The 535994-nt window shown below is 43.0% G+C and overlaps 8 protein-coding genes, 2 long non-coding RNA genes and 1 pseudogene across 22 annotated transcripts; 3 read left to right on the plus strand and 8 right to left on the minus strand.

Annotated features, from left to right (window-relative positions):
• Positions 1-234: 234 nt before the first annotated feature.
• LOC124037878 (plasminogen activator inhibitor 1 RNA-binding protein-like) lies at positions 235-8726 on the minus strand. 4 transcript variants are annotated; one of them, XM_046353065.1, is made up of 9 exons: positions 8366-8726; positions 6684-6879; positions 5403-5549; positions 4047-4115; positions 3656-3730; positions 3310-3484; positions 3155-3214; positions 2815-3060; positions 235-1755 (listed from the first exon to the last, which is right to left on the minus strand). In XM_046353065.1, exons 1-9 carry the CDS (start codon positions 8619-8621, stop codon positions 1696-1698), a joined length of 1284 nt encoding a protein of 427 aa, XP_046209021.1. In that variant the 5' UTR covers positions 8622-8726; the 3' UTR covers positions 235-1695. The 4 variants fall into 4 exon arrangements, with proteins under 4 accessions (XP_046209021.1, XP_046209018.1, XP_046209022.1 ...); XM_046353062.1 differs by having other exon boundaries at positions 4047-4118; XM_046353066.1 differs by having other exon boundaries at positions 3310-3481; positions 8366-8724.
• Positions 8727-12479: 3753 nt separating this feature from the next.
• LOC124038668 lies at positions 12480-24168 on the minus strand (annotated as a pseudogene).
• Positions 24169-37598: 13430 nt separating this feature from the next.
• On the minus strand, positions 37599-95583 carry LOC124037879 (discoidin domain-containing receptor 2-like). Its single transcript, XM_046353067.1, has 18 exons — positions 95404-95583; positions 69016-69219; positions 49743-49845; positions 48115-48346; positions 47749-47896; positions 47297-47399; positions 46118-46301; positions 45822-45893; positions 45498-45666; positions 45286-45357; positions 44365-44501; positions 43945-44170; positions 43529-43773; positions 43165-43292; positions 42741-42938; positions 39400-39634; positions 38951-39100; positions 37599-38843 (listed from the first exon to the last, which is right to left on the minus strand). The coding sequence occupies exons 2-18, from the start codon at positions 69095-69097 to the stop codon at positions 38712-38714; spliced, it is 2616 nt and encodes an 871-aa protein (XP_046209023.1). The 5' UTR covers positions 69098-69219; positions 95404-95583; the 3' UTR covers positions 37599-38711.
• Positions 95584-97532: 1949 nt separating this feature from the next.
• On the minus strand, positions 97533-121389 carry LOC124037880 (UDP-N-acetylhexosamine pyrophosphorylase-like). 2 transcript variants are annotated; one of them, XM_046353068.1, is made up of 11 exons: positions 121241-121389; positions 119868-120209; positions 115955-116159; positions 110750-110925; positions 110485-110657; positions 102439-102632; positions 101129-101269; positions 100107-100295; positions 99916-99957; positions 98576-98642; positions 97533-98435 (listed from the first exon to the last, which is right to left on the minus strand). In XM_046353068.1, the coding sequence occupies exons 2-11, from the start codon at positions 120148-120150 to the stop codon at positions 98343-98345; spliced, it is 1563 nt and encodes a 520-aa protein (XP_046209024.1). In that variant the 5' UTR covers positions 120151-120209; positions 121241-121389; the 3' UTR covers positions 97533-98342. The 2 variants fall into 2 exon arrangements, with proteins under 2 accessions (XP_046209024.1, XP_046209025.1); XM_046353069.1 differs by lacking the exon at positions 99916-99957.
• Positions 121390-121729: 340 nt separating this feature from the next.
• Positions 121730-139631, plus strand: LOC124037881 (serine/threonine-protein kinase Kist-like). The gene is made up of 8 exons (XM_046353070.1): positions 121730-122514; positions 132517-132851; positions 133260-133457; positions 134673-134767; positions 134968-135044; positions 135316-135414; positions 139180-139268; positions 139418-139631. Exons 1-8 carry the CDS (start codon positions 122304-122306, stop codon positions 139562-139564), a joined length of 1251 nt encoding a protein of 416 aa, XP_046209026.1. The 5' UTR covers positions 121730-122303; the 3' UTR covers positions 139565-139631.
• A 15003-nt stretch (positions 139632-154634) lies between these two features.
• On the minus strand, positions 154635-414055 carry LOC124037882 (carboxyl-terminal PDZ ligand of neuronal nitric oxide synthase protein-like). 8 transcript variants are annotated; one of them, XM_046353077.1, is made up of 12 exons: positions 413946-414055; positions 362230-362301; positions 275134-275241; positions 271653-271711; positions 250043-250151; positions 236705-236849; positions 220584-220768; positions 182943-183101; positions 171744-171909; positions 171011-171199; positions 157719-158064; positions 154635-156607 (listed from the first exon to the last, which is right to left on the minus strand). In XM_046353077.1, the coding sequence occupies exons 1-12, from the start codon at positions 413952-413954 to the stop codon at positions 155983-155985; spliced, it is 2172 nt and encodes a 723-aa protein (XP_046209033.1). In that variant the 5' UTR covers positions 413955-414055; the 3' UTR covers positions 154635-155982. The 8 variants fall into 8 exon arrangements, with proteins under 8 accessions (XP_046209033.1, XP_046209030.1, XP_046209028.1 ...); XM_046353074.1 differs by lacking the exon at positions 413946-414055 and adding an exon at positions 387190-387714 and having other exon boundaries at positions 275149-275241; XM_046353072.1 differs by lacking the exon at positions 413946-414055 and adding an exon at positions 387190-387714 and having other exon boundaries at positions 157719-158061.
• On the plus strand, positions 301711-339642 carry LOC124037884. Its single transcript, XR_006839251.1, has 3 exons — positions 301711-301847; positions 314177-314265; positions 338995-339642. It is a non-coding gene; the product is annotated as an uncharacterized LOC124037884 (long non-coding RNA).
• On the minus strand, positions 371804-384940 carry LOC124037883. 2 transcript variants are annotated; one of them, XR_006839250.1, is made up of 5 exons: positions 384362-384940; positions 383946-384211; positions 382506-382585; positions 382278-382383; positions 371804-372538 (listed from the first exon to the last, which is right to left on the minus strand). It is a non-coding gene; the product is annotated as an uncharacterized LOC124037883 (long non-coding RNA). The 2 variants fall into 2 exon arrangements; XR_006839249.1 differs by having other exon boundaries at positions 383946-384940.
• A 20499-nt stretch (positions 414056-434554) lies between the features above and the next one.
• On the plus strand, positions 434555-443386 carry LOC124037885 (regulator of G-protein signaling 4-like). The gene is made up of 5 exons (XM_046353080.1): positions 434555-434713; positions 434967-435065; positions 439973-440034; positions 440929-441092; positions 441500-443386. Exons 1-5 carry the CDS (start codon positions 434670-434672, stop codon positions 441737-441739), a joined length of 609 nt encoding a protein of 202 aa, XP_046209036.1. The 5' UTR covers positions 434555-434669; the 3' UTR covers positions 441740-443386.
• A 25638-nt stretch (positions 443387-469024) lies between these two features.
• On the minus strand, positions 469025-488330 carry LOC124037886 (regulator of G-protein signaling 5-like). The gene is made up of 5 exons (XM_046353082.1): positions 488215-488330; positions 479414-479527; positions 473996-474057; positions 471366-471532; positions 469025-471210 (listed from the first exon to the last, which is right to left on the minus strand). The coding sequence occupies exons 1-5, from the start codon at positions 488256-488258 to the stop codon at positions 471049-471051; spliced, it is 549 nt and encodes a 182-aa protein (XP_046209038.1). The 5' UTR covers positions 488259-488330; the 3' UTR covers positions 469025-471048.
• A 22273-nt stretch (positions 488331-510603) lies between these two features.
• On the minus strand, positions 510604-513326 carry LOC124037104 (regulator of G-protein signaling 16-like). The gene is made up of 4 exons (XM_046351750.1): positions 513193-513326; positions 512789-512934; positions 512108-512274; positions 510604-511932 (listed from the first exon to the last, which is right to left on the minus strand). Exons 1-4 carry the CDS (start codon positions 513231-513233, stop codon positions 511732-511734), a joined length of 555 nt encoding a protein of 184 aa, XP_046207706.1. The 5' UTR covers positions 513234-513326; the 3' UTR covers positions 510604-511731.
• Between the last annotated feature and the right edge of the window lie 22668 nt (positions 513327-535994).

A 535994-nucleotide genomic window follows, 5' to 3' on the forward strand; every position in this document is an offset into this window, starting at 1 on the left:
CTCAGAATTCATGCAATCGGCCCTTAAAAGTAACATTTCTTGAATTCTACTCCGGACCCAGTGCACCATTAAACAGCATTGGATATATCAATATCCAGAAAGAAAAGACTTTATTTTATCTTTGCCACACAATTGCACCTTTATCTGTGAATTTATTTAAAGAACACAGCTTTTCGTGTGTATGTGATTCTGTATTTATGTACGTGGCGGATTTGAAGTCATCACAATGCAAAAATGAATCGACCATCTTTATTTACTGACGGAGGTCTATAATGGCAGGGTTAGGATTCACACATCTGTAGAACACTAGGCTGACCCACACACAATTGTATTTCTTTCAGAGCAATTATGCGGTAGGGAGCCAGAGGGGAAATCAAAATGGAGGATCTTCAACCACCACAGGAAATACTGCAGGAGCAGGTTCACATTGTTATCAGTATACTGGGCCCCGTTCAGCAGGGTGCGATGTACAGAGCGTTGCAGATAAATGCCATGAGTAGAGATGACATGACTCCTCACCGTCTGTTCTATACAATGCATTTAGATCTGAACGTTGCACAATGTGGTGCACTGCCGAATGCAGCCCTGGAATGGTGTGTAAACAGTGTGAGAAGGTCTGAGGGCTTCCAAAGGATCTTAGCTGCATCACAAGTCTCAGTGGCTTCCTGTTTTTTTCCTTACCTCAGAGCTGAACTGATGTGGCAAATCTGTTTTCACATCAGTGCAGACAGAGGAAACAAGGAGAGGAAGCCACTGTCATTGAGACGCAGCTCAAGAGGGGTTAAATGAAACCGTACAGGGGGAACGGTTCACCTATAAAGCAACGAGCTAAATATGCCAGAGGGAAACATTTTAAACCATTGAAGTATTCCTTCCCCCTGATATCGAGTCCTTTGGAAACTCTTTTCTATACAAAATACATTTTAATAAACAACTGATTTAGGCTCCACTTTAAAAGTGTTAAGTGTATCTACACTTAAATAGTTAAAATGGAGATCAACAATCCAAGGCATGTCCCTATCCGCACCATCAGAAATAGTATCTCACCTCAAGATCTCTTACCATAAATTTATTTTTCTTTTCCAGGCCTATATCATAGAGGTCTAGGCCTTAGTTTAAAAAAAAAATAACACACAACTGCAAACTAAAGCAAAGTCCTTGAAATGTCACTGAGCGATGATACAGTAACCTCTTCAGAAACACCCAGTATGGTAAGAGCTAGTTGGCTTGGGTTCCATCCCTGCACAGCCTGGTTTGGAGTGATCATATAGCAAAGCAAGCTATGGGACACCACAAGCTCAAATGACAACTTTCTCATACCTTATATTTGGAAATGCGTATTTTCAAGCAGCAATACAAAAAAAGTATTAATGAAGAACGCATAATCTCTGAAAAAAATACTGTATGAAAACATCCCTGCTACCTTGTTTCTAAGTACAAAACCTCTACCAATAATTTGCTCCGGAAGTAGCAAGAAGTCCTTTTCTGTTTTATTTCTATTTTTTCTTCTCCCATCTGTTTTTTTCCTTATTTTCTTTTTAATAAAACGGGTAAAATTCAGTCCTCAGATGCAAGTGTCATGGGCCATGACAGTCTTCTCCATCATATAATTTTTGCTGAAGGATCCAGAAACATGCAAGCCTCGTAGAGGGGCCTAGGGTTCTGCCTGGGGGTCTATGGGGCAGCCGCTCCATCTTAGGCCAGGGCCGGGAAGGCCTCGGGGTCATCCACATTGGGCACGATCACCCCGCTCGGCTGGGAGGAGGGTTAGGAAAACAAGAAGGAACGAGATTGAGCAGACATATACAGTGAAATTATGACCATACATGTTGTACTTAAACAATCCAAATTCTCTCAACTTTAAATCGTATAAAATTCTTACCATAACAGACCATTAGTAATAATACTAAACAAAAACATGAACGCAATATGAATTAAAGATTTCACTGAGTTACAATTCATAAGGAAATCAGTCAATTTAAAAAAATAATGCACTAAAATCGATGGACTTCCCATAACTGGAAATACAGATACCGTATCTGTAAACAAGATGCACAAGAAAAATGGGCCTCGGTATCTCGTCGCGGCATTTTTTGTGTATTCAAATTGACAATTGATCAAATGCAATTGTTTGTTGTCCATAGCTTATGCCTGCCCATATACCATAACCCCACTGTTCACATCAGTAAATCGCTCGTCCACAAGAAACCATACAGTCTCTGTTGTGCGGCCGGTTGGACATACTGCCAAATTCTCTAAAACAACATTACAGGTGGCTTATAGTAGAGACATTAACATTAAATTCTCTGGCAATAGTTCTGGTAGACATTCCTGCAGTCAGTATGCCAATTGCACACACCCTCAAAACACGAGACATCTGTGGCATTGTGTTGTGTGACAAAACTGCACATTTAAGAGTGGCCTTTTATTGTTCCCAGCACAAGGTGCACCTGTGTAACGATAATGCCGTTTAATCTGCTTCTTGAATGCCACATCTGTCAGGTGGATGGATCATCTTGGCAAAGGAGAAATGCTCACTAACACGGATGAACAAATTTGTGCACAAAATTTGTGAAGTGTGTTCTCTTCTGGCAAGAATTCTAGTTAACTCTACCAGGCAGATGGCGTGTACTTTTATTTTCTATGTATCTGTGACCAACAGATGAATATCTGTATTCCCAATTATGTGAAATACATAGATTAGGGCCTAATGAATTTATTTCAACTGACTCATTTCCTTATATGAACTGTAACCCAGTAATATATTTGAAATTGTTGCATGTTACATTCATTGTAGCATTAGTCCTTGTATACCTTGTCAGTCCGGCCTCCGCGGGCCGGCCTGGTGGGTGCTCCGCCATCACGCTCACGGGGCTCTCTGGGCTCACGCTCGCGGAACTCTCCCCGGAACTCTCCTCTGCCCTCCCCACGCCCACGGCCCCCCCTGCCACCACGGGGTCCACCACGACCACGGCTGGGGCGGCCCAGGTCCCCAAAGTTTATCTCCAACTGGGCTGTGATGTCATTGGCCGGCTTCCGGAAGTGGTGATCATCCTCTGTCTGAAAGACAAGGGGGAAGGAGAGCATTTGTTTCCTGCACACAAGTCAATCACATTCAGTTGTACATGTGTGTGGGTGCGAGGAGAGACCTCACCTTAGGGGCGACTCCCTCAGCCTCCACTGCAGCTTCAATCAGAGTATCATCTTTCTTCTCCTTTATTGGAGAGAGCGGGAAGAAAATTTAGTTAGGAGGTTATGGAAAACAAAACGAAGGCCAAGTCAGTTTTGTGGTTTAGACAGTCCACTCACGTCCTTGGACTTGTGCAGCACGTATCCTTTCTTCCACTGGCTGTCAGCTCCCTCATTGGCCTTGCGGATGTTGAACTCCACCTTGGTTTTCTCTTTGTCCTGCTGGGCCTTCCATTCATCCAGAGTCATCTCCTTGGGTTCCACTTCCTTAGGTTCACCAACCTCATTCTCCCTACAACAGACAGATTAGAAAACAGAACTGTCAGAACACGCAACTGGGTAGAGAAAAAAGTATGGAGGAAAAGCCATCCAGCCCACACTGTTAAATCCCTGCGAAGGAGAGAACAAGTGCACACCTTGGGGAGAAGAGGGAGATGTGGTAGAAGGCTCAGCCCTATCAACTCACTTATTCTCCGAGTCGGCGGGCAGATGCTCCTCTCCCTCAGGGGTCTCCTCCGTCACGTTTGATTGGTCAAGCTCTCTGTGGAAAGAGGAAAAAACAAATTTAGCTTCACCTGAGTGTGTCCACATCAGCTTAGCTCCACCTGTACATTAACGCCGAATGAACAGCCCTGTGTGACTGCACGGCATTCCTATCCACATCACTCATTCTCATACATTCAATATGCTGAAAGTTGATGCTACCAGGACAATATAGAGACTGGGTGTCTTGACTCAACATGTTGACTTTAGTTTACACACAACCACACAAGTTAAATCAAAACTCTTCCTTGAGGTTTGTAGACATACTGTCTTTTAGAGAGGGTGTGTTGTGCTAGGTCAGCAGTGCAACTCACCCCATCTCATCCTTGACGGTGCCCCAGTTGTGAGGTCCACTTCCTCCACGCTTCTCCTCACCTTTCTGACTGCTGAAACAACGTCTGGGCTTTAGCTCACACCTTCACTTCAATAGTCTCTCCAGCAAAAAAAATCAGTTTATTTCAATGAGACAAACCTGGATGGGAAACGTTAAATAAGCCGTTCTTATACTTCTAGGGCCAGTTCCCCAGATACAGATTAAGCGTAGTCCTGGACTACAAAGCAAGCTCAATGGAGAATCTCCACTGATGTGTATTTTTAGTCCAGGATTAGTGTTAATCTGAGTTCGCGAAACTGTGGCTCGTTCGCAACCAACAGGCGGAACCGCTACTAGCGGGAGGTTACATGCACCTGCGGGCTAAACTAAGCTTGATTGCAATAACATAAAAAACAAACATAAGGATAAAACAGCAGATCAGTTGATCACTCCTTGTTACCATGTCAAGCGATTATGATACCACACAGCTGGTCTAGATTCTCTACTCCACGCCCCCAATGAAACTGACCTATCAGGAGCATTGGAAACCAAGGCTGATGAATGTATAAAATAAAATACATTGAGGCCTATAACACTTCACCCTAAAATGGCAAATTAATATATGCCATTCAAGACTTTATAGACTACATTTTCATTTGATAAAGAAAGATAACTCAATCCAGATTTACTTGATCTTGTTACACATTTCAAATCTTGGGACAGTCCAGGGATATACCCCCCCGGATCTTGGTAAGAAATGGCCATATGAGAAAATGTTATTTTAAAAACAGATGTATTTAATAGATTACATAAATTGGAAATGAATAAAATAAGAGTAAGCTACACCATCAACAGTAGTTTTCCATTCATACAGTGTGTTGGGTAAATTGGCAGAGTAGATTTGCCATGGTAACCAAGGAAATACTATATTTCAGTTGTACAGAATGATTGTAAAACAGATAAAAAAAATCACCCGTAGTTTAGTTAACTAGCAAGATTATACATTTTCCAATGATAATACCCTCCAGAGGGCGAAATAGTGTTGGAAAATGTTGGTTGCAGCCACGACTAAAATAACCACGATATCTGCGTTTTGTGGAGGTAAATCGTTGGCGGATGATGATTGCCATTGAGATCAGCGGTGTCTTCAGCTCATATTGATAGTTTAAGAGATCAGCTGGTGATAATCTAGTGGCCACCTGTGGCAGCAATATACCCTGTGGTTCCCAGCACTGGACTAAACTTAAGAACCGAAATTCTCCATTCGAGCAGGAAATAGGCCTAATAATGAGATACGTCTTATCCATCCCTGATTTAAGCTAGCTACACAATTCACAACATGACACAGAAGACTTACGATCGATCATTGCCACTGTGTCTGTCAAATTCACGCTTTCCTCGGGCATCGAAGCCGTCGCTCCTGCCCATGCCTCGGCCCCTGCTGCCCAATCCCCGGCCCCTGCCGCCACCACCACGTCCTCTCATCGGCCTTTCCCCAATGGGCCTGGGAAGACAGACAAGGAACCAAACCAATCAGCAGCCTGCCCCAAAGGCGGGAACAGTTGATGTGTATTCATTGAGGTTAAAACATTCAGAAAGTTGCAGATAGAAATGTAATGAATAGAGCCAACAAGTTTTCTGACCGATCTGTACTGTTACATTCCAATGAACAGACCCCCAGTGCATGACCCAAAACACAATGCATTATATATTATCAATACTGTGAACTACACTGAAACAGTATTATGGCAAACATACCTTCTCTCTCCTCAGGCAGGACTCTACACTGACTTTTTTTAAAGGAGGGAGCATAAGTTGAAAAATATAGACAAAGAAATTCCAGGGCACAATAAAAACATTTGAGGGAATAAAGCTTGAATCTTTCATTTTCTAGACACTGCCTAAAATAAAATTCCAGGGCACAAAGCAAAATATTTAGGCACGTATGTGTGAGTAAAATGGTCGCACTGCAGAGCCCTGCCTTAGGCACGGTTTGAATACTTTAAAAACACTTGTTCTTCTTTGGCATAGTCATTGTTGGATTACAAGCCCCCCAAAAATCCCCTGGCTATTCATGATAGACCAGCAACTCTTTCCACAAAGGAAGGAGGGATGCATTTTAAACGCATTCAAACAGGGGTTATTTATTTATACACACACACACACACACACACCCCTTTTCCTACACACCCTACTGTGCTGTAACAGGTTAAGCTAAGTGACAAGGCAAGGCTGAGGAATTATCAATGAAGGTGGCGTGACTTTCTCTGCTGCTGAAAAGTAGTGAAGTGGACCCCATAATTAAGATATGGTTGGGTTACCTCAGACAGCCTGAGGGGAAATAGTCCTGTCAAATGGAGAAGGGGGTTGTTTTTGTTAACACAATAAATGCCTGGTTAGTGTCCATTTTAAAAGGAAATAACCGTACTGTCCTACATTAGAGTGCCGGTGTGGGTATCATAGTCTTAAATGAGGACTAATACACGTTTATTTGTAAAAATCAGATGGAACAAAGGTCTGCACACAGACACACACACAGATCTGAGTCGTGTTATTGTTTGGGTTAGTACCGGTTGAAAAAATATAATTATCCTGTTTGGTGCAAACTGAATATACCACTGCTCTACCCAGTACTCACTTCTCCACAGAGAATTCTCCTCCCTCGCCAGGCTTCTCCTCTCCGCCCGGGGGCCTCTCGAAACGGCGTGGTGGCCGTCTGTCAGTCCGGGGGGGTCTGTCTGTAGGGGGGCGGCCCTCGCCCTGGAACTCACGGGGCGGTCCACCAGCTGGGCCCTGACCCTCAGGCCTCCGACCCATCCTCCTGGGACCAGGTCCTGGAGCAGGACAGAGCATAGGAATGATTAATCCCCTTGTGAGAAAATGTGGGGTTATTGTTCTTTGAAAAACAAAAGGAGTACAAGGGTAATTTTCTCAAGAGCTTTGCTAGTGAAAATAACTAAAACAGGGGTGTGAATTGGTGACTACTGTCATTAAAGCGAGAGCTTTTCTCAAGACCAGTCTCCAAAAAAGTGAGCAGGACTGACGTTCTGAACTAGAATGTAAGGGCTTATTAATTTAACATGCAGAGGAATACAATTAAAATGTCAACTTCTTTATAAACCTATGAACTAACATTGAACTTTGTATTATGCACCATGCCAGTACTAGCAGATGGAAACATCCCCTAAGTATGGTCTGACAAGTCCCTCCCACTGTTGACCAAAATAGACTCCCACCCCTACATCCCAGCAGCTGAATGCACGTTGAAGCACCTGTCTCCTCTTCTCTCGGGTTTACATGTTCGACTTTGTTACTGACTGGTGTAAGTAGGATGGAACGTCCTAACACACTACAGGGGACTCCTATTTTACTTTCAGATTGTGTAGACCCGTCCAAAGTTAGCTAGTAACGTATGAGTGCTCACTAATACGAGAACGTACATGTAACAAGTTGTTTGTCCAATTGAAATAGTCGTATCCTGTGTGTTCACTGAGTAGCATGCTCGTGAAGCTGTGTTATCTGACAAAAACACCAAACGCCCATATTCTCATTCACAAATGCGATACGCCACGCAAGATGACGCAATTCCCTGCCTAGTCAAGAACGTGTTGGTGCTGTTGTCCACCCCAAGCCACGAGGTTGGTCACGACGCGGGTTAATAATGCGGGTAGCGAAAGACCAGCTATCTACGTTAATTCGTCAGATAAACGACCCTCAAATGTAACCAGGAGGAGGCATTTTGGTAGGCGGTCATTGTAAATAAGAATGTATTAACTGACCTGCCTAGTTAAACCCATTTTCTTAGTACGATCGCTTCGCTTGTGGAAGTTGGCTTACACCAATGTGTAAATACACGGTTCGCTAGCTAACATTAGGTGAACAATTTCAGTTGCACGAAACTGACAATTCGCCAATCGTGCATTTAGCAAGAACGTAGCGACCTATCCAACACTGATCAACCGGCATTTAGCAAACAAACGGTCTTTGGTAAGCTAACGTTAGCTAGCTAATTAACTAGTTAATTATCCTGGCTAAACAAGGCCCCTAAGAGGCGTTTTATTGGCAGCAAAACAAGTTCGCCAGCAGGTTCGTTATCAGGGGACACAGACTACCACACACTGTTGTGACATTTTTTTGCAACGAATGCGATAAGCTTATCAACTTTAGCTGCCATCTGAACTGGCGCACTAAAGGAATCATGTCGACCTCATGGAGGGTTTGAAACCATTGCTAGCTAGCTAACATTAACTGCTGAACTATCCAGCGATAACTGCGATTTTGCAGACCAATCCGACATTTACTGCAGGAAACAAGTCTTACCGTCTTTCTTCAGAGGCACGGGTGCCAGAGGCTCATCTTTCTTATCAGCAGGGACCATCTTTCTATCTTTCTGGGACTCCTTTTTCTGGAGTTTGGCGGCTTGGGCTGCGGTCTTGGCGGCACCAGGGACAGGAGCCTCCTTCTTCTTGTTCTCCGCCTCCTTCAACAGCTCGAACGGGTCCGACTCGTCGTCAAATAGTTGGTCGAATCGGTTGGCTATGGCGCAGCCGAAACCTTCTTGCATATGTCCGGGCATGATGGCGCCCCTTCAGCAGGATTTTCCTCCGATTCTACGAGGCTGGGTGCGAACACTTCGCTAAATGATGCCACAAGATGGCTGGGAAAAGGACCTCCTTCTCTTCCGGCGTGATAGACATCCGGGGCCTCAACTTTGGCGCCAGGTGGGGCGTGTAGTTCTTTGATGAGGGAGAGTTTCGCGAAAACATAAGGGGCGGATCACTCAATAAAATACAGTACCCACAACGATGGACGGGGTTAATGCTTTTGCATTTCTCCATTTGACAAGCATGAATGTTATATCTATATCTGTTGTAGTTTGCTATTTGCGTTCAATTATATATTTTGTTTGTGTGGGAGAGCTTTCCCAGCCTTTCTATAATCATCTAAACCAACTGTATACTATACACACACCCACTAGCCATACTCACCTTCAAACCCTTTGCTACATTGTTTCTCCAAAGAAAGCCTCCATAGTTCTTTGCCATATATTAATTTAACCTTTATTTAACTTGGCAAGTCACTTAAGAACACATTCTTATTTACAATGATGGCCAAACCCAGACGACGCTGGGCCAATTGTGTACCACCCTATGGGACTCCCAATGGACAGGACCTGATGTGATATTGCCTGGATTCAAACCAGGGACTGTAGTGATGCCTCTTGCACTAAGATGCAGTGCCTTAGACCGCTGCACCACTCGGGAGCCCATAGCAATTTGGCCTGTATAACCAAGTCTGTCTTTCAAATCTAAAACACTGTTCTGGTAGTCAACTTAGACATCTGTGCATACTTCAGAGCAGTCAATAGTTTGTGACCTTTTTTAGGTATCAGTCAATGATGTAGCTTTGCTGTGTATAGGACCTAGGGGCTATTGATGATTTCATTGCCTATGGGCAGAAAGGCTGATCAGCAACTTACAGTGACACAGAAAGTGTGGGGGCCGACTAGTGTGCGACCCACTTTAGATGGATGCTGCGAGCTAAAAGAGAACCAGTAATCATCATTAGGCAGAAGAAAGGTCAGGAAAGGTCATTTGAGGGCAGCAGATGGCAGCCATAGGCTACTTGTCAGTCAGAGAAGAGCCAGGACCGCTGATCTCTATCTTATTACAGAGGCCTAATCAGGGTTTGAATTACTGTTTGTAGCCTATGGAGTGTATAAGAATTATATTTGTGTGAAGTAGCCTCTGAATCACTGAGATCTGGGCCTGCATTTATCAAGCACCTCACAGTGCTGATATAGGAGCAGGTCCTGTCCATAATAATCAGTTTCATTATAGAAAGGCTAAATTGATTCTAAATAAGCACTCCTACTCCGAGACATTTGATTAAAACGGACCCAGACCTAGATAGGTGTATTTTCCTGCAAGGAGTGCAGTAAGACACCTGAGCCCCAACTGATGTCTGTCAACATGAGTGTAAATTGAGGGATGACAAGTTAATAGTCACAGCCACATCTATAGTGGGAGAATCAACCAGACTGAGAAATGAGGACAACTAAGTTTTACACAACAGAAGAAAGATGGTTAATTATCAGTATCTTTGTTATATAGGAGAGAAGCTCCATTTTTACCTCCACTTTACCTGGCTGCCCAGTGCTCAGCCCATTCTGGCCATGGCTGGTTCTGTTAAAGGTTTACTTTAGCCCATCACAGAATGCTGTCTTTGAAATAAATATGTGAAAAGTGATAGACCTTTAAATGAAGTTAATAAAATAAAATGTGATGGGAACAATATTAGGCCGTTATTCTGGTTAATAGTCTAGGCTACTGAACAGATAAAATGGCGAATTCGAACAAGATTGAGAGCCTCGGTTGTTGGGGAGAATAACCTTTATTCAACCAGCTCTTACAGTCTCTGCAGAAATATCCCCGATGTGAATATGATGATTCATGATTTTGAGCCCGCAAAAGCCAGTTGCTAATCATCTCCACCATGCTGCGGATGAGACAGTGTGACAGTGATTGAGCTGTCAGGACATCACATCTAACGGTGCAGAGGGGATTCTCCTATGAGGCAGGAACAAAGCAATTTACAACTTTTCTAATTAATCTCAGGCGGGATATCTATCTAATTGCTGGATTTCTGGAGAACTCCACAGCTTTATATCTTCTTGCTTCCTATAGCCTATTGTTGTTGAGAGAGAGAAGTGTATGGGGGATGGAAAGTGTATGCACATCAATGACCTAAATCTTAATCCTACACCACAACTTTCGCAAAAGCATATAGCGGCTCAGGATTCACATGAACAAGGACATCTGCATTCATGAAGGTTTTCGTCATGGGTTTGTTTTGCGTGTTTCTCTGCGGCATGGTTTGCAGTGGTGGGAAAAGTATACTCAAAAGTCATACTTGAGTAAAAGTAAAGATGTCTTAATAGAAAATGACTCAAGTAAAATTGAAAGTCACCAAGTAAAATACTACTTGAGTAAAAGTCTAAAAGTATTTGGTTTTAAATATACTTAAGTATCAAAAGTAAATGGAATTGCTAAAATGTACTTAAGTATCAAAAGTAAAAGTAAAAATATGAATCGTTTTTAATTCCTTATATTATGCAAACCAGATAGAACAATTTCTTGTTATTTTTTAAATTTATGGATAGCTCACTACAACACTGACAATAATTTACACAAAGCATTTGTGTTTAGTGAGGCTGCCAGATCAGAGGCAGTAGGGATGACCAATGATGTTCTCTTGACTAGTGCATGAATTGGACCATTTTCCTGTCAAAATGCTTTTGGGTGTCAGGGAAAATGTATGGAGTAAAAAGTGCATTATTTTCTTTAGGAATGTAGTGAGTAAAAGTTGTCAAAAATATAAATAGTAAAGTACAGATAACCCCCAAAGCTACCTAAGTAGTACCTTAAACTATTAAGTACTTAAGTACTTTACACAACTGATGGTTTGGGCATTCTGCAACCTGAAACTTAGCGAGGAAGCTATGCTTACAGACACCGGCAGAGGACGACAGCTGCAGGGTGTGCGCCCACCCTCCCCCGGAGCAGATATACTATCACATGCACCGCGGGGACACCACAGAGGCCAGGATCACACAGACCACCTATGTTAACATTTGGGCAGAGAGTACTGCTGACAGCCTCCTAACGATGGGACCGCACCAGACTTATGTGAAGCCAGCAATCAATCGTGGCACAATTTGGATTGATTGGCACTAGGCATTTTTCAGCCAGTGATGGTATATCTTGTGAATATTTCTATGTTTTGTGTAGGCTATGTTGTGAGTAGGCTATATGCAGTTTTGGTTTTATTTCAATGTCTGGTGAAACCTTTTGATTGCTTGTTATCACAGCACAAAAAAACAAGCAAGCCAGGGAAACAATTATGTGAAGTGGATCATACATTTACAGTAGGTCCCCCTATATGCTGATTAAAATGAACAAAATCACTACACTTAATTGATGACATTACAGTGTAGGTCTACCACTTTGAAGCCACAAAGTCATTCAGGGCTATCAGTGGTGCATACATGTTAATTAAAGCCATATGGTTTATTGGAATGCTATTACATTATTTGACACATCAAATAATACACATACTTTCAAATGTGTTTGTGGAATTCCTTGTGAGGTCTGACAACACATGCAATATAGACACAATACATTAATAGCAGCATCAATGAGTGACACGGTGGCAATCAAATCAGAACCTAATACCAGCAGCACTCATTGTCTGTGAGGCCTCCCAATGTAGGCAAATAAGGCAAACAGAATTCATCACTTCTATCAATGAAATAGTGACAATCAGATGAGATTCTTTCTCACGTCTCAGTCGTCTGCAGGACAGGAGCCTCAGTCCATTAGATGGGAGTTATGTCCCATCCACTGTTCCTTCAATCAGGCTACTGTGGAGAGACTCAAATACCCTTCTTTTCCTCCTTCGGTTTCCTGCATATTTTGTCTTCCAGTTCCAGTAGTTTATCATACAGGGCCTCGGACATGTGTAACAGTATAACTTTATACCGTCCCCTCGCCCATACCCGGGCGCGAACCAGGGACCTTCTGCACACATCAACAACAGTCACCCACGAAGCGTCGTTACCCATCGCTCCACAAAAGCCGCGGCCCTTGCAGAGCAAGGGGAACAACTACTTCAAGGTCTCAGAGCAAGTGACGTAATCGATTGAAACGCTATTTAGCGCACACCGCTAACTAAGCTAGCCGCTTCACATCCGTTACACATGTCCCCATCAATATCCATCTGTGAAGGGAACAGAGAGGCAATCAGACACAGCAGGGGACTGATGGCATGTCAGAGTGGATTTGACAAGAATAGAAACGGAAGTCCTGTCATCTGTCAGATAGAATAATTACTTAATATTTCATCATTTGGACGGATCCAATATTCATCTATAGCTACATTCCACCACTTCAAAATTATCTAGAGTATTATAAACTGGGTGGTTCGAGCCCTGAATGCCGATTGGCTGACAGCTGTCGTATGTCAGACTGTATACCACGGTTATGACAAAACATGTATTTCAACTGCTCTAATTACGTTGGTAACCAGTTTTTAATAGCAATAAGGCAACTCGGGAGTTTGTGGTATATGGCCAATATACCACAGCTAAGGGCTGTATCCAGGTACTCCACGATGCGTCGTACATAAGAATAGCCCTTAGCAGTCGTATATTGGCCATATACCACACCCCCTCTGGCCTTATTGCTTAAATATAATCACCCAAAATTAATATAAATACTTAACCACGCTGATATGATTGAAATTGATATCTTGCTTGGTTGGTAGATTGGTACAAAAAAAAATGCAGACGGGTAATGTATTAAAAACACCCAACAATACAAATATGTGATGACATTGTGATGTCACAGATTCAAATAACTGTGCAGATGGCTTCCAATGTTTTACGTGTACAGTATCACTCCTGTTTTAGAGTCAGTCTGGATTTCCTGGATCTGTGGTTTGTATACCTTGCGAGGTTGTGTGTAATTGTTTCCCAGACTTGAGGTTAGACTGTGGTATTTAGTCCAAGGATCCAGCAACTCAGGTTTTTGCATAAACAGCCAGAACTGCACAATGAAAAGAGGCACAGATGAATCAAACTCTTAAAAATAGATTTGATTAAGTCACAACAAATGCAGAGCATTTAACAACCAATAACCTAGTGATAATACTGTGTGTACTATCAATACCAGACCTCTGGCAGTCTCTATGGGGGTGCCACAGGGTTCAATTCTTGGACCGACTCTCTTCTCTGTATACATTAATGATGTCGCTCTTGCTGCTGGTGAGTCTCTGATCCACCTCTACGCAGATGACACCATTCTGTATACTTCTGGCCCTTCTTTGGAAACTGTGTTAACAACCCTTCAGGCAAGCTTCAATGCCATACAACTCTCCTTCCGTGGCTTCCAATTGCTCTTAAATACAAGTAAAACTAAATGCATGCTCTTCAACCGATCACTGCCTGCACCTGCCCGCCTGTCCAACATCACTACTCTGGATGGCTCTGACTTAGAATACGTGGACAACTACAAATACCTAGGTATCTGGTTAGACTGTAAACTCTCCTTCCAGACCCACATCAAACATCTCCAATCCAAAGTTAAATATAGAATTGGCTTCCTATTTCACAACAAAGCATCCTTCACTCATGCTGCCAAACATACCCTTGTAAAAGTGACCATCCTACCAATCCTCGACTTCGGCGAAGTAATTTACAAAATAGCCTCCAATACCCTACTCAACAAATTGGATGCAGTCTATCACAGTGCCATCCGTTTTGTCACCAAAGCCCCATATACTACCCACCATTGCGACCTGTACGCTCTCATTGGCTGGCCCTCGCTTCATACTCGTCGCCAAACCCACTGGCTCCATGTCATCTACAAGACCCTGCTAGGTAAAGTCCCCCCTTATCTCAGCTAGCTGGTCACCATAGCATCACCCACCTGTAGCACGCGCTCCAGCAGGTATATCTGTCTGGTCACCCCCAAAACTAATTATTTCTTTGGCCGCCTCTCCTTCCAGTTCTCTGCTGCCAATGACTGGAACGAACTACAAAATATCTGAAACTGGAAACACTTATCTCCCTCACTAGTGTTAAGCACCAGCTGTCAGAGCAGCTCACAGATTACTGCACCTGTACATAGCCCACCTATAATTTAGCCCAAACAACTACCTCTTTCCCTACTGTATTTCTTTTATTTTGCTCCTTTGCACCCCATTATTTTGATTTCTACTTTGCACATTCCTCCACTGCAAATCTACCATTCCCGTGTTTTACTTGCTATATTGTATTTACTTTGACACCATGGCCTTTTTTTGCCTTTACCTCCCTTATCTCACCTCATTTGCTCACATCTTATATAGACTTGTTTTTACAGTATTAATTGACTGTATGTTTGTTTTACCTCATGTGTGACTCTGTGTCGTTGTATGTGTCAAACTGCTTTGCTATATCTTGGCCAGGTCGCAATTGTAAATGAGAACTTGCCTACCTGGTTAAATAAAGGTGAAATAAAAATAAATAAATAAAATACAGAAAGGTAATATGTTTCAATGGTTCACTGTGAGAGGTCATATTATTTTTTGGTGCTAGTACATACCAGTGATGTCATGTTATCTGTGGAAAATTCCAGAGCCTCTGCTCCATTGTGTGTGTGTGTGTGTGTACATACCAGAGCCTCTGCTCCATTGCAGGGGGTCTGTGTGAATGTGTTTGTAAAGATTCTGATCTGTTGAAATGAGCACGAGGGATAAGACGCATCATCATGAAAATGTGATATTACTTGACTTTGGGAATCAGGAGACTAAAAGCAATATATCTTAAAATATTGGATGTTGACATGCACAATTTTGTGGGACTAATGATAAAATGTTCCTTTAACAAATACTATTATCGCTCACACAGACAACACACACACCAGCCAGAGGATGGGCATGAGCAGGTTCCAGAGGAGTGTGGGGAAGGAAGGCAGGGTACCATAGGTCAGGTTGGTCATCGCAAAGCCTGGACAGATCACTGACGAGTACAGGCCCTGGAGGAAACACAAATGAATAAAGTTTATACAACGGGTGGGTCTAATCCTGAATTCTGATTGGTTAAAAGTGCATTCCAGCCGGTGTCTATTCTACAAGTTACCGCTGGCTAAATGTATGACGTTAAAATGCCTATTTACTCTGTTCCACCTGACTGCGCAATCCATTGTCTCATTAACCCAGGCAGGGAAATTATAAACTTGATCTCCACTTTAAAAATAATCTAGACATTATGTCACATTTCGTTTAGACTAGCATTTAGTTTTCAACAGTGGAGATTTGTATAAACCTCGCTGTCTGTCTCGCCGACATTTGCAACATTGTTTCAATATTAAAATTCCATTAACTGTCCCATAGTAATGAACGTGTAGGGGCCAGGGGGAAGGGACGAGAGAGAGAGGCAGGCAGCGTTTCTCAGCCAATCATTTTTATGGATATATAACAAAGAAATGTCAATTGAAAAAAAGATGAAACAAAACGAAGTGCAGCTAGTTTGCAGTCTTTCCAGCTGGCCTCTACAATAAACATGAATGTACAGAGCCCTGAGGTAAGCAGAATAGTACAGGTGACCCTGGAATTAGCAGTCAGCAAAAACACTCTCTAGGGAAGGAGAGGACAGAGCCTATTGTCATAGAAACAGTGGTGTTAATTTGTTATGAAGAGCGTTGCTATGTGACCGGCTTCTGATGAAGGGGAGATGGATCCAGGGTCCTCTGCTGTAGAGGGAAAGCTAACTTAAGCAGGTGGTCCTCAATGTCTACAAAATAATGATCTCAGGAGATGGATAAAAAGCATATAACATGGTTTGAACAGATATCTTTATGATATACACGTGTACATACTATATACAGTACATTACCGGTCAAAAGTTTTATAACACCTACTCATTCAAGAGTTTTTATTAAAAAAAAAAACTATTTTCTACAATGTAGAATAAAACTGAAAACATCAAAACTATGAAATAAAACATATGGAAACACATAGTAACTAAAAAAAGTGTTAAACAAATGAAGATTTGTTTTAATATTTGAGATTCTTCAAATAGCCATCCTTTGCCTTGATGACAGCTTTGCACACTGTTGGCATTCTCTCAACCAGCTTCATGAGGTAGTCACCTGGAATACATTTAAATTAACAGGTGTGCCTTCTTAAAAATTAACTTGTGGAATTGATTTCCTTCTTAATGTGTTTGAGCCAATCAGTTGTGTTGTGAGAAGGTAGGGGGGTGTATACAGAAGATAGCCATATTTGGGAAAAGACCAAGTCCATAATATGGCAAGAACAGCTCAAATAAGCAAAGAGAAATGACAGTCCATCATTACTTAAAGACATGAAGGTCAGTCAATACGGAACATTTCAATCACTTTGAAAGTGTCTTCAAGTGCAGTCGCAAAAACTATCAAAAATTATAATGAAACTGGCTCTCATGAGGACCGCCACCGGAATGGAAGACCCAGAGTAACCTCTGTTGCAGAGGACAAGTTAATTAGAGTTACCAGCCTCAAAAATTGCAGCCCAAGTAAATGCTTCACATCTCAACATCAACTGTTCAGAGGAGACTGTGTGAATCAGGCCTTAATTTATTTGTATTTCTTCATTTATGGTCGAATTGCTGCAAATAAACCACTACTAAAGGACACCAATAAGAAGAAGAGACTTTCTTGGGCCAAGAAAGACGAGCAATGGACATTAGAGTGGTGGAAATTTGTCCTTTGGTCTGGAGTCCAAATTGGAGATGTTTGGTTCCAACCGCCCTATCTTTGTGAGACGTGGTGTGGGGGAACAGATGATCTCCACATGTGTATTTCCCACCGTAAAACATGGAGGAGGAGGTGCTATGGTGTGGGGGTGCTTTGCTGGTGACACTTTCTGTGATTTATTTAGAATTCAAGGCACATTTAACCAGCTTGGTTGGCTACTACAGCATTCTGCAGCGATACGCCATCCCATCTGGTTTGGGCTTAGTGGGAATATAATTTGTTTTTCAACAGGACAATGACCCAACATACCGCAAGCCTGCGTAAGGGCTATTTTACCAAGAAGGAGAGTGATGGAGTGCTGCATCAGACCAAGAAGGAGAATGATGGAGTGCTGCATCAGATGACCTGGCCTCAAAAATCACCCGACCTCAATCCAATTGAGATGGTTTGGGATGAGTCGGACCGCAGAGTGAAGGAAAAGCAGCCAACAAGTGCTCAGCATATGTGGGAACTCCTTCGAGACTGTTGGAAAAGCATTCCAGGTGAAGCCAGTTGAGAGAATGCCAAGCGTGTGCAAAGCTGTCATCAAGGCAATAGGTGGTTATTTGAAGAATCTCAAATATAAAATATATTTAGATTTGTTTAACACTTTTTTGGTTACTGCATGATTCCATATGTTATTTCATTGTTTTGATGTCTTCACTATTATTGAACAATGTAGACAATAGTAAAAATAAAGAAAGACCCTTGAATGAATAGGTGTTCTAAAACTATTGACCGGTAGTGTATATTGATGTTATATTAATTTGGGTGTCCAATCAAAAACACATCTTTTGACCAATGGGAAAAATATTTTACGTTTAATTCAGCTCGTGTCATGCTAATTTTGCTTTTTGCCACCCACAAAACGACATTGAAGACAACGACCGCAAAATGTAAAATCTTAAAAAGTTGTTATGAGAAACCTGCAATACTATGTCAACAGAGCTCGGCACTTATTATCGAATGTCTTAGGTTACAAAATCAGACTTTTTGGATATAATGTTAATATGTTAGGGAAAGACCCTACTGAATGATTCAGAATATGAATAATGATATTAGTCTTGGTAAAATATATTTTCTAATTTAAGGAAGTGAAATTTCATCACCATTAATAAGCCGCACTTTGCTCACCAGTAGGAAGTGACCAAAGAGGTTAGTGGCAAACATTTCCTGTAGTCTGTGGTGATGTTATACTTCTGGGTTAGAATACCCGCCCCCGTGGCAAACATGGCCTTGACATCCAGCTGTGGGTTGGGCATGATGCCAGCATCCAGGTAGAGGTAGTCCAACCGGTTATACCTGGGAGACACACATACACGCCACAATACTTTGTTGGCCAACTGAGCTAAAGACTAGCAATTAGCTTAGGTAACAAACACAAGTCTACAGGCCACAAGTCTTACTCATCACGTGAACCGTCTCCACTACAACATAACCACTCATCTCTTTGTGGTACTGTAGTAATGGTTCACAGAACCACATTCTTCATACTAATCCCATGGGCCGTGACAGCTGAGTAGCTGATTCGGTTCTGGGTGATGAGATTACCGTCATACCTACCTACCTATCTACCTTAGTTTGACGTCATGGGCGACGGTGAGGACAGAGGAGATGCTGCTGGTGTCCAGCTGTAGCAGGGCCACCTGGGCATCGGGGTGAGAGGTCAGCAGGGCGTAGCGGGCGGCCTGGGCCCGACGCAGGTTCCTACAGGTCAGACATGGATACTGCCATCCTCAGAGAGGAGACGCTCACACATCGCCAGGCCTATACCACTGCAGGGGACAGAGAATACACACACACCGTAACCAATCAAAACCATTGTCAAATGTAATTAATTTCATTATATTTTTTACAATATTCTACAATGTTGATTCATACAGGCTTGAAGGAATAATCCATTCAAAAACTATCTTTTGGTAAATGTTATCAAGATACGGAACTTTCAAAACGCAACATATGATGCAAAACGGGTCATGTCATACTAGCTGAATTTCTGCATACTTGAACAGCAGTGGGCTCAGCTTGAGTGGTACGGCGAAAGCAATTGACTGTAGGCGAAAGTTGAGGAGTGAAGTCGGGGGAGGTGCATCTGCAACAGTCGAAAGTTGGATACTGAGATAGTTTTCCAACAGCAAGGCTCAGTGCAACATGGCAGTCTTGCCTTGTTTATAAAAGTTGTTCTTTATAATGTTGATCTCCAACCCCCATATCACAGACTCACAAACTGGAAATATATGTGTGTACATTGTACCATCAATTGGTGAGAGAGAGCACCTCAAATATCACATTAATTTATACATACCCACTGTACCCAGAGGTCATCATTTAAAATAAATTACGGGGTTGAACCAATGTGGAATATACATTGAATTGACGTCTGTGCCCAGTGGGTTTACAAAGTTGGTTCCTGTTTCCGTCACTTCTTTAGTCACATTCGCGTGGGTCAAACACACTCTAATTGGTTCACAACAAAGCCTCCCACAATGCAGGCGACGGCTGCAGGATGAAGTTGGTGAAGAGCAACTGCAGAAACTTGCAGACGACTTGAGTCAAAACTTAAAGATACACTATGCAGAAATTGGTTGTTAAAGTTTGAATACAGCGCATTTGTAAAGTATTCAGACCCCTTGTGACTTTTTCCACATTTTGTTATGTTACAGCCTTATTTTAAAATGTATTAAGTTGTTTTCCCCCCTCATTAATCTACACACAATACCCCATAATGACAAAGCAAAAAAGTTTTTAATAATTTTAAACAAATTTATTAAAACATTTAAAAAAATTAAATATCACATTTATATAAGTATTCTTTACTCAGTACTTTGTTTTAGCACCTTCTGGCAGCGATTACAGCCTTGAGTCTTTTTGGGTATGATGCTCCAAGGTAGGCACACATGTATTTGGGGAGTTTCTCTCATTCTTCTCTGCAGATCCTTTCAATCTTTGTCAGGTTGGGATATACTTCACCGTAGGGATGGTGCCAGGTTTCCTCCAGACGTGACGCTTGGCAATCAGGCTAAAGAGTTACATCTTGGTTTCATCAGACCAGAGAATCTTGTTTCTCATGGTCTGAGTCCTTTAGGTGACTTTTGGCAAACTCCAAGCGGGCTGTCATCTGCCTTTTACTGAGGAGTGGCTTCCATCTGACCAGTCTACCATAAAGGCCTGATTGGTGGAGTGCTGCAGAAATGGTTGTCCTTCTGGAAGATTCTCCCATATCCACAGAGGAACTCTGGAGATCTGTCAGAGTGACCATTCGGTTCTTGGTCACCACTCCAACCAAAGCCCTTCTCCACCGATTGATCAGTTTGGCCGAGTTGCCAGCTCTAGGAAGAGTCTTGGTGGTTCCAAACTTCTTCCATTTAAGAATGATGGAGGCCACTTTGTTCTTGGGGACCTTCAATGCTACATACATTTTCTTGTACCCTAGACAGATGTGTGCCTTTCCAAAATGGCATAGCAGTCAGACGTCTATGTCTTTTTCCTGTCGTGTCCCTTGTATAGTATATATTTTTATATATTTTTCTTCGCATATCTTTAAAAAATATTTTCCTAAACCTCAACTTCTAAATACTCTCCTGCAACCCGCCTCACCCAATGTGAAGTGTACAGTGGGGCAAAAAAGTATTTAGTCAGTCACCAATTGTGCAAGTTCTCCCACTTAAAAAGATGGGAGAGGCCTGTAATTTTCATCATAGGTACACTTTAACTATGACAGACAAAATGAGGGAAAAATTCCAGAAAATCACATTGTAGGATTTTTTATGAATTTATTTGCAAATTATGGTGGAAAATAAGTATTTGGTCAATAACAAAAGTTTATCTCAATACTTTGTTATATACCCTTTGTTGGCAATGACAGAGGTCAACAAGGTTTTCACACACTGTTGCTGTTTTTCTGGCCCATTCCTCCATGCAGATCTCCTCTAGAGCAGTGATGTTTTGGGGCTGTTGCTGGGCAACATGGACTTTCAACTCCCTCAAAGATTTTCTATGGGGTTGAGATCTGGAGACTGTCTAGGCCACTCAGGAGCTTGAAAGTGAAGCCACTTTTGGGGCGGTGTGTTTGGGATCATTGTAATGCTGAAAGACCCAGCCAACGTTTCATCTTCAATGCCCTTGCTGATGGAAGGAGGTTTTCACTCAAAAGATACATGGCCCCATTCATTCTTTCCTTTACACGGATCAGTCGTCCTGGTCCCTTTGCAGAAAAACAGCCCCAAAGCATGATGTTTCCACCCCCATGCTTCACAGTAGGTATGGTGTTCTTTGGATGCAACTCAGCATTCTTTGTCCTCCAAACACAATGAGTTGAGTTTTTACCAAAAAGTTATATTTTGGTTTCATCTGACCATTTGACATTCTCCCAATCTTCTTCTGGATCATCCAAATGCTCTCTAGCAAACTTCAGACGGCCCTGGACATGTACTGGCTTAAGCAGGGGGACACGTCTGGCACTGCAGGATTTGAGTCTCTGGCGGCGTAGTGTGTTACTGATGGTAGGCTTTGTTACTTTGGTCCCAGCTCTCTGCAGGTCATTCACTAGGTCCCCCCATGTGGTTCTGGGATTTCTGCTCACCGTTCTTGTGATCATTTTGACCCCACGGGGTGAGATCTTGCGTGGATCCACAGATCGAGGGAGATTATCAGTGGTCTTGTATGTCTTCCATTTCCTAATAATTGCTCCCACAGTTGATTTCTTCAAACCAAGCTGCTTACCTATTGCAGATTCAGTCTTCCCAGCCTGGTGCTGGTCTACAATTTTGTTTCTGGTGTCCTTTGACAGCTCTTTGGTCTTGGCCATAGTGGAGTTTGGAGTGTGACTGTACAGGTAACGCGTGGAGGACAGAGGAGCCTCTTAAAGAAAAAGTTACAGGTCTGTGAAAACCAGGAATCTTGCTTGTTTGCAGGTGACCAAATACTTATTTTCCACCATAATTTGCAAATAAATTCATTCAAAATCCTACAATGTGATTTTCTGGATTTTTCCCCCTCATTTTGTCTGTCATAGTTGATGTGTACCTATGATGAAAATTACACGCCTCTCTCATCTTTATAAGTGGGAGAACTTGCACAATTGGTGGCTGACTAAATACTTTTTTGCCCCACTGTATCAGTTTTTTTCTATAGTATTTCTATTTACTTCGAATCTGGATTTGCTCAACTGTAGCTAGCCGGCTAACTAGTTACCAGCTATCAGTCAGCAAACCACTGCTAGCGGTCATCAGCTAACCTAGCTCGGAAAGCTCTCGCCAATTTGTACAACGTGACTCAAACCGGAGCATAATGGACCTATTTTTATTTATTTTTCTCTCCATATCCCCAGATTCCTACGGCAAACTCTGAACATTTTCATCTGGATCTTCGCAACAAGCTAACCACAATCCCGGGTGACTACTCCTGGCTAGCGTTTCCATCCCGGAGCAAGCACCAATTACCTTGAAGCTAGCCTGGCCAGGGCTCCTGGGCTACCACCGAAGCCCACTCATGGGCTACAATATCCAGACTCCTTCTACTGCTGGTACGGGCACGGAACCCCGCTGATCCTCAACGACTGGAATACCGACATAATCTGCCCGAGGATTCCAACAGGCCCCTCAGTCCGCTGAAGGCCCATTCTGCTTACCGCGGCCTGCTAGCTACCTAGAGCTACTTGGAACCCTACTAATCCTCGACTGGTCTATCGATGTCACCACACGAAGAGGCAAAAACAGATTTACCTCCATCGCAATGTCCCCCAAAGGCCCTTCTGCTAACTTTCAAGCCCCGGTCTGCTAACTGCTAGCTTGCTAACCTGGTCTGCTAACTGCTAGCTTGTTAGCCCCGGCCTACTAACTGCTAGCTTTTAGCACCGGCCTGCTAACTGTCTGAATCGCCGTGTCCCCAGGCAGCTCAACCACTCACCGGACCCATATGTTCACTTGGCTACGCATGCCTCTCTCTAATATCAATATGCCTTGTCCATTACTGTCCTGGTTAGTGATTACTGTCTTATTTCACCGTAAAGCCTCTAGCCTTGCTCAATATGCCTCCACCTCCAACATATGTGATGACATCACCTGGTTTAAACCTCTCTAGAGACAATATCTCTCTTCATTACTCAATGCCTAGGTTTACCTCCAATGTACTCACATCCCACCTTACCTTTGTCTGGATACTATGCCTTGAATCTATGCTATCATGCCCAGAAACCTGCTCATTTTACTCTCTGTTCCGAACATGCTAGACGGCCAGTTCGTATAGCCTTTAGCAGTACCTTTATCCTAGTTCTCCTCGGTTCCTCTGGTGATGTAGGTTACCAGGTCCTGCAGTGCTTAGCTCCACTCACACTCCCCAGGTGCTCTCATTTGTTGACTTCTGTAACCGTAAAACCCTTGGTTTCATGCATGTTAACATTAGAAGCCTACTCCCTAAGTTTGTTTTACTCAATACTTTAGCACACTCTGCCAACCCGGATGTCTTAGATGGCTTAGGAAAACCACCAAAAACACTGAAATCTCCATCCCTAACTATAACATTTTCTGCCAAGATAGAACTGCCAAAGGGGGTGGTGCTTCAATCTACTGCAAAGATAGCCTGCAGAGTTCTGTCGTACTATCCAGGTCTGTACCCAAACAATTCGAGCTTCTACTTCTAAAAATTCACCTTCCCAGAAAAAGTCTCTCACTGTTGCCGCTTGCTTTAGACCACCCTCTGCCCCCAGCTGTGCCCTCAACACCGTATGTGAATTCATTGCCCCCATCTATCTTCTGTGCTCGTGCTACTAGGTCACCTAAACTGGGACATGCGTAACACCTCAGCCATCCTACAATCTAAGCTTTATGCCCTCAATCTCACACAAATGATCAGGTACAACCCCAAATCCGTAAACACGGGCACCCTCATAGAAATCATCCTAACTAACTCGCCCTCTTATCGACCTGGTCGGGGTATCCTGTAATGACATTGACCTCACCCCGTCAGTAGAGGATGTCTGGTTATTTTTAAAAGCGCTTTCCTCAAAATCTTAAATAAGCATGCCCCATTCAAAAAATGTAGAACCAGGATAAATCCACAATAATTGAGAATTTCAATAAGCATTTTTCTACGGCTGGCCATGCTTTTTACCTGGCCACGCCTACCGTGGTCAACAGCCCTGTACCCCCCACAGCAACTTGCCCAAGCCTCCCCATTTCTCCTTCACCCAAATCCAGATAGCTGATGTTCTGAAAGAGCTGCAAAATCTGGATCAAATCAGCAGGGCTACACAAGCTGGACCCTCTCTTTCTAAAATTATCAACCAAAATTTTTGCAACCCCTATTAATAGCCTCTTCTCTAACGTATCATCTGAGATCCCCAAAGATTGGAAAGTTTCCGTGGTCATCCCCCTCTTCAAAGGGGGCGACACTCTAGACCCAAACAGTTACAGATCTATATCCATCCTGCTCTGCCTTTCAAAAGTCTTCGAAATCCAAGTTAACAAACAGATCACTGACCTTTTCGAATCCCACCATACCTTCTCCACTATGCAATCTGGTTTCCGAGCTGGTCATGGGTGCACCTCAGCCACGCTCAAGGTCCTAAACAAATATCATAACCTCCATCGATAAGAGACAATACTGTGCAGCATTATTTATAGACCTGGCTAAGGCTTTTGACTTGGTCAATCACCACATTCTTATCGGAAGACTCAACAGCCTTGGTTTCTCAAATGACTGCCTCGCCTGGTTCACCAACTACTTCTCAGACAGAGTTCAATGGGTCAAATCGGAGGGCCTGTTGTCCGGACCTCTGGCAGTATCTATGGGGGTGACACAGGGTTCAGTTCTCGGCCCGACTCTTTCTCTGTATACATCAATGATGTCGCTCTTTCTGCTGGTGATTCTCTGATCCACCTCTACGCAGAGTATACCATTCTGTATACTTCTGGTCCTTCTTTGGATACTGTGTTAACTAACCTCCAGACGAGCTTCAATGCCATACAACTCTCCTTACGTGGCCTCCAACTGCTCTTAAATGCAAGTAATACTAAATGCATGATCTTCAACCAATTGTTTCCAGCACTTGCCCACCCGTCCAGCATCACTACTCTGGATGGTTCTGACTGAGAATATGTGGACATCTACAAATACCTAGATGTCTGGTTAGACTGTAAACTCTGCTTCCAGACTCACATTAAGCATCTCCAATCCAAAATTAAATCTAGAATCGGCTTCCTATTTTGCTTCAAAGCATCCTTCACTCATATTGCCAAACATACCCTCGTAAAACTGACTATCCTATCAATCCTTGACTTCGGCGATGTCATTTACAAAATAGCCTCCAATACTCAGCAAATTGGATGCAGTCTATCACAGTGCGATCCATTTTGTCACCAAAGCCCCATATTCTACCCACCACTGCGACCTGTATGCTCTCGTTGGCTGGCCCTCACTTCATATTCGTCCCCAAACCCCCTGGCTCCAAGTCATCTATACATTTTTGCTAGGTAAAGCCCAGCCTTAGCTCAGCTCACTGGTCACCATAGCAGCACCCACCCATAGCATGCGCTCCAGCAGGTGTATTTCACTGGTCACCCCCAAAGCCAATTCCTCCTTTGGATGCCTTTCCTTCCAGTTCTCTGCTACCAATGACTGGAACGAATTGCAAAAAATCACTGAAGCTGGAGACTCATATCTCCTTCACTAACTGTAAGGGGTGCGTAACTGGTGGCAGGGAAGTCAGATGCAGGAGAGCAGAACTAGGTAATAGCCGGAGTAGTTTAATTCCAAAACCAATGGCATCAAGAAAATAACAACTTGGGTACAAAACCCGACGCGCACCAGTCAACATGTGCACAAGAGCAGAGCGCTAAGAACCTTGGCGTGATCCTGGACAACAAACTGTCGTTCTCAACTAACATCAAGGCGGTGGCCCGTTCCTGTAGGTTCATGCTCTACAACATCCGCAGAGTACGACCCTGCCTCACACAGGAAGCGGCGCAGGTCCTAATCCAGGCACTTGTCATCTCCCGTCTGGATTACTGCAACTCGCTGTTGGCTGGGCTCCCTGCCTGTGCCATTAAACCCCTACAACTCATCCAGAACGCCGCAGCCCGTCTAGTGTTCAACCTTCCCAAGTTCTCTCACGTCACCCCGCTCCTCCGCTCTCTCCACTGGCTTCCAGTTGAAGCTCGCATCCGCTACAAGACCATGGTGCTTGCCTACGGAGCTGTGAGGGGAACGGCACCTCAGTACCTCCAGGCTCTGATCAGGCCCTACACCCAAATAAGGGCACTGCGTTCATCCACCTCTGGCCTGCTCGCCTCCCTACCACTGAGGAAGTACAGTTCCCGCTCAGCTCAGTCAAGACTGTTCGCTGCTCTGGCTCCCCAATGGTGGAACAAACTCCCTCACGACGCCAGGACAGCGGAGTCAATCACCACCTTCCGGAGACACCTGAAACCCCACCTCTTTAAGGAATACCTAGGATAGGATAAAGTAATCCTTCTCACCCCCTCCCCCCTTAAAATATTTAGATGCACTATTGTAAAGTGGTTGTTCCACTGGATGTCATAAGGTGAATGCACCAATTTGTAAGTCGCTCTGGATAAGAGCGTCTGCTAAATGACTTAAATGTAAAATGTAAATGTAATAACAAGCACTTACAAACAAACAATACCACACAAAGACATTGGGGGAACAGAGGGTTAAATACACAACACGTAATGAGGGAACTAAAAACCAGGTGTGTGGGAAAACAAGACAAAACAAATGGAAAATGAAAAATGGATCGGCGATGGCTAGAAGACCGGTGATGTCGACCGCCGAAGGAGAGGAACCTGACTTCGGTAGAAGTCGTGACATTAATTTTAAGCACTATCTGACAGAACAGCTCATAGATCACTGCACCATAGCCCATCTGTAAATAGCCCATCCAACTACCTCATCCCCATACTGTTTTTTGTCTTCTCCTTTGCACCCCAGTATCTCTACCTGCACAGTCATCTTCTGCACATCTATCACTCCAGTGTTTAATTGCTAAATTGTAATTATTCCACCACGGCCTATTTATTGCCTTACCTCCCTTATCTTACCTCATTTGCACACACTGTATATAGACTTTTTTTGTATTGTGTTGTGTTGTTGACTGTATGTTTGTTTATTCCATGCGTAACTCTCTGTTGTTGTTTGTGTCTGTCATGTTTTGTCATTTATTATCATGTCTTGTCCCTGTGCTTCCCATTCTATTCGTTTCCCTCTGCTGGTCTTATTAGGTTCTTTCCCTCTTTCTATCCCTCTCTCTCCCCCTCCCTCTCTCACTCTCTCGCTCTCTCTTCTCTCTATCGTTCCGTTCCTGCTCCCAGCTGTTCCTATTCCCCTAATCATCATTTAGTCTTCCCACACCTGTTCCCGTTCCTTTTCCCTGATTAGAGTCCCTATTTCTCTCCTTGTTTCCCGTACCTGCCCTGTCGGATCCTCATTTATATTCACCGTGCTGTGTCTATGTTTTGCCCTGTCGTGTCGTGTTTCCCTCAGATGCTGCGTGGTGAGCAGGTGTCTGAGTCTGCTAGGTTCAAGTGCCTTCCCGAGGCAACCTGCAGTTCTCGATCAAGTCTCCAGTCTGTTCTCGTCTTTACGTGTAGTATTATGCTTTTTGTTTTGTAAAGTTTATTCTGGATTAAATACTCTGTTTTCGCCAAGTCGCTTTTGGGTCCTCATTCACCAGCATGACAGAAGGATCCGACCGAGGAATGGACCCAGCGACTACAGACGCTCGTAACACTGCCGTCGAGATCCAAGGAGCCATGCTCGGCAGACACGAGCAGGAATTGTCTGCTGCTCGCCATGCCGTGGAGAACCTGGCCGCTCAGGTTTCCGACCTCTCTGGACAGTTCCAGAGTCTTCGTCTCGTGCCACCTGTTACTTCCTGGCCTGCCGAGCCTCCAGAACCTAGGGTTAATAACCCACCTTGCTACTCCGGGCAGCCCACTGAGTGCCGCTCCTTTCTCACCCAGTGTGAGATTGTGTTCTCTCTCAACCCAACACATACTCTAGAGAGAGAGCTCGGGTTGCTTACGTCATTTCACTCCTTACTGGCCGGGCCCGAGAGTGGGGCACAGCTATCTGGGAGGCAAGGGCTGATTGTTCTAACAATTACCAGAACTTTAAAGAGGAGATGATTCGGGTTTTTGACCGTTCAGTTTTTGGTGGGGAGGCTTCTAGGGTCCTGGCTTCCCTATGCCAAGGTGATCGATCCATAACGGATTACTCTATTGAGTTTCGTACTCTTGCTGCCTCTAGTGACTGGAACGAGCCGGCGCTGCTCGCTCGTTTTCTGGAGGGACTCCACACAGGGGTTAAGGATGAGATTCTCTCTCGGGAGGTTCCTTCCAGTGTGGACTCTTTGATTGCTCTCGCCATCCGCATAGAACGACGGGTAGATCTTCGTCACCAGGCTCGTGGAAGAGAGCTCGCATCAACGGTGTTTCCCTGCTCCGCATCGCAACCATCTCCCTCCTCTGGCTCTGAGACTGAGCCCATGCAGCTGGGAGGGATTCGCATCTCGACTAAGGAGAGGGAACGGAGGATCACCAACCGCCTGTGCCTCTATTGCGGATTTGATGGACATTTTGTTAATTCATGTCCAGTAAGAGGCCAGAGCCCATCAGTAAGCGGAGGGCTACTGGTGAGCGCTACTACTCAGGTCTCTTCATCTAGATCTTGTACTACTATGTCGGTCCATCTACGCTGGACCGGTTCGGGTGCTACATGCAGTGCCTTGATTGACTCTGGGGCTGAGGGTTGTTTCATGGACGAAGCATGGGTTCGGAAACATAACATTCCTTTCAGACAGTTAGACAAGCCTACGCCCATGTTTGCCTTAGATGGTAGTCATCTTCCCAGTATCAGATTTGAGACACTACCTTTAACTCTCACAGTATCTGGTAACCACAGTGAGACTATTTCTTTTTTGATTTTTCGTTCACCTTTCACACCTGTTGTTTTGGGTCATCCCTGGCTAGTATGTCATAATCCTTCTATTAATTGGTCTTGTAATTCTATCCTATCCTGGAACGTATCTTGTCATGTGAAGTGCTTAATGTCTGCCATCCCTCCCATTTCTTCTGTCCCCACTTCTCAGGAGGAACCTGGCGATTTGACAGGAGTGCCGGAGGAATATCATGATCTGCGCACGGTCTTCAGTCGGTCCCGAGCCAACTCCCTTCCTCCTCACCGGTCGTATGATTGTAGTATTGATCTCCTTCCGGGGACCACTCCTCCTCGGGGTAGACTATACTCTCTGTCGGCTCCCGAACGTAAGGCTCTCGAGGATTATTTATCTGTGTCTCTTGACGCCGGTACCATAGTGCCTTCTTCCTCTCCGGCCGGGGCGGGGTTCTTTTTGTTAAGAAGAAGGACGGTACTCTGCGCCCCTGCGTGGATTATCGAGGCTGAATGACATAACGGTTAAGAATCGTTATCCGCTTCCCCTTATGTCATCAGCCTTCGAGATTCTGCAGGGAGCCAGGTGCTTTACTAAGTTGGACCTTCGTAACGCTTACCATCTCGTGCGCATCAGAGAGGGGACGAGTGGAAAACGGCGTTTAACACTCCGTTAGGGCATTTTGAGTACCGGGTTCTGCCGTTTGGTCTCGCCAATGCGCCAGCTGTTTTTCAGGCATTAGTTAATGATGTTCTGAGAGACATGCTGAACATCTTTGTTTTTGTCTATCTTGACGATATCCTGATTTTTTCTCCGTCACTCGAGATTCATGTTCAGCACGTTCGACGTGTTCTACAGCGCCTTTTAGAAAATTGTCTCTACGTAAAGGCTGAGAAGTGCTCTTTTCATGTCTCCTCCGTTACTTTTCTCGGTTCCGTTATTTCCGCTGAAGGCATTCAGATGGATTCCGCTAAGGTCCAAGCTGTCAGTGATTGGCCCGTTCCAAGGTCACGTGTCGAGTTGCAGCGCTTTTTAGGTTTCGCTAATTTCTATAGGCGTTTCATTCGTAATTTCGGTCAAGTTGCTGCCCCTCTCACAGCTCTTACTTCTGTCAAGACGTGTTTTAAGTGGTCCGGTTCCGCCCAGGGAGCTTTTGAGCTTCTAAAAGAACGTTTTACGTCCGCTCCTATCCTCGTTACTCCTGACGTCACTAGACAATTCATTGTCGAGGTTGACGCTTCAGAGGTAGGCGTGGGAGCCATTCTATCCCAGCGCTTCCAGTCTGACGATAAGGTTCATCCTTGCGCTTATTTTTCTCATCGCCTGTCGCCATCTGAGCGCAACTATGATGTGGGTAACCGTGAACTGCTCGCCATCCGCTTAGCCCTAGGCGAATGGCGACAGTGGTTGGAGGGCGACCGTTCCTTTTGTCGTTTGGACAGACCATAAGAACCTTGAGTACATCCGTTCTGCCAAACGACTTAATGCCCGTCAAGCTCGTTGGGCGTTGTTTTTCGCTCGTTTCGAGTTTGTGATTTCTTACCGTCCGGGTAGCAAGAACACCAAGCCTGATGCCTTATCCCGTCTGTTTAGTTCTTCTGTGGCTTCTACTGATCCCGAGGGATTCTTCCTTATGGGCGTGTTGTCGGGTTGACAGTCTGGGGAATTGAAAGACAGGTTAAGCAAGCACTCACGCACACTGCGTCGCCGCGCGCTTGTCCTAGTAACCTCCTTTTCGTTCCTGTTTCCACTCGTCTGGCTGTTCTTCAGTGGGCTCACTCTGCCAAGTTAGCTGGTCATCCCGGTGTTCGAGGCACTCTTGCGTCTATTCGCCAGCGCTTTTGGTGGCCGACTCAGGAGCGTGACACGCGCCGTTTCGTGGCTGCTTGTTCGGACTGCGCGCAGACTAAGTCGGGTAACTCTCCTCCTGCCGGTCGTCTCAGACCGCTCCCCATTCCTTCTCGACCATGGTCTCACATCGCCCTAGACTTCATTACCGGTCTGCCTTTGTCTGCGGGGAAGACTGTGATTCTTACGGTTGTCGATAGGTTCTCTAAGGCGGCACATTTCATTCCCCTCGCTAAACTTCCTTCCGCTAAGGAGACGGCACAAATCATTATCGAGAATGTGTTCAGAATTCATGGCCTCCCGTTAGACGCCGTTTCAGACAGAGGCCCGCAATTCACGTCACAGTTTTGGAGGAGTTCTGTCGTTTGATTGGTGCGTCCGTCAGTCTCTCTTCCGGGTTTCATCCCCAGTCTAACGGTCAAGCAGAGAGGGCCAATCAGACGATTGGTCGCATACTACGCAGCCTTTCTTTCAGAAACCCTGCGTCTTGGGCAGAACAGCTCCCCTGGGCAGAATACGCTCACAACTCGCTTCCTTCGTCTGCTACCGGGTTATCTCCGTTTCAGAGTAGTCTGGGTTACCAGCCTCCTCTATTCTCTTCCCAGCTTGCCGAGTCCAGCGTTCCCTCCGCTCAAGCGTTTGTCCAACGTTGTGAGCGCACCTGGAGGAGGGTGAGGTCTGCACTTTGCCGCTACAGGGCACAGACTGTGAGAGCCGCCAATAAACGCAGGATTAAGAGTCCTAGGTATTGTTGCGGCCAGAGAGTGTGGCTTTCCACTCGCAACCTTCCTCTTACGACAGCTTCTCGTAAGTTGACTCCGCGGTTCATTGGTCCGTTCCGTGTCTCCCAGGTCGTCAATCCTGTCGCTGTGCGACTGCTTCTTCCGCGACATCTTCGTCGCGTCCATCCTGTCTTCCATGTCTCCTGTGTTAAGCCCTTTCTTCGCACCCCCGTTCGTCTTCCCTCCCCCTCCCGTCCTTGTCGAGAGCGCACCTATTTACAAGGTACATAAGATCATGGACATGCGTTCTCGGGGACGGGTCACCAATACTTAGTGGATTGGGAGGGTTACGGTCCTGAGGAGAGGAGTTGGGTTCCGTCTCGGGGCGTGCTGGACCGTTCACTCATTGATGATTTCCTCCGTTGCCGCCAGGATTCCTCCTCGAGTGCGCCAGGAGGCGCTCGGTGAGTGGGGGTACTGTCATGTTTTGTCATTTATTATCATGTCTTGTCCCTGTGCTTCCCATTCTATTCGTTTCCCTCTGCTGGTCTTATTAGGTTCTTTCCCTCTTTCTATCCTCTCTCTCCCCCTCCCTCTCTCACTCTCTCGCTCTCTCTTCTCTCTATCGTTCCGTTCCTGCTCCCAGCTGTTCCTATTCCCCTAATCATCATTTAGTCTTCCCACACCTGTTCCCGTTCCTTTTCCCTGATTAGAGTCCCTATTTCTCTCCTTGTTTCCCGTACCTGCCCTGTCGGATCCTCATTTATATTCACCGTGCTGTGTCTATGTTTTGCCCTGTCGTGTCGTGTTTCCCTCAGATGCTGCGTGGTGAGCAGGTGTCTGAGTCTGCTAGGTTCAAGTGCCTTCCCGAGGCAACCTGCAGTTCTCGATCAAGTCTCCAGTCTGTTCTCGTCTTTACGTGTAGTATTATGCTTTTTGTTTTGTAAAGTTTATTCTGGATTAAATACTCTGTTTTCGCCAAGTCGCTTTTGGGTCCTCATTCACCAGCATGACAGTGTCGCACTGCTTTGCTTTATCTTGGCCAGGTTGTAGTTGTAAATGAGAACTTGTTCTCAACTAGCATACCGTTTAAATAAAGGCGAAATAAAATAATAAATAAAAATTGAATGCAAGGAAAGACAACGAGCGTTGTGCCTCCCTTGCTATTTAAAAAAATAAAATAATAGCCAATCAGCGTTGAGCTAAACTGAGTGAGCTCAGCTGTGAATGATCCCTGCATGCCAAAAAACAGTGTCAAGGGAAGCCAGTTTGGATATGGCTTTAGACCAATCACATCATAGACAAAAAAAAACTTGAATTGTTGCATCTCGTTGTGCGGACTTGTGGTTTTACTTAATTCTCCATACTGGCGAATGATTATAACTGCGATTCTGATCCAACCATAAATTCATAGATTATGCCCCTGGCCTGAGAGGATGGAAGTTCAACATGTACGCTAATGTTAACTAGCTGGCCTAGAGTTTCGTTGCTCATGAGTTAGGCTGGCGAGCAAGCATTTTAGCCAGGTAGCCTAGGACAACAAAAACTAAAAGTGTATGACAGAGTCATAGACTGTTTAGGCAACATGAAAGATGATGGTATTGGCGCTTCTCTACAAGTTTGGTTAGTCAACATGTTTTTTTCTACTTGCATGCATACACAACACACACACACAGAAATCAGTACCATGGACAGCTACATCATATTTAGCATACGTTGATTGAACTACGTCGTTTTTGGTATCTTTTAGTTGTCAATGTATTAGACTAAGCATAGGTGGAGGCAGCTCCTGTTTTCTTCACGAACTGCAATAACACTCTGTGGTTCTAAATCAATAGTTGTAAAATCAATAATAGTCCAAAAATGTTGGAAACATTACCTTACTGTAGGTAATGTAAATGTTTGTTACATGCAATACATTTTGAGAACTTCACCGGACAATATTGCTCTCAGGTTTTTTAAATGAAAAAATGTGTGGTTGAATTTATTCTGCCACTTTTTCTTATTTTTGTCTCTACTTTAGGCCTATATATCAGGGTGTCAAGGCATAGGAACTAACATGTTATAAAGCAAACAAGCAATTATACCAACACATAGGTTGTAATATGGCTTTTTCCATCTTGGCTTCCCTGGTGACTTTACTCAAACCCTGCTACTGATTTTTCAGCTGTTTGATGCTGGTATACAACAAAAACTGAAAGTAAAAGATGCAAAAATGTAACTTGAAAACAGGTATCTTAGACATATCACACATAGAACAGATCTACCGCTTCCCAGACTTGCTTTCAATAACAACGACAGGTCAATAACCCACATTTCTATGTTAAATTTGTCATGGCTCCCAAAAATATATTTAAGCTTTAATGCCCTTTAATCACGACTTTTGTTAAGTTCATGCAGTTGAAATGTAGGAGCAAGTCGGACAATATTTATCCCCATATTATCCATCTTTGAAAGGCAGTGAACAACAATGGTCACCAACTCGACAAAAGTGATCCACTGGAGCGCCCCCACTACTGCAGATACACGTGAAAACATGAAATGAGGTGCACAAAAACGATATAACAGTCAAAATGGGTGAATCTTTCCTTTAACTGCAACAGTAACGTATAAAACGTGTCCTCAGCTACTGTCAACACATTTTTACATTATTGTAGTTTCTAATAGTACAGTAACCTCACTGCCACTATAGTAAGTTAAGGAAAGAGCAAGTTGCAATAGATTTTCCTCGACCATAAACCGCGACAGAGAGTAAAAAAGCAACAACGCTGTGTTTCTTCATCTGTTTGCTCCAGTAAATTACACGACTTTAGTCATTCTTGCTCATTCAAATTAATATAATAATGGACAACTGTTAGGGGTGGCAGGTAGCCTAGTGGTTAGAGCGGTGGACTAGTAACCGAAAGGTTGCAAGATCAAATCCCTGAGCTGACAAGGTAAAAAAATCTGTCATTAACCCAATGTTCCAAGGCCGTCATTGAAAATAAGAATTTGTTCTTAACTGACTTGCCTTGTTAAATAAAGGTATAAAACACAGAAACACATTTTCTGAACTACTTACTAAAGTAGAGTAAAGGTAGAACCCCCTGCTAACCACTTCCATGATGTGATTGGATGTCTCCCCAGCGATAGACCACAGTCAGTCTAGAAGTGTCACAAATGTATTTATTCTTATTCATATTGTGAATGTAGTCTTAATTGTAAAGCTATACAATAGACAAATCATTATTTTGTTGATTTCATTTTTTATTTCTGTCTGTAACAAATGATCACCCAGACAAATTTGATGTTTTCTCTGAAATATCTGTTTTTTCATCAGCAAAAAAACATTAGAATACAAATATCTAATAAAACTAAACCATTATTGAATTTCCTTGTGCAATAACACAGTAATAACCTCTAAACAGCTTTATTACTGTACATACTGTAAGTACACCCTCATTCTCTTTTATAGCTGGCTTATCTGTAATAATAAAAGAATAAAACATTCAAAAACAATGAAGCACTGGGATGCTGTGAACGGGTCCCTTTTCGCTCTGAAGAATATCAACGCATGCCTCATCATCACTACCGAAACAAACCAACGGGGGGGGCAAAATGACAGCCAGACCATTTAGCATGTTTATCTTTGGCCTACTATATATGTACAAAATATACTTCCCACAGGGCAATATACACATAGTTCATGGTCAGGAGAGAATCATAAAACAAAATGAGAAAATTAAATACAGAAATAAAACAGGACACAGATCATCAGAGAATAGAGTTTGATTTGGGTCTCAGCCCATAACAGAAAATAAACTAGATATAGTGCATTATGACTAATAGTTTGCAATTAAGTGACACCACTATGTGAATAATAAGTTCCAGGGGCAAAGGTTGCTGATAAGAAGGAGGAAGCCTCTGAGTAACGTTGAATCTGTGTGTGTGATTGTAGGAAGTATGACGTCAAATGTAGGCCTGTAGGGTATGAAGCCTGCAGACAGGTTTATAACATATGGAAGCTGTAGGGTTCAAACCTGACGCCGTAAAGGCATTGGTGTAAAAACGTTATAATCGTGAGAGCTACTATAGTAACTGTCTTGTGTTACAACAACTGTCCTCGTGTGCAGTTGACATTGTCGGAAATCCTTCTGACTGATTATCACCCCGAACTCTATTCAGAAACCCTTTAAACGGCCGTTCAGCTCTCGCTCTCTTTCAACAGAGATATTTCATAAACAGTTGCTTTCTTGTTCAGAAAAACTGTCAAATTGAACACTTTCAATACAACACAAAAAATAGCTTAGAACAACATTCGTTGTATAAAAGGTAGCAAACACACGAACCATTAAAAAACATTCCCTCTTGAAGCATATTTTCCTACGTTTCACTTTTCAAAGACTATTCTGCACATACAGTTTGCCCATAATCTCTCCTCCAGTCTGGATCCTGATTAGCACCATAGTCTGATCAGTATGGCGCCAACATGGACCCGCACTAATGCAGCTTATCTCAGATCTGATTTGAACAGTGATTTGGTCACATATATGAATGAGAATAGATTAGGCGTCTCTAGAACAAACATTTGTAATGTTATTGAAGACATATCCTCCACCCCACCTCCCACAAAGCTAACTGCCATTTTCTCATTACAACTCTTGTCGTGGAAAATTTCAAAATTAGACATACTATGCTGTTTTTATTTCGAGAATTGTCCATTGTTATATGCTAGTGTTTTTTTTAGCTGATGCAGGCTTGTCTTATGTGACTTAGTCATACGTCTGGGCGTACAGATAAGAGTCGGGTGCGACCTAAGTATCTGACATACCGTTTGTACTATCTGCAGGAACTCTTCTGTGTGGAAACTTGCATGAAGGAACAGACAACGGTGGCAACGTCAGCAGTCTTAATCTGCACAGACAAGCTAAACACCTTTTATACACTATGTTCCTCACACCTGTTTGCACACATCAGCGGACTGCCACATAGACAAAGAGGTTGGACTTTTCTATAAAAGCTGAGAGCCAATTCCGTTTGTTTGAGCTATCAACTCTGGACTATGTTGAGTGGATTGTTGACTGCTCCATTTTTACAAATCTTATAATAAAGTTGTTTGAAATAATCTACAGTCTCACTTTAGAATTTCCATGACACTCTCGAAAGACATTGAACAAAATATAAAACTGAATGTACAACTTTTCCCATGCAAAAATAAAAGCTGATCAGTACCCAAATATATAGTACCAGTCAAACGTTTGGGCACACCTACTCATTCAAGGTTTTATTTTATTTTCTCTTTTTCTCTTTTTTTTCAATTGTAGAATAATAATGTAAATATCAAAACTATGAAATAAAACATATGAAAAAACATAGTAACCAAAAAAGTGTTAAACAAATGAAGATTTTTTTAAATATTTGAGATTCTTCAAATAGCCACCCTTTGCCTTGATGACAGCTTGATGACAGTAGGTGAACGAATGATCTCGGCATGTTTGGTTCCCACCATGAAGCATAGAGGAGGTGTGATGGTGCTTTGCTGGTGACACTGTCTGTAATTTATTTAGAATTTAAGGCCCGCTTAACCAGCATGGCAACCATAGCATTCTGCAGCGATACACCATCTCATCTGGTTTGCACTTAGTGGGACTATCAACAGGACAATGACCCAACACACCTCCAGGCTGCGTAAGGGCTATGTGACCAAGAAGGAGAGTGACGGAGTGCTGCATCAGATGACCTGGCCTCCACAATCACACAACCTCAACCCAATTGAGATGGTTTGGGATGAGTTAGACTGCAGAGTGAAGGAAAAGCAGCCAACAAGTGCTCAGCATATGTGGGGACGACTTCAAGACTGTTGGAAAAGTATTCCAGGTGAAGCTGGTTGAGAGATTGCCAAGAGTGTCATCTGTCTTCAAGGCAATGAATGGCTATTTGAAGAATCTCAAATATAAAATATATTTTGATTTCTTTAACACATTTTTGGTTACTACATGATTCCAAATGTGTTCTTTCATAGTTTTGATGTCTTCACTATTATTCTACAAAGTAGAAAATATAAAAAATAAAGATAAACCCTAGAACGAGTAGGTGTGTCCAAACTTTTGACTGGTACTGTAAACAAGAAGCAAACAGAACATACAAATAAACAATACATATAAATACAAAATATGAATATTTGAGAAGTACATACATATTGATGTCTCTGAGCACTCTTGGTCAAATATCACTGGCAGACACTGTAGCAGAGTGTATGCCAGAGTACTACAGTTGAGACATGTTTAAGTTTTGGTTAATGTCCATGTTACGAATTTGTTTATCACTTGTAACTCCTTAATCAAAAGCAAATAGGTATAATGTTATAATATTAAGTCTTATAATTATAATGCATTATTTTTATGAAAACATAATTATCCCTGTTGGCTTTGAATAAACTGTCAGACTGTCAGACTGACTGAGATGAATAACCTTTTCAAATATAAAAAATCACCAAAAATCTCCAAACTGAACACTTATGTTTTTGCTAAGACATCAATGAAACTTGTATTCTTTTTTACATTCAAGCAGTCTTCTTAAAGAAAACACAATTTAATTCATAGACGTGCCAATACCATAAACTACATTAAACAAGGTGGGAACACTCATTTATAGTATAATTTTGAATAAATTATACATTTTTAAAAGTACTGAACTTTCATTGCTACAATTCACTTTGGCTTCTCTATCTGAGACAATCTGACAGCCATTTGTAATTTTTGCATTTCTTTTCCCGTGCATCATTAGTTGAATTGAGTTGAACTTTTGATGGATGCGTAATGTGTTGTTGATGCGTTTCATCCGTCCGTCTGTCTGTCTGTGTGTGTGTGTGTGCTGGCCCAGGGGTACTGGCCCTAAGCTTGGCTCTCCAGCAGTGCTCGGTGGATGTCCTGGAAGGAAGGCCTCTCCTTGGTGTTCCTCCTCCAACAATTCAGCATGATCTTATACACAGAGTCAGGACACAGCACTGGCTGGGGAAGGTAGACCTACAACACATAGACAATCAGGTACAACACAGTAGAACATAGGCAGGTAGATGTACAGCAAAAGAGAGTGAGTCACGGGTGAGTGTGTGTGTGCGTGTTTCTCTCACCTGTCGTTTCTGGTCCCTGAAGAACTCGCCAGTGTTCTCTATGACCTGTTCGTCAGTCAGCTGGGAGTAAGGCTGCTCGTTACAGAAGGTTAGGGTCTCCCACAGCGTCACCCCAAACGCCCACACGTCACTGGCTGTGGTGAACTTACCCTGGGAGTGAAGAGGCAGAACAACAGACATTAGGTGATTTGATTTCTATGGCTTAAAAAGGGGCTAGTTCAACTGATAACCAGAATCTTCATTCACTGGACCATTACAGGAAACATAAACGATTTAACGTTTTATCCGGGATTGTTATAACTAGAGTGCAATGTAGTCAGGTTCATATTGTGAATGGTCTGATAGCCAGTGGCCTCATTCCGTGAAGTAAACTGAGGTATCTACACTATGTATGACACCTCAGGGGGGCACCACGTCTCACCAGTTTCCATCCCTCCCTCCCTCCTCACCAGCAGTATGCTCTCCCAGGACATCCATCGTATGGGCAACACGGCCCGGCCCTGGATGCGGTAGTAGTCTCCGCTGTACAGGTTCCTGCTCATGCCAAAGTCAGCGATCTTGATGGTGTAGTTCTTCCCCACCAGACAGTTCCTCGTGGCCAGGTCTCTGTGGACAAAGTTGAGCGAGGAGAGGTACCTCATCCCTGAGGCAATCTGAGTGGCCATGTAGCACAGGTTCCTGTAGCTGGAGCAGAGAAGAGAAAGAGAGGAGAGTTGACACCGGCTGGAATGCGGTTTTAACCAATCAGCATTCAGGATTAGACCCACCCGTTGTATAATATCATCACATAACCTTGTAAATGTGTAAATACAAACCGTAATACAAAACATCTTCTTGCATCACATTTCTACATGTTCTCCTCCGTTTGGCACCGCATCAATGTACTGTATCATAAAGCATGATACATTTTTACAGTTTTGGCATGTCAAAGAGTGAAAATGCCATATGGTGTAACTGTCCGAGGTTGAATTTAAACAACAAAAGTATTGTGAATTGGGTGTAATTCATAACAAAAATTGTAATATTTAACTTTGGCACACATTTGAAAAACACTAATATCATATGTTGAAACCAACCCTAAAATGCATTTTTGGCTACAAAAAAGTTTTTTTCTTAAAGGGTCATGATATGACATCAATGCATACTTTGCAGTGGACCCTTCGATTCAGAAGAAAGTTAATCAAATCTGCCACAAATGCTGAAGAATTTAACATCTGTCATCTGTCATGACAAGGGATCATTTTAAATGTCATATGATACAACCACTAAAACCCATTAAAATTGTGTATTATTTAAATACCTGTTACTAAAGATTAAAACTGCCTCGTGACAACCTTTTATTAAAGTAGAGTTAAAAGCAACTGTCTCAATTATGTCTGTTTTTCAGTCACACACCTACCTACACTGACAATGTAATTTAATTTGCATAGCCAGGTAAACAGAACAGGGGACAAGATAACTTGCAGTGACAGACTTACCGAGGGGCAATTTAGGTGAATTTAGAGTTCACATTATCCATTCCGATAGCTGGGCTTATTAGCTATACCATTATACAGGTTCCTGTGGATACAATAACTAGTCTTTAGTTTACTAGATTATTGTGATAAAGCATATTCACTAGCTATTTTAGCTAGTTTACTCAGTTTATAGGCTTAACAGCTTGTATATTAACTCATGTATCCTAGCTGGTTTGCTAAATACCTTTCTAGCTAGCTAGGTTCAGGGGTGGAAACAGGCCGAAACCCTCAGTTCTCCGATCTCCTCTGTGCTTGTGGCTACAACCAAATGGAAAAATGCACTCCACGCTGCAAGATGACATGTGTTAGTCAATAGTGTAGGGTAATCTGCATTAAAATATATATTTAGAAATAAACTATGAAAGTCTCAATCATTTCAGATTTGTAGTCACATGAGGTGAACTAAACCCCATTTGATAAAATCTATGTGCGGTATGAATCTGTAGAAATGTCAGAAATCATTTCACCCTAGAACAACATGCACATGCCAAATAAATATTTAGTATGTATGCCTTAAGAGCCGCTTGATTACGTCAATAGCCTTCAAAGCCTGCCCTCTGGAATTAAAGGGGCAATCTGGGTTTGGTACAAAATATTTGATCATTTTGATCTCATGGATGGTCAATCATTGCCTTCATAGCTCCGTCGATGAATTTGAGAGTTGTTACATCTCTCCATCTGCAGCCCATAGCTGTTGACTAAAGTGCTACTTTGTTTTTGTTTGAATCCCAGATTCGCCCTTTAAACCTTGCTCGTAGCATTACAGATGACGTGGTGAAACTTCTACTAAGCATTCCCAAATGCTTCTAGTTACACAAATATTGTTTTCCCCCCACAAACAACAATCTCATTCATACAGGACACAATTTTTTTTTGAAAGTGTTTGTGTGTGTTTTTAAAAAAGTTTTTATTTTACAGGAACTTCTATATAAGACAGTTCCCCAAAATCAGTTTAACCAGTGAGAACCACAATATGGCTGCATGCAAAGACAGCACTAATTTCACTTCTCAGTGCGAATGCATCTGAAATAGTCTCTAAATCAGGGTTTGTCATCTAGGTTTGGCTTCAGGCCAAATTTCTTCTGAGCTAATAGTCGGCGGGCCAGGACATAATTAGTATGTAATATTAGCAATTACAATTGGCCAACACTACAAATTGAAAATGTATAACACATCTGATTAGTACATCATTAATTCAGTGACAATAACAATCATTTTGATCTGATTACGCTCATAAAATCACCATGTCTCTATTCAATTATTATTTCTGACTATTTCTCTGTGCATTGATTGGTGGGGAAAAGCAGGTCTACGTAACCTACTGTAGGCTACACTTCTTTTTTAACATCAACATTGGTTCAGAACAAATAGCTTGAAAGCAAAAGGGAAAATGTTGCTCTCAAAAAAGTATTCCGAAAAAGGTGGATAATCAAATTGGAAGTTTCAGGATAGAATGTACAGAGAGATATGCGTTCATTTGACCATATTTTCCCAATGCCAAGCCAGTGTGTCTTAATAGCAATGAAAATGTTGCTGCAAATAATTCCATCTCAGACGTCATTATGAATCTAAGCATGGAACTTTCAAAGTAGCTTGAAATGTTAACTGCAAGCTACCCAACACATGGCTTTTTTGGCTGACATATTCTGTCACTTAAACGGGTTAAATCTGCAGTTACAAGTCAGAGCGAAAACAGTCGTGGACAAGGTGGAAAAAGTTGAGGCTTTTACTAGGAAGCTTGAGTTGTTCGATTTGGACAGAGGGACAAGGCCGCTGCATTGTCACCGAGGTGGTGGAAGATTACATCAAGCAGCTGAGGGACAACTTCTCCACCAGATTTGAAGACTACAGCTTGCCCAAGGATATCATTACGTTTGTACTTGATCCTCTCACAGTCCGCCCAGGTGGATAATTCTCCTCCTTTGCCAAGAAAACAATACCCTTGTTGGATGAGGCCGCAATTCAAACTGAGCTGATTGAATTCCAGACTTCGAGCCAAATCAGGGATGCGCTTAGGGGTGCCCAGTTCTTGAGTGCGCTTTGGGTGGCATGCTCAGAGGAATACAGCACAATAAAGAAATTTGCATTTTATGCGCTAACAATGGTTGGATCGACACACACACACACACACACACACACACACACACACACACACACACACACACACACACACACACACACACACACACACACACACACACACACACACACACACACACACACACACACACACACACACACACACACACACACACACCTCCCCTCAACCTTACCTGACAGTGGGTGCGTTGCTGATGAGCGCTAGCTGTCCCTCAGGTTCATGGCGGGACAGGAACTGGTTGAGGTCTCCATTCTCCATGTACTCTGTGATCATGCAGAGGGGGTCACTGCAGATACACACAGCCAGCAGACGGATGATGTTAGGGTCCTTCAGTCGAGACATGATCTTAATCTCCTTCAGGAAGTCGTTCCTGATGATAACATAGGAACACAGACAAGGGCAGAGGTTAGAAGTCAGAGGGGAGACTGTGAGAGCTTTGATCAATATATGGGAATATATCGCACAACACACACATTCAAAAGGTGTACTGGTGCTGGAAGAATCACTCAAAAACATGTCTATGTGGACAATACATCTGAGAGCAGTATGTGCAGACATTCACTGTATTCCCCTATCAGGAACGTGGCCCCCCTCACCTGGCGTTTTTGTTAGCGTCTGCCCTTAGCATCTTAACAGCCACCAGTACTGGCTGGTTGTCACTGATGTCAAAGGAGAAATCCTCATCCATAAACTCCTGCATGCCCTCTGCCTCACACAGGTGGACCTGTAGGGGGACGAAACATGGAGCCTCTGTTCAACACACTACATCTAATGGTCACTAACGATGGTTCTAAAGAACCACAAAGGTTGTGAAAGCTTTTTCTCGAGATGAATCTATTCGATGACCCTGATCAATGTTCTTTATCTCAGAAGAGCATAAGAGATGTGTTTAAGTGACGTAATGTAAATCGTTCACAGAATTGATTTCTGCTTACTATGTGAAGTCCAGAGAGCACAAACCTCTCCAAATTGTCCCTCGCCCAGCTTTTCTTTAAAGGTGAGCAGTTTCCTGGGGAACTCTTCCACCGCCACGTCCTTCCCTGACAGCAGGTCCATGGTTAGAGCAGGGACCGCGTACGTGTTGCCCCCAGTTACGCCCTGCAGGTTGACGACGTCTGCCTCGGCATAGTGAGGGACTCCGTCCTGGGCAAATGTTGCCGTGGGAGCCTTGGAGGCTGTCACTGCCACCACTGTGCTGGTCAATGCTGGAACCGGAGAAAAGAGTTGAAGATAAATCAGCAATATGACATGATAATACACAATAGGGCGACTTCATGCTTACAGAATGCAGACATCCCATCTTTCCAACCTCCGTAACCCAACTCCAGCATATGGGTTTTCTGGTCATTTTAAACCCTGCCTTTGTGTCTACTTACCGGCCTCCTCCGAGCTGTGGGAGAACTCAGGCAGCTTGCGTATCAGTCGTGAAGGCTCCTGGTAGTCAGGGCCCAGGGGGAAGATACGCTCGTAGGTGGAGCTAGACTCCTGTTCGCTGGGTGCTGATGATGATGATGATGAAGGGTTGTTGTGGCTGTAGGCGAATGTCTCGCTCTGTAGTGACAGACTAGCAGTTAGTTCATCGTCCAGCATCCGCCGCGAGGCCTAGAATAAAGGATGCTGGGGTGAAGAGACACATCTGACCAGTCCTGATTGATCAACACATGGTAAATAGTAAGATTTGTATAATATTTTGCATTTCCCGATAGTAACAAACTAACTTTCACATTCAGAGACATGGTGCATGAAAACGCTTTGTGAATCAGATAAAACGTGTGTGAACAGGCAGGATCTCTCACCTTCTCCAGCATCTTTTGCCAGACCTGCCTCCAGAGGATGATGACGATGATGGCGACGAGGATGAAGATGATGGCCACCAGGCAGCCAATCAGAATTCTTGTGTTGCTGTCGTCTATTTTGTGGGTGGGGTCATCCCCTGGGGAGGGGATGGGGGAAGACACCATTCGATTGGATGATAGAATTAACCTCTACAGGATGGGTGGGTCCCCTCGGGACGGTTGAGCTAATATAGGTGAATGTGATTAGCATGAGGTTGTAAGTAACAAGAACATTTCCCAGGACATAGACATATCTGATATTGTCAGAAAGCTTAAATTCTTCTTAATCCTAACTGCACTGTCCAATTTACAGCAGATATTACAAGTGAAAGAATACCATGCCATTGTTTGAGGAGAGTGCACAGCTATGAACTTGAAAAGTTATTAATAAACCAATTAGGCACATTTGGGCAGTCTTCATACAACATTTTGAACAGAAATGCAATGATTCATTGTATCAGTCCAAAACGTTGCACATACACTGCTGCCATCTAGTGGCCAAAATCTAAATTGCACCCGGGCTGGAATAATACAATATGGCCTTTCCAAGACAGTACAAAAAAATATGCATGTTTTTTCTTTGTATTATCTTTTACCAGAACTAATGTGTTATATTCTCCTACATTAATTTCATATTTCCACTAAATTCAAAGTATTTCCTTTTAAATGGTATCAAGAATATGCATATCCTTGTTTCAAGTAGTGAGCTATAGGCTGTTAGATTTGGGTATGTCATTTTAGACGAAAATTGAAAAAAAAGGGTCCGATCTTAAAGCAGGAAGTGGGTTTTGGCCACAGCCATTGCTCACGGCTGGGAGTGTGTGGTAAAGGAGGTAAAAACTGATAAAGCGTGTGTGTAATGCATGTGTAGTGGGAACTGACCTGGTTGAGTGCTGGTGGGGGGGCCACTGCCAGTCTTGGGTGGAGTCAGGGTAGTATTGTACATGGCTGTGTCTGGAAGAGAACAGACAGACGTAAATCACAACAAAGCACTGATAATACTTTACAGATTAATATTCAAACCAAACAGGGTGTGTTTTCTCTACAGTACATGATTTGGAGGTGATCTCTTGTGTGTGTGTGTAAAAATTTACCTGACTGGAAGGTGATTTCGCTAAACATCATCCAGGCGTCAGCGAAGTAGAAATGGCACTTCATAGCACTGGCCATGTGATTGGCCAGAGAGACAGTGATGAATCGGGCGCTGGGATTGACGTCATCCACCACAGGGCTGAAGGAAAGGGGCGTGGCCTCCCAGTCAGCCTCGGAACGGAAGTAACACACAACATGTTCTGTTAGAAATGGCACTTCATAGCACTGGCCATGTGATTGGCCAGAGAGACAGTGATGAATCGGGCGCTGGGATTGACGTCATCCACCACAGGGCTGAAGGAAAGGGGCGTGGCCTCCCAGTCAGCCTCTGAACGGAAGTAACACACAACCTGGCGGAATGCCTTGATATGCTGCATGAACATGTTGTTACAGTGCACCTAGAGACAGAGAGAGATGGGTGAGCAAGAGGGGAATACGTTGTGGAGACTGAAATCTGTGAAAATGTGGTCTGTTGATTGGAAAAAGGGTCAAAAAGCTGAAAGATTTAGAACTGTAATGCCTGTAATTTGGGAATTAAAAAAATACCAACTCCCCTTATGCACACTGTAAACAGCTGGGAGATAACAGCCCCTGACACCAGCACCCACCCACCCACCCACACCTTCATGGTGGTGAAGTTGCGTGTGCGGTCGAACTCGAACATGATCTCCACGTATCCGTTGGGGAAGCTCTCGTTGGTCCAACCTACATAGTCGTAGCCAGGCCACACATTGTAGACGTGGCTGTGGGTGAAGTCATCTAATCCACACATCCCATCAGTCAGCTGGCCCAGGCCCTCCGTCATACTGGATATGGAGAAGATAGAGAGAAGAACAGATAAAGATATAGCTCAGAGTTGGCGGATTTTGAGGTAGTCAAAATACAAACTAAAAATATGTTTTTTGGGGGAACCAGAGAGTCTCTGTGTTGACAACCTTGCTTGACACAGAATAATTGCTATTTTCATGTTTAATTACCAAGTATTTATTTTACAATGTACAATATTCATTTTGTGAAAGGGAAGCTTGAGAGAAACTATTCCGCTATCTGTTTGTTCAACTTCCCTCCACCGACCACTAGGTGGTAGCATCATCTTTTCCACATTCATCTCCTCTTGGCAGTGGTATCAAAACCTGAGCCATTTTCTCTTCTCAGACAACATTCACAGACTCAAACTCAGAGAGAGAGGGAGAGAAAGAGAAGCAGAGAGATAAATAGAGATAGAAGTCTGTCTATAGCAGAGAAACTGAGGGCAGCGTCATGGAGGAAATTATTCAGCACACATTGACTCAAACACCAACACAGAAAGGCAGCAAGGATACCCATATAGTCATTTATGTTCTCAAAAAGTCAAGTTTTAGTCCAAAGACACTGACTCAAACTCTCGCACGCGTTTATGCACCAGAAGTCATGTGTGGGTGTAATTGTCTCTGTGTGTTCGTAACAGTCCAGTGCATTACTGTGCAGAGAAGCATTCTTGTGTGTGTGTGTATGTATGTGTGTGTGTGTATGCGTGACAAAACCACAGTGACCCATGCCTTTGCGCTGTCTACATCCTGCCGTAACTACAACAACCAGGCAATAACAGGGCCAGTGTGGAACCACAACTCCGGAATTGGTCAAGGAAGGACAAAGGAGGAGAGGAAGAACTAAGGATGAGGTTGGATAAACCGAGCGAGAGGAGGGATACTTTAAGACAGGCAGAATGAAAAGGAGAAAGAATAAGGACAAGGAAGAAAAAGAGAAAGGAGGAAGAGCAAGATGATGAGGGAGGATGAAAGTAGGAGCGATGCACACCCACCTGTGGATGACGGCTCCGTCGTACACCGAGTCGTTGAAGTGGACAGGCTGGCCCTCTAGACTCATCTGTTCTCCTGCTGGAGCGTTGTAGGACACCAAACCGTCTGGCAGAGAGAGGGACTCTGTATTAGCCTACTGAGCTGAATCCTAAACACTGTTTGCCGAACTCTGTGTAAAGGATGTCACACTGTTTCTTAGCGTGTACAACTTCCTCCTGATTCCACTCACGCTGAAGCTCGATCCCAGGACCTCTGCCTTGCTAGCACACGTGACCAACCTCCTGAAGCGTCTTACCAGTCAGTGCCATGTGAAAGGCTCGCAATTCGGCGGCGCAAGTGGCGACACTTCAGGCTGAGGAGTAAGTTTCACACATCCCCATGTGCTACATATGTCTACCTATGGTTCACAATAGGGAGCTCCTCCACATCTCCCTTTCTCCTCCCCCTGTCTTACCGAGCCATTCACAGCCGTAGAGCTCCACCCTCATGCAGACGTTCATAGAGTGGTCTGAGACGGGCATGAACCTCACGAAGCGGGCGATGATCGGAGGCTCCAGGTCCTTCAGCATGATGTCATATGCATTCCTGTTCCCCTCAATGACCTATAGCCATGTCACCCACAGATAATAATCAATCAATCAATCAATTCGCCTAAATAATAAGCAATAACTCACCCTTTCCAGTTACCTTAGCCACCTAGATCGTCCTCACAAATCACCAGTAGTACCATTATCAATCAATATTTTATGATCAACATTTTTATATTCCTGTCCCTGTCAACCAATAATCAACTTCATCAATAATAAAACTGATTGATTACCTGGTTGCCTTGCCTGTTCCTCCAGGAGATCCAGCGGCTGCCGTCACGGCTGTATTTGATCTTGTACATCTGGGCAAACTCGTTGCCGATGCCCCCTGCGTGGCGGCCCTGGGTGCCCACCAGGGTGATGAAGTGGAGGGAGCGCAGGTCTACCTGGAGGAACTCCTTCAGGCTGTCTGGTTCCACCGTTCTCTCTGGACACCACGCGCCATCACCCTCCTCAAAGTCCAACCTGAGAGAGGGAGGAGAGGAGTGGGGAAGTAGAGGGAGAGAGGAGAGAGGAAGTAGAGGGAGAGAGGAGAGAGGAAGTAGAGGGAGAGAGGAGAGAGGAAGTAGAGGGAGAGAGGAGAGAGGAAGTAGAGGGAGAGAGGAGAGAGGAAGTAGAGGGAGAGAGGAGAGAGGAAGTAGAGGGAGAGAGGAGTGGGGAAGTAGAGGGAGGAGAGGAGTGGGGAAGATAACACATAGAAAAAAATGAGTGTGAAAATGAGCGAAAGGGAGGCAGGAGAACACAGAAAGAGAGGGAAAGAAGAGCTGAGTGGAAAGTGAGTGTGGTGACTGGATGTCAGTTCATACAGCCTATTAAACAAACACCTTTGTCGTAAATTAATGTGAAAGTGTTCATTTAGGGCTGAGCTGGCAAGGGAGAGGGGAAGCTAGGTCAGAATAAAAATAACATAGATTACGTTCCTTACACTGAGTGTAGGCCACCCACACTCTCCAACACGCACACATATGCACACACACATTCAATCCCTCTCTCTCGGTTTCTTTGTCTCTTGCTCTTTCTAGGCTTATCCACAATAAGCTGAGAGCGGGAATTGATGTGCAGTCTATTGAAAACACACACACGCTATTGAAAACGTTTGTGTGTGAGTGCATACGAGTGTACATGAGAGTTCATGTATGTAGTTCTGGGGGCGCATGTACGTGTCCAGTCTACTAAATTGAAGTTGAGATGTATGTATGTATACACTGAGTGTACAAACCATTAGGAACACATGTTCTTTCCATGACATAGACTAATCAGGTGAATCCAGGTGAAAGCTATGATCCTTTATTGATGTCACTTACTAAATCCACTTCAATCAGTGTAGATGAAGGGAGGAGACTGGTTAAAGAACAAATTTTAAGCCTTGAGACAAATGAGACACAGATTGTGTGTATGTGTCATTCAGTGGGTGAATGGACAAGACAAAAGATTGAAGAGCCTTTGAACGAGGTATGGTAGTAGGTGCCAGGTGCACCGGTTTGTGTCAAGATCTGCAACGCAGCAGAGTTTTTCACACTCAACAGTTTCCCGTGTGTGTCAAGAATGGTTCACCACCCATAGGACATCCAGCCAACTTGACACAACTGTGGGAAGCATTGAAGTCAACATGGGCCAGCATCCCTGTGGAACACTTGACACCTTGTGGAGTCCACGCCCTGACTAATTGAGGCTGTTCTGAGGGCAAAAGGGGGTGCAACTCAATATTATGTTTTGTACACTCAGTGTGTGTGTGTGTGTGTGTGTGTGTGTGTGTGTGTGTGTGTGTGTGTGTGTGTGTGTGTGTGTGTGTGTGTGTGTGTGTGTGTGTGTGTGTGTGTGTGTGTGTGTGTGTGTGTGTGTGTGTGTGTGTATACAGTACCTGCCGTATCTAGCAGCAGTCGACTCAGACCACTGACTGGAGGCAGAGATGTCTTCATCCTGAATCTGCCCTCCTGACATCCCCAGAGGGTACCGACACACACCTACAACACAAGACAGCTTTTAGTACACACACACGCAAATACAGAGTCACGCACACACCACCCAAACATGCGCTCAAGTATGAACAGCCCGTTATCGAAACAATGTAAAGCATAGACATTAGCTCAAGGAGCTACCACAGGCAAAGTTTACTCGTCACGCGAGCACGGTTCACGGGACCACCTGCACTACACCAAGTTGAGGTCTCAGACATAAACACACAGTCTGTATTGACCTGGATTATGAGTCTAATCTCCTCCACCTGGTGCCATGGTTTTAAACACTATATACTGGGTTTTAATCATAACTCCCCCAGCCCAGCCCAGCCAGACCAACCACAGTGGTGTTGTCTATATACCATAGACCTTCAGACATGAATCATTATTATGAATTATTATAAACCACAGACATACACCCTCCTACTCCCTTCCTCTAAAATCAAATCTCGAGTCATCACAATCTGAAATTGAGAGAGCGGTGGGCGTTTAGTCAGGGTCAGGGTGGGCACAAAAACACATCCCCTCTACCCAGCACTAAGAGTGTGGTTACTTTATTGAAAGAAAGAGCAGGGATCCATTCAACCTCTCTGCCAGTGCAAACATAAGGGGTAGTGAGTGAGTGTGTGTGTTTTAGAGAATACCCTCTTGCTCCTGTGTGGTCTTTCCCCTGTCGCAGAGTGGACACGATCAAAGTTAACTGTGGGCGTTTGAACATTTCATCCTGTTTCACTGTGATCCGCTGGGCAAGCGGATAACTACGTGTGAAATGGAAGAGATGGTATCTTTTGAACTTTTACACGCCTGAAATAGAATTTCTTTACTTTGTTGCTGTTTCTGGAAGTAAAAATAGAAGGTGATTTTTCCATCAATATTAGGGTTAGGGCTGGGAGTTGATGGATTATTTATTGAGGTTAATAATAATCACTGGCCATAGCATTGCTTCAACGGTCTTCTCGACTCAGTAGAAAACTGATGCTAACCATTACAGGTTTTCTCAGTTGCTGAAACACTAAAACCCATTGGCTGAACAAAGTCCTCAGTTGCCTGAACTCATTTCGCTAATTATGCCGTCTGTTGTCAATACCTTAAACCATTTCACATGGTACAACACCATTTGCAGATCTCACTTCGACTTTTCAGCAAAACTCTGAACACATTCTCATTCTCCAAAACACATTCTGCACTCTAATGCACATGTCATCCATACTGGTAAACACAAGTGGCAACGATCAAATACAAAATAGAGAACACATGTCATTGATTGAACACAACCACTCAAAATTGATTTAACCCGTTTCAAATGCTGCGACACAACCAATATACGCCAGTTCAGAGAGCAAACAGGTTGTTGAAGGTGGGAAAGAGAAAGTCTGAGAATGGATAGAAGAAACAATGTGAGAAGACGAGTGAGCATGTGAGGTGGGCGACGAGGAGGAAGAGGAGGAGGAGGGCAAGAAAGAGGAAGAGGAGGACAAGAAAGAGGAAGAGGAGGACGAAGAGGAAGAGGAAGACAAAGAGTGGAAATATCTGATGAAATTCCACCAACAGTTGTAGACCATGTTCTTGTCCATGGACTAACAATGAGGGAAGCAGGACTTAGAGTGCAACCCAATTTGAGCCGATTTTCTGTGTCCACCATAGTAAGGACATTCAGAGAAGAGAACAGGTACAGTTTACTACTGTATTTTTGTAATTGCAAATTTACTGTACTACACTATATGCAGCTGTTTCAATAGACATTTGTAAAGTTAATCACTGTATGTATTGTACTGCATGAATATGTTTTGTAACTGCACAACTACTTTTTGTAGAATTGCAAGGCTACCACATGCAGGTGGAAGGACAGCTATATTCACTCGGGAGCAAGAGGCCGTTATAGTTGGCATGGTCCTTCAAGATAATGCAATACGACTCAGAGAAATCCAGGAACGAGTGATACAAGACAACACACACTTCCAGGGAATCGACAGTGGGAGCATTTCCACAATTGCCCGTGTCCTCCATCGTAACAGGATGCGAATGAAACACGTATACAGAGTACCTTTTGAGCGCAACTCACCAAGGGTGAAAGAACTGCGAGCTCAGTATGTGCAAGTAAGTGTACATTCAGAAACATTTACTGTAATCCAGATTGTCTACAGTACTAACACATACTATGTGAATGACATTACTCTTCAGTATGTCATGCAGGTAAAAGAGGACCCAAAAGCGACTTAACAGAAACAGAGTTTAATAATGTTCAAAACGGAATAACTGACATCCTCTAGATTTGTAGAGGGGAAAACAGCTGGAGAAGCGGCCACAGACTGCAGGTCGCTTCGGGTAGGCGCAGGCCGTAGTCGACTGAGACACCTGCTCACACGCAGCGTCTGATGAAGGCACAAAACACGACAGGACAGGGTGATACACAATCACGGCAAAAAACACGACAGGACAGGGCGAAACGCAATCACAGCATGGTGAATACAATACAAGGAACCGACGGAACAGGAACGGATCACAAAGGAATAAATAGGGAGTCTAATCAGGGGAAAGGATCGGGAACAGGTGTGGGAAGACTAAATGATGATTAGGGGAATAGGAACAGCTGGGAGCAGGAACGGAACGACAGAGAGAAGAGAGAGCGAGAGAGTGAGAGAGGGAGGGGGAGAGAGAAGGATAGAACCAAACAAGACCAGCAGAGGGAAACGAATAGCATGGGGAGCACAGGGACAAGACATGACAATAAATGACAAACATGACAGTACCCCCCACTCACCGAGCGCCTCCTGGCGCACTCGAGGAGGAATCCTGGCGGCAACGGAGGAAATCATCGATGAGCGAACGGTCCAGCACGTCCCGAGACGGAACCCAACTCCTCTCCTCAGGACCGTAACCCTCCCAATCCACTAGGTATTGGTGACCCCGTCCCCGAGAACGCATGTCCATAATTTTATGTACCTTGTAAATAGGTGCGCTCTCGACAAGGACGGGAGGGGGAGGGAAGACGAACGGGGTGCGAAGAAAGGGCTTAACACAGGAGACATGGAAGACAGGATGGACGCGACGAAGATGTCGCGGAAGAAGCAGTCGCACAGCGACAGGATTGACGACCTGGGAGACACGGAACGGACCAATGAACCGCGGAGTCAACTTACGAGAAGCTGTCGTAAGAGGAAGGTTGCGAGTGGAAAGCCACACTCTCTGGCCGCAACAATACCTTGGACTCTTAATCCTGCGTTTATTGGCGGCTCTCACCGTCTGTGCCCTGTAACGGCAAAGTGCAGACCTCACCCTCCTCCAGGTGCGCTCACAACGTTGGACAAACGCTTGAGCGGAGGGAACGCTGGACTCGGCAAGCTGGGATGAGAACAGAGGAGGCTGGTAACCCAGACTACTCTGAAACGGAGATAACCCGGTAGCAGACGAAGGAAGCGAATTGTGAGCGTATTCTGCCCAGGGGAGCTGTTCTGCCCAAGACGCAGGGTTTCTGAAAGAAAGGCTGCGTAGTATGCGACCAATCGTCTGATTGGCCCTCTCTGCTTGACCGTTAGACTGGGGATGAAACCCGGAAGAGAGACTGACGGACGCACCAATCAAACGACAGAACTCCCTCCAAAACTGTGACGTGAATTGCGGACCTCTGTCTGAAACGGCGTCTAACGGGAGGCCATGAATTCTGAATACATTCTCAATAATGATTTGTGCCGTCTCCTTAGCGGAAGGAAGTTTAGCGAGGGGAATGAAATGTGCCGCCTTAGAGAACCTATCGACAACCGTCAGAATCACAGTCTTCCCCGCAGACAAAGGCAGACCGGTAATGAAGTCTAAGGCAATGTGAGACCATGGTCGAGAAGGAATGGGGAGCGGTCTGAGACGACCGGCAGGAGGAGAGTTACCCGACTTAGTCTGCGCGCAGTCCGAACAGGCAGCCACGAAACGGCGCGTGTCACGCTCCTGAGTCGGCCACCAAAAGCGCTGGCGAATAGACGCAAGAGTGCCTCGAACACCGGGATGACCCGCTAACTTGGCAGAGTGAGCCCACTGAAGAACAGCCAGACGAGTGGAAACAGGAACGAAAAGGAGGTTACTAGGACAAGCGCGCGGCGACGCAGTGTGCGTGAGTGCTTGCTTAACCTGTCTTTCAATTCCCCAGACTGTTAACCCGACAACACGCCCATAAGGAAGAATCCCCTCGGGATCAGTAGAAGCCACAGAAGAACTAAACAGACGGGATAAGGCATCAGGCTTGGTGTTCTTGCTACCCGGACGGTAAGAAATCACAAACTCGAAACGAGCGAAAAACAACGCCCAACGAGCTTGACGGGCATTAAGTCGTTTGGCAGAACGGATGTACTCAAGGTTCTTATGGTCTGTCCAAACGACAAAAGGAACGGTCGCCCCCTCCAACCACTGTCGCCATTCGCCTAGGGCTAAGCGGATGGCGAGCAGTTCACGGTTACCCACATCATAGTTGCGCTCAGATGGCGACAGGCGATGAGAAAAATAAGCGCAAGGATGAACCTTATCGTCAGACTGGAAGCGCTGGGATAGAATGGCTCCCACGCCTACCTCTGAAGCGTCAACCTCGACAATGAATTGTCTAGTGACGTCAGGAGTAACGAGGATAGGAGCGGACGTAAAACGTTCTTTTAGAAGATCAAAAGCTCCCTGGGCGGAACCGGACCACTTAAAACACGTCTTGACAGAAGTAAGAGCTGTGAGAGGGGCAGCAACTTGACCGAAATTACGAATGAAACGCCGATAGAAATTAGCGAAACCTAAAAAGCGCTGCAACTCGACACGTGACCTTGGAACGGGCCAATCACTGACAGCTTGGACCTTAGCGGAATCCATCTGAATGCCTTCAGCGGAAATAACGGAACCGAGAAAAGTAACGGAGGAGACATGAAAAGAGCACTTCTCAGCCTTTACGTAGAGACAATTCTCTAAAAGGCGCTGTAGAACACGTCGAACGTGCTGAACATGAATCTCGAGTGACGGAGAAAAAATCAGGATATCGTCAAGATAGACAAAAACAAAAATGTTCAGCATGTCTCTCAGAACATCATTAACTAATGCCTGAAAAACAGCTGGCGCATTGGCGAGACCGAACGGCAGAACCCGGTACTCAAAATGCCCTAACGGAGTATTAAACGCCGTTTTCCACTCGTCCCCCTCTCTGATGCGCACGAGATGGTAAGCGTTACGAAGGTCCAACTTAGTAAAGCACCTGGCTCCCTGCAGAATCTCGAAGGCTGATGACATAAGGGGAAGCGGATAACGATTCTTAACCGTTATGTCATTCAGCCCTCGATAATCCACGCAGGGGCGCAGAGTACCGTCCTTCTTCTTAACAAAAAGAACCCCGCCCCGGCCGGAGAGGAAGAAGGCACTATGGTACCGGCGTCAAGAGACACAGACAAATAATCCTCGAGAGCCTTACGTTCGGGAGCCGACAGAGAGTATAGTCTACCTCGAGGAGGAGTGGTCCCCGGAAGGAGATCAATACTACAATCATACGACCGGTGAGGAGGAAAGGAGTTGGCTCGGGACCGACTGAAGACCGTGCGCAGATCATGATATTCCTCCGGCACTCCTGTCAAATCGCCAGGTTCCTCCTGAGAAGTAGGGACAGAAGAAATGGGAGGGATGGCAGACATTAAACACTTCACATGACAAGAAACGTTCCAGGATAGGATAGAATTACTAGACCAATTAATAGAAGGATTATGACATACAAGCCAGGGGTGACCCAAAACAACAGGTGTAAACGGTGAACGGAAAATCAAAAAGACATAGTCTCACTGTGGTTACCAGATACTGTGAGAGTTAAAGGTAGTGTCTCAAATTTGATACTGGGAAGATGACTACCATCTAAGGCAAACATGGGCGTAGGCCTGTCTAACGGTCTGAAAGGAATGTTATGTTTCCGAGCCCATGCTTCGTCCATGAAACAACCCTCAGCCCCAGAGTCAATCAAAGCACTGCATGTAGCACCGAACCGGTCCAGCGTAGATGGACCGACATAGTAGTACAAGATCTAGATGAAGGGACCTGAGTAGTAGCGCTCACCAGTAGCCCTCCGCTTACTGATGGGCTCTGGCCTCTTACTGGACATGAAATAACAAAATGTCCAGCAACTCCGCAATAGAGGCACAGGCGGTTGGTGATCCTCTGTTCCCTCTCCTTATTCGAGATGCGAATCCCTCCCAGCTGCATGGGCTCAGTCTCAAAGCCAGAGGAGGGAGATGGTTGCGATGCGGAGCAGGGAAACACCGTTGATGCGAGCTCTCTTCCACGAGCCCGGTGACGAAGATCTACCCGTCGTTCTATGCGGATGGCGAGAGCAATCAAAGAGTCCACATCTGAAGGAACCTCCCGGGAGAGAATCTCATCCTTAACCGCTGCGTGGAGTCCCTCCAGAAAACGAGCGAGCAGCGCCGGCTCGTTCCACTCACTAGAGGCAGCAAGAGTGCGAAACTCAATGGAATAATCCGTTATGGACCGTTCACCTTGGCATAAGGAAGCCAGGGCCCTAGAAGCCTCCTCACCAAAAACTGAACGGTCAAAAACCCGAATCATCTCCTCTTTAAAGTTCTGGAATCTGTTAGAGCAATCAGCCCTTGCCTCCCAGATAGCTGTGCCCCATTCTCGAGCCCGGCCAGTAAGGAGTGAAATGACGTAAGCAACCCGAGCTCTCTCTCTAGAGTATGTGTGGGGTTGGAGAGAGAACACAATCTCACACTGCGTGAGAAAGGAGCGGCACTCAGTGGGCTGCCCGGAGTAGCAAGGTGGGTTATTAACCCTGGGTTCTGGAGGCTCGGCAGGCCAGGGAGTAACAGGTGGCACGAGACGTAGACTCTGGAACTGTCCAGAGAGGTCGGAAACCTGAGCGGCCAGGTTCTCCACGGCATGGCGAGCAGCAGACAATTCCTGCTCGTGTCTGCCGAGCATGGCTCCTTGGAACTCGACGGCAGTGTAACGAGCGTCTGAAGTCGCTGGGTCCATTCCTTGGTCGGTTCCTTCTGTCATGCAGGTAAAAGAGGACCCAAAAGCGACTTAACAGAAACAGAGTTTAATAATGTTCAAAACGGAATAACTGACATCCTCTAGATTTGTAGAGGGAAAACAGCTGGAGAAGCGGCCACAGACTGCAGGTCGCCGGGTAGGCGCAGGCCGTAGTCGACTGAGACACCTGCTCACACGCAGCGTCTGATGAAGGCACAAAACACGACAGGACAGGGTGATACACAATCACGGCAAAAAACACGACAGGACAGGGCGAAACGCAATCACAGCATGGTGAATACAATACAAGGAACCGACGGAACAGGAACGGATCACAAAGGAATAAATAGGGAGTCTAATCAGGGGAAAGGATCGGGAACAGGTGTGGGAAGACTAAATGATGATTAGGGGAATAGGAACAGCTGGGAGCAGGAACGGAACGACAGAGAGAAGAGAGAGCGAGAGAGTGAGAGAGGGAGGGGGAGAGAGAAGGATAGAACCAAACAAGACCAGCAGAGGGAAACGAATAGCATGGGGAGCACAGGGACAAGACATGACAATAAATGACAAACATGACACAGTACATACAATGTATGTGAATCAGAAGCCTAATTGTACTCTACAGTATAGCACTCTCTGTACGACTTACAAAATCCTGCATACAATATATTGTATTTCTACACAGACAATATTTGACTTGGAATCCTTGGACAGACCCCATGTGTTCATCTTTGTCTATGAAGCCGGCTTCATTCTAACAAAGAGGAGAAGGAGAGGCCGAAACATGATTGGACAGCGGGCCATTGCTGAAGTCCCTGGTCAACGAGGTGGCAATGTCACAATCTATGCTGCTATCAGCAACCATGGTGTTCTACCTCACCATGTTACACTCGGGCCATATAACACACAGCACCTTCTAAGATTTATTGCCAATCTAAGAGATATTTTATTTGAGCAGCAGGTTCAAGAGCAGCAGGATCAAGAGCTAAATGAGAATCCCATTCCCACCTATATGATAGTGTGGGACAATGTCAGTTTCCACCGAGCTGCTCAATAAGGGAGGGAATGGTTTTAACATCAATGGGCAGTTTATGAACTTGTACCTCCCTCCATACTCGCCTTTCCTGAATCCGATTGAGGAGTTTTTCTCCTCTTGGAGATGGAAAGTGTATGATAGACAACCCTACACCAGAGTAAATCTGCTGCAAGCCATGGATTTAGCCTGTGGTGGATATAGGTGAGGAATCATGTCAGGCACACAAGAGGCTTCTTCCCCCGTTGCCTCAGGAGGGAAAATATTGCTTGTGATGTCGACGAAGTGCTCTGGCCTGACTCAGCCCAAAGACAAGAAGAAGCACATTGATCACATGTTTACTCCTTTGATTTTTGTCCCTTTTACAGTTTTTTTGGATTGATTACCCACTAAAATTAAAAGTAGTACACTATTAGCAAAACCTTACACTCAAGAAGCAAAACATCAGCCCACATTTGCACAACTATAAGCACATTGTCAACCTCACACTTGTAGCAAACCTCTACACACAGTGATTTGCAAAACATTAAAAACACTTAACATACATTACACACAAAAATCTATCATGAAGTCACATCCTTGCAATACCAAAGCACTGACTGTCAGATTACCACACCCTCCAACCTATTGGTTCAACACAGTCATCAGGTGTGCAAACACTTGTTTGCTTAATTGTAGACACACCAACCAGGTGTATTAGCACTTTCCATGCTGTCACAGTTACCAGCCCTTTCAAGCTTAACATCCTTATCATTTATCGCCCTCCAGGTTCCCTCGGAGAGTTCATCAATGATAAGCTCCTTTCCTGAGGACGGCTCACCTCTCACAGTTCTGGGCGACTTTAACCTCCCCACGTCTACCTTTGACTCATTCCTCTCTGCCTCCTTCTTTCCACTCCTCTCCTCTTTTGACCTCACCCTCTCACCTTCCCCCCCTACTCACAAGGCAGGCAATACGCTCGACCTCATCTTTACTAGATGCTGTTCTTCCACTAACCTTGTATCCTTTTCCCTCTCGCACTCATCCAACACCTCCCACACTGCCCCTACTCGGATGGTATCGCGCCGTCCCAACCTTCGCTCTCTCTCCCCCGCTACTCTCTCCTCTTCCATCCTATCATCTCTTCCCTCCGCTCAAACCTTCTCCAACCTATCTCCTGATTCTGCCTCCTCAACCCTCCTCTCCTCCCTCTCTGCATCCTTTGACTCTCTATGTCCCCTATCCTCCAGGCCAGCTCGGTCCTCCCCTCCCGCTCCGTGGCTCGATGACTCATTGCGAGCTCACAGAACAGGGCTCCGGGCAGCCGAGCGGAAATGGAGGAAAACTCGCCTCCCTGCGGACCTGGCATCCTTTCACTCCCTCCGCTCTACATTTTCCTCCTCTGTCTCTGCTGCTAAAGCCACTTTCTACCACGCTAAATTCCAAGCATCTGCCTCTAACCCTAGGAAGCTCTTTGCCACCTTCTCCTCCCTCCTGAATCCTCCTCCCTCCCCCTCCTCCCTCTCTGCAGACGACTTCGTCAACCATTTTGAAAAGAAGGTTGACGACATCCGATCCTCGTTTGCTAAGTCAAACGACACCGCTGGTTCTGCTCACACTGCCCTACCCTGTGCTCTGACCTCTTTCTCCCCTCTCTCTCCAGATGAAATCTCGCGTCTTGTGACGGCCGGCCGCCCAACAACCTGCCCGCTTGACCCTATCCCCTCCCCTCTTCTCCAGACCATTTCCGGAGACCTTCTCCCTTACCTCACCTCGCTCATCAACTCATCACTGACCGCTGGCTACGTCCCTTCCGTCTTCAAGAGAGCGAGAGTTGGCACTCGATATATGATTATGCAGAGGTATGTATTCACTTTAGCAGTGTGATCTTGCATACTGTCTCATAATCTTTTACTGTACTGGAATATGTATACTAGATCTACACTGAACTACACAATTTTGCCTGACACTGTTTTTCAGAGAGTTTTATGAATGGATGGAGAGGAGATCCAGCATGAGTTCATTTACATAGATGAGGCTGGGTTCAACCTGACGAGAACACGAAGGAGGGGAAGAAACATCATTGGCCACAGGGCTATAGTCAATGTCCCAGGGCAACGTGGGGGTAATATAACACTCTGTGCAGCCATTACACAGAATGGTGTCCTCCACCGCCATGCCCATATGGGCCCTTACAACACAGCACTCATACTTACATTCTTGGACCAATTGCACAACATAACAGCAGCAAATCAAATCGATCATATGCAATACATTGTTGTCTGGGACAATGTGTCTTTCCACCGCTCTGGTCTGGTTCAGATCTGGTTTCAGCAACATTCACATTTCACCGTCCTATATCTTCCACCATACTCTCCATTCCTCAACCCTATAGAAGAGTTTTTCTCAGCATGGCGGTGGAAGGTACATGATCTCCGTCTCCAGGCTGAGGTACCCCTCATCCAAGCCATGGAGGAGGCCTGTGACCAGATGGAGGTAGCAGCAATGCAAGGATGGATTCGTCATTCAAGACGTTTCTTTCCAAGGTGTCTTGCTAATGACAACATTGCCTACGATGTTGATGAAATTCTCTGGCCAGATCCAGCTCGGCGACGAGACAATGTCTAGTTGTTTTTTATTTTATTTTTTTGATCTTACAATACGTAAAGTGACGTTTGGTTACAGTATTATGAATCTCCATGTCAACATTTTGGGCGTGTTGAGAAATAAATGAGTTTCTTCAGTCTGCAACATTGGTCTTGTGTAGTGTTTGGTGAATTGACATTATATTTGTACTTTGTTGATAGTAGCCTACTCTAATCATAGGGAAGTAGAAGTGCTAAAGGTGTTTTAGGTTTATCACAGCAGAGTGTAACTCGTGCAAACAGAGTATAATAATGTGAAACTTGTGTGTTTCATATGGTAACAAAGTGTGGTTTTTAAAAAGAAGTATATAGTTTTTACAAGAGTGTTTACTTTTGCAAAGGATCTGTAGTGTTTTGCTAATTGGGTGTGTGGTTGTGCTAATTGTGTGTAGTGTTTTGAAAACACGGGCCCTGTTATGAAAATCGTGCTTAAGCAATAAAAAAAACTGTAGTATTGTAGACTGTAGTACAGTGCTTTGTAGGCTGTATATTGTACAATGGACAAATTGTATGGCCCTGAACATTGTGCTTTCCATTTATTAACAGTACTGACTGCTCAATAGATTGACTGGTTGCAGGTTCATATCAACAAAGAACAAGAATTACAGTATCACAGAGACAAAGGACAAGTTTGTGAGATGCAGGGTACAGTACTGTAAAAATAGGGGTAGAGGGAGGAGGAAGAACAAAAAACAAAATTGCAAAGAGCAAAGCAGAGTAGTAACTTCTGATCAATTTTGAGCTACTATGATAGAACATGTTTTTGTTCATCAAAGGACAATGACGTAAAAATATTAATCTTTTTTTAGATTAAAAATGTACTTTTCCCTGAGAATTGTATGCTTTGAACATTGTGTTTTCTATTTTTCGGTGTATTGTTTACTGACTGCTTGAGAGTGTATATCATTTGGATCACTTTGTCTATGATTTGAGAGCCGTGTTTGATTTTGAACACAGGTGAAACTGTTTTGAGGCAAATGTTTCATTTTGCGAGAGGAGTCAGAGGTTATGTAAATACTGCTTGAAGATGAGGTTTTGTGTTGAATGTTTTCAGGAAATGGAGCAAGGTTTCAGAAATAGTGTTTTAGCAATTGAGAAAAACTGTAACTTGGAGACAACTGAACCAATGTCTTCTCTGCTTTCCGGGCTAAACATTTCCCCAAACTATCTGAATGTGTGTGTGCGCGATAGCACAGGGTCACGCTGGTCAGTATGAGTGGCAGAGGAAGTGCAAGGGGACACAGAGTGAGAGTGAGATTAGAAAGCGAGAGAGCGAGAAATACTTGTGTGTTTATGTGTGTGTATACTGAAGTGTACAGAGTGTGTGATATCTTGGGGTCAGGCTGGTTCCAGGGAGTGGAGGAGGAAGTGCAGGCCAGGGAGACTTTCCCTTCAGCATGGCCCCTTAGCTCACTTTTTTATCCTTTCTTTCTGTCTTCCTTCCCTCTTCCAAATGTTTGCTTAAACATCAAGATGGGGAAACCTCTCAGGGTTCGTCCTGGCAGTGACGGTGAGACTCACTCCAGAAACAGATCCGTCTCAAAACGAAAAACTATTCCAGATGTGAGGCTACCTTCTCCTCCGCACCTCCTCCGTTCCTCCGTCCCATTCTCCTCTCTTTATCTTCTCCTGTCCTCCCTCCCCCATCTCCTGCCTCCTTCATGCTTAGACAGACATGTCAGCCATAATCACCACACACTTTTCATATTTTCAGTCTATTAGTGGTACCCTTGGTAACATAATTGCGATCAAATGTGATAACATCTGCAATTCCTCCAATAATAGTGTCAGTTTTGATTCATGTGTTGTATTCGGGAACATTTCATTGGCTCTCCAGGCAGCTCTAAGACTCCATAAGCCAGCAGTGAGCAAAACATCCATACAATGTTTTACAACAGTTGACTAAACTCTGGTTAATTAATAAAGATGAAATCAAATTGATTCACACTGTAGATTATAATACAGTGTGCACAGTACTCATTTGCACAGATCTCTGCACTTTTGCGTGATGAAAATGCTGTGCTTAAAGGTCAACTTTGGGCAAAACCCCCAAAAGAACAGCTTTAAACTGTACAACAATGCACCACCATACCAGATCATTTAATGCTTTAAAAAAAGATTAATAAGATATTTGGCTACAGAAGTGCCATTTCTTACCTATCTCTACATCTTCCATCCAAAAACAAATCCTGTGAAATGACGTCAACACATACTGGAGCTGTTAGGGGCCAGCTACATTGGCTAACATAGCTAACGAACAAGCTACGTCGATTGCGGAGCACATGACCAGAATGACAAATCGATGAAGCACCGAAGGCAGAGCACATTTCTGTTTGAAAATTGAGAAAGAGGCAGAGTTGGACCATTTTTCATGCCGAAAGTCGACCCTTAATATATGAGTGGTGGAAATTGGGCTTGTTGACCATAGTACAGGTGTAAAATCTTAATTTGAGTAGCAGGACACCTTTCCTGCAATGCAGGACATTTCTAACTTGTATTGTATTTGAGGTTTAAAAAGGATTCTGAAGTTTGCAATTACCACTTTTTAAGAATTGATTTTACTTTACGAAAAATACATCAACCCCATCAAAAATAATCCACATAACAATTCACATTTCCTGTTGCTGCAGGATTATTTTCCTGCTATAGCAAACTGGCTCAAATTGATCCTACATCTGTAATTCACCACTGATCTATGAGTGAGAGGAGAAACATGAGTACATTCACATACAGGTGTACACTGCAAACAGAGGCAGGGAGAAAGAGAACCAGAGAGAAAGAGAGAAAAATATGGGGAGACAAGGCCTGACTTTGCATGCATTCACAGAGCAATTGATTGTTGTTTTCAGACTAGAGTAATTGAAAAATCACAACATTATCTACCTGATATTTAATTAATGAAGCATGCCATATTAGTTTCATAGCAGGACACAAATACAACAGAATGAAACTCTGAACAACCACATTATGTGGGATTCACTTGGTACAAAAAGAAAACTGTTCCATAATAAGGTAATTTCCCATTAACTACAGCCAGACAGATCCATTGGCTCAGCCCATAGACAATAGAGGAGAAAGCAGAGAAAGAATTTGTAATTACCTTGGATGTGATTGGTGAAAATAAGTCATTATCAGTGGCTCAGACCACACCCTAAACTGAAGCACGCAATAAAGGAGGAGAGAGAGCGAGAGAGAGAGGCGTTTTTCAGTGCGCCGGATGAACGTCTCTCCTAAATGCTGGTCTGTGGGGTATTTATCTAGCTTACCCTCAGGGGTGACCCATGGGGCACTTCTGAGGACTTACTATACACTTGTGAGGACCAGGGTAGCCTAGTGGTTAGAGTGTTGGACTAGTAACCGAAAGGCTGCAAGTTCAAATCCCCAAGATGACAAGGTACAAATCTATCGTTCTGCCCCTGAACAGGCAGTTAACCCACTGTTCCTAGGCCATCATTGAAAATAAGAATTTGTTCTTAACTGACTTGCCTAGTTAAATAAAGGTAAAAAAACAACGACAATTGATTCCCATTCAAAATCCTATTTTCCCTAAACCCTAATTCTAACCCCTCAGCCTAGAATGAGGACCAGCTGAATGTCCTCTCATTTCTGAATTTTGGTTGGTTTACTATTCTTGAGGCCTTTCTTGTACTCACAAGTATAGTTAAATGTGTACACATACACACCATCTAAAAATAAAATATCACCTCTGAAATGATGGAAAAATACCATCCCTGTGTGGAGCGAGAAAGAGAAGAAAACATGTTTTTTTCAGATAGGTGCAGTGAAATGTGTTGTTTTACGGAGTCAGCCGTACCAGTACGACGCACCTGGAGCAAATGAGAGTTTTTCACCTTGTCAGTATGGGTATTCAAATCAGCGACCTTTTGGTTACTGGCCCAACGCTCTAACCACTAGGCTACCTGCTGCCCAAATATAGAAAGAGAGAGCTGGACGAACACACACACACACACACACACACACACACACACACACACACACACACACACACACACACACACACACACACACACACACACACACACACACACACACACACACAAACACACACACACACACACAGTACTCTGATATTATACTCAATGTTGTCCTTGGCCATCTTGTGTAAACTGTCTCATAGCCTTTCTATTGTAATATGATGAGAACAATATCTTCAGCGCAATGGCTGTACCCAGCCTTGGTGGGAGTTTATTTTTGTGTGTGTGTTGTGCATGCAGAGTCTGTGGTTAATACATTCCATACATACTGACAGCAGGAAAGTATATTGAAATGGGCTTCCAATGTGTATTTGCTGGGATTGTTGATTACTCAGAAGTGGTGGAGTGCAGAGTACTAATGCACCCGAACATGGCCAAAGTTCATTTAAATTCATGCAACAAAATGTTCTAAATCCCAATTATCCCCCATTGTGGAGAATCATTTTGCTGACGGCAAGTGAGAGAGAAGTCTTAATTATCTCCAGATTTCAAATCCTCTAAACTGGGCGAAGATTCTTTGACACACCCGAGAATGGATGAGGGAATTGTGCGTCTGTCCGTCCCTTGTCACTCTACAGTTTTGCTTGGGGTCTCGTTGACTCAATCACAGGTCTTACTGTGTCTAACTATAATTCTGCTGCAAGGATGGAGAGGAAAAAAACAGAAGGCAGGAAATATGCATTGCTGAATTTAGTAGCACCGAGATGCATGGTGATGCCAACTTTCCCCTGTTTAAAATTCCTGAGCAGTGTAGTTATACCATCTCTGTCTTTCCCATTTCCATACTGAGTGGGCGACATGCTTTCACTGTAGAGTAGGAGCCATAGAGACTGGAATAAGCCTGGAGTAGAGATAGATGGAGAAATAGAGGTGGATTCAGGTTGGGATAAGACTGGACTGTAGATCAAGTAATATGGATAGACTAAAGCTGTATACTGTCAAGCTGACCACTCTGCTGTATGTCCGGAGCACATCTCATAAACCCGGTCAGAGACTTCTAGCAACAGAGATGACGAGATGTAGACAGGCCTGAAAACAACCACAGCACCCACCACTTCACTGCTCAGTCCCATTGGAGAGAACACCCATTTTGTATAAACCTTCTCTCTCTCTCTCTCTCTCTCTCTCTCTCTCTCTCTCTCTCTCTCTCTCTCTCTCTCTCTCTCTCTCTCTCTCTCTCTCTCTCTCTCTCTCTCTCTCTCTCTCTCTCTCTCTCTCTCTCTCTCTCTCTCTCTCTCTCTCTCTCTCTCTCTCTCTCTCTCTCTCTCTCTCTCTCTCTCTCTCTCTCTCTCTCTCTCTCTCTGCCAATATAGCAACATGCTAGTCTTAAAGATCAGCCACACTGTAGGCTGTAAAATACACGCATGAATGGAGAGAAGGGTGTGTCTCCGTGAAGGAAGGGGAGGACCATCCTCCTCAGTGAATTTCTTAAAAATAAAAATGGTAAAGCATTTTAAAAAGGTATCATTTTTAGATAAAACTATACTAAATATAATCACATGTAACCAAATAATTGATTAAAACACACTATTTTGCAATAAAGGTCTATAGTAGCCTCGACAGCACTCAAGGTAGCACCAGGTGTAGCCGGATGGTTCTCACCCCCTTCCATAGACTTACACAGTAATTATGACAACTTCAGGAAGATGTCCTCCAACCTATCAGAGCTCTTGCAGCATGAACTGATATGTTGTCCACCCAATCAAAGGATGAGATAATTTATATAGTACTGAAATCATAAAATGTGGTGAGTAGTTGACTCAAAGAGAGAGAAAGACAATAGTTGAACAGTTTTAAACTATTTAATTTCTTCCAAAATGAAAGAGAAGCAAGAGAGAGTAATTTTATTTCTAGTTTCACTTAGGTCTTCTTAGCTAGCAAATGCAACTAGCCAGTTAGGCCTACTCAAACACACTGTTCAAACAGGAGGATGCTATGATAGCTAGCTGGCTATGACTATCCAACGCAACACTAGAACTTTTCCAAGTCATTGTAAGCTTTTGGTTTTCCTACAGTGCATTTGGAAAGTATTCAGACCCCTTGACTTGTTCCACATTTTGTTACGTTACAGCCTTATTCTAAAATTGATTAAATCAAAAAATATCTTCATTAATCTACACACAGTACCCCATTAATGTCAAAGCGAAAACTGTTTTTGGACATTTCTACAAACCATTTAACAATGTGTTAATGCAGTGTCAATACACTGCACCTATGTAACTACCAGGCAAATGCATATGGTTTTGGAACCTTAAGTGAAGTGGTGGTGTGCTACCACACTACCAGGCAGAAGGATGTAGAGTGTAATATGGACTGTAAAGAGTTACATTTGGAATCCTTAATGGTGAAACTTCCACCTTCTAACAGGGCAACGACCCTAACCACACAACAAAGACAATGCAGGAGTGGTTTCGGGACAAGTCTCTGAATGTCCTTGAGTGGCCTAGCCAGAGCCTGAACTTGAACCCGATCAAACATCTCTGGAGAGACCTGAAAATAGCTGTGCAGCAACGCTCCCCATCCAACCTGACAAAGTTTGCGAGAATCTGCAGAGAAGAATGGGAGAAACTGCACAAATACAAGTGTGCCAAGCTTGTAGTGTCATACCCCAGAAGATTTGAGGCTGTAATCGCTGCTTTGACAAAGTACTGAGAGGGTCTAACACGTTAGTTCTGTTAGCTATGTTGACTATGAAGTTATTTTAGGTAATATGGTGACAATGATGTAGGTTGTTTGTAGCAGTTATGATATGGTTTGGCTTGGAAAGTTGTTTTTGCCTGGTCACAAACAGCTGATGTGTTGTGCATTGAAGTTCACAAGCGAAAGGAAAAGTTGAGGAGGAGGAGAGCGCATAGATGCGAGAAGGAATACAACGTGGCTGCTATGAAAGTGAACTGTGTTTACGCGTGATCAGGTATTCCTTCTGCCGACTCGGTTGAAAAACATTCTTAAACGGAAGCAAATCGAACAAAACGGGGATAAAAATAGCTGAATTTGTCCAATAGAAATTCTTGTTTGCAACTGTTGGACTTGATTACACTCTACGTCAGCTTGATGCAGGCAAAAGTGTGCAAGGCGGTATTGAATGTGTCATTGTCTGTCCATGTGTCACCGTCTGTCAAATGTCTCTCTCGACCTGTATGCACCTACATTGTAAACTTTCATTCATAGGCTAGGTTGTAGCAACCTCATGATGGGTACAGGGCAAATGTGAGTATCATGTAGTAGCCTAAACCTATCGCTGTTACACTGGGTGAATGGAATATGAATGACAGTCATCCAATACGTTGTAATAGAAATAACGCCATGCTCATGAAAAAGAAAACATCCTCATTTTAAACGGCGCTGGCTGCCCATGGTGTGTCTAGTGTGTGTTTTGTCACTCCACTGTTAAAGACGTCAAAGTTTTGATGTATGTTCATGAAAGTCCATGAAAACAAATAGTTGTTTCCCTGCACCAAGCCACAGAAAAATAAAAGTTCACAGCATATGGAACATAGGCTTTGTTTGCTTCGAGGCACCCCAGACAATTTTGTGAGAAATGTTCTGGTGTGTTTGTAGTTTGCCTGGAGCAGGCTTTAATTAAAAAGCAATGTTAATGTGAAGAACTGACTCTACAATTACCTCCCCCTCTCTCAGAGCAGACTGCCACAGCTGTAAAAGACCACGCACCACACACACACAGTCTTGTACAGCTAACCTTGTGGGGACACGCAATTCAGTCCCATTCAAAATCCTATTTTCCCGAACGCCTAACTTAACCCTAACCCATACTCTTAGCCTAACCATAACCCAAAAACCTAACCTTAACCCTAGCTCCTCACCCTAACTCTATAACTAACCTTTGCTCCTAACCCTTAACCCAAAACCCCCTAGAAATAACATTTGACCTTGTAGAGACCAACAAAATGTCTCCAGTTGGTCATATTTTTGTTATTTTACTACTCTTCTGGGGACTTCTATTCACACACACACACACACACACACACACACACACACACACACACACACACACACACACACACACACACACACACACACACACACACACACACACACACACACACACACACACACACACACACACACACACACACACACACACACAGAGAGAGAGAGAGAGAGAGAGAGAGTTTGGCCTTGTGCCCTGCTCTTTATCCAATTATAAACCTCTATTTAATGACAACAGCTCTATAATGTTGTCATACGTACTATTGTCCCAAGTCATTGTATTTATCAGGAGTTGACTCAGATTCTCTCTCTGTTGCCTACTGGTTGTCAGTGATCCGTCTCTGCTCAACAAGCGTTGCGTCTGGGTTTCCTTGTAAAATATAATTGGCATCTCATTAACATCACACTTTCCCTCAGTGAAGCAAACATAGAGTGGTAAAAGTGGAGAAAACCATGGATACCAGAACAGTCCTGCTCATATCAAAAGAGACAACAGCAGCAATTAAGGCCACCACATGGACAAACATACACAAGCACGTGCATACACAGCTCCCCATACCGTTCCCATGGCAACACTCACCTGGGTTAACCTGTGAGGTGACGTCTCCTACCAGATAGAGAAGGATGAGCAACGGAAAGTGTTTGTCCCACAGGCGCTTCATCCCAAACACACGCACACGCACACACACACACACACACACACACACACACACACACACACACACACACACACACACACACACACACACACACACACACACAGAGAGAGAGAGGGTCTTCAAACCTGAAATCAATGGGAAAACAACAGACAGTCAAAATATGTCATACAAGTTGGAATATTTGGACTGTGATGAAATGGAACAGAAGTTCAAGGGTCCGTGTTTGGATCCATGTGGCATATTCAGACAGTTGATGCGGTTTTACCTCTTTCCTCCAGGGAACCAGACCATCTGAGAGGTTCTATGGGAAAGCTACAGCTTTTACTGGAGGAATGGTTTTCATTTGCTCAATAAAGACAATAATTGCTGTGTAAAAGTGGAATTTCCATTCATCATTACCTTAACACAAGCGAATAGCAAAGGGATATTAAAGTCAAACTGGCAGGGATAATTCAACATTACAGTAGCCAGCTCTAAGGAATAAAAATGTACATAAAACTGTACCTATACAGCTAAACATCTAATAGTAAATGTGTGTGGGTGTGTTAGAGAACTTCAGACAAAAGGAGGTAGGAATAAATTCAAAGTGAGAGAGTGAGAGAGAGACAGAGAGAGAGAGAGAGAGAGAGAGAGAGAGAGACAGAGAGAGAGAGAGACAGAGAGAGAGAGAGAGAGAGAGAGAGAGAGAGAGAGAGAGAGAGAGAGAGAGAGAGAGAGAGAGAGAGAGAGAGAGAGAGAGAGAGACAGAGAGAGAGACAGAGAGAGAGACAGAGAGAGAGAGAGAGAGAGAGAGAGAGAGAGAGAGAGAGAGAGAGAGAGAGAGAGAGAGAGAGAGAGAGAGAGACGGCCACCACAGACATTACCACAGTGGGACTGATTATACAGTGAGACAGAGACAGGTCCAGCAGGACTCCTCTCTTCGACAGACCCAAACAGCCAATGGTCTAACCTCAAAGGAAAAGTTGATGTCTACTCACAGTGATCTTGAACAAAGCTTTTGGTAATTGACTCTAGTCTTGTGTGGTTGTCTGGCCTCCCACTTGCATAATGATCTAGTAAAAGGTGTGTGTGTGTGTGTGTGGGGGGGGGGGGGGGGGGGTGCCGCACATGTAAACTCCTTACCGTCATTCTAACTCATTGTTACATAATCACAATCTTAGTATGTGGCTTGCTCACTGTGTCAATAGCTTGTTATGGAAGAAACACCATGCTGCATTTAAAGCACGGGGAACAAAACGGTCATGTGGTGACGTTCATTTATTACTGGAACGACTGGATCATTAGTGGTTGTTATATCTTTGCTTATACAAAATAGTGCAGTATGGACTGTACAGAGTTAAAGCTGGAATCCTTAATGGTGAAACTGCCACGTCCATTTGGGAAATCACAACAACGAAGTTACTGCAGACAACGAACACTGTTTTTTTCCCCTCTTTCGACATCACTGCACAAGCGATAGAACAACAGAACATGCAATTCAATTTAACCACACTGCTCAACACACCTCATCTCCGTTTCGTTCACAAAATAAAAACAGTAACAAAGGTGCTGTGGACGGACAGTGGAACTGTTTCCCCTAATACAGATTCCATGTTTAAGGTGGAGAGATCAGAAAGCCAAAGGGGAGGTTCCCTGGTCTTTATCCTATGCCAAAGAGGTACGAGTGAGTGTGTGCGCACGCAAAGTTTTCAAATGTTAATTCCGTACTAAACACAACATTCTCCTGGCCGTGCGCTGCTGCATAGGAGTGGCTGATAGGGCAACATGTCAGGATCCAGCAGCAGAACACACACACACACCTAGTAAACGTCTCCTTGCCCTCTGCAGCAAACACTGACACATGCTCACAATAAGCAGGCCATTGAGTGCCACTGTCAGACAACAGTGTAAAAGCTGGAGCTTCATACAGTTGCCTACGTACAGGGCTTTATTCTGGTTGTGGGAAACATACACTATACATACAAAAGTATGTAGACACCCCTTCAAATGAGTGGATTCGGATATTTCAGCCACACCCATTGTTGACAGGTGCATAAAATTGAGTACACAGCCATGCAATCTCCATAAACAAACATTGGATATAGAATGGCCTTACTGACGATCTCAGTGACTTTTAATGTGGCACGGTCATAGGGTGCCATCTTTCCAGCAAGTTTGTCACATTTCTGCCCTGGTCAACTCTAAGTGGTTGTATTGTGAAGTTAAAACTACTAGGAGCAACAATGGCTCAGCTGCGAAGTGGTAGGCCACATAAGCTCACATAACGGGACCGCAGGGTGCTGAAGCGCATAGCGCTTAAAAATCATCTGTCCTTGGTTGCAACACTCACTACCAAGTTCGAAACTGCCTCTGGAAGCAAAGTCAGCACAAGAATGGTGTAACGTCGTTCGTCTGTTGAATGAAGAGAGTCAGACCGAAATGCAGCGTGTAGGTTACTCATGACTTTAATGAAAATAATCGCGGTACATGAAATAACTGTAAACGAAAACAACAAACGAAACGTGAAACCTATTACAGCCTATCTGGTGACTACTACACTGAGACTGGAACAAACACCCACAAATTACAACGCGAAAGTCAGGCTGTCTAAATACGGTTCTCAATCAGAGACAACGACAAGCACCTGACTCTGATTGAGAATCGCCCCAGGCAGCCAAGCCTAACTAGACACACCCCTAATCATACACAATCCCAATTACTACAAACCCCAATACGAAACACAACATATAAACCCATGTCACACCCTGGCTACCCAAACATATACCAAAAACACAAAATATAATGACCAAGGCATGACAAATGGTTCACCGGGAGCTTCATAAAATGGGTTTCCATGGCCGAGCAGCAGCACACAAGCCTAAGATCACCATGCGCAATGCCAAGTTTCGGCTGGAGCGGTGTAAAGCTTGCCGCCATTGGATTCTGGAGCAGTGGAAATGAATTCTCTGGAGTGATGAATCAGGCTTCACCATCTGGAAGTCGAACAGACAGATCTAGTATTGGTGGATGCCAGGAGAACGCTACCTGCCCCAATGCAAGTGCTACCCAAGTGCTACCTGTAAAGTTTGGGGCTGTTTTTCGTGGTGCGGGCTTGAACCGTTAGTTCTAGTAAACGGAAATCTTAACGCTATAGCACACTGACAATCTAGACGATTTCCAACTTTATGGCAATGCCCCCGTGCACAAAGCCAGGTCCATACAGAAATGCTTTGTCGAGATCTGTGTGGAAGAGTTTGACTGGCCTGCACAGAAATGTTCCCTCTAAACTATGCACACACGCAGTAGCCAAGCAGCTCCCTGCGACTGCCTATCAGCAGAATAAATACTGTATCAGCCCACTGAGAGAAGCACGAGATTGAACTTCATTCAACTTTCTAGAATTTTCCCTTTTAGTTAACACCATCAACATTTCCCTTTACTGTGGAATTGGGTTAGAAACAATGCAATATTGGCCACTTTCAATTCAACACACCGAAACCAAACAAACTATGCAAAAGATTTTGTTGTAGGCAGAACACATCAGAGTAGGATTATATTGCATTGACAAGCATGACTCCAAAACTCTAGTCTACACAGACCGGTTCAGCATATCCAATCAGAGCTGCAGTAGGCCAGAGCCGCAGTATGCAAACATACCAAAGTCACATATGGATCTGTGCCATTTACTTTGATCGGGACTGTGTTACAGCTGTGGTCATGAGTAGATGTTACAGCTGTGGTCATGAGTAGATGTTACAGCTGTGGTCATGAGTAGATGTTACAGCTGTGGTCATGAGTAGATGTTACAGCTGTGGTCATGCGTAGATGTTACAGCTGTGGTCATGCGTAGATGTTACAGCTGTGGTCATGAGTAGATGTTACAGCTGTGGTCATGAGTAGATGTTACAGCTGTGGTCATGGGTAGATATTACAGTTGTGGTCATGAGTAGATGTTACAGCTGTGGTCATGAGTAGATGTTACAGCTGTGGTCATGAGTAAATGTTACAGCTGTGGTCATGAGTAGATGTTATAGCTGTGGTCATGGGTAGATGTTATAGCTGTGGTCATGAGTAGATGTTACAGCTGTGGTCATGGGTAGATATTACAGTTGTGGTCATGAGTAGATGTTACAGCTGTGGTCATGAGTAGATGTTACAGCTGTGGTCGTGAGTAGGTATGCTTGATTTGAGATCAGAGTGAGAGCTGCATGTAGCCCCGTGTGCACGTTTTGTTCATATCCTTTGCTAGGTAGTGAGTTATTAGCCCAGTTATAGATACTTTGTAGTCAGCAATAGGGGAGGGATTGCTTGCTACAATCTTTAAAAAGAAAGTCAGGTAAAGAGCTTTTTTTATGTCTTAAAGGGACAGTGTTGCATTTTGATACAGGCTTGAATAAGCTAAGTAGCCAATAGTGATGGGTCATTCGCGAACGAGTTTGATCTAAGAGCCTTCTCTTTTAGGTGAACATTGGGAGCCGGCTCGCATATCAGAAGAGCCAAATCTATTTAGAAAAATCTAAAACAATTAAGATATAAATAGTCAAAAGATTTAAATGAATAGAATGAACTAATTCAGAGAACGAAAAACAAAATACAATAATATAGGCCTAAATGCTCGAGCGCACACACATTCGTTCTGACTGTCTGCTCAGACTAACAGCCAAAACCTGTTGTTCCTGTCAATCAGACACCTGGTGTCAACCAATGAACCAAAGATGTGTGAGGGAGGGCCGAGCCAACTCACTCAAAGTCACACACTTAGCAGCCGAGGAGAGAGAGAGGAAGGACAGTTGTGAAAACAACAGCTGGAAAATGAGTCGGAAGCACAGTAGCTTTTGGATGCATTTTAATAATGTAGACAATGTTAGAGCATAGTGTAGAATTTTCCAAAACGAAATCTCATATAAAGCCTGTTCTACGCACAACCTACACCGGCATATGAGAACTGTGCACCCTACTATGAAGCTTGCTGTAGTGGAGATTCGAGAAACTAGCGGGCCTGCAACGGATAGTGGTGCAGCCAGCATCTCCGAGTGTCCACTCAGTCAAGTAGGCCTACTCCGCGACCCACAGCAACGCAGTCTTCTATGGACCAGTTTACGCCAAAGTCTATGTCTGTAGCAAAACAAGGCCAAATTGATATTGAAATGGCTAAAATGATTGTCACCGATTTCCAGCCATTTTCCATCGTGGAGGACAGAGTTTTTTTTGAAAAATTAAAGCAATAGTCTAAATCCAATGTACACAATTCCAAGCAGGAAAACCCTTTCAAAATCACTTATTCCACAACTGTACGAGAGCACACAGGCTTCATTGCGGGAAAGAGTCCAAAAAGCTACTGCAGTTTGCCTTACCACTGACTGCTGGACATCTGACTGCTGGACATCAAGAATAACCACTTCTTACATGTCGATTACATGTCACTTCATTGAAAATGTCTAGCTGTCTTCTGGACTGCTTTGAGTTCAGTGACAAACACACCTCAGAGAAGTTGGCAGAGGAACTGTTGAGAGAGGCCAGAGAACGGCAAGTAGATGGAAAAGTGGTCTGTTTGTGTTAAAGACAATGCAGCTAACATCACCAAAGCCATGAACATTTTTAAATGGACCCATCATCCATGTCTTTCCCACACAAACAACCTGATTGTAAGAGACGCTCTGAAGGTGATGAAGCCCACTGTGGACAAAGTGAAAGCAGCTGTGGAATACTTCCACAGGAGCACAGCAGGTGCTGAAAAACTCAAGTCTACACAACGCCAGATAGGGATGCCTGAGCTGAGGCCTAAATAAGACTGCACTACAAGGTGGAATTCAACATTAAATGTTGAAGCGGTTTCTTGAGTCAAAGGATGCCATCATCTCTACCCTGGCCATTGTCAATGCACCTGTTGATGCTCTGACTCAAGCGGAATGGGAGGTGGTGGAGGAGGTGTGCAGAGTCCTGGAACCCTTTTAGCAGGTCACTGTGGAGATCAGTGGAGAGAGGTACAGTAAGCAGTTATTAATACATCATTATTTAATCCAGTATTATATATGTATATGAGCAGTGGATGAGAATGTAGTATCAGTAGACAAAACATGAACCTGAACTAATAAGTTACTGTTCTCTCTTTTCAGCTATGTGACAGCCTCAAAAATGACACTCCTGTGTAAGGGTCTGCAGCGAATCACAGCCAGCCGCCAGAGAGAAGCAAATGTAACCACAGGACATGTGACAGAGTTGATGGACACCCTATATACATCAATGAACAGAAAGTTCCACAGAATGGAATATAATCACCTGCTATCTGAAACCGCTGCACTTGACCCCAGGTTTAAGAAGCTAGCCTGCAGTGATGCCAGAGCGATTGATGAGGCTCTTCGAAGAATAACCTCAGCAGCAGGGAGGGACAGCCCCAGCAGTCAGCTGGCTCAGGCACCAGGGCAACAGGAAGAAGAGGGATCAGATGGAGCAGGAGCACCAGCAGTAGTGCCACAAATGTCTGCTGTTTATATGCTGTTTGACGAGAGAGCAACTGGGGATGCAGCATGAAGGAATCCCTCAGCAGATGCCATAATGGAGGTCCGATCCCAGATCCTCTGAGCTGGTGGAAGGACAAGGCCTCTGTCTACCCACGGCTTACCAAAGTCATGATAGGGAGACTCTGCATAGTGGCCACATCCGTTCCCTCAGAGAGGGTTTTCTCAAAAACGTGACAAATAATTACTGAGAGAGGAAACCGCATCAGCCCCTCGAAATTGAGGCAGCTTGCATTTCTAAATGCAAATCTCTCATAAAAGCAAAATATGGTCAGCATTGCTGTGTGCTGCTGGTTATAACATGGCAATAAAGTAGAGCGAGAAAAGGACAGAACAGCTCTTTCCATGTTAAAATATTATGGGATGCATTTTCTCCATTGTTTTGATGCTATACCACTCTGGTAGGCCTACATTATGATCAAATAGCCACAGTAGCCTACCTAGCCACTATTAAAACTGTAACTTAAAGCGGGTACAGCCTCAGTGTTCACAGTAAACGTGCACTGGAAGTTGCACAGAATTTTCCCAACGTTCAAGTTTGCGCTCAGCAGACCTGAAATGTACTCAGTCCCGAGAAGAATTAGAGGGAACATTGCTGCACAGAGCCCTGACCTCAACCCCATCGAACATCTTTGGGATGAATTGGAACGCCGACTGCGAGCCAGGCCTAATTGCCCAACATCAGTGCCCGACCTCACTAATGGTCTTGTGGCTGAATGGAAGCAAGTCCCCGCAGCAATGTTCCAACATCTAGTGGAAAGCCTTCCTAGAAGAGTGGAGTCTGTTATAGCAGCAAAGGGGGGACCAACTCCATATTAATGCCCATGATTTGGAATGAGATGTTCGATGAGTAGGTGTCCACATACTTTTGGTCATGTAGTGTGTTTGGATGTGTTGATTTTGATCTGTTGCCCGAGAACTCTCTGGCTCTCTGCCAAGACAGATCTCTAATGACACCGGATATCACAGAACGACATCGTCACCTCTACACAGTTTCTAGAAACCAATAGACATTTATGATATCTGGATTTCCAGAATATAAGACATATCGCTTTCATGCCAGTCAGTTAACTATCTATTCTCTCACAAATACAATAACGTCACTGTAACACCGTTACAGTAATCAGCTAATCACAAAACACAACAGCTGTAAAACTGTACAAACTCTCTCAACAGCTCCCCTTTACAAACACCCATCGACCTCTGAATGGCCTCATTGTGCACTTATCATCATCATCATCTAGTTGGTTTCTCCTTCTGAAGTGCTCCAGTTCCTGTAGTATCAGATTACAGCCATATCACACTGAGACACTGGCCTACTTATATGGGTTAATGTATATGGGCTATACAGGAGCTAATGCTGATCTTAAACAGTAAATGAAACAGACAGCTGGTGGCTCGTGTCCTGTGTTAGGGAGGGAGAATCAGAGATGTGTTTACCATGTGGCCAGGAAGAGGAGCTCTCCTATGTAAAAGCCTGGCCGAAGAGTTAGAATGAAAAAAATAAAAAATATTTTCCAAGGCTCTGTTCTGTGGAGATACTCTTGAAATCGGTCCTCTCTTTGCTTCCTCGAGGTACACACTGACCTGTATGTGATTGTGTAACAGAGGTTCAACGCATACACACCTTTCTACCCCCTCCTCTCTCACTCTCAGCTGTATTCTCAATCCAGGTAGACATCGGAGTGGAGCGTAGGGCTGTTGTCTTGACACACACAGGACACAGGGTTATGGACTGTCTCACATTTACCATGATAGAAAACTTCCACTCCTGGTGGAGGTCAGACAACACTATTCACCAGCCGGCCCTTCAGGGACCAACTAAAATTCTTCCAGCCACTAATAATAACTCCAACATTCTGCAGCTTTACCCGTAGAGGCCCAAAATGCAGCATTTTTATCGGAGATACTTGGTGAATCTTCTGGTCTGAGGTAAATTCAGCTTTCTACTGCTGTATAAACGTGACTCCGAGGTAAACTGTGTTTATTTGTCTTTCTTAGAAGGGCAGAAAGTAGGCCTAACGGTTTATCATCAGCCTCTAAAACCAAGTGCCCCAAAGCTAACAGTCTGCAGGAAGCCATCCAACACAAACAGGGGGAGAGCAGAGAGGAGCCTGGGAGAACAGAGGAGTGAGAGAAAAGTTTGGTGGAGTTGCAGGGTGTGTCAGGGAAATAGAGGGAGACAGTAGGGCGACATAGGGGGAGTTAGGAAGAGAGGCAGATGTAGCAAAACAGGGTACAAGAGGAGGCACAGGGCCCTCCTAGGCCTAAATGGTGAGGGGCTGTAGTGGAGGCAGAGTTGACCTGCCATACACTGTCCCTTACATTCCCCCTCTCACAGCCTGCTCTAGGAATCTACTCTAGTGTGTGGTGTGTGGTGTGTGGTGTGTGTGTGTGTGTGTGTACACAGCCTGCTCTAGGAATCGACTCTAGTGTGTGGTGTGTGGTGTGTGTGTGTGTGTGTACACAGCCTGCTCTATAGGGTTGCTGGGGCCTATTATAGGGCTAATTTTACCCAGGAGTGGGTTTCATACACTCCTATATCTGCTACAGTAATAGTAATCAACCTATAGATTTACAAAGCTTTACAAAGCCAGCTTTCAAAGCCTATAATATCCACAGGGCTCTGGTTGGAGTTGAATGTACTATACTGTGCCTAGTGTGCAAATAAGCAATCTAAATTATACAGTTGACTTGTGATATATGCAGTGGCTTGTGCTTGAGTGTGCGCCCTGAACTGGAGCTTGCAGGGAATAGGGGTCAGGGCTAGGGGATAGGGATTAATATTGAACTAGACAACTGAATGGTCCTGCTTTGGTCCACTGCTCTCTGTCCCTCATTACTGCTGTCAAACACGTTAAAGTCAACGAGAGAGGATCAAAGTATATGTTTGATTTTTATCACTGTACTAAAAGCCTGAAGGGGAATTCAACCTTCTGTTCCACCCTGCCATACGCATTAAAATCAGATTAATCTGGGCATCTTGGAGCACATCTGTCTGATCTATCTAAAGTCAAACACAGTCAACCTGATATCGACGACAGCTCGGGTCAATGTCACCCTTTAGAATAAACAACGTAGGTCAGACGGCAGAGCACTTCTCAATGCTTTCACAATGGCTAACGAGGAAAAGAATCAGGCTTGACCCCGTGTAAGAGAAGTCAAACAAAGTACTGACAGGGACTGTGTTTAATGCATCGAGACTCTGTAGTTTGGAGGACAAATCACTTGTGAGTGTGTGTCTGTGAGTGAGTGAGTGAGTGAGTGAGTGAGTGAGTGAGTGAGTGAGTGAGAAAGAAAGAAAGAAAGAAAGAGAGATTAAAATACTGTAAAATACAGTCAAATCCAAACTGGATCCAAAAGGATAAGTACAGATATCACAATTTCTGCGATAAACGGTATAACCGTTGAAGAGAGAAAGAAAGGTGATACAATATTTATTGAGCTGTTAACAAGTTCTATCTGCACACAGTGCCCTGGCTTGTGTTCCCAGACCAAATACATCCTGTAACTGTCAAAAGGAAAGTGTTTTCCTCATATTTATTTCTACCACAGAAGAGTCTAGTGTCCCTGTTTAAAATATGGACGTATTCCCCATCAATGGACTCTTTGTTGAAGTGACACATCTGGATAATTAAAGGGAGGTGAGACGTGGGAGTGTGTTCATACCTCCCTGTGGCTGGACCTTCGCAGGCTAGACTGGCTCATACCTACCACACACGCACACACACACACACACACACACACACACACACACACACACACACACACACACACACACACACACACACACACACACACACACACACACACACACACACACACACACACACACACACACACACACACACACACACACACACACACACACAAACCTAATCTCTCTTCTCTACAAGTTGTTTCAGACTATTTTGTGCTGCTGTCTTCACTAATAAAAGCTCTTTATTAGTGTACTTGAAAGGTGTTTAAAAAAAAAAGTAAATGTATTCAATCGGTTGGAACAAAGTGTAGAAGAAGCTCTATTTTGGTAGCCTCTGGTACATTCTAATGCCTTGATACCATCTGAAATACACAGCGAAATGACCACTTTAGAGGTCTGGGAAAAATCGAAGAAATGTAAGTGCACACCTAAGCAAGAGGTTGTTGTTTAGCAGTTTTTGTGTAGTGCACATGTGATAGTAGAGTTTGCTAAAGAAATATCCACTGGATTGATTAAAATAAGCATCAATCAAATCCTTCTGCCAGGCAGACGCGGCACCATAATGAATCAGTTGAACAGGCATTTGATTTCCACGGGACCTCCTGTGTGTGCACGCGCGTGCACGCTTTTTAAAAAATGGGTGTCATGGTGAAGACCAGAGGCAGCTCATGAGTTTCATGTTTGGGGAAGCTTACAATGTATCCTACCGTTTCTACCAATCTGCATGCCAGTTAACCATATTTATTATGCACATTTTCATGGAACAGTTTCATTTAAAAAAATGTTCAATAATGGTTTGTTTCTAAAAAAATCCTCGTCACCTGGTTAATGATGAAAATCTGAAGTAAAATGATAATTATCTAAAAGTGAAGATTCATCTACAGCAAGTGCGCTAGCCATATGGACACATTGATACACTGATCCATTGGCAGCTAAAGAAAGGAGAGCATAGAACACAGAGATATAGACCAATTCAGCAGAAGGCCTATAACTTCCATCATCAACTTAGTAAAATACAGAGGTCTAAAGGTGACAAAAAAACAGTCAAAAATATCCTGTTGAAAATTCTGGTTCTTTCTATCACATTCATCCCTCTTCTCAGCCAGAAGATGACTGGCCATCCTAGTCTTCTTCTGGCTGAGTTTTACCTAGCCACCGTGCTTCTACACCTGCATTGCTTGCTGTTTGGGGTATAAGGCTGGGTTTGTAAACAGCACTTTGAGATATCAGCTGATGTACAAAGGGCTATATAAATACATTTGATTTGATTTGATTGTCTCCACCTGTCTGTCTCCTTTTCTATCTGTCTTGACTTGAGCTATTGCTCGCGAAGTTCAAATTGTATCAAATGCTGAGGGTCCAGCCGGACGGACGCTGTCGCTAACGAACTTGCAACATTGTATCAACCAACTAAGCCTATTCCGGGCCCTCAACGTTTTCTGCGCCATTGAGCTCAGGACAAGAAGATTTTTTATGAGTTTCACTGGATATATGGGATCATTATATTTTGCTCTTTCACTCCGAGGCTTGGTGATTATCGAGGCTGAAACTGTTTGAATATTCATACTAACCATACTGTTTGTGATGTAAATTGAGTATGTAGTATGCCTATTTGTCAGACTATGGATATAGTTAGTATGCTAAAAGTTCCAGGGTGTCGTGCTACATTCGCCAAAATTCAAAGTATACAAGCAGTGGACACTATTGGCTTTTAAGGCCCATAATGACATTTTCCAGAAAATGGGCGTGGCTTCGCAACTTTTTCAGATTTGAAGAAAATGATGGAAAATATTAGTGATGGGCATTCCGGCTCTCAGTGAGCCGGGTCGTTCGGCTTAGCTCACCATAAACAGCCGGCTCTTTTCAGTGAGCCGGGTCGTTCGGCTCAGCTCACCATAAACAGCCGGCTCTTTTCAGTGAGCCGGGTCGTTCGGCTCAGCTCACCATAAACAGCCGGCTCTTTTCAGTGAGCCGGGTCGTTCGGCTCAGCTCACCATAAACAGCCGGCTCTTTTCAGTGAGCCGGGTCGTTCGGCTCAGCTCACCATAAACAGCCGGCTCTTTTCAGTGAGCCGGGTCGTTCGGCTTAGCTCACCATAAACAGCTGGCTCTTTTCAGTGAGCCGGGTCGTTCGGCTTAGCTCACCATAAACAGCCGGCTCATTTGGCTCCCAAACTGCTCTTTAAAAAAAACATGTTTTGTATTTTTTCAAGTCAAACAGTTTGCGATAGTTTGACTATGATTGGTGTTAAAACAATGCTTAAAATAATGCTCTACCTTAACCACAATGCATTGGTTTGTTATGAAAAATAATGTTATTCAACATTTGCATTTAAAGTACAACTTTTTCATGTATATCAACAAAGTCCATACAAATGTAACAATTCAAAACGAATACAATCTGAACAAAATGATAACAGAATATTGCACCATATCCTCCAAATAGGATGGGACCTCCGTTATGGCATCTGCTGAGGGATTCCTTCATGCTGCATCCCTAGTTGCTCTCTTGTCAAACAGCATCCAAACAGCAGAGGTTTGTGGCACTACTGCTGGTGCTGGTTCTGATAGCACGTGATTATATTCCATCCTGTGTTATTGTTATTGACCAAATACTTATTTTCCACCATAATTTGCAAATAAATTCATCAAAAATCCTACAATGTGATTTTCTTAACTTTTTTTCTCATTTTGTCTGTTATAGTTGAAGTGTACCTATGATGAAAATTACAGGCCTCTCTCATCTTTTTAAGTGGGAGAACTTGCACAATTGGTGGCTGACTAAATACTTTTTTGCCCCACTGTATATAATACTGGATTAAATAATGATGTATTAATAACTGCTTACTGTACCTCTCTCCACTGATCTCCACAGTGACCTGCTAAAAGGGTTCCAGGACTCTGCACACCTCCTCCACCACCTCCCATTCCGCTTGGGTCAGAGCATCAACAGGTGCATTGACAATGGCCAGGGTAGAGATGATGGCATCCTTTGATTCAAGAAACCGCTTCAACATATACAATGTTGAATTCCACCTTGTAGTGCAGTCTTGTTTAGGCCTCAGCTCAGGCATCCCCATCTGGCGTTGTGTAGACTTTTTCAGCACCTACTGTGCTCCTGTGGGAGTATTCCACAGCTGCTTTCACTTTGTCCACAGTGGGCTTCATCACCTTCAGAGCGTCTCTTACAATCAGGTTGATTGTGTGGGCAAGACATGGATGATGGGTCCATTTTAAAATGTTCAAGGCTTTGGTGATGTTAGCTGCATTGTCTTTAACAAAACAGACCACTTTTCCATCTACTTGCCATTCTCTGGCCTCTCTCAACAGTTCCTCTGCCAAGTTCTCTGAGTTGTGTCTGTCGCTGAACACAAAGCAGTCCAGAAAGTCATTCTCCCTGGAAAGTTTTTTAAATGATTTTATTTAGACAGGAGTAATTATATAATTTTGGCTAAACATCCATTTACTTTAGGGCAATCAAATCAAATGTTATTAATCACATGCGTCGAATACAACAGGACCTTACAGTGAAATGCTGAATACAACAGGACCTTACAGTGAAATGCTGAATACAACAGGACCTTACAGTGAAATGCTGAATACAACAGGACCTTACAGTGAAATGCTGAATACAACAGGACCTTACAGTGAAATGCTGAATACAACAGGACCTTACAGTGAAATGCTGAATACAACAGGACCTTACAGTGAAATGCTTACTCACGAGCCCCTAACCGACAGAGCAGTTAAAAAAAATAAGGATAAGAATAAGAGATAAAAGTAACAAGTAATTCAAGAGCAGCAGTAAAAAATAACAATATACAGAGGGCTGGGTGCCAGTACAGAGTCGATGTTTGGGGGCAACAGTTAGTTGAGGTAGTATGTACATGTAGGTAGAGTTAATTAAAGTGACTATGGATAGATGACAACAGAGAGTTGCAGTGGTGTGGAGAGGGGAGGGGGGCAATGCGATAGTCTGGGTAGCTTGTAGACTAGATGTTCAGGACTCTTATGGCTTCTGGGGAAGAGGCTGTTTAGAAGCCTCTTGGACCTTTACTTGGCGCTCCGGTACTGCTTGCCATGTGGTAGCAGAAAGAACCGTCTATGACTAGGGTGACTGGAGTCTTTGACAATTTTTAGGGCCTTCCTCTGACATCGCCTGGTATAGAGGTTCTGGATGGCAGGAAACTTGGCCCCAGTGATGTACTGGGCCATTTGCACTATCTTCTGTAGTGCCTTGCGGTCGGAGGCCGAGCAGTTGCCATACCAGGCAGTTGAATTAATCAGTCAGATGCTCTCAATGCTGCAGCTGTGGAACCTTTTGAGGATCTGGGGACCCACGTCAAAACCTTTCAGTCTCCTGAGGGGGAATAGGTTTTGTCGTGCCCGCTTCACGACTGTCATGGTGTTCTTGGACCATGTTAGTTTGTTGGTGATGTGGACACCAAGGAGCTTGAAGCTATCAACCTGCTTCACTACAGCCCCGTCGATGAGAATGGGGGCGTGCTCGGTCCTCTTTTTCCTGTAGTCCACAATCATCTCCTTCATCTTGATTACAATGAGGGAGAGGTTGTTGTCCTGGCACCACACGGCCAGTTCTCTGACCTCCTACCTATAGGCTGTCTCATCGGCAAATTGAATGATGGTGTTGGAGTCATGCCTGGCTGTGCAGTCATGAGTGAACAGGGAGTACAGGAGGGGGGTGAGACCGCACCCCTGAGGGGCCCCTGTATTGAGGATCAGCGTGGCAGATGTGTTGTTATCTACCCTTACCACCTGGGGGCAGCCTGTCAGGAAGTCCAGGATCCAGTATCAGAGAGAGGTGTTTAGTCCCAGGGTCTTTAGCTTATTGATGAGCTTTGAGGGCACTATGGTGTTGAACGCTGAGCTGTAGTCAATGCATTCTCACATAGGTGTTCCTTTTGACCAGGTGGGAAAGGGCAGTGTGGAGTGCAATAGAGACTGCATCATCTGTGGATCTGTTAGGGCAGTATGCAAATTGGAGTGGGTCTAGGGTTTCTGGGATGATGGTGTTAATGTGAGCCATGACAAGCCTTTCAAAGAACTTCATGGCTACAGATGTGAGTGCTACGGGTCGGTAGTCATTTAGGCAGGTAACCTTAGTGTTCTTGGCACAGGCACTATGGTGGTCTGCTTAAAACATGTTGGTATTACAGACTCGGACAGGGAGAGGTTGAAAATGTCAGTGAAGACACTTGCTAGTTGGTCAGCGCATGCTTGCAGTACACGTCCTGGTAATCTGTCTGGCCCTGCAGCCTTGTGAATGTTGACCTTTCTAAAGGTCTTACTCAATCCAGCATCCTAACAGTGCACTACACCCACCAACTTTCCTTTCCAATTAGCAAAAGGCTGAAACCAGAGATCTGGGGCGGCAGGGTAGCCTCGTGGTTAGAGCGTTGGACTAGTAACCGGAAGGTTGCAAGTTCAAACCCCCGAGCTGACAAGGTCTGTCGTTCTGCCTCTGAACAGGCAGTTAACCCACTGTTCCTAGGCCGTCATTGTAAATAAGAATTTGTTCTTAACTGACTTGCCTAGTAAAATAAAGGTAAAAAAAATTATAATAATAATTTCAAAAAATGACGAGATGCTCATGTCTCAACCCTAACAGTGGTAGTCTTTGTCCGAAAGGCAGGCGACAAGTTTAGGTCTGGATATTATTCTCATAGAAACACATTGGGCTTTTACTGGACAGATTTTGGCGAGAGTGAGCCATTTCGCTTTGCCTCTTCCTCTCTGTTGAAACTACACTGAACAAAAATATAAATGCAACATGTAAAGTGCTGATCCCATGTTTCATGAGCTGAAATAAAAGACTCAAAAAGCACAAAAAGCTTATCTCGCTCAAATTTTGTGTCCAATTTGTTTACATCCATGTTAGTGAGCATTTTATCCTTTGTCAAGATAATCCATCCACCTGACAGGTGTGGCATAAAAAGGAACTGATTAAACAGCACGATCATTACACAGGTGTACCTTGTGCTGGGGACACTTAAAGGCCACTCTAAAAGGTGTAGTTTTGACACACAACTAATTGCCACAGGTGTCTCAAGTTGAGGGAGCATGCAATTGACATGCTGACTCCAGGAATGTCCACCAGACTGCAGGAATGTTCAATTGTCTATCATAAGCCACCTTCAATGTTGTTTTAGAGAATTTGACGGTACATCCAACCGGCCTCACAACCACAGACCACGTGTAACCAAGCCAGTCCAGGACCTCCACATCTGGCTACTTCCCCTGTGGGGTCGTCAGAGGAGGGGAGGGGTGCTGCGGAGTATTTCTGTCTGTAATAAAACCCTTTTGTTTGGAAGAACAAATTTTAATTGGCTGGGCCTCGCTCCTAAATTGGTGGGCCTTTGCCCTCCCAGTCCCATCCATGGCTGTGCCCCTGCCCAGTCATGTGAAATCCATAGATTAGAGCCTAATGAATTTATTTCAATTGATTGATTTCCTTATATGAACTATAAGTCAGCAAAATCATTGAAATTGTTGCATGTGGCACTTATATTTTTGTTCAATATATATCACCCGAGAAAGCATGCGAGCTAAACAGAGCCCCTCTGTTTGTAGCCCATGTATCTGATGCTGTCTGGACAGAAATAGTATGACAGGGTCCAGACAGTATCATATACATGATCTACCCATACTGAGACAGGGGGGCGCTGTTTCGCTCGCTCGGATGGTTTAACTGAGATTGATGCATCTCGATCAAATAAATTATCAATATTTTACTTGGACGGGCAAGGAGGTACGGTAGGCCGGGCCAGGCCCCCTAAGGCTCGCCCATAATGCTGGGCGTGAATCGTTTTTCCAAAGGCGGGAAGGCAGGTGACAAGCTTCGGTCCAAAATAATCCCATAGAAACGCATTGGATTTATTATGGACAGATTTTTGGCAAGATTAAAAACTCTCGCTTCGCCTCTTCCTCTCTGCTGCATTTCCCTGTCAGGGCTTGTTTTGTGACTGATAGGCGCCTGCCCTATCAATAGATCACTAGAAGATGCATATCGTTCATTCTAACGGACAAGGGCTTGACGGACTGGCTAATTGAAACTTTTAAATGAAAAATTGCCCAGTTAACATTAAGTGGAAAAAGTAGTCGGCTGAAAAGGAGCCTGGATAAGTAGAAATAAAGTGTCTTTCTTGTTCGTCTGCTTTTCATTTCATTTCTGACAGTATTGCATTAACGTAGAGGTACTATTTTGATAGCCACATAGTCCAAATTATTGTAGTAGCTTCATAGATCAGAAGTTTGTGTGGATGTGTGCGTGTTTGATACCGAGCTCATCCAAGTTTATTGTATTAATTTATAGTCTGCTGTTCCTGAATCATAAAACTAGACCATTGCTTCAGGTGCTGGGAAAATGTCTGTTCTCCAAAACTATTGGGTCCCCCCAGGCTCAGAACAGGAAGTGGCCAAGGAAAGAAACACCCATCAGAAAACCAGACTTTCTGAGGCTGGAATTGTGATCTCTTTCTTCAGCTTCAGCGGGCGTGCGTGAGTGCGTGTGTGTTTACCCACATACCTCTCTCCAGGGGAGGAAAATCCTAGAGAAATTTGTAACAAAAACACGTTGTAGCCCCTAACCAGGTTATCCTACATTCTCACATTACAAAAGCAAACCGGATAGGGGTGTTGTGCTGTTGAATAGGGATTTTGGGGGATGTGCAGAAACAATCAGCTTTTTCTTGGAAAGACTTAGTTTCTTTCCTCTCATGGTCACACAGAGGGGTGATGGTCCTTGCACCCTGGAAGAGCCGGGAGAGTCAACACACAGCCCATCCCCACCCCTGTTCCCCTGCCCTGGCTGGTTCTACTGTCAACATCACTTGCATGCTACTGTATGCCATGAGCGAGAGGAGGAGGACTGGAGAGAGGAGGACTGGAGAGATGATAAGAGTCTGAAATGTGTGCATCTCTCTCTGTGTGTGTATGTGTGTGTGTGTATATACAGTATGTGTGTGTAGGATCTGCCCTCCCTCAGCCCCTGACTGTTTAGTGAGCCAGGCAGGCTAGTTAGCTTTAATAGTGGCCATTACAGTGAAGTAAAGATGTGCAGGCTAATGATAGCAGCCTTAAATCACCTGTCAGCCTTGATTAAAGGGGCATCCATACCCCTTACCCACAACCTGCTCTGAAACACACAACCTGCCACTTACACACAACCTGCCACTTACATACATCCTGCCACTACACACAATCGGCTCTAAAACACACAACCTGATCTGAAACAAAGAACCTGCTCTGAAACACACAACCTGCCACTACACACAACCTGCTCTGAAACACACAACCTGCCACTACACACAACCTGCTCTGAAACACACAACCTGCCACTACACACAACCTGCTCTGAAACACACAACCTGCCACTACACACAACCTGCTTTGAAACACACATCCCACTCTGAAACAGTCAAACCCGAGGATGGGAGGTGCTGTGTTTTTGTAGTTATACATGATCCAGGAGAAGGCTGCATTAATAAACAAAGAATAATATAAACTGTGGCACAATCGTTTCCCCTTCGGCACCCCTCTCTTCTTCTTGTATTCAGGATCTGCGCTGACCAAATATTTATATACAGAAACTAAATGTAGCATGAACTACCTAACCTATACTGTGAGTCGGAAGTTTAAATACACTTAGGTTGGAGTCATTAAAACTCGTTTTTTAACCAGTCCACAGATGTCTTGTTAAAATATAGTTTTGGCAAGTCTGTTAGGATATCTACTTTGTGCATGAAACAAGTAATTTTTCCAACAATTATTTACAGACAGATTATTTCACTTATAATTAATTTTATCCCAATTACAGTGGGTCAGAAGGTTACATACACTAAGTTGACTGAGCCTTTAAACAGCTTGGAAAATTCCTGAAAACGATGTCATGGCTTTAGAAGCTTCTGATAAGCTAATTGACATCATGCGAGTCAATTGAAGGTGGACCTGTGGATGTATTTCAAGGCCTACCTTCAAACTCAGTGCTTCTTTGCTTGACATCATGGGAAAAACAAAAGAAATCAGCCAATACCTCAGAAAAATAATTGTAGACCTCCACACGTCTGGTTCATCCTCGGGAACAATTTCCAAATGCCGGAAGGTACCACGTTCATCTGTATGTGTCACATGTGCCACTGAAACAGACTATTAGACAGAGAACAGAGAAAGAAGAGTTTATCTGAAAGCTATAATTAACTCCCAACTTCAGTCAGTGTGGGCCGAGACCGTGACAATCTGGTAGTGATTAGTGGGCTATTAAATTCAAACTTTTATTAATTCAAGGGTATGATTAGGAAAGAAACGTTATACTTCCACCAAGGCTTCCAACCAGGGAAGAGGGGGGTAGGGGCATAATAATAAATATATAAAAAAGGGGATTAAATCATGTTATTTGATAGACTTCAATTCTATCTGCTAATTTCATAGTTGATCTATTCCCTCATAGCATCCGAATCAAATATTAATTTGATTTATTTAACTGGTATAGTCAGTTAAGAAGAAATTCTTATTTACAATGATGGCCTACCAGGGAACAGTGGGTTAACTGCCGTGTTCAGGGGCAGAACGACAGATTTGTCTGGGATTCGATCCAACAACCTTTCGGTTACTGGCCCAACGCTCAAACCACTAGGCTACCTGCCGCCCCAGGTAGCCTTTCTATCCAAAGCCAGATGTAAACAAGAGGCGAGCAAAAACACACCCACAGCCCTTCTCTCCCTGGTCATTAGAGGAATTATGTGTACTGTTAACGTGTGACATCTGGAAGCGAGGTGAAGGGAAGACTATAAACATTCATGGGCGGGCCACAGGTGTGCTACTTAGGGTGATAATGTTAAAGGGGTAGTTCACCCAAATTACTAAATGACACATTGGTTTCCTTACCCTGTAAGCAGTCTATGGACAAAGTATGAAAGCAGTCCATGCCTTGGTTTAGTTTCCCTTGCATTGTTTCCACATGTTAACGTTCTAACAAATCCACTTCAAGTCATGGGACCGATATTAGCATTTTTCATGATGCAATCTAAACCAATAACACAATTGTAGGGTTCTGTGAGAGACACTCAAATACACACTTGTGCACACACGCCCGGTTGGTGTCACTCCCAGCCCCGGTACTAGTTACCCTCTCTCTGACTAGTAAGAATATCTGGACTCTATTCACTGTTAATGATACCCAGCTGGGTTAAATGAGACATGAGAGAAAGTGAGAAGGAGATGGAAAGAGAGAGGGAGATAGAGGGAGAGTACAGTGAGAAAGACAAAGTAGGAGAGAAAGGGGCGAGATAAATAAAGCTTTTAACTGATTCCAAGGCCCTAACCCTCAGTTTTGGATGTTAAATGTGGAAACTCAATTATCAGGTCCAAGAAGTCCTTTTCCATTTCCTCCCATGGTGTTTAAATCATGTCAGAGCCCAAGACCCGCTCCATTCTCACTGTCTTTCTCCTTCCGTCTCAACTCTATACTACTAAACTAAATACGTTAATATCGATACTACCAATTAAAATCCAACTACTGCTACTTCAATAAATTACACAATTACTACTTGTAAATGTAACACGACTACTAGGCTTGGGCGTTATAGAATTTATACCGTATACTGGGGTATTTCTAAAACAGATGATTTGCAATACTGTAAAATAAAATCCAAACCATACCAAAATCCAAACCATACGCCACTGCTTATAAGTGAAGTAAAACTAATACATCTAAGATGTGTCAAATAAATTATATCCAGCTCAGGGCTCCAGCTATGCATTTGCTTCGCTAACTTGCTAGCTAAATGTCAATAATCAAGCTTCTTGGTCACAACATAGACATAGATCCCTGTAGCCCGAAATGTTTTGTGCGTCCCAACAAAAGAGAATAAATAGTGCCTCGGGTGCACTTCCGGCAATACTGTACGCCTGGTATGGAACAGAAATGGAATGAAAATCTGTTTACCTCCCAACCCTAACTACTATTACTGCTGCTTGCAAATATTGCCATTTCTACTATGGTACTTCAAAGTAGTTTCAAGCTTTCAATAAATACATCTCTCCAAAGAGATTCCTGAACACAGAACACTTAGACAGTTTGAATGATTCTGTTTTCTTGGACCCTGAACATCCTACAAAATCGTACTACTTATTCGGATACACAACGACATGTTATTATTGAGTACTAGAGGCACGAGAAGGAGCAAAAGAGAGGGAGAGAGACAGCTGAGAGAGAAATAAAATGTTCTTGTTGTTTTCAGGTTCTTGCCAATCCATCCATCTGTGTGAGGCGTTAAGAGACCAGCTCCCTTTCTTCCCTCTTTCTCTTTCTTCTCCCCATTGAATCACTGCATATTCCCACTCAAAGCAACGTAGTTATCTTTATTCATGTATTTATTCATTCTGTTCTCATTATCTGGACTTAACTGAACCAGGAAGAGACCACTTCAGCCCAGTTGTCTCAGAATTGATCACGAATCAGAGAAGATGTTTAGGTGGTTGTAATATTTCTGTACACTGGTACTTAGAGTAGGATGAGACTGACTGTGACTGTGCATACTAACCATCAGTTCACAGTTGTCCTGTAAGAATCACAATAGTACATCGAAATGAAGTACTAGTTAGCCGCCGGGAATAGACGTTTTGTTAGGTTTCGTTTAGTACAGTATTCATTTGTGGGATGTCCATCATCCATTTCATATAAGATATGTTCTGAATTACAATTCATACGATATATTCTGAATTGCAATATGTTATGTTATGAATTTGCAAAACATATGATATCTAACAAATTAAAATGTGTTGTGGCAAACGTTAGCTAGGCGGCAAACGTTAGCTAGGCGGCAAATGTTAGCTAGGCGGCAAACATTAGCTAGGCGGCAAACTTTAGCTAGGCGGCTAACGTTAGCAAGGCGGCTAACGTTGGCTAGGCGGCTAACGTTAGCAAGGCGGCTAACGTTGGCTAGGGTTAGGGTTAAGCAGAAGGTTTAAGGGTTAAGGTTATCTAACCTCCAAAGTAGTTGGATTCTAATTGAGATTTTCATCTCTGTCGCATACGGAACCGCTCACATTAGGTGGGCTGTTCAGAAGTGTTTTCCCTCAAACTGCATTTTGGCAAATGTTAGATAATGCCGTTTTATTACCTGCTTTTACAGCAGTTGCATTTTCAATAATCGCCCTTTGACTGTAAGACATTTACCTTAAGTTCTTAATTAAAAATGTTAGTTTGTTGTCTGCATGCATAGTATTTTCTTTGGTCAAGTCATTTTACTGTTTGGAAAAAAATGAACTGTTTTTTGAATGGTTAATGAGGGTTGGTTAGTCTGCAACAAAATAGACTAAAATTTGCATCCCTAACTACTATCCATCAAAATAGTTCACTAACACCATTTCTTTACCTTAACATTTCTGTCAACTGGTATTACTGGGAACCTTATCTCTATGCCGTGTTGAAGGAAGGGCTGTCAGTTAGGGCAGGGTTTGAACTCAAGCACACGATAAGTAAATCTGGTGTCTCTGAATCACTGGGTCTGAGTCTCTGGGTCTGAGTCTCTGGGTCTGAGTCTCTGGGTATCGGTCTGTCTGTCTCTCGGTTTATCTGTGTCTCGGTTTGTCTGTGTCTCTGTGTCTGGGTCTGTCTCTCGGTCTGTGTCTCTGCATCGGTCTGTCTGTCGGTCCCCGTGGCGCGGCCTCTGTCTGTGTGTCTGTGTCTGTGTGCCTGTGTGTGTGTCTGTCTGTGCGTGTCTGTGTCTGTGTGCCTGTGTGTGTGTCTGTCTGTGCGTGTCTGTGTCTCTGTGTGTGTGTCTGTCTGTGCGTGTCTGTGTCTCTGTGTGTGTGTCTGTCTGTGCGTCTCTGTACCTGTGTGTGCATGTCTGTGTCTCTGTGCCTGTGTGTGTCTGTCTGTGCGTGTCTGTCTGTGCGTGTCTGTGTCTCTGTGCCTGTGTCTGTCTGTGCATGTCTGTGTCTCTGTGCCTGTGCGTGTCTGTGTCGCTGTGCCTGTGTGTGTGTCTGTCTGTGCGTGTCTGTGTCTCTGTGCCTGTCTGTCTGTGCGTGTCTGTGTCTCTGTGCCTGTGTGTGTGTCTGTCTGTGCGTGTCTGTGTCTCTCTCTCTCTGTGTGTGTGTCTCTGTCGTTCTCTCTGTGTCTCTCTCTCTGTGCGTCTCTGTCGCTCTCTCTGTGCGTCTCTGTCGCTCTCTCTGTCTCTGTGTCTCTCTCTGTGTCTCTCTCTCTGTCTCTCTGTGTGTCTGTCTCGCTCTCTGTGTGTCTGCCTCTCTGTGTGTCTGCCTCTCTCTGTGTGTCTGTCTCTCTCTTCCTGTCTCTCTGCCTGTCCATCCGCGTCTCTGCCTGTCCGTCCACGTCTCTGTCTGTCCGTCCGCGTCTCTGCCTGTCCGTCCGTGTCTCTGCCTGTCCGTCCGCGTCTCTGTCTCTCTCTCTGCGTCTCTGCGTCTGTCTCTCTGTCTGCGTCTCTGCGTCTGCCTCTCTGTCTGCGTCTCTGCGTCTGCCTCTCTGTCTGCGTCTCTGCGTCTGCCTCTCTGTCTGCGTCTCTGCGTCTGACTCTCTGTCTGCGTCTCTGCGTCTGCCTCTCTGTCTGCGTCTCTGTGTCTGCCTCTCTGTCTGCGTCTCTGCGTCTGTCTGGGCACCCGTCTCTGTGGCTGTCTGGGCACCCGTCTCTGCGTCTGTCTGGGCACCCGTCTCTGCGTCTGTCTGGGCACCCGTCTCTGCGGCTGTCTGGGCACCCATCTCTGCGTCTGTCTGGGCACCCATCTCTGCGTCTGTCTGGGCACCCGTCTCTGCGTCTGTCTGGGCACCCGTCTCTGCGGCTGTCTGGGCACCCGTCTCTGCGTCTGTCTGGGCACCCGTCTCTGCGTCTGTCTGGGCACCCGTCTCTGCGTCTCGCCGTCCGTCTCGGCGTCGCTGTCTAGATTTCACCCCATGGTTTTCCTATTTTTCTATAGCATGATCGATGTTCCATTATGACCACTGCTATAAGTCATATTACAGTTCAAATTGTATACTTTGCCACAAGGCTATTCATTTGTCAGAAGCCACTGTGTGCTGTTGCCTTCATACTGCTCAGGAGAGTAGGCAGGGGGTTTTGGCACTTTACACAAACCACCTCTCCTTGAGTGTGGGAGAGGCAGCAGATGTGACTGTTTTTTTGATGTGTGTTGCCGTTGGGTCATCAAAATAATATGCGGAAAGAGAATGGAGACTAGCTGAGATAAGGTCTGGATTTTCCCATAAGACATCAGCGAGTAGCAACTCCTGGTCTGTTGTTTTGTTAAAAGCAGTAATAAATATGTAGGTTGTCTTGACCAAAACATTGTTTTTAGCCAATTCCCTGAATTGTCGGTTTACTATATGTCTGACTGTTGGACCTTCGGTCTTGATATTCATTCTCACAATGTTAACACAGAAACTGCTATGTAAGCCATACTGAGGCGGTTCAAGGGGCCACAGAAATACCTGCTGTGTGTGTGTTCACTGGGCCACAGAAGTACCTGCTGTGTGTGTTCACTGGGCCGTTGAAATACCTGCGGTGCATTCCTCTGATAAGTTAAAGCACGTGTTGTGAGCTGGAAGAGAGAGGTCAGGCTGGCTATTTCCAGCAGTGAGGTCATGAACCCGGCTCAACACACACTCTTCCATACCCACACACACACTGCCAGGAATGGCTAAGTGGGTCACACCACATGCTCCCCCACCTTGACCTCTCTAGAACAACTGTCCTTTATGACTCTGGGGGCGTTTCCACTAACCTGTGGCTCAGATGGCTCAGCCAGTTAGAGCCTGTATGAGTCTGTGTGTATATATAACTGCTTGGGATAAAAATGTCTCCTGCTAAGTGACTGTATTATTATTACAAACCCCATATAAAAATGGTAGAATTTAGCCTCTGTGTGGATGTCACCCACATAACACAGGGCACCTACATACCTCATACATACCGTCTACATACTACCTCCATAACACCCACGTAACACCTACATACCGCCTGCATGACAAGAGGACAAAGACTGACACACAAATATGGATGGTGTGCTCTTTACAGGCTAGGAGGTCAAAGTTTGTCCATGAGGAAATCTTTGAGACCATAGCATTATACTGTACATGCCATAATCTAAATGACAATACATAATATATCGTAGTATGATAATACCAAGCCAAAATAACATGTCCAGGGACAGGACTCAAGTGGTGAAAAGTTGAATGACCACCCACCAAAACAAAGCAGAACAAATTCTCTGGGCTTTGAAGTGGCAGCATGAAAGGGAAAAAGCCTCAAGCAATTTCTACATTCGTTTCACTGCTGCTCCACCAGCCAAAACAAAGACCTTCAATATCCTATCAGCTGGGAAGCACAACATTATTTTGCTGAACAAATTTTCTAAGAATTTTCAATGAAACAGATATATATATAGGATATGTGAGGCTATATTCTCCATTGACTAATACGTAGTAAAAAACTGACGTAACTAGCAAGCAAATGTTTAACTTCCTGTAATGTATGGCATCACTGATAAGTGGCAGTCGGTGCCATTTAAGATGAGGACAATTATGTTTCATGAGTATGGTCTTATTTGTACTACAGCATACTGGATGACTGTCATTCATATTCCATTCACCCAGTTCAATTCAATAGCTTTAGGCTACAATATGATACTGACATTTTCCCTGTACTCATCATGAGGTTGCCACAACCGAGCCTATGAATGAAAGACTACAACGTAGGTGCACAGGTCGAGAGAAGAATTTGACAGTGACACATTCAATACTGCCTTGCAAACTCTTGCCTGCATCTAGCTAATCAAGTGCTTTCACAGTGAAGTGTGGATATGCGAAAGGCTGCATCATGTCTCTCTGCTATCATCTATTCTAGTCTGCCATGCAAACAGCAACACTCTCTCTTTCTCTCTTGCAAATGGGACATGGGTTCAAAACTACACTAAAAACACAGACACCTAGACTAATGTGAGGTACTGACACAATTCTACAGAAAATAGAAGCATATATCTAGCTTCAAGTGAAACCCAATCCATTTACCATCGAAACACACGGAGAAGAAAGTCATATTTGATTTTTTTTTTTAAGAGAGAAAAAGGACAATTGAAACGTACTTTTAAAGCGTTTATCCTTTCAAAACATTTGTTCCAAGTAGGCGGTGGAGTATTCCTGTGAGTGTCCGTGTCCCCAGTTCAGTCTGTTAGAATCCAAGCCTGCCTATTCTCTCTGTTCACTCTCGCTCAGCTCAGGTCCCTCTCACATACAATGGACTGATGCAAGACACCCCTGGAAAAAAAGGGAGCTCGGAGGAGGGAGAGAAAGAGAGAGAAAAAAACATCACATTCTGAGGATTCTTGGGGGCATGCCAAAATCCCAGAATTCCTCATGCTATACATATGGTTTCAATTAAGTCAAACCCCAGTACCCAATCAGAATGCTTTTTTCTCCTTGAGGAGAACTCTTTCTTTTGACAGCCTGATTTAGCTAACTCATGGTAGCTAAATTCATGAAGCACAGGACATTTTAATTCAATGTTGCCTATGGTTGTTGTGTGGAACAAATTACATGAGATTCTGTTGACAAATAATGTCAACAAAATAAAAAATGGAATAACTTCAATTCAACACTGGAAAAAAACATTTGATAAGGTTCCATTTTACAATACAAAAAAACACATTTATATTCACCATAGTAATGACATTGACAATACACTGTTAGTACACTGACAACTGTTGTACTGGAATTAGTTTAATTTACATTATGTAGAATTGCAAGCCAGACAACAGTACTATTACTATGATAATAACTTAACAATTCACGGAGTCCCTTTTAGCCCATAGATACATTATACTCAGTCGATAGAAAGAGATCCACCTTAGTGAAGAGTTAGGAGACAGTCACCTCCTGATGACATCATCACAGACAGTGTTCCGTTTCTGATGTAGACTAAAACTTTTGGCCAGACTCAGGAAATAAAAGGCATAGTGAGGATCATAATTATCAAATCAAATCAATCCTGTTTGGCCCTGTCCGGGGGTGTCCTCGGATGGGGCCACAGTGTCTCCTGACCCCTCCTGTCTCAGCCTCCAGTATTTATGCTGCAGTAGTTTGTGTCGGGGGGCTAGGGTCAGTTTGTTATATCTGGAGTACTTCTCCTGTCCTATTCGGTGTCCTGTGTGAATCTAAGTGTGCGTTCTCTAATTCTCTCCTTCTCTCTTTCTTTCTCTCTCGGAGGACCTGAGCCCTAGGACCATGCCCCAGGACTACCTGACATGATGACTCCTTGCTGTCCCCAGTCCACCTGACTGTGCTGCTGCTCCAGTTTCAACTGTTTTGCCTTACTATTATTCGACCATGCTGGTCATTTATGAACATTTGAACATCTTGGCCATGTTCTGTTATAATCTCCACCCGGCACAGCCAGAAGAGGACTGGCCACCCCACATAGCCTGGTTCCTCTCTAGGTTTCTTCCTAGGTTTTGGCCTTTCTAGGGAGTTTTTCCTAGCCACCGTGCTTCTACACCGGCATTGCTTGCTGTTTGGGGTTTTAGGCTGGGTTTCTGTACAGCACTTTGAGATTTCAGCTGATGTACGATGATTTGATTTTGATTTGGATCATAATTATCACAGGGTGGAATTCCCCTTTAAATGTTTCATTTCCTTCATGGTGGAAAAGCATGGTGGGTTAATGAAGAAAGCACACACACACTACAGTAGTCCAGCCTGCTAAACCTCTATGCACATGGTCATGTTTCATATCTGCCTGAAGGAATATAGCCGTCTAGAATAGACATGGTTAATTACCGCAGTCAAATTCAACATTTACATTAAGAAAGTGTTACCTACGCATTTCCCTCTATCACTGCAATCAATACCTTCTGTCAGACATACTGTAGCGGGAGTGAGAGCTAGGAAGAGAGAAGAGGACATGAGAGAGGACGGAAAAAGTAAGAGGAGGTGTGTGCGAGACAGAGACGCTTCGGAGCCACAGACTATATTTCCTGAGTGGCTGCAGCAGTGTGTATCATGGTCTCTCTGGCCCATCTTAAAACACAAACCATATGCTGCTGCTGGAAACTCTGATTCAACACACCAGGACTTCTAATGCAAAAAACACCCATCACACACACACAAATCAACACAGTGATAACCACAGAGTGCACTCGCAGACAAATACACACCGCAAACCGACACACACACACCACGCAAGCCTGGAGTTTAAATCAAAGAAGGCTTACACTTCTTGCAAATTGGACATTTCTTTAATAAAAGAAAATTGAACAGGTCATATAGCTCAACAGGTTCATTGTCGTTCTCCTTCCATCTCAACTCTATACGACTGAACTAAATCTGTTAATATCGATACTACCACTTAAAATCCAACTACTGCTACTTCAATAGAATTATCCAACTACTACTTGTAAATGTAACACCACTACTAGGCTTGAAGCCAAATCAGGCAAAAGACTAGCAGTAGTGTTCTATACTACCCAGTTATTAGAAGTAAAACCCTCCCCATGTACCGACATTACATGTAATAATCAATCATATCAGGATCATCTGATTACAATCGTTGTACTCCTCTCTTTGTATCTGTATGTACAAATCACTTGGTAAAACGCGTAGGGGGTAATTTCCCTCTACAAGACATCCATCCATATAAAAATACATATTTTATAAGCAAAATAAATAACTTGATCTTCAGACTGCTTCATCCAGCCACACAGCCTCGCAAGGCTTCTGTCCTTCATTTTAGGCTGCGGTTATGTGCTCCTTGGAAAAATCTGGGGGAAAAAACTCCATTCCAACTGGGGGTTGGAGCTCATGGTACTGAATTATAGCACGGGTTTCCCACTTATAATTCAGATTTGGAAGCTCACATGGACAGTATTTGGATGTCGGAAACCTGTGTTACAGATTATTTCAAAGAGAGCATGAACACAGCATTATTGCACTGAAACGGGGGAGGAGTGGAATAGGCATTTGGCTCGTCTCTCTTTCCCCCCCCATCACTAGCACCCTTTCCTTCTCTCTCCCGCCATCCTGCTGTCCCTCACACTCCATTCTTCACCAGTTCGTGGGCTCCACTCTTGTCGATGACCAGGGTGGGGCGGAACTCTTGCCCCCTCACCAGCCCCTCCAGCCCCTGCAACAACAGGAAGTGACATCAGGATAGGATATCATCAATGCTAGTAAAGCTGAATTGAATAACTATAATGGGGAACACTTGTTTTTATATTTCTTTCTATTTGAACAGGGCCCTACAGTTAGGTCCCTCCCCCTTACCTCCCCGCCATAGGACACCAGTGGGGAGATCTCACATTTGATTGGCAGGTCTGTTCCATCCTTCAGGCTGTGGCGAAAAGAGAAGGAGGCATAAGTAGGGAGGAGAGGCTTAGTTGGTTCTCTTGTGCAAGGAGGGAAAAAAAAGAGAAAAAGCAGCTGGTTGTGTGATCCTCTGCTCCAGGTGTTCTTAGAGGAAACGTTTGGAGCAAAGCATTAAAGCGACAACACCAGCAGTTCCACAGACTCATGGACCTGTTTCCGGGACTAAAATTAAGCCTATTCCTGGACTAAAAAGCACTTTCAACTGAGATTCCATTTAGTCCAGGAGTAGGATTAATCTCGAGGAAGACTAAGTCAGCACTGAAATGTCAGAAATGGAAGTCTCTCTATTGATTGGGAGAGCGCATACATCACACAAAAAGAGCCACTACACCTTATTATAATCTAAATGACACCACTATGTCGCATTTATGAATGTTATAAATATTAAAAATGGTGCCGAAATCATCCTTGAACAATAAAGAGGATTTAAATGCAGTTTGTGTTGTCGTCACAATCGCAGGTAACTGACCAACATCAGATCTGAAATTGCCACTCATCGTCTACCCATCTCCCCTTCACCATCAGACAGACATATTAACAGTGACATCATCAGTAACATCGATTGCAAAGCGTGCCCAGTGCCCATTACCCAGCATGCTCCACATTCCGTGGGTTAGTTGCTACTATCCCAGGTAGCTCTACACCCTGCTCCAATATCTTATGCTTCCTTCCTTCCTTCCTTCCTTCCTTCCTTCCTTCCTTCCTTCCTTCCTTCCTTCCTTCCTTCCTTCCTTCCTTCAGGTAATCACTGATCGAGCAAGGTTTGATAGGTGAAAGCAACAGAGTGGTAAACTGGCTTACAATTATCTAATCACGTGCAGACCAGTAGTTGACTAAAGAAAGAGGGGAAGAAAGGATGCATATGAAGACTATTGGACCAGGGACCAAGTCAGTGGGCAGGCCAGGTACTTCTGCCCCCACCTGCACAGGACAGGTGACCCTGTGACATTGCCCAGTGACCTGGGCCCTAGCACAGGTAAACCCCAGGCTGCATTTCAGCACTCGAGTCCTTTTCTCTCCTCGTCTCCTTCGCGTCACCCACACTGATGGGAATAAGCTGACCAGGTGAATGCAAAGGACAGGTGACAAGGAGAGGCAGCAACGGTAGAGAATTGAGTCAGCCTGGGTGTTTGTGTGTGTGTGACAGTTGGTTACAGTGAGCGACTGTGCGAATGTGTGAGAAAGCCAAAGCCCCGTCACCATGCAGTAACTCAGTCAGTAGCACAGAGAATAGTTACTTCTGGTTGACATCAGCTGTGCCACTTCCTGCAGATCCGTCTCTGGAAACATTAAAACATTACACAGGACACACAGGGTTAAGGGGAACCGTGAGGGAGTGCTGTGAGAAAACGTGTGACTGGGAGACTATATGGTGATGAACATGTCAAATAGAACGTATACTCACTGTGTGTGTGTGTGTGTGTCTCACCTGGGTATTGCGGGCACACGCGTTCCGTTCTCGTCTATGAAGTGTCCTCCAGCGTTGAGGACCCAGCGGTGATGAAGGGACATGAGGGCGTGTTTCGTCGTGGTGGGTGTGTCTTTACCGTCCTGGCTGTCTGCGTTCTTCAGGGGAGAGAACTCGTCTTCACGAAGAACCTCGTACACCACAAAGGTCCTGAGACACACACACACACACACACACACACACACACACACACACACACACACACACACACACCATGGGAAAATACATCTTTAGTGATCGCGTTTAAGGTAACCCACAACAAAACACATTCATCATCGTCCCATTCCAGTTTTAAACAGCCTGAAAGTGAAGGGTTGTCGAATAGTGCCACATAGAATAGCGTCCTCATTGCAATGAGAAGAATCCTTTGACTCCATGTAAAGTTCTAAAAGCAGCAGCATGACTCAGAGATGATGTCATGATGATTAAACCGCTGGAGGGAGGGAGAGACACAGGGAGAGAGAGGAGGCTGGAGCTGCTTGTAAAACCTGCCTCTTCAAGCACCAGCAGTGGAGGAAGAGGATGAGGAGGGCAGGGCCGTGCTTCCTGGCTCTGGGACAGTGGCTATGGAGCTGGGGTTCCGGCTAGGGGTCTGGGATTGTTGGAACCTGCCCTGGGGTTGGGGCTCCAGAGATCTGGGTGTCAGGACCTGGGTCTTACAAACAGAAGCCTGGCTGTGGGGAGGGAGAACCCCGTTTCCTGCATCCTGCTGCCCTTTCTCTTCTCCCTCACCTCCAGGGTCGGGCAGTCGAATTGAAGGCAGTCAATTCAGGAAGTGATTTGGATTTCAAATTCAGAAATGTATAAACTTTTGAAATAAATAGCTTCTACTTTTTAGTTGATTAAGAAGTCAATGAAAATAAATGGCAATTCTTCGACTACTGAATTGTAATTTTAGTTAACTCCTGTAAAACCTTTAAAAGGGGAAACAGCCTGCCAGCTCCACACATGCTAAAGCCGGTTGGAAAAATCACAGCACTCACTTGGAAAATTGGAAGATGTCAAAGACAAATTTTTCCATTTTAATCCCGTTGGGTTTGTCAGGTTTGATTAGCCTTCCCTGTATGTCCACGTATGGGATTTTCTTCTGGGCCACGTGATGCTGCAGCTGAGGCTCGAATGTCCTGAGTGAGAGAGAAAGGGGGAGTGAGAGGTGGAAAGGGAGAGCGAAAGGGGGAGGGAGAGGTGGAAAGGGAGAGAGAGAGAGAGAGAGAGAGAGAGAGAGAGAGGTGGAAAGGGGAGAGAGAGAGAGAGAGAGAGAGAGGTGGAAAGGAGAGAGAGAGAGAGAGAGAGAGAGAGAGGTGGAAAGGGAGAGAGAGAGAGAGAGAAAGGGAGAGAGAGAGAGAGAGAGAGAGAGAGAGAGAGAGAGAGAGAGAGAGAGAGAGAGGTGGAAAGAGAGAGAGAGAGAGAGAGAGAGAGAGAGAGGTGGAAAGAGAGAGAGAGAGAGAGAGAGAGAGAGAGGTGGAAAGAGAGAGAGAGAGAGAGAGAGAGAGAGAGAGAGAGAGAGAGAGAGAGAGAGAGAGAGAGAGAGAGAGAGAGAGAGAGAGGTGGAAAGGAGAGAGAGAGAGAGAGAGAGAGGTGGAAAGGGGAGAGAGAGAGAGAGAGAGAGGTGGAAAGGGGGAGAGAGAGAGAGAGAGAGAGGTGGAAAGGGAGAGAGAGAGAGAGAGAGAGAGAGAGAGAGAGAGAGAGAGAGAGAGAGAGAGAGAGAGAGAGAGAGAGAGAGAGAGAGAGAGAGAGAGAGAGAGAGAGAGAGAGAGGTGGAAAGGGAGAGAGAGAGAGAGAGGTGGAAAGGAGAGAGAGAGAGAGGTGGAAAGGGAGAGAGAGAGAGAGAGAGAGAGGTGGAAAGGGAGAGAGAGAGAGGTGGAAAGGGAGAGAGAGAGAGAGAGAGGTGGAAAGGGAGACAGACAAGAGAGATCAGGAAATCTGAAACATGCCCTTGGTTATAACTGTTAAACAATGAAGAGAAAGAAAAACACTGGCAAAGACATCATGTATTTAAAATTCCAACGTCCAGACATAGAAAACTGAAACTGCAGCTTTTTCCTCCTTTCATTTCCTTCACCTTAGATTCTGGGTACTCATTAAAAGTCACTGCGATGTTTCCAGCCATTTATCAGCTGATAAATGCCACTACTTCTCTCTCATGTTATGAGAGTCTCATTAGGCAGGTAATGACCTCAAATACCTGCTTAATGGGGGTTAACAATTCACCATGTAATTACTGGGGCTGTGTGGGGCTGTGTGTGTGGCTGTGTGCGCATCTATGTTAAATGTGTGTGTGAGAGAGACTCACTGGACGATGTCCCTGAGGAAGGGTAGTGTGAAGAAGTGATTGGCTACGTTTCCAGCGTTGAACATGAGCCGCCCGTCCGCGCTGCGCTCCTCAGCCGTAGCCAAGGAGATCTCGCTGTATTCTACCACCTGGTAATAGCCGTCCACCTTACAGACCACGCCCACCGCCTCCGTTGGATTGGTCTTCTCCACCACCTGGAAGTGACGTCACAGGAAAGGATTTTTACCTCACCTCGGGACTGCCGCCTGATTCTGCCCTCCTCTCCAAAGTGTGCACTAGTTCATTCCCACTAAAAGCATTTGGATTTCCGTTTACAGAGGAGGTTTGGATAGAAGACTGCAGATAGAAAGGAAGACATGGATGGGATTGTTAAAGAGGATTTGACTGTACATTTTAGTGACTGGAGTCTGGTCCAAAATCAGAGATCCAGCCCTCTGCCCATCTGGTTGTCAGTCCAAATGAAAGAGCTGGTCTTAATGAGGGGTTTAGTGGTGGGGGAGAGTCTGGACCTTGATGAGAGGGTAGGGCTGGGGTGGGGGGAGGACAAGGCTCAGCAGGCTGATGAAGGGTTTAGCTCTGGGGGGGGAGAGGCTTGGTGGAAGAAGCCACAACGGCAGTCTCTGTCAGTTAACGACAGGAGGGTGGGTCCCTGCATTCCTCTGATCCTAGCAGAGGCTCCACACCACCGCTCAGATTGACACGCAGCAGGAATGGGTTTACTGCAGCTCTCAACTTGGCGTTAAATGTTTAACTTAATTACATCTGTACTTCATTGTAGAGTTGTACTTCAGAGGCATATTTCAAGTGTAAAAAGCTGTGGTGATGGCTTGACAAGTTGCACAGACCTGGTAAATGTGCAGGCTAGGCTGCAGTCAGGTTAATGTACCAAGCACGACTGTTGGTGTAGTAGTGGTCCTTGGTTGGACGTCACAAAAAAAATGATAAATGCTTTGGAGGCTAATTTCAGGAGTCTTTGGAGTTCTTTCCACATTTTGAAGTGGAGGTTTCAAAAACTCCCCTTACCAGTGCATCTCTAGTCTCTGAGATACATAAAAAAAGAGGAATTTAGAGAAGACCGACAGCCTCACACTGAGTACACCAAACATAAAAAAAACCTTCCTAGTATTAAGTTGCAACACCTCCCTCCTTTGCCCTCAGAACAGCCTCAATTGGGGACTTGTCAAGGTGTCGAAAGCATTCCACATGGATGCTGGCCCATGTGGACTCCGATGCGTCAATGCTACTACCATACCCCATTCAAAGGCACTTTGTGTTGCCCATTCACCCCCTGAAAAAGGCACAAATACAACCAAAAAGGGCTAAAAACCTTAAAGGGGAGGAGCCCGGTTAATCTTCACTGACTAAAGTGGGTTTATTAACAGGTAACATCAGTAAGGGATCACCGCTTTCCCCTGTTCAATCTTTTGTCATGGAAAGAGCTGGTGTTAATGTCTTCTATACGCCGTGATCTTTTTAATAGTTAAATAAGTACCTTGGTCGTAAAAAAAAAATGTTGCTTTCCCGAGAAGAAACCAGTTAAGTTTCCTATTTAACCACTGCTCCCTGTACAGTTCTTTCCTCTCAAAAAAAAGTACACAGTGTCCAAACTCAACGTGTAGTAAAGAAAAGAAAAGATTGATACTATAGGTTGAGTGGACTAAGCCGTCTGCGTTAGAGGTCTGTGTGGTTCCCTCATTGTTCATAACGAGGCAGTAAAACAAGGCCAGTAGCACTTCATATAGTTGCAGCAGTTCTTTTTGTATTCTTTAGTGTTTGTTTTAGTCAACGTGTCTTATCAGCTCGGTCATCAAACCCATCAAGGAGCAATGCACGAGACTCCTTGGATGTCTTTTTAAATAAGGAAACGCCTGTCATTTAAAGCCCGTTTCTGACATTGGTCGAGCTTAAAAAAAAAAACACCTCTGCTCTAGGTACCCTTTACGGTATAATAAATAACATTTTATAAACAAAATATCTATATCTCATACAGTAATAATGATCTTTTTTTAAGATCACAATACATACATTCCTATTTTTACCACATTCTTGCCGTAGTAAGCCTGTTATATCTCCCGTGCACATTCAGGAGTGGGAGTACATGTGGGCATTGTTTTTTAAAATCCATTTTTTATAAATCCATTGAATATTCACCATCACAAAGAAATCTATTCATTTCATTTAGGCTGGTCCTAAGAAACATAAGACTAATCAAATGTATTTTCATAAGAATAGTTGTATATTTTGAGTGTAATTATGTTACTGGCACAGTATGTGCAGCCTATATGCTAAACGGCCATGTCATGCACATGAAATCAGTAGTTATTTTGTTCATTAAAACAGACAAGACGCAATTAGGCTACCCTGATCACAATTAATACATTTTATAGTAGACTAAGAATATAATGAAATACAAATACTTGTCTCACACAACTTGCGCCACGGCAACGTGTGGAACCGCGGTCACATAAAAAGAAAGTGCTATTTTTAAAGAGCCCAAGGCAAACCCATGTTTTGAAAATATTTTTAAATCCATGTTTCATCTTGTTTCTATCCTCACTCTGCTTTGTTAGGGAGCAGGCATAGTGTCATCCTCTCAATGGATCTTCATTATGATCGAAAAGAATTGCAATCAATATTTTCACAAGGATGCGAGTTTCGTGTTCATATTTCACAACCTCCACGGCCTTTACATTGCATTTGGAAGGTATTCAGACCACCTGACCTTTTCCACATTTTGTTACATTACAGCCTTATTCTAAATTGGATTGAAAAAAAAAGTCCTCAATCTACACACAATACCCCAAGCGAAAACAGGTTAAGAAATGTTTGCAAATTTATGAAGAAAAAAAACGGAAATACATTATTTACTTAGGTATTCAAGACCCTTTGCTATGAGAAATTGAGGTGCATCCGGTTTCCATAGAGCTGATTCTGGAACTTGGAGTCCACCTGTGGTAAATTCAATTGATTGAACATGATTTGGAAAGGCACACACCGGTCTGTCTATATAAGATCCCACAGTTGACAGTGCATGTCAGAGCCAAAATCAAGCCATGAGGACGAAGGAATTATCTGTAGAGCTCCGAGACAGGATTGTGTCGAGGCACAGATCTGCGGAAGGGTACCACAACATTTCTGCAGCATTGAAGGTCCGAAAGAACACACTGGCCTCCATCATTCTTAAATGGAAGAAGTTTGAAACCACCAAGACTCTTCCTAGAGCTGTCAGCCCAGCCAAACCGAGCAATCTGGAGAGAAGGGCCTTGGTCAGGGAGGTGACCAAGAATCCAAATGGTCACTATGACAGAGCCCCTCTGTGGAGATCAGTGAACCTTCCAGATGGACAACCATGCTCTGCAGCACTCCACTAATCAGGCCTTTAGGTTAGAGTCGCCAGATGGAAGCCACTCCTCAGTAAAAGGCACATGACAGCCCACTTGGAGATTGCCAAAAGGCACCTAAAGGACTCTCAGACCATGAGAAACAAGATTCTTGATAAAACCAAGATTGAACTCTTTGGCCTGAATGCTAAGCATCACGTCTGGAGGAAACCAGGCACCGCTCATCACCTTGCCAATACCATCCCTAAGGTGAAGCATGTTTTTCAGAAGCAGAGACAAATCAGGATTGAGGGAAAGATGAAAGGAGAAAAGTACAGAGAGAGCCTTGATAAAAGAACTATGCCATAGCGCTCAGGAGGCCTACAAACTTGACTCAGATACACCAGCGCTGTCAGGAGGAATGGGCCAACATTTACCCAACTTATTGTGGGAAGCTTGTGGAAGGCTACCCAAAACATTTGACCCAAGTCAAACAATTTAAAGCTAATGCTACCAAATACTAATTAATTGAGTGTATGTAAACTTCGGACCCACTGGGAATTGATGAAGGAAATAAATCACTCTACTATTATTCTGACATTTCACATTCTTAAAAATAAAGTGGTGATCCTACCTGACCTAAAACTGGGAATTTACTAGGATTAAATGTCAGGAATTGTGAAAAACTGAGTTTAAATGTTTTTGGCTAAGGTGTATGTAAACTTCTGACTTCAATTGTAAATGTGATAGCAAATTTGTCATTATGGGATTATTGTGTGCAGATTGAGGGAAAAAAAATGATTTCATCCATTTTAGAATAAGGCTGTAACATAACAATTTGGAAAAAGAAAGGGGTCTTAATACTTTCGGAATAGACTGTAGATGAGAAAATGAATAGATGAACTATACCACCACTTATTTGCCCAGACAGAGAATTAACTACATATACAGATGGAGACTCAGTGAAACAAATTCACATTGATTAAGACAAGTCACAGGCTTTTGGTTAAGAGTAGACCTAGGCTACTAATAGTACAATAATCCAATTGTTAAAGGTTAACTCTCAAACCTAATTTCAGCCTTTGCCTAACCCCTTACTTTTTTTAAACATGCATTCTGGTGAGAAGTTGTGGGTGGCAGGGAATTGCTCATAAATGTTCCTTTTGGGGGTGGGTAAATCTAGTTGTACCTGATTCCAACACTTCCCCGAAGTCCACTGGCACGCTCTGATAAAATGTTGTGCATCGCGAGCAAATATGGCTCTGGAGAGTTAGCTCACAGTAGTTAGGTGCAGTGTTAATGAGAGCTATTGCTACTTAGTGTACATTTGAATTCCCATGGGGCAAAAACATATTTGAAATTACTCACATTTATTGCAGTATTGTGTTTGGAAGAAAAGTACAATCATCCCCTAAAAAAAATGTATATTAGGGGCTCAATTCAATCCAACCCGCATTGCTGTATTTACACAGTAACTATTTTTCCCAATGGTAAAATTAACTCACAGATTAGTCTTGGGTACTGTATAAAAGGTTGACCCTCTGGTAAAAAAAGAAGTAGAATTTGGTCATATGCAGAAATGTGCCTTACTGCCTTCTGAATTTTGTGTTGCATATATATAAACCCTGGATTGCTGACTCTATGTACCAGCCATTCAGAGGCTTTGAAGCAACCGTTGCCACTCCCTAGAAGAAGCAGTTCTCCATAGGAATGAATGGAATCCCACAGTATTTAAATGAACTGTTAAGGACAAAATTACATGTATTTAAATATTTGTTATCGTGGGGCCAGTAAGATATTTAAAGAAAAGTCTATATTTGTGTGTATATATATATATATATATTTAAAAAAAATGTTTAGCTCACATATCATTTTAAAGTATGCATTAAAGTGTCTGTAATAGAATACATGTCAAGAAACAAATTGTAGATGTTAATACATTTATTTCTATAGCTTTAAAATATTTTGGACAATTAAGGAGTATCCCCGAGATGGCAGCATTATAAGCAAGGATACTGACACTGCCACTCAAGCAAGATTGCTACAGTAGTTGAATCAAGGAGGCATCATGCATGCTGCGCAGGTGTTTGTACACATGCATATACACACACACTTTCATTCAAATGCACACATGTAAATAGTGCCAAACATGCACTCAAACATATTCAGTTGGCCTTGCTTGTATGATTGTTGTTGTCCTTGATGTCTTTGTTTTTTTCTCTCTTCTCTCCATTGTTGTTTTCCTTTGTCTCGTCCCCCCCCCCAATTTTGTTGGTTGGTGTGGTCAGGACTTGCCCTCCTGGATGGACATCAAAGGTTACTGCTAACCAAAGGTTTCAAGACCCCCCTGTCCTGGGCGAGTTGGCCAGTTTTATGACGGCCATAAATACCTTGCAGGAACGGTCTCTCGTGCACTGCAGTATGATGGTCTCACCAGATACTGACTGGTTGTGATCCACCCCCTACATTTTTTTAAGGCATCTGTGGCCAACAGATACATATCTGGATTACCAGTCATGTGAAATCCTAATTAATTTATTTCATTTTTTCCTTATACGGTATGAACTGTAACTCAGTAAAATCTTAGAATTTGTTGCACGTTGCATTTAGATTTTTGTTCAGTGTAGAAGGGAATGCATTTCATATCGAACACCTCCCTCGAGATGACAGAGGAATGAACTGATAGGGGCAAAAATAAATGTACTTGTTAGACTTGTTTCACTATAACTAAGCCCAAAACATCTAGTTTTTGATACAACGTTTTCATGAATGTTACGCTATATAACCAGGCTTTGAAAAAAACAACATCTGATCAGCACTAATAAATGAGCCAAGTTAACAATGAGCCTAATTGTCGCCTGGCTAACCAATATCTGAACAGAGATTTAGTGAAAAAGAAAATCTGACGTTGATTCCCAACGCTTGTCTCAAAGCAGATCTAAACGGTGCTGAAATAGTTGGTATTGCGTTGTATTATAACTTGACTTTGGGAGTTTCAGTAAGCAACAATTTGATGCCTTCAATTGCATTAGCCCTTCTTTATTCCAACAGTTATTGTTTATGGTTCCATCCATTTGTGGTTAAGAAAACAGTGCATGTCCTGGGCTATGGGAAGAGATGGTTGAAGTGACATGCCTCGCAAAGTTTAGAACAGGCAGGAGGATAGTAGTAATGGGATAGTAGGTCATAGCAGGGCATGTATACATCTTGCGTTTAGCAGAGCAGAACAGCTGTGAAGGAAGTAGTCAAGTCAAGGAAGGGAGTTTGTTTTTATTGGACCTTGCGCCCCTAACGCCAACCAATCATGTCAATGCGGAGCTATACAGAGTACTCCACATGATTACAAAATTTGGGAGACGCAGAGCGATTTGGTATGTTGCTCAATTTGGCCTCTGGAGGATACACAATTGAGTCACACTCCATATGGAGCCTCAGAATCACATTTACAGAGCAAGCATGAACTGGCTTTAAGCCGTAGACAGAACTTTAACGCAATCATGACTAGATTGGTTGGCGGAAGTAAAAGTTGAGGCTTTGGCGCCGGGCCATGCCTTTAAAATATAAAGAACAGTTGGCGGGATGTTAAAGTTGTCTGAAAAACATCTCGGTTTGAACCATGTATGTGTGAAGATATGCCTGCAACTTCACTCCTTCTGTGTGATAGTCTACAACCCCACCTTGTGGTGAATTAGAAGTGCAGTTCTTTAAAGAGGAGAAGTCGTAGCAAGGCAGTTTTCAATGTCTCGAAAGACAGTACAGTATGAAGATGGGCTAAAACGGCTTTTCCAATAGAAATCCCTGCTCACACTTGTAGGCGATGTTATGGCGCATCACTGTGTTGAGCTTCTGGGTTTAGAAACTCGAGTTATGGCCTTTCCCGTGTCCCGTGAAGGAGGCACACCCAGCTAAAATTGAACAGTAATAGAATATGCGCTGCTCTGCCATATTGTCAACAAGGCAGCATGAGGCATTGTTCAGAAAACATACATCATACATTTTCAAACTAGTTTTCAGTGGGGAGGCAGGCAAAGCGTTTTAATCAAAAGCAAACACATTGCATGTGAAAACGGAATCCTACTCATTACTCCACATGCTTAATTAAACTACATAACTTTTGTTTTTAGCTTCATGTCAGGGAGACAGCCAGGTGTTCGGTATGAAATACATTCCCTTCTACACTGAACAAAAATATAAATGCAACAATTTCAAAGACTTTACTGAGTTACAGTTCATACAGTATAAGGAAATCAGTCAATTGAAATAAATATATGAGGATTTCACATGACTGGGAACACATATGCATCTGTTGCATTCCAAAACAAATCACTTTTCACCAGGTGCAAACTGCCACCCAGGCCAGTTTAATTGAATCCCCTGTGTCACACCCTCTTATGCAAACACAACTTTACTGAACACAGTTTCAATACTAACTTCCTGGTCTGGTATATCTCAACATCTTCCTTCTCATCACAGTAACCAACCATACTGCTTTCAGCTCAAAGCCTTTGTGAACATTGTTTTTTGAGGGAGAGGACCAGGAGAGGAAACCACTTTAAGCTACTGAGGTAGGATCTGACTAGAGAAGGAAGGAAGTAATTTAAGAGTATTGGAACATATTTGGGTGACCTCATGAGTCACATTTGGCCCCGTTGTGAGAGACAGAAGAGGGCAAAGAGAGAGCAATAGAGAGAAACTTCCAGTGAGAAAGAGACATAGCGCTACTAACCTTAGCCCCACAGTCTCCTCCTTTCTGGACACAGAAGCCGACAAAGGCAGGGTCTGCTACTTTAACCAGTATGTTGTCCACACAGTACACATGGATGAACCCGATCCCCCTCTGCTCCATGTCCTCCACAATCCCCTGGGTACCCAGAGCTCTGTACAGACCCCCATTACCATCTGAAATACAGACACACACATCAGTACCGACCCATTAACATCTAAAATACACAGATGTACGCACACACTCTCAAACAGATTAAGTGGTGTACCTGGGGCCATTGCCAGCTTGGCTTTGCTCTCCAGGATGATCTTGCCGTTGTAGTCCATGGCAGGCAACATGCCCTGCTGGAAGAAGATCACGTTGTCTTTGCCCAGCCCAAAGTAGCTGTGGCGCAAAAAGAACTCTTTAGTCGACTCCATGGTCCGGCCGCTTGTCATGATGTACCTAGGCAGAAATTCAGGTATGATTTATTTTGTGATTCATTCATTCACTGGTCATTATGTGCAGGGGCAATGTGACGATACATTTGCTTTGATTCAAGGATAATACACAGAGAGAGCTTGGTTCTTTAAGGTTATATCCGCAAAAAGATCATTCGGAGATAATTGGCTTTAAAAAGTTAAACCCTCATTGGTTTGAATGGTGTCTGCATTTTTTAAAATCTAGTATTCTTTTGAACTTAACATGACTTGGGGTATTTAGAGTACTATATACTGTAGGTAGAGAAGTTACAGAACAAGGCTATGTCAATAACTACATTTTGACAAAACTGCAGATAGAGCATGGGGACTATGCGGTTCTTCAACTCTCAAGACAATGATTCATTTTTTAATAAAAATAAAAAAAACGTTTGACTTCACTGTGAATCACTGCATAATTACTTACACGTTTCATAAGATTGGAAACCTTGCCTCTCATTTGACAAAGATTCCAGAAAGGTTATTCATAATGCACATTATCTGGCAAACAATTGAATCCAGATGAATTTTAAAAGCTGAATGCTGAGATCTAACTAAGGTTAAAAATACATTGTGGCATCAACCCATCGCAAGACACAAAACCAGAAGTACTTCCTTATGACTGGATGGCATCTGGCATCTCATGGTGAGCGCTTAGTCCTGACGCCTGATCTTAATTACAGAGGGCCCAGCCCCAAAGACAGCACGCCAGCTAGACAAGTCTCCTTCCTGTCAACCCACTCCTGAATAGTCTAACTGATTCCCTTCATGTACTCCATAGAGACTTACATTGCCTATAGAAAGTCCACACCCCCTAGAACTTTGACAGTTTGTTGCATTACAAATTGGGATTGAAATATTTCATTGAGCTACGCAAAATAATCCATAATCTCAACGTGAAAAAGAAAATTAGACATTTTTTACAAATTAATTCAAATGAAATAACTAAGATATGCAAAGACTAAGTATTCACCCCTCTGTTTTAGTCAAGGGGGAAAAAAAGGGGCTTCACAAATGATATGGACTCGTGTGAAATAATAGGGGTTGGCATTTTTTAATGACTACCCCTTCCTCTGTCCCCCATACAGTAAATCTGTAAGGTCCTTCAGTCAAGTATTGCATTTCAATCACAGATTCAACTACAAAGACCAGGGAGCTTTTCAAAAGCCTCATAAAAGAAGGGCAGGGATTGATAAATGGATAACAATAACAACTCAGACATTGAATATATATTTAAGCATGATGAAGTTGCTTCAGTCTGCTTTACACCAGACACTGGGAGAGGAAATCACCTTTCAGTCAGACAACAACCTAAAACAAAAAGCCAAATCTACACTGGAGTTGCTTTCCAAGAATACAGTTAATGCTCCCGAGTGGACAAATTACAGCTGATTTAAAGGGGGAAAAAAATATATAAAAAAATAGCATTGTAATTTCAGAAAATGTCCATAATATCTGTCGTGAATAGTAGCATGACAGTGTTTAACCGTTTTTACTTAACTGCCAGTGTTGTGATTTGCTTTTATATTCGCCTATTGATTTCTCCTGCCTGAGCGGCATCTGTTCCCAAACTGGGAAAGACATTATGGCTTTGTGGCTGTATTATCTAGTGGAAATCTCAGTCTCATCCTGGTTCCTATAATTCTACACCTTTCACTTAATTTCCATTTACGTGAGAAAGCAAGCACTGAATAGTGTAGGGAATCATTGTACCGTCTCTGTGAAATATATTTTCAATGAGAAAAAAAATATTGTTTGAAGCTGGTGGACCAAAACTAAAGTAACTTTCGGTTTTGGTTCACCAGCTTCAAACAGCGGTTTTGGTCCACTAGCTTTTTTATAGGCACTGTATAATACTGATCCTTTCTGGGATCAAACCGCTTCCTTGAATGATGCAGGGAAGTGTTAGCAATATCTAGGTGTAGTTAATAAATCAGACAGATGAAACTGAAGAACTGAGAGGAGGAACACAAAAACATATCTTTGACCCAACCCTGCTATTTTATGGTTTGATTGTGATTTCACAAACTGGGCTAAAACAAAAACAGCTCCCTCAAGAATGGATTGAGAAACAGTGGTCGGTGGTCAGCTTGATGTAATGCTGCATGTAGTGCTGAGCGATTAACTGAAATGTAGGTTATTTCTCATTTTTTTTCAATTATTAAGAGAATCTATTGACTCTTAAAACCAGATGACACTACCGCGGAGTTGTTTGGAAGGGAGACATAACAATGTGTCTGGAGAAAGAAAAAGGCCCGGCACATTAACATCAAAACCTCATCCCAATTGTAAGACATAGTGGAGGGAGCATCATGGATTGGGGCTACTTTGCTGGCTCAGGGCCTGGACATCATCGAAAGGAAAAGTGAATTCCCAAGTTTATCAAGACATTGTAAGGCTATCTGTCCGCCAATTGAAGCTCAACAGAAGTTGGGTGATGCAACAGGACAATGACCCAACACACAGAAGTAAATCAACAACAGAATGGCTTCAATAGAAGAACATACACCTTCTGGAGAGACCCAGTCAGAGTCCTGACCTCAACCCGATTGAGATGTTGTGGCATAACCTCGAGAGCGATTCACAACAGACATCCCAAGAATATTGCTGAACTGAAACAGTTTTCTATAGAGGAATGGTCCAAAATTCCTCTATAGAAAATATCGCTGCCAAAGGAGAGGCAACCAGTTATTAAATCCAAGGGTTCACATACTTTTCCCACCCTGCACTGTGAATGTTTACAGTGTGTTCAATAAAGACATGAAAATGTATAATTGTTAGTGTGTTATTAGTTTAAGCAGACTGTGTTTGTCTATTGCTGTGACTTAGATGAAGATCAAATTTTATGACCAATTTTATGCATAAATGAAGGTAATTCGAAAGAGTTCACATACTTTCTTACCACTATATATATATACACACTACAGGTCAAAGGTTTTAGAACACCTACTCATTCAAGGTTTTTAATAAAAAGAACTATTTTCTACATTGTAGAATATGAAATAATGTAGTAACCAAAGAAAGTGTTAAACAAATCAAAATATATTTTATATTTGAGTTTCTTCAAATAGCCACCCTTTGCCTTGATGACAGCTTTGCACACTCTTGGCATTCACTCAACCAGCTTCATGAGGTAGTCACCTGGAATGCATTTCAAATAACAGGTGTACCGCCTTAAAAGTTCATTTGTGGAATTTCTTTCCTTCTTAATGCGTTTGAGCCAATCAGTTGTGTAGTGAGAAGGTAGGGGGGTATACAGAAGATAGCCCTATTTGGTAAAAGACCAAGTCCATATTATGGCAAGAACAGCTCAGATAAGCAAAGAGAAACGACAGTCCATCATTACTTTAAGACATGAAGGTCAGTTAATACTGAATTTCAATCACTTTGAAAGTATCTTCAAGTGCAGTCGCAAAAACCATCAAGAAATATAAATTATAATGAAACTGGCTCTCATGAGGACCACCACGTGAAAGGAAGACCCAGAGTTACCTCTACTGCAGAGGACTAATTCATTAGAGTTATCAGCCTCAGAAATAGCAGCCCAAATAAATTCTAAAAAAGATTTCAAGTAACAGACATCTCAACATCAACTGTTCAGAGGAGACTGCATGATTCGGGCCTTCATGGTCAAATTGTTGCAAAGAATCCACTACTAAATGACTCCAATAAGAATAAGAACAGAACAATGACCCAACACACCGCCAGGCTGTGTAAGGGCTATTTTACCAAGGAGAGTGATGGAGCGCTGCATCAGATGACCTGGCCTCCACAATCCCTCAACCTCAACCAAATTGAGATGGTTTGGGATGAGTTGGATGAGTTGGACCACTGAGTGAAGGAAAAGCAGCCAACAAGTGCTCAGCATGTGGGAACTCCTTCAAGACGGTTGGAAAAGCATTCCAGGTGAAGCTGGTTGAGAGAATGCCAAATTGTGCAAAGCTGTCATCACTGCAAAGGGTTGCCATTTGTTTAACACTTTTTTGGTTACTACATGATTCCATATGTGTTATTTCATAATTGTGATGTCTTCACTATTATTCTACAATGTAGAAAATAGTATAAATAAATAAAAACCCTTGAATGAGTAGGTGTTCTAAAACTTTTCTAAAACGTTCAAAAGTTTGGGGTCACTTAGAAATGTCCTCGTTTTTGAAAGACACATTTTTTGTCCATTAAAATAACATCAAATTGATCAGAAATACAGTGTAGATAATGTTAATGTTGTAAATGACTATTGTAGTTGGAAACGGCTGATTTTTAAAATGGAATATCTACATAGGCGTACAGAGGCCCATTGTCAGCAACCATCACTCCTGTGTTCCAATGGCACGTTGTGTTAGCTAATCCAAGTTTATAATAAAAAAAAGGCTAATTGATCATTAGAAAATAAAATGTTCTAATGATTTTTTTTCTCTCAATTTGTCTGTCATAGTTGAAGTGTACCTATGATGAAAATTACAGGCCTCTCATCTTTTTAAGTGGGATTTGTGCATCACAATTGGTGGCTGACTAAATACTTTTTTGCCCCACTGTATATATATACACACACACACACTGAGCTTTCTTAGTTATATGACAGACACTTCAAAATCTTATTCCGTATGATACATTTTTTTTACTGTCTTCTTTTTGCCATGTATGAATGTGTTATTCAATGCGTTTGTGGGCTATAGTAGTAAAGTCCAAATTCTATATTTAATTTGATACTTAAAGGGGTCCTAAAATTCAAAATGAAAATGGCTAAATTATCCATGATATGACCATCTTAAAATAATTCCATATGTTTGCTTTTTAATTGTTTAATCTGTGTTAGAGCATTCAACCCACAAAATGTCTAATGCATTTAATGTCCATTAATTTTTTTATAGAAACTGAAATCATAACCCGTGATAATAATAAAAAAAAAAAAAATAGAACCAACCTCAAAAAGCACTAGTCACTCAGCACTAGCTGCATGTTATGTGCTGTGTAACCCATATGGGGTATTATTATGCTGCCAGTCCCAGTCTCACCAGGGGATGAAGCACTTGGCTCCATGTCTCTGTTCTGCCAGCTGTTGAAGCCTCAGTATCCTCTCTGCCTGGATCTGGAACAGGGTCTTGTGGGAAGGCAGGCCCACATCGTACATGCCTTTTGGGTAGGACACCCCAAGCCGGGTCCCTTGGCCCCCCGCTAGCAGAAGAACAGCCACCCTGCTCTGGGAGATACACCGCAGACCTAGGAAAGGGGTTGAGAGACAGTTAATGTATGAGACCATCATTTAACAAAATTTAAATATGGTACAAACAATAGAGCTTATTCAAGCAATATAACTGAAACCAAAACATATTTGTGATGTTTGACAAAACTCAAGAACACTATCAACTTTTTATGGCTATAACGACTGAAGTATAATCTACCTTGGCAAGGGGACCTGATATAATCATTGCAGGTTGAAACAGCAGGATAACCCAATAACCATAGTTCAATTGCATTCAACTTCCCAATCTAAACATACACTACATGACCAAGAGTCACGGGGCGGCAGGTAGCCTAGTGGTTAGAGTGGTGGGCCAGTAACCGAAAGGTTACTAGATCGAATCCCCGAGCTGACAGGGTAAAAAAATCGTTCTGCCCCTGAACAAGGCAGTTCCTAGGCCGTCGTTTTAAATTAGAATGTTCTTAACCGACTTGCCTTGTTAAATAAAGGTTACATAAAATAAAAATGTGGACACCTGCTCGTCAAACATCTTATTCCAAAATCATGGGTATTAATATGGAGTTGGTCCTCCCCTTTGCTGCTATACAGTGGGGCAAAAAAATATTTAGTCAGCCACCAATTGTGCAAGTTCTCTCAAGTCTTCCCAGCCTGGTGCAGGTCTACAATTTTGTTTCTGGTGTCCTTTGCCAGCTCTTTGGTCTTGACCATAGTGGAGTTTGGAGTGTGACTGTTTGAAGTTGTGGACATGTGTCTTTTTATACTGATAACAAGTTCAAACAGGTGCCATTAATACAGGTAACGAGTGGAGGACAGAGGAGCCTCTTAAAGAAGAAGTTACAGGTCTGTGAGAACCAGAAATCTTGCTTGTTTGTAGGTGATCAAATACTTATTTTCCACCATAATTTGCAAATAAATCCATTAAAAATCCTACAATGTGATTTTCTGGATTTTTTTTCTCATTTTCTCTGTCATAGTTGAAGTGTACCTATGATTGAAATTACAGGCCTCTCATCTTTTTAAGTGGGAGAACTTGCACAATTGGTGGATGACTAACACTGTATATATGGGAAGGCTTTTCAACACTGCTGCAGGGACTTGCTTCCATTCAGTCACAAGAGTATTGGTGAGGTCAGGCACTGATGTTGGGCGATTAGGCCTGGCTTGCAGCTCATCGCAAAGGTGTTCGATGGAGTTGAGGTCAGGGCTTTGTGCAGGCCAGTCCAGTTCTTCCACACAGATCAAGACAAACCATTTCTGTATAATAATAATAATAATAATATATGCCATTTAGCAGACGCTTTTATCCAAAGCGACTTACAGTCATGTGTGCATACATTCTACGTATGGGTGGTCCCGGGGATCGAACCCACTACCCTGGCGTTACAAGCGCCATGCTCTACCAACTGAGCTACAGAAGGACCAGGTATAGAGGTATAGACCTCGCTTTGTGCACGGGGGCATTGTCAAGCTGAGACAGGAAAGGGCCTTCCCCAAACTGTTGCCACAAAGTTGGAAGCGCAGAAAATTCTAGAATGTCATTCCCTTCACTGAAACTAAGGGTCCTAGCCCGAACCATGAAAAACAGCCCCAGACCATTACACTGCCTCCAAACCTTACAGCTGGCAACAGCCAAACTGAGATTTTTCCATCTGAACGCATTTCCTCTGCTCCAGAGTCCAACGGCGGTGAGCTTTACACCTCTCCAGCCGACGCTTGGCATTGAGCATGGTGATCTTAGGCTTGTGTGAGGCTGCTTGGCCATGGAAACCCATTTCATGAAGCTTCTGACGAAGAGCTCATGTGCTGACATTGCTTTTAGGGGCAGTTCAGAACTCGGTAGTCAGTGTTGCAACAGAGGACAGACAATTTTTACATGCTACAGCACTCAGCGGTCCCGGTCTGTGAGCTTTTGTGGCCTACCACTTCGTGGCTGAGCTGTTGTTGCTCCTCGACGTATCCACTTCACAATAACAACACTTACAGTTGACCGGGCAGCTCTAGCAGGGCTGACTTGTTGGAAAGGTGGCATCCTTTAACAGTGCCACATTGAAATTCACTGAGCTTTTCAGTAAGGCCATTCTACTGCCATTGCTTGTTTATGGAGATTGCATGGCTGTGTGCTCGATTTTAAAAACTTGTCAGCAACGGGTGTGGCTGAAATACCAGAATCCACTAACTTTATGGATGTCCACATACTTTTGTATATATGGTGTACTTGGTCAACAACACCCTTATTATACAGCTCTACTTTACCTTACATGAACTGTTGCTATAAGAGTTGGTGCACTCACATTTCTGAGCCTTTGAAAGTGTACTGGGAGCGGGAGGTACCATTGTAGGCTTTCCTGACACACATACACACCCTGGGGTGTATGTATCCTTAGCTTGCTGGTGTAGATGTTGGCTGCCCTGACACACCACCATGATTAAGAACTGACGCAGTGCTGGATGACCTCACGAATGAGGGCGCAGTACCCCATTTACATCAGGCCCAAACCAGAACCAGATGCTCCCTTTCTTCTCCCCTCCTTCATCCCTCAGGCTGGACCTCCTAAACATTGAGCTGGACCCCCACTTCAATATCACAAGACATCATGGTTTACCCTCTAACCCTTAAGTTTGCCAAGTCATGTAAGGGTTACCAGGTCTTGTTTAACCCCCTCAGAGTTGCCATTACCTGATCACAGCAAATGATCCCTTCTGCTGCCTGTCACTGTGCTGTTTGAAGGGGGTTACCAGGGACATGTTGGAAAGGATAGTTTCAGTAGCCCTGCTTAGTTGGAGGAAATTGTATTGCATAGGCCTTTACTCATTTGGGCAAAAGTCTGTCCTCCACCCTCTCTCCTCCGTGACACGGAAACCGATAAGTGGTCAAGGAGATGTCACTTAATTTGAAGGCTAACTGAAGAGTCCCCTCTTCAATATCCATGTTTCATCAAGGATAAGTCACGTGTATCCTACCAGACACCTTCACAGAAGAGTTTTGAAATCTTCCACATGCAAACTTTTAAAAATGTTATTTATTGTTTTACCTATCAAATGTCTTGCACAATTAACTTAATTTGTTATTTAGAAATTACATTTATTTTGGGATGTCCACCTGTAAACGTAATTTGCGTGATGATGCGCGAGTGGAGAAGGAGTCTCATTTTATACAACAGCATTTTCGTCCACAGTCTCTCCTCGACTACCCATTACCTTTTTCAAAAGGAGGCGAGAGAAGATGACGGAGCGAGGAAGCAGGAGTTGAGCAAATCCATCTGAGAGAGGCCATAATGTTTGACCTTAGTTGAGCGAGGGCATAAACGGACACACACAAACACATGCGCTGCATGCACTTCATGACTAGTCTAGAATGTAACACTAGGCAGAAGACACCTACTTTATAACATTATACTGCACACCATAAAACCTGATGAGATTTCCCTACCTGCCCGTTTCACTTCCTGGTAGCATGTAAAATAATCTAGGATGTTGAAAACCAGTGGAATTGAATCCCTTGAATGAAATTTAAAGAAATCAATAGAAACAGCTTAAGATTGTGGCATAGATGCACTATTTTGACTGAAATGCATACATCATTGTGACCGACTTGACCAAAACAGTCAATTCCAAGCTAAACCAACCACAACTAAAATACTTTTCAAGTATTTGACATATGGATTTGACTCTGGTCTGGTCCCAAGCAATCCACCATTTGGGAACCCCTGTACCAGACGACTCACCCTCCTCCTCCCAGTCCTTGAGGCAGTCTCTGTCCCTGGTCACGCTACCCAACACCTCCCTGGGCACTGGCTCCATGCGGGCGTCCATTTTCTCCTGCTTGCTGCTGCCCGACACCTCCATGGCACTGCGGAAGAACCTGTTGATCTCCTGGAAGTCCATAGGTTCCAGGTCAGAGGTCATCTCAGCCTGCTGCTCAGGGGTCAGCTCATCCCAGAACTGCAGGAGGTGAGACTGGCCAGCTTCTGCCAACCTCTGGGTCAGTCTGCTTCTGGTGCTCTCCATGACGATGATCACACTGCTTGGTTATGCTACTGTAGAAGAATCTCCTCTCGGGAAACTACCTACCACACCCAGAAAAGAAGCGAACAGGAACGTGTTGTAAGTGTCAGGGATATTTAACTTGCCCACACAGTCATGAGGATCACATTACCGGGCTCAAATCTCCTCTGAAAACTACCACACCCAATACAATAGAAAATTATTGTGAGTGTCGTCACATCAGAGAGGTATAAGGAAGCACTGGCGCAGCATCATTGGAATACACTTGCTCGAAATAGAAACAGATGCTGGGTCCTCTCTGGTTCAACACTAGCTTAATGATTAAAGAGAGAAGACGTTTCACAATCTGGATTTGTGTCATAAATATGATGAACAGCAACACGTACATCCATGATCTTTGTGGGACCATAATTACATGGGTGTGCCTGCCATGTTTCTTCAAGCAAAGCTTGGTGACTTCAGTAAACATCTATGACGACATTCCAGTAGGGGACTTGTTGTACTAGACCACACGCCCATTTGACAATTTCCCCTTTGATTTACATCAGCAGATGAGCGGAGCTGTCAACTTGGCACCCCAATAGTGGCATAACTTTTCTTTAGCTTGAAGCCAAGTCTACTGCAATAAGTCGGGCAAAATCAGATCCTCGGGACACCAATATTAAGTTATATCATTGACACTAAACTTCACAGAACATTGCCACGGCTTTCAGACAATCCACGACATGGGAAGTGTTCTAACATACAATGGTTAAAGAAGTGCCCCATTGATGCACCAAAACTATTTACAAACAGGCTATTACTACGTTAGCTAGCTAACGTAATACTAGACATTTTACACTATCATGTCGATCCATAAAGCTGCGGTTATGTTAGCTAACCAAATCAGATATGAACTAAATACACATATTGACAATCATCATTCAATTTGTGGTCCTACAGAACAGCACGCTACCAATGGGGGGGCGAGACAATAATTGAAACCTCATAGCTACTATTTTTACAACCCTGGTTGAAAAACAAAATGCGCTAACTACACTATTGGATGAAAATGTAACGACGTGAGTAACAGATTAAGTTAATAAAAGCTTACCAACAACGGAGTCTATGAATCAATTTGGTCGGACAGCGTCTATCCGGTGATTCTGGTATTGACCACCGTACCCCCGCCCCCTCGAGTACACCTAGCTACATCCGTCACTTTGACGTGGCACTATCGAAAGGGAACGCCCTGCAGTTTAAAGACACATTTTTGCCGTATTACATATTTTTTTGCATTTTACATTTACCCTTACAGTATTGAATAAATAATTTGTAAGATCAAGTGAATCATAAAGTCGCGTTAACCATCTCAGACAACTATGATAGTAAAATACTTACGAGACCATCCAATAAGAACTGATTTACCGTCAGTGTATTTGTTTACCCTTCTTATATGTCTATATCGTTATTGAACTGTAGACTGTTCTTAGATCTGTAAGGGGAAATTACAACTACCTATCCAATCAGGTACGAGAGGAAGTAGAAATTGATAAACGTGACGTTTGAATGGAATAAAAAAATGGAATTTACGACTGCTGCTTCCGGGAACATGGCCGGCTAAACAATGACAAAAGTCTCTCTCCTCAAAATCAAGAAGAAACTTTTCGAAATGCGAACTACTTGGCTTAACAAAAGTGTTTGGATTCAGTGCGTGCAATTAGATAGTTTAATTGGTTTACTTCTGCATGCATGTTGTTTAAGGTGATGTTTGAGTCGGACTAACTTGGCTATCTTGCCAGCGAAGGTAGCCAACTTTTTACATTCAGCAGAATTAGCCTAACGTTAGCTAGCAAATGCGAAGTGGCTTACATGTCAACATAGCTAGGAACATAAGTATTGCTATTGGCTGCTACACTTGAAGCCCGCAACTGATTTATTAAGTTCCACGATCGACACGTTGTAGTGCTGGCTTGTGTAACGTAAATGCGTTTGTAATTTTTTATCGGGGTGTCTCGCTGGTTGATTTCTATGTTTTCGCAGCTGCGTACTGCTGTCTAGCTAGGTTGATTGACATTAATTTCAATGGCCCACTGTAGTTCAGATCCAAGTGGGAAGGTACCCCGTACAGATAGCTTAGTGTTGATGGCAGGATTCCTGGAAGCGTTGATCAGGCTATGAAGCCGGTGTTGTTTGAAATATTTGGAGAGTTTTGGAACGTCCAGACCCGGCTAGGGCAAGGCGTCTCGGCCTCAGTATACCGTGTGAGCTCGGGGAGGGCGAGTACGGCCGCGGTTAAGGAGTTCCAGGCTGACACTCAGAGTGGAGATTACGGGTATGAAAAGGAGAAGTCCGTGCTGGAAGACATACAAGGACACAAAAACATCGGTAAGAAATGTTTGAGTTGCAATATGGTTGTACTGTGCACAATCTCTGGAATTAGTGCTCGTTTTCTAGTGTGCCTCCCATGACTAGGCTATGTGAGAATCAAATGATGAGTCTTATTGCCAAGGGTGTAGCCTCATTTAACCTTGGATACTTTGGGTCTGTGTTCTTGTCCAGCTGATTGCAAATATGTCATTACAACTAGAGGTCGACCGATTATGATTTTTTCAACTCAGATACCGATTATTGGAGGAGCAAAAAAAGCTGATAGAGTAATCAGCCATTTATTTTTTAAATTGTATTTTAAAATTTATTTGTAATAATGACAATTACAACAATTACTGAATGAACTTATTTTAACTTAATATAATACATCAATAAAATTCAATTTAGCCTCAAATAAATAATGAAACATGTTCAATTTGGTTTAAATAATGCAAAAAAAGTGTTGGAGAAGTAAACGTGCAATATGTGCCATGTAAAAAAGCTAACGTTTGAGTTCCTTGCTCAGAACATGAGAACATATGAAAGTTGGTGGTTCCTTTTAACATGAGACTTCAATATTCCAAAGTAAGAGGTTTTAGGTTGTAGTTAATATAGTATTTATAGGACTATTTCTCTCTATACCATTTGTATTTCAAATACCGTTGACTATTGGATGTTCTTATAGGCACTTTAGTATTGCCAGTGGAACAGTATAGCTTCCGTCCTGCTACCTGGGCTCGAACCAGGAACACATCGACAACAGCCACGCATGCGGCTCTTGCAGAGCAAGGGGAATAACTACTCAAAGTCTCAGAGCGAGTGACGTTTGAAAAGCTATTAGCACGCACCCCGCTAACTCGCTAGCCATTTCACATCGGTTACACCAGCCATTAGGCTGATAGGCTTGAAGTCATAAACAGCGCTATGCTTGCGAAGAGCTGCTGGCAAAACGTACAAAAATGCTGTTTGAATGAATGCTTACGGGCCTGCTGCTGCCTACCATTGCTCAGTCAGACTCCTCTATCAAATCATATACTTAATTATAATATAATAACACACAGAAATACGAGCCTTAGGTCATTAATATGGTCGAATCCGGAAACTATCATCTCGAAAACAAGACGTTTATTCTTTCAGTGAAATACGGAACCGTTCCGTTATTTATCTAAGGGGTGGCATCCATAAGTCTAAATATTCTTGTTACATTGTACAACCTTCAATGTTATGTCATAATTACGTAAAAGTTTGGCAAATTAGTTCGCAATGAGCCAGGCGGCCCAAACTGTCGCATATACCCTGACTCTGCATGCAATAAACGCAAGAGAAGTGACACAATTTCGCCTGGTTAATATTGCCTGCTATCCTGGATTTCTTTTAGCTAAATATGCAGATTTAAAATATATATACTTCTGTGTATTGATTTTAAGAAAGGCAGTGGTGTTTATGGTTAGGTACAGTCGTGCAACGATTGTGCTTTCTTCGCAAATGCGCTTTTGTTAAATCATCCCCCAGCATTGCATTGATTATATGCAATGCAGGACACGCTAGATAAACTAGTAATATCATCAACCATGTGTTGTTAACTAGTGATTATGATTGATTGTTTTTTTATAATATAAGTTTAATGCTAGCTAGCAACTTAACTTGGCTTCTACTACATTTGCGTAACAGGCAGGCTCCTCGTGGAGTGCAATGAGAGGCAGGTGGTTAGAGAGTTGGACTAGTTAACCGTAAGGTCGCAAGATTGAATCGGCGAGCTGACAAGGTAAAAATCTATCGTTCTGCCCCTGAACAAGGCAGTTAACCCACTGTTCCTAGGCCGTCATTGAAAATAAGAATGTGTTCTTAACTGATTTGCCAAGTTAAATAAAGGTGTAAAAAAAAAAATAAGCAAAATCTGCGTCCAAAAATACAGATCTGTTATGAACACTTGAAATCGGCCTTAATTAATCGGCCATTCCGATTGAATCGGTCGACCTCTAATTACAACCAAGTCTCACACATCAGTCTTGTCTCTGATCTGTCATAGTAAGTCGTGAGTGTTTACATGCACACTAATCATTTGATATTAAAAGTATTATGGCAGTAGGCCAAGTATATGGCAATAGTCATGTAAACACCTTACTCTGCATATCTTAATCGGCTTAAGGTCAAAATCTTAGTAAGCATGTGTGAAGTGAGTTCGTAAAAACTATTTCTAAGATTATTAGTCAAACAACGCAAAAATACATTTTTTATTTATTAATTTTACCTTTATTTAACTAGGCAAGTCAGTTAGAGCTATTTTCAATGACTGCCTAGGAACCGTGGGTTAACTGCTTTGTTCAGGGGGAACATGGTCGCTGTGGTAGAACATTTTCTTTTGATCAGTAATTTTCTGCATTTATTTAAATGCATTTACATCATTGAGTAGCACAATTTCAGATGTGTCCATGTAAACAGTATTATTAGGGAAATCGTAGCCCTTGATCATGACTCTTGAGTTCCATTACACATACAGTGCCTTGCGAAAGTATTCGGCCCCCTTGAACTTTGCGACCTTTTGCCACATTTCAGGCTTCAAACATAAAGATATAAAACTCTTTTTTTTGTGAAGAATCAATAATCAGAATAATAGAGAATAATAGATGAGAGAATCATTTATCATTCCCAGTGGGTCAGAAGTTGACATGCACTCAATTAGTATTTGGTAGCACTGCCTTTAAATTGTTTAACTTGGGTCAAATGTTTCGGGTAGCCTTCCACAAGCTTCCAACAATAAGTTGGGTGAATTTTGTCCCATTCCTCCTGACAGAGCTGATGTAACTGAGTCAGGTTTGTAGGGCTCCTTGCTCGCAAATGTTTTTTCAGTTCTGCCCACAACATTTCTATAGGATTGAGGTCAGGGTTTTGTGATGGCCACTCCAATACCTTGACTTTGTTGTCCTTAAGCCAATTTCCAGAAACTTTGGAAGTATGCTTGAGGTAATTTGGAAGACCCATTTGCGACCAAGCTTTAACTTCCTGACTGATGTCTTGAGATGTTGCTCCAATATAGCAACTTAATTTTCCTCCCTCATGATGCCATCTATTTTGTGAAGTGCACCAGTCCCTCCTGCAGAAAAGCACCCCCACAACATGATGCTGCCACCCCTGTGCTTCATGGTTGGGATGGTGTTCTTTGGCTTGCAAGCCTCTCCCTTTTTCCTCCAAATATAATGTTGGTCATTATGGCCAAACAGTTCTATTTTTGTTTCATCAGACCAAAGGACATTTCTCCAAAAAGTATGTTCTTTGTCTCCAAGTGCAGTTGCAATCCATAGTCTGGCTTTTTTTAATGACGGTTTTGGAGCAGTGGCTTCTTCCTTGCTGAGCGACCTTTCAGGTTATGTCGATATAGGACTCGTTTTACTATGGGTATAGATACTTTGTACCTGTTTCCTCCAGCATCTTCACAAGGACCTTTGCCATTGTTCTGAGATTGATTTGTACTTTTTGCACCAAAGTACATTAATCTCCAGGAGACAGAATGCCTCTCCTTCCTGAGCGGTATAACGGCTGCGTGGCCCCATGATGTTTATATTTGCGTACTATTGTTTGTCCATATGAACGTGGTACCTTCAGGCATTTGGAAATTGCTCTCAAGGATGAACCGGACTTGTGGAGGTCTGCAATTTATTTTCTGAGATCTTGGCTGGTATCTTTTAATTTTTCCCAGGATGTCAAGCAAAGAGGCACTGAGTTTGGTGGTGGGCACTGAGTTTGGTGGTGGGCACTGAGTTTGGTGGTGGGCACTGAGTTTGGTGGTGGGCACTGAGTTTGGTGGTGGGCACTGAGTTTGGTGGTGGGCACTGAGTTTGGTGGTGGTGGGCACTGAGTTTGGTGGTGGTGGGCACTGAGTTTGGTGGTGGTGGGCACTGAGTTTGGTGGTGGTGGGCACTGAGTTTGGTGGTGGTGGGCACTGAGTTTGGTGGTGGTGGGCACTGAGTTTGGTGGTGGTGGGCACTGAGTTTGGTGGTGGTGGGCACTTCCAATTGACTCAAATTATGTCTGAGCCTATCGGAAGCTTCTAAAGCCATGACATAATTTTCTGGAATTTTCCAAGCTGTTTCAAGGCACAGTCATCTTAGTGTATGCAAACGTCTGACCCACTGGAATTGTGATGCAGTGAACTATAAGTGAAATAATCTTACTGTAAAAAAGTTGTTGGAAAAATTAATTGTCATGCACAAAGTAGATGTCCTATCTGACTTGACAAAACTGTAGTTTGTTGACCTCTCTGGGATATGTGGGATGCTAGCGTCCCACCTGGCCAAATGCCAGGGAAAATGCAGAGCGCCAAATTCAAATAAATTACTATAAAAATCAAATTTTCAGTAAATCACATATCCAAAATGTCCATTTATTTGCTGCGTTTGATCCCGAAAAGCACCAGAACCAACTTGTGCAAAGTGATGTCAAAATATCTCAAAAGTTACCTGTAAACTTTGCCAAAATATTTCAAACTACTTTTGTAATACAACTTTAGGTATTTTTTAATGTAAATAATCAATAAAACTGAAGACTGGATGATCTGTGTTCAATACAGGAGGAAAACAATCTGTAGCTAGCTTTCTGGTCACGCTCCACTATCTAACAGTACACTTCAAGTGACCCTCGTTCAAGATGGCCGTACCTCTTCATTACACAAAGGAATAACCTCAACCAATTTCTAAAGACTGTTGCCATCCAGTGGAAGCGGTAGGAACTGCAAGAAGATCCCTTAGAAATCTGGATTCCCAATGAAAACCCATTGAAAAGAGTGACCCCCCCCTCCCCCCCAAAAATCTGAATGGTTTGTCCTCAGGGTTTTGTCTGCTAAATAAGTTCTGTTTTAGAAACTTCAGAGTTTTCTATCCAAATCTACTAATAATATGCATATCTTATGTTCTGGGGATGAGTAGCAGGCAGTTGAATTTGGGCATGCATTTCATTCGGATGTGACCAAGAAGTTAACAAGACAATTGTGGACTGTTTGAAAAGTAGTTTTAACGACGCCAACCTAAGTGTATGTAAATTTCCGACTTCAACTGTATATCCCCCACTCAAGCAGATACCACGACGGCCACCAAGGAACACTGGACTCTATTCAACCTGGAAACCATATATCCTGAGGCTGCATTTACTGTAGCTGGGGATTTTAACAAAGCAAATTTGAGGAAAATGCTACCGAAATTCTATCAGCATACCGACTAGCACTCGCGCTGGAAAAACACTGGACCATTGTTACTCTAACTTCCGCGATGCCTACCAGGCCCTCCTCCGCCCTCCTTTCAGCAAATCTGACCACGACTCCATTTTCCTCCTCCCTTCCTATAGGCAGAAACTCAAGCAGGAGGTATCCGTGCTAAGGACTATTCAATGTTGGTTTGACCAATTGTAAACCGGGCTTCAAGATTGTTTTTGATTCCTTGGACTGGGATATGTTCCAGGTAGCCTCAGAGAATAATATCGACGTATGCGCTGATTCTGTGAGTGAGTTTATAAGGAAGTGCATAGGAGATGTTGTACACACTGTGACTATTAAAACCTACCCTAACCAGGAACTGTGGATAGATGGCAGCATTTCCGCAAAACTGAAAGTGCGTACCACCGCATTTAACCTTGACAAGGCGACTGGGAATGTGGAGGAATACAAACAGAGTAGTCATTCCCTCTGCAAGGCAATCAAACAAGCAATGTCAATATAGAGACAAAGTGGAGTCGCAATTCAACGGCTCACACACAAGACGCATGTGGCAGGGTCTACAGACAATTATGGACTATACAAGGAAAACCAGCCATGCTGCGGACACGGGACGTCTTGATTCAAATCAAATTTAAATTTATTTATATAGCCCTTCGTACATCAGCTGATATCTCAAAGTGTTGTACAGAAACCCACCCTAAAACCCCAAACAGCAAGCAATGCAGGTGTAGAAGCACGGTGGCTCGGAAAAACTCCTAGAAAGGCCAAAACCTAGGAAGAAAGCTAGAGAGGAACCAGGCTATGTGGGGTGGCCAGTTCTCTTCTGGCTGTGCCGGGTGGAGATTATAACAGAACATGGCCAAGATGTTCAAATGTTCATAAATGACCAGCATGGTCGTATAATAATAAGGCAGAACAGTTGAAACTGGAGCAGCAGCACGGCCAGGTGGACTGGGGACAGCAAGGAGTCATCATGTCAGGTAGTCCTGGGGCATGGTCCTAGGGCTCAGGTCCTCCGAGAGAGAAAGAAAGGGAGAATTAGAGAGAGCATACTTATATTCACACACCTTCTTTGCCCGCTTTGAGGATAATACAGTGCCACAGACTCGGCCCGCTACCAAGGACTGTGGGCTCTCCTTCTCCATGGCCGACGTGAGTAAGACATTTAAATGTGTTAACCCTCACAAGGCTGCCGGCCCAGACTGCATCCCTAGCCAGGTCCTCAGCATGCGCAGACCAGCTGGCTGGTGTGTTTACGGACATACTCAATCTCACCCTAGACCCTCTTCAATTTGCTTACTGCCCCAATAGGTCCACAGACAATGCAATCGCCATCACACTGCACACTGCCCTATCCTATCTTGACAAGAGGAATACCTATGTAAAAATGCTGTTAGTTGACTATACCTCAGCATTGAACACCATAGCACCCTCCAAGCTCATCGTTAATCTTGAGGCCCTGGGTCTCAACGCCGCCCTGTGAAATTGGGTCTTGGACTTTGAGACGGGCATCCCTCCCTAGGTGGTGAACATAGGAAACAACACCTCCACTTCGCTGATCTCAACACTGTGGCCCCACAAGGGTGTGTGCTCAGCCCCCTCCTGTACTCCCTGTTCACCCATGATTACTGCTTGGCCATGCACGCCTCCAACTCAATCATCACGTTTTCAGACGACACAACAGTAGTGGGTTTCATTACCAACAGTGACGAGACAGCCGACAGGCAGGAGGTGAGGGCTCTCGTTGTATGGTGTCAGGAAAATAACCTCTCACTCAATGTCAATAAAACAAAGGAGATGATCGTGAACTTCAAGAAACCGCAGAGGGAGCACCCCCTATCCACATCGATGGGACCGCAGTGGAGAAGGTGGAAAGTTGTTTATTTTTTAAATTTTTTAAAAGTTCCTCTGCATACATACCACTGACAAACTGAAATGGTCCACACACACAGACAGTGTGGTGAAGGCGCAAAAGCCTCAGGAGACTGAAGAAATTTGGCTTGTCACCAAAAGCACTCACAAACTTTTACAGGTGCACAATTGAGAGCATCCTGTCGGGCTGTATCACCGCCTGGTACGGCAACTGCACCGCCCACAACCGCAGGGCTCTCCAGAGGGTGGTGCGGTCTGCCCAACACATCACCAGGGACAAACTACCTGCCCGACAGGACACCTACAGCACCCGATGTCACAGGAAGGCCACAAAGATCATCAAGGACAACAACCACCCGAGCCACTGCCTGTTCACCCAGATGGCGAGGTCAGTACAGGTGCATCAAAGCTGAGAAACTGTTTTTCAGTCTCTATCTCAAGGCCATCAGACTGTTAAACAGTTATCAATGGCACAGTGAGGCTGCTGCCTACATACAGACTTGTAATCACTTGCCACTTTAATAAATAGAACTCTAGTCACTTTAATAATGCCACTTATGTTTTCATATATTGTGTTACTCATCTCATAGTATAGAATACAGTATATACATATCTATTGCGTCTTAGCATATGCCGCTCTGACATTGCTCATCCATATATTTATATATTATTATTCCATTCCTCATTTAAACTTGTGTGTTAGGTATTTTGTTGTGGAATGGTTAGATATTACTTGTTAGATATTGCTGCACTGTCAGAACTAGAAGCACAAGCTTTTCGCTGCACTCGCAATAACATCTGCTAACCATGTGTATGCGACCAATAGTTTGATTTGATGTTACACTGTGTGTTTACGGAAGATCCACCGACGACAGTGGACCACCTGCGCTAATGAGCTATTTAGCATTCTCCGAACCCCTGTGTGTAATGGAAGAAAACTGGCAGAAACGTGTTGTCGTTAAGTACCTGTTAATTAAGCCGGTACAGTAAGTGTATATGATGTGATATGAAAGTGAAGGCTTTTATGTTTCTAGAACCGTATCGCAATTGAGTCTATTCAAGTTTGGGATGGAGTTGTTGGGTGCCAGAGCCTGTCTACCTCTGAAAATGAACAAATAAATTCCTTGGACCTATAACGGTAATCGTAGGCTCTTTTAAGAGTAAATCTTGGGCTAAAGAAATGGTTCTTCTTGCAAAGCAGGTAAAAGTTTTAAACATTCTATTATATTAATCTGACGATTCACCTCAATCGTATTATTGTGTGCATGTAACCATATTTCTTCCTGGCAATACTGGTTTTTAAAGTCTTGATTGGCATATCATAAAACCCATCTCAGTCATGTCAAACAAACTCATGATAAGCCTGATTTGTACTCAAGCATCCTAATAACCAATGTTCCCTCTAAGCTGCGTGCGCTCACGCCTCTCCCCTGGACTGCTGTGCAGGGTGCATAAGTAATATCAGCCCACCGAGAGAAGCATGAGATTGAACTTCACTCGACTTTCTAGAATTTTCTGTGCTAGTTAACACTATCAACGTTTCCCTTTACTGTGGAATTGGGTTCGAAACAATGCAATATTAGCTACTTTCAATGCAACATACCAAAACAAACTATGTAGGATTATTTTGTTGTGCAGGACTCATCCGTATACTACGAAACCGGTGCAGTATAACCAATCAGAACTGCAGTAGGCCTATTTGCAAATAAACCATTTTTATCTATGGGTCTGCCATTTACTTTGAACTGGACTGTGTTTGCAGCTGTGTCGTGAGTCGATGAACTTGTTTTGAGATCAAAGCGAGAGCTGCATGTAGCCATGCGTTTACATTTTGTTCATATCCTTTGCTAGTTAATGAGTTATTAGCTCAGTTATAGATACTTTGTAGTCAGTAATGGGGGAGTGATTGCTTCCTACAAGAGCACAAAATGTGTGCATTTCTAGACATCTTTGAAAAGCAGTCAGGCAAAGAGCTTTTTGTTTGTGTCTTAAAGGGGCAGTGTTGTATTTTGACACGTTCTTGAATAAGATAAGTAGCCAATAGGAAGAGGTTAGCATAATTTGTCTGATTTTCTGTAACAATGGTATGGGAATGATGCAATTTATTTTGTAAAGTAGTTTCTTGCCAAAAACAACATTTTTTTAGTCCCCTTGTCTAAAGGACCAGTGGAAAAACAGGTTAATATCAAGCGCTGCATTCCCCCCCCCCCCCCCCACCCCCAAAGATCTCATGAAATGTAGGCCTACATTGGACCCCACACATTAGCTGCTACTGTAAGCTAAATGATAGAGCTATTGCCAGAGCTATTGCCATGTTAAAATGTTATGGAATGCATTTTTTTCCATTGTTTTTAACAGTTGACCACTCTGGTAGGCCTACATTCACAGTAAGCGTGTGCTGGGAGTTGCTCAGAATTTTCATAACATTCAAGTTTGCGTTCCGCAGACCTGAAATTTGCTCAGTGCTGGAAAAAATTTGAGGGAACATTGCTAATAACCCAACCTTGTCCGTCTCATTTGTAAAAGGTCCATGCTCTTTATTTGCTATAAAACAATTCAAAGGAAGATAAGATATTGGAGAGTACTTTGCCTCTATATAAAACAATTCTGTTGTCTGTTTATTGATAATCACCACATTTTTGAAGGACTGGGCTATAAATGGATATGGTTTTGATTATGTCCTCAATTCTACCTCCTCAATATCACCATATAGACTTATTTTGCATTCATAATACGTGAACATTCATATAATACACAATGTTTTCATAACACACTTTTTTTATAACCTTTTAACTTTACTTTACGGATCCCATCAGTGATTACAATAGGAAGGGATGACTGAAGGATTCATTCTGAGTATTCAAACAGAGCCCCTAGTAACCTCCTTCACTCCCCAATCAAATCTGTGTTGACTGTAACCCTAACCCCTCCTGTCTCCGCAGTAACGCTGTACGGGGTGTTCACCAACCGCAGCCAGGTGGGTGTGGCCACGCACTGCCTGCTGCTGGAGCTGCTGGACGTCAGTGTGTCTGAGCTGCTTGTGAGGGCCAGTACCCAAAGCCGAGCCTGCAGCCCCCAGTGTGGTGGTTCCCAGAAGCGGGGCCACTCCATGTGGCTGGTGCAGCACTGTGCCAGGGACGTCCTGGAGGCCCTTGCCTTCCTCCATAGAGAGGGCTATGTTCATGCCGACCTCAAGCCCCGCAATGTGCTCTGGAGCGCGGACGATGAGTGCTTCAAACTCATCGACTTTGGCCTCAGCTTCAAAGAGGGCAACCAGGTGATTTGAACTGAAGAATAGGGGTTTGGCTCTGACTGTAGGCTTCTGGTGAGGGGAACCAGGGGTGAATTCACTGGGAACGTTTTGGACTAATGAGTACACCTCTGGTATGGGGGCAGGTATCTTAGATGTTAAGAACATTGGGCCAGTAGCCAAAAGGTTGCTGGTTTAAATCCCTGAGCCGACTAGGTGTAAAATCTGTTGTGCCCTTGAGCAAGGTACGTAACCCTAATTGCTCTGCATAAGAGCATCTGCTAAATGACAAAAAAAAGGTTAAAATAAATAAACTGGTGGAGGACAGATGTTGGAGTAAGCTGTAGTCCCTGACTAGATGGTAGTCGTGCTAGAATGGACAAAAGATACAATATTCTCTGTGTGAAACATTTTGCCTCCATTTTCTGTGTTCAGGATGTGAAATACATCCAGACAGATGGGTACCGTGCCCCGGAGGCTGAGCATCAATACTCCCTGGCCCAGGCGGGGATGGAGATGGATGGTGACTCTGGCTGCTCGGCCGCTGTGGACCTCTGGAGCTTGGCAATCGTCCTGTTGGAGATGTACTCAGGCATCAAACTCAAAGACACTGTCAGGACACCCGAGTGGAAGGTATGTCCACAGACTGGCCATCTAACTTTGGGCCTGGATTGCTACTATACAGAGTGTGCAGGCTTTTGTTCCACCACAGCACTAACGCACCTGCTTAAATTACTGTTTTTTTACCACATTATTGTCAACATTATTGTCAACAGGCCCTTCCCAACAATGGAAAAAAATAAGAAGGACATGAGGAATAAATACACAATGAGTAATGGTAACTTGGCTATTTACACGGGGTACCAGTACTGAGTCGATGTGGTAATTGAGGTAGATATGTACATGTATTCAGGGGTAAAGTGACGAGGCAACAGGATAGATGATTAACAGTAGCAGCAGCGTATGTCGTGATGTCAGAAGAGTTAGTGCAAAAAGTGTCAATGCAGATAGCTATTTGGTTGACTATTTAGTAGTCTTATGGCTTGGGGGTAGAAGCTGTTGGTCCTGTTGGTTCCAGACTTGGTGCATCGGTACCACTCGCCATGCTGTAGCAGAGAGAACAGTCTGGTGGCTGGAATCTTGGATACTTTAGGGCCTTCCTCTGACACTGCCTGGTATAGAGGTCCTGGATGGCAGGGAGCTCGACCCCAGTGATGTACGCACTACTCTCTGTACACCTTGCGGTCAGGTGCTAAGCAGTTGCCATACCAAGTGGTGATGCAGACGGTCAAGATGCTCTCAATGGTGCAGCTGTAGAACTTGAGGTTCTGAGGGCCCATATCAAATCTTATCAGCCTCCTGAGGGGGAAGAGGCGTTGTCGTACCTTCTTCACGATTGTGTTGGTGTGTGTGGACCATGTTAATCAACTACTTAGTGATGTGCACACTGAGGAACTTGAAGCTTTCGACCCGCTCCACTACAGCCCCGTCGATGGGGGTGTGGGTTAATGGGGAGTACAGGAGGGGACTAAGCACGCATGATCTTAAAGGGCACTAGGGTGTTGCGTCTTGGTAATCCATTTGGTCCCACGGCCTTGTGAATGTTAACCTGTTTCAAGGTCTTATACCGCCACCCGCTGTGATTACATAACCAGACATACAGTGGACTGTAATAGAGACATGGGTACTTGTTTTCCTATGAATAAGGTGGACTCTGTTCCACCTGTAGCTAATAGATTGATATGTTCTTCAGAAAGATAGATCGATAGATAATGCACATGTATCAGATAGACATGGGTGTGTTGTCCAAACTGCTGTTCTGCAGCCTATTGTTCTTTGCTCCTGCAGGACAACAGTGCAGCAATAGTCGACCAGATCTTTGCCAGTAACAGTGTGGTGGTTCCTGCCATCCCTGTCTATCACCTCAGAGACCTTATCAAAAGGTAACAACATTCATTCAGGACCACATTCATTTTGTTTTGTTTTTAGGTAAATGCAGACATTTGATCCATTGTACCACATTGACTCTGCACTCCCTTAAATATAAGTTGTCATTTTCAACATTGGAAAGTTATTGAAATGATTATGATGATTATCCTGCGAGAGAGGTACCTATAACGTTGACATTTGTATGCTCCCGCAGTATGCTTCACAACAACCCCAAGCACAGAGGCACAGCTGAGAAGGCCCTGCTTAGCCCCTTCTTCAGCATTCCTTTTGGTAATTCACAGTCGATATGGGCACATACCTTCCTCTCAGCCAGCTTGATAGCTTGTAATACAGCATAATTTTACCAGCTCTCTCTCCACTCTCACCCCCCCCCGCCCAACCCATATTTCCCTCTGCTTGTAAACATCTACCTCTTTATGACATTTGCATATTGAATTTTCAATGATATCACCCAAGATTATTTCATGTGGTTAGATAGGGGTTGGTGGAGCTGTATATACCCTGGAAAAGGCCTCTTAGACCTATTAAACCTGTGTGACAGCTCCTCACATAGAAGACTTGGTTCTGCTTCCCTCTCCTGTTCTGCGCCTGCTCAACCTGATTGATGACGGCCACCTGCACAATGAGGAGGAGTATGAAGGTAGGGTACAGCGTTTTTTAACTGGCTTTCTCCTCTGACACTAAATTGCTCCTACAGTTGCTCATTATCACTATCAACGTCGGAAGTACACTAGAGCTTTAGGGAATATTGTCCCTAGATTTCTAAAATATTCCCCTAAAATTATTATCCGGCCAAAACTTTTTGAGATGGAGGGGGGGGGGGAGATATTGTGATTTTCAAACACTTGGGTGAAGATTTGGTAATTCCATCAGACATGGTTAAAACAAGTGTCAGGGTAGAGAACATTAATTCTAAAATGAGATCATATGAATGAATACATACTGTGCTAACTGAATACAAAACCAAAGGAAATGATCCAATTCAAAGATTTTATCCAACATTGTAATAGGTTACAATGATAATAGATAGGATTATTACACCCACATATTAACAAACATGATCATAAAAATATAGCGTGTAAGTTGGCTCAATCATTATTATAATCAAGCGTTAAGGCTCAAGGGGGGGTGGTTTATTTTCTTTAACGAGTCGGCCCCCGGACCAGGCTCAAATCCCTGTCATTCGCATGAAGAGCAGACGCTGATGCAGGGGATGCAGGTCCGGGTGCCTTGTCAGAATTCGGCAGTGAGTGGGTAACCCACCAATACCATCTGTCCTAGTGGCAAACATGCAATCATTGGAGAATAAACTGGATGAGCTCCATTTCAAGACTATCCTACCAACGGGACCTTTAAAAACTGTAATATCTTATATTTCACAGAGTCGTGGCTGAACAACGACATGGGTAATATACAGTTGGCTGGGTTTTCGTGTATCGGCAAGACAGAACAGTTACTTCCGGTAAGACGAGGGAGCTGTTTCTATTTATCAATAACAGCTGGTGCGCAAAATCTGAAATTCAAGAAGTCTCAAGGTTTTTCTCGCCTGAGGTAGAGTACCCCATGATAAGCTGTAAACCACAGTATTTACCAAGAGTTTATCTATATTTTTCGTAGCTGTCTATTTACCACCACAAACTGACGCTGGCACTAAGACCGCACTCAACGAGCTGTATAAGGCCATTGACGAGAAAATGCTCATCCAGCGATGGTGCTCCCAGGGGCCGGGGCCTTTAATGCAGGAAAACGTAAATCTGTTTACACAAATTTCTACCAACATGTCACATGTGCAACCAGAGTGGGGAAAAAAAACTGTTGGACACCTTTATTCCATACACAGAGATGTGTAGAAAGCTCTCCCTCGCCCTCTATTTGGCAAATCTGACCATAGTTAAATCCTCCTGATTCCTGCTTGCAAGTAAAAACTAAAGAAGGAAGTACCAGTGACTCACTCAATACGGAAGTGGTCAGATGACGCAGATGCTAAGCTACAGGACTGTTTTGCTAGCACAGACTGGAACATGTTCCGGGATTCTTCCGATTGCATTGAGGAGTATACCACATCATTCACCGGCTTCATCAGTAAGTGCATCGACGGCGTCGTTCCCATAGTGACCTTACGTACATACCCCAACCAGAAGCCATGGATTACAGGCAACATCTGCACTGAACTAAAGAGTAGAGCTGCCGCCTTCAAGGAGTGGGACTCCAACCCGGACTCTTATAGGAAATCCCGCTATGCCCTCCAACAAAACATCAAACAGACAACGCGTCAACACAGGACTAGGATTGAATGCTAATACACCGGCTCTGACACTCGTTGTTGGATGTAGCCGGGCTTGCAAACGATTAAGGACTACAAAGGGAAGTGCAGCCACTAGCTGCTCAGTGACAGGAACCATGGCTTTGGCTAATTGACAGCCTCACTGATTTCTGTGTCTGTGCAGGATTTTTTCCCCCTAGAGTGTTACACCAGAAAACTCATCAGCAATCAATGCCTGTTTAACGTAGGTGGCTGAGGGGCTTTGCTGCTGTCGGGTACTTGGAAAAAAATGTAATCGTCATAAAGTAGAGATTAGAGTTCGACCGATTGATCGGAATGGCCTATTTTAAATAGGGACGATTTTCAAGTTTTCATAACAATTGGAAATCGGTATTTTTGGGCGCCATTTTTAAAATATTTTTAAATACTTTAAAAACATAAATTGTATAGCATTTTTATTTAACTAGGCAAGTCAGTTAACACGTTCTTATTTTCAATGACGGCCTAGGAACGTTGGGTTAACTGCCTCATTCAGGGCAGAACAACAGATTTTCACCTTGTCAGCTCGGGGGATTCAACTTTGAAACCTTACAGTTAACTAGCCCAACGCAATAATGACCTACCTCTCTCTCGCTGCACTCCACAAGGAGACTGCCTGTTACGTGAATGCAGTAAGCCAAGGTAAGTTGCTAGCTAGCATTAAACTTATCTTATAAAAAAACAATCAATCATAATCACTAGGTAACTACACATGGTTGATGATATTGCTAGATATTATCTAGCGTGTCCTGCGTTGCATATAATCTGACTGAGCGTACAAGTATCGAACTATCTGACTGAGCGGTGGTAGGCAGAAGCAGGCGCGTAAACATTCATTCAAACAGCACTTTCGTGTGTTTTGCCAGCAGCTCTTCATTGTGCGTCAAGCATTGCGCTGTTTATGACTTCAAGCCTATCAACCAGAGATGAGGCTGGTGTAACTGAAGTGAAATGGCTAGCTAGTTAGCTCGTGCAAATAGTGTTTCAAAAGTCACTTGCTCTGAGCCTGTGGTTGTTTCCCTTGCTCTGCATGGGTAGCGCTGCTTCGATGGTGGCTGTTGTTGCTGGTTCGAGGGAGGAGCGAGGAGAGGGACGGAAGCTTTACTGTTACACTGGCAATACTAAAGTGCCTATAAGAACATCCAATAGTCAAAGGTTAATGAAATACAAATGATATAGAGGGAAATAGCCCTATAATTCTTATAATAACTACAACTTAACTTCTTACCTGGGATTATTGAAGACTCATGTTAAAAGGAACCACCAGCTTTCATATGTTCTGAGCAAGGAACTGAAACGTTTGCTTTCCTACATAGCACATATTGCACTTTTACTTCTCCAACACTTTGTTTTTGCTTTATTTAAAACAAATTGAACATGTTTCATTATTTACTTGGGGCTAAATTGATTTTATTGATGTATTCTATTAAGTTAAAATAAGTGTTCATTCAGTATTGTTGTAATTGTCATTATTACAAATAAATGTTAAAAAATCGGCTGATTTGAATTGGTATCGGCTTTTTTGGTCCTCCAATTATCGGTGTTGAAAAATCATAATCGGTCGACCTCTAGTAGAGATGGTTATTATTCAAATGATTGATTAAATGTGTCGCCGCTCTTGTTGGCGCCACAACTCTGAGGCACTTTTTGCACAATATTTGCATTTGGTTGACATCGTTTTTCTGTAGCCTGAATACTGCTATACCACTGTAGAGGCGCCCTTTTTTTGCACCAAATCAACATTCTCATTAGCACTAGCAGCACTCATGTTTCTGATACAGAGGTTCCTCAACCTCATACTGTCTCTGGTAAGTAAAGCCTTTTGCTCCTCACCAGCATCTAACTACGAGCTCTATGCTTGTGATTGGCCAGTATGTGCATGCCATGCAGAGAGAAGGAGAGCCCGCTTGTTATTGGTCAGCATCCTCTGTGCATGTACAGTTGAAGTCGGAAGTTTACATACACCTTAACCAAGTACATTTAAACTCAGAAAAATGTCAAGTGTCAAAATACCCCCCCATTTCTCTTTTTCAATTTGCATTTCCTACACTGATCACATTGATATTGTGACTAACTAGCATGATGATGATGTTGTGTTGTCAGACATCTTGGAGGACATGACTGAGGAGTGTCAGAAGTATGGCTCTGTGGTCTCTTTGCTCATCCCCAAGGAGAACCCAGGCAAAGGACAGGTAACGCACACAACTAGCCCCATTAGCAGTTTGTCTTTCTAATACTTCTATACAGTTTTTGTAGTTTATACATTTGTAGATATTGTAGACCTGTGTTTTTAACATCTGTTCATGGTGTAATCTGTGTGTGCATGCATGTTTTCCCCCAGGTGTTTGTAGAATACGCTAACGCAGGCGACTCCAAAGAGGCCCAGAGACTGCTGACGGGGCGGACCTTTGACGGGAAGTTTGTCGTTGCCACGTTCTACCCCCGGAGTGCTTACAAGAGAGGCTATCTGTACCAGACCGTGCAGTGAACACACACACACACACACACACACACACACACACACACACACACACACACACACACACACACACACACACACACACACACACACACACACACACACACACACACACACACACACACACACACACTGTCTGCTGAAGAGCACAGGCCTAGGCCTCAGTCAGTCACTGTCATGTGTATAGTCATATCAGATCACCACTCTGCTCTCTGCAGCCTCTAGAGCCAGAGTTGACCTAGTGTGTCCTGTAGCTTTACTGTATGTAGCAACAGTCTGTGAAAAGAAAGATTTGTATAATCCAATCTTCCATGTCCTGCTATGGGGATGTATACTGCTGGATGCTACGGTTGACAGATTCAGATGGGTCATATATTTATCATAGCTGGCTTGACTTTTGATAAATGGATCCTCACTGGCCAAAACTGCACACTGTCCCACTTTGCACACTGTGCTCATGTCAAACCCTGAACAAGATAATTACTTGATGTCCACCGATCTTGAAGAGCACAAGTACAGTACCAAGTACCCTATGGGTTTCGTAAACCCAGCAAGCAGTTTGGATTGAATAGGGCCCTACTTTTGTCTGTTCGCAACGGCTTGAATATCCTATATTTATTAGTGTAAATTAAACCGTTCCTGATTGATTGATCTTGGGTCTCTTGTTAAAAGCTGAGCCACAATTTAATCTTGTCCAAAGTTACCTTCCCATGACCTATTTTTCTATGAGATGTTTGTTTTGAGACTTGAATTTCAAAGGTACCACTCCAGATCATCAGTAGAATCACGCTGAGTGCTAGAACGTTCTGAGCCTAAACTCCAACCACTCAACGTCAGCACTTTTCTGTGGTACATGGAAAAATATACATTTCTTTGTTATTTCTGACATTTTTTTATCTGGTTTCTACCTTCTATACTATTATTACATTTTGTCCAAGTTGACCCATATACTACTTATACTCCAGAATGGCTGCGCTGATGTGAGTGAAAGTTAACAGTTTTTTTTTCTGATATTTTATGAAAGGAATGGGTTATTTCCTTAGCACTGTACGATACAAAGCAACAAGCTTACTTTACGTTCAGAACCCATGGATAGGGTATCCACAGTTGAATATTTCAGTTGAAGAGCATTCGAGCTGACCGTTTCGTAAAACAGTAGCCGACTGTCAGTTCTACCTGACGTCTGTGAGTTTGTCTACATGACAAACCAATGTTTGAGAGCTGTGCTAGTGTAGTTATTTGTTCATTATGGTGAGATTATAGATTAATCCAATACTGCAGAGTTTTGTATCCTATGTTGTGTGTGGGAGATGTTGAAATTGCATGCAACATTGTGATGTTAGGGGCAGTATTTATTCAGACAGTCTTCCCCTTGTCTGTCTGCTGCTCATATTCAGTCCAATACCATTGTGAATCTTAAGCGTAAATCATAGTCCACAAACGCTGAGACTCGATAGTCCGGCGTACCATTGTGACATGGCGATGCAGCTCTGAAACACCGTCTGTGGGGACACAGTCCGAGCGCTCACCACCCCACAATTCCCAGCCAACACGGCTATTCATTTGAATGTTACAGGTGGCGAAAATGCTTGTGCTGCCCTGAGAATTCCAAGGGTCCAATATTCTAGAACACTGTTGTGCATACACGTACATAGTCCAAAATGTATGGGTATGATGGACGCTTCAGGTTGGGCACAGATGCCTCTGAATGAGTTGGCTGGCATTGAACAGGCTAAAGCTCCGTCCTGCCTGCCCAGCCTCTCCAGATGTTTGAGAAAGAGACCATATATTAACATGAGCAGAAACAACATTCTGGATATTCTGCAATTTACTCCATTTGTAACTAACACCTCTAGTCAACTGGCGCCATGTGACAACTGTCGAGGCTGATTGAGAGACTGTTGACGACATCCTGCCTAAATATGAAAGCACTGACTAGGACTTATGGTTGACCAAATGTAGTCCACTGCCTTAGCTGCCTTCTCTGTGTTATGTAGTCGAACACTGTAATGTTGCCATTTAGTTTCAGCACACTGTCCCTTCAGTGTGTTATTCAAAGTAGATCCCAATGAAAGCCTTCATAGTTTCCTTCCGGACCCCACAACCATGGCACATGATGATGACATTTCTTTATGCAAACATTTTCAGGGAGCTTCTTTGTTTTTCGTTTACACTTTGGGTCAGTTATCCTAATACAGTGTCTGTTTCTTTACTTCTATGTCTTCTGATATACTAATATGAAAACATTCTATGTATCTGATAAAGCTTTTAGATTGCTGTAATGGATTTGTGGGCGAGGTTGTATCTGGTGTTAGCCCATAGCTAGCAAGATTGACAAACTTCTATATGATATTTGTTAGCAGCGAGTGTAATAAGAGTTTTAGCATGCAGGTGGCAGAGCAGGATTCCTCTGGACAGTGACTATGCCGTCAATACTGATCAGGGAAAACCAGTACAACTACATAGGTACAGACACTACATGAGAAGGAGAGCGACAGTAACAGGGAGAGATGGAGCTGTGCTGTAAGTCCGAGTACATACAGTTGAAGTCGGAAGTTTACATACACCTTAGCCAAATACATTTAAACTCAGTTTTTCAACATTTCTGACATTTAATCCTAGTAGAACATGTCCTGTCTTAGGTCTGTTAGGATCACCACTTGATTTTAAGAATGTGAAATGTCAGAATAATAGTTGAGAGAATTAATTATTTCAGTTTTTATTTCTTTCATCACATTCCAAGTGGGTCAGAAGTTTACATACACAATTAGTATTTGGTAGCACTGCCTTTACATTGTTTGACTAGGGTCAAACGTTTCAGGTAGCCTTCCACAACCTTCCTACTATAAGATGGGTGCATTTTGTCCCATTCCTCCTGACAGAGCTGGTGTAACGGAGTCCGGTTTGTAGGGCTCCTTGCTCGCACATGCTTTTTCAGTTCTTCCCACAAATTTTCTATAGGATTGAGGTCAGGGCTTTGTGATGGCCACTCCAATACCTTGACTTTGTTGTCCTTAAGCCATTTTGCCACAACTTTGGAAGTATGCTTGGGGGTCATTGTCCATTTGGAAGACCCATTTGCGACCAAGCTTTAACTTCCTGACTGATGTCTTGAGATGTTGCTTGAATATATCAACATCATTTTCCACTCTCATGATGCTATCTATTTTGTGACATGCACCATTCTCTCTTGCAGCAAAGCACCCCTACAACATGATGCTGACACCCCAGTGCTTCAAGGTTGGGATGGTGTTCTTTGGCTTGCAAGCCTCCCCCTTTTTTCCTTCAAACATAACGATGGTCATCATAGCCAAACAGTTGTATTTTTTTTCTTCTTCAGACCAGAGGACATTTCTCCAAAAAGTACGATATTTGTCCCCATGTGCAGTTGCAAACCGTAGTCATTTTTTTTAATGTTTTTTTTTTTTAATGTCCGTTTTGAACAGTGGCTTCTTCCTTGCTGAGCGGCCTTTCAGGTTATGTCGATATAGGACTAGTTTTACTATGGGTATAGATACTTTGTACCTGTTTCCTCCAGCATCTTCACAGGGTCCTTTGCTGTTATTCTGGGATTGATTTGCACTTTTCACACAAGTACGTTCATCTCTAGGAGACCGAACGTGTCTCCTTCCTGAGCAGTATGACGGCTGCGTGGTCCCATGGTGTTTATACTTGTGTACTATTGTTTTGTACAACGTGGTACCTTCAAGCGTTTGGAAATTTCTCCCAAAGAGGATCCAGATTTGTGGAGGTCTACAACTCTTTTTCTGAGGTCTTGGCTGATTTTTTCCTTTTGATTTTCCTATGATGTCAAGCAAAGAGGCACAGAGTTTGAAGTTAGGCCTTGAAATACATCCACAGCTCCACCTCCAATGTACTCGAATTATGTCAATTAGCTTATCGGAAGCTTCTAAAGCCATGACATAATTTCCTGGAATTTTCCAAGCTGCTAAAGGCACAGTCAACTTAGTATATGTAAACTTCTAATCTACTGGAATTGTGAAGCAGTGAATTATAAATGAAATAATCAGTCTGTTAACAATTGAAATTTGGTTGAAAAATGAGTTTTTTTATTTTCAATTGTTTAAGCACAATTTTGAAAACAGGGCCCAGTTTGTCAAAACACTACACACAATTAGCACAACCCTACCCCAAAGTAACACTTCAGATCATTTGCAAAATGGAACACTTGTCAAAATTATACACGACTTCATAAAAATAATATTTTGTTACCATGCTAAACACACATTTCATATGACTTCAGTCTTTTTGAACCAGTGACACTGCTGTTGCTAACCTAAAACACTGCTGTTGCTAACCTAAAACACTGCTGTTGCTAACCTAAAACACTGCTGTTGCTAACCTAAAACACTGTTGTTGCTAACCTAAAACACTGCTGTTGCTAACCTAAAACACTTTCAGCAAGTCTAAGTGTCAGTGATTAGAGTGCTGTAAATGAAGTACACAGAGAAAGTGCAACTATACAAACACTACAGACTGAGGAAAATATCATGTATTTCTCTCCATATACCCAAATCAGTCAACATGGAGAATCACAACAAAACATGTCCCAGTTTTCATGCTACTACAGTAGTGTAAACAACAGACAAATGTAAAATACTGTATCCAGTACAAGTTACAATTACAGTAAATAACAACCAACTGACAATAAATATTAACCAACTGACAATATTCTACGGAAAATACTACAGTAAACATACTATACATTCTCTGGATCTGGCCAGAGAATTTCATCAACATCACAAGCAATATCGTCATTAGCAACGCGGGAAGAACCGTCTTGAATGTCGAATCCATCCTTTCACTGCTGCGGCGTCGACTTGGTCACAGGCGTCCTCCATGGCCTGAATGAGAGGTACCTGAGCCTGGGATCGTAAACCTTCCACCACCATGCAGAGAAACTCTTCGATAGGGTTTAGAAACGGAGAGTATGGTAGAAGGTATAGTACTGTCAACTGGATGGTGTTGAAACCAGTTCTGGACCAAAGCAGAGCGGTAGAATGACATTGTCCCAGATGACCGTGTATTGCATCTGGTGCATTTCATTACCTGCTGTGCCGATGTGGTGCAATCGGTCCAAAAATGCGAGAATGTGAGGTGTGTTGTAAGGGACCGTTTTGGCATAACGGTGGACAACCCCATGCTGTGAAATGGCAGCGCAAATGGTGATGTTGCCCTGGGACATTGATTATAGCCCTGTGGCCAATGATATTTCTGCCTCTCCCTGCTTTTGTGAGGTTGAACCCTGCCTCGTCAATATATATGAATTCATGCAGGATTTCCTCTGCGTCCATCTGCAAAACTCCCTGAAATACAGTGAAAGACAAGATTGTGTAGTTCAGGATATAACTAGTATACAGTCAATGTAAAACAGTCATGTGTGCAGTATGCAACATCACAGTGCTAAAGTGAACAATACAAACCTCCACATACTCATGCCGCAGCCATTTGACCCTCTCTGAATTCCGCTCAAAAGGCACTCGATAAAGTTGTTTCATTTGAACCTGATGTCTTTTCAGGATGTGTGCCAGTGTTGACTGAGAGACCCGATGGACATTATTGAAAATGGCATGGTCACCGATAATGTTGGCTTGTAATTCTCTGAGCCAGATAGCATTATTGGCCAAAATCATGTTTATTATCTCTTGTTCTTGCGTGAATATGGGCCCCCTTCCTCCTTGTTGTTCCCGACCCTCAATCCTATGTAGAGAATAATACATGTAACTTACTGTACAATGTCACAGGACGGGGAATCGCAAGTGCTGATATGGTGCTGACAAGCAGCTGATTACTGTAACTGTAGACAGATCTTTTACCTCGTTTCCTGTCACAGTCCTTATGACAGATGCCACTCTGTATCTGCTAAGATTTGTCTGAACTCTCAGTCCAGCCTCCCTCAGCGTCAATCCGTGGTTCACAACATGGTCCACTAGTGTTGCACGAATGTCATTTGATAAGTTTCGTCCTCTTCTTTGTGCACGTTCTCCTGCTTTTCAGGTCTTCCTCGATCGCTGGCTCGGCCTCTGCCTCTTCCTCTACTTCCTCCTCCTCCTCTCACCCTCACTCTTCTTCTGACTCCTTCCATTTTGGTTGAAGACAGGTGAACCTACCTGCTGCATTTTTATAGTGCTTAAACCTGATTGGTGCGTCTCCAATTCAGCAATCATGTGTTTGCACCTGATGGCTGTGTTTAACAGATTGGCTCATAGGTGTGGTAATTTGACAGGCAGTGCTTTGGAATTGCAAGGGAGTGACATGATATACTTCTGTGTCTGATGTATACAAGGGTGTTTAGTGTTTTGCAAATAGTGTGAAGCTGACAATGTGCTTACAGTTGTGCAAATCTAACCTTGTGTTTTGTAAGGTTTTTCGAATTGTGGGAAAAGTTCAATTTAGTGTGTAAGCAATCGTAAAAAACAAATGACTCCAACCTAAATGTATGTAAACTTCCGACTTCAACTGTACCATGCTGCTTTGTGCTCGAGACTTTCTTTAGGCCACAGACTATTCTCATCTCTAGTTAGATGTTTCATATCCCGGGGCTGTGTCGGTAAGACTAAAAAGCTTCCTAGCTAAGTAGGACTGTACGCTCTTGAATAAAATATCCCAGTTTACGGCCTAACTCCATATTGAGAGATGGCAGAATTATTGTGTAACTTTCTTTTGGAAAGTTTTTTTGTTACTCTGACGTTTTAGAATTCACACTGAGCATCCACCCAACCCAAATCTATTCAGTAATGGATGGAAGAAGTGACTGTTTGCAGACACCCGGGGCAATCCGTGCTCGTCTGTCAGCCCTGTCTATCACTGTTCTATCCTGCTCCAGTTCTGACCTCTAACCCCCTGACCTGATAGGCCAGTCCAGCAGAGGACCAGAGACTTGTTAATATGCATAAAGCCCCTCTCCTTGGGATTCTCAGATTCTGCCTAATGGATAGAATGGCCTGGTCCTCATCCATATATACACAGGCAGCCTTATAAATACACTTGGCTTTGATGATGAGGGGTCAAGGGGAGGCCGGGAGTGGGCTAGGGGTTATTAGGCAAATGAGGGGGAGGGAGGTCACTGGGTTAATCTGTATCAGTGGGGGGAGGTGATAGTGTCCAAGCTGACACAACACTCCATCTCTCTTGTTCTCACTCATTAGAAGTTATTGTTGACCCAAGTTACTGCAGTAACACACAGGTAGGTATAAAGGTTGGAGAGTAGAGTGTGTTCTTTATATTCATTTCATTCATTTCTAGTGGTTTGAATGACGGGAGGCTTCCTGCATCCTCCCAGCTGGTTGTTGATTAGCATTGTTTCATTCAGGTTTATTAGCGAGAAGTGCACTTAAGCTTATACAGGAACTCTGAACTCCACTGAATTGAGCCAAACCATGATTTACAGCACTGATTAAATGAAAGCGAAATCTCATTTCGAGCAATATAATTTAGGACGTAGTCTCCAAAGACTACAGCACTGATACCAATGGGTTATCAATCATGTCCCTTCCCCACTGAAAGACAATCATGATGATTATCACAGTTGCCTTTTTTTATTTTGTATTTTTAGTCTCCTTTGGGTTTCGTGAAAGCCTACTCCATTGAGCGGCTGGCAGCCCCCCTGTTACAAAGAACAACCGTGTCTCAACACAACTTGATCTGACTTAAATGTAATGTGAATATTTCGCTCTGAGAATCCCTCCACTCACACTAACTGATCTGTCAAATCTGCATTATTAAAGGCACATATTATTAGTATGAAACGTGTGTGTGTGTGTGTGTGTGTGAGAGACCATGTATTGCCTCACAGAACTCTGTTCTGAGATTGATTATACATGTTCTTATTGTCGTTTGCATTATCTCACAATAAAGAACGCTTGACTTGACTATCTTTTAATTTGTGTTTGCAATATGTTAGCCCATTTATGCTTGTTTTTACAGTCTGGATCAGCTATATCAATACAGATGTAAAAACCTTACATGATGTATTAACATAGGTTTGCCACTAGAGGCCAGCACAGCCACATATCACAACATACTGCTATTACTATTAGATTTACTTCTGTTGCTTTCTTTTTTTTTGACCCCGGAACCTTTTTGTGGTTCGAACCGATTCAGAATTTGATTTTGCAGATCTGAATAGCAGAACGGAAAAAAAATATGGTTCAGATCTAAATAATTGAAAAATTATTTTGCTTTGAACCCCTGCTCAAGACCAATTTAATTTCCCATTGTAGGTATTAAAAATACGTAGTACATTAGAGAATATTGGAATGGTCAACTTTGAGTCAAACAAAATCTGCTTTGTCTGCAGTGTTTCAATGTTCTCACAGCCTGAAGTTAGTCATTGATCTGCTGATGAATAGCTGTAAAACTAGAACAAGGAATAGTCTAGCTGAGAGGGCCTGTCCAACACACACACACACACACCCCTTGATCTTCTGACAGTGGTCATACACTGAGTGTACAAAACATTGAGTTGCACCCACTTTTGCCCTCAGAACAGCCACGATTCGTCGGGGGATGGACTAAGAGTTGTCAAGCATTCCACAGGATGCTGGCCCATGTTGACTCCAATGCTTCCCACAGTTGTGTCATGTTGGCTGGATGTCCTTTTGAGTGGTGGACCTTTCTTGATACACATGGGGAACTGTTGAGTGTGAAAAACCCAACAGCGTTGCAGTTCTTGACACACTCAAACCGGTGTGCCTAGGCGCCTACTACCATACCCCTTTCAAAGGCAGTTAAATCTGTTGTCTTGCCCATTCACCCTCTGAATGGCACACATACACGTCTCAAGGCTTAAAAATCATTCTTTAACATGTCTCCTCCCCTTCATCTACAATCTACATTGATTTGAAGTGGATTTAAGGGATCATACAGTAGCTTTTTCAGTCTATGTTATGGAAAGAGCATAATGTTTTTTCTCCCATCTTCACAGAATACCCCATAATGATAAAGTGAAAACATGTTTTTAGAAATGTAGCACATTTTTTGGAAGATGAAAGCATCTTTTGGTGGCAGTTACAGCTGTGATTCTTTTTGGTTAAGTCTCTAGGAGCTTTGCACACCTGAATTGTGCAATATTTGACTTTTTAAAGTTCTTCAAGCTCTGTCAAGTTGATTGATTATTTACTAGACCAGATATTTTAAAGTATTGCCATACATTTTCAAGACAATTATAAGTCAACTATAACTAGGCCACTCAGGAACATTTAAAGTCGTCTTGGTATGAAACTCCAGTGTAGATTTGGCCTTGTGTTTTAGGTTATTATCCTGCTTAAAGGTGAGTTCATCTCCCAGTGTCTGTTGGAAAGCAGACTGAACCAGGTTTTCCTCTAGGATAAAAAAAAAAAAACTCTTTAATTCTTGCTAATGACAAGCATACCCATAACATGATTCAGCCATCACCATGCTCGAAAATATGAAGATTGGTACTCCGCGTGATGTGGTGTTGGATTTGCCCCAAACATTACACTTTGTTTTCAGGACAAAGGTACATTTCTTTGTCACATTCTTTGCAGTTTTGTTTTAGCTATGTTTTAAAATCACCATTGGCCTCATTTTAAATTCAGGCTGCAACACAACAAAATGTAGAACAAGTAAAAGAGTGTGAATACTTTCTGAAGGCTCTGTATGGCTGTCTGTCGCAGGCATGTTAATCAAAACGTAACCATCACGGAATTTTGGTTGGTGCGTAAAAACCTTGAATTCAGATAAATACAAAGGTGTGATCGGTCTGCACTCAAAAAGATGTTGCATAAAGCTTACTTAATTTTGATTTATTTAGTATTCTTTTGATTTTCTTATTCAGGCATGTTCACTGGAGAGTGAGAGAGCAAGGGAGATAGAGAAATATAGGCTGAGAGCAGGGGATTGAGAGACTTGCAGGGACCTAGCCCAGTGAGGATCAGCACTGTGGCCTCATCACGAGAGGATAGAAGGGGAATACGAACGGACACACACACAGACAATCTGATCGATAAGCCTGATAAAATCCAATTCAGCTTGCTGACACTGCCTAATACATGTGTGTGTGTGTGTGTGTGTGTGTGTGTGTGTGTGTGTGTTGGAGGTCAGATTATCTGAGTGAGCGGAAGAAAAAGGAAACTCACTAGACAGGAGGACTACACACTGGTGTCCTCTCAGGTGAACATTTCACCTTTCTAACTGTGGCATGCCTTTAAAAAAAGTGTACACAACCTTCCTTCACCTTGAACCTGTGTAGTCCACTTGCCAGTCTGGGCCTGTTTTGTCTAGTTTGTGTATTAGACCAGGAAAGGAAGCTCCTTTTTAAACTGTTGACTAGTGAAATAGCCATTCTAATCAAATGAGGTGCATTCACCTCACTCTGATTAATGAGTTGTACTGATTAACTCCCCACTGTCTCACTGGCTCTAGGTGTGTGTGTGTTTACTCTGTGTTTTAGCCAGAGAGAGTCTGCCAGTCTGTCTTGGGAGTGCGATTAAACAGCCATCTTGACTGCCTGTGTGTAGTCCTGTTCCAGACCCAAATTTGCACACACACAAAACACACACACACACACACATTGATGTTCTTCTATCCTCGTGGGAACCTAAACTGTATTTATATTCAAAATCCTATTTTCCTTAACCTGCAACTCCTAACTCCTAATTCTAACCCTAGCCCCTTATCTTAAAAAAGCCTTTATCCTCATGAGGATGTGGGAAATGTTCCTTGTTTTGCTATCCTTGTGGGGACTAGCTGGAGACTTACATTGACCTATCTGAGCAGCTAACCGATTGCTGCAGCTGTACATAGTCCATCTGTAAATAGCCCACCCAATCTACCTACATCATCCCCAAATTGTTTTTATTTACTTTGCGGCTCTTTTGCACACCAGTATCACTACTTACACACCATCTGCTCATCTATCACTCCAGTGTTAATCTGCTAAATTGTAATTACTTTGCTACTATGGCCTATTTATTGCTTTTACCACCTCACACCATTTGCACACATTGTATATAGACTTTCTTTTTGTTTCTATTGTGTTATTGACTGTACGCTTGTTTATCCCATGTGTAAGTCTGTGTTGTTTCTGTCGCACTGCTTTGCTTTGTCTTGGCCAGGTCGCATTTGTAAATGGGAACTTGTTCTCAACTAACTTACCTGGTGAAATAAAGGTGAAATAAAATGTATAAAAAGAACCAACACACACACACCAGGACATAGAGGATGATACTCAGCCGGGTATCGCTGTTTGGAAAATGTTAATAGTTCAAAGTTCAACTCGGATTATAACATCGTTTAACTGTGTAATCCTATTGCTATTCCTTATCAGTGTGACATTCTGTCTTTCAGCGTCGCTTGGCTGCGAAGGACTTTAATAATCCTCCACGTGTTTATTGAAGATAGAAACACGGTGATATTTAGGACGAGGAAGGAATCCAGTGGCTGCCTGCCTGCTGCTGGCTCAAATTAGAGAATAGATTAAATATATATTAAAGCAGAGGATTTCCTCCAGTCGGTGGAATGACCTCTGACAAGAGGATGTGTTACAATCAAGAAGCAGCTAATACATGAATTCACTTTCATCCTTCTCACAGGAAGTGATATAAAAACACATTTGTTCTGTTCCTCTTCTGAGTCCAGATGATGGCTAAGTAAACAGGTTTATTGTCTTGGTTCACTTCATTATTCCCTTTGAAGGACGAGGGAAGGAATTGACATGAAATGCAATGAAGAAGAGGAGAACACAGACAGCTGAGACATGGCGTTGAGATGGTTACACCAAATCAATCACTCAATCTCATTTACCTATTCATCAGCGTTTACGTGCAGTCTCGGCAATGCAGCATTTGAAGGCAATAGAGAAGTGACACGCGTGCCATTCTGTAAGAGAGGATGTATGCAAAGTCAAGGCCATCAGATGAGGTCAGACAATAGAAATGAGTTCTACAGTGTGGCCCCTTTTATTTTGCTTGTCCATAGAAGAGCTTTCAGCATAGAAAAAGAAAAGGTATACAAGAAAAGTCGCCACAGTTTGCAATATGTGGTAACCATGGTGAATGGAATGTATTTTAGTAGCCCTATAAATATCCTCTAGCAAAATGCAAAAATACAGAGAAAAATGACTACCCCCTTCAAAACAATCCAACATTTGAACATGAATAGGTGCAGTCAGGATAGGTGCAGTCAGGATAGGTGCAGTCAGGATAGGTGCAGTCAGTGAAATGTGCTGTTTTGCCATTTTATTTCTGCCTCTGCTCTTAATTGTCATTCTGCAAGTATGGAGGGATACATAAATATGGAAAATCCAATTATATTTTTTGTCGTCTCCACTCCCCTTTCCAGGATCCTAAATTCAGCATAAGATGTGACAGTGGCAGTGTTGAATGTGACACAATTTGCCATTGTTGTGTGAGGGGAGAGAAGCACAACAGGAAATGGCCCAAAATAGACAGGAAAGCTTCTGAAAAGACAGAAGAGAGCAAAATCTTTTCCGTTTGGTCCATAGGTTACAGGTAAAAGAGTTTTATATTTAATTTTCTTCTTTATATTTTCCAGTAGGAAGAGTTAGTGTTATCCAAACAACAAACGAGAAAAATATAACTGGAAAATCTAAATAAATCTCCCCCAAAATATATATACAGTGCATTTGGAAAGTATTCAGACCCCTTGACTTTTTCCACATTTCATTAAGTTACAGCTCTGGCTGGGCCACTCAAGGACATTCAGAGACTTGCCCTGAAGCCACTCTTGCAATGTCTTGGCTATGTGCTTAGGGTCAATATCCTGTTGGAAGGTGAACGCTCTGGAGCAGGTTTTCATCAAGGATCTCTCTATACTTTGCACCATTCATCTTTCCCTCGATCCTGACTAGTCTCCCAGTCCCTGCCGCTGAAAAACATCCCCACAGCATGATGCTGCCACCACCATGCTTCACCGTAGGGATGGTGCCAAGTTTTCTCCAGACCTTACACTTGGCATTCAGGTCCAATCATTTGAATTTACCACAGGTGGACTAGAAACATCTCAAGGAGGATCAATGGAAACAGGATGCACCTGAGCTCAATTTTGAGTCTCATAGCAAAGGGTCTGAATACTTATGTAAATAAGGTATTTCTGTTTTTTTTTCTCCAAACCTGTTTTTTATTTGTAATCATGGGGTATTGTGTGTAGATTGAGGAACTTGTTTTTATTTAATACATATTAGAATAAGTCTGTAATGTGGGAAAGTCAAAGGGTCTGAATACTTTCAGAATGAATTGTGTATATATGTCATAGATTTGTTGTTACACAATATTTTTTCTTAAAATTGAAGGCGAATGTATTACAAATAATGAAACTTGCAGTGAAAGGGCTTCATCAGAACTGTCCATATATGTCATAATACATAACAGGCTGTTTGTCTCTCTCACACACACACACACACACACACACACACACACACACACACACACACACACACACACACACACACACACACACACACACACACACACACACACACACACACACACACACACACACACACACACACACACACACACACCATCATCCTTGCTCATTATGTCTTTCCTTCATTCAACCTTGGAGTAGTGAAATTATATTGACCATCTTGTAGAATACAAAACTTAAAACAACAATTACAATAATGCATAAATCAATCATAATAAATCAAATGTCATATCATTCCGTGTCAATCAAATGTCTTCACAACTAGTTGAAAAATGTTATATTTTTGCTAGACTTATGACTAAATATGATTTCAAAATAAATCATTATGAAGGTGTCCAAAATGTCCATAAATGTACAGTATAGATCTGTATAGATCTGTATAGATCTGTGTAGATCTGATATAACATACGTGGTCAGGATAGTACTGATACAGGTAAGCTGGGTGTTGATGCTGTAAAACAGCTTTACAACCACCTGTCCTTAGGTTTCTCATGTAGAAATAACGATATAAGACAACAGTCTAGACTCCACATGGATAAATATATGAATTATTTAATATATATGAATTATTGCTTTAGTTTACATAATGATGATTAGGTTACCTTATCAAAAAGTTAATCAAAAAACATCATCTGAAACAAATAGTTGAAAATACAGTGGATGCCAAGCATTTAGTTTACCATTATGAAATACATCAAGTCTTGCAAACCTCCAGACACGCAAAACCATGTTTCTAGTCACAGTCTAGTTTTCAGCCATGGCCCACCATTTGGAAAACACTGGGTTGATACAACATGCTAACAATCTTGATGAAAATAAATTCCCAATTCCCAACCTTCATGTGTCATCTCTCTCTCTCTCTCTCTCTCTCTCTATTCCAGAGATTCTAGGTCCAGACTAATAGTCTGACTGATGGAAGCACAGATCCACACACACCCCAATACCACCCTACACAGAATACCTAGGCCTTGTTCTGTTGTAGTAGTAATTCCCCCGACACACTGATCTAAGGTTAGTTTTGCAAGGCACTGATGTAAAGTCTTATTAATAGGTGCTGCGGGCAAAAAGAGAGTGGATCTGGTTGTTCATCTCAGGGAGGAGTGGAGGAGGTGGAAATAGGAGGATGAGATGTGTAGAGGGGTGAGGAGGCTGTGAGTGAGAATTGCAGCCACAGACAGACTCCTTTCTCTCTCTCTGTGTGTGTGTGGTCGTCTCTGGTGTCATCATTTTTTTGGCAGAAGGATTCAGAAGCTTAAAACAAATGACAACATATACTACCTGTGAAGCATTTAGCTGCAATTTCTGAGGCTCGTCACTCTAATGAACTTATTGTCTGCAGCAGAGGTAACTCTGGGTCTTCCATTCCTCATGAGGGCCAGTTTCATCAGCGCTTGAAGAAACGTACAAAGTACTTGAAATCTTCTATATTGACTGACCTTCATGACGTAAAGTAACGATGGACCTTCATTTCTCTTTTCTTATTTGAGCTGTTCTTGCCATAATATGGACTTGGTCTTTTACCAAATAGGGCTATCTTCTGTATACCCCCCTACCTTCTCACAACACAACTAATTAATGCATTAAGGAAAGAAATTCCACACATGAACTTTTAACAAGGCACACCTGTTAATTGAAATGCATTGCAGGTGTCTACATCATGAAGCTGGTTGAGAGAATGCCAAGAGTGGCTATTTGGATTTGTTTAACACTTTTTGGTTACTGCATGATTCCATGTGTTATTTCATAGTTTTGTTGTCTTCACTTTTATTCTGCAATGCAGTAATGTAGAATAAATAGTAAATAGTAATAATAATGTAATAGTAAGAAAAGAAGAAGAAAAACCCTTGAATGAGTAGCTATTCTAAAACGGTTGACCCTTATTGTATGGACCTAAAGCAACAGGACTGTGATTGGCACTACTAAAACCATGACTGTCAATCAACAGATGTAAATCAAACCCACGTACTGTACAGGCTGCACAAACCCAATTGCATGTCTGCCACAATACTTATCTCAATATGTGTTGTGAGGATGACATCACCGACACAACAGCATGAACTTACAGTCAGTGTTAATGTTGTGTTCACTTTGGTTTTCATATTCCCTGCTGAACGCTTGATATATTTCCTGAAAGGCAACAGTTATAAAAGACCATAAAAAATACATTCTCTCTCAGCATGAAAGGGCACTATGACATTTGAAATAGATTATTTTAGAAATCGAAAAATGTCTGGGTATATATCTTCCTTCCTACATTACGTTGCAAGGTTAACAATATAAAGCATGACGTTAAACAGTGCTGGCAGACCAAGATGTTGTGGTTCTCTTGAAAAGATGTGGTATGTCCCTTAATGATATGTTCAAATAGATACTCTTTCCCCATCTCTGTCTTGTTCTCTCTCTTACCTCTCTCACACATACCCTTCCTCTATCCGTTCCTCTCTCACTATATCCAACTCTCACTCAATCAAACACACTATATCTCGATCTTTATCTCTATCTATATCTCTCTCCCCTAACCCTAGGTTTCCACTAGTTACCACAGATACAAAGTCAAAATTGTCTATATCATTAAAAAAAGTGCTTTTTGGTCTTCATTTAGGGTTAAGCTTAGCCATATGTTTAGCAGTGTGGTTAAGGTTGAAAATCACATTTTAAGAAGATAAATTGTAGAAATAGGTGGGGTTTCTGACTTTGTGGCTGTAGTAACTAGTGAAGACCCTAGTCTAGGGTCTAGTCAAAAACATCCTCCCTCCCTTTCTTATTCTCACACAAACAATCTCTGTCTTCTGCTCTCCTTCTGCCAGCTCCTCTCCACATCACTGTTCCCATTATCTCTCCCTCTCTCCAGAGGCTTTGTGTGTGTGTGTGTGTGTGTGTGTGTGTGTGTGTGTGTGTGTGTGTGTGTGTGTGTGTGTGTGTGTGTGTGTGTGTGTGTGTGTGTGTGTGTGTGTGTGTGTGTGTGTGTGTGTGTGTGTGTGTGTGTGTGTCTCTTCTCAAAGCAGGTTGGGGTGTTGTTCAGGCTCCTCTGTGTCTGCTGATCCTTTCCTGCAGAGGGAGCTGTTCTCCATCAGCCCATCCTCACTCACACTGATCCTGTACGGACCTTTTAGCGGGGTGGAGGCTAGCCTGGTGTCTGCTCCCGGGGCCTTCTGCCTGGGCTCAGACGTCCTCGACCTGGGGGGGACCACGTGGTCCTTATGGATAAGGTCTGGGACAGAGAGCTGGAGCTGAATCTGGGTCTGCTCTCCCTCTCCCTCTCTCCTCTCCTCTGTCTCATTCCCTTCCACTCCATCCATCTTACTGCTCCCATTTGTCTCCATCTTCACCTCTTCCTCTTTCCTCTCGCTGTCCAGAGGGTCAGTCAGTCCGGTGAGTGTGTCTCTCCCTCTGTCATTCTCTCCGTCCTGCTCTCCCTTGGGTGGGGTCTGCTCATTGCTGATGAGGGAGGTCTTGTTAGGGGAGGAGAGGTGGGAGTGATCGAGGGTCTCGGGGGGTGTGGTGACGACGGGGTTAGACGAGATCATCATGTCCTGGGTAGTCTTCAGGGTGCGAGGAAGACGCTTTTTTTTACCGGGAGGAGGGGGGTCCAGACGAGGGAAGGAGCCCTGAGAGGCATTACTGGAAGGAGAGAGAAGAGGAAGAGACATCCATTACTACTGTAACTCTAACAATAACACATTTTTACATTTGTTCAATCTCTCCCCATCACTTGCTCTCTGTCTAACTTCCCCTCGTTCTCCTCCCCCTTCTCTAATGCTGTGGGACTGTGTGTTTATTTTATGAGTGGAATATTTCTCTACCTTTCCCCCATAAATGAGCATATTGTCATGGTGACAACCTTATCATTGCCATAGTGATAAGGAGTGAGTCACCGCAAAACATACCAGTCATTTATGACTACTCTGTCTAAACGTGACCTGACAATTCACATTTCTCAACACATCAATGTCTAAACACACATCACGTATTTACCAATTCTATGAGTTACGCAGCTGTGAAATGTCTGTCCTGGCTCCGTGTGTCAGGTAGGTGACTGAGTGTCAGTCAAGAGACAGACAAGATCAATGACCAGCTACAGCGTAGACGGACAGCTCGTTCTGTCTCTTTAAACTGAGGGAGACCCAAGGGTGAGTGTGCGTGCGTGTGTGCATGCACTGTGTATGATTAACATTAGAAATGAGGCAATTCAACTCTCAAATATGTCTCATTCAGTCTCTGTGTGCGTTTAATCTCCGCTTCTGTCTAACTAACCCTCCTCTTACTCTTCATCACTTATTCACTGCCCCAGTTTGGAAAAATTCAGATGAATCATTTAAACATCTTTGACGCAACGGTTATGGTCTTTTATATGGGGTGAGAGGATGACTACTATTTCCCAGTTTAAATCGTTCCACTTTAGAGAAAATAATACAATATTGGTTTTTAGAAATAACTAGCGGTCTCTCAGTTTTACTCTTTGGATAAAACCAATATTGGATTGAATCTCCAAGGCAACAGTGTCTGAAAGCTGGGTTATAACTATTGGGCCCAGACATGTGGCGGACGTGAATATTGTATAACTGTTTGTGAGTATGGGTGATCTGCAAATTTGTGTGTTTGTGTTTGTGTGTGGGTTTTACTGTATCCCTCCTGTGTGTGTGTGTGTGTGTGTGTCTTTTAGTGTACACCTCCTCACCTTTAGGCAGTAGTCGTGTGTGTGAGTGTACTGTAATTGTGTATCCCTCCTTACCTATAGGCAGTAGTTCGCTGGGTCATCTCCTCCATATTGCTCCAGACTGCTCCTACATTCTTGTTGATCTCTGTGACGCCGATGTCTCCTATATGACTGGGCTCTTTCCTTCGCAGCAGGTCATTGACCTTTGCCCCCACAGCCTTGCCCAGGTTCAGGGCGTTCTTCAGCCTCTGCTGACCTCCATTGGTAGTGGTGGAGGAGGGGGCCTCGGCAGGGCTGCTACCCAGGGCAGGGTTAGCTGTGACCAGGGAGTGACGGGCCGAGGCCTGGGTCAACCTGGAGGCCTGGAGCCCCTGGCCTGGAGCTCTGGAGGCGTTGGAGTTCTCAAACATACTGTGGTCTACTGGAGAGAGGAAGGGAGGGGGAGGGAGAGCATGTAAGATATAAGTGAGGGTATTGTGAGGGCACATTCAATCAAGGTATTTTTTGTTTTATGCATTACAGGCACCATGGAATGTTCCAGATATAAATGGAATGTATAGACATTTCACGTGACCTGGAGCAAAATACAACTCCTGACGTTTCATTTCAAACTGCATGTTTGTGCAACACTGTACAACATTGCAGAATGTTGCAACATCAATAAACATGTCAAAGTATGGTTTTATAGGGAGTCCGTGTCGAAAGAAAGAGCATATGGAGTCCCACAAGGCACAGTGTTACAACTGCTCAATATGGATGCAACACGTTACACAATCATCAACAAGTCATGATGGAAGCAAGGGACATGACACATGCACATAACCACATCCACCAATCACAATGAAGCTGAAAATAGACCACAGTGCATTGCAGGATGGGTAAATGCACAAAGGAGCAGGTTGTTGTCAGTCCACATAGTACAATAATAGATTGTCTTACCTCGTGGAGAAAATAGTTTCTCGGAAGGCATTAGTAAGACACAACAAGTTAATAGATTTCAGGAACACTTTATTCGCATAACCCATCTGTAAATCCTCTACAGACTATCAGTAACATTTCAATCTCCTAACCCTAACGTTAAGGTAACCCTTACCCCAACCCTTATTCATAACCTTAGCAAACAGTTGCTTATCAACAGATAGTTTGTTGATAGTATGACCATCTGAAATATGACCAAGGCATTAACGGGCACTTCAGGGGGACAAATAGACTTTACGGCTAAATGCCGGGTTTGGCTGTAACTCTAAAAGCTAACATCTCTGGACAGACATATGGAAAGGAACATCTTCATTAATAACTCTAGAAAAAGAGCAGTGAGACAGCACAGCACATGTGCTCTTGACTTGACTTTGTGTTGCTTCGGCAATTCAGACTATTTCAAAGACATGGGCAGCCACAAAGATTTTCATACCCATTAGTGTGAGCCTTTGGAGAGACGGCTAATATAATTCTGGAGTGATGAGAGGGTGTTTGAAGGAGGGAGAGAGAGGGAGAGCAGACATCTAGGTGCTTATTCACACAAACACAGATATCCTTTCACTGTTAGAGGCCTGCCAGGGGAAAGGATTCTCTGTAGCCTCCAAAGAGGAGGGCTATTAGGAAGATCAGATTGACAGAGAATCACTCTGTGTTCAGTGTGTGTTTGGATGTGAGTGTGTGTGTGACAGCTCTCAGATAGACACAGTTTAGGCTAGAAACGCAGTTCCCACACTTCTCTTAGCTAGACTCCCTGTCAGAATGCTTCATAATGGTAGTGTTTTGAGTATTGGTGGTCATGAGAATGAATAGCACAAATACAGTCAGACTTCAGACTAAATCCTCCATTACACATTCCCTCCCCATGTTAGGCCCTGGAGTTTGTTTTTCTACGCCCGAGGCTGAGACTGGCCCTGTAGTATAATACCTACCGGTCTCCCTCTCTCATTACAGCCCAGCCTTAGGGATTGTTGCCATGTTAATTACGATTGTTAATTAAAACAGAAGCGTTTTTTTCTGCAAGTGGAGAGAAGGTTAAACATACAGGAACGAAATTCAGAAAACACGAAAGAATGATAATTAAATGAAAGAAAGATAATTAAGTGAAAGTGACTGAATTCTAGAAAGACAATCAGCTGTTAAGATAGTGCAGTGTCCCATCACAGAAACCAGGTAGAGGAGGAGTACGGAAAGAAAGAAAGAAAGAGAGAGAAGGTTAGAAAGGAGACGTTTATTGAGCAAAAGCAAGGTCAGCGACAGACTGAGATTCAGAGTAAGTGCACGTTCACTCCCACACATATACAGTACAGTGTACCGGTTTTCTCTCTCAGGGAAGGACATGATGAAATGAAATAGGTTTTGTATCAGAACAAAAGACCCGAGATACCAGAACAAAGAGAAGTCACACTATTGACATGCACCTACAGCCTAATGAAACCGTAGTCACAGGACTAGGAAACAAAGTTAGGTCACAAGTTTGGAACTTAGAATCATAGGATCCTATATCTGACAACAGGCTAGTTTGGAGATACTGGACTTCAGTGTAACAGTCCAGTTGGTTTATACTCTGTCATTCAATCTTTCATTTAAACTTCTATTTCAAGTCTAGTTAAAAATTGTATCTCCAGTGTCACATAATTGGCTGTATTATTAACATATACCCTTAGAGAGAATGTCCATGACAATAGCAGAACTTCTACATTGTTAGTCAGAGGACCCTTACAGGCTGCTCTATCTAGATAGACTCAACTTTCCCCTTCATCTAATGAAAAACTTTAGACCTTGTTCTCAGCTGTGAGTAACCCACTTCTGTCAGAGTGACTAGAACACACACACACACACACACACACACACACACACACACACACACACACACACACACACACACACACACACACACACACACACACACACACACACACACACACACACACACACACACACACACACACACACACACACACACACACACACACACACACACACACAGATCTGCAGTGGGTGAGACATGGGCTGTTAGTCAGGCAACAGCAGCCTTCCTTACAGAAATGTTGTTGTAACTGTCAGACAGGAGGTGAGTAGCAGACAATCACAGGGCAGAGTGGAGGAGAGTACGAGATAACGTACCACAGGGCAGAGTGGAGGAGAGTACAAGATATCGTTAACACAGGGCAGAGTGGAGGAGAGTACGAGACAACATACCACAGGGCAGAGTGGAGGAGAGTACGAGATAACGTATCACAGGGCAGAGTGGAGGAGAGTACGAGATAACGTATCACAGGGCAGAGTGGAGGAGAGTACGAGATAACGTATCACAGGGCAGAGTGGAGGAGAGTACGAGATAACGTATCACAGGGCAGAGTGGAGGAGAGTACGAGATAACGTATCACAGGGCAGAATGGAGGAGAGTACGAGACAACATACCACAGGGCAGAGTTGAGGAGAGTACGAGACAACGTATCACAGGGCAGAGTGGAGGAGAGTACAAGACAACATACCACAGGGCAGAGTGGAGGAGAGTACAAGACAACATACCACAGGGCAGAGTGGAGGAGAGTACGAGACAACGTATCACAGGGCAGAGTGGAGGAGAGTACGAGACAACATACCACAGGGCAGAGTGGAGGAGAGTACGAGACAACGTATCACAGGGCAGAGTGGAGGAGAGTACGAGACAACGTACCACAAGGCTGAGTGGAGGAGAGTACGAGACAACGTACCACAGGGCTGAGTGGAGGAGAGTACGAGATAACGTACCACAGGGCTGAGTGGAGGAGAGTACGAGACAACGTACCACAGGGCTGAGTGGAGGAGAGTAACGAGACAACGTACCACAGGGCTGAGTGGAGGAGAGCACGAGACAACGTACCACAGGGCTGAGTGGAGGAGAGCACGAGACAACGTACCACAGGGCTGAGTGGAGGAGAGTACGAGACAACGTACCACAAGGCTCAGTGGAGGAGAGTACGAGACAACGTACCACAGGGCTGAGTGGAGGAGAGTACGAGATAACGTACCACAGGGCTGAGTGGAGGAGAGTACGAGACAACGTACCACAGGGCTGAGTGGAGGAGAGTAACGAGACAACGTACCACAGGGCTGAGTGGAGGAGAGCACGAGACAACGTACCACAGGGCTGAGTGGAGGAGAGTACGAGACAACGTACCACAGGGCAGAGTAGATCATCGTTCTGACAAACGGAGAGCAGAGAACCTAACCCAGCAGAGTCCATTAATACTGATACGCAAAAAAAAGTATAGCGCTCAATATTTAACGTTTAGCGCCTGGCCTAGCGCACAACGACAAGACCATTTGATGTGTGTGTGTGGTGAGAGAAGACCAATCAGTCTTCAGTGGCCGTGTGGTTGTTTAGCATGTTAGAAGAGCCTCCCTGTGATGACAGAGTAGCCTTTAATCTACATGAGTGAGGCTTGTCTAAGTAGGGCCAAAAAGCCTCACAGTGTGTTTGTGTGTGTGATGACAGGATGAACGCATGTTCTATTAGGAGCTATGATATGAAACTACACTTAAAGAGATAATTCACCATTTTTTCTACTAAGCCATTTTTCTACTTATCCAAAGTCAGGCGAACTAATGGATACCATTTTTATGTCTATGTGCAGTTTGACGGAAGTTGAAGGACATTTTTGTCTACAGGAGCAGCTAGCTAGCAGCTAATCCTGTAGACTTCCAGTCATTGCACTGTCGCTATTAAGCAATGGCCCCAGAAGCTACATTCAACTTCCTTCAAACTGCACGGAAAGACAGGAACAAAAACATATTACAACTACAAAGCATATTGCATGTAATAGTTACATGGTCAAGCAAGTTAATGTTTCTGACATTTTCGGACTACTAAACTACTATTTATTTATAACCGAAGAGATGTACAGCAAGTTGCAAAGACAACAGAAGCTGCCTCCACTATTCCAGCACCATTTCAACTTCAACTTTTGAACATCATCAAATCACCTATGCCTAGACTAATACGGTGACAACTAGCAGATACCAAAAATAATTTAGTCCAATCAATGTAAGCTAAATATGATGTGGCTGTCCATGGTTCTAATTTGTGTGTGTGTGTCTGTGTGTGTGTGTGTGTGTGTGTGTGTGTGTGTGTGTGTGTGTGTGTGTGTGTGTGTGTGTGTGTGTGTGTGTGTGTGTGTGTGTGTGTGTGTGTGCATGCGTGCGTGCGTGCAAGTGGAAAAAACATGTTGACTCACCCTACTTGTAGAGAAATGTCAATGCCATCGTCCTCTCTTTCACACAGTACACTTTTACATTTTTTTGTTGTCCAGGGCAAACTGGCTAAAATGCTTGCTAGCCTTTATCTTCCTTTCATGGGCAACGCTAGCTAGATATTGAGCTTCCATCCTCTCAGTCCAGGGAGAAATGTATGCATTTATGGTTGGATCTGAATTGCCGTTTTAATCATTGGCTAGTACGGAGAATCAAGCAAAACCTGAAGTCCAAATTTCTATCTCCATCCATTGCTAATAGGAAAGGGCCAGTTTTAGCTTGCTAGCTAGAGTCCGTAGGACCACGACACAACAAGATGCAACAATTCAAGTTGTTTCTGTCAATTACATATTTCTCTTGATGCGTTGTGATAGGAGTGAATCCAAATCCAAACTGGCTTCCCTTCTAAATGTATTGGGGTGCACCAGGACTATTCACAGTTGAGCTCTCTCAGTTTAGCTCAACGCTGATTGGCTATTATTTTATACTTTTTTTTATCAAGAGAGGCCAAATGCTCGCTGGCTTCCCTTGGATTCAATGCTACGGGGCGGCAACAATGTCATGCTTGTTATGATCAGACCGCATCAGATGAATGGCCTACACATACAGATACAGAGGGCACTATTTCGCTCGCTCAGATTCTTTCTCCAGTGAGATACGTTCAGCTTCTTGCGGATTGAAGAAAAATTATGAAAACACAGAGACGAAAGATAAATTATTTCTGTTTTTCTTGGTGTATTTTTTGGGGGGGAAGCCTGGATTCCCTTGGCATCCATGACAAATTATATATGAGTTAATCTAACTCTGGGTCACTTAACGAGAGTGAATGCTGGGTGGGAAATTAAATTTAACGAGCTCACAAATGGTGATTAATTTCCTTCACTGACTGTTCAAAAGTAAAGCAGTGTGTGCACTAACCGGAGATTAACGGAAAATTAGGTACTTAAATAAAATAGGCTAAACATTTAAAGGGTCAGATGAACTTGTGGATACCATTTTTATGTCTCTGTGTCCAGTATGAAGGGAGTTAAAGGTACAGTAGTTTTGTGAGCCAATGCTAACTAGCTAGCGTTAGCACAATGACTGAAAGCATGCAGATACAGTTGGCAACTTCCTTCAAACTGCACTCAGAGACATTGCATCCACCAATTCTTCTGACTCTGGGAAAGTAGATAAAGGACCTCATTGACAAAATCATGGTATCCCTTTAAGATCAGTTACAAGTCTAACTTTGGAGACAGACATGTCCCAGAAAGTGAGATCTCCTGTTCTCCTGACTCAGAGAACAGTAGTCCAGCCACATACTGTATTGTACACACCCAGAGCACAGCTATTGTAGGCCAAACATCTATAATTCACACACCCTTGTTTTTTAAATATGAATCATTAAAATAATGGGGTTTTGACAGTGGGTGGGGAATGAATCATTTAAATCCTGTACACTACGGTTAGCTGGAGGGAGTCTGAGAGCAATAGTGTTAATTCTCTAACCCCCCACTGAGTAATACGCCACCCTGCTTCCTGTCTCCTGTGGCTTGTAACCGGGAGGTCAGAGCGCAAAGGTTAGACCAAGAACTGCAGGGGTTGATGGGATTAAGTGTTCTCCTCCTGTCCCGACAGACTACAGCTCTGATCTATGACCTCAGAACAAGGCTTTAACAGCCTATTAGCCAACACCCCCCTAACCATACCCAATGCCCCTCACATCATTCTCCACCCCAACAACTCCCTCATCTTCCTCACCCAGTAACCCAGCTCTGTCCTTGGGCCCCTAGTAAAGTGTTTTTAAATGATGGGACTGTAAAGGGCCAGTGTGTTTACGTGTGTGTGAGTGGCCTGAATGGAAAGAGCACAAAAGAGCAAGAGAAAAGAGTACAGGGGGAGAGGATGGGTAGAGCAGGAAGGATGACAGGACAGGTTGTATTCAGGTTGGGAGGAGTGCAGAGGAGAGAAATTAGGAAATGAGGAGAGGAAGAGAGGAGAGGTTGTCGCAGACGATTTTGTCATTCCCATCCATATCAAAGAGCTCCAATCAATATTTAATCTAGCAATTTGCCACACCACTGTCTGTCTGGCCCTCCAAGACCCTGCTCTCTCTGTGTGTGTGTGTGTGTGTGTGTGTGTGTGTGTGTGTGTGTGTGTGTGTGTGTGTGTGTGTGTGTGTGTGTGTGTGTGTGTGTGTGTGTGTGTGTGTGTGTGTGTGTGTGTGTGCGTGTGCGTGTGTGTGTGTGTGTGTATGTATGTGTGTGTGTGTGATATATCCCTGAGTCAGCAGTAGATGCATGGTGTGTGAGCAGTGAGACCGATTCAAGACCAAGACCGGAGCAAATCGAGTCCGAGTTAAGACAAAACAAAGCGAGTCAAGACTGAAACTGGGAGAGGGCCGAGGGGTCCGAGACCAAGTCAAGACCAGAAAAAGGTGGGTCCAATTCAAGACTATGGTTGTAAACGTGTTAAAAATGCCCAGTATATCTGTGGTCATGTTTCAGAACAACATATGGATTCTTTAGACATTCAGAATGGTGAGAAAATACATGCTGATAGAAAATAGAGCCACTCTACAAATTATTACTAACCCCAAAAAGTCTATAATATATTCAGCTTTGTATAATACACTCATGAAAAACGATTATAATTCTCATAGTGACTCAGGAGTAACATTAAAGAAGAAAAATATGCCTCGCCAACATTTGACAACTATACAGAAAACCCTCAAAATGCTGACATAAGTAAATTAAATCAACGATGAGAGAATAGTGAGATTAACGGCATTATTGTTCTAAGTGCAGATATGTATTATAGGTAATGAATGTGTAGTGGACTCTTAGAATGCTACAGACTTTGTGGCGCAGCAGAAACATCAGCGTACCCAAATCCAGAGGTTGTGAGTTCAAATCCCAGATGGGGTCATATTGAAAAGTCAGTGCTAACTGATCATGTTGAATGTAAAGATTGTCAGTGATGTACGATTTTTGACACTATTTTACCTTAAAACCCCCATTCCATTTCATTACTTCCCTTACAAGAGAAACATGAAATTTGCAGTTTTCACATGTTGAGCTGAAATTCTCATGTGAAAAAAAAGAGAAATGTGGGTTCAGTTGTGAGCATACGGCTCACGTGTGAACATGTGTTCAATATATAGTTCACATGTTAACATCACCTTTCACAAGGGAGGAGAATAAAATGTTTTCACCTCACATGTGAATTGTAGATCCCCATGTGGAATTTCATTTTCACATGTGAAACTTAAATTTGCACTTTTACATTTGAAAAATGTTTGCATATGAAAATTGAACTGCATTTTCACATGTGAAAATCAAATTTGCAATTTCACATGTGGAATCATTTCAAATGTTTTTACGTGTAGTTTCATGGTATTACATGTTGAAAATGTCCATCCCCATGTTGTCATCATGTTTTCATATGTGCTCAAATGTTTTCACGTGTCGTTTCATGTTATCACATGTTGCTTTTACATGTGGTCACATGCTATCACAATAACTTCACATGTGAAATTCATGTGGTTTTCCCCCCGTAAGTGACATGCACAAACACACACACCAAAAACATCCAAAACCTACTGTTGAGGTTTGCAGAGGCCAACTAGAATGTGTTGGAGATGACAGGAGCCAGGGTTCCCAGACCACACACACACACACACACACACACACACACACACACACACACACACACACACACACACACACACACACACACACACACACACACACACACACACACACACACACACACACACACACACACACACACACACACACACACACACACACACCTGTCAGCTGTGAGATTAATGACTGTGTCAGCACCCAAACAGAAAAGAAAAACCTCAGGAGCACAATAATGAGTCCTCTAACCTCCAGATGAATGAACGTTTTGAATCCTGATACAGCACATGCACTTCCAACAATGAAACTCTCCTCAAACCTGACTTTGCACACGCACTTCCAACAATGAAACTCTCCTCGAACCTCACATAGCGCACGCACTTCCAACAATGAAACTCTCCTCGAACCTCACATAGCGCACGCACTTCCAACAAAGGAACTCTGCTGAAAGTGAGCACTGCTTTCAGACCCTCAACTTTAAGTGAATGAGGGAGGAGGGCCTTCGTAGCATATATCAGCACGAATAGAGATGACTACCTCTCCGTTTTCATGCGTAGGCTGACACACGCATGTACATAAGCAAGCACAAACAAACACCCACACACACACACACACACAGACCCACCAGAAAACCTCTTTATCTGCAGACACGGTTGACTAGATTTAAATGATGATGTGAGAAGACAATATGGTAAACATCTCTGTAAACAGTAAACACCAACAGCAGCCAAATATCAGAACTGAAAATCCTTCACTCCATTTCTCTTCCTGCCTCTCTCCAACACTTTTCCCAACATCTATTCCCTGTTGGTTCAAAGTCATTTCATTGAAATTACGTGGAAACAATGAGTGTATTCCCAGGGGGATCCCTCTTCCTCCTCTCTGCCTGGCTCTCTCTCGTTCCCCCTCTCCCCATCCCTGACAGTGTGGGTTCTTGTTTCCTTTGAGGCTGCAGTGACAGCCTGTTACCTCTGCTACGCTTCTCTAGAAGGGCTTCAATGCTGCCAGGTAGGGTTTGTGTGAAAGAGAGAGGGACAGGGAGAGCATCTTCTCTTTCATCATTCCAGAAATACCAAGTCAGTGTCACTAAAATCCTACACACACACACACACACACACACACACACACACACACACACACACACACACACACACACACACACACACACACACACACACACACACACACACACACACACACACACACACACACACACACACACACACACACACACACACACACAGTTAGAAGCACAAATGGAATGGCCACCCCATCCGTCTGCCAATACCGTCCACAGCTGTGTGTGCATTCGAGAGTGTGTGTCCGTGCATGCTCTCTTGTCAATTCCACAGCAGCCTGCTCAGTCTCCTTGGGTGACCCACGCTCCGTTAACCACAGAGCTAGGAGTTTGGCTTTATTTAACATTGCCACGAGGCCAGTGTGTGTGACAGTGACGTTGATGACTGTGGTGCTGTTGTGGTGGCTGGGAGCACAGGGACAGAAATAAAAGGACACCAGGCCTTGATCTTAACATTTCAAACTCCTTTCGGTGTCACTGTGACCTCTGGGACCTGTCCCCGTCCCTGCAGCCCCACGTGATGTCTCCCAGAACCCTGTCATTTCTTCTGTCACCGGGAGAAACCATCATACTGTCAGAGGGATAGGGAGTCAGAAGAACCTTCAATCTATGAAGAGTCACACAAACTTTTCTAACCGACTGACTTTGCTTTATATTTCACAGTGGCAGGGCTGAGTGTGTGTTTGATATGGTGTGTGTGTGTGTTGATAGGGTGTGTGTGTGTGTGTTGATAGGGTGTGTGTGTGTGTGTTGATAGGGTGTGTGTGTGTGTGTGTGTGTTGATAGGGTGTGTGTGTGTGTTGATAGGGTGTGTGTGTGTGTGTGTGTGTGTGTTGATAGGGTGTCTGAGTGTGTATGGCAGTTTTCACAGTGCATATAAAACTTCATTAGAGCATCTGTCTAAATATTAAACAAAGAATCAGTGAGGTGTGTGTGTGCGTGCTGTTTGTGCGTGTGTGTTTTAGTCAGGGTGAGTGATGAGTCCTTATTGGTAGATTAAGCATGGAAACGTGACTAGGTTTCAGAATGGAGATAATTCATTCCGGTCCGGAGCCAATCGCTCTTATAAATCATCAATATGTCCTTCAGCAGGGAAGAAACGGAGAGGAGTGGATAAGAGGGGAGGAAGAGAGTAAAGAAGGAGGATGAAAAGAGACTACATAGGGAGTGTTTATCCCAGAGGGTTGTGTGTGGGGATCTAGAGAGGAGCAGGCCAAATGCTGTTGTGTGGGTGACTGAGGAAGTGGAACAGCTGGATCTTAACGAACGAACGAACGAACGAACGAACGAACGAACGAACGAACGAACGAGAGAGAGAGAGAGAGAGAGAGAGAGAGAGAGAGAGAGAGAGAGAGAGAGAGAGAGAGAGAGAGAGAGAGAATGTGTACACAATATGTTCTGCCCCAACCTTTTTTCTAATTAACTCTCTCTCTGTATTTCTCTCTCCCTCACTGACCTTAACTCACCCTCTCTCATACCACAGTGAGATGGCCCAGAGTGTAAAAACAGGTTCAACTACATGGTGACCTGGATGAGCAGAGTAAGGCAGAGAGGAGAACTGACACGACCACCATGCTAACGACTGGATGAGTACAACTTAGACCTCACTCACCCTCTCAAGGAGATCACAGAAAGGGTTGATTGGAGGTAGTATGATAACTGTTCACACACACACACACACACACACACACACACACGCACGCACGCACGCACGCACGCACGCACGCACGCACGCACGCACGCACGCACGCACGCACGCACGCACGCACGCACGCACGCACGCACGCACGCACGCACGCACGCACGCACGCACGCACGCACGCACGCACGCACGCACGCACGCACGCACGCACGCACGCACGCACACACACAGCACTCTGGGTCAGGTGGGTTACACAAACATGAGAATCGAAACTTCAGAGATCAAACAGTTTGCTTTTAAGTTCTTTTGATTGTCACCTTCAATTCTCTGCTCTCTATTGAACCTGATGCAAGAGATGAGCTGAGGATAACTGACTGAGAGGAAGTGACTTGACTTGCTATGGGCCTTTTATATACTACTTTATATAGCTATCACCATGACTTCTTTACTACCCACACAGAGTGTTGTCATAGGTGCCTAGGGTTTAATAAGAGCAGTATTTGGCAGGTGCTCTACGTCGGTGTTAGTGCACCAGGTCTTAACGGGGAACCGTTTCTGGTAGGCGCTCCAGTCACTGTTACGGAACAAAGTCTTGTAAATGAATGAAAAAGCAACAGCATACCCGGAGGTCTGAATAATCCCAGATTTACACCAGTTAGACACCAGTTAGAGCAGGAGAGGGGTGGTTCTGTGAAAACCAGTGCACACATGCTTCCAAAACACAGATTATTCAGAAACAAAAAGCACTGGAATAATACGGTATCAACCAACATAACACATAAAACACAGCATCACATGACCATGTAGAACATGTTGTTTTCCATCTATACATACAGATATCATCATATTCTTACTAAAAATAGTATTTGCTTACGAAGTGTGGATACGGTTTCCTCTCTAACAAACACCAACAGAGTCTGTATACCAGTCAACAGTCCTGTACACTTTAGGGCCTGTACTGTACAGCACTGATACCTCACCGGCTCCTCACACCATTACACTGTATGTAGACAGTGACCACAGTTTAAGGGGAGCAGTTTCAGACATAACCTGTAGGCTGGGGTACACACACAGAGGTGCAGTAAAGAAATCTGTTTCTGATTATTCTGAGAGCGGCGAGGGGGGAGAAGTAGGGGTCAGGTTATGGCTCTTCACTAGTGTTTTTACCTGGTGGGGATATGTGTGTTTAGGTCTGAGTCGATCAGTAAGGTGTGTGTGTGTGTGTGTGTGTGTGTGTGTGTGTGTGTGTGTGTGTGTGTGTGTGTGTGTGTGTGTGTGTGTGTGTGTGTGTGTGTGTGTGTGTGACTGTGTGTGTTTAGGAGTGTGTGCATGTGTGAGAGCATGTTGCATGTACGAGCATGTGCTTTTGTGTATTGTGAATGTGTGTTGTCGAGCTACACTGCTATCTCATCCCCCAGGCAGTCTGGTGGTCCCTGTCTGTTGAGCACATTTAGTAGGCGGAGAGTCTCCTCGTCAGACCCCCAGCCGTATATAATGTCCCTCTCCTCCATCTCCTCCCTCTCTTCTCTCTCCTCCATCTCCTCCCTCTCTTCTCTCTCCTCTGTCTCATCACTATCATCAGTGGACGCGTACTCAGACGCAATGCCAGACTCCTGAAACCTCAGCAGCTCTAGACTGCCAAGTACCTCGTCGCGGGTTGATGACATCACCACCCCCGACCCCTCCTGACCTTTCACTCCATTCTGACCCCTCCGCTGTGGAGGAGTAGCGGGGGGAGGGTCAGGTGTTGGGGGTCCGGGCAGGAAGCGGAAACATTCAAGCTTGAGGAGACACGGTTCCCTACCTAGGGGGCTGCCCAGGGGTAGGGAGGGAGAGAAGAGTGGGTTGACCGTACTGTCCTGGCCCACGTTGATGCTCAGCGCTGGCAGGGTGAGGCTGGCGTGGTCCTGGGGTCGAGGGGTCATTGGGTCACACAACACTGGGGGGAAAGTGGAACGGAAAGTGATCTCCAATAGACTGTCCTGGGATCCCACTGGAGGAGGTGAAGAGTGGGAGGGGAGAAAAGGGGGAGAGAGTAAGGAAGGAGGTTAGTTTCATTAAAGATAAAGATTCTTCCACACATTGAGCTAACTGAGCTATCATTCACCTGTTTAACTGCTAACATGAGGCTAATTCCCATCCACCCCTGGTAGGGAGTGTGAAACGGTGTCAAACACTACATTAGGAGGAAGTGAGGTGTGGGGTGTGATATCAGGAGGAGAGGAGGGGGCTGAGGTGTAGAGCTGGTTGGTCCGCTGAGGTGTAACATGTTGTATAATGTTGCAGCTGAAAAATGTGTGAAGTAATGTAACATGTTACACGATAACATGCTGGTTGGTCCGTTGGAGTCCACGCTGGTGTGTGATGAGAGAGAGATGGGGGAGGGAGAGAATACATGTGCAGTAGGGGACGAGAAGACAAACAGGGTCTTTGAGTGGATAATGAGATGAAGGGAGTCTGTGTGTGCATGTGTGTCATGCGTATGTTTGTGTGTGTGTGTGTGTGTGTGTGTGGTCATGCATCCTGTGTGTACTCACTGGACCTGGGCCCAGACATTTTGACCTCCAGTTCCTGGATCTGTTTGACCAGTAGAGAGATGTGCTGCAGCAGGTCCTTGTTCTGGAGCAGCAGCTGGTGCACTCTGGCCTGTGCCTCCAGTCTGGCTGTAGCCTCCGCACTCAGTTGGTCCTTCAACAGGTGCACCTGGGGGGAGATAACACACACAACACACACACACACACCTGAGATAAGGACATACTTGGAAGAAAGAGAACACGCATGCACACGTGCGAGATACTACTGTACAGCATGTTCATACACACGAGAGAGAGAGAGAGAGAGAGAACAAACACTCCTGAGATATGCCTGTACACCAACAAACACTTAATAGTGACTTCAGACTATTGAGTGTCACTGTAAGTATGTTTGTGTATTTCTGTATGTGTCACAAAACCCATAACTCGTGGAGCAAGACGAGGGCTGTCACACTTCAAGTTTAAGCTTCTGAAAATGTAATGCCATGAGTGGTCTGTCGCAGGATTAAACCAAGAGAAGAAGAATTACAGTTCCCATTAAAGGCTGCCGCCTACAGTGGCAGTAGTCACCAATCATAGAAACCAGAGACTAAGAAGAAAACAAACTGTTTCTTCTCTAGCCCAGGCTTCAACACCAGGCCCAGGGGACAGACAACCCTTGGGATTATCATAGGAGCAAACAGCGCTGTTTGGATTCCTAGCCATGTCTTCTCAGAAACAGTACACATGGAAAGAGACTGATGATGGCCAGAGTTCTACAATATCAAGGGATGTGCATGTGCATTAGTCTACATGGTTAATATTAGCCAGAACTTACAGTTGAAGTCAGAAGTTTGCATACACCTTAGCCAAATACATTTAAACTCAGTTTTTCACAATTCCTGACATTTAATCCCAGTAAAAATTCCCTGTTTTTGGTCAGTTAGGATCACTACTTTATTTTATGAATGTGAAATGTCAGAATAATAGTAGAGAGAATAATTTATTTCAGCTATTATATCTTTCATCACATTGGGTCAGAAGTTTACATAGACTCAATTAGCATTTGGTAGCATTGCCTTTAAATTGTTCAACTTGGATCAAACATTTCCGGTAGCCTTCCACAAGCTTCCCACAATAAGTTGGGTTAATTTTGTCCCATTCCTCCTGACAGAGCTGGTGTAAATGAGTCAGGTTTGTAGGCCTCCTTGCTCGCACTTGCTTTTTCAGTTCTGCCCACACATTTTCTATGGGATTGAGGTCAGGGCTTTGTGATGGCCACTCCAATACCTTGACTTTGTTGTCCTTAAGCCATTTTGCCACAACTTTGGAGGTATGCTTGTCCATTTGGAAGACCCACTTGCGACCAAGCTTTAACTTCCTGACTGATGTCTTGAGATCTGTCCTCCCTCATGATGTCATCTATTTTATGAAGTGCACCATTCCCTCTTGCAGCAAAGCACCCCCACAACATGATGCGACCACCCCCGTGTTTCACGGTTGGGATCAAATCAAATTTTATTTGTCACATACACATGGTTAGCAGATGTTAATGCGAGTGCAGCGAAATGCTTGTGCTTCTAGTTCCGACAATGCAGTAATAACCAACAAGTAATCTAACTAACAATTCCAAAACTACTGTCTTATACACACAAGTGTAAGGGGATAAAGAATATGTACATAAAGATATATGAATGAGTGTTCTTCGGCTTGCAAGCCTCCCTTTTTCCTCCAAACATAACAATGGTCATGATAGTCAAACAGTTATTTATTTTTGTCAAACAGTTATTTAATTTTTTAAACATATTTTTGTTTCATCAGACCAGAGGACATTTCTCCAAAAAGTACGATCTTTGTCCACATGTGCAGTTGCAAACCGTAGTCTGGCTTTTTTTATGGCAGTTTTGGAGCAGTGGCTTCTTCCTTGCTGAGTGGCCTTTCAGGTTATGTCAATATAGGACTCATTTTACTGTGGATATAGATACTTTTGTACCCGATTCCTCCAGCATCTTCACAAGGTCCTTTGCTGTTGTTCTGGGATTGATTTGCACTTTTCGCACCAAAGTTTGTTCATCTCTAGGAGAGGTATGACGGCTGCGTGGTCCCATGGTGTTTATACTTGCGTACTATTGTTTGTACAGATGAACGTGGTACCTTCAGCCGTTTGGAAATTGTTCCCAAGGAAGAACCAGACCTGTGGTCTACAATTGTTGGAAAAATGACTTGTGTCATCCACAAAGTAGATGTCCTAACAGACTTGCCAAAAATATAGTCTGTTAACGAGACATTTGTGGAGTGGTTGAAAAACGAGTTTTAATGACTCCAACCTAAGTGTATGTAAACGTCCGACTTCAACTGTAGGTGCAACCTCTTTTAAAAAAGCTGGAAGGTCATTCCAAGGTGAGGCACAGTGTCATTGGATGTGTTGCATATATCCTGACAAGAGAAGCGACCGGGATATAGCAAAGAACGAGGCCCATCTCATTGTGAATAGTTCTACCCCCCCCCCCTCCTTAAATGATTTAGATGCACTATTGTAAAGTGGCTGTTCCACTGGATGTCATAAGGTGAATGCACCAATTTGTAAGTCGCTCTGGATAAGAGCGTCTGCTAAATGACTTAAATGTAAATGTAAATGTAGTTGACAATGACTGCTACTCTGCTACTTCTAACTTGACATCGAGCACTTCTTCCAACTGTATGATGGTTTCTATAGGAACTTTTCTGCTGTGGTTTTCTTACATCAAGGAGCATCTTCTTGGCTTGTTATAGAGCCCATGTCTCTATAGCACTGCATTGCTCTCACTTCAAGGAGAATGTAGCATGAATGGAGTCATGAGACTGTTGCTAGAGAGTCAGAAGATACAATTCTGCTTTCATCATACCACAGCTACAAAACTCTAACCAAGGTAACGTGGATGTTCAGCTTTCTGTCGTCATTATTGATGCAATTACTGTAAAGAGAAACAGCTGATGGTGATGAAATGAGAAAAAACAGCTGAAGGACTTTGTTTCTAATGAGAAACCTCTGAACTGTACAGACACTAGATGGAGCCACTCCATCTCAAGGCTTCCACTTACTGTAATGTACTCCCCTTCAACACCACACCCTCCCCTCTTCTCATCCGATCTCTTCTCTCCCACTTCCACTTACTGTACTCTCCCCAACACACCCCTCACCCTCCTCGTTCCCCATATTCTCATCCTCCATTCACCCCTGGACAGTAAACGCCAGGAAGGAGTGAGGGTAAAAGACAGAACAGATTCCATCATCACTCCACTTAGCGACAAATAGCGGTGATCTAGCCTCCATTAAAGCGGGCCATCAGCGTCAGAGCTCATCTGTAAATCCCGACAGTCTAACGGCACTGTCAGGGTAATATACCACCATACGACACATCAAGCACCGCCAGGACAGAACATGAGATATGAAGGCCAAAATGTATGTGACTATGAGGAGAAGATACACTGTACTGAACACAGTGTGAAAGGTAAACTGAGTTTTGTCCGACATGCCTTGGAGAAGGAAGGTGTCATATTCGTCCTGGATTGATCTGAGATGTGACTGTGAGACATGCTCCGAAAATGCTGCTCTGTGGTGATGGTGAACGCGGCCTGAATAATAACAAGGAGAATGGACATACTAAATGTGTCTGTGAAGATTGAGAGAAAGATAACAGCAGAGGGGGAGCGAGAGAATGAGTTAGAGAAAGAGAGTGAGAGTGAGGGAGGAAAAGAAAGTTCAAGTTGAGCCAGACAGACATGTTCTTATCAACACTTTACAGCATTTTCGGCAGATTTAATCAAATAAAAAATAATTAAAAGCTGCGAAGCAACGTTTGGTTTGATAAGAGGATTCCACAGGTTATCAATTCTGGGACTGGAGGCACTGAGGACCCTGTTCACATCCATCTGCCCGACGGTAGATGACATCTACCAACATGTGGAGCGAATCTTGCAGCTTGACGTTCTCCCCTGCCGCAGCAAGAAGTTGGTGACACAATTACACCAAGTCCAGAAAGCTGTGAACATCCCAGAGGCTGGAACAAAACGTCTTAATGTAGGTGACACTATCCTACCCCCATTCTCTGTGCCAAGGAAGCATCTTCCCTGAGAGCCACCAAAGTGGCCAGGCACTTGTAGACTGGGGCTTACTGTCGTGAGACCACAGAAGATGGACCTCTTCAGCTAGGCTGGATCATCTTGGTGGTCTTGGTGGCCTGCCTCTCCAGTTAGCTTGGTGAAGCATCCTGCCTCGATGGGCTTTTGGATCTCGGCATTGTATACTTTTGCCTTTCCGGGGTCCTTTGGCAACCTCTTAGTTCAGGCTTCTAGGATGTTCACAGCTTCCTGGTCTTGCCGTGACCAACTTCATGCTGCGAAAAGGAGAGAGCGGATGTGAACAGGCATTGCTGGGTTTGTACCTGCTGAGGCATGTGACCATCAGGGCTCTGGAGTGTCCAACCAAACTGCATATCCAACCAAACTGCTGGTCTACCAGCTGGCCCTAGCCTGATCGTCTCTATCAGGTTGGTGTAGTCCGCTCCGATGAACATCAGTGGGTGTACCTTGTCAAAGGCATGATGTGGGATGCCCCTTAGATGGCGATAGCACTTCTACATGGCTGGCACAGGATAGGACTGCTCATCAAGGGCCAGTCGGTCAGCTGTGAAAGCTCCCTTTATGGGGTACCTCTCTGCTGGCCTGGCCATAGGGGGATGCTTGAAAATTGACTGATGAGCCAGTAAGATGAGCAGTGTGGTTTTGGATTGTCCTCAGGGCTATGACTCCTCCTAGCCTTCTGAGGGGAGGATGATTGTCCACTCTGCTCCATCATCTAAAATGACATACATATTCAGAGACTTCTGGCCAGCAAGACTGGCACTACCTTTAGGTAGACTCGTGGGTGAGGTAGACTTTGTCTAGAGGGGTGACAGGCAGGACACTGGAGCTCGGCTTGGCAACACTATGAAGCACTTAGAGATGTGCTTCATTGCATTCTCTGCATGGTTTTCTCTGGGTGCATGCACCGGGGCCATGGTTCATGCAGCCACACTTTACATTTGTATTTTTTAAAAATTGAACCTTTATTTAACTAGGCAAGTCAGTTAAGAACTAATTCTTATTCACAATGACGGCCTACACCGGCCAAATCCGGATGACGCTGGGCCAATTGTACGGACTCCCAATCATGGCCAGTTGTGATACAGTCTGAATTTGATCAAGGGTGTCTGTAGTGAAGCCTCTAGCACTGAGATGCAGTGCCTTAGACTGCTGCGCCACTCGGGAGCCCACTTCCGACAACGCTCACCGTACCTTGATCCACTTTTGATATGTTCTGACGGCTGCTTCACTATCTCTGTGCACTAAGATATATAGTGTTCAACACTGTGGAAGAGGTCCAGGCAGGTGAGCCGGCTTGAGCGGTGCAACAGGTCCAGGCGGATAAGTTAGGTGGAGCGGTGCAGTAGTTCCAGGCAGGTGAGCTCCCTGTAGAGGTGAAGCAGCTCCAGCCGGGTAAGCTAGATGGAGCGATGCAGCAGGTCCAGGCAAGTGAGCTGGCCGGTGAGGGGCAGCAGGCAGCTACTGGTAAGCTGGTAGGACAGGAGTGGAGGATAAGCTGGCTGGGCAGGTGCAGCCCACGGTTCGTCATTTGAATAGAATAGAGCAGCTGACGGAGTCTGAGCTTGTGTCATGCAGACTAAGCCTGAGCTGGTGGGTGGAACAGCTGGTGTTTGGAAGACTGGTAGCTCAGGGCATGCCCACCAGTCCATGACTGGTTTGGTGGGATTAACAACATCAAGATAGAGTGTATTGTCACATTTCCATACTGCTGGTAGGGACTTTTGGCCGACTGCCTACTTGAAATTTGTGTTTGTGGCAGTGATTTTGTGACAGTGTAGGTCTGTGTGGTGATGGTGGCCTCTGTAGCGATGGTGGCTTTCTACAGGGTCGATCTCGCCAGCTCTTCCATTCCTGCCAAGGAATATGTTAGCGGTAGTGTGACTGAAACATGGGCAGCAGTGTCATGTGGGCTAGTCATGAGTTGGGAGTAGTTTAGTGTAGTGACCACTTCTTGGCCTCACAGTGTTGGGGCAGAGGATCCGACCACGGGATAGCTGGTCGACGGGGTTCGCAGTTTTGGCCTGCTGTCCTCCACTGTGATGTAGCTCCCTGGTGCTGGCACTCTGCACCCCTTCTCCCAAGGAGTCAGATAAACTGTGGATTCTGGTTGGAAAGGTAATAGACGTTGGGCATGTGCTACCACGGGTTGTTGTCGATGTTGTAGAGGAATCCGTGTACATTGTTTTCTGAGATAAGGTTCGGGATGGGATCTTCTGACGGTGAGACTGTTGCTGTGTTTCTTTGCTCCTCTGCCGTGTCACAGTAGGTGTATTGCATCTCGCTCGAAAGACCAATGTTACACTATCAAATTATATTCCTAAACAAAGATGGCGTCCTGCTCAGGTGACCAACAGGTGACCAATCAAGTGACCTGTCACCTGACCCTACAAAGATGGCCGCAGAGCACACCAAACATTCTTTGTTTTGACAGCCATCAGAGGACTCTCCACCAGTATGCGTTATTGACCAAAGAGTGTTGTCTGTAACTTTGATGCCTTATATTCACTGTTATTCTTCTAGTTGTGGTGGAAAAAGTATCCAAATGTCATATTTGATTGAAAGTAAAGATGCCTTAATAGAAAGTAAAAGTGAAAGTCACCCAGTAAAATACTAATTAAGTAGAAGTCTAAAAGTATTTGGTTTAAAATATACTTAAGTATCAAAAGTAAATGTAAAAGTATATTTAAGCATGAAAAAGTATATTGCATAAGTATATTTAAGCATGAAAAGTATAAATGATTTCAAATTGCCTATATTAAGCAAACCAGACGGCACAATTTTCATCCTTAAAATTATTTTATTTACGGATAGCCAGGGGCACACTCCAACCCTCACATAATTGTTGGACTCATTAGCATTCATTGGTGCTCCAGACTTGCAGGTGTCACTGGAAGTTCAATACAGTTTTAACTTGTTACAGTTAATTAGAAACAAATTATTGAGCCATCAATTAGCCCAGGCTAGAGTAGATGTAGTGCTCATTGGTGCTGATGATAAATGGTCAAGTGTTCATTGGATTCTTGTCCACCTCACTCTAACTGGAGCCGACTTGGTGGTTAGCATCCACCCACAACTTAGTCTTCAGTCTCGATTACACTACATCTACTCTAGCCTGGTCTAATTGATGGCTCAATAATTTGTTTCTAATTAACTGTAACAAGTTAAAACTGTATTGAACTTCCAGTGACACCTGCAAGTCTGGATCAGCCAACAGCCAAGTGCATCTGTTGAAAAGGGTTTCGATCAAAAACGATTTAGTGTCAAGGTTTACAACCCTAGAAAAATGACTTAAATGTAAATGTAAATGTAAATGTAATAACCAGAGGATGTACAACTCTATTACCACCCATTTCAGGATCATCCTCATGTTGTCAGGCAGAGAGAATAAACAAACAAATATTCACACTTCTCTGAAAATGTTAGTGATCCTTCTCTCCTCCTCCCCCATCCTTCCACCCTACTCTCTCTTTCCTACCCTAGATGATTGTGATGAGTGTGAGCTTTCACAGACCAGCTAACTACCCTAAAATCTCAGCTACTGTCAGCACTCTGTTTAAAAATCTATTCAGTCTCAGAGATTTGGCGCTGTAGCAACCTAACTGGGCCGATTGCTCTTCACTCCCCTCCAGGACATCCCTCTGAGGCATGAAGGGAAGTGATGTACTTGACCCACCTTGACACCTGATTGGCTTAGAATAAAGAATCTGTCTCTTCCTTCCTGTCGCACAAAATTAGTAACATCACTGTCTCAAGGCCATTGACTGACTGCACTGGCAGATAGGGGATAGAGGTGTCAGGACCAGCTACCCGGTTACCCAGTCTCACACCCACACACACACACTCTGGCCTTCAGAACTAGACTTTATAAGGCAGTCACATCCTCCTCTGCTTCACTTATTCATAATTTCAAAATGTTTAGTTTTATAATACGTTTATTATTGTCTTCTTTTTAACCTCTAAGTGGATTTTTAATTCTCCATTCTCATTAAGGGTCAGTTGAAACTACCCGTGGGCTAAGTCTTAATGCCACGGCAGGCAGCAGAACTAATGGGTTGAGTGCCTGTAGCCATGCCTGTGCTGGGGTTTGGACAGACAGATAAGCAGGATAAGGACAAAGACTCTGTAAGCTCCCGCTGGCTGGCTCTGATGTTCCACGGCCCCACCTTAGACTTTAATAAACCTCTTAAGGATCCCGTAGGATCAGTGTCCCTTTACTGGGACGGTTGTTGCTAACGTGTGCTAATGTGACAAGAATGACGTTGTAAGTAACAGCAAACTTTCCAGGATATAGACATGTCTTATATGGGTAGAAAGCTTACATTCTTGTTAATCTAACTGCACTGTCCAATTTACAGTAGCTATTACAGCGAAAAAACACAATGCTATTGTTTGAGGAGAGTGCACAACAACAAAAAACTTATCACAGCAACTGGTTTGATACATTCACCTCTGAAGATAAATAATGTACTTACATTCAGTAATCTTGCTCTGATTTGTCATCCTGAGGGTCCCAGAGATAAAATGTAGCATAGTTTTGTTTGATAAAATCCATTTTTATATTAAAATGTAGGAACTGGGTTCTACAGTTTGAAACCCCACCTCTTTAAGGAATACCTAGGATAGGATAAAGTAATCCTTCTCACCCCCCCTACCCCCCTTAAAATATTTAGATGCACTATTGTAAAGTGGTTGTTCCATTGGATGTCATAAGGTGAATGCACCAATTTGTAAGTCGCTCTGGATAAGAGCGTCTGCTAAATGACTTAAATGTAAATGTAATGTATCTAATTCCCATGTCCATGCCTGGGATTTGTAGAAGGAAAGTTCTCTTTCAATGCCAAAAACACTGTCTGTGGTTGTATCAGAAGAGGCAGGGCTTTCCCCAGGGAACCATCTCCCACCACACTGCTGGATAAATGAATAAACTACACCATTAGCTCTCATCGCATAACATCAAAGGCCTAAAATGATGTGCTGAGAGTGTAGATTTATTTACAGGTCTTGGTGATCCAATGGTGAAAGCGCCATATCATACAAAATATACAAGTAGGTTTACCAAATACACACGGGCAATATTCCGAAAGAATTAGCCTCCGTAACTGGCTTAACCTGTCCTATCTGAACGGACACAGGGAGAGGGCAAGGCTGTACAGCGTCCCCTTGAGAAACCACATGGAATCTGTCTCGCAGGATCTCAAACAGGTACACCTATTGTACATAATATAAGCACTTGTTCCCCAGGACCATACAATTACCCTATTGGCAATTACAACCAATAAAAACTGGTTCTATAATGTAAAAATGTCTATGTGTCGCAAAAAACGTTACGGGGGTGGAATGATGAAATGCTAGAAATGATTGTATTATTATATGTTGGGGCTCCCAGCGTTCTAGTGCAGCGGTCTAAGGCACTGCATCTCAGTGCAAGAGGCGTCACTATAGTACCTGCTTCAAATCCAGGCTGTATCACATCCGGACGTGATTGGGCTTACATAGCTAAATAAAGGCTCAAATAAAATAAAATGTGTAATATAGATTTACCACATAGGGCCTATGCTTTTAAACATGTAAAAGCAGCAGAAATCATTTCAACAAAGAAAAAAAAAGCACTTTTCACTGGCGTAAGTTTGGAGAGCGAAGTAAACAATAATGAATATTCTTGATCACCAAACAATTTTTGGAGCTGCATATTTATTTATTACAGCAATCCTCTCTCCCTACAATTTGACGTTTGCACTGCACTCAATCCTATAACCATACGGCAAATCAGCAATATGTTCACTAGTTCACCAGACCTGTGTTGATTGACAGTTTGCTGGTTCAATCAGAGTGCCGATTTCACTAGACAATTTGTTGTAGTTTGTTTATGTTACAAGGGCAATGCTCCGGCTACTGTCGCTGCGTGTGGAGTAATCCACGTAGACTGTTCCACAAAATGAGTGGAAAAACATTACAAACCTGGCCAGATCATTTCAAGTCCTCAGTCTCAAGTCCAACTCCAGCCTCAAGTTATTTTATTGTCTATCAAGTAGAGTCTCAGGTCATCAAATTTGTCCACAAATTCTGATAATAACACAACTAAAACCATTCTACTCTCTTGTTTAAACAGTGCAGCACTCGAAAGATGACAGCAATTCAATAGGCACGGTGGGTCAGACTTTATCTGGATAGTCCAGATAGTCCATCTGTAGATGCTGTAGAGCTGTTCATACTACTGTATCTGTTGATAAGCAACTGTTTGCTAGGGTCAAGTTTAGACTAAGGGTTAATCATGTTAAGGTTGGGACTAGGTTTAGGGTAAGGGTTAATTTTAGGGTAAGGGTTAAGGTTAGGGTTAGGGTTAAGGATAGGTTTAGTAGATAGTTGAAATGTCACTGATAGTCTGTAGAGAGTCTACAGATGGACTTTCTAAAATGTTTTACCGCATGGTGTATTAATCATGTTTTGTCAATAATTATGTAAATAATCCTCATGCTGAGCTGGGTTACTGGTGAGTAATTGGTATTTTGTGTAATTTTTTGTATGTGTGTTTCACGTCCGGACCTTAGTTCCTTTTTTATGTCTCTATTTTAGTTTGGTCAGAGCGTGAGTTGGGGTGGGCATTCTATGTTTTGGCTCTGTGTGTTATATTTCTAGGTGTTTGGCCTGGTATGGTTCCCAATCAGAAGCAGCTGTCATCGTTGTCTCTGATTGAGAACAATACTTAGGCAGCCTGTTTTCCCACTATGGGTTGTGGGTAGTTGTTTCCTGTTTTGTGTTGTGTCCCCTTGCAGGACTGTTTCGATTTTCGTTGCTTCACGTTTGTTATTTTGTTTTCAGTTAGAATAAATGTAACATGGACACGTACCACGCTGCATTTTGGTCCGATCTTGACTACACTTCCTCAGACAAAGAGGAGAATCGTTACAGAGTGTGTGTGGGAGAGCTGTTGTTAAAGTCAGATAAGTCTATGACACATGATTCATAAAGGTTAATATTAGCAAAGTGAAGAGCTTGCAGACAAACAAGATAGTAGCTAGGAAGGGAAAAAACGACCAGCTCACTGTAGTTCAAACAACACCGTCTGTTAACCTACACAAACATGTGTCTCAGTCCTACCTGTGCCACAGCTACATGTGTCTGTTGCTGTTGTTGCTGTAGTTGTTGCTGTAGCAGCTGAATCTGGTGGTGAACTGACAGGGGAGCACTGTTGAGCAGAGTACCCGACGACGGCAGCAGCATCCTGGGGGACGCCAGCAACAGAGGTTCCTCTGGAACCTGCCATGGAGGAGAGAAGGTTAATGATGAATTGATGGATTGAGAGAGGGAGCCATCAATATAAGGAGAGAGAGAGGACAGAAGAGGTAAGGAGGAGATGGAGATAGTGCCTCCAAAAAGTATTTCCACACTTTTTCCACATTTTCTTGTGTTACAGGCTGAATTTTAAATGTTTGACTTTTTGTCACTGGCCTACACACAATACCCTATAATGTCAAAGTGGTATTATGTTTTTCAACTTAATTACAGATGAAAAGCTTTAATCTTGAGTCAATAGGTATTCAACCCCTTTGTTATGGCAAGCCTAAATAAGTTCAGGAGTAAACATTTGCTTAACAAGTCACATAAGTCACATGGACTCTGTGTGCAATAATAGTGTTTAACATGATTTTTCTTGTGACTACATCATCTCTGTACCCCACACATACAATTATCTGTATCTCAGTCGAGCAGTGAATTTCAATCACAGATTCAACCACAAAGAACAGTGAGGTTTTCCAATGCCTCGCAAATATGGGCACCTATTGGTAGCAGACATTGAATATCCCTATGAGCATGGGGAAGTTATTAATTACACTTTGGATGGTGTATCAATACACCCAGTCACTACAGAGATACAGGCGTCCTTCCTAACTCAGTTGCCGGAGAGAAAGGTAACCACTCAGGGATTTCACCATGAGGCCAATGGTGACTTTACAGAGTTTAATAAGTGTGATAGGAGAAAACTGAGGGATGGATCAACAGCATTGTAATTAGTCCATAATATCCAGGCAAAAGAAGAAAACTTGGGACAGTCTGCTTTCTACCAGACATTGGGAGATGAATTCCCTTTTCAGCAGGACAATAACCCCAAACACACTGCAGTTGCTTACCAAGAATACAGTGAATGTTCCTGAGTGGCTGAGTTACAGCTTTGACTTAAATCTGCTTGAAAATCTACGACAATACATGAAAATTGTTGTCTAGTAATGATCAACAAACAATTTGACAGAGCTTAAAGAATTTTGAAAAGAATAATGGGCAAGTATTGTCCAGATGTGCAAAGCACTTAGACTTTCCCAGTGAGACTCACAGCTGTAATCCCTGCCAAAGGTGATTTTAACATGTACTCAGGGCTGTGAATACTTACAGTATGTAAATGACATATTTCTGCATTTCATTGTCAATAAATTTGCTCACAGTTAAAAAAAACATGTGTTCACTTTGTCATTATGTGGTATTGTGTGTAGATGGGTGAGAGAAAAATATATTGAATCCGTTTCGAATTCAGGCTGTAACAATACAAATATGTGGAATAAGTCAAGTGGTATGAATACTTTCTGAAGGAAATGTCGACAAATAGAAAGAAAGTCAGAGACATATTTATATATGTTCATATTCAATGTGTTCTTTGGCAGTGTGAGTGTACATTTCCCTAGCCTGGCTGAAGCGACCCATGTGACTCACAGCGCAGGGAGAGCTGTGACCACACTGGTCTGGAAAGGAGGCTGTTTGTTAATGCAATATTTGCTTAGAAATTGTGCAATGGGTTCGATTGGTTTTCTCAATTTAAATAATCCAACCGTTGTGAAGGAAAGGGCCAGTGCTCGGGAGCTGAGTGTGGCTGTGCGTGTGGGTGATTGAGTAAGAAAGACACAGAGGAGAGCCAACCAGTGTTAGCCAGACTAACATTTCCCCTGGTGATAAGCAGAGCTTAAGGTAAAACAGAGGCATTGCTGAACAGGCCCTAAGAGAAAAAGAAAAAGCCCTGCTCGCTCATGCATCTACATGTCAGACAGACAACCAAATATGTCACAACTGGAATAGTATTCACACGATAATTAATTGAAAAAGAAGAACAATAGCAGCTTGTATCTGTCAAAGGCCTGGAGGACTATATTGTTTTTCCTTGAAAAGCAAAATCAATCTGTGTCGGAGAGAGAGAGAGTTGCATTTGTGTATGTGTGTGTGTCAGACAGAGATAATTGCATAGAATATGCATTTAATGAAGAATATAGAGAGAGAGAGAGATTACATTTTGATGGACCTAATTAGCACATCCTTGCTCAGGCCAATTGGAGAGAGAACTGCTTCAGAAATAAAATCATATGTTGTTGGATGTTTCCAAAGTACTGTTTCATGACACAACCCACATTTCCATCCATAGTTTTTATGTGAGTAAAGTCATACCGTGTAAAAAAAAAAATCATGACAGCTGTGATGGAAACAGGAAGTTTCGGAACATTTTTCTAAATGCTGACAAAGAATTTGTTCATTCGACATGGTGGGATATTTTTGTGTCGGTAAAATTACTCATGCGTGAAAATTGGCGGTAGAAATGCCTTTATGCTCAAATATTGCTATAATAACCATCATATCGAAGTAAACTTGGAGTCACAAAATGATATGGTGTGTGGTCCTCCCACTATGACTTGGGAAAGCATGTGGTTTATTAAGCGACAGATAGAATGATTTATGATTAACTTCACAGGGTGGTGAATGTGTACAGTGATGAGCTTGATGCTCCTTTCCAATAAATATCAAGGGTCTTATTCTGGTGACATGATCGATGTAGACTAGCCTACCCACACTGTATCTGTTGGCTCACAGATATCCACAGCAAGTGATTTTTATCCACAGCGAGTGGATAAGAGGGAGTTCCATAAAGGTGAACATCTATCCCTCTCAGTCAAGCAGAACTTTGCGACACGTCATGCTCCTCTGAGTCTGCAGGACAGATACAGTACGATGGGTAGTTGACAAGCTGCACTAACAAGAACACAGTAGAGGTTATTCAAGACCTTTCTTGTCACACATAGCACCTTTACGCCGTTCCTTTTTTCAGAAACAATCAGTGGAGTTTTCCTGTATATTTGAGAAAGCAGAATCATTGTTATTCATCATGATATTTGGTATTTTTTTAGGATCCCCATTAGCTGTTGCGAAAGCAACACAAAACATGAAACATGACATAATACAGAACCTTAATAGATAAGAACAGAACTACATACATTTAAAAATGGCACACATAGCCTACATATACACACACACACACAAAATATTTAGGTCAAATAGGGGAGAGGCGTTGTGCCGTGAGGAGTTGCTTTATTGCTTTTTTAAAACCAGGTGTGCTGTTCATTTGAGCAATATGAGATGGAAGGGAGTTCCATGCAATAATGGCTCCAGATAATACTGTACGTTTTCTTGAATTTGTTCAGGATTTGGGGACTGTGAAAAGACACCTGGTGGCATGTCTGGTGGGGTAAGTCTGTGAGCTGTTGGCTAGAGCCACGTGCCAAGACCTATAAGCACATTTCCTATTTAACACAACAGATTTTGTGACAAAACTATTGGAAGAGTTGAAAATACAGTTGAAAATGCGATGGAAACAAATTCAACTTTAGATTTTATTCGGGAATTTAGCATTTTGTGTGCACTACGTCATCACACACTGACTTTTATCCACAGCAAGTCCGTTTGGTGAAAACACACCACTGGTGGGAAAATGCACACATTGTCCTCATGCAGATTTTTGAATACTGTATTAACATGAAAATGTGTTGCCAATTGTATGGAAACCTAGCTACAGACAGGTCCAAGCTAGACAATTTTACAATACATAACGTATGGATAGTCACCATTATTCAGAGTGGTTGGGTTAAATGCAGAAGACACGTTTCTATTGAATGCAGTCAGTTGTACAACTGACTAGGTATCCCCCTTTCCTTTCTATTACACTGCACAGATTCACTCTCTGAACAATCAGTTCACTCAATCTACTATGTTTGTTTAGAAGTCAGCAAATTACACCTCAAATGTATGTTCTGCCATATGTCTTCGGTGCAGATACTGCGGCATCAACAATGGTCACACACACACACACACACACACACACACACACACACACACACACACACACACACACACACACACACACACACACACACACACACACACACACACACACACACACACACACACACACACACACACACACACACACACACACACACACACACACACACGTCTCCCCTTGATCCAGGCCTCTGGTCTCTAATGGAGTTGATGAGTGATGGTGTGTCACTGTCTGATCTACAGGTTAATCAGGACATTACCAGACAAGCTGTTTACTATCAACTCTTGATGAACAGTGGAACTCTCTCTCTGTCTCTGTCTCTGTCTGTGTGTGTGTGTGTGTGCGTGCGCGTAGTGATTTTATCAAGTGTAGTACACTAGTAATGTGAGGGTCAGTTGTTTGTTTACCCGAACCTGCGCAATTGCTAATAACCCATCAGCAACCGGCTGACTATATGTGATAAAGTGAAAATCTGAGGCCCTACCCCGACCCTAATCCACGAATAGGCCGATTGAAAATACGCTGTACAGTCAGATGGCAGAACTAATTCAGATATGTTTCAGTTTAGAATTTCCAACATTTTGTTTGGCTATTTCTTAGTCAGCTTGTCTAAAATGAGATATATCCAATTTTATTTCTCACATGCGCCGAATACAACAGGTGTAGACTTTACAGTGAAATGCTTACTCACGAGTCCTTTCCCAACAACGCAGAGTTAAAAAGTAAGAACAATTATAAAACATTTGAAAAATGGAAATAGTAACACAGTCAGTGTCCCGATTTCAGTTATGTTACCATTACATTTATCCCATCTGAACAGTAGGCTACAGTTTCCTTGACGTGCCATATTTGATGTCCCCGTCTTGTGACTCTCTAATATGTATAGCGCCTCACAATTATCACACATAATTTAGCTGGCGCTGCTATCATCTTCTTTTGCCACTTAACAAAATCTTTCCCAAACATTACTGTTCTGGCCCTCCCCTCTCTTTAAACTCTCCATTTTGCAGCTTTTATCTTATTGAATTTAAATCCGACATTGTACTTTTTGCCTCAGTAGATCGACGTTAACTTTTTCTGCCCAAGTTTCCAAAAGCACTTGGCGATTGGTGTGTATTTGGCTCGCATACAGACAGGCCCTGAAGTTTAGGCTTACACAGTAACGGCAGGCAAAAAAATATGAAAGAGAAACCTCAATGTAGCCTATAGATATGAATTGCACACGAATAATACATTTATGGATTTTTAATGCATTATTTTCTTTTAATTCAACCCGCTGGATTTTGGGATTTAAATTCAACCCGCCCGCCACCCACCTTTCATCCACACAATATTTCATGACCCTAAACCTGCCTGCTCCACGGAAATAACTACAGGGATTGCGGGTTATGAGTCAACCCGCGCATCACTACAGTAAACATCTTCTGTACTGTTTACTTTGGTAACTCTGGTTAAATAATTGTTTGCTTTACACATAATTTGTCAGAATAATTGTAATAGTTTGAAGATGAAAAGAATACCTCAGCCGCCAGCTGAAAGACTGGCTGTTTTTATGTACCAAGTATGTTTACATAGAGAACTGTCACTGGTATAAGAGGGAGTGAACATAATACATGGGCAACGGTTAGGGGCGCTGGGGAGGAAAGAGAGCGAGAGAGAGAAACCTGTCAGTTTCCATAAAGGTGAACATCTATCCCTCTCAGTCAAGCAGAACTTTGCGACGTGTCATGCTCCTCTGAGTCTGCAGGACTGATACAGTACGATGGGTAGTTGACAAGCTGCACTAACAAGAACACAGTAGAGGTTATTCAAGACCTTTCTTGTCACACATAGCACCTTTACACCGTTCCTTTATTCAGAAACAATCAGTGGAGTTTTCCTGTATATTTGAGAAAGCAGAATCATTGTTATTCATCATGGTATTTTGTATTTGTTTTTGGATTCCCATTAGCTGTTGCGGGGTCCACACAAAACATGAAACATGACATAATACAGAACATTAATAGATAAGAACAGAACTACATACATTTAAAAATAGCACACATAGCCTACATATCCATACAAACAATTTTGAATTTTCAACACAATGTTTCTTATATAAAAAAATAAGTAATGCAGTCAGTCTCTCCTCATCTCTAAGGCAAGAGTGACTGGCATGCATAGTATTTATATTGGCCCTCTGATTACAATGAAGAGCAAGACTTGCCACTCTGTTCTAGGCCAACTAGATATTTTTTGCAGCACATTAATCAAGATAAGACAAAACTAGAGCTGGCAGGACTTGCTTATTGGAGTGTGGTGTCAAAAAAGCAGAGCATCTCTTTATTAGGGACAGACCTCTCCCATCTTTACAACGATTGAATCTACAGTTGAAGTCGGAAGTTTACATACATTTAGGTTGGAGTCATTAAATCTAGTTTTTCAACCACTCTAGTTTTTCAACCAAACTATAGTTTTGGCAAGTCGGTTAGGACATCTACTTTGTGCATGACACAATACATTTTCCCAACAATGTTTTACAGACAGATTATTTCACGTATAATTAACTTTATCACAATTCCAGTGGGTCAGAAGTTTACATAAGTTGACTGGGCCTTTAAACAGCTTGGACAATTACAGAAAATTATGTAAGGAGGAATGGGAAAAATTTCAGTCTCTCGATGTGCAAAACTGATAGAGACATACCCCAAGCGACTTACAGCTGTAATCGCAGCAAAAGGTGGCGCTACAAAGTATTAACTTAAAGGGGCTGAATAATTTTGCACGTCCAATTTTTCAGTTTATTATTTGTTAAAAAAGTTTGAAATATCCAATAAATGTCATTCCACTTCATGATTGTGTCCCACTTGTTGTTGATTCTTCACAAAAAAATAGAGTTTTATATCTTTATGTTTGAAGCCTGAAATGTGGCAAAAGGTCGCAAAGTTCAAGGGGGCCGAATACTTTCGCAAGGCACTGTAATTTGTTGGCAGAACTGAAAAAGTGTGTGCGAGCAAGGAGGCCTACAAACCTGACTCCTTTACACCAGCTCTGTCAGGAGGAATGGGCCAAAATTCACCCAAGTTATTGTGGGAAGCTTGTGGAAGTCTACCTGAAACTTTTGACCCAAGTAAAACAATTTAAAGACAATGCTACCAAATAGTGGTTGAGTGTATGTAAACTTCTGACCCGCTCGGAATGTGATGAAAGAAATAAAAGCTGAAGCAAATCTATTCTCTCCACTATTATTCTGACATTTCACATTCTTAAAATAAAGTGGTGATCCTAACTGACCTATGACAGGGAATTCTTTACTAGGATTAAATATCAGGAATTGTGAAAAGCTAAGGTCTATGTGTGTATGTAAACCTCCGACTTCAACTGTATATGTTTTGACCATGAAAATTTACAATCGAAGGATATGACATTTTGTCAGCCGGTGATTACCAAATAACTGCCTGTCTCACGGTAATTTACCGTTAATTATGTTTAGGATCTCCTGGCTTCCACAGCCACTGATGCAGACTTTTGGAAAATCTACATTTTAAAAAGTCTAATAAACCAATTTAATACAGCCTACACCATCATAATAAATACATTCTTTATTTTAAACAGGTCTAAAGAAATATGATATGAAGAAAATGTAGTATGTTTCAGAAGAACAGAACAACATACTCTGAGTTGTTAGGCCCTGATATGCCTATGCCATATGGCTGTGGTCTACACTAGTTCATTTAGCAGACAAGATTTGCTTAGAATTCCATGACAAAAAAACCATACAATTATTTTATAGTTTAAAGAATGCAATTGAACATATATAAAAAAAAGAGAATTTGTCCAAAATGATTTCATAGGAAGTGCGCACATGCGGCTATTCTATGTTGAACAAAGAAACTGGTCCTATATAATTACATCATTCATGCAACTTTAGTTGCGATACAAACGTTGGGCTATATGTTTTGATTGTTAATACATTCCAAGGCTGCATGATGGGACTCCAATGATGATTTGAAAAAAGTCACAAGCTGCACACACTTCATCAGTCTCATTCGCAATTTTTTTTTACCCACTTTTTTCTCCTCAATTTTCGTTTTATCCAATTGTTAGTAGTTACTATCTTGTCACATCGCTACAACTCCCGTACCGGTTTGGGAGAGATGAAGGTCGAGAGCCATGTGTCCTCCGAAACACAACCCAACCAAGCCGCACTGCTTCTTACCACAGCACGCATCCAACCCGGAAGCCAGCCGCACCAATGTGTCAAACGAAACACCGAGCACTGCGCCCCATCCCAAATGAATACAACCACTTGTATTAAAAAAACTTTTAAAAGCAATGAGGCTGATTGTTTAGCCCAAAATGTTGATAACCTATTAGGCTATTATTTTCATATAATAAGCGCAACAATGCGCACACGGCAGTAGGCTATAAGAGTGAATGTTCCAAAATGCAATCAATTAGATGGAAAAACACTGTTCTCGAAAAGTGACAGCAAACGCGATTATACATGTAATGCTTTATCATAAAGGTGCATTTTTTTATGGTGAAATTTACCTTCCCCAAACTTGAAACTCACGCATAGCCTATGTATGCTAGTTAGGCTGTACACTGGCTATAAAGCAGATTAATGTGCTTAATTTTCAGAAGTTATTTGGCCCCTTTAGTTGTGATACAAACCTTATCAAAACATATAAACCTATAGGCTAGGATACATTAGGTGTGCGAATATGATTTGATAACGTCACAAAAAAAAGGTATGGACTGTTTCTTGCCTTAATGCATGAACTGGGCATCATTCACAAGTGATAATACACAAGCTAATATTGTCACCCATCAGACTATTCTGAATTTAATGTTGTCTTTACATGCAGTAATTTGGAGTCAAATGTTTGGACACCTACTCATTCAAGAGTTTTTCTTAATTTATTGCTATTTTCTACATTGCAGAATAATATTATATTTATTATTATTAATAGTGAAGACATCAAAATTATGAAACAACACATATGTAATCATGTAGTATTCTTCAAATAATAGCCACCCTTTACCTTGATGACAGCTTTGCACACTCTTGGCATTACAGGCAACAGCCACATCGAGCTAAAGGCTACTGCTGCCGCTTTCAAGGAGTGTGACAATAGTCCGGACGCTTATAAGAAATCCCGCTATGCCCTCAGACGAACCATCAAACAAACAAAGCGTCAATACAGGATTAAGATTGAATCCTACTACACCAGCTCTGACGCTCATCAGATGTGGCGGGGCTCGAAAACTATTACGGACTACAAAGAGAAACCCAGACGTGAGCTGCCCAGTGACGCGAGCCTATCAGACGAGCTAAATTCATTTTATGCTCACTTCGAGGCAAGCAACATTGACGCATGCACAAGAGCATCATCTTTTCTGGATGACTGTATGATAACGCTCTCGGTAGCCGATGTGAGCAAGACCATTAAACAGGTCAACATTCACAAAGCCGCTGGGCCAGATGGATTACCAGGCATACGCGGACCAACTGGCAAGCGTCTTCACTGACATTTTCAACCTCTCCCTGACCGAGCCTGTAATACTTACATATTTCAAGCAGACCACCACAGTCCCTGTGCCTAAGGAAGCGAAGGTAACCTGCCTAAATGATTACCGCCCCGTAGCACTCACGTCGGTAGCCATGAAGTTATTTGAAAGGCTGGTCATGGCTCACATCAACAACATCCTCCCTGTAGAAAAGGCCCATGGATTTGGTGGAAGAATCCTTTAATTCATGGCCACTTGCCAAGCTGGGCCAGGGGCGCTTTAATTAGGTCAGGTGGAAATGTCCGACACATTAAAAGGAGGAAATCGCCATCGCCCGATCTCGCAGCTTTCTCTTCCTTAATAACTCCGTCTAATCCATAAGTTCTGTGCGTCCATGAATTCACGTAAATCCACAGAATCTGTTAGGTTTCATCTGAACTATCTGTTGCAATCTGGAGAGGGGGCCATCAGTTATTGTTTATAGTTATCACCACGGAGCGCACGCTTCAAACATACTGTGTAATCTAAATGGTCAATGATCACGGCCCTACAGATCATCACAGGCCATTTATGCCATCAATATATGGTTAATATGTAATGAAATTACATGAACATATGAAGACAAACTTGAAAGGGTGAAATATGAAACTTAATTGTTTGCTGAACTGATCAATTCTGATATCAAACTGATGGGGATTAGAGATTGAATAACAGATCACTGATTTAATTATGTGTATTATTCTTCTCATGATTATGACGAATAGTGACGAGCCTAAATGACTCATGATTCCTATTGACTTGTTATTGAAGTGAATTGCTGAATTACCTAATTATGTTAATAATTAATGATTGTTATGATTTGATCTTTGTGATTATGAATTTGATTGGACACATGTTATTATGTTTCTTTTGTGAAGCAGCACAGACTACCCAGTAAATATACCACTTCATGGTTAAAGTCATTCCTGCCTCAGTCTCACCCATTCCTCTGTCACCTGACACGTGACCACCTGTTCACCTTCACTGTCAGTCATCCTACCTGTCCAGCTACCCACACAGATTCCACTAATCTTTCATTCCCGGATACTCTAGACCCACTCAAATTCGCATGCCACCCCAACAGTCGCACTCCACGCCTACCTTTCCCACCTGGACTAAATGGACACCTATGTGAGAATGCTGTTCATTGACTACAGCTCAGCGTTCAACACCATAGTGCCCACGAAGCTCATCACTTAGCTAAGGACACTAGGACTAAACACCTCCCTCTGCAACTGTATACTGGACTTCCTGTCGGGCAGCCCCAAGGTGGTAAGGTTAGGCAACAACACGTTTGCCATGCTGGTTCTAAACACCGGGGCCCCTCAGGGGTGTGCACTTAGTCCCCTCCTGTACACCCTGTTCATCCAGGACTGTGTGGCCAGACACGACTCAAACACCATCATTAAGTTCGCTGATGACACAACAGTGGTAGGCCTAATCACCAACAATGATGAGACAGCCTATAGGGAGGAGGTCAGAGACCTGGCAATGTGGTGCCAGGACAACAACCTCTCCCTCAATGTGAGCAAGACAAAGGAGATGGTCGTGGACTACAGGAAAGGAGGGCCGAACAGGCCCCCATTAACATCGACAGGGCTGTAGTGAAGCGGGTCAAGAGTTTCAAGTACCTTGGTGTCCACATCCCCAATGAACTATTATGGTCCAAACACACCAAGACAGTCGTGAAGAGAGCACGACAACACCTTTTATTCCTCAGGAGACTGAAAAGATTTGGCATGAGTCCCCAGATCCTCAAAAAGTTCTACAGCTGCACCATCGAGAGCATCCTGACCGGTTACAATCACTGCATGGTATGACAACTGCTCGGCATCTGACCATAAGGCGCTACAGATGGTAGTCATCACTGGGGTCAAGCTTCCTGCCATCCAGGACCTACTGTATATAATAGGCGGGGTCAAAAATTGTCAGAGACTCCAGTCACCCAAGTCATAGACTGTTTTCTCTGCTACCGCACGGCAAGTGGTACCGGAACGCCAAGTCTAGGACCAAAAGGCTCCTTAACAGCGTCTACCCCCAAGCCATAAGACTGCGGAACAATTAATCAAATGGCCACCGGACTATTTACATTGACACCCCCTCCCCGTCCATTTTTTTTGTTACACCGCTGCTAATCGCAGTTTATTTTCTATGCATAGTAATTTCACCCCTACCTACATGTACAAATTACCTCGATTAACCTGTACCCCCGCACATTGACAAGGTAGCGGTACCCCCTGTATATAGCCTCGTTATTGTTATTTTATTGTGTTACTTTGTATTATTTTTTACTTTAGTGGTAAATATTTTCTTTACTGTTCTTGAACTGCACTGTTGTTTAAGGGCTTGTAAGTAAGCATTTCACAATAAGATCTCCACTTGTTGCATTCGGGACATGTGACAAATAAAGTTTGATTCGATTTAAGACTACATATATAAATATTTCCATCTCTTTCCTGGGTAGATTCTCAGAGATAGACATAAACACACGTGGTTTCAGGGTGGTTTGACTTACTCTATGTCTTGGGGAGAAATGCATTAAACCTGTGGTTTTTGAACAAGGGCCCTCCAGCCTCTGTTGTTTAGCGAAATACCAACACATTCAGTCAAAGCACTCTGGACCACACACACTGAGAACAGCAAAGAGACGAATTTGCTGAATAAAACCCATTATAATTTTGCCTGAGGCTGTGCAATATCCCACGGGCATCAGGAGACAGACAGATGTACACGTACATGCTCACACATAGATTCCAAGCAGTTATTATGAGCTAACAACAACACGCTAACAGGCCTACTGAATAGATTACCAAACTTTGTCTGATCCACCACCTCCCAAGTGTGTTTAACTCAATAGAAAGAGAAAACATTCGTCCTTTTGCAGAGAATGCTAAATGTGTTTACAGCAATCTAGCCCCAATTTGAGTGGAAACATAATTTGTTTTTATTATAAGGTAAACAAATGAGGAGAATAACATGGGTTCTGAGTTTGTGTTCTGAGGAGAATTACAACTACAACTCCTTATATGGTCAAGAAGAAGAAAAACAAAACACTTCCCAAATACCCCTAATTATTTTTTAACATGGCCAATGTTACACGCTCCCTCCCTGCTCCCTTCCACCCCCTCTGCAGCATCTGTAGGCTACTTCTGCCCTTCAAAGGGGAGATCAGATGATTTGATGTGAGACAGTCATGGACATCACAGTACAAATTGAGGTTCCCTTCCAAGTTTCCACTCCTTCCTTTCAGAAAACACTGAAGTACTCTCATCTCCTTCCCTTCAGAATGCACACTGCATGTTCCAATTCAAGTCTCCCTCCCTGGCTATGGGTGCCCTGAGGGCCCTTAAGTGCTGTGGCCCTCTGCCTTTCAGTCTGGGCCGAGAGAGAGCGAGAGCAAGAAAATCAGGGTTCTGGGGCTAGTGTTGTAGCAACAGATGGCAGTGTATATAAGGCAGTATGTGCATGTGTTTACTCCCCCCAGTCCCCTCAAATGTCCTTGGCAGCAGCAGTAATCTGCCCATCCTTCTCTCTGCCACCACATCCACCCAGCACCACAGCCCAACGGAGGGAGGAAGGAGAAGAAAGAGAGAGGAAGTAATGGACCCCTGAGATAGAGAAGGAAGGCTGGCTCTCTCATCCTTTAACAGTGATTACTAGCTGCTCTCTGCTATTTATGCTATTCTGACAACCTGGATCCACCCACAGCACCAATAGCACACTCAGAACTGTGTTTGAGTGTGTGTGGGAAACAGAGTGTGAGTGGCAGTAGCTAGGGGGTAGTGGAGTGGGACTAGGTAGGAGTGGATTAGGGGTTGGGTGAGGGATGTCAGTGGTGTGTGATAGTGGATCAAAGTCAGCTGCATACAGAGAACTAGGACTACAAGCTACTTTGAAGCAGGGAGAAAATGGCTAGGAAGTCATCAACAAAGCACCTCTGAAGTGTCACTCCCTCCCATATTCCGGCTGTCCAGGACAGGAAAAGACCACTGGATAAAGGAATAGGCAGGCACGTGCACAGATAGGGCTTTACCTGTGAAGGGGACATGCCACTTTTCCCTTTCAGCCTCCAAAGTGCCCCTTTGTGGTGGTGGTATAATCCCTCCCCCATTTCTTTGTTGGTTTAATTAAAAAACAAAATAATGTAATTGTTGTTTGGAACCCACTGCCCGCAAGTCATTGCCAAGGTCGCTACCACACACCGCGTCCGTTGGTTGCACCTGTTGATCTGCCCCGTACGCTAGCCCGGTTTCTAAACATGAATGGCTTGAGAGATGTGGTCACCAGTCGAGTGTGTGTAGCTAGCTACCTGGTATAAATATTAACATCAATATTCGGTCTGGTTGGCTGACACACAGCAGAGAGAGGCAGAAAGACAGAGGTAAATCACAAATCAGTAAAATAAATCAAGCTAGCTAACTAGCAGATTTACATCAGCTGATAGCCCACCCTCTTCTCCCGATGTCAATCGTGTCTTTAAGAGGCACTGTAAGTAGCTTGCTTACAATTTGTGATGATGTTAACCTATGCAGCCAATAGTAGATCTGCACTATTGTCTAGGATTGACATGTCCAACCGGTAATACACTCCTGTCCCCCATGGACCGGTTCGTCCATAAAGCATCCTCCATTCTCCACATCATCCTCAACTAGCTTTAATGGCGGGCATTTGAAACACAATTTGGGGATTTTCTGACAATTTAGGATGTTGTAAACTGTGTTACAGTTGTGTGTGTGTGTGTGTGTGTGTGTGTGTGTGTGTGTGTGTGTGTGTGTGTGTGTGTGTGTGTGCACTCCATCAAAACAACCCTACGCAGACACACACCTGTATCCCAGCTGAAAATAATTTCAGTTTCAATCCTGTTCTTCCCTGGCTAAACAAAACTAATGAGTGTGACCTTATAGCATCAATACTGCCTTTATACTGTGACAGGAGAGATGGTCTCTCACAAGTGAATCTGTAGGAGAGCGGATACACCTGGATAATATAGAACACACACACACTTAAACAGTCACTGCCATTAGAGAACTCTCCTAAAATCCTTAGCCTGTTGAGTGTAAGGAGCAGTATTTTGATGTTTGGATGAAAAACGTACCCAAATTAAACTGCCTATTTCTCAGGCCCAGAAGCTAGAATGTGCCTATAATTGTCAGAACAGGATACAAAACACACTAAAGTTTCCATAACTGTCTCAATATTGTCTGTGAGTATAACAGAACTGATATTGCAGGCGAAAACCTGAGGAAAATCTAGGAAGTGCCTCTTATTTTGAAAGCTCCCTGTTCCATTGCATGCCTTCCCTCCACTTAAAGGGATATCAACCAGATTCCTTTTTCCTATGGCTTCCTCATGGTGTGAACAGTCTTTAGACATAGTTTCAGGCTTTTATTCTGAAAAGGAGCGAGAAAGATCACATTGCGTCAGTGGATGGCTGGGTGCCAGCAGCGTTTTGCATACGCCAACAGAGTGGAGCAGACATTTTACCTCTCACTCCTATTGAAAAAGCTAAGGTCCGGTTGAAATATTATCGATTGTACGTTGTAAAAACAACCTGAGGATTGATTATAAAAAAATGTTTGACATGTTTCTACGAACTTTACGGATACTATTTGGAATTTTCGTCTGCCCCATTGTGACCGCTCGAGCCTGTGGATTTCTGAACATAACGCGCCAACCAAATGGAGCAATTCAGCGGATGTTGATGAAAGTGATCCCGCTAACAGGAAGGGTGCATCAAGAAGTTAATGGAGCAATATTAAAATCATATTGTATTGGTCAAATGTTTCGTAAACAACAGGTGTAGACTAACAGTGAAATTCTTACTTACAGGCCCTTTCCAACAAAATAATAACATAAGGAGAAACAATGATTTGTCTATTTACATGGGGTACCAGTACCGAGTCGATGGGCAGGAGTACGAGGTACAGTGGTTCTTTAAAAGTTGCATCATACTGCAGCACACCTTCCGGGCTGCCGCAGAATTCTATGGCACGTTATTTAATTGTCAGACATTGTTACCATTAATGCTAGTTAGTGCTAGTTTGACCACTAGAGGGCCTTTGATAGCCTTCAATATTGTCTGTATTAGAGGATTGAAAACCTTTTTTTGTCAGAACATAGCATATGGGATTGATTTTAAGAAATTTTGCTTAATTAATCTGATTAATATTATGGTGTTTCTATTCCAAGAAAAACTAAAAACTAAACCCTCAGGGTTTCTGTTAGGATGGAACGGAAAACATGGCACTGTACAACGTGACGGTCAGGAGTAGGCTACAGTACTAAGAGCATAACATTTCCACATCCTAATTAGAGTCTAACCAATACCCAAATGACGATTCAGTGAAAATAAAAAATCTCATTGATTTATCAAGACCAATCCCCATGCTTGTCTCAGAGCAGTGCGAAACAGTTGACCACAGCAGGAAGGCTGTTGCTTCAAATCCTATTGCTTCTAACTTCAGTATGCCTTTTAAATAAATAGACCTACACCGCTTTTAACAGAACATTACTCAACACTAGTGAGACTCATGTCGCCTAAGGTAGGCCTACAGTATATTGAAAAAAAAAATTCAACGACGTGACTCTCCGCCAATAATTATATTTAGAGGATTGGAGGATTCTAAATTAATATCTAGGGGTAATTTTTCGTTAGGGCAAATCTGGTCTGTGAGAATATCTAAGGGGCTTTCATATAATTCTAAATTAATAAATAATAATAATAATAACACGCTTGTGAAAAACAGGGTTAATAATAATAATAATAATAATAATACTTTTTCCACCCTTTCCACTTGTTAAAGGTTCCAAATGCGAAAGTTTTTTAAAAATCAATTAGTATCTTTGGGTTTAACATAAATATTTGTTGTATTATTTGTTCTGACTTTTCTGGTGGATTAAACTGCAATTGCAACCAACTTTCTATGGCTTGTTTAAATAACAATATTTTGGAAATGATTTAGTTTCCAAATAACCTAAAGTGAGTGATAAAAACGAGGTGAATTGTATTTAATGCCAGTTTTTCATTTAGAATGATTGATTTGTGTCTTTAGAGGGAGAGAAACCAAAAGCCTACCGTCACCTCATGATCTTCCCGGTCGCAACCAGCACATGTTTTGAACCAGCATCTGTAGTAACACAGTGTGCACTGCAATGCAGTGTCTTAGACCGCTGCGCCACCCAGGCGCTGTATAACATGACCGGTCGGGAGTAGGCTACAGTACTACGGTAAGAGCAAAATAATAATTTAAATAAACTTTTCCACACCCTAATTGTAGTCTAAGTTTCTCTTAGAGTAAAAACCTTATTGTAACAACAGTTTTAGTAAGTAATACTGAGTTGTAACAAAATATAAGTGTATTTTTCGCCCATTCATTTTCAGTTATCGAGACACAGTAGATCCTTGGGACCCAAAAGCATAATCAGTGCTCTAACTCCACGTTGCGCTGGCCTGGAGCAATGAAGTAGTGACACAGGTTACGGTACTAAACCACAAATGACCTCTAAGTCCTGCAACATAATCGCAAAACGTTTAGTTGAGCAACCAGTGTAATTGAAGTAGATACAGTGGGTCCTCATTTAAAAGTTGCATCATGCAGCAGCACAGCTTGTGGGATGCTGCAGTATGGTATGTTGGAATGCATTACGTCATAGGTTTTTAATGAAGCTAGTTTTGCTAGTTGCTAGTTTTTACAGATGGTCTTTCAACATATTCCTTAGAATAACCACAACTCCATGCCCACCGATGACAATCAGCAATTACCCATTTGGGGAAAGTCTCCTTTCTATTTTATTCTGTTATATTCCATCATATTCATATTGTGAGGGGCTGGTGAATATAATCGTGTGATATTTGCTAAATTAACAAGTTCACTTTATTGACATGGGGCAACCATAGCCTCAACAACTAGGCATATACATCTATATAAATATAGATATACATCTATATAAATATAGATATACATCTATATAAATATAGATATACATAATATAGATAAACAGATAAATACATCTTAAAACATGCTATTTCAAATAAATTGTGCCATTGGTATAGAGGTCCTGGATGGCAGGATTTCGGCCCCAGTGATGTACTGGGCCGTAAGCACTACCCTTTGTAGCTTTGCGGTCGGTTGCCAAGCAGTTGACATACAAAGTGGTGCTGCAGCAAGTCAACAAGCTCTCAATTGTGCAGATTTAGAACGTTTTGGGGATCGGAGGGACCATGCCAAATCTTTTCAGCCTCCTGAGGGTGAAGAGGCGTTGTCATGCCTTTTCATAACTGTTCGTGTGTGTGGACCATGTTAATTCTTTAGTGATGTGTGCACCGAGGCACTTGAAGCTCTCGACCCGCTCTACTACAACCCCGTCGATGTGAATGAGGGTGTGTTTTGCCCTCCAATTCTTGTCGTCCACGATCAGCTCCTTTGTCTTGCTGACATTAAGGGAGAGGTTGTTGTCCTGGCACCAAACAATACTGAAATATCTTTAATGGTTATGTGGTGTGTGGAGTGATATACAGCCAGTCATGCTGTCATATCTGTAAAGTACTGTAAAATATATTTTTGAAATCTGTATTCTTTGGCTATTCTGTCCTAATGAATAAAGAAAGCCCTGTGTGTCTGTCTGTGACATTAATATTGATGACTGTCTGATATTACTGGCCTGCTCAACACAGCACAACTCATGTATTATTAATGCAAAGGGGTCCATTCCCTTAGAGTTGTGTGTGCCTGTGGCCATGTTAAAATATGGTATCTGACACAGTGAGAAGGACACAGTGCTGTTGAAATGAGCAGAACACAGATCAAAAATATAAACGCAACATGCAATAATTTCCATGATTTTACTGAGTTCCAGTTCATATAAGGAAATCAGTCAGTTAAACTCTATTAATTTGGCCCTAATCTATGGATTTCACATGACTGGGAATATAGATTTGCATCCCGCAGGTGAAGAAGCCGGATGTGGAGAGCCTGGGCTGACATGGTTACACGTGGTCTGTGGTTGTGAGGCCAGTTGGACATACTGCCAAATATTCTAAAACGAGGCTTATGGTAGATAAATGAACATTAAATTCTCTGGCAAAAGCTCTGGTGGACATTCCTACAGTCAGCATGCCAATTGCATGCGCTCTCAAAACTTGAGACATCTGTGGCTTTGTGTTATGTGACAAAACTGCACATTTTAGAGTGGCCTTTTATTGTCCCCAGCACAATGTGCACCTCTGTAATGATCATGCTGCTTCTTGATATGCCAAATCTTTCCAGTGGAAGGATTATCTTGGCAAAGGAGAAATGCTCACTAACAGGGACGTAAAAAATGTGTTGACAAAATTTGAGAGAAATAAGCATTTTGTGCATATGGAACATTTCTGGAATCTTTTATTTCAGCTCATTGAAACATGGGACGAACACTTTACATGCGTTTATAATTTTGTTCAGTATAATTCCATGCAGCGCTACAGGGAGAGTTTCTCCCGGACTCAACACTCTCTCCTAGGACAGTAGTTCCCAAACTGTGGGGCGCGCCCCAGAGGGGTCATCGGGGGGGCTTTAAACTTACTCTTGAAAGTCATAATAGTAGAGTGCACAAGGTGAAATTTCTAAATTGGGTATTGCATCATCAGTTTGTCCCCGGTGTTCGCAAGAGCGATTTATAACTGGTCAGAAATGTCCAGATCAACTAGCCCATGTCAGCTAAGGTTTTTTTATGATGTTTCTTAAGCCCATAGATATTGTTGTCATTTTTTTGTTACTCAAATATCACATGAATATACGTGTGCATGGGATGTTCCCCATTGCTGGAAGGGGGGCCCCGAATGAAAAAGTTTGGGAACCCTGTCCTAGGAGACAGAACTGTCCCATTTAGTGTTGGACTGATCATTCTGCTTTAATTAGCTTGGCCAAACTAAGTTTGGAGGGGTCTTTTTCTAATATGTGTGGGCCAATCTAATATGTGTGGGCCAATCATCTTCCTTAGATTTAAGATGTGGTTACAAGTTGAGGAAGAGCCGATCCAATCTACTAATCTACTGACGGAACGCAAGAGGTGGCTAACAACAGACCTCCATCCTATGCTAGCTTGCTAGCGATGGCCTGGCTAGCTGTCTAAATCGCCGTGACACCCAACCAACCTCTCCACTCACTGGACCCTTTTGATCACTCGACTAAGCATGCCTCTCCTTAATGTCAATATGTCTTGACCATTGCTGTTCTGGTTAGTGTTTTTTGGATTATTTCACTGTAGAGCCTCTAGTCCTGCTCACTATACCTTATCCAACCTATTAGTTCCACCACCCACTCATGCAATGACATCTCCTGGTTTCAATGATGTTTCTAGAGACAATAACTCTCTCTTCATCACTCAATACCTAGGTTTACCTCCACTGTATTCACATCCTACCATACCTTTGTCTGTACATTATACCTTGATGCTATTTTATCACCCCCAGAAACCCCCTTTTACTCTCTGTTCCAGACGTTTTAGACGACCGATTCTTATTGCTTTTAGCCGCACCCTTATTCTACTCCTCCTATGTTCCTCTGGCGATGTAGAGGTGAATCCAGGCCCTGCAGTGCCTAGCTCCACTCCTATTCCCCAGGCGCTCTCTTTTGACGACTTCTGTAACCGTAATAGCCTTGGTTTCATGCATGTTAACATTAGAAGCCTCCTCCCTAAGTTTGTTCTATTCACTGCTTTAGCACACTCTGCCAACCCGGATGTTCTAGCTGTGTCTGAATCCTGGCTTAGGAAGACCACCAAAAATTCTGAAATTTTAATTCCAAACTACAACATTTTCAGACAAGATAGAACTGCTAAAGGGGGTGGTGTTGCAATCTACTGCAAAGATAGCCTGCAGAGTTCTGTCCTACTATCCATGTCTGTACCCAAACAATTTGAACTTCTACTTTTAAAAATCCACCTCTCTAAAAACAAGTCTCTCACCGTTGCCACCTGCTATAGACCACCCTCTGCCCCCAGCTGTGCTCTGGACACCATATGTGAACTGATTGCCCCCCATCTATCTTCAGAGCTCGTGCTGCTAGGCGACCTAAACTGGAACATGCTTAACACCCCAGCCATCCTACAATCTAAACTTGATGCCCTCAATCTCACACAAATTATCAATGAACCTACCAGGTACCTCCCCAAAGCCTTAAACACGGGCACCCTCATAGATATCATCCTAACCAACTTCCCCTCTAAATACACCTCTGCTGTCTTCAACCAAGATCTCAGCGATCACTGCCTGCATCCGTAATGGGTCAGCGGTCAAACGACCTCCACTCATCCCTGTAAAACGCTCCCTGAAACACTTCAGCGAGCAGGCCTTTCTAATCGACCTGGCCGGGGTATCCTGGAAGGATATTGATCTCATCCCGTCAGTAGAGGATGCCTGGATATTTTTTTAAATGCCTTCCTAACCATCTTAAATAAACATGCCCCATTCAAGACATGTAGAACCAGGAACAGATATAGCCCTTGGTTCTCCCCAGACCTGACTGCCCTTAACCAACACAAAAATATCCTATGGCGTTCTGCATTTGCATCGAACAGCCCCTGTGATATGCAGCTGTTCAGGGAAGCTAGAAACCATTATACACAGGCAGTTAGAAAAGCCAAGCTAGCTTTTTCAAGTAGAAATTTGCTTCCTGCAACACTAACTCAAAAAAGTTCTGGGATACTGTAAAGTCCATGGAGAATAAGAACACCTCCTCCCAGCTGCCCATTGCACTGAAGATAGGAAACACTGTCACCACTGATAAATCCACTATAATTGAGAATTTCAATAAGCATTTTTTCTACGGCTGGCCATGCTTTCCACCTGGCTACTCCTACCCCGGTCAACAGCACTGCACCCCCAACAGCAACTCACCCAAGCCTTCCCCATTTCTCCTTCTCCCAAATCCATTCAGCTGATGTTCTGAAAGAGCGGCAAAATCTGGACCCCTACAAATCAGCCGGGCTAGACAATCTGGACCCTTTCTTTCTAAAATTATCTGCCGAAATTTTTGCCACCCCTAATACTAGCCTATTCATCCTCTCTTTCGTGTCGTCTGAGATTCCCAAAGATTGGAAAGCAGCTGCGGTCATCCCCCTCTTCGAAGGGGGACACACTCTTGACCCAAACTGCTACAGACCTATATCTATCCTACCATGCCTTTCTAAGGTCTTCGAAAGCCAAGTCAACAAACAGATTACCGACCATTTAGAATCTCACCATACCTTCTTTGCTATGCAATCTGGTTTCAGAGCTGGTCATGGGTGCACCTCAGCCACGCTCAAGGTCCTAAATGATATCTTAACCGCCATTGATAACAAACATTACTGTGCAGCCGTATTCATTGATCTGGCAAAGGCTTTCGACTCTGTCAATCACCACATCCTCATCGGCAGACTCGACAGCCTTGGTTTCTCAAATGATTGCCTCGCCTGGTTCACCAACTACTTCTCTGATAGAGTTCAGTGCGTCAAATCGGAGGGTCTGCTGTCCGGACCTCTGGCAGTCTCTATGGGGGTGCCACAGGGTTCAATTCTTGGACCGACTCTCTTCTCTGTTTACATCAATGAGGTCGCTCTTGCTGCTGATGAGTCTCTGATCCACCTCTACGCAGACGACACCATTCTCTATACTTCCGGCCCTTCTTTGGACACTGTGTTAACAACCCTCCAGGCAAGCTTCAATGCCATACAACTCTCCTTCCGTGGCCTCCAATTGCTCTTAAATACAAGTAAAACTAAATGCATGCTCTTCAACCGATCGCTACCTGCACCTACCCGCCTGTCCAACATCACTGCTCTGGACGGCTCTGACTTAGAATACGTGGACAACTACAAATACTTAGGTGTCTGGTTAGACTGTAAACTCTCCTTCCAGACCCATATCAAACAGCTCCAATCCAAAAATAAATCTAGAATTGGCTTCCTATTTCGCAACAAAGCATCCTTCACTCATGATGTCAAACATACCCTTGTAAAACTGACCATCCTACCAATCCTCGACTTTGGCGATGTCATTTACAAAATAGCCTCCAATACCCTACTCAACCAATTGGATGCAGTCTATCACAGTGCAATCAGTTTTGTCACCAAAGCCCCATATACTACCCACCATTGCGAACTGTACGCTCTCGTTGGCTGGCCCTCGCTTCATACTCGTCGCCAAACCCACTGCCTCCATGTCATCTACAAGACCCTGCTAGGTAAAGTCCCCCCTTATCTCAGCTCGCTGGTCACCATAGCATCTCCCACCTGTAGCACACGCTCCAGCAGGTACATCTCTCTAGTCACCCCCAAAACCAATTCTTTCTTTGGCCGCCTCTCCTTCCAGTTCTCTGCTGCCAATGACTGGAACGAACTACAAAAATCTCTGAAACTGGAAACACTTATCTCCCTCACTAGCTTTAAGCACCAACTGTCGGAGCAGCTTAATCACAGATTACTGCACCTGTACATAGCCCACCTATAATTTAGCCCAAACAACTACCTCTTTCCCAACTGTATTTAATTTATTGATTTATTTTGCTCCTTTGCACCCCATTATTTTTTATTTCTACTTTGCACATTCTTCCATTGCAAAACTACCATTCCAGTGTTTTACTTGCTATATTGTATTTACTTTGCCACCATGGCCTTTTTTGCCTTTACCTCCCTTCTCACCTCATTTGCTCACATTGTATATAGACTTGTTTATACTGTATTATTGACTGTATGTTTGTTTTACTCCATGTGTGTCACGCCCTGGTCGAAGTATTTTGTGTTTATCTTCATGTATTGATTGGGTCAGGCCAGGGTGTGGCATGGGTTTTTGTATGTGGTGTGTATATATTGGGATTGTAGCTAGTGGGGTGATCTAGCAAAGTCTCATGGCTGTCTGGAGTGGTTCTCAATCAGAGGCAGGTGTTTATCATTGTCTCTGATTGGGAACCATATTTAGGCAGCCATATTCTTTGAGTTTGTCGTGGGTGATTGTCCTTAGTGTCCTTGTTCCTGTCTATGTGTTAGTGTACACAAGTATAGGCTGTTTCGGTTTTCGTTACGTTTATTGTTTTTTTGTAGTGTTTGTATTTAGATTTGTGTTATGTTTGTTTATTAAATTATGGATCGCAATCTACACGCTGCATTTTGGTCTGACTCTCCTTCACCACAAGAGAACCGTTACAGAATCACCCACCACACCCGGACCAAGCAGCGTGGTAACAGGCAACAGCAGCAGCAGGAGCAGCGCGACAAGAATTTCTGGACTTGGGAGGAAATCCTCGACGGGAGAGGACCCTGGGATAAACCAGGGGAGTGTAGCCGCCCCATGGTCCAGCGAGAGAAGGACTGGACATGGGAGGACGAACTGGACAGTGAAGGACCTTGGGCTCAGCCTGGAGAATATCGCTGTCCCAAGGAAGAACTGGAGGCGGTAAAAGCGGAGAAGCGGTGGTATGAGGAGGCAGCACGGCGACGCGGATGGAAGCCTGAGAGTTAGCCCCAAAAATGTATTGGGGGGGGCTCACAGGGAGTATGGCTACGCTAGGTAGGAGACCTACGCTAACTTCCTGTGGTTACCGGGGGGCTAGAGAGACCGGGCAGGCACCGTGTTATGCAGTGGTGCGCACGGTGTCCCCAGTGCGGGTGCATAGCCCGGTGCGGTATATTCCAGCTCCGCGTATCGGCCGGGCTAGATTGAACGTCGAGCCAAATGCCATGAAGCCGGCTCTACACATCTGGTCCCCAGTGCGTCTCCTTGGGCCGGCTTACATGGCACCAGCCTTGCGCTTGGTGTCTCCGGTTTGCCTACATAGCCCAGTACGGGCTATTCCACCTCGCCGCACTGGCAGGGCGACCGAGAGTATTCAACCAGGTAAGGTTGAGCAGGCGCGGTGCTCAAGAGCTCCAGTGCACCTGCACGGTCCGGTCTATCCAGTACCACCTCCACACCGCAGCCCTCCGGTAGAAGCTCCCCGCACCAGGCTTCCTGTGCGTGTCCTCGGTTCAGTACCACCAGTGCCAGCACCACACATCAGGCCTACAGTGCGCTTCGCCTGTTCAGCGCAGCCAGAGCCTTTCTCCTCTCCAGTGCTGTCGGAGTATCCCGCCTGTTCAGCGCAGCCAGCGCTTTCCTCCACTCCTGCGCTGCCGGAGTCTCCCGCCTGTTCAGCGCAGCCTGAGCTGCCAGGCTGCATGGAGCAGCCTGAGCTACCAGCCTGCATGGAGCAGCCAGAGCTGTCAGTCTGCATGGAGCAGCCAGAGCTGTCAGTCTGCATGGAGCAGCCAGAGCTGTCAGTCTGCATGGAGCAGCCAGAGCTGTCAGTCTGCATGAAGCAGCCAGAGCTGTCAGTCTGCATGGAGCAGCCATAGCTGTCAGTCTGCATGAAGCAGCCAGAGCTGCCAGTCTGCAAGGAGCTGCCAGTCTGCAAGGAGCTGTCAGTCTGCAAGGAGCTGCCAGTCTGCACGGAGCAGCCAGATCTTTCAGTCTGCCAGGATCCGCCAGTCAGCCAGACTCTTCCAGATCCGCCAGTCAGCCAGACTCTTCCAGATCCGCCAGTCAGCCAGACTCTTCCAGATCCGCCAGTCAGCCAGACTCTTCCAGATCCGCCAGTCAGCCAGACTCTTCCAGATCCGCCAGTCAGCCAGACGCTTCCAGATCCGCCAGTCAGCCAGACGCTTCCAGATCCGCCAGTCAGCCAGACGCTTCCAGATCCGCCAGTCAGCCAGACGCTTCCAGATCCGCCAGTCAGCCAGACGCTTCCAGATCCGCCAGTCAGCCAGACGCTTCCAGATCCGCCAGTCAGCCAGACGCTTCCAGATCCGCCAGTCAGCCAGACTCTTCCAGATCCGCCAGTCAGCCAGACTCTTCCAGATCCGCCAGTCAGCCAGACTCTTCCAGATCCGCCAGTCAGCCAGACTCTTCCAGATCCGCCAGTCAGCCAGACTCTTCCAGATCCGCCAGTCAGCCAGACTCTTCCAGATCCGCCAGTCAGCCAGACTCTTCCAGATCCGCCAGTCAGCCAGACTCTTCCAGATCCTCCAGTCAGCCAGACTCTTCCATATCCGCCAGTCAGCCAGACTCTTCCATATCCGCCAGTCAGCCAGACTCTTCCAGATCCGCCAGACTCTTCCAGATCCGCCAGTCAGCCAGACTCTTCCAGATCCGCCAGTCAGCCAGACTCTCCCAGATCCGCCAGTCTGCCAGACTCTCCCAGATCCGCCAGTCTGCCAGACTCTCCCAGATCCGCCAGTCTGCCAGACTCTTCCAGATCCGCCAGTCTGCCAGACTCTTCCAGATCCGCCAGTCTGCCAGACTCTTCCAGATCCGCCAGTCTGCCAGACTCTTCCAGATCCGCCAGTCTGCCAGACTCTTCCAGATCCGCCAGTCAGCCAGACTCTTCCAGATCCGCCAGTCAACCAGACTCTTCCAGATCTGCCAGTCAACCAGACTCTTCCAGATCCGCCAGTCAGCCTGGATCTGCCAGAACTGCCAGTCGGCCAGGATATGCCAGTCGGCCAGGATCTGCCAGTCAGCCAGGATCTTCCAGATCCGGCCGTCAACCAGACCCCTCCAGATCTGCCAGTCAACCAGACTCTTCCCGATCCGCCAGTCAGCCGATATCTGCCAGAACTGCCAGTCGGCCAGGATCCGCCAGTCGGCCAGGATCCGCCAGTCGGCCAGGGTCTGCTGAAACCACCAGCCAGCCAGGATCTCGTAGATCTATCTGTCTGCCTGAGGGGGGGGTTCTGTCACGCCCTGGTCGAAGTATTTTGTGTTAACCTTCATGTATTGGGTCAGGCCAGGGTGTGGCATGGGTTTTTGTATGTGGTGTGTATATATTGGGATTGTAGCTAGTGGGGTGATCTAGCAAAGTCTATGGCTGTCTGGAGTGGTTCTCACTCAGAGGCAGGTGTTTATCGTTGTCTCTGATTGGGAACCATATTCTTTGAGTTTGTCGTGGGTGATTGTCCTTAGTGTCCTTGTTCCTGTCTATGTGTTAGTGTACTCAAGTATAGGCTGTTTCGGTTTTCGTTACGTTTGTTTTTTATTGTTTATATTTAGATTCGTGTTACGTTTGTTTATTAAATTATGGATCGCAATCTACACGCTGCATTTTGGTCCGACTCTCCTTCACCACAAGAGAACCGTTACAATGTGTAACTCTGTGTCGTTGTAATTGTAATTGTAAATGAGAACTTGTTCTCAACTTGCCTACCTGGTTAAATAAAGGTGGGGAAAAAAAAAAAAAGTGAAGACGTCATTCATGACAGATTTTTACGACAGGGTTACACAAACGGGAGGAAAGGCCACAACAGCATGCCAGCACAGCAGCACCTTCAAACTATTTCTATATCTCTAATGTTTCTGTCACGACTTCCACCGACGTCAGTCCCTCTCCTGGTCGACGTCACCGGCTTTCTAGCCATCGCTGATCCACTTTTCAATTTCCATTTTTTTTCTTTCTTTACGCACCCGTTTTCAATTCCCCAATTACATGTTCATTATTTAACCCTCTGTTTCCCCATGTATGTTTGTTGTATTGTGGTCCATATTGTGGGTAATTGGTAATTCTCTTGTATTTTGATGACTTTGAGTAAAGTTACTTTTATTTACTCATCTCTGCTGTTCTGCGCCTGACCTCCTCTGCACCAGCTACACACAGACCCTTACAGTTTCAGTGTTGTTAATGGATGTCAGGCTGAGTGGTTGTTTCACACTGAACACCCCATCTTCCTGATTCCTCAGCTATGAGGTGAAAACAATAATAAGCTTCGGAAAATTGAGAGAGACAGAGAGAGAAAGACAGAGAGAGAGATAGACCACCCCCCCCAGTATCTGAGTGAGCAGCAGCACCCCAGTTCCCGGCAGTAGAACATTTCAGAGCCCATTTGTTGGACAGTGTGTAAGCAGTACGCTCCATTAAAACACACCTGCAGGCATCTGAACAAGAAACAAGAGGCAATGAGTTGAGTAGAAACAGACTGCTTGAAACTGTTTGTTCTACAACCCACATCCAGATCACAGCAGAGTTCAAAGTTCAGGGACAGCACTAGTAGCATCTACAGTAAACAACCCAATAAAACCCACTCCAATACAAAAAGAGTGCAAAGCACAGTCTTGTCTGTAAACTCAATATCTGGTAAATAAGTGTCACTAGAAAACTAAAGAAGAAGATGAACAGCCACATTGATTGGTGTAAAAATGACATTTTCCCCTTTTAATTTTCTCACCTCTTAATTCAGGTGAATTAAGTTTCCATTTCATCTTCTTACCCCAGGGGACAGAGAATCTAAGGACTGTGTCTTTAATCCACAACACTAGTCTTGGCGTCTTGCAAGTTGTTCACATGATGTCATTGGATTGATTTTTGGCTGTGACGAAGAAGTGGTTGGAAGTAAAAGGCATTGTCAAATTAATGAGACCTGACAGGAGAAAATAGACCTTAAGGTCTTTGGCTCCTTTCCTTTCATGAGCTTTCAGAAAACCCACAGTGGATAAGTTATACACCCCCACACATACGTACACGCACAAACGCACACACAAACACACTGACTCAAGGGGGTGATCGAGGCCTTTCTTAACCCTCTGTTGTTGTAGTGATTTCACGCCATGTTGGTTCCAATCAGATCCATATAGAACACTCCGTCGCCATAACTCTCTGTCTTTAATAGGATTTAAGGATACACTTCACCTCACAGACCTCCATTTACCCCCTCTATAATAATACATGCTTCTGCAACTGACAACTAAGAGGTTCAGTAGAAATTTCTACCTGCAGCTTGAAGCAAGAATGCTGCATAAGCACATTTTAGGCCTATTTTTATGTTTGTTTGTGTTAACTAAGTGAAAACTATTGTCATTTACATTATGACATTTCAATGGAATGTTTATGTTACATGTTAACTACATGTACACTTTTGTAGCACTTTATAATAACACCACGTAATAAAGGATGTATAATGGATTGGTAAATAGGTTATTATGTATTAATCATTACTCCATTCATAAGACATTTAATATAGGTCCTTACAAACCATTTACTAATCATTAGTTAAGTTGAGTGACCAGTGAAATTCCTCACAAAAAGATGGACATGCCATTGGTAGACATTACAGCAGTACCTGATTGTCACACCTTGGTCTTAGTATTTTGTGTTTTCTTTCTTTATTTGGTCAGGGTTTGTGTGTGTTTTTTGTCCTGGGGTTTTGTGGGGTGTCTAATTAGTCTATGGCTGCCTGAGGCGGTTCTCAATCAGAGTCAGGTGATTATCATTGTCTCTGATTGGGAGCCATATTTAGGCAGCCATATTCTGTGAGTGTTTCGTGGGTGATTGTTCCTGTCTTTGTGTTTGTTGTCACAAGAGGGCTGTATAGGTTTTCGCGTTTCGTTTGCTGTTTTGTATATATTATTGTTATTTCATGTATCGTATATTTCCATTAAAGAACATGAGTAACCACCACACCGCATTTTGGTCCGCTCCTCTTTCAACAGACGAACGCCGTTACAGAATCACCCACCACACCCGGACCGAGCAGCGTGGTGACAGGCAGCGACAGCAGAAGCAGCGAAAAGAGGAACGGACATGGGAGGATGAATTGTTCGGAGAAGGACCCTGGGATCAGCCTGGAGAATATCACCGCCCCAAAGAAGAACTGGAGGCGGCGAGAGCTGAGAGGCGCTGGTATGAGGAGAAGCAACAGCGGCAGCAGGAGCAACAATATCGGGACTACACTACTTGGGAGGAAATAGACAGGTGGACGGTCGACCCAGAGAGAGTGCCGGAGCCCGCCTGAGATTCGCTGGAGCAGTGCGAAGAGGGTTATAGGAGAATGGAGTTGGAGAGACAAGCACGGCGGCGCAAAAGGAAGCCCAAGAGTCAGCCCCAAAAAAATATTGGGGGGGGGGGGGCTCAGGGAGAGTGTGGCAGAGTCAGGGTTCAGACCTGAGCCAACTCCCCCCTGTTTACCGTAAGGAGCCATGGATGTTATCGGAGCTAACGGCGAAGCTGAGGGCTGAGTCTGAGAGGGTCGAGGAATTATTGGACAGAATGGAGGAGAGTGAACAGATGGGAGATGAGGAGACACCCGAGGAGTTGTTAATGGAATTGGAGGAGAGTGAAGAGAGAGAGCAGTTGATTTGGCGTAGTATGCAAGATAGTCGCCCGACGGAGCGTGTCGGGGATTTGATGGCACCTGGGTCAGCGCTCCATACTCGTCCTGATGTGCGTGTTAGTCGGCTGGTGAAAATTGTGCCAGCCTCACGCACTAGGCCTCCTGTGTACCTACCTAGCCTCGCAAGTCCTGTGCCAGCCCTGCTCTCAGGCTCTCCAGTACACCTTCATGGTCCGGTCCATCCTGTGCCACCTTCACACACCAGTCCTCCGGTGGCAGCTCCCCGCACCAGGCTTCCTGTGCGTGTCCTCAGTCCAGTACCACCAGTTCCAGCACCACAAACCAGGCCTTCAGTGCGCCTCGCCTATTCAGCGCAGCCAGAGCCTTTCTCCTCTCCAGTGCTGTCGGAGTATCCCGCCTGTTCAGCACAGCCAGCGCTTTCCTCCACTCCTGCGCTGCCGGAGTCTCCCGCCTGTTCAGCGCAGCCTGAGCTGCCAGGCTGCATGGAGCAGCCTGAGCTACCAGCCTGCATAGAGCAGCCTGAGCTGTCAGCCTGCATGGAGCAGCCAGAGCTGTCAGCCTGCATGGAGCAGCCAGAGCTGTCAGCCTGCATGGAGCAGCCAGAGCTGTCAGCCTGCATGGAGCAGCCAGAGCTGTCAGTTTGCATGGAGCAGCCAGAGCTGTCAGTTTGCATGGAGCAGCCAGAGCTGTCAGTCTGCATGGAGCAGCCAGAGCTGTCAGTCTGCATGGAGCAGCCAGAGCTGTCAGTCTGCATGGAGCAGCCAGAGCTGCCAGTCTGCATGGAGCAGCCAGAGCAGCTAGATCCGCCAGTCAGCCAGACTCTTCCAGATCTGCCAGTCAGCCAGACTCTTACAGATCTGCCAGTCAACCAGACTCTTCCAGATCTGCCAGTCAGCCATTATCTTCCAGATCTGCCAGTCAACCAGACTCTTCCAGATCTGCCAGTCAACCAGACTCTTCCAGATCTGCCAGTCAACCAGACTCTTCCAGATCTGCCAGTCAACCAGACTCTTCCAGATCTGCCAGTCAACCAGACTCTTCCAGATCTGCCAGTCAACCAGACTCTTCCAGATCCGCCAGCCAGCCAGGATCTGCCGGAGCCAACTACCTGCCTGAGCTTCCTCTCAGTGCCGGGCTTCCCCTCAGTGCCGGGCTTCCCCTCAGTGCCGGGCTTCCCCTCAGTGCCGAGCTGCCCCTCAGTCCCGAGCTGCCCCTCAGTCCCGAGCTGCCCCTCAGTCCCGAGCTGCCCCTCAGTCCCGAGCTGCCCCTCAGTCCCGAGCTGCCCCTCAGTCACGAGCTGCCCCTCAGTCATGAGCTGCCCCTCAGTCACGAGCTGCCCCTCAGTCCAGTGGGGTTCTGGGTGAGGACTACTAGGCCATGGTCGGCGGCGAAATAAACATGTTTAGCAGGTGGACTATCCCAGGACGCGAGGGGGAGGAACGAAGACATTTATGGAGTGGGGTCCACATCCCGAGCCGGAGCCGCCACCATGGACAGACGCCCACGTTTCGCTTGTTGTTTTGTATATATTATTGTTATTTCATGTATCGTATATTTCCATTAAAGAACACCACGCCGCATTTTGGTCCGCTCCTCTTTCAAAGTCTCTGAATAATAATAATCTATATATATTTATTATTATTTTACCTGGTAGCTACCAGTTGGATACCACGAAATTGGGGAGAACACAGGGTAATAAAATAATAATAAATATATATAGATTATTATTATTATTCAAGGATGTACAGTCTTGTCTCATCACTGCAACTCCCGTACGGACTCGGGACAGGCAGAACACAACCCAACCAAGTCGCACTACTTCTTGACACAATGCCCACTTAACCCGGAAGCCAGCCGCACCAATGTGTCAGAGGAAACACCATGCACATGGCGACCGTGGCAGCATGCACTGCGCCTGGCCCACCACAGGAGTCGCTTGTGCGCGATGAGACAAGGACATCCCTGCTGGCCAAACCCTCCCCTATCCCAGACAACGCTGGGCAAATTGTGCACCGCCCCATGGGTCTCCCGGTCGCGGCTGGCTGCGACAGAGCCTGGACTCTAACCCAGAATCTAGTGGCACACGGTAATTGGCCTTAGACCACTGCGCCACTCGGGAGGCCCAACCATTGATATGTTCTGGGGTAGGGCCTGTCATTACATTTTGTCAGCCAGTGATTGTCTTCATGGTAATTGACCATTAATTAACATAAACACATTTAGCATCTCGTGGATTTCACACACAGCCTACACAATGCTGTTGCAGAACATCTACATTCTAATAAATCAATTTAATATAGCCCACACCATCACAATAGATCCACAATGTTTTTATGCAAGTCTAAAAAACATGATATGAAGAAAATGTAGCCTATTTCAGAAGAATGTCCATATGGCATATTCCCAGATGATCTTATGTTAGGCTCTGATCTGGCTATGCCATATGGCTGTGGGCTACACCAATTAATTTAGCAGATTTGCTTACAATTCTGTGGCATTATTTTATATTATTTTATAACATGAAGAATACAATTGAACCTAGCTGAATAAAATAAAAAGGATATTTCCTTCAAACGATTTCCGAGGGAGTGCACACATGCAGCTATTCTGTGTTATCAAAGAAACAGGTCCTCCTATATGCATAACTTTATTTGTGATACAAACGTTAGGCTATACGTTTTGATTTTTAATACATTCTTAGGCTACATTATGCGACAGTAATGATGATTTGAAAAAAGTTGCATGAAAGGCATGGGCTCTCTCTGTTTCTTGTGCAGTGTCACGCCTTGGTCATTGTATTTTGTGTTTTTGTTATATGTTTGGGTAGGCCAGGGTGTGACATGGGTTTATATGTTGTTTTTCGTATTGGGGTTTGTAGTATTTGGGATCGCGGCTGATTAGGGGTGTTGTATAGGCTTGGCTGCCTGAGGCGATTCTCAATCAGTCAGGTGATTCTCGTTGTCTCTGATTGGGAACCGTATTTAGGCAGCCTGAGTTTCACTTTGTATTTCGTGGGTGATTGTTCCTGTCTCTGTGTTGTAGTCACCAGATAGGCTGTAATTAGTTTCACGTTCCGTTCTGTTGTTTTTGTATTTAGTATCAGTTATTTCATGTACCGCGTTTTCTTTCATTAAAGTCATGAGTAACCAACACGCTGCATTTCGGTCCGACTCTCTTCAACAGACGAACTCCATTACAGAATCACCCACACTCACGGACCGAGCAGTGTGTAAACTGGCAGGAGCGAAAAGAGGACGTTATCGACGGTAGAGGCATGGAGTATACGACGTGGGAAGAAATTGACAGGTGGGCGGCCGACCCAGAGAGAGTACAGGCGCCCGCCTGGGATTCGCTTCAGCAGTGCGAAGAGGGCTAAAGACACGCCGGGTAAAACGGAGAGGCGCTGGTATAAACAGGCAGCGACAGCTGAAGCAGCAAAAGGTGGATGAATTATTCGGAGAATGGACATGGGAAGACGTGTTGGATGGTAAAGTTTGTTACACTTGGGAGGAGATATTGGCCGGAAGAGATCGCCTTCCATGGGAACAGGTGGAGGCACTAAGGAGAGCAGAGGCAGCCGGAGTTAGGAGCCGACGATACGAGGGAACACGGTTGGCAAGGAAACCCGAAAAGCAGCCCCAAAAAATTATTGGGAGGGGGGCTAGAAAGGTGTATGGTTATGCCAGGTAGGAGACCGGCGCAAACTCCCTGTGCTCACCGTTGGGCTAGAGAGACCGGGCAGGCACCGTGTTATGCTATGGAGCGCACAGTGTTTTCAGTGCGGGAGCATAGCCCGGTGCGGCACATACCAGCTCTTCCTATTGGCCGGGCTAGAGTGGGCATCGAGCCAGGTAAGCTTGGGCAGGCTCGGTGCTCAAGAGCTCCAGTGCGCCTGCACGGTCCGGTCTATCCAGAGCCACCTCCACACACCAGTCCTCCGGTAGCAGCTCCCCGCACCAGGCTTCTTGTGCGTGTCCTCGATCCAGTACCACCAGTTCCAGCACCACGCACCAGGCCTCCAGTGCGCCTCGCCTGTTCAGCGCAGCCAGCGCTTTTCTCCTTTCCTGCGCTGTCGGAGTCTCCCGCCTGTTTAGCGCAGCCAGAGCCTTTCTCCTCTCCTGCTCTGCCAGAGTCTCCCGTCTGCCCAGCTCAGCCAGTGCCGCCAGTCTGCCCAGCTCCGCCAGTGCTCCCAGTCTGCCCAGCTCCACCAGTGCTCCCAGTCTGCCCAGCGCCGCCAGTGCTCCCAGTCTGCCCAGCGCCGCCAGTGCTCCCAGTCTGCCCAGCGCCGCCAGTGCTCCCAGTCTGCCCAGCGCCGCCAGTGCTCCCAGTCTGCCCAGCGCCGCCAGTCTGCCCAGCGCCGCCAGTGCTCCCAGTCTGCCCAGCGCCGCCAGTCAGCCCAGCGCCGCCAGACAACCAGTCTCTTCCAGATCTGCCAGACAACCAGTCTCTTCCAGATCTGCCAGACAACCAGTCTCTTCCAGACTTGCCAGACAACCAGTCTCTTCCAGACTTGCCAGACAACCAGTCTCTTCCAGATCTGCCAGACAACCAGTCTCTTCCAGATCTGCCAGACAACCAGTCTCTTCCAGATCTGTCAGACAACCAGTCTCTTCCAGATCTGTCAGACAACCAGTCTCTTCCAGATCTGTCAGACAACCAGAATCTTCCAGATCTGCTTGTCAACCTGAATCTTCCAGTTCCGCCAGCCAGCCAGGATTTACCGGAGCCTACTACCTGCCTGAGCTTCCTCTCAGTACTGGGGTTCCTCTCAGTACTGGGCTTCCTCTCAGTACTGGGTTTCCTCTCAGTCCCGGGCTGCCCCTATGTCCCGAGCTGCCCCTCTGTCCCGAGCTGCCCCTCTGTCCCGAGCTGCCCCTCTGTCCCGAGATGCTGTCCCGAGCCCCTCTGTCCCGAGATGCCCCTCTGTCCCGAGCCCCTCAGTCCCGAGATGCCCCTCAGTCCCGAGATGCCCCTCAGTCCCGAGATGCCCCTCAGTCCCGAGATGCCCCTCAGTCACGAGCTGCTCCTCAGATATGTGGGGATTTGGGTGAGGACTATTAGGCCATGGTCGGTGGAGAGGGTGGATTATCCCAGGACGCGAAGGGGAGGAACAAGGACATTAATGGAGTGGGGTCCACGTCCCAAGCCGGAACCGACACCATGGACAGACGCCCACCCGGACCCTCCCTATGCTTTTGAGGTGCGTCCGGGAGTCCGCACCCTAGGGGGGGGTTCTGTCACGCCTTGGTCATTGTATTTTGTGTTTTTGTTATATGTTTGGGTAGGCCAGGGTGTGACATGGGTTTATATGTTGTTTTTCGTATTGGTTGTTTGTAGTATTTGGGATCGCGGCTGATTAGGGGTGTTGTATAGGCTTGGCTGCCTGAGGCGATTCTCAATCAGACAGGTGATTCTCGTTGTCTCTGATTGGGAACCGTATTTAGGCAGCCTGAGTTTCGCTTTGTATTTCGTGGGTGATTGTTCCTGTTTCTGTGTTGTAGTCACCAGATAGGCTGTAATTAGTTTCACGTTCCATTCTGTTGTTTTTGTATTTAGTATCAGTTATTTCATGTACCGCGTTTTCTTTCATTAAAGTCATGAGTAACCAACACGCTGCATTTCGGTCCGACTCTCTTTCTTCAACAGACGAACGCCGTTACACGCAGGCTGCACACACGTCATCAGTTTCTCATTCCTCATTCACAATTTGACAAGCACTTGATCATTTTCTCACTCATCACACTATTCGTAATTTAATCTGGTCTTTACATATAGCCTATGGGTGGAATTAGTTTTGATTTCGAATAGCCCACAAAAAAAAACGTAATCCGCAGCCTGCACTCGAATAGCAAATGGAGGTTTGTGGTTACGTTTTTTAATATGCAAGCATAGGCAGTCCGTCCATAAGGCTACGGGAAGCTTTTCCTAATGGAAATGTAATTAAATTGTTAAAATGATATAGCCTAATTAGCCTACTCCTGTCTATACAGAAATAAAGAAACTAATTCAAACAGGCTACTAAAGCATGATTTGGCCACAGAGGATCATTAGCTGTTTAAATTTTGTTTTAAATCGGCGTTTTCCAAACTCGGTCCTCGTGACCCCAAGGGGTGCTTATTTTAGTTTTTACCCTAACACTACACAGCTGATTCAAATTATCAAAGCTTGATGATTAGTTGGATCAGCTGTGTAGTACTAGGGCAAAAACCAAAACATGCAAACCGTTGGTAAAGCAAATTGTTAGTGCTGTAAAGAGAGGACAATGAAAAGACTAATCTGTCTTTTAATTATACAAATTCTAAATTTAACTGAGCAAACAACAGTATAGCACTAAAATAGCGAATGGAGGACGTTTTTTCCTGCGGTTCATTTTCATAACAGCCAGGTAGGCTATACTCCTGTTGTAAAATGGAGTAATGTGATTAATATTAGGAACGTTGAGAAATAAATATAGTAGGCCTAGCCTATAGAAAGCTGATGGGATCATCATCTTTTTAATAGAGGCCATGAAAACTCTGTTTTCTCACGTAATTGCATAGCTTATAGACATTTTGCACAACATCTTGCACAACATGAGCTCATTGATTTTCTAATGGATTTGCGTTGATGTCAGAGCGTTTAGAGGGACAATCGCTAATTACCAGGCGAAAAATGCGTCACATAAATATGTGTATGTGACTAATAAAATGTGATTTGATAAGTAACAGGCCATTAGTGATTGGCAGTTAGCAAGTTTGGTAGGCTACTATTGACCATCAGCAGCATCAGTGTGTAGTTTTGGAGAAGCCTCGTTACCATGACTAAATGGTCACATGGAATTTGACTGCGGCCATGACTCGTGACCGCCGGTGGGGTGGTAATATGGTCACCCTAACAGCTATATTCTAGGGGCTATTTCGAGACCTTAAGCAGGATCAGGTACTGTTGGAATGTTTACCAGTGGCATGTCCATCTTTTTGTGAGAAATTACACTGGTCACTTAAAAGAGTAAAAAAAGTAAATAGCCAACACGTTAGATGAGGCCACACAAAAATGACGAAAAAAATACCCAATGGATTATTCGGACCTATATTAAACATCTCATGAATCATTATTAAATACTTTAAAAGTTGTTTCTAAATGTGTGAATAACTAGGTTACTAATATTTACAAATGTGGGCGTAACAATGAATAAATTATGAAAAAATGACTTACTAATCCATTATAAATGCTTCATTATGAGGAGTTATTATGAAGCGCTACCTAAACTTCTGATAAGGCAGAAAACAGCGTGGCTAATTAGGTTAACTAACTAAGTGTTACCTAAGGGTAAAAACATTTTAACTTCATGCTAAATACATACTAAATATTCTGGTAAAAACAGACAGGAAAAAGACAGCTCACAATATATCACTCTCCAGTCCAGTCAGAGGGATAAAGCTATAGATAGAGCCGCAAACGAGTCATGCCACCCCATATAGTGGTCTCTAGATAGAACACACAATCATGCTTTCACAATGTCCAAGCAGTCTTGGTAGCAATATTTTATTGTCTTCGATCCAAGAATAGCAATATCACCCGATATAACTCAATCTGTCGTAACAGACAAGGCAGTGTGTGTGTGTGTGTGTGTGTGTTTTCTCCCTGTCTCACAAAAGCAGTATGTATCACCCTACATAACAACCTATACATAGGCCACACATGATTGTTTTCCGCTACCTCAAGCCATTATTACACAGGCCACGAGATATTGCATTTCCCTGGTCGAAGCAATCTATAGATGGACCAATGGTATTGTGTTACCTGGACTAAGCAATCTATACAGTAGATAGATGAATGGTATTGTATTTCAGTGGTACAAGCAATAATGACCATCCATTACTGTGTTCTCTCATTCCAGGACTTAGTTAGTATATGCATGCAAATATACTTTTAGCCTTCTTGGGCTGCAACCCTGTCCCCTTTCTTCACCACCAAACATACCCGAACCACACCCCCAAAACACATACATACAGCCATCATACCTTCTTGTCGAGGTTGTTGAGGTGTGTGTGGTGAGTCTTGGCAGTAGCGTACACTCCGTCCAGGTCAGTGACCCCGCGGTTAAACTCCTCGACCGTACTGTCCGGTAATGGTAAGGGAGCCTCCTCAGCATCAATGTCTGTTTCCTCAGCAACCACCGATTTCTCCGCTCCTGTTAACTCACGGGCTGTAAGAACAAACACATCAACACATTATTAAAGAAATGCCTCATCACCACGCCATGTTAAATAGTTGCCATAGAAGGAGGGTCAATGGAATAATAGACTTTGTTGTTGGAAAGAAAGTTTCTACACCAAAAGATGAGGGCAGGATGAGATGCGCTTCATTATGGTGTTCTCCTGTGGCTCTCCTGTTCTTCCAGCTCACAATTAACTCTCCAGATAATCCCACTGGCAGAGCTCAGAGACTCGTGTGGTTTATACCAGTGGAACAGACAGAGAACAGGGGATCAGCTCACATGTGTGTTTGTGTGTGTCAGTGTTAATTCCGTCAACAAAAATTGTGAGAAACATTTTAACACACATTTTTCAGTGGCAATTGACGAGACTATAACGGAATAAATAGACCCAGACAAAACTATAACTAAACAAAACATTTTTTCATTTCAGTTGACTAAAATGAAATAACTCTCTGTGACTAAATCCGGACTACCAAGTGGACTGGACAAGAGTTTTTGGAGAGATTGAAAGCTTTTTAGTGATGAGCACAATTAACATTAGCAGGACAGACGCGCAGCTTTACAAAATGAGCAGAATTGAGTTTAATAGTAAAACAACAGTCTATTTATGTTTTTCTCTCCCTTGAGTATAGAAAAGTAGGCTGTCATTTGAATTTGTAATCTCGCTCAACCCTCCCACTTTCCTCACTGCATTTCATAGCCAAGTTCTGTAGCCAAGGTAGCCAAGGCTTCCAATTTTCCTCAGAGAAAACAGCTTGATTCTAGCCCTTACCATTGAAAAGATATGACCCATAATACCAGTGCCATATTCTACTGTGCATTGGAATGCCATATTTTATATTCAAATCAAATTGTATTGGTCACATACACGTGCTTAGCAGACGTTATTGCAGGTGTAGCAAAATGCTTGCGTTTCTAGCTCCGACAGTGCAGTAATATCTAACAAGTAATAAATGATCTAACAATTTCACAACATAAACCCAATACACAAATCTAAGTAAAGGAATGGAATTAAGAAAATATAAATATATGGAGAAGTAATGTCAGAGCGGCATAGACTAAGATACATTAGAATAGAATACAGTATATACATGTGGAGATGAGTAATGCAAAATATGTAAACATTATTAAAGTGACTAGTGTTCCATTTATCAAAGTGGTCAGTAATTTCAAGTCTATGTACATAGGCAGCAGCCTCTAATGTGCTAGTGTGCTAGAGAAGCTGTTTTTTAGTCTCCTGGTCCCAGCTTTGATGCACCAGTACTGGCCTCGCCTTCTGGATGATAGTGGGGTGAACAGACATCGGGTGCTGTAGGTGTCCTGGAGGGCAGATAGTTTGCCCCGTTGGGCAAACCGCACCAACCTCTGGAGAGCCCTGCGGTTGTGGGTGGTGCAGTTGCTGTACCAAGCGGTGATACAGGCCAACAGGAGGCTCTCAATTGTGCATCTGTAAAAGTTTGTGAGGGTTTTAGGTGCCAAGCTAAATTTCTTAAGTCTCCTGAGGCTCTTGCGCCTTCTTCACTACACTGTCTGTGTGGGTGGACCATTTCAGTTTGTCAATGATGTGTACGCCGAGGAACTTGAAGCTTTCCACCATCTCCACTGCGGTCCCGCCGATGTGGATAGGGGGTTGCTCCATCTGCTGTTTCCTGAAGTCCACAATCATCTCCTTTGTTTTGTTGACATTGAGTGAGCGGTTATTTTCCTTGCACCACATTCCCAGAGCCCTCACCTCCTCCGTGTAGGCTGTCTTGTCATTATTGGTAATCAACCCTACTACTGTTGTGTCGTCTGCAAACTTGATGAGTTGGAGGCGTGCGTGGCTACACAGTCATGGGTGAACAGGGAGTAGAGGAAGGGGATGAGCATGCACCCTTGTGGGGCCCCAGTGTTGAGGATCATCGAAGTGGAGATGTAGTTTCCTACCCTCACCACCTGGGAGCTGCTTGTCAGGAAGTCCAGGATCCAGTTGCACAGGGCGGGGTTCAGACCCAGGGCCTCGAGCTTAATGATGAGCTTGGAGGGTACTATGTTGCTGAATGCTGAGCTATATTCAATGAACAGCATTCTTACAGATATTATTATAGGTATTCTTCTTGTCCAGCTGGGATAGGGCAGTGTGCAGGGAGATGGCGATTGCATCGTCTGTGGATCTATTGGGGTGGTAAACAGATTGAAGTGGGTTTAGGGTGACAAGTAAGGTAGAGGTGATATGATCCTTGACTATTCTCTCAAAGCACTTCATGATGACAGAAGTGAGTGCTATGGGGTGATAGTCATTTAGTTCAGTTACCTTTGCTTTATTGGGAACAGGAACAATGGCCATCTTGAAGCATGTGGGGACAGCAGACTGGGATAGGGAGAGATTGAATATGTCCGTAAACACATAGGCCAGCTGATCTGTGCATGCGTCTAGGGATGTCATCTTGGCCGGCAGCCTTTGCGAGGGTTAACACGCTTAAATGTCCTTCTTATGGTGGCCACGGAGAAGGAGAGCCCACAGTCCTTGGTAGCGGCCCATGTCGGTGGTGCTGTGTTATCTTCAAAGTGGGCGAAGCCTATAGGAAGGGAGGAGCAAAATGGAGTCGTGTTCAGATTTGCTGAGACGAGGGCAGGGGAGGGCCTTCTAGGCATCCCAGAAGTTGGAGTAGTAGTGGTTGAGTGTTTTAGCAGCATGAGTACTACAGTCAATGTGTTGATAGACTTCAGCAGCCTTTTTATCAAATTTGTTTTGTTAAAATCCCCAGCTACAATGAACCCGGCCTCAGGATATGTGGTTTCCAGTGGTATCAGCTTGAGGGGGATATACACCTCTGTGACAATAACTGAAGAGAATTCTCATGGAAGATATAAGGTCAGCATTTGATTGTGAGGTATTCTAGGTCGGGTGAACAAAACGACTTGAGTTCTTGTATGTTTTCACAATCACACCATGAGTCGTTAATCATGAAACATACACCCCACCCTTCTTCTTCCCGGAGAGATATTTATTCCTGTCTGCATCATGAACTGAGAACCCAACTGGCTGGACGGACAGACAGTATATCCCAAGGGAGCCATGTTTCTGTGAAACAGAGTATGTTACAATCCCTCGCTAGTCAACTTTATTATCCAGAGACTGAACATCAGCAAGTAATATACTCGGAAGCGGTGGGTGGTGTGCGCACCTCCTAAGTCAGACTAGAAGACCACTCCGAGTACCTCTCCTCCACCGGCGGTGTTTTGGGCCATCCTCTGGAATCAGTTCAATTGCCCTGGGGGGTGCGAACAAAGGATTTGATTTGGGAAAGTCGTATTCCTGGTCATAATGCTGGTAGTGCTGGAACATTCAGATAGGCATATGCTACATAGAACAAACATGCCTCTATGACATGTTGAATAAGGAATAACGTCAGTTCTATTCATGGAATTTCTATCAAATCAAATGTTATGTCACATGCTTCGTAAACAACAGGTGTAGACTAACAGTGTAAATGCTTACTTACGGGCCCTTCCCAACAATGCAGAGAGAAAAATAATATAACAAATTATGATAATACGAGGAATTATATCTGCAACGTTCGAGAACATTTTGCAATTGATCGTGGCCCTGGTAACATTACCAGTAGCCTATATACAAACATTTGGGGACACAGAAAGAAAGGAAAAGGGATACCAAACAATTTATTGACTCAGTTCCTCTTGCCTGTACTAGGGGTGTTGCGAAGACCACTGCCACACCAGAAGTCATGAGCTCTGACCGCAGTAAAATTCCATGTGACCGCTGAGTCACGGTAATCTCCTTTTACGCACTCTGGTCTTGTATTGGTAGTACCTGTCACTAATGGACTGGTACTCTGGGCTCTATTGTACCTCTATCCACTCTGACATCAATGCAAATGCAATCTAAAATCACATCAAACACTTAGTTTTTAATTTACTTAATTTATATTAACGTTTATAGATACTGGCACTTTTTGTACATCGAGTCGATGTCCTTTTGAGAAAGTATACGTTTTAATCAGAAGATCAGGCTGGATGACCAGATTGGCACTAAATAACTTTGTATATTTCAACTGGCACAGTCCCTCCAAAAGGGGGTTAAGGTCAGGGGTAAATGTCAAATAGATGGTGGAAATCTCATAATTACTCTATGCCCGTTACTGTCCAGAGATGTTTATCAGTGCCCCAGCCCGTGTTCTAGCGATAAATCCATTGGAGCAGCAGCATGATATAATAGAGAGGGTTAGAAGGGAAGGAGCAATGACCCTCTTTCAGGTATGCATAACGAATAGAGATCTATCTTTCAGACCTTGATCATGACAACCAACCTAATCCTCCTGCTTCCATCTTCTGTCCATCTTCGAGTGCAGTGGGGAGACCAGGAGAGGATCGCGAAAGAGGCCCCAGTCGAGACAGTCTGTTGTGCCAAATGAACATGGAAAGGCCCGGGGATAGGGACAGGGGATTGGAAAGGCAAAACCCTAGTCTGATGCCAGCACAAACCCTGGGTGGCGCTTCACGGCTGGGATTGGACTGCATGGACTCAACACTCATCTCAAGTGAACAATTTCAGCTGACAGTTCCAAAAGCTGAGGAGAGGACGAGAGGACTACACATCCTTCATCTCAACGTTAGAAATCTTCTTCCCAAGATTGAGAAAATTTGCCTACTCTCCAGTAACTTTAAGGTGGGAGTGCTTTGCCGAAAGAAGGTTAGATGGTTCAATAAATAACGCTGAGATTGAAGTTGAAAATTGTGTAGTAATTAAGAATAGACTGCAATCGCAAAGGCGGGGGAGTTTGTATTCATGTAAGATCAGATATTGAGTTCAACTTTAGATCGGATTTAGGCCATGATGAGTTTGAAGCTGTGTGGTTGGACATTTTATTACCAAAATGCAAACCCATTATAGACGAAAGCTGTTACAGACCAATACAAGTTTTATGAATTGTTGGAGAAGACTTTCTTCAACTGTACAGATTTAGGTAAATCAGAGGTTGTTGTTACTGGTGATTTTAATACAAATATGCTCTAACAGGGCCATGCTACTTTTAAAGCTCTTCAGAATTTTTGTAATCTGTTTTTCCTCATACCAGCTGATTTCTGAGCCCACCAGGGTCTGTCCTTCTACCCAAACCATCATGGACATTGTGTTGTCTGAAATATATCAAACAGTGGAGTTTACACTATGGGCTCAGTGATCATTACATCATTTAGGTCTATAAAGAATAATAGAGCAGATATTTTTGTTCATTGTTTGATCAAATTGGACTGGTCTGCTGTATTGAAATGCAATGAGGTGGAAAATTCCTGGGGCACTTTTAAATCATTGTTTTTAGATGCTGTAGATAAGCAGGTTCCAGACTTGTTGTTGTTGAATTAAGCAAAGAACAGAACCATGGATAAACTATAACATTAAAAGGTAATTAAGTGTAGAAATGAACACTTTCTGGAGTTTAGGAAATCCAAGGCAGGTTATATAGTTATAGACTATAAGAAATTAAGAAATGAGGTCAACATGATGATACAGAAGGCCAAGAAAGATTATTTTAATGACAAATAGTTGAAAATAGGAACAATCCGAGTAAATTATGGAAGTGTCTGAAGCTGTTAGGATACAGTAACAGATTAAAGACCGGAGCTCAAAGTCTTAGATTGGACAAGATTACATCAGACAAGATCATAGTTGTAGACAGTCTGAATAGCTATTTTACAACTATAGCTAATACATTAGTTAGCAAGTTACCTTGTCAGTCAGGTTGCTATGGGGAGAGTCATGTCCAGCTGTTTTACTCACAGCAGGGGATTCAAGTAGATGTTTTTTCATTTGAAAAGGTGTCTGAGTCAACTGTGCTAAAGAAGTTGAAAGAACTTGACCATTCCAAAGCAATTGGCCTTAACAACATTCCTGAAAGATTTATCACCCCCTGTGGTCCTTCCTTCCCTGTGGTCCTTCTGTAGCTCATTCTGCTTGTAACGCCAGGGTAGTGGGTTTATCATGCCCCTGTGATAACTCTAAACATTATAAACATGTCTATTGAACTGGGGTGTTTTCCCATTGAACTAAAACTTTCAAGGGTCATTCCTTTATATAAAAATGGGAATAAGTTGGATCTTGGAAACTAATCGGCCTGTCTCAATCCTGTGTGTTTTATTGAAAGTCACGGAAAAGATTATGTCCGAACAGATTGACAGTTATATTTCCTAACATGAGCGCCAATCTGTCTTTAGGACATCCCATTCCACAGACACTTGCCTAAAATATCTAACTGACCACATAAGGAAGGAAGTAGACGTAGGGAAATTGTTAGATCTCCAAAAGGCGTGGATCATGAGATTCTGTTAAACAAACTAAGAGCCATGGGCTTTAACAACGTAGCAGTAAAATGGGTTAGCAGTTAATTGCAAGGAAGACCACAGATGGTAGATGTGGATGGGACCCTATCTAAACCCAAAATATTTAACTGCGTGGTACCCCAAGGGACTGTGCTGGGTCCACTTTTCTTTCTATTGTATATACATTATCTGAAATCTGCCTGTACATGTGAACTTTTCCTCTATGCAGATTATGCACTTTTGGTTTCCCACAAAGACAAAAATGTAGTTGAGAAAGCCCTCTGTGCTGAACTTCTGAATGTGAGTAAATGGCCATATGACAATAAGTTGTTTCTTCACCTTGAAAAACAGAGTCCGTCTTGATCGGGTCCAAAGTGAAACTGAGGGATCGGTGTCTCTATACTGGGACGGTTGTTGCAAACATGCGCTAATGTGACTAGAATTACATTCTACATAACATCCAACTTTCCAGGACATAGATATGTCTTATAAACTCAGCAAAAAAAGAAACTGCCCTTTTTCAGGACCCTGTCTTTCAAAGATAATTCGTAAAAATTCAAATAACTTCACAGATCTTCATTGTAAAGGGTTTAAACACTATTTCCCATGCTTGTTCAATGAACCATAAATAATTAATGAACATGCACCTGTGGAACGGTCGCTAAGACACAAACAGCTTACAGACAGTAGGAAATTAAGGTCACAGTCAGGAAAATGTAGGACACTAAAGAGGCCTTTCTACTGACTGAAAAACACCAAAAGAAAGATGCCCAGGGTCTCTGCTCATCTGTGTGAATGTGCCTTAGGCATGATGCAAGAAGGCATGAGGACTGCAGATGTGGCCAGGGCAATAAATTGCAATGTCCATACTGTGAGATGCCTAAGACAACCCTACAGGACGGACAGCTGATTGTCCTCGTAGTGACAGACCACACGTAACAACACCTGCCCAGGATCGGTATATCCGAACATCACACCTGCGGGACAGGTACAGGATGGAAACAACAACTGCCCGAGTTACACCAGGAATGCACAATCCCTCCATCAGTGCTCAGACTGTCCACAATAGGTTGAGAGAGGCTTGAATGAGGGCTTGTAGGCCTGTTGTAAGGCAGGTCCTCACCAGATATCACCGGCAACAACGTCACCTATGGCACAAACCCACCGTCGCTAGACCAGACAGGACTGGAAAAAAGTGCTCTTCACTGACGAGTCGCGGTTTTGTCTCACCAGGGGTGATGGTCGGATTCACGTTTATCGTCGAAGGAATGAGTTACACCGAGGCCTGTACTCTGGAGCGGGATCGATTTGGAGGTGGAGGGTCCTTCATGGTATTGTGTGTCACAGCATCATCGGTCTGAGCTTGTTGTCATTGCAGGCAATCTCAATGCTGTGCGTTACTGGGAAGACATCCTCCTCCCTCATGTGGTACCCTTCCTGCAGGCTCATCCTGACATGACCCTCCAGTGTGACAATGCCACCAGCCAAACTGCTCGTTCTGTGCGTGATTTCCTGCAAAACAGGAATGTCAGTGTTTTGACATGGCCAGCGAAGAGCCCGGATCTCAATCCCTGCTGGATTGGATGGTGAGGACTAGGGCCATTCCCCCCAGAAATGTCTGGGAACTTGCTGGTGCCTTGATGGAAGAGTAACATCTCACAGCAAGAACCCATTTTCTCAGTCCTTGCCGATGAAAAAAACTCCAAAGGATGATGCTGCCACCACCATGCTTCACTGTGGAGATGATGTTCTCAGGGTGATGAGAGGTGCTGGATTTACGCCAGACATAACGTTTTTCTTGATGGACAAAAAGCTCAATTTTAGTCTGATCTGACCAGAGTACCTGCTTCCATATGTTTTGGGAGTCTCCCAAATGCCTTTTGGCAAACAAAGTGTTTGCTTATACTTCTCTTTAAGCAATGGCTTTTTTTCTGGCCACTCCTCTGTAAAGACCAGCTCTGTGGAGTGCACAGCTTAAAGTGGTCCTATGGACAGATACTCCAATCTCCGCTCTGGAGCTTTGCAACTCCATCAGGGTTATCTTTGGTCTCTTTGTTGCCTCTCAGATTAATACCCTCCTTGCCTGGTCTGTGAGTTTGTGTGCGGCCCTCTGTTCGCAGGTTTGTTGTGGTGCTATATTCTTTCCATTTTGGAATAATAGATTTAATGGTGCTCCGTGGGAAGTTCAAAGTTTCAGATATTTTTTTTAGAACCCAACCCTAATCTCTACTTCTCCACAACTTTGTCCCTGACGTGTTTGGAGAGTTCCTTGGTCTTCATGGTGCCGCTTGCTTGGTGGTTCCCTTTGCTTTGTGGTGTTGCAGACTCTGGGGCCATTCAGAACAGGTGTATATATACTGAGATCATGTGACAGATCATGTGACATTTACAGTTGAAGTCGGAAGTTTAAATGTATTTGGCCAAGGTGTATGTAAACTCAGTTTTCACAATTCCTGACATTTAATCCTAGTAAAAATGCCCTGTCTTAGGTCAGTTAGGACCACCACTTTATTTTAAGAATGTGAAATGTCAGAATAATAGGAGAGAGAATGATTTATTTCAGCTTTTATTTCTTTCATCACATTCCCAGTGGGTCAGAAGTTTACATACACTCACTTAGTATTTGGTAATATTGCCCATAAATTGTTTAACTTGGGTCAAACATTTCAGGTAGACTTCCACAAGCTTCCCACAATAAGTTGGGTGAATTTTGGCACATACCTCCTGACAGAGCTGGTGTAAATGAGTCAGGTTTGTAGGCCTCCTTGCTCGCACTTGCTTTTTCAGTTCGGCCCACAAATATTCTATGGGATTGAGGTCAGGGCTTTGTGATGGCCACTCCAATACCTTGACTTTGTTGTCCTTAAGCCATTTTCCCTCAGCTTTGGAAGTATGCTTGGGGTCATTGTCCATTTGGAAGACCCATTTGTGACCAAGCTTTAACTTCCTGACTGATGTCTTGAGATGTTGCTTCAATATATCCACAGAATAAAGTCCCTCCTGCAGGATAGCACCCCCACTACATGATGCTGCCATCCCAGTGCTTCACGGTCGGGATGGTGTTCTTCAGCTTGCAAGCCATCCCCCTTTTCCTCCAAACATAACGATGGTCATTATGGCAAAGTCAGTTATATATTTGTTTCATCATATCAGAGGACATTTCTCCAAAAAGTCTGATCTTTGTCCCCATGTGCAGTTGCAAACCGTAGTCTTTTTTTAATGGTCGTTTTGAGCAGTGGCTTCTTCCTTGCTGAGTGGCCTTTCAGGTTGTCGATATAGGACTAGTTTTACTGTGAATATAGATACTTTTGTTCCTGTTTCCTCCAGCATCTTCACAAGGTCCTTTGCTGCTGTTCTGGGATTGATTTGCACTTTTCGCACCAAAGCATGTTCATCTCTAGGAGACAGAACGCGTCTCCTTACTGAGCGGTATGACTGCTGCATGGTCCCATGGTGTTTATACTTGGGTACTATTGTTTGTACAGATGAACGTGGTACCTTCAGGCGTTCGGAAATTGCTCCCAAGGATGAACCAGACTTGTGGAGGACCACAATTTTTTTCTGAAGTCTTGGCTGATTTTTTTGATTTTCCCATAATGTCAAGCAAAGAGGCACTGAGTTTGAAGGTAGGCCTTGAAATACATCTTCAGGTCCACCTTCAATTGATTTTCTGAAATTTTCCAAGCTGTTTAAAGACAGTCAACTTAGTGTATGTAAACTTCTGATCCACTGGAATTGTGATATAGTGAATTATAAGTGAAATAATCTGTCTGTAAACAATTGTTTGGAAAATGATGTCCTAACCCACTTTCCAAAACTATGGTTTATTAACAAGAAACGTGTGTAGTGGTTGAAAAACAAGTGTATGTAAACTTCCGACTTCAACTGTATATTGCAAACAGGTGGACTTTATTTAACTAATTATGTGACTTCTGAAGGTAATTGGTTGCACCAGATCTTATTTAGTGGCTTCATAGTAAAGGGGATGAATACATATACACCACTTTTACATTTATGATTATTTTTTCAATTTTTTGAAACAAGTTATTTCTTTAATTTCACTTCACCAATTTTGACTATTTTGTCTGTCCATTACATGAAGTACAAATAAAAATACATTTAAATTACAGGTTGTAATGCAACAAAATAGGAAAAAAGCCAAAGGGGATGAATACTTTTGCAAGGCACTGTATGTATTTAAAAGAAATGGTCTAATATATTCAACCAATCAAAAGAGTATGTGCTTTTAAAACCCATCTCACTGTGATTGATCAATTTGAAGAAAGAAGAGGTTGAAAGTGAGTTAAAAAAATATGGTCTTTGTTTCAAAGCCTAGCACAACGAAATGGATGGTACTTTTTCTAAGGTGGTGATTAACTAAAAAAAAGGTAATAATTTAGGCTTCACTGTCCCGCAAAATCATCCTGTTGTCCTGCATTTGGGTATTTTAAATGTGGCCACCCAAACAGCATGAGTTTGCAGACAACACAACAGTGGTAGGCTTGATCACCAAAAATGACGAGACTGCCTACAGGGAGGAGGTGAGGGCCCTCAGAGTGTGGTGTCAGGAAAATAAACTCACACTCAACGTCAACAAAACAAAGGAGATGATCGTGGACAGCAGAGGGAGCACCCCCCTATCCAGCTCTTTGGTCTTGGCCATAGTGGAGTTTGGAGTGTGACTGTTTGAGGTTGTGGACAGGTGTCTTTTATACTGATAACAAGTTCAAACAGGTGCCATTAATACAGGTAACGAGTGGAGGACAGAGGAGTCTCTTAAAGAAGAAGTTACAGGTCTGTGAGAGCCAGAAATCTTGCTTGTTTGACCAAATACTTATTTTCCACCATAATTTGCAAATAAATTCATTAAAAATCCTACAATGTGATTTTCTGGATTTCTTTTCTCATTTTGTCTGTCACATTTGAAGAGCACCTATGATGAACATTACAGACCTCATCTTTTTGGGAGAACTTGCACAATTGGTGGCTGACTAAATACTTTTTTGCCCCACTGTATATGACTGTGTAAATAACTTTATCTATTCTAGTGATTCAGACTTGAGCACTTGGACCCGGACTCAAGCACTGGGACTCAAATTTCAGCCATAGGGACTTCTGACTCGACTCGTGACTCGACCATTGGTGACTCGTACTCGAGCACAGGGGACTTGGGACTCAAGGGTAAGTGACTCGACTACATCATTAGCTCCGGTTAAAGTCCTTAGCCCTCCTTATACTTTTGGAATCCTTGGAACGTTGATAACAATGGCAATGACGCGACCGAGATGCAACACATACTACTCTCCTCTCTCTCCCTCTGTCTTAATTTAATTCAATTTAAGCAGCTTTATTGGCATGGGAAAAAAATATGTTTACATTGCCAAAGCAAGTGAAATGGATAATAAACAAAAGGGAAATAAACAATAAAACAACAGGTCACAAATCTTCTTCCTGTGATTGTAACACTGTGGTATTTCACCCAATAAATATGGGTTAAATATAGATATCAAAATTGGATTTGTTTTCAAATTCTTTGTGGGTCTGTGTTATCTGAAGGAAATATATATCTCTAATATAGTCATACATTTGGCAGGAGGTTAGAAAGTGCAGCTCAGTTTCCACCACATGTTGGGACAAGTGTGCAAATACAGTGCCTTGCAAAAGTATTCATCCCCCTTGGCGTTTTTCCTATTTTGTTGCATTACAACCTGTAATTTAAATAGATTTTTATTTGGATTTCATGTAATGGACATATACAAAATAGTCCACATTGGGTAAGTGGAATGAAAAAAATAACTTGTATCAAAAAATGAAAAAAAAAAAAAGTGGAGGTTGCATATGTATTCACCCCCTTTGCTATGAAGCCCCTAAATAAGATCTGGTGCAACCAATTACCTTCAGAAGTCACATAATTAGATAAATAAAGTCCACCTGTGTGCAATATAAGTGTCACATGATCTGTCACATGATCTCAGTATATATACACCTGTTCTGAAAGGCCCCAGAGTCCGCAAGAGCACGAAGCAAGGGGCACCAGCGAGCAAGCGGCACCATGAAGACCAAGGAGCTGGTCCAAACTGGTCAGGGACAAAGTTGTGGAGAGGTAAAGATCAGGGATGGGTTATAAAAAATATCCCGAAACTTTGAACATCCCATGGAGCACGATTAAATCCATTATTAAAAAATGGAAAGAATATGCCAGCACAACAAACCTGCCAAGAGAGGGCCGCCCACCAAAACTCATGGACCAGGCAAGGAGGACATTAATAAAGTTCTGTTTTTTTTGTCTTATTTCTTGTTTCACAATAAAAAATATTATGCATCTTCAAAGTGGTAGGCATGTTGTGTAAATCAAATTCCAGGTTGTAAGGAAACAAAATAGGAACAATGCCAACGGGGGGTGAATACTTTCGCAAGCCACTTTAGCCTGTCTTCTCTTGAGAGCCAGGTGTGACGTCGGGTGCCCTTCTTAATAGCAAGGCTATGCTCCCTCAGTCTGCACATAGTCAAAGATTGACTTAATTTTGGGTCAGTTACAGTAGTCATGTATTCTGCCACGGTGTACTCTATTTAGGGCTAAATAGAATTCTAGTTTGCTCAGTTTTTTTGTAAATTATTTTCCAATTTGTCAATTAATTGTCTTTTTGTTTCCTCATGATTTGGTTGGGCCTAATTGTGTTGCTGCCCTGGAGCTCTGTGTGGTCTGCTTGTGAACAGAGCCCCAGGACGAGCTTGTTTAGGGGACTCTACTCCAGGTTCTCTGTAGGTGATGGCTTTGTTATGGAAGGTTTGGGAATCACTTCCTTTTTGGTGGTTGTAGAATTTAACGTCTCTTTTCTGGATTTTGTTAAATAGCGGGTATTGGCCTAATTCTGCTCTGCATGCATTATTTGGTGTTTTATGTTGTACACTGGGGATATGTTTGCATAATTCTGCATGCAGAGTCTCAATGTGGTGTTTGTCCCATTTTGTGAATTCTTGGTCGGTGAGCGGACCCCAGACCTCACAACCATAAAGGGCAATTCAAGTATTGTTAGCCAGATCCAAATTAGTGTGTCAAATTTTCTGTTAGTTTTGATGATGTAGAAGGCCCTTCTTCCTTCTTGCCTTGTCTCTCAGATTGTTCACAGCTTTGTGGGAGTTACCTGTGGTGCTGATGTTTAGGCCAAGGTAGGTATACTTTTTTGTTTACTCTTGGAACACCATTATTTTTGTCTTACTGAGAGTCACTGGAATCGGGCCAGGTCTGACAGAATCTGTGCAGAAGATCTAGGTGCTGCTGTAGGCCCTCCCTGATTGTAGACAGAAACACCAGATCATCAGCAAACAGTAGACATTTCAGATTCTGGTCGGGTGAGAACGGATGCTGCAGACTGTTCTAGTGCGCTCGCCAATTCATTGATATATATGTTGAAGGGAGTGGGTACACAAAGATTTTGTTTGTTTGTGTACATGAAATTTATAATGTCTTATGTTTCTCCCCAAACACCACTTTCCATTCATTTGAATAGCAGACCCTCATGACAAATTGAGTTGAAAGCTTTTTTGAAATCAACAAAGCATGAGAAGACTACCTTTGTTTTGGTTTGTTAGTTTATCAATTAGGGTGTGCAGGGTGAATTTGGTTAAAAGCCAATTTGACATTTGCTCAGTACATTGTTTTCACTGAGGAAATGTACAAGTCTGCTGTTAATGATGACGCAGAGAATTTTCCCAAGGTTGCTGTTGACGCATATCCCACGGTAGTTATTGGGGTCAAATTTGTCTCCACTTTTATGGATTGGGGTGATCCGTCCTTGGTTCCAAATATTTGGGAAGATGCCAGTGCTAAGGATGATGTTAAAGAGTTTAAGTATAGCCAATTGGAATTTGGAGTCTGTATATTTTATCCTTTCATTTAGGATACCATTAACACCACAGGCCTTTTTGGGTTGGAGGGTTTATATTTTGTCCTGTAGTTAATTCAATGTAATTGAAGAATCCAGTGGGTAGTCTTTAATAGCTGATTATAAGATTTGTATTTGATCTCTACCTCTCTCTTTCTCTCTGGTTCTGTCTGTGTGTGTGTGTGTCTCGCTCTGCTTGTGAGTGTGTGTTTGCTTTGTATGTAATGTTAATTATGCAGAAAAATATGTTGGCAGGACAAGGTAAGTATGTTTGTGCACATGGAAGTCAGTGATTTATGTTTACTATATGTTAGAGGCAATATAAATGTGATGTGGCTAAAATGTGAATAAAATGAAAAGGCATTTATGTGACTAAAATGCCCACTGTTTGTCATTTTGTCAATAACTAGACTAAATCATTATTCAATTGACAAATGTAACTAATACTTAATTATATTTTAGTCAAATTTACTCAGACTAGACAATTAAAAAAAATAGTCAAAATGAACACTGGTGTGTATAGATGAGTGGCACATGGATGCTGTGGGCTTTGTAACATCATACAACAGAATCTGTATGATTTTAAAGCTAATTCTAAATTTGGGTAAAACAAAATGCCAGGCATGTTACAAATCATGTAATTGCTCCATTGGCTGGACATACTATAGATCAAGTTAAAGTGTACAAATATTTGGGTGTGTGGGTTGATGATGAGCTGAGCTTCACTGTGCATGTAGAGAACTTGATAAGGAAGCTCAATCTGAAAATAGGATTTTATTACAGACATAAGGCTTGTTTTTGTTTTGAGGCCAGGAAGGAGCTGGTACGATGTACATTACTGTTGGTTTTAGATTTTACTGATGTTATATATATATATATGCAGGCCTCAGCCACTACCCTGAGAGCACTTGATTCAGTGTATCATGCAGCCCTCAGGTTCATTACAAATCGGAAACGTCTAACACATCATTGTGATCTCTACAACACTGTTGGCTGGTCGTCATCTATATATATATATATATATATGCCATTGACCTTGTGTATGCTTAAACACTGGTATACACTGATTTATAAGGCCATTTTGGGCAAAATGCCATTTTATCTCTTATTTTTCAGTCAGGTCAGTAAATAAATATAAATTACGGTCCCATTCTGATTAGCTTCTAACAAGTACCAAAAAATAGAACAGGTCATGGTAGAAATAGTTTTAGTTACTTAGCACCGTGGTCCTGGAATTCTCTCCTGAACATTTTAAAATGTGATGATCTAGTTTCATTGGTGGAGTTTAAACACTTGATTGATGTGTATATATCATAGAAGAGTAATTGTTTTTAGGCCAGCTGTTTTTAGTCAAGAGGTTTGTGTTTTTAATGTAATATGTAATTGTTGTACTGTATGTGTGTTTATAGTTTTGTTTAATGTTGTGTTAGTGTATGTAAGTTGTTTTGTCTGAAACGTTGTTCCCCCTGCTACTATGGGACCAGGTCTCTCTTGGAAAAGAGATATTATCTCAATGAGAACCTGTATAAATAAAGATAAAATAAAAATATCTGCCTATGAAAGGGCCCTGTAGTTACTGGAGCCATAGTCATCCCACCACTATTCTGTTCTATTCCACAGACACAGTCTCTCTTAGACTGACTCATCTGTGACACTATCCACTCAAATAGCATCTTACACTCAATCAGGAATGTGTGTGTGTGTGTTTGTGTGGTTGCACCTGAGAGTGTGGACTCCTCGTTGCAGGTCTTGTCACTGTCTGCGTCCTCCTGTCCATCTGCGTTCTGGTGTGTGTGTTGCAAGCTGAGTTTGTGACACACCTCGAACGCCTGGCCCACCGTCCGCACAATACGCATGGCCTGGGACTGGAGAGAGGAGGAGTTGGCAGAGAGAAAGACCAAGAGAGAGAACATGACAATATAAAATCCATGTACACAAACAAGTGCGCAGTCAAAGTTGGCAAAAAACATTGAAATGCATTTCCACGGGTCAGTGGGGTGAGACAGGGATGCAGCTCGATCCCCACTCTTGAACATATACATCAACACATTGGCTAGGGCACTAGAACAGTCTGCAGCACCTGGCCTCACCCTGCCAGAATCTGAAGTCAAATATCTACTGTTTGCTGGTGCTTCTGTCCCCAACTAAGGAGGGCCTACAAGCAGCACCTAGATCTTCTGCTTAGATTCTGTCAGACCTGGGCCCTGACAGTACATCTCAGTAAGACGAAAATAATAGTGTTCCAAACAAGGTCCAGTTGCCAGGACCACAAATACAAATTCCATCTAGACACAGTTGCCCTTGAGCACACAAAAAACTAAACCTTCCTAGGCCTAAACATCAGCACCACAGATAACTTTCACAATGCTGTGAATGTAAAATGTAAAACAGGAAATAATGCATGCAGAGCAGAATTAGACAGATACCAGCGAATTATCAAAATCCAGAAAAGATACGTTATATTCTACTACCGTCTAAAAGGAAGCGGTTCCCAAACTTTCCATAACAAAGCCATTACCTACAGCGAGATTAACCTAGAGAAGATTCACTTAAGCAAGCTGGCCCTGGGGCTCTGTTCAAACACAAACAGACCCACAGAGACCCAGGACAGCAACAGCAACACAATTAGACCCAACCAAATCATGAGAAAACAAAAAGATAATTACTTGTCAGATTGGAAAGAATTTACCAAAAAAAGAGCAAACTGGAACGATATTTTGACCTAAACAGACAATACACAGTGGATGAAAACCTGACCACTGTGACTGACCCAAAATTAAGGAAAGCTTTGACTATTTACAGACTCCGTGAGCATAGCCTTGCCATGGAGTCGGGCCGCCGTAGGCAGACCTGGCTCTCAAGAGAAGACAGGCTATGTGCACACTGCCCCAAATAATGAGCTGAGCAGCCTTTCAGTTTATGTCGATATAGGACTCGTTTGACTGTGGTCATGTCACGTTCATTATAACGAAGAGACCAAGGCGCAGCATGATATGAATACATTCCTCTTTAATGAAAGAGAACCCTGAACAAACTATGAACGTGAAGCTATATATAACGAGTGCTGACATGCAACTAACCATAGACAATACCAAAAACCCCATAGATATACAAAAAACCCTAGACAAGACAAAAACACACATACCACCCTCATCACACCCTGACCGAACCAAAATATATACCAAAAGATAACTAAGGTCAGGGCGTGACAGGTCATAGATACTTTTGTACCTAAATCCGCCAGCATCTTCACTAGGTCCTTTGCTGCTGTTCTGGGATTGATTTGCACTTTTCGCACCAAAGCATGTTCATCTCTAGGAGATAGAATGCGTCTCCTTCCTGAGCGGTATGACTGCTGTGTGGTCCCATGGTGTTTATACTTGCATACTATTGTTTGTACAGATGAACGTGGTACCTTCAGGCGTTTGGAAATTGCTTCCAAGGATGAATCAGGCTTGTGGAGGTCTACAATTTTTTTTTTCTCTCTGTCTTGACTAATTTCTTTGGATTTTCCCATGATGTCAAGCAAAGAGGCACTGAGTTTGAAGGTAGGCCTTGAAATACATCCACAGGTACACCTCCAATTGACTCAAATGATGTCAATTAGCCTATCAGAAACTCTAAAGCCATGACATAATTTTCTGGAATGTTCCAAGCTGTTTAAAGGCACAGTCAACTTTGTGTATGTAAACTTCTGACCCACTAGAATTGTGATACAGTGAATTATAAGTGAAATAATCTCTCTGTAAACAATTGTTGGAAAAATGACTTGTGTCATGCACGAAGTAGATGTCCTAACCGACTTGCCAAAACTATAGTTTATTAACCAGAAATTTGAAAAACTAGTTTTAATGACTCCAATCTAAGTGTATGTAAACTTCCAACTGTATAAACACATCAACATTCACAATGCCGCGGGCCAGACGGAGTACCAGGACATGTACTCAAATCATGCGCAGAGCAACTTGCAAGTGTCTTCACTGACATTTTCAACCTCTCTGACAGAGTCTGCAATACCTACATGTTTCAAGCAGACCACCATATTCCCTGTGCCCAAGGAAGCGAAGGTAACCCTCCTATATGATTACCACTGTGTAGCATTCACTTTGGCTTGTCATTGCACACATCAACGGCATCATTCTGGATACCCTAGACCCACTCCAATTCGCATACCACCCCAATAGATCCACAGATGACGCAATCTCAATCGCACTTCACACTGAACTTTCCCATCTGGACAATTCTCATTCCCATTCTGGAAAATTCCCATTCCCATACTCACCTATGTGAGAATTCTGTTCATTGGCTACAGCTCAGCATTCAACACCAAAGTGCCCACAAAGCATCACAAAGCTAAGGACTCTGGGACTAAACATCTCCCTCTGCAACTGGATTCTGGACTTCCTGACGGGCCCCCCCCAGGTGGTAAGGGTAGACAACAACATGTCTGCCATGCTGATCCTCAACACTGGGACCCCTCAGTGGTGCGTGCTTAGTCCCCTCCTGTACTCCCTGTTCACCCGCGACTGCATGGCCAAACACGACTGCAACATTAAGTTTGCTAACGACACAACAGTGGTAGGCCTGATTACCGACAATGACGAGACAGCCTATGTGGAGGAGGTCAGAAACCTGGCACTATGGTGCCAGGAAAACAACCTGTCCCTCAATGTGAGCAAGACAAAGGAGATGATCGTGGACTACAGGAAAAGGCGTCCGAACAGGCCCCTATTAACATTGGCTGTAGTGGAGCGGGTTGAGATTTTCAAGTTCCTTGGTGTCCACATCACCAACAAACTATCATGTTCCAAACACACCAAGACAGCCGCGAAGAGGGCACGACAACACCTTTTCCCCCTCAGGAGATCCTCAAAAAGTTCTACAGCTGCACCATTGAGAACTGCTCGGCATCTGACCGTAAGACGCTACAGAGAGTAGTTTGTATGGCCCAGTACATTAATGGGGCCAAACTTCCTGCCATCCAGGACTTATATACTAGGCGGTGTCAGAGGAAAGCCCAAAAAACTGTCAAAGACTTTAGTCACCCATGTCATGGACTGTTCTCTCTGGTACCGCACTTGCAAGCAGTACCGGAGTGCCAAGTCTAGGACCAAAAGGCTCCTTAACGTCCAACAGACACGTGACAAGGTTCATCCGTCTACAAGAGCAACACGTGCAAAACGACTATGCTAAACTTGCCACGGTTTTGAAAATAGAATTCAGTGGTTCTGCGACTCGCAAACATGATAGCTCGTTGGCTAACAATATCAGTCAAGCTCGAAATGAACATCCACAAGCCTACTATCACTATGCTCACTGAAACCGGAATGGAAGATCTATTACCATTTAAACAACTGCTCATATCAAACATGTCTCCCAACTTCATTAACTACTTGGACCCTACTGCCCACGTTGGGTGGCCAATCTCGACGCTCCGAGAACTTGCAAGCACCGCTTTTGAGGCATCAAATGCAAGCCGGGCTAAGAGCCCGGACACCTCGACTTTCGAGCATAGGCGGGGACCATCACTCGAATTGGAAGGTGCTGCATCGGGGACATGTGGGGTAAAAGATGACGATCAAAGGGGGTGGCTACCACGTAACCACCACCCCGACAACCACCACCTTAACAATAGCTACGATGAACGTCCCCAATCTAACAGGTCCCGTAGAGATCAACCTCGCGGATATCCCCTGCGCCTAACTCTCACAAAGGGTCAGGACCTAAGGGTAACAAGTGTAACAAGGGCAACAAAGTGCTCAACAATGATCTAAACGCTAACCAAAATTATCTAGAAGCTCTGAATAGAGATGTACTGCATCGTAAGAAATATGAGAAGGATGACAAGGATAAATCATCATGACTTATCCTTATCCCTGCTGTAAAATCGCTGGAAACCAAGTCCGCCGAAACCCATGCAATTCCAGAGGATGCAAACATTTCCATTAACCCCGCCCCCACTCAAATCCCTGTCCAGGAACCACTCATTCTAGACACAAGCCCGCAGGTTTTGTCTACAGACATGGATACGGATGTGGAGATGCACAAGATAAGCAGCTTTGCAACAGATGATTCCTCTCCCATTCCGATAGAGGACCCACTGGGTCTTGTAGGTGACTTATCTGTCTTGGAAATCGACACAGATTACAAACCACTCCGTTCTCCCAACCCACTCCATTTTGTTGGGGATATGACGAGAAAAAACAACTCGAACAGGCCATACATTAGAACAGTCCTGGAGGACTGTTTGACCTGTCATGCTCTGATAGATTTGGGTTCGACAATTTCCCTCATATCTGAAACCTTGCTGGATGAACTAAAAAGGGCAGTGGACCCTGCAAAACATTGGTTGAAAAGAGAACAATGCGATACGAATCTTCAATGTTTCACTCAAGCTACCTAGCTCCTATCCAAACGTCTCCTACTTAAAATCAACTTCGAAAGCGTATCACTGATCCACCCCGTGTATGGGACAGAGCACCCCTGCAACGCAAGGGCGTGTCTCATCCCTGGAGCTTGATCCAGATCGACTGGGTCGGCCCAGTTGCCAGGTCAGCCAGAGACAACAAGTATCTCCTCACAGTGACTTGCGCATTCAAAAAGTGGGTGGAGTGCCTGCCGGCGACCAATGACACAGCGGAAACCACGGCCGTTCTTTTGCTAAACCACGTTTTCAGTCGTTTCGGCCTGCCAGGAGAAACCGTAGACAGCGACAGAGGAACCCACTTTTCGGCAGCTGCAATGACCAAACTGTTGAGGCTTCTGGGAGTCAAAGCTAAACTCCACATCGCATACCACCCCAGGAGCTCGGACAGGGTAGAAAGTAGCAACCAAACAATCGTCAAAATATTGAGGAAATATGTGGCAGCCAACCACAAAGATTGGGACCTCAAACTCCCATTGGTACTGATGGCGGTCAGAGCCACACGCAACAGGTCTACAGGAATAACACCATTCGAGATGATGACGGGCCGGCAAATGACGATTCCACTGCATCTCCTGTACCAACCGGGAGATGTCGCCGCAGCCCCCGCCTACACGGCTCATCAATACGTGACCGACCTGCGGAACCATCTCCAGACTACATTTGCGTATGCTCAAGGACAGTTGGAAAGAAGTGCAGAAGGTGACAAGACCTATTACGACGAGAAGGCCTCACACCAGGTGTTCGAGGTCGGGGATAAAGTGTGGTACTACATATACACCAAACCCGCGGGCGTCGCCACAAAGTTCCTGCCCCACTGGACGGGGCCACAAGAGATTGTGGTGAAGCTATCACCTGTAGCTTACCAGATCATAATCAGCAAAGGTCGACAAAACGCCACATTAAAGTGGGTCCACCGGAACCAAATCAAGTTCTCCACTCCCCCCATGGGAATAGAAGGGGTGCTAGGCCAGCACCGAATAGATAAAAACCTAGCAAAGTCAGAGGTACTAAGAAAATTCTTAAGTACCCTCTTCTGATCCCTTCCAGGAGTTCAGTACGTTGCACATAACATCTCTTATTTTCTTCCCAGCTACCAGATATACATCTGTTGACACTATTGATATCGTCCTGCGCTGTACTGTTTCAAAATAAGAAAACCAGAAAAATAGTTGTCAAAACATTGTTTGTTTACAAAAACTAATAACTTGTTAGGGAGATTACTGAAGAGATGCCACTTATCCAGCAGCAGATGAAGGCACATGCCCTCAGGTTGCAACATGTAGGAAAGTCTCTCCAGGACTCTATTCTGGTGGTCAACACACACACTACTCTCTTGAACAAAACTCTCCTCTCTGTAGGAAAGCTAGCAGAGGTCATGAACCATGACTATGCCCATGTTCAATTGGTTCGACTGTTACTGGAGGATTTTCTCTGTGAAGTTAGCTTTTCTATGGCCCACTTGGCCATGAATAGAATCCCCTCATATTTAGTGCCCCTCTCAATGGTGCACAACATATTGACCTCAGCTACTTCAACCACGATAAGGCCATTACAGTCACATGGCATACAGTCTGGGGTCGGGCATCCCAATACACATTGATGTTGATCTTGATGTGGGATTTCTACTGACGCTGCCGGTTGTTGAACTGGAGAATATCAACAGATTGAAAACAGTTCTCAATGTAGGATTTTGGCGTGACAGTACCCACGTAAAGATTGCCACGCCCCCAGTTGTAGCTTACCAGGAAAACAACCCAGATTTCTATCTCACCCTTAACCTGTTAATGTGTACTCTAAGCAAAGATGTCCACTACCTCTGTCCTAGCAAACCGTTTGTCAGGGATACCACTGAGCGTCTTTGTGGTATTAAAGCTATCACCAGCGAAGAACGCTGTAGAGCCAAACTAACAGCCAGGGATCGGGCCACCACCACACAAGTGGAGGTGGTAGGGAACCGATGGTTGGTCAACACCCCGTTCGCGTCCGCCACTACGACTTACGAACGCCATGACTCCATTACCCAATTGAACCTCCCCAACCAGACTGTTTTTGTTAAGGTACCAGAGGGGGCGATTATTCACGGACGCTTTCGCTAAACGTTCCATTGAGTTACCACAAGCCATTCACAACCAAATCCAGTACGAGGGACCCATGACTGATGATCTTAGTGTACGGGATGAGGCACTTTTAGTTGACCCGACTGACTACAGACCGAAAGATTGGTCTGTCGCCCGCTCTTGGACGATGCCGGACAGTATCCTGACTGATGACCATGATCCTTGGTCTTATTTCCCTTGTAGTGTGCACCTACTACGTACACAGGCGAACACGTGCAATGGAAGACCTAATGAGGTCTTATACTAGGATCACCTGTGGGACAGAAGCGATTGCGATTTTTGGAAAGTTGGCAATAGATCCTGAAACCCCCTTAGGGGCCCAGTGGGACAAAACTAGGTCCAGCGTATGACTGTGAGAGTGAGTGGGTCCAGACAGCCAGGACAAAACCCACCCAGCATGTGAATATTAAAGTAAGATTAGAATATTATCTGCCTCCTCTCCTTCTCCTGAACTCATTAGGTCAGCCCAGTAATCTGCCCAATGTAAGCTTTGGCCTTCAGGGGTCAAGTTTTTCCAAGTGCCTTAACTACCCACCTGCAAGTAGGATCACCCTAGACATGACATTAGAGACAATGCCATGATAGAGTTATTTAGCCAAGACCTTGGACATATATAGAACATAGTCCAAATTCGATGATTAAGGTGTGGTAGGCACATTTTGTATACTTTTATGTTTTTATTCCATTATTTTTCGTTTCATTTCCTTTGACACTTAGGAAGCAGTAGAGCTCAATGCCGCTCGTTTGGGGAGGAAATGTAATGATGTATTGCCTGAGTGTTGTGCATTATTAACGTTTGCCAAGTTACTGCCTAGGTTCACTAGCCGGGATAACCGGACGACGGGCCGGAACACAGAGCCGCTGCCGGACCTCCCAGGTCCATTCTGGTGGTGGTCCACAGCTTGCGGAAATCCTACCAGGGTGAACCACCAAGGGGGGGGGGGGGACTGCTATGATGATCCACAAACCAGGACATCTGATGGTCATTCTTATGGATGGTGGGTTGCAACATGCAGAATCATTCCAAGTTGAACCTACCAGAGGGGGACTGTCATGACTGTCCTGATCAGGTCAGGTTACAGGAGACCACAACCCTACAGATTATCTACAGATTATCTCTCTTATCTCTCAACCACAACAGAGGAAGAGAGATATAGTGTTTTGAAGATGTGGAGGGTTTTATGACCCCTCACGCCCCTGGTAAATCTCAGGCCACAGACAAATTCCTTTGTCCTGTTACTATGGAGAACCAGCCTCAGAATATTAAATATGAACTAAAGGGACTTTGGAACAATGGTTTTCATCAGCCACAATGGTGGTCATGACGATAGATGGAATATGAAAATGTATTTCATTTTTGTTCTGCTATTAAAGGTTAATAGATGATGTTATTACGAAAACATTGTAATGTGAAGGGTTTTCATAGTATATGTTTGATGTTTATACATTTTACGTTGTATGGAAAATATCCAAATCAAAGAGAATGTTTTGGGGAAGATTAAATGTTAAGTTAGTTGTCTAAAATTGGATTTGAGTCAAATCTGGACCTTGCCTCATTATCTTGGTACGCCCAGAGAATTGCCCTAAAGGCAGCTACGCCCACTTCTGACCCAAGGGTATAAAACCTGTGAGTATAGAATTTACAGCAGGACTACGTGACCCCAGCTGCAGCAAGGTCTAAAAAAAAGTAAACGAACCCAGAACGCAATGCAAGTTTGAGGACAAAGGAATCCTTTTCTACCCAAGCTACGGATGAGTAGCTGTGTCTAATCGGGTGAATTCAAGTCGAACCACCTAGCCTCCATCTACCATCGAATCGTGGTATCTAAAGGGTTTCATTCCTATGCTGTGAGTTCTGAGCTACATAGCTGTCTGGCCTCAGAAGACCCATTCCAGAGAAAAGGGTGAGGGAACAGACTCCTAAGCCAAAAGGGACACTGACACCGGGAAGACGAGCAGGGAGGTGCGCAGGAGAAGTGCATCATCGAACAGTGGAACGGTCAACGCAGAGAATCCTCGGAGATCATCCCCACGTAATTACATCATTATATTCTGACCCATAAGAGCGGCAGTTTGGGGCAAGGCTAGGGTTAGAATAGCATAGCTGACAAATTCACCCAAATGTATATTTCTCTTGTGTACTTTCTTTTTTCTCTCCGTCTTTTGAAATTCCCATTGTGGGTAACACGCGCCATAGTGTGTTTGCCCGTTATACTAAGTTCTAATCAATAACCTATAATGTGTTTTGTCTATGTGTATCTTTTACCATCATTTTAGCTTTTTAGTAAATAAATATTCAACTAAGATTGGTGTGGTACGAATTCATTGGTGGGACCAAGGTCCGTGCAGATTTACGGGCTATACAACGTTCAGAACAAGATTGTTAGAAGCAACTGGTTAATTAGCGGCTGTTGTACAATCGATATTCTGATATTCTTTGATTTAATTTGGGAAATAGAAACAATAAAAACTCATTTTCCCATGATTCCCCAGGTTAATGAGTTAATAATGGCTTATTCAGTTAATCACGCAATTAGAAACTTTAATCATTGGACGAACAACAGTCGTCACATTAACTAATACAACGTCACGACACAGCCCTCATCCTCTTCTTGTGCTCTATGAGTCTTTGAGGATGAATTTATAAGTCATGTCGGCTCACATCATTTATTTGGAACTTAAACAGATTGATGAGTTATTTGCATGGGGTCAAATAGAATCTGTGTTAGCCAACCGCTGGCTCAGTCTTTTTATTTTTTTATTTCACCTTTATTTAACCAGGTAGGCCAGTTGAGAACAAGTTCTCATTTACATCTGCGACCTGGCCAAAATAAAGCAAAGCAGTGCGACAAAAACAACGACACAGAGTTATACATAAACAAACGTAGTCAATAACACAATAGAAAAGAAAAATAGAAAATCTATGTACAGTGTGTGCAAATGTAGAAGAGTAGGGAGGTAGGCAATAAATAGGCCATAGAGGCAAAATAATTACAATTTAGCATTAATACTGGAGTGATAGATGTGCAGGTGCATCCATCACGCAGCCTCTTGGGTGATGGATGCCCAAAGTTATACCTCTTGGCAGAGAGTGGCAACAGGCAATTGATGGGAGGGATATCACACACACACACACACACACACACACACACACACACACACACACACACACACACACACACACACACACACACACACACACACACACACACACACACACACACACACACACACACACACACACACACACACACACACACACACACACACACACACACACACACACACACACACACACACACACACACGGCAGTCTCCCCTTGATCTAGGCCTCTGGTCTCTAATAGGTATTCCCTGCAGGTCTCCCCTTCAATTAACTGTCTGTGATGGAGACAGCCTCGTTAATTACAGTGTGATGAAGACACAAGCATTATGAAACCAGGTTGGCGCCAGAAGAGAAGGCTGCTGTTTTACGGGTTCCCAACCAATTCTGCTCTTGTGTGTGTTTTTTTGCATTATTTGTAATTTATTTTGTACATCATGTTTCTGCCATCATCTCTTATGACGAAAAGAGCTTCTGGATATCAGGACAGCGATTACTCACCTCGTACTGGACACAAAAAAAAGATTTAACGAGTCAGATTGTGAAGGATTTACTTCAGAAACGCGACAAGGCCCAAATCCCCGTCATTCACATGAATTAGAGACAGAGATATCGGGGACTTAGGTCGGGGTGCCTTGTAAGGATCCGAAGGCAAGTGAGTAATCCCCCTCTACCATCACTCCTATTAGCCAACGTGCAATCATTGGACAACAAAATGTATGAGCTCCGATCAAGACTATTCTACCAAAAGGACATTAAAAACTGTAATATCTTATGTTTCACCGAGTCATGGCTGAATGACGACATGAATAACATAAAGCTGGCTAGGTTTCCGGTCCATTGGCAGGATAGAACAGCTGCCTCTGGTAAGACAAGGTGTGGTGGTCTGTGTCTATTTGTAAATAACAACTGGTGCACTATATCTAATTTTAAGGAAGTCTTGAGGTTTTACTTGCCTGAGGTAGAGTATCTCATGATAAGCTGTAGACCACACTATTTACTAAGAGGTGTTTTCATCTATATTTCTCGTAGCTGGCTATTTACCACCACATGATAATGGCGTCAGAGGTGAGGGCTGTCGTCTTATCGGGTCTTAACTAACCACGCTATTTATTTATTTATTTTCGCGTTATTGTAACTTGCTTTGTAAAATATGTTGCTGCTGCCGTCTCTTATGACTGAAAAGAGCTTCTGGACATCATAACTAGGATTACTCACCTCAAATTGGATGAGGAGTTCTTCTTCAATGAGTCGAATGCGAGGGATATACTACAGACACCTGACCAGGCCCAAATCCCTGTGATTCGCTGGAAAATGAAACATAGATTTCGCGGAAAGAGATCAGGATGCCTTATGAGGATCATGAGACGAGTGGCTAATCTAATTTTGTCTTCTATTCTGCTAGCTAATGTTCAATCGCTGGAAAATAAATGGGACGAACTGAAAGCACGAATATCCAACGGGACATTAAAAATGGTAATATCTTATGTTTCACAGAGTCGTGGCTGAATGACGTTAAGAACATACAGCTGGCGGGTTATACAATCTACCAGCAAGACAGAACATCAGCCACTGGTAAGACATGGGATGGGGGCCTATGCATTTTTGTAAATTTGTAAATTTGTAAATTTTTGGTGGACGATATCTAAGGAAGTCTCAACATTTTGCTTGCCTGATGTAGAGTATCTCATGATAAGCTGTAGACCACACTATCCATGTAGTGTAACGATTCTCCTCTTCTTCTGACGAGAAGTAAGAGAGGTCGGAGCAATGTGCAGCGTGGTAAGTGTCAATTTAAGTTTATTCAACTGAACACTAAAGAATAAAAAATAACAAAGTGAATGAACAAACGAAAACCGAAACAGTCCTGAAATGTAAAACAAATATTACAACAGGAAACAATCACCCACAACTCAAAAGTGAAACCAGGCTTCCTAAGTATGGTTCTCAATCAGAGGCAACTGTCATTCGTTGTCCCTGATTGGGGGCCCCTCAGGGGTGCGTGCTCAGTCCCCTCCTGTACTCCCGGTTCACTCATGATTGCATGGCCAAGTACAACTCCAACACCATCATTAAGTTTGACTTGTGGTGTGTGGCTTTGTTCACTGTACATCTGTGAATTCCTTTAAAAGAGACAAATAACTTTAACTTCAGCTTGAAACCAAAAGTACTCCCTATTCACTCTGTTTCTCTCTTACTCACATAATGGTTCTATGACTCGTTACAGCATAGCTGTTAGTGTGGCTGGGTAGAGGTATGTAGTGTGTGTGTACTGGGAGGTTTTAATATGTCAGGATACTGTTTAATACGTGCAGGTGGTGTTTTGGTACAGTACAGCCATCGGCCTACAGCACTTTATTACAAACACCCTCCAATGCACATTGCTTTGTGTCTCTCCATGCTAGAGTGACTGTGGATTAGAACACACACTTTCGCTCTCTCCCTCTCTCTTACACAAGCACACAGGCAGGAACGCATGTGCGCACACATACACACACATGAACACACACACACACGCACACACACACACACACACACACAAACACACACACCTACACACGCGCTCAGGAAAAGTGCTTTCCATCTCAATGGCCTCGGGCCAGAGCTGCCCAAGTGAATGTCAGTGTATTTCACTCCCCGATCTCCCAGGACTAAGACTTTGTGTGTGTGTGTGTGTGTGTGTGTGTGTGTGTGTGTGTGTGTGTGTGTGTGTGTGTGTGTGTGTGTGTGTGTGTGTGTGTGTGTGTGTGTGTGTGTGTGTGTGTGTGTGTGTGTGTGTGTGTGTGTGTGTGTGCGCGGCATAGTTGATAGGGGGAGGGAGCGTGTGAGAGGGTTGTACAGGGCTGCTGCTATAGCCCCGTACAAAATGTACTCACACCACTGTCCCATAGACCTGCAAGCTATGCTCCACCCACCGTATAACAGACGCCGCACTACCCGCCTATGCACAGCCATGCCAGACCATGCTCTCACCCACCTAGTCACTAGAACACACTCCCTGGACAGAAACTTCCTAAAACTGCTGTCCGTTAATGGAATAAACTTCCAGAGCACGTTATCGGTGACATCACAGTCGTCTTCAGGCCATCAAATGCCGAGTGTATAGACACCTCCTGACCACACCACCATCCTGAAACACGAACCCACTGACCACTTCCCCCTGACCGCTGAGCTGCAGTGAACCATATGATAGGGCGAATGGATTTGACTTCATGTTTGATTTGGCTATTGTTCACAATTCCAACCAATAATTAAAGCAAATTAAAATAAAGAGCTGGAGGGAAAGAGGGAGTGTGAATTTCTTTGCTACCTTTAGCAATCATGACGACATGGCTCAGTCATGTAAATGGTACTGTGTAAAACATTATCACGCAAGAGAGGAAAGAGAGATAAAGTGTGTGTCTATCTCACCTTCTTCTTGGACTTGAAGACATTACAGCGGAAGACGTTATTCTGTCCATCTCTGGCGATGTAGCTGAAGATCTTCAGGTCCTGGGAGTCATGAGATACATAGAAGATCCTATAGGACAGAAACAGAGGAACTAGATAAACAACCAAAAGTTACCCTAGTGCAGAACCCTAACTTAAAATATGTTTGTGTTACTCAACCTCTCACGTAAATCTCCCATTTACATCAATGAAAGACAGTGAGTAATCACAAACTAGCTATCACAGTTTTTACAGAATAACTAGAGTACCAAACAAGTGTAATATAATTGTGTTGAATTGAGACCAGAGGCTACTTACATTGAGACATTTACACTATATATAAAAAAAAGTATGTGAACACCCTTTCCAATTAGTGGAACCCTGATATTTCATCCACACCTGGTGCTGAGCACACAGCCATGCAATCTCCATAGACAAATATTGGCAGTAGAATGGCCTTACTGAAGAGCCCAGTCATTTTCAATGTGGCATCATCATTGGATGCCACCTTTCCAACAAGTCAGTTAATCAAATTTCTGCCCTGCTAGAGCTGTACCGGTCAACTGTAAGTGCTGTTATTGTGAGGTGGAAATGTATAGGAGCAACAACGGCTCAGCCGCAAAGTGGTAGGCCACACAAGATCACAGAACAGGACCGCTGAAGTGCATAGCGCGTAAAAATTGTCTGTCCTCGGTGGCAACACTCACTACCGCTGAAGTGGTGAATCACGCTTCACCATCTGGCAGTCCGACGGACAAATCTGGGGTTGGCGGATGGCAGGTGTACGCTACCTGCCACAAAGCATTGTGCGAACTGTAATGTTTGGTGGAGGAGGAATAATGGTCTGAGGCTGTATTCATGGTTCGGTCTAGGCCCCTTAGTTCCAGTGAAGGGAAATCTTAACGCTACAGCATACAATAACATTCTAGACGATTCTGTGTGTCCAACATTGTGGCAACAGTTTGGGGAAGGCCCTTTCCTGTTTCAGGATGACAATGCCCTCATGCACAAAGCATACAGAAATGGTTTGTTGAGATCAGTCTGGAAAAACCTCACTGACCTGCACAGAGCCCTGATCTCAACCTCATCGAACACCGTTGGGATGAATTGGAAAGCCGACTGCGAGCCAGGCTTATCGCCCAACATCAGTGCCTGACCTCACTAATGATATTGTGGCTGAATTGAAGCAAGTTCCAACATCTAGTGGAAAGCTTTCCCAGAAGAGTGGAGGCTGTTATAGCCGCAATGGGAGGACCAACTCCATATTAATGCCTATGATTTGGGAATGAGATATTCAACGAGATATTCAACTCTTGTAGTCATATACTGTATCTGTCTGATTCAACAACGACAGCCCAGTCAGACAGTCCCGTTCTCTGCTTTTTCCCCCTAATTGCTCTTTAAATGATAAACGTCAATGAGCCCGAGGTAGAAAACATCACACACACATTATCACATACACGAACACACGAACACCCCTTCTAGACAAATCAGAGGACAGCTCCCGCTGTGAGAGAAACTAAACACAACCTTTCAGAACTGTGTATGTCATGCCAGGGGCCTTGGTGATATCCCCTAACTTCTTGGTGGCTCCAGTTTGTTATTTCCCTGCCTGCACTTCACTATGCCTCACCATGCAGACAGTGATGTAGGTCCTGGTGTGGTGATTAGCACAGAGAGTGCAACAAAGACCAGGACAGCCAAAGCTATCTGGGATGACTCACACCAACAAACACAAACACACACACACACAGGCTTGGGCGGTATACCGTATACCGAGGTATTTGGAAAAAGCCATGGGATGTTTTTTTTATTATTGTCAATACCGTTGAAACTATGTATATGTAAACGTGAATCATTGTCGCTATTTTATAAGTAAATACCTGCAATCAACTTAATAAAGGAGATAAAGCAGATCTCATTCTTCATTTCACCTGTTCCATTATCTTTCGTCATGAAGCTTTACCGGTAGTCCCCAATCACATGGTGTTTGATTACAAGCACACAACGAAGAAAGAACGGAACTTTGCGAGTCACTCAGTGTTGTGCAGCACACCCTAGGTGATTTATTGTGGTTACAGTATGGAATTCACAACTGCATTTTTGTTAGCTAGATATCTTATAACTATTAAGTTAACTGTCTAAAATGTGCTAAATGTTCTGCAGTTTTTGCATTTGGTTTGCTTGGTAACTTAATAGATTTCTGGCGGGTTAGCTTATTGCAAAATCAAACTTCTCTTGGTAACAGCAGAGAATCCCCTCCTGGATCAAGAGCCTTCCTGTCCAATTTATATATTGTGTGTGCAGCAAACTATGAGTAGTATTTTTTGTTACTTGTATAACTTTATAAGCTGGGATGTTTGTTCTGCAAAACAAATTAGCACCCCTTGTGCTCAGTGCCGGTATCACTGAATATAATGGGATGGCACAGGGTCGATATGGTATGACAATCTGGACACACACACACACACACACACACACACACACACACACACACACACACACACACACACACACACACACACACACACACACACACACACACACACACACACACACACACACACACACACACACACACCTTTTAATAGCGGAGCAGGTTGATATGGTGATATAATGTCATAGTAATTTAGTGATGTGCCTTTGTTTACTCTTTGTTTATATCTGCTATGAAATATACTGCAGATAAACCAGCTACTAAGAGGCTCTGCAGGCCACAGTACTCTCTCATCACACACACACACACACACACACACACACACACACACACACACACACACACACACACACACACACACACACACACACACACACACACACACACACACACACACACACACACACACACACACACACACACACACACACACACACACACACACACACACACCCCTTTTAATAGCGGAGCAGGTTGATATGGTGATATAATGTCATAGTAATTTAGTGATGTGCCTTTGTTTACTCTTTGTTTATATCTGCTATGAAATATACTGCAGATAAACCAGCTGCTAAGAGGCTCTGCAGGCCACAGTACTCTCTCATCACACACACACACACACACACACACACACACACACACACACACACACACACACACACACACACACACACACACACACACACACACACACACACACACACACACACACACACACACACACACACACACACACACACACACACACACACACACACACACACACACACTCTGAAAGATACAGTAACTTATAGTAACCAAATTCTATCAATATTTACCCCTCTATCCTGCCAGATAGAGCTGTATGTGTGTTTGTGTTTGTGTTTGTGTGTGTCCAGACAGATTCGACTGTAATTAGCGCAGACAGCAGAGGAAAGATGGCAGCCATCATAGAGCATATCAGCATCATGATCTCTTAGCATTCATTACAGGATATGACCATAATCACAGACAGACAGACAACACTGTGAGTGTCACAATATCTTACAGACAGGATATTACAACTTGTTTTAACCTGTTCTTATCCTCTGGAAAAGCATAAAATCAAATCATAAAAGATTCAAGTGAACTTTTACTACATAGTTGGTTACAATATCTAAAGTGTAGAAGAACATCATGAAAGATGGATGTGAACTGAAGTTAAACATGGTTGTTTTGGTCTCTTTTAGTCCCCTGTCAAGATAACATGTGAATGTAAATACGTTTCACATCTGGTGATGGTGTCCGAGTCAGCCCACAGTCAGACTCCATACGCTGGCAGTGGAGCATAAACTACTGTAGTGCTCTTACTTTAAAACACCTAAGAATATCTGTTTTTAAACGTATGCTCTTAGTGCAGAATGGCTATAAATATCTGCCTGTTTTTGTTTGTCTGCGTAGGATTTGTGCTATGAATATCTGCTCTTAAGGCCTGCTTTGTTTTGATCACTCTGATCTGTACAGAATATATTTTGTTTACACACACACACACACACACACACACACACACACACACACACACACACACACACACACACACACACACACACACACACACACACACACACACACACACACACACACACACACACACACACACACACACACACACACACACACCTCCCTCCATCCCGTGCACAGTCATGGAATATTATAGAGGCTTAGAAAAGTAAAGCCTGCTAAGTGACCCCTGTAGACAGATGGACACGACAGGAGTGAGGGAGAGAGCGAGTGTGTCGTACAGTACTGCTCTCACACTACTCCATCTCTGTGTCAAACCAGAGATAAACATATCCTGCAAGAACACATCTCTATCATCATCTATCATCCTCCTCTGTTTGCTATCCTTCACTCTGAAGAGGCGGAGCCAGCGGTGGTGTGTGTGTGTACAATACAGCCCCCCCATGCCTAATTGACTAGCAGCGTGTGTTGAGGTTTATACTGTATCCTGTCAGAGCTGGAATGAGCTGATAGTGACTCAATACACTTCATGGGGATAACAATTACAATGTGGGTGTGTGTGTGGAAGGTTATATTGAGCAGAATAACAGCTCAATGATGGCGCTCAACAGAGAAATGCATCCTATTCCATTAAGCAACAACAAAGACAAACCTCCCACTGCGCTAATTCATCCTCTGAGAGGCAAACACATGCTCACATAATATGGAGATGTTAGTAGAGTAATGTCATGTCATAGAGAGGACTGCTTGTAGGAGACATAACACTGCATAGCCCAGGGTTGGTCAGTTTTAGGCTTTTGGTCCAGCAAATCAAAGCCCCTTCTCCCCATAGTCCTTATCATATTCTATTACATAGCTATTCTCAGATGTCTCAAATCTCTCCTCACATTGACTGATATCAGATGAAGGTTACATGGGCTATGGAGATCGCACAAACTGTGTGTTTTCTGTGTGTGTTGGTGTATGTGTGGAGCTTGCCTAGTTAAATAAAGGTTTAATATTTTTATTTTTGTATAAATAAATAAAAAATGTGTGGAGCTCCCTTTTTCTCCTGCAACTCAACCGCATGATTTCTGTCTGTCTGTCTGTCTGTCTGTCTGTCTGTCTGTCTGTCTGTCTGTCTGTCTGTCTGTCTGTCTGTCTGTCTGTCTGTCTGTCTGTCTGTCTGTCTGTCTGTCTGTCTGTCTGTCTGTCTGTCTGTCTGTCTGTCTGTCTGTCTGTCTGTCTGTCTAAAAAAAAGCCAGATAAAGAAGTAAGAAGATCAGATAAAGAGGAAAGGCCTTGTGTGGCACACATTAGATCCCCAAGCCTCTAGTCCCAAACCAGCTTCTGTAGATGAGACTGGCTTGCTCGCTGTAGAATGTGATCAGAGCTTTGAGAGTGACTCCAAGGTCATCCATGGAGCTCTGCTTATATGAGAGAGAGAGAGAGAGAGAGAGAGAGAGAGAGAGAGAGAGAGAGAGAGAGAGAGAGAGAGAGTTGGCGTGGGCACTAGAAAAGTCTGCAGCACCCGGCCTCACCCTACTAGAATCCGAAGTCGAATGTCTACTGTTTGCTGATGATCTGGTGCTTCTGTCACCAACCAAGGAGGGTCTACAGCAGCACCTAGATCTTCTGCACAGATTCTGTTAGACCTGGGCCCTGACAGTAAATCTCAGTAAGACCAAAATAATGGTGTTCCAAAAAAGGTCCAGTCGCCAGGACCACAACTATAAATTAAATCTAGACACTGTTGCCCTAGAGCACACAAAAAACTATACATACCTCGGCCTAAACATCAGCGCCACAGGTAACTTCCACAAAGCTATGAACGATCTGAGAGACAAGGCAAGAAGGGCATTCTATGCCATCAAAAGGAACATCAATTTCAACATACCAATTAGGATCTGGCATAGCCTTGCTATCTTGCCCTTTCTGAAAAAACCTACACTCGATCCCTCCGATGTCAACAATTACAGACCAGTATCCCTTCTTTCTGTAGATGGGAGAGAGAGAATTTCTGAATGTCTACTGTTTGCTGATGATCTGTGACAACCAAGGAGGGTCCATCTTCTGCACAGATTCTGTTAGACCTCTCTTATAAGAGAGTTCCAAAAAGGTCCAGTCGCCAGACCACAACTATAAATTAAATCTAGACAGCCCTAGAGCACACAAAAACTATACATAGCCTAAACATCAGCGCCACAGGTAACTTCCACAAAGATGAACGATCTGAGAGACAAGGCAAGAAGGGCATTCTACATCAAAAGGAACATCAATTTCAACATACCACTAGGATCTGGTCTTGCCCTTTCTTTTCTCTTCAAAACTCTTGAACGTGCCGTCCTTGGCCAGCTCTCCCGCTATCTCTCTCTGAATGACCTTCTTGATCCAAATCAGTCAGGTTTCAAGACTAGTCATTCAACTGAGACTGCTCTCCTCTGTATCACGGAGGCGCTCCGCACTGCTAAAGCTAACTCTCTCTCCTCTGCTCTCATCCTTCTAGATCTATCGGCCGCCTTCGATACTGTGAACCATCAGATCCTCCTCTCCACCCTCTCCGAGTTGGGCATCTCCGGCGCGGCCCACGCTTGGATTGCGTCCTACCTGACAGGTCGCTCCTACCAGGTGGCGTGGCGAGAATCTGTCTCCTCACCACGTGCTCTCACCACTGGTGTCCCCCAGGGCTCTGTTCTAGGCCCTCTCCTATTCTCGCTATACACCAAGTCACTTGGCTCTGTCATAACCTCACATGGTCTCTCCTATCATTGCTATGCAGACGACACACAATTAATCTTCTCCTTTCCCCCTTCTGATGACCAGGTGGCGAATCGCATCTCTGCATGTCTGGCAGACATATCAGTGTGGATGACGGATCACCACCTCAAGCTGAACCTCGGCAAGACGGAGCTGCTCTTCCTCCCGGGGAAGGACTGCCCGTTCCATGATCTCGCCATCACGGTTGACAACTCCATTGTGTCCTCCTCCCAGGGCGCTAAGAACCTTGGCGTGATCCTGGACAACACCCTGTCGTTCTCAACCAACATCAAGGCGGTGGCCCGTTCCTGTAGGTTCATGCTCTACAACATCCGCAGAGTACGACCCTGCCTCACACAGGAAGCGGCGCAGGTCCTAATCCAGGCACTTGTCATCTCCCGTCTGGATTACTGCAACTCGCTGTTGGCTGGGCTCCCTGCCTGTGCCATTAAACCCCTTCAACTCATCCAGAACGCCGCAGCCCGTCTGGTGTTCAACCTTCCCAAGTTCTCTCACGTCACCCCGCTCCTCCGTTCTCTCCACTGGCTTCCAGTTGAAGACTGCATCCGCTACAAGACCATGGTGCTTGCCTACGGAGCTGTGAGGGGAACGGCACCTCAGTACCTCCAGGCTCTGATCAGGCCCTACACCCAAACAAGGGCACTGCGTTCATCCACCTCTGGCCTGCTCGCCTCCCTGCCACTGAGGAAGTACAGCTCCCGCTCAGCCCAGTCAAAACTGTTCGCTGCTCTGGCCCCCCAATGGTGGAACAAACTCCCTCACGACGCCAGGACAGCGGAGTCAATCACCACCTTCCGGAGACACCTGAAACCCCACCTCTTTAAGGAATACCTAGGATAGGATAAGTAATCCCTCTCACCCCCCCCTTTAAGATTTAGATGCACTATTGTAAAGTGACTGTTCCACTCGATGTCATAAGGTGAATGCACCAATTTGTAAGTCGCTCTGGATAAGAGCGTCTGCTAAATGACTTAAATGTAATGTAAATGTAATGTAAATGAGAAAGGCCGCCGTAGGCAGACATGGCTCTCAAGAGAAGACAGGCTATGTGCTCACTGCCCACAAAATGGAAACTGAGCTGCACTTCCTAACCTCCTGCCCAATGTTTGACCATATTAGAGACACATATTTCCCTCAGATTACACAGAATTAAAACAAAAATCCAATTTTGATAAACTCCCATATCTACTGGGTGAAATTCCATAGATTTATTTTTTCTATTTTACTAGGCAAGTCAGTTAAGAACAAATTCTTATTTTCAATGACAGCCTAGGTACAGTGGGTTAACTGAGAGAAAAAAAAAGAGAGAGAGAGAGAGAGAGAGAGAGAGAGAGAGAGAGAGAGAGAGAGAGAGAGAGAGACACACAGAGATAGAGATAGAGAGAGACACAGAGATAGAGATAGAGAGAGACACAGAGAGAGAGACACAGAGAGAGAGAGAGAGAGAGAGAGAGAGAGAGAGAGAGAGAGAGAGAGAGAGAGAGAGAGAGAGAGAGAGAGAGAGAGAGAGAGAGAGAGAGAAAAAAACAAACACGGTACTTAACAACTTGTTGGTGCAGAGGCACTGACAAAGTTGATATATGTTCTGGGGCTATTCCATTCTGTGTAACAGAGATACCATAAATTATGTTAGGTAAGTAAAACTGGGATGTTAAGGTTCATGGACTCGTGGCATTTTTAGAGTTTATCAGTTTCAGAGATTTTCAGATATAACCACAGCCATATTTCACAGCTCTCTGTATGTGCTCCAAATGAGACTTAAAATAAGATTTTCTCAAAAACCTTTGTATATTGTCCCATACAATAATCTATTATGATACTAGAATATATGTCTGCCAATAGCTACCACTGACTGACGGTGTTACTAGAGTACACTGTTAACACCCTCCATTATTGGCTTACACCATCTGTGGTCCCTGGGAGGTGAGAGTCTGGGTGCTTTACCCTGTCAGTGAAGATACAGTACTGTACTGTAGGCCTCTGAGCTGTGATAAAGAGAGAGAGTGTATATAAATGAAGCAGACAGTTTGTTTGTCCAAGCAAGATTACACGGTGAGGTTATCTTGATTCAATAATCATGGTGGCATTACGATCACTGGAGCATCCTGTACACACACACATACACACATCCATCTCATTTCAGGAAACGCCTCTGTGAAAAGTGTCAGTATGTTTACCTTTCATCTCTGGACGCTTATAATGTATAAGCGCGAACACAGTTGGCATCGTAAGTATTCAACCCCCCTTGGATTTCTTCGCATTTTATTGTGTTACAAAGCATTTCATTGTAATCTTTGGCAACCATCTACACAAAATACTCTGTAATGTCACAGTGGAAAACATTTGGACATTTCTTACAAATGTATGAAAAACGGAAAATGAAGAAAAGTTTTCACCCCCCTTGAGTCAATGCAAGTAATACATTCAATAAATAAAAACGTTGGTAGTGATTACAGCTGTGAGACTTCTTGGGTTAGTCTCTAAGAGCCTTGCACATCTGGATTGTGCAATATTTGCCCATTATTCTTTAAAAAAATGATTCAACCTCTCCAGGTATTGGGGGTCATGGCTAGCCAAGCAGATTTAAGTCCAAACTGTAACTTGGCCACTCAGGAACATTCATTGTCTTCTTTGGTAAGCAACTGAGATAGCCACCAAGCATTCTTGAAAATAAGGAGGCAGTTACTCATTGATGTGTTGTGTTAGATTTGCCCCAAACATAAGGCTTTGCATTTAGGCCAAAAAGTGTATTCCTTACAGTCCCCAATGGCCTCATGGTGACATCTCTGAGCAGTTTCTTTCCTGTCTTGCAGCTCAGTTCAGAAGGACAACTGTATATTTGTTGTGTCTGTGTGGTTTAATACATAATCCACAGCATAATTATTAACTTGACCAGGCTTAAAGAGATATTCAATGTCTGATTTGTTATTGTTAGCCATCTACCAATCACTGCCCTTCTTTTATGAGCTCCCTGGACTTTGTAGTTGAATCTGTGCTTGAAATGCAATACTTGAAAGAGGGATAGATGTTGTATGTATGGGGGACAGATGTTGTATGTATGGGGGACAGATGTTGTATGTATTGGGGACAGACAAATTGTGAATTATGGGGGACTACGGGGGTCTCAGGACCCCTGAATGAGACATGAGTCTCCCCCTTTTACATGCTCAGGTAACCTACTTTTTGAAGTGATTTGTTTGACAATAAGATGAAAACATCCATGACTGGTTGTGTTCTTGCCAAATTGAAAGGCAATAAAAAACATTTTACCGTTAAATTAAATGTCTTAGGCCCATGTCTTAGGCCCATAAAAACATTCTTGCGCACAGAGTGAGTCCATGTAACTTATTGTGTGATTTGTTAAGCCAAATTTGAGTCCTGATCAAATTTAGGTTTGTCTAAACAAAGGAGGTGAATACTTATGCAACGACTATATTTTAGTTCTTTAATTTGTATTCATTTGTAAGCATTTGTAAAATTTGATTGTAACTTTGACATTATGATGTATTTTGTGTAGATCACTGACAAAAAAATCCCAATTAAATCCATTTCAATCTCGCTTTGTAACGCACCAAAATGTGAAAAAAATCCAAGAGGGGTGAATACTTATGATACCCACTGTTCGTGGAATGTTCACTTCTTTTGAAACATGCGTAGCAGTAGCGCTGAAATATGTACTTTTGTTGTAAACAACTTACTGTATCTGATTACTCGTCACACGCTGGTTCCGGTATGTCACTGCAATAGACTAGGTTTAGTGAGAAAGTGTGGAACAATAATCAAAGCTTGATCAAAGGTATTTATCTACACTGCCCCACCCACCCCTTTAATTCTGTTATCAGGGTGTGGTAACCCCACAAATACAATAACAAAACCACGTGTGTGTGTATGTGTGTGTGTGTGTGTGGTGTGTGTTTCTGTAGCTCTGTGGAAAGCCATGTTAGCAGGCTTCTGGCAATGCACTCTGTGAATTAATCTGTTCCAGCTCCTTCACTTTCTCTCTGCTAATCTGAAAGTAATTACTCTATTACGAAAATATAAAAAGAAACACACACACACACACACACACACACACACACACACACACACACACACACACACACACACACACACACACACACACACACACACACACACACACACACACACACACACACACACACACACACACACACACACACACACACACACACACACACACACACACATCTACAGAGAGAGAGAGAGAGAGACAAAGAAATAGAGAAAGGAAGAGAGTGAATCTATGAAGACAAAGAGAGCCATAAAATAAAATAATGATACCAGCAGACATATTTGACAAATGCTTTTAAAACGTTTTGAAGAGAAGAAAATGAAGTCCAGGAGCCCAGGATCAAATATAAACCTGTGTGTCAGGGGACTGACAGATGATGATGGCTATTTCCTGGAAGGCATAGTGAGTTCTAGAAGTATACTGTATATCCTGCCCCTGTTGACGATGTGTACAAATTGTGCATGTCTCTCTCTGAGTACATGCATTTGTCCATGCCCATGAGTGTGTGTGTGTGTGTGTGTGTGTGTGTGTGTGTGTGTGTGTGTGTGTGTGTGTGTGTGTGTGTGTGTGTGTGTGTGTGTGTGTGTGTGTGTGTGTGTGTGTGTGTGTGTGTGTGTGTGTGTGTGTGTGTGTGTGTGTGTGTGTGTGAGAGAGAGAGAGAGTTGTTTGTGAATGTGTGCGTGTGATGTTTGCGGGTGAGTGTGTGTATAAAGAAGTGCCTTCCCTGCATGTGATGTAAAACAAACAGTCAGTCAGTCTGCAGAGTTCCTCTCGTCTTCATCAGTGTGTTGATTCACCAGACTGCTCACAGACATCGGCTGCATACGCTGAACACCCTGCTGTTGCTGTTTGTCCCTGATGCAGGGAACGCTACCAACCAATCACAAACACTCTGTTACTTTCCTTCTGCTATAGAGTGTTTGTAAGTGCATGCCTGAGCCTCCACACTTCCTAGGGCAGCCTCTCAGAGAGAAAGTGTGTGTGTAGCATTCTATAGGGTAGTGGTCAGTACCTCTGGCCCATGTCCAGCCATATCATAGATAGATGCCTAAAGATGCCAAATAGCAGAATAGCTGGTCAGCAGAGCTGAGGTTGCTATATCACTAATCATCATTTTAACTTTGTATGCTTGCTGTGTGACCGACCTTTTGTCAGTGTAATTGCTGAGGAGGAATTGGCAGATATCTCCATGCTGAGAGGTACATGAGGCATGCACGCACACACGCGCCAGAACTTGAGCCCCCCACTCTGTGCTTCTGACACACACGCACGCACGCACACACACACACGCACACACACACACACACACACACACACACACACACACACACACACACACACACACACACACACACACACACACACACACACACACACACACACACACACACACACACACACACACACACACACACACACACACACACACACACACACACACACACACACACACACACACACACACACACCTACTACTTAACAACAGGAGAACAAACAATTTATACATTCTAAAACAGCTTGCAGCTTCAATCGTCCTGACAGAATAACAAATTCAAGCGTGAAGTACCCCCACTCTGCTCTCCTCTGTAGCCCTGAGGAAGGCTATGCTAGCTGCTAGCAAATACATATCCGATGTAGAGTCCTGCATTGGGCCGGATATCGGTGGTTCCCTGCAGTTGGCCTGCAAAACAATCTGCTTTAGTTTTGAATGAAAACATTATTTCAACCCGTGGGACGACTTACGGTTCAGAACACTTATATTGTGGGTCAAAAATCTTTTAAATCAAAATAATTGGATATTCTTTTTACAAACCCAGGTGCTTGTTGTGTTGCATAGGCTTTCATTAGTTACAGTTTTTTAGGATTGCTTACACACTAAAATTAAGTAGTACACTATTAGCAAAACCTTACACTCAAGAATCAAAACATCAGCCCATATTTGCACAACTATAAGCACATTGTCAACCTCACACTTGTTGCAAAACTCTACACACAGTGATTTGCAAAACACTAAACACACTTAACATACATTACACACAAACATCTATCATGAAGTCACGTCCTTGCAATACCAAAGCACTGACTGTCAAATTACCACACTGTCCAACCAATTGGTTCAACACAGTCATAAGGTGTGCAAACACTCGTTTGCTTAATTGTAGACACACCAATCAGGTGTATAAGCACTATAAAAAGCAGCAGGTGAGTTCATTGGTCTTCAAGTACAATGGAAAGAGTCAGAGAAAGAGTAAGACGAGGAGGAGGACGAGGATGAGGAGGAGAACGAGGAGGACTAGGAGAACGAGGAGAACGAGAAGGACAAGGAGAACGAGGAGAACGAGGAGGACGAGGAGAACGAGGAGGACGATAAGGAGAACGAGGAGGACAAGGAGGAGGAGGAAGGGGAGGAGAACGAGGAGGACGAGGAGGAGGAAGGGGAGGAAGAGGAAGACAAGAAGCTTCCTCAAAGTGCTCAAAGAGGACTGAATCTGACAAATGAGATCCGCGCAACACTGGTTGACCACGTTGTCAACCACGGCCTGATGCTGAGGGAGGCTGGACTGCGAGTACAGCCAAATCTAAGCTGATATACAGGGGCAAGTGTGATGAGAACATTTAGACTGGAAAATAGGTATTGTAAAAATATCATCATATCAAAAACATCTGCACGGTTTCAGTAACTGTGTAACTCTGTGCTGTCTGTTCACACTGCTATGCTTTATCTTGGCCAGGTCGCAGTTGCAAATGAGAACTTGTTCTCAACTAGCCTACCTGGTTCAATAAAGGTGAAATAAAATAAAAAATAAAACTGCTTACAGTACTGTATTCTATGCACTATCAGCACTTCTGTTACCTTTTCCTGTGAAATTACTGTACTATTGTATACTGTTTTTTTTCTACATAGGATTGAGGGTCAGGGACGACAAGGGGGAAGGCCTCCTATGTTCACAGAGCAGCAAGAGAGGGAGATAGTAAACATGGTTGTGGCCAACAATGCTATAACACTCAAGCAGCTCCAAGCTAACATTGTCAATAACCACGCCATTTTCAACGATATCCATCAGGTCTCAACATCAACACTGGCACGCGTCCTTTACTGTAAGAAAAAAAACGTATTCAAATGAAGCAAATTTATCGAGTGCCTTTCGAGCGCAATTGCGAAAGGGTGAAACAACTGCGGCATGATTATGCAGAGGTATGTATTCACTTTAGCAGAGTGATCTTGCATACGGTCTCATAATCTTTTACTGTACTGTAATATGTGTACTAGATCTACACTGAACTACACAATTTTGCCTGACTGTTTTTCAGAGAGTTTTACGAATGGATGGAGAGGAGATCCAGCATGAGTTAATTTATGTAGATGAGGCTGGGTTCAACCTGACGAGAACACGAAGGAGGGGAAGAAACATAATTGGCCACAGGGCTATAGTCAATGTCCCAGGGCAACGTGGGGGTAATATAACACTCTGTGCAGCCATTACACAGAATGGGGTCCTCCACCGCCATGCCCATATGGGCCCTTACAACACAGCACTCATACTTACATTGTGGTCCTTCTGTAGCTCAGTTGGTAGAGCATGGCGCTTGTAACGCCAGGGTAGTGGATTCGATCCCCGCGACCACCCATACGTAGAATGTATGCACACATGACTGTAAGTCGCTTTGGATAAAAGCGTCTGCTAAATGGCATATATATATATACATTCTTGGACCAATTGCACAACATAACAGCAGCAAATCATATGCAATACATTGTTGTCTGGGACAATGTGTCTTTCCACCGCTCTGCTCTGGTTCAGATCTGGTTTCAGCAACATCCACATTTCACCGTCCTATATCTTCCACCATACTCTCCATTCCTCAACCCTATAGAATAGTTTTTCTCGGCATGGTGGTGGAAGGTATATGATCTCCGTCTCCAGGCTGAGGTACCCCTCATCCAAGCCACGGAGGAGGCCTGTGACCAGATGGAGGTAGCAGCAATGCAAGGATGGATTTGTCATTCAAGAAGTTTCTTTCCAAGGTGTCTTGCTAATGACAACGATGTTGATGAAATTCTCTGGCCAGATCCAGCTAGGCGAAGAGACAATGTCTAGTTATTTTTTAAATATATTTTTTGAACTTACAATACGCAAAGTGACGTTTGGTTACAGTATTATGAATCTCCATGTCAAAATTTTGGGCGTGTTGAGAAATAAATGAGTTTATTCAGTCTGCAACATTGGTCTTGTGTAGTGTTTGGTGAATTTACATTATATTTGTACTTTGTTGATAGTAGCCTACTCTAATCATAGGGAAGTAGAAGTGCTAAAAGTGTTTTAGGTTCATCACAGCAGGAGTGTAACTCGTGCAAACAGAGTATAGTAATGTGAAACATGTGTGTTTCATATGGTAACAAAGTGTGGTTTTTAAAAAGAAGTGTATAGTTTTTACAAGAGTGTTTAATTTTGTAAAGGTGTGGTTGTGCTAATTCTGTGTAGGGTTTTGGAAAACACGGGCCCTGTTTTGAAAATCGTGCTTAAGCAATAAAAAAAAAAAACTGTAAGAAGGCTAATTAGAAGGTCTTTTTTTCAGAACGATATTTCGCATCTCATTATGAAAGTATCATTCAAAATGTATCGCATGGTTTCATTTTATCCAAATATTGAATAGACATGCAGACAAATTCATTGATGCTGGGAGGGGAATAATAACCTACTAGGCCTACTCTGGGACCATAAAAACTATTCAATAAATTGATGTTATTTGTTCAGCTCTCTGAACAATTCTATGCGAGTGGATTGGGTTATGGATATAAATCTGTCCTGATATCAGTATCGGGTGGGGCTCGGAAATGATGACACCGGCATGGGGAGGGTGTTGGCTCCAGAAACCCGACTGAGATGGCCGTTGCAAAATGTCGATTTTTGTGGTCAATTAACCATTTCTTTGTGGATTGTGATGTGTACTTGGGGTTATTTTCCTGCTGGAATATCCACTTGCAGTCAAGTTTCAGCTTCCTGGCATGGGCAACCAGGTTTTCTGGCTGAAATGTCCTGGCACTGGCCGTTGACCTTAACAAAGAACAGTTGGGGCGGCAGGTAACCGAAAGGTTGTTGGGTTAAATCCTGACAAGGTAAAAATCTGTCGTTCTGCCCCTGAACAAGGCGGTTAACCCACTGTTCCCCTGGGCGCCGTGGATGTCGATTAAGGCAGCCCCCTGCACCTCTCTGATTCAGAGGGGTTGGGTTAAATGCAGAAGACACATTTCAGTTGTACAACTGACTAGGTGTCCCCTTTCCCTTAATCAGTGGAAGCAAAATAGCCCCTTAAAATCAAAGATCCACCACCACAGTAGGTCTGTTTGTTTTTCTTTCACAATACGCATATTTCTTTCGAGCGAAAACCCATCACTGGTGTGCATAGTCAAAGAGCTCTATTTTCATAGATACTGTAAATCAGGGGGTTATAACTAGATAGTTTGTCTGTTGTCCTCTCCTGTCATAGCCCTGTGTCACGACAGTGCCACCAGTAGTATTCTAATCACTGATTTACTGGAATACAACTGTTCCTACAACTGTTCCTCGCTGGCTTTGGCATGCACCCTCAATTGGTTTTACAGACTGTGTGTGTGTATACTTCAGACACTGCACTGTATTTCTCAAATTTCTCATCAGATCTGTCTGAGCCTCCAAATCCCTGCACGCTGTGTGTGTATGCGTGTGTATTTGTTCAGGGGCCTGAAACTGCTGCCTGGCAACCTTGACCTCAGCAGAACTTGAGCCCCCACTCTGCAGTTATGACTGACTGACTGACTGACACACACACACACACACACACACACACACACACACACACACACACACACACACACACACACACACACACACACACACACACACACACACACACACACACACACACACACACACACACACACACACACACACACACACACACACACACACACACACACACACACACAGTAGGTGAGGACTGGTCCATTTCCTCAGAGGTAATCCTGTGATTTGGACTAACACCACAGCCTCTCATTATCCCAGTGTTGAAAGACACACACACCCACACCCCGTTGCCAAGAGGATTGCTGGCTTCCGCAACACACAGAGGAACTTCCAACAAGGTCACTAAGAACTACTTACAACAGTCTCCTTCACAAAGTCTTTGAGTCACAGGGGTAGCAAAACCTCTCCTAGTTAGTTTGGGTGTGGAGGCTTTTGTTCTACCCCTGATCTGTACTAAATCAGAGATTACTACACTGTAGATATTTATCCATTTGACATTAGACCAGTGGTGGAAAAAGTACCCAAATGTCAAACTTCAGTAAAAGTAAAGATAACTTTAAAAGAAAATGACTCAAGTAATAGTGAAAGTCACCCAGTAAAATACTACTTAAGAAAAAGTCTAAAAGTTTTTTGTTTTAAATATACTTAAGTATCAAAAGTAAAAGTAAAAGTACAAATCATTTCAGATTCCTTATATTAAGCAACCCAGACGGCACGATTTTCTTGTTTTTTCCCCATTTACGGATAGGCAGGGGCCCACTTCAACAGTCAGACATAATTGACAAACAAAGCATTTGTGTTTAGTGAGTCTGCCAGATCAGAGGCAATAGGGATGACCAGGGATGTTCTGTTGATAAGTGCATGAATTAGACAATTTTCCTATCCTGCTAAGCATTCAAAACGTAAGGAGTACTTTTGGGTGTTTTACATTCTTTTCTTTAAGAATGTAATGGAGCAAAAGTAAAGTTGTCAAAAATATAAATAGTAAAGTAAAGTACAGATACCCCAAAACACTACTTAAGTAGTACTTTAAAGTATTTTTTACTTAAGTACTTTACACCACTGCATTAGACAAAGGACAATGTGATTTTATTGTAGGTGTGGATGGCTCCTTTCATTTCATGTGTCTGTTTCAAATACAGTGTATGACAGACGGCGGCTCAGGACAGACGGGAGACTCTGGCGGCTCAGGACAGACGGGAGACTCTGGCGGCTCAGGACAGACGGGCGGCTCTGGCAGCTCTGGACAGGTGGGAGCACCTGTAGTGAGAAGACGGAGAGACCGCCTGGTGCGGGGGGCTGCCACCGGAGGGCTGGTGCGTGTAGGTTGCACCGGATAGACCGGAACGTGAAGGCGCACTGGACCTCTTGATCACCGAGCCTGCCCAACCATACCTGGTTGGATGCTCCCCACAGCCAGGCCAGTGAGGCGAGGTGGAATAGCCCGCACTGGGCTGTGCTGGCAAACCGGGGACACCATGCGTAAGGCTGGTGCCGTGAGTGCTTGCTTAACGTCTTTCCGGCCCGACATAAGGAAGGAGACGCACTGGAGACCAGATGCGCAGAGCCGGCTTCATGGCACCTGGCTCGATGCCCACTCTAGCCAGGCCGATACGGGGAGCTGGGATGTAGCGCACCGGGCTAAGCACACGTACTGGGGATACCGTGCGCTCCACCGCATAACACGGTGCCTGACCAGTACGACACCCTCTCTCTCCATGGTAAGCACGGGGAGTTGGTGCAGGTCTCCGACCTGACTTCGCCACACTCCCTGTGTGCCCCCCCAATACATTTTTGGGGCTGCCTCTCGGGCTTCCTTGCCAGCCATGTTCGCTCGAAGCGCTGGCTCCCATTACCTGCTGCCTCCGCTCTCCTGGTTGCCTCCACCTGTTCCCATGGGAGGCGATCCCTTCCATCCAGGATCTCCACCCATTTGTAGCAACCCTTGCCGTCCAAAACGTCCTCCCATGTCCAGGAGTCCTGAGCTCGCTGCTGCCCGATACCACGCTGCTTGGTCCTTCTTTGGTGGGTGTTTCTGTAACGTATGCCGTCTGATAGAGAGGAGGACCAAGGTGCAGCGTGGTAAGTGTTCATGTCTTCTTAATAAACAAACACTCACACTGGAACAAAACAATAAACAATGTGAACAAAATGAAACAGTACCGCGTGGCCCAAACACTCACACGGAAACAAACACCCACAACCCAAAAGTGAAACCCAGGCTACCTAAGTATGATTCTCAATCAGGGACAACAATTGACAGCTGCCTCTGATTGAGAACCATACTAGGCCGAACTCAAAAACCAACATAGAAAAACAAACATAGACTGCCCACCCCAACTCACGCCCTGACCATACTAAAACACAGACAAAAACAAAGGAACTAAGGTCAGAACGTGACACTCCTTTGCCAGCGATTACAGCCTAAAATCTTCTTGGGCATGACACTACAAGCTTGGCACACCTGTATTTGGGGAGTTTATCCTATTCTTCTCTGCAGATTTTCTCCAGCTCTGTCAGGTTGGATGGGGAGCGTCGCTCCACAGCTATTTTCAGGTCCCACCAGATATGTTTGATCAGGTTCTAGTCCGGGCTTTGGCTTGGCCACTCAAGGACATTCAGAGACTTGTCCTGAAGCCAGCGTTGTCTTGGCTCTGTGTTTAGGGTCGTTGTCCTGTTGGAAGGTGAACCTTCGCCCCAGTCTAAGGTCCTGAGCACTCTGGAGCAGTTATTCATCAAGGATCTCTCTGTACTTTGCTCCGTTCATCTTTCCCTCGATCTTGACTAGCCTCCCAGTCCCTGCCACGGAAAAACATGCCCACAGCATGATGCTGCCACCACCATGCTTCACCGTAGGGGTGGTGCAAGGTTTCCTCCAGACGTCATACTTGGCATTCAGACCAAAGAGTTCAATCTTGGTTACATCAGATCAGATCATCTTGTTTCTCATGGTCTGATAGTCATTTTAGATGTCTTTTGGCAAACTCCAAGTTGGGCTGTCATTTTTCTTTTACTGAGGAGTGGCTTCTGTCAGGCCACTCTACCATAAAGGCCTTTCTCCCATCTTCAAAGAGGAACTCTGGAGCTCTGTCAGAGTGACCATCGGGTTCTCCCCCGATTTCTCAGTTTGGTAGGGTAGACAGCTCTAGGAAGAATATTGGTGGTTCCAAATTTCAATTGAATAATTATGGAGGCCACTGTGTTCTTGGGGACCTTCAATGCTGCAGACATTTTTTGGTGTCTTTTCCCAGAACTGTGCCTCGACACAATCCTGTCTCGGAGCTCTACAGACAATTTCTTTGACCTCGTGACTTAGGTTTTGATTTGACATGCACTGTCAACAGTGGGACCTTATATAGACAGGTGTGTGTGCCTTTCCAAATCATGTCCAATCGATTGAATTTACCACAGGTGGGCACCAATCAAGTTGTAGAAACATCTCAAGGATGATCAATGGAAATAGGATGAGCTCAATTTTGAGTCTGAATACTTATGCAAATGAGGTATTTCTGTTTTTACTTTGTAATTGTGGGGTATTGTGTGTAGATTGAAGAGGGTGCAAAGCTGTCATCAAGGCAAAGGGTGGCTACTTTGAAGAATCTCAAATCTCAAATATATTTTGATTAGTTTAACACTTCTTTGCTTACTACATGATTCCATATGTGTTATTTCATAGTTTTGATGTGTTCGCTATTATTCTACAATGCAGAAAATAGTAAAAATAAAGAAAAACCCTGGAATTAGTTGATGTTATAAAACTTTTGACTGGAACTGTATGTGCGACATTTGTTTTGATTCAGAATGGACCATTATCATGCACCTGTATCGAAACAGGGGCAGGGTAAAAAAAATACATGTCATTTTTTGACACCACACTCCAAAAAAGCAAGTTCTGCCAGCTCTAGTTTTGCCTAATCTTGATTAGTGTCCAGTCATATGGTCCAGTGCTGCAAGGAATCTAGCCCAGAACAGAGCGGCATGTTTTGCTCTTAATAGTAATCAGAGGGCTGATATAAATACTATGCATGCCAGTCTCTCTTGGCTAAGAGTTGAGGAGAGACTGACTGCATCACTTGTGATCAAATTGTTTGCATAGTCAACTTACACACAGCTCTGACACACACTTATCACACCAGACATGCCACCATGGGTCGTTTCACAGTCCCCCAATCCAGAACATATTCAAGAAAGCGTACAGTATTATATATAGCCCTAATTGCATGGAACTTCCTTCCATCTCATATTGCTGAAATAAACAGCAAACCTGGTTTCAAAAAACAGATAAAGCAACAACTCTCGGCACAACGCCTCTCCCCTATTTGACCAAGATAGTTTGTGTTTATGCATTGATATGTAGGCTACGTGTGCCTTTTATTTTTTTATGTAGTTCTGTCTTTGTGCTGTTCTTGTCTATTGATGTTCTGTATTATGTAATTCTGTATTGTTTCATGTTTTCTGTGGACCCCAGGAAGAGTAGCTGCTGCTTTTGCAACAGCTAATGGGGATCCTAATAAAATACCAATACGGGGTTTCCCCCCGTGGTTTATTTTCATGCCAGTCAGGTAGGCTATACTCCTGTTGTAAAGTGGAGCAATGTGCTTAATATTGGGAAAGTTGAGAAATAAATATAGTAGACCGAGCCTTTGGCAAGCTGATGGGATCCTCCTCTTTTTATTAGTGGCCTTAACTCTGTTTTCTCCCGCAATTGCACAGCCTGTAGAAATGTTGCTCAACATGAGCTCATGGGCTCTCATGAAGTGTTTGATTCAATTTTCAAAAATATTTGTGTTGATGTCAGAGTGATTAGAGGGACAATAGAGTGCTGAGTACCAGGCAGTTAGCAAGTTTGTTAGCATGCCAATGACCAGCAGCAACATCAGAGCTTGGAGAAGCACAATTTCCGTGACTAAAGGTCATGTGGAATTTGACTGCATTCATGACTCGTGACCGCCGGTGTGGTGGTAATACGGTCACCGCAACAGCCCTAGTTACGACACTAGCTGTCACCATAGCAATCACCTCGGCCCCGCCTTGACCTGACATGCCCTCTGTTGGGACAAACTTACTGCTGTAAGATGGTGTTGAAGAGTGAAGTCTTACCTGTAAATGGGATCCTGCATTACCATCATCTTACTCTCATCCCATGTCCATTCCTTCTTCTGTGGAAAGACAGAATAACACTGGTTTAGTGAGGAGTGTGTGGAAGAGAGTCAGCCAGGGGTTTGTGTCTGTTAGGGAAGTGTGTGAGAGAGGCTAAGGCAGAGTGAGAGGAGGTCAGGTCCTCTGTGAGGTACCTTTAAACCTACATCAGACACTTTAAAACTAGGCTGTCGCCACTAACTACCGCTACTGTAATTTAACACGGTGTCTCAGATTGCCATGGTAATTAACTTTGACCTTACTTGGCTGGATGTTGGGCTCAAGGACTGGAAATATTGATTATACTGAGCCAATCGATCCACAATCCACAAGGTGAATACAGCAGTTATCTAGCTGTGATGTTCCATTTAGATATTCTGCTCTCTCTGTCTCTTTCGGTCTCTCTCATCTTCTTCGCTCCCTCTCTCCTATCTTTCTTACTCACCAGTTGTTCTCTTTGGCCGCTTTTTTCCCCATTTTCTCTCATTCTTCCAGTCTCTCTCGTTCTCTCACTTTCCCTAGCTTTCTCTCGCTCTCGGTCTCTATCATTATCTCTCTCTGTCTTTCTGTCATTCTCGCTCTCTCTTTCTCATTCTCTCTATTTCTCTCTATACTGGGCTTCATCCCAGTTTACTGAGATAATATATATGTCAAAAGGAGAGCGATTGGAATTCTTTCTTCATTTGATTTTCATTTCCCCACCAACACACTATTTCCACTCAAACATTTCTATTTTCATTCCTCCATTCTGTGAGATGTAAATGAGGCAGTATCTGGACGAGTTGAAATTTCATCCCTAGCCAGAGAGCAGGCTGAGAGACAAAGCAGACACAACCCATTAGAGCCCCATTTAACCCACAATACCTTTCATTCACTGTACAGCTCATAATAACAATAAAAACACCAGTTCACTCCAGCTGTTTAGAATAATACAACCAGAGCATCTGGGTCTGGCAGAGGCCCTTACTGTCTGCTTAGAGGGCCTCACCAGAGTCTGAGGCGCTTCTCTTTTTTTCCACAGGGGTTATCGAGGGCAATTTATCCTTCACGGTCTAGTGGTCACTTCCTCTATTCCGCCCTTCCTCCTCTCTCTATTCCCTTTCTCTTCCTTCTATATTCTTTCCTCCTTTTTTCATTCCCTCCTTCCTCCTCTCTCTGTTCTCATTTCCCTCCACAAGTTATATGGTTCCCATATAAAGGTAAGGGCCTTGGTCTGTGTGGACTCTAAAGGGTAATCCATTCTGCACTGGAATGACTTTGATATAGAAGACTTGCTGGCAGTTTGTGTTCAAGTATTGGGTCTCATTCTACCCCTCCACTGACTGCATAATTAATGCCACATCCACATAGTTTTTTTGGCTGGGATGTGTAGGGAGGTGAGATATAGGCCATTGGACCCCCGAGGAGCAGATAGGCCGGCGCACCCTCGAGGACATGGAAGCATCCATTGGCATTTAGAGTGGGATAGAGTGGAGAAATGCACAGCACACACACACACACGCATGACTTGTCCTTTGTGTGGTTTAACTTAGAGGTGTGCCCTGGAGGACCACTAAGAACAATGAAGGCCTGCCTGTAATCAGTGTGAGGGAGGGAGGGGGAAGCTAATGCAGCTAGGGGATATTTATACCCAGGCCACATACGTCCTCTTTGTAGCCATCATCCACCTTCCACCACCCTCTACTCCTCACCATTGTTAAAGGTTGTTAAGGCTTGTTAAAATGTTCTACAGAGGCGAAATGCATGATAGGTTTCTATAGAGGTAAGTGGGATTGGCAACTAAAACCCTCACAAACTTTTACAGATGCACAATTGAGAGCATCCTGTCGAGCTGTATCACCGCTTGGTACGGCAACTGCACCTCCCGCAACCGCAAGGCTCTACAGAGGGTGGGGTGGTCTGCCTAACGCATTACCGGGGGCAAACTACCCTCCCTCCAGAACACTTACAGCACCCGATGTCACAGGAAGGCCAAAAAGATCATCAAGGACATCAACCACCCAGCCACTGTCTGTTCACCCCGCTTTCATCCAGAAGGTGAGGTCAGTACAGGTGCATCAAAGCTGGGACCGAGAGACTGAAAAAGAGCTTCTATCTCAAGGCCATCAGAGGCTGCTGCCTATAGACATAGACTAGAAATCACTGGCCATTTTAAGAAAAGGAACACTAGTCACTTTGATAATGTTTACATATCTTGCATTACTCATCTCATATGTATATACTGTATTCTATACTATTTTACTGTATCTTAGTCACTTTAACAATGTTTACACATCTTGCATTACCCATCGTATATGTATATACTGCATTCTATACTATTCTACGGTATCTTAGTCCATGCCGCTCTGACATTGCTCGTCTATATATGTATTCTTAATTCATTCCTACTTAGATTTGTGTGTATTGGGTATATGTTGTGAAATTGTTAGACATTACTTGTTAGATATTACTGCACTGTCGGAGCTAGAAGCACAAGCATTTCGCTACACCCACAATAACATCTTCTAAACATGTGTATGTGACCAATACAATTGGATTTAATTCATAGCCCTCAGTCGCTGCCTTGAGCCGTATCTAACTGATTTGTACAGTCCTCTCTTTAGAAAACACTGGCTGGAGAGAGGAAAGAAAGGAGAGAGAGAGAGAGGAGAGGAGAGAGAGAAAAAGGAGGGAGAGGAAAGAACGGAACATCTACATAAAGGACTCTAAACAATCGAAGGTCGAGGACATTAGGAGAGTAGGAGACATCTGCTGAATACCAGTGGCTTCTTTATGCTTGTTTGCATACCAGGGATTATGACTGTACTTCTAGCTTGGCTTTAATAGTGAACTGTAGTAAAACTGAGAGACAGGAGAGAGGTCACTCAAGGTAATCCCAGTCTAACTACTGGCAAGAATGATAGTAAACCTAGCTCGGTGTAGAACTGCTGTAAGGAAAGCTTTTATAGAGAGAAAGACGGGGTGAGTGGAATAGGGGACGCATTTTTAGCAAAGGACGGATTTGCTCCTGCCCTGCACTCTACCTTGTCTCATGCATTGTTTATCAGGGCACAGATTCAATCCTCTCTTCCATTCTACCATATCTGGAGCGTTATTTAGCAGGGCACAGATTTGCTACTCTGCCACTCTACCCTGTCGGAAACAGTAGTTTAGCCAGGCACATATTCACTCCTTTCCTTCACTCTACCATGTCTGGAGCTTTATTTAGCAGGGCACAGATTCGCTAATCATTCCCTCTCACTGCTGGTGACAGGATTTGAATTCCACTCACTCCTTAACAGAATCCCAGGATATGACACACCTCAGTAATGGCTGAGTGGGCACAGTCTGACAGCGGAGGTTAGAAACAACACAACACCCATCCACTCCCTGCCCCTAAGCTCCAGACAGTCACAAATGTAAAGATATTAACAGGTTGCAGAAAAATAAATAAAGGACTCACTATAAACAGACTCACTTTTTTCTTTTTTCTTAGTGCCACCTTCACTCCATCCACTGAGACTATGATGTTGACCTTCTTCTTCTTTATGTTTTTCACTTTGAATTCATACTGTGGAAAGAAAGATTGATTAACATTAGTAACGATATAAAAATGAGAGATAAATGGATTCACTTTTAATTAAGAGAAGAATGGATTGACTTTTCAATGGTAGTTAGGGATACTATAGCTATCACATTTCACATTAGATTTCTTAACTATGAAAAGGCAAGAAGTGTTTTTAATTATGGTGCCGCTCTGCACACACAAGCTTGTTAGCTAGCTAGCTCTGGTACAATGTTAAGCCAACTCTGAAGTTCAGAGACAGTTCAAAATAAATGGCAATAGAAACAAAGGTAAAACAAATGACAGTGCACATAGTTTGCTGTCATTTCAGCTGCTCGATGTGATTGTGTGTTAGCTTTAGTTGGCTAGTTAGGAGCGGGAAAGAAGTAGCTAGCCTCTATGGCAATGTTTTTTGCTTAAAACAGTAGTCACCAACCTTACTTGAGTCGAGTTCACTTTCCAAAATGCAAGCCAAGATCTACTGTTCAGATGTTTTTTAACATTACTTAAAAAGCGTAAGCCTATGCAACATAAAATAATTAAAAGCAGTACTGTAGTACTGAGGTTTGTGCAGTAGGCTCTAGGCCCAAAACAATATAACAACATATTGTCCTTGCTTGAATTGCCCTGCTAATGCACTGATGTTCTTCTCACATCAAATCAAATCAAATTGTATTGGTCACATACACACGGTTAGCAGATGTTATTGTGAGTGTAGCAAAATGCTTGTGCTTCTAGTTCCGACAGTACAGCAATATCTAACAAGTAATATCTAACAATTCCTTCCCCAACAAATACCTAATACACACAAATCTAAGTAAAGGAATGGAATAAGAATATATACATATAATATATGAATGAGCAATGACAGAGCAGCACAGTGAAGATGCAATAGATAGTATATAATACAGTATATACTGTACATATGAGATGTGTCATGTTTTGTCTTATATTGTCTTGTCATTTTGCTTTTCCTTCTGTTCGTTTTCCCCCAGCTGGTCTTTTTAGGTTCGTTCCCTTTTTTCTCTCTCCCTCCCTCTCTCTCTTCTCTCTATCGTTCCGTTCCTGCTCCCAGCTGTTCCTATTCCCCTAATCAATCATTTAGTCTTCCACACCTGTTCCCTATCTTTTCCCCTGATTAGAGTCCCTATTTCTCCCCTTGTTTTCCGTTTCTGTCCTGTCGGATCCTTGTATATTGTTCACCGTGCTGTGTCTTTGTATCGCCCTGTCGTGTCGTGTTTCCCTCAGATGCTGCGTGGTGAGCAGGTGTCTGAGTCTGCTACGGTCAAGTGCCTTCCCGAGGCAACCTACAGTTTATGATCGAGTCTCCAGTCTGTTCTCGTCATTACGAGTGGAATTGTTTTTTATGCTTTATTTACCGCTCCGATTTGTCTAGGAGTATTGCATATTTCCTTTTCTGGATTAAAGACTCTGTTTTCGCCAAGTCGCTTTTGGGTCCTCATTCACCTGCATAACAGAAGGATCCGACAAAAGAATGGACCCAGCGACTACAGACGCTCGTAACACTGCCGTCGAGATCCAAGGAGCCATGCTCGGCAGACACGAGCCGGAATTGTCTGCTGCTCGTCATGCCGTGGAGAACCTGGCCGCTCAGGTTTCCGACCTCTCTGGACAGTTCCAGAGTCTTCGTCTCGTGCCACCTGTTACTTCCTGGTCTGCCGAGCCTCCGGAACCTAGGGTTAATAACCCACCTTGTTACTCCGGGCAGCCCACGGAGTGCCGCTCCTTTCTCACCCAGTGTGATATTGTGTTCTCTCTCCAACCCAACACATACTCTAGAGAGAGAGCTCGGGTTGCTTACGTCATATCACTCCTTACTGGCCGGGCTCGAGAGTGGGGCACAGCTATTTGGGAGGCAAGGGCTGATTGTTCTAACAATTACCAGAACTTTAAAGAGGAGATGATTCGGGTTTTTGACCGTTCAGTTTTTGGTAGGGAGGCTTCTAGGGCCCTGGCTTCCCTATGCCAAGGTGATCAATCCATAACGGATTACTCTATAGAGTTTCGCACTCTTGCTGCCTCTAGTGACTGGAACGAGCCGGCGCTGCTCGCTCGTTTTCTGGAGGGACTCCACGCAGTGGTTAAAGATGAGATTCTCTCCCGGGAGGTTCCGTCCAGTGTGGACTCTTTGATTGCTCTCGCCATCCGCATTGAACGACGGGTAGATCTTCGTCACCAAGCTCGTGGAAGAGAGCTCGCGTCAACGGTGTTTCCCTGCTCCGCATCGCAACCATCTCCCTCCTCTGGCTCAGAGACTGAGTCCATGCAGCTGGGAGGTATTCGCATCTCGACTAAGGAGAGGGAACGAAGGATCACCAACCGCCTGTGCCTCTATTGCGGACTTGCTGGACATTTTGTCAATTCATGTCCAGTAAAAGCCAGAGCTCATCAGTAAGCGGAGGGCTACTGGTGAGCGCTACTACTCAGGTCTCTCCATCTAGATCCTGTACTACTATGTCGGTCCATCTACGCTGGACCGGTTCGGGTGCTACATGCAGTGCCTTGATAGACTCTGGGGCTGAGGGTTGTTTCATGGACGAAGCATGGGCTTGGAAACATGACATTCCTTTCAGACAGTTAGACAAGCCTACGCCCATGTTCGCCTTAGATGGTAGTCATCTTCCCAGTATCAGATTTGAGACACTACCTTTAACCCTCACAGTATCTGGTAACCACAGTGAGACTATTTCTTTTTTGATTTTTCGTTCACCTTTTACACCTGTTGTTTTGGGTCATCCCTGGCTAGTATGTCATAATCCTTCTATTAATTGGTCTAGTAATTCTATCCTATCCTGGAACGTTTCTTGTCATGTGAAGTGTTTAATGTCTGCCATCCCTCCCGTTTCTTCTGTCCCCACTTCTCAGGAGGAACCTGGCGATTTGACAGGAGTGCCGGAGGAATATCATGATCTGCGCACGGTCTTCAGTCGGTCCCGAGCCAACTCCCTTCCTCCTCACCGGTCGTATGATTGTAGTATTGATCTCCTTCCGGGGACCACTCCTCCTCGGGGTAGACTATACTCTCTGTCGGCTCCCGAACGTAAGGCTCTCGAGGATTATTTGTCTGTGTCTCTTGACGCCGGTACCATAGTGCCTTCTTCCTCTCCGGCCGGGGCGGGGTTTTTTTTGTTAAGAAAAAGGACGGTACTCTGCGCCCCTGCGTGGATTATCGAGGGCTGAATGACATAACGGTTAAGAATCGTTATCCGCTTCCCCTTATGTCATCAGCCTTCGAGATTCTGCAGGGAGCCAGGTGCTTTACTAAGTTGGACCTTCGTAACGCTTACCATCTCGTGCGCATCAGAGAGGGGGACGAGTGGAAAACGGCGTTTAACACTCCGTTAGGGCATTTTGAGTACCGGGTTCTGCCGTTTGGTCTCGCCAATGCGCCAGCTGTTTTTCAGGCATTAGTTAATGATGTTCTGAGAGACATGCTGAACATCTTTGTTTTTGTCTACCTTGACGATATCCTGATTTTTTCACCGTCACTCGAGATTCATGTTCAGCACGTTCGACGTGTTCTCCAGCGCCTGTTAGAGAATTGTCTCTACGTGAAGGCTGAGAAGTGCTCTTTTCATGTCTCCTCCGTTACTTTTCTCGGTTCCGTTATTTCCGCTGAAGGCATTCAGATGGATTCCGCTAAGGTCCAAGCTGTCAGTGAGTGGCCCGTTCCAAGGTCACGTGTCGAGTTGCAGCGCTTTCTAGGTTTCGCTAATTTCTATCGGCGTTTCATTCGTAATTTCGGTCAAGTTGCTGCCCCTCTCACAGCTCTTACTTCTGTCAAGACGTGTTTTAAGTGGTCCGGTTCCGCCCAGGGAGCTTTTGATCTTCTAAAAGAACGTTTTACGTCCGCTCCTATCCTCGTTACTCCTGACGTCACTAGACAATTCATTGTCGAGGTTGACGCTTCAGAGGTAGGCGTGGGAGCCATTCTATCCCAGCGCTTCCAGTCTGACGATAAGGTTCATCCTTGCGCTTATTTTTCTCATCGCCTGTCGCCATCTGAACGCAACTATGATGTGGGTAACCGCGAACTGCTCGCCATCCGCTTAGCCCTAGGCGAATGGCGACAGTGGTTGGAGGGGGCGACCGTTCCTTTTGTCGTTTGGACAGACCATAAGAACCTTGAGTACATCCGTTCTGCCAAACGACTTAATGCTCGTCAAGCTCGTTGGGCGTTATTTTTCGCTCGTTTCGAGTTTGTGATTTCTTACCGTCCGGGTAGCAAGAACACCAAGCCTGATGCCTTATCCCGTCTTTTTAGTTCTTCTGTGGCTTCTACTGATCCCGAGGGGATTCTTCCTTATGGGCGTGTTGTCGGGTTGACAGTCTGGGGAATTGAAAGACAGGTTAAGCAAGCACTCACGCACACTGCGTCGCCGCGCGCTTGTCCTAGTAACCTTCTTTTCGTTCCTGTTTCTACTCGTCTGGCTGTTCTTCAGTGGGCTCACTCTGCCAAGTTAGCTGGTCATCCCGGCGTTCGAGGCACTCTTGCTTCTATTCGCCAGCGCTTTTGGTGGCCGACTCAGGAGCGTGACACGCGCCGTTTCGTGGCTGCTTGTTCGGACTGCGCGCAGACTAAGTCAGGTAACTCTCCTCCTGCCGGTCGTCTCAGACCGCTTCCCATTCCTTCTCGACCATGGTCTCACATCGCCCTAGACTTCATTACCGGTCTGCCTTTGTCTGCGGGGAAGACTGTGATTCTTACGGTTGTCGATAGGTTCTCTAAGGCGGCACATTTCATTCCCCTCGCTAAACTTCCTTCCGCTAAGGAGACGGCACAAATCATCATCGAGAATGTGTTCAGAATTCATGGCCTCCCGTTAGACGCCGTTTCAGACAGAGGCCCGCAATTCACGTCACAGTTTTGGAGGGAGTTCTGTCGTTTGATTGGTGCGTCCGTCAGTCTCTCTTCCGGGTTTCATCCCCAGTCTAACGGTCAAGCAGAGAGGGCCAATCAGACGATTGGTCGCATACTACGCAGCCTTTCTTTCAGAAACCCTGCGTCTTGGGCAGAACAGCTCCCCTGGGCAGAATACGCTCACAACTCGCTTCCTTCGTCTGCTACCGGGTTATCTCCGTTTCAGAGTAGTCTGGGTTACCAGCCTCCTCTGTTCTCATCCCAGCTTGCCGAGTCCAGCGTTCCCTCCGCTCAAGCGTTTGTCCAACGTTGTGAGCGCACTTGGAGGAGGGTGAGGTCTGCACTTTGCCGTTACAGGGCACAGACTGTGAGAGCCGCCAATAAACGTAGGATTAAGAGTCCAAGGTATTGTTGCGGCCAGAGAGTGTGGCTTTCCACTCGCAACCTTCCTCTTACGACAGCTTCTCGTAAGTTGACTCCGCGGTCCATTGGTCCGTTCCGTGTCTCCCAGGTCGTCAATCCTGTCGCTGTGCGACTGCTTCTTCCGCGACATCTTCGTCGCGTCCATCCTGTCTTCCATGTCTCCTGTGTCAAGCCCTTTCTTCGCACCCCCGTTCGTCTTCCCTCCCCCCCCTCCCGTCCTTGTCGAGAGCGCACCTATTTACAAGGTACGTAGGATCATGGACATGCGTTCTCGGGGACGGGGTCACCAATACTTAGTGGATTGGGAGGGTTACGGTCCTGAGGAGAGGAGTTGGGTCCCGTCTCGGGACGTGCTGGACCATTCGCTGATTGATGATTTCCTCCGTTGCCGCCAGGATTCCTCCTCGAGTGCGCCAGGAGGCGCTCGGTGAGTGGGGGGGTACTGTCATGTTTTGTCTTATATTGTCTTGTCATTTTGCTTTTCCTTCTGTTCGTTTTCCCCCAGCTGGTCTTTTTAGGTTCGTTCCCTTTTTTTCTCTCTCCCTCCCTCTCTCTCTTCTCTCTATCGTTCCGTTCCTGCTCCCAGCTGTTCCTATTCCCCTAATCAATCATTTAGTCTTCCACACCTGTTCCCTATCTTTTCCCCTGATTAGAGTCCCTATTTTTCCCCTTGTTTTCCGTTTCTGTCCTGTCGGATCCTTGTATATTGTTCACCGTGCTGTGTCTTTGTATCGCCCTGTCGTGTCGTGTTTCCCTCAGATGCTGCGTGGTGAGCAGGTGTCTGAGTCTGCTACGGTCAAGTGCCTTCCCGAGGCAACCTACAGTTTATGATCGAGTCTCCAGTCTGTTCTCGTCATTACGAGTGGAATTGTTTTTTATGCTTTATTTACCGCTCCGATTTGTCTAGGAGTATTGCATATTTCCTTTTCTGGATTAAAGACTCTGTTTTCGCCAAGTCGCTTTTGGGTCCTCATTCACCTGCATAACAAGATGAGTAATGCAAGATTAAAGTGGTTATTATTAAAGTTACAAGAGTTCCATTTATTAAAGTGGCCAATCATTTCAAGTCTGTATGTAGGCAGCCGCCTCACTGTGCTAGTGATGGCTATTTAACAGTATAATTGCCTTGAGATAGAAGCTGTTTTTCAGTCTCTTGGTCCCAGCTTTGATGCACCTGTATGGACCTTGCCTTCCGGAAGGTAGCGGGGTGAACAGGCAGTGGCTCGGGTGGTTGTTGTCCTTGCTAATCTTTTTGGCCTTCCTGTGACATCGGGTACTGTAAGTGTCCTGGAGGGTAGGTGGTCTGCCCCCGGTGATGCATTGTGCAGACCGCACAATCCTCTGGAGAGCCCTGTGGTTGCAGGCGGTGCAGTTGCCTTACCATGCGGTGATACAGCCTGATAGGGTGCTCTCAATTGTGCATCTGTAAATGTTTGTGAGGGTTTTAGTTGCCAAGCCCACTTACCTCTATAGAAACCTGTCATGCATTGCATTTCATTTGTAGTCAGCAATGGGGGATTGATTGCTTCCTACAAGACATCAAAATGGTGTGCATTTCTAGAAATCTTATATTTTTTTGTCTTAAATGAGAAATGTTGTATTTTGAGACAGGCTTGAATAAATTGATCAAATTACCACAAATTACCAAAAGTATGTGGACACCTGCTTGTCAAACATCTCATTCCAAAATCATGGGCATTAATGGGGATTTGGTCCCCCCCTTTGGTGCTATAACAGCCTCCACTCTTCTGGGAAGGATTTCTACTAGATGTTGGAACATTGCTGTGGCCACAAGAGCATTAGTTGGCGTTCCAATTCATCCCAAAGGTGTTCGATGGGGTTGAGGTCAGAGCTCTTTGCAGGCCATCAAGTTGTTCCACACCAATCTCGACAAAGCATTTCTGTATGGACCCCAATTTGTGCACATGGGCATTGTCATGCTGTAACAGGAAAGGGCCTTCCCCAAACTGCTGCCACAATGTTAGCAGCACTGGAACTAAGGGGCCTAGCCTGAACCATGAAAAATAGACCCAGAACATTATTCCTCCTCCATCAAACTTTACTCTATTGACACTATTCATTGAGGCCAGTAGCATTCTCCTGGCATCCGCCAAACCCAGATTTGTCCGTCGGATTGCCAGATGGTGAACCGTGATTCATCACTCCAGAGAACGCGTTTCCACAGCTCCAGACTCCAATATCGGCAAACTTTACACCACTCCAGCCGTCGCTTGGCATTGCGCATTGGTGATCTTAGGCTTGTCTGCGGCTGCTTGGCCATGGAAATTTCATGAAGCTCCCGACAAACAATTATTGTGCTGACATTGCTTCCAGGGGCAGTTTGGAACTCAGTAGTGAGTGTTGCAACCGAAGACAGATGATTTTGACACGTTAGGCGCTTCAGCACTCAGCGGTCCCGTTCTGTGATCTTGTGTGGCCTAACACTTTGTGGCTGAGCCATTGTTGCTCCTAGATGTTTCCACTTCACAACATCAGCACTTACAGTTGACTGGGGCATCTCTAGCAGGGCAGCAACTTGACTAACTAACTTTTTGGAAAGGTGGCGTCCCATGACGGTGCAACATTGAAAGTCACTTAGCTCTTCAGTAAGGCCACTCTATTGCCAATGTTTGTCTATGAAGATTGCATGACTGTGTGCTCAATCAACACTCGCTGCCTGCTCTGAGTCTGAGGCTGGGGCCTGCCAGGAAACTCATCCTCTGCTTAACCCTGAGGAAGAGGAATAATCTGCTGACCACTACCTTTTACCAGGTCAGCGGCTAACAGACAGCTGGGATTGATTGACAGGCAGAGACAGGAAGGCAGACAGACAGCACATGTGTTTCAGCATGTGTGTGGTTACTGCATGTGCATATTTGTTTGGCTTGTGTGGGCATCTGAATGGCCTCTTTTTTTAATGGTATTTTTTTAAGGGGCAGGGCTGTCCCACTCCTTTTGTAATTGTATAGGTTTATTGAAGAGATAGTAAAGTGTTGGAATGACAGGATTAGGATGAGCCAAAGGGCAGTGGGCCGGATTTGAACCCATGCCGACTCCACCATACATGTGTGTTGTGGTCAGCGTCTTTAACTGCTGGACCACACAGGCCATACGAAAACATCTATCTAATGGCTGTCACTGGGCAGCTGGCACATACAGTATATGCATCTATGCAGCGTAATCAGTCAATCATCAGTCAATCACATCAATTAGTCTGGTCAGGCAGGCTAATAAAGAGGCGCCACAGCACATTCACCTTCAATTTCCAATCTATATTGACTACTGATGATGGGATGTTCAACAACACATGAAATGACCAAATAAACTGACCTAATTACAACAGTCAACGCTGCAATGGCTCCCTGCAACAACAAAAAAGCCAGAGACCATAAATGTTTGTGCTGCCATTTTGAAAATTAGATCTTGTGGAAAAAACAGGGCTTAGAATATGAATCCTTCCCTTAGAAATACTTTTCATGTAAATACTATACGGTGTGTGTCTCAGAATTTGATTCATTTAACATTTAGCCTTCATATTGCCAGAAAAGCAGGTCATTATTTCCTAAAGGTCGGCTCCAGCCGTTTGCTCTGTAATCCATTTAAGCAATAACAACACGATCAGACAAACGTAATGCCATCTTCAGTATCAAATGCTATTTTCAGACACATACAAATACCATTCATATCATCCAACAATGACAGAGCCATTCATCAACGACTGCCAAAATAATAAACATTTTCACAGAGGTTGGAGGCGGTATTTTACCTGCATTTCGTCTTTCACACACATGTATGAAAGTACACGCGCGCGCACACACACACACACACACACACACACACACACACACACACACACACACACACACACACACACACACACACACACACACACACACACACACACACACACACACACACACACACACACACACACACACACACACACACACACACACACACACACACACACACACACACACACACACACACACACACACACCCTCAGACAGTAAAACTCTGCAAAAGGTGTCTTTCAGAAGTCTGCCAGCTAGTGCCAGCATATGCATGGAAGGGTCCGGTCTTAAAGAAATAGTGGCCTTATGAAAGAGCATACGCTTTTAATCTTTAAAGGGGAAATCTGCACTTGAAATAATGACAAAGTGGTATCCCTGCCGCTGTTTTAGTAAAACGCTGAGGGTTCGGGCTGGAGAAATGTAACTACTCACAAATAGTTCATAGACAGAAATATGGTTCAACGGAATGAGTATAGTTTTGACCATGTTTTGAAGCAATACAGTGTTTGTTTACATTTACATTACAAACATTGGATTAAAACAAGTGTATATCTTGGGTTCTGATGGTATACAACAGTTGAACTAAGCTCATGAGGCATTTATAAGTTACAGTATATTAATGGGTATACTGTATATCAGTAATTTATAAGTACAAAAAAAATGCATGTACAGTAGTATCTGCTGATTGCCCATTTAAAGACTTTATGAAGTAGTCCTTGAGAGAAATTGTGGTGTGTGTATGTGTGTGTGTGCATGCTGTCCAACTTTCCTTCAATCTGTTAGGGGGGAGAGCTAGAGCATACAAAGCCAGGCCAATACTGTTACCCACCTGCCTACACACACACACACGCAAACGCACACGCACGGACACACACACGCAGTCCCTGAGCAGCAGTGCGTGTTACTAGCCAGGGGCCAAAGTGATCCATGAGGGCTCTAATTCAATCCTAACAAGTAGAATTCGTTTGGATTATCGAGCAGGAACCATCAGGTAGATCAATCAATCTCCCTGACACCTCTCCTCCTGAGAGAAATTGGGAATACGGGAGAGGAAGAGGGGGGAATAAGGGAGAGGGAGAGAGTTTGAGTGTGGGTCTGTGTGAAAGAATGAGGTCAAGAAAGAAAGAGAAACTGGTAATGGTTTGAGGAATGTAATATTTTGACTGAGTTGACTGTCTGGGAGAAAAGGTAAGAGTGAAATCTCCAATTTCCAATATCTAAAACCCTGATAATTTTACTGAGACACAGTGAGGGGCCAGACACCTGCCTTCTGCCATCTGCCCTTTTAAATAACAGATTGGCTGTTAAACACAACCTAGTGCCCAAACTACACCAGGACGTTCTAGACCCTACGCACTAGTGGACATCTAATAAGATTAGATAAGTTAAAAGTTACCCACTGGGCATGCACTGGTGGAATCAACGTTGTTTGCACGTCATTTCAATGAAATGACGTTGAACCAACATGCAAATAGACGCTGAATTGATGTCGGTACCCAGTGGGTAATGGCTCCATCTGGCCCTCTAATCAAGATGGAATTTGTGCCATTTTCCTAGAACTATCCAATAATTTCAGATCTCCACAAGTGGCTAGGAATCGATTTGCGACTGTGTTTTAAAACAAGTCATTAAAATCCAAACCACTTAAACTCATATTACTATGATCAAGTTTGGGGCATTTCCATCTAAAAGGACCCATGAGTGCCAACGTGAAGTTCATAGGAGCATATCAAATTGGATTTCAAATAATAGCTAAGAGTCTATATTTTTGAGACATTAATTAAGGCATATGGTCATTTTCATGTAAAAGGACCCATGAGCACCAACATGTGAAGTTCATAGGAGGATGTCAAATTGGGTGTCAAATGAAAGCTAAGTGTCTATATATATGAGAAATTAACACATACACCTTATTCAACCATTTTCCATCCAAACAATTTGGAAGAAGCAAATGATTCGATTTTGGGCCAAACAGATGGAAAGGGGGTCTTAGGCAGGATCTTCCAGAAGAAGTCTTAAAAGGTATTAGACATACATTTTAAAAAACAATAATATTGATGTAAAGACCACTGCCTACTAATATCAACACTTACTGTATATTTCGTTTAGGACAAATTACTTGCCTTATGTAAGTTTAAGAAACATTGTCTTGTGCCTTGTAATTCCGTTACCAAAAACTCACATATCTTTAAGATATTTTCTAATTTGTCTCCCTCATGGGGACAATGAAAGTTCATGCATTAGAAGTAACAAGTAAAGGTAGACCTACCAATTAGTTATAGTGTTTTACTGATATGAAGTTTGTTTATGAAATCACCCAAAAAATCTGTTATGAAATTACTGCAATTGAATTGGCTACAATGGGAAATCATAGTCGTCACCTGCTACTGTTTTCCCTTCCACTGGCATACTGTTATGTTAAAATCAAATCAAATTTTATTTGTCACATGCACCGAATACAACGAATACTTAACCAACAATGCAGTTCAAGAAATAGAGTTAATAATGATCAAATAAACAAAAGTAAATAATAAAATGAAAAGTAACACAATAAATAACAATAACGAGGCTCTATACAGGGGGTACCAGTACTGAGCCAATGTGTGGAGGTACAGGTTAGTCAAGGTGTGTTCAGCTCATAACTCTTTTTTTTCTCTCTTTCTGTCGTCTGGTGTTCAATGCAAGACTGAAAACAGTCTGGACTACACTTCCCTCTCATTCTCCATTTCTCTCTCTCTCTCTCTCTGTCGCTCTCACTCTCTCTTCTCTCTCTCTCTCTCTCTCCAGTTAATGCCACCGACCATGAGAACTACCACCTACCCTCTTCCCATTTAGTGTGACGAGCATCTTCAGCCAACCGACCCTGGACATTTGGTCAGTCCGTCCTGGCCTGACCAAATCTGAAGCAATCCTAGACATCTATATTTCACAAGTTTAGACAGCATATTACAGTACAGCAGAGCACAGTAGAGAACGGTACAGTACAATAAAGTAAAGAAAAGTATAGTATGGTACAGTAGAGTTCAGTACAACAGAGCACACTAGAGTAGAGTACATCTACTGTGGTTATACTGTGATGCCCAAACTTGTGATACATAGACATCTATGATTGTTTCAGATTTGCTCTAGTCTGGACCAACCAAATGTGGTCTTGTTTGGGGGTAGAACTCATTACAATATAGCCAGTGTGTACAATAACACCCAAATATGCAAAATAATGATATTTGTGTACCTATACAGGATTCTTCACCATGACGATAATGATATTCATATCCATAATTATGCATTTCTGTATAGTACAGATCAGGGATCCATAATATAATTCCAATACCGTTATTCTGTTACATGTTGTAAATCCACTTCACCTACTGCAGTTCAATAATCAAAGTTTTTTATTTATTTTTTTACTCAATGCGCCATGTCATTGTTGACACCCCATTCTTTCTGCAGATATCTTTAAATCTGAATTCGGAGCAGATATTTAACAGAGTTTTGGGAAAATGTGATCTGAGGGAGCTTTTACTGTAATCCTGTTACCAAACTTTGCATCTGCACAATTCTTCCAGTAAAAGTGTTTTAGTAAAAATGTGTGTAAATTGTTCAAAGTAGTCCTTGTGCATCGAGTTGTACAGTTTGTTAAACTTTGAAATCAATTATTTTTATTTCACATACATTTTAAAGTGAAAAATCTGAGTCAAAGAGTAAATCCGTTATCGTACAATTGCCCTTTGTGTTATGTTGTTTGAAGAGAGAGGCCTTTGGCCTTCAATTCCCACACAGAGATGCTATGTGTCCATGGCTACTGGAGTTACAAGAGCGAGAGTGGTTTCCATAGCGAGTCGTTAGAATATCACAATGTCCTCCAGAAGTAGAGGAGAGTTCATCAATGAGCTTGATGCCTTGATAAGCTCCTTTCCTGAGGACGGCTCACCTCTCACAGTTCTGGGCGACTTTAACCTCCCCACGTCTACCTTTGACTCATTCCTCTCTGCCTCCTTCTTTCCACTCCTCTCCTCTTTTGACCTCACCCTCTCACCTTCCCACCCTACTCACAAGGCATGCAATACGCTCGACCTCATCTTTACTAGATGCTGTTCTTCCACTAACCTCATTGCAACTCCCCTCCAAGTCTCCGACCACTACCTTGTATCCTTTTCCCTCTCGCTCTCATCCAACACCTCCCACACTGCCCCTACTCGGATGGTATCGCACCGTCCCAACCTTCGCTCTCTCTCCCCCGCTACTCTCTCCTCTTCCATCCTATCATCTCTTCCCTCTGCTCAAACCTTCTCCAACCTATCTCCTGAATCTGCCTCCTCAACCCTCCTCTCCTCCCTCTCTGCATCCTTTGACTCTCTATGTCCCCTATCCTCCAGGCCGGCTCGGTACTCCCCTCCCGCTCCGTGGCTCGATGACTCATTGCATGCTCACAGAACAGGGCTCCGGGCAGCCGAGCGGAAATGGAGGAAAACTCGCCTCCCTGCGGACCTGGCATCCTTTCACTCCCTCCTCTCTACATTTTCCTCCTCTGTCTCTGCTGCTAAAGCCACTTTCTACCACTCTAAATTCCAAGCATCTGCCTCTAACCCTAGGAAGCTCTTTGCCACCTTCTCCTCCCTCCTGAATCCTCCCCCCCCCCTCCCTCTCTGCAGATGACTTCGTCAACCATTTTGAAAAGAAGGTCGACGACATCCGATCCTCGTTTGCTAAGTCAAACGACACCGCTGGTTCTGCTCACACTGCCCTACCCTGTGCTCTGACCTCTTTCTCCCCTCTCTCTCCAGATGAAATCTCGCGTCTTGTGACGGCCGGCCGCCCAACAACCTGCCCGCTTGACCCTATCCCCTCCTCTCTTCTCCAGACCATTTCCGGAGACCTTCTCCCTTACCTCACCTCGCTCATCAACTCATCCCTGACCGCTGGCTACGTCCCTTCCGTCTTCAAGAGAGCGAGAGTTGCACCCCTTCTGAAAAAACCTACACTCGATCCCTCCGATGTCAACAATTACAGACCAGTATCCCTTCTTTCTTTTCTCTCCAAAACTCTTGAACGTGCCTTCCTTGGCCAGCTCTCCCGCTATCTCTCTCTGAATGACCTTCTTGATCCAAATCAGTCAGGTTTCAAGACTAGTCATTCAACTGAGACTGCTCTCCTCTGTATCACGGAGGCGCTCCGCACTGCTAAAGCTAACTCTCTCTCCTCTGCTCTCATCCTTCTAGATCTATCGGCTGCCTTCGATACTGTGAACCATCAGATCCTCCTCTCCACCCTCTCCGAGTTGGGCATCTCCGGCGCGGCCCACGCTTGGATTGCGTCCTACCTGACAGGTCGCTCCTACCAGGTGGCGTGGCGAGAATCTGTCTCCTCACCACGCGCTCTCACCACTGGTGTCCCTCAGGGCTCTGTTCCAAGCCCTCTCCTGTTCTCGCTATACACCAAGTCACTTGGCTCTGTCATAACCTCACATGGTCTCTCCTATCATTGCTATGCAGACGACACACAATTAATCTTCTCCTTTCCCCCTTCTGATGACCAGGTGGCGAATCGCATCTCTGCATGTCTGGCAGACATATCAGTGTGGATGACGGATCACCACCTCAAGCTGAACCTCGGCAAGACGGAGCTGCTCTTCCTCCCGGGGAAGGACTGCCCGTTCCATGATCTCGCCATCACGGTTGACAACTCCATTGTGTCCTCCTCCCAAAGCGCTAAGAACCTTGGCGTGATCCTGGACAACACCCTGTCGTTCTCAACCAACATCAAGGCGGTGGCCCGTTCCTGTAGGTTCATGCTCTACAACATCCGCAGAGTACGACCCTGCCTCACACAGGAAGCGGCGCAGGTCCTAATCCAGGCACTTGTCATCTCCCGTCTGGATTACTGCAACTCGCTGTTGGCTGGGCTCCCTGCCTGTGCCATTAAACCCCTTCAACTCATCCAGAACGCCGCAGCCCGTCTGGTGTTCAACCTTCCCAAGTTCTCTCACGTCACCCCGCTCCACCGTTCTCTCCACTGGCTTCCAGTTGAAGCTCGCATCCGCTACAAGACCATGGTGCTTGCCTACGGAGCTGTGAGAGGAATGGCACCTCAGTACCTCCAGGCTCTGATCAGGCCCTACACCCAAACAAGGGCACTGCGTTCATCCACCTCTGGCCTGCTCGCCTCCCTACCACTGAGGAAGTACAGCTCCCGCTCAGCCCAGTCAAAACTGTTCGCTGCTCTGGCCCCCCAATGGTGGAACAAACTCCCTCACGACGCCAGGACAGCGGAGTCAATCACCACCTTCCGGAGACACCTGAAACCCCACCTCTTTAAGGAATACCTAGGATAGGATAAGTATTCCCCCCCCTTTAAGATTTAGATGCACTATTGTAAAGTGACTGTTCCACTGGATGTCATAAGGTGAATGCACCAATTTGTAAGTCGCTCTGGATAAGAGTGTCTGCTAAATGACTTAAATGTAATGTAATGTAAATGTAAGTATTAATCTAGAAAAAGTAATTACCATGTCATCATTATATTCTCTCTTTCCGTTTTTCTCAAATTTTCTTAATCTCTTCCCTTTTGTCTCGCTCTCTCAATTTGTCTCTCTCTTCGTCTCTCATATCTCACTAAGGACGTATGACTTGGAGAAATAGAGGGAGAAAGAGAGCGATAGAGTCGTCCCATGTCATTTCAGTAAGCCATGACACCCACCATCTCAGATCATTCAGAAATTGTTTCTGTAGTTAGAAACAGAGAGCATCCCTACACCATTATTTTGTTGAATTTATATTTTATCTCTGTGAAATTAAGGTAATTTATTGACCCCAAATTGACCCATTTAATTTATAGGATACACATAATATTGAATAAATATAGTACCCAACATCCAATTTGGACCATAATTCTTCCTACCATTGAGTAAAACATGAGAAATAAAATGGTAAAAAGCCACCCACGGATTTTCCACACCTCACACCAATCCCACCACAACAACCAGTATACTGTATCAGTTCTCCATGTCTGACAAGTAGTATGGAGCTGTGGCTTGGGATATTGCTTCTTCATTCTATGTAATGTATTCCTTGTGAATCTTGTGATCCATTTTGTTGGTCTCGTGTTTATTAAATGTATTACAACATTTTCTTCGCAACTTGGGTAGAACACCAATAGCTTTTGCTCATGATGAAAGTAAATTGTCCAGCCAGTCCATGAAAGCAATTCAATGTGTCCTTCTATTGGCAACGTAATGCCTCAACCAAACACCCTTTGAATTTTCCAACAAATGGCAGCTCTCTGAGGGGGATATCCCTATAGTGCAATTCTAATACGAAGACTTTTCTTACAAAAATGTTCTAGTGACTAAAATGTTGTGACAACTGTTAACAAAATAATACAATTATAAAACATTGCATTTCTTTAAACACAAATATTATAAAACACCTCTATATGTAGTGTGATTTGTGACATTTACCAATAAATCCAGCCAAACCTAATACCATTACTATTGCAAAACACTTTGTATATATTAGGGATCCCCTTTTAGCTGCTGCCAGGGCATACAATATTATTTCAAGGTGCTTGTGTGTAGAGTGATAGTGTTGTGTGTGTATGTGTGTGTCTGTACCTGTGTGTGTGTCTCTTCACAGTCCCCGCTGTTCCATGAGGTGTATTTTTATCTGTTTTTTAAATCTGATTCTGCTGCTTGTATCAGTTACCTGATGTGGAATAGAGTTCCATGTAGTCATGGCTCTTTTCAGTACGGTACGCCTCCCATAGTCTATTCTGGACTTGTGAAGAGACCTCTGGTGGCATGTCTTGTGGGGTATGCATGGGTGTCCATGCTGTGTGCTAGTAGTTTAACCTGTTAAGTCGACCCTCTACTTTTTCGAACATTCTGTAAAAAATTGCGCAACATTTCAGCGCCCTGCTACTCAGGCCAGGAATATAGTATATGCATATGATTAGTATGTGTGGATAGAAAACACTCAGACGTTTATAAAACTGGTTAAATCACGGCTGTGACTATAACAGAACGTGCGTTTCATCAAAAAGTGCAAGAAAATCTGATCACTGAAAATGGAAATAAATATTCCTGCGCCACTTCCAGGAATTGTTCAAAGTGAACCGAATTACATGAGACCGAGGTTTCAGTGCCTACAGCTTCCACACGATGTCTAGAGTCTTGTCATTTGATTCAGCTTTGATTCTTGGTCAAACAGAATCAAGGGAATCGATTCCCTCCGGTCTCCGACCGGATATTTTGGTTGAGAGTTACACAGACATTTTTTCCAGACGGACAGCTAAAGAGTATACTTTGCCTCGTGATCAATTTGATCGCTTATTAACGTTTAATAATACCTAAAGTTGCATTACAAAAGTATTTTGAAGTGTTTTGTGAAAGTTTATCGTCGACCTTTTGAATTTTAAAAAATGACGTTACGTTATGAAACGCTATTTTTTTCCGTTTATCACACAGTCTTCATAGATCGATATCTAGGCTATATATAAAAAAAAAAAAAAAAATATGCCATTTAGCAGACGCTTTTATCCAAAGCGACTTACAGTCATGTCTGCATACATTCTACGTATGGGTGGTCCCGGGGATCGAATCCACTACCCTGGCGTTACAAGCGCCATGCTCTACCAACTGAGCTACAGTTGTATATGGACCGATTTAATCATAAAAAAGACCCAATAGTGATTATGGGACATCTAGGAGTGCCAACAAAGAGGATGGTCAAAGGTAATGAATGTTTTATATTTTATTTGTGCGGTTTGTGTAGCGACGACTATGCTAATTATGTTGTTTACGTCCCCTGCGGGTCTTTTGGGGTGTTACATGCTATCAGATAATAGCTTCTCATGCTTTCGCCGAAAAGCATTTTAAAAATCTGACTTGTTGCCTGGATTCACAACGAGTGTAGCTTTAATTCAATACCCTGCATGTGTATTTTAATGAATGTTTGCATTTCCAGAGCTCTAGATGGGATGCCTCCGTGCCAGGTAGGACCAAGAGGTTAAACAGACAGCTCGGTGCATTCAGCTTGTCAACACATTTTTAAAAAGTAGTCAATCTCTCCTCCACTGAGCCATGCGACATGTATATCATAAATGTTAGATCCCTGTGTACATTTAAGGCCCAACCGGGCTGCCCTATTCTGAGCCAATTGTAATTGTCCTAAGTCCCTCTTTGTGGCACCTGACCACATGACAGATCAGTAGTCAAGGTGTGACAAAAATAGGGCCTGTAGGATCTGCCTTGATATATTGTTGTTAAGAAGGCAGAGCAGTGCTTTATTGTGGACAGACTTCTCCCCAACTTAGCTACTGTTGTATCAACATGTTTTGACCATAACAGTGTGCAATCCAGGATTACAGTAGTTTAGTCACCTCAACTTGCTCAATTTCCATATTATTCATTACAATATATAGTTGAGGTTTAGGGTTTAGTGAATAATTTGTCCCAAATACAGTGCTTTAAGGAATAACTTATTCCTTGTCACCCTTTCTGAAACTAACTGCAGCTCCTTGTTAAGTATTGAAGTAATTTCAGTCGCTGTAGTAGCTGACATGTATAGTGTTGAGTCATCTGCATATATAGACACTAAAAGCCAGTGGCATGTCGTTAGTAAAGAATGAAAAAAGTAAGGGGCCTAGACACCTGCCCTGGGGAATTCCTGATTCTACCTGGATTATGTTGGAGAGCCTTCCATTAAAGAATACCCTCTGTGTTCTGTTATACAGGTCACTTTTTATCCACAATATAGCAGGGGGTGTAAAGCCATAACACATGTTTTTCTATCAGCAGACTATGGTCGATAATGTCCTAACAAAACAGCCCCCACAATCTATTCGTCATCAAGGGTTTGAAACAGGCTGATTGGTTGGCTATTTGAGCCAGTAATGGGGGCTTTACTATTCTTAGGTAGCGGGATGACTTTTGCTTCCCTTCTGAGGGCGCACACTTTCTAGTAGGCTTAAATTGAAGATATGGCAAATATACAGTGTGTGTTTGGGATTTTGAAGACCATTAGTGACCATAACATTGAAACCATCAGAACTGCTGTAGACAAATGGTTTGCTCGTTCACCAAGAATGGTCTAACTAATCCAGACCTATTTGGAAGGGAATAAATCCCCACACACAGGGGCTGTTTACTGGACACAGATTAAGCCTAAGAGAAGGACAAACTGAATTTCTTTCATGGAGGACCGGCTTAAATTATAAGGATGACCGCACATTTTATTTTCACCAAAGTTGCAATGAACATGTTGTGATCCCGTGTGGCTCAGTGGGTAGAGCATGGCACTAACAACGCCAAGGTTAATGGGTCTGATTCCCATGGGAGACCAGTTGGAAAAAGTATGAAAATGCTAAATCTCTTTGGAAAAGAGTGTCTGCTAAATGACTAAAATGTTCACATGTAATCCATTTAATAAACACAAGAGATCAGCTAAAAGGGTGTAGCAGTAGCAGGAAAAGCGTCACCAAATTCACAGCGAATACATTACGTAGGATGAAGAAGCAATACGCCAAGCCACAGCTCTATACTACTTGTCAGACACAGAGAACTGATACTATATACTGGTTGTTGGGTGTGGGATTGAGAATGATCAGTGGGCAAGTGGCTCCTTATAAGGAGGCTGTGGGGCTCACTTCATTCAACACTTGACCTGTTTGTCTCCAAAGTTTCATGTTTCATTCTGGGGAGTGGTTGCGATACTACAGCAGCAGCCAGTAGAAAGGAGATGTCTCATTCCCCTCAGCCTATTAGAAAGATTAGAGAGCTAGCCAATGGTATTAATCATACCAGAGATAGCTGTCGATATTTTCCAGCACTGAGAGTGAGAACACACTCCATCTCTACATTACAGTGACCAAAGGAACACACTGATCAGTAGAGCTGAATAAACGCACTACAGGGAATACAGTGTACAGCTTCTTATTTATGTCTCTCTTTCTCTTTCTTGAATTTGATATCTTTTATCAGACATTATGAATAGAGAGAGATAGAGAGAAAGTACAATGAAGAGAGAAAGGGAAAGAGAGAGGGGTGTGTGTGCCTCACTTTGTGGGCTATTCCATTACGGAGGTGGTGTGAGCCTCCCCCTCTCCCACTTTCCTTTTTCTATTGACAGTGGAAAGAATGTGATTGAATACAGTTACTGTATCTAGTCTGGTTGGAACAGAATAGGGTTCTGTGCTAGAACACAGGCAAACTCAATTTGGAAGACATTTTGCGATAGATTACTTCCAAGGCATTTTCATTTTCAAGGCCAATCTGTGAGGAATGCTGACAGTGGTTTGACCTCAGCTGAATGATGGCGTTCTGAGGTTTAGTTGAAAGACCCTCTTTCTCTCAATTTAATTCAAAGGGCTGTATTGGTATGGGAAACATGTTCACATCGCCAAAGCAAGTGACATAGATAAGCAAACATGAAATAAACTTTCTCTCCCATTAGGTAAAAAAAGTACAATGAAGAGAGAAAGGGAAAGAGAGAGGGGTGTGTGTGCCTCACTTTGTGGGCTATTCCATTACTGAGTGGAGTGAATCTATCACTGAGTGTATCTATCAATTCAATTCAATTTGCTTTATTGGCATGACGTAACAATGTACATATTGCCAAAGCTTACTTTGGAGATTTACAATATTAACATAGTTAATAATAATAATCAATATTCTATCTCGCTCTCTCTTACTCTCTCACTATGTCTCTCTCTCTATGGCCCTGTCTCTCTCTCTTTTGCACTGTCTCTGTAAAAAAAAGGTTGTCCTGCTCCCCTGCTTTGTTCTAACCTCCCCTCACAGTCCCCTTTCTACTGTACAGGTTTTGCTGTTCTGTAGCTAATGTTAGCGTGGTGATACTGCTTTGCAACTATTGCTTATTCGCCTAAGTGCCATTATTTCATTGGTTGCACAATTGCTTATGAAAATGTTATTTGGTAAACAGTTGGTTGTATGCACACACTACCACAGCACTTTTCATAGTGGCCTTTGCTAGTGTAATGCACTGCCATGGGCAAGCTTCTAGAATATTTGGAGCTTGTACATGCGCAGAGTAATTTATGACCCTTTGGCGCAGGGCAGATCAGATAATCTCTTCAGCCTGCAGATTCAGATGACAGCTTCACAAGGCCAGAGAGAGAGGGTGCCATAAATCTTGTCCTCTTGTCAATCTCAGTAATTATTTTCTCTCTCTCCAGCAAGAGGCTAATGTTTAGGTTCATGTCATTGCTGCTGTGTTTACATCCCTTTATAGACTTGTTATAAGTGTAATGCCATATGACATTTTATAATGTACATATGTACTGTATATTACATAGTTATAACCCTTAAACTAATACAGTTTACATGTGTGCATATTCTTTCCTTATAGAACCACAAGTCATTTGGATTAACACGACAAGTAAGATTCCAAGTCATTCCAATCAACATCCATTTTAAAGAACCGAAGTGTGTGTGTGCTTAATTGGTGGTGGTGATGAAGAAAAGGAATAAAAACCCTGAAAGGAGAAGCATCCGCTTCGTTCTTACTGGACATCCTGTAGAGGGTCAGAACCCAAGTCATAATCAGCATTAAGTACAAAGTGGGTGAGGGCTTAGAAGCCAACCACTCAGACGAGCTTCAGGTAACCGCTTTTTCATGGTCCTTAATTTTGTCGGATTTCTGACCAGCTTCAGGTAGGATGGCTTCATTAGCTGAAGATGACCCGTTTCCGGACCCCAGGATGCAGACGATTTACCCTGCATCCCTAAGCCGTATGGGGCTGCTGTCACCACCCACACCACACACACAAAAAAGCAGTCGCTTCCCAAATGAAGATCAGCTGCGAGGCCCTAAACACCTTTCTCATTGTACCGTCGACCAGCCCTGCTCCAGGTCTTGTCTGTGGTTAAGGCGTGACCACACCCACTCCAGTTGGGAGCTGCAGAGGGACTACGAGGAGCTGCTCTGTGATAGGGAAGAGAGCAGGAGTCACCGCCCCGGAGCACAGATACCGCCACTGCTGTCCTGACCGCCACCGCTCTTGGCATCCCCGGCTAGAGCCATCATCTCCACCACGGTAGCACCACTGCTGGTACTCCCAGAGTCGGACCGGCTACTCCCCTGAGAGACACTACACCAGGCCCTATCGGTCTGAGTGTTCGCCATCTCCACGGGACCACTGGATCCCCCAATATGTTTCGAGGTGGCCCAGCTATTCACCAGATCAATGTCGCTCCAAGCCTCTCCGGCTGGAGCTTAATTTGTATCTACAAGAGTGTTGGGAGCACCACCTCCACCCGAGGTGGTCCAGCTGCTCTGCCGACTGACGGGCCTCTAGGCCCTCCCGGCCAGAGGCACGGGAGCGTTGAGTCCACCTCTGCTTCCCAGAGTTGTCTAGTGCCCCAGCAGATGATAACAACTCCAGAGGGAACAGTCCACTACACCAAGATCTGTATCCCCCTCAGCCAGAGCCTCGACTAGCCATAGTTAAGGAGACTCCCCCTCCAATCGTAGAGCCACAGCCAGCTGTAGCCATGGGGCTCATTCTGGTTGCCTTTGCGGAGTAGTCCTCTCCTCCCAGTGGGGATCCCCTGCTAGTTGAAGCAGCCTCTTGGGTGACCGAGGTTCGACTGTCTGCTACCGTTTAACCTTTAACCACGAAGTATCTACCTGCCTCTCCCAACCTTCAGTCTTTGGCCCTAGTTGCAGGTTCACACTGTTCTGACTTAGGTTCCCGGACTCCTGCCATACAGCTAGGCTTCCAGTCATCTGTTGTTCTAGGTCCACAGTTCCCAGTACTAGTAGCCACTATGTTTGTTGCTCTGCCAGGCCCTAGATATCCAACCCAGCTAGGACAAACATTTGCTTTGCCATCAGGTCTGCAGTATCCTGCCCTGCGCGAAACCGCAGACCCCTCCCTTATTTGATACGCACTGTCCTAGCCCGCCAGGCTTAGAGCCCCTTGCCATGCTAGGCTCTAAGTTAGCTGGCATGTTTGCAGGTCTGCAGTCTCCTGCCTTGCTTGGATTACAGCCCCCTGCCTTCATTAGTATGCAGTTGCCTATCACACCAGGTTTAGATCATCCTGCCTTGCTAGGCCCTAAATTCACTGCACTAGGCTCGCTGTCTCCAGACACAGTCAGCGCATAGTTCCCTAGACCGCCAGGCTTAGAGCCTCCTCCCCTCCCAGGCCTCAAGTTTGACCAGACGCACACAAGGACTGGACTTAACCCGGTCTGGTCCCTTCACTGCTCTGCTCCTCTGCCCCGCCTGTCCTGCGGGATAAGATTAGGCATGCTAGGACTAAACTCCCCCTTTCAGAGACTTTGGCCCTTTATAGGCCCCCATTACAAACTGTGCCATTTAGGTTAGAGGCCATTTCGTGGATGTTAATATTTCCATAAGAAATATTGTGGCAGCTGTAAAAATAATGAATAAGTTATGTTAGTTTGGCTGCCCAGTCTAACTTAGTCTTCACTTACCCATCATAGCCCTGACATTCCCAACCAATCAGAGTACTTGGAAATGCACACATCTGGACACTGCACCCTCCCACTCAGGTCAGAGTGTCATCGTCGTCCGAAGAGAGAATAAGCAAGGATTTTGAGGCATTTTATTGTGGATAAACATAAACACAAATGCATGAATGCCATGTGTACAGTGCATTCGGAAAGTGTTCAGACCCTTGACTTTTTCCACATTTTGTTACGTTACAGCCTTATTCAAACACAATACTTCATAATGCCAAATCGAAAACAGGTTTTTCATTTAAAAAATGCACATTTATAAAAAATAAAAACAGAAATACCTTATTTACATAAGTATTCCGAATCTTTGCTATGAGACTCAAAATTGAGCTCAGGTGCATCCTGTTTCCATTGATTGTCCTTCATGTTTCTACAACTTGATTAGAGTCCACCTGTGGTAAATTCAATTGATTGGGCATCATGGCACGGTGGCCTCCATCATTCTTAAATGGTTGAAGTTTGGAACCACCAAGACTCTTCCTCTTCCCTTGAACCTGATCGAACATTTCTGGTGGGATCTGAGTGGCTTCGGGACAAGTCTCTGAATGTCCTTGAGTGGCCCGGACTTGAACCTGATCGAACATTTCTGGCGGGTCATTGAATATCCCTTTGAGCATGGTGAAGTTATTAATTAGGCTTTGGATGGTGTATCAATACACCCAGTCATTACAAAGAAAAGGTGTCCTTCCTAACTCAGTTGTTGGAGAGGAAGGAAATCGCACAGGGGTTTCACCATGAGGCCAATGGTGACTTTAACAGTTACAGAGTTGAATGGCTGTGATAGGAGAAAATTGAGGATGGATCAACAACATTGTAGTTACTCCACAATACTAACCTAAATGGCAGAGTGAAAAGAAGGAAGTCTGTACAGAATAAAAAAATTCCAAAACATGCATCCTGTTTGTAATAATTAAAACTGCCAAAAATGTGGCAAAGAAATGACCTTTATGTCCTGAATGTCCATAACGCTTTGTTTATGTTTTGGGGAAATCCAACACATCACTGAGTACCACTCTTAATATTTTGAAAATAAAGTGGCTTTTTGTTCAGCTCACACACCCAGTTACATTTCGCTAGCTGCATGCTGAGTGGAACAGTTTTGACATAAATTGTCTTGAGGAGCAGCCCAGGGGCGTGTGTGCTTTGGGGACCATTAACAGAATGTGACTGGCAGAATGGGTGTTGTATGTGGAGGATGAGGGCTGCAGTTGGTATCTCAGATAGGGGAGAGTGAGGCCTAAGAGGGTTTTATAAATAAGCATCACTGACGGGAACAGGTGGTAACCAAAATAGAGCACGGCTGCAGTTAATAACAAGTACACTCAAATAAAAGAGTAAACGGAGAAAGCTGGTAAATCACAAGACCAACGGATATGGAACAATAATACAGACCCAGGGGGTGAGACAAGGCAGTCTGGGGTTGGTGGTGATAAATAAACAGCTGGTGAACAGAATGACATTATTGGGCAGAGACAATAGCACAAAGGGCAAGAAATGTAGAGACAACAGTAGTGGGTCTTGCGACGGGTATACAGACCAGTGACCAGTTTACAGAGGAGTATAGAGTGCAGTGATGTGTCCTTTAATAAGGATCCGCCCCTTTTTTAAAAGTTTTGCCTAAAATTACATACCCAAATCTAACTGCCTGTAGCTCAGACCCTGAAACAAGGATATGCATATTCAAATGGTACCATTTGAAATGAAACACTTTGAAGATTGTGGAAATGTGAAATGAATATAGGAGAATATAACATATTAGATCTGGTAAAAGATAATACAAAAAAAAACAACGTTCTTTTGTATTTTTTTGTACCATCATCTTTGCAATGCAAGAGAAAGGTCATCATGTGTTATTCCAGCCCAGGTGCGATTTAGATTTTGGCCACTAGATGGCAGCAGTGTATGTGCAACGGTTTAGACTGATCCAATGAACCATTGCATATCTCTTCAAAATTTTGAAGCAAGACTGCCCAAATGTGCCTAATTTGTTTATTAATAACTTTTCAGTGCATGTGCAACGGTTTAGACTGATCCAATGAACCATTGCATATCTCTTCAAAATTTTGAAGCAAGACTGCCCAAATGTGCCTAATTTGTTTATTAATAACTTTTCATGTTCAAAATTGTGCACTCTCATCAAACAATAGCATAGTATTATTTCACTGTAATAGCTACTGTAAATTGGACAGGGCAGTTCGATGAACAAGAATTGAAGCTTTCTGCCAATATCGGACATGTCTATGTCCTGGGAAATGTTCTTATTACTTACAACCTCATGCTAATCGCATTAACCTACGTTAGCTCAACCGTCCCGTGGAAGGGACACTGATCCCAAAGAAGACAAGGAGCATTGGTGGCAAATCTGATGGCCGAATGGTAAAGAACATCTAGCCGCTTGAGAGCACCCTTAACTGCCAATCTATAAATTACGTCTCCATAATCTAACATGGTTAGGATGGTCATCTGAATCAGGGTTAGTTTGGCAGCTGGGGTGAAAAATCTATTATGATAGAGGTTATATTATTTTCATGATGTCTTCATCTATAACAGATGGTTACATGCTTATACGGTAATTGTGCCAGCCCTATACAGTGGATACAGTTACTGGGAGACAGTTACCAGGGACTGGTTCTGCAATATAAAAGTGGAAAAGGCATGGAGAGCAGTTCCATTTGCTTGGAAAAGCACATCTCTTTTAATCAACAAGTTTGACACAGAGACCTCGCCTGCTCCATTTCCCAAATAACATTTAATCTGCCCAGGGAGGGAGGGAGAGGGATAGAGAGATGGGTGGGGGTAGAGAGAGGGATGTGGAGAGAGGGTGAAAGAGGAGTTTCGAAAGAGAGGGGGAGGAGGTAGAGAGAAAGACAAAGCAAGAACGCTCAGTCATTAGCGTGTAGCAGTCAGCAGCCAGGAGCAGGTAGTCTGGACGGGAGCGTCAATAAGACAGAAAGAGGATATAACATTGTTTCAGCCTCCATTCTCACAGCTCAGGAACAGCAGAGAGGACAAGGTCAGCACTGTTCACTTCTACACCAACTGTATCTATCTCCCCCCTCTTCGCCTCTCTGACGGCTTCAGAACGCCCACTGTATCCATACAACACCACAGGACTCCTCATCTAGGCTAGATCATATCCCTGTGTGTGTGTGTGTGTGTGTGTGTGTGTGTGTGTGTGTGTGTGTGTGTGTGTGTGTGTGTGTGTGTGTGTGTGTGTGTGTGTGTGTGTGTGTGTGTGTGTGTGTGTGTGTGTGTGTGTGTGTGTGTGTGTTTGTGTGTGTGAGTGTGTTCTAATACAGTATGTCTGTCTGTCCCCCTCTGTTGTAAAGCCAATTGGAGACCTGAGTGTGGTTCATATTTCTGCTCTCTAATAAAGCCAGCAGTAAAGACATTTGAGACAGAATGTAGAAATCAGAATGATGACCACAGCATTACCATTCCCTCTGCAATCATGGAAATTGCCTTTCTATTAGCTTGGCAAACCTCCAGCACACTTTATCCCCATTACAAACACACACACACACACACACACACACACACACACACACACACACACACACACACACGCACTCGTGCAGGAAAACCTACAGTGCACTCAAAGCGACAGGATGGGATAGGTTTACCCCGGTCGTAGTTTACCCACCTTGAGACAGATCTCTCTGTGAAGCTCCACCACTGCCTGAATCAACCCAACAACAAAGAAGAACAGCTCTGACAGTACTACAAGGAATCTACATTCTGGCCCTACCATCACTGTAAAACACAAGGTATATCCTTGTGTTTTCAGTGTGTAGTGGCTCTGTCCTTGTTGTTAAAGAGACACCAGTGGCCTGCTCTCTCTTGCTATCTTATCTGCTGTGCTATAACACACAAATAGTGCTGTGCTGCAGTGTCGCCTGTTTTCACAGCGGAGTGATTGTAGGACACACACACACACCATGGCTAAGCCGCTTTAGGTTGCTATCTTAACACCCTGGCGGGAGAGAAGTGGAATGGGAGAGAGAGAAGGCTATTCCAGCTGCCAAGAGCATCTGTGGATTGGAGTGGACTGAGATGTGGCTTTGTCTGGTGTTATGGTATGGTTGACTTAATTTACTCCGGCTATCAGGAATATTTGTGGGGAATCTTGCAGGAAGACCCCTCCCTCCCAATCAATCATGCAGACCGAAAGTTGGAGAGAGTTCAGACTTATCCAAAATGTCACACATTGTGAAGAGTTTCAATCGCCCATTTCATTATGTATCGGTACTCTGTCCCACAGTTTCTTTAGAGAATAGTTACTTGACCGAGAAGTTAGTTATTTCGCTCTGCCTCTTGTCCTCTGGACCACTGTCCTTGAGTGAAGTTGAGGTGAAAACTTTCAAACCTTTTCACAATGCATGGGTGGGTCCGCAACTCTCCACCCGGTCCGATGGATCCTGAAGAGTTTCTGGGCAGACAGATTGAGTGCCTTGGGTAACTGTTCTGTCAATCTTCAATACTTTCCATTTCAGTTAAACACCAGCAGATAACCCCACTGTCAAAATCAGTCTGTGAGTGTTGACTGTGCTAACAGCACTGACACTTTTCTCAAACCAACTTCTAACTGTCTGACTGACCGAGCACAATTCTGACTTGACAGAAATGAAAAAGCTTTTAAGAAAGTATCCAAATGCATAATACTTTTGAATATTACGATTCAGTGAGCAGTTTGTCTGCCAACGAGGCAAAACAAATTAAGTTGATGAATTAAAATGTTTTATTATTTCTCTTACTAAACTGCATCATTGGCCAGATCGTTACCGGTTCACTGGGTCAATTCAATACCCAACACCAGTGAGCTAGCCATTCTAACAGATGGTCTGCTGGCCACATCAGACAAGACAGCCATCATACGTCACACCCCCATGCAAATGCTCTAAGAGAATGGCAGTAATTGGCAGACTAAGAGAGACAGGGAAAGAGAGAGATAAGGAGAGTTTTTTTTGTTTTTTGTTGGAGAGATGCTCTTCAAACATCAGTGTCTGTAAAGTAAAGATCACTTCAACTGATAAAATAGCAAATGATTGGGGGAGAGAAAGAGATAATGAAAGAGAGAGGGAGAGGCAGAGAGGGAGATAGAGCGCAGGAGAAGGAAAATGTCTGTCCATTTGCCAACTCCTAGTTGTTGATATTTCTCCACTACACATTGCATATATATTAAAGTATATTAATGAATTGGGGGTGGGAAGCAACGTTCCTTCCCACCACCAATTCATTAATATACTTTAATATATATGCAATTCTTTGGAGGAGGAACCTTCTTATCTAGAATAAGAAATTACCTCTGGTGGGTTACTTTAAAGGAATTTCTCATTTTCACAGAGGGGCTGTTCTATGTTTCTGCCATGATTTTCATCAAGGGACACGAGAGAGAGAGAAAAAGAAGAGAAGCAAATTACATGTGCTCAACTAATGAAATATTGCACAGGATGATATGAATCACTGAGGAGTCCCTCCCTGGAGATTGCATGATGTTAACAGTTGGTGAATGTAAATTGCTCAATCCTTTTTAAATGGCTTTTGCGACAACTTTTTTGCAAGTGATATTTCATCCCAATATTTCAAAACCTGCCTTTTCTGTAGCTCTGTGACCTCAGTTTTTTTTAATAGAGGGGATGTTTACTGGAAAATAATGTTTGGCAGAACAGGCCTTCTATTCTAAATGAAGGAGATCTCACAGTAGTGTTAGCAATACAGCAGTGTGTCATGTCCCCTATCTGTATAACATAGCCCATCACTTAACAACAAATAGGGTACAGACAAGTGTCAGTGTAGCTAGCTAACATGCTAACCTTATCTAGCTAGCTAATGTTATCTGTTGTTGCTGTGTTCTTTTTCTACATCATATTCAAAAGATTAGCCAACTGGCTAGGCTATGACTGGTTTAGGAGCTGGATTTGTCATAAGCATGGAGGGTAAACTTTGCCACAGATGGAAACTAGTATGTTCGACTTCGGAATCTATTGGTATTTTCAAAGTTTTGTAATTTTCCATAAATTGCGGGCGCAAATTTGCAATGGAAATAGTAATAAGAGGAAGCTCTGGTAATATGGATAACTGTTGAAATGTTAAGAGAAATGCATTCCTCTCCATTGTAATAGACACGGTCCAAACTTTGGAAGGTAGGTTGCTGGCAGGCTTCGGCTGCAGTACAGCAAAGCCAAATCAGACCGTGCTCATGGTTCTCACAGGGGAGGTGAAATGATAGAGACTGTTAATTAAACAGCCATCTCTAACACAGAGAAGCTGCTGCCTACGTACAGACTTGAAGTCATTGGCCACTTTAATAAATGGATCACTAGTCACTTTAATAATGCCACTTTAATAATGTTTTCATATCTTGCATTACTCATCTCATATGTATATAGTGTATGTTATACCAATGCCGCTCTGTCATTGCTCATCCATATATTTATATGTATATATTCTTATTCCATTCATTTACTTAGATGTGTGTGTATTAGGTAGTTGTTGTGGAATTGTTAGATGAGATATTAGATATTGCTGCACTGTCGGAACGAGAAGCACAAGCATTTTGCTACGCTCGCAATAACATCTGCTAACCATGTGTATGTGACAAATAAAATGTTATTTGATTTTGATGATAGTGTCACGATCGTCATAATGAGTAGACCAAGGCGCAGCGTGAGTAGAGTTCCACATATATTATAAACTGAAACTCGCCAAAACAAAACAATACAGCACAAACTAAACGAACCGCTACTGGTGTGCACTCGGGCAACTAAATATAGACAAGAGCCCACAAACACAAATGAGGAAATGGCTACCTAAATATGATCCCTAATCAGAGACAATGATAAACAGCTCTCTGATTGGGAACCATATCAGGCCATCATAGACATACAAAAAACCTAGATGACTGTCACGTTCTGTCCATCGTTTGTATGTGTTTTCCTTGTTTTAGTGTTGGTCAGGACGTGAGCTGGGTGGGCATTCTATGTTGTGTGTCTGGTTTGTATATTTCTATGTTGGGCCTGATATGGTTCTCAATCAGAGGCAGGTGTTAGTCATTGTCTCTGATTGGCAACCATATTTAGGTAGCCTGTTTTGTGTTGGGTTTTGTGGGTGATTGTTCCTGTCTCTGTGTTTGCACCAGATAGGACTGTTTAGGTTTTCACTTTTCTTGTTTTGTTTAGTCTGTTCATGTATAGTCGTCTTTATTAAAAACATGAATAACCACCACGCTGCATTTTGGGCCGCCTCTCTTTCACCAGAAGAAAACCGTTACAGAATCACCCACCAACCAAGGACCAAGCGGCGTGGTAAACAGAGGCAGCAGCAACAGCAGCAGCAGGAGAAGCGACAGGTGCAGCAGGAGCAACAGCAGGAGAAGCAACAGAGGCAGCAGCAGCAGTGGGAGAGGCTGCACAATTTGGATAAATGAACTTGGGAGGAGATCCTTGACGGAAAAGGACCCTGGGCAGAGCCAGGGGAATATTGCCGCCCCAAAGCCGAGCTGGAGGCAGCGAAAGCAGAGAGGCGGCATTATGAGGATCTAGCACGGCAGAGCGGATAAAAGCCCGAGAGGCACCCCCAAAAACTTCTTGGGGGGAGGCACAGGGAGAGTGTGGCGGAGTCAGACCTGAGCCAACTCCCCCTGTTTACCGTAAGGAGCCATGGATGGAATTGGAGCTGTCGGCGAAGCAGAGTGCTGAGTCTGAGAGTGTGGAGGATGTATTGGACAGAGTAGAAAGAAAGCTGTTGGTTTGGCATAGTATGCACGGCATTCGCCCTGAGGAGCGTGTTAGCTGTCCGATGTCACCCTTGTCAGTTCCTCGTACTCAGCCTGAAACGTGTGTTGGAGTTCCGGGGGATTTGATGCCGGCTATACACACCAGGTCTCCAGTACACCTTCACAACCCGGTGTGTCCTGTTCCTTGCACTCACCCGGAGGTGCGTGGCCCAGTACCACCAGTGCCAGCACCACGCATCAGGCCTACAGTGCGTCCCGCCTGTCCAGCGCTGCCGGAGCCTTCCTCCTCTCCAGCGCAGCCAGAGTCTCCCGCCTGTCCGGCGCTGTCAGAGCTACCGCCCCTCAGGCCAGAGGCGCTAGAGCCCCTCATTCCAGAGGCACCAGTGCTCCTCAGTCCAGCGCTGCCAGAGCCTTTTTCTCCAGTCTGCCCAGCGCCGTTTGAGCTACCCGTCTGCCCAGCGCCGTCTGAGCTACCAGTCTGTCCAGCGCAGCCAGTGCCGCCAGTCTGCCCAGCGCCGTCTGAGCTACCCGTCTGCCAGGATCCGACCGGCAGCCAGGATCCGCCAGTCTGCCAGGATCCGCCAGTCTGCCAGAATCTGCCAGATCCGCTAGTCAGCCAGAATCCGCCAGTCTGCCAAAATCTGCCAGATCCGCTAGTCAGCCAGGATCTGCCAGTCAGCCAGGATCTGCCAGTCAGCCAGGATCTGCCAGTCAGCCAGGATCTGCCGGAACCACCAGCCAGCCAAGATCTGGTAGATCCATCAAACTGCCTGAGCTTCCCCTCACTCCTGAGCTTCCCCTCACTCCTGAGCTTCCCCTCAGTCCCGAGCTTCCCCTCAGTCCCGAGCTTCCCCTCAGTCCTAAGCTACCTCAGTCCAGTGGGGCCCGTTGTTAGGTTTCCTAGGCCAAGGTTAGCGGCGAGGGTCGCCATTCAAGGGACGCTAAGGAGGTGGACTAAGACAATTATGGAGTGTGGTCCACGTCCAGCGCCAGAGCCGCCACCGCGGACAGATGCCCACCCAGACCCCACCCAGAGGTCAAGACAGCGCTGCTCTGAGACAAGCATGGGACTGGTCTTGATAAATCAATGAGATGTTTATTTTCCCTGAATTTCCATTTGGGTATTGGTTAGACTACAATTAGGGTGTGGAAAAGTTTGAATTATTTTTCTCTTACTGTAGTACTTTAGCTTACTCCCGAACGGTCACATTGTACATCGCCATTATGGGCATTTAACAGGACAATAGTCTCTTGCCAAGGAGGAGGGTAAGGGGGATAATTGTATTGTCAAATGTTTTTCTTAGTTAGGTTGGCTGTATCCCAACCGGCCGTGATTGGGAGTCCCATAGGGCAACATTCATTTGGCCCAGCGTCGTCCAGGTTTGGCCGGTGTAGGCGGTCATTGTAAGTAACAATTTAGAATTTAAGAATTCTTAACTGACCAGCCTAGTTAAATAAACTCTGAGGTTTTCATTTTTCTTGGAATAGAAACACCATAATATTAATCAAATGAATTATGCAACATTTCTTAAAATCAATCCCATATACTGTTCTTACAAAAAAGGTTTTCAATTCTCTAGTACAGCCAATATTGAAGACTGTCAAATGCTTCTCAAAGATGCCATCTGGTGGTCAAACTAGCACTAACTAACATTAATTGAACAATGGCTGACAAATAAAATAATGTGCCATAGAATTCTGCGGCAGCCCGCAAGGTGTGCTGCAGTATGACGCAACCTTTACAGGAAGAACTACTGCATGTCAAGCAACTTGGATGCAGTGTTGCAGTAAAATCATCTCAAGCAAATTCGGTGATCATTTATACATCTCACATTTGACCTGTCTCTTGTGATGCAGTTCACAGCAGCACTGACAGACGTGTTGACTTGACAACAGCATCAGAATTTTGAATGACCGTTCTCCCATTCCACACAGGTTGATGACCTGGCTAGTCAGTAACTAGCTAACACCAGACACATATGAAAGGGGAAATATATACAGTAAGCATATTTGCCATAGATGAATAGGGTAAACTTTTAATAATATTTGCTAATACCCTACAGTAAAATTTGGGCACCAGTAGAGTAGCTATCTTGCTATATGAACCACACTCCTCTGCAAACACGCATTCTCTGAGTTGGTTTGAAAGTGGTACATATTTAAATTAGGTAAGAGAATATTATGTTGCCATTGGTGTTTGAAAATGAGAGTTAGGGTGTTGTCAGTTCCAATTTCATGAAAAACATGACTTTGACTGTTCAATTTTGTTTAACAATATACAGTATCACATATTACAATACATAGGTAGTGCTTATAAGTACACCTATCAAGGTATAGAAATGAGCCCCTAATCACAGATTTGACATCTGTGACATACAGCGCCATCAGAAAGTATTCCCACCCCTTTACATTTTCTACATTTTGTTGTGTTACAGCCTGAATTTAAAATGGATTGAATTTAGACGTTGTGTCTGATTTTCCTACACATAATAACCCATAATGTCAAGGTGGAATTTTGCTTGTAGAAAATGTTAAAGCTGAAATGTCTTTTGTTATGACAAGCATAAATAAATTCAGGAGTAAAAATGTGCTTAACAATTTGTATAATAAGTTGCATGGACACATTCCGTGTTCAATAATAGTGGTTAACATGGCTTTTTCATGAATACCCCATCTTTGTACCCCACACATACAATTATCTGTAAGGTCCCTCAATTGAGCAATGAATTCCAAGCAGAGATTAAACCACAAAGACCAAGGAGGTTTTCCAATGCCTCGCAGAGAAGGGCACTGATTGGTAGATGTGTAAAAATAAAACAGAACAGACACTGAATATCCCTTTGAGCATGGTGAAGTTATTAATTTGGATGGTGTATCAATACAAGCATTCACTACAAAGATACAGGCATCCTTCTTAACCCAGTTGCCAAAAAGTGAAGGGAACTGCTCAGGGATCACCATGAGGCCAGTGGTGATTTTAAAACAGTTTATTGTGGTAAGAAAAAACTGAGGCTTGATCATTAAACTTAGGCTTTAATATTGCATAAACTGAGGCTTTAATATTGCAAACAAATGGTCAAAGAAATTCACTTTTTGTCCTGTATACAAAGCATTATGTGTGGGGGAAATCCAACTCAAAACATCACTGAGTACCACTATTCATATTGTCAAGCATGGTGGTGGCTGCATCATGTTATGGGTGTGCTTGTCATTGGCTAGGACTAGAGAGTTTTTTAGGATAAAAAGAAACGGAATACAGCTATAAGCACAGGAAAAATCCTAGTGGAAAATCTGGTTCAGTCTGCTTTCCAACAGACACTGGGAGATTAATTTACCTTTCAGCAGGACAATGACCCAAAACACAAGGCCAATCTACGTTGGAGTTGCTTACCAAGACAACATTGCATGATCCTGAGTCGCCTAGTTACAGTTTTGACATAAATCGTCTTGAAAATCTATGGCAAGACTAGAAAATGGCTGTCTAGCAATGATCAACAATCAACTTGACAGAGCTTGAATAATTTGTAAAAGAAACTGAGAAAATATTGTACATTTCAGGTGTGCAACGCTTTTAGAGACTTACACAAAGAGACTCACTCTACGTACAAAGATTTGCAGATGTTATCGCAAGTGCAGCAAAATGCTTGGGTTTCAAGATTCAACAGTGCATAGCAATACAAAACAATACCCACATAATAAAAAAACTAAGAAATTAATAAATATCAGTACAAGCAATGTCAGAGTCCAGAATCTAAATATTTAAAGTGGCAATCTGCAGTTGCTATATAAATGTTTTGACTTGTAAATTACTGACATGTGCCCATGGATTCTTGAATAATATATATTATAAATGCCTCAATGTTTGTAAACAAACACAATATAGATTCAAAACATGGTTAAAACTCAAATTCTTATGTTATCGATGGTCAGTCCTTTCATCCATAGCTCTGTCTATGAATTTCAGAGTGGTAACATTTCTCCAACCCCATCCCCCAGCATTTTTACAAAAACAGGGTTGGGGAAGACACTGTTATTGTGTCAACTGCTGATTTTCTCTTTAAAGTGACAGACTATTATTGAAAGTATCCCTAGAAAGGACACAAATCTACATTCCAAATCTACATTCCTTCTGTAGCTTTCAGGGTTTAAGAACCCTCCCTGTCTCATACAACACAAAGTATGTATTAATTCTCTCACAACTGATGACGAACAGTCATCCAGGCTGATACGCTCCTCGTCAATTCTGTCTCTGCTCTCCCCATGAAGCCAAGCGCTCAGCAGTTGCAGGCGCAGCCAGGAGTGGGAGACGTGGAAGCTGGAATGTGGAGCTAACTTGTGCCGTGTTAACTCAGCAAATAGTTAGAGAGAGCCTGAGTCTGACTGACACATAGCTTTGATCATGGTTGTGAAAGTCTGAGAGAACATAAAGAGTTAAGAAAGCTCCTTCTAAGGATCTAGCATGCCGCAGGGAGGCTAGCTAGCAGAAAGCAGCATTCGAGAACTGAAACACTGACAACACTGACTGAGTCATCAGAATTCAACTGCAGGGCCGCTGACCAGTTGTGTCAACACCAGTGGATTTAACGTTGAAGAAAAGGCTCTTTAACACATTCTCTGACACTGACAAAGTAAATCGCAATATGAACAGTTTTCAACTGTCTTAACTTAAAAGCTCAACTTTAAGAGATGACTCTTTCTGAGAAATGATACCTAAACAAAGAGAGGAAAACCAAAACAGGATGGCGACTTCAAACAGCCCTCTGCTGTGGGTGTTTTGTAGCTGAAGACTTTGCTAGCTCGCCCAAAGCAGTTATGTGGTTGAGAAGTGTGCATCTCTTTGTTTGTGCTGTTTTCCCCTAAACCTGTCAGCCTGTCTCCCAGACCAGTCACACTGGGCAGCTAAAAGGAGTACTCAGAACTGCTGAACACTCCTTTTCAACTATTATTAACTAAAAAATACTGTACATCAGTGGGGGCTCTCAGTGGAGGACCATCTGCCTCAATGAATTTCATAAAAATGTAAATTGTAAAACACTTGAAAAATTATACTTTTTTTACATCACCAAATAATTGATGAAAACACACTATTTTGCAAAGAAGGTCTACAGCAGCCTCCACAGCACTCTGTAGGGTAGCACCATGGTGGAGCCAGAGGACAGCTAGCTTCCGTCCTCCTCTGGGTACATTGACTTCAATACAAAAACCTAGGAGGCTCATGTTTCTCACCCCCTTCCATAGACTTACACAGTAATTATGACAAAGTCCGGATGACGTTCTCCACCAGAGCTCTTGCAGCATGAACTGTTGCCCAACCAATCAAAGGGTCAGAGAATAAATCTAGTACTTAAAGCATACGCTACAGCTAGCTAGCACTGCAGTGCATGAACTGTAGTGAGTAGTTGACTCAAAGAGAGAGAAAGACAGTAGTTGTGAACAAATGTATTTATTCCAAAATGAAGGAGAAGCAAGAGAGAAATAGATATAGCGAAATTGCAAAAAACAAAATCACTTTCATTTTCACTTACTTAGCTAGCAAATGCATCTAGCTAGTTTAGCCTACTGAAACACCCTACTCACCCACTGGTATAACTGCTTACTAACTGCACACTGTAACATTACAGCATGATTGTAGTGGGTTTACTAACACGTTAGTTCTATTAGCTATGCTGACTATGACGTTACTTTAGCTAATATAGTGACAACGATGTAGGCTGTGTGTAGCGGTTTGGCTTGGATTTTATGAATGTGCTATGAATGTGAACTGTGTTTACGCGTGATCAGGGGTGTATTCATTCTGCCGATTCTGTTGAAAAACATTTCTTAAACGGAAGCAAACAGAACAAAACAGGGATAAACATACCTGTATTTGTCCAATAGAAACTCTTGTATTCAAATGTTGGACTAATGATAGGGATAATTCAAGTATGACATAGTAGCCTAAACCTATCACTGTTACATTGAACTGGGTGAATGAAATATGAATGACGGTCACCCCCCCCCAAAATTGTCCTCCCTCATCTTACAAGGCACTGACCGCCACTGCTGTACATCTACACTTAAAATAGCCTGCCTGCCTGTCCTGTCTTAGGCCGACAGTTACAGGGCAGGCAGGCTGACAGTGTGCCACAGCCTTTTGTGAAGTAAAAATCTCTGTAATTGGAGAACCTTCAAAGCTCAGTCTCTCTATGAGAAATGGATCAAAGCTGACAGCATTCACTAGATTCCATGGGATAGACAACATTCTCGCGCTCTCTCTGACTCCCACGGCTGAGAGATACTGAAGTTTGTATGTGACGTGTTCCCACCAAAGTTTTATCATTGAGACCCAATTCCTCACAGTACAAGGTCTGTTTCCCTTTCCTGTGGGGGGGCTTTAGTAACAGGCACTGTCTAGCTCTCTGTGCAGCCCAGGACAAATCTCTCAAACTGGCCAGGTCCGAATACACATACTTGAGTCCTAAATAGAAGGCCATTTGAGTATGCGAAAATATAACGTTTTATAGTATGTATAAAATTGAGTATATGTTAAATGCCCGGATGTTATAGTAATTTCAGCTTTGACAACAGCTGATTAGATATGCGTGTGTGTGTGTGCTACCGAAATCAACAAATAGCGGTTAACAACGCAATTGCGTATTCTCAGTATGCTTTATGGTATGAGAATTTTCAAAAATCTAGTGTGCTTTAATAAATGCCAGGATGTTCTAATATTTTCAGCTTTTTTTGTAGAATTCGCTGCAGACTTTTCGTGAATCTCACAGACATGCATTGGAAAAGGCAGGCTGCGAGTTTTGATAGCTAGAACTCTTCAAGTAAACAACAAAACAACTTTGAAGATGGCGAATAGCAAAGCTTCTGCAGTGGAGTTAAAATGGAAGTAGTTTTTGTTGTCCTTAAAATGATCACGACTATTTCATCGTAAGAGCCAATTTATGGAAGGTGTGACGCAATTTTGAAACCTCCGTAGGCATAGAAAGGTCAAATTGAGCTCCGTACCACATCGCCATTCCGTATAGCTATGAGCTATGATTGCTTGATGGTAGGTGGAGGCAGGAGGTCCTAATTTGTCACGTTGGTTCATCTGTGTTGAGCTGATTGTAATTTTCATGCTTCGCAATATTAGTTTCTACCTGAACGCTTACAGCCTGAATGGGACAAGCTCAGTGGTATACATTTTTTTGGGGGGGAACCCAAAATTAAGAGTACAGAGTATTTTATTGGACAATTGGACAATATATATACAACTGCTTTTGAGAAAGATAACTTGAAAGATACCATTTTATTGAGTGAACGTATTCATTGGTTTCTTTCATTTTGATAACAGATTGAAAAGGCAACGAATTGAAGGTTATTTGTTGATGTAAAAATCTAAATGTACAGATTTTAAGGTTATGTCATTAGATATGGGGTGGGGTGGGATAGCCAGAAATTGTTGGTCCCCAGAAATTCTGGCGGAAGAAATGGGGTCCCCGCTGAAAAAGTTTGAATTACCACTAGTTAATCTAGTTCCCAATGCACATAACCTCTTATGGTGATAGTAATGGTACGCTGCACTCTACTTTGCTCATGTTTTGGTTAATGTTGTGCTTCATCTTACGTCTTTTCAGGATCTATGTAAAGGAGTGTGAGCTGGAGAGGCAGCTGTCACCTGCATGGGTGAAAAAGAAGTGGGAGAACCATGAGCGAAAAAATAACGGTACGCTACTGCATGTCATCTTGACATTTATAGCTGTGCAGTACTTGGCTTATAAAGTACCACTTTTCTCTGAGAGCAATAACACTTTCCCATCTATTTCCTATGCTTCACCAGAACATTAACGTAAGTGTGAAGATACACATGCTAGAAAGGTGCAAGTATTGCAGAGAAATGTACTGCAGTTGGCATAATACATTTTTACATTGCTTTACATGCACAAATGCTGATGCTCCAGATAGTCAACTAGTCTAAAGAAGGACATTTGTATTGCTTATTTAATAAGCATAATGGTTTTCAGCTGTGCTAACATAATTACAAAAGTGTTTTCTAATAATCAATTAGCCTTTTAAAATGATAAACTTGGATTAGCTAACACAACGTGCCATTGGAACACAGGAGTGATGGTTGCTGATAATGGGCCTCTGTATGCCTATGTAGATATTCCATTCAAAATCAGCCGTTTCCAGCTACAATAGTCCTTTACAACATTAACAATATCTCCACTGTATTTCGGATCAATTTGATGTTATTTTAATGGACAAAAAATGTGCTTTTCTTTAAAAAAAACAAGGACATTTCTAAGTGACCCCAAACTTTTGAACGGTAGTGTATATATATTTCCGGAGCTTTCTTCTCTCCTAGATATAGGCCAAACACTTCAAAACCTTATTCCTTTTGATGTATTTTTTGAGACTGTCTTTTCTGTCATTTATGAATGTGTTGTTCAAAGCATTTCTATGGGCTATAGTGGTAAAGGCCAAATTCATTATTGTATGCCAATAATAAAAAATATATACAGTGCCTTTGGAAAGTATTCAGAAGTATTCGGACCCCGGTGCCCTCCACATTTGTTGTTACATAACAGCCTTATTCTAACATGTATTAAATTGTTGTTGTTCTTCCTGCAAACTACACACACTACCCCATAATGACAAATCAAAAACAGGTGTTTAGAAATGTTTGCACATTTATTACAAATAAAAACTGAAATATCACATTTGCATAAGTATTCAGACCCTTTATTCAATACTTTGTTGAAGCACTTCTGACAGCAACTACAGCATTAAGTCTTCTTGGGTATGAGCTTGGCACACCTGTATTTGGGGAGTTTAACCCATTCTTCTCTGCAGATCCTCTCAAGCTCTGTCAGGTTGGAATGGGAGCGTTGCTGCACAGCTATTTTCATGTCTTTACAGAGATGTTCGATCGGGTTCCGGGCTCTGGCTGGGCAACTCAAGGACATTCATAGATTTGTCCCGAAGCCACTCCTGCATTGTCTTGGCTGTGTGGTTAGGGTCGTTGTCATGTTGGAAGGTGAACCTTTGCCTCAGTCTGAGGCCCTGAACGCTCAGGAGCAGGTTTTCATCAAGGATCACTCTGTACTTTGTGCCGTTCATCTTTGCCTCGATCCTGACTAGTCCCTGCCGCTGAAAAAACATCCCAATAGCATGATGCTGCCACCACTATGCTTCACCGTAGGGATGGTGCCAGGTTACCTCCAGACTTGACGCTTGGCATTCAGGCCAAAGAGTTCAATCTTAGTTTCATCAGAACAGAGAATCTTGTTTCTCATGGTCTGAGAGTCTTTAGGTGCCTTTTGGCAAACTCCAGGCAGGCTCTCATGTGCCTTTTACAGACAGGTGTCTGCCTTTCCAAATCATGTCCAATCAATTGAATTTACCACAGGTGTACTCCATTCAAGATGTAGAAACATCTCAATCATGATCAATGGAAACAGGATGCGCCTGAGCTCAATTTTGAGACTCTTAGCAAAGGCTTTGAATACTTATGTAAATAAGTTTTTAACATTTTTACTATATTTGCAAAAAAAATAAAAAATCAGTTTTCACTTCGTCATTATGGAGTATTGTGTGTAGATTGCTGAGCATCTTTAGTTATTTAATCCATTTTAGAATAAGGTTGTTACGTAACAAAATGTGGAAAACGTCAAGGGGTCTGAACACTTTCCGAAGGCACTGTATATTATACCTAAAAGGGTCCTTAAAAGTAGGCAAGACCGATTTTGGACAAGGCCACTCTCTCTCTCCATACTCTTCCTGTATCTCCAGCTGTTACCCTACACTGATTTGCCACACCGGTAACAAACCTGCTGTTTCCATTGTCATCTTCGCATGAACCTCTCGGAAACTCTGATCTCAATTGGCATAATATGAAAAATAGCAGGGAATCGCAGGGGTGACAGGCGAGGGGGATGTTCCCGAGTGTGATTGAAAAATCTAGCAGCCGTGATTGGAAAAATATGGAAAGTTTAAACAGGAAAGCGTAGGGTAGATGTGCGTCTTTGGGTGCAGTAAGCCTGGAGTGATCCAACTATATCAACTACAGACGGCCAGCACTCATAAATATGGCTATTTTGTCCTCTGTGAGTTTCTTCCAGCACAGATTAATGTCTATCGGAGCCTGTTGTTGGCAACAAACACTCTGTATAACTTCCACTGAGGGAGAGAAGAGAGACAAGCAAATGTGTGTTTTGTAGAGAACAATGTGGCACATGTTGTCTTTCTGTCTGTCAGATAGGACAGAAGAGAGAAACCTCTGCTCTGCCGGCGTGACAGATAAAGAAGATTACAGTTACCAGTGGTGTCCTGTCCAGTCCCAAATCCTACAGGCTTAGTCACATCTCAATTACAACACAATTGAACTGAATAAATATTGGCTAGGATGGAAAAAACAGATATTTCAGTTAAGGCCACTTACGTACAGTATATTGTTTTCTAAAGGAGAGGAGACTGACACATTTCAATCTGTCTGCCAGCTACACATTAGAAGTGGAAAGGTGGAACACTAAGACAAGAAGAGCTACAGTGGGATCCGTAATTATTGACACCCTTAATTTAGCTGAGGAAAAATGACAGTATAAAATAAATAATTAAAATACTGAGTTATATTGTATTCTCAAACTGGGAAATTCTACTTTATACTAATACAATTGCTCAGAGAAAAATATTTTGATTAACAAGTAATATCTTGCTTAACAAGTAAGGTATGGGTCAAAATAATTGACACCTGTTTTTAATAACCTGCGAGGGTAACAGCACTGAGCCTTTTTCTAAAAAGTGTTATCAATTTGAATACACTTTGTGAGGGATCTTACACCATTCCTCCATACAGAATCCTTCCCCAGATCCTTGATATTGTAACGGCGTTCGTCTGTAGAAAGAGAGTCGGACCAAAATGCGGCGTGGTGGTTACTCATGTTCTTTAATGATAATTTGAACGATACTTGAAATAACTTAATATACAAAAAACAACAAACGAAACGCGAAAACCTATTACAGCCTATCTGGAGAACACTAACACAGAGACAGGAACAATCACCCACGAAAACACTCACAGAATATGGCTGCCTAAATATAGTTCCCAATCAGAGACAACGATAAATCACCTGACTCTGATTGAGAACCGCCTCAGGCAGCCATAGACTAATTAGACACCCCACAAAACCCCAAGACAAAAAACACACCACAATACCCCATGTCACACCCTGGCCTGACCAAATAAATAAAGAAGACACAAAATACTAGGACCAAGTCGTGACAGAACCCCCCCCTAAGGTGCGGACTCCCGGACGCACCTCAAAACCATAGGGAGGGTCGGGGGGGCATCTGTCCATGGTGGCGGCTCCGGCTCTGTCAGGTTGGAATGGGAGCGTTGCTGCACAGCTATTTTCATGTCTTTACAGAGATGTTCGATCGGGTTCCGGGCTCTGGCTGGGCAACTCAAGGACATTCATAGATTTGTCCCGAAGCCACTCCTGCATTGTCTTGGCTGTGTGGTTAGGGTCGTTGTCATGTTGGAAGGTGAACCTTTGCCTCAGTCTGAGGCCCTGAAAGCTCAGGAGCAGGTTTTCATCAAGGATCACTCTGTACTTTGTGCCGTTCATCTTTGCCTCGATCCTGACTAGTCCCTGCCGCTGAAAAAACATCCCAATAGCATGATGCTGCCACCACTATGCTTCACCGTAGAGATGGTGCCAGGTTACCTCCAGACTTGACGCTTGGCATTCAGGCCAAAGAGTTCAATCTTAGTTTCATCAGAACAGAGAATCTTGTTTCTCATGGTCTGAGAGTCTTTAGGTGCCTTTTGGCAAACTCCAGGCAGGCTCTCATGTGCCTTTTACAGACAGGTGTCTGCCTTTCCAAATCATGTCCAATCAATTGAATTTACCACAGGTGTACTCCATTCAAGATGTAGAAACATCTCAATCATGATCAATGGAAACAGGATGCGTCTGAGCTCAATTTTGAGACTCTTAGCAAAGGCTTTGAATACTTATGTAAATAAGTTAACATTTTTACTATATTTGCAAAAAAAATAAAAAATCAGTTTTCACTTCGTCATTATGGAGTATTGTGTGTAGATTGCTGAGCATCTTTAGTTATTTAATCCATTTTAGAATAAGGTTGTTACGTAACAAAATGTGGAAAACGTCAAGGGGTCTGAACACTTTCCGAAGGCACTGTATATTATACCTAAAAGGGTCCTTAAAAGTAGGCAAGACCGATTTTGGACAAGGCCACTCTCTCTCTCCATACTCTTCCTGTATCTCCAGCTGTTACCCTACACTGATTTGCCACACCGGTAACAAACCTGCTGTTTCCATTGTCATCTTCGCATGAACCTCTCGGAAACTCTGATCTCAATTGGCATAATATGAAAAATAGCAGGGAATCGCAGGGGTGACAGGCGAGGGGGATGTTCCCGAGTGTGATTGAAAAATCTAGCAGCCGTGATTGGAAAAATATGGAAAGTTTAAACAGGAAAGCGTAGGGTAGATGTGCGTCTTTGGATGCAGTAAGCCTGGAGTGATCCAACTATATCAACTACAGACGGCCAGCACTCATAAATATGGCTATTTTGTCCTCTGTGAGTTTCTTCCAGCACAGATTAATGTCTATCGGAGCCTGTTGTTGGCAACAAACACTCTGTATAACTTCCACTGAGGGAGAGAAGAGAGACAAGCAAATGTGTGTTTTGTAGAGAACAATGTGGCACATGTTGTCTTTCTGTCTGTCAGATAGGACAGAAGAGAGAAACCTCTGCTCTGCCGGCGAGAAGATTACAGTTACCAGTGGTGTCCTGTCCAGTCCCAAATCCTACAGGCTTAGTCACATCTCAATTACAACACAATTGAACTGAATAAATATTGGCTAGGATGGAAAAAACAGATATTTCAGTTAAGGCCACTTACGTACAGTATATTGTTTTCTAAAGGAGAGGAGACTGACACATTTCAATCTGTCTGCCAGCTACACATTAGAAGTGGAAAGGTGGAACACTAAGACAAGAAGAGCTACAGTGGGATCCGTAATTATTGACACCCTTAATTTAGCTGAGGAAAAATGACAGTATAAAATAAATAATTAAAATACTGAGTTATATTGTATTCTCAAACTGGGAAATTCTACTTTATACTAATACAATTGCTCAGAGAAAAATATTTTGATTAACAAGTAATATCTTGCTTAACAAGTAAGGTATGGGTCAAAATAATTGACACCTGTTTTTAATAACCTGCGAGGGTAACAGCACTGAGCCTTTTTCTAAAAAGTGTTATCAATTTGAATACACTTTGTGAGGGATCTTACACCATTCCTCCATACAGAATCCTTCCCCAGATCCTTGATATTGTAACGGCGTTCGTCTGTAGAAAGAGAGTCGGACCAAAATGCGGCGTGGTGGTTACTCATGTTCTTTAATGATAATTTGAACGATACTTGAAATAACTTAATATACAAAAAACAACAAACGAAACGCGAAAACCTATTACAGCCTATAATTTGTAAGTCGCTCTGGATAAGAGCGTCTGCTAAATGACTTAAATGTAAATGTAATGGTGAACACTAACACAGAGACAGGAACAATCACCCACGAAAACACTCACAGAATATGGCTGCCTAAATATAGTTCCCAATCAGAGACAACGATAAATCACCTGACTCTGATTGAGAACCGCCTCAGGCAGCCATAGACTAATTAGACACCCCACAAAACCCCAAGACAAAAAACACACCACAATACCCCATGTCACACCCTGGCCTGACCAAATAAATAAAGAAGACACAAAATACTAGGACCAAGGCGTGACAGAACCCCCCCCCCAAGGTGCGGACTCCCGGACGCACCTCAAAACCATAGGGAGGGTCGGGGGGGCGTCTGTCTATGGTGGCGGCTCCGGCTCGGGACGTGGACCCCACTCCATAAATGTCTTCGTTGCTCCCCCTCGCGTCCTGGGATAGTCCACCCTCGCCGCCGACCATGGCCTAGTAGTCCTCACCCAGAACCCCACTGGACTGAGGGGCAGCTCGGGACTGAGGGGCAGCTCGGGACTGAGGGGCAGCTCAGCACTGAGGGGAAGCCCAGCACTGAGGGGAATCCCAGCACTGAGAGGAAGCTCAGCACTGAGAGGAAGCTCAGCACTGAGAGGAACCTCAGGCAGGTAGTTGGCTCCGGCAGATCCTGGCTGGCTGGCGGATCTGGAAGAGTCTGGTTGACTGGCAGATCTGGAAGAGTCTGGTTGACTGGCAGATCTGGAAGAGTCTGGTTGACTGGCAGATCTGGAAGAGTCTGGCTGACTGGCAGATCGGGAAGAGTCTGGCTGACTGGCAGATCTGGAAGAGTCTGGCTGACTGGCAGATCTGGAAGAGTCTGGCTGACTGGTGGATCTAGCTGCTCTGGCTGCTCCATGCAGACTGGCAGCTCTGGCTGCTCCATGCAGACTGGCAGCTCTGGCTGCTCCATGCAGACTGACAGCTCTGGCTGCTCTATGCAGACTGCCAGCTCTGGCTGCTCCATGCAGACTGACAGCTCTGGCTGCTCCCTGCAGACTGACAGCTCTGGCTGCTCCATGCAGGCTGACAGCTCAGGCTGCTCCATGCAGGCTGGCAGCTCAGGCTGCTCCATGCAGACTGACAGCTCTGGCTGCGCTGAACAGGCAGGAGACTCCAGCAGCGCTGTAGAGGAGGAAGGCTCTGGAAGCGCTGAACAGGCGGGAGACTCCGGCAGCGCAGGAGAGGAGGAAAGCGCTGGCCGCGCTGAACAGGCGGGAGACTCCGGCAGCACAGGAGAGGAGGAAAGCGCTGGCTGCGCTAAACATGCGAGGCGCACTGAAGGCCTGGTGCGTGGTGCTGGAACTGGTGGTACTGGACCGAGGACACGCACAGGAAGCCTGAAGCCTGGAGCTGCCACCGGAGGACTGGTGTGTGGAGGTGGCACTGGATATACCGGACCGTGCAGGCGCACTGGAGCTCTTGAGCACCGAGCCTGCACAACCTTGCCTGGCTCGATGCCCACTCTAGCCCGGCCAATACGAAGAGCTGGTATGTACTGCACCGGGCTATGCACCCGCACTGAAGACACCGTGCGCTCCATAGCATAACACGGTGCCTGCCTGGTCTCTTTAGCCCCCCGGTAAGCACAGGAAGTTTGCGCAGGTCTCCTACCTGGTGTAGCCATACTCCCTGTGAGCCACCCCCCCCAAATACATTTTTAGGGCTGACTCTCAGGCTTCCATCCGCGTCGCAGTGCTGCCTCTTCATACCAGCGCCTCTCCGCTTTTGTCGCCTCCAGTTCTTCTTTGGGGCGTCGATATTCACCAGGCTGTGCCCAGGGTCCTTTTCCGTCCAATATCTCCTCCCAAGTCCAGAAGTCCTGTGATCGCTGCTCCTCACGATAAACAGGGCGAGTTGGCTCACGTCTGAACCCTGACTCTGCCACACTCTCCCTGAGCCCCAATACATTTTTGGGGCTGACTTTCGGGTTTCCTTGCCAACCATGTTCCCTCATAACGTCGGCTCCTCTCTCCGGCTGCCTCTGCTCTCCTAAGTGCCTCCACCTGTTCCCATGGGAGGTGATCTCTTCCAGCCAGTATCTCCTCCCAAGTGTAACAACCCTTGCCATCCAAAACGTCTTCCCATGTCCATTCCTCCTTTCGCTTCTTCTGCTGTCGCTGTTGCCTGTTACCACGCCACTCGGTCCGGGTGTGGTGGGTGATTCTATAACGGCTCTCTTCTATCTCCTCCTCTGACGAAGAGGTAGAACAAGGATCGGACCAAAATGCAGCGTGATGATGATTCATGATATATATTTTAATGAAGGAAAAACAATACAAGCGGAAACTACAAAATAATGAAAAGTGAAAAACCGAAACAGCCCTATCTGGTGCAAACACAAAGACAGGAACAATCACCCACAAACACACAGTGAAACCCAGGCTACCTAAATATGGTTCCCGATCAGAGACAACGAGAATCACCTGACTCTGATTGAGAACCGCCTCAGGCAGCCATAGACCATGCTAGACAACCCTACTCAACCACAATCCCAAAACCTACTAAACCCCAATACAAAAACACACCACAAAATAAACCCATGTCACACCCTGGCCTGACCAAATAAATAACGAAAACACAAAATACTAAGACCAAGGCGTGACAGATATCCTTTGTCTGCGCTTATGGACTACCCTCTTCAATTCAAACCACAGGTTTTCAATGGGCTTCAAGTCCATCCATCTGGCCTCCAGATGGTGCGGTTCCTGCTATAAATGGGTTGGTTGTTTAGCAACAAACCAACACGTGCACAACTCTGGGGCAAAACAACCAGTGTTTGCTTAGATTGTTGACAACATGTAAACTATATTTTGTCTCGAATGTTTATTGAAAACATGAATACATTTGCACAATGAGCACTTGTTGTCTCTCAAATACATTGTTACAGTTGTTGGTTAGCTAGTGAAATTTTGCCATATTAGCAAAAACACCTCAAAACAAGACATGGTATCAAGATAAAACAAGCTGAAACAAGTCACTTAAGATTCCCTACATGGCAGTTGCTTGCATATGTTGGTAGCTATCTGGCCATCCAGAATCACAACAACTCATGGACCAATTGAAGCGTGCGCATAGTTTTTGTGACGTTGTCAGCTAACCCATCTATTAGGTGATTATTTTTCTAAAGAGTCCCAGCCCCATGTTAAAGGGATAGTTGACCCAATTTACTAACGGACAAATTTGTTTTCTTACCCTGTAAATTGGTTTTCTGACCCCGTAAAGGCGGGACTTGCATGCACACACGCACGCACGCACGCACGCACGCACGCACACACACACACACACACACACACACACACACACACACACACACACACACACACAGACAAACACACACACGCGCACCAATCCCTGAGAGGATAGATCCCATGCTGCATGGTCTCTTCATATCACCATTCCTCTTATTGGATTTCATTTAGGCCCATGTAGAGGTAACTGCAGGCTGATTGTCTCAGAGGACAGCCTCTTCCAGCCATTACAGTGAGAGGAGAAATGCATTTAGCAATCCATGTAACAAGGCACACAGGCCAGATGGGCGGTATTCAGGCCAACATAACAACTGAATACAAAAACATGAGGAGAAACCATTTCAGTGGCACACATTTCAGTGGCTGACATCTCGACAATAACATAGGGCCTAGTCTACTTAACACACTCTACACAAAGGATACCACCAAACTGATATGATGTCTGAGCGCTTTATATGCAGCACACACTGACTAATTACTGACTAATTAATGGACACCACAACCCTTTTAGTGTTGTTACTTCAATAAACTCCACTCATACAATACACCTCTCTTTTACCCCTGGCCGAGGTAAAAGAGAAGGACCCAGGTCTAACTTGGTCTTCTCAGACACCAGCTCTGCTTTATTCCTCTTATCTACCTCTGTGGGCGAGAGATGTTCATGTTCTGCTCTGTAGTTCTACTAACAGTTCTGTTCATCTTTATCTATACGTGAGTGTAATTCAACACAGTCCTAAACACGTCTCTGTCAGTGATGCACCCTTGTTTCACAGCCCTTCTACAATGGAGAGAGAGCAAGCCAGAGAGATGGAGATAGATGGTGTGTGTGTGTGTGTGTGTGTGTGTGTGTGTGTGTGTGTGTGTGTGTGTGTGTGTGTGTGTGTGTGTGTGTGTGTGTGTGTGTGTGTGTGTGTGTGTGTGTGTGTGTGTGTGTGTGTGTGTGTGTGTGTGTGTGTGTGTGTGTGTGTGTGTGTGTGTGTGTGTGTGTGTGTGTGTGTGTGTGTGTGTCTGTGTGTGTGTCTGTGTGTGTGTCTGTGTGTGTGTGAGAGAGAGAGAGAGCTCTTTTGTAGCTTATGTCTGTACATTCCTCACTTTTGATCCACGCTGACGTACCATCACATTCAATCAAGACCTTCAAATACTAGAGCTCTCAGTCCGTCAGATATGCTTCTTTAACTGCAGCCATTATGTGCTCTGACCACAGAGCTAGGTTAAAACAGCCAGTATTTCGCTGGGCACAGAGCATGATTAAACGCTGTTATCATCATCCAATTATAGCACTGTATAATAATTGTGAGATTCCATCATGTTGTGTGTAGCTAAATGGGTTGATGGTGAATTGTTTGGAGTGCCTGACTAGACATGTTATAGCCCAGCCATGTCATTACCCAGCTGGTGGACCACAACGGGACACAGTATCAAAGACTGTATTATGCAACAACAACACTGGCCACAATACATCATTATACAGTTCATAACTGAGGGAAATGCTGGACAAAGGGATATTGATGATGAAGATGACTATACCTTGCGTTTATCATAGTGCTTCTCACTAAGTGTCAGCCAGCCCCTAAATCCAACCATGTTGAACAATTGTGCATCCACTTCATAGTCATGACTGTACAACTGCAATATTGGAGATCCTTGGATGAACTTGGTATCTTTTCATGCAGTTCTATCCATATCTATGGCCTGGGGATTCTGAAAGCACTGATTCGGATTCTGTAAAATAGGCCTCTACTGAGGCCCTAATTCTGAAGAGACACAATAGATTACACTTTTATCTGAGCTAGTAACTTCACTCCACTGACTGGCTTTGCTGTGAAATAATTATCCAGTTGTAATCATGTGAAAGGAGAGTTTCAAAGAACTGGCAGGCAGGAGAAGAGGAAGCCAGATCAAAGCGACTGGATTAATAGATCTATAGCAGGGGTGCACAATTAGAATTCAAAGAGGTCCAGTGACTAACATGTTCTCCCCCCCAAAGGTCCAAACCATTAAAATGTCTAATGCGCGCTATGATTTGGGGGCATATGTAGTTCTTGTATATGTATAGCTAATAAAGTACTACATTTCAAAAGCATTTCAACAATATTTATAGCACATTTTCAATGCAAACACATTAAACATTGAGGTAAAATAAATATGCAGCCTAATCATAAATAAATGTTCTCATTTCAAGACTGCATCTTCACAAAAAAAATAACAAAAGTGCCTGTTTCTGTGAAAAGTGCTTTGATTTTTGAAAAAATAACAAACCACAGGTTTAATATTTATCTCTCCTACTCTCTCCCACTTCACTTGTCCATCTCTCTTCTTTAGTGAGAGAAATGGGCTTTTGCTTGCGCTGCCAGTAATTTGAATGGACATTGAATGGAGTCAGTGCCATTGTCATGCACATATGTAGGTGCTCATTGGTGAGTCGAGAACGGTACTTATTTTTAATGATGTTCATAGTGGAGATAGAAGACTCACAACTGTATGTGGAGCCAAACATGGTCAAGGTGTGTAGTGCTACTTTGGTTAGACCAGGGAAAACAGTCTCAGACAGTGCTGAAAGTGCTCTCTTAGTGCAACATTTGCTTGCAGATCAATCAGTTCCATCTGTAGAGATCCAAGCATGTGCCCACTTGAAGGTCTGTGTCACCAACTTTGAAAATCCCCTGACATCTGTGATGACGAATAGATCCTCAATTAGAAGGAGCTGATGTCCAAGGCTGAAGCTATCAAAGCGATTTCTGAAGTTTCCAATCAGCTTATCCATGAAGTCAACATGAGGAGAAACATCTCTCTCACCCTGAACCTGTCCCTGCACTTTTAGGAAGTGTGCACACTTCTCCTTGAAGATCTTCCTTGAACACTTCCAGTTTCCTCTGGAAGGAGCGGACAGATGTCATCAAATCACAAACCGAATTGTTCTTGCCCTGTAGTTTCACGTTGAGCTCATTAAGGTGTGATGTCTACAAAAAAAGCAACAATATCCATTTTGCTCTCGTCTTGCAATTTTGTTTTTGGAACTGTGTTGCCTTCTGACTCTTGAGCAGTACTAGGAAAGCTGTTATTTCCTTTCGAATGGACCCAACGGCCTTGCCTTTACTGAGCCATCTTACGTTGTTGTGCAGCAGTAGGTCATTTGCATTTGCCTCAACTTCGATCAGGAATTCTCTCAGCAGGCGATGTTGATGAGACGAGGATGCCCCGAGGAAATTGATGAGTCTCATCATTGTATTCATCACTTCAGCATACTCTTGACAGATTGGCGCACAGGACAGACTGATGAATGATGCAGTGGTAAACTGTGAGATCAGGGTTGTCCTCTTTCAGCCGTGCCACAGCTCCTCTCTCTCTCTCTCTTCCTATCATGGCAGTCTGAGGTGATAGAGAGACCACTTGTTTTTTTAGATCTATGTATGTTGGGCCTATGGAGAACCTACCGCAGAACTGTAACATTCAATAAATGGACTTTGGGACAATATGCTTCGTCAGCCAAAATGGTGGTAGATAGATGGAACATGAAAAGGAATGTCGTTTTTGTTATGTTATAAAAGGTTTATTGGCGACGTTATAACGAAAACATTGTAAATTGAAGAGTTTTCACAATATGTACCTGATATTTGCATACTGTACATAATGTGGAAAATGTCCTGATCAAAGAGAATGTTTTTGTGAAGATGAAATGTGAAGTTAGTTGTCTAAATTGGATCTGAATAAAATCCAGACCTTGCAGCGTAGCCTAGTGGTTAGAGCGTTGGACTAGTAACCGGAAGGTTGCGAGTTCAAAACCCCGAGCTGACAAGGTACAAATCTGTCGTTCTGCCCCTGAACATGCAGTTAACCCACTGTTCCCAGGCCGTCATTGAAAATAAGAATGTGTTCTTAACTGACTTGCCTGGTTAAATAAAGGCAAAATAAAAATAACTACCGATGCCCAGAGAACTTGGACGGAAACGCCCGTTTCTGACCCGAGGGTATGAAACATGTGAGTTAAGAATTAACATATCAGACTAGGTGACCACGAGCTGCAGCCAAGGTCCGAGGTAGTCGCAAACCCAAAACGCAACACGAGGTCGAAGAAGACAAAGGAACCTTTTAACAATCTATGCTATGGATGAGTAGCTGTGTCTAAGAAGGTGAACTCTCCAAGGTATCGTGTGTCTACACTGCTTTCATTCCTATGCTGGAGCCCTGGGCTACACGGATGACCATACTCAGAAGATCCCCTTTCAGAACAAGGGCGAGGAAACAGACCACTAAGAGAAAGGACACTCACGTCGTTTGGACAATCAGAGAGTTACAGTAACAACAGAGGTGCTGCTATCAGAGGAACTTGGTCCACGAGGAAATACCCCATCGGAGACGTTCGACACATAACTACGTCATTATATTCTGACCTATAAGCGCGGACTTATTTAGTGGGACTCGGATTTATGCAGATTCCCAGATTATGCGACATTCAGGATTTATTTATATATATTTTTACCGTTATTTAACTAGGCAAGTCAGTTAAGAACAAATTCTTATTTTCAATGACAGCCTAGGAACAGCATTCAGGGGGCAGAATGACAGAGTTTTATCTTGTCAGCTCGGGGATTCGATCTTGTACCCTCTCGGTTACTAGTTCAATGCTCTACCCACTAGGCAACCTGCCGCCCCATACAGGATGAGACTGTAGAGGAAAATAATGAATTAGCGACTGCTGTAAAATCAAACCGTTAATCGTTCGATGAACAGCAGTCATTGACATTGATCAATACAACGTCACGACACCTGGGTACCAGTCTCTTTAGCTAATCTACTTCCTGTACTCCATGTCATGTGCCAAAGAGAATGGCCTTTCTGACATCTTCAAATATCAACTTTGCTAAGCAACATTTTTTTGTTTGTCCAGATGAAACCAGTTTGTTAAAAGTTGCTAGCTCATGTCTAAATTCTCAAACTAAATACTGCAATCTTAGTTTTGATTTTAAGCCTCAAAATACAACTTGCCTAGCTAATAGCTAATAGCGAAATGTTTGTTTTTGACTTTGTTATGAATTTGAATTCTATGAATGTTATTTCCAACAACCTAAGAAAACCCCAGCTGTAAATCCGGGTTGGCAAGGAATGGAATATTAGCGAAAGAGACTAGGACTCCTAGTAGAAGGCAGTCGGGAGGAGACCATTCTAGGTGGTACCATTCAGGTGGGACCATTCAGGAGGGACCATTCTAGCCAATGAGAGGGCAAGTTACCGGGATGTCACGTGTCTTACTTATCAGTACACTCGTAACAACCTAAGCACTACGAGATGTATATTCAATCAAATAAGCCACACGTAGCAAATAAGCCTTTACATTTTTTAATCCAAATTCCACACTCTCATACAAAAACCCCTGGCTGGCTGAGCAAAAACATTCAAATAAAAAAGCCACCTGCTGGAGAAGGCAGATTTGGTCCCAGTTATCCCTCTCGCTTCGCCTCTTCCTCTCTGGTGTGACTCACAGATTTCAGTTCATTACTATAGCTCCCGCCTTTGTGTAATCTTGTACAGTTTAAGTTGGAAGTTTACGTACACTTATGTTGGAGTCCAATAAAACTCATTTTCCAACCACTCCACAAATTTCTTAACAAACTATAGTTTTGTCAAGTCGGTTAGGACATCTACTTTGTGCATGACACAAGTCATTTTTCAAACAATTGTTTACAGGCAGATAATTCACTGTATCATAATTCCAGTGGGTAGACGTTTACCTACACTTGACTGTGCCTTTAAACAGCTTGGAAAATTCCAGAAAACGATGTCATGGCTTTAGAAGCTTCTGATAGGCTAATTGACATAATTTGAGTCAATTGGAGGTGTACCTGTGGATGTACTTCAAGGCTTACCTACAAACTCAGTGACTATTTGCTTGACATCATGGAAAATCAAAAGAAATCAGCCAAGACCTCAGAAGAAAAATTGTTGGCCTCCACAAGTCTGGTTCATCCTTGGGAGCAATTTCCAAATGCCTGAAGGTACCACGTTAATCTGTACAAACAATAGTACACAAGTATAAACACCATGCAGCCACAAGTACGGGACCACGCAGCCGCAAGTGTGGGACCATGCAGCCGCCATACCTCGCAGGACGAAAACGCGTTCTGTCTCCTAGAGATACATGTAGTTTGGTGTGAAAAGTGCAACTCAATCCCAGAACAACAGCAAATGACCTTGTGAAGATGCTGGAGGAAACAGGTACAAAAGTATCTATATCCACAGTAAAACGAGTCCTATATTGACATTACCTGAAAGGCCGCTCAGCAAGGAAGAAGTCACTGCTCAAAAAAACGCCATAAAAAAGCCAGACTACGGTTTGCAACTGCACATGGGGACATAGATCATACTTTTTGGAGAAATGTCCTCTGGTCTGATGAAACCAAAATAGAACTGTTTGGCCAAAATGACCATCGTTATGTTTGGAGGAAAAGGGGGGAGGCTTGCAAGCCAAAGAACACCATCCCAACCGTGAAGCAAGGGGGTGGCACATCATGTTTTGGGGTGCTCTGTTGCAGGAGGGACTAGTGCACTTCACAAAATAGATGTCATTATGGGGTAGGAAATTATGTTGGATATATTGAAGCAGCATCTCAAGACATCAGTCAGGAAGTGAACGCTTGGTCTCAAATAGGTCTTCCAAATGAACAATGACCCCAAGTATACTTCCAAAGTTGTGGCAAAATGGCTTAAGGACAACAAAGTCAAGGTATTGGAGTGGCAATCACAAAGCCCTGACCTCAATCCTATAGAACATTTGTGGGCAGAACTGAAAAAGTGTGTGCGAGCAAGGAAGCCTACAAACCTGACTCAGTTACACCAGCTCTGTCAGGAGGAATGGGCCAAAATTCACCCAACTTATTCTGGGAAGCTTGTGGAAGAGGAATGTGGAATGTTATATTATGCTATTCTATTCGGTTCTCTTATGTACAATACTATCATCATGTCATCTTGCAGACATTGATTCAGCTTTGATCTGACTTCATTAAACGAGCAACATTCGCCAGAGTAGCCTGTTCTCTACGAGTAGAACAGAGACTGTGCGTAGAGAATTCCACACATGCGCAGAAGCATTGGGACCTTTGGCCATTAGGAAGAGAGGTCCAGAAAAGTCGGATCTGCAGCGACTCCGGAAGGAATAAGGGGCTGTTGGACTTTGACACTGAACTAAAATGGTTCAGGTGTTTCAGTATCGGTGTCACGAGGGACTGGGTGTGTGAGGTAAGAATCAGACGCAGAGAGCAGAGAGTTCCAAAGGGAGAAGTGCACTTTAATATGGCACCAAAATACAATGTCAAAACACAGGGCGCAAAAAATACTGACCAACCCAAAACAAAAGGTATACGGCCCGGAGCACGAACACACCCAACGACAACAACACGTAACACAAAATCAATCCCGCACAAAACAAGGGCGGGTTTACTAGCCTTACATAAGGAATCAAATCAGGAAATCACAATTAGACACAGGTGCAACTAATAAGACAAAACAAACAGAAAAGGGAAAAGGGATCGGTGGCTGCTAGTAGGCCGGTGACAACGACCGCCGAGCACCGCCCGAACAGGCAGGGGAGCCAACTTCGGCGGAAGTCGTGACAATCGGTGCCAGTATCACACCATTGTGTGAGCTGCCCCGTTAAACCCTTCCTATATGAGGTGACTAATGGTCCTGGATGGCATACTCAAATCAAATCAAATTGTATTTGTCACATACACATGGTTAGCAGATGTTAATGCGAGTGTAGCGAAATGCTTGTGCTTCTAGTTCCGACCATGCAATAATATCAAACAAGTAATTTCACAACAACCACCTTATATACACAATGTAAAGGAATGAGTAAGAATATGTACGTAAAAATATATATGGATGAGCGATGGCCGAACGGCATTGGCAAGATGCAGAAGAGGGTATAGAGTACAATATATACATATAAGATGAGTAGTGTAGGGTATGTAAACATTATATAAAGTGGCATAGTTTAAAGTGACTAGTGATACATTTATAACATCGAATTTTGAATTATTAAAGTGGCTAGAGATTGAGTTATTATTTTGGCAGCAGCCACTCAATATTAGTGATGACTGTTTAAAGTCTGATGGTCTTGAGATAAAAGCTGTTTTTCAGTCTCTCAGTCCCAGCTTTGATGCACCTGTACTGACCTCACCTTCAAGATGATAGCGAGGTGAACAGGCAGTGACTCGGGTGGTTGTTGTCTTTGATGATCTTTTTGGCCTTCCTGTGACATCGGGTGGTGTAAAGTGTCCTGGAGAGCAGGTAGTTTGCCCCTGGTGATGAGTTGTGCAGACCTCACTACCCTCTGGAGAACCTTACGGTTGTGGGTGGAGCAGTTGCCGTACCAGGTGGTGATACAGCCCGACAGGATGCTCTCGATTGTGCATCTGTAAAAGTTTGAGTGTTTTTTGTAACAAGCCAAATTTCTTCAGCCTCCTGAGGTTGAAGAGGTGCAGCTGCGCCTTCTTCACCACACTGTCTGTGTTAGTGGACCAATTCAGTTTGTCCGAAATGTGTACGGAGAGGAGCTTAAAACTTTCCACCTTCTCCACTACTGTCCCGTCGATGTGGATAGGAGGGTGCACCCTCTCCTGTTTCCACGATCATCTCCTATGTATTTTTGACGTTGAGTGTGAGGTTATTTTCCTGACACCACACTCCGAGGGCCCTCACCTCCTCTCTTTAGGCCGTCTCATCGTTGTTGGTAATCAAGCCTACCACTGTAGTGTCGTCTGCAAACTTGATGATTGAGTTGGAGGCGTGCATGGCCACGCAGTCATGGGTGAACAGGGAGTACAGGAGAGGACTGAGAACGAACCCCTCGTGGGGCCCCAGTGTTAAGGATCAGCCAGGTGGAGATGTTGTTTCCTACCCTTACCACCTGGGGGCGGCCCGTCAGGAAGTCCAGAAACCAGTTGCAGAGGGCAGGGTGGAGACCCAGGGTCTTAATGATGAGTTTGGAGGGTACAATGGTGTTAAATGATGAGCTGTAGTCAATGAACAGCATTCTTACATAGGTATTGCTCTTGTCCAGGTGGGTTAGGGCAGTGTGATTGTGTCGTCTGTGGACATATTGGGGTGGTAAGCAAATTGGAGTGGGTCTAGGGCAGGGGTGTCAAAGTCAAATGGACGGAGGGCCAAATAAAAAATTTAGCTACAAGCCGAGGGCCGGACTGTTCGAATGTTCATTGAAACATTTTTAAATGACGCATATAGTCTAGTGAACCTAATTGAACCTACTGAAAACCTAACAAATATATTCCAATATGATCAGATAAATAAAGCAATATTTTCTTATGGCTCTGTCAGTAATCTTTAATTTTCAACAGACACAAAAGACAAATTTCCTTTATATAAAAATCCCCATAACATGAACATTAAATGAAAGAAACCGGTATTCAAGGCACCATCAGTAGCCTATATTTTCTATTTTAGCAAAAGTGGGCTAAATTTACTTCAAAAAAAAAAAATAATAGCAATTTTCTATCATCCACTCAACTGAAATATTTTAAAATATAATTGGATTGAAATACAATAAAATAAAGTGCAAAAATCTATTAATCAAAAACAACACTTTGTTTAAGGAGAAGTAACATGCAGTGAAAACAAATATTAAACTTTAACTTTTAAACTTGAACTGAGTAAAAACTCTAAATATGTGATTGCACAGTAATGTTCACTTGTTTGAGGTTGAGGGTGATACTTGGTGGTGTCCCATCTTTTCCACAAGTTCATCAATGTTCGGGGTAAGGCTCTGAGCTGAGGAAATCCTCAGAATTGAGTGGAGGTGTTCAGCAGTAAGTCGACTTCTGTGTGATGTTTTGTTCAAGTTCATCAAAGAAAACAGTTGTTCACACAGGTATGTGCTGCCAAACATAGACAACGTTTGAGCAGCCTGGATGCGCAGCTGGGGCATTGTGTCGGGGAGGAAACGGGCGAACTCCGCAGCACCCACTGCCGCATATTTTGCCCTCAGTGCATCATTGCATTGGAGGTCAATCAACTCCATTTGGAGGTTTGGTGGTGAGCTTTCCACGTCAACAGCAAATGGGTTACCGAGCAGTTCCAACCTGCTTTTTTGTGCTTCAAAGTCAGCAAATCGGCGTCGAAAGTCAGCGGCAAGCATACCTATTTTATCAGCCAACTGTGCGCTCGGGAACGCACTGGTAGAGAGCTTCTCTTTCATGGTCTGGCAGCTGGGAAAGTGGCTCAAATTTTCTTTCCGCATCTGCGTCTCCCACAGAGTCAGTTTGGTTTTAAATGCCTTCACTGTACTGTACATATCAGAGATGACACGATCCCGACCCTGCAGCTGCAAGTTCATTGCATTCAGATGACTCGTAATGTCACACAGAAAAGCCATTTCACACAGAAACATTTCGTCTCGGAGTTGTGTTGTGTCTTTCCCTTTGCTGTCCAAGAACAGACAAATCTCCTCACGAAGCTCGAAACATCTTTGAAGCACCTTTCCCTGGCTTAGCCATCGCACCTCTGTGTGATAAGGCAAATCACCATGCTCCGTTTCTAACTCCGTCAGAAATGCCTTGAACTGGCGGTGATTCAAACCTTTGGCTCTGATAAAGTTAACTGTGCGCGTGATGATGCTCATTACATGCTCCATTTTCAAGGCTTTACCGCACAACGCTTCCTGGTGTATGTTACAATGATAAGCTGTCAGCTCACCTGTCGCGTTTTCCTCTTGCATCTTTTCCCGTATCTTTGCCACCAGTCCGCTCCTGTGTCCACACATCGCAGGTGCTCCGTCGGTTGTCAAACCCACGAGTTTTTCCCAAGGCAGCTCCATCTCATTTACACATCTTGACGCCACATCCGGCCCGCGGGCCTTGACTCTGACATATGTGGTCTAGGGTGTCAGGTAATATAATAATATAATAATATAAATAAATATAAATAATATATGCCATTTAGCGGACGCTTTTATCCAAAGCGACTTACAGTCATGTGTGCATACATTCTACATATGGGTGGTCCCAGGAATCGAACCCACTACCCTGGCGTTACAAGCGCCATGCTCTACCAACTGAGCTACAGAAGGACCAGGTAGGGTGGAGGTGATATGATTCTTGACTAGTCTCTCAAAGAACTTCATGAAGACGGAGGTGAGTGCTACGGGGCGATAGTCATTTAGCTCAGTTACCTTAGCTTTCTTGGGAACTGGAACAATGGTGGCCCTCTTGAAGCATGTGGGAACAGCAGACTGGGATAAGGATTGATTGAATATGTCCGTAAACACACCAGCCAGCTGGTCTGCGCACACTCTGAGGACACGGCTAGGGATGCCGTCTGGGCCGGCAGCCTTGCGAGGGTTAACACGTTTAAATGCTTTGCTCACGTTGGCTGAGGTGAAGGAGAGCCTGTGTGTTTTAGTAGCGGGACGTGTTGTTGGCACTGTATTGACCTCAAAGCGAGCAAAGAAGTTGTTTAGTTTGTCTGGGAGCAGGACATCATGGTCCGCGATGGGGCTGGTTTTCTTTTTGTAGTCCGTGATTGACTGTAGACCCTGCCACATACCTCTCGTATCTGAGCTGTTGAAATGTGACTCTACTTCGTCTCTATACTGACGCTTAGCTTGTTTGATTGCCTTGCAAGGGAATAGCTACACTGTTTATAATCAGTCATGTTACCGGTCGCCTTGCCCTGATTAAAAGCAGTGGTTCACACTTTCAGTTTTGCATGAATGCTGTCATCAATCCACGGTTTCTGGTTGGGGAAAGTTTTAATAGTTGCTGTGGGTACAACATCACCAATGCACTTGCTAATAAACTCGCTCACCGAATCAGTGTATTCATCAATGTTGTTGTTTGACACTATGCGGAACATATCCCAGTCGACGTGATCAAAGCAATCTTGAAGCGTGGAATCAGATTGGTCGGACCAGCATTAAACAGACCTGAGCACGGGCGTTTCCTGTTTTAGTCTCTGTCTATAGCCTGGGAGCAACAAAATGGAGTCGTGGTCAGATTTTCCGAAAGCAGGGCAGGCCTTTGTATGCGTCGCGGAAGTTAGAGTAACAATGGTGCAGGATTTTCTCCGCCCAGGTAGCACATTCGATATGCTGATAAGATTTAGGGAGTCTTGTTTTCAGATTAGCCTTGTTAAAATCCCCAGCTACAATGAATGCAGCCTCAGGATATGTGGTTTCCAGTTTACAGATTACTCCAATTAAGATAATTCAGGGCCATCGATGTGTCTGCTTGGGCGGGATATATACGGTTATGATTATAATCGAAGAGAATTCTCTTGGTAGATAATGCGGTCTACATTTGATTGCAAGGAATTCTAGGTCAGGTGAGCAAAAGGACTTCCTGTATGTTGTTATGATCACACCAAGTCTCGTTAATCATAAGGCATATCCCCCCGCCCTTCTTCTTACCAGAGAGATGTTTGTTTCTGTCGGCGCAATGCGTGAAGAAACCAGGTGGCTGTACCGACTCCGATAGTGTATCTCGAGTGAGCCACAAAACAAAGAACGTTACAATCTCTGATGTCTCTCTGGAAGGCAACCCTTGCTCGGATTTCGTCTACCTTGTTGTCAAGAGACTGAACATTGGCGAGTAGTAAACACAGGAGTTGTGCGCAATGTGCCCGTCTATGGAGTCTGACCAGAAGACTGCTTCTTCTGCCCTGCTGCGGCGTCGTTGTTTTGGTTCGCCGGCTGGGATCCGATCCATTGTCCTGGGTGGTGGTCCAAACAGAGGATCTTCTTCGGGAAAGGCGTATTCCTGGTCGTATGTGATAAAACTTAAGATTTCCTGGGGTATCAATGTAAGAAATAATACATAAAAAAAATACTGCATAGTTTCCTGAGAACGCGAAGCGAGGCGGCCATCTCTGTCGGCGCTGGATATGGTTATGAGGTACTGGTGGAGGTGTAGTAGGGTTTGGAGGCTTGGAGGTAACATAGTTGACAAGGTTCTCTTTGAATAGGGTATTGCAGGAGTAGGAAAGTGTCCGAAAAGAGTACTGCTCTTCAGCTAAAATAAGAGAGGAAAACAGTAAAACAAAACAATATGTGGTAGGTTCAGGGCTTACTGATCCTGGTCTCTCATAAAAGTGAGAGTGTGGAAGACGTTTGGTGGGGGGAGGGATATTAAGTGGACAAACAGTGAGAGATGAGGCATAACAACATGCAAGCTTTGTTGGCCATTAGTAGCTAATTGTCCAAATCTGGATGTACTCTCAAATTTAAATTGTGGAGAAAGTGCTGCCCACACACTATTGATTTACAGTGAGCACCAAAAGTACTGGGAGAGTGGCACATTTTTTGTTGTCTTGGCTCTGTACTCCAACACTTCGGATTTGAAAGCTGAAGTGCAGACCATCAGCTTTAAGTTGCAGACTGTCAGCAGACCTTCAGGTTTAATTTGAGGGTATTTCTGAGGGCATTTCTTTCTAATGTTCTGTACCCTGACTGGTTCAGCCGTAATGTGTTGGTTCATCGCCAAGTTACAATAACTTAACTTTTTGAGGGAGAGAGGGAGGGAGAGAGAGAGAGATGAAAGACTCAGTGAGAGAGACAGAGAGGAAAACAGAGAGAGAGACAGAGAGAGATATTTACTTCCCATTGCCTTGTCTTAGCCAAGCACCTTGTCTGTTTGACATTAATGTCTAGTGGCTGGAAGGTGATCCTCATTGGGACTAATTACTACTAAGATGGCAGATTAAGCAGACTTCAATGGACAGGGAGGGGCAATCTGTAGCATGAGGGAGCTCTAAGGGGAAAGTTCCGGAACACACCTGAACATTTTTCAAGAAAATGTCTCCATTCAATGCATGCAACAGTAAAGTTATACGTTTGCATAACAAGCAATCTTGTAGGGCTTTCTTTGGAGGACAAAGTCATACAGTCCTTCATCCCTCACCTTCTTTTGGCCCTGGTCTGTGTAATTCATTAAATGTGTTACTTTCCCTGAGTGTGTGTCTTTGAGTGTGTGTGAATGACTGACTCATTAACCGAGTTGTGATAAAGCAGAAATGCCCATACTGTCACGACTTCTACCGAAGGTAACTCCTCTCCCTGTTCGGGTGACGCTCGGCGCTCAGCGTCGCCGGTCTACTAGCCACTACCGATCCCTTTTTCTTTTTCTGGTTGTTTTGTCTGTGTTCCTTTTCACACCTGGTTTTCAATCAGCCCGGCGGAGCGAAACTATGACGTGGGGGATCGGGAGCTGCTAGCTGTTGTCAGAGCCCTGAAGGTGTGGAGACATTGGCTTGAGGGGGCCCAACACCCTTTCCTCATCTGGACTGACCACCGTAATCTAGAGTACATTCGGGCAGCGAGGAGACTGAACCCTCGTCAGGCAAGGTGGGCCATGTTTTTCACCCGATTAAGGTTTACCATCTCCTATAGACCAGGCTCCCAGAACACTAAGGCAGACGCACTGTCCCGACTATATGATACGGAGGAGCGGGCCATTGATCCTGCGCCCATCCTCCCGGCTTCTTGTCTAGTGGCACCTGTAAGGTGGGAGGTGGACGCAGACATTGAGCGAGCATCGCGTGTTGAGCCCACTCCACCAGTGTCCAGCAGGACGGGTGTATGTTCCGCTGGAGGTTAGAGACAGGTTAATTTGGTGGGCTCACACATCCCCCTCCTCTGGTCACCCGGGGATCGGGAGGACGGTGCGATGTCTTAGTGGGAAGTACTGGTGGCCCACTTTAGCCAAGGACGTGAGGGTTTATGTGTCCTCCTGCTCAGTGTGCGCTCAGTGCGAGGCTCCTAGGCACCTGCCCAGAGGGAAGTTACAACCCCTTCCCGTTCCACAGCGGCCTTGGTCACACCTGTCGGTTAACTTCTTGACCGATCTGCCACCGTCACAGGGCAACACCACGATCCTGGTCGTTGTGGATCGGTTTTCTAAGTCCTGTCGTCTCCTCCCTTTGCCCGGTCTCCCTACGGCCCTACAGACGGCGGAGGCCCTGTTTACTCAAGTCTTCCGGCACTACGGGGTGCCTGAGGATATTGTTTCTGATCGGGGTCCCCAGTTCACGTCCAGGGTGTGGAAGGCGTTCATGGAACGTTTGGGGGTCTCGGTCAGCCTGACCTCTGGGTTTCACCCCGAAAGTAATGGGCAGGTGGAAAGAGTGAACCAGGATGTGGGTTGGTTTCTGCGGTCGTATTGCCAGGACCGGCCAGGGGAGTGGGCGAAGTACATCCCCTGGGCTGAGATGGCCCAGAACTCACTCCCCCACTCCTCTACGAACCTGTCGCCCTTCCAATGTGTGTTGGGCTATCAGCCAGTCCTGGTACCATGGCATCAGAGCCAGACCGAGGCTCCTGCGGTGGACGATTGGGTGAAACGCTCAAGGGAAACCTGGGAGGCCGCCCACGGGTACCTTAAACGGGCCGAAAGGTGGCAGAAGGCCAGTGCCGACCGCCATCGCAGCGAGGCCCCGGTGTACACACCGGGGGACCGGGTCTGGCTCTCGACCCGAAACCTGCCCCTCCACCTGCCCTGCCGGAGGCTGGGTCCGTGGTTTGTGGGGCCATTCAAAGTCCCGAGGAGAATAAACGAGGTGTGTTATAGGTTACAGCTCCCCTCTTATTACCGTATTAATCCCTCGTTTCATGTGTCTCTCCTCAGGCCGGTGGTGGCTGGTCCGCTTCAAGAAGATGAGGTGCGGGAGGTCCCTCCGCCCCCCGGCATATGCAGTTCGGTCCATACTGGACTCGAGGTGTCGGGTGGGGGCTCTTCAGTACCTCGTGGACTGTGAGGGGTACGGTCCGGAGGAGAGATGCTGGGTGCCGGTGGAGGACGTACTGGATCCACCTATGCCAAGGGAGTTTCACCGCCTCCACCCGGATTGCCCTGCGCCTCGTCCTCCGGGTCGTCCTCGAGGCCGACGTCGTCGCGCTGCGGCGCTTGGGCGCTCGGTGTCGCCGGTCTACTAGCCACTACCGATCCCTTTTCTTTTTCTGGTTGTTTTGTCTGTGTTCCTTTTCAAACCTGGTTTTCAATTGCTTTGATTTCTGTGGGTATATTGGGCACCTGTTACCTGCCGTAATTCATGCAGGATTAGACTTGTGTGTTTTGCGCTCGATTGTATATGATGTTTGTTTTTTTTTCGCTATTACGCACGTGTATGCAAAGTGTGGGAACTGTGTTTGTTCCTCCGTGTGTTTGCACGAGTTTCTGATTATTCGAGAGCCTTATTAGAGAGCGTAGTTTTGGGATTTTTTTCTGTGCCGTTTTGTATTGGTGGACTATATTATTAAACACGCTTCTCAGACATCCCTGCTCTCCTGCGCCTGACTCCTACACCTCTCACCAAGACGCATGTTATCACACATACACTCTGTAAAACTGGATACAGAACATGTTCTCCAATTTCCCCATACACGAAACACCTTCCTGAGCTTGGCTCTCTCTCTCTCTCTCTCTCTCTCTCTCTCTCTCTCTCTCTCTCTCTCTCTCTCTCTCTCTCTCTCTCTCTCTCTCTCTCTCTCTCTCTCTCTCTCTCTCTCTCTCTCTCTCTCTCTCTCTCTCTCTCTCTCTCTCTCTCTCTCTCACACACACACACACACACACACACACACACACACACACACACACACACACACACACACACACACACACACACACACACACACACACGCACACGCACACGCACACAATAACATAGCCTCCAGAATGCCGCAGACATGGAGTGACAGAAGGGGGTGATGGTGGAGAGGGTCTGTTGACATTTCACATCCCCAGCCTCCAAGGTCTACCCCATCCCACACACACCCTTCTCAGCCCGGGGTGTGTGTGTGAGGCTCTCCCTTAGGGAACTTGTTATGAACATATCAACACAGTGGCTATACTGAAGGCCAGGGCACACACTGATCTCTATCTGTGCATGCTGGTATTTACACTCACATATTCTCAGACCAGTGCAGAGTTGTGTTTTCTCATCGTCTACCAAGGCACACACAGTATTAACGATATGTATATTCTCAAAGACACCCGGACAATGTGGGCATACATTTAGCGTTGAGTTTGTGTTTTATGTACGTTTATATGTACATATAGACAGACTGCATTATATAAAGAAAAAACATACATTGAGTACTCTCAGTGTATGGTAGTGTTTACCTATTCCCAGTTGAGTTTTGGATAGAATTATTTATGGCCAGGTCTTTGCAAAGAAATTATGTGGTAAAATGGTCATTACACAATAATAAGCTGATTCTAGAGCTGTGCTTTGAGACTTTTCTACCCTGAGCCCAGACAACCACAGACATCTCCTCTCCTGCCACACAACGTCCTTGTGAGGCTTAAGGAACCGAGCCTAAAACACAGTGGTGTTATTTTGTTGTTTGTGTTGGTGGGTTTCATCCTCTTTCTCGCCCTCAAACAACTAGCCAATCAAAACTAGCCTAAACAAAGCCACAGCAGATCAGAGGAAGACGTACACAAACACAGACACACAAACGTGCGCGCACACGCACACACACACACTGTTACACAGCCCTAAGTGATTGATCATGTGTTAGTCGATAGTTATAATGTTAGGCCTGTTGTTTGATGCTGCTAGCCAGCAGGCAGTCCCACACAATCACTGGCCTCTAATGATACAGCATGTCGGCTATGCATGCCAACCTGCACACTGTCAAATGTTTTAGTTGTTTCAACTTTTAGTTGATTTAGTTGTATCAAATTAAAAAGAAAAGGTTGCCATTGCCTTAAAATGTTAAGTTACGAATGAATGACTCTTTCTGTGAGCCAAGTCGGACAGCTTGCAAACGTGCTTGGGCTGTAATTGCAAACATTAGAAAAGGTTGTTTACATTTTAGTTCAAGTTGAAGCATCAGCCAATTACAATTGTTGACATAGTTGCACATGATCAAAGCCTACATGCTAGCTGTTCCCAACAGCACCATCTGCTAATCAAAGTTCCGAAAACACGCACCGTTTTTTAACTGGACGATTAGCTCACAGTGTTTTGCGAGCCTGGCTCCTGATGATTTTCGTCATTTGCGGAAATTCGAATCACGGCTGAGATGTTGTTTTTTCCTTTCAAATGTATGATTCCATTTACTCTGTTAACATGTTGTCAAGAGAAGTGCAGCCAAAACCTTGTCAATTAAGATGACGGATGAATTTAATGCTGAGCTTCTTATTGGAATCCCGCTTACAGACCGACACATATGCTACTCGCACTGCTACATAAATAATCGTCGCCACTATAGGGTATATTACACAGACGTGTAGGCCTACACTTACATGTACTATGCTTCATATGAAAATCCAAAACCGTAGCCACTCCATTTAAGAAATGCTATTGGTTTGTGCAGATAGGGTGACACCAAATTTGTTACAGAAAATAATCACTGCCACCTGGTGAGGTTAGCAAATGGCTAACATGTGCGAGGTTATCTTATGGGACCAGCTACAATGTAACGTTCTAAATTCTAAATGTAATTAGCCGATGTGCATTTTGAGACAGACTTGATTTGTACTTTTTCTAATGTTCGCAGTATGGCCTCGCAAGGTTCATACATGCCCACTACATTCTAAACCTGTGCGTGAAAGTAGAGAGACAGCACCTGGTGAAGAAAAACATGTTATTAATCCCAATAACTCAGTCAATATGAACCCTATTTAGAAGAACATTTCCACAGGGAGAGACACTAAGTGGACAAAACATTAGGAACAACTTCCTAACATTGATTTGCACCCCGTTTTGGTTTCAGAGCAGCCTTAATTCGTCAGGGGATGGACTCTACAAGTGTTCAACAGGGATGCTGGCCCATGTTAACGCCAATGCTTCCCACAGTTGTGTCAAGTTGGCTGGATGTGCTTTGGGTGATGGGCCATTCTTGACACACAAGGGAAACGGTTGACCGTGAAAAACCCAGCAGCGTTGCAGTTTTTGACACACTCAAACTGGTGCGCATGGCACCTACTACCATACCCAGTTCAAAGGCACAATCTTTTGTCTTGCCCATTCACCCTCTGAATGGCACACACACACAATCCATATCTCAATTGTCTCAAGGTTTAAAAATGCTCCTTTAATCTGTCTCCTCCCCTTCATCTACATGGATTTAACAAGTGGCATCTATACGGATGTAACAAGTGACATCAATAAGGAATAATACCTGGTCAGTCTATGTCGGTGTTCCTAATGTTTTATAAACTCAGTGTAGTTGCCTCTTGCATTTTGGGATAACCTTTTTGGTAAATACTTTCAGGACTTTTTATTGAGGAGCTTCAATCTATCATTGAACATTGTTACATTTTATACTGTTGTACAGTAGCCTATAAAACTGCAAATGCTTCATCAGCACTGCTGTCTAAGCCTGCTATTATGCTTAATTTCATTATGTTAAGAAAAGAGCCTCTCCACATATGTTTCAGACCATTAATGTGGGCTAATAAACACAACGCTGGTGTCCAACAGAGAGTGGTAAATAGCGTCTGTAGAAAACAGAATGGGACCAGTTAATTGGATATGTCGAATCACCATATGATATTCAGCAATTTGTGCGTCCAATAAGAGGCATGCTAATGAAATTATTTCCTGGAATTAAAATGCTGTGCAGTCTGTGTGTCTGGACTGGCCTTTATGGCTGGCTGCTCAGATCTGTTTCACATCTCCCATAATTCCACAGCTCCACTGACTTCTCTTCAGGACATTTGCATATAAGCAAAACCCACAGAGTGTGGTGGGTATGGATAGTTATGGATCAAAATGCATTTTCGTCATCCCAGCTGCAGTGTTGGCTCCACACAGCTATGTTGACAACACAGAGGATGCGGACTTGAAAAGGCCAGTCTATAAATCAGCTGGAAGTGGACATACACTCTAAGAGGTCTCAATGTTTTTATAATGCAGAACTGGCAGTGAATCATTAAGCTGACAGAAGGACCCTCACTGCCTCACTCTCTGCCAGGCCGTGTGTGTGTGTGTGTGTGTGTGTGTGTGTGTGTGTGTGTGTGTGTGTGTGTGTGTGTGTGTGTGTGTGTGTGTGTGTGTGTGTGTGTGTGTGTGTGTGTGTGTGTGTGTGTGTGTGTGTGTGTGTGTGTGTGTGTGTGTGTGTGTGTGTGAGAAAGAGAAGGAGGTGTTGAGGTGAGAGTGGTGTGTGTGGGTGTTAGAGCAAGCGAGCGAGTGAGAGAAAGAGCAAGCGAGAAAGAGAAGTGAGGTATTACCCCAGATGATTGATCGGCTCTATTAGTGTCAGGCAAAATGTGCTTTGCTGAGAACGCGGATGGAATCAAGGAATCCAGACATTAAACCGAATTCAACAATATTCAAACTTTTACTGAAATGAGTAGAAATCAACTGAATGTGTTGAACTTATTAGAAAGTTCATTCATTTGCCCAAGTTAAATCACAAGACATGAACAAAATGCATCAATGATTCGTATTTCCTGCAACTTTCTGAAACAGCACAGGAATGCCGCAGTCTGTGTCTGTGCGAAGTGCACGTGTATGTCTACTACACTTTATGTAGCCGTTAGTGATGATGCTAATGATAAACCATCTTCTGGTAGAGATGGAAAGGCTTTCCCAAAAACTACAAGGTAGCCTATGCCTACCTGGCAGAATATTTCACGATTATTTGCATCAATCCAGTTGCCATTTGGTTTCCAAACTCTGCAATCACATGAGCGCTACAAAAACATCCTAACCAAACAATTATTATGCTGGTGTGCACTGGAATTAAAGGGTAGCTACACCCAAAAATATACATTTCTTAGCTTTTTCCCAGACCTCAAAAGTGGTCTCCTGATTTATTTAACATTTTGGGGATTTTGAGAACAAAACCTGAAAAAAACTGGGAGAAACAGAAACTTGGAAAACAAAACAGACCATTGTGAAAATATATTTAAAAATGTAGGTATATGATCACATTGGTAATAGATCGTTTGTTGTATTACTTACAACAAATTACTTGTGAAGCACACCTGAGTGAGCATAATAATTAGCTTTTTTTTACTGGACTGATGACCTGCATCTGATGGTCAGTCTGAGGGGCGAGAGGGAGCAGGGGTGAGGCTGCCTCTCCTCCTATGACAAGAGAAAGTGAAACACTTTGCTATATCATTCATTGCAGCTGCAGTGCTGTTTGTCGTGTGAGTGGAAGTAGGGAGAATGCACATTTTATGGCTTATAAAACTGTTGAACAAAATGTTGACAGTGCTGAATATATCACGTTTCAGGTAAGACCCAAGTGCAGACTGTTTGAAGTAACAATGTTTATTACAACCACAGGGGCAGTCAAACGACAGGTCAAAGCAGGCAGGGGTTGGTAATCCAGAGTAGGGGCAACGGCACCGGACGGCAGGCAGTCTCAGGGACAGGCAGAGTGGTCAGGCAGGTGGGCTCAGAGTCAGGACAGGCAATTATCAAAACTAGGAAGGCAAGAAAAGAGAGACTGGGGAAAAGAAGGAGCTGAGAAACAAAATGCTGGTTGACTTGACAAACAAGACGAACTGGCAACAGACAAACAGAGAACACCGGTATAAATACACAGGGGATAATGGGGAAGATGGGCGACACCTGGAGGGGGTGGAAACAAACTGAAGGACAGGTGAAACAGATCAGGGCATAACAACTTAAATATGAATTTACTCATATAAACAGCAGTTCTTAGCTGTATTCGTTGAGTCTCTCCCTAGTCATGGTTTTAATGGTTTAAAAGTCTCACATTATCAACTTTGCTGTGCGTTCGAGGCTTGTTTTTACAGTCTATGGCTTGAGGAAACTGTGCAGACACGTTGATCTGAGCTATCTGATTGGCCAGGGGTAGGCCTATAGGTGCACTTGATTCGCTCTCTGGGCCTGCCGGGAAGGCGGAGTTCTACCTTCAGACCAGTGGAGGGTGCTGAGGGGACAACAGCTCATACTAATGGCTGAAATGGAGCAAGTGGAACAACATCAAACACATGAAAACCATGTGTTTGATGTATTTGATACCATTCCACTAATTCCTCTCCAGCCATTACCATGAGCCCGTCCTCCCCAATTAAGATGCCACCAACCTCCTGTGCATCAGACACATGAATCGCTCAAAATGGGAATACTTTGCCTTCCCGGCCCTAAGCTGCTGAATCATGTGCACCTACTGCCAACAGCGCAAAATGAATTAAACAAATAGGAACACAAGGCTTTATCATTGTTTTTTTTACAGAAATGTTTGGTGATCAACTAGGAATGGCTTGGAGATTGGTGACCACTGATGTAAGCCATCCATTCTGGGCTAAACACTGACCAAACATAGAGAATGAGGTAATGTGACACTAAGTACCCAGGAGCTTAGAGGAACTTCCTGCTAATGTTAATGTTGACACACTGTAAACAAACAACCTCTCTGTGGACTATTAACATTTACTGATTGTAGAGGTATGCTAACTATGCAGGAATCGGTCCAATGAGCCAGCCAATCTCTGCTGATGATCCTTCAGTCGATAGCAGGCCTCAGGGGGAGGCAGGACATTGGTTAGCCTCATATCTCTGTGACTCTCTGCAATAACTTCCCCATAGTGGTAAATAGACTACAAACTATTGAATATATTTTTTTGTTGACACCTCCATTAACAGCTCAAAGAAAATGCTGACACGTGTCTTAAAGATGTGTTTTGAGGTTTTTTTCCCGTTGTGTTGGTTTGTCATGGAGTGGGTGATTGTGTGTGGTCTGGTCTGTGGTTGTAATACTGTCATGACATAGCTGGAGGCAGAGGTTTCTCTTAAAATACACTTTACCTGAAGAAAGGTTGAGTATTTGAAGAAAAACAGAGAAAAATATGGGTCGATTCCATGCCAGTGGGGGTTTAAAAAAAATCATGATGGAAGTGGCCATTCTAGGCCCTTTTTTAGACCTATACATGCCTCCTGTAAGACCCTAAGATCTGTGAATTGTAAATGATACAGACAACATATTTGTGTCGTTATACTTTGGGGCGGCAGGTAACCTGGTGGTTAGAGCGTTGGACTAGTAACCGTAAAGGTTGCAAGACAAGGTAAAAATATGTAATTCTGCACCTGAACAAGGCACTGTTCCTAGGCTGTCAATGAAAATAATAATTTGTTCTTAACTGACTTGCCTAGTTAAAAAAAGGTACATAAAAAATACTTGTTATGGTGTGCTCTAAAATGTGGGCCTAAAATTCATCATTTGAGAATTTTCTCAAAAATGGTTTGTGATATAAAGGTAAAAAACATGTTAAACATCCTTCCTCCTAATTAAGTTAAATTTTGAGAATTGCCATAATTTGAGATACCAAAAATATCTCCCTCTGGCGTGGAATTGCACATTGACTTCGAAGCGCTCAAGCAGAATCCATTATGTTCTCAAGGTAGCAGTAATTCAATTTCAATCATATGTATCTATAAAGCCATTTTTACATCAGCAGTTGTCACAAAGTGCTTATACAGAAACCGAGCCTAAAACCACAGAGAGCAAGCAATGCAGATGTAGAAGTGTGGTGGATAGGAAAAACTCCCTAGGAAGGCTGGAAACTAGGAAGAGAACTAGAGAGGAACCAGGCTCGGAGGGGTGGCCAGTCCTCTTCTGGCTGTGCCATGTGGAGATTATAAGAGTACACTATCAGTTGAAGAATAACACTATCACTAACACTGATTTGCATCAGTTACAGTGAAATGCATAGATCACAGCTGTCTCTATCTCTCTGTGGAGGAGGCCATTGGTTTATGAACATGACAGTGATTCACCAGCAAACAATTTCCATAGTGGATCACAGCTCTCCAGATTAGGACTACCCTCAAGATTTCCATGGTGTTGCTGTGTGCGTGGGTGTGTGAATGCATATGTGTGTGTGTGTGTGTGTGTGCGTATGTGTGTCAGGTAGCCAATTTAATATGCCTACATTAATTCTCAGAGCCTAGCACTAGCAGCCAGGCTGAACAGTAGAGCTCGGGGGATTTCTCATTTGACATTTTGCTAAGGAAAAGCCATTACCTCTCCAATACAGAAGCCACCTTTTCTACCTGGCCTCTAATACCAGGGAGCTTCGTGTCTAAATGAAGTAGCAGCAGCAGCTGCAGTCTCTGGGCTACATTACCCTGTGACAAGATGAAAGAGTTTTGTTGGGCTCCAAGGGCTGTGTGTGTGTGGAGGGAAGGAAACACACTTCAGTCTGCTGACAACACACTAAGGCTGCTAGATGAGTTTGTCATCTTCTAAAGAGGCAACAGGGGAATCTCTGCTGATATCTTTATTAATGTACAGTGCACTAAGCTAAGACCGTGCCTCCTGAATGAGTAATTCCCCTGAGAGCTCTGTCAACAAGCAGTAAAACATATCCTTAACATATATATGGGCACTTCTATCGGGGTTGATATATTTTTCGTAAGGGAAATTCAATTCTGAAAATGTTTTATATTTTTTATTTTACCTTTGTTTAACCAGGTAGGCAAGTTGAGAACATGTTCTCATTTACAACTGCGACCTGGCCAAGATAAAGCAAAGCAGTTCGACACATTCGACACAGAGTTACACATGGAGTAAAACAAACATACAGTCAATAATACAGTACAAAAACAAGTCTATATACAATGTGAGCAAATGAGGTGAGATAAAGGAGGTAAAGGCAATACAAGGGCCACAGTGACGAAGTAAATACAATATAGCAATTAAAAACACAAGTATGAGATTTAAAAGTGGTAAGGGACAGATCGAAATGTACTGGGGGGCAGGGGCTGGTCGAACTTAAGGTGTCATTAAAAAAATGGACCCTCCTCCCCAGCATTAAACATATTTTCACATGACCCTCCCCTTGTACTGTAAAATGAACTGAACACCAACCCCCTCATAGAATTAACTGAAAATAATGTTTATGACCAAAAATAACTAACTGTAGCCACCCTGTGTTTATAAACGTGGATATCGACTTTGCCATTTCAGCATGCTTTTGTGGCACAGTCAATGCCACTCAGGGCTACGGGCCAGAAGGTTGAGGGTTTGCCAACCACCACAGACATACTCACTCTCCCTCCCTCACACTATGATCAGAGCCGGGTGCAGACAATGATCAGCTAGGGAGAATCTGATTTTCAACATTTTGATGTCATTTTTATAATTATATACTGTAGGTTTCTGTGCCAATGCACTACACAACCAATAAACAAAGCCTACCGACTTTGGGCACTTCAATATCATGGTTTGCGTTTTCAACGGCACTATAAATAGATGATGTAAATCTCGACAAACAGAAAATACATCCCTCCCTGGGTAAGCCTACCCAGTATCGAAGGTTTGGCTTGACAATCTCCGAATGTCATTCAACTTTTTGGTGTTGTACAATATAGATAGATGAAAAAATGCTCAACCTCCAGATGAGTATTAGGGGGAAGTTTAAGTACTATACTTACAAGCTTGTTTGGCTGGCAGCTTATTCTTTAGATGTTTGGGGCTGCTGGTGAACCATGATGTGCAGGCAAACCAAAGTGACACTGGACTAGAGCACTTGCCAGGGACTCGAGGCTGTCTATAGCTAGGTTTACATCCAATTGGTTACAGATTTACATGCAAATATTCTAAAACCTTCATAAAAACGATATGCCATTTCAGAGTCTCCATTAGCAAAATTTGGTGCTGGACAACATGAAAGGGAATATTTTAATTTACTGGACATTTGAGAAATGTAATGGACATCCATACGAAGATCTTGGCGCAGCCAGCGGCATCAAAAACTGAGGGATGTTGGCCAAATGAGCCACATTTACGTGTCCTTAAAAGCAGCCATAACAAATTTGTGTTTCGATATGTAGCATATGCAAAACTTTATAGCCTATTTTTTCATTGTTTTTTAGGATACTTTCCCAAAATAATAATTGTCCATCTTATGGTTCTGCTGTCAGAGATTTTAGCAGAAAATGTATCAGGGCATTGCATGCATGAGCTTATAGGCTTATGTGTCCACTGTATGATATTCATGTGTATTATCATGAACTTCAAATAGGCATACCGGTAGTCAGTGATGTTGTGTTAAAAAAAATAGGTGAGTAAACTGTGAAAAAAGTAATGCGCCCTAAACTTTCAATGCATTTGTTTGGATGAAAAGTTGGGTAAAAGGCATTTAATTTAGTTGACCCTCCACCAGGCCTACACCACATGCCGGTAGCCTACCCTCTCAGCCAAGGCATATGGTGGAGGGTAAATTAAATTACAGCAAAAATTAGGAAATACAAAGGAAAAGTAAGTTGGTGGTTGAAATATCCCTCTAGTGGTGTGGGGGCTGTGCTTTGGCAAAGTGGGTGGGGTTATATCCTTCCTGTTTGGCCCTGTCTAGGGGTATCATCGGATGGGACCCCTCCTGTCTCAGCCTCCAGTATTTATGCTGCAGTAGTTTGTGCCGGGGGGGCTAGGGTCAGTTTGTTATATCTGGAGTACTTCTCCTGTCTTATCTGGTGTCCTGTGTGAATTTAATTATGCTCTCTCTAATTCTCTCGGAGGGCCTGAGCCCTAGGACCATGCCTCAGGATTACCTGGCATCATGACTCCTTGCTGTCTCCAGTCCACCTGGCCGTGCTGCTGCTTCAGTTTCAACTGTTCTGCCTGCGGCTATGGAATCCTGACCTGTTCACCGGACTGTTCACCGTCACAGACCTGCTGTTTTCAACTCTCTAGAGACAGCAGGAGTGGTAGAGATACTCTTAATGATCGGCTATGAAAAGCCAACTGACATTTACTCCTGAGGTGCTGACTTGCTGAACCCTCGACAACTACTGTGATTATTATTATTTGACCATGCTGGTCATTTATGAACATTTGAACATCTTGGCCATGTTCTGTTATAATCTCCACCCGGCACAGCCAGAAGAGGACTGGCCACCCCACATAGCCTGGTTCCTCTCTAGGTTTCTTCCTAGGTTTTGGCATTTCTAGGGAGTTTTTAATAGCCACCGTGCTTCTACACCTGCATTGCTTGCTGTTTGGGGTTTTAGGCTGGCTTTCTGTACAGCACTTTGAGATATCAGCTGATGTACGAAGGGCTTTATAAATACATTTGATTTGAAAATCAATGTGTAAAGGAGCTCAGCTGAGGCTGAAATTAAGCACTACAGGATGAACAGTGCCGCCACATAGAAATAAATGGTTTAAACCATGACAGAGAGGTGGGGGTGTTCATTTCATTGGGGGTGTCAAACCTAAAAGTGTGCCCCCCCTGCACCACAATGGCATTCGATAAGTTCAAGCTTCCGTTGCTAGGGCTGTTCATAGAACTTGCAAAATTCTGACAGGTTACGTAAGGAACCAAATCGCCTGTTGCTATGCTGGTTACTTGGCTCTGTTTTACCTGGTAGCGGTCGCGAAGGACGGAGAACGCAGGCAGTTGAAGTTCTATTTCACCTCATAAGCTCTCGCTCAGTCCGCACAAAATTATTACCTCAGAATTGCTCCCCAAGGATGGTGTTTTTGACGGTGACTACCTGCTGACTACCTACTGTTTCAGAGGACCAAAAAAATTAGAAAGGGAACACTTTCTTTGCAACATATTTGTCTTTATATAGAACATATTGTAAAATAGGAAAAAAATTATATAAGCTGTTTTAAGATTGACTTTGCTAGCTGCTGTACTTTTTTACAGTGCCTTGCAAAAGTATTAATCCCCCTTTGTGTTTTTCCTATTTTGTTGCATTACAACCTGTAATTTAAATATATTTTATTTGGATTTCATGTAATGGACATACACAAATCTGATGCAACCAATTACCTTCAGAAGTCACAAAATTAGTTAAATAAAGTCCACCTGTGTGCAATATAGGAGACACCTGAAACCCCACCTCTTTAAGGAATACCTAGGATAGGATAAGTAATCCCTCTCACCCCCCCCCCTTTAAGATTTAGATGCACTATTGTAAAGTGACTGTTCCACTGGATGTCATAAGGTGAATGCACCAATTTGTGAGTCGCTGGATAAGAGCGTCTGCTAAATGACTTAAATGTAAATGTATATAAGTTTCACATAATCTGTCACATGATCTGTCACACCACTAAGCAAGGGGCACCACCAAGTAAGCAGCACCATGAAGACCAAGGAGCTCTCCAAACAGGTCAGGGACAGAGTTGTGGAGAAGTACAGATCAGGGTTGGGTTATAAAACAATATTTGAAACTTTGAACATCCAACAGAGCACCATTAAATCCATTATAAAAAATGGAAAGAATATGGCACCACAACAAACCTGCCAAGAGAGGGCCACCCACCAAAACTCACAGAGCTGGCAAGGAGGGCATTAATGATAGAGGCAACAAGAGACCAAAGACAACCCTGAAGGAGCTGCAAAGCTCCAGAGCGGAGATTGGAGTATCTGTCCATGGGACCACTTTAAGCCCCACACTCCTTAGAGCTGGGCTTTACGGAAGAGTGGCCAGAAAAAAAGCCATTATTTAAATAAATAAATAAGCCAACACGTTTGGTGTTAGCCAAAAGCCATGTGGGAGACTCCCCAAACATATGGAAGAAGGTACTTTGGTTAGATGATACTAAAATGGCACTTTTTGGCCTTCAAGGAAAACACTATGTCTGGCACAAACCCAACACCTTATCACCCCGAGAACACCATTGGCAGGGGCTGGGAAACAGGTCAGAATTGAAGGAAGGAATGATAGATGGCGTTAAATACAGTGAAATTCTGTTTCAGTCTTCCAGAGATTTGAGACTGGGACGGAGGTCCATCTTCCAGCAGGACAATGACCCTAATCATACTGCTAAAGCAACACTTGAGTGGTTTAAGGGGAAACATTTAAATGTCTTGGAATGGCATAGTCAAAGCCCAGACCTCAAACCAATTGAGAATCTGTGGTATGACTTAAAGATTGCTGTACACCAGCGGAACCCATCCAACTTGACGGAGCTGGAGCAGTTTTGCCTTGAGGAATGGGCAAAAATCCCAGTGGCTAGAGGCAACAAAATAGGAAAAATGGCAAGGAGGATGAATACTTTCGCAAGCCACTGTACCTCAACCTGCCTAGTCAGCTAGCCAGCTACAGGGATGGTGGGAGAACAACCTGAAGGTAATTCTCTTTGCAAACAACAGCAGCGTCCAGGAAACCACCGACGACGGGCGGGAGCTGCAGCTGTTGACTGATGTAAACAACGTAATTGTAGATACAATTATTGCATATACTGTAGTGATTGACTTAGTGTTGTTGTTTGTCTATTGTTATTTTTGTATAATGTCCTTTCAGATCACTGAAACCCCTCCTGATGTGGTGGAAGTTGTCGAACCAGATCAGAACACCTTCAAGGACCAAAGGGTGTGGAGGTTTTTGACCAGATAAAAATGATGTCTGCTGTATGTCTGCTATTAATTTAATTTAAGGTCCTCCAAGAGATAATATCTCAATTATATTTCAAATTACAAATACATATCTTACATTATGTAAGAAATGTATTTGTAATTTTAAATATACATTATGTAAGAAATGTATTTGTAATTTGAAATATAATTGAATTTATTCCTTTTATCAATCAAGGTGAGACTGAACATCGACAAGGCTCAGGTGAAACAGAAGTAAGAGCTACCGGAGCAGAATCAAGAAGAAAACCAAGTGCTTGGTTTGGAAGAAGGACGAATGGAAGGTGAGACCTGGGAAACCTTGCTGCTCTTTCGCCCCTAGCTGGGGTCACCATCTGTTAATGTGAATACAAAACATCTCAGAAAATAACGATTTGCAACTTGAAGCTAGTTTTAGTTTCACTAACACTGATATCTTTCTACTTGTCTTCCTAGGGTTACTTCGGTCGAAGCCAACAATCTTCTTCAGTTGGAGCAGTTGGATGGTCGACCACTGAAGCCCTGACGCTCTACACGTTTGTGAAGCCCAACAGACAAAGTATGTTAAAAGCTTTGGTTGACATTTGAGAAAGCAAGATATCGTAGTTGTGCTGATCTTATAAAAACATACCTCTTCAATTTACCTCTCCAAACGTTTTTAGGACCATCGGCTGTCCGAGTCCCCCATGACTTAATTTTACAATATGACGTCCATCTTGCCTGGAGGAGGGAATTGTTGTCGTCCCCCAAAAAACTTGCCAGTGATTTTCAAATCAAATTTTATTGGTCACATACACATGGTTAGCAGATGTTAATGCGAGTGTAGTGAAATGCTCGTGGGACCTGAAGCAAGGCGACCATCTATGTCGGCGCTATCATCTGACCCAATGATAAAGACAGTGAATATGCGCACACTTACCGGGTATATGGATGATGCTCTCTGCTGGTGCCAATAACATAGGTTACTGTTCACTCAATTGGGAGATGATCATTTTGATAACTGGAAACAGATTAGATTATTTTCTTTGTCTTCTCTTTTTAGCAATAACCATTTGCTTTTTTGAAGTATTGTGATGGGCATAGGCTTATTGAATAGGTAGTAATCATTCATTTTTACTCACCGAAGCAATAACACAATGTGGTCAAAGACTTAGTAATTTAGTTGTAGCAAGCAGCCAGTGTTAGTTTTAATTTCAGACCCAACATTCATTACCACTCATTTGTGGCCTAAAAACGAGAAGCTAGCTTTGAAGTGAAACCGGTTTGTCAGAATGAAGCGATTGGATTGGAGTAAGGGAACCGCAGGCACTACTGTATGCGGTGCTCATTTAACCCCAGAGGATTTCGATGGCTATAACCAGGTGCTTTGCCGAGTGTGAAGGTGAAGCCTGCAACCTCTGTTTCCTACCGGTAACTTTACATCTCGAGTGTCAGCAGTGATCGAGATAAGCCGGGTAAATTGAACTAGTTATGTATTTTGTATTGAACTAGTTATGTATTTTGTCCCTATAATAACTTTCATTATTATAGGGACTGTGTCCACAAAGTGGAATGTTGACAGATAAAAAAAAGACTCATGATGAAAGTGTTGTACCAGTATTGGCATAACATATATTAATAAAAAGGTAACAATGTGTTTCAATTATTCTTATGGAAACTTGAAGCCTGTGTAGGGCATGTTCTCCTCATTTGAGAACCTATTTCTTGTTCCATTGCACACGCTGGAATTGGCACTGCCCCAGATATCCCCAATTCCAGGTGATAAACTGCCTGTAGGCAACGATTCTGAACTTTATTAAAAAAGTGCACTACTAGTGGTAGGGGGAGTGGTGTAACATTATTTGAGTTCATTATTGCATTAGATTAGTGGGGATTCTATTTCTATATTGACATCCAGGCAGACCGTGGAGAAGCCAGAATGTTGCGTCATACAGCCCACTCCTTTCTCTGTCATCGTGGACGTTGTCTGAAAGTTTTCCTGACAGCGCAGACCCCATGGTTATCGGCATGGGAATATCCTTGCTGCACGAGCACCTACAACACGTTATTTTTATGTGGTTCAGCTGTAATTATGAAGGAGGTGACATTATAGGGTGTATTCTCAGAAGCAAAGTAGCTAGCAATATTACCAATCAACATTCCCAACATGTGGAGCTACATCCTACACTACAAGTTAAGCACCAGTGCACTCTCAGAAACGGGAAAGTGATCCCATTCTAACAATTTATTTCTGGAGGAAGTTTCCTCTGCAGTCAAATGCTAGCTGGCAAGTCTAGTTCGCTGGCTAAAATAGCTAGCTAGGATTCTTACATCGGAAGTGCTGCTCTCACTAGCTCTCGCTTTGTTTGGTAGTTAACTCAGCCTACAGTCCTTACCATGATGGGCCCCCCATGATGGGCCCCAGATGTCAATATGTAAGTCTCTGCTCTCTCTTAGCTTTTTTTTATCTGCCGGAAGGTTTCGTTTTAGTTATGTTTTATGCGTTACTGCCAGTGCTTGCTGATCTTCCCTTGTTGTAACGTTAGCTGGCTAAGATAACGCTAATTGCATATAACATTCTTTGATAACTGGTTAGATGTGGTTATGAAAACTTATTTTCAAAAACTGATTTACTTTAATGTAGCTGTAAACTAGTTGTTGATAGCAACTGGCTGACTCATCAAATGCTAACGTAATGTTAGCAGGCTGGTAGGGCTAATGTTAGCTAGCTAGTAGGACTACCGTTAACAGGCTAGTTGACTAGCCTCCTTGCAAGCTGATTATATATATGTAACTATATATTCAAGTAAGTTAGCTGAACATTTAATTGAAATCAGTAGTCATGAGTGCAAACGATTTGGTTTAATTTGAAGTTATACATTTGAATTTATTTCTGTTGGAGTGTGCAACTTAGGGAATAGGCTGGCTTGCCGGGACATCCTTACTACGTCACACCCCGCAAATGTTTTTTTCTGGAATGACTGGCATTCTTCAGAAGTTTAATGCAATATCTAGAAAAATAGAAAAGTGAGGTATAACTTTGCATTGGGACTTTTGATGCATATTGTAATGCAAATCCATATGTTACATATGGTTAAGTTTATGCTATCTACTCTTTAACTGCTTTTCACTGACCACTGCAACTCAGCAATCAACTTTTTGGTAGGCTATTTGTCAAATGCGCTGCCCAAATGACATGCTTAAAACAATTAACAGCTCATTAGCTCAAAAAAATGTAATCCAAATCATGCCCTCTGGTGTAGTATTTTGAATGATTTTATTTATTTCTGTAATTTAATTTACTTTAGGGGAAGCTTATCTTCCCCTAGCCTAATGGACGTGCCACCTATGCCAACGTCAATGTGTAACCGGTGCATAAAACAGCTGGCCACAAAGCTTACAAGGTCAACTTCAAATGCCAACATCAAATTCAAAGAAATCGGCGCACTACCTAAATGGCTGAAAATAAAAGCAAACTGTCTAGCACTGTATGCTGAGAGAAAGGCTGTGCAGGCTGGCAGCTTCTCTCAGGAGAGATGCTCTGCATGGTCCTAAAGCCAGCCTACCAATATGCTAAACAGCCATTGCATTTGTATCAGGATTGGAATAATTTTAGTAAACTTTTTTGCAGCCTACTTTTACATTTTTGGTCTTGAGCTGTGGAACTTAATTAAAAAGGGGTCTGAAATTAGAGCAGCATCTCCATTAGTTACAGCAGGGCCTGACAAAAGTCTGTGCTGCTTCTCAGAAGAGAAACGGTGAATCAGCCAAAGTTTCAATCCTCCATTTAATGAAGGGAGAGTGAAATGACTCGCTAATGTATTGCTTAGCAAAGGACATCGAGGAGGGAAGAAGGAAAGGTGAGAGAGTGAGAGTCAGGGAGCAAAGTAGAGAGAGAGAGAGACGAAGGGAGAAAAGGAGGGAGTGGGAGAGAGAGAGAGAAAGGGAGGAAGGGAAAAAAGGAGAGGAGGGTAAAGGTTTGAGTTAGAGTGGTCAGTCTCTCTGGGAAACGAAGAATGGCGTCCGACTATGTCTTGGCTCTGTTTCCACACTCTGGGTCAGTGCTGTTGACGGCATATTGCTGCTGTCGAGAGAGGGTGTACACACACACACACACACACACACACACACACACACACACACACACACACACACACACACACACACACACACACACACACACACACACACACACACACACACACACACACACACACACACACACACACACACACACACACACACACACACACACACACACACACACACACACACACACACACGTACACACTGGGTCTTTGAGTGTGTGAGCTGCTCTTCAGGGAGGATAGAGAGGGCAGGAACTCCAGAATGAGTCCCACTGACAGCCAGATGATAGATGGGAGAGGTATCCTCATCTATGCTGAGCCTTCTACATATCTTACTGCTCCACACAAATGACTATATAGCCCAACAGATAATCTAGACCAGGGATGGGTAACTCCAGTCCTCTAGGGCCTGTTTGGTGTCACACTGACCGTGTCTAAACTTGACAGTTCATGAAGCTTTTGTATTCTGATAAGGGAGTTCTGATCATAGAATTCAGAACACGTCATGTGTCTACATTTACATTTAAATGTGTCCACCATGTCCACATTGTGTCTGTTCCCACGCTATATTCAAATGCTGTATGCATTCTACAAACTGTGGAATAGCCAAAATATTGTAATAACACAACAACAACTGATGGCTGTAGCTAACCAGCCAGCAAGCTACCAAGCAGCGCTAAAGAGATTGCAAATGAGTTAGCACAACTCTAGCCAAACAAAACATCCCTCAACATTATAATGAAAAGGTGCCTCTCGGTCCCAAAACACAACTTTTCTGGAGACTTGTGGGAGGAGTGCTGATGATGTTGCCTGCTGTGTACGTCAAGTGTAGACACGACCACTTTTTCCCCAGCCCCAGCCAACATATTCTGACTCCAATCAACTAATCATGATTTTAAGTTTAAGAAGGCAATTAGTTTAATCAGCTATGTTTGCTAGGGATGGGGGAAAAGTGTGACACCACTCCAGCTCCAGAGGACTTGAGTTGCCCATCACTGATCTAGACCTCTGTGTGAGTCAAGCATCTGGTACAACACTAGGCTAGCTAGCTATCACTCCTTCCAACAGCACTACTCTCTAAGGCCCTACAGTACAGCCACACTGTTGAAAGCTTATATTAAAGCCACTGAGCTATTTACACAAACCTACTATCTGCCAAACCAGTCTCCCCGTAGGGAAGCCAGACATTGCACATAAGAAGGATATGAGTAAGCAGTGGTGTGTTAGTTGTGTGTTAGTGCTGGACTCATTTGGTAGAGCATGGCGCTTGCAACACCAGGATTGTGGGTTTGATTTCCACAGGGGAATGGTATGGAAAAAATGTATGCACTCACTACTGTAAGTCGCTCTGGAAAAACATTCTAAAATGTCATACAAAAGCCTGCACACCGGGACCAGTGTTATATGTAGATGATGATCCCTGATGTAGGCTTGCTATATCCTCAGAGAGCAGCAGTAGCATCACATTAAGACTTTAACACCCAGCAGCATCCCTCCCACTTCAGAGAACAGGACAGGACATTAATGGAGTAGAGGTTGTTTAATTTGACAGGCGCCTGGATCCCATCTCATTACTGTCAATCACATAGACACAGGTAAACACCAGGCAGCAGGATAATTGAAGAGCCAAATAAATTAGATGCTGAGAGTGAATCACTGAAACACAATGCCTCTGCCTGTCTTTCTCTTCTCTGTCTCGCTGTCTGTCTTTCTCTCTGTTCTCTCTACCCGTCTTTCTGTCTAGCGCTCTCTCTCTTTCTGTATTCGTCTGTACCCCTCTCTCCCTCTCTTTTCTATCGCTCTCTAACAAAGCTGTAATGCTGTTTAAATGAAACCTCTGCAGTTAATTTGAGACGAAAGGATTTCATGGAGAACTGTAGATGATGTGGCGTGGGAGACACAAGGGCTGGAGGAGCAGTCACCACCATGCCTATACTCACACCCATACCCATACATATCCATGTGCACCATATCCATACCCACACTCAAACCCATACCAATGCCCTATACCCAGACCTATACCCTGTATGCCGGCACATACAGTAAAGAGGGAGCTATGCAAAGGGCACATTTACATTTGCAGGCGCTATACAACCGGTAGTTGACCCCTATGATTCTATCAGTTCAGTCATTCAGTATGAGTACAAACAAGCTAATACCAAAATGTTCAACATGAACAAATTACAATATTTATTAGGACTATATTGTACTTACTGGAATAATTACACAGTAATAAGGACACTGTAATGTAAAAATGTAACAAGGCCTGATTGAACTATTTTCACATATAACCTGTTCTCCTGCCATCAACAACAGCTGCTGTTATCCCCCAGCAGCGTTACGCACTCTGGGCAGTGATCCTCGGCTCTCAAGCAGTTTGCACTTTACGGGAACCTCTTGAGTAACAAGGTCTAAAAAATAACAAACAATGACTGATAGCAAGCCATGTGGTGTGGTGGGAGTATGGGAGAATTGAACATATTTGAAAAAAACGAAAGATGAAAACTTTCTCCTGAGGAGATGTGATGTTCCACAGGAATCTCTTTTGAGATAGAAATCTAACTTCACATGCACTTTCAGGACTTTGTAAGCTAGGACCAGGAGCGAATATGAACCTTATCACCTTTGTATGTACTGTTAAAACAGTGATGACATAGCCTACTTTTACCAAACAGCCAACATTATCATGCAGTGTAGGAATCAACAGGACATAGAAAAAGTAAATGGTCAGAAGACAAGAAACACAGGATGGTGGTGAATATTGAGTTCAGAGGCTACATTTTAAGACGGACAAAGACAAAGAGAGAAACTTCCAAAAGCAGTTTATATTATTAAGTATGTCCACCCCACTGCCTCACTTCAAAGATCACCATCCCTGAATCACCGTCCGACCATCTGCACTACAACCCTACTACACTCTCACACGAGAACATGAAAAAGTGGCACCGTAGACTTTACAAAAGCCTAAAAACCTGAGTAATAAATTCCGTCTGTTCCAGTGTTGCTTATCTATGCCGATTTAGTCCTGCAAAGGCGAATCATTTGTTGATTGATTTGTCACACTTTCTGGTGGTGTGGTCAAATTGTACTGGAGGCGGTAGAAGGGCCACCCAGGGGAGGGTAGTGCGTTTTATCCACGGTTTACATCAAGGGATTTTGGTACTTTCCCTATACGTTAGCTATGCACAGTACTGACATGGGTTTCCGCCGTTGGCTCTGGGTTCCTATTTGTCACACTCCTCTGATATTTGCCTCTCCAAAGGCCACGAAACAACATGCTTTGTTGCCCATGATTTGTCTTTTTTTTTATCAGAGTTATTGTTCTCACAATAAGCTAGACTCAAGTAACTTCCATGACAGTCTTGTGGTGCTGAAAAGCGGCAGCCACAGAGAAATCAGTCGGGAGGTGGCCAGCACGCGGTGCTGAAATGAGGCTAATTTGAGTAAATCATTTCAAGTCTTCATGTTCATTTGAATTAACTAACAAGAGGGCTTTGTGTTGGAGCCTATTTCTTCCTATTTAAGAAACAAGAGGTAGGCCTATGTGTTTGACTACATTATAGGCCATCCATAGATATACATTATAGGCCATCCATAGATTTGTCAGCCAGTTCCTCCAGTAGTGTCACCACTACTTAAATACCTCTGTGTTGTGAAGGGCTTGGTGTGTTAAGCTAATACCAGTGCTTGAATTGAGGGGGTAGGCCTATGTGAGTGTATGCCATAGCCTCATTTTTGCTAGTTTAAGATTATGAAGAAACTAAAAATGGATTCTGAATATAGAAAGTGATCTATAACGACGATCCTTAGGCTAAAAACAAGGCACAAGAAAGACACGCCTCTGATGCATATGGGGGTTAATGGTCTTTGGTTAATCTCTATGACATTCAGAGGCTGAGCTAAGAACAAAAATTAAAAACTTTGGAAGTAGGCCTACAGATGTCGGATCTGAACTTGATCACTCTTTTGTTGCGGAGAATTTTCGCGGTGCATCAGGAAATTCAAATGAGCCTCGTGAGTCCCTGAAAAAGAGCAGTTCTCTTTCTCTCCATGTGGGGGATAATAAAATAATAGCTAAACCAAAATTAGTTTCCATTCATTCAAATTGTCTGATAAATTGCCACAGTGGATTTGCCATGGTATACAATTAAATACGTTATTTCTATTGAACGGAATGCTTGTAGAAAATGGCCTTAGTCTGTTCAAAAATGACTCCAGTTCCAGTGGCATGCATTGAAATGTGTGTCTTTCTTATGGCTTTCTTTTGCTAAATATCTATGAAGAAACAGGCTTATTTTCAAATAACTGACATTAAGGTGAGGTACGCTCACTGTATTACAGGGCCCGGTTTCCCAAAAGCATGTTGAGGCTAAGTTAATCGTTAAGTTCATCGAACCTTTGTAGGTTGATCTTTAAATCTCAGAGCTGTTTCCCAAAACCCTCATTAACGTTGCACTTAAATAAGCTGCACTTAATATAATGCCTGCCTCAGACCACTCGTCGAACAGCTAAGTGCGTTGTTTTTTGCCCTCCCGCATCACTTTATACACAGAAGATCTCCGCTAAACATAGAATCACATGGCTTATCCATATATCTGTGACTGCCGATAATTTGTCTTTGCAATTGACACAACAAGCGATGTATAAAAAGATGCTTCAAATAAAAACAGAGATGACTACAATAAAATATAAACAGTAGGCTATAGGCCTATTTCAATCATATTGAAATGCCTTTCATGTTCAATCAATTGAGTTTTATTTTGATACTTGTAGGGTACTATCTGTAATTTGTCTCAATATCTTTTATGATGTGTAGCCGAATATGTGCGCAATGATGTGCCAAATCAGTGATTGAATGCATTTTATTGAGTAAGCATTAGAATAATCCACATCAATATTTTCAGCCGTAGGTGGTGATATCTCCCTAGGAGCTGATCCGTCGTCAGTATAGTGAAATAATGACAATTTTAGGGAAAGATTTGAATGGAGAAAGCTGATCCGATAGCAGCGCTCCCTTTTTTTCCCGTTCCATCAGTATCCAAAAGACGCACTTAGCGACGCTCCAAAGACGCACTTAGCGACAGTTCTCTCTGCGTGGCGTTTTGGGAAAAGCATGTTACATCTTTGGCTGTTGTAGGAAAGGTACATCGTTAACATGAAATACTCATACGCATTAGTTCCATTACTATTGGGAAACTGGGCCTAGGTCTATTTCACTCCAGCAGCTGGCATATTCTGTCCATTCAAAATTCACTTGTGGGAACATGGCGGCTCTCAACACCCGACAACAGAAAGAGTTGGCCACACTTGCCTATGCCGTTCGGCCATCGCTCATCCATATATTTATATGTACATATTCTTATTCATTCTTTTACACTTGTGTGTAAGAGGTAGTTGTTGTGAAATTGTTAGATTACTTGTTAGATATTACTGCATTATGTGGCAGGTTCGACAACTGAACAACAGTAGCTGAGGGGAGGTAGGTGACTAGTTTGTTTAGATGAAGGGGACAACTAACCCGTATTCTCCTCATAGCAGCCACAATCTCCACTCTGCTGTTCGGCCGAGCCACGTCCAGACTGCCGATGTACTGGTTAGGAACAAAACAGAAAGCAACGATAGAAATGTTACCATATTTATTTGACCATTGTGAAATATTATACAGTGGCATAATTTTGGGGGGTATATAATTATTACAAGATAATATCACACTATTACAAAATAATTAAAGAAACTATAATGAAATAATAAATTATCTCGTTAATACAAGAAAGATAACGTTATAATGAGAAAGATCTAGCTAATACAAGACAATCCGGTTGCACGTTATTAAGAGAAATAGCCTTTATTATGCTGAAACGTTAAGCTTGGCTTCCTCTCATGCACAGGTTGACATTATGTCCGGTTTGCTTGAGTTAATCGACTTTTATTTTCACCTCGGTTTGAGGCATTGGGAGATACAGTGTTAGTGTCATGAACAATATAGATGGTGTTGTCATTAGTTTACATCCATCCACTAGGCTACCCGGGGAGGCAGGGTAGCCTAGTGGTTAGAGCATTGGACTAGTAACCGAAAGGTTGCAAGTTCAAATCCCTGAGTGGACAATGTACAAAATCTGTCGTTCTGCCCCTGAACAGGCAGTTAACCCACTGTTCCTAGGCTGTCATTGAAAGTAGGAATTTGTTCTTAACTGACTTGCCTAGTAAATTAAAGGTACAATTTTTTTAAATGCAGAGAATACTGAGTTCTCTAAGACTCTACTGATGGAAAAAACTACTGAACCTCCTTGATATAGCTTTATTTCTTCTTAATCAACTGGGCCGACATAGGAAAATTCATGAATACAAACAAATACATCTTAAATGCATCCAAGAAGGATATGTGGTGACCTAAAACTCAGTCAGGCATTTACTTCATATTCTAGTATCTGGGAACGAGATTAGCTAGCATGCTGCCTAACCTTCACAACCAAGAGGACATAGAGGAACAGCTTAGGTAAGTGTCCTTTTTGTCTTGTAATTTTACATTTGGAAGGTGCATTGAAACAATTAGCTAACATTATATTACCTCTAGCACAGTCAACTAGCTAGTTAGCAAGCTAAATGAATGATGCATTGAAATGAGCTACTCTCGAGGGATTACTATGGTAGCTAGCTATGGCTATTCTCAAGAACAAGCAAGCCTGTATCTGAGAAGCATGTACAACTGATTGAGCGTTCTACTCAACGCATTCTCAATGACCGCTGATTTAATCAAAAGTGCATTACAGTGGCTTGGATATACAAAGATTGCAAAAGGAGGCAAATCATTTGTAGGAAAAGCTGTTGTCATAATTTTGATGCTGCCAGATTGACATTAGATTCAGTAAAACGTTAGCTAAGATTGAGTGGAGACCACCGGAATTTCGCTAGCTACATTACCATTGATAGCTATTTTTGACCAAATTTGCTAGCTAATGACAACATCGCCATCCATTTGACGACATGATAATGATGGCATAGTTGTTTCCTGTTAAACTTTTTCCTACTTTTGCAATGCCATCATACACTGTTCAAAAAATAAAGGGAACACTGAAACAACACAATGTAACTCCAAGTCAATCACACTTCTGTGAAATCAAACTGTCCACGTAGGAAGCAGCACTGATTGACAATACATTTCACATGCTGTTGTGCAAATGGAATAGACAACAGGTGGAAATTATAGGCAATTAGCAAGACACCCTCAATAAAGGAGTGGTTCTGCAGGTGGTGACCAGACCACTTCTCAGTTCCTATGCTTCCTGGCTGATGTTTTGGTCACTTTTGAATGCTGGCGGTGCTTTCACACTAGTAGTAGCATGAGACGGAGTCTACAACCCACACAAGTGGCTCAGGTAGTGCAGCTCATCCAGGGTGGCATATCAATGCGAGCTGTGGCAAGAAGGTTTGCTGTGTCTGTCAGTGTAGTGTCCAGAGCATGGAGGCGCTACCAGGAGATAGGCCAGTACATCAGGAGATGTGGAGGAGGCCGTAGGAGGGCAACAACCCAGCAGCAGGACCGCTACCTCCGCTTTTGTGCAAGGATGAGCAGGAGGAGCACTGCCAGAGCCCTGCAAAATGACCTCCAGCAGGCCACAAATGTGCATGTGTCTGCTCAAACGGTCAGAAACAGACTCCATGTGGGTGGTATGAGGGCCCGACGTCCACAGGTGGGGGTTGTGCTTATAGCCCAACACCGTGCAGGACGTTTGGCATTTGCCAGAGAACACCAAGATTGGCAAATTCGCCACTGGCGCCCTGTGCTCTTCACAGATGAAAGCAGGTTCACACTGAGCACATGTGACAAACGTGACAGAGTCTGGAGAGACGCCGTGGAGAACGTTCTGCTGCCTGCAACATCCTCCAGCATGACCGGTTTGGCGGTGGGTCATTCATGTTGTGGGGTGGCATTTCTTTGGTGGGCCTCACAGCCCTCCATGTGCTCGCCAGAGGTAGCCTGACTGCCATTAGGTACCGAGAGGAGATCCTCAGACCCCTTGTGAGACCATATGCTGGTGCGGTTGGCCCTGGGTTCCTCCTCATGTGGCTGGTGTGTCAGCAGTTCCTGCAAGAGTAAGGCATTGATGCTATGGACTGGCCCACCCGTTCCCCAGACCTGAATCCAATTGAGCACATCTGGGACATCATGTCTCGCTCCATCCACCAACACCACATTGCACCATAGACTGTCCAGGAGTTGGCAGATGCTTTAGTCCAGGTCTGGGAGGAGATCTCACAGGAGACCATCCGCCACCTCATCAGGAGCATGCCCAGGCGTTGTAGGGAGGTCATACAGGCACGTGGAAGCCACACACACTGCTGAGCCTCATTTTGACTTGTTTTAAGGACATTAAATCAAAGTTGGATCAGCCTGTAGTGTGGTTTTCCACTTTAATTTTGAGTGTGACTCCAAATCCAGACCTCCATGGGTTGATAAATTTGATTTCCATTGATCATTTTTGTGTGATTTTGTTGTCAGCACATTCAACTATGTAAAGCAAAATGTATTTAATAAGAATATTTCATTCATTCAGATCTAGGATGTGTTATTTTAGTGTTCCCTTAATTTTTTTGAGCAGTGTATTTCCAGGCAACAAAAAAGTAATTGGCCCCCATCACAGGAGGTTGGTGGCACCTTAATTGGTGAGGACGGGCTCTGGGATTCCAAGACAGACAGACTGGCTGGCAGGCAGATAGACAGACAGACAAAGACACACCCAGGGCTTATGGTAATGGCTGGAGCAGAATTGGTGGAATGGTATCAAAATCAAACACATAGTTCCCCTATGTTTGCTCCGTTCCAGCCATTACTAAGAGCTGTCCTCCTCTCAGCAGCCTCCATTGGCCTGTTGTGCTTCACCACTCGGTGCAGTCTGCTGACCATTGCTGAGGCCAGGAAGATGTCCGCCAGCCGAAGTAAGAGCCAAGTTCATTGCCATGCAGTTACAATCCCCTTTGCTTCCACCACTTCACATTCTTCTTCAGGTGCTGATATTACTTTCTAAATTCAATGTTATTATGGTCAGATTACTTACAATAGTGAACGATTATATCAGCTCAAGGGACAGTACCAGAGACTGTAAGGGGGCTGTTGCCTGATTAGAAGTTTACAGAAGTTATTTTTTTAATACATCATTTTCTATATTAGTTTAGGGTTCATCAAATCCCAACCTGACAGTGTGCCTTTCAACTATTCTATTTTGTTTTCCAACCCTCAGGAAACCATGAGATGGGAGTGGGCCACCTGACCAAAAACCATTGCTGTGTGTGGTTAAACTCCAGCAGCTCCTCTAGGTGCTTCAGCAGACCTACTGTCTTTTAGATCCTGCTGAAACGGTCCACTATCAGCCAGGTGTGGATGCTCTCCCATGGAAAGGATGAGCTGTTGTGGCAACAAAATGGCTGAAAGTTGCCTGAGTCGTGCCTCGTTTTCTGAAAAGTTTACATTTACTTCTGAAGATCTTAGTGCACTAAACTGACAACTACAGACAAGATTGTTTAAGGCACAGCATGTTTTCCTGCCATCGAGAATCTGAAATATATTAAAGTAGCAAGGGGGGGGGGGTGAATTGTTATGCACGCTCAAGTCTTCTGTTTTTTGCCTTTGTTTTACAATAAAAAATATTTTGCATCTTCAAAGTGGTAGGCATGTTGTGTAAATCAAATTATACAAACCCCCCAAAAATACATTTGAATTCCAGGTTGTAAGGCAACAAAATAGGAAAAATGCCAAGGGGGTGAATACTTTCGCAAGCGACTATAGCTCTAATCCACAATATGGCAGAGATTGAAAAGCTATAAAACATACAGTACCAGTCAACAGTTTGACACACCTACTCATTTGAGGGTTTTTAGTTATTTTTACTATTTTATACATTGTAGAATAATTTGTAAATGACTAAAATGTAAATGTAAATGTAGTGAAGACATCAACACTATGGAATAACACATGGAATCATGTGTAGCCAAAAGTGTTAAACAAATCCAAATATATTTTGTATTTGAGCTTCTTTGAAGTAGCCACCCTTTGCCTTGATGACAGCTTTGCACATTCTTGGCATTCTCTCAACCAGCTTCACCTGGAATGCTTATTCCCACACATGCTGAGTACTTGTTGGCTGCTTTTCCTTCACTCTGCTGTCCAACTTATCCCAAACCATCTCAATTGGGTTGAGGTCGGGTGATTGTGGTGGCCAGGTCATCTGATGCAGCACTCCGTCATTCTCCTTCTTGGTCAAATTGCCCTTACACAGCCACACAGACAGTTTCACCAGCAAAACACCCCCACACCTCCTCCTCCATCCTTCACGGTGGGAACCACACATACGGAGAGCATCCGTATGTGTCACCTACTGTGGTCTCACAAAGACACGGTGGTTGGAACCAAAAACCTCAAATTTGGACTCCTCAGACCAAAGGACAGATTTCCACCAATCTAATGTCCATTGCTCGTGTTACTTGGCCCAAGCAAGTAGCCTTTGTATCCTTTAGCAGTGGTTTCCTTGCAGCAATTCGACCATGAAGGCCTGATTTCATGCAGTCTCTTCTGAACAGTTGATGTTGAGAAGTGTCTGTTACTTGAAGTCTGTGAAGCATTTATTTGGGCTGCAACTCTAATGCACTTGTCCTCTGCAGCAGAGGTAATTCTGGGTCTTCCTTTCCTGTGGCGGTCCTCATGTGATCTAGTTTCATCATAGCTCTTGATGGTTTTGAAATGTTTCAGATTGACTGATCTTCATGTCTTAAAGTAATGATGGACTGTCATTTCTCTTTGCTTATTTGAGCTGTCCTTGACATAACATAGAGCTGATCATTTACCAAATAGGGCTATCTTCTGTATACCACCCTTACCTCGTTACAACACAACTGATTGGCTCAGACACATTAAGAAGGAAATAAATTCCACAAATTAACTTTCAAACAAGGCTCACCTGTTAATTGAAATTCATTCCAGGTGACTACCTCATGAAAGCTGGTTGAGAGAAGGCCAAAGAGCTGTGCAAATGGTGGTTGCATATGTGTTATTTATAGTTTTGATGTCTTCACTATTATTCTACAATGTAGAAAGTAATACAAATAAAGAAAAACCCTAGAATAGGTTTGTGTCCAAACTTTTGACTGGTACTGCACGTTTTTGGCTATGGTCAATAATATCAAAGGCTGGACTGAAATCTACCAGTACAGATCACACAATCTTCTTATTATCAATTTATTTTAACCAATTATCAGTCATTTGTGTCAGTGCAGTACATGTTGAGTGCCCTTCTCTATAAGCATGCTGAAAGTCTGTTATTTTCAGTTTGCTAAGAGCTGGCAGCAAGCTGATTGGTCTGCTGTTAGAACCAGTAAAGGCTGCTTTTCCACTCTTGGGTAGTGGAGTGACTTTGGCTTCCCTCCAAGCCTGAGGACAAACTCCTTCCTCTAGACTCAGATTAAAGATATGACAGATAGAAGTGGCCAAAGAGTCAGCTTCCATCCTCAGTAGCCTTCCATCTAAGTTGTCAATGCCAGGAGGTTTGTCATTATTGATCGATATCACAAATTTTACCAAATTCAAATTTACAATGCATTTCCTTCATTATCATTTTTGTAATGCATGCATATGATGGCTCCGTTTGTTGTTGGCATTTCCTGCTTAAGTTTGCCCACTTTGCCAATTAAGTAATCATTCAAATAATTGGTAACATTAGGGCCTCCCGACTGGTGCATCGGTGCTAGAAGCGTCACTATAGACCCGGGTTTGACCTTTCGGAACCTTGGTTCTCCTAGATATAGCCACTATATTGTGATCACTGCGTCCAATGGGTACGGATACAGCTTTAGAACAGAGTTCTACAGTATTAGTAAAAATGTGATTAATACATGTGGATGATCTTATTCCTGTAGTATTTGTAAACGCCCTGGTAAGTTACTTAATAACCTGAACGAGAAAACAGGCACTGTTAAGTTGGTTAGGACATCTATTTTATGCATGACGCAAGTAATTTTTCCAACAATTGTTTACAGACAGATTATCTCATTTATAATTCACTGTATCACAATTCCAGAGGGTCAGGAGTTTACATACACTAAGTTGACTGTGCCTTTAAACAGCATGGAAAAGTCCAGAAAATGATGTCATGACATTAGAAGCTTCTGATAGGCTAATTGACTTAATTTGAATCAATTGGAGGTGTACCTGTGGGTGTATTTCAAGGCCTACCTTCAAACTCAGTGCCTCTTTGCTTGACATCATGGGAAAACCAAAAGACCACAGAAAAAAAATTGTAGACATCCACAAGTTTGGTTCATCCTTGGAAGCAATTTCAAATGCCTGAAGGTACCACGTTCATCTGTACAAACAATAGTACGCAAGTATAAACGCCATGGGACCACGCAGCCTTCGTACCGCTCAGGAAGGAGACGCGTTCTGTCTCCTGGAGATTAATGTACTTTGGTGCGAAAAGTGCAAATCAATCCCAGAACAACAGCAAAGGACCTTGTGAAGATGCTAGATGAAACAGGTACAAAAATATCTATATCCACAGTAAAACGAGTCCTATATCGACATAATCTGAAAGGCTGTTGAGCAAGGAAGAAGCCACTGCTCAAAAACCACCATAAAAAAGCCAGACTATGGTTTGCAACTGCACATGGGGACAAAGATTGTGCTTTTTGGAGAAATGTCCTCTGGACTGATGAACAAAAATAGAAGTATTTGCCATAATGACCATCGTTATGTTTGGAGGAAAAAGGGGGAGGCTTGCAAGCCGAAGAACACCATCCCAACCGTGAAGCACGGGGGTAGCAGCATCATGTTGTGGGGGTGCTCTGCTACAGGAGCGACTAGTGCACTTCACAAAATAGATGGCTTCATGTGGATGGAAAATGACGTGGATATATTGAAGCAACATCTCAAGACATCAGTCAGGAAGCTAAAGCTTGGTCACAAATGGGTCTTCCAATTGGACAATGACCCCAAGCATACTTCCAAAGTTGTGTCAAAATGGCTTAAGGACATCAAAGTCAAGGTATTGGAGTGGCCATCACAAAGCCCTGACCTCAATCCCATAGAAAATTGTGGGCAGAACTGAAAAAGCGTGTGCTTAACAGTGCATTGAGTAGAATGCTCGATCAATCAGACATGCTTCTCAGATAGTGGCTTGCTTGTTCTTGAGAATAGCTATAGCTAGCTACCATAGTGATCCCCTCGAGAGAAGCTAATTTCAGTGCATTGTTCATTTAGCTTGTTAGCTAGCTGGCTGTTCTAGAAATGATAAAATCAGATGCTAGCTAATTGTTTCAATGCACCTTCCAAATGTGAAATTACAAGAGAAAAAGGACACTTCCCAGATAACAAATGTTGGTTCTGGGAATGTTCCAATAATGTTGCACCGATGTTTCCCAAAGGTTGAAATGGGCAGTTTTCTTCATGCCCTTTGAACATTCTCTTTTGGTTGTATAAAGGTAGTGGGGAATGATCTCTGAAGGTTATAAGGTTGGGAACATTCTCTGAAGGTAACAAAGTTGGAAACACCACAAGATTACACAATTAAATGTGAACAATTAACACAATTATGATTTATGTTATCAATTTCTTTTATAAAATGGGTTCGGAGAAATCTGCAATCAGATTAGCACACACACTGGCTGCCACAATTAAATATGAACAATTAGTTCTTATATTTATTCTCAGTAAAACCAATTACCACACTGAAGACATTTTTTTTTTTAAAGTACAGTATACTCAGTCATAACAAACTGACTTCATATGGGCAAATACAACTCAGAATCAAATGGAACGTTTTAAACTCTCCAAGACTTAAAAATAAGTGATATTGGCACATGATGGAGGGAATGTTGGAACATTAATAACGAAGGATCGGACATTTTTTCAATTTTCGCCTAAAATGACATACCCAAATCTAACTGCCTGTAGCTCAGGACCTGAAGCAAGGATATTTGGCATTTTATTAAGATCCCCATTTGCTGTTGCAAATGCAGCAGCTACTCTTCCTGGGGTCCACACAAAACATGAAACATAATACAGAATGGCATAATACAGAACATCAATAGACAAGAACAGCACAAGGACTGAACTACATAAAGAAATGTTAAAAGGCACACGTAGCCTACATATCAATGCATACACACAAACTATTTAGGTCAAATAGAGGAGAGGCGTTGTGCCATGAGGTGTTGCTTTCTCTGCTTTTTGAATCCAGGTTTGCTCTTTATTTGAGCAATATGAGATGGAAGGAAGTTCCATGCAATAAGGGCTCTATATAATACTGTACGCTTTCTTGAGTTTGTTCTTGGGGACTGTGCATATTCTTAATACCCTTTGAAAGGAAACACTTTGAAGTTTGTGGAAATGTGAAATTAAATGTAGGAGAACAGCACATTAGATCTGGTAAGATAATACAAACAAAAAAACATGCATTTTCTATACACACAGTAGTGTGTTTGCAAAGTTTCAGATTGATCCAGTGAAGCATTGCAAGTATGCCCAAATGTGCCGAATTGGTAAATTGATACATTTTCAAATACATAACTATAGAGAACATACAAAAATGATATGATAATGCAAAATCTAAGTTTATACACTCCCATTAGCCTATACACTAACTTTCACACATCTAGTTGGCCAGGTGGGGTGGGTATGGAGCCAGAGACAGCAGGGGTTCAAACTGTAGAACCTAGTTCCTACATTTGAATATAAAAATTGATTTTATCAAACAAAACTATGCTACATTTTATCTCTGTGACCCTCAGGATGACAAATCAGAGCAAGACTACTGAATATAAGTACATTATTTACCTTCAGAGGGGAATGCGTCAAATCAGTTCCGTGATAAAAGTTGTTGTTGTTGCACTCTCCTCAAACAATAGCATGCTATTTTATCACTGTAATAGCTACTGTAAATTGGACAGCGCAGTTTGATGAAAATCATTTACGCTTTCTGCCCCTATAAGACATGTCAATGTCCTGGAAAGTTTGCTGTTTTCTTACAATGTCATGCTAACTACATTATCATACATTATCTCAACCTCCCAGTATAGGGACACCAATAACAAAAATGTACACTTAATCCAGTATAAACTAATGTATAGAATGTATTATACAAAGATAAAAATCACATACGTCAGCACAATGGCAGAGTCATGTCTTAAGCATAAAACTAACAATAATCCATGCCTTCTGCGGATGCTATGAAGTCCAAATGTTATTGGCAGAGATAGAAAGTTGTCTGTCAGAAGTATCACAATGTAAATGAATTTTAATCCATCTGTCTGCATATTTCAAGACATGGCATATGAGTGAGCAGTGAGATACCCGATGGGTTGAAGGATACATTTCATCAATCATCTTGAAAAAAAATGCACACTTAACTGGAAATCAACCAATCCTCCATCACTAACACAATGGAAAAGTCCAATACTATATCATCTAAAATGTTGAAAATGCGTTGGTGACAGAGTAAAACAAAATGGTACAGTTTGAGGCCATGTTGCGGAGAGTGATGCGGGCGCTGGAGATGGATGGGGTGTGAGCAGGTGGGTCTGGCCAGGTGTTATGTCATTGATGTTTGTGTGCGTCTGTATGCTGTTGTTGGTATGTGCATGTTTTGTATTTTTTGAAAAAAAAGTAATAAAATCTTACAAAATAAAATATATTTTTGCTAACAATTCAGACATCTGCAATCTGATTGGCACACACACACACACACACAGATTACACAATTGTCTTGTCTGACCACCGTCTATGGTACAGGGGAGTCAAGGGCTCACTCCTCCACAACCTCCTCTTCAACCCTCCCTGCAACCTGTAAAACAAAGAAGTAAATACTATTATTGGGGTTCTTAAAGATATGTCCTTCCTAAAAGTTCAGCATTGTGCTTTTGTAGTTCATTGGTATTTTAACTTAAGTATAAAACATGTTTTTTTTTTTTTTTTTTTAATTTTTTAATCTGTGCTTTGACCAGAAAAGTCTGAAATCATATGCATTAGCTGGGTTTTAAATCCAAACCAGAATGGAAAAATAAACCATGACTCAATCCAATGCTTTAATGGGTGGGGGGGGGGCATTGGTGCACACTTAGGGAGGTAGAGCAGGGTTTCAGGACCCAACATGTGACCTGGTTATGTCAGAGGTGGTTCACAAGTTAATACATTTCTTCCCAATTTTTGTTGTTGGAGGACAGTTCATTCCTAATTTGGGCCTCGAGCTGAGCCCGAGGTAGAGAATCGGGACATAACACAAATCATGTCACATACACACACAAAGGTGATGAGAGAAATAATGCTGTATTGGTCAGAAAGTAAGCAGACTGGGAGCAGGACCTCAGCAGAACTATTACCGGGAGTCACTGACTGTTGGTGTACTTTAGGGCTGACCTCAATTAGTCGACTGGTCGATTGTTTGGTCGTTAGGCTGTTAGTCGGCCGAGATTGTTTTAGTTGAGCAGTAACAAATATTATATATTTGCGCCCATCAGATCCATTGCGGAGGCCTAGACTGGAGGGTGTGATGCAATTGCAGTGACTCTAGAGGCATGCAGAGGCCAAATCGAGCTTATATAATAAATATAATATAATAATAATATATGCCATTTAGAAGACGCTTTTATCCAAAGCGACTTACAGTCATGTGTGCATACATTCTACGTATGGGTGGCCCCGGGGATCGAACCCACTACCCTGGCGTTACAAGCGCCATGCTCTACCAACTGAGCTACAGAAGGACCATGCTCCACCGAAATATTTTAACAATGGGGAGGGCTCTGTATAGCTCCGCATTGACATGATTTTTTGACTTTTGTTGGGGATGGTACATCCTGTATTAACACAAACTCTCTTCCTTGATAACAGGGAAAGGGGGATACCTCGTCAATAGTATAACTGAATGCATTTTCCACATTTAACCTCTGAATCAGAGGGGTGCGGGGGGCTGCCATAATCGGCATCCACATCAGCCTTTGCTCGAGGCAGAACGACAGATTTTTACCTTATCAGGTCGGGGATTCGATCCAGCAACCTTTTGGTTACTGACCCAATGCTCTAACCACTAGGCTCTGCACTGCTCTGCGAAGTACAATAAGTATGAATGCCCTGACTTCTGCTGAGGCCATATCACCATAAATGCTACATGGCCAATGCAGACAACAGATTGACCATGCGCCCAGATGAACAATGCACTTCTCTCTCTAGAATGCGCTCTCTCCTGCCAATTTGTGCACATTCATTGTTTCATAACTTCATTGTGTGATTTTGTTTGCATTTGATTGTTAGTGTATATCAATTCCACATATCACCAGTACATTTACTGTTAATTCCTATAAATTCTAATCTACAATGTTTGTTACTTTGATTATGGTCATTTATTTTAACGCATTCAATATTATTATTCCAGTCTTCACATTCTCATTATCATTTACATTTACATTTAAATCATTTAGCAGACGTTATCGGAGTGGACACATTGTTTGCAGAGTGCACAACCTATGCTACACTTGTGAGAAACGAGTTGACAATTTAGTCATTGTCTTTTGTTTGGAGTGCTCCTGTCAATTTTGAGTAAGGACGCGCAAGCATAGAAGTAGACCTATAGGCTACCTGGCCTGCGCGCAAATGTAGGCATATAAATGTGCCCATTTGGGGATCTGATAGTATTTGTGATTAGCTTAATGCACCACCACTAATGATCCATGGAGCTACTCAAAGTAATGTTCTTCACCTAACCCGAAGCCTGTTTTTACATCCATTGAGAATTACAATAGTTCCTCAATGTATTTGAAATATCTCTCTCCCTTTCGATGTTATCCAATAATTTCATCCACATCCGCCTCCATCTCTCATCGAATCGTGGTATCTAAAGGGTTTTATTCCTATGCTGTGAGCTCTGAGCTACAGAGCTGTGTGTCCTCAGAAGACCCCTTCCAGAGCAAAGGGTGAGGGAACAGACTCCTAATCCAAAAAGGACTGACATTGGGAGGACTCTCCAAGAGGTGCGCCGGAGTAGCGCGTCATCGAACAGCTGAAGGACTACGCAGAGAATCCTCTGAGATCATCCCCACGTAATTACATCATTATATTCTGACCCATTAGAGCGGCAGTTTGGGGCAAGGCTAGGGTTAGAATAGCATAGCTGACAAATTCACCCAAATGTATATTTCTCGTGTACTTTGTTTTCTCTCTCTATTGAAATCCCCATCATGGGTAACATGCGCCATAGTGTGTTGGCCCGTTATACTAAGTTCTAATCAATAGCCTATAATGTGTTTTGTCTATGTGTATCTTTTATCATAATTGTAGCTTTTTAGTAAATAAATATTCAACTAAGATTGGTGTGTTACGAATTCATTGGTGAGACCCTGGTCCATGCAGATTCACGGGCTATACGATGTTCAGAACGAGATTGGTTACTGGTTAATTAGTGGCTGTTGTAAAATCGATAACCAGATATTCTGAGTTAATTTGGGAAATAGAAACTCAATAAAACTAATTTTCCCATGGTGCCCCAGGTTAATGAGTTAATAATTGTTTGATTCAGTTAATCACGAAATTAGAAACCTTTAATAATTCGATGAGCAACAGTCGTCACATTAAGTAATACAACGTCACGACAAGAGATTACTAGAAACTAACTAGATTTCTCCTTTTATCTGTGGATTAATTGACAGAGTAGAGAACATTCTACAAAGATCCAGAAAAAAGGACCTTGTGCATTTCAGGTAAAATAACAACCCAATGTTTATATCCAAGGAGAAATTTGCTAGCAACATCAAGCCAGCTAGCTAAAAGTCAATGCTGCTACAACCTGTCCACAAATTAATACAGTTGGTTAAGAGATAATTTTGATATTTCAACGTACGTGTCCTGATCGTGCCTGGTGTGGATGGACAAAATCAACATGCGCACAATGGCGGACACACGTGTGTGCGTGCCTGTCCAGTCAGCATGTTAGACCCCATAAGTCAAACTTGCCTAATGCTAACTGAAAATACACCCCATGTATCAAGTTTGATCTATGAAGATGGTCACTCAGTGTAGCTTTGTAGAAAATAAAGGAAATGCACAAGGAGAAGATTACCTTTCTACAGGAAGAGGGCTGCTCATAGGAACCCTGCTGCCTGCTACGCAACCAAACCAATAGCACTTGCTAACCATCAAACATTTGGTCATGGAAGCAATTGTAAGAACTGGACACATGTACTGAGGAAGGCGCAAGCTGAAATAAGTCCATGTAGTGTAATTAAGACATTTTGCTACTGTAAAATTGAGAAAATAAACAAAACTTTCACTGCAAATCATATCAAGTGAGTGCTGGTCCTTTCATTTTTATCTGAACAAGTTAAACCATTTGCTAGAACAGCAGAATAACCACCTAGAGTTGATTTGCGTCAATCTAAGTTACATAACAAACAAAGAAAATTGAACAAACGAATTGTCGAAAGGGGAGATTCTCACGAACATGATGGTGTTCTCTGTTTTGCTCTACAACCCCCGCATGTGTGACAGGACTCGTCTGAAGGTAACCAGTAACGGTTGAAAAAGAACTAATGAAATTCTGAAAGTAAAAAAGGGGTTAAATATGAGTTTAAAAATAAATATATATATATATATATATACAGTTGAAGTCGAAGGTTTACATGCACCTTAGCCAAATACATTTAAACTCAGTTTTTCTAAATTCCAAACATTTAATCAGACTACAAATTCACTGTCTTAGGTCAGTTAGGATCACCACTTTATTTTAGAATGTGAAATGCCAGAATAATAGTAGAGAGAGAACAGATTTATTTCAGCTTTTCTTTCTTTCATCATATTCCAAGTGGATCAGAAGTTTACATACACTCAATTAGTATTTGGTAGCATTGCCTTTAAATTGTTTAACTTGGGTCAAACATTTCAGGGAGCCTTCCACAAGCTTCCCACAATAAATTGGTGAATTTTGGCCCATTCCTCCTGACAGAGCTGGTGTAACTGAGTCAGGTTTGTAGGCCTCCTTGCTCGCACACACTTTTTCAGTTCCTTCCAAAAATGTTCTATAGGATTGAGGTCAGGGCTTTGTGATGGCCACTCCAATACCTTGACTTTGTTGTCCTTAAGCCATTTTGTCACAAATTTGGAAGTATGCTTGGGGTCATTGTCCATTTGGAAGACCTATTTGCAACCAAGCTTTCACTTCCTGACTGATGTCTTGAGATGTTGCTTCAATATATCCACGTCATTTTCCATCCTCATGAAGCCATCTATTTTGTGAAGTGTACCAGTCGCTCCTGCAGCAAAGCACCCCCACAACATGATGCTGCCACCCCCATGCTTCACGGTTGGGATGGTGTTCTTCGGCTTGCAAGCCCCCCCCCCCTTTTTCCTCCAAACATAACGATGGTCATTATGGTCAAACAGTTCTATTTTTGTTTCATCAGACCAGAGGACATTTCTCCAAAAAGTACATTCTTTGTCCCCGTGTGCAGTTGCAAACCATAGTCTGGCTTTTTTTAATGGCGATTTTTGAGCAGTGGCTTCTTCCTTGCTGAGTGGCTATTCAGGTTATGTCAATATAGGACTCGTTTTACTGTGAATATAGATACTTGTGTACCTGTTTCCTCCAGCATCTTCACAAGGTCCTTTGCTGTTGTTCTGGGATTAATTTGCAGAACGCGTCTCCTTCATGAGCGGAATGACGGCTGTGTGGTCCCATGGTGTTTATACTTGCTTACTATTGTTTGTACAGGTGAACATGGTACCATCAGGCGTTTGGAAATTGCTTCCAAGGATGACCCAGAGTTGTGGAGGTCTCCAATTATTTTTCTGAGGTCTTGGCTGAAGCAAAGAGGCACTTAGTTTGAAGGTAGGCCTTGAAATGCATCCACAGGTACACCTCCAATTGACTCATATGATGTCAATTAGCCTATCAAAAGCTTCTAAAGCCATGGCATAATTTCCTGGAATTTTCCAAGATGTTTAAAGGCACAGTCAACTTAGTGTATGTAAACTCCTGACCCACTGGAATTATGATACAGTGAATTATAAGTGAAATAATCTGTCTGTAAACAATTGTTGGAAAAATAACTTGTGCCATGCACAAAGTAAATATCCTAACAGACTTGGCAAAACTATAGTGTTAACCTGTTAAGTCGAACCTCTACTTTTTCGAACATTCTGTTAAAAATCGCGCAACATTTCAGCGCCCTGCTACTCAGGCCAGGAATCTAGTATATGCATATGATTAGTATGTGTGGATAGAAAACACTCAGACGTTTATAAAACTGGTTAAATCACGGCTGTGACTATAACAGAACGTGCGTTTCATCGAAAAGTGCAGGAATATCTGATCACTGAAAATGGAAATAAATGTCCATCCGCGACTTCAAGGAATTGTTCAAAGTGAACCGAATTAAATGAGGCCGAGGTTGCAGTGCCTACAGCTTCCACACGTTGTCTAGAGTCTTGTCATTTGATTCGCAATTGATTCTTGGTCTAACCGAATCAAGGGAATCGATTCCCTCCGGTCTCCGACCGGATGTTTTGGTCGAGCTCTCTCCAAGACATTTTTTCGAAACAGACACCTATAGAATTGACATTGCCTCCTGATGAATTTTATCGCTTATTAACGTGTACTAATACCTAAAGTTGCATTACAAAAGTATTTCGAAGTGTTTTGTGAAAGTTTATCGTCGACTTTTTGAATTTTAAAAAAATTACGTTACGTTATGAAACGCTATTTTTTTCCTTTATCACACAGTCTTCATAGATCGATATCTAGGCTATATATGGACCGATTTCATCGAAAAAAAGACCCAATAGTGATTATGGGACATCTAGAGGTGCCAACAAAGAAGATGGTCAAAGGTAATGAATGTTTTATATTTTTTTTGTGCGGTTTGTGTATCGACGACTATGCTAATTATTTTGTTTACGTCCCCTGCGGGTCTTTTGGGGTGTTACATGCTATCAGATAATAGCTTCTCATGCTTTCACCGAAAAGCATTTTAAAAATCGGACTTGTTGCCTGGATTCACAACGAGTGTAGCTTTAATTCAATACCCTGCATGTGTATTTTAATGAACGTTTGAGTTTTAACTAATACTATTAGTTATTAGTTATTATTATTATTATTATTATTATTACTATTAGCATTTAGCGTAGCGCATTTGCATTTCCAGAGCTCTAGATGGGACGCCTGCGTGCCAGGTAGGAGCAAGAGGTTTTAACAAGAAATGTGTGAAGTGGTTGAAAAACGAGTTTTAATGACTCCAACCTAAGTGTATGTAAACTTCCGACTTCAACTTTACACAGAGTGTATAAAAAAAATTATGAACACCTGCTCTTTCCATGACTTAGACTGACCAGGTGAATCCAGGAGAAAGCTATGGTCTCTTATTGAGATCACTTGTTAAATCCACTTCAAAATCAGTCTAGATGAAGGGGAGGAGCCTTGAGACATGAATTGTGTATGTGTGCCATTCATAGGGTGAATGGGCAAAACAAAATATTTTAGTGTCTTTGAACAGGGTATGGTAGTAGGTGCCACGTGCACCGGTTTGTGTCAAGAACTGAAACACTGCTGGGGTGTTTATGCTCAGCAATTTCCCGTGTGTATCAAAAATAGTCCACCACCCAAAGGATATCCAGCCAACTTGACACAACAGTGGGAAGCATTGGAGTCAACATGGGCCAGCATCTGTGTGGAACGCTTTTGACACCTTGTAGAGTCCTTGTCGCGACAAATAGAGGGGGTGCAATTCAATATTAGGTTTCTTAAAGTTTTGTACACTCAGTGTAGGTTAGTATTGAACCTCCTGGCTATTAACCTGCAAATCACCTGGGCCCAGATTCACAAAAAAAAAACAAAAATGTTAAAACGTAAGAAAATTATTAATTAATTTTAAGATAGTTGGTAAGTGCAATTCCTCAACTAAATCTTAAGATCTTCTGATTTTTTTTGTATTTTTTTGTATATCTTCTTGTTAATCTTCTTAAGATGTTTGTTGCTAGATAACCAATTTAGCTAGCTATCTATACATCATGTTAGCATATTTCGTACTGAGATTACTGTTCTAAAACATGTTCTTGGGTTTAAAATAATCAATACTGAAACTTTCAGATGAAGTTTGAGTGAATGAAACATGTTCAAATGCTTTCATGAGCTTATTCTCTAAATGCCCAGAGTTTAGGACAAGGGTTTAGCTATCTTGGAATTAAGAACAAATCCATTAACTTTATTTTCAAGAATCAATTTCCTCTTAACGTTTTGCTTAAGGAGAAACATAAGAAATAGTGCAAGAACATTTCCAAGAACCTTTGAGGAATAGCAACTTTGCTTAACTTTCTTAAGTCTATAGTTAAGCAAAAAAATGGCAAATAAGAATACAATTATTCTTAATAAGGTTTTGTGAATCTAGGCCCAGGTCCTCCCTCTCAAACTTTAGTGTTTAAAAACATAATTGGTAGCAATTGTGCAGAGGACCTTAAATAAAAGTGATAATCAAATATGTAGAGTTTTTTCAATGACCACACAACAATTGAACAAAACAGGTGTGATTCAGTATACTGTAGATCAAGAAACTACAACTGTGATTACTTTAACTCTCTTTTTTCTGCTCTGCCTCTTCGCCATCTTGACCAAAGCACCTGTACAGTCATGGCCATAAATTTTGAGAATGACACAAATATTAATTTTCACAAAGTCTGCTGCCTCAGCAATTTTCATATACTCCAGAATGTTATGAAGAGTGATCAGATGAATTGCAATTAATTGCAAAGTCCCTTTTTGTATTGCAAATCAACTGAATCCCCAAAAAAACATTTAGACTGCATTTCAGCCCTGCCACAAAAGGACCAGCTGACATCATGTCAGTGATTCTATCGTTAACACAGGTGTGAGTGTTGACGAGGACAAGGCTGGAGATCACTCTGTCATGCAGATTGAGTTTGAATAACAGACTGGAAGCTTCAAAAGGAGGGTGGTATTTTGAATCATTGTTCTTCCTCTGTCAAACATGGTTACCTGCAAGGAAACACGTGCCATCATCATTGCTTTGCACAAAAAGGGCTTCACAGGCAAGGATAATGATGCCAGTAAGATTGCACCTGAATCAACCATTTATCGGATCATCAAGAACCTCAAGGAGAGCGGTTCAATTGTTGCGTAGAAGGCTTCAGGGCGCCCAATAAAGTCCAGCAAGCGGCAGGACCGTCTCCTAAAGTTGATTCAGCTGCGGGATCGGGGCACCACCAGTACAGGGGCACCACCAGTACTTGCTCGGGAATGGCAGCAGGAAGGTGTGAGTGCATCTGCATGCACAGTGAGGCGAAGGCTTTTGGAGGATGGCCTGGTGTCAAGAAGGGCAGCAAAGAAGCCACTTCTCTCCAGGAAAAACATCAGGGACAGACTGATATTCTGCAAAAGGTACAGGGATTGGACTGCTGAAGACTGGGGTAAAGTAATTTTCTCTGATGAATCCCCTTTCCAATTGTTTGGGGCATCCGGAAAAAAAGCTTGTCCGGAGAGGACAAGGTGAGCGCTAACATCAGTCCTGTGTCATGCCAACAGTAAAGCATCCTGAGACTATTCATGTATGGGGTTGCTTCTCAGCCAAGGGAGTGGGCTCCCTCACAATTTTGCCTAAGAACACAGCCATGAATAAAGAATGGTACCAACACTCCGAGAGCAACTTCTCCCAACCAGCCAGGAACATCCAACCATCCAGGAACAGTTTGGTGACGAACAATGCCTTTTCCAGCATGATGGAGCACCTTGCCACAAGGCAAAAGTATTGATATTTTGGGTCCATGGCCAGGAAACTCCCCAGATCTTAATCCCATTGAGAACTTGTGGTCAATCCTCAAGAGGAGGGTGGACAAACAAAAACCAACAAATTCTGACAACTCCAAGCATTGATTATGCAAGAATGGGCTGCCATCAGTCAGGATGTGGCCCAAACGTTAATTGACAGCATGCCAGGGCAGATTGCAGAGGTCTTTAAAAAAAAGCATCAACAGTGCAAATATTGACTCTTTGCATCAACTTCATGTAATTGTCAATGAAAGCCTTTGACAAATATGAAATGCTTGTAATTATACTTCAGTATTCCATAGTAACATATGACAAAAATATCTAAAGACACTGAAGCAGCAAACTTTGTGAAAATTAATATTTGTGTCATTCTCAAATCTTTTGGTCACGACTGTACGTTCAATCAATGCAATGGCAACACACAAATTAAACGTGGCCTACTAGGGTACTGTAATGTTAACTGCTAGTTATAAAGATTACCGGTAATTACCATGACTTTCATAGTTTCAAAAGTGAGGGTTTTATTTTTTTGGAGATGATCTGTCTCCAAATTAGATGTCTCCTCTGCCCAGTTAACTTTCTTCTTTGCTCTGTCATACGAGTCAAAATATATATATATATATAATCTGGTTATAAATAATTCTACAATAGTCATTTGATAGGCCAAACCCCAATGTAAAGGCCCATACTGAAGATGCCCTATTAGATTGTCATACTGAATCCAGATTTCATACTATCAGTCTCAGTATATTCAATTTACCTGTGGTCTCCAGAAATCTGGCCGTTGCATTTTCCATGTCTTGCCAGGTCGTTCACAGTTTAACGTTTTTGGGGTTACCTTTTTTGGTTCATTAGCAATACACATCCTGATGAAGAGGTTACAGTGTATTTAAATTATAACCCAATAAACAGTATGACAATTATATATATATATATTTTTTTTTTAAAGGTCAGAACACAATCTTTGGTTGTCAGAGTAGAAACTTACTGAATCTGTAACAATCCAGGTGGTTGTAACAACCCCCACATATTTCACTCTTTCAAATGCTTCATTATAGATGCTTCATTCTAGAAGTAAAAGAAAACAAAATATTTGCATTTCTTTGTGCGATTAGCAATTATTAAACAAAAACGGAAGAAATACTTTAAAACAAATACTGCAGCATGTGTTCATACTTGACTTTTTACTCGCAAATGTGAATGTAAAGCTTGCACTGTTGAGCCCTGCAAATTGACCAACCTACAACGCGGATGGTGAAATAGACATTCTTACCCACATTACCTTAATCTACCCTCATTTGGCAGGTGTTAATTTTATGCCCTGCTTGTATTTACACATTTTTGGAACACGGTCCTGTATCCCCCACCATCAATCACACTGTTGTTTTTTACGCAATCCAAAAACGGTCCATTATAAACAGCAATCTGGGTCAGGTGGCCATCATTTGAAAGCTTATTCTATTGCCAACATGACTAGCTAGCTAAGTTCTAAAATATGACCTTACAAGTACAGTACTTCAGTCACCTAACCAAACCTACTTGTACATATTACCTCAATCAAATCAACCAAACTACCTCATACCCCACTGCACTAACTCGGTACTGATACTCCTTGTACTGTATATAGCTTTTTTTATTTTTTTATTGTGTTACTATTTTTATCTATTGTTAATTTTCTTACTTTTTAACTGCATTGTTGGGAAAGGGCTCATAAGTAAGCCTTTCACGGTAAACTCTACACACTTGTTGTATTCGGCGCATGTGACAAATACATCTAATTTGTATGAACTTTTTTTGTATTTTCTCCCCAATTTTGTAGTATCCAATTGGTAGTAGTTACAATCTTGTCTCATCGCTGCAACTCCCGTACGGACTCGGGAGAGGCGAAGGTCAAGAGTCATGCGTCCTCCGAAACACAACCACACCAAGCCGCACTGCTTCTTGACACAATGCCCATCCAACCCGGAAGCCAGCCGCACCACTGTGTCGGAAGAAACACCGTACACCTGGCGACCGAGTCAGCGTGCACTGCACCCGGCCCGCCACAGGAGTCTCTAGTGAGCGATGAGACAAAGATATCCCTGCCGGCCACACCCTCCCCTAACCCAGACGACGCTGGGCCAATTATGCGCTGCCCCATGGGTCTCCCGGTCGCGGCCGACTGCAACAGAGCCTGGACTCGAACCCAGAATCTCTAGTGGCACAGCTAGTGTATTCACTTTTTTAAGTTAAGTTAGCTCACTTCTATAGTAACAGCATACATAAGGGGGGTTATAGAGACAGGATAGTAGCAACAAATTAGAGAAATGTCACAGAAAAGGCCCATCCCTCAGCTTTTTGCCAAATTTATTGTTTCTATTAAGGATTCTAGCTTTAACAAGGAACATTATATTTTTTACTAAATTTGTATGTTTCAGTGTTTACTTACTCTCACAGAGGGCAGGTCCCCCTCTTCTGGTTGGGGAGACAGTGGGACGAGTGGAGAGACTGGGACTGTTGCAGTACGGTTGGGTGGAGAGATGTCTGTTAACGGAAGCCTAATGTACTGTATGTCACACTTCATTGTTGACGCCACAAAATAAGGTCTATTGTGTTGATGTGAATGATTCAATGTTTTTAATTATATTAAGTTACTGTAAGCCATACATCTGCTGTCTTGTGAGGTCCATTGTTTACGGTTGAGTAGAGTGATGTCTGAGACAAAATGAATCACATGTTAACATTAACAGACATCTGAGTTCATTTGAAAGTTCAGGCTCTAAAATGTGACAATACAAAATAAGGTCCACTGTTTCGATGTGAATGCTTCAATGTTTTTAAATAGTATCAAGCCAATTACCGTACCTCTACTCTGTGACACTTCCAGTTGAGCTTAGAGAAACCTCCTTGAGACAAACTGAATCACATGTTAACCATAACAGACGTCTAATGTATGTCACACTTCAATTGAAAGTTCTGAATACAAAAGTATGGCCCAATCCTAAATCAACCCCTAGACCCCTCAAACTCAACTCTGAACCTTGAAGGAAGTTCCACTAAATTAAAAAATAAAATGTTTTCCTCTAATCAGGGACTGACTGATTTAGACCTGGGAAATAAGGTGTGTACAATTAATTATCAGGTAGAGCAGAAAACCAGCAAGCTCCAACCCTCGTAGGGTAAGAGTTGAATGACCCTGCCTTAGACCCTACTCCTTATGCACTTGAGGAGATCTGAGAGGATTTGACTTATGTGAGCAAATTTGTCATTATTCCAATTAGCCCTCTGATAGGCTAGGTGGAAGTTTAATCATATTGTTTAAAACCATCAAATCATCTCAGATCAACACATGTGCATAGAGTATAAGGGTCCATTTGGGATTAGCAACAAAATAAGGTCCATTGTTTCAATGTGAATGCTTCAATGCTATCAAGTTACTGTAAGCCATTTACCTTAGAGGTTGAGTAGGTGTTCACAAGTGGTGGTGTTCCACAATTGCTCCATCTGTAAAAAAGGAGAAATGGTAGATAAGAGACTAGATAAGCAGACTAATAGCTGTAGAAACAATAGATTTTCATGAACGCAGCCCTGTACCTAATAAACCGTCCGGTGAGTGTTCATTGTAGTAATAAAGTAACCTAAAGTCACCTTTTACGAGTAGACTTCTGGACAAAATGGAGCTGCAAATGAGACAAAGAATCAGACACCGATTAAATCACTTAGCAAATGTATTGTTTCTCATGCACTTATCAACTCTGTGGTGGCCTTCTGCTAAACTACTGTAGAAGATAACTCACATGGTGCAGGTGGGGAAACTGTCCAAGCAAGCTAAAAGTAAAACAGAAAGTGATGTTAAAAGAATCAATTTCTATTGATTAAATATTTTATTCAGTTGTGACCCATTTAATGAATTACTAATGTATTTCAGTGGAGATCCTATTGAATTTTTAAAATTTCAATCAGTTCTTTATTTACATGACGGGTCATGTGACCTGGATACCATTGTCAGGTACTAGCCAAGTAGTCTAGTCATTCAACAAATCAAATATATGCCATCCTTTTCAAAATAGTAAAAAAAAGTATAACATAGCAAAAGGGTTATCAGACCTCATTTGTCACTCTCCCAAAAAATATGTTTTTATGGTCAGACCTAGCTAGTAGCCATGCAGCTGGAGAACATACTAGCTAAACTAGCTAATTTACTCAAAACATTTTATTCTGCAAACACAAAACGGTAGAAAAATAACTATGCTACCCCATAACATGTTATGCTACCCCATAACATGTTCATATAAACACGGGTTGTAGTTTTAGTATGTTTCTCTGACTCTACCTGTAAAAATAGTAATATTAGCAGTACTTGAAACAAGCTAAACTGGCTGGCAGCCATTTCTTTAACTGTCAACCGTTGCTATGGTGATGATGGTGCCACATGACCGTTTGTCTTGTAAATAAATTGTAAAGGAGAGTTCAAAACATGTTTTTCGGGGGGAATAAAAAAAATAGTTAGCTATTTACAAAATGATGTGCACTCACCTCCACACACACTTTATCTTCTCTTTCAGCAGTTTGATCCAATACGGCCTTAGATATGCAATGTTTCCAGAACGTTCCCAGAACTATTTTTCTCCCAACAACCAAACGGGAACCACAGGGGAATGTTATGTAAAAGTTGTAATTCACCAAAAAAGAACATTATTTTATGAGGTTATTTGAATGTTTTCAGAACAATGTGTTTCTACCTTTCCAAAATAGCAACGCTCCCTAAAGGGTATCTATCCTTTGGTTCTCAATGTTCCCAGAACGTTCTGTGAAAGTTATTATTATTATTTTTTACAAATGAGACCCTTTGGGGAACGTTCTGTGCTAGCTGGGTTACCTAAAATGTTCCTCGATGACTGTCCTCTTGGTTGTGAAGGTAAAGTAGCAAGCCAGTTAAACTCGTTCCCTGAGACTTCTGCCCAAAATGTGCACTTCATGGGGGTCTAGAGCATGAAGTAAATGCCTGACTGTGTTTTGGATTACCACACATTCCGCTTAGACGCATTAGTTGGTATCCACGTAACTTCCCATAACGGCCCAGTTGATCAAGAAGGAATAAAGCTATTTCAAGGAAGTCCGATCGTTTTTTTTCTTTCGTTTATAGAGTCTTTAGAGAACTCCACAATGTCCGTAAACTAATGACAACACCATATTTATTCCTCAATGACATTTCTCTAATATCTATCACTGCCTCAAACCGAGGGAAAAAAATGCAATTGACCAACTCAAGCAAACCAGCCAGAATGTCAACCTGTGCATGAGAGGAAGCCAAATATGCCAAGTAGCCTAAGGCATAGGCTATTTTTCATAATAGCGTGCAACCGGGCTATTTCATAATAACTACATATTTCTCATTACAACATTATATTTCTCGTAATAACAAGATCTGTCTCATTATAACGTTATCTGTATTATAATAACGACTACATGTGTTATTTTCGTTATTGATTTATTTCGTAATAATGTGATGTTATATCATAATGATAAAAAAAATATTATTTTTCTGAGTGGCAGCAATATACCACCGTAATATACAATAGGCTAAACCCATTTTGGCAAAACTTACATTAACTCCATTAATGAGGAAAATTAGGGATTGGGAGATAGTTTTGCAAATAATCTCAATACAGTGGCATATAAAAATAACTCACTTTTGCTTCGAAGTTGATACCATGTTGGAATGCTTCCTCGTTATGCATTGGAATTCTCAAATCATGGCCATCATCAACAAGATTGTACTTTGTTTTCGCTGGCATGACTGCCGACTATCCGTGTTGACACCAGACGGAGAGGGGGGAGATGTATTGTTAATCCAGAACCAAAAACTCGTCCCAAATTCCTTAAATCCAGTGGTCCATTACAGCGAGTAGTCGTCCCAGATCCGCGTGTCACACAATTATCCAGTGGACTGGGAAGTGTAACTTTGTATCTATTGCTCAAGCAAGTAGGCTAGCTTTCAGTTCTGATACAATAACAATCGTGTCTCTCCAGAAAATCAATTCGCTTCCTAAATAAGTAGCCCAAGGTTACTTTCAGTGACGTAAAATCACCAAAACTACCCAAACAGTCAAAAATGTTGCTTTCCTGGTCCCGACGTTTTTCCCACTAGTAAAATGCCATGACCAGCCGCCCCTCACTCTCTCCATGCATGGATTCGCCAGGCAGATCGGGATTGGAGGAATCTTGGAATTCCTCCTGTTTTCATTGGAACATAGGAATTCATATGGTATAATAAGGGGGCGAGTTTGTTTTGCACGGCCCGGTGCCCTGAGTGTGAGTTCACTTAAAGACCAATGGAATAGTCTACAATTTAACAACTCTGCCTACGCGGGGTACCGGGCCATGCAAAACGATTTGACCCAGTGTCACCCTAGCAGCACAGGGGGAAAAAATAGTTGCTCTTTCTGTTCAGCATAAAGACTATGTAGTGACATGATGGTAGGCTAGTGTTTACATACAGTGTATACCTTATTGCAGTGCAGGTGTACAGTATGCCTACTTATCACTGTGTTAAAGTTAAATCTAGACTTAGTTTCCTCTATCACCCCAGCTGCCAAACCAACCCTGATTCAGATGACCATCATACATACCCATGACAGATTACGGAGACATAATTTATAGATCAGCAGGTAAGGGTGCTCTTGAGCGGCTAGATGTTCTTTACCATTCGGCCATCAGATTTGCCACCAATGCTCAATATAGGACACATCACTGCACTCTATACTCCTCTGTAAATTGGTCATATCTGTATACCCGTCGCAAGACCCACTGATTGATGCTTATTTATAAAAACCCTCTTAGGCCTCACTCCCGTCTATCTGAGATATCTATTGCAGCCCTCATTCTCCACATACAACACCAGTTCTGCCAGTCACATTCTGTTAAAGGTCCCCAAAGCACACACATCTCTGTGCTCATCTTTTCAGTTCGCTGCAGCTAGTAGCTCTTCATTCAAAGACTCAATCATGGACACACTTACTGACAGTTGTGGCTGATTTGCGTGATGTATTGTTGTCTCTACCTTCTTGCCCTTTGTGCTGTTGTCTGTGCCCACTAATGTTTGTTGTGCTGCTACCAAGTTGTTGTCATGGGTTGCTGCCTTGCTATGTTGTTGTTTTAGGTCTCTCTTGCCGTGATGTGTGTTTTGTCTTAAATGTTGTTATTATTATTTAATCCCGTCCCCACAGGAGGTATTTTGCCTTTTGGTAGGCCAACATTGTAAATACAGATGTGTTCTTAACTGACTTGCCTAGTTAAATAAAATAAAAGTAACACTTGAAGGTGCAATCAGCAGTTGCTCCATCAATTTTTCTACTTTTAAATGAATGATATGTACCCATTGATCAATGAAGAATATCACTTATAAATTCCTCATGAGCTCAGTTTTACTGTCATACCCCATCAGAACCCCAAAATATAAGCTTGTTTTACGCCAATGTTTGTAAACAAAGTACATGTAAATGAGCACTGTGTAGTCTAAAAACATGGTAAAAACTATAATTTTGGCGCATCAGTACTTGCATCCATAGCTCTGTCTATGAATTTGAGAGTGATGCGATTTCTCAGGCCCCATCCCTCAGCCTTTTACCGAAACAGTAACACGATTACACGTTGTTATTGTTTCATCTGCTGCCTTGCCATTTACATTTCTTATGAGACACTTATGTTTATGCTTTGGATTCCTATACCAACTCAAACTAAGTGTGTGTAAATTCACCTTTTGGATCAGTTATCTTCATAAGAAGATGGGCTCCCGAGTGGCGTAGCGGTCTAAGGCACTGTATCTCAGTGCAAGAGGTGTCAATACAGTTCCTGATTCAAATCCAGGTTGTATCACATCTGGCCGTGATAGGGTGGCGCACAATTGGCCCAGCGTCGCCAGGGTAGGCAGTCATTGTAAATAAGAATTTGTTCTTAACTGACTTGCCTAGTTAAATAAAGGTCAAGTTAAAGACATGCTCCAGTTTTGATGATTAGTAAGCATTTTTAAAGCTCCTACTTTGGGCTGAATGTGTCAATGTGTAGTTCATACCTGCATAATCTATGAGCAGAATTACTGTTTTACTTCAATTAGCCACGAAATCCCTAGTTTGAAATCTGGAAGCTGTGCAGCGCCCCCGTGTGTGCCAGCCCTCTAGCAATTTGAGTTCCAGCCAATGTCAGCTAGCAAGATGCACACACAGCAGAGCAAGAGAGAGTAATAATGTGGTGCACGTACAGTGAGGAAGAAAAGTATTTGATCCCCTGCTGATTTTGTACGTTCGCCCACTGGCAAAGAAATTACGTCATGTTCTGACCTTAGTTCCTTTGTTTTTGTCTTTGTTTTAGTATGGTCAGGGCGTGAGTTGGGGTGGGCAGTCTATGGTTCTCAATCAGAGGCAGCTGTCAATTGTTGTCCCTGATTGAGAATCATACATAGGTAGCCTGGGTTTCACTTTTGGTTTGTGGGTGTTTATTTCAGTGTGAGTGTTTGAGCCACATGGTACTGTTTCGGGTTTTGGAAATTCACATCATTGTTTATTGTTTTGATTCAGTGTTCAGTGCTTTCTTTAAATAAAATCATCATGAACACTTACCACGCTGTGCTTTGGTCCGATCCTTCTTCCACCGACAACAACCCTTACAGAAACACCCACCACCAGAGGACCAAGCAGCGTGGTAATGGGCAGCAGCAGGAGAGGCAGCAATATTTGGAGAACTGGACTTGGGAGGAGATTCTGGAGGGAAGGACCCTGGGCACATCCAGGGGAATATCGCTGCCCCAAAGCAGAGCTGGAGGCAGCGAAAGCAGAGAGGCGCCGGTATGAGGAGGCTGCACGGCAGCGTGGCTGGAAGCCCGAGAGGCAGCCCCAAAAATGTATTGGGGGGGATGCACACGGGGAGTGTGGCTAAGTCAGGTAGGAGACCTGAGCCAACTCCCCGCGCTTACCGGAGAGCGAGAGGGACCGGGCAGGCATCGTGTTATGCAGTGGAGCGCACGGTGTCCCCGGTGCATGTGCATAGCCCTTTGCTGTACATTCCAGCTCCTCGTATTGGCCGGGCTAGAGTGGGCATTGAGCCAGGTGCCGTGAGGCCGGCTCTACGCATCTGGTCTCCAGTGCGTCTCCTCGGGCCGGTGTACATGGCACCAGCCTTACGCATGGTGTCCCCGGTTCGCCAGCACAGCCCGTGCTGGATATTCCACCTCGCCTCACTGGCCTGGCTACGGGGAGCATTCAACCAGGTAAGGTTGGACAGGCTCGGTGCTCAAGAGCTCCAGTGCGCCTGCACTGTCCGGTCTATCCGGTGCCACCTCCATGCAACAGCCCTCCAGTGGCAGCCCCCGGCACCAGGCTTTCTCTCCGTCTTCTCCCTACAGATGCTCCCGTCTGTCCTGAACTGCCAGAGTCTCCCGTCTGTCCTGAGCCGCCAGAGTCTCCCGTCTGTCCTGAGCCACCAGAGTCTCCCGTCTGTCCTGAGCCGCCAGAGTCTCCCGTCTGTCCTGAGCCGCCAGAGTCTCCCGGCTGTCCTGAGCCGCCAGAGCCTCCATTCAGCCAGGAGCCGCCAGAGCCGCCAGCCAGCCAGGAGCCGCCAGAGCCACCAGCCAGCCAGGAGCCGCCAGAGCCGCCAGTCAGCCAGGAGCCACCAGAGCCTTCAGTCAGCCAGGTGATGCCAGAATCGCCCTTCACTCCGGAGCTGCCGGAGTCTCCCGCCTGTCCATTGCTGCCGGAGTCTCCCGCGGCGCTGAATCTCCTGTCCATTCGGGTCCCGTGGCATGGGTCCCCAGTCCAAGGTCGGCGGCGAGGGTCGCTACTCTAAAGAGGCCACGGAGGTGGGCTAAGAGGCGCAAAACAACTATGGTGAAGTGGGGTCCACGTCCCGCGCCAGAGCTGCCACCGCGGACAGACGCCCAGCCAGACCCTCCTCTATAGGTTCCGGTTTTTGGGCCGGAGTCCGCACCTTTGGGGGGAGGTACTGTCACGTTCTGACCTTAGTTCCTTTGTTTTTGTCTTTGTTTTAGTATGGTCAGGGCGTGATTTGGGGTGGGCAGTCTGTTTGTTTTTCTATGTTGGTTTTTGAGTTTGGCCTAGTAAGGTTCTCAATCAAAGGCAGCTGTCAATTGTTGTCCCTGATTAAGAATCATACTTAGGTAGCCTGAGTTTCATTTTTGGTTTGTGGGTGTCTGTTTCCGTGTGAGTGTCTGGGTCACACGGTACTGTTTCGGTTTTTGGAAATTCACGTCATTGTTTATTGTTTTCATTCAGTGTTCATTGCTTTCTTTAATTAAAATCATCATAAACACTTACCACGCTGCGCTTTGGTCTGATCCTTCTTCCACGACAACCCTTACAAATTATCAGTCTAGAATTTTAATGGCAGGTTTATTTGAACAGCGGGAGACAGAATAACAACAAAAATATTCAGAAAAACGCATGTCAAAAATGTTATAAATTGATTTGCATTTTAATGAGAGAAATAAGTATTTGACCCCTCTGCAAAACATGACTTAGTACTTGGTAGCAAAACCCTTGTTGGCAATCACAGAGGTCAGACACATTTCTTATACTTGGCCACCAGGTTTGCACACATCTCAGGATGGATTTTGTCCCACTTTGCAGATCTTCTCCAAGTCATTAAGGGTTCGAGGCTGACGTTTGGCAACTCAAACCTTCAGCTCCCTCCACAGATTTTCTATGGGATTAAGGTCTGGAGACTGGCTAGGCCACTCCAGGACCTTAATGTGCTTCTTCTTGAGCCACTCATTTGTTGCCTTGGCCATGTGTTTTGGGTCATTGTCATGCTGGAATACCCATACACGACCCATTTTCAATGCCCTGGCTGAGGGAAGGAGGTTCTCACCCAAGATTTGACGGTACATGGCTCCGTCCATCATCCCTTTGATGCGGTGAAGTTGTCCTGTCCCCTTAGCAGAAAAACACCCCCAAAGCATAATGTTTCCCCCTCCATGTTTGACGGTGGGATGGTGTTCTTGGGGTCATAGGCAGCATTCCTCCTCCTCCAAATACGGCGAGTTGAGTTGATGTCAAAGAGCTCCATTTTGGGGTCATCTGACCGCAACACTTTCACCCAGGTGTCCTCTGAATCATTCAGATGTTCATTGGCAAACTTCAGACTGGCATATATATGTGCTTTCTTGAGCAGGGGGACCTTGCGGGCGCTGCAGGATTTCAGTCCTTCACGGTGTAATGTGTTACCAATTGTTTTATTGGTGACTATGGTCCCACCTGCCTTGAGATCATTGACAAGATCCTCCCGTGTAGTCCTGGGCTGATTCCGCACCGTTCTCATGATCATTGCAACTCCACGAGGTGAGATCTTGAATGGAGCCCAGGCCGAGGGAGATTGACAGTTATTTTGTGTTTATTCCATTTGCGAATGATCACACCAACTGTTGTCACCTTCTCACCAAGCTGCTTGGTGATGGTCATGTAGCCCATTCCAGCCTTGTGTAGGTCTACAATCTTGTCTCTGACATCATTGGAGAGCTCTTTGGTCTTGGCCATGGTGGAGAGTTTGGAATCTGATTGATTGATTGCTTCTGTGGACAGGTGTCTTTTATACAGGTAACAAACTGAGATTAGGAGCACTCCCTTTAAGAGTGTGCTCCTAATCTCAGCTCGTTACCTGTATAAAAGACACTTGGGAGCCAGAAATCATTCTTATTGAGAGGGGTCAAATACTTATTTCCCTCATTTAAATTGCAAATCAATTTCTAACATTTTTGACATACGCTTTTCTGGATTTTTAAAAATGTTATTCTGTCTCTCACTGTTCAAATAAACCTACCATTTAAATTATAGACAGATCATTTCTTTGTCAGTGGGCAAACGTACAAAATCAGCAGGGGATTAAATACTTTTCCCCCTCACTGTATCTGCACATATGTGACGTAGTACGCAATTTTCATAAACCACTTTGGCTCGTAAGGCTACTTTCAGAACTACTGGATAAAAAGTAAACAAAAGTACCGGATAATCTCTTAAAATTATTATGATTATGTAGAATTGTGATGTTGAGTTGCTGCTGCCAACATACTGACTCAACTCCAGCCACTTTAATAATGGAAATGGATGGAAATTGATGTAAAAATGTATCACTAGCCACTTCAAACAATGCCACTTAATATAATGTTTACATACCCTACATTACTCATCTCATTTGTATATGTATATACTGTACTCTATATCATCGACTACATCTTGCCATCTTTATGTAATACATGTATTACTAGCTACTTTAAACTATGCCACTTTATGTTTATATACCCTACATTACTCATCACATATGTATATAATGTACTCCATACACTCTACTGCATCTTGCCTATGGCGTTCTGTACCATCACTCATTCATACATCTTTATGTACATATTCTTTATCCCTTTACACTTGTGTGTATAAGGTAGTAGTTGTGGAATTGTTAGGTTAGATTACTTGTTGGCTATTACTGCATTGTCAGAACTAGAAGCACAAGCATTTTGCTACACTCACATTAACATCTGCTAACCATGTGTATGTGACAAATAACATTTGATTTGATTTGTTTATAAAATATAGGGAGATATCAATGGATAGACAGTGGCTTGAAACATAGAAAGAGCAAGACTACCTACTAGTGGTCACCTAAGCTAATGACTGTAGTAAGGTACTCAGTATGCCATGCAGGCAATGTTCTGTACAAGATGTGCATGATGAATGTAGCTTGGTGTTGTATAATGCAGTCCATCTGTGTCACCTGTCTGTAACTTATGGTAAGAAGCAGCGCTCTGCTCGCCAAGATGTCTCAGATGTGTGGGCAATTGGAGCAGCACCAATTCACAACACTGGCAGAGGCTAAAGGATGTAGCTGCATTGACTGACAAACTAGCCTAAGGGTACATCTCAATAGTTTTACTTTCCTTCCTCTCCTCATCTCTCTTCTCATTAACCATCATTATGTTTATCCAGGCAGTGATATGAATGATTGCAGTAGAAGGATTCTGACATGAATGATTGCAGTTGAAGGGTTGATCCCAACAGTATTATGTCACTTCCTCTCCTAGCTGCCTTACCCATTATCCATATGGGTGAAAATCATATGGATAATGTAGTGATGCCTTTGGGCATCTGATACCACCTATCCCGTGCTTTCAGATTAGTGTGGATGAGCATCTTTAGACTATTGGGACACTAGTCCCAATAGTCTCACTAGCTCTCTCTCCATTTCTTTCTGTGTACTCAATACTGTGCTGGCTTTAAGATTAAGATTACTTTATTGGTCAATTGTACACAAGGTCCAACTGAAATTGGACTTCCGCTGTTAACCCAACCTCTCTAAAACACACACACACAGGTTTTGGAGAGGTGCGTGGGGCTTCCATACTGGGTGCCCGGGTAGCTGTTTTTGGGGGGTTACTGTAAGTGCCTTGCTTGACGGAAAAACAATTATAATCCCAACAGATTTTTTCCCATCAGATCCGGGATTCAAATGCATATGCTCTCAGCAGTAAGTTGATTTTTGGGATCAGTCATTATGCAGCCTGGTTCTTTAGAAGAGGGTTCTCTGATTCTGCCATCTCTGACCATTTCTAATATAGCTCCTACTTTATAAAATACTACTACTACTACTTACCACTGCTACTGTTGATACAGCAGTTAGTATTAACTCATCTTCTAGCGCTATCAATTGCAATTATGAAGTAATAATCCTGTAAAAATGTACAGCATTTAATATTAATATGCTGTGATAACCGTTGATAATAAGTGTTTAGCTGAGCAGGCTGGGGATGTCGTTAGTAGTGCTGCTGTAGAGTCAGATAAGGGTCAGTGAGTCACAGCAGAGGAGACTCATGCTGGTCTGTTGCCAGGTTCCCTGCTTAGGCCGAGGCCATTTCCCATGGACACTTTACACAATACATTTAATTTGCTGCTTTCCAGAAGCCAAGGACACGAGTCGGGCCGGGAAGGATTTACTTCAGATGCCCGACAAGACCCTCATCCCCGTAATTCGCAGAAGAAAGAGACACAGGTATCGTGAACTAAGATCCGGGTGTCTTTTTAGTATCCGTCGCTTAGAGGGTAATCTACCTTTACCACGATCACGTATATTCTACGAACGGGACATTAAAAACTGTAATATTTTATGTTTCACAGAGTCGTGGCTGAACAACGACATGAATAACATATAGCTGGCGGGTTGTAAGCTTTTTCGGCAGGATAGAACAGTGGCCTCTGGTAGGACAAGGGGTGACAGTCAATGAATATTTGAAAACAATAGCTGGTACATGAAATCTAAGGAAGTCTAAAGGTTTGGCTCGCCTGAGGTTGAGTATCTCATGTTAAGCTGAAGACCACACTAATTCCCAAGAGAGTTTTATCTGTATTTTTCAGAGCTGTCTACATACCACCACAAACCGATGCTGGCACTAAGACCACACTCAATGAGCTGTATAGGGCCATAAGTAAACAGGAAAACACTCACCCAGAGGCGGTGCTCTTAGAGGCCGGGGACTTTAATGCAGGAAAACTCAATTCCGTTTGATCTCATTTCTACCAGCATGTTAAATGTGCAACCAGAGGGGTGTAACGTTGTTCGTCTGTTGAATGAAGAAAGTCAGACCGAAATGCAGCGTGTAGGTTACTCATGACTTTAATGAACAGAATAGCGGTACATGAAATAACTGAAATACAAAAACAACAGAACGGAACGTGAAACTAATTACAGCCTATCTGGTGACTACAACACAGAGACAGGAACAAACACCCACAAAATACAATGCGAACTCAGGCTACCTAAATACGGTTCCCAATCCGAGACAACGAGAATCACCTGACTCCAATTGAGAATCGCCTCAGGCAGCCAAGCCTAACTAGACACACCCCTAATCATACACAATCCCAATAATACAAACCCCAATACGAATACAACATATAAACCCATGTCACACCCTGGCCTACCCAAACATATAACAAAAACACAAAATACAATGACCAAGGCGTGACAAGGGGAAGAAAGTCTAGACCACCTTTACTCCACACACAGAGACACGTACAAAGCTCTCCCTTGCCCTCCATTTGGCAATTCTGACCATAATTCCATCCTTCTGATTCCGGTTTACAAACAAAAATTAAAGCAGGAAGCACCACTGGCAGGTGTCTTCACTGACATTTTCAACATGTCCCTGATTGAGTCCGTAATGCCAACATGCTTCAAGCAGACCACCATAGTCCCTGTGCCGAAGAACACAAAGGCAACCTGCCTAAATGACTACAGACCCGTAGCACTCACGTCCGTAGCCATGAAATGCTTTGAAAGGCTGGTAATGGCTCACATCAACACCATTATCCCAGAAACCCTAGACCCACTTCAATTTGCATACCGCCGAAACAGATCCACAGATGATGAAATCTCTATTGCACTCCACACTGCCCTTTCCCACCTGGACAAAAGGAACACCTATGTGAGAATGTTGTTCACTACAGCTCAGCGTTCACCACCATAGTACCCTCAAAGCTCAACACCAAGCTAAGGATTCTGGGAATAAACACCTCTCTCTGCAACTGGATCCTGGACTTCCTGACAGGCCGGCCCCAGGTGGTGAGGCCAGGTAGCAACACATCTGCCACGCTGATCCTCAACACTGGAGCTCCGCAGGGGTGTGTGCTCAGTCAACACCTGTACCAACATTATCATTGAGTTTGCCGATGACAAAACAGTGGTAGGCCTGATCACCAACAATGATGAGACAGCCGATAGTGAGGAGGTCAGAGACCTGGCCGTGTGGTGCCAGGACAGCAACCTCTCCCTCAACGTGATCAAGACAAAGGAGATGATTGTGGACTACAGGAAAAGGAGGACCGAGCATGCCCACATTCTCATCGACAGGCACGTAGTGGAACAGGTCAAGAGCTTCAAGTTCCTTGGTCTCCACATCACCAACAAACTGGTCCAAGCACACCAAGACAGTCCTGAAGAGGGCACAACAAAACCTATTACCCCTCAGGCAACTGAAAAGATTTGTCATGGTCCTGAGATCCTCAAAAGGTTTTACAGCTTCACCATCGAGAACTACCTGACCTGGTTGCATCACTGCCTGGCAAGGCAACTGCTCAGCCTCCAACCGCAAGGCACTACAGAGGGTAGTACGTACGGCCCAGTACATCACTGGGGCCAAACGTCCTGGCATCCAGGACCTCTATACCAGGCGGTGTCAGAGGAAGGTTCAAAAAATTGTCAAAGACTCCAGCCACCCTTGTCAGAGACTGTTCTCTCTACTATGGCAAGTGGTACCGGAGTGCCAAGTCTAGGTCCAAGAGGGTTCTAAAACAGCTTCTACCCCCAAGCCATAAGACTCCTGAACATCTAATCAAATGGCTCCCCAGACTATTTGCATCATCTACACTGCATGATGATGATTAACCTGGAGTGATTTTGAGAGGCTCCTGTTCAAACTCCACATTGTAGGTGTAATAATCCTTGCAGTGCTCCCATATGGGGAGCCAGAACTGCACAGATTAGTACTAGACAACAATCAGTCCTAGAGAGAGACTGATTTTGTAAAAAAAAAAAGTAACCTTTATTTAACTAGCCAAGTCAATTAAGAACAAATTATTATTTACAATGACGGTCTAGCCTGGCCAAACCCTAACCCGGATGACGCTGGGCCAATTGTGCGCCGCCCTATGGGACTCCCAATCTCGGCCGGTTGTGAAACAGCATTTTCATCAGAAAGGACCCATGAGCACCAACATGTGTTGTTCATAGCAGCATATCAAATTGGGTATGAAATGAAAGCTAAGATTCTTAATTTTGGGGAAATTAAGACAATTTTCCATCTCAAATATTAGGCGTAAGTAAAGGCTTTTATTTCTGGATAAACATCTGGATAAAACATCTACCAGAAAAAGTATTAATTAATAATTATGCGCATTAGGATTTTTATTTTATCACCAAAAATGACATACCCGAATCTAACTGCCTGTAGCTCAGGCCCTGAAGCAAGGATATGCATATTCTTGGTAACATTTGAAAGGAAATACTTTTAAGTTTATGGAAATGTGAAAATAATGTAGTAGAATATAACACTATAGATGTGGTAAAAGATGATACAAAGACAAAAAACTGTTATTTTGTATTTGAAATGCAAAAGAAAGGCCATAATGTATTATTCCAGCCCATGTGCAATTTAGATTTTGGCCACTAGATAACATCAGTGTATATGCAACGTTTTTGACTGATTCAATGAGCTATTGCATTTCCATTTAAAATGTTGTATCAAGACTTCCCACTTCCCAACCTCTCTCTCTCTCTCTCTCTCTGCCTCTCTGCCTCTCACTCTCCAGTTAATGTCACCTTTCCCAGGTCTTACTGACACCTACCCATGAGCCTCCTCTCTTTCCATTTACTGTAATCAGCATCCTCACCTATCCTCACCTACCGACACCGGACGCCCATGGACATTTACATTTTGTCAGTCCACTCTGGCCTTGATGTTAATGTCCACAGACGGACCGGACTGGACCAAATCTGAACCTACCATAGACGTTTGTTTCACAAGTTTGGATAGTACAGTGCAGTACAGTAAGTAGAGCACAGTAGAGTCCAGGACAGTGAGTAGAGCACAGTACATTACTGTACAGTGATAGAGAACAATACAATACAGTGTACAATACAATACAGTGATTAGAGCAGAGTTTCCATTAGCCGTAATAGTCAGCTTTTGGCCATTATATGTTTTTTTTTATCTGAAAAAATGGAATTGGCACCGGCCAATTGTCCTGGGAAAATAAAAAAATCCCATTGTGAAATAATGCTCTCTATCCTATTTATTTATGGAAATACCAGTTGATGGAAATACATTTGACCAGTAATGCTTATCGATTGATGGGTTAATTAACATCATTTTGTGGAATTAAATTGGCATGTGGGTATATTCCTTATTTATCGCATACAGATAGAGACCCTTTTAGTGGAAAATATGTCAGATTGCACTTTTATAAGCCCACTCTAAAATGTGCAGTTTTGTCACACAAACACAATGCCTCAAGTTTTGAGGGAGGGTGCAATTGGAATGCTTACTGTAAGAATGTCAACCAGAGTTGTTGCAAATTTAATGTTAATTTCTCAACCAACGTTGTTTTAGATAATTTGGATAAAATGGTCTCACAACTGCAGACCACGAGTAAACAGGCCAGCCCAGGACATCCACATCCGACATCGTCTGAGACCAGCCAACCCGGACAGCTGATGAAACCGAGGAGTATTTCTGTCTGTAATAAAGCCTTTCGTGGAGAAAAACTCATTCTGATTGGCTGGGCCTGGCTCCCCACCCAAGGCTGCACCCCTGCCCTGTCATGTGAAATCCATAGATGAGGGCCTAATGCATTTATTTAACTTGACTGATTTTCTTATGGACTGTAACTCAGTAAAATCATTGAAATTGTTGCGTTTATATTTTTGTTCAGTACAGTTCATATTTGTATTTCTCAACCTGTAATTGAAGCATGCTTCCCACTTGCCATAGAAATGCATAGGCAATTTCTGGAACTCAGGCTTAATCAGCATGTCACACACCACTTTGCAATGAGAAGGAGGAAGTATGCATTTTGAAAACAAACCTACTTATATGGTTTGAATCCTGAACCTTTACTACATATTATGAGGCATATTTTACCTTGCTTCAAAGAAGCCTAGCTTAGGCAAAATCCGACCATATTGGGGAGGCAAATATTTTATACAGACTTCCATATGCCATTGAAACCAGTAGCCTATTTCTCTCATGTTCTATTAGTTTTCAACTATCTTTCACTGTCAGGAAGCCAAATGCACATTTGCGTGTAGCCTACTGCCTTGTGCGCATTAATGAGCTAATGTTAAGAAATAATAGTCATTCAACATTTTACGCAAAACCTTCTGGTCTGTTGCATCATATTCTTTGCCTTTAATTGTTTTTTTTAATGTAGCCTAGGCCTACTAGTTGTATGCATTTGGGATTTATAGTCCCAGAGTCTGGTGGGCTATCTCATTAATTGATGTGATGTATTTAGGTGAGTGGACACCCGTGGCAATAGATTTGGGAGTTACCCGTTGGGCCCGCATCCATATCCTATAATTCCGAATCTCTTTGTGACTAATTCGTGTACAGGTAGACCAGAAAAGCTACATCCCTGATTAGAAGCACCTGATGCTCATCTGATGTTCTTTACAAACGCTGTTTTGAATTAAATAACATTTTACCTACACACTGAAGAAGGCTGTAAAGCCGAAACGTGTGTGTAAATATCCCTGAGGCAGTAAAAAGTTAAAAACATAAAATAATGAGTGCGAACCCATTACATCTCTTTGTTTCTTGACAAGCTGACCGATTAGGTAAACCTTTCTACTATGGGGGATAGTAGACGGACATAGGCAACATGCCCATTAGGCTAGGGGCTAGTAAATATAATTCAATTGCCGAAATTAATTAGCCTAATTAGCCTACTCCTGTCTATACAGAAGTAAATAAAGTAATTCAAAATAGGTTACTAAAGAATGATTTGGCCACAGAGGGTCATTAGCTTCCCCTAGCCTTAAAAAATAAATACATTGTTGATTGTTTTAAATCGCATTGCCTACAGTCAGAAGGAAAGTCAGTCTGCGCAATTTGGACAGCATGCACTGCAAATATCAAATAGATCATTATTGAGTTGCGACTGTCAGTGAAAAGTAGAGAGGACCAGCCAGGCATATCGCAATATTTCGAAAGTCAATGGCTATTGCTGTAAAGGGAAGACAATGAAAAGACTAATCTATATTTTAGTTGAACGAACAACAGTAGGCGAATCTTACGGGCACCAGTGGAGCGCATTCACCATATCCCTGGGGAGTGCACAATGCTCATATTCACTATTTTTCATTGTTAGGTTAGTGCCACTTAAAAGTATATTTTTGGACAGTAATTTCCTCCTCCAGTTTAGATTGACGTCATATTGTATCTGAGGCTCCTTCTCATAGGCCTATTATATGGACAATCCTTTTTTTCCTTTTTTTTTGTCCAGCCGGACCTCCAGTGTCAGCAGAGTAGTCTACCATGTAATTTATTGTATTAAAATGTATTCTGGTAATGTCTCCAATCATATAACGTGTAGTAAAATAGCACGAAATGTGTTTTTCCCATACAAAGAAGAAACATATCTGATATAGTCTATAGTTAGGCCTATTATTAGCCTAAATGATGACTATCCAGTCGATATCATCACATTACGAATAGTAGGTTTTCTTACATAAATCTGCAACTGCGATGATCCATGGAATGCTTAATTATAAAGGTGCATTTTTATTAAAAAATGTGCTTCCCCAAACTTGAAACTCACGCTCTGCCTATGCATAGGATAGTGATTTTTCTGTTACTTACTGGTCTTCTCTGAGGAAAAGTAAATGTGGACAGTTATTCTAACATATTCAAAGTGTGCGGTAAGGACACACTTCATTGCATAATTGACATACATGTTCTGATCCGATTGATTACCATAATCTAAATGTGATTTCTGTAATTCTGAGCACCCATATCAGGTTGTGCACCCAATTCCTATGGGTCCGGTACATTTCTAAAATGTTTGGTAAATTAAAATGCTGCCTCCGGAATGTCAGGCGACACATTTTCATAAAAGAAACCCTGGGGTCGAGCATAGTAGAGTACAGTCCAATACAGTAGTACAGTAAAATACAGTATTGTTAATAAAAGTAGAGTATAGTAGAGTACAGTATATTGTAATGTACACTACTGTACTGATCAATACTCTACTGTACTGCATAAAATAATGGTGCCAGATGGGATGGTGCCGTTTTACAGGCTCCTAACCAACTGTGCTATTTTGTTTTTTTTTGCATTGATTGTAACTAATTTTGTACACAATGTTGCAGCTACTGTCTCTTATGACCTAAACAGCTTCTAGATATCAGAACAGCGATTTCTCAACTCGAACTGGACAAAGTTTTCTTTAAAGAGTCTGATGCGAAGGATATACTGCTTCTCCCAGACCAGGCCCAAATCCTCATCATTTGCGTGTAGAAAATACAGCAATACAGGGGGTGGAGATCGGGGTGCCTCGAGAGAATTTGTCGGCTGGAGGGTAACCCTCCTCTACCATCCATTCTATTGGCCAACATACTATAACTGGAGAATAAACTGGATGATCTCAGTTTGAGACTATCCTACCGAGTCTTGGCTGAACGACGACACGGATAATATACAGTTGGCTGGGTTTTCTGTGCATCGGCAGGACAGAACAGCTACGCCTGGTAAGACAAGAGGTGGTGGTGTGTGTCTATTTGTCAATAACAGCTAGTGTGCAATGTCTAATATTAAGGAAATCTTGAGGTATTGCTCGCCTGAGGTTGAGTACCTCATGATAAGCTGTAGTATTCAATGTATTCAATGTACCACCACAAACTGATGCTGGCACTAAGACTGCACTCAACGAGCTATAAGGCCACAAGCAAACAAGAAAATGCTCATCAAAATCTATACCACCTGTACTCCACACACAGAGACACATACAAAGCTCTCCCTCGCCCTCCATTTGGCACATCGCCCTGCACAGCCCCCCCCCCCAACTGGTAGTTGCAGTCTTGTCCCATTGCTGCAACTCCCGTAAGGACTCGGGAGAGGCGACAGTCAAGAGCCATGTGTCCTCGGAAACACGACCCTAACAAGCCGTATTGCTTCTTGACACACTGCTTGCTTAACCCAGAACCCAACCGCACCAATGTTTCAGAGGAAACACCGTGCAACTGGCGACCATGTCAGCGTGCATACACCCAGCCCACCACAGAAGTTGCTGGAGCGCGGTGGTATAAGGACATCCTGGCAGAATCCTCCCCTAACCCAGACGATGCTGGGCCAATTGTGCGTCGCCTCATGGGTCTCCCGGTTGCGGCTGGCTGTGACAGAGCCCAGGATCGAACCCAGGTTTGTAGTAATGCCTCAAGCACTGCGATGCAGTGCCTTAGACTGCTGCGCAACTCAGGAGGCCCTTCATTTGGCAATTCTGATTTATCTATCCTCCTGATTCCTGCTTACAAGCAAAAACTAAATCAGGAGGTACCAGTGACTCGCTCAATATGGAAGTGGCCAGATGACTCAGATGCTATGGTACAGGACTGTTTTGCTACCACAGACTGGAATATATTCTGAACAACTAATCAAATGGCCACCCGGACTATTTACATTGACCCCCCCCCACCCTTTGTTTTTACACTACTGAAACTTGCTGTTTTATTATCTATGAATAGTCACTTTACCCCTACCTACTGTACATGTTCAAATGACCTCGACTAACCTGTGACCCCGCATATTCACTTGTACCGCTACGCCCTGTATATTGCCTTGTTATTTTATTTTATTGTGTTACTTTTTATTTTATTGTGTTACTTTAGTTTATTTAGGAAATATTTTCTTAACTCTATTTCTTCAACTGCATTGTTGGTTAAGGGCATGTAAGTAAGCATTTCACGGTAAGGTCTCTACACCTGTTGTATTCGGCGCATGTGACAAATAACATTACATTTCATTAGAACTCTACTGTACGGAATTCTACTCTGCTGTGCTGTATTGTACAGCATTATACTTTACTGTGCTCTGCTGCATGTCCAAAATGTGTTAACATAAGAATGACATTCATATCCATAATTATGTATTTCTGCCTATTACAAATTATGGGCCCATGGTGTAATTCTGTTACCCAGTGTAAATCTACTTCACTTAATGTAGTTCAATAACCAAAAGAGATTTTTTCAAACTCAAGGTGGCATGTCATAGCTGACACCCCATTCTTTCTGCAGACATCTTTGAATCTTAATTCGGAGCATACATTTAAGTTTTTAGAAAACGTGGTTGCATTAAAAACCAGAGGGAGATTTTACATAAATACATGAACTGCTTGTGCCATCAAACCCCCTGCAACTTATCCAGAACACTTTCCTAACAACCTTCCTAAGTTCTCCCATGTCAACCCACTCCACTGGCTTCCAGTCAAAGCTCACATCCACTACAAGACCATTGTACTTGCCTACAGAGCAGCAAGAGATACTGCCCCTCCCTACCTTCAGATTATGCTCAAACCCTACACCCCAATTTTAGCACCCCATTCTGCCACCACTGGTCTCTTAGCCCTCCCACCCCTAAAGCAGGGCAGCTTAAGCTCAGCCTAGTCCAAGCTCTTCTCTGTCCTGGAGCCCCAATGGTGGATCCATCTTCCCCCTGAAGCTAGGACAGCAGAGTCCCTGCCCATCTTCTGAAAACATCTGAAACCCTACCTTTTCAAAGTATCTTAAATAATCCCACAGCACCCCCCCTCCCCACCCCTTCCTCGTGCCTTTCGTGAACTAACACTCACACTTTCCTTTTTTCCCTGGGACGAAAGTAACACGGGGTGAAAGTAACACACCCATTTTCTCAGATAACACAGAAGCTAGAAGGATGTAGTGAAGTCAGCACATTACTAATGTGGAGAATGACCTCCCTGAAAAACAGCCCAATTTGACCATGTTTTGCAGAGAAATCAACAAAAAGTGATTTTGAGCGATAAAGTAAAGAAATGGACCCAGAAGTATTTTTTGTTGTAGAGTTGTGTTTAGTTGTTTAAGGTTCAAATCAAATCAAATGGTATTTGTCACATACACGTGTTTAGCAGATGTTATTGTGGGTGTAGAGAAATGCTTGTGTTTCTAGCTCCAACATTGCAGTAATATTCAAGTAATATTTAAAAATACACACAATCTAAACTATAGGAATGGAATTAATAATATATAAATATTTGGACGAGCAATGTCAATGGCATAGAGTACAATACAGTAGAATAGGAAAGAATACAGTATATACATATGAGATGAGAAATGCAAAATACATAAACATTATTGAAGTGACTAGTGTTCCAATTATTTCAAGTCCGGATTTTTCTTCTTTTTTTTTCACCTTTATTTAACTAGGTAGGCAAGTTGAGAACAAGTTCTCATTTACAATTGCGACCTGGCCAAGATAAAGCAAAGCAGTTCGTGGAGTAAAACAAACATACAGTCTATAATACAGTACAAACAAGTCTATATACAATGTGAGCAAATGAGGTGAGATAAGGGAGAAAAGGCAAAAAAAGGCCATGGTGGCAAAGTAAATACAATATAGCAAGTAAAACACTGGAATGGTAGATTTGCAGTGGAATAATGTGCAAAGTAGAAATAAAAAATAATGGGGTGCAAAGGAGCAAAATAAATAAATAAAATAAATACAGTAGGGAAAGAGGAAGTTGTTTGGGCTAAATTATAGGTGGGCTATGTACAGGTGCAGTAATCTGTGAGCTGCTCTGACAGCTGGTGCTTAAAGCTAGTGAGGGAGATAAGTGTTTCCAGTTTCAGAGATTTTTGTAGTTCGTTCCAGTCATTGGCAGCAGAGAACTGGAAGGAGAGGCGGCCAAAGAAAGAATTGGTTTTGGGGGTGACCAGAGAGATATACCTGCTGGAGCGCGTGCTACAGGTGGTGATGCTATGGTGACCAGCGAGCTGAGATAAGGGGGGACTTTACCTAGCAGGGTCTTGTAGATGACATGGAGCCAGTGGGTTTGGTGACGAATATGAAGCGAGGGGAAGCCAATGAGAGCGTACAGGTCGCAATGGTGGGTAGTATATGGGGCTTTGGTGACAAAACGGTTGGCATTGTGATAGACTGCATCCACTTTGTTGAGCATGGTATTGGAGGCTATTTTCTACATGATATAGCTGAAGTTGAGGATTGGTAGGATGGTCAGTTTTACAAGGGAATGTTTGGCAGCATGAGTGAAGGATGCTTTGTTGCGAAATAGGAAGCAAATTCTAGATTTAACTTTGGATTGGAGATGTTTGATGTGGGTCTGGAAGGAGAGTTTACAGTCTAACCAGACACCTAGGTATTTGTAGGGTCCAGATTTTGCAGATCTTTCAGAACATCAGCTGACTGTATTTGGGAGATGGAGAAATGGGGAAGGCTTGGGCGAGTTGCTGTGGGGGGTACAGTGCTGTTGACTGGGGTAGGGGTAGCCAGGTGGAAAGCATGGCCAGCCGTAGAAAAATGCTTATTGAAATTCTCAATTATAGTGGATTTATCAGTTGTTACAGTGTTTCCTATCTTCAGTGCAGTGGGCAGCTGGGAGGAGGTGTTCTTATTCTCCATGGACTTTACAGTGTCCCAGAACTTTTTTGAGTTAGTGTTGCAGGAAGCAAATTTCTGCTTGAAAAAGATAGCCTTGGCTTTTCTAACTGCCTGTGTATAATGTTTTCTAGCTTCCCTGAATGCTGCATATCACGGGCGTTGTTCAATGCTAATGCAGAACGCCATAGGATTATTTTGTGTTGGTTAAGGGCAGTCAGGCCTGGGGAGAACCAAGGTGTCATGTTTTGTCTTATATTGTCTTGTCATTTTGCTTTTCCTTCTGTTCGTTTTCCCCCTGCTGGTCTTTTTAGGTTCGTTCCCCTTTTTCTCTCTCCCTCCCTCTCTCTCTTCTCTCTATCGTTCCGTTCCTGCTCCCAGCTGTTCCTATTCCCCTAATCAATCATTTAGTCTTCCCACACCTGTTCCCTATCTTTTCCCCTGATTAGAGTCCCTATTTCTCCCCTTGTTTTCCGTTTCTGCCCTGTCGGATCCTTGTATATTGTTCACCGTGCTGTGTCTTTGTATCGCCCTGTCGTGTCGTGTTTCCCTCAGATGCTGCGTGGTGAGCAGGTGTCTGAGTCTGCTACGGTCAAGTGCCTTCCCGAGGCAACCTGCAGTTTATTATCGAGTCTCCAGTCAGTTCTCGTGATTACGAGTGGAATTGTTTTTTTATGCTTTATTTACCGCTCCGATTTGTCTAGGAGTATTGCTATTTCCTTTAACTGGATTAAAGACTCTGTTTTCGCCAAGTCGCTTTTGGGTCCTCATTCACCTGCATAACACAAGGGCTATATCTGTTCCTGGTTCTAAATTTCTTGAATGAGGCATGCTTATTTAAGATGGTTAGGAAGGCATTTAAAAAACATAACCAGGCATCCTCTACTGACGGGATGAGATCAATATCCTTCCAGGATACCACGGCGAGGTCGAATACAAAGGCCTGCTCGCTGAAGTGTTTCAGGGAGCGGTTGACAGTGATGAGTGGAGGTCGTTTGACCGCTGACCCATTACGGATGCAGGCAATGAGGCAGTGATCGCTGAGATCTTGGTTGAAGACAGAAGAGGTGTATTTAGAGGTCAAGTTGGTTAGGATGATATCTATGAGGGTGCCCGTGTTTACGGCTTTGGGGAGGTACCTGGTAGGTTCATTGATAATTTGTGTGAGTTTGAGGGGATCAAGCTTAGATTGAAGGTAGGATGGCTGGGTGTTAAGCATGTTCCAGTTTAGGTCGCCTCGCAGCACGAGCTCTGAAGATAGATGGGGGGCAATCAGTTCACATATGGTGTCCAGAGCACAGCTGGGGGCAGAGGGTGGTCTATAGCAGGCGGCAACGGTGAGAGACTTGTTTTTAGAGAGGTGTACTTTTAAAAGTAGAAGTTCAAATTGTTTGGGTACAGACCTGGACAGTAGGACAGAACTCTGCAGGCTATCTTTGCAGTAGATTGTAACACCGCCCACTTTGGCAGTTCCATCTTGTCTGAAAATGTTGTAATATGGGATGAAAATTTCAGAATTTTTGGTGGTCTTCCTAAACCAGGATTCAGACACAGCTAGAACATCCGGGTTGGCAGAGTGTGCTAAAGCAGTGAATAAAACAAACTTCGGGAGGAGGCTTCTAATGTTAACATTCATGAAACCAAGGCTATTACGGTTACAGAAGTCATCAAAAGAGAGCGCCTGGGGAATAGGAGTGGAGCTAGGCATTGCAGGACCTGGATTCACCTCTACATCACCAGAGGAAAAGAGGAGGAGTAGGATAAGGGTATGGCTAAAAGCAATGAGAATTTGTTGTCTAGAATGTCTGGAACAGAGTTAAAGGAGGTTTCTGGGGGCGACAAAATAGCTTCAAGGTGTAATGTACAGACAAAGTTATTGTAGGATGTGAATACAGTGGAGGTAAACCTAGGTATTGAGTGATGATGAGAGAGATATTGTCTCTAGAAACATCATTGAACCAGGAGATGTCATTGCATGTGTGGGTGGTGGAACTAATTTCTCCAAAAAGTACGATCTTTTTCGCCGTGTGCAGTTGCAAATCCTAGTCTTTTTTATGGCGGTTTTTGAGCAGTGGCTTCTTCCTTGCTGAGCGGCCTTTCAGGTTATGTCAATATAGGACTCTTTTTACTGTAGATATAGATCATTTTGTACCTGTTTCCTCCAGCATCTTCACAAGGTCCTTTGCTGTTGTTCTCGGACTGATTTGCACTTTTTGCACCAAAGTAGGTTTGTCTCTAGGAGATAGAACACGTCTCCTTCCTGAGCGGTATTTTGTATTTATTTTTATACCTTTATTTAACTAGGCAAGTCCGTTAAGAACAAATTCTTATTTTCAATGACGGCCTAGGAACAGTGGGTTAACTGCCAGTTCAGGGGCAGAACGACAGATCGTCAGGTCGGGATTTGAAATTGCAACCTTTCGGTTACTAGTCCAATGCTCTAACGACGAGGCTGCCCTGACGGCTGTGTGGTCCCATGGTGCATATACTTGCGTGCTAATGTTTGTACTGATGAACGTGGTACCTTCTGGCATTTGGAAATTGCTCCCAAGGATGAACCAGACTTGTGGAGATCCACAATTTTTTGTCTGAGGTCTTGGCTGATTTCTTTTGATTTCCCCATGATGTCAACCAAAGAGGCACTGAGTTTGAAGGTAGGCCTTGAAATACATCCACAAGTACACCTCCAATTGACTCAACATGTCAATTAGCCTATCAGAAGCTTCTAAAGCTATGACATAATATTCAGGAATTTTCCAAGCTGTCTAAAGGCACAGTCAACTTTAGTGTATGTATACTTCTGCCCCACTGGAATTGTGATACAGTGAATTATACGTGAAATAATCTGTCTGTAAACATTTGTTGGAAAAATTATGATGGCCATCCTGTGACATTCGGTGCTGTAGGTGTCCTGGAGGGCAGGTAGTTTTCCCCCAATGATGTGTTGGGCAGACCGCACCACCCTCTGGAGGGTCTAGGGTGTCAGGTAAGGTAGAAATTATATAATACTTGACTGGTCTCTCAAAGAACTTCATGATGACTGAAGTGAGTGCTATGGGGCAATAGTTATTTAGTTCAGTTACCTTTGCATTCTTGGGTACAGGAACAATGGTGGACCTCTTGAAGCATGTGAGGACAGACTGGGATAGGGAGAGATTGAATATATCTGTAAACACTCCAGCCAGCTGGTCTGCGCATGCTCTGAGGACGCGGCTATAGATGGCGTGTGGGCCGGCAGCCTTGCGATGATTAACACACTTAAATGTCTTACTCACGTCAGCCACGGAGAAGGAGAGCCCACAGTCCTTTGTAGCGGGCCGCTTCGGTGGCCCTATGTTATCCTCAAAGTGGGCGAAGAAGGTGTTTAGCTTGTCCGGAAGCAAGACGTCGGTGTCCACGCAATTGCTGGTTTTCCCTTTGTTGTCCATGATTGTCTGTAGACCCTGCTACATATGTCTCAAGTCTGAGCCGTGGAATTGTGACACCACTTTGTCTCTATACTGTTGTTTTGCCTGTTTGATTGCCTTATGGATGGAATAGCTACACTGTTTGTTTTTGGCCATATTCCCAGTCACCTTGCTATGGTTAAATCTGATGGTTCGCCCTTTCAGGTTTTGCGTGAATGCTGCCATCTATCCACGGTTTCTGGTGAGGGTAGGTTTTAATCATCTCCTTTATACTTCCTGATAAACTTAGTGACCGTATCAGTATATTCGTCTATGTTGTTCTCATGACAATAACCGCTGGAGGGCACCTGATTGTTAAGGCTAAGGATGAATAGTAATTGAAAATGGTGAAAAGCATCTCCTACTACATTCCCATTAAAGTGAGATGAGAAAATTGGTTAATATAGCTATTATGTGATCTATTTTAGTCCAATAAATATTGTAAGGCAAAATATTGTGGTTGAGCAACGTTGCGATGTCGCATGGTTCATTTAAAAAAATTGTGAACCTACAGCATGAATTTTTAAAGTCAACACAAACATGAAATTATGGCAGACAGTACATTACAGTACATTACAAACCAGAAACATGGAGATACGACAGATATTGTGCACTTCTCGCCAGGTGTTACTTCCTTCCCAAGACTGTGTTACTCCCGCCCCGCCGGCAGGTATAAAAGTAACGTTGTGGTAGTTCTGTTCTCAGTCTATTTAATTTCAACTCATTAACACTAGGAATGAAATTACTAATGGTAGAGGACATATATATGTTGTTCGTCATAAAATATGTTGTCTCTAGCTTTATCGATCTCTGAGTAATTAGGAAAAACACAAGTGCTACTTTTGTCCCGGTTCTCCCCTACTTTGAGGAAAAATGTACTTACTATGGATATGATATGTGGTTGTCCCACCAAGCTATCTTAAAATGAACGCAACTGTAAGTCGCTCTGGATAAGAGCGTCTGCTAAATTACTAAAATGTAAATGTGTATGTGTTCTGTATTAGAACCATGTGTTTACTGTACTGTACAATTCAGGATGTTCTCTCCATCCAGCAAGCTGTTTCACACATAATGCGGATGTACATGTATTGTCAACGACTACCCTACTGAGGAAGGTGGAGAATCACTCATTCTCTCGCACTACATGGTAGCATCCAAGTATTCTCTTTCAAAGAAGCAGATCGTCCCAGGTGTGTAATTACGAACTATTACTACGTGTTTTTCCTTGTCATTTTCTGTCACCCCCAACAGTACACAAAACAAGGCAGAAAATAAACAATATTTGCGACCGAAGGCCTTGACATTTGTGATGATTTATGTATTTTATTTATTTATTTTGGGTGTCACTCTAAACTCTCTCTTTGCCTCCAACTGAGAAAAAATAATGGAGAGGGACAGGTGAAAGAAAGGGATGCTCTGATTGACGATAATTTGCATACTTTAGCTCGCACAATCGACAACCTTCTACTCAAAGCACTAACAACTAATGGGTCTCTTGCTTTCCCTGACTACAGTTTTTAATTGCCTTTAAGCTATTCTCTAACCACTCTCAAAGCCTTGTCTGTAACCTATCTTTACCTTACATCAGGCAGTGCATCAGTATTAATCTGACTCAGAGGCATTAAAGGGACCTGCTTCTGCACATACATAGAGTCAAGGTTAATCATTACATTTTAAAAGGGAGTTGAACTGAACTTTATTTAACTAGGCAAGTCAGTTAAGAACAAATTCTTATTTTCAGACAGCATAGGAACAGTGGGTAAACGGCCTTGTTCAGGGACAGAACGGCAGATTTTTAACTTGTCAGCTTGAGGATTTGATCTTGCAACCTTTCTGTTTCCAGTCCAACACGCTATCCACTAGGCTATCTGCCACCCCGCTAGGCTATCTGCCGCCCCGCTAGGCTATCTGCCGCCCGCTAGGCTATCTGCCGCCCCGCTAGGCTATCTGCCGCCCCGCTAGGCTATCTGCCGCCCCGCTAGGCTATCTGCCGCCCCGCTAGGCTAACAGACCTTAAACTTAGAATGTCTTTAAGTTAAAAATGGAAAGTGTTTCACTTTAAATTGGATTGTTCATGAAGACAACATTTTGCAATTTGCCAGCAGCATACCACCCTGCATACCACCCTGCTGGCTTGCTTCTGAAGCTAAGCAGGGTTGGTCCTGGTCAGTCCCTGGATGGGAGACCAGATTCTGCTGGAAGTGGTGTTGGAGGGCCAGTAGGAGGCAGTCTTTCCTCTGGTCTAAAAAATATCCCAATTCCCCAGGGCAGTGATTGGTGATGCCGTCTTTCGGATGGGACGTTAAATGGGTGTCCTGACTCTCTGTGGTAATTAAAGATCCCATGGCACTTATTGTAAGAGTAGGGGTGTTAACCCCAGTGTCCTGGCTAGATTCCCAATCTGGCCCTAAAACCATCACAGTCACCTAATAATCCCCTGTTTACATAATAATCCCCTGTTTGGCTCATTCATCCCTCTCCCCTGTAACTATTCCCCAGGCCGTTGGTGCAAATGAGAATGTGTTTTAAGTCAATTTACCTGGTAAAATAACGGATAAATAAAAAGAGTGCACAATGTGTTTAGTTGAGCCTTTGTGAATGTTAGGTGCTATTAGTGCGTTATAAACTGGTAGCCCTTCGTCTGAAGGCATAGCTAGATGTCTGAAAATATGTTTGCAGACTGAAAGTTTTGAGTCGTCAGGGTGTTAAGCAACAAAGTGATTCATTAACATTGTGGAGTGGTTGTTTTCATGTGGTGAGTCATGGAGAGAATATGACTGGATAACTTTGTCATGATACTGCATGGTGCAGTGCATCCTTAGTGGGTGGAAGGAGTAGAAGGTACTTGAAAGTAATAAAAGCACCCGATTCTATGTGTTTTCGGCTGGCCACTGGGTGTCACTAGAGTTCTTCATAATATTTTCTTCAATTTAGCTTTTGCCTGTCCAGTTCTCTCACATCAGTGCAGGTGAAAGAAAGGAGACAAGCAGAGGAACGTGACCCTTGAGAACCACTATACTTCTGACCTCACCATTCAGTTGAATGATTTAGTCAAAATAACGCTTTTGTTAACAGCATTAATCGTCTCTATTCTGTATAACTATGTTAAAATGAATATAATACATTTGATTTCACTACAATCTTAAAACATCCCAAGGATAACTGCAATTTATATCAAAATTCAGAACGAATAGTTCACAAACTAAAATAAACAGAGTAGGCCTAGGCCCACATACAACGTGAGTGTGTTGAGGATGTTGAGGATTCATTCATAGTAGGCCCAGACAAACAATATTGTTATAATCCATCATAATGATTACATTGTTTATTGAATAATTAGTGATTAGCTAAACTCCTGAAATTTATCTTACATTCCCTTGCTTTCGATGTGCAGTAGTCTTCAAACCCAGACATACAGAGTACCACAGTGTGAGTCATAATACCCATGAAACCTAGCAGTCAAACACAAAAATGGTTCCAATTGTTTTTTTCACCAAAGCAGATTTTATGTTTGACATTTTAGTCATGTAGCAGACAGTCTTATCCAGAGCAACTCACTGTAGTGAGTGCATCCACTTTCATACTATATTCATACAGGTCCCCTGTGGGAATCGAGCTGACAACCCTGGAATTGCAAGTGCCATGCTCTACCAACTGAGCTACATGGGACGGAACCACATTGAAAAAGGTTGTGAATCTCTCCTGGAGAAGGTGACTTTTATCAATATATTCACCCTTTATTGAAATTTGTGATTAATGCTATTAGCCGCTAATGTGACTATCATACAGAACTACATATGCCTGCTGTAAGCGTCACGTAACTCACCAGGGCCATGATGATTGAACGAGACTGCTGAGTCGAGGCATTGCAACTCCCCTCCAAGTCCCCTCCAAGTCTCCGACCACTACCTTGTATCCTTTTCCCTCTCGCTCTCATCCAACACCTCCCACACTGCCCCTACTCGGATGGTATCGCGCCGTCCCAACCTTCGCTCTCTCTCCCCCGCTACTCTCTCCTCTTCCATCCTATCATCTCTTCCCTCCGCTCAAACCTTCTCCAACCTATCTCCTGATTCTGCCTCCTCAACCCTCCTCTCCTCCCTCTCTGCATCCTTTGACTCTCTATGTCCCCTATCCTCCAGGCCGGCTCGGTCCTCCCCTCCCGCTCCGTGGCTCGATGACTCATTGCGAGCTCACAGAACAGGCCTCCGGGCAGCCGAGCGGAAATGGAGGAAAACTCGCCTCCCTGCGGACCTGGCATCCTTTCACTCCCTCCTCTCTACATTTTCCTCCTCTGTCTCTGCTGCTAAAGCCATTTTCTACCACGCTAAATTCCAAGCATCTGCCTCTAACCCTAGGAAGCTCTTTGCCACCTTCTCCTCCCTCCTGAATCCTCCTCCCCCTCCCCCCTCCTCCCTCTCTGCAGATGACTTCGTCAACCATTTTGAAAAGAAGGTCGACGACATCCGATCCTCGTTTGCTAAGTCAAACGACACCGCTGGTTATGCTCACACTGCCCTACCCTGTGCTCTGACCTCTTTCTCCCCTCTCTCTCCAGATGAAATCTCGCGTCTTGTGACGGCCGGTCGCCCAACAACCTGACCGCTTGACCCTATCCCCTCCCCTCTTCTCCAGACCATTTCCGGAGACCTTCTCCCTTACCTCACCTCGCTCATCAACTCATCACTGACCGCTGGCTACGTCCCTTCCGTCTTCAAGAGAGCGAGAGTTGCACCCCTTCTGAAAAAACCTACACTCGATCCCTCCGATGTCAACAATTACAGACCAGTATCCCTTCTTTCTTTTCTCTCCAAAACTCTTGAACGTGCCGTCCTTGGCCAGCTCTCCCGCTATCTCTCTCTGAATGACCTTCTTGATCCAAATCAGTCAGGTTTCAAGACTAGTCATTCAACTGAGACTGCTCTCCTCTGTATCACGGAGGCGCTCCGCACTGCTAAAGCTAACTCTCTCTCCTCTGCTCTCATCCTTCTAGATCTATCGGCTGCCTTCGATACTGTGAACCATCAGATCCTCCTCTCCACCCTCTCCGAGTTGGGCATCTCCGGCGCGGCCCACGCTTGGATTGCGTCCTACCTGACAGGTCGCTCCTACCAGGTGGCGTGGCGAGAATCTGTCTCCTCACCACGCGCTCTCACCACTGGTGTCCCCCAGGGCTCTGTGCTAGGCCCTCTCCTATTCTCGCTATACACCAAGTCACTTGGCTCTGGCATAACCTCACATGGTCTCTCCTATCATTGCTATGCAGACGACACACAACTAATCTTCTCCTTTCCCCCTTCTGATGACCAGGTGGCGAATCGCATCTCTGCATGTCTGGCAGACATATCAGTGTGGATGACGGATCACCACCTCAAGCTGAACCTCGGCAAGACGGAGCTGCTCTTCCTCCCGGGGAAGGACTGCCCGTTCCATGATCTCGCCATCACGGTTGACAACTCCATTGTGTCCTCCTCCCAGAGCGCTAAGAACCTTGGTGTGATCCTGGACAACACCCTGTCGTTCTCAACCAACATCAAGGCGGTGGCCCGTTCCTGTAGGTTCATGCTCTACAACATCCGCAGAGTACGACCCTGCCTCACACAGGAAGCGGCGCAGGTCCTAATCCAGGCACTTGTCATCTCCCGTCTGGATTACTGCAACTCGCTGTTGGCTGGGCTCCCTGCCTGTGCCATTAAACCCCTTCAACTCATCCAGAACGCCGCAGCCCGTCTGGTGTTCAACCTTCCCAAGTTCTCTCACGTCACCCCGCTCCTCCGTTCTCTCCACTGGCTTCCAGTTGAAGCTCGCATCCGCTACAAGACCATGGTGCTTGCCTACGGAGCTGTGAGGGGAACGGCACCTCAGTACCTCCAGGCTCTGATCAGGCCCTACACCCAAACAAGGGCACTGCGTTCATCCACCTCTGGCCTGCTCGCCTCCCTACCACTGAGGAAGTACAGCTCCCGCTCAGCCCAGTCAAAGCTGTTCGCTGCTCTGGCCCCCCCAATGGTGGAACAAACTCCCTCACGACGCCAGGACAGCGGAGTCAATCACCACCTTCCGGAGACACCTGAAACCCCACCTCTTTAAGGAATACCTAGGATAGGATAAGTATTCCCCCCCCCCCTTTAAGATTTAGATGCACTATTGTAAAGTGACTGTTCCACTGGATCTCATAAGGTGAATGCACCAATTTGTAAGTCGCTCTGGATAAGAGCGTCTGCTAAATGACTTAAATGTAAATGTAAATGAGGCAAAGGTAAAATCTCTGGATGAACTTTAGACATACGAGTTACCACACACGGTCTCAGGGATGGTTAACTCTGATAATTACTTTGCTTTCTACTGAGTTAAGTAATTGAGCTGTTCTTGCACCTTATTTGTGGAACAATCTTTAAAATGCTCTTAAATTTGACGTTTTTGTGCCTTTAGGGGAGGTTAAGGCTGATTGAGGACCTTAATAGTGATGAAAGTGTTTGTTTTTTATGACCATGTTGTTCTTTCTGCTTTCATTTGTATTTACATTGATGTGTGCATTTTCTTTCATTCATGTAACACCTCAGGTTTCAGTATGATGTTGCACGGCCCCATGTCGCAAGGATCTACACAATTCCTGGAAGCTGAACATTTCCCAGTTCTTCCATGGCCTGCATACTCACCTGGCAACATTCCACAGGCCACAATCACAAGCATGATCAACTCTATGCGAAGGAGGCAAATGGTGGTCACACCAAATACTGACTGGTTTTCTGATCCAAGCCCCTACTTTTTTTAAGGTATCTGTGACCAACAGATGCATATCTGTATTCCCAGTCATTTAGAATCCATAGATGAATGAATTTCAACTGACTGATTTCCTTATATGAGCTGTAACTCAGTAAAATCTTTGAAATTGTTGCACATTGTGTAACTATTCAGGAAACTATTCAGACCCCTTGATTTTTCTATATTTGGTTAAATTACAGCCTTATTCTAATATTGAATAAATCGTCCCCCTCCCACTCATAAATCCACACACAATACCGTATAATGAAAGAAAAACTAAACTGAAATATCACGTTTACTAAAGTATTTAGACACTACTCAGTACTTTGTTAAAGTACCTTTGGCAGTGATTACAGCCTTGAGTCTTCTTGGGTACGATTCTACAAGCTTGGCACACCTGTATTTGGGGAGCTTCTCCCATTCTTCTCTGCAGATCCTCTCAAGTTCTGTCAGGTTGGATGGAGAGCATTGCTGTACAGCTATTTTCAGGTTTCTCCAGAGATGTTCAATGGTGTTCAAGTCCGGGCTCTGGCTGGGGCACTCAAGGAAATTCAGAGACTTGTCACAAAGCCACTTATGCGTTGTCCTATTGGAAGGTGAACCTTCGCCCCAGTCTGATGTCAAGGATCTCTCTGTACTATGCTCCGTTCATCTTTCCCTCGATCCTGACTAGTCTCCCAGTAGCTGCCACTGAAAAACATTCCCAAAGCATGTTGCTGCCACCACCATGCCTCACTGTAGGGATGGTGGCAGATTTCCTCCAGATGTGCCGCTTGGTATTCAGGCCAAATAGTTCAATCATGGCAAACTCCAAGCGGGCTGTAATGTGCCTTCAACTGAGAAGTGACTTCCGTCTAGCCACTCTACCATTAAGGCCTGATTGGTGGAGTGCTGCAGAGATGGTTGTCCTTCTGGAAGGTTCTCCCATCTCCACGGAGGAACTCTGGAGCACTGTCAGAGTGACCATCGGGGTCTTGGTCACCTCCCTGACCAAGGCCCTTCTCCCCCGATTGCTTAGTTTGGCCGGGCGGCCAGCTCTAGGAAAAGTCTTGGTGGATCCAAACGTCTTCCATTTAATTAAGAATGATGGAGGCCAATATGTTCTTGGGGACCTTCAATGCTGCAGAAGCTTTTTGGTACCCTTCCCAAGATCCGTGCCTCGAGACAACCCTGTCTCAGAGCTCTACGGACAATTTCTTCGACCTCATGGCTTGGTTTTGGACCTGACATGCATTGTCAACTGTGGGACCTGATATAGACGGGTGTGTATCTTTCCAAATCATGTCCAATCAATTGAATTTACCACCGGTGGACTCCAATCAAGTTGTAGAAACATCTCAAGGATGATCAATGGAAACAGGATGCACCTTAGCTCAATTTAGAGTCTCATAGCGAAAGGTCTGAATACTTAGGTAAATAAGGTATTGATGTTTTTTATGTTTAATAAATTAGCAAAAAAATCTAAAAATGTGTTTTGGCTTCGTCATTATGGGGTATTGTGTGTAGATTGCTGGGGGAAAAATGTTTAATCAATTTTAAAATAAGGCTGTAACGTAACAACGTATGGAAAAAGTCAAGGGGTCTGAATACTTTCCGAATGCACTGTATATTTTTGTTCAGTATAAATCAGGAAAGGGGGATACCTTGTCAGTTGTACAACTGAATGCATTCAACTGAAATATAAATATCTTGCTGTGCATACTTTATTAGCTAGATCAACACAGTATCATAAAGCCGTTTTCATTGCTAACTATGGCTGTGTAGCTAAACAGTTGCCAACCCATTCATAGATGCTAATTACCCTTGGTGCCTATTGACGATAGTATCTTCTGGTCAGAGGAGTTTTGTTCATTAAGAGTCTTGACGCTTATTCTGAACATTAAAATATATCGCTTGTGGTACGGTTTTGGAACCATAAGGAACATAAGGATCTTTTGATATCAGCTAAATATTTTTTTCCAAAAACACAAGGTAAAATTATTACACACCTTGATATGGTTAGGGTTAGGGTAAGGGTTCCCATCCGGCCATATTTTCATGTTACAGTGCTTGTTTACGGAAAACAGACAGAGGCATACCTATGCTAATTAGCTAGCTGCATCTCCGAACAACTGTATGTAAATGGTAAATGGACGCCACAAATATGTTGTCCCCGAAAACGGGGTAAAACCGGTTAAAACCCTACAGTAAGTGTATATTTTGCATTTGTGAAATTGTTTTGATATGAACGTAGAGAGCTTTATGTTTCTCAAACCGTACCGCAATTGAGTATCGATTCATGTTTAAATTGAATATTTGGCTGTTTTAGCTGCCAGAGCCAATTTAACTCTAAACAAAACATGTAAGGCCCTTGGAAAGGGAAAAGGGGGATACCTAGTCAGTTGTATAACTGCATTCAACTATAAGGAATAACGTTAGGGTCCTTTTGACGATTACTGGGCTAAACAGTTGCATACAGGTAGCCTGCTAGCTTGCCTGCTACAGTAGCTAGCCAGCTAGTTAAGGTTAGCTGGACAGAACTCTCGCTGGTGCGCTAACTGTAGATTGGTTAATGTTTATTGCTAATGTGCTAAGCCATGCATGATATGATGATAATCTTTGTCATGTTTGTCAGTTTGTCATGTTTCACCACCAAAAATATCCACTGTGGTTCAAATAATAACCCATGTTAGCTAGGCGACACACACTAGATTGGCTAGCTAGATTACCATGATGAAATTATGGCTAAATAGGTATCTAGATTGGATAACTAATTGGCTGCCTAGAGGAACATGATTTACTAGCTAGCTGATTTATCTAGCTAGCTGGTAATTATGAAGTTAAATGTTTGCCAAATCAGTTGTGTTAGCATTGCCATTGTTTGGCTGAAAACTGGTTGAATACAGGGCTTGTTTTTTAGTGTCAAGTTTTAACAGGACAGCAAAATTCTTACATTGGGAGCTCTTTCTCAACAATGGGATAAAAATATACATAAAATAAAAGTAAGAATTAAAACCACACAATAATTCTAGTAGAGCTGTAGCAGTCAACAGGCAATAACCTGCTATAGGACATATATGAATTCATGTTTTGACTCTAACCTATTTTATGGAATTTGTTTTTCAGCATAAGAAGAACCTGCTCTCCTCCACCAGTACAAGGAGATACTTTATGAGCTTATTGCTTGAACTTGGGGGTCAGTGAATGTAATTGCTAGTATTCAAGGTTTTGATGTATTGTCTATTGTTGTCTGCTTTCCTCTTTTACAGGTTCAATTGTCTGGTGTCTGGTGTTGTAGTGGCTAAGGACTTTTCAGTCAGATATAATCAGATTTCAGCTGCTTTGCAATGTTAACATCCTTCCTCACAGAAATGTGCAAGCATCATCTGGACTGGACACCACCAAGCAAACATGTTTTTGATCAGGAATTTTACAAAGAAAAGGCCGTGAGGGCAGGACAGAAATAGGCTAATCCTTTGTGTGTTTTACATTTTTACTACTTGTAGGCATAACTTTTGAACTTTTACAAATATTTTAATCTTGAAATATATCTGACATTCTCTTGTTACCTCTTATTCACAGGTGTCCGTCTCAAACTTGGGCGTACCTGGAATTACCGCCACTCTCGTTGTCGGAGAGTCAGAGTAATTAAATATAATTAAGATTACAATAGACCAGTGGTTCCCAAATGTTTTATAGTCCCGTATCCCTTCAGACATTCAACCTCTAGATGCGTACCCCCTCTAGCATCAGGGTCAGCGTACTTTCAAATGTTGTTTTTTGCCATCATTGCAAGCCTGACATACACAGACAATACGATACATTTATTAAACATAATAATGAGTGTGAGTTTTTGTCACAACCCGAATCGTGGGAAGTGACAAAGAGCTCTTATAGGACCAAGGCACAAATAATAATATAACAATAATAAATAATTTTGCTCTTTATTTAACCATCTTACATATAAAACCTTATTTGTTAATCGAAAATTGTGAATAACTCACCACAGGTTAATGAGACGGGTGTGCTTGAAAGGATGCACATAACTCTGCAATGTTGGGTTGTATTGGAGAGAGTCTGTCTTAAATAATTTTCCACACAGTCTGTGCCTATATTTAGTTTTCATGCTAGCGAGGGCCAAGAATCCACTCTCACATAGGTACTGTCATGTTTTGTCGTATATTGTCATGTCTTGTCCTTGTGCTTCCCCTTCTGTTCGTTTCCCCCTGCTGGTCTTATTAGGTTCTTTCCCTCTTTCTATCCCTCTCTCTCCCCCTCCCTCTCTCCCTCTCTCGCTCTCTCCCTCTATCGTTCCGTTCCTGCTCCCAGCTGTTCCTCATTCTCCAAACTACCTCATTTACTCTTTTCACACCTGTCCCCTATTTTGCCCTCTGATTAGAGTCCCTATTTCTCCCTCTGTTTTCCGCTTCTGTCCTTGTCGGATCCTTGCTTGATGTTCGCTGTTCTGTGTCCTTGTTCCGCTCTGTCGTGTTTTACCTTCTTCAGATGCTGCGTGTGAGCAGGTGTCAATGTCAGCTACGGCCGGTGCCTTCCCGAAACGACCTGCAGTCTGTGGTCGCGTCTCCAGTCATTCCTCTCTACTGACGAGTGGATTTCAGTTTTCCTGTGTTTGCATTTGCCTTGATAATTTCCAGGATTATCGCTTTTGTCTAAGACTGGAATAAAGACTCTGTTTCCGTTAAGTCGCTTTTGGGTCCTCATTCACCTGCATAACAGGTACGTGGTTGCAAAGGGCATCAGTGTCTTAACAGCGCAATTTTGCACACAACAAATCATACAATGATGAAAAGACCTGTGTGTTGTCCTTGTTAATGCAGACGGAGAAGAACTCCAACTTCTTAAACATAGCCTCAATTTTGTCCCACACATTGAATATAGTTGCGGATAGTCCCTGTAATCCTAGATTCAGATCATTCAGGTGAGAAAAAACATCACCCAGATAGGCCAGTCGTGTGAGAAACGTAAGTGAAAATGATGGTCAGTAAAGAAAACTTTAAGCTCATCTCTCAATTAAAAAAAAATGTGTCAATACTTTGCCCCTTGAAAACCAGCGCAATTGTGTTGTAAAAGCATTAGTTGTAAAAGCATTGCATAGTGCAGAAAATATACAAGAGTTCAGGGGCCTTGCTTTAATTTGAACAAAGTTAACAATTTTCACTGTAGTGTCCAAAACGTATTTCAAGCTGTCAGGCATTCCCTTGGCAGCAAGAGCCAAGTGGATGCTGCAGTGTACCCAAGTGGCGTGTCATGGCTTTTGCGCTATCAGTACAGATACCAACAAATCTTGACCACCAAAGTCCATTTGATGTCACAAAGCTGTCCAGTACTTTCAAAATATCCTCTCCTGTTGTCCTGGTTTCCAGTGGTTTGCAGAAGAGGATGTCTTCCTTAATTGACCCTCCATAAACGTAATGGACATATACGAGGAGCTGTGCCTGCCACGTCTGTTGACTCATCCAGCTATAAAGCATAGAATTTACTGGCTTGTATGTGAAGCAGTAATTGTTTCAAAACATATCCTGCCATGTCACTGATGCGTCATGAAACAGTGTTGTTTGATGAAGAAATTGTCTGTATAGTTCTTTTGGGCCTTTTCCCCCAGCATTGTCTCAGCCATGCCTGCGGCAGCAGGTCCAGCATTGTTAAGTCCTTAACAATAGTATGGAGTGAAGGTTTCATCGAGTGGTGAGAGAGAGAGTGTACTTTTGCACATATAACACAGTGTGGCTGAGGAAAGTCACTACTCCCAATATAAGTGAACCCCAAATCAATGTAGTTCTCATCATATTTGTGCCTCTTCGATGGTGCTTTCCCAGGTAAAGGGACAGAAGCTCTATCGGCTGTATCAGATTCACAACTGTCAGTGTCCATGCTAGCTGGGCTCGAATTACTGATGCTAGCGTTGGATGTGCTCGTGGAAGCAGAACAACTTGTGTCGACAGGTGCAGGTTGTAGTACTGCTGGTAGTAGCGGTACTACACCTGCACCTGTCGACACAAGTTGTTTTGCTTCCACAAATGTATAGCCACGTTGGAAAATACAAATGGACTGTTTGAAAATGTGAAGAAAAATAATAATGTTATGTTTTTTCAAATGTAAAAAAAAGATTAAATCACATTTTGATTTGGCGTACCCTCGATGGTATTGTGTGTAACCCTGGCAGTACGCGTAACCCAGTTTGGGAATACCTGCAGTAGACTATATAATGTTACAGAAGTTTGAGCAGATGTAACAATGTGCGCTGAGAGTCGGGAAGCAAGTTTAGGGAGTGAGTGTTTTAATAAAAACAACGGAACATAACATAAAAGAAGAAACTCGAACAACGAACAGACATTAAACTGAAACAGAAACAATGGTTCCTTCCTCAGGCGTCAAAGGGAGTGACATAAATAGGGAAGGTAATCTAGAGGCCGGAGAGGGAGAACACGTGGCAGTACGCGCGGCTCCAGCCACTGGACGCCGAACAAAAAGACGATGGCGGGGATCAGGAGCGGCGGTGGGACACCTTTCAGGCTGAGGTGCGGGAGCATGGCGACCTAGAGTGCCTGAGAAAGCATACATGATGGTACCCTGTCCCCGGTGAGTTCAGCTCCAGCTGCAGGACGCTAACAAAAGGGACGATCCCGGGGATCAGGAGCGGACCAGTCACCCCTGCTGTTATGCGGAGCACGGGAACCTGGCGATCTGTCTGAGACATGAGAGCCTGTAGCAGACACCCCCCCCCCAAAATAAAATATACAAAAACAAAAACACTCCCTGACGCTTCCCTTAGGTGAGGCGTTTGAAGATAGGCCTTGAAATACATCCACAATTGTCTCATATGTCAATTAGCCTATCAGAAGCTTCTAAAGCCATGACATTGTTTTCTGGAATTGTCCAAGCTGTTTAAAGGCACAGTTTAAAGGCACAGTCAACTTATTGTATGTAAACTTCTGACCCACTGGAATTGTGATAGAAGTGAATTGTAATTGAAATAATCTGTCTGTAAACAATTGTTGGAAAAATTACTTGTCATGCACAAAGATGTCCTAACTGATTGCCAAAACTATAGTTTGTTAACAAGAAATTTGAGGAGTGGTTGAAAAACAAGTTTTAATGATTCCAACCTAAGTGTATGTAAACTTCAGACTTCAATTGTATATAGGGAAGGTAATCAGGGTAGTGATGGAGTCCAGGTGAGTCTGGTGACGTGTAGGTGTGCATAACAACGGTGACAGGTGTGCTCCATAACGAGCAACCTGGTGACCTAGAGGCCGGAGAGGGAGCACACGTGACAGCAGGGTTGAGTGGGCCTGGCCTAGCTACTCAACTCTGCTCAAACGTTTGCAACACTTTAACTAGCTGGACCTTTCTACCAAATGTTGACTTTGATGTTTACCAAGGTGGGAGGCTTATGATTTTCTTTCTTTGACAAAATTATGTTTGATCAAAAGTTGAAAAGATCTTTAATTTAGTTGGTGAGCTTGCTTTCTCTGCATGAATATTCTGCAAGGCTAGCTAGCCACTAGCCAGCCAAGTAGTTAGCTCTAGCTGGCTGTCTATTATTAGCAAAATATGGCTACTCTTTTCGTCAATTACAATAGAAAATATAACCTTACACCTCATGCTTTGGTGAAGATGGCATATTGCTTTCAGTCTTCCCATGCTTCAAGTTCTGAACAAGCCAGCAACATGTCTGGAGTTGCCTTTCCACTGGCCACTCCACCGTGACCCTTCTTTCTTTTCTTTGCCTTGACAAACTTGTTGCGAACCTTACCCCACTTTTTCCAAGAAGTGGTTGGGTCGGACCTCAGCATCTCCGCAATCTCCCTCTATGAATTTGCCTTTACATGTTGGTCTTTCTATAATGTATGTCTAGAATCGTAGTGGTGATGGTACTTCTGTACCTCCTCGGGCAATCGATGCTCAAAGTTTGTCGTTCGCAATATTGAATCCACACTCCGTTTCGGGCTGAATCAACAGGATGAAGAAACTTACATCACCCCTACAGCTGACCAATCACGGAAGAAGGGGCATAGACTTTGTCTCCTGAACAATGGCTGGCCTTGAGAAAAAAATGTTATGTGCCCGAACATTAAAACAAACAAAAACTTCACAAAATGTAATTATAATACAGTATATGCACAAACTGTTCCAAACTGTTTCGGTTGGGAAGCATGCAGCAGCCTTAAGCCTACCCCCAACCAGTTTGATTACAATGTTTGGATTTCAACCCAGACCCACAAAACACACCCCATTCAAACAGTTTCAACAGGTCCCCCAACCAAAACCCTACCCTCAACACCAAAACTGTTTCAACATGCTTAACCAAACCCTCCTCCTCTCCAGCCACAAACTTGATCAAAAGTCCCAATAGACCTTTGGCTATAGCCTAATACATTACCACTGATCAAGGGAAAAACACATCTTTGCCCCAAAATTGACCAAAAGCACAGTCAGAAGCACCGTCTTTTGCGCACACACATACACCACAAAACCTACATCAAAGCCATCCATAACAAAGTAATCAGATCAAAGTTGTGTACATACAAAACGTGGTGACCACGTCGTTATCTAATTTAATAACCATATTTCATTTGCTCCTGCCAAACCCCTCTCAAAAATCATAAGCTGTGAAATACAGTTTGACAGAACAAACCCTACATCATTTGAAGTCACGTGAAGTCATATGGGTGTGATATTTATATCCAGGTTGTGAAGTCCCGCCCCCTCATAAATCACAACATTTTGCAGCTAAGCATTTTGGAAACTAAGCATTGCCAAACTCTCCAGACCCACATCACCAGCCCCTCCCCACCTATACACACAATCACACAAACCTCCCTCCTGACTAACCCATCACCACTTCAAACATTTTCACTGGTTAAGAAAATTGGACAATGTGTCTTACCCAGACACGGAACCCCCATGTCATGTTTTGTCTTAGATTGTCTTGTCATTTTGCTTTTCCCTCTGTTCGTTTTCCCCCTGCTGGTCTTTTTAGGTTCGTTCCCCTTTTTCTCTCTCTCTTCCTCTCTCTCTTCTCTCTATCGTTCCGTTCCTGCTCCCAGCTGTTCCTATTCCCCTAATCAATCATTTAGTCTTCCCACACCTGTTCCCTATCTTTTCCCCTGATTAGAGTCCCTATTTCTCCCCTTGTTTTCCGTTTCTGCCCTGTCGGATCCTTGTATATTGTTCACCGTGCTGTGTCTTTGTATCGCCCTGTCGTGTCGTGTTTCCCTCAGATGCTGCGTGGTGAGCAGGTGTCTGAGTCTGCTACGGTCAAGTGCCTTCCCGAGGCAACCTGCAGTTTATTATCGAGTCTCCAGTCTGTTCTCGTCATTACGAGTGGAATTATGTCTTATGATTGTAGATTTGCTTTACTGGATTAAAGACTCTGTTTTCGCCAAGTCGCTTTTGGGTCCTCATTCACCTGCATGACAGAAGGATCCGACCTAAGAATGGACCCAGCAACTACAGACGCTCGTAACACTGCCGTCGAGATCCAAGGAGCCATGCTCGGCAGACACGAGCAGGAATTGTCTGCTGCTCGCCATGCCGTGGAGAACCTGGCCGCTCAGGTTTCCGACCTCTCTGGACAGTTCCAGAGTCTTCGTCTCGTGCCACCTGTTACTTCCTGGCCTGCCGAGCCTCCGGAACCTAGGGTTAATAACCCACCTTGCTACTCCGGGCAGCCCACGGAGTGCCGCTCCTTTCTCACCCAGTGTGATATTGTGTTCTCTCCAACCCAACACATACTCTAGAGAGAGAGCTCGGGTTGCTTACGTCATTTCACTCCTTACTGGCCGGGCTCGAGAGTGGGGCACAGCTATCTGGGAGGCAAGGGCTGATTGTTCAAACAATTACCAGAACTTTAAAGAGGAGATGATTCGGGTTTTTGACCGTTCAGTTTTTGGTAGGGAGGCTTCTAGGGCCCTGGCTTCCCTATGCCAAGGTGATCGATCCATAACGGATTACTCTATAGAGTTTCGCACTCTTGCTGCCTCTAGTGACTGGAACGAGCCGGCGCTGCTCGCTCGTTTTCTGGAGGGACTCCACGCAGTGGTCAAAGATGAGATTCTCTCTCGGGAGGTTCCTTCCAGTGTGGATTCTTTGATTGCTCTCGCCATCCGCATAGAACGACGGGTAGATCTTCGTCACCAAGCTCGTGGAAGAGAGCTCGCTTCAACGGTGTTTCCCTGCTCCGCATCGCAACCATCTCCCTCCTCTGGCTCAGAGACTGAGCCCATGCAGCTGGGAGGTATTCGCATCTCGACCAAGGAGAGGGAACGGAGGATCACCAACCGCCTGTGCCTCTATTGCGGATTTGATGGACATTTTGTCAATTCATGTCCAGTAAAAGGCCAGAGCTCATCAGTAAGCGGAGGGCTACTGGTGAGCGCTACTACTCAGGTCTCTTCATCTAGATCCTGTACTACTATGTCGGTCCATCTACGCTGGACCGGTTCGGGTGCTACATGCAGTGCCTTGATTGACTCTGGGGCTGAGGGTTGTTTCATGGACGAAGCATGGGCTCGGAAACATGACATTCCTTTCAGACAGTTAGACAAGCCTACGCCCATGTTTGCCTTAGATGGTAGTCATCTTCCCAGTATCAGATTTGAGACACTACCTTTAACTCTCACAGTATCTGGTAACCACAGTGAGACTATTTCTTTTTTGATTTTTCGTTCACCTTTTACACCTGTTGTTTTGGGTCATCCCTGGCTAGTATGTCATAATCCTTCTATTAATTGGTCTAGTAATTCTATCCTATCCTGGAACGTTTCTTGTCATGTGAAGTGTTTAATGTCTGCCATCCCTCCCATTTCTTCTGTCCCCACTTCTCAGGAGGAACCTGGCGATTTGACAGGAGTGCCGGAGGAATATCATGATCTGCGCACGGTCTTCAGTCGGTCCCGAGCCAACTCCCTTCCTCCTCACCGGTCGTATGATTGTAGTATTGATCTCCTTCCGGGGACCACTCCTCCTCGGGGTAGACTATACTCTCTGTCGGCTCCCGAACGTAAGGCTCTCGAGGATTATTTATCTGTGTCTCTTGACGCCGGTACCATAGTGCCTTCTTCCTCTCCGGCCGGGGCGGGGTTCTTTTTGTTAAGAAAAAGGACGGTACTCTGCGCCCCTGCGTGGATTATCGAGGGCTGAATGACATAACGGTTAAGAATCGTTATCCGCTTCCCCTTATGTCATCAGCCTTCGAGATTCTGCAGGGAGCCAGGTGCTTTACTAAGTTGGACCTTCGTAACGCTTACCATCTCGTGCGCATCAGAGAGGGGGACGAGTGGAAAACGGCGTTTAACACTCCGTTAGGGCATTTTGAGTACCGGGTTCTGCCGTTTGGTCTCGCCAATGCGCCAGCTGTTTTTCAGGCATTAGTTAATGATGTTCTGAGAGACATGCTGAACATCTTTGTTTTTGTCTATCTTGACGATATCCTGATTTTTTCACCGTCACTCGAGATTCATGTTCAGCACGTTTGACGTGTTCTACAGCGCCTTTTAGAGAATTGTCTCTACGTGAAGGCTGAGAAGTGCTCTTTTCATGTCTCCTCCGTTACTTTTCTCGGTTCCGTTATTTCCGCTGAAGGCATTCAGATGGATTCCGCTAAGGTCCAAGCTGTCAGTGATTGGCCCGTTCCAAGGTCACGTGTCGAGTTGCAGCGCTTTCTAGGTTTCGCTAATTTCTATCGGCGTTTCATTCGTAATTTCGGTCAAGTTGCTGCCCCTCTCACAGCTCTTACTTCTGTCAAGACGTGTTTTAAGTGGTCCGGTTCCGCCCAGGGAGCTTTTGATCTTCTAAAAGAACGTTTTACGTCCGCTCCTATCCTCGTTACTCCTGACGTCACTAGACAATTCATTGTCGAGGTTGACGCTTCAGAGGTAGGCGTGGGAGCCATTCTATCCCAGCGCTTCCAGTCTGACGATAAGGTTCATCCTTGCGCTTATTTTTCTCATCGCCTGTCGCCATCTGAACGCAACTATGATGTGGGTAACCGTGAACTGCTCGCCATCCGCTTAGCCCTAGGCGAATGGCGACAGTGGTTGGAGGGGGCGACCGTTCCTTTTGTCGTTTGGACAGACCATAAGAACCTTGAGTACATCCGTTCTGCCAAACGACTTAATGCCCGTCAAGCTCGTTGGGCGTTGTTTTTCGCTCGTTTCAAGTTTGTGATTTCTTACCGTCCGGGTAGCAAAAACACCAAGCCTGATGCCTTATCCCGTCTGTTTAGTTCTTCTGTGGCTTCTACTGATCCCGAGGGGATTCTTCCTTATGGGCGTGTTGTCGGGTTGACAGTCTGGGGAATTGAAAGACAGGTTAAGCAAGCACTCACGCACACTGCGTCGCCGCGCGCTTGTCCTAGTAACCTCCTTTTCGTTCCTGTTTCCACTCGTCTGGCTGTTCTTCAGTGGGCTCACTCTGCCAAGTTAGCTGGTCATCCCGGTGTTCGAGGCACTCTTGCGTCTATTCGCCAGCGCTTTTGGTGGCCGACTCAGGAGCGTGACACGCGCCGTTTCGTGGCTGCTTGTTCGGACTGCGCGCAGACTAAGTCGGGTAACTCTCCTCCTGCCGGTCGTCTCAGACCGCTCCCCATTCCTTCTCGACCATGGTCTCACATCGCCCTAGACTTCATTACCGGTCTGCCTTTGTCTGCGGGGAAGACTGTGATTCTTACGGTTGTCGATAGGTTCCTATTCCCCTAATCAATCATTTAGTCTTCCCACACCTGTTCCCTATCCTTTTCCCTGATTAGAGTCCCTATTTCTCCCCTTGTTTTCCGTTTCTGCCCTGTCGGATCCTTGTCTATTGTTCACCGTGCTGTGTCTGTGTATCGCCCTGTCGTGTCGTGTTTCCCTCAGATGCTGCGTGGTGAGCAGGTGTCTGAGTCTGCTACGTTCAAGTGCCTTCCCGAGGCAACCTGCAGTTCTTGATCGAGTCTCCAGTCTGTTCTCGTCATTACGAGTGGAATTATGTCTTATGATTGTAGATTTGCTTTACTGGATTAAAGACTCTGTTTTCGCCAAGTCGCTTTTGGGTCCTCATTCACCTGCATGACACCCCATCCTAACTAACCCATCATACCAACCCCTACATGTCACCATAGTCCCCCTTTACCAACACAATAGTCTCTTTCACCCCACCAACACCTTTCACAACATATCTGCACACAGACACTAGGACCCCTTCTAACATCCAGAATACTATAATCAGAACAGTGGGGTGTGATGTTTACATACAACACGTAGTAAAAAACAACAACACAAGGGTGTCATATTCATCTCCACTTTGTGAAGCCCTGGCCACTCAGAACAATGGGGTTGATATTTACATACAACACGTGGGTGTGATATTAACATCCTGGTGTGAAGTCACACCTGGGTGTGATTTTTAAATCCTAGGCGGAAGTCCCCCCCCCCATAAATCAACGAGATGAGGATTAAAGTTTCACAGAAGCCATCCTACAATAACTACTAACACGTATAGTACAAGCAAACACACAGCCAGAGATGTTAAGCTATTGATGGTAGCTCAGCATGGTGATAATAGTTTCCCATCAGTGTGATACCTGCCATTGCATCAACTAGAAATTCTGCTCAGGATATTACTCACTATTGTTTTGGCAATAACTAAGACACACCGAACCGTATGCAGTAGTGATGACGTTGTGCTTTGTCAACAGCACCCCTTAGATCTCTGACCAACATAGAATAACATGATTCCATGTAAATTAATGGAATAATCCCTGTGTATCATGTCAATTCAGGTCAGGATTGTCCTGAACAGAAGGATATGTTCAATCAAATTTGATTGACAGGTTTCAGCGGAGAACAAGATATTATCTTTGCACTTCCAGAATGTGGGGTTTTGTTTCACTAACAAATTAGACAAAACATCCCCGAATAGATTTCAGACTGTGAGAAGAGCCATTCACAGCATTGTACCTATTCCTCCATCAGTCTCATGCAGACAGAATACAATTGGAGTTGGTTATGCATAGCCCTGATTGAAAGAGGCTGCTGATAGCCAGGTGGGCCAGTCTGCCTGTGTCTACATGAGGAACAGGTGTGTGTTCAGGACTAGAGGGATGTGTCATCACCACCGGGCTTTATAAGGACAAAAGAGCCTCAAACCTCTGGAAAATGAGTGTGTGTGTGTGTGTGTGTGTGTGTGAGAGAGAGAGACATCTGTTATTGTCAGACAGTCTGTTGGAAAGAAACACAAGGTCCATTTCCTCAAAGCTCTTTGCATATCATGTGTTGAAGCATTGACTTAAGCGTCAGTATACTGTACACAATGAATATCATAGGCATCATGTCTTGTGATGTCTATATTTTTGGATAAGAATCATAGACTGATGCTCATAAACTGGTACTGGCTTGAACATATATAATAGATGTTGATATATGTTGGAGCTCAGGCTTTATTTGAAAAGTTAAAGCGAGTGATTCCTCACAAAACTCACGTAATCCATAGAATAGTCCTTTGAAGGAAGGATTGTTGACATATATTTGAAATTTGTATCTAAAAGCATAGTTGAGAAAGGATTGATTAAAGTTGGCATATTCATGACATTTTGGCTTTAACCAGGCCTCCTTTAATTAAGACTCCATATTATTTCATCTGTAGGTGCTACAAAGCAAACATTGTTGTCATCTGAAGTTTTATCGCTTGCTCTGTAACAAGAGTAGTGTTTTGATTTCAATAACTTTGTAAATATAGATTTTTGATTTCTCAAATGTTTCAATATATTGTTGAACATAATATACTCTTCGGGTATTTCACAGTTCCAGAGAGGGATCTCTGCTACTTTTAGAGTTATGATCCAATTGGTAAGCATTGCCAACAGAGTGAATGTGAACATTGATAATACATTTTTGCCCTCAGCTGGTGATTTGCAAAAGGATTGCTGTGTTTGGTTACATTGCATACAATGCTGATTCTCTGTATGAAATGGGCTCTAACTTTGATATGCCCATAGAGTATATTATGTTTAAAAATATCTAGAAATATTTGCAAATTCTAAAATGGCATATTTACATTTTCCAATATTCAGAAATGTATGTCATAATAAAAAAGTGTATATATATATATATATTTATATTTACTACTCATATTACACAGCAAGCAGTAAAGCTTCATATGACACCAAGTTGAGCTTTTTAGCACATCCCAATGAAACATCAGGGAGGCTTAAAGGAGGCCTGTATAAGGTCAAAATGTCACCACTTTGAATGATTATTTCTCAATATGTCACGTTCTGACCATAGTTCTTGTGTGTTTTCCTTGTTTTAGTGTTGGTCAGGACGTGAGCTGGGTGGGCATTCTTGTCACGACTTCCGCCGAGGTTGGCTCTCCTGCCCGTTCGGGCTGTGCTCGGCGGTCGTCGTCACCGTCCTATTAGCCACTACCGATCCCTTTTCGGTTATCTGTTGGTTTTGTCTGATTGTTTTCACCTGTGTGTTAGTTAATTAGTATCTGTATATAATGTAGGTTGTCGCGGGATTGTTTGTTTTTGTCATTTCGTTTCGGCTGTCGGTGTATTTGTGTTTTATTTCTCCTGTTTGTTATTTCCTGTTTTGGATATTTTTCACCCTGTTTGTATTTTGGGTTGTCCGTGTTTATTGTTGTTCACCGGAGAATAAACCTCTATTCATTATTTGCTCTCTGCGCCTGATTCCACCCACCTTGACTAGTCGTGACAATTCTGTTGTGTGTCTAGTTTGTCTATTTCTATGTTCCGCCTGATATAGTTTTTAATCAGATGCAGGTGTTGGTCATTGTCTCTTATTGGGAACCATATTTAGGTAGCCTGTTTTGTGTTGGGATTTGTGGGTGATTGTTTCCTGTGTTTGTGTTCTCTGCACCAGATAGGACTGTTTCGGCTTTTGCCACGTTTACTTTTTTGTAGTGTGTTCATGTTGAGTTTGTCATTGAATAACCATGGACACTTACCACGCTGTGCTTTGGTCCTGTCCTTCCCAGGAAGAAAGCTGTTACACAATTATGCTTTTAGATACAAATGTCAAGAGAAATTATCCCCAAAGTCATGGTATTGCCTGAGGAATCACTCAAGTACTGTAGGACATTGCATGAATTTTATATTATAGACTTTAAGGATAATTATGAACATGGCTTCAGTTGGAAATGACACACTTTCTTTCTGCATGCTCAGGTTGACTTTCCCACGGAATCGCACCTGTATGTAGGATGCAGAACAGGGTAGCGTAGATGTTTTACCGCCTCTGCTTCTCTAAATCACTAATCATCCACAGACACAACCTTTATTTCTCTCATCTAACATAAACAATTTGCAGAGTCACTCCTGGAATACAAAATAAGGTTTAGTAGCATAGCACCATAATATTGTCCGCACACACACCAACCACCATTTATCTCTCTCTCTTTCTCTCTTCCTCTCTTCTTTAGGATATTACTCACTTTTGTTTTGTTCATAACAAAGACAGAGAGAGTAAACAGAATTAATGCAGCGTGGGATAACGTTGTGCTTTGTCAACAGCACTCCTTAAACCTCTAACCAAAATATAATCAAAAGGAGTTTCTGTGTGTTTCTATGTGTGTGTATGAGAGATTATGTTATTATCAGTGTCCTCGGTCTGTAGGTGTGAAAATCAGTTTGAACGCTTCCTCAAAGCTCTTGTCTGTCATGTACTTCGGGGAGATAGTGCATCTCTTCAGGTCTCAGGCAAGGTTAATCCTCATACGAGCGGGGTTCATCAAACCACCTCTGTTACTTAGTGGTCTTTTAAAATGGCATTGACATCATCGTCAACTCCTCCCATCTCAAACTCCATATTCCCAGAATGTTCCCTCACCCTCTCCTGTCAAGCTCCCAAACTCAGCTTCCTTTGATCTACATGCAGGTTAGCAGAAACACACACATACTTCTGAGTACATGTTTAGCTGGCATATGTAGGCATTTAACCTCTGGATGGCTGCCCAGAGTAGAGCAGTCTGCGCAGGAAATTTAAATTCAATGAAAATGGTATGTGACTGATTGTTATACATTATTGTATATTGCCCAGGGGTGACTTTGAAAGACCATACATACATACATACATACATACATACATACATACATACATACATACATACATACATACATACATACATACATACATACATACATACATACATACATACATACATACATACATACATACATACATACATACATACATACATACATACATACATACATACATACATACATACATACATACATACATACATACATACATACATACACAATTCGATTGCACAGGTCTGGGTATTTCAACCTGAGGAGTAACTTTAACCAACACAAGCAAACAGTTCTCTCAATTCTGACTGATGCCATCAGACAAAAATGTACAACAATCAGCCACATACTATTTGCACTGCATTACATTTCCTGCACAGGCTGCTCTGTTCTGGGCAGTCAAACATGTACACAGAAGTAAGTGTGTGTTTCTGATTAACATGCATGTAGATCAAAGGAAGCTGAGTTTTGTTACCCACTTCTGTGCTCTTCTCCCTGCTCATATAATTTCTCCTCTGAGAAAATTAAGAGAGCATACTTAGCCCAGTGAGGGCTGTGATTGGCTCTTCGTCAGCGTTTAAGCACTGTAGCTGTATAAAACCCCAACTGTGGGAGGAGGCTTCACTAAGACAGAGCGTACTACTGACTTACTGGGAGGAATACCAGTCATAATATTACAACCTTTTCCTCTGCGCTCAAAACCACTGCAAATCATTCTCCTTGATTTGGATTTAGCAAAGAGGCAACATGTGTAAGGGATTAGCAACACTGCCTGCAACCTGTATGAAAAGGTAAGATGGGTATTTTAGTTGTTTGAGGTTGTTATTATGTTGATTTAGATCACTAGTAACAGACATGTAATACATGTGTATGATGTATCTGTACTGTAATGGGAGATTTTCAGACAGTAGTGTATGTTGAATACAAGCCTTGCGTGTCAGGCATCTTGGTTCTGCTATAATAATAGGACACACGTCTGTGTCTTAATTTGATATTTCTACATTCTGCAGCCTAACACTACCCACTCTACTTCTCCTCCCTTAGTGCCAAAGACATCAAGCACAAGATTGGATTTCTGCTCCATAAGCCTGAGGTTCCACCAGACAAGGAACAGATAAAAGAGAAGACCAACATTGCCAAGAGGTAAGTGTACAGGAGAATAATCAATCAATCAAATGTATTTATAATGCCCTTTTTACATACGCCAATGTCAGAAAGTGCTGTACAGAAACCCAGCCTAAAACCACAAACTGCAAGCAATGCAGATGTAGAAGTCCAGAACCTAGAAAGAAACCTAGAGAGGAACCAGACTCTGAGGGGTGGCCAGTCCTCTTCTGGCTGTGCCGGGTGGAGATTATAACAGAACATGGCGAAGATGTTCAAACGTTCATAGATGACCAGCAGGGTCAGATAATAATAATAATAATCACAGTGGATACTGTGAATGCTGAAACCTTTTAACCTTGAATGTGTTGATTGATATATGATTTATTTATAAAGGACATTGAGACAAGGGAGACCTGTTGTATGAGAGCAGCAAACAAACACTTGATTCTAATCATCATACATAATATTGAACGACATACCAGATATCATAGACAAAACAGCATTCAGGTTCTATTAAATTAATTTATCACACCATGGGGAATGATACTCTCAAGGCAATAACCAGTGTGCACGTAGGTAAAGAACGTTAATGCAGGTTGATTTGCTGTGTTGGAGTCCTCCCCCTAGGGAACATCTGCTGTTCCTAAACTAGTTATATATATCCAGCCTGACCTTTCCTTTCATTAGGACTAATCTAGTTTGTGTGCTTGGAGTGAAAACAAATAAATGCAACCCCTTAACTATCTTCACAATTTACAGTAATGCAGTGGCGTAAAGTACTAAGTAAAAATAGTTTATTATTTAGTATTAAGGTGTTTTGGGGGGTTTCTGTACTTTACAATTAAAAAAAAAACTTTTACTTCACTAAATTCCTAAATAAAATAATGTACTTTTTATTCCATACATTTTTTATTCCATACATGTACACCCAAAAGTACTCGTTACATGATGAATGCTTAGCAGGACAGGACAATTCTCCAATTCATGCACTTATCAAGATAACACGTGGTCATCCCTACTGCCTCTGATCTGGCAGACTCACTAAATACAAATGCATCGTTCGTAAATTTAAATAACAATAAAATGTTGCCGTCTGCTTTGCTTAATATAAGGAATTTGAAATGATGAGCAATTAAATGTACTTTTGATACTTAAGTATATTTAGAACCAAATACTTTTAGACTTTTCCTGAAATAATATTTTACTGGGTGACTTTCACTTTTACTTGAGTAACTTTCTATTAAGGTATCTATACTTTAAGGTATCTATACTTTTACTCAAGTATGACAATTGGGTACTTTTTCCACCACTGCAGTAATGTTAATAAACTTTGATAATCTGATTGCAGCGTGTGTGAAATGATGTACTTAAGGACAAAAACTGTCAATTGTACTTTTAATACTTAATTGACATGTTTTAGTGTGCTTGGTTACTCATTAACTCAAAGAGGTGTATACGGTATGGTTGATGCTCATGGAAAACACAGTAGCTTATGTCCTGTTGTAAAGAGCATTATGTAAGATGATAGATATGACATCTGCTTGTATCATTAAAATATAGGCCGTTAGCAATTTGCAGGTCAAGAACTGTGGGATATCAACACACAATAGATGTACTGAAATCCGACCTGGGTTCAAATACATGTGTATTTTATTTATTTATTTCATTTTATTTCACCTTTATTTAACCAGGTAGGCAAGGTGAGAACAAGTTCTCATTTACAATTGCGACCTGGCCAAGATAAAGCAAAGCAGTTCGACAGATACAACGACACAGAGTTACACATGGAATAAAACAAACATACAGTCAATAATACAGTATAAACAAGTCTATATACAATGTGAGCCAATGAGGTGAGAAGGGAGGTAAAGGCAAAAAACGCCATGGTGGCAAAGTAAATACAATATAGCAAGTAAAACACTGGAATGGTAGTTTTGCAATGGAAGAATGTGCAAAGTAGAAATAAAAATAATGGGGTGCAAAGGAGCAAAATAAATAAATTAATTAAATACAGTTGGGAAAGAGGTAGTTGTTTGGGCTAAATTATAGGTGGGCTATGTACAGGTGCAGTAATCTGTGAGCTGCTCTGACAGTTGGTGCTTAAAGCTAGTGAGGGAGATAAGTGTTTCCAGTTTCAGAGATTTTTGTAGTTCGTTCCAGTCATTGGCAGCAGAGAACTGGAAGGAGAGGCGGCCAAAGAAATAATTGGTTTTGGGGGTGACTAGAGAGATATACCTGCTGGAGCGTGTGCGACAGGTGGGAGATGCTATGGTGACCAGCGAGCTGAGATAAGGGGGGACTTTACCTAGCAGGGTCTTGTACATGACATGGAGCCAGTGGGTTTGGCGACGAGTATGAAGCGAGGGCCAGCCAACGAGAGAGTAAAGGTCGCAATGGTGGGTAGTATATGGGGCTTTGGTGACAAAACGGATTGCACTGTGATAGACTGCATCCAATTTGTTGAGTAGGGTATTGGAGGCTATTTTCTACATGATATCGACAAAGTCGAGGATTGGTAGGATGGTCAGTTTTACAAGGGTATGTTTGGCAGCATGAGTGAAGGATGCTTTGTTGTGAAATAGGAAGCCAATTCTAGATTTAACTTTGGATTGGAGATGTTTGATATGGGTCTGGAAGGAGATTTTACAGTCTAACCAGACACCTAAGTATTTGTAGTTGTCCACGTATTCTAAGTCAGAGCCGTCCAGAGTAGTGATGTTGGACAGGCGGGTAGGTGCAGGTAGCGATCGGTTGAAGAGAATGCATTTAGTTTTACTTGTCTTTAAGAGCAATTGGAGGCCACGGAAGGAGAGTTGTATGGCATTGAAGCTTGCCTGGAGGGTTGTTAACACGTAAGTATACGGAAGTATACAGAATGGTGTCGTCTGCATAGAGGTAGATCAGAGACTCACCAGCAGCAAGAGCGACCTCATTGATGTATACAGAGAAGAGAGTCGGTCCAAGAATTGAACCCTGTGGCACCCCCATAGAGACTGCCAGAGGTCCGGACAGCAGACCTTCCGATTTGTCACACTGAACTCTATCAGAGAAGTAGTTGGTGAACCAGGCGAGGCAATCATTTGAGAAACCAAGGCTGTCGAGTCTGCCGATGAGGATGTGGTGATTGACAGAGTCGAAAGCCTTGGTCAGATCAATGAATACGGCTGCACAGTAATGTTTCTTATCGATGGCGGTTAAGATATCGTTTAGGACCTTGAGCGTGGCTGAGAAGCACCCATGACCAGCTCTGAAACCAGATTGCATAGCAGAGAAGGTATGGCGAGATTCAAAATGGTCGGTAATCTGTTTGTTGACTTGGCTTTCGAAGACCTTAGAAAGGCATGGTAGGATAGATATAGGTCTGAAGCAGTTTGGGTCAAGAGTGTACCCCCCTTTGAAGAGGGGGATGACCGCAGCTGCTTTCCAATCTTTGGGAATCTCAGACGACACGAAAGAGAGGTTGAACAGGCTAGTAATAGGGGTGGCAACAATTTCGGCAACAATTTCGGCAGATAATTTTTAGAAAGAAAGGGTCCAGATTGTCTAGCCCGGCTGATTTGTAGGGGTCCAGATTTTGCAGCTCTTTCAGAATATCAGCTGAATGGATTTGGGAGAAGGAGAAATGGGGAAGGTCGGGGTAGGAGTAGCCAGGTGGAAAGCATGGCCAGCCGTTGAAAAATTTGATTATGTGATTTTAAATAATAATTTTCTGTGTATTTGATTCTTTTCAATAATGTGGCCAGAATCAACTAATTATATTGAAAGTATTTGAAAGTATTTTCCATTCATTTCCTCTAAGTAGCCTACTTTCAAATTCTTATTCCAAATACTATTTTAAAATACCTGGGTCAAATGTATGGCAGTTTGTATTTTAGTATTTTAAAATACATGACAGTAATTTCCAAGTGTATTTCCAAATACATTCCAGTATTCAACTAATTGTCTTTAAAGATTTACTTCGAAATTTATGTGAAAGCAATTGAAGAGTTTCATTACATTTTCAGAAATGTTGGTAAATTAGCTTTTATTTTTTAAAGAACTTATAAAAGAGATTGTGTTATTTCACCATTTAATTATGAGATTCATTGTTCAATGACAGATACATATTTGGTTGAAATCTATCACTTGATAGTTTCATTTCAGAGAGACAAATAATGTTTTGTTGCAAAATTCTATATATCCGCCTCACTCTCAGGAGGAATAAGTAGTGCTGCTAGGTTTTACACAGTCAAATGAAAGAACCTTATTTTTTATAAAGAACTGTACAAATTATACATGTGTGACATCATTATTACAACTTTTTTTTAAACGAATCAATTCGATTTTATGAGATCTATTTGAAAAGATTTACACTTGAGATTTTAGTATTTTAGCAGATGCTCTTTTCCAGAGTGACTTACAGTTAGTGCATTCATCTTAAGATAGCTAGGTGAGACATCCACATATCACCGTCAAATACAGAATATAAACATTTCATTCCAGCTAAACAATCAATATATAGCCTTTTACAACAAAACCCATTCATTTCGTGATATCCAATTGGTAGTTAGTCTTGTCCCATCAACTCCCGTACAGACTCTGGTGAGGCGCACTGCTTCTTGACACAATGCTCACTTAACCCAGACCCACCAATGTGTCGGAGGAAACACAGTATACCTGGTCACCGTGTCAGCATCTGCCACAGGAGTTAGAGCACGATGGGACAACGCGGCTGGCAAAACCCTCCCCTAACCCAGATGACGCTGGGCCAATTGCGCAACGCTTTATGGGTCTCCTGGTCGCGGCCGGCTGCGACCCAGCCTGGGATTGAACCAGGATCTGTATTGACGCAGCTAGCACTGTGATGCAGTGCCTTAGATTGTTGCGCCACTCGGGAGGCCCGAAATATTGAAAATATTATTGTTAATCCCAATATACTGATTATGCCCTTTCTCTGGTTTTAGAGTTTCACCTGCTGATGTGGAGAAATGGAAACTGTCCTTCAACAACCTGATGAATAGTGAAGGTGAGTTTGTCACAAATCAAAGGAGACATCTTATGGACATACACTAACATGTTAGTAATGTCGAAGACACCTTTATCCAGAGCGATGTACAGGAGGAATTAAGGTTAAGTGCTCAAGGGTACATTGACAGATTTTTCACCTAGTCAGTTCGGGAATTCGAACCAGCGACCTTTTGGGTACTGGCCCAATGTTCTTAACCACTAGACTACCTGCCGCCCTACTAATACAGAATCGGGGAGTCTATCTTGCTCAAATGCGCTCAAATGTGAAAAACATTTGAATGAAGCTCTTTGCTGCCCCTTGTATAGAACTCCTAAATATTTGTCAAAACTCTGCCACTACCTATTACCAACCCATAACACTAGTGTTACACCACAATACAGGACTACATGTTTTCAAACACTCTAACTTGAGTGACATTCATATCTCTCTCTCCCTATCTCTCTCTCCCTTGTCTCTCTGACCCCTGTCTCTCTCAGCCCATGACGCCTGTGTGGGCTGTAGGGTACTTGGCTGGCTGTGGGTTGTTGGGGACTTTACATGGCTCTTCGGCTGTGTTCTCATGCTCTGGTCATGTGCTACGTGTCTGGAGGCAATGCTGGGTGGCCCCTGAGGGCCTGCTGCTCTAGTGTGAGTCTTAGCTAGCTAGCTAGCTGATGGTCCCTGTGGTGTCAGGCTTTCTGTGGGGACACGGAGTAGGAGCAACGGCCTCCTGAGAACCATCCTGGCCTTGACCTCCAACATTCCATGACTCCCATCAGAGGGATGCTCTCTGTTTCTCTCTTTAGGAGCATTTCATTAGGAGCATAATAGTGTGTAGCTTCATATAAATCGTAAAACCCAGCACCTGACTAATGTATCCTCTTTCTCTCTCTCTCTTTGTCTGTCTATCAGCTGGCCGTACGGTGTTCACTACCTTCCTGAAGGCAGAGTTCAGCCAGGAGAACATGGAGTTCTGGAAAGCTTGTGAGGAATACAAAATGTCAGCCCCCAAAAATATGGCAGGTAAAGCCAAACAGATCTATGACCAGTACATCGCGGCAGACGCACTTAACGAGGTAAAATGGGAATAAAAATTTGCTTAAACTTTCCCTTGGTAATCTCTGCTACCCCAAAATGGTTTCATTCAAAGGCAGTATTCTGTGTTACACACTATGACTCTGTTGGAGTCATAGTACACTTATGAGTAATGACCTGGCTCTTTCCATACATCAGTTTTATCCATAAAAGCTTTTAATATTCCTGCATGAGTGCCTTTGACATGGATTCTGAAAACACTTCATACATCCTGTTGATGTATCCTCTTTTTCCTCTAACGATTCCTCCCTTTCTAAAAGCACCTGTGGTTGTTCCTTTATGATTGGCGTTTTGGATTTTTATAGGGCTTTTTATGGCACCTTTTATTGACACAGTATCCATGTTGTATTTCATTACTTATATTTCTCCTTTTCCCTCCCCCTCTCAGGTGAACTTGGACTCAGCAACGCGAGAGGAGACCAGACAGAACCTGTCTAATGCCGGCCCATTCTGTTTCGACAACGCCCAGCAGAAAATCTTCACTTTGATGGAGAAAGACTCATACAGAAGGTTCCTCTATTCCAAACTGATCCAGGATCTGTCCCCGTTGCCCACCACCACCACCCAACTCAGTGCTCTGGAGAAAAGGGGAGGGATGAGAGGCTATTCTGAGAGCGGTGGTGCATAGACAGAGAAAGAAAGAGAGAAACATTGACAATTATGTTTTAATTGTCATAATCTGTCATAATCTGTGAGGGAAAGAGTAGGTTGTCTTGAAGAGAAAACATTGTTATGAGTGGGTGGATTTAGATTTTTTTTCTGTCCGTTGTTCAAGGGAACTATTTCAACAAGTATCACAAATTGCTTGTCTTTCAGACGAGGGTATGCTTGGAGAGGGAGAGAAGAAAACGATCAGAGATGTGATTTTCAGGACGAAATATCATCCTCTTTCTCCTGATTTTCGATTGTTTTGTGAGGGTCTACTTTCTTTCCATGTAATATCTTCCTGAGTTCTAACTAGAGTCAAATGATTCAAACTGAGATTTAGGCATTCCACTCTGGTCAGCTCCCTGTTTCCCCCTGTCTGGCTTTCATCAAGGGCTCAAAGCTAAGTCATGCATGCACGCCAATAATGCTTTCCGGCTTGAAAATGCTCTTCCTCAAACTGAGTGTTAAATTAGATTATAGTTTATGAATGGATATAACTATGTCTGGATTGGTGTTAAAAGCTCCTTTCACATGACTGGTGTTTATGTTTTTCTATCAGTGCTTTACCTTAGGCTAGTATGTGCACTGCTGAGGTGTAGCTCACTTGCCCTCTGTTAACCTGCATATGAAGTCATGACCAGGTGATGTTTTGATTCAAAACACAGGGAAAAACAATGAGGAACTTCCTCTCTATCCATCCCTATCCCACTTTCTGGGTGACCTGAATATTGACTGGTTAGCAACTAGCTGTCTTCTCAAGAGGAAACTTGTGACTGTGCCTGTAATATGACTCAGGTTGTCACTAAACCAACTAGAGTGCATACTAATAGTGTTGGATTTGTAACATCCATTTGTATTGGTCATATCTTCACTAATGCTGCAGAGCTTTGCTCCAAGGCAATATCAGTTTCCTTTGGCTGTAGTGACCATACCATTGTGGCAATAACAAGGAAAGCCAAAGGTTGGGCCTAAAGTCATTTATTAATTGTTAATTCCAATTGTTGACAAGCATGCACCAGTTAAAGAAACGAACTGTGAGAATTGTTAGAGCCCGATGGATTGATGATGAATTGAAAAATTGTTATGGTTCAAATAAATAATGCAAAAGAGGTGGCAAACAAGTCAGGCTGCTCAGCTGATTGGTTGACATACTGCAAACTTAACAAAAATAATAAATTATATTACCAAAAAAAGATAAATGACAGAAAACACAATGGAAAAATACTTTGGAGTACCTTATTTGATGTCGTGGGCAGAAAACCTTTCAATATTGCCAGTTATTTCAATGACTATTTCACTAGTTAAGTGGAAAAACTCTGAAGTGAAATGACAACAATTAACAGTGAAACATCATATTTTTGTGTAAAAGATCTAATAATGAAAGAGAAGGATTGCTGTTTTTAATGGTCAATTTAGTGTGGGAGAGGTGGAAAAACTATGGTTATCAATCAGTAATAAAAAAAAACACTGGGGATAGACAACCTTGATGGGAAACTATTGAGAATGGTAGCAGACTGTATTGCCACTGCTATTTGCTACAGTGCCTTCAGAAAATATTCACACCCTTTGACATTTTCCACATTTTGTTGTGTTATAGCCTGAATTTAAAGTGGTTAACATTTAGATTTTTTTGTCATTGACCTGCACACAATACTCCATAATGTCAAAGTGGAATTATGTTTTTCAACAAAGAAATCTAATTAAAAATGAAAAGCTGAAATGTCTTGAGTCAGTAAGTATTCAACCCCTTTGCTATGGCAAGCCTAAATAGATACGGCCAAAAAACAGTCATTAAATATCCGTTTTAAGCAGGGTGAAGTTATGAATTACACTTTGGATGGTGTATCAATACACCCAGTCACTACAAAGATACAGGCGTCCTTCCTAACTCAGTTGCCGGAGAGGAAGGAAACTGCTCAGGGATTTCACCATGAGGCCAATTGTGACTTTAAAACAGTTACAGAGTTTAATGGCAGTGATAGAAACTGAGGATGGATCAATAACATGTAGTTACTACACAATATTAACTTAATTGACAGAGGGAAAATAAGGAAGCCTGTACAGAATAAAACATTTTCCAAAACATGCATCTTGTTTTCAACAAGGCACTACAGTAAAACTGCAAAAATATGGCAAAGCAATAACATTTTTGTCCTTGATACAAAGTGTCCTGGATACAAAGTGTTATGTTTGGGGAAAATCCAATATAACACATTACTGAGTACCAGTCTCCATATTTTCAAGCATTGTGGTGGCTGCATCATGTTATGGGTATGCTTGTAATTGTAAAGGGCTGGAGCTAAGCACCGGAAAAAAATCCTAGAAGAAGACCTGGTTCCTTGCCCTTAACTGCACATACAGAACTAACATCAACAACACGCATGCTAGTCTTTCTTGGTTGAGGATTGACGAGAGAAGAACTGCTTCTCTTGTAGTTTCTATGATAGATAATAGATATTACTGTGATGAAAATTCCAGATTACCTGCATAATAAAATAAGATTCAGCTCAGACACCCATACATATCACACAAGACATGCCACCAGTGGTTTCTTCACAGTCCCCAAGTCCACATGAGTTCACGGCAGTAGTCAGTTTTATACAGAGCCATGACCGCATGGAACTCCCTTCCATCTCCAATTACTCAAGCAAACAACAAAACTATGAGGGGACACACACACACACACACACACACACACACACACACACACACACACACACACACACACACACACACACACACACACACACACACACACACACACACACACACACACACACACACACACACACACACACACCATTTTTTGTTGTTGTATTTCTTTGTTGTATTGTTTGTATTATTTTTAATTTGCATTGTTTGCATATCATAATATTTTTTATTTGTATGACTTTTCTTGTCTATCAATGTATCAGTGTTTTGTTACTTGTCATGTTTTGTGTTTTTTTGTGGACCCCAGGAAGAGAAGCTGCTGCTTTTACAAAAGCTAATGGGGATCCAAATAAACAAATAAATAAAGTTAACCCACAGACAGCCAGGCCTCTGTGTGGACATCATCAGAACAATTTCGATGTTGTCCCTCAGCTTCGTTCCACTGCATGAAGGTAGCAGCTCCCATACAGAATGATATAATCACAGCACAACTTGCAGTGCTGAGCAACTTCTTCCATAGCTTTTAATACATGTCAATGGTCTACTTCAATGTATTGGTCTACTTCATGTCACTCTTCTTATTCAACCATTAACATTTAACTTAAATATCCATGGCTGTAAGCTTTGTGTTCATTCTATGAAAACTGTTCCAATTATAGCTTTGTTGGTATTGTATTTTGATAACATCTACCTGTATTACTTATTGTGAATGATTTATGTTGTAAAGTTATTGGGGATGGACAAGTAGGGCAGATGAACGTGTCTTATTGGGCTCTCATATATCATTGATATTGATACTATTGCTAACACAATTGATATAATGACAGTATCACCATTATATCATTATATAAATTGGCGGCAGGGTAGCCTAGTGGTTAGAGAGTTGGACTAGTAACAAGGGGTATGGATACCATCGGGTTCTTGGTCAGTTCAAGCTGACAAGGTACAAATCTGTCGTTCTGCCCCTGAACAGGCAGTTAACCCATTGTTCCTAGGCCGTCATTGAAAATAAGAATTTGTTCTTAACTGACTTGCCTAGTTAAAATAAAGGTAACATAAATAAATGATATGGTTCTGTGAGTTTTGATTACACATTAATTTCGATGTTGTTCCACTGCATGAAGGTAGCAGCTCCCATACAGAATGATATAATAACAGCACAACTTGCAGTGCTGAGCAACTTCTTCCATAGCTTTTAATACATGTGAATGGTCTACTTCAATGTATTGGTCTACTTCATGTCACTCTTCTTATTACTCCTACTATTGCTACATATTCATTGTAATAATAAATTCTATATTTATTTTAAGCCTCTATTCTTGACACAATTATTTATAATGTATTTGTAAATACAAAACTGTTTCACTGAGTTGTTTTTTCTGTTTAGTCACTTACTTTCAAACTTCCAAAAATGAACGAAAGGCTGCTATTGTAATACTTACCAGATTCTAAAAACATACCATGACTTCAGAAAGTATTCATACCCCTTGACTTACAGTACATTTGGAAAGTATTCAGACCCCTTTGCTTTTTCACCATTTTATTACATTATAGCATCTTCTAAAATTGATTAAATATAATTTCCCCCTCATCAATCTACACACAATACCCCATAATGACAAATAAATGCAAATATATTAAACAAAACTCTGAAATATCATATATAATTATTCAGAACTTTTATTCAGTACTGCGTTTACAGCCTCGAATCTTCATGGGTATGATGCTACTAGCGTGGCACACCTGTATTTGAGGAGTTTCTCCCATTCTTCTCTAGAAGATCTCCAGATCCTCTCAAACTCTGTCAGGTTGGATGGGGAGCCTCACTGCACAGCTATTTTCAGGTCTCTCCAGAGATGTTTGATCAGGTTTAAGTCTGGGCTCTGGCTGGGCCACTCAAGGACATTTAGAAACTTGTCCTGAAGCCATTCCTGTGTTGTCTTGGCTGTGTGCTTAGGGTCGTTGTCCTGTTGGAAGGTGAACCTTTGCCCCAGTTTGAGGGCCTGAGCACTCTGGAGCAGGTTTTCATCAAGGATCTCTCTGTACTTTGCTCCGTTCATCTTTCCCTCATTCCTGACTAGTCTCCCAGTCCCTGCCACTGAAAAACACCCCCACAGCATGATGCTTCCTCCAGATGTGACACTTGGCATTCAGGCCAAAGAGAGTCCTTTAGGTGCCTTTTGTTAAACTCCAAGTGGGCTGTCATGTGCCTTTTACTGAGGAGGGGCTTCCGTCTGGCCACTCTACCAAAAAGGCCTGATTGGTGGAGTGCTGCAGAAATGGTTGTCCTTCTATAAGGTTCTCCCATCTCCACAGATGAGGCCCTTCTCCCCCGATTGCGGCCGACTCTAAGAGTCTTGGTGGTTCCAAACTTCTTCCATTTAACAATGACGGAGGCCACTGTATTCTTGGGGACCTTCAATGCTGCAGACATTATTTTGTATCATTCCCCAGATCTGTGCCTCGACACAATTCTGTCTCGAAGCTCTACTGACAATTCCTTCAACCTCATGGGCTGGTTTTTGCTCTGACATGCACTGTCAACTGTGGGACCTTATATTGACAGGTGTGTGCCTTTCCAAATCATGTCCAATCAATTTAATTTACCACAGGTGGAATCCAATCAAGTGACTCTACAAGTCATCTCAAGGATGATCAATGGAAACAGAATGCATCTGTGCTCAATTTCGAGTCTCATAGCAAAAGGTCTGAATACTTATGTAAATAAGGTATTTCTGTTTTTTATCTTTCGTAATTTTGCAAGCATTTCTAAAAACCTGTATTTTCTTTGTCATTATGGGTTATTGTGTGTATATTGTTGGGGAACATTTTAATGTAAAACATTTTAGATTAAGGCTGTAACGTAACAAAATTTGGAAAAAGTGAAGGGGTCTGGATACTTTCCGAATGCACTGCCTTCCACATTTAGTTGTGTTACAGACTCAATTTCAAAATGGATTAAATCCACCCATCTACAATACCCTACAATGACAAAGTGAAAACATGTTTTCAGATTTATTTTCAGATTTATTGAAAATGAAATACAGAAATACGTATATATGTATTCACACCCCTGAGTCAATACATGTTAGAAGGACCTTTGGCAGCGATTAAAGCTGTGAGTCTTTCTGGGTAAGTCTATGAGAGCTTTGAACACCTGGATTGTACAATATTTGAACATTATTCTTTTTAAATTCTTCAAGCTCTTTCAAGTTGGTTGTTGATCATTGCTAGACAGCCATTTTCAAGTCTTGCCATACATTTTCAAGACGATTTAAGTCAAAACTGTAAGTTGGCCCCTCAGCAACATTCTATGTAATCTTGGTTATTAACTCTGGTGTTTATTCGGACTTGTGTTTGTAGGTTATTGTCCTGCTGAAAGGTGAATTCATATCCCAGTTTCTCTTGGAAAGCAGACTGAACCAGATCTTCCTCCAGGATTTTGGCTGTGCTTAGCTCTATTTCGTTTCTTTTTAATCCTAAAAAACTCCCTAGTCCTTGTCGATAACAAGCATACCGGGCTCCTCAGTGGTGCAGTGGTCTAAGGCACTGCATCTCAGTGCAAGAAATGGTCCCATAGGGCAACACACAATTGGCCCAGTGTTGTCTGTGGTAGACTGTCATTGTAAATAAGAATTTGTTCGTAACTGACTTGCCTAGTCAAATAAATATACCCCTAACATGATGAAGCCACCACCATGCTTGAAAATATGAAGAGTGGTACTCCTAGTGATGTGTTGCATTTACTGCAAATGTCACACTTTGTATTCAGGACATAATGTTCATTTTTTTGCCACATTTTAGGCAGTTTTACTTTAGTACCTTGTTCCAAACAGAGTGTATGTTTTGGAATATTTGTATTCTGTACAGGCTTCCTTCTTTTACTCTGTAAATTAGGTCCTCTCCTTTCACAGCCATTAATATCTAACTGTTTTAAGGCCACCATTGGACTCATGCTGAAATCCCTGAACGATTCCCTGTATCTTTGTAGTGACCGGCTTTATGCAAAGTGTAATTAATAACTTCACCCATCTACCAATAGGTGCCCTTCTTCTCCCCCCGGTATTTGTGGTTGAATCAGTGTTTGAAATACACTGGTCGACTGAGGGACTGAGGGATTATCCGAATGCGTGGGTTACAGAGATGAGGTAGTCATTTAAAAATCATGTTGAAAAACTATTATTGCACACAGAGTGAGTACATGCAACTTATTATGTGACTTGTTAAGCACATTTTTACTCCTGAACTTATTTAGGCTTCTAACTATGATTGATCTCAGTATAAATATTGCCCTTACCTCCCACTGTAGAGGTCACAGTGTTCGTGACAGAAGAGTACACAATATTTTTAGTAGTTTATTACCACAGACTGTAGCTTTAATGTGGAAAGACAGTATTTGCATACGTACAGCTTGGCATATGAGTTACACAAAAATAGATGAAGCAAGTGTAGAGAAAAATAACATGTTTGCTCACTGTTAGCTTCTCATATATGTGGTCACTAACCCGTGTTATCACAAGCCATCATTAGGAAAATATGGTTTTACGTCAGTGGCCTGCCTGATGCAGATTACCTCGAATAAAAGGTTGTTTGTGTGTCATTGAAAGCACAGTAAGTGGACAAGTATGTTGAAGGTTACCTTTTGCACAGCTCTCGTGGGTGCCAATAACAGTCATGCAAATGTTTTGGATCATAAAATCTCGTTAGTTCAGAGCCACAGTAAATATATGTTTATTTTTCATTTCAGTCAGGTCGACCTCCTGTAAAATCCCCTGTGCCCAGATTCATAAAACATCTCAGAGAAGGAGTGTTCTGTAATGTCTGCTTCCAACTCACACCCTCAAACACGTAGATCCCTGAAAGCAGCTCACTTTCCAGCCCACTTTCCAGCTCCCACTCTCAAACACTTAGATCCCCTTAACGCAGCTCACTCTCCAGATCCAATCACCTAAATTGTAATCACCTGTATGTCACTTTTGCACACTATGTAGTTAAGTTTCTGCACACAATCACTGTGAGGTAATTGTTTGTTTTGTGACACACATCTTTCAGGGCTCTGGTTTTCCCCATGATTTACTCCTCCCGTGTATGATAGTTTTTGCCTGCCTCACCAACGACGCCTTTTGCCTATTCCTTGCCTGTACTTTAGCCTATCGAATGTCCTGTTAACTACCGATTGCCTGATCTTCCGGACTGTGTTGCTAGCCTTTGCCCTGCCTATACTGTTGCCCTTTTGGAACCCCTGTGTATGACCTTCTACCTGCCCCTGGACACAGTTACCTGCCTCCTCCTGTGGTCCTTTATAATAAACACCTGCTGCGCCCTGCACTTGAAACCTGTTGTCTTTGTCTCCCCCCGTGTTCATTACAACAATATCAAATAGAACTGTATTGTAAGTGCTTTTAAAATAGCAACACACTTAAAACAATACAATTAAAAACAGCAAGGCAATTTTTTAAAACTAGGTACGTCAATTAAGAACAAATTCTTATTTACAATGATAGCCTTCCCCCACAAAACCTGGAAGACGCTGGGCCAATTGTGCACCGCCCTATGCGACTCCCAATCATGGCCAGATGTGATACAGCATGGATTCAAACCAGGGACTGTAGTGACGCCTCTTGCACTGAGATGCTGTGCCACTTAGACCCTGTGCCACTCGGGAGCCCCTAAAATAAAAGATTTGGCAATAAAATACATTTCTCAGTTTTAAAAACCTAATTCTGACATTTAGTCAAATCATATAACATTTTATTGGTCACATACACATATTTAGTATATGTTATTGCGGGTGTAGCGGAAGTGTCACGTCTGCTCCCATTCCTTTCCTCCGGCATACGAGGTCGCCAGAGTACTAAGCACCGGTCCTGGGATTCATCATTACGCACACCTGTGAATCATTATGATTCACAACTGGACTCCATTACCTTCATAATTTCCTCACCTTTATTTGTCACTCTCCCATGTTCACTCACCAGTTGGTATTGTTCTTGTGTATTGGCGTATTGCCTTACGTTAGTATCATTTTCTTGTCTTATTCAAATGTTTCACCTGCTTCCGACTCACCACCCCATCATTACAGAATACCAACTCAAAATATGGAAGCAGAAAGGACAACCAGACTTCTCCCAGACAATCAATGAACAAGGTGGCAATCTTCGTCAACACTGTGATCTGCTGGCTCAACTGGGAACGGCCATGGAAGATGTTCTCCTCAGTCTACAATGTCTCAACAGCGGAGGATATTCTAGAGCCAATGTACCTAACGAGTCAGCACACCAGCCCATTCAGCAACCCGCTCAGGTCTGCGATGCCCGTCTAACCCTCCTGGGGAAATATGACGGGACACCAGCCAAATGCCTTGGATTTCTCCTTCAGTGCTCCCTCTATTTCGCACATCAGCTGGGAACTCTCACCACCGAGAGGTCTAATGTTTCCATGGTTATTTCTGCTGACTGGGCGAGCATTGGAATGGGCTATTGCCATCGGAGAGAGAAGAGGAGCTTGAGTCTTATGAGGGGTTCATGGCTTTGTTTTAAATGTATTTTCGATCATCCCGTGGAGGGCAGAGAGGGAGGTGAGTGTCTGCTTCAGCTCCAGCAGGAGACTCAGACGGCTGCTGAGTATGCGCTTACCTTCCGGACAGTGGCAGCTTTCAGTGGATGGAATGAGCCGGTGCTCATCACGTTATTTAGAAGAGGTCTACGCGAGGAGGTCCAGATGGAACTGGCCTGCCGAGATGACAACCTCACCCTGGATGCACTCATTGCGATGGACATCCATCTGGATAACCTCCTCCAGGAGCATCGGCATCTCCATCGTTTCTCTCTGTCCTTCGGGCCAGTGTTCAGGATCAGAGCGTGAACCCATGGAGGTAGGGGTCACACGCCTTTCCGCGGTGGAAGGATGCAGACGGATACAGCTGGGGCTCTGTCTGCACTGTGGCCAGGGAGGGCACAAGCGCCAGCGGTATCCGTTACTTCAGAATCTGGGATCCACTAGAGCAGAGGGGTGGTCATGTGATGTTACATCCCCTGGACCAGGAGTGAGTATTCCTTCTACTGCTCTGCCTGTTAGACTATTTTTACTACCATCACTCTGGCTGACTGTCCCTCATGCCCTGTGTCTACAGCTTTAGTGGATTCCGGCACAGCGGGGAACTTTATGGATCAGATCTTTGCCTCCTCTCTCAATATTACTACCTACCTGCTCTCCTCTCCTTTTCTGGTTCAAGGTCTCGACTGTCATCCTCTAGGATCCGGAACCATCACACACATCACCCAACCACTCACCGTCATCGTGGAGGACAACATCCCCTTCATCAGTGCACCAGTTCACAAGATCATCCTCGGCCTACCTTGGCTTCAGCGGTGGTTCCATGTCGGTTGAGAGTCCTGTGGTTGCCCTCCAGCCCAACGTCCCGGAGGAATATCAGGATCTAAGGGAGGTATTCTCCAAGACCCGCGCTACCCGTCTCCCTCATCGCCCCTGGGACTGTGCCATTGACCTGTTTTCCGGTGCCACACCTCCGTGCAGACGCATCTACCATCTGTCAGTGGCTGAGACCCAGGCCATGGAGGAGTACATTCAAGAGACGCCCCAACAGGATTTTGTCTGCAGGTCCACATTTCCTGCGTCGGCTGGTTTCTTCTTCGTGGCCAATAAGGAGGGAGGATTACGCCCTTGTATCGATTACCATGGACTCAATGACATCACCAAAAAGTATCGGTACCCTCTCCCGCCTGTGCCATCAGCCATCGAGCAGCTCTGAGGGGCCCGGTTCCTCACCAAACTGAGTGCCTACAATCTCATTTACATCCGGGAGGCAAATGAGTGCAAGATGAGGTTCAGCATCATGTCTGATCACTACGAATACTTGGTTATTCCCTTTAGTATAGCCAATGCTCCATCAGTGTTCCAGGCATTCGTCAACAAAGTGTTCAGGGACATGCTCGGATGTCAGGTGATTGTGTGCATCGATGACACCCGGATATTCTCGACCAACCTGGAAGATGATATCACTCACGTTCGAGATGTCCTGGAACGCCTCTTGGCTAACCATCTGTTCGTCAAGTTGGAGAAGTGCCAATTCCACCAGAGGGCTGTCTCCTTCTTGGGCTACCAAATCAGCCCGCATGGAGTGAGGATGGAGGACAAGAAGGTAAATGCGGTAAGGTCATGGCCAGTCCCAACCATCATCAAGGGGTTATAATGTTTTTTGGGGTTTGCCAACTTTTACCACCGCTTCATTAGGAACTTCCGCGCCGTCGTGGAACTCGTAGGTTGGTTTGGTCTCCAGCAGCCGACGAGGCCTTTCGTCTCCTCAAGGGGCGTTTCACCTCCGACCTCTTGCTAAAACACCCAGATCCCATGCTACCTTTTGTGGTTGAGGTGGTGGGTGTGGGAGCGGTTGTTACAAAGATGGGGACCCACTAAAATTGTATCCCTGCGCTTTTTTTCTCCAAGAAACTGTCCCCTGCAGATAGGAATTACGTCTGCGATCAGGAGCTCTTGGCGGTGAGATTGGAATGAGTGGAGACACTGGCTGGATGGTGTCAAGGAACCATTCGTCATCCTCACCGACCATCGGAACCTTGAGTATATACGGCCAGTGAGGAGATTGAATCTGCACCAAGCCAGGTGGGCCCTCTTCACCAGGTTCGACTTCACACTTATCTAAAAATATTAGGATGAGCAATGTCTGCGTGGCATTGACTAATATAGAATACAGTATATGACATGACTAAAGCAGTATGTAAACATGTACATCAAATCAAATCAAATTGTATTTGTCACATACACATGTTTAGCAGATGTTAATGCGAGTGTAGCGAAATGCTTGTGCTTCTAGTTCCGACAATGCAGTAATAACCAACAAGTAATCTAACCTAACAATTCCAAAACTACTACCTTATAGACACAAGTGTAAGGGGATAAATAATATGTACATAAAGATATATGAATAAGTGATGGTACAGAGCGGCATAGCAAGATACAGTAGATGGTTTGAGTGCAGTATATACATATGAGTATGTAAACAAAGTGGCATAGTTAAAGTGGCTGGTGATACATGTATTACATACAGATGCAGTAGATGATATAGAGTACAGTATATACGTATACATATGAGATGAATAATGTAGGGTATGTAAACATTATATTAGGTAGCATTGTTTAACCTCTTGCTCCTACCTGGCACGCAGGCATCCCATCTAGAGCTCTGGAAATGCAAATGCACTACGCTAAATGCTAATAGTATTAGTTAAAACTCAAACGTTCATTAAAATACACATGCAGGGTATTGAATTAAAGCTACACTCGTTGTGAATCCAGGCAACAAGTCAGATTTTTAAAATGCTTTTCGGCGAAAGCATGAGAAGCTATTATCTGATAGCATGTAACACCCCAAAAGACCCGCAGGGGACGTAAACAAAATAATTAGCATAGTCGGCACTACACAAACCGCACAAATAAAATATAAAACATTCATTACCTTTGACCATCTTCTTTGTTGGCACTCCTAGATGTCCCATAATCACTATTGGGTCTTTTTTTTATTAAATCGGTCCATATATAGCCTAGATATCGATCTATGAAGACTGTGTGATAAACGGAAAAAATAGCGTTTCATAACGTAACGTCATTTTTTAAAATTCAAAAAGTCGACGATAAACTTTCACAAAACACTTCGAAATACTTTTGTAATGCAACTTTAGGTATTAGTAAACGTTAATAAGTGATCAAATTAATCACGAGACGAAGTGTTTTCTATAGGGGTCCGTCTTGAAATACTGTCCGTGTATTTCTCAACCAAAATATCCGGTCGGAGACCTGAAGAAAAAGCCTGTCTCTTGTTCGTTTGACCAAGAAACAAAGAATTGGCAAATGACAAGACTGTTGACATCGTGTGGAAGCTGTAGGTACTGCAACCTCAGCCCTATTTAATGTCTTTCGCCCATAACAATGGGTTGAAGCGGCGGATGGATATATTTTCCACTTTCAGTGATCAGATTTTCCTGCACTTTTCAATGAAACGCACGTTCTGTTAAAGTCACAGCCGTGATTTAACCAGTTTTATAAACATCTGAGTGTTTTCTATCCACACATACTAATCATATGCATATACTATATTCCTGGCATGAGTAGCAGGGCGCTGAAATGTTGCGCGATTTTTAACAGAATGTTCGAAAAAGTAGAGGGTCGACTGAAGAGGTTAAAGTGGCTAGTGATATATTTTACATCATTTCCTATCAATTCCCATTATTAAAGTGGCTGGAGTTGAGTCAGTGTATTGGCAGCAGCCACTCAATGTTAGTGGTGGCTGTTTAACAGTCTGATGGCCTTGAGATAGAAGCTGTTTTTCAGTCTCTCGGTCCCAGCTTTGATGCACCTGTACTGACCTCGCCTTCAGGATGATAGTGGGGTGAACAGGCACTGGCTCGGTGGTTGTTGTCCTTGATGATCTTTATGGCCTTCCTGTGACATCGGGTGGTGTAGGTGTCCTGGAGGGCAGGTAGTTTGTCCCCAGTGATGCGTTGTGCAGACCTCACTACCCTCTGGAGAGCCTTATGGTTGTGGGTGGAGCAGTTGCCGATACAGCCCGACAGAATGCTCTCGATTGTGCATCTGTAGAAGTTTGTGAGTGCTTTTGGTGACAAGCCGAATTTCTTCAGCCTCCTGAGGTTGAAGAGACGCTGCTGCGCCTTCTTCACGATGCTGTCTGTGTGGGTGGACCAATTCAGTTTGTCTGTGATGTGTACGCCGAGGAACTTAACTTACTACCCTCTCCACTACTGTTCCATCGATGTGGATAGGGGGATGTTCCCTCTGCTGTTTCCTGAAGTCCACAATCATCTCCTTAGTTTTGTTGAGGTGTGAGGTTATTTTCCTGACACCACACTCTGAGGGCACTCACCTCCTCCCTGTAGGCCGTCTCGTTGTTGTTGGTAATCAAGCCTACCACTGTTGTGTCGTCCGCAAACTTGATGATTGAGTTGGAGGCGTGCGTGGCCACGCAGTCGTGGGTGAACAGGGAGTACAGGAGAGGGCTCAGAACGCACCCTTGTGGGGCCCCAGTGTTGAGGATCAGCGGGGTGGAGATGTTGTTGCCTACCCTCACCACCTGGGGGCGGCCCGTCAGGAAGTCCAGTACCCAGTTGCACAGGGCGGGGTCGAGACCCAGGTCTCGAGCTTGATGACGAGCTTGGAGGGTACTATGGTGTTGAATGCCGAGCTGTAGTCGATGAACAGCATTCTCACATAGGTATTCCTCTTGTCCAGATGGGTTAGGGCAGTGTGCAGTGTGGTTGAGATTGCATAATCTGTGGACCTATTTGGGCGGTAAGCAAATTGGAGTGGGTCTAGGGTGTCAGGTAGGGTGGAGGTGATATGGTCCTTGACTAGTCTCTCAAAGAACTTCATGATGACAGAAGTGAGTGGTACGGGGTGGTAGTCGTTTAGCTGTTACCTTAGCTTTCTTGGGAACAGGAACAATGGTGGCCCTCTTGAAGCATGTGGGAACAACAGACTGGGATAGGGATTGATTGAATATGTCCGTAAACACACCAGCCAGCTGGTCTGCGCGGCTGGGGATGCAGTCTGGGCCTGCAGCCTTGTGAGGGTTCACACTTTTAAATGTTTTCCTCACCTCGGCTGCAGTGAAGGAGAGTCCGCATGTTTTGGTTGCGGGCCGTGTCATTGGCACTGTATTGTCCTCAAAGCGGTAAAAAAAGTTATTTAGTCTGCCTGGGAGCAAGACATCCTGGTCCGTGACGGGGCTTGTTTGCTTTTTGTAACCCGTGATTGACTGGAGACCCTGCCACATACCTCTTGTGTCTGAGCCGTTGAATTGAGATTCTACTTTGTCTCTATACTGACGCTTAACTTGTTTGATTGCCTTGCAGAGGGAATAGTTACACTGTTTGTATTCGGTCATGTTTCCGGTCACCTTGCCCTGATTAAAAGCAGTGGTTCACGCTTTCAGTTTCACGGTTGCTATGGGAATGAATAATAATAATAATAATATATGCATTTGCCATCAATCCTTACAGTCATGTTGCTATGGGTGGTGGGAATGACATCTTCAAAGCACGTTCTAATGAATTCGCTCACCGAATCAGCGTATTCGTCAATGTTGTTGTCTGACGCAATACGAAACATATCCCAGTCCACGTGATGGAAGCAGTCTTGGAGTGTGGAATCAGATTGGTCGGACCAGCGTTGAACAGACCTCAGCGTGGGAGCTTCTTGTTTTAGTTTCTGTCTGGTGGCAGAAACTAAAATGTAGTCGTGGTCAGCTTTTCCGAAAGGAGAGCGGGGCAGGGCCTTATATGTGTCGCGGAAGTTAGAATAGCAATGATCCAATGTTTTTCCAGCCCTGGTTGCGCAATCGATATGCTGATACAATTTAGGGAGTCTTGTTTTCAGATTAGCCTTGTTAAAATCCCCAGCCACAATGAATGCAGCCTCCGGATATATGGATTCCAGTTTGCAAAGAGTCAAATTAAGTTTGTTCAGAGCCATCGATGTGTCTGCTTGGGGGGGAATATATATGGCTGTGATTATAATCGAAGAGAATTCCCTTGGTAGAGGATGCGGTCGACATTTGGTTGTGAGGAATTCTAAATCAGGTGGACTTGAGTTCCTGTATGTTGTTGTGGCCACACAACAACATACAGGAATTAAAGGTACAGGTATTAAATTGACTAATGTTGCATTATTAATGTGACCAGTGATTCCATGTCTATTATATAGGGCAGCAGGGTTGAGTAACGGGGTGGTAGCCGGCTAGTTCCCTTACCATGAGACCACAAAATGTGTTCCAGACTGTAGACATTTATTGGCCTGCTAGTTGTACCCGTTTAGTTTGTCAGACAGTGAAAAGGATAGATATGGTAATGTGTAATTGCTATGTATACATAAAATACAAAACGCCTCCTGTTACATTCCTGATCATGACTCTGGAACACGATCATAGTGAAAACGGGTTAGTTGGTGCTCTGACAGTGTCTGTGTTTCTGATGTCAAAGGGGCAGACTCCATTTAGAAACCACTCGGGTGACTCATGGTCTGGATGGACTGAATCTGATTAGGGAGAAAAGCAGTTGATAGGAGAGGTCTGGTTTCCACAGGAGATTATGATTATGATCCACACACACATTCATTGGTCACCAGATCTGAACAGAAAATTCAAGATTCAACCCTTGTCCTGTCAACCCTGTTAACCATTCTAGCTGTGTGCCTACTTGCCTATCAGGTCTGCATTCACTGATCCAGATACAGTAACCTCGACATTAGCACACTAACACACTATAACAAGTCTCTGACGCATCACCATGCCCACACAGACTCACTAACCCACAAAAAAAATCATAATTTGCACATATCATGGCATATTTATAAGGTGCCAGATTACATTTAAACCAAGTACTTTTCTGCATATCTAAGCATACCTCTTGAACTGTCTGTATCTTCCTGACTGGTGGTTCTTAACAAAATAAATCTGTGTAAAAGTTTGAAAGGAATGTGAGTCTTATTCAGTACATTTAGTAATTGCTTGTTTTTTTTAAAGTCTTGCGACCTTGCCAGCAGGCATGCTAGCTAAGATAGTTAGACAAGCTACTGTAAATGGATTGATAGCCTGAAATGGCTTGGTAGCTACAGTAGTTATGAGGTTGAGAGAGGGACCTACAGCTGGCTAGCTAAAGTCAATTTCATAAAATTACTAGGTGGCTAGTATTACAGAGAAACAACAAAACACTGTTTTATTTATGAATCAATAAGTAATCAATAGGCTACATAGCTGGGTCTAATTAATTTACAAAAATACCTCCTGTGAGTCCTGCCCATCACCGACAGCTGAAATCAAATCATACACTGTGTGTGTGTCACTCTACACTCTCTCTCCTCCACCACTGACGATACTATCTGTACGCACTACTAGAGTATCTAGCATCCTGCCTAGCATATCTTTGCTCCGTGGTGCACCTTGGAAGGAATCACTTACTAGGGAGAATGGGGTGGGGGGCTACTCTTTGCCTGGTCCAGTCAGTGTGCCCTTTCCGCAAAATACTTTTTATAAATAATTATGATAAAACATGGGCTTAAAAAAGTTTAGTAAATAATTTAACATCTGAAAAAAAATTAAAACATGGGGATGACATCTCTGGTACCGAACTCTTCCTCTCATTGGAAGAGAACAAAAACAGACCATTTCAATGCTGTAGAATATATTCGTCTTAAATCATTAGGATCATTTCACCATTGCTGGTGATGTTTGTTTTTAGTGGATGGATGGGGTGTTTATATGTGTTTGTGATATTTGTTAGTGGATGCATCAATAATGAGTATGTGACAGAGTAGCAGAGTGCTTTGTGGGGCTTTGGATGCATGGATAATCTCTATTCCCCTCTTTCTCACTCTGTTCTCTCTATCCCCCTGATTCCTCTCCTCTCTGTGTCTTAGCAGCTGCTGGCAGGATAGGAGCCATGCAGGCCTGGTCATTAAGGAGTAATGTTACTAATGTCATCACACTCAGTCCCCTAGGCTGTAGCCTTGCATCTCTGGAGCTCTGGAGGCCTGCAGCTCTGGATCCCTGCTCAGGGAGGAGAGGAACTGCAGTTCCATTGAAACATCTCATACTGATTGTGTTTCAGATGACTATTTTTAGATTATAATAAAGTTTACACAATTTGATTGGGATGCATTTGTGCGTCTGCATATGTATATGATTGTTTTCTGTTGTGTTTTGTGTGGACAGGCGGAAGTGTAGTTCTTGCCAACATGGATCTGAACAAACCAAATGTACTGTTTGTTCTTGTCTTTCATCTGTCACAAATTATTCATTGCTTTTTACTGTCAGTGTTTAAACCAAAACTTTTTTCTGAGCATTCATGAGAAAGTTCTAGAGTCACAGCGTTATCTGATATTAATGACCTTCATGTGCGTGTTTGTGTGTGTGTGTGTGTGTGTGTGTGTGTGTGTGTGTGTGTGTGTGTGTGTGTGTGTGTGTGTGTGTGTGTGTTACAGCCTATGTCTGTGACAAGGACAGAATATTCCAGTAGCCAAGGGAGGAAGAATCTGGGTAATTCCACAGTAACAGAGACTCAGAAGTTCAACAAACCATACTTTATGCAAAATTATTTTTTATTTCCACTGAGAACAATTGACAGAAACACATTTACTGGAAGAACTATTATTATTATTATTATTATTAACTGTGCGGATGCAAAGTTTGGTAACATAATTCCAGCTATGACATGACACCTTGACTTTAAACAAATATATTTTGGTTATTGAACTACAGTAAGTGTAGTGGATTTACATCCGGTAACAGAATTATGATAACAGAATTACATCATGGGTCTCTGATCTGTACTATACATAAATGCATAATTATGGATATTAATATTATTATCTTAATTGTGATGTATGTGATGTATGGATATTATTCTACAAATGGACTATTACTGTAATGAGCTCCGCTCACAAGACCATATTTGGTGGTCCAGACCAGGATTTCCATTAGGAAAATGTGGATCCTTACATTGTGACTGGGAAGACAAACTTACCGGCCATTTGAGAAATTTACCAGACTCATATGCATTGGGTGCATAACCATTAGGGTTGTCACGACTTCCACCGAAGTCGGTCCCTCTCCTTGTTCGGGTGGCTTTCGGCGGTCGACGTCACCGGCCTTCTAGCCATCGCCGATCCACTTTTCATTTTCCATTTGTTTTGTCTTACACACCTAGTTTCAATTCCCCAATTACATGTTCATTATTTAACCCTCTGTTTTCCCCATGGTTTTTGTGCGTGATTGTTTTATGTATGTTCGGTCCGTTATTGTGGGCTCGGTGTTTACGACATGTTATTGGAATATTTGAGTAAAGTTACTTGTGTTACTCATCTCTGCTGTCCTGCGCCTGACTCCTCTGCACCAGCTACACCCAGACCATTACAAGGGTGTTCACCCAAGGTGCTCAGAATGACAGAAATCTATGGTAATGCATTTTAACAAGGACATGCAACTCATGTAATGAAGCAGCCAATAAAACGTCATTTTCAAAACTATTGCCAAAATGCCATTTGTGGGAAAACACCATTCTAAACAGCTGACCTGATAGCGGTCTCATATGTGACAGAGATGGAAAGAGGGGTATTCTAAAGATGCAACAACTAGAATGGGTTGTTACTGTAATTTGACTACAAACCAATGGAACAGGAGAGAAATGTCATAGTGGTAGGTCCAATAAGGAAGTAAATGGAAATCAATTTGCCAAAATTATATAATTACTTCCGGCTATAGCAAAATAAAATAATTAAAAATTCTTCATCAGAAAGCACGACTGAAACTCTAGGCTCATCCAGTGGCTAGGCTATCCATTCACATCAGAATGTAGACAATGCAATGACAGTATTAATCATGATATGTAACAAGGACAAACATCCTTACGATAAGTTACTGCCACCACTATTACACAGAAACAGTATCACATAAATGGGAAATTCAATGCAACAAGGTATTTACGTGAATCTGAGTGTAGTCTTGTTCAGTTGAGTTTTCGTGATGACGGTGTAAAGTTCGTCATTACGGGTAGACCAAGCTTGATTTTGGTTCATCATACTTTATTTAAATGTGAACCAGCAAACAAAACAATACAATAAACAATGAACAAAAAGCTTCGTCGTGCAAAATACATGCAAACAAACAAAGACAAGATCCCACAACAGAAGGTGGGAAAAAGGGCTGCCTAAGTATGATCCCCAATCAGAGACAACGATAGACAGCTGCCTCTGATTGGGAACCATACTAGGCCAACAAAGAAAAAGAAAACATAGATATACAAAAACTAGAGTACCCACCCTAATCACACCCTGACCTAACCAAAATATAGAGAATAAACAGGGATCTCTAAGGTCAGGGCGTGATGGACGGAGTGGTAGACAGAGAAAGGTCTAGGGTTCCTGGCCCAGGCGTTGGAGCTTATGGTTGAAGGAATCAACTCCCTCGTCGGGGCTCACGCATAGGGTCGCCGTTCTTTCTCGGTTCAGTTCTCAATTTGTTCAGTCCAAAGAGACAAAGCCTGTTAAGGCACAGGTTGCAATATAATGCTGGTTCGGGTACCCTTTTGGGAGCGATAAAACTCAGAGGTTCGTTGTGACTGAGCAGAGATTCTCAAGTTATTCTTCTGTTTGAGAAGGATGGTGCAAGTCAACATTGTGTAGGTTTCTCACAGAGACATATTGGTTTCCAAGGAGATAGATAATATAATAATAATAATAATATATGCCATTTAGCAGACGCTTTTATCCAAAGCGACTTACAGTCATGTGTGAATACATTCTACGTATGGGTGGTCCCGGGGATCGAACCCACTACCCTGGCGTTACAAGCGCCATGCTCTACCAACTGAGCTACACAGAGCTACACTCTGTCCATTGGCCTGGCCTCGCCCGCTGTACCTGATCGCATTGTTTGGTGTACGAGTCTCACGAGTCTCAATATTGGGCATGCCAATATTGGGACAAAACCTGAAATTGTCTCACAAGTAGAATGTTAAAATGTGTTTTGAAAAAATAAATATGTAGTCTGTAGAGTGCAAATATGATAACATCCATACATTTTATGTTACAGTGAAAGACCTATTACTCTTTTAATAACATGGAAAAAGAGAAGAAAAGTAACAATGCATACTCACGTTACAGTGCCTTTGGAAAGTATTAAGACCTCTTGACTTTTTCCACATTTTGTTACGCTACAGCCTTATTCTAAAGTTGATTAAATAACAAAACATCCTCAGTAATCTACACACAACACCCAATAATGACCAAGAAAAAAACAGGTTTAGAATTTTTTGCAAATTTATTAAAATAAAAAAAATGGAAATACCTTATTTACATAAGTATTCAGACCCTTTGCTATGAGACTCATAAATCCTGTTTCCATTGATTATCCTTGAGATGTTTCAACAACTTGATTTAGAGTTCACCTGTGGTAAATTAAATTGATTGGACATGATTTGGAAAGGCACACACCTGTGTATATCAGGTCCCACAGTTGACAGTGCATGTCAGAGCAAAAACCAAGCCATGAGGTCGACGGAATTATCCGTAGAGCTCCGAGACAGGATTGTGTCGAGGTACAGATCTGGGGAAGGGTACCCAAAAATGTTTGCAGCATTGAAGGTCCCCCAAGAACACAGTGACCTCCATCATTGTTAAATGGAAGAAGTTTGGAACCGCCAAGACTTATCCTAGAGCTGGCCGCCTGGCCAAACTGAGCAATCGGGGGAGAACGGCCTTGGTCAGAGAGGTGACCAAGAACCCGATGGTCACACTGACAGAGCCCCAAAGTTCCTCTGTGGAGATGGGAGAACCTTCAAGAAGGACAACCATCTCTGCAGCACTCCACCAATCAGGCCTTAATGGTAGAGTGGCATCATGCTGTGGCTGTGTTTTTCAGTGGCAGAGACTAGTCAGGATCAAGGCAAAGATGAACAGAGAAAAGTACAGAGAGATCCTTGATCAAAACCTGCTCCAGAGCGCTAAGGACCTCAGACTGGGGGTGAAGGTTCACCTTCAAAAAGGACAACGACCCAAAGCACATAGCCAAGACATTGCAAGAGTGGCTTCAGGACAAGTCTCTGAATGTCCTTGAGTGGCCCAGGCAGAGCCTGGACTTGAACCCGATCAAATATCTCTGGAGAGACCTGAAAATAGCTGTGCAGCAACGCTCCCCATCCAACCTGACAGGGTTTGAGAGAATCTGCAGAGAAGAATGGGAGAAACTGCCCAAATACAGGTGTGCCAAGCTTGTAGTGACTGTAATTGCTGCCAAAGCTGCTGAGTAAAGGGTCTGAATACTTAGATACATGTGATATCTGCTTTTTATTTTTTTTATAAACGAGCAAATATTTCCAAAAAGCGTTTTTTGCTTTGTCATTATGGGGTATTGTGTTTAGATTGCTAATTTTTTTTTGTTGAATCTTATCTTAGAATAAGGCTTTAACCTAACAAAGTGTGACTCACCACTTGGATTTGGTCTTACAGTATGTAGCAACATTTTAACTTCTGTTTTTTACATTGGATAAAAGTATAGACTACAAAATTGTTTATCATACACTGCATTTGAGGAAATAATGGGAAAGTAATTCTGATATGAAAGTTGATCAACTTGTAAACTCACTTTTAAGAAAACCGTCTTTCAAAGTTTTGGTACTACTATTGGATAACCCTTATTTGTCTTCACCCGTTCAGCATTGATCACACCCTCGTAAGCGTTAGCCCCACCCATCTCTTTAAGGTTTGATCCGTGCATTCTGTACTAACTTGCCAGTTACTTCCAGACATCTAAGAGAGAGAACAGCTCACTGAACATTACTCATCCTAGCAGAGCTAGTTCGGCTGTTACAGTATGTTATCCAGAGCGTTGGTGACTGCATCTGTGCTGTCACATTGTCCTTTTGTAAATGCAGAGCATTTCGTGTTCAGAGCGCACACTGGACTCTGGACAAAAAGTAGGGTTGCTCCTGAAAGCTTTGACCTCACAACGACTGTCAAGCACCCAAGCTAACTGGCTACCATTGGCTAGCTACTTTTATTCACATAATGAAAGAACACCACACTGACCATTTTACTCCCCCAAGCAGTGTTATCCACAGCATTGGTGACTGTAACACTGCTGCTGGAAACAATGGAATTAAGCTTTGTTGCAGACGTGTTGAGCGTTCAAAATTGCATCAGTTATTCTGCGCTCTGGCACACTAAAACGAGAGATTTTGTTAAGAAATGTAGCCAGTAGCTAGCTAGGTAAACAATGAATCCACAATGCATGACATAACATTAGTTAGCGAGCCACTTTTTCAGTGGCTAAACCAACTGGGCTCATAATTTAACAATTTTATTTGTATTTACAGATGGCATACAAGTTTGATATTAAGGTACATGAAGTTCACATGTCCGAGAAGGCATTTCTGCCAAAAAAAAAACACATTTTGCTAAAAAACAGGTCTCCTGTGAATTCGTGACTTGCGACATGCACCTAGTTTCCTGAATCGGATCACCTGTGAATAAAGTCAAGGAGTTTGAATCCTTTCCGAAGGCACTGTATATCAACATCTTGAGTCCAGCAGTTCCAAAACAGTGAAGAAAACATATTTTAATTTAATTTTAGCCCTCTTAGCTACATTTTATCTTCATTACATAGAGTGGGAGGAGAAATTTGGCTCTGGCGCCCTAAGATCTCTAATAACCCAACAGCCTTATCACATGTGAGTCGTAAAAGACGCCCTGTTCTTTGTCTCTTGTCCTCCTCAGTCCATTTAGAGTCATAAAGGGAGCAGTTGATTTGTCTTGTGATAGGCTTGAAAGGGGGTTGTCAAATACAGAAAGGTAAACTCTTGGCCTGGAATCTGGTACATAAGAAACCCTGTTCTCCACCACAACAGTGTGAAAGAGCACTGGAAGTTATAGGCCTACTGCTCCATTGGCCTATAGGCTAGGTGTTCCATGCACTCATTTCTTTAGCCACCAATGGATCACGGTGTATCAATTTGTCCATATGTCAGACACTGGTAATCTCGCATTAGTTTACTTTTAACTTTTAGTGTTTTATCATTTGAATTCAGATTTTAGGATTAATTACATGACAATAATTTTGAGAAATGAAAACATTATTATAGAAATAAAACTGTTCCACGGAAATGGTAGGATAATTGTAAGCTTCCCCAAACTTGAAACTCAGCGCCATCTATGAAGTTTTTATAAATACATTTCCTCCATTTTTCCATGGTTGGATTTTGCCTATAGGCTACTTTTAAGCAAGGTAAGACATGCCTCATAATAATATGTTTCAAACTATTAAGCATGTTTTCAAAATGCATACTGCCACCAGCTCACATTGTTAAGTGGTGGGTAATGCGCAGATAGCCTGTTGCCTGAATTTGAACGGTGAATGGGAGGCATGCTTCAATTACCAGTTGAAAAATAGAAATAGTAGCTATTTTCAATCATGCACCAAAACAGATTTTAACAGGGGATTGCATTTATAATTGTTACGCAATGAATGGGCTTATAAACTCACGTTTTACTCCACCAGGAGCACTGTACTCCACCAGGAGCACAGTTTACAGTACAACAAGAGAAATGAAATAGTTGTCAGCTAAACATAACCGTATGCCAGCAGAAGGGAGGACAGTAGCAGGTGACAACTATGGAATCCCCTTGTAGCCAATTAAATTAGAATAGATCTGTTCCAGGATTTTTTTGTAATTCCTTTACTGATTTACTATTTTTCATTTTTGGTATTAAGCATTCAGAGCAACTTTTCACCTAGGGGACTCAGGCTTTGAACCAGCAATCTTTCGGTTACTTACCCAAAGCTCTTAACTGTTAGGCTACCTGCCTGCCCATATTTCATAAACAAACTTGATATCAATAAAAACACTACCTAACTGGTAGAGCTACCTTGACTTGTTACTTTACTTCAGCATTTTTGTGTTTTGATGTATTTCTAATACCTTTTAAGATTTTGTTTCTAGTAGATGTTGTCTAAGATCCATGTTCCATCTGTTTGACCAAAAGTCAAAGCCTTTGCTTATTCCAAATTTGTGGGATGGAAAATGGTAAAAATGTATATTTCCCTTAATGTCTAAAAATATAGACTCTTAGCTTTCATTTGACACCCATTTTGACATGCTCCTTTACATGCTCCTTTAAATTTCATGTTGGTGCTCATGGAAATGCTCAGCTCACAATGGTTTCAGAAATACTCTTTAGTCCGTAAGCCTTTTCTGCCTTTTATGAAGCTACTGTAAACATTAATACTATTACATGGAGGTTCATGGCCACTATCCATCAATGGGATCTAAACTTAGAGACCTTAGGGAGTACTATTTTGTCTTCTTTCCCCAAGTCTTGATGGCGATATTCCATGACAGATGGAGCAAATTCACCTGAGAAACTTCCTCACTGTATGCTGTAGGATGAGACAGCTTGTGCTTCTACGGACTAAGAGACGAGGAGCAGTTGAAGTGAAAAGTTCATATGAGGAGAGAAGGTGAAGCCCTTTTTTTATAAAAGCAACCTTGATGTTTCTGTAATCCTAGCTTTCATCGTAATCCTCCATCTCTTCATGCTGACAGAAGAATTGAGGTGTTATCTGACCATCTCCATAGTGTGTGGGGTTTTATCTCCAGCCCAGTGTTGTGTGTACTCTCATGGTATATTATTGGACACATGGCTGGGGACGATATGGTTCATGGAGTGGTAATGGTGTTGATTGGCCAGAGAGTAAAAAGAGATGTAGGATATTTTTTAACATTATGAAGTCATGTTGTCTGGTCTGGCTTTTAACAGTATTTGTTCATAAAATGTATATTATAAAGATTTACCAGGATGACTGATAATCTTTATCCTGTTCCAATGACACAGCCCTCCCACTGGACACAGATGTCAGTTTAACATCATATTTCAATTGTTGTTGTCAACTAACATGAATTCAACGTGAAATCAACAACAAATGTCACCATGTTATTGAATTTAAGTTAAAAGTTGTGTGAAAAACCTTATGTTGATGACTTTTTGCAAATCCAATTTGACATTGATGACTTTTTGTTTTGCAAATCCAATTTGTTTTCCACGTTGATTCAACGTCATCACAGATTTTTGGGGATTGAAATGAAGTGGAAACATTGGTTCAACCAGTTTTTGCCCGTTTGGGTTGTGTAAAACTCAACACATACGACAGAACCTGCTAGTGTGTGAAGTGAACGCATGTAAAAGGGAAGATAGAAAACTAACGAGATGTTTTGTCAGGTTCACAGATGACCACAAGGGGACATCACAACCCTCCGTGTGATTCTAAGAACACATGACAGAAATAAGGAGTGCGAAGCCTACATTTTAGGCTGTGACACTGTTTGTGCATCAGCTTCCTCTTTGTTTTCCACTCGCTACTCTGACGTTTTCATTCACTCGCGGGAAAATTATGCTCACCTCCTGGGTACAATGTACGCACTATGTTAATTAGAAGAAAAACAACCTCTCTCTTTATGTGAGTAGTCGTGTGTCTGAAGGTTAGCTAACTCTGCCTCAGGAAGCTGTGTGTTTATTAATATACAATATCATAGCGGGTGTGTATTTTAGATGGGATTTATCATCATCTCCCCTCTGTCTTAAATTGGTTATTCATTTTGTGTACCGAATGTAGGGGAGAGTTGTGAGTTGAGACATTTTTTCCGTTCAGCATTACTCCCGCAAGGGAAATATAGTAGTTTTTCTAACAAAGATATTTACATATATTTCAAGATGTTCCCTGGAAATAATCAGAATTCATGTAAATTGAGCCGCAGGACCACATAAGTTAAACCGACACGCATTTCTGTGCTGATTGAAAAATTACCACTACTCTTATCTTCATTTTTCAAACACACTTCAACACAATCACAATTGATTTATTTGTATTTTTATTATTTTAAGCATTAACACAGCCTCAACACCTAACAAACACTGTATTTTTTAAAACACTTTTAATATAGTCCAGGCCCTGTTTTTTTCCCTTGTATCCCAGTGATAATCCCTTGCATTATGCCTTGGAAGTAAACACTTCAATTTGCTCAACTTGCCATTGGCTCAACCATTGGCTCAAGGCAAATATTTTGTCTATAGCCCACACAGCTACAAGGATGCACTTTCATGCTAGGTTTAGGACCTCATATTGAAGCTTATAAAGACCCCCAACTGATTTATAGAACAATCTTAAAATGATCTACTTTGGTTTAGATACAAACATCATGATACCTCTAACACAGTAAATTAATATGACTTGGTGAAAATCCGTTTTTTTGGACCAAACTTGCTTACCACTTTTCCCATGTGGTTTCTTCCTTCACAAACTCCATAAAATGATGAACTCTTTTTAAATATTTGGTCAACATTTTTACATTTTCATTTTAGTAATTTAGCACACACTCTTATCCAGTGTGACTTACAGTTTGTGTATTCATAGCTACTGTAGGTGGGACAACCACATATCACAGTCAGAGTAAGTAAATGTTTTAAATGAAGCAGCTATAAGCAAAGTCAGAGCTAGTAAGGGGGGGGGAGAGAGTCAAGTGTGAGTATTAGTTCACAAAATTGTTATTTATGGGAGGATTTTATGGTTTCCTAGAAATAAGGATGGCTCAACTTACCCCCTTGGCTCAACTTACCCCACTCTCCCTTATATATCTGTGTAATATTGATCCCTTATGTCATCACACAAACAAATAATGACTTATTATGAAACACTTGGTGTGCGAAAAATCCTTGTGTAGGCCTTCTCTTGGGTACTATGTTGAGAGATTTCTTTAGTAAATGATAAACTTGTGATCACAAAAAGAGTAACAAAATACATGGATATTGCATAATACAACAGATAGTCAATAGATAGTCAGATGTTTTCTCTTTTAAGACAGTTAAAATACATGGTTCTCTCCTGGATACTCTTCAATCAGTCCTCTCTTGGCCACAACTCCCATTCAGTCCAGTGGGGTAGTCAACTTAATCAACACAAATACTACTAATTACTGGTAGATATTTACATAGAAAAATAAATACATCTTCAGGAATGTAATGTATTGATGTCTTTTATGTGGTTGACTACAAATAATACAAGTGTCAGATATTAACTCCATAAGTCATAGGTCCATAAGTGTTTTCACCGAAGGCACAACATCTTGAGCAATAGCAGTAGATTGGCCAATATATGCAACCAGATACACTTATCAATGCCACATCAGAAACATATAGTTTTGTGTTAGTATTGGGAAATTCCACAGTAAGAGAATACAACGATGCAACTATGCATTAGGACGATGTTTAACAATTTCCACTGAAAATATTACAAAAACACTGAAAGATGCAAAGTGTAGTAAACAAAGGATGGCACAAACAGGACAAACCGTCATTCTGTTACAAAACTTTGCATCTGCTGTTCTTCAAGTAAATGAGTCAGTGGAAATGGTTTAAAGTAGTCCTTGAACATGGAGTTGTATGGGTCAACTTTGCAGTCATTGTTTTTGTTTGACATACGTTTTAAAGTGAAAAGTCTCAGCATCATCCTGTCAAAGTGGAATTGCCTTATCGTTACTAAACTCTATTAGTGTACCGTGTCAAGTGATTGCAAAGTATGTGATCGAACATTGTAGCTTCAAGTGACATTTTTTATTGGACAATCAATGAATTACAATGACCATATTGTCAACTCCTGACCTGCAGTGTTGCAGTAAGTTGAATTGTGTGTATTGGGCAACAATATGGACTTGTATAGGTACTGAGTTGCTGTGTAATAATACTCCAATGTTGTGGCTATGACAGCTGCACCATTAAAATATATAAAAACATGCAAGTGCAGAATAGAAACACAATGTAAGGTATTTATATCATTGCTGCACTAGACTGAGATAGCGTACTACAAGAACCTTTTCATACTGATACACCTCTACTTTTCAGACCAGGAAAGGTGTGAAGACTAGTTATGATAGTGAACGGTGAGTGATAAACAGAAATGCTCAAAGCTGTATAGAAATACTTGATACGATTAGTTCATTCATAATGGAGTGCATATATTTCTATTTTGTTATGGTAGAAAAGTCACAAAACTTTATGATGTTGATGTATTGGGTATGTGTCCTTTACTCATTTCCTATGCTTCATTGCTATCTTTAGGTGAAATGACTGACTTTCAATTAGTTCACCCCCCCAAAAAAAATATATATATTTGTAAAAATACTGAGTTCTATTCTTTTATGAGATCCACTCTTACTCGGTATTCCCATCTTATCAACGTACAATACAGTGGTCCGTAAACCACTGAACAAACTGCCTACCACTTGTCCCAAGGATTGCATGAGAGCATGATTGGGGACACATTCTCACAGCTTCTCAAGGCACCTGGTATCTACTGTATGTCTTTTCTTCTTAGGCTGTTTACTACTTGGCTGTGGGAACACTAGAGTGTCCGGTTCCAAGAAGTCCCTCACCCTTTCTCCCCCATTTAGAACACTGGATGGGTACTGGATGTGTCACTAAGAGTCTCAAGGCAGAGGTCATATTCTCCTCCCCAGAAACTCTGAAAGCCAATGGTCTTTTATTCCAGGGAAAGTTGTTGTAGAAATATGGTCTGTCTATCTGTCTATCTGTCTAGGATCTTTTTATTTAGACGATTTATTTACACTTTTTATTTAGACTATGGGACAAAATCATTGCAGATTATTTTGTCTGCAATAATTATGACCTTTGGTTTATCTTTCTAAGAAATGGTGATGTTCAAATGTATTTGTTTAAATCACTGTTTAATTGGTGGTTTGTTTGTCTCTCAGTTGGAGTAAACATTTAACAAATCATGTCAAATTGTCATATTGTGTTTCCACACTCTTTACTTTTTTAATTAACTTGTAAAATGTTGATTGGCTACAGCTATATAAGTCAAATATAATAGTAATTAGTCATTTGAAATATGGAGTCAAGGTGGTTTAGAATGAGGTCCTTAGTTATCAAACCTGCAGTCTTGCTTGAGTCAGTTCCATCAAATAATTTTAAAGGCCTAATTCCACTTCAAATGGAATTGGAATTTACCCTTACTCTGCAATCATCTTCTTAATTAACCAGCTCCTGGTACTTCTCGGATCTCAGGAAGCGGCCGAAGGAGTCCTTCTCCATCAGAGCATAAATTTTCTTCTGGGCCAGGTCAAAGGTTGTGGAGGAAAGGTCAACCAGGTTCCTCAGGGTCACATCCTTGGTGTAATGATCAATGTTCACCTTAAGGGAGGAAAAGTGAGAAGTATGGGAGGGACGAGAGAGTCAGAGAGAGAGAGAGAGACAGAGAGAGACGGAGACAGGAAGGATAAGGTAAGTCTGGGCTTCCACAACAAATACAACAATAGTACACATTTGCTTGCCACATTTTCTGTCACCTCTCTGGGTCCCTCGGTCTGGATGAAGTCCTCATAGATCTTTCTGGCTTTCACAGTCATCTTCATGGGAGACTTGGTCTTTTTGAAGTTCTCACAGGCCACCCAGAACTCAATGTTCTCCTCACTGAACTCAGAGCGCAGGAAGCCACGGAACATGGCCAGGCCATCTGGGAGACGGAGAGATAGAGGAGATGGGACTATTAAATGATCCGAGAGAGAGAGTGGGGGAAGAGGGAAACAGAGCAGAGAGCAAAGAGCAAAGAGAGAGAAAGTAGAGACAGAGTGAAGTAGAGAGACAGTGAGTTGTTCCCATATTTTAACACAGAGGGCATTTGGCCAATCCTCCAACATCTCCCCTGAGTCCTGAATTCCAGAGACATGTTGCCACTGTGCCTCTGTTATGATAGGATGATGATAAGCTCCAATGGCTGAGTGTTTACAATATCAGAGTTGGGGGTTGGATTCTTACATGGCCCGCTAATACTGAATATGTGTTGCTGAAGTGAAAACATAATGGGCCTGACTGTATATACAGTATACTGATCAAAAATACAAGACAACATGTAAAGTGTTCATTTAATGTTAATTTCTCTACCATAAGCCGCCTCCAACATCATTTTAGAGAATTTGGCAGTATGTCCAACTGGCCTCACAACCACAGACTACGTGTAACCACTCCAGCCCAGGACCTCCACATCCGGCTTCTTCACCTGCGGGGTTGTCTGAGACCAGCCACCCGGACAGCTGATGAAAGTGAGGAGTACTTCTGTCCATTAAGCCTTTTACAAGCTCTTTTAGTAGGGAAAACCTCATTGGCCTATGCCCTCCCAGGCCCACCTATGGCTGCGCCCTTGCCCAGTCATGTGAAATTCATAAATTAGGGCCTAATACATTTTTTTCAATTAACTGATTTCCTTATATGAACTGTGACTCAGTACATTTGTTGAAATTGTTGAATGTTGCTTTTATATTTTTTGTTTAGTATAAATACATAACCAGAACCCTGTTCCAGCAACTTCCCTTGACTCAGAAATAAGAAAAAACACCTGACCTCTTTTTGGAAAAATCTCTTTGCTTTCATCTATCCAGGGACTCTACTATAGTGGGATTGCCGAGAGCCGAAGCGCATAGAGTGTAAAAATAATATGTCCTCGGTTGCAACACTCACTACCGAGTTCCAAAATGCCTCTGGAAGCAATGTCAGCACAATAACTGTTCATTGGGAGCTTCATGAAATGGCCAAGCAGCCTCACACAAGCCTAAGATCACCATGCGCAATGCCAAGCACCAGCTGGTGTGGTGTAAAGCAAGCTGCCATTGGACTCTGGAGCAGTGGAAACGTGTTCTGAGGAGTGATGAATCACGATTCATAATCTGGCAGCCCGACAGATGAATCTGGGTTTGGCGGATGCCAAGTGAACGCTACCTACTTGAATGCATAGTGCAAACTGTAAAGTTTGGTGGATGAGGAATAATGGCCTGGGGCTGTTTTTCATGGTTCGGGCTAGACCCCTTAGTTCCAGTGAAGAGAATCTTAACTCTACAGCATACAATGACATTCTAGATGATTCTGTGCTTTCAACTTTGTAGCAACATTTTGGGGAAGGCCCTTTCCTGTTTCGGCATGACAATGCCCCTGTGCACAAAGCGAGGTCTATACAGAAATGTTTTGTTGAGATCGTATGGAAGAACTTGACTGGCCAGCACAGAGCTCTGATCTCAACACCATCAAACACATTTGGGATGGTTTGGAACACCGACTCACAGCCAGGCCTAATTGCCCAACCTCAGTGCCCATCATCACAAATGATCCTGTGGCTGAATGGAAGCAAGTCCCCGCAGCAATGTTCCAACATCTAGTGGCAAGCCTTCCCAGAAGAAAGGACATTGTTATAGCAGGAAAGGAGTGACCAACTCCCCATTACTTCCCATGATTTTGGAATGTGATGTCCAATGAGCAGGTGTCCATATACTTTTGGTCAAGTAGTGTATCTGTATTTCAATTTTTTGATTAAAAAGTTGTTGTTTTTTTGCAGCGTGGAGCAGTTCCCAGGAAAACATTTATTGCAATTGTTAGATGCTACCACACCCACCTCCAAATCAAAACCAAACATACTGTAGATGTCAATGTTTGCTCGCACATGCTCCGTTTTACTTCCTGTCTGGCAGCAAGGTGCCTGTATTGCGACGCTGATTAGCTAGGACAAACAGGTGTGAAACACAGACAGGCGTGCACAGAAAATGAGAACACAATATGAAATTCATGTTTGGTTTTGATATTGAGGAGGGTGGTAGCATCTAAAATGTGGATTTAATATGAAACAGCAAATGTGTTTTCAAGGCACTCAGTATTTTCCAGCTTCATTTTTGACCCAGGTGTCATCTTTTACTTAATATAGACTTTATGTTCACAGATGGTTTATAAAATGTTAGTTCTCCCAGGAGATCTCTCGGCATAACTATAATGAATACCATCAGACTTATTGTTAATTATAGTCGGTCTGCTCAGTATTTCGTGTAAAGTATCATATGATTGGGTTAAGAAACATGGTTTTCAAGAAGACCTCATGGCTTTTCACAAGGACTTATTTGTTGTGCGTGTGTGTGTGTGTATTTCTGGGCGTACTTACAGCTGTTGGTCAGCACATGGTCCAGGGACTCACGCCACTGAGCAGCCTCTTCAGGAGCGGGCCTGTTCAACACACAAACACAATATAACAGTTAAACAACACACACCTTACCCTTGATTAAACAGTTTGTCACCCACAGCCTATTAATACAGCACCCTGTAAGGTCATTGAGGTTTAGAGGTCCTCGATTGTTCTCCCCCTAACACACACACACACACACACACACACACACACACACACACACACACACACACACACACACACACACACACACACACACACACACACACACACACACACACACACACACACACACACACACACACACACACACACACACACACACACACACACACACACACACACACACACACACACACTAGTGCGAGAGAGCCCTGCAGCATTTAACCATAATTGGTGGCTGTACTACTGAGATAGTAGGGAAAATAGTCATTATGTAAGAGGTTCCACAAGTAAGTGGATGATCTCTCTCGTTCTCATTATATTTTATCCAGAGTGAATTACAGGTGCAATTAGGGTTAAGTGCGTTGCTCAAGGGAACATCAAAATATTTTTCACCTTGCAGCTGGTTTGAATCCCTGAGCTGACGTTTCAGTTATGGTATATGGCCGAATACAAACAGTGTAGTTATTCCCTCCGCAAGGCAATCAAACAAGCGAAACGTCAGTATAGGGACAAAGTGGAGTCGCAATTCACCGGCTCACACACAAGACGTATGTGGCAGGGTCTACAAACAATCATGTACTACAAAATGAAGACCAGCCACGTTACAGACGCCGACGTCTAAACACCTTGTTTGCCTGCTTTGAGGATAATACAGTGCCACCAAAGTGGCCCGCTACCAAGGACTGTGGGCTCTCCTTCTCTGTGGCTGACGTGAGTAAGACATTTAAACGTGTTAACCCTTGCCGCGTCCTCAGAGCACACGCAGACCAGTTGGCTGGTGTGTTTACGGACATATTCAATCTCTCCCTATCTCAGTCTGCTGTCCCCACATGCTTCAGGATGGCCACCATTGTTCTTGTACCCAAGAAGGCAAAGGTAACTGAACTAAATGATTATCGCCCCGTAGCACTCACTTCTATCATCATGAAGTGCATTGAGAGACTAAACAATCATATCACCTGCACCTTACCTGTCACCCTAGACCCACTGCAATTTGCATACCGCCCCAATAAGTCCACAGACGATGCAATCGCCATCACACTGCACACTGCCCTATTCCATCTAGACAAGAGGAATACCTATGGAAGAAAGCTGTTCATTGACTACAGCTCAGCAGTCAAAACCATAGTACTCTTCAAGCTCATCTTAAGGTTGAGGCCCTGGGTCTCAACCGAACCCTATGCAATTGGGACCTGGACTTGGGAGGAACTATTGGATATAAGAGCAACGTCAACTCACCATCATTACGATCAGGAATACGACTTTCCCGAAGCAGATCCTCTGTTTTACCCACCACCCAGGACAATGGATTGGATCCCAGCCGGCAAACCAAAAAAAAGACCCCGTAAAAGGGGCAGACGAAGCGGTGATCTGGTCAGGCTCCGGAGACGGGCATATCGCCCACCGCTTCCGAGCATACTACTCGCCAATGTCCAGTCTCTTGACAACAAGGTAGATGAAATCCGAGCAAGGGTAGCATTCCAGAGAGACATAAGAGACTGTAACTTGCTTTGCTTCACAGAAACATGGCTCACTCAAGACACGCTATCGGAGTCGGTACAGCCAGCTGCTTTCTTCACACATCGCACCGACAAAAATAAGCATCTTTCTGGTAAGAAGAAGGGTGGGGAGGGGGGTATGCCTTATGATTAACAAGACGTGGTGTGATCATAACATCATACAGGAACTCAAGTCCTTCTGTTCACCTGACTTGGTATTCACAATCAAATTTTGACCGCATTATCTACCAAGATTATTATCTTCGATTATAATCACAGCCACATATATTCCCCCCCAAGCAGACACATGGATGGCCCTGAACGAACTTAATTTGACTATGTAAACTGGAAACCACATATCCTGAGGCTGCATTCATTGTAGCTGGGTATTTTAACAAGGCTAAAGGTAGATGAAGGTAGATGAAAACAAGACTCCCTAATTTCTATCAGCATATCGGTTGTGCAACCAGGGCTTGTAAAACCCTGGATCATTGTTATTCTAACTTCCGCGACGCATATAAGGCCTTATCCTGCCCTCCTTTCGGAAAAGCTGACCACAACTCCATTTTGTTGCTTCCAGCCTATAGACAAAAACTAAAACAGGAAGCTCCCATCCTCAGGTCTGTTCAACGCTGGTCCGACCAATCTGATTCCACACTTCAAGATTGCTTTGATCACGTGGACTTGGATATGTTCCGCATTGCGTCAAACAACAACATTGACGAATACACTGATTCAGTGAGCAAGTTTATTAGCAAGTGCATCGGCGATGTCGTACCCACAGCAACTATTAAAACATTTCCAAACCAGAAACCATGTATTGATGGCAGCATTCGTGCGAAACTGAATGCACAAACCACTGCTTTTAATCATAGCAAGGTGACCGGAAACATGACCGAATACAAACAGTGTAGCTATTCCCTCCACAAGGCAATCAAACAAGCTAAGCGTCAGTATAGAGACAAAGTAGAGTCGCAATTCAACAGCTCAGACACAAGAGGTATGTGGCAGTGTCTACAGTCAATCACGGATAACTAAAAGAAAACCAGCCCCGTCGCGAACCAGGATGTCTTTCTCCCAGACAGACTACAGCTCAGCATTTAACACCATAGTACCCTCTAAACTTGTCATCAAGCTCAAGACCCTGGGTCTCGACCCCGTCCTGTGCAACTGGGTACTTCCTGACTGGCCGCCCCCAGGTGGTGAGTGTAGGTAACAACATCTCCACCCCGCTGATCCTCAACACTGGAGCCCCACAAGGGTGCATTCTGAGCCCTCTACTGTACTCCCTGTTCACCCACGACTGCATGGCCATGCACGCCTCCAACTCAATCATCAAGTTTGCAGAAGACACTACAGTGGTAGGCTTGATTCCCAACAACGACAAGACGGCCTAAAGGGAGGGCCCTCGTTGTGTGGTGGCAGGATAATAACCTCACACTCAATGTCAACAAAACAAAGGAGATGATCGTGGATTTCAGGAAACAGCAGAGGGAGCACCCCCCTATCCACATCGACGGGATAGTAGTGGAGAGCGTAGTATGTTTTAAGTTCCTCGGTGAACACATCACGGACAAACTGTATTGGTCCAACGACACAGACAGCGTGGTGAAGAAGGCGCAGCAGCGCCTTTTCAACCTCAGGAGGCTGAAGAAATTCGTCTTGTCACCAAAAGCACTCACAAACTTTTACAGACACACAATCGAGAGCATCCTGTCGGGTTGTATCACCGCCTGGTATGGCAACTGCTCCGCCCACAACCGTACGACTCTCCAGAGGGTAGTGAGGTCTGCACAACGCATCACCGGGGGCAAACTACCTGCCCTCCAGGACACCTACACCACCCAATGTCACAGGAAGGCCATAAAGATCATCAAGGACAACAACCACCCGAGCGACTGCCTGTTCACCCCGCTATCATCCAGAAGGCGAGGTCAGTACAGGTGCATCAAAGCAGGGACCGAGAGACTGAAAAACAGCTTCTATCTCAAGGCCATCAGACTGTTAAACAGCCACCACTAACATTGAGCGGCTGCTGCCAACATACTGACTCAACTCCAGCCACTTTAATATTGTAAAAATTGATTTAAAAAAAATCATTAACCACTTTAAACAATGCCACTTCATATAATGTTTACATACCCTACATTACTCATCTCATATGTATATATTGTACCCGATACCTATCTACTGCATCTTGCCTATGCTGTTCTGTACCATCACTCATTCATATATTTTTACGTACATATTCTTCATTCCTTTACACTTGTGTGTATAAGGTAGTTGTTGTGAAATTGTTAGGTTAGATTAGTCGTTTGTTATTACTGCATTGTCGGAACTAGAAGCACAAGTATTTCACTACACTCGCATTAACATCTGCTAACCATGTGTATGTGAAAAATAAAATTTGATTTGATTTGACGCACCGCCCCGGGTGATGAAGGTAGGATACAACATCTCCACTTCTCTGATCCTCAACACCCCACAACTGTGCTTGCTCAGCCCCCTCCTGTACTTCTTGTTTACCCATGACTGCATGGCCATGCACACCTCCAACTCGATCATCAAGTTTGCAGATGACACAACAGTAGTAGGCTTGATCACCAACAATGATGAGACAGCCTATAGGGAGGAGGTGAGGGCACTCAGAGTGTGGTGTCAGAATAGCAACCTCTCACTCAACGTCAACAAAACAAATGAGATGATTGTGGGACTTCAGGAAACAGCAGCGGGAGCACCCTCCTATCGAAGGACAGCAGTGGAGAAGGTGGAAAGTTTTAAGTTCCTCGGCGTACACATCACTGACAAACTGAAATGGTCCACCCACACAGACAGTGTAGAAATGTGGCTTGGCACCTAAAACCCTCACAAAATTTTACAGATGCACAATTGACAGCATCCTGTCAGGCTGTACCACCGCCTGGTACTGCAATTGCACTGTCCGCAACTGCAGGGTTCTCCAAAGGGTGGTGCTGTCTGCACAACGCCCCACCGGGGGCAAACTACCTGCCCTCCCCGATGTCACAGGGAGGCCAAAGAAGATCATCAACGACAACAACCACCCGAGGCACTGCCTGTTCACCCTGCTACCATCCAGAAGTCGAGGTCAGTACAGGTGCATTAAAGCTGGGAACGAGAGACTGAAAAATAGCTTCCATCTCAAGGCCATCAGACTGTTAAACAGCCAACACAGAGAGGCTGCTGCTTACATACAGACTTCAAATCTTTGGCCACTCTAATGAATGGATCACAGTCACTTTATTAATGCCACTTTAATAATGATGTTTACATACAGTGCCTTGAAAAAGTATTCATCCCCCTTTGCATGTTTCTATTTTGTTGCATTACAAACTGTAAATTAAATTGATTTTGGATTTGGATTTCATGTGATGGACACACACAACATAGTCCAAATTGGTGAAATGAAACAAATAACTTGTTAAAAAAAAAAATAAGAATTAAAAGCAGAAACGTGGTGCGTGCATATGTTTTCACCACAATTACCTTCAGAAGTCACATTTACCAATGCCAATCGATACTGTTTGAAGCAGAGTCGTTTCTATATGTTTCCTTCCTTTGAGGACCACAGGGATGTAACTGATGCATTCTGTAGCCATGCTGTTCTAAGGTGTTTGCGGGAGTGTGTGTGGGAGTGTGTGCGAGAGAGAGAGTATGTGTTAATGTTTGTGTATGTGAGGGCTGTCTGAGGGAAGGAGAACGTTACACTACTCACTTCTGAAGCTTCTCTGGCTTCTTCTCTGGTTTCTCGGGGTAGGGGATAATCAGGTCAATGCCATTCTCAGGCTTCTGGAGGAGAACCCCCAACTTAGACTTGATCTCTTTAGCCCTGAGAAAGAAAACACATGAGGAAGTAAGGGCATTAAGGAGGATGCTGTAATTTTTTTAATGACACACATTCAGGAGTTAGAACAGTATAATGACAATAGTGGCTTTGGCTAATGGCTTTGGCTAATGCAGATTATAGTCAGGAATACCAAGTGAGCACAGATAGCTATAACCAATCAGTGAAGTTCGTAAAGTTGAAAAGCAATCACCAACAGAGCAGAAGACCTACAGTACACTGTAAGACTTTTCTGTCATTTCAACAGTAAAACACTGTAAGATGTTTGTATACCGTTCATGTGTTCTACAGCATAGATTGCACTGCATTATGGGTCAAATGCAGAAAAATACTGTTATTAACTGTAATTAGGAAGCCTCCTATAAAAATTACTATGATATACTGTACTTTAAAAAAAATGTTTTAAACAATAATAGCTTATGCCTACTGTAGATTCAAATGATCCATTTCAGGTGCCATGTTCATGCTGTTGGGTGAGACATGAAGCTCGGGGTTTTTAATAAATATAATCTTGAAGCGGCTGTGTAGTGGAATAATATTTCCAGCAGCTGCCGGGTAGGTACCTTGCCTTGTTTATAAGCAGATTTATAAACAAATAAGGGCATTAAGGAGGATGCTGTATTTTTTTTTTAAATGACTCAGACAGCCCTCACACACACAAACATGAACACAGTATTTACTTTTATTTACAAAGCCATTTTGGGTTTACTACCTTTTTGTTTGGGCATTTTTATTGTTCAGAAATGTGGTGGGTACTCTCTTCGTTCGCTGGACTTTATCCTGTTAACTGTTCCAAATGTCCAAACTGAATTTGGTAAAAGGGCTTTTATGTACTCTGCGCCATCGTCTTGGAATGCCTTACAAAATAGTTTTAAACTGGAAGAACTTGTCCCGATTGATCTTTTTAAATCACTGATGAATGATCTTGAGACTGATTCCCTGCCCTGTCAATGTTTTTAATTGGCTGTTTTTGATTTTGTTATACTCTTGTGAATGCTATGGTTTTTACTAGATTACTTGTAGTTTTTCATGTTGTTTGTCTGTAATATAATGACTTGGTGCTGCCTATCTTGGCCAGGACGCTCCTGAAAAAGAGGTTTTACTTATCAATGAGCCCTTCCTGGTTAAATAAAGTTTAAATAAAATAAAATTGCTAGCCAATGTTGAATTACTGCATATTTCCTTAGCTAGCCTAGCTAGATAGCTGACTAATGTTTGCTAGCTACCTACCTCAAGTTGACAAAAGCCATTTTGGTCTGCTCTAAATTCTTGTAGATATCTAGCTGCGTGAACTAGAAAAACATCACTGTCACTCTGAGTGCAATAGAGAATACTGAGCACAGATTCGTGACCGTTATGTTTCCACCATTAATACAGAGAAAATTGCTTGTTTCTAGCAGTTCAAAAGATGACTCATATTTTTGGGGATTGACGGGATGCATTTGACACATAATCTGTGTTATGGGCCATACTAAAGCTGATGCGAATGACCTGTGCACCGTATTGTATCGCACCGTATTGTATCGAGGTGCCTGCTGACCTGTGCAGTGCCACTGGTCAGCAGTGGCCTAACACAGTGTCGGAGATGGAATCTAGTAACGTGGTGGATTTTCCCCTCCCAGGAGTATACAGTATTTCAAGTAGGACAGCATACTACACAAGAATAACTAATATTGGTAGCCATCTAGATGTCACTGTGATATATTCTACTCAATGGGGAGAGCATGAATGGCAAAAACACTGGGAAAGAGTTTCTTCCTTAGGTGTTACAACCCTGTGTGGTTCGGGTCCCTTGGCTCTCATCTGCGCGACATAAATCATTGTTTTGTAGGCCAGGATTGTCCACTTGGCCTCTCCTGCTAACCATTTGATTAATTTAAAAAACATTGTTCCATAATGTTACAGTATTTTATAGGCTAGGTCTACCATATTTATTTCTCGACTTTCCTAATATTAGGCACATTGTTTTTCTTTAAAACAGGAGTATAACCTATCTGGCTGGCATGAAAATGAAACAGGAATAGGAAACTCATTCAAGGGTTTTTCTTTATTTTTACTATTTCCTACATTGTAGAATAATAGTGAAGACATCAAAACAATGAAATAACACATCATATAGTATCATATAGTAGTCTTATAGTAACCAAAAAAAGAGTTAAACAAATCTAAATATATTTTATATTCTTCAAATAAGATGTCCCTAGTTGGTAAAATAGCAAGTCCATATTATGGCAAGAACAGCTCAAATAAGCAAAGATAAACATCAGTCCATCATTACTTCAAGACATGAAGGTCAGTAAATCCTGAAAATATCAAGAACTTTGAAAGTTTCTTCATGTGCAGTCGCAAAAATGATCAAGTTCTATGATGAAACTGGCTCTTATGAGAACCGTTACAGGTAAGGAAGACCCAGAGTTACCTCTGCTGCAGAGGGTAAGTTCATTAGAGTAAACTTCACCTCATATTGCAGCACAAATAAATGCTTCACAGAGTTCAAGTAACAGACACATCTCATCTTGTTTGCACTTAGTGGGACTATCATTTGTTTTGACAATGACCCAAAACAGACCTCTAGGCTGTGTAAGGGCTATTTGACCAAGATGCATCAGATGACCAGGCCTCAACAATCACCCGACCCCAACCCAATTGAGATGGTTTGGGATGAGTTGGACCGCAGAGTGAAGGAAAAGCAGCCAACAAGTGCTCAGCATATGTGGGAACTCCTTCAAGACTGTTGGAACAGCATTCCTTATGAAGCTGGTTGAGAGAATGCCAAGAGTGTGCCAAGCTGTCATCGGGGCAAAGTGTGGCTACTTTGAAGAATCTCAAATATAAAATATATTTGGATTTGTTTAGCACTTTCTTGGTTACTACTTGATTCCATATGTGTTATTTCATGTTTTCACTATTATTCTACAATGTAGAAAATAGTAAAAATAAAGAAAAACCCTTGAATGAGTAGCTGTGTCCAAACTTTTGACTGGTACTGTATGTTATGATGAAGTTTATATCACAACTAAAGTGGCCAAATAACTTCTTAAAATTAAACAGGTTAATCCACTTTACAAAGCGTGTTGGGCCTAACTGGCATATATATGCAGCATGTGAGTTTCAAGTTTGGGGAAGATAATATTATCCATATTATCCAAAAAAATGCACAAGCATTACATGCATAATCGCATATCAAATCAAATAAAAAACAAATCAAATCAAATGTATTTGTCACATACACATGGTTAGCAGATGTTAATGCGAGTGTAGCGAAATGCTTGTACTTCTAGTTCCGACAGTGCAGTAATAACCAACGAGTAATCTAACTAAAAATTCCTAAACTACTGTCTTATACACAGTGTAAGGGGATAAAGAACATGTACATAAGGATATATGAATGAGTGATGGTACAGAGCAGCATAGGCAAGATACAGTAGATGGTATCGGGTACAGTATATACATATAAGATGAGTATGTAAACAAAGTGGCATAGTTAAAGTGGCCAGTGATACATGTATTACATAAGGATGCAGTCGATGATATAGAGTACAGTATATACGTATGCATATGAGATGAATAATGTAGGATAAGTAACATTATATAAGGTAGCATTGTTTAAAGTGGCTAGTGATATATTTACATCATTCCCATCAATTCCCATTATTAAAGTGGCTGGAGTTGAGTCAGTGTCAGTGTGTTGGCAGCGTCCACTCAATGTTAGTGGTGGCTGTTTAACATTCTGATGGCCTTGAGATAGAAGCTGTTTTTCAGTCTCTCGGTCCCAGCTTTGATGCACCTGTACTGACCTCGCCTTCTGGATGATAGCGGGGTGAACAGGCAGTGGCTCGGGTGGTTGATGTCCTTGATGATCTTTATGGCCTTCCTGTAACATCGGGTGGTGTAGGTGTCCTGGAGGGCAGGTAGTTTGCCCCCGGTGATGCGTTGTGCAGACCTCACTACCCTCTGGAGAGCCTTGCGGTTGAGGGCGGAGCAGTTGCCGTACCAGGCGGTGATACAGCCCGCCAGGATGCTCTCGATTGTGCATCTGTAGAAGTTTGTGAGTGCTTTTGGTGACAAGCCGAATTTCTTCAGCCTCCTGAGGTTGAAGAGGCGCTGCTGCGCTGCTGTCTGTGTGAGTGGACCAATTCAGTTTGTCACGAACTTAAAATGCTGTCTGTGTGAGTGGACCAATCTCAGTTTTGTTCTGTGATGTGTATTACACTGACACCACACTCCGAGGGCCCTCACCTCCTCCCTGTAGGCCGTCTCGTCGTTGTTGCTAATCAAGCCTACCAATGTTGTGTCGTCCGCAAACTTGATGATTGAGTTGGAGGCGTGCGTGGCCACGCAGTCGTGGGTGAACAGGGAGTACAGGAGAGGGCTCAGAACGCACCCTTGTGGGGCCCCAGTGTTGAGGATCAGAGGGGAGGAGATGTTGTTACCTACCCTCACGACCTGGGGGCGGCCCGTCAGGAAGTCCAGTACCCAGTTGCACAGGGCAGGGTCGAAACCCAGGGTCTCGAGCTTGATGACGAGCTTGGAGGGTACTATGGTGTTGAAGGCCGAGCTGTAGTCGATGAACAGCATTCTCACATAGGTATTCCTCTTGTCCAGATTAGTTAGGGCAGTGTGCAGTGTGGTTGAGATTGCATCGTCTGTGGACCTATTTGGGCGGTAAGCAAATTGAAGTGGGTCTAGGGTGTCAGGTAGGGTGGAGGTTATATGGTCCTTTACTCTCAAAGCACTTCATGATGACCGAAGTGAGTGCTACGGGGCGGTAGTCGTTTAGCTCAGTTACCTTAGCTTTCTTGCGAACAGGAACAATGGTGGCCCTCTTGAAGCATGTGGGAACAGCAGACTGCTATAGGGATTGATTGAATATGTCCGTAAACACACCAGCCAGCTGGTCTGCGCATGTTCTGAAGGCGCGGCTGGGGATGCCGTCTGGGCCTGCAGCCTTGCGAGGGTTAACACGTTTAAATGTCTTACTCACCTCAGCTGCAGTGAAGGAGAGACCGCATGTTCTCGTTGCAGGCCGTGTCAGTGGCACTGTATTGTCCTCAAAGCGGGCAAAAAAGTTATTTAGTCTGCCTGAGAACAAGACATCCTTGTCCGTGACTGGGCTGGATTTCTTCCTGTAGTCCGTGATTGACTGTAGACCCTGCCACATGCCTCTTGTGTCTGAGCCGTTTAATTGAGATTCTACTTTGTCTCTGTACTGACGCTTAGCTTGTTTGATAGCCTTGCGGAGGGAATAGCTGCACTGTTTGTATTCGGTCATGTTACCATACACCTTGCCCTGATTAAAAGCAGTGGTTCGCGCTTTCAGTTTCACACGAATGCTGCCATCAATCCACGGTTTCTGGTTAGGGAATGTTTTAATCGTTGCTATGGGAACGACATCTTCAACGCACGTTCTAATGAACTCGCACACCGAATCAGCGTATTCGTCAATGTTGTTATCTGACGCAATACGAAACATATCCCAGTCCACGTGATGGAAGCAGTCTTGGAGTGTGGAGTCAGCTTGGTCGGACCAGCATTGGACAGACCTCAGCGTGGGAGCCTCTATTTTTAGTTTCTGTCTGTAGGCAGGGATCAGCAAAATGGAGTCGTGGTCAGCTTTTCCGAAAGGGGGGCGGGGCAGGGCCTTATATGCATCTCAGAAGTTAGAGTAACAATGATCCAAGGTTTTTCCACCCCTGGTTGCGCAATCGATATATGCTGATAAAATTTAGGGAGTCTTGTTTTCAGATTAGCCTTGTTAAAATCCCCAGCTACAATGAATGCAGCCTCCGGATAAATGGTTTCCAGTTTGCAAAGAGTTAAATAAAGTTCGTTCAGAGCCATCGATGTGTCTGCTAGGATAGGATAAGTATTCCCCCCCCATTTAAGATTTAGATGCACTATTGTAAAGTGACTGTTCCACTGGATGTCATAAGGTGAATGCACCAATTTGTAAGTCGCTCTGGATAAGAGCGTCTGCTAAATGACTTAAATGTAAATGTAAATGCTTGGGGGGGATATATACGGCTGTGATTATAATCGAAGAGAATTCTCTTGGTAGATAATGCGGTCTACATTTGATTGTGAGGAATTCTAAATCAGGTGAACAGAAGGATTTGAGTTCCTGTATGTTTCTTTCATCACACCATGTCTCGTTAGTCATAAGGCATACGCCCCCGCCCCTCTTCTTACCAGAAAGGTGTTTGTTTCTGTCGGCGCGATGCATGGAGAAACCCGTTGGCTGTTGGCTGACAAAAAGTAAATGTGGACAGTTCTTCCAATATCTTCAATATGCACCTCGGAATTGGATACGGAGGCATGCAGTTGTGTCCCCGATGTGTCTGTCTTCACTTGTTAGCCTGTGAGAAAGACCCGATCACGTGACCGAGAGCGATATGAGTGAGAGATGCTTCGGAGTGCCCGGCCGGGAGAAGGGAATTATAGATATTATATTCAGCCCAAGGACACAACTGCCATATCCTTTGTATTTTATTCAGCTATGTTTAATTGTATTCTTCATACTATAAATTCATATGAAATAATGCCACAGAATTCTAAGCAAATCTTGTCAGCTAAATGAACTAGTGTAGCCCACAGCCATAATGGCATAGCGAGATCAGGGCCTAACATAAGCACAATATGCTATTCTGTTCAACTCAGAGTATGCTATTCTGTTCTTCTGAAATATACTACATTTCTTTCATATCATGTTTCTTTAGACATGCCTAAAATCAATAATGGATTTATTGTGATGCGTAAGCTATATTACATGGACTTATTATACTTTTAAAAATGTAGATGTTCCAAAGATATGACTTAGTGGAAGCCAGGAGATGCTAAATGTGTTTGTTAATTAATGGTCAATTACAGTGAGACTTGAAGTTATTTGCTTGACAACCACCGTCTGACATAATTTCATGATCGACACTGCCTTAGTTTAGACCCAGGTTAACACAACCCCACCTCAGATGAATCAGGCCCATTAGAGATCATGTGATGTAGCCTTTGTTTTCAATGGCACAGTGTCAGTACACCATAATGACCCGTGTAATAATTTACATTTAAAAGGGATAAAACTTAATTTTTTCTAACATGGTTTTTCCTTTTCCTTTTAATCATCGATCAACTAAATGTGTTAACCGTAATTTCTAATTATCAAAATACCCACTTTTAAACATCTCAAACTAAACGAAAAGTAAAAAAAAGAGAAAAGAGGCTGGACACAATACTTTGTGGACACAATGACACACTAACAATTTTACTGCTATTTCCAAAAACGCAATAATCAAAATGATTTAATACAAAGAGGACAATTTAGTGAGTAAATCAATGAGACTTTGAATAGAATAACCAAGTTTATCATTACTTAGAGCTCACCTCACTCATGTATTAACAAAAATGGCAAGAGAAAACAAAACAAGACGAAGTCTGATCAATAATGAATAATATGGTGAACAGCAGGTAGTTGATTCCTCTTTATTACTTTCATCTATCCCTATAGTCAGCGATCAGGAGATGGGCTCAACTAAAACAACAGCCACACATGCATACATACGTGCAGCTTCTTGTTAACAGAATAGACCTGGTTGTTCCTGGCCGGGGATGACACTCAAATAACTAGGCCGCGTGTTTCCATTAGTTTCCACAGAATATCCATTCTAACCAGGGCTGCAATTGAGAGGTTGACCGAGAGTTTAGGGCTATGTCATAATAAATCAGGATAGCCCATAAAGCAGATGAACATTTTAAAATCTCCAAGTAATGATGTGTAATTTTAAGTAATGGTGTTAAATCCCCTATGAAAATAAAATATATCTTAAATCCAGGATTTTTGATCAACTGGTAGCCGTTGTCTAATTGCTTTGAGTGATGAGCAGTTTTCAGTGAATGCATATTGGAAAAACAGTAAATGAGTTCTATTGCTTTATTTGCCAATTATTCATGAACATCCTTTATCAAAAAATACTGCTCCGAGTAATAGTTTGATTTAATAAATGAATATGCATAACTCAATATATAAGTTATCATGTATGCATGATACTGGTATGTATCAATCCTCCCTTGTGCCAGAAACAGGGCAGTGCAGTATATCATACTGATTTCTCTTTGCTTTTTTTGGCCTAATCTGCTTCTTAATAAGTTAATCACTAGAGGATGACAAAGAGCATAAACTGTACCTATTTTTTGCTTTTAAGTTTGGCAAAATCTTCCTGTCTTGCAGGTGGAAGAAATTGCTGAGTCTGGACTGCAGTAGTGGAATACAGTCAGCAAGATGCTAACATTAAGCCATTAAGATCTTATCAGATCATGGAACAATACCTTTATCTCTGCAACTGGAACCTTTCAACTTTTTGGACAGTTGAAAGATTTTGGAAGAGTATTTAATCAAGTTTCCATTTATCATACATGTTTTGCAAAAAGTAGAAAAATTATTTAATGAAGAACTATATTCACAATTAACTTCATTACCATACAGCATATGTCAATGACTTCAGCATGAAAAATGAACTATGAATAAAGAAATCTGATTTTAATTACAGACCAAACATTTTCCGACTAAGAAATCAGCCTCAGAAACTTGTGATGTGATATCTCTGGGGTTATTTCAGGCAAGCTACAGTAGGAGAGATTACCCTTTCAGAGAGCAGAAGAGCATATCGCTTTTGGTATCTCACCTTTCCAGACATGATTGGGGTAATGCAGCTAATCCTCTACACATTTTCTGTTTTTCTTTTGATGTGTTGTTGAGTGAGTCCACCACCGTAAGATTCCCTTTTTCTTTTTGACTTTGTCTTTCAGCACTCTTGAGGGGTTTATATACATAGTGTCTATTGGCTCAGTGCCAAGAGCATAAGCCAATGAAATGGAGGTCTGCAACTGCAGGAAGAAAAGGGTCAGCTGGATGAGAAGTGGTCTGGTAGAACTGGGATGGCTGGAAGTAGAGGTTAGTCCCTAACCACAAATCTGGGACCAGATGCTTAAATTTACAAAGGTAAAACAAAGTTGCACTGAACTGAACCATTGATCAGGTGGTGAAAGAGACATGTGTCAAGTTATTAAGCAGGCTTTTAACAGCCTATTAACACTCAAATCAAGATTACTTTCGATTATCTTTCTCAATTAGCAAAACATGGAAGTGAATTCAACTTTAGGTATAGACTGCAAGTCAGATAAACAGTATCTATGTGAGCAATGCATGCTTGGCTTTTTCAACCATCACACAAAGCAAACATCATTAGCTATAAATAGGAAAGGTTCAGTCACAGATATCCTGTCTACAGCTGTTGAGGGAAAAAAATGAAAGACCAAACCTGGTAATTTATATGGTAGTTGGAGCCATTCATGTTTATCCAAAAAGACCAACACTTATCTCCTTACAAGAGAGATCCGGACCTCATGTTAAAAGTTACTATTGAAGTAGTTTCATGTTACATTTACATTTACATTTAAGTCATTTAGCAGCCGCTCTTATCCAGAGCGACTTACAAATTGGATTTGAATTGTTTTCAACATTGTGTTGATTAGTCAGAGTGACAAATGTATCTGACCATGCTGTAATCAAGAATGGTGAACAATGATTGCATTTCCCCATTGACGAGTAATGGTAGGCATAGACATAGAGTGCACACCCACGCTCTCCAACTTTCTTTGGCACTAGCAATTCTCAGTAGACTGAGGTTTGGAGTTGAACCCTGAACAATGGGATGTGAAGTTACCATTCCTATATAGCTGATAACATTGGTTACTAATGTACAGTATCACGAAAAAGACTGGCTCACATACCCATGCCAACTCAAGCTGATTGTCATGTGAAAGTTCACCACAATGGTAAAGAATGTAGCTACACCAACAACACTAAATAAGGTCTACTCGCTAATGGTGGTACAGAGTAATACTTGCTGTATATCAATCACTATAAAGCAAAATCATAACAATGATAACAGTGGGACTTCTCAAAAACGTGCTTGTCTGAGAGTTTAGGTATTTCCCATTTATCTTGGATAGATTGTGAAACAAGCCTGCATTTAATAAACTGTGTATATTCTCAGTGATGTAATCATTCATCTAAAAACACTGGACTGATGAAGCTAATGCAATGTAACTTGTGACAACATCTCACACAATTACAGTGGAAGTCAGAAGTTTACATACACCTTAGCCAAATTCATTCGTTTTTCATCATTCCTGACATTTATTCCTTAGAAAAAATTCCCTGTTTTAGGTCAGTTAGGATCACCACTTTATTTTAAGAATGTGAAATGTCAGAATAATAGTAGAGAGACTGAGTTATTTCAGCTTTTATTTCTTTCATCACATTCCCAGTAGGTCAGACGTTTACATACACTCAATTTGTATTTGGTAGCATTGCATTAAAATTATTTAAAACCTTTTTGGGATAGGGAGCATCATTTTCACTTTTGGATGAATAGCGTGCCCAGAGTGAAATGCCTCCTACTCTGTCCCAAATGCTAATATTTGCATATTATTATTAGTATTGGATAGAAAACACTCTTATGCTTCTAAAACTGTTTGAATGAACAGAACTCATATGGCAGGTGAAACCTGAGAAAATTCCAACCAGGAAGTGGGACATCTGTGTTATGCAGGTGAATGAGGACCCAAAAGCGACTTAACAGAAACAGAGTTTATTCCAGTTTTAACAAAAAACGATTAATCCTGAATTCTTTCACTGGTAATGTCCAAACAGGAATAACTGAAATCCTATAGTCAGTAGAGGGGAACAACAGGAGATGCGACCACAGACTGCAGGTCGCTTCGGGTTGGCGCAGGCCGTAGCTGATAGAGACACCTGCTCCCACGCAGCATCTGAAGAAGGCAAAAACACGACAGGACGGAACAAGGACACAGTACAGCAAACAAGGATCTGACAAGGACAGAAGCGGAAACAGAGGGAGAAATAGGGACTCTAATCAGAGGGCAAAATACGGAACAGGTGTGAAAGAGTAAACGAGGTAGTTAGGAGAATGAGGAACAGCTGGGAGCAGGAACGGAACGATAGAGAGAGAGAGAGAGAGGGAGAGAGATAGAGAGAGGGAAAGAACCTAATAAGACCAGCAGGGGGAAACGAATAGAAGAGAAAGCACAGGGACAAGACATGACAATCTATGACAAAACATGACAATCTGAGGTTTGTATTTTTTCAAAGCTTGGCCTACCGAGTACACATTGAGATATGGATGAGGCTGTACTTCCTAGGGCTTCCAGTAGATGTAAACCGTATTTTGAAACTTGAATGAGGAATCTACTCTAAAGGAGGTGCTCATGAGACCTGTTTAAGTCAGTGGTCTGGCAGAGAGACTTGGTCTCATGACGCGCGCTCCCATCAGAGTTCCTACCTCTCATTCCAGTGCCTTTCTGAAGACAAAGGAATTCTCCGGTTGGAACATTATTGATGTTTTATGTTAAAAACATCCTAACGATTGATTCCATACATCATTTGACATGTTTCTAAAGGACTAACAAAGCTTTGAGTTTTTGTCTGGATGAAATGCTCGCGCCTCATGAAGATGGATTACTGGGCTGAACACGCTAACAACAAGTGGCTATTTGGACATAAATGATGGAACTTTATGGAACAAATCAGTAATTTATTGCCGAACTGGGATTCCTGGGAGTGCCTTCTGATGAAGATCATCAAAGGTATGTGAATATTTATGCTGTTGTTTCTAACTTTGTTGATTCCAAAATGGTGGCTATTCCTCTGGCTGTTTTGGATTCTTTGCGCCCTTCTCAGATTATGCATTTTCCGTAAAAAAAATTGAAATCTGACACAGCGGTTGCATTAAGGAGAAGTCTATCTTTAATTCGGTGAATAACACTAGTATCTTTTATCAATATTTATTATTAGTATTTTTGCAAAATCACCGGATTTTTTGGATGATTTTTGCATATAAAATCACATTATCGAACAAAACATACATGTATTGTGTAACATGATGTTCTATGAGTGTCATCTGATGAAGATCATCAAAGGTTAGTGATTAATTTGATCTATATTTCTGCTTTTTGTGACCCCTATCTTTGGCTGGAAAAATGGCTGCATGTTTTTTCGACATGCCGGTAATCTAACATAATCATATGTTGTGCTTTAGCTGTAAAGCATTTTTGAAATCGGACATGGTGGGTAGATGAACAAGATGTTTATCTTTCATTTGCTCTATTGGACTTGTTAATGTGTAAAAGTTACATATTTCTAAAAAATGTTTTTGAATTTTGCGCACTGCCTTTTCAGCGGAATGTTGTCGAGGTGTTCTGCTAGTGGAACCCCCGCGCTAGAAAGGTTAACTTGGGTCAAACATTTCTGGTAGCCTTCCACAAGCTTCCCACAGTAAATTGTGAGAATTTTGTCCCATTCCTCTTGACAGAGCTGGTGTAACTGAGTCAGGTGTGTATGCCTCCTTGCTCACAAATGTTCTATAGGACTGAGGTCAGGGCTTTGTGATGGCCACTCCAATACCTTGACTTTGTTGTCCTTAAGCCATTTTGCCACAACTTTGGAAGTATGCTTGGGGTCATTGTCCATTTGGAAGACCCATTTGCGACCAAGCTTTAACTTCTTGAATGATGTCTTGAGATGTTGCTTGTCACACCCTGACCTTAGTTATCTTTGTTTTGCTTTAATAATTGGTTAGGTCAGGGTGTGACAATGGTGGTTTGTGTAGTTTTTGTATTGTCTAGGGTTTTTTGTATGTTTATGGATTTGATGTAGTCTAGGTGTTTATATGTCTATGGTTGCCTAGATTGAGAACCAATATTTAGGTAGCCATATTCCTTGGATAGAATAACAACCCACAAACTATGTTTAGTTGCCTGTTCTGCACTAGCCATATTGCTTCATGGTTCGTTTTGTTTAATTAAAGAGAGAACACTGAACCGAACTAAAGAGTTATGTTAGCTTACGACGCTGCGCCTTGGTCTCCTCTTTATGACGACCGTGACATTGCTTCAATATATCCACATTGTTTTCTATCCTCACGATGCCATCTATTTTGTGAAGTGCACCAGTCCTTTGGCTTGCAAGCCTCCCCCTTTTTCATCCAAAAATAACAATGGTCATTATCTATTCAAACAGTTCTATTTTTGTTTCATCAGACCAGAGGACATTTCTCCAAAAAGTATGATATTTTTCCCCATGTGCAGTTGCAAACTGTAGTCTGGCTTTTTTTATAGCAGTTTTGGAACAGTGGCTTCTTCCTTTGCTGAGCGGACTTTCAGGTTATGTCGAAATAGGACTTGTTTTACTGTGGATATAGATACTTTTGTAAATGTTTCCTCCAGCATCTTCACAAGGTCTTTTGCTGTTGTTCTGGGATTGATTTGCACTTTTCGCACCAAAGTACATTCAAGTCTAGGAGACAGAATGTGTCTCCTTCCTGAGCGGTATGACGGCTGCGTGGTCCCATGGTGTTTATACTTACATACTATTGTTTGTACAGATGAACGTGGTACCTTCAGGTGTTTGGAAATTGCTCCCAAGGATGAACCAGACTTGGAGGTCTAGAACTGTTTTTGGCTGATTTCTTTTGAATTTCCCATGGTGTCCAGCCTGAGTTTGAAGGTAGGCCATCCATTTGAAGGTATACATCCACAGGTACACCTCCAATTGACTCAAATGATGTCAATTAGCCTATCATAAGTTTCTAAAGCCATGACATAATTTTCTGGAATTTTCCAAGCAGGTTTAAAGTCACAGTCAACTTAGTGTATGTAAACTTCTGACCCACTGGAATTGTGATACAGTGAGTTATAAGTGAAATAATCTGTCTGTAAACAATTGTTGGACAAATAACTTGTGTCATTGCACGATGTAGATGTCCTAACCGACTTGCCAAAACTATAGTTTGTTAATTAACAAGATATTTGTCTAGTGGTTGAAAAACACTTTTTAATGACTCCGACCTAAGTGTATGTTTAACTTCAACTGTACCATGACTGGCGTAAGCATGATTGGTTGGATCATGGTGCTGGAATTTGACAGGTTTATTTGCCAATATACAGTATACTGTAGTTGTAGTCAATATATGGAATCATGTAGTAACCACATTTTTTTGGAACAAATCAAATATATTTGAGATTCTTCAAAGTAGCCACCCTTTGCCTTGATGACAGCTTTGCACACTATTGGCATTCTCTCAACAACATAGAAAATAGTAAAACACAAAGAAAAACCTTGGATGAGTAGGTGTGTCAACACTTTTGACTGGTACTGTATCTTAACTTCTAGTTGCATTGACATTTTTCAATAATTCAGTAAATCAGTACCATTTACGTACCATGACATTTATGATCTGTATGTGTAAAGTACATAAAAAAGGAACAATCCTCTCAAATCTCCTAATGTGAGGAGTCCTCTAAGAAGAACATTACATTTCGTAAAGAAAGTTCCGGAACAAAATGGCGAACAAGCATGGAAAACTGCAATTACACACATGACACTCATGAAAATGTTCCATTACATTCAGTCTGATCCTTCTACTGTGTGAAGAGGATATATATATATATATATTTAAATACACTTAATTTGTGTTTGCTGGAAACTAAAGAGCATCTCTGAATAGAATCCAAGCCAGGAACTACACTCTTAGAAAAAAAAGGTGCGATCTAGAACCTACAAGCTGACCCCATAGGAGAACCCTTTGTAGAATCCTTGTTGGTTCGAAATAGAACCAATTTGGGTTCCATGTAGAACCTTTTCTACATGGAACCCCAAATGATTTTTACCTGAAACCAAAAACATTTTTACCAGGAACCAAAAAAGGTTCTCCTATGGAGACAGCCGAAGAATCCTTTTGGAACCTTTTTTTGTGTAGAACAATCTCATTCTCTGGGTGATGGAACGTGATTTACAGCCATACTATACAGACTAGGCTGCTTGACAGGGATGGATATTTGGAAAGCACAGGTCGCAATTGTAAATGAGAACTTGTTCTCAACTTGCCACCTGGTTAAATAAAGGTGAAATTAAAATAAAAGCACACAGAAAACAGAGGCCTGTACCCTGGATAGGAGGAAGAAGGTGCCCGTTCCTGTCCCAGACAAACCAAGATCAGAACTTTAATGCAGGCAAACTTAGATCCATTTGACCTAATCTTTACCAGCATGTCACATGTGCAACCAGAGGAAAAAGAACTCTCGACCACTTTTACTACACACACACAAAATGTATACAAAGCTCTCCCTCGCCTTCCATTTGGCAAATCTGACCATAAATCTATCCTCCTGATTTGTGATTACCAACTAAAACTATAGTAGGAAGTACCAGTGACTCGCTGAATACAGAAGTAGTCAGATGACGTGTATGCTACACTATAGGACTGTTTTGCTAGAAAAGGCTGGAATATGTTCCGGGATTCATCCAATGGCATTGAGGAGAATACCACCTCAGTCACCAGCTTCATCAATAAGTGCATCGATGACGTTGTCCCCACAGTGACAGTACGTGCATATCCCAACCAGAAGCCATGGATTAGAGGCAACATCTGCATCAAGCTAAAGGCCAGAGCTGCCGCTTTCAAGGAGCGGGACACTAATCTGGTCACTTATAAGAAATCCCGCTATGACCTCGGATGAACCATCAAACAGGCAAAGCGTCATTACAGGATTATTGAAATCTAATACACCGGCTCTGACGTTCATCGGATGTGGCAGGGCTTGCACAGGGCCTGCCCAGTGACGTGAGCCTACCAGAAAAGCTAAATCCCTGTGCCCAAGAAAGCGAAGGTAACCTGCTTAAATGACGACCGCCCCGTAGCCATGAAGTGCATTGAAAGGAAACCCTAGATCCACTCCAATTCGCAAACGGCCCCAACAAATCCACAGATGATGCAATCTCAATCACACTCCACATTGCCCTTTCCCACCTGGACAAAAGAAACACCTATGTGATAATGCTATTCATTGACTACATCTCATCGTTCAACACCATTGTGCCCACAAAGCTTATCACTAAGCTAAGGACCCTGGGACTAAACACCTCCCTCTGCAACTGGATCCTGGACTACAGGAAAAGGTGGGCCGAACAGGCCCTCATTAACATCAATGGAGCAGGTCGAGAGATTCAAGTTCCTTGGTTTCCTCATCACCAACAAACTATCATGTTCCAAACACACCTAGAAAGTCATGAAAAGGGCACAACAATGCATTTTCCCCCTCAGGAGTCTGAAAAGATTTGGCATGGGTCCCCAGATCCTCAAAAAGTTCTACAGCTGCACCGTCGAGAGCATCCTGACCAGTTGCATCAGCGTCTGGTATGGCAACTGCTCCAGTCACCCAAGTCATAGACTGTTTTCTTTACTACCACACGGCAAGCAGTACCGGAGCACCAAGTCTAGGACCAAAAGGCTCCTTAATAACAGCTTCTACCCCCAAGCCATATAACTGTTGAACAATTAATCAAAATGGCCATCGGACTATTACATTGACCACCCCCCAGTTGTTTAGTACACTGCTGGTACTCGTTATCTATTATCTATGCATTGTCACTTCACCCCTACCTGCATGTACAAATTACCTGACTAACCTGTATCCCCACCACCTGTAAATAGCCTCATTATTGTCATTTTATTGTGTTACTTTTTATTAAATTTTTACTTTAGTTTAAATGAAGATGAAGATTCAATAACTTTAGTATCGGCAGTGGATCTAAACATTGGTTACATCATGTGAATGAGGTCATCATATGTTTTATTACAGCTTTACTGATTGTAGTTTGGTTGAAATGTGACTTAAATCTTGGTCCAATCGCAATCACACAACAAAGGGCAGGCAGAACATCTGCGTGTATATTTATAGAACTATATAACTATTTAGAAAATCACCTCACTTCCCAGAGCTCTGAAGAAAGAACAAGTTGCCCAACTATAATTGCTCTAAAGTGAGACCCCTTTCCCTTTTTTCTGCATATCCCATGAGGTGCCGTTTGGAAAGTGTCTGACTTTAGGGAAATGGCAGTTAAAGACAGTGACATTGAATTTAGCTTACCAATCGCCAAATGCCTATTTTGACCCCCCAATCACCATCTTGTCAAAGTCTTTTACTACATATAGTCCAGTTTGTAACAATCTCTATGAAATGAGCTTTGAAATTATGGATATATGTCAATTTAAAAGTGGTTATAATTAATGCCATTTTGATGACAGTAGTATGATACATTAAATATACTTATACATCAAGTTGTAGATGGACCAAAATAGATGAACCAAAATCTCAAAATATATAAGATGCAAAAATGTAATTTTACCCTTTTGTGCCTGACCTTTAACAATATAGCAACTTTATTAGGTCTTACGGGTTTCCCCAAAAATGTAAAACAACAGGACTGCTGTAAAAAAAAAAAAAAAAAAATATGCCATTTAGCAGACGCTTTTATCCAAAGCGACTTACAGTCATGTGTGCATACATTCTACGTATGGGTGGTCCCGGGGATTGAACCCACTACCCTGGCGTTACAAGCGCCATGCTCTACCAACTGAGCTACAGAAGGACCAGAGTGTTTGGCCAAACAGGAAGGCGAGTTTAATCTCACGTTGACATTTCTCCAAAAATAACACAGCACACCAATTCTTATGTAATCTCAGTGCTTTGTTATGACTCATTGGTTTACTTGGTGTGGCTCTTAGACTGGCCCTCTAATGTTTCACTTCCTACAGAGCAAAGGTCAACTATAGGAGGGGCTGATAAAGCAGAGTAAGATGAAGCCCCAGAACAAGCGTCATCATGGGGACTATCGTAATGAAACCCAATGGCTTGCCAAGACTGTTATCTCCAATGCCATACTCACACTTCTAAACTGTTCCAGACTGGACTGGACTTGACCCAGGACACGGGATAGACAGAACAGGCCTCGATGGATTCTTATGAAGTTGTCCTGTTTCTCCAGAACACTATCACAGGCCAGAAGAGAGTGGAAATTAAATGTATTTTCCCACAGCACCACTAATTGCTTACATAAAGGAGGTTTATTTGCAAAAGCTTTTCTGGAGAACTTGCCTGCTTTTAAGTGGAAGAAAATAATTGCAGAAATGATTTGCTTTTGAATTACAATGCCTATTTCTCTTTTCCATTATGCAACTATAGCCGGAGCTATATACAAGCCAGTGTATAAATATATATATATATTAGTTATCATTCCTCTCCTTAGAGAAATAAATGAATCCTCTTTGAGAGAAATTAGTTTCCACCACACATGAAATGACATCACCAGTCTAAAGAATTACAAGTGGGTCTATTATAAAAGCCTTTCTATCATAGTATTTTATAGATGCCATTAGGCACTGATTGATTTGTACCTTTGATCAATTTGTCAGTAAGATTTATATCGACATTGTTCCATAGATATAATGTGTGTTCAGTACCAGTCAAAAGTTTGGACACACATACTCATTCAAGGACTTTCTTAATTTTTTACTATTTTCTACAATGATAGTGAAGAGAGCAAAACTATGAAATAGCACATATGGAATAATGTAGTAACCAAAAAAGTGTTAAACAAATCTAAATATATTTTATATTTGATTCTTCAAAGTCGCCACCCTTTGCCTTGATGACAGCTTTGCACACTCTTAACCAGCTTCACGAGGTAGTCACCTGGAATGCACTTCAATTAACAGGTGTGCCTTCTTAAAAGTTCATTTGTGGAATTTCTTTCCTCTTAATGCCTTTAAAAAAAATATATATTTTATCCGTTATGTTACCAGGTACGTTGACTGAGAACACATTCTCATTTACAACGACCCGGGGAATAGTTACAGGGGAGAGGAGGGGGATGAATGAGCCAATTGTAAACTAGGGATTATTAGGTGACTGATGGTTTTAGGGCCAGATTGGGAATTTAGCCAGAACATTGGGGTTAACACCCCTACTCTTACGATAAGTGCCATGGGATTTTTAATGACCTCAGAGAGCCCTTTAATGTCCCATCTGAAAGACAGTACACTACACAGGGCAGTGTCCCCAATCACTGCCCTGGGGCATTGATATATTATTTTAGGCAAGAGGAAATAGTGCATCCTAATGGCCCTCCAACATCACTTCCAGCAGGATCTGGTCTCCCATCCAGGGATTAACCATGACCAACCCTGCTTAGCTTCAGAAGCAAGCCAGCAGTGGTATACAGGGTGGTATGCTGCTTTGAGCCAATCAGTTGGGTTGTGACAAGGTAGGGGTGGTATACAGAAGATAGCCCTATTTGGTAAAAGACCAAGTCCATATTATGGCAAGAACAGCTCAAATAAGCAAAGAGAAATGACAGTCCATCATTACTTTAAGAGGTGAAGGTCAGTCAATGGGGGAAAATGTCAAAAATGATGAAAGTTTCTTAAAGTGCAGTTGCAAAAACCATCAAGCGCCATGACGAAACTGGCTCTCATGAAGATCGCCACAGGAAAGGAAGACTCAGTTATCAGCCTCAGAAATTTCAGCCCAAATAAATGCTTCACAGAGTTCAAGTAACAGACACATCTCAACATCAACCGTTCAGAGAAGACTCTCTCTCTCTCTCGCTCGCCCACCCCGCTGTTTTTTTTGCAGATGCTCTGAGATTACGACTGTTCAGAGTTATGATATGATAAGCGGTTTTGATTTAATAAATTGACTTTTTTAAGGATGCGATAGGTAAGGACCTTCTAGAGTTTCATTCGGGAAATGGTAACTCTTTAAACAACCGCTCTCGTGGTGCCCCAAATTCTTCATGAGTTAATTGTTACATGATTAATTTAATCGGGTAACAATTAAACATGGTTAGTTGATTCGATAAATAACAGTCATCAGGTTAATGAAAGTAAAGTCACAACGCTGTGTACCCTAAGACTGTGTATCCTAAAAAAAATGAGCAAACCAAACATGACCCTGAGTCAATTATGGAAAATAGCTCAGTCTGAGGTGACCACTTTTGTGGTCTTGGAGATGGGATGGTGAATGGAAGGCTGAGTGATGCTTGAGTAACACCCACTCAGTGAAAATTATAAATTCCCTGTAGACTATGGACCTCATTGTAATCTATAGTGTTTGGCTGGGAGGAGGGGAGTTCACACAGAGGAACACATCCAACAGATATTTAACTAAATAAACTGTGTGCCAGAATTTGGCACATTACTAGACCATATTGCAAAATACTATTTTCACACTTTGGGCTGCGAGACCTGAAAACAATTGAGGTACTGTAGTCTCTCGTTATCAGCCCTATTATAGAGATGTACAGTACTGTAGCTAGCGAAGACAGAAAGCCTTATTTTCCTCTCCACATACATATGGCCTTTTTTGTTTTTTTACAAGACCTCTTGTGTAGCATTCCCTGGATCAATATGTTTTTGGTACTGATTAGTCCAGACAGTTCCATTTCTAAGTTCTAAATGAGTTAAGTTCAAACATGGAGCGACATGGTAAAAACTTTGAGATTGATGTTTGAATAGGTGAACAACAACACATAACCTGCCGCTGGTTTTGTGCAAATCTCCCACATAGCATCTGTATGTTTCTGACTTAATATTCATCACTGTGTTCCTCATCAAGGGTGTGTCCTCGTTTCAGAGAAGGAACAGAATGCACTGAGGGGAGCACATAATTGATTTCACAAGCTGGTACAGAGTTGAGAGGAGGGGATGAATAGATGAATAGCAGAGAACATGAAAGTGGAGGCTCAATCAGAGTGTTAGTTGATCTTAAAGAGGAGTTGCCAAGTCAAAGCTTTGCTGAGGTCACAGCAGTCCAGGCTCCTGCTGCTCTTAATCTAACACTGAGCCAGGGGATTGAGATAGGGTTATCTAACAGGTTCAAGTTAATATAGGAATTTGTATTAATTATTTTTTTAAATATTTTTTTATTATTAAATACAAAGGTTATTGAGTTGACTGTTGTAGAAGGTTCTTGCGTCTCAGATTGTAGGCGTGTATGGAACATACTGTATCTGTGACAAACAAGCATTGGGTTAGACGTCATAAAAACCTATTTGAGGATATTTTTGTGCCTGATGATGAGTTGAATGACCTAACAGAGATATCACGTATGAGTTGGTCTCTCTGGGTATCTCTGTGATCCACAGAGGATAAAGCATCTAAACCCCATGGAGACCAAGGTCAGGGGATAGCACAGTTTTCCCTTTTCGCTAGGGACACGCAACAAGACATTTCCCACGCTTTGAGTGTAACATGCAGTTGCCTCTCTCTTTTTCTCCCTTCCTAGTTGAGGTTAGATTTTGAAACCAAATTGAATCTACATTAAACCTCAGCAGTTTTTAATTGGCCTTTCTCTAACAGGCTGTACTGAGAGTGAGCATCTATCCTATACGCACTCAACTGACAGTTCAACCAAGGCTACAGAGGATGAGGACAACTGTAGTTTTGTCTGAAAACAAGGCTTATTCATTTACTGGCTCTCAAGCTGAAGTAGTCCTGTTTTTTCTTTCTACCTGGTACTGTAATTCTCAACGAACCACATATAATTGTGAGTAATAATGTTAATTACACGTTTGGTTCCTTCAGGACAATGGAATTAAATAAACACATACAAATTTTGTCAGTAGTGAAATATGTTGATTTAATTCCATTGTCCTCCAAGTGTTGAATCTTCCCTCTACTTCGGTGTGAAATTGACAATGGACACTTCGAGGAGAAGGGGAGACAAAGAATTGGGTTTAAGAAGGCTTCTGTTTTATTTAAAAGCCTAGCATGCCCACTGGTGGTTCCCTCACATAACTACCCCTTAAGTCTGCACACCCAGTACAGTAGCTTGCGAAAGTATTCACCCCCTTGGCATTTTTCCTATGTTGTTGCCTTACAACCTGGAATGAAAATGTATTTTGGGGGGTTTGAATCATTTAATTTACACAAAATGCCTACCACTTTGAAGATCCAAATATCTTTTATTGTGAAATAAACAAAAAATAAGACAAAAAAACTGAAAACTTAAACGTGCATAACTATTCACCCCCCAAAGGAAATACTTTGTAGAGCCACATTTTGCAGCAATTACAGCTGCAAGTCTCTTTGGGTACGTCTCTATAAACTTGGCACATCTTGCCACTGGAATTTTTTGCTAATTCTTCAAGGTAAAACAGCTCCAGCTCCTTCAAATTGGATGGGTTCCGCTGGTGTACAGCAATCTTTAAGTCATACCAGAAATTCTCAATTGGATTGAGATCTGGGCTTTGACTAGGCCATTCCAATACATTTAAATGTTTCCCGTGAAACCTTTTACAGCTACCCCCCTACTTTTTTCAATTTCTGCCTGGAGACATACCCAAATCTAACTGCCTGTAGCTCAGGCTCAGAACCAAGTATATGCATATTCTTGATTTAATTTTAAAGAAAACACTCTGAAGTTTGTGTAAATGTGAATTGAATGTAGGAGAATACAACACAATAGATTTGGTTTAGATAATACAATGAAAAAAACATATGTTTTCTTTCATTTTCATTGTTGTATCATCATCTTTAAAAAGAACAAGACAAAACAAACATTCAGATAGGAAGATGGGGACAATTTCAGTGAAAAATACAAGAGGGCAACAGTACTTGTGCAAAGTTTCTAAAATGAGTGTGCTACATGACATTTATCATGAAGTCACCCAGGTGTCCCACACAAGTAGCCCAAATGTACCCAAGTGGCCAAATTGGTGAAGTTATACATTTTGAATGGAATAACTATATACAAAATACCAAAATGGTATTCTAACACCCCCCCCCCCGAAAAGAAATGTAGAAAAAACATGAAAAAAATATATACATTTACAAAATAACACTTTCAATATTTGGAAGACCCTCAGTCCTCTACACAATATTGTGCTGCTGATGCCAGGTGCCATAGCAGTCTCTTTCTGCTGTAAAGCAGAGGGTCACCAAGCATGTGGTGCAAGTGATGGGGGACTTCATTTTGCAAAGAACACAGCGACGCCTCCATGCTGTGCCCTTTTGGCCCTGAGGCACATCCATGCCTGCAGAAACACATTTGGGCAGATTAACACCACTTGTGGCAGGAGCTGGATGAACCAGCTTCAGTGGGGGATGGACACCTTGGCCATGGGGGCTTCCATTCGGAGTCAGTGTCACTGTGAAAGAAAATGTTCAGTTAGAATAGTTTCACATATGAGCCCTGTATCAACAGGTATAATAAACAGATATATACAGTGCCTTGCGAAAGTATTCGGCCCCCTTGAACTTTGCGACCTTTTGCCACATTTCAGGCTTCAAACATAAATATATAAAACTGTATTTTTTTGTGAAGAATCAACAACAAGTGGGACACAATCATGAAGTGGAACGACATTTATTGGATATTTAAAAACATTTTAACAAATCAAAAACTGAAAAATTGGGCGTGCAAAATTATTCAGCCCCCTTAAGTTAATACCTTGTAGCGCCACCTTTTGCTGTGATTAAAGCTGTAAGTCGCTTGGGGTATGTTTCTATCAGTTTTGCACATTGAGCGACTGAAATTGTTTCCCATTCCTCCTTGCAAAACAGCTCGAGCTCAATGAGGTTGGATGGAGAGCATTTGTGAACAGCAGTTTTCAGTTCTTTCCACAGATTCTCGATTGGATTCAGGTCTGGACTTTGACTTGGCCATTCTAACACCTGGATATGTTTATTTTTGAACCATTCCATTGTAGATTTTGCTTTATGTTTTGGATCATTGTCTTGTTGGAAGACAAATCTCCGTCCCAGTCTCAGGTCTTTTGCAGACTCCATCAGGTTTTCTTCCAGAATGGTCCTGTATTTGGCTCCATCCATCTTCCCATCAATTTTAACCATCTTCCCTGTCCCTGCTGAAGAAAAGCAGGCCCAAACCATGATGCTGCCACCACCATGTTTGGCAGTGGGGATGGTGTGTTCAGGGTGATGCGCTGTGTTGCTTTTACGCCAAACATAATGTTTTGCATTGTTGCCAAAAAGTTCAATTTTGGTTTCATCTGACCAGAGCACCTTCCTCCACATGTTTGGCATGTCTCCCAGGTGGCTTGTGGCAAACTTTAAACGACACTTTTTATGGATATGTTTAAGAAATGGCTTTCTTCTTGCCACTCTTCCATAAAGGCCAGATTTGTGCAATATACGACTGATTGTTGTCCTATGGACAGAGTCTCCCACCTCAGCTGTAGATCTCTGCAGTTCATCCAGAGTGATCATGGGCCTCTTGGCTGCATCTCTGATCAGTCTTCTCCTTGTATGAGCTGAAAGTTTAGAGGGACGGCCAGGTCTTGGTAGATTTGCAGTGGTCTGATACTCCTTCCATTTCAATATTATCACTTGCACAGTGCTCCTTGGGATGTTTAAAGCTTGGGAAATCTTTTTGTATCCAAATCCGTCTTTAAAGTTATTCACGACAGTATCTTGGACCTGCCTGGTGTGTTCCTTGTTCTTCATGATGCGCTCTGCGCTTTTAACGGACCTCTGAGACTATCACAGTGCAGGTGCATTTATACAGAGACTTGATTACACACAGGTGGATTGTATTTATCATCATTAGTCATTTAGGTCAACATTGGATCATTCAGAGATCCTCACTGAACTTCCGGAGAAAGTTTGCTGCACTGAAAGTAAAGTGGCTGAATAATTTTGAACGCCCAATTTTTCAGTTTTTGATTTGTTAAAAAAGTTTGAAATATCCAATAAATGTCATTGCACTTCATGATTGTGTCCCACTTGTTGTTGATTCTTCACAAAAAATACAGTTTTATATCTTTGTTTGAAGCCTGAAATGTGGCAAAATGTTGCAAAATTCAAGGGGGCCGAATACTTTCGCAAGGCACTGTATATATAGAGTACAGGGAACATAAGTTTGAATATATTATTATAGACCTGCTAGATCTACTGTCTCATTTATATTATGACAGACTAGCTAGATCTACTGTCTTTATTATATTACAACAGACCAGCTATATCTACTGTCTCCATTTCACTTTGGCCATTGTTGTGGGCCTGCCCTCCCCTCCCCTCCGCTATTTCATGTGGGGGTGGGGTGGGGCGGCAGACACACGCATCTCACATTTCATTACATTACATTTTTATATATTGCTACTAAAATGTAAAAAAATCACAAATAATATTTAATATTATTAATTTCAAACAACGGCATTAGCATGAGAAGAACTTGATGTCCTCTCCGTTCAAAGAATATTCCTCCATTTGGGAATCGCTAAATGAATCGTCCTCCAACAATCTCTGTCTCACTTTCCTGATCAATTTCTTCCAAAATTGTGTGTACATCTGTATATCTAGACTTAGATGCCATACTGATTGATTAAAGCGCTGAAGATGCGCTTTACCAAAACAACGCTGTGAGTAACATGCGTTGCTCCTTCCGGTATGAAACTTCAATGGCAAATTACCCTCTTTACGCCAGAGTTTACTACATGGGTTGGTCTTCCAACACATAAACATTACATATTGTCGTTTACCTCAGCTCATTGGCTATCTACCCAGCTAGATTTCAAGACGATCAGAGTCATTGGGTTAAAATAGAGTCAATAAACGAAACAGCGGTCATATCATTGGTGCACAATGATGTCATTACTTGTTCATTACATTATCGGTTTCTTTCAGTCAATACGTCCCTTGAAATGACCCATCAAGTTTGGTTGTGTTACAAACAAACCAGTTGATTGCAATTTAACCAAACATGACTGGAAAAGTCACGTTTAGTGTGTGTATTTACATCGAATGTGTAGTCGAAAATGGAATGAGACGGTATTCACGACACAAGCGGTTCACAAAATGTTTCGTGTTAGGCTATAAAAATGGATTTTATCAAACAAAAGACAATTCATTGTGTAACAATGAGCATTGGGATTGCAAACAGAGGAAGATCATCAAAGGTAAACTATTTATTTTATTGCAATTTGTGATTTTGTTACGCCTGTGCTGGTTGAAATAATTTTTTTGGGGGGGCTCTATCCTCATAATCGCATCGTATTCTTTGGCAGTAAATCCTTTTTTAAATCTGACAACACAGTTGGATTAGCAAGATCCTAGGCTTTTGAATCATGTGAGACACTTGTATTTTCATGAATGTTTAATATGACTATTTATGTAGCGATCACCGAATGTTGTCGAATTTCATCCCGGGTTCGGGGCGCAGAGAGGTTAAACCACTCAAGTGTTGCTTTAGTAGTATGATTAGGGTCCTTGTCCTGCTCGAAGGTGAACCTCCGTCCCAGTCTCAAATCTCTGGAAGACTGAAACAGGTTTCCATCAAAAATTTCCCTGTATTTAGCGCCATCCATCATTCCTTCAATTCTGACCAGTTTCCCAGTCCCTGCCAATGAAAAACATCCCCCCAAAAAACATTAAAAAAAACATGAAAAACATTATTGTTTTCTTTAAGCAATGATGTTGCCACCACCATGCTTCACTGTGGGGATGGGGTTCTCAGGGTGATGAGAGGTTTTGGGTTTGCGCCAGACATAGCATTTCCCTTGATGGCCAAATAGCACAATTTTAGTCCCATCTGACCAGAGCACCTTCTTCCATGTGTTTGGGGAGTCTCCCACATGCCATTTGGCGAACACCAAACATGTTTGCTTATTGTTTTCTTTAAGCAATGGATTTTTTTCTGGCCATTCTTCCGTAAAGCCGAGCTTTGTGGAGTGTACGGTGTAAATTGGTCCTATGTGTAGCTACTCCCATCCCCGCTGTGCAGTTTTGCAGCTACTTCAGGGTTATCTCTGGTCTCTTTGTTGCCTCTCTGATTAATGCCCTCCTTGCCTGGTCTGTGAGTTTTGGTCAACGACCCTCTCTTGGCAGGTTTGTTGTGGTGCCATATTCTTTCAATTTTTTAATAATAGATTTAATGGTGCTCCGTGGAATGTTCAAAGTTTCTGATATTTTTTTAGAACCCAATCCTGATCTGTTCTTCTCCACAACTTTGTATCTGACCTGTTTGGAGAGCTGCTTCATGGTCTTCATGGTGCCACTTGCTTGGTGGTGCCCCTTGCTTAGTGGTGTTGCAGACTCTGGGGGCTTTCAGAACAGGTGTATATATACAGAGATCATGTGACAGATCATGTGACACTTAGATTGCACACTGGTGGACTTTATTTAACTAATTATGTGACTTCTGAAGGTAATTGGTTGCACCAGACCTTATTTAAGGGCTTCATAGCAACGGGGATGAATACATATACACACACCAGTTTTCCGTTGTAATTTGTATTTTTTTTGCTAATTTCACACCATTTTAAATTACAGGTTGTAATGCAACAAAATAGAAAAAATGCCAAGAGGGATGAATACTTTTGCAAGACACTGTACATCTCTCGGAGGAAGGTTGGCGACTCCTCCCTTGAGTCGGTGAAAGGATATGCTGTATCAGTTAATCCCCAAATGGTGGCAGTACTCTCCTGTAAATGTTCTCCCAGTGGTCAGCCTTATGCAGTTTCTAGGAGGTTTTATAGCTTAGCTGCTGACGTGTTAGCAATACGATGTTTGGCATTGAGAAATCACATGTACAAAAGGGGAGGCTGGTGGGAGAAGCTATAGAACGGGCTCATTGTAGTGGCTAGAATGGAATAAATGGAATGGAGTCAAATATGTGGTTTCCCTATGTTTGATGTGTTTCATTCCGTTCGATTTATTCCTTTCCAGCCATGAAAATGAGCCCGTCCTCCTATTGCTCATCACACCAGCCTCCACTGATGTACAGAAGGTAGCCTATGATGTATATCAACTTAAAGTATATTTTTCACAATACATTTGTTGTTACACGATGAAGCTATAGACAATTGCAATTGGTGCAAGGTAAAATGTATTTAATCCACACACTGTAAATATCTATAAACTTGATGAATTGTACCTTTCTGTTCTTGTTTCTACAATTTTGATTTTTAAAAAGACAGCAGGTGATGAATTCCAGAGTATTTTAGCATTTTTCTTTCATGAAATTACTGAGAGAACTTCATGCAGTCGTGTCAGGAAGTTGATGACTCAGAGGTCTGCACACACTCTCTCACCTATCATGCAGATAATTACCATGCAGACAGATGAAGTGTGCTTTGCGTAACAGTCCACCTCCTCCTCCACGGCTTACTGTTTGAGATGGTGGACAGGATAAGGCAATAGGGAAGAGAAAGAAAAGAAAAGTGGTGTTTCAGGGTTGTTAGAGAAAAATATCATAATCATGTTGTATTCTCTCCAAACACATAATAGCATTACAAGGTATTTAAATGGTGTAATACGATTGGAAATGTCCATTGACATATTCATTTCAGTATCAGAGTCAACACATTTAGCAAGTGTATATGTTATGCCTCTCTTTTGCTGAGCTAAAAGTGAACCACAGTTGCTTGGTGATTCAGCTATCCAAAACCAGGGCAAACTATCTCACCTGGAATTTGCTACTCCAGTATACTATTTCCAACAAGGTTTGAGTACCTAATTGACTGAGGACACTCCACATTCATCCCTCACCACCTGTTAGCACTACAGACTAGTATGCTCTAACACATCTGCACACATAAGGGACAGATACAAAGTAAGCTATCTCACTACAGATTTAAATTTTTGGAAACTTTGCAAAGGTGCAAAAATGCTCTTAGGTCTCTTCTCAACCCAGGTTTCAAGCTTCATTTTTTATTTGTTGCAGTTGCCTTCAAGGTCAAACAACCATTATCTCTGGTTTCTAAGCGTGCTTTTCCAGTCAGAAAATTGCCTGGTGCTCCACTAAAGAGAATTTCCAACAATGAGTTGATGCTGAAGTGGCTTCATCAAAATAGTCCTGAGTACCCCTCTTCAGAGTCCCAACTGCACTGATCAGTTCTCGACAAACAGCATATGCTTACAAAACCAGCTTTATCGACATTCATCGGCTGAGATGAATGGACATTTTGTTCCCAAGAAGATCAGATGTAACTGAGATAAAATTCAGCAGCTCTGAGTTCCACCTGCACTAGATCCACTCCTCACAGATAACATTTAAATAACAAAAATGGTATCCGTGACTAGGACACTTATCATTAAAGATATTGGCTGAATAAAAGAAAATCAGATAACTATCCTTATCACATTAGCAGTAGGTACTTTGCAATACTGTGTAGGCTACCAACATAGTCATTACATTGCACTTACTTGTACCGAGTAATTGAGCGATTCCATGCCAGCAAATACCGAAAATATGTTTTTGTATCTCAGATCGTCTGACAGTTCTCACTTAGAAATTTAATTGGGATGAAGTATGTTTGAAATGCTTTTTACATTTGCAACACAAATCATTTTTGAGAAAATCATGATGATAGTGGCCATTATAGGCAATTTTTTAGACTTATACATGCCTCCCCCCATGAACCAGACAACACCTTGATGTCAGGTGTATCACTACATTATGAAATACAATTTGACATTCAATTCAACATTAAAACTATGCATATCTCAAAAGTACCCTTTTTAATGTTGTTAATTTTTATACATATATTCTCTACAAGTACATACAATTTCCAGAGTGAGCTCTCTGCTACTTTTAAAATGATGATACATTTTATGAGCACCACCAACACAGTCAATGGGAAAATTGATTCAAAGGGAACTCCCTCTGCTGGTGATTTGCTGAAATTTAAATTATATTGGAGGGCTGTGATTGGCTAAGGACCTATAATGTACCTTTCTATGTATAAAATCGATAATTGATTGAAAAGTGCAGGGAGCTCACTCTGGCAGTTTGATGTGCTTTAAGAGTATATTGTTCCAAACAATATGTCTAAAAATAACTAAATAACTAATAACTAAAATAACTAAATAACTAAATACTTTTGAGATATTAATAATTATATTTTTTAATGTTGAATGTTTATCCATAATGTAGCAATACTCCATATTTTAGAGCACACTATAAGGAGTATATTAACACCAAGATGTGATAGGGTCTAAAAAAGGCCTAAATTGGCCACTTTCATCATGATTTTCTTTTGTGATCCGTGTAAAAAGCATGTTAAACGTCATTCCTTCCAAATAAGTTTTTATGTGAGAATTGCTATAACAATCTAAACAAGTACCCAAATTATTTTTGGCTATGCTGACATGTAATAGCAATAATACTGTATTAAACCAATGTGGATATTATTATTATTATTTTTTTACTAGGCAAGTCAGTTAAGAACAAATTCTTATTTTCAATGACGGCCTAGGAACAGTGGGTTAACTGCCTGTTCAGGGGCAGAACAACAGATTGTCAGCTTGTCAGCTCGGGGATTCAAACTTGCAACCTTTCGGTTACTAGTCCAACGCTCTAACCACTAGGCTACCCTGCCACCAATGTTAGATGGCTGGTGTGGTTGTAGCAACCCTGTCACAATGCTAGCTTGATTTATGTCCTTTATTGTCAAAGATCGATGACTTGTCCAAACAATTATGACTAACAAGGCTTTATGACTCTCTATTACGTAGATGCTCTTACACTATCTCCCTTTTATTTCCTGTTTCCAAGAACTAACTTCCATTTCACACCAAGTGAAACGAAAGCTCACATAGTCAACACAATGCACATACAATGCACAATGAGACAAAAGCACTGTCCGTTAGCTGACAAGAACATTTAGTGTTCCTGATGCTTTGTAATACAGGCCGAACAGTTGCCTTGGTGACCCAATCAGTGTATGACGTGACACCTGCTAGTTCATCTCATTGTAGAGTGGGCTTAATAAAAATAATCACAGGCTCGTAGTAATCATAGTAATGATAGAGTATGAGTAAACATGTTCTATCATCATGCGGAAAGAGGAAGCAGTGTTATTAAATGAAGTCGGATATCCTATCGCATTGAGATGGATGCTGCCTAGCTTCCTAAGGATAGGCTCTGTTTAGTATACAAGGATAAAAAGTTTAAAATAAATGGATAATTCTGTATATGCTTCATATTAATCATGCAGTGAGAATGTGAGTATTTTTTTTAAACAGTGTTGTACTACACTGTCAAAATCATGTATATCGACTTTGCTATTCATTTACCTTATCAATATTGGGTCTCTGCAAATCTTCTCAAACTCTGACCGTCACTGACTCATATCACCCATTTGCGTATGGAAGTGGTATAATCAAAAGTAAGACACAGACACAGTGTCAATATTCAAATATTCGTTTTTTATTCAAATAACTTAGCATATTCTTTCTGTCATGTAAAAACAACAACAGTATCAGACAACAGTATAAATATATTGCAGTTTTTTCTTCCTCTCTTTGTCTTGTTAAATACATAATTTAACACAGAGACAACAGAACCGAGTAGAAATTAATAAATAGTATAAATACTCATTTGCATGTAGAAAACATTCAGAGTTCCGGGGTAACTGATTACATGCAATCAATTACATGTAATCTGATTACAAAAAACAAACTACAACTGTAATCAGTTACAGTACGATACCAGCAAAATTATTCTAATCAGATTACAGGTACTTTGTAAGACCTCAATGATTACTTCACAGATTACTTTTAAATTCAGCAAGGATGTTTGAGGAAAAATACATTTACACCTTTCTGTTTTCTCAATGCCAATCAATTCAGCATTGAAAAAAGGCTCAAGTTTAATTGTTCCACCTTAGTGAGTCTGACCACAAGTCAGAGACCACTATGATGACACACCAAATGCGTTTGATGGATCCTTTTTGTCTTCTTCTAAAGCCTCTTAAGGGGAAAGTCATCTAAATGTATTCCAAAAGTTACTTCACTGATTTCAATTTTGGACAAGTAACTGTAATGGATTACATTTACAAAGTAACATACCCAGCCTTGAAAATATGTCTAGTTACGAACACGGTTCGACATTGATGCAATAGAATGAGACACTATATCAGTGTACCTTCAATTGTTAAATTCCAACTCATTGTCAATGCATCATTTGCACACTTCCTTCAGCCCACTCTGTATCTCTGTACATTCACTAATGATAGTCCACATCATGTGGTGATATTGCCATCTCGGTTCTTGTCCCAACTTCTGTCCATATGGGGTATCACCCCGTCTGTCTTTTCTCTTTCTCTCCTTCAGAGCTCTATGGTGATTGACAGTCTTCATCTTTCAAAATAGCTGGCATCAGAATTTCCCCATCTCTTGTCCGTTCATGACGAGACATCTGTCCGCCTCCATCTGTAGACATTCCCATATTAAGGCTTCACGACTGGTCAACGTTCAACGGTGATAAGTTCCTTTTCTGTTCAAACTTTAGATGACCACACTAGGTCCACTGCTACTAGTTCACGCCTTCTTGGAGGTGGATGTGCACTTGGCACAGAGCTGGCTGATATGGTCTTTGTAAGCTGGGGAACGGAGGAAGCGAGGGTAGCAGTCCTTTGCCATGAGAAGATAGATCCTGTGCTGGGCCATGTCGAAACAGGACGTAGACAGATCATTCAGGTTGGCCCTGGTGATGTCACGAGTCTCGTGGTCAATGTTCACCTGGAGATAGAGAATGGAGAGAGAGAGTTTAGTCAGCTGCTGCAGTCAGAATGAAGATGTGTTATTTTTTATTCATAGTTGTAAATTATAGTTGTAATAAAGATGATTGAAATTGGGATGCCATAAAAATGTCATTGGTGAGGGAGAATAAAGCAGGCTTTTGAGGGATGCATACCTCTCGGGGGGCGTCGGTGCAGATGAACTCATCATAGATTCTCTGTGCTTTGGTGGCCAGCTTGGCAGCAGACTTAGTGCTCCTGAAGTCCTCACAGGCAAAGTAGAACGCAATGTTTTCCTCACTGAACTCTGATACCAGGAAATCTGTGAAGGCTATCAGTCCATCTGATGAAGAGCGAGAGAAAGTGAGAGAGAGATTAATATTGGCACAGTTCAATAACACTGATGCTATGTAGTAGGCCGTCCTAGCATCTGTGTCCTTGCATTACCTACTGTGTGGGTATGTGTGTGTACATTAGTGTGTGTGCACATGTGTGTGTATGTGTGTGTGTCTCTACATGTGTGTACAAGTGTATGCATTTGTCTGTATCTTGTGGAATAGCCCCCAGCACTGTGCCAGCATGTGTATTCAACAGCAGCGGCTGTGTTAAGTTGTGAGGATCAAATCTCTTATCTTCGTAATTAGCAAGCTCCCAGTAATACTCTATAAGCACCTGGGGCTAAAATGGGACAAATAATATATATATATATATATAAATTTATATATTTATATATATAACATTTTTAAATGGGACAAAATATCCTACTCTAACCTAAGTGCAGAATTAATGGTTTATTTTCATCGCATCTCTGCAGAACTAATTGTGTGTGTGTGCAGTGAAGAGTAAGGTTTACTTACGTTTATTGGACAGCAGCTTTTCGAAAGACTCTTTCCACTTCATGCATTCTTCCAGAGTAGGTCTAGTTTTGCCTATTTTGCAGCTTGATAGACTCCAGTTAGATTTTTGCAGAAAGTTGACCATTCTTGATTTCAGTTCCTTGGCCCTACGAAGAGAGAATAATATCATAGGTAAGATAAATAATGCACAAGTCCTTGAATTGAGTCCTTGTTCAGTACAATATGTTGATACTAACTAGTCATTAACAAATCGAGACATGTCTCATCGCTGCAAGGTCTAAATTTAGAATCCACTAAAACCGCCTTCACTTTCATCATTACAGAAGCTGGAAAGCCAAATAATAATCCCCTTTAATCCTTTAATCCAAATGCCAGAGACAGCGACAGTGAAGAGTTGTATGTACCTTTCTAGGCAGGTGGAAGACAGAGCTAGTCCTTTGCACATAGTTGATGTGGATGCAGAGAGCGGTACGTAGTGTAGGTAAGTAAATCCTTTGAGTTGAGGCGTGCAATTGGACTGAGATCAACAGAGTGTGTCTGCAGTGAGGGAGCAGAGAGCTTTTATCCTCCAGCCTGAGGCTTGTCATCAGCCTACTCAGCCAATGACACGGCCTCGAGACTGTGTGTGTGTGTGTGTATGTGTGTGTGTGTGTGTGTGTATGCGCACGCATGTGTGTGAGAGAGGGTGATAGAGAGAGAGATGGGGAAGGAGCACGTAAAATAGGAAGGGAGGGAGGGTGTGAGAGAGAAAAAGAGAGAGGGAACCATAGGAGAGTGAGAGATGGAGAGCGAAGATGGTAAATTACTTTTCAACATCCCTGATATCAAACACGTCTTTTGTGTTGTTTGTTTTCTTTCTGCTCTCTGAAAAGATGTTATTGTCTGATTGGACAAAATGAATCTCCCACTTACATGGGCCAGCGGGTGTTTGTGTGTGTGTGTGTGTCCATGTCGGTGTGTGCGTGCATGCATGGATGTGTTTGTATGCATAAGTTTGTGCGTGTATGTGTGGCAGTGTTTACTAACCATAAGGAAGCGGTGTCAACATGTTCACTGTTATATCCACCACATGCAAGGATGCTCTTCCTTTGTCTGTTGTTAAGGATCACTGCTTGGACAACCACACACACACACACACACACACACACACACACACACACACACACACACACACACACACACACACACACACACACACACACACACACACACACACACACACACACACACACACACACACACACACACACACACACACACACACACACAGGAGACAACAGGGGAGATAAAATGAGAATACAGTAATAACCCCTTAACAAAGATGATCCTCATACTGTAGATACAAAAAGTCCAGGGGCCTCATTTATCAATCATGCACAGGCACACATTTCTTACAGTAATACTCAATATTAAGTACAGTAATTTGTTCAATTAGAGTCATGTGTAAAAGTTGTTTAAATCACACTTTTTCTATGCGTTTTAAATTTAATTTGTAAGTAGTATTTTAGAATAACTACGCAATATTGATAAATGAAGCTTGCTTCAGGGAAGGAAATGTGGTTTGATTATTTAGTCATGTTCAATGATCATTATAACATTTGATTGGATATACACACCTCCTTGATATTCCAGAAATGGAAAGGTTGGTAGCATGTCCGGTAAATGACTGGAGATGCTATCACCTTTCCTTTTTTTAGGAATATCAAGCATCTACAATGACTCAGATAAACACCTCATTCCACATATACTGTATATTTCAAAGTTTACTGGAACCAGGAACCACTTAAGATAAATAATATTGTACCTGCACCTCACATTCAGGAGAAAAAACAGGACAAATATTAATTTGGGAAGTACAATAAAAACAGATGTAATAACACAAACACACACTACAATGAAACAGAAACTCCCATCACCACACCCATTGTTTTGAGCCCTTTTTCAATAAACTCTCTCTACACAACAGCTCTGCCTTCATAGTTGCATGTACAGTATGTCATCATAATGTCATCAGAGACATATGCATAATTTTGATTGCCCATCCTTCTTACATGACCCTAGAGAAAAAAACATATGACTGTGCAGTACACAAACATAATGACTCAGAGCATGAATAAAGCGTAGTTGGCGATGATGAGGATGAATCAACCTGCATCATCAGTGTATGATTCATAGAATAGACCCTAGGGACCATTTTGGGTTACCTAACGCTCCACACAGGGGCATCATACACCAATTATTTTAGAGGGGGCACGAATTATGTAGGATGTAGAAGGGGAAAGTTGGCATTTAGGGGCAATTTAGCATTTTTCAAACACTTGAAACAGCTTTTTCCTGCAATCTAGAACCATAATCATTTTGGCTAATTCTATGTAAACAATATGTGCATTTTTCTGCATAGGTTATATAAGTGATAATGACCGAGAAGCCGGTGTTTGTTGGCTATATTGGCAAGGGGGTTGTTAGGCCCGAGACGAAGTCGAGTGCTGGCAAACTGTGCCAATATATCCATGAAACACCGGATAATGATCACCAAATAATGATCGACATATTTTCATAAAACATTTTTAAAATTCATTTATTTGTACTAGTTCATCCTTCCACAAGATATAATCCAGACACAAATCTAGGGTTGCTAGAGACGAGACCTAGTCGATTGTTATTTTTGTTCTGTATCTATGGACGCGACCCAGTCGTTCGTTCTAAATGTTCCATTGCCATACTGACTGGCAACGTTCTAATCCCTTGCCTGCTAGCTAGCCAACTATGGCTAATTTACTGTCACCTCAAAAAGTGCAGCCAGAATATCAAAGTAACTGCATTTGTTTAATCAGATTTCTAGGTAAGATGTATTTGGATACATCCATAGCAATGCACTTATGATGCGTGACTTTGCCTGGCAGAAAACATGTGCTCTCTTGTCAGGACACTGTTCAGACAAAAGAAACACAATCCATGATGTTCATTTGAGCTGATTTTAACAAATGAAACCGCACATTCCCTTTGTTATCCACGACAGCTGACTTAAGTGATAATGCCAGAGAAGCCTGTGCTCGTGTCACGATCGTCGTAAGAACATTCGGTCCAAAGCGCAACATGAAATCGGTTCAACATTTTTTATTATAAGTGAACCGCACAAAAAAACAATAAAGCATGAACAATACGTGAAGCTATGGAGTGCTCACAGGCGACTACACATAAACAAGATCCCACAAAACACCGTGGGGAAATGACTGCCTTAATATGATCCCCAATCAGAGACAACGATAAATAGCTGCCTCTGATTGGGAACCATACCAGGCCAACATAGAAATAAAACAACCTAGATTACCCACCCTAGTCACACCCCGACCTAACCAACATAAAGGATAAAAGGCTCTCTATGGTCAGGGCGTGACAGTTTGTGGGATATATTGACACGGCTGTCTCCCTTGGGTCCAGCTGATTCTTTGTGGCCTTGTTATATGCGAGTGGCATATCTGAGAGAAAGAATACATTGTTATAATACTGTTTTCGAGTAGCCTAATTATGAGTGCAACTTAGAAATAACACAAACAGGCTATGAACAACATACCTTTGACCGTTCTCGTCTGTTTTTACAAGGAATGAGTTGAACTCTAATCGTCTGTTCCCCTCTTTTCCTTTTCGACCCAGATGTAACTGGCGGTCGAACCACACTTTTTGGACCAGACCCCTTGGTGTACTGGGATTCAGAGCCTGGGAGTTTTGGAGCTGGGCCACATCCTTATCGGTGATCGGAGGGTGGCTGTTTGTGACACCTTTTCCTTGCCTTCTTAGCTGTTTGAAATTGCCCAGAAATACATGAAATGAAGTGGTAAATTCAGTATCCTTCATAAGGCACCAGCTGCGACCGATTGGTGGGTCATTTAGAAACTGGTTGAGCCCACTCCAGAGTGCCAGGTAGTTACACATGCGGTACTGCTCCCCCTTCCCATTTCGTATATTTCCATAAAACTGTCGGAGAAAGATGTTAAACTCATCCTTAGTGACAGTTTTGAAGTCAACAACTTATTTCTTCTCTGCTAGCCAGCCCCCGAAGCAACACACAGCTCAGTTTGTATTCTAATATTGTTCTTGACTGTGTTATTTTTGTTGCGGCTTTTCTCTAGGTCAGTCAATGCAGTTTCCTCCAAATATACATGCCTGGGTATTATTGCCATCTCTTTTTCCCATTCATCCAAGGTCATGCTGCCAAAAAGATCAAAATAAATGTTCCACTCATCCATTTGAGTTTTCGCAGAAGTATTGATTTAGCCAGTCAACTGGAAAAAAGTTCTGTATGTTGCTATGACAACCAGCTCAATTTGCTGTCAGTGTCTTTCGGACACATTCACTTTATATGGGACGGTGGAGATCCCAATTCAGTATTGAAAAGGTTGGAGAGACAGACAGCAAGGTTTATACAAATCTCTGCTGTTGAAAATGAATGCAATTCTAAAAGAAATGTGAGATAATGTCTAGCCGCTTTTTTAGTGGAGATCAAGTTTATACATTTACTGGCAAGTTTATGAGACTGTGGATTGCGCAGTGAAATAGAACAAAGTAAATAGGCATTTCAACGTCATAGATTTAGCCGGTGGTCACTTATGAAATAGACACCGGCTGGAATGAGTTTTTAACAAATCAGCATTCAGGATTAGAACCACCCTTTGAATAACTATTCATACCTCTTTACTTGGTCAAAAGCCATTGAGGGTGTCACTCTGAATGCTGTAAATTACACATCTTAATGTACTACACTAACATGCCTAGGATATTACAGTACATCCAATGGAGTACACGGGACCATAACACACAATCAATACAGGCACATGGCATCATAATTATTTTCTGCATATCTAAGCATCCCTCGAGCTGTCTATATCCTCCTGATTGGTGGTTCTTAAAAAAATATATATATATTTTTTTTCTCTACATCTCTGGTCAAATCTGGGTAAAAGATGGAAAGGAATGTGTTTTATTTAGTACATTTAGTACCCCAGGAAACCCATGGCAGGAGGTAACTGTAAAAAGTTTATACTTTACATTTACATTTACATTTAAGTCATTTAGCAGACGCTCTTATCCAGAGCGACTTACAAAACCCCAGGTTACCCATTACGGGTGGAAAATATACCAACAAGGTAGCTTTATTCACGTTGGAGGAATTTAACGAAACAAAGTTGCTATGTTCACGTGAAGGGAATTTAGCAAAAAGTTTCAGCCTATTTGCAGTGGACCTCCTTGTTATTGCAGTTCTCTTTTTTTTTCTTTGCGTGTTGCATTTGCATTCAGTGGCATTAATAGTGGTCCCTCCTTTAAAAGTTACGTCATACTGCGGCACACCTTACGGGCTGCTGCAGCATTTTGTGGCACGTTATCTATTTGTCAACCATTTTTCTGTTAAAGCAAGTTATTGCTAGTTTGACCAACAGAGGTGATCTTTGAGAATCATTTGATAGTCTTCTGTATTGGCATTACCAGAGAATGTAAAACCTTTTTTGTAATAACATAGTATATGGGATTGATATGAAGAAATTTGTCTTAATTCATTTTATTAATATTATGGTGTTTCTATTGAGAGAAAAAAAACCATCAGGGTTTCCGTTAGGATGGGAATGGAAAATATGACGCTGTGCCATGGGAGGAAGGAGTAGGCTGTTCTTGTAAATAATAATTTGTTCTTAACTGACTTGCATAGTTAAATAACGGTTACACTAAGAGCATAACATTTATGCACCCTAATTTTCTATTTCTAGTCTAACCAATACCCAAACTAACACCCAATTGACTTAACTTTTCCATAGCTCCATAAATGTACGAAAATAAAAATCTTATTGATTTATTAAGACCAGTCCCCATGGTTGTGTCATGTTTTGTCATATATTGTCTTGTCCTTGCGCTTTCCCTTCTGTTCGTTTCCCCCTGCTGGTCTTATTAGATTCGTTCCCTTTTTCTATCTCTCTCTCTCCCCCTCCCTCTCTCTCTTCTCTCTATCGTTCCGTTCCTGCTCCCAGCTGTTCCTCATTCTCCTAACTCACTCATTTACTCTTTTCACACCTGTTCCCTATTTTGCCCTCTGATTAGAGCCCTATTTCTCCCCTTGTTTTCCGCTTCTGTCCTTGTCGGATCCTTGTATGATGTTCGCTGTTCTGTGTCCTTGTCTCGCCCTGTCGTGTTTTGTCTCCTTCAGATGCTGCGTGTGAGCAGGTGTCTTAGTCTGCTACGGTCGGTGCCTTCCCGAAGCAACCTGCAGTCAATGGTCGAGTCTCCAGTCTGTCCTCGTTACTACGAGTGGATTTAAGTTTTTTCCTGTTTTGTTTTCTTCTTGATTTTTCCAGGATTATTACTTTTGTCATATACTGGAATAAAGACTCTGTTTTCGTTAAGTCGCTTTTGGGTCCTCATTCACCAGCATAACAGGTTGCCTCAGAGCAGCGCAAAACGTTGCTAAAATAGTTGTAGGCTTTTGCTTCTAACTTCAATATGCTCTTTAAATAAATAAGACCTACACTATTTTAACAGCACATTGCTCAATACTAGTGAGACTCATTCACCTATGGTAGGCCTACAGTATATCGAAGAAAAAAATGTTTCAATGATGTGACTCTCCTCCAATAATTACATTTATACTCTATATTAATATCTAAGGGACATTGTCCATTAGGATCGGTGAGAATATCTAAGGGGCATTTATATAACTCTAAATGAATTAATTTAGTTTTCATTTAACCTAGAGTATGCAAGAAAAAGGCAATTCTTGAACATGGGGTGAGACATTCTCACTCATTTGTAAATAAAGCCAGTTTGTTATTTAGATGTATTTATTTCTGGAGAAACCTAACTTGATTATTTAGCAGACATCACTTATTCAGGCAACACATATCTTAAGAATATCATGGAACATTGGAACATTTTTGTTTCACCGTGCCTGTCCAGAGCCGCGTGAAACAATGCTGAAATAGGTGTCTGCAGTGGGAAGGCTATGTATTCTGTGCCCACTCGTGGTATCTCTCTTCGTTTATACATCCTTGGAATAGCAGACCAGCATAACAGTCCGGGTGGCCCTTGCTGTGCCTGGTGAGCAGTTGGTCAAGTTCTGTTGTCAGAAGAGGAATGGAAATGTCAGGGTGAACCAAAGACCTGACGAACCCGTCACGAATGTTGACTCTGCGTTGTCGGAGGTGGAGTTCCAGAGCTCACAGGTGTGGCTGGCATGGATTGTGACTCCATCTCGTTCCTCACCCTTTTCAACGCGTGAGTGAGTCAATGAATATTAAAGCCATAGACTCACTGATGAATGAAGATGATGAGCGATCGGCAAAGACAATCTGTAATCTGCGGGCATCACGGCACAACATCAACATCGCTCTATTCACAGTCAGAAGACAGTTGGAGAAACTTGCGTGGACGTATGGAAAGGCTTGGTTAGAATTTATATATATATATATTTTAATTATCAGAACCTTAATCATGTTTTGTATTGTTCTGTAGTTTCGACCCAATGATCCGTCTGACAAACAGAGAACTTTGCGTCCTGCAGGCCCAGGCATGGATCAAAGCCGGTGAGACATTCAATAACATCAACTTCACAGAAAAATCAAAATTGCTACAGAAAAAAAAGGAAGAAGATCAAGAAGATTTAACGAAAGCTTAAAGATGCTGACGAAGAAATGCTGTTTTGAGTTAGAAATGTAACACTTCAGAGTAGTTAAGTATCGAATACATTCCAAGTTGAGGGGTTTTCACAACAGCAGCTGGGCTATAAAAAGTCTATTGACCTGCGAATAGGAAACAATTGCATGATGAGCTACATTCTTTATTGTAACCACAATTTCACACATAATTTGTATCTACCTTTCCATTTACTTTTAGAGTTTGAGATTTACAAATGTGTGCTTTCATTATTAGTTACATTGTTTGTTTGAACATGCAGACTTGTTTCTTTAAATTACTGTTTCATGTAGGATGCTACATTTTTGACGAGTTGCAATTGTAAGTAAGCCTAATAAAAAAATCCTACTTCTATTAGGCTGTTAAGCCTCATAGCCTACCTCAGCCAGTTAAGTTATTTTATATAGGTCTGGGGTCCAAAGAAATAGACTTCAATTAAGCCCTCTTGTTGTTTGTGAAGTCAAATTAAAATGAAGATCATTGTTGAAATGAATTGCTCGACTGGTGTAAGTTTTCTCCATCTGTTGGTGTGCAAAATTTGCATAAAAAGTTAGCTATATTTTCAGCACCAGCCACTGTTCACCTACTATTGATTGTGCTGTGGTTGCCGCAAATTGTTTAAAAAAAAATGGAACCTTTATTTAACTAGGCAAGTCAGGTAAGAAAACATTATTATTTACAATGATGGCCTACCCCGGCCAAACCCGGATGACGCTGGGCCAATTGTGCGTCGCCCTATGGCAGTCCCAATCACGCGTCGGATGTGATACAGCCTGAATTCAAACCAGGGACTGTAGTAAAGCCTCTTGAACCGAGATGCAGTGCCTAAGACTGCTTTGCCACTTGGGAGCCATGGCCAATATATATATATGTATATATTTTTTTCAGAACATTAACCGTGTGTTGGTAGATATGTGTGTAGGTAGATGTGGAAAGATAGATACCAATGATTTGTTTCAAGTTGGTGGCGGGGGGGGGGGGGGGGGGGGGGTTCAAACCTAGCTCATGTTGGGGAGGGGGGTTTCACACCTAGCTCAGCTATTAGACAATTCTATAGTAGAGGTTGAATTGTTCGGCTAATAGCCCAACTTTCTATGCTTGTGAAAATCTAATAACAATACTTTTTCCCCTTTCCACGTTAAAGATTCCAATTGATAGTGTTTTAGCCACAATCAGTCCCAACCCCAATTAATACTTTTGGGCACAGTCAATAGTGCGCTGGACTTTGGGCTATAATGTTGAGGGTTCAAAACCTGCTCCCTGCTTGTTTCATTGCATTATTATGCCTGTCTCAGAGCAAATAGCCTGGATTGTTATTCCCATCTCGTTCCTCACAGTCATTCTCCACCTGAGTGGCTCACTTGTGGGTGTGCTGGCAGGATGTACTGTTTTTTATTATGTATATATGAATTACAAATCAGCCTTTACTTAAATCATGTTTCTAGTCTATCGTATAGTTACAATGTGTAATCATTGATGTCCCAGGAGCAGGAGTGGTAAACACTGTTGAAGTGTATAATTGTAATACATAATTCAAAGAATGGAGTTTGATACACCTGGTATTGGATATGAAGAAAAACTTGTAAAATAGCGATTTTCGTAAATGTACTTTTTGACAAAAGAATATGCACTATCGTTTGTCTCTACATTAACTAACATATTCCTCTCAATTGTAATTGTTTTGCTTGACTCGTTATGACGTTATAATTACTTGGCTCGCGTCAAAATCGGAATTGGAACCACTCGATATGATTGGTCATATAAAAACCTTGGGACCCAAATGCTAAAAGTGAGTGCTCTAACTCCCCTTGGAGCTGGTCTGGAGCAATGAAGCCGTGACACTGGGTACCTCTAAGTCCGCGGTGTAAGCTCACAACTTTTAAAGGAGGAATAACTGTATGTATCACATGATTATGAAGACATAAATGTATGAAAATGTGTAGACTTTAAAAAAGATTGATGTCATTCTGTCTATTAATGTTATGTATTATGTAATATTTTATGTTTTGTGTGGACCCAAGGAAGAGTAGCTCTTGCTTTAGCATCAGCTAATGTGGATGCTAATAAAATACTAGTTATTGCATGTTTTTCTAAAGTTTAACAACCTCGCAAGCAGGCATGCCAGCTAAGATAGTTAGACAAGTTACTTTAATTTGATTGATGGTCTGAAATGGCTTGGTAGCTATTTATGAGGTTGGGAGATTGGGATCCTATCTAGTTGTCTAGCTAAAGCCAACTTCATACAATTTCTAGGTTGCTAGTATTACAAAGAAACAACTAAACATTTTCATTTTATTATTCATCAAGAAGGAATCAATAGGCTATATAGCTTGATCAAATTAATTTACAAACATACCTACTTGTGAGTCCTCCCTATCACCGTCAGCTAAAATAAAATCAAACACTGTATGTGTCAGTCTGCACTCTCTCTCCTCTTCCACTGATGCTACTGCACACACTATTATCTAGCATCCTGCCTAGCATATCTTTGCTCTGTGCACCTGGGAAGAAACCACTTACTAGGGAGAAAAGGGGGAAGGGGGGCTGGACAGTGTGCCCCCTCCACAAAATACCACTGACAGATCTTTTTATGAATAATTATGATAAAATATGAGTTTAGAAATTACTTTTTTAAATTTTTATCTGAGGGCATTGATTTTTGTGCCCCCTACGGACATGATGCCACTGGCTCCAAAACACAGTGTCTCAACCACGCTGCAAAAGAACATTCGATTAGGATTTAATACGAGCGTATAAAAGGTCTCTCTGGTCCATAGAAAGGCCTGGGGGAACCCACCCACACATACAGACACATAGTCATCACACTACTGTCATCACACACTAAGGTCTGTTTGTTCCTCGATCAATCTGTCAGGAAGAGAGGGAGGAAGAGTCTGTACAAGGAAGGAAATAATGTGTTTGTTTTGTAAAATGAAGCACAAAAGTTCTCCAGAAGCTGTGAAGAATCTGTCTCTCTCTCTGTCTCTCATTGAGTCTTTTCGAGCCCCCCCAGCTGAGTTGACTTAGTACGTAATTTTAGGCGAAAACTGGAAAAAAAAGTTTACAATCCTTAAGAGGTTTTAAACGGACTCCTCCCCTTCATCTACACTAATTGAAGTGGATTTAACAAGTGATATCGAAGAGTCGTAGCATTCACTTGGATTCACCTGGTCAGTCTATTTGGTATTTTGTTAGGATCCCCATTAGCTGTTGCAAAAGCAGCAGATACTCTTCCTGGGGTCCAAACAAAACATGAAACATAAAACAGAATGACATAATACAGAACATCATTAGACAAGAACAGCTCAAGGACAGAACTACATACATTTTTAAAAAGGCACACGTAGCCTAAATATAAATGCATACACACAAACTATCTAGGTGAAAAAGGGGAGTGGCGTTGTGCCGTGAGGTGTTGCTTTATCTGTTTTTTGAGCCCAGACTGTTTATTTGAGCAATATGAGATGGAAGGAAGTTCCATGCAATAAGGGCTATATATAATACTGTATGTTTTCTTGAATTGGTTCTGGATTTGGGGACTATGAAAACACCACTGGTGGCATGTCTGGTGGGATAAGTGTGTGTCAGAGCTGAGTGTAAATTGACTATGCAAACAATTTGGGATTTTCAACACATGAGTGATTCTTACAAAAAGAAGAAGTGGTGCAGTCAGTCTCTCTTCAACTCTTAGCCAAGAGAGACTGGTCTGCATAGTATTTATATCATCCCTCTGATTACAATTAAGAGCAAAACATGCCGCTCTGTTCTGGGCCAGCTGCAGCTTAACTAGGTCTTTCCTTGCAGCACTGGACCACACAACAGGACAATAATCAAGATTAGACAAAAGTAGCGCCTGCAGAACTTGCTTTTTGGAGTGTGGTGTCAAAAAAGCAGAGTATCTCTTTTTTTACGGCTAGACCTCTCCCCATCTTTGCAACCATTGAATCTATATGTTTTGACCATGACAGTTTACAATCAAAGGTAACGGCAAATATTTTTGTCCCCTCACTTGTTCAACAGCCACAAAATGCACTAGCAGATTCAGCGGTCTAGCACTTAAGAGGTCTAGCACTTAAGGAATGATTTGTACCAAATACAATGCTCTTAGCTTTAGAAATGTTCAGGACAAGTTTATTACTGGCCACCCATTCCAAAACAGACTGCAACTCTTTGTTAAGGGTTTCAGTGACTTCAATAGCTGTGGTTGCCGATGCGTATATGGTTTAATCATCAGCATACATGGACACACATGCTTTGTTTAATGCCAGTGGCCAGTGATTGGTAAAAATAGAAAAGAGTAGAGGGCCCAGAGAGCTGCCCTGCGGTACACCACACTTCACATGTTTGACATTAGAGAAGCTTCAATGAAAGAAAAGCCTTTGAGTTCTATTAGATACTGTAGATAGCTCTGAATCCATGCTATGGCAGAGGTTGAAAAGCAAAGTTATGGTCAATAATATCAAAGGCTGCACTGAAATCTAACAGTACAGCTCCCACAATCTTCTTATTATCAATTTCTTTCAACCAATCATCAGTCATTTGTGTCAGTGCAGAACATGTTTAGTGCCCTTCTCTAAAAGCATGCTGAAAGTCTGTTAGTAATTTGTTTACAGAGAAATAGAATTTGGTCAAACCCAATTCTTTTCAACAGTTTGCTAAGACTGGCAGCAAGCTTATAGGTCTGCTGTTAGAACAAGTAAAGGCCGCTTTGCCACTCTTGGGTAGTGGAATTACTTTGACTTCCCTCCAGGCCTGAGGACAAAGACTTTCCTCTAGGCTCAGATTAAAAATATGACAAATAGGAGTGGCTTTTGAGTCAGCTACCATCCTCAATAGCTTTCCATCTAAATTGTCAATGCCAGGAGGTTTATCATTATTGATCATTAACAATAATCTTTCCACCTCTCCCACACTAACTTTACAAAATTCAAACTTGCACTGCTTTTCTTTCATTATTATTCTTTTTTTTGCGTGAATATAATTCATCACTGTTTGTCATGGGCATTTCCTGCCTAAATTTTGCCATTTTGCCAATTTAATCCTTAAATTAATTGGCAACATCAAATGGTTTTGTGATGAATAAGCCATCTGATATGTCAAGGAAAGAGCAGGTGTTCTTAATATTTTGTATACAAAAATAAGTAAAGATTTATGTTCAAATTATGGATTCTATATGGCTGTGAAATTCAGCTATAGAAAGGCAAATCATATAAGGGATGTTTTGCCCAGGTCTAGTAGCAGTTCCCAGTATCCTTTTGGTCTTCATTTGGGATTCTGAAAATTTCACAAAACAGCTGATTCTCTGTCACTGTTAGATGCTTGATATAACACAATCATACAGACCGTTATAAGATCCCCTGACAAGGACCTATTCCTGGTATACCCTGCACACAAGCATATGAGAAGATAAGATACTGTATCAACCAAAGATATATCCATTCACACATAATTTCATATGGAAATATTCATTAGAAGCATCTGTATTCTTCTATTAATTCCGTTCTGGTCTTTCATGGAATGTGCTTGATTATCTCCCGACATAGCCTCTCTGAACCGGTTTGCTGGCGCTTTGTAGTGGTGCTGTGTACCAAATAGCCATCTGTTTATCTAACTATCTGTTGAAATCCAATTTACTTGTCACATGTGCTGAATACAACAGCTGTAGACATTGCCGTGAAATGCTTACTTACAAGCCATAAAAAACTGCATTGTTGGTTAAGGAGCCTTTGGGACCTAGACTTAGCGCTCTGGTACCGCTTGCCATGCAGTAGTGGAGAGAACAGTCTATGACTTGAGTGGCTGGAGTTTTTGACAATTTTTAGGGCCTTCCTCTGACACCGCCTAGTCTAGTTGTCCTGGATGGCAGGAACCTTGGCCCCAGTTATGTACTGGGCCGTACGCGCTATCCTTGCAGTCGAATGACGAGCAGTTGCCAAACCCCCTGTGATGCAGCCAGTCAGCAGTTGTGTAAAGTACTACTTAAGTAGTTTTTTGGAGTATCTGTACTCTACTTTACTATTTATATTTGAACAACCTTTACTTCACTACATTGCTAATGAAACTAATGTACTTTTTTACGTTATACATTTCCCTGACACCCAAAAGTACTCATTACATTTTGAATGCTTAGCAGGTCAGGAAGATGGTCCAATTCCTACACTTATCAAGAGAACATGCCTGGTCATCCCCACTGCCCTGTCAGACTCACTTAACACATATGTTTCCTTTTTAAATTATGTTTGCGTTGCAGTGTGCCCCTGGCCTTCAGTACATTGTACTTTTACTTTGATACTTAAGTATATTTAAAATCAAATACTTTTAGACTCTTACCATCTTAATGATGGTGTTGTAGTCATGCGTGGCCACTCGGTCATGGGTGAAGAGGTAGTATAGGAGGAGACTAAGCATTTGCCCCTGTAGGCAATGAACAGCATTCTTACGTAGGTGATCCTTTTGTCCAGGTGGGAAAGGGCAGTGTGGAGAGCAATAGAGATTGTGTCATCTGTGGATATGTTGAGGCGGTATACGATTTGGAGTAGGTCTAAGGTTTCTGGGATGATGGTGTTGATATGAGCCATGACCAGCCTTTCAAAGCACTTCATGGCTACAGACGTGGGGTCTACGGAGATGTGTTCTTTGGCATGTGGACTATTGTGGTCTGCTTGAAACAAAGGTATTACAGACTCAGTTAGGGTGAGGTTGAAAATGTCAGTGAAGACACTTGCCAGTTGGTCCGCGTATGCTCTGAGTAGAAGTCTTGGTAATCTGTCTGGTCCTGCAGCTTTGTGAATGTTGACCTTTTTAATACTTCTTATGGCTGCAATCCTGTTAACGGGATGATATGACAGCCAGTGAAAGTGCAGGGCGCCAAATTCAAAACAACAGAAATCTCACAATTACAATTCCTCAAACAAACATGTATCTTATACCGTTTTAAAGTTCCTCTTTTTGTTAATGTTATGCTGGTGAATGAGGACCCAAAAGCGACTTAACGAAAACAGAGTCTTTATTCCAGTATATGACAAAAGTAATAATCCTGGAAAAATCAAGAAGAAAACAAAACAGGAAAAAACTTAAATCCACTCGTAGTAACGAGGACAGACTGGAGACTCGACCATTGACTGCAGGTTGCTTCGGGAAGGCACCGACCGTAGCAGACTAAGACACCTGCTCACACGCAGCATCTGAAGGAGACAAAACACGACAGGGCGAGACAAGGACACAGAACAGCGAAACATCATACAAGGATCCGACAAGGACAGAAGTGGAAAACAAGGGGAGAAATAGGGACTCTAATCAGAGGGCAAAATAGGGGACAGGTGTGAAAAGAGTAAATGAGTGAGTTAGGAGAATGAGGAACAGCTGGGAGCAGGAACGGAACGATAGAGAGAAGAGAGAGAGGGAGGGGGAGAGACAGGGATAGAAAAAGGGAACGAACCTAATAAGACCAGCAGGGGGAAACGAAGAGAAGGGAAAGCACAAGGACAAGACAATATATGACAAAACATGACAGTACCCCCCCACTCACCGAGCGCCTCCTGGCGCTCTCGAGGAGGAATCCTGGCGGCAACGGAGGAAATCATCAATCAGCGAATGGTCCAGCACGTCCCGAGATGGAACCCAACTCCTCTCCTCAGGACCGTAACCCTCCCAATCCACTAAGTACTGGTGACCACGTCCCCGAGAACGCATGTCCATGATCCTACGTACCTTGTAAATAGGTGCGCCCTCGACAAGGACGGGGGGGGAGGGAAGACGAACGGGGGCGCGAAGAAAGGGCTTGACACAGGAGACATGGAAGACAGGGTGGACGCGACGAAGCTGTCGCGGAAGAAGCAGTCGCACAGCGACAGGATTGACGACCTGGGAGACACGGAACGGACCAATGAACCGCGGAGTCAACTTACGAGAAGCTGTCGTAAGGGGAAGGTTACGAGTGGAAAGCCACACTCTCTGGCCGCGACAATACCTAGGACTCTTAATCCTACGTTTATTGGCGGCTCTCACAGTCTGCGCCCTGTAACGGCAAAGTGCAGACCTCACCCTCCTCCAGGTGCGCTCACAACGTTGGACAAACGCCTGAGCGGAGGGAACGCTGGACTCGGCGAGCTGGGACGAGAACAGAGGAGGCTGGTACCCCAGACTACTCTGAAACGGAGATAGCCCGGTAGCAGACGAAGGAAGCGAGTTGTGAGCGTATTCTGCCCAGGGGAGCTGTTCTGCCCAAGACGCAGGGTTTCTGAAAGAAAGGCTGCGTAATATGCGACCAATCGTCTGAGTGGCCCTTTCTGCTTGACCGTTAGACTGGGGATGAAAACCAGAAGAGAGACTGACGGAAGCACCAATCAAACGACAGAACGCCCTCCAAAACTGTGACGTGAATTGCGGACCTCTGTCTGAAACGGCGTCTAACGGGAGGCCATGAATTCTGAACACATTCTCAATGATGATTTGTGCCGTCTCCTTAGCGGAAGGAAGCTTAGCGAGGGGAATGGAATGTGCCGCCTTAGAGAACCTATTGACAACCGTAAGAATCAGTCTTCCCCGCAGACGAAGGCAGACCGGTAATGAAGTCTAAGGCGATGTGAGACCGTGGTCGAGAAGGAATGGGAAGCGGTCTGAGACGACCGGCAGGAGGAGAGTTACCTGACTTAGTCTGCGCGCAGTCCGAACAAGCAGCCACGAAACGGCGCATGTCACGCTCCTGAGTAGGCCACCAAAACCGCTGGCGAATAGAAGCAAGTGTACCTCGAACGCCGGGATGGCCAGCTAACTTGGCAGAGTGAGCCCACTGAAGAACAGCCAGACGAGTAGAAACAGGAACGAAAAGAAGGTTACTAGGACAAGCGCGCGGCGACGCAGTGTGAGTGAGTGCTTGCTTAACCTGTCTCTCAATTCCCCAGACAGTCAACCCGACAACACGCCCATAAGGAAGAATCCCCTCGGGATCGGTAGAAGCCACAGAAGAACTAAAGAGACGGGATAAGGCATCAGGCTTGGTGTTCTTCTTACCCGGGCGATAAGAAATCACAAACTCGAAACGAGCGAAAAACAACGCCCAACGAGCTTGACGTGCATTAAGTCGTTTGGCAGAACGGATGTACTCAAGGTTCTTATGGTCAGTCCAAACGACAAAAGGAACGGTCGCCCCCTCCAACCACTGTCGCCATTCGCCTAGGGCTAAGCGGATGGCGAGCAGTTCGCGGTTACCCACATCATAGTTGCGTTCCGATGGCGACAGGCGATGAGAAAAATAAGCGCAAGGATGGACCTTATCGTCAGACTGGAAGCGCTGGGATAGAATGGCTCCCACGCCCACCTCTGAAGCGTCAACCTCGACAATGAATTGTTTAGTGACGTCAGGAGTAACAAGGATAGGAGCGGACGTAAAACGCTTCTTGAGGAGATCAAAAGCTCCCTGGGCGGAACCGGACCACTTAAAGCACGTCTTGACAGAAGTAAGAGCTGTGAGAGGGGCAGCAACTTGACCGAAATTACGAATGAAACGCCGATAGAAATTAGCGAAACCTAGAAAGCGCTGCAAGTCGACACGTGACCTTGGAACGGGCCAATCACTGACAGCCGGGACCTTAGCGGGATCCATCTGAATGCCTTCAGCGGAAATAACAGAACCGAGAAATGTGACAGAGGATACATGAAAGGCGCACTTCTCAGCCTTCACGTAGAGACAATTCTCTAAAAGGCGTTGGAGTACACGTCGAACGTGCTGAACATGAATCTCGAGTGACGGTGAAAAAATCAGGATATCGTCAAGGTAGACAAAAACAAAGATGTTCAGCATGTCTCTCAGTACATCATTAACTAATGCCTGAAAAACAGCTGGAGCATTAGCGAGACCAAACGGCAGAACCCGGTACTCAAAATGCCCTAACGGAGTGTTAAACGCCGTTTTCCACTCGTCCCCCTCTCTGATGCGCACGAGATGGTAAGCATTACGAAGGTCCAACTTAGTAAAGAACCTGGCTCCCTGTAGAATCTCGAAGGCTGACGACATAAGGGGAAGCGGATAACGATTCTTAACCGTTATGTCATTCAGCCCTCGATAATCCACGCAGGGGCGTAGAGTACCGTCCTTCTTCTTAACAAAAAAAACCCCCGCTCCGGCAGGAGAGGAAGAAGGCACTACGGTGCCGGCGTCAAGAGAAACAGACAAATAATCCTCGAGAGCCTTACGTTCGGGAGCCGACAGAGAGTATAGTCTACCCCGAGGGGGAGTGGTCCCCGGAAGGAGATCAATACTACAATCATATGACCGGTGAGGAGGAAGGGAGTTGGCTCTGGAACGACTGAAGACCGTGCGCAGATCATGATATTCCTCCGGCACTCCTGTCAAATCACCAGGTTCCTCCTGAGAAGAGGGGACAGAAGAAACAGGAGGGATAGCAGACATTAAACACTTCACATGACAAGAAACGTTCCAGGATAGGATAGAATTACTAGACCAATTAATAGAAGGATTATGACATACTAGCCAGGGATGACCCAAAACAACAGGTGTAAAAGGTGAACGAAAAATCAAAAAGGAAATGGTCTCACTGTGGTTACCAGATACTGTGAGGGTTAAAGGTAGTGTCTCATATCTGATACTGGGGAGAATACTACCATCTAAGGCGAACATGGGTGTGGGCTTCCCTAACTGTCTGAGAGGAATGTCATGTTTCCGAGCCCATGCTTCGTCCATAAAACAACCCTCAGCCCCAGAGTCTATCAAGGCACTGCATGAAGCAGCCGAACCGGTCCAGCGTAGATGGACCGACATGGTAGTACAGGATCTTGATGGAGAGACCTGAGTAGTAGCGCTCACCAGTAGCCCTCCGCTTACTGATGAGCTCTGGCTTTTACTGGACATGAATTGACAAAATGTCCAGCAGAACCGCAATAGAGGCAGAGGCGGTTGGTGATCCTCCGTTCCCTCTCCTTAGTCGAGATGCGAATACCTCCCAGCTGCATGGGCTCAGTCTCTGAGCCGGAGGAAGGAGATGGTTGCGATGCGGAGAGGGGAACACCGTTAACGCGAGCTCTCTTCCACGAGCTCGGTGACGAAGATCTACCCGTCGTTCTATGCGGATGGCGAGTGCAATCAAAGAGTCCACACTGGAAGGAACCTCCCGGGAGAGAATCTCATCCTTAACCTCAGCGTGGAGTCCCTCCAGAAAACAAGCGAGCAACGCCGGCTCGTTCCAGTCACTAGAGGCAGCAAGAGTGCGAAACTCTATAGAGTAATCCGTTATGGATCGATCACCTTGACATAGGGAAGCCAGGGCCCTAGAAGCCTCCCTACCAAAAACTGAACGATCAAAAACCTGTATCATCTCCTCTTTAAAGTTCAGATAATTGTTAGAACACTCAGCCCTTGCCTCCCAGATAGCTGTGCCCCACTCTCGAGCCCGACCAGTAAGGAGTGAAATGACGTAAGCAATCCGAGCCCTCTCTCTTGAGTATGTGTTGGGTTGGAGAGAGAACACAATATCACACTGGGTGAGAAAGGAGCGGCACTCAGTGGGCTGCCCCATGTAACATGGTGGGTTATTAATCCTAGGTTCCGGAGACTCGGAAGACCAGGAAGTAGCTGGTGGCACGAGACGAAGACTCTGAAACTGTCCTGAGAGGTCGGAAACCTGAGCGGCCAGGGTCTCAACAGCATGACGAGCAGCAGACAATTCCTGCTCGTGTCTGCCGAGCATAGCTCCCTGGATCTCGACGGCAGTGTTACGAGAATCCGTAGTCGCTGGGTCCATTCTTGGTCGGATCCTTCTGTTATGCTGGTGAATGAGGACCCAAAAGCGACTTAACGAAAACAGAGTCTTTATTCCAGTATATGACAAAAGTAATAATCCTGGAAAAATCAAGAAGAAAACAAAACAGGAAAAAACTTAAATCCACTCGTAGTAACGAGGACAGACTGGAGACTCGACCATTGACTGCAGGTTGCTTCGGGAAGGCACCGACCGTAGCAGACTAAGACACCTGCTCACACGCAGCATCTGAAGGAGACAAAACACGACAGGGCGAGACAAGGACACAGAACAGCGAAACATCATACAAGGATCCGACAAGGACAGAAGCGGAAAACAAGGGGAGAAATAGGGACTCTAATCAGAGGGCAAAATAGGGGACAGGTGTGAAAAGAGTAAATGAGTGAGTTAGGAGAATGAGGAACAGCTGGGAGCAGGAACGGAAAGATAGAGAGAAGAGAGAGAGGGAGGGGGAGAGAGAGGGATAGAAAAAGGGAACGAACCTAATAAGACCAGCAGGGGGAAACGAACAGAAGGGAAAGCACAAGGACAAGACAATATATGACAAAACATGACAGTTAATCCCACCACAGTGCCTGATTTCAAATATGCTTTACAGCGAAAGCACCACAAATGATTATGTTAGGTCACCACAAAATCACAGAATAAACACAACACATTTTTCCAGCCAAAGATAGGAGTCACAAAAAGCACAAATAGAGATAAGATTAATCACTAACCTTTGATGATCTTCATCAGATGACACTCATAGGACTTCATGTTACACAATACATGCATGTTTTGTTTGATAAAGTTAATATTTATATAAAACAATCTGAGTTTACATTGGCACGTTACGTTCACTAGTTCCAAAAACATCAAGTGATTTTGCATAGCCACATCGATTCAACAGAAATACTCATCATAAATGTAGATGATAATACAAGTTATACACATGGAATGTGTATAACTTATACACATGGACACATGCAACCTCTGTGTCAGATTTAAAAAAAACTTTACGGAAAAAGCAAACCATGCAATAATCTGAGACGGCGCTCAGAAAAATAATCAAATTAGCCGCAATGTTGGAGTCAACAGAAACCACAAATTACATGATAAATATTCCCTTACCTTTGATGATCTTCATCAGAATGCACTCCCATGAATCCTAGTTCCACAATAAATGCTTGATTTGTTCGATAATGTCAGTTATTTATGTCCAAGTAGCTACTTTTGTTAGCGCATTAGGTATACAAATCCAAACGCTCGTTCAGGTTGAGCATTACTCCAGACAAAACTTCAAAAAGTTATATTACAGGTCGAAGAAACATTTCAACCTAAGTATAGAATCAATCATTAGGATGTTTTTATCATAAATCCTCAACAAAGTTCCAAACGGAAAATTCCTTTGTGTCTAGAGGAGCAACGGAACGCAAGTCGATATCATGTGGAATGCGCATGACCAGGAAATTTGTCTCTGCCAGTAACCTGACTCATTCAGCTCTTTTTCAGTCCCACAACACAGTAGAAGCCTCATTCAAGTTTCTAAGATGTAAAGTGACTGTTCCACTGGATGTCATAAGGTGAATGCACCAATTTGTAAGTCGCTCTGGATAAGAGCGTCTGCTAAATGACTTAAATGTTAAATATAAATGGTTGACATCTAGTGGAAGCCCTTGGAAGTGCAACTCCAGTCATATCCCAATGTGAATTCAATAGAGCCTCGGTTGAAAATCGACCAACCTCAGATTTCTCAATTCCTGTTTGGATTTCTTCTCAGGTTTTTGCCTGCCATATGAGTTTTGTTATACTCACAGACATCATTCAAACAGTTTTAGAAACTTCGAGTGTTTTATATCCAATACTAATAATAATATGCATATATTAGCAACTGAGACTGAGGGGCAGGCCGTTTACTCTGGGCACCTCTGGGCACTTTTCATCCAAGCTACTCAATACTGCCCCTGCAGTCATAAGAAGTTTAACAACTTCTACCCCCAAGCCATAAGACTGCTGAACAATTAATCAAATGGCTACCCGGACTATTTGCATTGACGCCATTTTTTTTACGCTGGTGCTACTTTTATGCTGCTGTTTATTATCTATGCATAGTCACTTTACATCTACCTCCATGTACTGTACATATTTCCTAAATTACCTCGACTACCCTGTACCCCCACACATTGACTCGGTACCGGTACCACTTATATATTGCCTTGTTATTGTTATTTTATTTTTTATTATTTACTTTAGTTTATTTAACTTTTCGTTAATTATTTTAGCAAACTTAGTTAATGTCTAATTCACATCAGCTATGGAGACCATGATCGCACAGTTGTCTGGAACAGCTGGTACTCTCATGCATGGTTAAGTGGTTCATAGCTCGAAGCGAGCATAGAAGCATTTAGCTTGTCTGGTAGGCTTGCATCACTGGGCAGCTCAAGGCTGGGTTTCCCTTTGTAATAATAGTTTGCAATCCCTGCCACATCAGGGCCAGTGTAGTAGGATTCAATCTTAGTCCTGTATTGACGGTTTGACTGTTTGAAGGTTTGTGAAAGCAGCAGCTGTAGCCTTTAGCTCAGTGCGGATGTTGCCTGTAATCCATGGCTTCTGGTTGGGATATGTACATACAGTCACTGTGGGGACGACTTCATTGATGCATTTATTGATGAAGCCGGTGTCTGATGTGGTATACTCCTCAATGCCATCGAATGAATCCCGGGACATGTTCCAGTCTGTGCTAACAAAACAGTCCTTTAGCTTAGCATCCACTTCATCTGACCAGTTCTGTATTGAGCGAGTCACTGGTACTTTCCTTTTCTTTTCCTTTAAGCAGGAATCAGGAGGATAGAATTATGGTCAGATATGACAAATGGAGGGCGAGGGGGAGATTTGCACATGTCTCTGTGCGTGGAGTAAAGGTGGTCTAGAGTTTTCTTTCCTCTGGTTGCACATGTGACATGATGGTAGAAATGAGGTCTCACTCTACCTTACTTAGCCACCACGTATCATAATTATACTTTACCTAGCCCCAAGGTATTATCAATCTACTTGCCCCTTATGCATTCTCTCTAATGTAACTCCTTGTATCTCATTGTATCCTTCCCGAGATCTCTCACTATGCTATGGATTGCAGCTCCATTTGGATCATACTGGGAGGAATGCATTAGGTATTGGGTATTAGATGATCAGAGATGATGGATTCAGCTGCTTCTTTGAAGATGCTCTGCTTTCCACTGCTCTCAGGAAACAGGAGATCCATCTTGGACAATGTTTTCTAAATGGGTGGCCATGACCAATTGTTGGGTCACTGCTAGTTCATTCTGGGTCACAGGTAAAGAAAGATGAGGCTGGATCATCAATCATGTGTTGGGTCATGAAAAAATGAAGGCTGTTAGTCAGCCCTCCAATTTTTTAAATATTTTTTTTTACAAAAATGAAGAGTGCTTTCATGAGTTCTAATGCACTTGTTTTTGTTAAAGTCAACCTGTATTCAACAGAAAGTGTTCAACGTGGCTAGCAAAAGAGAAGAGTTTAGCTGTCTCTCCCTTGGAACAAATATTCTGCAGTTTGTACTTCTAAATGTGCAATATCCTGTACTTCTACTACACAAACATCAGTAATTGCATTAATGTAAACAAAGATTATTGATGTAAACCATTGATCAGAAAGTGTACTTTCTGGTTACTTTCTATTGTACTTTCTGTCATCGCACTGTCATCGCACTGCTTTTTTATAACTGTTATTCACATCACCTGTCAACAGAAACAGTT

The sequence above is a fragment of the Oncorhynchus gorbuscha genome, linkage group LG06 (genome assembly GCF_021184085.1).
Source record: "Oncorhynchus gorbuscha isolate QuinsamMale2020 ecotype Even-year linkage group LG06, OgorEven_v1.0, whole genome shotgun sequence".
Taxonomy (NCBI): domain Eukaryota; kingdom Metazoa; phylum Chordata; class Actinopteri; order Salmoniformes; family Salmonidae; genus Oncorhynchus; species Oncorhynchus gorbuscha.

What these genes read in the sequence shown, in the direction of transcription:
- LOC124037882 (XM_046353071.1), bottom strand. Translation starts at nt 387,294, where the DNA reads ATGCCAGCGAAAACAAAGTACAATCTTGTTGATGATGGCCATGATTTG. An exon ending in ACCCCTGGGCAGCCCCCTAG is followed by an intron (nt 158,065 to 171,010) that starts GTAGGGAACCGT and finishes TCCTCTCTCCAG; the next exon opens with TAGACCACAGTATGTTTGAG. An exon ending in CAGCGAACTACTGCCTATAG is followed by an intron (nt 156,608 to 157,718) that starts GTAAGGAGGGAT and finishes CTCTCCTTCCAG; the next exon opens with TAATGCCTCTCAGGGCTCCT.
- LOC124037886 (XM_046353082.1), bottom strand. Translation starts at nt 488,258, where the DNA reads ATGTGTAGAGGATTAGCTGCATTACCCCAATCATGTCTGGAAAG. An exon ending in CCCCAATCATGTCTGGAAAG is followed by an intron (nt 479,528 to 488,214) that starts GTGAGATACCAA and finishes TTTCTTTCTCAG; the next exon opens with GGCTAAAGAGATCAAGTCTA. An exon ending in AGACCGAGGGACCCAGAGAG is followed by an intron (nt 471,211 to 471,365) that starts GTGACAGAAAAT and finishes TCCTCCCTTAAG; the next exon opens with GTGAACATTGATCATTACAC.
- LOC124037880 (XM_046353068.1), bottom strand. Translation starts at nt 120,150, where the DNA reads ATGGAGAGCACCAGAAGCAGACTGACCCAGAGGTTGGCAGAAGCTGGC. An exon ending in TTCCTCAGGGACATCGTCCA is followed by an intron (nt 101,270 to 102,438) that starts GTGAGTCTCTCT and finishes TCTCTCACTCAG; the next exon opens with GACATTCGAGCCTCAGCTGC. An exon ending in CGTGTGCCCGCAATACCCAG is followed by an intron (nt 99,958 to 100,106) that starts GTGAGACACACA and finishes TAATGTTTCCAG; the next exon opens with AGACGGATCTGCAGGAAGTG.
- LOC124037878 (XM_046353062.1), bottom strand. Translation starts at nt 8,621, where the DNA reads ATGCCCGGACATATGCAAGAAGGTTTCGGCTGCGCCATAGCCAACCGA. An exon ending in CGTGCCTCTGAAGAAAGACG is followed by an intron (nt 6,880 to 8,365) that starts GTAAGACTTGTT and finishes GTCCTGCTCCAG; the next exon opens with GACCTGGTCCCAGGAGGATG. An exon ending in TGCTGCACAAGTCCAAGGAC is followed by an intron (nt 3,215 to 3,309) that starts GTGAGTGGACTG and finishes TCTCCAATAAAG; the next exon opens with GAGAAGAAAGATGATACTCT.
- LOC124037885 (XM_046353080.1), top strand. Translation starts at nt 434,670, where the DNA reads ATGTGTAAGGGATTAGCAACACTGCCTGCAACCTGTATGAAAAG. An exon ending in CCTGCAACCTGTATGAAAAG is followed by an intron (nt 434,714 to 434,966) that starts GTAAGATGGGTA and finishes CTCCTCCCTTAG; the next exon opens with TGCCAAAGACATCAAGCACA. An exon ending in CAACCTGATGAATAGTGAAG is followed by an intron (nt 440,035 to 440,928) that starts GTGAGTTTGTCA and finishes TCTGTCTATCAG; the next exon opens with CTGGCCGTACGGTGTTCACT.
- LOC124037104 (XM_046351750.1), bottom strand. Translation starts at nt 513,233, where the DNA reads ATGTGCAAAGGACTAGCTCTGTCTTCCACCTGCCTAGAAAG. An exon ending in AAAGCTGCTGTCCAATAAAC is followed by an intron (nt 512,275 to 512,788) that starts GTAAGTAAACCT and finishes GCTCTTCATCAG; the next exon opens with ATGGACTGATAGCCTTCACA. An exon ending in GCACCGACGCCCCCCGAGAG is followed by an intron (nt 511,933 to 512,107) that starts GTATGCATCCCT and finishes CTCTATCTCCAG; the next exon opens with GTGAACATTGACCACGAGAC.
- LOC124037881 (XM_046353070.1), top strand. Translation starts at nt 122,304, where the DNA reads ATGAAGCCGGTGTTGTTTGAAATATTTGGAGAGTTTTGGAACGTCCAG. An exon ending in ACAAGGACACAAAAACATCG is followed by an intron (nt 122,515 to 132,516) that starts GTAAGAAATGTT and finishes CTGTCTCCGCAG; the next exon opens with TAACGCTGTACGGGGTGTTC. An exon ending in AGAACCCAGGCAAAGGACAG is followed by an intron (nt 139,269 to 139,417) that starts GTAACGCACACA and finishes GTTTTCCCCCAG; the next exon opens with GTGTTTGTAGAATACGCTAA.
- LOC124037879 (XM_046353067.1), bottom strand. Translation starts at nt 69,097, where the DNA reads ATGAAGCGCCTGTGGGACAAACACTTTCCGTTGCTCATCCTTCTCTAT. An exon ending in GCAACTTCACCACCATGAAG is followed by an intron (nt 45,894 to 46,117) that starts GTGTGGGTGGGT and finishes CTCTGTCTCTAG; the next exon opens with GTGCACTGTAACAACATGTT. An exon ending in TGTGTTACTTCCGTTCAGAG is followed by an intron (nt 45,667 to 45,821) that starts GCTGACTGGGAG and finishes TTCCGTTCCGAG; the next exon opens with GCTGACTGGGAGGCCACGCC.